At 36.5% G+C, this 515,181-nt stretch overlaps 1 protein-coding gene across 6 annotated transcripts, besides 6 other annotated features; it reads right to left on the reverse strand.

Moving 5' to 3' along the window:
* Positions 3,147 to 3,648: an enhancer, noted in NCBI's record as "H3K4me1 hESC enhancer chr12:44896165-44896666 (GRCh37/hg19 assembly coordinates)". NCBI's record gives its function as "activates a minimal SCP1, AML or CMV promoter by ChIP-STARR-seq in naive H9 embryonic stem cells {active_cell/tissue: H9 hESC(naive)}" and the evidence as "EXISTENCE:reporter gene assay evidence [ECO:0000049][PMID:30033119]".
* Positions 3,649 to 4,148: an enhancer, noted in NCBI's record as "H3K4me1 hESC enhancer chr12:44896667-44897166 (GRCh37/hg19 assembly coordinates)". NCBI's record gives its function as "activates a minimal SCP1, AML or CMV promoter by ChIP-STARR-seq in naive H9 embryonic stem cells {active_cell/tissue: H9 hESC(naive)}" and the evidence as "EXISTENCE:reporter gene assay evidence [ECO:0000049][PMID:30033119]".
* NELL2 (neural EGFL like 2) lies at positions 9,040 to 422,613 on the reverse strand. Of its 6 annotated transcripts, XM_011538396.2 has the most exons (22): positions 422,555 to 422,613; positions 382,544 to 382,604; positions 376,580 to 376,665; positions 375,990 to 376,118; positions 316,751 to 316,901; positions 280,614 to 280,787; positions 280,428 to 280,524; positions 278,007 to 278,079; positions 277,807 to 277,889; positions 276,787 to 276,915; positions 275,512 to 275,614; positions 215,415 to 215,506; positions 212,057 to 212,159; positions 204,491 to 204,619; positions 166,249 to 166,374; positions 111,613 to 111,735; positions 107,934 to 108,029; positions 33,346 to 33,486; positions 24,056 to 24,249; positions 22,765 to 22,941; positions 20,770 to 20,994; positions 9,040 to 9,749 (listed from the first exon to the last, which is right to left on the reverse strand). In XM_011538396.2, the coding sequence occupies exons 3-22, from the start codon at positions 376,632 to 376,634 to the stop codon at positions 9,699 to 9,701; spliced, it is 2,451 nt and encodes an 816-aa protein (XP_011536698.1). In that variant the 5' UTR covers positions 376,635 to 376,665; positions 382,544 to 382,604; positions 422,555 to 422,613; the 3' UTR covers positions 9,040 to 9,698. The 6 variants fall into 6 exon arrangements, with proteins under 6 accessions (XP_011536698.1, NP_006150.1, NP_001138582.1 ...); NM_006159.2 differs by lacking the exons at positions 382,544 to 382,604; positions 422,555 to 422,613 and adding an exon at positions 377,059 to 377,229; NM_001145110.2 differs by lacking the exons at positions 382,544 to 382,604; positions 422,555 to 422,613 and adding an exon at positions 414,564 to 414,754 and having other exon boundaries at positions 9,043 to 9,749.
* Positions 377,203 to 377,704: an enhancer, noted in NCBI's record as "H3K4me1 hESC enhancer chr12:45270221-45270722 (GRCh37/hg19 assembly coordinates)". NCBI's record gives its function as "activates a minimal SCP1, AML or CMV promoter by ChIP-STARR-seq in naive H9 embryonic stem cells {active_cell/tissue: H9 hESC(naive)}" and the evidence as "EXISTENCE:reporter gene assay evidence [ECO:0000049][PMID:30033119]".
* Positions 377,705 to 378,204: an enhancer, noted in NCBI's record as "H3K4me1 hESC enhancer chr12:45270723-45271222 (GRCh37/hg19 assembly coordinates)". NCBI's record gives its function as "activates a minimal SCP1, AML or CMV promoter by ChIP-STARR-seq in primed H9 embryonic stem cells {active_cell/tissue: H9 hESC(primed)}" and the evidence as "EXISTENCE:reporter gene assay evidence [ECO:0000049][PMID:30033119]".
* Positions 427,712 to 427,881: an enhancer, noted in NCBI's record as "experimental_28669 CRE fragment used in MPRA reporter constructs". NCBI's record gives its function as "activates a minimal promoter by MPRAs in K562 erythroleukemia cells, with activity observed for both the introgressed and non-introgressed 12:45320815 variant alleles {active_cell/tissue: K562}" and the evidence as "EXISTENCE:reporter gene assay evidence [ECO:0000049][PMID:34662402]".
* Positions 449,414 to 449,613: an enhancer, noted in NCBI's record as "active region_6224". NCBI's record gives its function as "activates an Ori minimal core promoter by ATAC-STARR-seq in GM12878 lymphoblastoid cells {active_cell/tissue: GM12878}" and the evidence as "EXISTENCE:reporter gene assay evidence [ECO:0000049][PMID:35858748]".

Raw genomic sequence — 515,181 nt, forward strand, 5'->3', positions numbered from 1 at the left:
AAAAAGTTAGAAGGAAATAAACTATACTTACAACAAATCGGTGAAATATGTACCAGCCATTAAACTTTTACTAACATCTAATAATTTCATTGGAACAATTGTTTCTCCAAAATTTCATGCAAAGGTGGAGATAAAATGATACACACCATGACTGCAACAATGCAAAATGTGTAGGCATGTGAGCCAAGAGAAGATAAATAAAAACAGTAGCAAAGGTGGTGAAATTACAGTGGTGATTTTCTTCCCTTCACAATTTGTCTTTAAAGGAGTAGTACTGTATTTATTTAAATAAAGAATTAGGAATGAAAATTTTTTAGACAGTTCTGTGTATACTTTTTAAAGTCTTGTTTTGATAAAGCTTGTGGTATTTTTACTTGCCTGTGAAAAACTAACTGGCTTAGTTAGGAAAATACAGGTATATATATTTAGGGTAAATTTGTATATATATATTTTATTAAATATATGTATTTATAAAGTAGAAATATAAAAACATAAAATATAAACATGTTTAATCAATTTGTAAACTCATTTTTTGAATGTTAGAAATAGCATTATTTTGAAATAACTGGAATATATGGCATAATATGATACATATCGGCAACACAGTTATGCATCCGTGTACCTGGCACCCCTCGTCCACTTCTTAGGATAACTACTATCCTAATTTGATGTCTGTTATTCCCACACAATTTAATATACTTACACTTGCATAATATATGTCTACACCACATACAGGTTGTTTTTCCCATTTTAAAATTTTATAAATTATCAAAATTATAACGTTTAAAAAATTTATTCCTTGTTATACATGTATATTCTGCATCGTAATTTTGTGTCTGGAATTGGTGGGTTCTTGGTCTTGTTGACTTCAAGAATGAAGCCACGGACCCTCGTGGTGTTACAGTTCTTAAAGATGGTGTGTCCAGAGTTTGTTCTGTCAGATGTTCAGATGTGTCCAGAGTTTCTTCCTTCTGGTGGTGAGAGGTGACAGCATGCTGGCAGCCCTTGCAAGCCCTAGGTCTCTCTTGGTGCCTCCTCGGCCTTGGCACCCACTCTGGCCATGCTTGAGGAGCCCTTCAGCCTGCCACTGCACTGTGGGAGCCCCTTTCTGGGCTGGCCGAGGTCAGAGCTGGTTCCCTCTGCTTGCGGGGAGGCATGGAGGGAGAGGTGGGGGCGGGAACTGGGGCTGCGTGTGGTGCTTGCGGGCCACTGCGAGTTCTGGGTTGAGATGGGCTCCATGGGCCCTGCACTCGGAGCAGCCGGCTGGCGCCACGCCAGGCAGTGAGAGGCTTAGCACCTGGGCCGGTAGCTGTGGAGGGTGCTCCGGGTTCCCCAGCAGTGCCGGGCCGGCGCTTCGCTCAAATTCTCACTGGGCCTTAGCTGCCTCCCTGTGGGGCAGGGCTCGGGACCTGCAGCCTGCCATGGCCGAGCCTCCCACCACCGTGGGCTCCCGCATGGCCCAAGCCTCCCCGATGAGTGCCGCCCCCTGCTCCGTGGCACCGAGGCCCTTCGACCACCCAAGGGCTGAGGAGTGTGGGCATGTGGCGTGGGACTGGCCTGCAGCTCCACCTGTGGCCCTGGTGCGGGATCTACTAGGTGAAGCCAGCTGGGCTCCTGAGTCTAGTGGGGACTTGGAGAACCTTTATGTCTAGCTAAGGGATTGTAAATACACCAATCAGCACTCTAGCTCAAGGTTTGTAAACACACCAATCAGCACCCCCTGTCTAGCTCAAGGTTTGTAAATGCACCAATCAGTGCTCTGTGTCTAGCTGTTCTAGTGGGGACTTGGAGAACTTTTATGTCTAGCTAGAAGATTGTAAATGCACCAATCAGCACTCTGTGTCTAGCTAAAGTTTTGTAAACACACCAATCAGTGCTCTGTGTCTAGCTATTCTAGTGGGGACTTGGAGAACTTTTATGCCTAGCTAAAGGTTTGTAAATGCACCAATCAGCACCCTGTGTCTATCTCAAGGTTTGTAAATGCACCAATCAGTGCTCTGTGTCTAGCTAATCTAGTGGGGACTTGGAGAACTTTCGTGTCTAGCTAAAGGATTGTAAATGTACCAATCGGCACTCTGTGTCTAGCTCAAGATTTGTAAACGCACCAATCAGTGCTCTGTCAAAATGGACCAATCAGCCTTCTATAAAATGGACCAATCAGCTCTCTGTAAAATGGGCCAATCAGCTCTCTATAAAATGGATCAATCAGCAGGATGTGGGTGGGACCAGATAAGGGAATAAAAGAAGGCTGCCCCAGCCAGTAGTGGCAACCTGCTTGGGTCCCCTTCCACACTGTGGAAGCTTTGTTCTTTCGCTCTTTGCAATAAATCTTGCTGCTGCTCACTCTTTGGGTCCGCACTGCCTTTATGAGCTGTAACACTCACCACAAAGGTGTGCAGCCTCACTCCTGAGGCCAGTGAAACCACAAACCCACCAGGAGGAATGAACAACTCCAGATGGAAGGAACGAACAACTCCAGACGCGCCACCTTAAGAGCTGTAATGCTCACAGCGAAGGTCTGCAGCTTCACTCTGGAAGCCAGTGAGACCACGAACCCACCAGAAGGAAGAAACTCTGAACACATCTAAACATCAGAAGGAACAAACTCCGGACACGCTGCCTTTAAGAACTGTAACACTCACCGCAAGGGTCCGGGGCTTCATTCTTGAAGTCAGTGAGACCAAGAACCCACCAATTCTGGACACAGTGGGTTCGTGGTATCAGTGACTTCAGGAGTGAAGCTGCAGACCTTCACGGCGAGTGTTACAGCTCTTAAAGGTGGCGCGTCAGGAGTTGTTCATTCCTTCCTGTGTGTTTGTGGTCTTGCCAGCCTCAGGAGTGAAGCTGCAGACCTTCACGGTGACTGTTACAGTTCATAAAGGTGGTGCGTCCAGAGTTGTTCCTTCCTTCTGGTGGGTTCGTCGTCTCACTGGCTTAAGGAGTGAAGCTGCAGACCTTCGTGGTGAGTGCTACAGGTCTTAAAACACAGCAGGGACCCAAAGAGTGAGCAGCAGCAACATGTATCGCGAAGAGAGAAAGAACAAAGCTTCCATGGCGTGGAAGGGGACCTGAGCAGGTTGCTGCTACTCGCTCAGGTGGCCTGCTTTTATTCCCTTATCTGGCCTCACCTACATCCTGCTGATTGGTCCATTTTACAGAGAGCTGATTGGTCCGTTTTACAGAGAGCTGATTGGTCCATTTTGACAGAGTGCTGATTGGTGCGTTTACAAACCTTTAGCTAGACAGAGTGGTGATTGGTGCATTTACAATCCTTTAGCTAGAGGGAAAAGTTCCCCAAGTCCCCACCTGTCCAAGAAGCCCAGCCAACTTCACCTCTCACTGGCACTCTCTGCCAGACTTTGTGGCTCCTAGCTCTGGCATTCTGGCAGCCCAGAGAGAGGTTGCCCCAGACAACCAAGAGGAAAAGAGGGGAAGCGAGAAAGAGACAGAGACCCACCATCCTGGCCAACAACCCTGCGAAGAGGGAAATTGGCAGTCCATGCACAGGACCCAGCCTCTGATCAAGCCCAGCAGGCACAGGCTGGCCACGTGGAGTGTGGGGCCCTCCAAGCCGCGCCCACCCAGAACCTAGGCCAGCCTGCCAGCGCGGCTTGCAGTCCCGGCTCCCACCTGTGCCTCTCCCTCCACACCTCCCTGCGAGCAGAGGGAGTCGGCTCCAGCCTTGGCCAGCCCCAGAGAGGGGCCCCCACAGCACAGCGGCCGGCTTAAGGGCTCCTCGAGCATGGCCAGAGTGGACGCTGAGGCTGAAGAGGCACAGAGAGCAAGCAAGGGCTGCTAGCACGTTGTTACCTCTCAATTTTTCTAAACATTGTTTGTGAGACTCATTCTTGTTGGTATATGTAGTTTTATTTATTTTCATTCGAGTATTCCAAATAAACATACCACATTTTGTTTATCAATGACTGTATTAACATTTGAATGGTTTCCAGTATTCTGTTATTACAAATAAAGCTGTTATAAACATCTTCTTGTCCATGTGTATGAGAATTCTTCTATATCACTTCTGTTGAATAGAACATTTTACAATTATAGAAATGTTCATTGTGCTGCCCAATAGAGTAGTCACTAGTCACAGAGTAGCTACTGAGCTCTTGAAATGTGGCTCATGCAAATGGAGAACTGAATGTAATTTAATTTTAATACATTTTAATTTAATAGCCACAAATGGCCAGTGGCTACTGCATTGAACAGTGCAGTTCTAGATCATGTACTTGGGAGTATATACTGAGTCATGCACATCTTCAACTTTCTGCACTGCAAAGTTACCCTCCAAACTGGTTTGGAGATGTGTGTATAGTGTACAAGCACAGTATTCCTGTTGTTTCATATGCTCACCAATATCTGGTGTTATATTACTTTTTAATTTTGTCATTTTTGCCTATTGCATCATTGTGGTTTTAATATACATTTACTTGATTACTAGTGACCCTAAGCAAATTTTACATGCTTGTTAGTCATTCTGGGATTTCCTTTCTTGTAGCATACCTAGGCATTGCTTCTGATCATTTTTCTGTTGGATGCATTGTACTTTTCTTCTTTTTAGGACATATATATATATATATATATATATGCATATATATATGCTTTTTGAGTTTATTTAAAAGTATTCTAAAGCCAAAAACAATTCTAATTTTTTTTCATAAATTTATTTTATTTTTCACATTTTGGTCTTTCTCTTATGTGGAATTTATTTTTATGAAATAAGGATCAATGTCTATGTTTTTGCTTTCCCATAATCAATTTCACAGCCTCGCTCAGTGTAACTTCTATCCTCTATCAAGTATCTATATGTGTATAGGATGGTTTCTGAGTTTTTGATGAAAATGTTCATGTTATCTAGCTTGTCTATTCCTAAAACAATGACTCTTAATTCCTATAGCTTTATACCTTCTTGATACATGGTAGAATAAGTATCCCCTGTCTCCAAATAGAATCTTTTCTCAAAGTATTCCTGGCTATTCTTGGACATTTGTTTTTCTATAATAGTTTACAATCACCTTAAAATAACATTTTTAAAATTATAACTACTGGGGAGAATTGATATTTTTGTGACATTGTCTTTCTGCCCATTATTTCATTAAATTGAATATTCTTTCATGTTAAATCCTTTTGATTCTCATTATTACCATCCTAGTCCAAACCATTATTCTCTTGTCTGAAATTCTGTGGTATGAATGTGCCTCCTGAGTACATGTTCACCAACACCGCTCGTTTCTCCCCCAACCCCACCTGTTTGTTCTCCACATAGTAACAAGACAGATCATTTTACCTGTCATATTATAGCACAGCTATGCTCAAAACTCGCTAATGCCTCCTATGTCACTAAGAATAAAAACACAAATCGCTAACCATGGCCTAGGAGAACCTGATTTGGTCACTCCTCTGACAGCATCTTCTACATGTTTCCACGTTCTCATTCCACTCAAGACATGTAGGTGTGCTTCCACCTCAGACCTGTGCACACTGTTCCCTCTGCTTGTAACTCCTTCCCTCCAGGTATGAAAATGGCTCCAGGTATGAAAATGGCTCATGCTGTCACCTCATCCAAGTATTTGCCCCAATACTATTTTGTTGTGGAGAGGACTTCCTGTCCAACCAACCTAAATGATCACCCCTCTCCACAACAGTATCCCAAGCCAGCTTAACTTTTCTTCTAGCTCTTATCACCACCTGAAATGGTATCTATTTATTTGTTGATTTTCTTTCTCCTCCATTAGGACATGTACTTTATGAGTCAGCAATAAATGAATGCTTATGCTTTGCACATACTTTGTTCATTATTTTTCTTTTCTTTCTCTATGGCTGTGGTTTTGTGAAAGAAAGAGAAAAAGCCTCAAAAATAAACTCACTATCATTTCTGCTTTTACATAGAATTATACTCTTATTTCAGGCTGCTTTTCTAAAACACCTAACATTGGAGATAAATAAGAGGTCATGTTTTAAATGCAATATATTGGTGGTGGCAGTAACATAGCGTGCCATCCATCATTTGGAATAAATAAAAATTTCAGACTCTGTCATGCAAACAATCTCTGTGAACAATTATTTAATACAAATACAAAGACAAAAGATATGGGGGAGTTGTCCCAGCCTGGCAAGTAGAGAGAATATAAGAAACTGCAACTCAGATTATCCTGTTCCAAACTTCTCCAATAGTTCTATTCCTTGCCTACTTATGTCACCACCAATCCGGAGCTACTGTAGCCCAAGGAATTCCTGACTTTCTACCTGCAGGTCTATTAAGTAAGGGCAATTATTCTGCAAAGAGGTGACAACTCCTTTATGGAAAATGTTGAATTCTAGGGTAGAAAACTGTGCAGTAATGAAATGTCAGTAAGACCACAAGGAGCCAACTCCACTGCAATGGTGACTGCAGACAGGGAGTGTCCAGGTACCACAGTGAACAAAGTGGGTACAGAGCACAGCATCCACTTACTGTCTTCAGGGATGCTTTTGGCATGACTCTCTCAAGAGATCAATTTACTGTTGAGCTACAACACTCTACATTTGAAAAAATGGAAAATAAAAAGTCTTTCTTTAAGAACAGTTGGTATTGTCAATCCTTAAGCTACCTACATCAACAGGACTGGGACCATGCAGGTATCTGTGGGATGTGCCGACCTTCAGAGGAAGTCCTAACTAGTCAGCAATGTGGAGCTTTGATAGATGAGGTCATGCTTAGTGAACTGAAGCTCATATTTTATTCAGTAGATGTAACCTCAGTTTTATTCAACTGAATAACTTCCGCTACTCCAACACTCAAGAGTATTGACTGCTGTTTTAGAGCTTTGATATGCCATTCATTTTGTAAAGGCAATTTACAGGGTGTTTCAACTTTGGCTATAGATAACCAAGTTATGGGAAGGATGAAAGGGTTCCATGATATTGCAGTATAATTGAACAAATGCATGACTCTTTTTACCATTATATAAGGCAAACCAAAAAAAGCAATATGGCAGTCTTTTAAAAAGGGAGATAAACTATACAGGTTACTAAACCAAAGAATCATAGCGAAATATTCTTTTTTTTTTTTTTTTTTTTTTTTTTGCAGAAAAGGGGAAATAAAGAAAATGGAGTAAAGACTATTTTCACCAAGGCCTGCCCTTAAAGGAGCTAAGCACCCTCAAAATAAATTCATGCTTCTTAGCTCTCACTTTCCCTTAATATTGGCACAACTCAGCCATGGCATTCTGCCAATTATCATCAGAGTGAGAAATGGGGTATTAACCTTCCCTTTTTCAAGGAACAAAGTTCTTAAGAAACAATTGATTACTGCTTGCCCAGGGCCTGCACATGAAACAGTAATTCTCCTGGGGAATCTACTATTTGTGGAGTAAACCTTGAAGAAAAAAAAATTCAATCTGAATTCATGTGTTGCTTTAATAGTCGTTGAATTATCATAGTCTTGTATTTTCCTTCTTTTCTTCTTAACTATGAGTTTTCTTTCACTCAGCGGCCTATAGAAACCAAGGATCTGCAAGCCACCAATATGCCCAGAGCCCTACAAAGATTTCCAAAGGATTTGTAATATAAAATTCCAGCCTTGCTTCTCCTTCCAGAAGGACATATCTAAATGACAAATATGTATCTATATGGGTGTATACACACACACACACACACACACACACACTTTCCTACACACATTTCTTACTCTCTTATAAAAATGAGTAAAGTATACTTTTTCAGGAGGATTCAATATGAAATCACAAAGCTATATAAGGAAAAAATAACTTGAAAAAACTTCAAATTAACAGATATCTTCTTGGAAGCTAAATTGCTATTTACCATTGTAATACAGCTGACAAAAAATAAACCTTATGCTCTGTTGAATTAAATTAAATTAAACATAAAAAGGCTACAGAAAAATCATTTATGATAAATTCAGGGAATATAGCTACTTGATTTTACACATTCAATAAATATTACCATGCCAAACTATGAAGACATTTTTGAATTATCTTTCAACTCAGCTCGTGCTAGGTTGTTTCCATAGCAATAGTGAGTGAACAGTTAAAAGCCACTTTATCATTTCTGTAGCTTGCGGTGGTCACCTTGTGTTCATTTTAATTTTTTTTTAAAAAATGCCTCTATGCATCGAAAATTAATTTGACAATACTTATATTTCCTTTTCACCCTAGTGTAAAACATAACAGGGCAATATTGGATTGGCTTCCTTTATTGAGTTTCAGGATGTTTACTTTTATCCCCTCTGACATTCTGGTGCATCAAAATATTTAACATGTAATTAATATCATAATATCTTTTAACATTGATATTTTTAAAAATTTTATATCAAAACGTGAAGGACCAATTCTTGAAGACATTCTCAACCTCACATACTGCTCTCCTTATGTGTATCAGTTAGAATCCTGGCAGGAAACAGATGGCACACTCAAGCTGGCTAATTAAAGAGTATAACAAAGGGACCATTTATAAAGATATGCCTAGAAATAGAGAAAACAAGATTGAACAGTTACCTCCCAAGGACAGAATAGCCAGAGCTGTTAATATCCCTAAGCCAGAAGATGCAAACAGTAGAAGTTATCAGAACCTGGTGAGGCAGTGAGACAGAGAGGAGTACCTTTCAAGAGATATAACCTTCAGTAAGGTGACACACCAAATCATGGCGGTGGCCAGGCAGGAAGGGAGCCAGCGGAATAAATATCCAAACTTGACCTCTTCCTAATATGCCAGCTGTGTTTCCTGCTGCAGTATAATTGAAACCAGACAAGAATCAAGAGGAAAAGGAACCCACTATTAGGGTCTGTATAGGTCAGCCACCCCAGGATGCACAGCAGGGTAGAAAGGGTGAAATTGAGGATCTAGAGAGGAAGAACTAAGTTATCCATCACATCCCTTACTTAGGCATATCATTTTCAATTTGGAAATTTGGAAATAGCAACTTTCAATTTAGAAATAACATAGCAGGAGTTTATCATCAGCAGAACTAGAATGCAATTTTTATAGAATCATCTGTGGAAAAGAGGAACATATTAAACAAGATACTCAGACTCACATGTGTTATAAGGTAAGAGAAATATTTATTTAATTTTGCACAAGAACGAGCTTATACTGAACAAATTCAACCAAATAATATTAAGTGCAGTAAAACAAGGAAATAGGGATGACTTTTCCTGTTAGAAAATATTAAGTAACCATGCCTGTGCATTATTTTTATCATTACAATAACTTGTTTCAGATTTCTTTTCAGAGTGTACTGTACATAACATGTTATAGCTTCTTTGCTTTACTTCTGAAAATATAATTCATTCACTGCCTGACATTTTATTTCTTGCAGTGAGGAACCTAACTGATTCTTGAAGATTCTGATCTAGAGGAAAATTTTCTGCACCAGTGAAGCTAGAGGCTTTCACAGATCCAATGGGCTCAGGCTTTCTATCCAGGGTTCAGGATGTCACGGTATATACTGTACGCCCATTCTTCTACATGGTGATGTGAGACACAGTAGAGGCAGACTTGAGGTCTAATTTTGCCCCAGTAATTTTCCTTTTGTGATTTTGTCAAGCTCCACAAATTTCATAATTGAAAGTTCACTCAGCTATTAACAAAGCTGCATTTAGCTGCCCACAAATCACCCAATTTAAGTTTTAACTTCTTTTTGGTCTTTTAATGAAAGAACATTCTTTTAACAGAAATCTCCCATGAGACAGTTAACTTCACAGTTCCTGAAGGCACTGTGGATCCACTGAGCAACAGATGTGGCCATTCTAGATTTAAAAAAAGTAGAAAGAAAAACAGTATGAATTTTTAAGCCATTAGTAAATGATCACATTTATTGATTGGTACTTACAAACAAAACTGTATAATTTATTTCTGCATTCCTAAAAATTCAATGGCCCAATCACTTTTCATGACTCTACTATTGCAGACTCAATTATTATGCCCATTGTATTTGTGGGAAGTCATAAACTGGCTTTATTTACTCATTGGCATCCTCTGTATCACATTTGTTCTTTCATTTATTTGCAAAATATGTACTAAGTCTATGTAAGCACTAAGTATATTAATAAATAAAGCAGACATGGTCACTAACCTCACAGAGCAGGGTTTGCAGTTTATCTAGGGAGAAAACTAGTAAGTACCATGCAAACATATAATCAAAAATTGTGAAAAGTGCTAGAAAGGTGCTATGAACTAAATGTTTGCATCCTCTTAAAACCCACATGTTGAAATCCTAATCCCCAGTGTGATGGTATTAGGAGGTAAAGCCTTTGAGAGGTAATTAGTGAATGAGGGTAGAGCACTCATGAATGGGATCAGTGCCCTTACAAAAAGATGAGAACACATGCGTCCTCTCTCTCTATCTACCATGTGATACAATGAGAAATGGCCATCTGCAAACAGGAAGTGTGTCCTTGGAGATACCAGATCTGCCAGGGTCTGGATCTTGGAATGTGAGAAATGAATTTCTCAGCCTCCAAAATTGTGGGGAATGAATTGTCGTTGTTTAAGCCACCCAGTCTATGGTATTCTGTTACAGCAGCCTGAACTGACTAAGACAAAAGGAAATACACTAGGTGGTTGTGTGAGATTAATAAAAGACTAGCTACTTAGTCAATGTCCAGGGTAGACTGTTCTGTGAGGTGATATTTAAACCGAGACCTGGAGACTGCATGAAAAGGTGGCCAAACGCACAGAGGAGAGTTTTGTGTAGTTAAGAAACTGAAAAAAAGCTTTGGGTAAGAATTTTCAGTTAGGGAAGAAAACTGTGGTGATGAAATAGGATAAATAGGCAGGGAAGGGCCAGATATGCATAATTAGTTTTTGATATAAGGTATCAAAACAATATAGTGTTGTACAAAGAAGAAAAACCTTCTATCCTATTCTTTTGATTCCCTGCACTCTTACTTTTCTCAACCAGCTAACTCATAGATAATGTTAATATCGTTTTTAAAACCGTGATGATGATAATATCCCTCCATTCCTTAAGTGTGTACTCTGTGTCAGACACTTTGCCAGGCATTTAAAATACATTATCTAATTTCAACCGCACAGCATTCCCAGTTGGATTCCTATTAATAGTCACACGTTTTAGATTCAGAAACTGAAGATCAGAAAGCTTAAATATCATGTCCAAAATCACACAGCTAGTAAATGGTAGAGCTAGGATTAAAACTCAGGCTAGCCTGACTCTAAAATACATCCTCCATTATATAGTTTCTCTCAGAAAATTGGCTTTTGATGATTGAAATGCATTATACTTTAATATGATAAAAACTGAAAGTGTCTTTGTTTCTATAAAAGGAAACCTGAAAAGATTTTGATAGTCTAGCCTTTGCTAAAGCACACTGATGAGGAAAAAGCCAGTATATATCCAAGAAGAATATTATCAGTTTAACTTATTTGCATCTTTTCTAACTTATTATTAAGCTGAGTTCATATTCTGGCAGTGACAGACTCAACCATTTCTTAGACCCCTAGTGGCATTTTAAAGTTTTGTCATCATATCTCCAGCCCCTAACATATTCCTAGAGACAGAACTGTTCGATTGAGACTTGTAGAACTCAGCTGTGCCCTAGAATCTCCAAGATGCCCCAGGCTGGAACCATCTTTGCCTCTCCTGTCTGACAAAGGCCACTCTGAGGTGCCGGCTCAGAGGCACAGGTTTTCTGACCATAACCAGGTCACACAATCTTTCTTAATTCATTGGCCCAACAAAGTGATGGGTGTACCAGTTCCTGGGAATATCAGCTCCTCAAATTATATGGCTTTGGAGCAGAAATATAATTAGGGAATTTCTGGAGCTTTCCATCACTGAGTATGTGCAATTAGCATTAGAACCCTATGGGGAAGAAACCATTAATATTGCACCCATAAGTATGTCTTAGGAAGGGTTTCTTTGTTTTCTAAAATCTTCCAGGAGTGTGTTGCTTATTCCATATTGGATATGTTCTGCTATAACAGGATTCTACAAACCATATCAATGGCAGCTCCTTAATTAGGGAAGCATGGACAACTAATAAAGCATCCTACTTGGGTTCCAGTTTTACTGATAGCATAGTTTCTTATATAAGACTAACCCTCCTATAGATAACAACTATAAAGTCTGAACAAAATACAAAAATAACAATTGAAAGCAATAGAGAGTGTCAGGCAGACACTACAGCAGTTTCAATCTTTGAAAGAAGGAAAATGTACTGTGTGAGTGTTGTTTTCACTTGGTATTCCCCCTTAGGGCACTCCCCAGTCTGTGCAGCTTGAGATAACTATAAGGAAAGCAGAAAGCCACAATCTCACTGAGGTGTCAGAGGACAGCTTGGGAGTTGTCAGAGTGGCTGGAAATTGAGGGGGAAATATCTATAAAAGAAGAAGTGAATCAGTAAACAAACTCCTTTTAAATCCTTGGCTGATCTTTGAGTTGCAGAAGAGATTCTAAAGAGCAAATCAAGAGAGCCACAGTTTGAAGGTTGAAAGATATGAGAAGAGCTTTCAGATGCTGCTCACTGAAGCAGTGCGTCAGATCTGTGTCCTTCTAAGATATAAAGGATTGATAAACAGTTTAAGTTTTCCTTAGACTTCTATCTCTCACCACCTATAAAAAATCAACTAAAAATGGATTAAAGATTTACATGTAGTATTAATACCTGCAACTATAAAACTACTAGAAGAAAACATAAGACAAATGCTTCAGGACACAGGTCTAGGCAAATATTTTATGAGTGAGACCACAAAAGCACAGGCAACAAAAACAAAAATAGATAAATGAGACTATATCAAACTAAAAAGCTTCTGCACAGCAAAGAAAAAAATCAACAGAATGAAGAGACAACTTGCAGAATGGAAGAAAATATTTGCAAACTATTCATCTGACAAGAGATTCATACCCAGAATGTACAGGGAACTCAAATAACAGCAAAACACTGCAAGTAATCCAATTAAAAATGGGCAAAGGATTTGAACAGATATTGCTGAAAAGAAGTCATACAAATGACCAACACATATATTAAAAATGCTCAACATCACTAATCATCAGGGAAACGCAGGTCAAAACCACAATGAGCTATCATCTCACTCCAGTTAGAACAGCTTTTATTAAAAAGGAACAAATTACAAATGCTGGTGAGGATGCAGAGAAACAGGAACCCTTGTGCACTGTTGGTGGGACTGTAAATTAGTAGAGCCATTATAAAAAACAGTATGAAAGTTTCTCAAAAAACTAAAATAGATCTAACATATGATCCAGCAATCTCACTACTGGGTTTTTACTGAAAGGAAAAAAAAAATCAGTATATTGAAGATATATCTGAACCCCCATGCAGTATTTTTCACAATCACCAAGATATGTAATCAACCTAAATGTCTATCAACAGATGAATGAACAAAGAAAATGTGGCATATATCCACAATGGAATACCATCCAGACATAAGAAGAATGAAATCTTGTCATTTTCAACAACATGGATGAGACTTGGAGGACATTATGTGAAATAAGCCAGGTGCAGAAAGATACATACTACATGTTCTCTCTTATATGTTGGAGCTAAAAAATTCATCTTATAGAAGAAGAATTATGGTGATCAGAAGCTAGGAGGAGTATAGGGGAGAGGAGGATAGGAAGATGTTGGTTAAAGTATACAAAATTACACAGCTAGATAGGAGGAATAAGTTCTAGTGTTCTATAACACTGTAGGATAAATATAATTAATAATAATTTATTGTATATGTTCAGAAATCTAGAAGAAAGGATTTTGAATGTTCCCACCACAAAGTAATAAATGCTTGAGGTAAAAAATACCCTAATTACCCTGATCATTGCATACTGTACATATGTATCAACACTCTGTACCCCCATAAATATGTGCAACCACTATGTGTCAACCAAACATAAAAGGAAAAACCAAATAATCCAAGCTTTCCATTGAAGGCCTAAAAGGGCCATGATTAGGTGTAAAACAATACCTACAGATTAAGAGATTCATGCTAAAACTAAAGGTAAATTTGAAACAGACCCCCCCTAACTGGTGTAAAGCCAACCTCTAATAAGTGCTAGGTTATTGGCTAATAATTTACAACCTGCTAGAACAAAAACAGTCTTCACAAGAAGCCAATGGAACCTATGATCTATAAAACATATCATCCATCATATCCAATATATTATAAAAATTAATAGACGTGAAGAAAAACAGGAAAATGTGGCTCCTAATGAAGAGAAAAAGCAGTGAATGGAAAATGACTCGAAGATGATCCAGATGTTGTAATTAGCAAAGACTGGAAAGTATCTATCATAAATATGCTCAAAAATGTTAAAAGATACAGTCATAATGAATGAATAAATGGTAAAACTTGGCAGAGAAATTAAACTACTAAAAATTAAGTGGAAATTCTGGAACTGAAAAATGCAATATCTGAAATGAAAAGATTCACTGGATGAACCTAATAGCAGATTAGAGATGGCAGAAGAAAAAGCCAGTAAATTTGAAGACAAAGCAATAGAAATTATCCAATCCATAAAACAAAGACAAAAATATTGAAATAAAAATAGAACTTTAGTGACCTTTAGGATAATTAAACCATCTAAGCGAATGTTTAATTGGAGTCTCAGAAAACTATGAGAGAAAAAAATGTGGCAGACAAAATATGTGAAAAAACGATGGCTCAACTTTTCTCAAGTTTGGTGAAATGACATCAACTTAGATATCCAAAAAGCCCAGCAAACACCAAAGAAAATAAAGACCAAAAAAAAAAAAAATTAGACCTAAGTGCATCATAGTCAAACTACTAAAAACAAAGATAGAGAATCATGAAAGGAAAAAGTAGGGGAAAAAAGAAATACTGCATACAAGGGAATAAAAAAACAAATGATCACTGTATCAGAAACAATGGAAACTAGAAAATAATAGAATATCACCTTTAAAGTTCTGGAAACAAATCTGTCAATCCTGAATTCTATGTCCAGTGAAAATATTCTTCAAATATAAAGACACTTTCAGATAAATAAGAGTTGAAAGAACTTGTTACTAGCACACCTGCAATAAGGAAAATGCTAAGGAGTGTTATTCAAGCTGAAGGGAATGTAACCAGATGGAGACTCCAATATGTAAGAAGAAATGAAGAGTACCAGAAATGGTAAATACGGTAGTCTTTCCTTATCTGCAGTTTATCTTTCCACAGTTTCAGTTACCTGTGGTCAACCATGGCCCAAACAAGTGAGTAAAATGTATGATAAAACATTTTGACAGAGAGAGATAGAGAGAGAGACAGAGATCACATTCACATAATTTTTATTACAGTATATTATTATAATTATATTTTATTATTAGTTATTGTTGTCAATCTCTTACTGTGCCAACTTATAAATTAAATTTTATTGTAGGTATGTATAGAAAAAACATAGTATATATAGTGTTTAATAAGGTTCAGTATATTGTGGTTTCAGGCATCCACTTGGAGTCTTGGAACGTATATCCCTTGTGGAAAAAGGAGCTATTACTATATGTGAATAAATATAAAATATACCATTTTTCTTTTCTTAATTTCTTCAAAAGACATAAAACTTATTAAAGCAAAAATAATAACATGGAACTGTAGGATTTATAGTGAACAGAGTTGTAAAATATATTACTGTTTTAGCACAAAAGCTATGGGGATAAAATCATAATGTTGCAAAGTTCTTATATTTTATATGAGTAGTATAATACTATACCTAATTATAATATAATAAGTTAATGATATATATTATAATCCGTAGGACAACAAATACAATAATAATATGAAAAGTTATAGTTTAAAATCCAATAGAACAATTTAGATAAAATAAAAATGTTATTAAAGAAAAAGAAGGCAGGAATGGATAAACAGGTGTATAAAATATAGATAGGACAAATAGAAAACAAATGACAAAATGGTAGTCCTAAATCCATCAGTGTCACAAATTACATTAAATGTAAATAAACAAAACACTTTAATAAAAGACAGATTTTCACACTAGGTGAAAAATAAGAACAATACATTTTCTATTAAAAATGCACTTTAAATATAAAACCGTTGACAGATTGGAAGTAGATGAACAAAACAATATACTATGTGGCTAAATAAATATTAGACAAAATTAATTTCAAGTCAAGAAGCCTTGCTAGAGATAAGGAGGGACATTACATAACAACAAAATGGTCAATTCAACAGAAGATATAAATGAGTACAAGCTGTGTAATTCAATTCATATGAAATTTTATAACAGGCAAAATGAATTTATTACAAAGAAATAAAATTAAGGTTGTCTACTGAAAGTAGGTGTTACCTGAAAGGGGATCCAAAGGTACTCTCTGGAGTGTTGGATATATTCTGTATTTTGATTTATCAAACTCATCAAACTATATACTTAACTGTGAATTTCACTATAATAAATATTAACTTGATAAAAATGAAAATAAAAGTGACTCACTGAAACTCAGTCTGACTACTAGGAATAATAAGCACCTACTATCAAAACTCATTATAAAAAGTAATTATTTTTATATAGTGACACAGTAAAATAAGTTTCCTTAAGACCCTGCTATTTTTGGCTATATTTATTGTTAAAGAAGTCCTTGCCACTCTTCATGCTAACCTTTGAAAATCAAGATTAGAAGACAGTCAACTTTTAATTTTCAGCTACACTTATATTTTTTAATCCTATTACTATTGATATTTCAATATGTTTTAATAGAGTCCATTTCCTTTATTTTCAAGATTTTTGTAGTTAAATAAAGTGAATATGTAATTATACATAATATTTTTTGTTTGTTTTCATTATTATCATGACCAGTACTTTTTTTTATTATACTTTAAGTTTTAGGGTACATGTGCACAACGTGCATAATATTTTTATCTTAATTTTTATTATAAGCATTGTGATTACTTCAACAGCTGAATAATAATATATGATCTTCTAATATGTAATTAGAATATATTATATAAGTATAACACATCATATAATTGCATTGTATACAAAGTTACTATAACTTATTTAACTGTTCTATTGTTGGATATTTTCGTTTCTTCCTTAATTCTGTATGACAATGTTGAGATGGATATTGGCATGTATATAGCTTGTTTTATACTTTGATTATTTCTTTAGGTTAGATTCTCAGACCTGGGATTAAAGAGAACAATATATTTGTGTGTGTATATGGGGGTGCGGATAGTATGTGTTGCATTGTGTATTTTTTAATGATATTAACAGTGCACAAAAATAATAATTCCAGTATATCTCTGTCAGCATTAGAAATTATTAGGAGAAACTTTTTTACTATAGTATGTGAAAATAATTATTTATAATTTTAGTTTACAATTAAGGTTCAATTATTTAAAGGCTCAATGATTTCCTCTTTTATTTTAGTAGGTGTACTTTTTTAGTGAGTTGTTTATTTATCCTTTGCAGATTTATTTATGGGGGAAATAATTGCTTTCCAAAAAAGTTTTAGAGGCAAGGTCTTACTTTGTCACCCAAGGTGGAGTGCAGTGGCATGATCATGGCTGACTGCAGCCTTGAACGCCTAGGCTCAAGTGGGCCTTCTGAGCAGTTGGGATTATAGGTATGAGCCTCTGCACCCAGCAGTAAGTGCTTTTCTTATTAATGTTTATGTTTTTAATCTAACAAAGAAACCAAATCTGCTGAAGCTGTTTTTCTAGTATGTAGTTGTGACTTTTTTTTTTTTTTTGCTAATTTTATGTATCTATAGAAGCACTAATCTTTTCTTTCAGGTATATTTTATCACTGATAAATTTTAAAAAGTATCTCCCTTCTAGAGTTTTGATAAATATTTAATTATATTTTCTTTATTTTAATTTATTTTAATATTTAACACTTTTTCCATGTGGAATTTGTTTTGATATGTAACATAATTTTTATAACTGTGTGTTATTTCCCTCAAATTGTTATTTAGTCATTCCATTATTTGTGAAATAATGTTTTCTTCCTCCATTGATCTGCAAAGTCCTGATCATATATTAAAAGCTTTATTATAATATTGCTTATTTATAGGTATTTTTTCCTTAGATCGAGTTATCTATTCTAATGTTAGAACAGAGGTCCACTGGCACAACTTCAAGTTTGTAGTTTTTGATAGATAAAGGCAACATTTACAAATGTCTGGTACCTACCCACCAACTACTTTCTCTCTCTCTCTCTCTCTCTCTCTCTCTCTCTCTCTCTCTCTCTCTCTCGTTCCCACTCTTGCCATGTGAAATGCCTTCCCCGAAGCAGACCATGGTACTGTTTCCTATAGACCCTGCAGAACTGTAAGCCAATTAAACCCCTTTTCTTTGTAAATTACCCAAGCTCAAGTATTTCTTTATAGCAATGCAAGAATGGCCTTACACAGTGTGCTATCTAATATGACAGCCAGTAGCCACATGTGGCTATTGTGCAGTTGAAATGTGGCTAGTGTAACTAATAAATTAAAATTTTCATATTATTTAATTTTAATTAATTAAAATTTAAATAGCCACATGTGGCTACTGACTAGCATATTGAACAACAGAGTGCCAGATAATAAGCTGATAGAGAATAATTTCCAAGGGTGACTGTGTCTGGTTTTGCTTATCATTATACACCTGGTACCAGCACAATGCCCCACACGGTGTGTATTTATCAATTAGAAACAAATAACTCAGAGGGGAGTAGAATGGAGACATAATAAATAAAATAGTGCTTTCAAAGCACTAAATTGTGAAGAATGCTTACCTCTAATGCAATACTTGAAGCTTGTTTTGCATAAACTTTATTTTCAAAATAACACAAAATAAATGTAATAAAAATGAGTACTTGAGATAAATTTGACAAAACTGAGCATATTTTTATGACTCATATTTAATAACAAGAGATAAAGAAAATAGTATTTAATAGTAACTTCTATGAATCAGTACTTATCTGACAGAAAGAAATGACTTTAATATCAAAATACACTTTCTGGAATATATTCCTATCAAAAGCTGAGAGATTATAGTAGTTGTTTATAAGGTAGTGAATGACAAACTCATTCAAATACTTTTTTTTTTTTTTTCTGAGATGGAGTCTCGCTCTGTTGCCCAGGCTGGAGGGCAGTGGCACAATCTCAGCTCACTGCAAGCTCCACCTCCCGGGTTCACGCCATTCTCCTACCTCAGCCTCCTGAGTAGCTGGGACTACAGGCACCCACCACCATGCCTGGCTAATTTTTTGTATTTTTTAGTAGAGACGGGGTTTCACCGTGTTAGCCAGGATGGTCTCGATCTCCTGACCTTGTGATCCGCCCACCTCAGCCTCCCAAAATGCTGGGATTACAGGCGTGAGCCACCGTGCCCGGCCTCATTCAAATTCTTTACCCCAGAAAACAGTCTGAGTTGTTTTCCTGCCTATTACTGTATGCATTTTTCTTACTGGAAATATCCATCTGTGCTATATTTCATTTTTGTCCATCACTCAATATATATTTTTGTCACTATTGCTCAGAAGAATAATCTCACAGAAAGATTAAGGGTGTAAGAGGACTCAACTCTATTTGGTAATTAAATGACAGAAAGTATTTCCCTGTTAGTCATTAGTGCTAAGTTTCAAGATATGCACTATTAAGTATACACATATTAAATGTATATTAAAGGAACATCGCATATACATTATTAGTAACTTTTAGTAATAGTAACTTTTAAATTTGCTAATGCATTTCATAAAACAGCAGTAAATGTTCACTCAAAAAGCTTTGCTTGATTGACAAATTGCATTGATTGAAAGAACTAGAAATTTGAGCTTGAAATAGATAAAAATGGCATCTCAAAGCTTAAAGCATTTTATATTTCTTTGTCCTGTTACTTCAATCTACTCTGGTAAGAATTTGTAGTAAGTGAATCTGAATTAAATTGCTCTGTAGGAAAAAAATTACAAAATGGAAATGCTCACTTAAAAAAATCAGAGCAGTTACAGATATCTGGCTATGTTATGCTGAGAAAAATCTGACACGTCTGCTATTTAGTTGTTACTGTTAAGCCTTCAGGTTATTTATTTAGTTTTAGTGTTGATTACAAAATTATGACTATAAAGCATAATGGCCACAAAATTAAATTTTTGTAGAAATAATAATCAAATTAGAATGCTTCCAACATTGTCACTAATCTACAAACTCTATATGCTCTGCCTATATTCATTGTATTTGTGCTCTCATTGAAGCAAAAGGCACAGAGCTCTATTTTCCAATGAGAATAAGGAGAAAGAGCTTTGTAATGGTTTTTCTCCAACTGTATGAATAAAATATGGTAAAAAACAGATCTTAAATGTTTCAACTCAATGTAACTGACCACAACAAACCAAGAAATATGCCCATCTTTGCCATATTGATTTCCACTTTGGAAAATGTAATAAATCTACTTCACTTATGTATCTTACGGACCTTGTAAAAGAACCAGCTAAAAATCAATAAAACAATATTGTCTCCTATCATGAAAGAAGAAACATGAGGTTTGTTGTTTCAGCTTTTTTAAAAGATGTGTACGGTTAGATATCTAGGACAATTTAAGTAGCTTGTTTCTATGTTGGTGATATAAATAACGGATCATTCTGGTTTTAGTCCATGCACTATCCTTGAATATACATCAGATGGATGTCCATGACAGCCCTGGAACTAACAGCTGAGTGGCATTCCGCCCACCTATGTTTGAAAAATAAACAGGAAAAAAAAAAAAAACCTTCCTATTGTCCAGGTAGAGCACATTATTATCTATGAGCCCTGGGTGCAGCTGGCAAAGTGCTCACTATTTAAATTTAATGGAGTTTACCTTGCACTGGCAGAGAGTACACTCAGTGCCATGTTTGATCCAAGAGGACCCGGTGAAGCGAACCACATTCATTTCGTCCAGGCAAGTCTTGGTGATGTCATTGCGGATGGTGTCAGCCTGGCAAGGGTCTGTGACACAGCGCGGGCAGCACTCATTCTCTGGGAGAATGCTGAATTCACACTCCACATCTGGGCAAGGCAGGGGCCAACAATCAACTTCCCCTTGCTACAAGGAAAGCAGATGTGCAAGGGCAGAGGGAGAGGGAGGAGGAAATGGAGGGAGGCCAGGAAAAAGCAGATGAGCACAGTGTTTACTGAATACTCAATTATTTGATTGATATTTAAACTTAGATCTACAAAGCCCATGAATCTTTCAGGGAATCTATTAACACAAAAGCCCTATCAGAATGATGAATTCTGTATTGCAGCTTGATTTTCAAACAATCTTCAGGATTTAAATAACACCAATAAAACAAAAGCAAAAATCACTCATCTTAAAACAATAAAATGTGCATGCCCCTATCTTTCCCATGACAAAGGAGAGAGGTTTCAATTTAACGTTTTTGCCCATGTGATATCTTTTTCATTCTTTTGCTATTTTTTCTAACCTATTATTAATTCCTTTATGCATAAAGAATGTTTTGTCCATTTACAAGAAAATAAACTAAAATATGAAGGCAATATGATGGTTTTTCTTTGTTCATTTATATATTTTTCAGTGTAGAGACTTTGAAAAAAAAAGAAACAAATCCTAGGAATTGATTTCATTCCTTTTTAATTCCACACAGGAAAATTGTGTGAATTGGATCTTTTTAAAAATGTAGTTCCCACCTGTTTCCTATTTTCTTCATAATTCTGAATCTCATGGTTTGGGAGATGAAAGCAGCCTTCGGGCACAGAAACTGACCTTGCTCTTTCCATTGATTTTTGGGTTGAAAGTATAAAAAGGAAGGAACAAAAAAGCTTTGCCTTAAAAATAACCTCACACAAATAGAAAGAAACTGGCCATAACTTTAAAAGTAGCATCTTCTGTGAAAGTTTTCGCTATAAAGACACATAGACCAATTTTCCTTTTCATTTACACCACTAGAAACAAGAAATTCGTTCAACTGAAAAAAGACTTTATCAAGTCATTACTTTCTTCTTACTTATTGTTTCTAGTAAAAGTTTTATAAATATATAGAGAAATTCAATTCTAATATGTATTTATTGCATATCCATATTATGTGCAAAACAAGGTGCCCATCAGAAGCATTGAAAATAACAATCTTTAGAAGGTTGCTTTGGGAGGCCGAGGCGGGCGGATCACGAGGTCAGGAGATCGAGACCATCCCGGCTAAAACGGTGAAACCCCGTCTCTACTAAAAATACAAAAAATTAGCCGGGCGTAGTGGCGGGCGCCTGTAGTCCCAGCTACTTGGGAGGCTGAGGCAGGAGAATGGCGTGAACCCGGGAGGCGGAGCTTGCAGTGAGCCGAGATGGTGCCACTGCACTCCAGCCTGGGCGACAGAGCGAGACTCCGTCTCAAAAAAAAAAAAAGAAGGTTGCGGTGGTGGGGGAGGCGGAGTTGCTTTGTTTTTTAAGTCTAAACATAACTGACAGAAATGGGTTAACAAAAGTTCTACTTGGAAAAAAGAGTATTTTTTTTATGAATGCCATTGTTCTATCAATATTTGTCTTTAAGTTAGCCTAAACAGGATAGGAATGGGGAAGCTAGGAGAGTCTTTTCTTTTGAGCTATGGAGATACTCCTGAAAGAGACATACATTACTGTCAGTGAAAGACTATTCAACACCTTGTACCACATCTACCTCAGAATATTCCTTCTTGGGTTGTGATCGTGTAACTATCACCTCATCATCCTAACCAGGCTCACTGTTTATAACTGTCAACACTGTGGCCTGGTGCTAGGTATTGGCAGATGGGGAGGACGAGGTTGCTTCTCTATTTAGATTCTGGGCCTAAATTTTCTTTCCACTTCATGTAGCTAAATTTACCAAGCAGCGGCACTGTTGACAATTCTGGACCCAGGTGTCACCACTGTTATACAAAGTTTCCCCATTTTGATGGAGGCACTGACTACTAAGCCTTGGGTCACATTCAGGGCAGCAAAAAAGATCAACTGTGGGATTCTCACAGTCACAGACCATCCGTCGACACATAACGAATCCATTCTGTATGAAAAAGAAAAAAAGCAGTTACCAAAAACCTCCATTTCTCAGTAACACGCACACACACACACGCACACACATTTCAGATGGTGACTTGGAAGTTGAAATAATTCACACTGCTTATCTGATATAATAAATTTTCTTTAGCATTTCTTTTTTTAGCTAACACAAAGAAATTACCTAAGCTGGAGGATTTTCAATTTCCTTTCCACATACTACTCCTCAAATGACCAGAAAATATTTTTTTTCAGAAATGACCAGCATAAAATAACCACTGTGTATATAAATGTCTTCATTTATACGTAAGTATATATTTGTATATTAGTATGGTAAGTTGCATACTAACTAAATTTTGTTTTGTTTGAGGACATGTGTTTTAATATTTCATAGTTAATAACATATATATATTACTAAATTTCTGGAGTATTTAAAACCTATGTTTTTGTATAAACTGTTATCAATTTCTTTTATGACAGTTGGGTTCTTGGTACATAATATTATTCATCTGAAAATAATTTGAGCATTTATTATAACTAGGTACATATAACAGAATACCTATCTAAAACTGAAATATACACCAAATAAATATTTTTCACTCTTGGATCACAGCATGTTCATTCTGACTTTATTTATGCAGTCATTCAAACATGATACTGTGACTAGGAAAAAATTAGCATGGTTAGTAATAAAATTTTATCAACATGTGGATAGATAAATACATTGGTATATCCATACAATGAAATATTATTCGGTATTAAAAAGAAATGGATTAGAGATATAGGTACAATAGGATTGAATCTCAAAAACATAATGTTGAGAGAATGAAGTCAGACACAATATAGTATATACTATAAAACTCCATTTATATGAGGCTCTAGAAAATACAAATTTAATCAATAGGGACTGGATGCAGTTTTTGCCTGGATCTAAGGTTGTGGGACTAACTAGGAAAGAACATAGGCAACATTTGGGATAATGGAAGTGTTCTGTTATATTAATTGTGATGGTAGGTAAGTGGATGTACACATTGTCAAAACTCATCAAGCCATATACACACTTAAAACATATGCAAATTACAACTGAATAAAATTAATTAAAGTTTTTCATTTATACCAACCTGACATGAGCACACAGAGCACCTGTCATTTTCCAACACCCAAATCTGACCATTGTGCTTAACTTTTCCATCATGGATGCAGTCCCCTGTGCAATTCTTTCCATGAGGACATCGACAATCATATCCGCCATCCAAATTGAAGCAAATGGTATCATTGGCACAGCTGTGCCTCCCGGTCCCACACTCATCAATATCTATAGACAAGAAAAAGCAGCACTCAATGTGCTTAGAATATGTGCAGTTTCAAACAACTGCAATCAGGCCAGTTGTCTCCTGACATAAGGTATTCAACTGTAAATTAATTTTCATCTTACTGGCTTGCATTTGTGATTAAATGTTGACTAAAGCAATGTTAATGATCTGGGGATTTCACAGGAAAATATTATCATGTTTGATTTAAAAAATCAGGTAACCTTGGCTAGAATTTCAACTTTTATATCTCTGTAAATAACATTAGGCTTTATGAAACATTTTTATTTTTGAGAGTAAGAATATGACTCAATTTACCAAACAAAAACAGTTTAGCAGTGGAAATTCTAAAAGTGCCTATGATACTTTAATGGGGATATCATCCCCAGTGTTAAACTGGTGATTATAGAAAAATCCCTTCTTAGTGGGAGATGAAATGTCATGAGATCCCTGCAGCATTTTATGCAATATCAAGCCTTATTCTCGCGGCTGCACCTGCCCCCCTCCATGAAGCTCTTTCCATTGTTCTGCCTAGGTGATCTTCCCTTGCATTCCAGGCATTTTCATACAGTCCTTAGACCTTGACTCTCAACCACAGAAGGGCAAATAATAATCAGCAATTACCATCTCTCTTACAAAGAAACCACTATTTTTTAACTTTTCCATTTCAGATTATCATTTTGTCCCCTGTCTAACTCAACTGGCAACTGCCCATACTTCACCTGGCCTCACCTATTTCATGGCCATCACAGCCTAAAGCGTTTTCATACAGATGAAAAGCAAACATATCGTGACCCACAGATCAGGTCCATAAGAGGAGATGGGATTCATTTTTATTTACCCCCGTAATTTAAAGGTCACAAGCCAAAATACATTTCAGAGACATGGTATGAGTGGCAATAAGTAGTTATTTCCCATTTCATCAGTTGCCTCTGAGTAAAGGTCAAGAAAGAAAGAATTAAATCATGGCAGAAGTGGGTTAGAGACAAGATGGAGTGTATAGCTTTTAACTAGGGCGCTGTATACTGATTCTCCTTGAAGATTTTAAAAATAAAGTTTAGGAAATATCTTTTTCAAATGGTTGGACTTCAACATTAACTGAAGACTTGGACTAGTAAAAACTTGGCAATTTTAAATTTCTTATATACTTAAATTCTGCCATATATGTATTCCTGAAAGTAAGCCACAGGACATTTTTTTTCTATTTGCCTTGATTTTTATTAGTTCCCACTTCAACAAAACTAATGGATTGGATCAATAGCCGAAAAAGTGATTACAGAGCTTTATTAAGCTTGATTTGTTAAGGATAATATTACTTATTATCGTAGACTATGATCAGAAAGAAAACTGCTAGCCAGGATGAGAATATATATTTTTTAAATTAAGTACTATGGTTAATGTGTATTTTTTCAGATTAGAGAAAATTTTTCTCTTTGTAATAAAAATTAAATTTTATTAGCTAGTTTTATATTTGGTCTATTTGGAATGATATGGTACATCTGATGAGTTGATATTTGTCTCCCATTACATATTTCTAGAATTAAGAATTATAATAAGCCAGAAAAACATAAACAAACCATAGTTATTTGGTCTCTTTGACAACAAGCTCTACAGACATCCTTACTACATAGCCTTTTTATGGTCTACTATAAGGACATTATTCCATGAATGGCAATGGCCGAATTTTTGCAATCATTTTATTTTGCTTGACACTTTAAAATAAAAGCTGTGTTATCAGATAATACTTTTTTCCCCCTTATAGGCAGAAAGATTCCACAGGATTGCTGCAAGGGACAAAGAAGAGATATCCAGGCACAAGACGAATATGTATACTTAAATAAAGCACATCTATAATAAAGAAATAGAGTAAAAAGTTGCTCATAACGATGGTTGGCATGTACTTGTTATACCTGGAAAAATGTGTGGGCAGATGCATCATAATGGACTAACTACAACCTCTTGCTATCCAAGGAGTTTGAGTTAGTTTGAACTCAGCTTGCCTTTTCTGCTTATTATCTACACTGGCTCTGACAATGCAGAAACTTTTCCCAACTAACTGGTGGTATAGAATTTTGGAACCCATTTTTACACATAGTTTGGTTATAACAAGATTCCCAAATTAAATATCTATACAAGGTGTGTATTCTGCTTTGAAAAACCTATCATGGCATACACAAATTCCAACTTTAAAAATATTGATAACTCCTTTAGTGAGCGATTATTGAAGAACTAATGTTGCTAAATCCATTTGTCAGTGTCAGCTGTCATGTAACTTGGTCTAGCAGAGCATTTGACACAACTTACTCCCTCTCCTTGATACATTTTCCCTACTTGCTTCCTATCACACTGGTAGCTCTTCCTGGTTCTTTTTTTGTCTATACATTCTCTAGGTTTGGCAATTATACTATGATTAATATTTTGCCATGCAAAGAGTAGGTAAAGAGTGGTCTAGAGTGTTTTTGAGGCAAGAGCGTGCTTGAAGGCCCAACGTCTAGAGCTATCAAGATGTGCTGGAGAAACAGAAGTGCTGGTATGACTGGAATGTTCAGTGAGAGAGCAGAGTAAACAGCATGTAGCTGAAGAGCTACTCAGGGCCCAGGTAAAGGTCATGTTAAGAAATTTGAACTTTTTCATAAAGCCAATAAAATGTCATTTTAGAGAAATGCAAAAAAAAAATCACAATCTGATTTTCATTTTAGACAGGTCCCTTTGGGTTCATTTTGGAAAAGAGATTTGAATGGATTAGAATTTGGAGCCAGGAGACCAGTTAATAACTGTTTCCTTGGTTCAGGCAAAAGATGATCATACAATAAAAGCAGAGTCTCATAGTGGTTGGAATGTACCAGACTCTGAGTACTTTCCTTATAATGATTTATTTAATCTTCACAACAACCCTCGAAGATATAATTAAATTTTGATTCTCACTTTATAAATCAGGAAATTGAGACATAATACTGTTACATAACTTGCCCAAAATGACACAGCCACACAGCCAGTAGGCCCAGATGGGAACTGAAGCAATCATGCTCTAAGCCTGTGTTCTTAAGTACCATGCTACACTGAGTTGGGGACTCAGTGGGGACATTGCTATACACTGCAGCAATGGGGACGCATAGAAAGAGACAACAGAGAGAATTAACACAACATAGTGATTTGTTGGCTTTGAAGATTAGAAAGAGAGATCAAGAACGATGTATAGATTTCTGGCGTGGAAAATATGGTTGACGTTATTTATGGAAAGAAGAGCAAGATTTTGCTGCGGAGCAGAAGAATGGGGAGGGATGAAGGCAGAAGTGTTCAGTCTAGGACTGGCTGAATTGCACTTCCTCTGGGCTTCCACCAGGGCTGTTCAGTAAGTAGTTGGATATGTGTGTGGGGGGCTCAGAAAATAGGATTGGGCCAAAATGTGGGTTTGATGCAGATTACTTTCATCACCTCCTTTCTCAAAAAGAGCCCTTCATACGCATGTTCAAACTTCGTAGTACGGTATTTAGAGCTACCTCTTGTTTGCAATCATTTTCCCTATCTCGACTTGGCAATAATCTCATCATACTTAGCAAAGTCCTAAAGCAAATACTAGGTACTCTGAGAAGCCTTCCTTGATGTTAAAGAGCAAATAATTTCTCTTTGTTCCTTCACAGCATGACATTTATATTTTTTCTCAAAATCAAATGCTTTTCTCAATCACAGCGTTGGGCTTGAACAGAATATTTAAAATACTATCATGTAAACTTCATTTTTTTGGTATCAAAAGTTCAAAAAACTTCACCAAACTTAAAGATTGTCCAGAAACTAAAGCAATAATGGGACATGTGGGCATAAATATATTTATGTGGAAAAAGATACTGGACTGTGTCTCAGACAGAGACAAAATTTTAGGCACAGTGGAAATGGGGGATGGATAAGGAAAATAGGACTCTGGCCTGTTACTTCAGGATGAAATGTCTAAATCTCTGAGATAAATGGATGAGCAAAACAGCAAACAATTTGTATGAATGCAGCTTATAAACATGTATGTTGTAGATCACACAACTGTAACCTAAAAAGTAATGACACAGTGAAGTTATTTATTCATGCCTCCAAGTATGAGTCTTACACTTCAGAGTAATTGTAAAGCTACCATTGTGGCTTTGTCTACTTTCTTTCCCCCAGCAACAGAAAAATAGCACCTTCTCTGAGATAATCATACTCTTAAAATGAATCCTTCTAAATACTAATATTACAATTCTACACATCACGGAAATCGCAGTAAATGGAGAGTTGTTTAGAAGTATTATTTTTATCTTTTTTAAAAAATATAACTTAGATGTGTTCTTTTAAAAAACTCCTTCATGCCGGGCACGCTGGCTCATGCCTGTAATCCCAGCACTTTGGGAGGCCGAGGCGGACGGATCACGAGGTCAGGAGACTGAGACCATCTCTGGCTAACACGGTGAAACCCCGTCTCTACTAAAAATACAAAAAATTAGCCCGGCGTGGTGGCGGGCGCCTGTAGTCCCAGCTACTCGGGAGGCTGAGGCAGGAGAATGGCGTGAACCGGGGAGGTGGAGCTTGCTTGCAGTGAGCCGAGATCGCCTCACTGCACTCCAGCCTGGGCGACAGAGCGAGACTCCGTCTCAAAAAAAAAAAAAAAAAAAAAAAAAAAAAAGAATCCTTCAGAGCATGTTGTACTCTGACAGAGTAGTAGGTTTTTCTGATAATCTTTATAAATTTTATTGGTAGAATCATCTTTCCAGAAGAGTTTTTTTTTGTTGTTTTTTGTTTTTTTAAATAAGGTTTTTCACTGCTCCTATGTTTGCGGGTTTCCTTGAAAGGCCTTTCCTATGAAGATGAATCCTCTACTTTGCTGTCTTCCTATTTGTAATGTGTTATTTTGATGTTTAGTTTAATTATCCTTGTTACTTTCTGGGCTGAACACTCGTGAATGCATTAATTATGTTTTATCCTGATCATTATTATGTATCTACTTTTAACTACATATACATATCCAGTATATGTCATACTAATATCTACATTCCAACATAGGTTATGTGCCTGATGCATTTCTAATGAAGAGATTAGCTATCTATTATTTACCTCAATCTTTTCATTGGACAAATAAATGTATCATCTACTATGTGCCAGACACTGCTCTAGGCATTGGAGATATGATAGCTGACAAGCAAACACAAACTATGACCTTTGAAACTTACATTCTAAAGCAGATAATAAGCAAGCAAACACATAAATACATACTATAATTTCAGGTGACTTTATAATTTCTATCAAAAAAAGTGAAGCAGGGTAAGTGAATAGAGTGTCAGAGGTGGGAGACTATTTTAAATTAGCAGTCCAGGAGAAACCATTTGAGAAGAAATTTGAATTAAATGAAAGAAGAACCATGCAAAGATCTAGGGGAAGGGCATTCCACATAAAGTGACAGTACATGCAAAGAAATCTGTTTCATATATTTTAGAAATGGTAAGAAGGCAAAGGATGCATATCATGTGAGCCCTTGTCAACCATGGTCAGGGTTTGCATATTGCTTTGAGAGAGGTGGAGAGGCTCCACGAGTGTGAACAGAGGAGTAACATGATCTAACTTCAGTTCTAGAAGAATCACTCTGAATGTTATTAAAAAAAGACTCTAGGGGAATTGGGTGTGGAAGTAGGAAGACCAGTTTGGAAGCTGCTATAGTGGTTCAGGCAAAAGGTAGTAATGGCTTAGATTAAGATGTTAACAGAGGTGGTGAGGGGTGGTCAGACTGGGAATATATTTTGAAAGTTGAAACTGTGAGATTTGTTAATGTATGGAATGTGAGATATGAGGAAAAGAAGGAAGGAAACAATGACTCTAAGATGTAGTTCTGGGCAACTATGTTAAGGGACCTGTAGGACTTAGAAAGTAAATGAAAAGTTCTGTTTTAGTCGTATTAAGTCTGAGTTGTCTATTAGAAGTCCAAGTTGAGCTACCTAGTAGGCCACTAGATGTAGAATCTGCAGCCAGGGCAGAGGTCTGAATTAGGGATACATAGACGGCATTTTAAGCCATGAAACTGGTTGACTTAGGGATTGAGAATGGATAGAAAAGACTGACAAGGCCTGAGTCCTGGGGCATTTGCGAGAGTGAAAGAAAAGGCCTGTAGGAGAAAGGAGAAAAACCAGGAGAGAGTGGGGTACCTGAAGCCAAGTGAGGAAAATTATGTTTCGAGAGAAAGGAATGATCAACTGAGTCAAATCCCTGAGTGGCTGATCAAGGAGATAGTAACTGATCAGTTAATTTGGCGAAGTGGAAATTGTTAGTAATCTTGAAAGAAAAGCATTGGCTGGAGCAGTGAGACTAAAGTGTCACTGGAAGGAAGAAGGCAGAGATAACAAGTATTGAAAATATTTTCAAGGAATTTTGTTCTAAAGGGGACAGAAAATTGGGAGATATGTCTGTAGAATCAGATGATGTCAAGGGAAGTTACTTTTTGTTTGCTTTTGTTTTGTTTTCAAAGATGGCCGCCACTCCTGACTCTTTGAACACTGATAGGAATGATGCAGTTGAAAAAGACTTAACTATATGGAAGAGAAAATTAATATTATATGGGCAGAATCCTTAAATAGGTGAGAGAGGATGAGATGCAAGATACAATGATGAGTTTGATTTTTGATAGGAGCAGGGCCACTTCCTCCAATAAAAGAGGAGAGAGAAAAAGCAGCAGGTATATAGAAATAAATGAGCAGATATATAGAAATAAATAAATAGGCGAGTACGGGTCGTGGTGGAAAGTGAGGCAGATCTCTTTTGACTACTTCTGTGTCTCAGTTAAGTAGGCAGGCCACTGACAGAGAATAAAAAGAAAGGAAGCAGTATTGACAGAGAATAAAGAGAAAGGAAGCAGTATCCAAAGTCTGAGGAGACTTAAGAAGTTGTGAAATGGCTGTTAATTGGAAAGTTGGAAGGGAACGTAACTAAAGAAATGAAGTAGGAATGCTGGACAGTGCTGATGGCCCTTGCAGTAGGTAGCTTCTGAGATGGCCCCAGTGATCCTCACCACTTAGTATTCAAGCCCTTGTGCAATCCCCTTCCCTTGAATGTGGGATGTACTTATTGACTTGATGCTAACAAATATAAAGTGTGAGAAGTGATGGAATGTCACATCTGACATGAGGTTATAAAAAGACTATGGCTCCGATATTCGGCATCTGCTCTTGGATTGCTTGCTTTAGGGGAAGCAAGCTCCCACGCCTTGAGGAGTGGCCCATGTATTAAGGAAATGAGATCTGCCAATAGCCACATGAATGATCTTGGAAACAGATTCCCACTCCCCCCATTACCACTACCACCATAGGCAAGCCTTCAATATAAGAAGAGCACAGTCCTGGCCAAGAACTTGACTGCAGTGTCATGAAGACCCTGAACCGGAGCCACCCAGCTAAGCTGTGCACAAATCCCTGACCCATAGCAAGTGTGAGACAATGTTTGCTGTTTTTAGCTGCTAAGTTTTGAGAGTAATTTGTTAGGCATCAATAGATAACTAATACAACCCACTAGAGATTTGTGATCATAAATTTGAAAGACAGTGAGTTTAGTTACAAACTTAATGTAACACAGTCAACAGAGGTATGTGTATTTTTCTACTCACATCCAGATGCACAGAAAAAAGTGTGCAAGGATACTAACCCAAATTAAACATAGGTAACCCCTAGAGGATGAGTGGAAAAGATGGGGAAAGGGGGGAAGAGAAATGAAGATGCATACTCAGCTTTAATCCATATACATGCTTCTGTATGATTTGCATTATTTATAATCAGCTTATATTCATTCTTTATGTGCATAAATTTTTTAAAAGATGATCTCCATTAAATTCTATAAAATACAAACAAAGTAGCTTATCAGGGAAGAACAAAGTTCCAATGTCTGATCTGTCTTGAAACTATAATCTGTGGTTCCTGGCATTCTCTCCAGGGCTGGAAATGTTCACTCTGGAACATTCACCAGTGCAAGATAAAGCCCTTAGACCATATTTAAGTGGTAACATGCAAATGCCAGGTTTTAGCCCCCAGTAAGGCAACAGCATTCCCATTCCTAGGTGGAAATCCTGATGAAAACTCTGCTCAAGCTCCAGAGCTTGTCTGCTGCCGGCAAAACAGGCTAGAAGCCTTGGCATCCATCACCCAAGTCTGTTTCACTTGTCTCTTTGTGAAAATCCTTTGAGGCACAAGGATAAAAAACATCTTATCATTTAGGTGTCAAGTATCTTTAGGTTAGATTGTCAAAAGCTTTCATTGACTGTGTCATCTTAACCCCATTATCCTCTCAGGCTCTATGAAGTTGTAAATGCAAATGGAGAAAACAATGAGTTCTCAAGTTGTGTTTTGTTTTTCATTCCTATGCCAAGACTTCTGATGGCAAATTCTTTCAGTGCGGGTAGTTTCCCTGACAATTATTCATGGGGCTCTGCTTGCTCTGTCTGCCTGGTTTCTAAAAATCATGCCCCTTAAATAGAGGCTACAGAGGAGCAGATTTGTCAGTCTGTTGAAAATAATTCAAAATTAATGGTAACTAATTGAATATAATCTGATTGAATTTTCTACTCCTCTTAGATTGAAAACTTAATGGAATCAGGGACCATATCTTATGTATCCAACATTCAACAATCACTAAACATCTCTTACTTTGCCAGGCAAGTGTTATGTTAGGAATAGCCCTGAGTAGCATGCATTGTGTATGTCATCCTTGGCCACATCATCATTGCATTTCCTCTATCCCCATTTTCCCTCTATCTTGCTTTTCTCATGTATTTTTGCTACCTGTTTTTGGATCAGATGCTTGCATGCTTTCGTTTTAAAAAATTTATGTGATACTACATGTTTTTTCATTCTAAAAACACCATTTAACAGTTGCAAGAATCCACAGAAAACTGGGTTAGTGTCACAAACTTTAATTATCTAAAAATAACATTAGATACCATAATTAGCAAGAAAAAGTTAGATTTTAACACATTTCCAATCACTGTTGTATACACATATAGTAAAAACACTAACATTGGCTCAATGTCTTCTATTTATAGCTTATGATATATTCCTCAAGTTCAAGAGAAGTTCTTAAATTCTAGGTCTTCTCCTTGTACTGACCTTCACACGATTCTCCACTTGGTGAAAACATCCCATTGTCATGGTAGCCATCTCTGCACTCACAGTGGTACCATCCAGGCAGGTTAATGCAATTAGCACGACTGTCACATTGAACAAAACCATCAGAGCATTCATCAATGTCTGGCAAAAAAAGAGGGATTTTATAAAATTATTTATCTTCTTTGAAAGAAACTAGAATATTCTGCTACAAGGCTACTAAAATTTTTAATGCCAGCAAATCCTTGAAACTGGGAAAATATAAAATTAAGAAAGTCTACTTGTTTGTTAACAGCTACACAGAAAGAATGTAGTGTTATTAGTAACAGGAGAAACATCTAGAAGGCTTCTTTGATGCAAAAGGTATTCCACTGTAGAAAATGGAAAGAATCCATATGTGATGGTCATTAGTGCTGCTCACCAATATTTTAGCTCTTCTAGACACAAGCTAGGATTATGATTCTCCAGGCCCTTCAAGTTAGGTATGGCCACGTGATAGGTGAAGTGTCACTTAAGCCAGTTAAGGAGTGATAAGTGTCACCTCTATGCAGATCCTTTAAGATGCAGTGTGTGATTCACATATGCCCTTTCCCTATCACAATGACTAGCCATTTCCAGAGGCTCTAAAGACCTACCTGAGTTCCTGTAGGAGACAACCTGGGACACATTCCTTACTTACCTGGGATGGACTTATGGCATGAGAAAGAAATCAACCTTAGTTGACACTCTAATATAGATGACAATAGCATTCATGCATCAACATGCTTCACATGTTCAAGTATACATATTATTTATGTCACTTTCTACTGTGTTTCATACATACTACTTCGTTCAACCCTCAAAAAAATCCTGCCATGTAGATAGTACATTGAACATGTGAAAAAAAAAATGGAGGCAGAAGGAAATTATGGGATTTAACCAAAGTCACCTAAAAGTTCACAGTGCCTGACATTCAGGTGTGTGCTCCTTTATAGAAGTAAATCACGCTGGATCTACTATACAAAGACAGCTATGGATCTTAAGTCTCAGATATTTCCTCCAGAGGCTTATTACTATTCCTAAATATTGAAAGCCCTTGATTCTTCTTGTTTCGTCTACTGAATCGTGAGAACATCCAACACCATCCGAGTACCTTCCTTTGCTCACAGGAGGAAAAGCAATCCCTGAAGTTGCTTTACAAAGTGTCTCCTTCTCATTAGCTCCTGGTTTTCAGGATCTTTTGGCTTAACTTAGACTCTGCTATATGATCCAATGGTGCTGAACCATTGTAGCTGCCAAAAATATCCACATGTCTCCCACTCCCATCTTGATAGCCGTATGCCATAGCCGAAGGTTCCAACCTGCCAAGGCAGGATGGTTCTTTCTGATATGCCTCTGACACCTGAATCATATTCCCTGCTTCTGTGACCAGGCACAATGACATCCTTCAAGTTGAAGGTAAGGCAAGATGCTTTTTAGAGACCTTTCCCCTTCAGACAGACTACTTCAGTTGACAGAATCTACTTCCTCCTATTTCAGTCTCATCCCCCTCCAAATTCCTGGAAGCATATATTCCTTTCATTTTCTTATAAAATGTCCTCTTTTCAGAAGTTCAATGTTGAAAGAGATAAATTAATGAATAAATGTATACATAAGTAAAAAAAAATCAGAGAAATGAGCTATCACTCATTTATTTCTTGATAGGTCAAGTGTCCCTTCAGCAAAATAGTATGCAAAGCATCCTCTTAGATTATTAGGTAATAGGCAAAAAATATTTTATATTGCTGTAATATTTCAGCATTATTTCTGAACTATGAATGATTCTGCCTCTGTGGTGCCTCTTCTTTAGAATCAGTTACTATCGGCAGTCATTCTGTCAAAATAATTGTGACTGACCAAATCGGCTAACCACTGACTTCTGACACATAACTGATGTGGATTGTATCCATTTACTGAGGCCTCATAAGTTTTGTGAAATAGTCTATTTGTACTTCAGGGGCTTCCCTAACTGATGAACCTCTGATTATAAATAGATTCAGAATGCTTTGCTCATTTCAGCTTTATATGGTCTTTTCTTCTAACCGCAATGATGTAGAGAATTGATTATGTCATTTCTTAAGTGCATGGACAAAAGAAAACAGGTTGGAATTTAAGCTTTAGAAGTGAGTTTTATTGGAAGAAAGCCATATGGGGGATGGTTAGAGTCATTCGTTTTAGAAGAATTTGGTCACTAGGGCTGGTAATTTGGAAGTAACTCTTGATGGAACTGAACTTTCTCCACTGAAGCAACTTTCCCATTATATTTAGCCTTCAAATTAGTCCTTTCTTCCTACCTTGACATAGTAATAAGGTTATCTCAGTTTCTATGGTATAGATATATATTTCAATTGTTACTTCTCACTTCATTTCTCTCTTGTCACTCCTTTACCGGGCCCACTCCTATACTGCCTCATACTCATTTCTTCTTAATTACATTATGGTAAACTTCCTTGATTTATAAATATACTCCATAAAGTTTAATAGAAATGCTATGTGTTATATTAATTAGTGTTTTGAAGACTGGGAATACAAGCATGTGCCTGCCCATAATGTATTTTCATATAAACTTTGGGCATTATCTTATTTAATTATTACTTTGTAATAGGATTATAGAAGATGAATAGGTAAATATGGCTGTTCCTACACTTTTGATGGGGTTACCTTCCAATAAACCTATTGTAAGTCAAAAAATCATAAGTTGAAATTGTATTTAATACTCTGAGCAACCTATCATAAATTAAAAAAACTCTTAAGTTAAACTATTTTAGGTCAGGGACCATCTGTGTAAGTTTCATGCATTAATTTACATATTCAGTATTTATTGAATGCATTTTATGCACCAAGAACTAAGTGCTGGGGAAACAAGGATAAACAACACAGATGCAATTTCTGCCCTCAGTTAGTTTATCATCTATTTAAATTGTGCTTTATTTTAATAAAATTAAATTTATGAAAATCTGAATTTACAATCATATAGAACAGTATTTCCAAACATGCAATTTATCTGCCACCAGTGATATGGTATGTAGGTGATAATGGGCAGATATTTTATTTTAATGGCTACATATTTATTTTTCTGAATTAGTTCAATTTGTAGCAACTGAGACTTATAGTAGAGTAATAAAACTTTAAAATTTTAAAATGAGAAAAATTACAGAAACAATATTAAGTAAATATGGGTATAAATGGTCTATGAATATGACAAAAACAGTGAAGTTTTGAAAACAGCAATATACAATATAGGGTAATTATTCATCTTTCAAAGGGAGTTGCTGAGTAATTCCTTGTGAAATGCAATGCCTTAATTTATCTAAAATACGTCTGAATTTATAAAAGATACCTATGTCACAGATCAAGATTATATACTTGCTATCATTTAGAATAAGGAAAAAACTAGTCAGATAATATATATAACTTCATATTACACTTTAATGTTCCTACTAATTTTGATTTGTTTATGCAAATTTTTCTACTTTGGTTAGTCAGTAGACAATGAAAATGTGCTTGAATTGACAGAGTATAAACTTCCCACTAGAAGGCATGTTTTTTTCGCTCATGACTCTAATTAAAGCCAAAGATCTAATAAAACAGTCTCATCTGTAAGTGATTTGATGGTATGCATATCCTTATTCACTCAGTAAATACTTAGTAAATAAAGAATTGAAAGCTGATCCACAATTTATGAATTAAGTATATTTTGTCTATATACAAATGAGGACATTAACATGAATTACAACATAAATGCACACATATTTTGAAGTATGCTCATATTGTGTTTCACATATTTTGTAATAACACAAAGCAGTAAAAAAGAGTTCAAATAATTTATTTCTTGGGTACTTTCTTTAGGTTAGTTAAAACCTAACTTCACAGTCTGTAACTGAGTCAGATACACAGAAAATAGCAGACCTGGGGAAAAAAATGTTATTATTTTATTCAGTATAAGAACTTCAAAGTTTGAACGCATTATTTTCCAAACTAAATAAAAGTATTCAAAAAATTAATATAGGCTGTATAAGCTTATATGACTTAGTCTTAATCATAAGGACCTTAACTTTTTACTCTGTAGGTACATTATATAAAAAACTAAGAGTAAATTTCATGAGTTTTATAATTTTATTACATATTCTGTCTTAGAAAGGAACTAGTTCCTTAGAACATTTTCAGTAACCACATTTAGAACAGTCAGCTAGCAATAGTATTAAAATGCTGTCCAAAAGCACAGAGAATCTAAAATCCAAAAGATGTTTAGCCATCCAACAACAGTCATGAATAGCAGTCATACTCTGGGGATCAGTATTGACTTAGATAATAAAAATGAAAGGCACTGCTGAGGGTAGATTTCCTAGAAAGCACACATGTTTTGAGGCAATCATTAAAAACAAACCAACAGGCAAACAAAACAAAACAAAACAAAAACCAAAAAAAAAAAAAAAGGAAAATGTATGAATAGAAAAAAAAAAACAAGCTCATATACATCAGTGTCTTGTTTTCTTTGTCTCTTTCAGGTATGGTAGCACAAGACTGGTTGTTCTGTACAACACCACACAGATCACTGGCTTCAGAGGCAATCAACTGACAATGGCTTTTGCCAGCAGCATTTAAAGGGTCATTTTAGAAAATGACAAATTATTTCTTGTAAAATTAACTGCAGTTGTAGAATGAGACACTTGAGTGATAAACACCCTCTTTCTCATGCATAGTAATAGTTATTTCTACTATAAAATAACTAAGAACAATAAAAAATGTGCAAATGTCTAGAATAATCCATACCTAAAATAGACCCTATACTTTAACACTCTCAAGAAAACTGATTAGTTTCTGCTCTTATATTGGATAAAAAAGGAAAGGAAATCCATCTCTTTTTTTTGGATGAGTCTACTGTTTTTAATGACAGTCACATAGAGTACTCTTTTTCATACTATTTATCATTAATAAAAATATGACATCATTTCTCATTTAAAAATAGGCACTTGTTCTATCTATATCATCATTACATGCACTGTAGTTAAATTATATTGATAAACAGTAGGCAATTAAAGATCCCCAAAACAATGAACTCTTGATTACCCACATGTGGGTTATTTGCTTTCTAGATTATCTGAAACATTTTTTTTAATCAAAAGGTCACTTCCCTCTGTCTCTTGTTGAGCTTCTGGGAAGTCTGCTTTCAACATTTAGGCATGAATGCTGAGAATGCAAACGCATTACATTACTTTAAATGACTATGTAAGATTTGGGTATAAAATATTGTCTAAAATTTCATATAAGAAGACTGATTTTCTCATGAATTTTTTGAAAATACAACATGGTAACATATGTAAGTAAAAATGGAAAACCATAAAATCCTCTGCACAAGTTGCACCCAACATTGCATATTTAGAGAAAATTATTTTCATTAGTTTATAGTTCATAATTAGGAAGTTAATGACTGGTATTCAAAATGCACAGATATAATCTCTTCATCATATTGATTAATCCTTACAAGAGTCATATGAAATATTCTTATCCTTATGTCATAGACAAGAAGGTGGTGACAGCAAAAACAACAGAACCCTTTCAACTCCAAGTCTAGTTCTTTTTTCCCTTATGGTAGGCTGCCTTTCAAGATCAACACTTGGCCAAACAGAATCAGCCTATGCTTTGGAATATCACAGTGTATATCTTAAAGTCAGTGAATTGCAGCTCATTGGCTCTTTGAACTAGGAATAATACTTTCCCTCTTCATAGTTTGCTGTTAACATACGAGGCCTCACAGGAGAAGCAGTAACTGGCTCGTAAGAGGTATCTAATATGTGCACATTCCATGCCCATCTCCAAAATAATCCTTCAGAGTTTACAACACACGTTCACATTCATCATTTGATTACACAGAGGAAAATACAATTTTGTAAGACGGATTTAGGTGAAAGAATGTCTTTTTTTTCTGTGAACAATCAAGAGCCACTGAAAGGTTATTAATAGGAGAGTGATGTGGAAGCTGCACTTTGGGAAGAACAGGTGAGCAGCTATGTGTCAAGCCGGTAGGACTGGGTAAGACTAGAGGCCATCTCACCAGCTTATGAGACTACGTTTTATAAAGAAAAAGGTTATAAACATTTCAACTCGGGAAAAAGTGGAGACAAGGATAAAGAAGCATGTTTTCTTAAATGCTTATCTTTGGTCAATGTACAACTCCCTCTCATGTCCCCTGTGTTGATGTCAGGTTGACCAAGTTCACATTCCATGTCTGGGAGATATACCAGAAAAGGAAAGAAAACTGAGACAATCTGATTTTTCTTTTGGTTACTAGAGTCTTAGTATTTTATTATTTCTTTCTTCTTCACAGAGTCTCTGCATATGTTTTTCCTATTGACTAAAATGTTCTTTTTCTCATCCTCTCACCTGAGTTAGTTAACTATTTCTCATCTATCTGTCCCATACTAAAATTAATGTTCCTTGGGGAAGCTTTCCTGGACTCCAGAGACTATATTTGATCTCCTATTACTTAATGATTTGTCTGTTTCCCCCCATATTCTCCTCGTATTTTGTATCCTTGTAATAGCATCTATAACTATGCTTTTTCTTTTTGCCTAAACTTGCACAAATATTACACTGACTTAATTAATATAATTTTAATTCAGGAGAAATTCCTACCTGTTTTTCTCCCCTGTTCAAAAGCATTTTTAATTTGGGCTTTTTGTCCTTCCAAATAAATTTCAGATTTATTAGTTGGTGGACTTCTCAGCAACACAACACAACAAAACAGAACAAAACAAAACAAAACAAACACAAGAAATTGGCGGGGGGGATGCCTTCATTGATTCTATATATCGACTTTGGGAGAATTGAAATCTTTATATTATTGTACCTTTTAATCAATACATATGATATATTTCCTATTTCTCTAATATTTTACAGATTTCTGAATGTATGTATTGTGCATATTTTGCCTGAACTTATTCCTAAATGTTTTATTACTTTATCTTTTTTTAAATAAACTTTATTGAGGTAAAATTTATATAGGAAGAAAATCACTAATAATTTCATGGCTTTTGACCTTAGCCACTACCATAACCAAGATATAATGCATTTCCTTCACCTCCAAAATTTCCTTCATATCACAGTAGTTTGAAAATAGTTTTTATAAATATTAATTTAATGTTTATCTCTAAGAGTAAATTTCAAATGGCCATAAATTGTTATATTTTACACCATATCTCTAACACTTAGAAAAGAACTAGACACATGGTTAGAGATTCATAAACACATGCTGAATGAATAGACGAATGAATAGTCTGTTTATAACAGCAAGTAAGTAAGTGGAACACTCACTATGCCACACTTGAGTTCTGCTAGGGTTGGAGGGGAATGAAGGCAGGAGTGCCAGTCTGAAAGCATACACTAAGACAAAAATAACATGATAGTAAAATGATACTTCCTCATTCTACTTTAAATGTTTTTGCCAAAAGACTATCATATTAGATGGAGTACAATAGGTGAAGAGAATGTGTTAATTTTACACACTTTTATATACCTGTTTAATTATATGTATTTTTAAACAAAAAGAATACATCAACACCTCTGATTAAAATGAAAGACTGAAAACATTTTAAAATCTCTTCTTTTTTACTTCCAACCCTATAAACATTATGTTAGAGGAACAAAGAAAAGTATAAAAAGCCAACAAAGACAAAAAGAAAAATGACAGCAGCATAGGGGAAAGTATAATACATTTTTGTATTTTCTTGGAAAATAGAATACAGGTGAAGTGGTAGAGATAGAACAAAAGGAGCCAAAGATTAGAGTCTTTATGTGATAATTTGGTATGGCTGATTACTAATAATTATTAGTGATTAATAATATGGCTAATGGGGGTAGTTTGAAGAGTCTTGAAATACCATGTAGAGCTGAGATGAGACATGGAGCTGGAAGTAGCTGAGTTAATTAAAAGTCTACTGATGAATAATCAACCTACTCATCTCCTCCCACCATGAGCAGATTGCTGAAAGCAAGCAGTTACCCTCAAAGGGCAGAGTGAATGTTTGTTTTTTTCCTGCAAGGGAAATAAATATCTGTGGGAAACTAAAGCAGCAGTGTAGAATTTGCTATTGTTTGAATCAAAGTCCCCTGCATTTCAGTCTTTAGATATCTTGAAGTATAAAAACTGGCTCTTTTTTTAGCTTACTAATGTAAGTCTGCAAGCCAAAAAAAAAAAAAAAAAGCCCATCCTCATATCAAAGCTCAAAATCAATTTTCTGTGTATTCACTTCTAAACATTAATGTGAAATCAAGGAGCAATGGATAATCAAGAAAAGTCTATAACATTTAAGAGAATAGCCAAGATACAGTATCAGAAAAACTGAACCTGAAAGAAATAGAGATAATTGGCCGGGCGCGGTGGCTCACACCTGTAATCCCAACGCTTTGGGAGGCTGAGGTGGGTGGATCACGAGGTCAGGAGATCGAGACCATCCTGGCTAACACAGTGAAAACCCATCTCTACTGAAAAAAAGTAGAAAAAAAATTAGCCAGGTGTGGTGGTGGCTGCCTGTAGTCCCAGCTACTCGGGAGGCTGAGGCAGGAGAATGGTGTGAACCCAGGAGGCAGAGCTTGCAGTGAGCCGAGATCACGCCACTGCACTCCAGCCTGGGAGACAAAGTGAGACTCCATCTCAAAAAAAAAAAAAAAAGAAAAAAAAAAGAAATAGAGATAATTGACAGAACAGAACCAAAAATATTTCTAATTAACATTCTCAAATAGATTTGAGAGAATATTTCATCTATAAAATAGGGCCACAGTGATTACAAAAGGATATCCAGAGAGGAATAAAAAGTTCTTGAAAATTAAATATATACTAACTGGAGCTTTAAAAAATGCAATGTTAAGACTTGGAGGATCAAGTAGAAGTTGTCTCTCCAAAAGTAAAACATATAGAAAATAGAGGAAAAATATGAAAAAAGCAAAAGCAAACAAAGCAAAGAGCACCAACCCAAAATCTTCAGCTTCTGATTAAAGAGAAATTTCATACCAAGAACACATACACAAAAATCAATGGGAGAAAAATATCTTTAATAATAATAATAAGTCCAGAACTTTTCTCAAAGCTATTGTCTTCAGATTGAAAGGTCAACCGGGGTCCCCAAACATACTGAATAAAGATATGTTAGCCAATTCCTGTTGTTGGCTATGTGGCAGCTATTGTTCTATGTAATTTACCTATATTTACTCACTTAATGCTGACTGCAGTACTATGAGGTAGGAAATATTACTGCTATCCCCATTTTAAATGGAAGTGAACTTAAGCAATGAAAGTTTAAGTATTTTTTTACAAAATTATTTAGGGGCAAAGCCAAGATCTAAGCCCAGATATTTTAGATAACAGAGGTCTAACCCTTGCCCATACACAATGTTGCCTCACAAATAAATGAAACAAAGACCTACATCTAAATACACAATTGTCAAATTTCACAACAACAAGGATAACATAATGTCCCATTAGGCCATGTAGTTCCTTAGAAGTTTTATGTTCCATGCATTATTTAAAAATATTTTACTGATGATATAGCGCAGTAAAATAAAGGACTAAATTGAGACAGAGAAAAACCTATCAGTAGTTCATCACTCCTTCCTTTTTACAATACTTTCTTCACTTTGCAAGGATACACCCCTCTCTCTTAGTTCTCCTTGTACCTCAATGTCCTCTATATATTAGTCTTTTTTTTTTTTTTGCAGACCTTATCTTCTCAATCTCTGAAAGTTTGAATTCCCTGGGGATCTACCCTCAGACCTTTTCTTTTGTAGCTACCAAATTCTTAGTGATTTCATTTAGTACCAGGGCTTTAAAGGCTTTAAATATCCAAATGCCACTAGTACATTGAAAACTATCTGTAGTGGGCAGAAGAATAGTGTCCCTTAAAAAACCATGTCCAGTTGGAACCTCAGAATATGACCTTATTTAGAGAAAGGGTCTTTGAAGATATGATTAGGTGATAAACTCAAGATAAAATCACCCTGGACTTAAGATGGGCCCCAAATCCAGTGACTGGTGTTTTCGTAAGAAAAGAACACAAAAGAAACACAGAGAAAGCCTGGTGAAGAATGTAAATCAACTCTCCACCACATCCTCAGGTCTCCAGACTTTCCTGTTTCAGTCTGCATTCAGTCAGGAAAATTGGGCCACTACAAGTATTATGGGAATAAGGAGTTTTATATAGAAATCAAGTCTGCACAGATGGGGGAGGAGTTGGGGAAGTAAAGAATGCTTCATTCTTCATCTGGAGTTATGTAGGTGTACACTGGAGTTATGTAGCCATAGCCAAAGAATGCCTGGGGCCACCAGAAGCTGGAAGATGCAAGGAAGAATAATTTTCCTAGTGTCTGCAGCAGGAGCACGCCTCTGCTGACACCTCCAGAACTGTGAGATAATAAATTCCTGTTGTTTTAAGCTACCCAGTTTGTGGTTTTGTGGTACTTTACTATAGCAGTCCTAGGAAAATAGTACAGTATCTTATTTACATTTTTATTCTAGACTTCTCTCCCTCTAGTTCCTACCTGTATATTCAATTTATCACCATCATTTCCACTTGGATACAAAATTTCTCCTTCTGAAGTCTCCCTGTTCTCAGAAAATGGCAATACCATCAGTTACTTGGGCAAAAGTCCTTATATTCATTCCTCTTTTTCTTGCTTTTGTCTCATGCCTTTTATCCAATCATCAGCAAATCCTATTAGTAATGTCTTTCAAATATATCTAGAATCTACTAATCACTTCTAACTAGCTTGATACTTACCACTCCAGTCCATTCACTATCACTATCTCCCTGATTCCATCTTTCCCTCCTACAGTGCATTCTGAATCATAGCAGTCAGAAGATCCCTTAAAAATATATGTCAGATTGTGTCATACTTATGCTCAGATCCTATTTCCCATTCATGGAGAATTTTAGGAGGGAAGTGTCTTGGGATAAAGCTGTAGGGAATATATGCTGTTATCAACAACTTTCTATTGCTAAGGCTGAAGACTACATTTCCCAAAAGCCCTTTCCCTGTGTATGGCTTTGTGTTAGAGTTCAACAATGAGTGGAATGTCTAAATTTGCCAAAGAGAACTAAGGCAGAAGCCATTATTCCTGGGAAGTCATAGCAATCAGTGTCAGTGATTCTAAGAGCTCTGGTTTCTCTACCAATTCTAGTGCATCAGTCTGAAGTGATGAGTGAATGTTTTGCAAATCCTCTGGCTGCAACCTCGAGGATCTTCACTTTCCCAACTCCTCCCTCATTTGTGCATCTTAATTTCTGTATAAAACTCCTTATTCCTATAATAAGGAATATACTACTTGTCTGTCTAGTAAACAATATTTAGCTGGTCACAATGATATAAACACTATGGATTTTCAAATTTTATATACAGTCCATAGGTAAAGCATGAGATATTTAAATATTAACCTTCATAATACAAAAAGAAGATATTGGGAGATGAAGGTAAGGGGCAGAACCAACATCTTTACATTTCATAGGGAGGAATAAAAAAAAACCATTGTAGTTGATACGATGCGAAATGAAGGTGGAAAAATATATTGCTGAAGTCTGAAAAGGTAACCAATAGAGGAACTGAAACTAGTGATATAACTATATTAGAATTAAATGAGTATGAACAGGTGATGGTATAACAGAGATAAATCTTCATCTATCATACCCAGCATTCTACTGATAATGTCTGAAATTGATCAATTAAACCAAGAATGGTATAAACATATTGAAATAATTAAGTTATTTATCCTAGCAGCTTATCTCAACTAAGGTTTCAGAAGAGAATTAAACCCTAACACACCCTCGTAAGCATGGATAAACTTATGTCCTGTATATCTGGTATGGTGCTAGTCATATGCCATCTTTGGGAGTTATGAGAAAATAGTCCCTCAGGTAATTTTCTGGTTTTGAGTTTAGATGAGGAACTCCTTGTAAGAAAGGGTGCTGGAAAGTGAGCAGGAAGTGAGTCAGGTGACTATTTCTTTTCATTCCAAATTCTTCTCTGTTGTTTGGTATCTTTTAACTATGTGTCTTTTTTCTTTGACACACATAAAATATATATTTAAAAACATTTAGGAATCTCATTTTAGAAATGTTGAGTATAATAATATGATAGGATGGTGATTCACATAGTAATGATATGAAGTATGATATGAATGATATGAAGATATAAAGAAAATGAGACAGAAGCTTTGGACAAGATATCAGGGCTGGAAACATGAGGGTAACCTAATCAGAATTGATACTGCAAGATGCTACTACAATTAGACCCAATTTGATGAAAGTACTAAAGTTGAGATTACAGAGAGACAAGAAAGAGGTAAGGGCAGTCCTTGGAGAAAACTGAGGGGACTGGAAAGGGAACTATAGGAGGGATTGTGAGTAGGGAGGTAGGAAGAAGATCACAAGTCAAACCACAGAACTAAAGAAAAAAAGAGTGTCAAAAACAGAGGGTTGCCAACAATGGTAAGGAGTATTTGCAATGGCCTTTTGATATATATTTTAAAATAAATATTTCTGGTTTAACATAGAATTGAAATTCTCTCTGATACATGAATGAGTTGAACAAAGCATTTAATAAAAGAATTCTGGAAACTCCTTAAGACTTTTCAAAAATCTTTGCAGTTTCTATTCCTTTCACAACATAACCAATGTGTAAGATACAAGACTTACAAGAGTTTTATTCATGTTAAGTATTTGAAATAGTCCCTCAGGTCATTTTTTGGTTTCGAGTTCAGAGGAGGAAATCCTTTTAAGAAAGGGTGCTACAAAGTGAGAAAAAGTATTTATTCATTCATTTAAGTATTTATTAAATGTCTATCGTGTAAAAATGTGCTAGACACTGTGGAAATATATTCAAGAGTTCATAGTCTTATAAAGAAGATACAGAATGATCATAAATAACTCAGATAACAAGGTAAATATTATGAGGTCTACAGATGAAGAAAGAGATGAATTCAGGAAAGAGACATCACCTCACTTTAAAGCTCAGTTCAGTAAAAGTTCAAAGAAAATTAGTCCACTGTAGTAAAACATGGCTGAACAGAAACTTCCAGCTTTACTCCTACACATGCTAGAAAATTACTTAAAACATTCATTTATTTACTACATTGTGATCAAATATCTACTTCAAAAGCAGAGTTTTAAAAAAATCAGGTGATATGATAGAGAATATGGATGTGAAGCATCTATTGGCTCTGCATTATTAAGTAGACTGCTCTTAATCAAGGTAAAGCCAGGAAAGTCTTACTTTCTATGCCTTCCAGAGCCATTTTCTAATAGCAAAGATTAGATTGAATACTTGATCTACTTAAAGATTATTTCCAGAAGAAAAAATCTGATTTTCTTGAACTATCCAGTAAGAATAAGAGAGTTATGGTGTCTTTGTATAATAGTTTACTGTGAGCTTTCTAATTATTAATATAGTGAAGCAAAAGACTTTATGCATTTTGATGAGCTCACTTACTGGTTATTCAGAAAAATGAGCTTTGAATGGTATGCCAGGAATGGTAAGATGACAGCAAAAATAGCTATTCTGTATTTATTTGCAAGCTAACTGACAAACCTACATCACAAGAAATACTGCTTTGAGTGAAACTGGCTCACTGATGCCAATAAACAAAGAAATGCAATACTACAGTTTTCATATATCTGAATGAGAAGTTGTCAGATATAGCTTTGAGTGGGTCTTAACCAGAAAATTCACTGATGGATGGCTTCTACTGGCTTTGAGCGAGTGTCATATGCCTGACAGACTGTCTACTTTAAGTCCATTTTATTATAACAACCACTTCCATCTCTGCTGAAACACCCTTTAGCTTGATACAAGTTTTTTAGCCAGTAAGGAAACATCATATCTCTCCCACATAGATAATTGAAGGGAAAAATATACCAACTGAGCAAGCCAGTAACTCCTTCCAATTAAAATTACATGAAACAGGCTATGTGTTTCTTAAACACAGGTTTGCTATTTGATGGTGCTTTAAAACCTCTTAACCACACAACCTGATGGCACTGTCTGGCTCTGTCAATATGAGGTCACTTAATCAAACTTTTTCCAGACTAATTAAATTTTGTGTTCACTTTAACAACCTATTTTTTCATGATCAATCAGATCAGTTGTACAATCCAATTTTATTGCCAAGGCAACCCCAAATGATAGATCAAAGGAAAAGGTTTTCACTCCTGAGTATTTGATCTTACAGACTCAGCTTAATTGTGTACTTGAGTAATGTATCTTTAAAAAAAACCTTTGGCTTGCATTTTTCTGATTATTTAATGTAATAAAGGGAATAGGAAAAGGAAGGTAACTGACAGTTGTTTGGCTGCTAACTGCCAGGTATTTTGTCTATCTTTTGCATCTAATTTCCATTACAATCATTGTTTCTACACATTCACACACAAACCTTTTTTTTAAAAGATTTATATGGTGATAGGAGACATGATATGGGGTACCTAAAAGGAAAACAATCTCTATACGAACAGAGCTGCCACAGCTACTTATAGTTTTCTGTGGCAGAACATATCATCCTGCTACTTCTTAGAGGCAGGTTCCAACACTATAAAAAGGCTTGGTACGAAGTCTGTCCTTCTAGTAGCTTCAGTGCTTTAGTCAACAACATGAAGTATTTTAAAGTCTAGTTTTATCTATACTGTCTCAGCATTAAGCTGCTAGAGCACAGGAAATGATCTAAATGTACAGTGATGAGACAGTGATTAAATAAATTATAGCACGTGCATAAAATGGAATGCTATACAGCTTCTTAAAATGCTTCGGAAAATTCTGAATGTCATGGAAAAATGCTTGCGATAAATATCATGTAAACGAGGTAGGATCAAAATTATGAATAAAATATTACTCCAGCATGTAAATATGCATCTTACTCATGAATAAGATAGCAGTTATCTTTAATTGGTAATATTACAGATAGTTTTTATTGTATTTTGAATATGCTTTTCCATTTTATACATTTTCCATATATGCATTGCTTTTTTAATTTAAAAAGATTTACCAAAAAATATATCAGAGTTGATGAATAAAACCAGAATGAATTACAAGAGTGGTTTGTATGTGCTCCTTACATAAATTAATGTCTCAAGAAGATGGTCAAGGCAATCTCATCTCATCTCCCATTGTACCCCTTCCATAGATTCTGTGCTCTGCCTGCCCCTTCCCTGCACATGAACTGGACTCTTCTGCCTCCATGCTTTTGCCAACATGACTTTCTCTTTCTGGAATACACATTCCCTTCCTTTTGAGGCACCGAAAGTATATTTTCAAGGCTCTTCACAAGTCTTACTTATCCAGGCTGCTGTTCTTAACTTTCTGGGTTTCAGTTCTCTTGCTGAACGTATAATTGAACCAATCACAATCTGCGAAATGCCTGCTAGTCTTACCAAAACAAAATGTGAGCCCTTAGAGGACCTGAATCTCACATTATTCATCTTCATAATTATTGATTATTCATTCCCTCCACTTCTAGAACACAGCCTGGTACACATTAGTCCTCAATAAATATTTGCTGAACTCTGGTAAAGTCATCCTCAGCAAATAGGACTGGGATGCACGAGTGGGATGCATTTGGATTAACATATGGAGTTTTCAGTGCAATCAAAAGGGCATTAATTTAAGCTATTGTATTTCTTCAAAGGAAATTATTATGTAGTAGATTTAAGAACATAACATAAGTGTTAGTCTTTAAAATTTTGGCCCACAGTGACTAGTATAAAACAAGAAGGATCGCCTGGCCAACATAGTGAAAACCAGTCTCTACAAAAGAAAAAAAAACATTAGCTGGGCATGGTAGCAGGCACTTGTAATCTTAGCTACTTGGGAGGCTTAGTCAGGAGAATCGCTTGAACCTGGGAGGCGGAGGTTGCAGTGAGCTGACATCGCACCACTGCACACCAGCCCGGGTGACAGTGTGAGACTCCGTCTAAAAAAAAAAAAAACAAAAGAAAAAACCAAGAAGGAAAATAAAACACCAAGGAGAGAGGCCTGAAAGCTAAGCTACCGTTTTTTTTGGTTGTTCAAAGAATATGATATATACCAACATATGTCACTTTCATTTTCACATAAGCAATATTTTCTTTCAGAATAAATAACAATTACTGGTTTGAAATTTAAATTGGGACTTAAAGATAAGTTGTAAATATTAAATTAAATTTGTCTCACCTTTTAATTGGCACTATTTTAAATATAATACATAAATATAGTTGTAATTCACAATGATAAATTTAAGCACTCTATGCTTCTAATTTCCTATGGAAGTTGATTATAAAACAAATGCTTTCTGTTAAATTGCCTTTATTTATTCCCCAGTGGAATGTTCTTTCTAAACTATGAAGATAACCTCTGTAATTCTTTCCACTGTAATATCTCCCATGACCAGAGATCAAAAGAAATTCACTTAACTAGGAAAGTGAAACTTATTAGACAGGCAAGGATAATTAATGATAAATTCTACTATGTTGGCTGTAAATTTTTCTACCCACATATTTAATTTCATGTTATATTGAAGAAAATAGAGTCATAGTACCTGTTAATAAGACAAATTCCTGGAAGTAATTAAAATAGTTATAGTACACTAACTGTGGAGGAGATTGCTAATGGTTCACAGAAATCTATTTCCTCTTCCTTGTTGGCACATAGCTAGACTACATGAGTTTCAGAAAGTGGAATATGAGTGGTCAGGGTTTTTAGAAAGCAGATGTGGCACTGCCAGTCTCTTATTATTCTGCTGGTTGGATAGAATTAACAAGATCATAGGGAAGAGGGGAAGGGTGGGAGAGAGATTAGAAGGAGTTTGAGACTCTAAAATGTCTGCCAACCAGAAACACTTAACTTTGGGCAGTTACATGAAAAATAAACTTCTATTGTATTTGTCATAATACATTTTGGCTCTATTTACTATTGCTGCTAATACTTCCCTATCTAGGAACTAGTAAAGGAATTGAGTAAAGTTGCAGGATACAAAATCAGCATACAAAAATCAGTTGCATTTCTATACACTAATGGCGAACTATTTGAAAAAGAAGTTCAGAAAACAATACCATTTACAATAGCATCAAAAAGAATAAAATACTTTTATTCTTTTTGTACACTAAAAACTATAAAACATAATGAAATTAATTAAAGTAGATATAAATAAATGGAAAGATATCCTAAGTTCATGGATTGGAAGGCTTCACATTGTTATAATGTCCATGCTACCCAAAGCAATCTACAAAGCCAATGTATTCCTATCAAAACTCCAATAGCATTTTTCACAGAAATAAAATTTAAAATTCTGAAATTCATATAGAACCACAAAAGACCCGGGATAGCCAAAGAAGTTTTAAATAAGAGGAACAAAGCTGGAAGTATCACACTTTCTGATTTGAAATTCTATTACAAAAATAGCAATCAAAACAGCATGGTACTGGCACAGAAACAGACACACAGACCAAGGAAACAGAATAGAGAGTCCAGAAATAAACCCACACATACATGGTCAACTAATTTTCAACAAGAGTGCCAAGAATACACAATGGGGAAAGGAAAGTCTCTTCAAAAATGATGTGGAGAAAACTGGATATTCACACACAAAAGAATGAAACTGGGCCCTTATCTTAAAGCATACAGAACTCAAATCAACTTAAAATTAAAAAATCAACTCAAAATAAAAAATTAAAAATACAATGACTACATATATATCCAAATAACTTGAAATCAGGATCTTGAAGAGATATCTGAACTCTCACCTTCACTGCAGCATTATTAAAATAGCCAAACTGGGATTACAGGAACATGCCACCATGCCAGGCTAATTTTTTTTTTTTTGTATTTTTCAGGAGACTGAGGCAGGAAAATCGCTTAAACCCGAGAGGTAGAGGTTGCAGAGAGCTGAGACTATGCCATTGCACTCCAGCCTGGGCAACAGAGTGAGACTCCATCTCAACATAAATAAATAAATAAATAAATAAATAAATAAATAAATAAATAAATAGCCGAGTTATGGGGACAACTTAAATGTCCACCAATGAATGAACAGATAAGGAAATTGTGGTATATACATACAATGAAATACTATACAGCATTAAAAAGGAAGAAAATTCTGTTATTTGTGACAACACGGACGGACCAGGAGGGCATAACATATGGTGAAATAAGTCAGACACAGAAAGATAAGTGCTGTATAATCTTACTTATATGTGGAGTCTAAAACAGCCAAACTCATAGCAGCAAGGTAGAATGGTGTTTTCCAGCAGCTGAGGTTAAGGGGAAAGGGGAAGGTGATGGTTAAACTGTGCAAAGTTTCAGTTATGCAAGATAAGTAAGTTCTGGGTATCTACTATACAGCATAGTATCTACAGCTAACAATACTCTCTTTTATATCTAAGAGAGTAGATCTTATGTTAAAGGGTTCTTACCAATAAACAAGTACAAAAAGCAATAAAATTGTAATGAGGCAAAAGAAAACGTTGGGAGGTGATGAATATGTTGATGGTACTGACAGTTTCACAAGTATATATGTATCCCTAAACTCATCAAGATGTAGACATTAATTATATACAGCCTTTTGTCTATCAAGCATACCTCAATGAAGTGGTTTAAAAATATTCCCCTAATTCAATACTATATCCTAAGTAAACTATTTAAAATCTACATCTTTCATGCATCCATGCACAGAAAATCCAGGTATCATTCGTTGTGTACCCTGTTTTCTGATTTATTCACCCTTAAATATGCATGTTAATTTTTCCAGATGCATATATAATATATATGTCATGTGCATTCACATTTACATTAATTTATTCACTCATGAGAATCTGCTAATTAGTAGGTCTTGAGGATACATGAGTAAAGAAAGTTCATTAGCAGTCAGAGAGACAGATCTGTATAGCAGGAGTAAACTTGATGTATTTAATATGTGTGCTTCCTTTTATTTCTCATTCTCTCTCCTCTCTCAATGGCCTTCTCCTCTCCCAAGTGCCTTCTCCCCCTTCTTCAGTGCCTACCCTCAGTTCACACAGGCAATAGCAACAAAAACTGGAAAACTCATAGAATTCTAAGTGGGTATAATGGTTAATGGTGTTTGGAAAAATCAGGAAGTGGTTTGATGAGGAGATGATGTGAGGCTTGTGTAAATATCTGGAAGACAATTCTAAGGTAGTATAGGTAGGGCTTAGTGCCCAACTTGGACTGAAGGAGCCCACAGTGGCTTTTTAAAAAAACCACCAAGTAATAACTAAAGCAAATGAAACCAAAAGCTTTTATTACTCATAAGATAAAGCACTCTCTTGTAGCATTGCCTACTAGAATCCCCTCAGAGAACATGAAATTCTCCTGGACACACAAACTGAAGGAGCCCAGGGAAACACAGGTCGTGCATGTAGGCATTCCTAGGTATGCTTTCGGGAGACTGGTCCCAGAAAAATGACTGGTCTGGCTGCTAAGCTTGGGGAGTTTCCATTGCAGCTACTAGGCATATTACTGCTAATGTGGTGTCTGTGATGTCTGGGATGCAAAGTAAGGCAAATTTTAAAAAGATCACTTAATTAGAATATTTAGGTAGTTGGCTCATTGCATGTAATTTAATAACATTTTCAAGTACAGCAAACATAAATTTTTCTGAAAGATTAGTGTAACCAAAGGTTTAATTGGTAACTTTGGATTGCTTTCCCTCTTCATTCTTCAATATTACGGAGGAGATGAATAACATCCTTGTAACCTGTCATTTTTAAAGATGATACTAAAATTAAAGTCCTATAATCATCTTTTAGAAGGGTTTCTAAGCCTTAAAAGTGCTAAAAACCTTCACATATTTTCTTTAAAATAATCATTTCTTTTTGTCTGGCTGATAAGTTCAAACTTCCCACTCAGATAGACTGTATTTATTGAATTTCACAGAAAACTTCAATTACAGGTCTCTTGCAATGAAGATAATTATACTAAAATTTTATATTAGATTGTTTCTTTTTCCAGGTTTTAGGGGGAAAAGAAAGACATACTAATATTTATTTTATTATTACTACCAGCTCTTACCATGTTACATAGAATTCTCCACAAAGAAAGCACATACCAAACGATTTTTAGTATGTGATGTTAAGACTGTAAGAACAAAAAGAAGCCAGTTACTTGTGTTTACATTTTGAGGAAACTATCCCAAAGCCCCACATTAATAATAGCACTCTCTCTTTCAATGTCTTAAAGTTGTTGCTGTGACTTTCAAATTTTATTTTTCCATAGGCCAAGGATCCCAACTGTGCCATAAAATATGACCTATAATTTGGAACTCTCATCTCTGAGATTTTATTTGGTCAGCTTCTATTATCTACTCTATTTATCTCTCTATTTCAATTGGACTCTGCAGAGTTGGTTAAAGGTGAACATTTCCTAGAAACCATCATTCTCAGTAAACTATCGCAAGAACAAAAAACCAAACACCGCATATTCTCACTCATAGGTGGGAATTGAACAATGAGATCACATGGACACAGGAAGGGGAATATCACACTCTGGGGACTGTGGTGGGGTCGGGGGAGGGGGGAGGGATAGCATTGGGAGATATACCTAATGCTAGATGACACGTTAGTGGGTGCAGCGCACCAGCATGGCACATGTATACATATGTAACTAACCTGCACAATGTGCACATGTACCCTAAAACTTAAAGTATAATAATAATAATAAAAAAAGAAAAAAAAAAAAATAAGTCTCTTCACCTCTATCTCCCAGGTTGATTCATGACCTAATATAACCTTTGACCCTAAGAAAGTAGATTTCTAAAAGAATAACTGCTAGTTTTAGACTGCTATTTGGCTTCATATCTACAGCCAAGCAACATTCTTAAATATACCCAAGAATTTCCACCTTCACAAATATATAAAGTGCTCTTCTCCTATTTTTTTAAAAGAAGAATCAAAACAATCACTTCTATAACCTAGTGTAAGGCAGTAAATTTTAAAAAGGTCAAATATATAGTGAACTATGAACCATGAATGCTTAAAATAAGTAGAATAGTATATGTTTGAAGGGATGGATATTCCAATTACCCTGATTTGATCAGTATGCATTGTATATGGGTATCGAAAATCACATGTACCCCCAAATATGCACAACTATTATATATCAACGAAACAAAGAGACAAAAAGTAGGGTGTTTTTGAAAGTAAATCATAAAGTAATACCACGGAGGACAATGAATTGGACATTGTGAGAATATAGGATTTAAATGTTCCAAACTAAAGAGACTGCTCATTTCTATCAACACATTATTCCACACACACACATGCACACACACGCACACATCTGTGCATTTAAGCTACTTGCACATGCTAGTTTCACCCAAATATGATGTAGTAAAGCGCAAATATTTTAGGGCTTAATTAGCCTCCAATATGGTAGGAGTACTAGCAAAACAGGACAGACTTCAGATTGCAGATATCATGTACTGTGTGTGGGAAACTACCTTATGCTGGCAGTTGCTACCGGCATATTACTATATTATCATGAGGAATCTGCAGAATGGACTCCAAACTTGAGCTATAAAATAATGTAGCCTTCTGATTACAGACGTTTTAGAAAAATTGCACATTTGAAAACTTTGAATGGATGCCATCTTGTTCACAGGTGGCAGACCCACAAATGGAGCCATAGTGTGTTAAGATATCTATTTACACATGGATCTCTAACCAGCCTGGATAACTGTCAACTAATATTAGAGATCATGGTGAGAATAAATCAAATATAAAACAGAAAAACAATACAGTACATACTATATGATTATGCTTACATAAATGCTAGGAAATGCAAAGTAACATACAATGACAGAAAGCAAATCAGGGGTTGTCTAGGCTTAGGGGAGAGGGAGTTGGAATGAGGTCTTGCAGAGGGATACCATGAAAATTTTGGCGATAATGGATATGTTCGCTAGTTTGATTGTGATGATGATTCCGTGGATGTATAACATATATTAAAACTTATCAAACTTTACACTTTAAATATGTGGGGTTTACTGTATGTCAATTTCAATTTTTAAAAAGCTATTAAAACATATGGAATAAAAATGTGTTCCCAATTTTATGCACATATTCAATACAATGGTCAGAAATTGGTCTCTAATGATTTACTGGTGTATGACTGTCAACAACTAAAGAACTTCCAGATACTTAAGGTAACAAACTGTCCTTCCCAAAGGAGCCAGAATTAGCCTTCAGTTACAGGAAGTGGGAGAATTGAGGAGGGAGAGTTGGTGTGAAGCAAGACTGTGTGTGTTTGGAAACTCAGGTATTAAAATGGGGAGTTACTTAACAGGAACACAATAGTTTAGTACACATTAATAAAAAGAAATTTCACAGACACAGGTTTAGAAACACAGAGTAGGTAGCCTCCTTTTAGAATGGGGAAGCCATGTGCTGGAGGAAGACATACTCCAACTCTGAATAATAACTGAACTCAGCATGTCAGTCATGGAGTCATTCTTCGTAGATGATGCTGACAGCAAAGATAACTGAGTGGAAGGTCTGGAGTACCCAAGTCAGAACTGGTTGGGGTTCAGGTGGAGGGGTCTGTGAGCAGCAGCCTACTCAACCTGTTTGGAAATCAATTAACCTAGTTGTGGAAAGTAGAGTCTTGTGAGGGCTGGAAGGTCAGATTCAGTTTGAGTAGGAATCTGTTTTCCCTCTGAATACAGTGCTTACAGGTTCATTATGCATCTCCTAAAATAAGTAACTGGTTTTATAGCTATTTTGGTGTGTGGCTTACCATCTCCAGCTCTCTTTTTGAGGTCATGCTCCTAGAGTAGGGAGTATTTCTTATGAGTCTTCGAACCTTCATATTGCTGACAATAAACATTGAGTGGAAGAATAACATTAGTTTTAGTAGGCTTTCCTAAAGCTCATTAGCCATGTACCCCAACTGACACCATCATCTACTTCAAAGACCCACTGCTAGCAATGGGATCAGCTGCCAAGTCTGCTAAGTGAGGAGTGGACACTGGAGTCTCAGAATTGAATCACAATAACCTTTCAACCCATGATAAATTTCAGGCCCACTGTATTAAAAGTTGCAGAGACCAGCATGACAGGAGGCCAAGAAAAGCAAACTCAATACCCCAATTCAGAAAGCTCCTTGGGATTTCCTGCTGTGTGATTTGACATGACTGAGTTTCTGAAAAGGCCATCTAAGCAGGAGACAAATCTAGCAGCAAATCTGCCTGGGGATGGATAACATAATATTTATCTTTCATTCCCTGCTTCCCTTATTTTATCAGTGGGGGATTGATTAAAGAGAGGATGTCTAGGCACCAGGCACCAGAGATCTGGGAAATAAAGCTATGAAGGCTCACAGGCTTTAGGTACACATATACCCAAGGTGCATGCTGCCTTCAGGTCCACTCTGTCGAGCACAGCAGTTAGAAAGCAAGTACCAATCTGGACTATTGATAACTTACCAAAGTAAGCTCTTGAGCTTCTTTTGCCTGCATAATACATAAGAGAAGGGAGGGGTACAGTCTCTTTAATTTGATGATGCTAATCCAGCATAGCTGGCATGATACAAGGGAAAATAAGGTCTGTGCAGTTTACTTCAGGGTTTTTAAAATCCAATCCATTCAGACAAATATTATTAGAGTCTAATAAGTTCCAAATACCATGTTGGGCACTGTGGATGCAGCAACAAATGAGCTAGTCTCTGTTCCAGGAAAGCAGGTGCTTACCCAGAGGGGCTGATTTGAAATCTTAAGTGGGAAAAAAGGATAGGCAGAGCTTGTCCTTGGGGTTGGGGGAGTGTGTGAGATCAAGATCTATGAGCAGCATGCGGGGATGAAACAAACAATAAACCCAGCACCCAAATGGCAATCTTAGTAGGTCATCAGTCCAATGGTACTAGAAATAGGGTGAGAAGCCAGATATAGGATCACCTAAGCTGAGAAATCAGAGAAAGTGGGAATCAACCTGGAGCAATTCCTCTACCTAAAGAAACAGACACTGGCACTTTAATAGCAAACTGGGCCTCCTCCATGGATGTGAGGGGCTTTGTTAAAGGTACTAACCCAGCTAAGATCCAGCTCTCCAGCAGCTAGTTCAGGGGTATAAACATGTTAACAAATCACTAGAAATGAATTTTCAGAATTCATAACAGAGGTCCTGTACTCTGCCAGAAACGCTATGCAAAGCAAGTGACTTCTAAAATGATTAGATAGACAAGCTGGTAAAGGAATTCCAAACAAAGGGAAGAGCCTGTGCATGGACATGGGATGACGACAATGATGGAAGAAGAGTGAGTGATTCAATGTGGCAGGTGCATATTTTTGTGAAGGGAGGTGGCAAGAGACAAGGTGAATATATAGGTTGGGGCCAGATGGTGAAGGGATTTGTTTGTTGGACCTGAAATTTTAGATATTATCCTGAAAGCAATGTGGAGATGAACAAGCTTTTGAGTAGAGTGTTCAATAATGAATTGTCCCCTGAAGCTCTCTCAGCATGCTAATGGCTGAAAGAAGCAGATGATGCACTCCCACACATCCTTTCTCGTTCTCCCATGAAATGTCCTGGTCCCAGCCTTGAACCAGGGCCCCCCACCTCTGCTTTGGAAAGTTTATCTTTGGATCCTACCATTTTGCCCAGCCCCTTTTGAGTTACAGATTACTTGCCAAATTCTGATGTTCTTCACCAAGGGACCACTGCTCCCACTATCTATGATAACATTACTGCAAAATAGAAACAAAAAGCATCAAAATTCTTTTTCTGGTCTTAGCCTCTGAAATGCTGTTATCAGTTAAGGGTAGAGACGGGGCAGTAACAGGATTTGGAGGTAAAGTTGAAGGGGAGATGGTAGAAAGAGAGCTATATTAGAGAAAGGAAGAACACTGAAGAGGACAAATAAAGATAATGATGATCATTGCCAAGAGGATCAATGCAGAGGTACTGAAGAGGTGGAATCTACAAGACTTGGTGACTAACTGACATGTTGTCACTTCAACTGAAGGTAATGGAGAAAAAAATCATGGAAGATCACTTTAGACTACGTTGAGATTTTAGTGTTTGTGAGAAATCTGGGTAAATATGTTGAATTGGCTATTGAAAACACAGGTATGGGGTTCAAGAGAGATTGAGAACCAAGTGCAAATTTGGTATTGTTTGATATATACTGCAAAAATGAAATGAAGCCATGGAAATAAATGAGAGGATGGAATTGTAAAGGGGAGTATTCACGAGAGAAAACAAGACTGAAAAAGAGGAACCAAAGGAAGAAGAGATCCAAGAAAGGGCACCCCGAGCAGTAAAAGTAGAAAAAGGATTTCAACAAAGAGAACTGTCCACAGTTCAAAATGGTTCAGTCAAATGAAAATGGAAGAGAGGACACTGGATGTAGCAATTCACATGGAACATGGGGGAGTACAAATTGAAATAAGCTAAAAAGTGAATGGAACATCAAGAAAATAGAGACGGGAAATACAGATTTCATTTCAAAAAGTTTGCCTATGAAGGAAAGGAGAGGGCTACGTTGGTATTTTGAGAAGAAAACAAAAGCAAGGATTTAAGGAATTACTTAAGGTAATGAAACTTGAATATGTTTACAGGTTGAGGAAATGGGACCAGTAAAAGGGGAAAGACTGGATGGTACAAAGTACAAAATGGATAATCGATTGAGCTCTAATCCAATTTCACTATTTCTAGCTGCATAAAAAATAGTCCATAAAACAAATTAATTAGTTCTTCTCTGATGTTCAAGACAAAACAAGATAGAAGGTAAAGAATGGAACATCAGGGGCTGGCAAGATGGCCAAATAGGAACAGCTCTGGTCTGCAGCTCTCAGAGAGATAAACGTGGAAGGTGGGTGATTTCTGCATTTCCAACTGAGGTACCTGGCTCATGTTATTGGGACTGGTTAGACAGTGGGTGCAGCCCAGGGAGGGCGAGCCAAAGCCAGGGCTGGTCGGCGGGAGGGGGTGCGTCACCTCATCTGGGAAGTGCAAGGGGTCAGGGAACTCCCTCCCCTCCCTAAGGGAAGCTGTGAGGGACTGTGCCATGAGGAAGGGTGCACTCTAGCCCAGATACTATGCTTTTCCCATGGTCTTAGCAAACCACGGACCAGGAGATTCCTCAGGTGCCTATGACACAAGGGCCCTGGGTTTCAAGCGCAAAACCGAGCGGTTGTTTGGGCAGACACTGAGCTAGCTGCAGGAGGTTTTTTTCATACTCCAGTGGCGACTGGAACACCAGTGAGACAGAACCGTTCACTACCCTGGAAAAGGGGCTGAAGCCAGGGAGCCAAGTGGTCTAGCTCAGCGGATCCCACTCCCATGGAGCCCAGCAAGCTAAGATCCACTATCTTGAAATTCTTGCTGCCAGCACAGCAGTCTGAAGTCTACCTGGGAAGCTCGAGCTTGGTGGGGATAGGGGTGTCCACCATTACTGAAGCTTGAGTAGATGGTTTTCCCGTCATGGTGTAAACAAAGCCAGAATTTCATTATCTAGCCAAACTAAGCTTCATGAGTGAAGGAGAAATAAAATCCTTTACAGACAAGCAAATGCCGAGAGATTTTGTCACTGCCAGGCATGCCTTACAAGAGCTCCTGCAGGAAGCAGTAAACATGGAAAGGAAAAACTGGTACCAGCCACTGCAAAAACATACTAAATTGTAAAGACCATTGACACTATGAAGAAACTGCATCAACTAATGGGCAAAATAACCAGCTAGCATCACAATGACAGCATCAAATTCACACATAACAATATTAACCTTAAATGTAAATAGGTTAAATGCCCCAATTAAAAGACACAGACTAGCAAATTGGATAAAGAGTAAAGATCCATCGGTGTGCTGTATTCAGGAGACCCATCTCACGTGCAAAGACACCCATAGCCTCAACATAAAGGGATGGAGGAATATTTACCAAACAAATGGAAAGCTAAAAACATCAGGGGTTGCAATCCTAGTCTCTGATAAAACCGACTTTAAACCAACAAAGGACAAAAAAGACACAGAAGAGCATTACATAATGGTAAAGGGATGAATGCAACAAGAAGAGCTACCTATCCTAAATATATATGCACCCAATACAGGAGCACCCAGATTCATACAGCAAGTCCTTAGAGACTTACAAAGAGACTTAGACTCCCACACAATAATGGTGGGAGACTTTAACACCTCACCATCAATATTAGACAGATCAATGAGACAGAAAATTCACAAGGATATTCAGGACTTGAACTCAGCTCTGGACCAAGTGGACTTAATAGACATCTACAGAACTGTCCACCCAAATCAACAGAATATACATTCTTCTCATCACCACATCACACTTATTCTAAAATTGACCACATAACTGGAAGTAAAAACTCCTCAGCAAATGCAAAAAATTGGAAATAATAACAAAGAGTCTCTCAGACCACAGTGCAATTACATTAGAACTCAGGATTAAAAAACTCACTCGAAACCACACAACTATATGGAAACTGAACAACATGCTCCAGAGTGACTACTGGGTAAATAATGAAATTAAGGCAGAAATAAAGAAGTTATTTGAAACCAATGAGAACAAAGACATATCATACCAGAATCTCTGGGACACAGCTAAAGCATTGTTGAGACGGAAATTTATAGCACTAAATGCCCACAGGAGAAAGCAGTAAAGATCTAAAATTAACACCCTAACATTACAATTAAAAGAACTAAAGAAGCAAGAGCAAACAAATTCAAAAGCTAGCAGAAGACAAGAAATAATTAAGATCAGAGCAGAACAGAGGAAGATAGAGACATTAAAAACCTTTCAAAAAATGAATGAATCCAGGAGCTGGTTTTTTGAAAAGATAAACAAAATAGATAGACTGCTAGCTAGACTAATAAAGAAGAAAAGAGAGAAGAGTCAAATAGACATAATTAAAAAAATGATAAAGGTGATATCACCACTGATCCCACAGAAATACAAACTACCATCAGAGAATACTATAAACAACTCTATGCAAATAAACTAGAAAATCTAGAAGAAATGGATAAATTCCTGCAAACATACACCCTCCCAAGGCTAAACCAGGAAGAAGTCGAATCCCTGAAAAGACCAATAACAAGGTCTGAAATTGACGTAGTAATTAATAGCCTACCAACCAAAGAAAAGCCCAGGACCAGATGAATTTACAGCCGAATTCTACCAGAGGTATAAAGAGGAGCTGCTATCATTCCTTCTGAAACTAACCAAACAATAGAAAAAGAAGGACTCCTCCCTAAGTCATTTAATGAGGCCAGCATCATCCTGATACCAAAACCTGGCAGAGACACAACAAAAAAAGAAAATTTCAGGCCAATATCCCCAGTGAACCCGGATGCAAAAATCCTCAATAAAACACTGGCAAACCAAATCCAGCAGCACATCAAAAAGCTTATCCACCATGATCAAGTCGGCTTCATCCCTGGGATGCAAGGCTGGTTCAACACATGCAAATCAATAAACATAATCCATCACAAAAACAGAAGCAATGACCAAAACCACATGATTATCTCAATAGATGCAGAAAGGCCTTCAATAAAATTCAGCACCGCTTCATGCTAAATACACTCAATAAACTAGGAATTGATGGAATGTATCTCAAAATAATAAGAGCTATTTATGACAAACCCACAGCCAATATCATACTGAATGGGAAATGTTGGAAGTATTCCCTTCGAAAATGAGCACAAGACAAGAATGCCCTCTCTCACCATTCCTATTCAACATAGTATTGGAAGTTCTGGACAGGGTAATCAGGCAAAAGAAAGCAATAAAGGGTATTCAAATAGGAAGAGAGGAAGTTAAATTGTCTCTGTTTGCAGATGACATGATTTTATATTTTTAAAAACCCCATTGTCTCAGCCTCAACTCTCCTTAAGCTGATAAGCAACTTCAGCAAAGGCTCAGGATACAAAATCAATGTGCCAAAATCACAAGCATTCCTATACACTAATAGACAGCCAAATCATGAGTGAATTCCCATTAACAATTGCTACAAAGAGAATAAAATACATAAGAATACAACTTACATGGGATGTGAAAGACCTCCTCAAGGAGAACTACAAACCACTGCTCAAGGAAATAAGAGAGGACACAAACAAAGGTAAAAACATTCCATGCTCATGGATAGGAAGAATCAATATAGTGAAAATGGCCACACTGCCAAAAGTAATTTATAGATTCAATGCTGTCCCCATGAAGCTGCCATTGACTTTTTTCACAGAATTAGAAAAAATCACTTTAAATTTCATATGGAACCAAAAAAGAGTCTGTATAGCCAAGACAATCCTAAACAAAAAGAACAAAGCTGGAGGCATCAAGCTACCTGAATTCAAACTACAGTACAAGACTACAGTAACCAAAACAGCATGAGACTTGTACCAAAACAGATATATAGACCAATGGAACAGAACAGAGGCCTCAGAAATAACGTCACATATCTGTCAACATTCATTGACAAACTTGACAAAAACAAGCAATGTGGAAAGGACTCCCTATTTAATAAATGGTGCTGGGAAAACTGGCTAGCCATATGCAGAAAACTGAAACTGGACTCCTTCCTTACACCTTATACAAAAATTAACTCAAGATGGATTAAAGACTTAAATGTAAGACCTAAAACTATAAAAACCCTAGAAGAAAACCAAGGCAATACCATTCAGGACATAGGCATGGGCAAAGATTTCATGACTAAAACACCAAAAGTAATGGCAACAAAAGCCAAAATTGACAAATGGGATCTAATTAAACTAAAGAGCTTCTGCACAGCAAAAGAAACTATCATCAGAGTGAACAGGCAGCCTACAGAATGGGAGAAAATCTTTGCAATCTATCCATCTGACAAAGGGCTAATATCCAGAATCTACAAAGAACTTAAACAAATTTACAAGAAAAAAACAAACAACCCCATGAAAAAGTGGGCAAAAGATATGAACAGACACTTCTCAAAAGAAGACATTCGTGTGACCAACAAACATACGAAAAAAAGCTCATCATCACTGGTCATTAGAGAAATGCAAATCAAAACCACAATGAGATACAATTTCACACCAGTTAGAATGGCAATCACTAAAAAGTTAGGAAACAACAGATGCTGGAGAGGATGTGGAGAAATAGAAATGCTTTTACACTGTTGGTGGGAGTGTAAATTAGTTCAACCATTGTGGAAGGCCATGTGGCAATTCCTGAAGGATCTAGAACCAGAAATACCATTTGACCCAGCAATCCCATTACTGGGCATATACCCAAAGGATTATAAATTATTCTACTATAAAGACACATGCACACGTATGTTTATTGCAGCACTGTTCACAATAGCAAAGCTTGGAAGCAACCCAAATGCCCATCAATGATAGACTGGATAAAGAAAATGTGGCACATATATACCACTGAATACTACGCAGCCATAAAAAAGGATGAGTTCCTGTCCTTTGCAGGGACATGGATAAAGCTGGAAACCATCATTCTCAGCAAACTAACACAGGAACAGAAAACAAAACACCACATGTTCTCACTCAGTGGGAGTTGAACAATGAGCACACATGGACACAGGGAGGGGAACATCACACACTGGGGCCTGTCATGGGGATTGGGAGACAGGGGAGGGATAGCATTAGGAGAAATACCTAATGTAGATGACAGGTTGATTGGTGCAGCAAACCACCATGGCACATGTATACCTATGTAACAAACCTGCACATTCTGCCCATGTATCCCAGAACTTAAAGTATAATAAAAAAAAATTAAAAAAAAAGAATGGAACATCAGAAGGGAGAAAGAAATTATAGGTGATTTTTTTTCTTTTTCTCTTGCCTTTGCCACCAGCAAAATTCTAAATCCTGAATTTGAAGCTCTGCTTTAAAAGTGATATATTATTTAAAAATGCACACAAGTATACTAATACTAATCCTAGTAAGTCATCATTCATCCATAGTTTTTTGGGGAAAGGGTGGCACCGCTTAGCTAAAGAGTGAGTCTAATTAAGTAGATCATCATATATGCCAGGACACATTTGTGAGTAATTACAAGATAAGAAACCCATTAGCTCTTAAAACTATGTTGAACATAACTCAATCTTTCTTTACTGATTTGAAAGAATCTTCTAGTGCCCTGGGGCCATCATTATAAATATTAATTCTCATTGAAAATACGGAACTGTCAGTTCGTTGATACTTTCTAGTAGAAATAGCCTTTTCTAATTTTAGACTTGTTAAATAAATTGACAGATAGGTTTGAAGAAAGAAAAGGTTAATGCCGCAGATATTACAAATGCAGAGAATTACCAGTTTGCTTCTGGTCCCTAAAATTCTATGACTATTTCCAGCTGAAAACGTCCACCATGGTTATCAGAAATCTTATTTTAGTAAGTTTACTGCAGGTCAATAATATAGCATATATTGATATAATCCTAAGGCAACTATTTTGGAAAAGTACATAAATAGGATGATAACACATTTCCATGGTTAAATGAATGACTTTGTGATAATATATGATGGAACATTTCCCTTTTCATATTTATCCAGCTGTATAATTTCAGTGATGAAAGGATATGACAGTTGACTTACCAATTCAAACTAAACATTTTACCTATAGTTTTTAGTGAGTTAAACGACAAATTCAGGTCAGTAGGGGAATGCTATTAATATATTTGGGTGAATTGCACCTACAGAAGAAAGTACTAGAAAGCAAAATGCATGGTTTATTTTGTAATGGGGCAGCATTTGAGGAGATTCTTTATTGAGGATAAATACACAGAATAGAAATATTGAATATGAGTTATAATTTCCATTATCAAAGGGAAAGCGAAACGGTATAAATACTGTAATAGTCTTCAGGGCTGACTATTTCTGTTTTCAGTATTTATATAGTATCCTCAAGAAAGTGTAGCATTTGACTATGAAATCATGCGTGTGAAAGCACATTGTGGGATATTTGCAGCATGCTAGGCACTAGGCTAGGCCCTGAGGGCATAAAGATACAGTTGTGCCCTATTAGACTCACATCTAATAAAACAAGCACACACACACACATACAAACATGTAATGCATATGTGTGTGTATAAAATTGCCTGTGAGGACTGCCTGAAGGAAATACAGCTTATTAGGAATCTATTCATTTATTATTTTAGATACAAGGAGTACATCTAGGTTGTGTTATTTTGGTTTTCCTAAAACCATGTTAAGATATATTTTCAGATTATGGTCTCACTTTTTCTTTCATTACACACTACACGAAGACAGCCTGCAAATATAATTCCTGTGCATTTGCTATGAAATGAGGGCCTTATTGGTATATCCCCTCTATCAACCCATGCACATTTGGAAGCTCCGCTTGAGAGTTAAACATTGAAAACAGCACTGTATATCCCTTACAGCAGTGGTTCTCACAGTGTGGACCCCCTGAATCAGAATCCTCTGAGGATGCCTTACAAAAATGGATATTTTTAATCTTTTTCCTAGACCTATGAAATCAGAATCCCAGGTAATGGAGTCTGATAATCTGTCTTTTCACATACTCCCCAGGTGATCTGTGTGTGCCTTAAAGTTTGAAAGCTGATGCACTAAGAAGCCAAGAATGTTCTACCTTAGAACATTCTTCCTCAGATCTGTGAAGCATATTCTCCTCCTTTTAGTTTTGGCCTTCAAGAGACTTAGTATCAAATTTGATGCTCAACTCTAACAACGATCATATTTTATCTAATCTTACTAATTCACTCATTGTAAGTTGCACATAATAACGATTATATGTATCACTAAAAATGCTGCCAATTAAACAATGACATCATCATTAGACACTTTCTGATTTTTGGAATGTTAAAATGTGAAATACGTGCATCTTAGAATTGATGGAGGATGGTCTACAGACTGCTATCCTTGTATTGTAACTCTTGTGTGACAGGATTATCAAAATAAAAATAAAGTTTCGAGAGACGAACACAAGTTTGCTAGAAAATCTGTGAGAGGGAGAGCACTTTTAGATTGAGGGAAGAGCAAGTGCAAAGTCCCAGGAGACATGAAACTCACATGCTTAGTCTAGAGAGTGTACTAAAGTCAGAATGCTTGAGTTCCAATGTCTGCCTTGACGCTTACCAACTGAATGATATTGGAATAACCTAATTTTAAATGTCTCTGGGCATAGGGTTGTAAGACTTAAATATCATAATACAAATAGAATGCTGAATACATTACCCAACAATTCTCAGTTACAGATTATAATGATGATTATTGTGAAAGGGAACAGTCTAGTGGGGAAGGAATGGGAAACGAGAGAAGATGAAGCTGGAGTGGCAAGTGGGAGTAGGATTTTGAGGATTGCACATTCCTAAGAAGCTTAGACTTTATCTCCTAATAGGGAATCACTGGAAGCAGGATAGTGATTGGTCTCCTCTGAATTTGAAACCAATTACTCTAGTGTCAGTTTGGACAATGAATTCGAAGTCAGGGACCATAAAGACAGGGAAAGGAAACTTAGGAGCCTCTGGCAATAGTTCAGATGAGGGATGATAAGAATGGTTGCAGTCAAGATGAAGAGTGGGAAAGACTTCCTGGAGAGATTCAAAAGCTAGTTTGAATTACAAAGTAATTCAAAATTACATAACTCAATGGCAAATGTGATGTAGTGAGTGAGTGATCAGGAGATGTAAAAGATATTTCCAAGATTTTTTAGTGTACTGAATTATTTTTAGAGAGTAGATGCCTATTGTAGAGATTACAGCAGCCTTTGCCCTTAAGAAAATTAAAAATGAAAACGGAAAACCTCAGAAGTCGCCATATAATTAGCATTCACCTATACCTCTAAATAAAGGGAAGACAAACTCAGGGAGAAGAAATGGCATAGACAGTAGGTTAATATTATCAGGAATGGATGAAGTTAATCAGGAAAATAAAACAAGATATTAATCACAAAGTTCATATGTGCTTTTTTGCATCTACACTAGTAGATATTACACATACTCACACACACACACACACACACACACACACACACAGAGTTTTATGAATAGCAATAGGAGCTACAATAATTTGACCTATATTTACAGCTGGGGGCTGACCTGTAGCTGTAATCAGAAAATCTGAGTTCAAATCTCGGCAATGGCCATTTAATGACTGTGGTCTAAGACAAATTTGCTAACTTTGCTGACAGAGTTTCATCATCTATACAAACAAGAACAATTATATCTACTTTACAATACTTCTGTAAAAGCATTTTGAAAATTATGAAGTACTCTATTTACTATATGCATTTTTTTTTTTTTAGATGGAGTCTCTGTCGCCCAGGCTGCAGTGCAATGGCATGATCTTGGCTCACTGAAACATCCACCTCTCGGGTTCAAGCGATTCTCCTGCCTCAGGCTCCTTAGTAGCTGGGATTACAAACGTGCACCACCAGGCCCGGCTAATTTTTGTATTTTCAGTAGAGATGGGGTTTCACCATGTTGGTCAGGCTGGTCTCGAACTCCTGACCTTGTGATCCACCTGCCTTGGCATCCCAAAATGCTGGGATTACAGGCGTGAGCCACTGCGTCTGGCCTACTATATGCATTTTTATCTGATAGGAGTTTTACACCTTTAGTGAAACACAAAAACTCTATACGTTTTCATGAATCAGGATAAAAAGTACTTAAATCATTTTTAGTTTTAAAATGTAACTCCATCCTCATTTCTCAATACTATTTCCTTTTAAAAATACATTTTAATATCTTTCTATTGGTTTTTAGATACCTCAGCCAATGAGATGCAATGCTAATGGAATTCTCCTGTAAAAACTATGATCAAATAGAAAGGAGATACATATACTTAACCTAGTTTAGGATCAGACTCTGATTTGAAAAATCAAGACCTAAAAAAATTGTTCTTGAAATAGAAATCAGAGTTGAATGACCTCAGTGCTACAGTAAATTTGGAATTACTCTAAGTAATCCTATGGTAATGAGAAAATGAAAAACAGAGGACACACTACTAAAAGAAAGGCTAAAACAAGGGAACAAGGGAATGATGACTTAAGCATGTACTGAAATATAGCCTAGAAATATGGAGGAAAAAAATAAAGAGGACACAGGCATTCTATTATATGACACTATTCATATTACTTTTGTCCTTAAGTTTTCTTTTGCTTAATTTGCTACCCTAAACCAGAATGGAGATCCTGGCATTCACCTCATATCATTACCTTAGGTATAGAAATGTATTTCCTGGCATAACTAAGCTACATACGATTGCCCTGATCAGACAATCATCTTACAATAATCTTGTACATATTCCTTCCCTTTATAGATGAGGACTTTTCCCCAATCTGTAGGCATTTGATAAGGAAAGTGGGGAATGTTGGTAAAATATATTTATATTTGGGAATTTTTAAAGTTGAAAGGGGTATACAGGTAAACAGAAATACTATACATAGACACAACCTATAAAATCACACTAATCAAAAAATAACTAATTGAAGACTTGAATATTAAATATTTATAAAAGTAAAACAGAAAAATATGTTGGGTGTAGTTGGTCTGATTAGCAAGCCTAAAATCATTAAAAGACTTGCAGATGAGACAAAGGTTGAAAAAAAGGGACTTGATTTAAGATTGTAAAAGAAATGACACTCTATGGTTTGGTGGCAGGAAACGTAGCTAAGTTTGTGTAAAGGAAAAGTTCAAACCCAGCAGAGTATCACAATTTCATGAAAGAGTGCAGAATCACATAATCACATAGTGAGAACCAACCTTAAGTAATGTGTTTCCAAATTATACTACTTAATGACAAAAACTCTGTATTCGTTTTTATATAATTAGGCTATTCCCATATTGAGATACATTCAGACAATTTTGATTTTAGATCTGATATCATGAAGATGAAGCACAACAGTGAGAGTGTGGAAGCATAAAATCCTTTGAATTTGACTCATCTAGAGATGGTATTACATTCTATATTTTTACAGTTTATCATATCATCACTATAATGTTTAAAAGATAATAACTTAGAAAGGCAAACTGATTCTTAAAGGCCAGAATTTGAGGGATATGTATATAATAATAATAACATAACCAGAAATTAATGAAATTGTTTCTGACATATGAATCCTGATAGAATTCACTTTTATGAGATTAGACTGCCACAGGCTCATTTGTGATTCTGAAATATAGTATGTATATGTGTACATACATATTTTATATATATATACATTACACATATACATTATATATGCTTTATATATACACATACATATATAGCATGCTGTAATATAGTTAGGCTTTTAAATTAGAAAGCAATATGTACAAAATGCCTAGCATGATGAACTACTTTCTTTTTTTTAAACTTTCATTTTAAGTTCAGGGGTGTATGTGCAGGTTTGTTACACAGGTAAACTTGTGTCATGGGATTTTCTTGTACAGATTATTTCATCACCCAGGTATTAAGCCTAGTACTCATTAGTTATTTTTCCTGACCTTCTCCCTACTCCCACCTTCCACCTTCCAATAGGCCCCAGTGTCTGTTGTTTTCCTCTACGTGTCAATGTCTTCTCATCATTTAGCTTCCACTTATAAGTGAGAACAAGTGGTATTTGGTTTTCTGTTACTGCATTAGTTTGCTAACAATAATGGCCTCCAGCTCCATTAATATTCCTGCAGAGGACATGATCTCATTCTTTTTTATGGCGGCATAGTGTTCTATAATATATATGTACCACATTTTCCTTATGCAGTCTACCATTAATGAGTATTTAGGTTGATTCCATGTTTTCACTATTGTAAATAGTGCTGCGATTAACATATGCATGCAGGTGTCTTTACAATAGTACAATTTACACTCCTTTGGATATATGCCCAATAATGAGATTGCTGGGTCAAATGCTATTTCTGTTTTTGGGTCTTTGAGGAATTGCCACACTGCTTGCCACAATGGTTGAACTAATTTACACTTCCACCAACAATGTATAAACGATGAACTATTTCCTTTAACTAAACTAATCATTACCAAATAAGTGAAAATAGTTTTAGTTTATAAATGGCTCTGTTTTAGACCTCTTTAAAGATTTTAAAAGTTAAGCGTAGACTTCAGTTTTATAAAGCATGAACACTATGTCCAAATGCTGTTAGGCCTTGGCACCCAGAAATAATATGAAGCAACTGAAATACTTATTAAGATATTAAAAGCATTTTGAATATTAACTACATTTTGATCTATGAATTTTTTTTATGAGAAGATATCTATTATATTCAGAGAGGTCTTTGATTATCACTATACTATATAGTACTATCTAACTCAAAAACATTTTTCTCTTTAAAAAGAATAAGGACTGGGAAATTAGCTACAATTTCCAGCCAGGGATTTAAAGGCTAATTTCAAGGCACTTCAACAGGTTGAGTTAACACAGCAGATAAGTTCTTCTCTATAAATTTCCTACTGACATGTTTCGTGATACAACAAGCCTCATCTGAAAAGCAGGTAACTTTTTCTTCTTTTATCTGAGCAGAAGCATGATTGCATTTTTTAAAAGTACCCTGTCTATGGAAAACCAATTTAGTTTCATTAATGAAAAGGAAGCACAATGTGATTGAGAATGTAATACGGAATTATAGTTCATTAATTCTTCAAGTATGTAATTTTCCAGGCTCCTGATCCCCCATTGATTTCTGCACACCCCCACAGGTCCCACTAAATGTGAGCAAAAGGAAATTTAATCGTGTTGCTATGTCATGTGTGGCGATGCTGGTGCTCCACAATTAGGCAGAAACATTGTGAGAGGGATTTTTCCAGTGACTGCTCCACCATGTAGCCCTGTTAACATTTCTTTGTTGTCAAAAATTGATCAATCACAGACCCACAGACAAATGGGACTGTGACAGTCTCCTATTACGTGGCCAGTTTCATTAAAGGAGATGACACTTGCAACAATCGAAGCCGATAATTCAGTACACTTAATTAAGCATGATAAATTGGATGTATGCATCAATCCTTTTTTAAAAAAACTTGTTTGGATTTTCCTATTAGTATCATTGCCATGGAATATGTCAATGCCCATTAAAATATAAAACTCAAAATTTTACACTAATTAATAGAACACAATTACAATTTGGGGTGTTGGCTCAAAGACTTATATCCTGATTTTCTGGTTTTTATAAGGGTTATCTTTTTAAAAAATATAATATAATACTCTGTTCATCTCTCTGCTAACTTGTCCTTGAAACTTAAATCGCTTTATTTGCCACATCTCAGACTTGGGCAAAATTATCGCCATGAATATGGTGTCAATTAGTGAATGCCAGTAAATGTGGTCTGAAGAATTGAACAGAAATGCATTATGTCTAAACCAAATTTAGCAAAATGTTGTATGGTACTGCTTTCTTGCCTTGTAAAGACAGCTAATATTTCAAGACGGCTATGGAAGCTGCACTGACAAACCTATTGGGGTTCTTCTATAAGGAATCAAGGTCAGAACAACCCTATTGTGCTTTGTTAATAGGCTCGAAGCACAGCACATACTTTATATACTAAGAGAAAAAAGGCAGGTAGAATCTTATAAAGAAGTTCTTAAAACAGCTGTGTGAACAAAAGCCATCTTAGCAGTGAGAGGAAAATCTACCATGGAGGTCAGTCTTTAAACAGCCCTTATAACCATTTCCTCTCTATAGATGGTAGAGTAGTAAATGGGGCAATCGTTAAAGAGTTTCAGCTTTTATTCTCCCCTCTTTATATATTTTTATGCATAGTAGTGCCTTCTTGGCTTAGCAGAGTGTGAATGGTTCTGTCACCCAGAGCACACAATTCAGGCATGAGTCAGCAATTAGCCTGCACTAATATACTGTCTCAGCTCTCAGGTCTGCAATGACTGGGTTGAAATGGTATATGGTGAAAGTTGAGAATGCTTATTAAGAATCCAGTAAAGCAATTACTTATTTTTTCACAGGTTTATTGTCCATCTACCTCATTCTAAAGTAAAGCTCTGTCTGGGAAGTGATGTTATCTTGTTCATTAGGGAGTCTCCAGTCTTCAGAAGAGTTCTTGCCACATCGTAGGCATCCAATATAAATTGATCAAATGAATGAATTAATTTTATGCCCAATGCTGATATTTCATATTTGGTAAATACCTTTATTGAAACACCAAAATGAGTTTTGAAGCATTTCAGCATCATATGTGCAATATGAGAAGTTGTTACCCTTAGACATAGATATTTTTTCTTGGGGTCCCATGACGATAAGATAAATAAACTGCACAATAATTTGACTATAGAACTTCATTTCTCTTGATTCAGTTCTAAAACAGCTTCTAAGTTTTCAACTTTATTTAGTAGGAACTCTGGATCAATATTAACCATAAGAATTTTATACTCAGGGTATGTAGATTACAGCCACCCATGTATACAATAAGCACAATAAGCAAACAAACAAAAAAGAAAATGAGGAGAGCAGAGAAATCATAGCAAAACGTGCATAGCTCAAAAAAGAAAAAAAGGACTCTTTCTTTCTTTCTCTCTCTCTCTCCTTTGAAAGAAATTCTATTATTCCATGGCCCATCATTACATTTTATTTATAAACAATATTTTTAAGACTAAATTATTCAAATGTTATTTATTTGTTTATTTTTAGACAAGGCCTCACTCTGTTGCCCAGGCTGGATTGCAGTAGTATGATCACAGCTCATTATAGCCTTGACCTCCTGTGTCCAAGCGATTCTTCTGCCTCAGTCTTTTGGGTAGCTGGGACTACATGTGTGCACTACCATGCCCAGTTAATTAAAAAAAAATTTTTTTTTCTGTAGTGATGGGATCTCCCTATGTTGCAGAGACTGGTCTCAAACTCCTGGGCTCAAGCTTTCCTCCCACCTTGGTCTCCCAAAGCACTGGGATTACAATGTGAGCTACTGTGCCTGGTCTGCTCTTTTTGATAATAATAATTTTGATTTTCTTAAAAAAATGTGATGAGCAGAAACTCAGCTAATTAGGCAAATTAGGAAACATACTAGGAATTTATTTTAGCTTTCATATTCACTCATTTTAACATATTTTCTGGACAACAGTGTTTCAATGTTACTTGATTTTGAATCTGTTTGTATACAGGTAAATGGAAAAAGCTAGAGAATATAAATATATAAGGAAAATGGGAGATTTAGTTTAGACGGTAGAATGAACAACAGCACATATTCTAGCAAAAACATCAAAATCACCACCATCAATTAAATGAGTATGATGCAATGGCTTAAAGAAAGAAACCTAAGTTTCCTCAGCAACTTGCAGATATGTGACATGGCTAAGAAGCCACACTGGAGACTAGAGAGATTCTGAAATTTATCAGCAATACTGCCAGATTTGTCAAGAGATCTAACTGGGAATTCTCTTTTAATTAAGGAGTGGTAGAAGCAGCACTGGGAAAAAGCTGAAGAAACAGAGGCATGCACAGCAGGGCTGATACTGGAAGAGAAGAGAACGTGCAGTCAGAGGGCTGACCCAAAGGCTGAGGTGAACTTCTACAGGAATGGAAATGTTCTCCAATAATATGGATTGAGCTCTCACACCAAACATTTGATGAAATCTTAGAAATGAGAGCATAGCCCAGATATTACAAGACGGTCCATCAGCTGAGTTCTGCTCTCAGCCCATTAGGCTCTCAAGCCATAGGAAATTATGGATAGAACACAAAATGCCTCATCTTCAAACCACAACTGTGGAGGGTACAACAAACAGTTTTGAGATAGGGCAGAAAGAAGCCAAGGAGAAAATCTGGACCAAACTGCCCAAGTGTGAGTAAAATAGAAGGAAAATGAATGGAATTGATGACTGAAAACAATAGAAGACAATCAAAATCGTAGCACAGAAAGAAAATATCCAGCCTAGGAGAAAGTGTAACTCCAAAACAAAGAAATGTACCACAAGCACTTAATAGGAAGATATCAATTAAATAATGAATACCCAGGGATGAGATAATTTTTGAAAAGCAACAAAAAACCCACTAATAAATAGAAAATCACAGGCCTAAAGGCAATAAATTTGAAGACCAAAACATCTTCACTGAAGGAAAGTAGAAACAGCAAAGAACAGAATATATTCTTAAAATAAAGTTTCCAACTTAAAAGGAAGACTTGTGATAGTCACAGAATATATGGTTGGAAAGGAAAAGATTTAAGTGATTAGAATGAAACTAATAGATATGGAGAACAGGCAAAAATAATTCAGTTAAGGGTAACTGAGGTCCCTGAAATAGAGACCTTAATAAATGCAAGAGGAAACATTTAAGAAGTATTTAATATGAGAATTCCTCACAACGCAGAAAGATTTTAACTGTACACAGGGAGACTATACCAGTTTCTAGGAGATTGCTCAACATGGAGACGTTCTGCACTCAGTTTGGCATGGCTGGCATCTTGGGAGCATTCCTGTCTTGGATTAGGTGTTACCCACTAAGAGAGTTCTTGGACCATGCAATCCAATAACCTCCCTAGTTGTTTTCTTTCATATCATTAAGGGTTTTTGCTTGTTTGTTATTTTTTATTTTATTTTTATTTTTTTTTTGAGATGGAGTCTCGTTCTGTTGCCCAGGCTGGATTGTAGTGGTGTGATCTCAGATCACTGCAACCTCTGTCTCTTGGGTTCAAGTGATCTCGGCTCACTGCAACCTCCAGCCCCCTGGGTTTAAGTGAACCTGCCTCAGTCTCCCGAGTAGCTGGGATTACAGGCGTGCGCCACAACGCCTGGCTATGTTCTGTTTTATTTTTATTATATGTTCACCATCTGAAAAATCTGTACAAATTATAATTACAAAAAGAGTTGAAATTTTATAAAATTTGAAAATGTATAAAATAAAAATGAACAAAAATCTGGTGGGGTAATATGTTCATCTTTGACATCAAGGACTTTATTAATATTGTCTTAAATTTAAAAATGCAGTGAAAATATCTATAACCCACTTAATATTTTCAATAATCTTTGTCTTTTCTAACTTAAAGGAATGTTTAAAAATAATACAATTTGTGATTTTAAAAAACCCACTAAACACCTTGTATGCCACATTAAATGGAGTTTGGAGTGATAAAGCAAAAAAAAAGAAACCCACTTAGTCTTATTTTGTGCCAATATAAGATGATATTTATAGCAATATTACAAATTTGTAAATCAACATGAAGCAAAAATACCATTTGAATTAAGAGTTGCTAGTGCTTCAGAGATTTGGCACATATGTTATTTCTGCCAAGAATATTCTGGCCTCAAATATTTGCATGGCTTGCTCTCTTATCTTTGTTAGGTATTTATGATGTTACTGACTCATTGAGGCCTTCTTGAGATGTCTAAAATCACAACCTCAAATGCATCTATACTTGACATTCCCTGTTTCTCTGCTTTACTTTCCTCCTTAAGACAAAACTATTTTTTATAGGATTCATACTATTCTCTAGTATTAATTTAGTATAAATTATAGAATGCATCCTGTTTGCTGTATGTGTCTCATCTAACATACATGTATTTTACTTACACATCTTGTGTATGGTTTGCCTTTCTTCCCTTACAGCATAAGCTCCACATGGGCAGGAATTCTCATCTGTTTTCTTCACTATTGTCCTCAGTGTCTAGAACAGGGCCTTTCACATAGTAGTCAGTAAAGCAAATACTTGTTTAATAAATGAATGACTCAAAAATAAATAGAAATTCGTGAGCACAATGGAACACCATTCTATTAGCTGCTATACTTAATCCCTTTTTAACTTACTTAAAACTTGAGAGATACAAGTAAATAGATATAACATAATAATTGAAGTTTGAGGATTTATTTTTCAATCAGGTATGTGCAGGCAGATATTTCTACAAACTCCTGGCAGCTTTGGTTCTCAGAGGCTTGGAAGCATTTACACTTCTTGATTTGCTGTATCTTTGCTGCAAAGCACTCACATCTGCCTCTACCTAGCATCAGAGAGATATGGAGCCAAAATAATTTATAATAAAATATTATAAGATGAAGTCTCAGTCTTTGGTCTTGCCTTTTGGGTGTCCAGTTGACTCTAAAGCAACTGCATTTTGCTGGATTAATGCAGTGAAACTGTAGGGGATGTGGAAATGTGAACTTATTTTGACAGAGCACCACTATTTTCTAGGCATGCTTTCGATAATACATATAAAGCACTGAGCATAGGGTTTGCTATACAGCTACAGTTCAATACATTTTCATGTATCTTCATTATTATCACAGTTCCAGTCATCTCTCACATTGAATAGACCTTCTGATTTTTCTTCTCACTCCCACTTTGATGCTCTTCCAATATCTTCTCCACATTCATGCCAAAGTGATCTTTGAGTAACTCAAATCTGACCATACTTAAAATATTGACTAGCTTCTCTTTGGCTGGAGGGTGAAGACCAAAATGTTAATGACCTACAAGCCATCATAGTTTGACCCCTACCTGCCTCTAAAACCTCATAATATACCAGGCTTTCCTGGCCTCTGTGCTCCAGGCACATTGGTCCTCTTTCCGTTCCTCAAATGTGCCATGCTGTCCCCATCACAGGCTCTTTGCACATGCTGTTTTCTCTGAGAACACTCTTCCCCTCTACTTCACCAACAAATCTTCCGCTTCCTTTAGATCTCAATTCAAACCAATGACCTCAGTAAAGCATTCAGGCATCCCTGAGTAGATCAAATCCCCCATCCCACTCCCCACGCACAACGTGGATGGCCACTTTCGTAGTTGTGCAATGCAGCAGCTCTGACTTCTCTGTAAGATTTCGCAGTCATATCTGCAAATTATCAGTGGGATCCTTTGATTAGGTCTCTTTCCTCACTAAACCATGAGCTCCTTGAGGGCAAGTGGTGAGTCTTTTCCACGATTAAATCACAGGGTCTTCCCAGTGCCTGTCCTAATAAGCAGGCTTGTGTTGAATAATTATCATCATGATCACTATCCCCATCAACATCATCATTATTACCATCTCATTCCTGGGGAGACATCTATCTTATGATGTACCCCTAGAGCCTACCTTCTCTTTTTTTTTTTTCTTTTATTATTATACTTTAAGTTTTAGGGTACATGTGCATATTGTGCAGGTTAGTTACATATGTATACATGTGCCATGCTGGTGCGCTGCACCCACTAACTTGTCATCTAGCATTAGGTATATCTCCCAATGCTATTCCTCCCCCCACCACCCCACAACAGTCCCCAGAGTGTGATGTTCCCCTTCCTGTGTCCATGTGACCTCATTGTTCAATTCCCACCTGTGAGTGAGAATATGCGGTGTTTGGTTTTTTGTTCTTGCGATAGTTTACTGAGAATGATGATTTCCAATTTCATCCACGTCCCTACAAAGGACATGAACTCATCATTTTTTATGGCTGCATAGTATTCCATGGTGTATATGTGCCACATTTTCTTAATCCAGTCTATCATTGTTGGACATTTGGGTTGGTTCCAAGTCTTTGCTATTGTGAATAGTGCCGCAATAAACATACGTGTGCATGTGTCTTTATAGCAGCATGATTTATAGTCCTTTGGGTATATACCCAGTAATGGGATGGCTGGGTCAAATGCTATTTCTAGTTCTAGATCCCTGAGGAATCGCCACACTGACTTCCACAATGGTTGAACTAGTTTACAGTCCCACCAACAGTGTAAAAGTGTTCCTATTTCTCCACATCCTCTCCAGCACCTGTTGTTTCCTGACTTTTTAATGATTGCCATTCTAACTGGTGTGAGATGGTATCTCATTGTGGTTTTGATTTGCATTTCTCTGATGGCCAGTGATGATGAGCATTTTTTCATGTGTTTTTTGGCTGCATAAATGTCTTCTTTTGAGAAGTGTCTGTTCATGTCCTTTGCCCACTTTTTGATGGGGTTGTTTGTTTTTTTCTTGTAAATTTGTTTGAGTTCATTGTAGATTCTGGATATTAGCCCTTTGTCAGATGAGTAGTTTTTTTTTTTTTTTTTTTTTTTTTTTGAGATGGAGTCTTGCTCTGTCTCCCAGGCTGGAGTGCAGTGGCACGATGATCTCGGCTCACTGCAAGCCCCGCCTCCCGGGTTCACACCATTCTCCTGCCTCAGCCTCCCGAGTAGCTGGGAATACAGGCGCCACCACCATGCCCGGCTAATTTTTTGTATTTTTTTAGTAGAGATGGGGTTTCACCATGTTAGCCAGGATGGTCTCGATCTCCTGACCTCGTGATCCGCCCACCTCGGCCTCCCAGAGTGCTAGGATTACAGGCATGAGTCACTGCACCTGGCCGAGCCTGCCTTCTCTTAAAACTAGCTCCAACGGAACTAGCAGACCTTGATCGTTGCATTTATATAATAGTAATTGCCCTGACTCTTAACATGTGGCCCGATCAATTCTAACTTGCATTTTTGAATTCTGCCTAGATTACACCAAGTGGAGGTAATTTCTATCCTTTGAACCTTTTGAAGTCCTCACATGCTATAGTAATTTGTGTATTTTCAATTCCTTCTACTGAAATTTAAATTCCTTAGAGGTAAGAGCTGGCCCGTACTTATCTTTGAATACTCTGTAGTACCAAACGTTATCCCTTAAATGTAGTTCAGTAAGTATCTATTGAAGTAAATGGTTGTTTTAACTCAATTTCTCTCTGATTCTGTTTGAGTCTGTTCTTAATCCCTCTACTTCTGTGTTTTAACAATTATTTTTTTTTTTACTAACTTTCTTCAAGGAGCTACACCTTTCCATTTTGTAAACATCTTAAACATAATAAGATCTTTAAAATACAGGATACCAAAATGTTAAATATATACAAACAAAACATATACTTAAATATATAGAAACAAAAAACCCCTCATCCTATCACAGAGTACTTCAAGTTTAAGTAAAACGATAGAAATCTTCAATTCTGAAAAGAAATTGAAAGTAAAGTAATTGATCAAGATAGGAAAAAAAAAGGCCTAAGGCTATGAAAATAGAGTTAAGAGAAATAGGAAAATGCCTTGAAAGCAATGAGAGTACCACAATAAAATTGTATGAAGGCTGTTCCACAGTCTTCCTTCTAGGCCTTGCTTAGAGATGTGTATCTTTAATTAAAATCTATACTTTGCATACTCCTCAAATCTATACCTTGCAAATATAGCCTTTTTTTTTTTTTGTGGCAACAAAAAACTCCAGGAGAGAGTAATGTGTGCCAGGGACTGGGCAAGAGATCCACCCAGCAACAAAGTCAAAAAGAAAAATTTGGAGAGTTTTTAACATCCAACAAAATGGTGCATATAGGTTTTCTTGAAGAAACAGACTTATTCCATGGTTTGAATTGTAAGAGTAGTTTATAAGGGAAATGTCTTAAGGTGATGGTCAATAATTTATTACTGTTTTGCAAAGAAACAGAAAAAGCCTTCAAAAGCCTACTTTCTCTGTCTCTCTTAGGTTCAATCACAACTTAGTTTTTTTCTCAAAGGCATTTCTCAGGGGCATTCTTTTGTTTGTTTGTTTGTTTTGCATTACTTTATTCAATTCAGGTTTGGAGCTCAGAGAACCCAGAGGAATGGATTTTGATATGTCCTTTTCATTTTTACTCTCTAAAAACATCAGAGATTTTAAGCCACCTTTTGATAGGTGCTGGATCAAAGTTACTTCCAATTTTAATTTTCTGATTTGTCCCTGAATTGTTGTCATTTTGATTTGTTTATTAGGAGAGCATGCATCACTTTAGATTCAAACACATGGGCAACCAAGTCTACATGTTTTTGTAAAAAATCAGAGTTTGGATTAGCTCACAGAAGTAACATACTCTTGCAGGTATACCAGGGGGCTAATTATAGGTGAGATCAGATTATGTTCCCCCAAATCAGTTTTGAATCTGTTCAAAGGCATGGACAAATACTTAGACCCCAGTTTGCTGTGCCAACAGGCATATAGATAACGATTTTGTTCTGAAACAAGTGTAACACTTGTTAGCACCTTGGCCTTACATCTGTCCATTAAGAACCTTCGAGACAGTGGAAGTAGACTGATTTTGAGTGGAACCATATTCTGACAGGTCCTATAAGATGTTGACTCTAAAATTTATATTCCCAGCTTTTCATATGGCTTACCACATAAAACAAATTTACTACTGCCGCCTTAAAACAGAAGAATGCCTACTAAATATGACTTTAGTTTTAATACCAAGAAACACAGTTTAACTGTGTCAAATACAGTTAAACTGTTTTCTCACTGTATTAAATCAATAGGGTCAGTTATTTTTAAAGACACATTTGGCATTAGAATATGAGACTTTAATTCCTTGTTCTGACACCTTCTGGTTGTGTGAGACTAGAAAAAAAATCTGTTAATGCCTTTATTACCTCAATTACCTCATCTCTAAGATGTGGAATATCTGTCATACATATTTCAATGGCTTTCTGAGAGAGTGCATCAAATGACATAATGTATTCTGTAGCTCTATGAAACTGTTAAACCATATTCAAATATTCATAACAAATTATTTTATGGGTTTTTATATACATTATTTAACTATCCAGAAAGCTTTCTGAAAGCAAAAAATACGTGTTTCAGAATTTTTCTTGGGATGGCTAAACTGTTTTTTAAAATGTGCTGCAATGATATGTGTTTAGAGAGAAAATCTCTCCAAAGGTCTACTTGATTGGACTTTGTACCCACTTCATTTTAAGATTAACTTGTAGTAGAGACTCCTACTCTGGTATAACCTTCTTAACTGTGTAATGTCATTTTTCTGTTATGGGTTCATCAGAATAGGGGATAGTTATGTGGAAGATTCACATTGATTCAAGGGAAAAAATGGTGTCTGTTGAGATTAAGTTGAGAGTAAGGAGCAGCCCGCTACCCTCACTGCCTTGTCTCACAGATCTGTGAGCTCTCACAGAAAAGCATCACAGAAGTGACACAAAGTAAGTGCTCAGAAGTAGGACAGATGTCATTCCAGCTGGGTGCGGTGGCTTACGCCTGTAATCCCAGCACTTTGGGAGGCCGAGGTGGGCAGATTGCCTGAGCTCGGGAGTTCGAAACCAGCCTGGGCAACATGGAGAAAGCCCATCTCTAATAAAAATACAAAAAATTAGTGTGGTGGTGGGCACCTGTAATCCCAGCTACTCGGGAGGCTGAGGCAGAAGAATCGCTAGAACCCAGGAGGCAGAGGTTGCAGTGAGCCAAAATCGCGCTACTGCACTCTAGCCTGGGTGACAGAGAAAGACTCTGTCTCAAAGAAACAAACAAACAAAAAACTCATAATGCATGAATTTGCTGAATTTCTGGAAAATGGCTTTAAGTTCGAAAAATCACTAAAAGGAAGCCTCAGGGTATTTTATTATTTGTGAGCTGTACATTTCAGCTCATTTTATATAACAAATGCCTATTTCTCAAATGCAGTTGGAAGGATATAGAGCTTCAGTTTGAATTTAAATTACTGCAATATTTTAAAATCAGTATAGAAAATAATATGATTGCAAAATAGTCAATAAAGTAAAACATGTTACCTTCATTTTGAGACGAACTTTTTTAAAAATGTAATATTTGCATGGGACAATTTACATTTCCACTTCCTAAATGATTCAGTCACTTATGAAAGTGATTCCATATCTATTTTAGGTGATTTCCACATGCATATAATTTCAGGCCTTTCAGTGAATAAATAAAACTTTCTAGTAGTTTTAAAGTCTATACTTAAAGCCATCAGTTTTTACTTACCAATGTGCCACTAATTGGACGGCTACTTTTGTGTATGTAAGTTTTAATTATAGGAAAAGTAGTCAGAGCTCTACATCTTAAAGATACTTAATTTAAAAGAAAAAAGATTTTTTTAAAATCTTTTACAATCTACACTGCCCACTTGGCAAATAGAAGGCAGAATAAACTAATGAAGGGTTATAACTCAATTCATCACTGAGAAGTTATCTGTTAAAGATCTTATTACAAAACACTCTTCTAAATATCTGGAGTACTTTCCTTATAGTTGCTTAAACACCAACAATCAACCTACAGATTGAAGTAGAAATTCCTTCACAGGAATTCCTGAAAGGAATGAGTTTTAGCTATAAAGTAACTTTTAACACTTAAAAATATTATGTACAAAACCATTAAGTGGCTCATTTTAACTACTTCTCTTTATATAGGTTGGTTAAAAGAAAAAAAAATACATTCTTGAAAAAATTCAGTTTGTTTTGAAAAGTGAAAAGTAGGGTTCCTAAATGCCTTAATGCCATTTTCCCCTTGAGGGATTACAGTAAGTTAATAAAAATCAATTGAAAGCTATTACTGAACTATGATCTTAACTTGAATATAGAGATCTTAAAAATATATTGCAAGTTTTGATTGTGGGCAAAGGAAAAAGAAAGATGAAATTAGGGCCTAAAACATGGTAAATATTGAAAAGAAAAAAGTATCTGATGATTGCTTTAATTTTAAAAATTCAAGTCAACAAAACATTTTAAGCTCACACTAAATAGACACAATAGAATGCCAGGCATTCTTGAGCAGGGATGTGGAAAAGGAATTACAATTGTATTCTTTAACTTTTTCCACATTTTTCAAGGCTAATTACTTCCTTTCATTTAAATCTCAAAGAAGGTAGAGACAAGGCCATCGATAGTAGGAGGAGGGTGGGTAAAGACTGGGAAGGGTGCTTTGACAGAGAAAGCAGTTAAAACTTGATGAGACAGAAATGGGCATGAAGTAGTTATTCTGAAGAGTGGAGTAAGAAAAACATTCTAAGGAATGGTAGCTCTGCTTGCCCTTTTGAGATTTGTGCTCATGAATTTAAAGAGTGACCAGTCAGTGCAGTTGTATGTTTTTCCTCCAGCCACAATCAGCTGCTCAGGAGCAGAATGGAAGCCAAAGATTACATCTGACCCAGGCCTGGGCTTTTGCTGGGCAATATGATATTTGGAGAAAGAGCAAGAAAGTTAGGGTATTCATAAAGGTGTGTTTAGAATGATTAACCAATCAAAGTGGTATTATTGATGAACCTTGAAATCAAGCTGGGTATTAGAAAAGTGCTTAGATAAAATAATATGTTCAACAAAGTTAAACAATTAATGAAGTGAAGATACTATGGCATATGAGATGAAACGTCAGGAAGTGGTGGCCGAAAGGTAGAATGCTTTAAAGTGAAATTTAGGGAGTGATGTAGTTATAGGTGAGGATAAGGTCAAGGTTATGACCACAGGTGTGAGTCACTAAGGTAGAATGAAGGAGGTGAGAAGGTCAAAGAACTGGAAGAACAGAGTATTGTTTGGTGCTATGGTTTGAATGTGTCACTCAAAGTTCATATGTTGGAAACTGAATTTCTAATGCAACAGTGTTGGGAGATAAGGCCCAACAGGAGGTGATTAGGTCATGAGGATCCTGCCCTCATGAATGAATTGATGTCATTTTCTCGGAGTAGGTGTGTTATCCTGAGGGTGTGCTTGTATAAAAGAAAGTTTGGCCCCTTCTTGCTCTTGTGCTCACTTGCCCTTCTAACTTCTGCCATGGGATGAAGCACATAGCACGAAGGCCCTTACCACATGTGGACCCCTTGACCTTGGACTTCCCAGCTTCCGGAACGGTAAGAAATAAATTTCTTTTCACTAAAATTACCCAGTATGTGGTATTCTGTTATAGCCACACAAAACAGACTAAAACATTCGGGTTATCCACTTGCATACTGAATGAGCCAAGGAAGGTACGGTGGAAGAATGTCATTAACCACATGTCAGAATCTTCAATGAATGAAAGTTGACAAGGAGGGTTGGAGGGTATAAGATTCAAAGCTCAAACTCCATTTATTTTAAAAAGGCTTCCCTAACCACTAATGTTCACACTCTGTCACATTAGTCTATTTTATTTTCCGTATAGTACTTGATGCTACAAATTATTTGTTTCCATGGATGTTGCCTGGACACCACACCCCGCCAACACCAGAAAGTAAAACTTATGAGAGCAGAGACCTTTTCAACTAGGTCACTACTATTTCTTGGGGTTTAGATAGTAGTGGGCACATCTTACACACTGATAAATGAATAAACCAATGAATAAATAAAAGAAACTACAAATTAGACATTTACCATATGTCATGAACTGTGTGAATTATTAATAAAAAACAAAGATTTATGACATTATATTTCTTTATGAAATTTTCACTCTATAGAGGAGCTTAATTCTAGAAAAACCAACACTAGGAAACATACGAAATGAACACTAAGTGTTTTAGAAAATGCTTAAAGTGTTTAAAGGTACAAGTGATACAGTTCCCCCATCATGGCTCAAATACACTTCTATATATTTATTTATTTATTTATTTGAGACTGGGTCTGGCTCTATTGCCCAGGCTGGAGTGCAGTGGCACAATCTCAGCTCATTGCAATCTCTGCCTCCCAGGCTCAAGCCATCCTCCCACCTCAGCCTCCCGAACAGCTGGGACTACAGGTGTGCACCACCACACCTGGCTAATTTTTGTATTTTTCATAGAGGTGGGTTTTCTGCCATGTTGCCCAGTCTGGCCTCGAACTCCTGAGCTCAAGCGATCCGCCCACCTTGGCCTCCAGAAGTGCTGGGATTACAGGCGTGAGCAACAGCGCCCAGCCTTAAATATCACTTCTTTAAGAATGCCTTTGTCATCTACACCATAGACTAGGTCAGGCACTCTGCTATATCTTTTCATAGCACCTTCAACTCTTATCATTAAGGTAGTTAAATAATTACATAATTGGTTTTAAACGTCCGCTTACCCTCCTAAGATGCAGAAAGAAGAGGAAGTATCTACCTTTTTTAACACTGTAAACCCAGCAGCTATTCACAGATGACTGGTCAGCCTGGCCTTTCTGTGGGACAAATAGCTAAGTGACAGAGCAGTGTGCAAGAAATGTCACATAACTGATGGAGATTTTTTAAAGATTTGTTGACAAAACAGTCATGCAATTGGAGACCTCTTGTTACGACACTCTTTGTGCCAACAAATCTATCATGGTTTACAACCAGCTCTTTCTGTTTCATAAGAAAAGTAGTGGGTTAAGTGGCATTCCTATATTATATACCTGAGCCTTATTTATGCAGTTGTTCTGTTTGGCAAGGTTAGGGAAAAGAGATTATTTAATTCATGTTTTACTGATTCCATTTCTAGTCCCCAAATATCTCATTCTTAGAATTCATTTATTCATGGTTTCTTTTCTAATTATCTCAGTAGGCAACTTGTTTCCAGGTTTATTTTTCCTCTGCCTTACTGAAAATCCATGTTGCTATAAATTCTGTGGACAACTGCTGTTACTTCAGTTACGAAGCAGTTAGGTGAAGGCAGATGACAGACTGGATCACGTTAACAAGGCAGCCAGAATCCATTAGCTCTCTGGTAAATTTCCCTAACAATATAGACAATGGATATACCTGCCATGGGAGTTAGTCATCACAGTGCTATTGCTTGTGGAGCAAAATGAGTTCCATGATCATCACATTGTACTTTCTAATGACCATTATTATGTCCTCTGATCCAGCTTGATAGGCCTTTGTGACTTTGTCCAAACAGTCTTGAAATCCAGCACAATTTTATTTGCTTTCATTAAATTAATTTTTATTAAAACATACTTGAAAAATTGAAAATATTCCTATCATTCTCATAGACAGTTTGTGGGAATATAACTTGCATACATCCTTTATGAAGGGCTTGGCAGTATCCAATGTTCATACAATTTAACTTTGCAATTTTACTTCTAGGAAATAGTTTTACAGAAACGCTTACACATTTGCACAAAAAATATACATATGAGGATTTGCATTGAAACCATTTGAAATAGTAAAAGATTGAAAACAACTGAAATGTCCACTAATAAAATAAGAGGCTGGGCGCAGTGGCTCACACCTGTAATCCCAGAACTTTGGGAGGCTGAGGGAGGCGGATCATCTGAGGTCAGGAGTTCGAGACCACCCTGGCCAACATGGCGAAACTCCTTCTTTACTAAAAATACAAAAATTATCTGGGTGTGGTGGTGGGGGCCTGTAATCCCAGCTACTCAGGAGGCTGAGGCAGGAAAAAAAATAAAACAAGAGTTAAATATATTATGATATATTTGCATACACAAATAGAACGCTATGTTCTCAAGAACGAGACAGAACTAAATGTATTGATTGAAAGACCTCCATCTTGTAGTAAGTAGTAATAGCAAGTCATAGAACAAATAGGTACAATTTTATTATTTCATTTGCACAGCATATGGGTGTGAATTTTGCATGGGTATATAAAATATACTGAAAGAATCTATAAGCACACATGACAATGTCTGGAGACATTTTTGGTGGTCATAATGGGGGAGGGAGAATGTTACTGGTGTCTGGCGGCTGGGGGCAAGAGATGCTGCTAATCACTCTACAATGCACAGACCCATAACAAAGAATTATTGGGCTCCAGGTAAAAGAAAAAAAAACTGCATTAGAAGTAACCACTATGAACTGTTTGGTGTATAAACTTATAGATTCTTTCAGTATATTTATGTACCCATGCAAAATTCACACCCATATGCTGTTCAAATGAAATAATAAAATTGTACCTATTTGTTCTATGACTTGCTATTTACTACTTACTACAAGATGGAGGTCTTTCAGTCAATACATTTAGTTCTATCTCATTCTTGAGAAGATAGCATTCTGTATGTATATGCAAATATATCACAATTTATTTAATTCTTGTTTTAATGTATATGTATATATAGATATATACATATATTTATATATATAATCATATATATCTAATTGAAAACCACTATTGTAGTGAGTGGGGATAGAAGCAATGAACTTTGCAGTGTGATTATATATATATAGATATATACACACACACATATATATAAAATCATATATATCGTATGTATGTCATACATATGTCATAAATACGTGATTTCTTAAAAATTAAATACATGAGTCTTAAAATTTTCTTTAAAATTCTTAAAAAATTAAAATTTCTTTTATTACTATAACTTTTTTAACAATGAACTATCATTTTCAAGGCCTCTGCTCAGAATAATAGTGTCTATCTACCTATATAATTTTCGAGTTTCTCCCACATTTCTGCTAAGGTATCTAAAATAATTATACGGAATTTACCAAACAACAACTACAATGAGGCACTCTACATTATTAACCTGACCTGATAGTGTCTTAAGCAATTTCCTCTCTTATAAAACAGAGATACTTTTTCTCACAGAGTTGCTATGCCAAGTACAATAATAGATGTATTGCAGTAGTTAGCTTTTTTCCCATTTAGTTCTATAGCATATTAGCGTTTAAATTATTAAGATATAAGGGTTATTTTTTGAAGGAGATTGGAATAGACTCTACAAGGGCAACGATGTTGCCCAATTTTCTTCATCACGTTTCCAATGCCCTGCACAAAGTCAGCACTCAATACACATGTGTGAAATAACTACAAACATAACGACCTCACATGCAATACAAATTAATATCTCTCATCTAACATCAGTAGTTGAGTAAGGTATTGACTTAAATATTTTAAGTATGGGCCGGGAGCAGTGGCTCACGCCTGTAATCCCGGCACTTTGGGAGGCCGAGGCGGGTGGATCATGAGGTCAGGAGATTGAGACCATCCTGGCTAACATGGTGAAACCCCATCTCTACTAAAAATACAAAAAATTAGATGGGCATGGTGGCACACGCCTGTAGTCCCACCTACTCGGGAGGCTGAGGCAGGAGAATGGTGTGAACCCAGGAGACAGAGGTTGCAGTGAGCTGAGATCGCACCACTGAACTCCAGCCTGGGCGACAAAGCAAGACTCCGTCTCAAAAAAAAAAAAAATATATATATATATATATATATATTTTTTTTTAAATATGAAGTTATATACACATTTGTCCCTATTCAGAATGAAATGAGACTAAAAATAACTAACGTGATTATTACTAATTAACAATAACTATCAAGCTTAATCATTTAGATCCATTAGAAATATATTACATTACGAAATTGTTAACACATATTATTTCATATGTATTTTCATAGCTTGGCCAAGGGAATGATTTGTGATGGTGCATCTTTTCTATTAATGTCTAATAATGCTGGGTAGGATTAATACATAGAATCACAGAATCGAAAAGAACTTCTGGAGTCAAATAGTCCAACTATATGTTTCAAGTATGGATAGATAGCCGACTGTATTTTTAAATAATTCCAATTTAGTAAACAGCTACGTTTATTTTAAAACTCCAGGTTTTCTGAAAGCCACCAAGTAGTTAGAAGAAATCTCAGGGAAAAAAGTCTCACTTGGGCCTAGCTTTCCTTAGCTTTTGTGCACCTCATGATAAACCCCCTTGATGGTCACCAATCTATTGCTAAATTAGCAAAATTTTTGGATTGAAAATTACGTTATAAAAGTTGGTTTCGGTTGGGCGCAGTGGCTCACACCTGTAATCCCAGCACTTTGGGAGGCCAAGGCGGGCGGATCACGAGGTCAGGAGATAGAGACCATCCTGGCTAACATGGTGAAACCCCGTCTCTACTAAAAATACAAAAAATTAGCCAGGCGTGGTGGCGGGCACCTGTAGTCCCAGCCACTCGGGAGGCTGAGGCGGGAGAATGGTGTGAACCCGGGAGGTGGAGGTTGCAGGGAGGCGGAGGTTGCAGTGAGCCGAGATCATCGTGCCACTGCACTCCAGCCTGGGTGACAGAGCAAGACTCCGTCTCAAAAAAAAAAAAAAAAGTTGGTTTCAATTTTGAATCATTGTGCTTGATTGCTTGACCTAAATGAAATGGAACATAGCACATCTGGACACATCTTGCAGTGACTGATAAGCACCATGGCTGAGTTTGTCTCATAAAGCCACAGCCTTGTGCCTCCTCTCTGAGGCAGCCTGAGCCATCAGGAACACCCTCCCAAGCCAAGCTTCACGGCCAAGGCTGTGGGGGTCTGTTGAAGGAAACCTCTCTCTCATGATCATGCACTCTAGAGGCCCCTCAGACTGCCAAAATGACGTCCACTGGCTTAGGGGACATTGTGGAGGATAATTTGTCTCAGGGATCTTCCCTTGCATGCCACAGTACGCTGCAGATGGCACTGAAAGTAATCAGTGTGTTAGATCTGAAAGTATGCTTATGTATGTTTCCTGGCATTAGGCAAAATCAAAGGAAAGAGAGTGTGGAACAGGTCTAAACCTGAGTGAGAACCATCATTTATATGCTTTCTTTCTTTTTATTATGGTAAAATGTTCCATATTTTAACCATATTCAAAATTTTCAATTTTAACCATATTTAAGTGTACAATTCAGTGGCATTAACTATATTCACAATGTTTTGTAACCATTATCATTATCTATTTCCAAAATATTTCATCACCCTAAACAGGAACTCTGTATCCATTATGCAATAATTCCCCATTCCCTTCCATCCCTTGCCTTTGGTAACATCTAATCGACTTTCTGTCTATAATTTCATTCAGCTATTTTTAATAATTTTATTTCACATGTATTTAGCACTTAGTATGTGCCAGGCACTGGCTACTAAGTGTTTTGCATGAATTAACTCATTTAATACTCATTACCACCATAAGGGGTACCATTAACTCCTTTTCACAGAGGTAGAAATAGAGATTAAGAAAGATGGAGTTACTTCTCAGTATGGCATAGACTGTAAGTAGCAGAACTTCAACAATGAACTCCAGCAACCTGACTCCAAAGCTCACACTTTTGACTATGATGTTGGCCTGCCTACTGTTGAAAATTCTTTCTGAGTTCTAACTTTGTATTTAAGCTTACACTCATTCCTCTCAGTCAGTCCAGTGGAAAAAAAAAAAACAGAACTGCTAGGCAACAAAATACTCCTTTTATGGCATTAATTTTAAAAGACAGTGATGAAAAAAATTTGCTCCAGGCAATCTTTTCAAGCACAAAGAGACACTACTTTTATTTATTTATTTATTTATTTATTTGAGATGGAGTCTGGCTCTGTCATCCAGGCTGGAGTGATCTCAGTTCACTGCAACCTCCACCTCCCAGGTTCAAATGATTCTCCTGCCTCAGCCTCCCGAGTAGCTGGGACTACAGGCACGTACCACCTCCAGCTAATTTTTGTATTTTTAGTAAAGATGCGGTTTCACCATTTTGGCCAGGATGGTTTCAATCTCTTAACCTCGTGATCCGCCCACCTTGGCCTCCCAAAGTGCTGGGATTACAGGCATGAGAAGAGACACTACTTTTAAGCGATGCTTGCTAAAAGTGCATCCTTTAAGGTTGCTCTTAATTAGTAATCTTGGCTTTGTTTGTAACAAAGGAAAACCAAAATTTATTCACCAACATGCCTGTTCAAGTTCTCCTAACAGAAACTTTGCACAGATCCATTCTCACACTGAATATCACCTACTTTTTCCAACCCACTAAATACCATACAGTTAAGTATCAAATGCATATCACTATTACTTGAATGACTGGTGTCCAATTTCATTTTCACTTTGTTCATATGCCCATTCCATCTGATCCCTGCCTTCCTCTTGTCACATTCCTTTCCCTGAGTCACACTGATACCTACCCAACTCCTAACTTACAGTTTATTTTACTGTATAATCACCCTAATCCAATTTATAGGTACTGATTTATTATTTTTTGCATATATGCCAGCAGGCAAATTTCTCAGAATCAGGTGAGAGTGCAGTCATTAATTATAATGCTTATAGTTGCTTACTTATAGTTTAATTTTATATCATATTATTTTTGCATATATATTTTTATACTTAGTATATATATATTTATCATAGTTGCATTAATAATTATAATGCTTATAATTACTTTCCCTGTCAACTAAGAACACCTGTTTTCTTCTAACAGCTGCTTCCCAGTTGTTAAAGCCAATATCACCCATTAGGAGAGATGACACATTGCATTTTGAAGTCCCTGTGAATGTCACAGGTATATAGTTTTCAAAATGCAGCCCAGGTTCATCCTTAAGAGATCTAGTCCATACAGGTTATATCCTGCTGAAGGTAATAAATGCTTACGTTTTCAACAGATTTTTTAAAGCAGTATACTTATGAATTTTATAATAGTTATTTCGTTTATCTAGATGTAACTGAAATTGTGTTTTTGCCACAAAAACCATTTCATAAAATACTGGATTGGTTCCCACGAAGCAATGTATGAAGTTCCATGAGTTTAAGATAGTGTTATTGTACTTTTGAGATTAATAACAACACAGAAGAAAACATAGGTGAAATGCTTCAGGACATTGGTGTAAGCAAAGATTTTATGGGTAAGACCTCAAAAGCAAAGGCAACAAAAGCAAAAGTAGACAAATGGGATTAGATCAAACCGAAAAGCTTCTGCATAGCAAAGGAAACAATCAAGGGAGTGAAGAGACCACCTGCAGAATGGAAGAAAAATCTTGCAAACTATTTATCCAAGGAATTAATATGCAGAATATACAAAAAAAAAAACCAACCTTGACTCAACAGAAAAAAACCAAATACTCCAAGAAAAATAAAGGGCAAAGGATCTGGATTGACATTTCTCAACAGAGAACATGCAAATGGCCAATAAATACATGAAGAAATGTTCAACATCAATAATCATCAGGGAAATGCAAACCAAAACCATGAGAAGATATCATCTTACCACAGTTAGAATGGCTATTATCAAAAAGAGAAAAAATAACAAATGCTGGCAAGGATGTGAACAAAAAGGAACTCTAATACACTGCCGTTGGGAATATAAATTAGTACAGCCATTATGGAGAACATTATGGAAGTTCCTCAAAGAACTAAAAATAGAATTACCATATGATCCAACAATCCCATGACTGGGTATTTATCTGAAGGAAAGGAAATCAGAATATTGAAGAGATATCTGCACCCCCATGTTTACTGCAGCACTATTCACAATAGCCAAGATACAGAATCAACCTAGGTGCCCAACAACAGATGAACAGATGAAGAAAATGTGGTATATATACATGATGGAATACTACTCAGCCATAAAAAGGAAGAAATTGTGTCACTTACAGCAACATGGATGAGAACATTATATTAAGTGAAATAAGCCAGGTGCAGAAAGAGAAATACCACATGCTGTCACCCATACATGGAACCTAAAAAAGTTTATTTCACAGAAGTGGAGAGTAGAACAGTGGTTACTAGAAGACAGAAAGGAGCGGGGATAGAAAGAGGTTGTTTAAAGGATACAAAATTACAGCTAGATAGGAGGAATAAGTTCTAGCTTTTTATAGCACTGTAGAGTGATTATATTTAATAATAATTTACTGTATATTTTCAAATAGCTAGAAGAAAGAATTTTGAATGTTCCCAACACAAAGAAATGATAACTGTTTGAGGTGATGGATATGCTAATTACCTGATTTCATCATTAGACATTGTATACATGTATCGAAATATGACTTTGTATTTCATAAATATGTACTACTATTATGTGCCACTTAAAATTTTAAAAATTAAAGATTAATAACAATACAAGGTAATTTGAAGAAAGAGGATAAAATTGATACAAACATGGGAGTTGAGAGCAAGGCAAGGATACTTCTTGTTAGACAAACCAAGGAGAGTTTTTCGGAAGAGTGGTATCTGGATGGCAAAATGGGGAAGGGGTAAAAGCACACATCTGTGGCTAAGTTTAACTATTCAAATCAAGAGTCTACCAAATGCTAGCTGTGTGACCTTGGATACATGATTTAACCTCCCTAAGCATTGGTTTTAAAATGATCAGAAAAAATTATACCTGCCTCATAAAGTTGCTATTATGATTTAAATGATTTAATAAATGTAAAGCAATTAGCACAATGTTTGGCATGTGGTAAGTTTTCAGTAATGACCAGCTGATATCTCAGAAAATTTAGAAAGGCAGGTCAAAATAATAAATGCATAAATAGGACAGTGGTATATGTCATAATAAAGGAAAAGGTCTTGATTTAGGAAAATATCTTGATTACTTCTTTGGGTAGAGAAAGTGATGCTTTGTTTCCCTCTTCCCAGAGCATGGTGGAGAGGAAAAAGATTAGATAGTTAGGTAGATAGACAGACACAGAACAAGAGGGAGATAGAGAGAGAGAGGAAATGTAAAGATGTGAAATTGAGAGCCACAAGGGAGGATAAAAAGAGAAACAGTCCAGGGAAAATGGAGGGCTGTAAGGTGAGAAATACCTACCTGGTAAGAAAGAACTTTGTGCAGGGGTCAGTCTCTGGGGACAGAAGCCTATTTATTTTGAGGGCCCCTCAGGAAAAAAATATTACCAAGATATGTGCTATTGCAGATTTTACAAAAATATATGGCCAAGTGAGCACATTGCTAGGGCTCTTTCCAAGGGCTGGAAAGAAGCCTGGTTGCATTAAGAGAGCAGAAACTTAAACTTCATTAGCTTAATGGAAAATCTGCCTCTCATTTTGTGAGAAGAAATAGCCAAAGCATTTTTAGAAAAATGGGATCTCTATTTCATTTTGTCTTTTTGACATTTGTTTTGTTCCTCTTTGGTCCTCCTCCATTTGCCTCAAAATTTGGAACACTCTGCTACAAACTGTTTGTATGGGTGTTGCTTTGAGGGGAATGAAGGAAATGAAGGGAGATGAGTCTGTCAGGCATAGGTGATTCCAGTATAAAAAAGAAAAGCATTCATGATCTATATAACCCAAGGAAAGCAAGTCACTGCATAGTGCTAAATGTCCAAGTGAAAATACAATATAGCCCCTTGGGAGTGGGAGTTAAGCTTAGGAGAGGTGTCGAGATAGAATAACTCTTTTTGAAGAATTGAAAGTGACTGAGATCCAGAAAGGAGATGGTAATAAGAAAGAAAAGAGATGATTACATGTATAATCTTGTAAAACTTCCACATTTAGGAGATAAGCAGCAACAGAAGAAAATAATGCAAAAAAAGGCAGTCAGGCAGGAGGGAGAGGAGTAACAGTAAAAGCTCATGGGTGTGAGAACTGCCATTTTGGAGCTATATTGCAGTGTTTTATTAGGGACTTTACATTTACATGGTACTGTGTGTAACTTCAGGCTTGTCAATTTAATAGCTATGTCACCTTTGGCAATTTACTTACTCTATCTTTTCTTTAAAAAAGTGGGTGAAATAAACATACGTGTACATGTGTCTTTATAGTAGAATGATTTATAATCCTTTGGGTATATACCCAGTAACGGGATTGCTGGGTCAAATGGTATTTCTGGTTCTAGATCCTTGAGGAATGGCCACACTGTCTTCCACAATGGTTGAACTAATTTACACTCCCATCAACAGTGTAAAAGCGTTCCTATTTCTCCACACACTCTCCTGCATCTGTTGTTTCCCATAGCCTTGTAGTACAGTTTGAAGTCAGGTAGCATGGTGTCTCCAGCTTTGTTCTTTTTGCTTAGGATTGTCTTGGCTATACGGGCTCAATAGCAAAGTCTTGGAACCAACCCAAATGCCCATCAATGATAGACTGGATAAAGAAAATGTGGCACATATACACCATGGAATACTGTGAATCCATTAAAAAGGATGAGTTCATGTCCTTTGCAGGGACATGGATGAAGCTGGAAACCATCATTCTCAGCAAACTAACACAGGAACAGAAAACCAAACACTACATGTTCTCACTCATTTATGTGGCGGGGGGGAGTCGAACAATAAGAATGCATGGACACAGGGAGGGGAACATCACACACCGGGGCCTGTTGGGGGTGGCGGGATAGGAGAGGGGTAGCATTAGGAGAAATACCTAATGCAGATGACGGGTTGATGGGTGCAGCAAACCACCATGGCATGTGCATACCTATGTAACAAACCTGCACCTTCTGTACATGTATCCAAGAACTTTAAGTATAATTTTAAAAATATATTATATATATATATGTACACAAGAAATACTGATTACAAATGTAGAATAAAAAAGTGAGTGAAAACACCTATGTGAGCAAAATACCTACCACATAAAATTGTTGCAATACTTTAGTCTGGAGAAAATATCATGTCAAGAAAACCAGAGAAAAAGGGGGTTGCCATAAAACTTTTGATTCCTAATATTGAATGCTGCAGAAAGGTCAAGAAATGTGAACATTATGGAGATAGTGATTAAGAAGTTATATCGGATTTCCAAGAGAGTCATTCCAGTGGAAGGGTGAAGTCTAAATTAAATGACTATAACAAGTATAGAATACTGCTTATAGACAAATTTCTCCCTCCTATTTGCCTGTCAAGAATATAAAGTCCTTGAAGATAAAGATCTGGTCTCAGAAAATATAGTGTAAATATTTATTAATAAATCTAACAAATCTCCCCATTCTGCTTCTACATTATCTAAAATTAGTTTATTTATTCTAATCTAATGTATTTTAGACACTTACTAAATATTGCACTTATACTTACATACCTTACAGTTAGTGTAAGGTACAAAGTTACCAGTGTAAAAGAGATTCAGTACCTTCTGGTTTGTAATTAAGTTTTATGATTTATACACAGAGTCCCCCTTCTCATCATTCACTGAGTAAAAGTTTTGGCATCCTGTAATGTGTAACTTACTCTTGATTCTTGCCCACTCAGTAATGTTTAGAGGTATCTGTGTTTTAATTAATTTATTTTTGTTGTAAATGGCCGAAACCAAAAAGATCATAATGAATAATAAATTGTCATGCTTACACAATCTGTTAGATTGATGGATTTTCAAGCAAAAAGAAACACAAGCAACTGTAGTCAACTAATTTTCTTTTCCTCGAATTAAACATTTTTAAAGAAAATGATAACAACTAGTAAATATGCTTGGCTTCATATTAAAAGGACAAAGTCAAGGTTTATTTTAAGGCTGGAGTTGTCCCTTTTAAAATATGAAGAAAAAACATCCGTGAGTGAAAAAGTAATTTATATTTTAAAAGCTGCTAAGGCAAATGAAAACACACCTCATTTAAGAAGGAGAAGAAGAAGTTATATATCTTAAAAAGCTAAGAATATAAGAGTTACTTTAACTTGTTTTTTGTTTGTTTGTTTTGAGATGGAGTCTCGCTCTGTCGCCCAGGCTGGAGTGCAGTGGTGCGAACTCGGCTCACTGCAAGCTCCGCCTCCCGGCTTCATGCCATTCTCCTGCCTCAGCCTCCTGAGTAGCTGGGACTACAGGCGCCTGCCACCACACCCAGCTAATTTTTTTTTTTTTTTTTTTTTGTATTTTTAGTAGAGATGAGGTTTCACCATGTTAGCCAGGATGGTCTCGATCTCCTGACCTCATGATCTGCCCGCCTCGGCCTCCCAAAGTGCTGGGATTACAGGCATGAGCCACCACGCCTGGCCCCTTTAACTTGTTTTTTAAGGCTTTTGATTAACCTAAAGGTTCAAGTTCACTCTTATTCAGCCTTCTAATTATCTTATGACATGAATATTGAGAAAATCGGCAATGGAAACTTTGTCTAACACTTGAAAGTATATTTTCACACATTTAATCAGCTGTTTGCTTGCCTCCTAAGGTTCCCACCAGTAGAAGTTTATCATAAAGCCTTCCCCTGTAAATTACAACTATTGGGATTATAGCTCTAGAATTCATTCTTCTTAAGAGCAATTTCTTCTGGGGTTACCATACCTGACAAGATTTGTAGTTAGCAGTCACTTAAAAGGTATTAGTATTATTTTTGTACCCATCTGTTTCTCTGTCATTGAGATAAAATGCTCTCTGTGCATTTTGACAGTCAGAGGTATTAAGCCCCAAGAGAAAAGAACTGCATTTTACTTTCTGCATCTTCATACACATCATGTTGTGCTGTTCACACACAAGAACTTAAGAAATCTTTAATGTGGATAATTTGGCACCCATATTCCACAAAGTTTACTGCTATTTCAGTCATTTTAGCATCCTATGGTGCAGTGGGAGGCCAAATATCAGAACAGAAAGAGCGTGGAAAATTTTAATATGACAGTCCTAGAAATTATTCTTTTCTATTCCATTTTACTGGCTGTACAGACCAGAGCAAATTACTTAATCTTTTTCAACCTCACTTTCCTCATCTAGTAATAATAACCACTTCAGAGGGTTATTGTAGGGATTGCAGTAAGGTCATGATAATAGCTAACATTTACTGAGCCATTGCTTGGTTTACCATATTAACTAATATAATTCTCTCAACAATGTCATGAAACAGGTTTTTTTTTCTTCTTTAAACTACTATTATTTTTTGGAGAAAGGGACTTGCTATGTTGCCCAGGCTGGTCTTGAACTCCTGGCCTCAAGTGATCCTCCACCATCTGCCTCAAAGTGATTACAGGCATAAGCCACATCACATCCTGCCTAAAATAGGTATTATTATCACTCCATTTTAAAACAAGGAAATTGAGGCACATAAATATTAAGTAATTTGCCCTATTCCACATAGAGAAGTCATTTGCAGAGCCTAGATTTATAGCCAGAGAGCCATCCTCCAAGCCTACTTGTAACTCTTAACCATCATGCTGCACTGCTTGTTTATTATTACACTAAATGCCCTTAGACATGGAGTTTGAAGCAGCTACTGTTCCAAACAACTATAGCAAGAAGAATTTTAGATAATCCCAATAAGTCAATGCCATCTTGTCCCAGAGTGTGGAAATCTTAAGTGTCCTTAGCATTTCGTTATCTAGACTCTGATTGAACATGCAGGGTGATCTATCCCTTTTTCCTATGGTTCTTGTGATTAGTAAATTTCTTATTTGGAGTCCAAACCTGCCTCCTGGTAAATTTACTAGTTTTCCTCTCTGGAGCAACAAAGATTAATCTAATCCCAAATCCACACACTAGTTTAGCTCTTCATGTATTTAAGGATAGCTTTTTACAGCACCTTTCATTTTTCTTATTTTTTAAAAAAATATTCCTGATGAAGATTTATTCAACTACCCTCTTATATCTGCCAGGACTTTCATCTCCTGGAAAACTTTTCCTCAATTATGCTTCCATTTGCTGATAGCCTCTTAAAACTATTGGCCCAAAGTAAATACAGTATGCCATTATAAAATAAGTAACGTAGAATTTAAGGAGAGTTTTGTTTCATAGACCCTGTTTCTTTTAATTATAGGTTAAGTTTGCATTTTCTTTTAAAGCTAGCACATTATACTTTTGGCTCATACTTAACTTCGAATCAGTAGCCAAATAAAGCATAAAAACTGTTAAACTTAGTTCCCTCTATGTTGCACAGTTGGTTTTTCTAACCTAAATGCAAGAGTGTATTTATACTTTATTAATATTCATGGACTGCCTACTATATGCAAAGCATGATGACAAGCCCTATGAAAAACACAAAATCATAGGTTCCATCTCTACTTTCCATGGAACTCATACTCCAGTGGGAGGGAATGAGGAAAAAGGTAAGGGAGGAAAGACAGACACCTAAAGAAAAGAAAACTAAAGGAAAGGGGCAAAGAACACAATGAGTGTGGGCCAAAGATGGAAGAGATCAGAATTAAGGATCTAGAAATGTTGAGGGCTGAAAGCAGGACAAATGCAGGAGATGCTTTTGTTTGTCAAGTGTCATAATGTTATTTGATCCCATTGTTCCTACAATTTGAATAGCTCTGAATCTTGATCCTGTCTTTTGTCATATAAGCTACCCTCTCAAAACTGTCATTCACAAATTTGATTGTTCTTCTTTAACTTGGCCCAAAATCCATTATTTGCTATTTAACTTGATCCTTGTGCACCACATTTTACTGTAAGTCTAAAAAAATTAACCTGGAATATAATTTATTCTCTCAAAAAAAAAAAAAAAAAAAACAGTAAGTTTTTAAGGGAGAGTTATCTATTAGATGGATAGGGCTGACTGCTGTAAGGTTTTTTTTTTGTACCTAAGTCCTAGTGGCTTCTTCCAGAAAGTTTCCATGACAGAAAGCAATAGACACTGACCATAGATGAGAACCCTTTGGGAAGAAGTACAGACTCTGGGAGCATTAGAAATTTAGGAACGGAAAAAAACAGCCTCATCCCCCAGCTCCATTCCTAGTAAACCTCATAAACTTCATATCATTATTGTTTTTTCCTATGTTCCTCCTCATTTACATTCTCTCATCATAAGTTTCACCTCACAGTCTGCAGATTTCTGAATGGCCAAAGTTCATCACTCTTAGGAGTCATTCACTGAGCATCAGTGAAATCATACTTATGTTTAAAACAGGTGATTTTCTTTCTTATTCCAGCAATACTGAGACCTGCATAACCTGAAAATCTTTCTACATACACATGGCTTAAAAATATAATATTAAACTTATAACTGACCTCATTGAAAAAATGAAAATTCCTATGTGGCATAAGAAGCCAAACACCAGATATGGATTTATGGGCCAAGTGATTGACAACAGAGTGAACCTGGTCTTATAGGAGGCTCAAGACTCCAGCATAGGCAGAATCCTTGGAAGGCCTGCCCCTCAGTTTAAGAGTAAGAAAGAAATACACACACACACACACACACACACACACACTCTCTCTCTCTCTCTCTCTCTCTCTCACGCACTCACAGATAAAAAAAATCCACCAGCACAGGCGATTAGGAGGAGACATTATTTCTACCTATGCTTGAGTGGGGAGAAAAAGAAATGTTAGCTCTTACAGAATTTTGAAGTTAAAAATTTATATAATTTGTGTGGCATACCACTTGGCAAAAACATTAATGCAAATTATGCATTGTAATACCCCTGCTACACCTGCGGAAACAAATGTAAATTTTCCCTGGAGGGAAAAGATCTCAGACTTCACAGGTAAAGCTTCAATGAAGATAATAAGGTCAGACACCAAAAGTCCAAAACATATGAGGAAACAATCATGAGGCAAAAGTCAGCAAACACAATAAAAGATAATTTAGATCCCCTCGAACTTCAGGCAATAGAGCAATGCTGTAAATTTTATAATATAATATGAGTACGTTTAAAATTGTGAAAGACATAAAAGAAGGAATCAAAACCACAAGACAAAAATAAGAACTAAGGAAAAAAGAACCAAAAGATATGAGAAAGAGAACTCCTAGAAATTAAAAAGTTATTAAAATTTAAAAACTAACATAAACTAAATAATGGATCAGACAAAGCTGATGAATTCATCTGTACACTGGTGGATAGGTTTGAAAAATTATCAAAGGCACAACACTGAGAGATAAAGAGATGAAAAGTATAAAAGAAAGTGAAGAATTATAGAAAAGACAAGGGCCAACATATTTCCAGAAGGAGAGAATAAAGAGAAGGGGAAAGAAGCAATATCCGAAGGGATAAATATTGAGTGGATTCCAAAACGATGAAAGCGGTTAACTCTTCAGATTCAGTCGTCTAAAGGAGTCCCTAGCAAGGTAAATAAAAATATTAATAAATTCATACGCAGGCACAATGCTTTGAAACCACATACTCCAAAGAAAAGGGAACCTTGAAAGTAATTAGAGAGAAAGAGACTATGTTTTAAAATGAATTACAATTGAATTGAAAGCAGACTTCTGAACAGAAACCTCAGAGGCCCCCCAAAAACAATGGAATACTGCCTTCATAGTGCGTAGGGAAAACCTAGAATTCCGTTTTTTTTTTTTTTTTTTTGAGATGGAGTCTCGCTCTGCCGCCCAGGCTGGAGTGCAGTGGCGCGATATCTGCTCACTGCAAGCCCCGCCTCCCCAGTTCACGCCATTCTCCTGCCTCAGCCTCCCGAGTAGCTGGGACTGCAGGCGCCCGCCAGCACGCCCGGCTAATTTATTTATTTATTTATTTATTTATTTATTTATTTATTTATTTATTTATTTATTGTATTTTTAGTAGAAATGGGGCTTCACCGTGTTAGTCAGGATGGTCTGGATCTCCGGACCTCGTGATCCGCCCGCCTCGTCCTCCGAAAGTGCTGGGATCACAGGTGTGAACCACCGCGCCCGGCCGGAAAACCTAGAATTCTATACCCAAGAGTTGGCCACTAATAGAACTGCTCTAAGAGAGTACTAAAATATATCCTTCAAGAAGAAAGAAATGAAACAAATAAGGGAGGAATAGAATGCAAAAAACAAAAACAATTTCAGTATAAATAAAATGTTGCATTCAACAACGTTTCTCCAGCATATTAAGTTTATGCCTCCCCCGATTATACTTCTGATCAATAGACGTTCATCAGCTTATCTATATAAAAAAATCAGAATTTATGAATGAGAAAATTGCAGAACATTCTCAGCCAACACATGGGGGCACCCCCCAAAAAGAGAAAGATCTTGGCCCTAAGACATGTATTCCTATTGACACCCAGACTTTTACAAATTAAAAGTCTACTATTTGAATGGCAGAAAGCCTCAGCTTTCCTATTTGAACTACTCTGTCTAACAAGGACTTATCTATGGTATGATTTCCAGGATATTTTGTTAAGGGAAAAAGCAATGGTTGGGAAATGGCTATAAAGGAAATTTACTTTTCATTATATGCTCTTTGTACTTTTAAATTTTATACAATATGTACATAATGTTTATTCAAAATATTAATATTCAATTAATTTTAAAACAAATTTAAACAATTATCTTAAAAGTGACTCCATTTGGCTAGTTTCAAATAAAAAAATAAGAGGGAATAGGGATCCTGCGAATTCAAAGGCACAATACAAGTTAATATACAAAAATGATCTATTGAAAAAAATAATATTTTTAAAATAAAACTGAAGATCTTATCCAAATTCCCAACTAATTCCACTTGGCTTTTTTCTTTTTCTTGGAGACCTGCTCTCTAACAGCTTGAAAGCTATTTTTTTCCTCTTACATTTTCTCCATGATGTGTCCTCATTTCCAGTGTTAATTAGGTAGGCCTTACAACAAAAGAGTCTGAAAAATTTCCCCATCATAGTTGTTATCTATTATACACGACTGATATATAGAGTGAGTTAGATTTTTTCCAATTAACCTGAAGGACTTGGAAGAATGACTTTGAGATTTAACACTAAGAACTTTTGACTACTTTTTGAATAATATAAAGATTTATATTTTCATAAAAGATTAATTTTTAAAGTTTGCATTAGGACAAAAATAAAGCAATTTTAAGCAAATGTACAGAATGCAAATCACTAAATTAAACATTTTAAACCACTATAGTACAGTAAAATTATACTTAAAACTGGTTTATGAATGGATCAAGAAAACTAGAATCCTTTATTGCTCTTAACCTTTCTCTTATAACATCTCAGGGCATCTCCAGCTAACTCAAGGATGTCAAAGAGTCTCAAACAGTTCTGTCTATAAAAGTTTATTTACAGTTCAACTTAAAATTTACAAAATCATCATATCAGGTGTCATTTACTGAGTGCTTACCAAGTCTTCAACATGGTGCTATGTGCCTTACTTCATTTAATCTCTAGAACAAACCCATGAGATAGATATTACTATCATCTTTATTTTCTACATGCACAAATTAAGGCATAGTGAAAAAAAGGAAATAACATGAAAAGGGTCACATAGCTGGCTGGTAATAGAACTAGTTCTCAGGCCAATGTTTCTCTGACTTCAACTTTTGTGTTCTTGACCACTATGTTAAATTCTTCAAGGAGAACTGGGGTTTGGCATAACATTAAGCAATTAAAATCTTATTTAAAACAGATTAAGGATCACCAACATAAAGAGAAGTTACGTCTTAATTATCTAAGCCAATTCAAGCAGGGTACGGTCAAAAAGCCTTTGGTGAGAGTGCTTTTTGTTTGTTGTTTTATTTGTTCATTTTATAACAGAAAAAGAATCATTGGTATCTACACCCCTAATTCACACAAAGTTCATTAAAACACATTCATTTATCAAACATAATTGAATCACTTTTATCACTGGAGACAGTTTCAAGATCAGATGTGTCTAGTGAGTGAGCATGAGTGTAGATCCCTTAGGCAGATCAACAGAACCCTCCATGAGTATGTGCCCACTCTGCAAAATCTACCCAAGAGCTACTTTGCAGATCTTCCCTTGTAAAATTAAGATTCAGAAAACTGAATTTAATAGGATAGTAAAGAACTAGAAGCAAAGCTTCCTTAATTCCAAATTGTCTTTATTACAGTAAAGTATATTTAATGATTTGTGTACATGAAATTTGCATTTGTTCAGATAAAGCAGAATAAATTCAAAATAAAACTAAAAAATTCTTATTGGAAAAGCAGATGTATCTACAGTTTTTCTTTTTAATTTCTTTTTATCAAATTGTCTCAGATTTTCTTCTCAATTTCTCCTCTTTTCTCACATAAAGATATATATTTTGGTAATGTATTTCCACTGTGAGTCATATTGGTAAGAAAAGGTATGCCATGTCCCAACTGTTCTGAGAATTTTCCCTTGCTTCTGAATTTTTTTAGACTTCGTATGTAAAAATGATATACACTTATACATATTTCTGGAAAAAATATGCCTTAAAAAAACAAATATTAATGAAATCAACATATACCTTTTATGATGAAAAATGTGCTAATTTGGCCATGCCAGGAAATGTAATAGTTTGACATTAATAATAAATGCTAACTTTGGATATAACTAGCAAGATAACTTTTTTCTAACAAAAATAATTTCTATTATCCATACTATAACAGTAATAAAATAAACTTAAAAAAAATCAACCAACCTCAATCCATTTGAAGTTACTTTTGAAGTAAAGCAACACTCATGTAGGCCTCATGCTTCATTTTTGTCATTTTGAAACAACACATATTAAAAAGCTACAAAAACACTTAGGGGTGCAACTTAAATTTATATTCATTTAACAACTCACAAAAATAATTAAAATCTCATCTTATGCTTTGATATGTGGCTAAGAAATCCATTATTTGCACAGAAAAAAAAAGCATTTATCATCAAAATGTCTGATCTCTTCTTTGATACTGCAGCAATTTTTTTTCAGCTTTGCCATTTGTTACCAACTTTTTCCCAGTTATAAATATTTTAATTTGATTTAAGTCAGCAAGTGCTTGTAGGGGACTGTCAAATCTTTTAGAGTTATGCTTTAAATCATTACTGAAAGATTTGCTTTTAGTATAATAAGATAGCTTTGTATATTAATTAGATCATCAGACACATATTTGCTGAGGTTTAGCAATTGTGTAATAAATACAATATGGCAGTGATAAAGCTGTAAACCTTGGCACATAGCTTCAGCTTTCTAATACATTTTATTGAATTACCCAAGAAATAATCACCCTGCTAAATCCAAGTTAAACACCTGATGGAATCTTAGGATATTTAATTAAAAATGAAGTTATGCTGTACATGCGGGTGATTTTATACAGTGGCTAAAAAAGAAGTCCATAAAAAATTAATTTCGCTCAGTAAAAATCATACACATCGCCCTTTTGTGAAGTGGTAAATGAATGCAACCATTCCTACTAAGATACACATGATGCAGAAACAGAAATGAGGGGAGGGTGTTTCAGAAGAGACTTCAACTAAAGGAACAAGGGGTGGTAAGTGCAAGACACATTAAGATTTCAAAAAGCAAGTAAATCCTATTATTTCATCCTCAGTGATTCCACTGTGATGGCTCAGCAGATGGCCACTGGGGCTGCACAATAATTTCCTTTCTAAGCTATCAGGCAGCATCCAACTCCAGCAGGCCAAATTTAGGCCATTCCTATACTTGGAAATTTTGTCAATCTGGAAGCATCCTTTAACTTTGCAGAGAAAAACTGCCACAGTCTTCACTGTTAAAGACAACAGGTTGAAGGGGGCATAACAAAAGGCAGAGACCTGATGAAGGATGATGGTGTGATGAATTCCTGGGACGAAGCATGGCATAAGAAATAAAGGAAAGCAGGAAGAAAAGAAGAAAGAGAAGGAGGGAGGAAGGCAGGACAGGAAAGAGAGAGAGAGGAAGAAAGGGAGGGAAGCAAGGAAAGAGGAAGGAGTGAGAGAAAGGGGAAGGAAGGAAAAGAGAAACACTGGGCTAGAAATCAGAAGACCCAAGTTCTAGAATGTAGATCTGGATCAACAATGAAACACCTATATAAGCTACTTCACGTTTCTGTGCCATATCTGCCATATGATAGTACAGAACTAGATAACTCTGAAAGCTTCAACTAATATTCAGAAAAGTCCAACAAATATGGACACAGCCACACCATCTTTTTCTTCATCATTTAATTGATCACTCATGTGTGCATTTATTTATTCACCAAATATTTATGGAACAACTACTAAGAGGCAGGCCTTGTACTGTTTCGTGATGATACAAAAGCAAATAAGATACATCCTGTACCCTCATGAGATTCACTGCCTGGGGGTGGGAATGAAGTGAGATGGCAGAAGGACAAGAGGGTAAAGCTGGGTAGATATGCAGGGCCAAATCCTGAAGGGCCTTATTTATCATGTTAAAAATGTGGCCTTTATCCTGAGGGCAATGGGGAACATGAAAGTTTTTCTTCAGTCTGGAGTGATATGATCAGATTTGTGCTCTGTTATTCTGTGGATACTGGACTAGCCAGAGACAAACCTGAAAGTCCCCAACAACTGTAGCACTGACCAGAATAGAAAAAATGGACCCTGGTAAAGACAAGGAATCAAAAGGATTTGACTGGATGTGAAAGAGGACAAGAGGGAAATTGCTCCCTGATGACTGGCTTAGAAGACTTGGTGGATAAGGTGGCTATTCGCTGAAATAAACTAGTAAGGAAGGAAGAAAAGAATATTCAGGTTTTGGTAGAGGATGGTAACTGGTGAGGCATGAATCATGGAGGAGATAATGAATTCAGATTGAGGTCTTTGGATTTAAGGCCCCCCAAAGAAACATACTGGGATGCACTGGATAAAAGCCTGGATTTGGGAGCAGAATGACCTTTGTATCAGCTTCTAACTCTGATGCTAGGAAAAAGGAAAACATTAAACACCCTGAACCCAGTATTTCTGTATGCAAATACAGATAATAACTGCCTTAGAAGAGAATGGCGAAGAGTAAGGTGATGTATAAAGGGTACAACACAGAGGGAAGTTAAGTAACTTGCCCAAGGCAACATAACATATAAACAGTACAACTAAATTTTGAGTCCACATCTGTTCTCAAAGCCCTTGGCTGCCACAGACAGCTATTTAGAATCAGTCTGGGATTGTCTTCTTACAGACTGAAGGTTCAAGTATAATGAAATAGAGATAGCTACATGTTCTCTTGGGTTATTTTTAACTCCAGTCTTAAATATTACATTGCCAGTATTAATTTTATGCCATTCCAGATTTCTACAATCTTGTGATATTTTCTCCTAGTGGAAGAATCCTGTGCAGGATTGTGCACGGCCACTGTTCATCCCAGATTTTCTGGGACAGCTTTTATTTCAAAATTCCACACCATTATCTTCACACCATTGAAATGTCCTGAAAAAGCCAGTATTTCTGTATCCAGCCTCTGTACCAGAAGCGGCACACAAATATTGTATTCAGGAAGCCTTGTGATCAGAGGTGTTGATGTGCAGGAGGTCCACAGTGCACCTTGATGTGTAGGGGCAAACTGGTGGAGAGCATGCCATAGAAACATGAGAGGACTACTGCAGTAGAGGTGCCTGATTTGATTTAGTATATCATATGATAGTTACTAAAAACCTGTATTTCTAACAAGTTATCAATCTCTATAGGTGACTCTCATGCACAATAAATTTAGGGAGCTTCTGATTTAGGAAATGATCCCCTTAAGAAAGAATCCTACATACCAAAGATAGACACTATGCATTGTCCGTCACAGACTTTTGAAATCAGTCACTGAAGTTTGAAAAACACCACTTAGCAGTACTTATAGAAAGAGATGATCTAGTGATGTAAGCCCTTTTGTGAGCATCCTTCTGTGCACAGTAGCAGATTCTATTCAGTAAAATGTTCACTTCCCAAATGGAGCAGAACATTTTCTGTCTCACATTCTGGTAAATCAGTGTTTTTATTAAACTAGATGACTCTGCAAGTGGAATAGAGGCAGAGCATGTACTGTATCTATTGCATTGAGATTTATGAAAAGCAGTATGAGATGACAACTGTCAATTGCCAGTGGCAGAAGCTTTCTTTTAGGAAGAATAACCTGATTTTCTGAGGTCATCACTATTGGAACCTACTGAACCCAATGCAACCAAAACCACTACTAGTATGATTTTAATTAGGACTTAATACTCAAAACATTTTTTTAAATTCCCAAGATGTGTTTTTCATTGGACAACGTATTTTACTTTAGGGTTATAAGTTATATGTAGACTATATATTGTTTTTAAAATAATTTTTAAAGTTTTTAATATTCACGTCCATCAGAAAGAGTAAGTTCAGAATGGATCTGAATGAGAAATAATTGAGGAGTAGAAAACTTTAATTATTTTCCAGATAAATAATTATTAATGAATAATTAAAGGGCCAGATAAAAATTTATTAAAAATTCCTAATTGTGGATGCAGGTGATAGTGTGTTCTCGGCACTGAGTTGGCCATAAGCTTGAAATCTAGGCTTTAATATAGTCATATAGATTCCAGTAAAAATGGATTCCAAATGAGTAAAATGAATTATGAAGTCATAAAATCCTGGGTAATTCCACACATGTTTCTGAAAAGTTCAATATGCGTCTAGTTATAATAGCTGCAAAACCTTTTTAGAGTGACTTTGGGGAATCGCCCAGCGAAATGCATCACTGAAACTTCCCACCTCCTCCCTCCTATCACTTCCTTATTAATAGCTCCATGCTTTGAGAGCCCACTTGAAACTTGAAACATTATTTTCCTCATGGATTACTTTATGCATTGGCATAAAAATTCATTTTCTAGAAGATGAAATGATATTCTTACCCGTTTCACAGCTGGGTCCAGTGAAGCCTTGTGGGCAGGCACACACATTAGCGGCAATACAGGCTCCTCCATTCCTACAGCCATCTTTGCAAAATGCTAAAATAATTCAGATACATGATTTTAGCACTTTAGAAGTAAGTAGTTTAATAAACTCCAAACCTAGCTTTTCATTATCCCCTTGGAGATGTAAACATCAAATTATAAAAGCTATTTTAATTTTGTTTTCATGTAATATTTCCCATACATTTAAGAAACTTCAACACAACTTGTAAAACAGTACTCTTTCCAATGTTAAAGAAGTATTTCACCCTTAAAACAAAATACTGAAATTTATTTGAACAACAAACAGCAAATTTACACAATAGGAAGTACATTAAAATTCAGATTTCTTCTCATTGTAACAATCCACCTTGAAAATAAACCTGAAAATGGCAGCTATCCTAGATGGAGCAAACCACCATCTAAAGAACGAGACCATGAAACAGGAAATGGTTGAATCCCATGAGGCTCTGACCATTTTGCACACTAGCCAAAGTGCCAAAATAGTAGGAAATGTTCCATCCTTCAAAAATTTGTAAGCGGGTCCTGGTAATGAATTAACCAATAGTAAGAAAAATTCATTAGAGTGGTCTTCAGGGAGACTCTTAAATTCCTCTGCTAAGGATAGGTCAGAATCCAGGATCAAGGGCCAAGACACTATATAACCTGTTTTATCAGAGTGGTTTTGGGAATGAGGCAAGTTGTTCTGTGAGTAGGAAGCTGAACCATTGCAAGGGAGCCAAGGTCTGTACCATTGCAAGGGCGATCTCTTGAAATGTGCTGTCTTCGAAGAAGTGCATAAAAGAAGGAGAGAAGAGCAAGACAAGTGAGTACAACAAGAGAAGAAGAGAAAAACAAGATGGATGAGACTGAGCCCCCTTTAGAAGCTTTTATTTCCACTTTGGCTTATTCTTTGGCTCTGTAAGGCTCAGCAGCTGCTTCCTCAGCCTGACAAAGTCTATAATGAGTGAATTAGACCAGCTTGTTCCCGGCATTAAGACAAAAGTTTTCTCTATAGTTTTCTGGCATGTGCTTCCTCTAGTTAGGTAGAATACACTTTTTCAGAGTAATAAAATGTAGAAATCTGAAATTCTAGTGATGAGTTAAAGAAATGGACTCAAAGAGTCCATTTGGCTTCTTTGGTTTAAACCTCATAAGTGATAAAGAATGTGCGTGTCAGACCATGTACATATTTTCACTGGAGTAATTTGCAAGGTTGCAGCCTGTTGATACCGCACAGAACTCAATGATTCAGCTCCTACATTTAATCTACTTATCTCTCAGATTTTTCCCATTCCAAACAAAGATATACAGGAACCGAACAGTCTTTATTCGGGCAACCTGTAGTCCTAACTTCCAGAAGGAATTTATAGATCCTTGAAAGTTCTCCTTCTTTCAAATACAAGAATTATCTGTCTGCATCTGTTCATAATTTTCAGAGCTCTTTATTCTATGAACTTTATTCTTCATACTACATAGGAATTTGTATCAAGCAGAAATAAGAGAAAAGCTTTTGGGCTCCTAGATGAAACCTTAAGCCTAAGCAAACTCTCAGAACCTTCAGGTGATTTGGGGGAAGTCCTAAGGACTTAGTTATATTGTAGTCTCCGCTCATGCATTGGAAATGCATTTCAAGATCCCCAGTGGATCCCTGAAACCTCAGACAGCACAGAAATCTATTTTTGCATATATATATACATATATATATGTATATATATATTTTTCCTATACAGACATACTATGATAAAGTTTAAAGTATAAGTTATGCATAGTAAGAGATTAACAACAGTAATTTATAATAAAATAGGTCAATTATGTTGCATTTTGGGGCCATTAACAGTAAAATAAAAATTACTTGTTTTTGTTTTACCCATTTTGAGTTAGGTTTTGTACATGGTGTTTGTTTTTTGTTTTGTTTTGTTTTTGTTTGTTTTTTGGTGGAGATGTTGCCCAATCTGGTCTCAAACTCTACACTCAAGCAATCCATCTGCCTTGGCCCCCCAAAGTGCTAGGATTACAGGTGTGAGCCACCAAGCCCAGTGAAAATAAGGTTTACGTGAATACAAGCATTGTGATACCTCAACAGTGTATTTGATAATCGGGAAGGCTACTAAGTGACTAATGGTGGCTAGTTGTAGACAGTGTGGACACACTGGACAAAGGGATGATTCACATCCCAGGCAGCATGAGGTTGGACAGTGAGAGATCTCATCATGCTACTCAGAATGGTGCACAGTTTTAAACTTAAGAATTGTTTATTTCTAGAATTTTCCATTTAACATTTTCAGACTGCATTTGACTGTGGGTAACTAAAACCATCAAAAGCAAAACTGTGGGTAAGAGGGAACTGCTGTACTATACTTTACATTCTAAAAGTCTAGCTTTTCTCAGGATTTGTTTAGTTTTTCCAAGCAAATTTTTGTGGGATTTGAATCCCCAAATAATTAGGCCTTTTTCAAAATGACCTACACTGATGATTTCCATGGAGTTTTGAAAATCAGGGTAATCTTCTGGCCTACCCATCTCTGGCTACAGTGTATTTTTGTAGACCAGGCCTTAAGAACCATCCTTATAAGACACTGCGTTAACAACTATTCCTTGTTCTTTCCTACCTCACACAGACACGGTATCATAGCAAACTGATTTTAGTGAACTCTGAGATAAAGGACACGGTATATTTGAGAAATCAGCAGTTTTGAAGCTTAAAATGCCTAAATTGGATAAATCATATGACATTATAAGGGATGTAAATGTTATACTATGGGAGTTCACAGTTTCCAAAAAGGTCTTCTATTTCCCTTAGGAGGTAGGAGGGAAAGAGTACAGTGGGGGAAAAGGCGAGTTAATGGATTGTGGTGAACTACAGTTGTATTGTCTACTGATGGAAAAAGAAATCTGATTTCAATGGGACATTTAAAAGAATGATCAATCGGCATTAACAAAGAAGCTAAAATAGGAAACTATAACATGTAGAGAATCAATATTCATGGTTAATTAATCTTCCACAGTAGCCTCCGACAGCTCACAAGAGAGCAAAAAAAAAAAAACAAAAAAAAAAACTGTCCTACTGACTCAAAATGGAGTTGATTCACATGGTAGCATAACAAATAGGTTGACAACGCTGCCAGAAAACAGCTATGATGATGTACGCATGTTTGGGCTCGAAAAGAAACATCTGAAGCTGGGAGAGTGCTAAACTGGATGAAAAGGAAGGTTCAACGAAATTAAAGATCAAAAGGTGTAGAAAGAACAGACTGAGCAAACTGGAAGAAGAGGAACTTGGGATTAGACAATAGAATGTTGAAGTTTAAGACTTCCAAGATGGAGCAGTTCTCCACAAAAATGCCCAGGATGTGGTGATGGGTGTGGGTTTGATAGAAAGGAACAGAGATGAAAACCACTGTGGCTAAGGTCAAGGAACATTAGGTCAAAGGAGCTGAATGGTTTGGTCACTTAAACACTGAAGTAACCCAGGAGGATGTCAAGACCTGAGGGAAAGACTATGAGCCACACACCAAAGCTTTTGATGTCTGTAGGAAGTACCTGGAATGTACATAACAGTAATGATAAGGTGTAGAGGAAGGTAGAGATGGATGGCATTATACATAATGGAAGAGGCACTGGCATTTAAACCTTTTACCTTTGCATGTCGTTCCATTCCCTGTATAGCCCGGCTTGCAAACACAGTTGTGTCCTCCAACAGTGTTGAAGCATAAAGCATTTTCATCACAGTTGTGCTGATTTGTGATACACTCATCATGTTCTGAAATGAGGAATACAATTTTGTTACTCAAAGTTATATTTCCAAAGCTATATTTTAAACTACACCTTCAGTCTTGGTTATTGCATGGTAAATTCTTTCAACCACAGACATAACAAATTATAAATTATAGAAGAGCTCAGATTTTGAAGTATTATATACTCTTCTTGATGTACATACAAGTTCACACATTCACAAACATTGAATGCAAAATAATTTGGACAAAAGGCCTACCAACGGTTGCAAGAAATAGAGAGGGGAGGCAAAGATGAGGATTAATTCTAGAAGTAGACTACAAAGTCAGCTGTATACAGTTAATATTTGGGGAGTTACTCTCATGAAATAAATCTGTCACCTAACTCATCTCTGTAGCATGTGAACGATGTGAAATTGTATTGCTTTGTAAGTCATGACCTGTAGGATAATAAAGCTGAAGTTCTAGGAGTTAGGTGCCTGCCGTTAACACCTGCAGCCACACTTCCAAGCCTAAAGATACTTATGCTAACTGTCTGGGGAATCTTTGATCTCTTTAGTAAGTTCCCTCACTCTGCAAAGAAAGCAGCACAAATCTATTAAAAGACAAACTTGCTTTTGTAATATGTGCAAATACAAACTTTAGAATATGTAATCAATATAGTATCTGCTCTAACTGCTTATAACTTGAAACTCTGGAAAGCATTGAATTACTTGATCCTTACAGCACCCCTGTGGGAGAGGCAGAACCAATATCATTGTAACCATTTTCAAGGTGACTCAACGGTGGCTCAGAGTGTTTAAGTAGCCTGCCCAAGTTCACAGGAATATCAAGTAACTTCAGAATTCTAGCTCAGCATTCAGCAAAGATGTAAATGTAAGGAATAAATACAGTGAACATGAGAAAGCAAACAAATCTAACATCAAAATACAGATGAGGAGGAAATGCAATATGTGAGAAAATGCACACAAATTAGTTCAGCCATCTAAAATCCCTACAGTGGCACTACTTAGTACTCAGTCTCTTACATGAATATTATTCAGGCCTAAAACAAAATATACATTTTAATAAATTACATTGATTGAGCCATTAATTTCACGTAATATAAATCATGAAAGCAATGAAATATTTGATTTAACTTTAGAACTCTGTATTCCAGACATTATAATGGTAATATATCTGTAACTTGTCTTTGGCATAATAGATCTGTAACTTGTAATATATCCGTAAATTGTCTTTGGCATATACAGTTAAGGTTAGACTAAAATCACTTACTTCAACTACTAAAATAAAATGCCCTTCATTTAAAAAAATAAAAATTGTCATTTTGCTATGGCATTTTATGTCTCATTCTATATGAGCACAAAGTTATGATAGCTTTAATTATAACCCTGAAACTACATTCTTAGAGATTATTCCCAATAATCCTTTAGAGGAAAGAAAGATTTCAATCACCAAGGTTCTAGAACTGCACAAATGGATATATTATTTTCCAAATTCCTGGCTGAATAACCCAAAATTGTACAAAATTCCACCCATATTATCTAGTATCACAGAACATTTCATAGTTTTTATAAATTCATGATTACTACTGGTAGCTTAGAAAAGAGCTGGATTACACATGGGTCTCCTAATTGAGGCTACCCTTGGACCACCATAAAATTTCAGAAGGGCTAGAATGGGCAGCCCACCTACCTTTGGGTTCTGCTGCCTGAAGCAAAATAAATCTACACTTTGAATGAGGTTTGCACCTGCTGCCAATTTCATCCCCAGTGCAATTCGAAGTGCCGCAGTTAATCTATAAATCTCTATATGGACAGCCGTAGGCCCTTAAAACAGAGCTGCTGATTGATTTGATGCTGTTTTAATCCCTGCCTTGGTTGTCTTTTTAATTGGACCATACTCACCGGGTAGAGAAAGGACCTAACAAGATTCAGTTTAGCATCTAGCATGATAATGTTCAATAAACGCTAAATAATTACACAGTCTGGGACCTGGTTTCCTCTGTTGTCATTTACTCTCATGGGTACTGAAATGAGAAAGTGGGCTCCTAGGCAATTCAAAGGCAAATACAGTTCTGAAGGCTTTAAATGCATCCATGCCTTTACATATATATATATGTTCCCTGTGACTGAAGTGTCCTTCCCCACAGATTCTCCTGGAAAACACTTACCATTTTTAAACATTACAATAAAATGTCACGTATTGTGCGAAGATACCTTAGTCTCCCCCTCCTACAGAGTTAGGGGCTGCTATCTATTTTCCCTAACACCACATACAAGGTTCTATTATTCTCTTTTATTGTAATTTTATGTCCATTTCTCTTTAGTTCTCCATTCTTAAGCTCCACTCTGGGACTGTGAATTTTTAGACCAGATTTTTGTATTTTTCTTTGTATCTCATTTAAACATTCAAAGAAGGTTTCTTAAATAAATGATTAAATGAATAGATGGGGCAAGATAGGAACTACTTCCTTTGCCATCATTCAAGACAATCCCAGTTTGCTCAATTGTAGACTACATGCCAAACACAGAGCTCTTAAAAATCCGAGCTGTTTTTCACATTGATTTTACTATGGTGCAGTTTTATTTGATTTTGGATATTTCAAATATTAATTAAGATATTAGGACATCTTTTGAAAACAGAAAATATTAATTCCTTTACACTATCACTTTAAATCTTTTCACACTACTTAAAATAAAGTTGGTTATAGCTACAATTTATGAACTAATGTAAACTGTGAGCTTAAGAAAACCCTTTTTAAACGACTGTAGTCTCAAAGAAGATTTGATAATCCTTCACAAAAACAGAATATAAATGAAGCAACAAGCAAATATTCTGTAAAGTCATCTCAATAAATAGATAATTATTAGTGCTCCATTTCCAGTTTTGGTCAAATGTCAATTTCTCATCCTTTCTCTGACTCACACTTCCTTGAGGACTCCACCATCAAATCACTAGTTCGCCTCTCCATTTCTAGTACTTCCTCCAATACTTCCAATATATAGTAAGTAAAATTAAATAGAATAAGGAAGGAAATTCTAAGGTAAAATTTAAATCAATATTATGTTCCAATGTTTAAGAAGAGCATGTCAGGATGTAATAGTGAATAAATTTCAAGGTTTATGTCTCATATATTGAAAGGCAGACATTCAGGTCTGATGTTTGGAATATCCAATCTATAAGACTCAATGCTATCTTCATATCCTCAGTAAAAATTTCATTGTTTATATGATATGACAATCCAATTAACAGCTGGAAGTGAAATCAAATGCATCATTTTCTAGCTCCTCTTCATCAAAAATATCAGCACATGGTTATTTTAATCAGAATTTAATTATTCGTTGTGTCTATGAATTTGAAATTTAAATGAAATGAAAAAAGAAAAATATATCGAAGGAAGACACCATCACTCAACAATACTAAAAAGTAATTTGGATGTCAATCACTATGGAACATTATATATAGAATCTATAATTGTATAGTGATAGTTAGAAAATATTTTTCCCTGTGTGTCATAATTTCTTTGTTCTGCATCTGTACATACAATGTAAACCTGATTTCATACTAGTGATGAGGCACAATATAGTAAAGTTCGTCCATGGGAAAAAAAAGTAATAATATACACAGTTGGATGCATCTAAACGCAGATGTTATGTATAACAATAATACTTGGCTTTCACTGATTAACCCCTAAGTCAACCTGGGTATGCTAATGTATCTAAAATCATTTTAAGATTCCATATCCAACAGTGTCATCAGTCATAATAACATGGACTTAAGATGAGGTTTAAATTTGGTATTCATATTGAGCTGTTTGCAGAATGAATGTGCTACCTAGAAACAAACCAGCTGCTCTAAAATTCACATAGCTTTCCTCACTGTGATTTCAAAATAGATGTACAATAGAACATAATCCATGCTCTGTTCAAAAATTTCAGTATAATATAAAATGCAAATACTTCAGAAAATAGGAGTGAAAAGTCACCATTTAAGTGCATCTACATTTAAATTCAATTTAGTACATTTTTCTTCAATATGTATTTAGTTTTGGAATATTTGGGGGTTAAAAATGATTATAAAGTTAAAAGCCTTCAAAAAGCTTACAGTTTAGTTGAAGACATAAGTAAAAAAACACAAAGCTTTAGTAAATGGATTCATTATGAGAAATTGCTAAAGTAGAGAAGTAACACTGCTTACAGGGGGTTGCAAGAGATCAAGGGAGGATCTGGTTGGATCAGGTAGGAATCCAAGAATGACTTCTTGGAGAACAAAGAATTTGACATGGATTTTTTTTACATGTGTTGGTGAGGGCAGGTGCAGATTCCCAATTAAAAACACCATTCACATACTTTGTCTCTTTTGTTTTTGGAATCTCGAGGCCCTTATAATTTGAATCATACTGAATAATTTATAATAATCATAGCTAAAATTCAGTGCTTACTACATATCACATACTTTGTTACATATATTATCTCATTTAATCCTTATATTAACTAAAAACATTTTCATAACAGAAAATTAAACTTGACTTGGAAAGGCTAAGTGGCTTGCCCAAGAACACACAGCTAGTAAATAGGGGAGTTGTGAATTACATCTGACTCCAAAATTCAGGCTATTGATTGCTATGTAATTGATTGCCCAACATATTTAATGCTTGTGTTTTTCCCAATCTATTCATTTTTTATTCTAGTGTTCTTCTTTATAATTATCCAGAAGTTTTTTATGTTTACACAGTTTAATGTCTTTTTGTTGTATGTGAAGTCTTCTGCTGCTTTACAATTAGGACGTTATCATCTCTTTACTGTATTTTATACCTCTTTAAAAACACCATCTAAAAGGAGTCTTATTAGAATTATAGCACTTCTTAAGGCAAAGGACAGACATCACTTTCTGTTCATACTAAAACCCACATTTTCACAAGGTAGATATAAGTTTTTAAAAGAAAAGGATGATAACAACATGTTCAAGTTCAAATCCCTGCCAAACAAAGTAACCAGCTAACAGAACTTAGACTCTAGCACCAATTGCCCGCACTTAAAAGTCTCTTGAAGCGCAACATTAAATCAGTTTGGCAAATAGACACCTCCAATGTCTGAGAGTCTTCTCCTCTACCACCAGTGGTCAGGCCCTAGAAACACTGTGCATTGTGCTGGATAATTATGCTTCATTCTACCAGCAATATCCTAGATCCTCTAGCTGACACCTTTATACACTAGATTCTGCTCTTCTGGTAACAGAACATAATATACCTTCATAGTCAGCCCACTACCCTCAGAGAAACTTTCTTCTCTAATGTATTTCTCCTGCCACAGGAAATATATTGCCTATCTTGCATCTTCTACTCTTCTGTTCAAATTTTAAAATGTTGGAAAAACAGCAGCTACAGTAACATACAGGTGTAAGTTTCACAAAGAAAGCTGCTTCACTTTCCCTAACCCAAGTGTTTTCTGGAATATAAATTTCACGTAAGTAAATTATCTCTTAGATTGTAGCAGATATGGCCCTAAACATAGTGACAACCAACCTCTAGTCGTAACTATCATTTGATTCCTAGAAACCTGAGAAAAAGCTCCCTTAGACTTAATGCTAAATAAGTCTTGGAGCAGAGAAGCCCATAAAAGAGGTATGAATTGCTCTTGAGTAGCTTATAACAACAGTATCAAATTACATGTTTAGAGGGATGGTTTATCTAAAAAATGTATGGCTGCTTAGTCATATTCCTCTAATATTTCTGTAGACTAGATTGCTTAAGATATCAATGGGTTTTACCGATGTCCATCCATAAGCATCACTTGTTAAGTGTCCCCACCAAAGCAAATATGTAGTGACCTGCACTGGTTTGTGAAGAGCATCCAAATCACACAGCCCACAGATCTGCAATACTGAGACTTCTTGCTTTATTCCAAAAAGAATGGCAACAACTGTGAATCCTCAGATAAAATATACTCTCTCTCTGTCCTAGTGTACTGAACAACTCTCTGAACTTGTCCACAGCACCTCAGTACTTTAGCAATATAATTATTATACTGCAGATCTTTCCAAAATGAGTACAAGCTGAGTTTAAAGAATGTTCTATGTTACAACTCCAGAATTTCTGGTTTTAGGTCTATAAGAAAAAAGTGGTACTCCTTCCTTCCTTCTCCCTTCTTCCTTCCTTCCCTTTCAAGTCTGGTATATGAAAACATTGTGTTATAATTCATTAGATGATTTTAAATGTCCTTGATCAACTATGCTGTAGTAGGACCACAACTAAATTTGAAAGATAAAGTAGAAAAAATGAGAGAATTATGTACTATTGTAATGAACAATAACAGGGAGGCAGTGTATATAGTACATATTCTAATTTCCAGACAGGCTTGGTTTAGATGCCATTTTATCCTAGTTCTCTGGACCTGAGAAGGTTAGCTAAGCTTTCTAAGTTTAAAATGAGGAAATTAGGATCTCTATGAAAAAGCAGTTGTGGCCGGGCGCGGTGGCTCACGCCTGTAATCCCAGCACTTTGGGAGGCCGAGGCGGGCGGATCACGAGGTCAGGAGATCGAGACCATCCTGGCTAAAACGGTGAAACCCCGTCTCTACTAAAAACACACACAAAAAAATTAGCCGGGCGTAGTGGCGGGCGCCTGTAGTCCCAGCTACTTGGGAGGCTGAGGCAGGAGAATGGCGTGAACCTGGGAGGCGGAGCTTGCAGTGAGCCGAGATCCCGCCACTGCACTCCAGCCTGGGCGACAGAGCGAGACTCCGTCTCAAAAAAAAAAAAAAAAAAAAAAGAAAAAGCAGTTGTGAAGAATAAATTTAAAGGATGAAAGTAAAATTGCTTGCAACAATAAGGACACTTAAGAAAAATTAGTTGCCTATTATCTACTTCAGTGGGACAATTTCTTTTGCTTTTGCTAGATAGATGTCTTCTCTTTTCCATTTCATTTTAATTCTGTGGAGAAAGCCTAAATGTCCCACAGTGTTTGTTCTCCTCACAATCTTTTCTGAAATCAAATCTATTTTGGACATTTTTCTTGTTTCCAAAACCCCACTACTTTCAATGATTACATCAGGGGAAAATTGCCTGCTGACATATTGAGCAACAGCTATTCATTTTGTTTCTTGTGATTACCTTATTTACTCACTTTATATTATAGAAAAATTTTACTTACTACCATGTCATTTTAACAGAAATCTATTTTTAATGCTACTAAAGTGACTGCCAGAAGTCATACTGTAAACTTATTTGATGCCCATATCAGTAGCAAATTCTCTAAAAGTCATTTTTAACACCCAGGCATTTTTAATTCACTATTTAAGTTTCTTGTTCACTGACCACACCGATTCTATTCAATACTGACTTCTTGTTATTCTTCAGTTTGCTTGGCAACTAGGAATTTGTTCTGATTTTCTTCTCCTGACATGCTTGGCTGATTTTCTTCTAGTCTTTTCACTGGTGTGCTCAGCCTCCTTTCCTAATCCTTATTTGACCAAGAATCTTAACAACCAAAGCACATTCAAATTTCCTCCTTCTCCTTATAGTAATTTCATAAGCTAATCCAACTATTGATTTTATTGCTAAGACATGTTTTATAATATTTTGTGTTTCATCAAATAAGCTTTGTCCGAACTCATTATAGGGCAATAAAAATCTTGTAACCAGATAGATTTGTTTTCTCAACATATGATTTTAAGGTTTCAGCTATATCATTCTAGTGCTCTGGAGAGTGCAAAGATGGATAATCTGAGATCTGTGACCCCAAGGAACTTCTTAATTATTCAAGGACTGGTGATACGAATAGATAACTAACTATGATATATTGTAGAAGTTGTTTAGTGCCATAACAAAGAAAACAATAACAGTAACAATAATGATAGTAGCTAAATTCTTAAGTGCTTACTACAGACTGCAAAGCACTGTGCTAAGTGTTTTATATGCATTATCCTCTTTAGTCTTCATAAAAGGCCTGTTCGGGTAGGTATTAGTTTTATTTTTATTTTATAAATGAGAATACAGAGCTTGCTTGGAGCAATAAGGTGCTTTGTCCAAAGTCACATAGCTAGAAAGTAACAAGGCCAGACCTTCAGTGCTTTAAAATATACAACCTGTAAACGAAAATCTCATGAAGCTTAAGGAGCTCAAAGAGATGAGGACTGACTGAAGGTTCTGGGAAAGCATTACATGGGAAACAGGCCGAACAGGTGGCTCTTGACAGACAGGGAGGGTTTTTAACAGAAAAGGGTAAAGACGGGGAAGAACACTGCAGCTGGAGAAAACACAGGTGCACAAGATAAAAGCATGGGGTATAAAAAGGCCCTCAAGTATTTGAGCTGGCAGATGGTGATGACTAAAAGAGAACAGTAAGAAATAATTACTGGACGCTAAACAGTAGCGTCCAGACTACAACAGAATTTTATTTTGTAGGCAATAAATAGCTGCTTCCAGCTGTAGAAGAAAAGGTGGCGTGAAAAATTGAGTTGATTTTTAGGAAAACTAATCTAACAGTAATGTGTAGATGAGGAGAGATTAACATTCCTTGACAAAATGGGCTTCTCATGTTAGAAAGTTAGCATTCCTCTCTCTTTTTAATCCCTCTTTCCTCCTTTATTTCTTTTCCATTCGAGTTAGATTATTACTGACAGTTGAGACAGGAGTCTGTGCAACACTGAGAGAAGGAAGAGGAGAAAGAGGAGAAGAATGAGAAGGCGGCGGAAGAGGAGGAGAAGGAGGAGGAGGAGGAGGAGGGATGTTGACAACAAAGAAAAACAGAAAGAAACTTGAGTGCTTATTACCTGTCAAGCACTGTGCTAAGTAACGTATACATGCAGCATAAGGAAGTACTAAGGACAGAAGAGGAATCATCGGGAAGTTTACAACAAAATCACAAGATTTGAATCCCTTTAAGGCAGGAACCATGTCTCATTCACTTTACACATCCAAGCCCCTGTGATTTTGTGAATTAAACTGTCTTGAATAGAAGGTCTAAAGTATAACGGAGAAAATGATGGAGAAAGAAGGGTAGATTTGTACTCCAATTTTGGGCTCCATAGTGAATCAATATTTGAGCCAAGAGGAAGAAACACTTTAGATAACTTAGGTTCTTAACCTAGGCAACTGGGAAGGTGGTGATGAGATTAATAGATATAAGAGAGCCTCTTACCTTTAGGTATTTTGTTATTCTTGTTCGCCTGGGTTTTGTTTTTTTTTTTTTTTTATGGCAAAGAAGAAGATAGAAGTAAAAAGTCAAAATATAAAGGCAAGGACCATCTTAGGAAACAAAATGTACTCTATTGATGGTGATCATAAACCAAATAAACACTCTTCACCTCAAATCTGTTTAACGACCGCCACTTACATGGTAAACCCGTGGGTCTAATTCATCAATCACCCTCAACATCCAAAACAAAATGACTGGCACAAAATTGGTCTCCAATGAATATCTGTTAAGGAATGCATCATTGATCTATAGTGTGTCTCAATCTAACATGCAAAACATTCAGAGACCTGACAATGCTGAATATTCAAGGTATTCCAGAATGGCAATCTTGCAGTATCTCTTATTGTCTCTTCAAGTGCTTGCCCCATTTCCATCCTCAGCACATTACTTCACCAGCAACCTCACAGATAAACATTCAGGTCATCAGGAGAGAATGTCCTCAGATTTCCCATCCACAGACAAATATACAGCTAAATCTATCCTTAAGTCTTTCTTCCTCCAAAACCAGGAATCCAGGAGTCACCATAGACTCCTCCCTCCCTTCTTCTCACTCCCCACATTTATCCGGGGCCAGGTCACCTGGATTCTTCTTTCTTAAAAGTTCTCATTTCTGTCCTCCCATCTCTATCCCCATTGCTCTGCAGGTGCCCCAAACTGGGCACTAAATAGCTCTTGTTTGGATTAGTGCAATAGCCTCATAATGACAACACTGTCTCCAGTTTGGTGCACTTTCAGACCATTATCAGAATAACTTTTTATAAAATCTAATCTCCATTCCTTCTGCCCCCACCAATCCTCCCCATTCTCTCTTCCTCTCTCTTAATTTTGCTATTGGTGGCACACCATTGTTTTCACTGGCCATCAAGGCACCACATCCTCATTAAAGCTTTCATCATGGCCCTCTGCTTTTACCAAACTGCACATTGATGTACCCACTGCAACTTCTAGTAGTAATATCACTTGTTGAGACTCTACTAAAGGCCATGTCTTTCACGTGTGCCTCCTTGCTGCCACATGTGCTATTCTCGGCCCAGAAAGCCCCTTCCCACTTTCTTTGCTTAACTCTTCTACTCACCTCCCACTCAGATCACACAAAACTCCTTCAGAAAATTTTCTTTGAGACTCTCTCAGTCTCATTTAGATGAGCCCTGTAGAACCTGTGTTTCATTTTGTTATAACATTTGAAAGCCAGAATGTGAAGTGGTTAGGTGAAAGGACTTTGGAGTCAGGCTGCCTCAGCTCAAATCCTGGCTCTTCCTTTTACTAGCTATGAGGTCTTGGGCAAGTTACTTAATCTCTTCAAATCACAGATTCCTCCTCTACAAAATGAGTCTAAAAACAGTACAGAAGCAAAATCCTCTGCAGGATCTGGGGCCATACTCAATAATTAAGTATTTCGGCAGCAAAAATATGACCATTCAAACCAAATAGGATCAATAAAGATGCAAAATAGCCTCATATCTGATCAAATTTTGCTGCCAAATGAATTCTAAAAAATAAACATTTGAAGTACCTACATCCTTCACGTGGATTTACTCATTGTTATTGTGCTCGAACTTTTTTTTTTAACTGCATCCACATAGAACCTCTTTGAAATAAAAATTAATAAGAAAAAACAAAGAAAATAAAGTAAATAAACATTTGATCATCACAGCTGTCTAGATTTTTTGGAGTTTAGATCTATAGATAAGGGACTGTGGATATGCATGCCTTTCATAGAGTTGTGAGGCTCAAATGTGGTAACGTCTGGAAAGCACTGAGAATAATCCTGGTTCACGTAGCGCTTCATGAGTTAGTATTACACCAGCTGTCCTCACGCTGTCAGGGATTGTTAATTCTCTTACCTGTCACTCCATAATCAGTATACTTCTTGAGAAAGAAAATGTTAGTATAGATCTTTGAACCCTCACATCTTGCCGTTAACGCCTGCCACGTTTTAGGCACTTGATACATATGGATGAATCAATGATGGTTAGGCTCCAACAGATACAAAATCAACATTTTTCAATTTCTCAGAGCATTGTACATCTAGAGTTCATTGCACTCACTCAGAATCCCTGTAACACCCGTGAGATTTAATATTTAGAAAAGTATCTACACGCTGCTTAAGAAATCATGATGCTTAACTTCACCAATGCAAAAGTTCAACCTTGTTGCTCCTGTGTTTTCATGTCAGTGCTGCCCCTAAATTTGGCAAGAGGCATGATTTTCCATCCATTGACATTTATTTCAAAGAAAGAAAAGGCTTTCACTAAGCTAGTGAAAATCTCTGCTGGAGAGAAATATCACTTCCACCTAACCCCATATGATCTATTCATTTTTTAAAAACTTTAAGGCCTGCTCTCCTTTAATATCTACAAATAAATAAGATTAAAGAGTACACTCAACAAACTACACCAGAAAAAAGTACCTCAAAACAAAATGAAATATAAAAGGTAACTTCTGAAATATACAATTTCCTAAGAAAAACAACCATAGCATTCCAACATAGACAGTCTTTCCAATGAATTTTAAGATATTAGATTTCCACAGTTGGATCAGATACTACTTTCTGACCTTTAATCTTCCAACTTATAGAAAATAGAATGATTCCTCCGATTTTAAAGTGATGAGACTATGGGGCAAAAGAAACCTATCAGTGTTTTCATTCAGGGGCTTAATTTTAAAACGAGCTTCATTACAAAATTTATCTTTCTTAGAGTATGTTATTTCAATATCTCCTGCAGCAAAATACAAGATAAAAGATAATTTCCTATTCCAAAGGATTACATACATTGTTCTTGATAAAACAGGAAGAAGCATATAAAAGTATCTTTTGTGCAGTTTTATTTCATGCTTCTGTGTTTATTGTGTTTCAGACTATTTATTTCTAACATTTTAGAGCTAATATCTTTAAAGGTCTTTTAATATTTTGATTTGCAGTGGTGTGTTTATTGATGTTATAAATACGTGTTAAGGTCTCCTGTGCTTAAATTAGAGTTGTGGTCGTTACAAGATGAGTAAGGCAGAATTCTCATTCTCAAGATATCTATGGATATTATTCCCTCATAAAATAATAGATACAACTGTATTTCTTTATGTGTGCATATATGTGGGTACGTGTGTGAATATATAGTATATATGTGTGTGTATGTATATAATTTATATGCACTAGACATAGATAGATATTAAGTAGCAAGTAATGGCTAACTTACACCTGTGTTTTGTTCTGCTCGAGTGGCAGGAATCAATTTAGAAATAGAGTGAAATCTTTTTTTTTGTTATTCCAAAAGTCATCTTTTCTAAAATACAAAAGGATATTCTCTTTTGATAATGTGGTTAGAGTGCCTCTTCTTTTATATCATATTTTTTTAAAGAATTTAAAATGGATTTTATTCTAAATCTCACTCAGAATCATTCACTTTTACTTGATAAGGTTCCTTAAACTTCAGTAATTCTTCTCTCACTGTGCCTCACAGAGGGGAGCTCTTGCCCCCAGGAATCACTAAAAGTTTTCAGGGGAGTTTAAGAGATACTTTAATGTCAATTCATCATTCTCTTTCCCTGGTGGTTTCTCACACCAACAAGCTAACTCTTCCCTTCTTCTGATGTTTGCCATTTTTACTTATGCCCTTGGCCTCTGGGATTCCAATCAGACTGTTGCTCAGACATGAATAGAAACGTGACCCGAAGACCAGAAGATGTGTAGCTTAATAAGCAACTGGATGAAGCTGGAAACCATCATTCTCTGCAAACTAACTCAAGAACAGAAAACCAAACACTGCATGTTCTCACTCATGAGTGAGAGTTGAACAATGAGAACACATGGACACAGGGAGGGGAACATCACACACCAGGGCTTGTCAGGGGGTGGGGGCTAGGGGAGGGATAGCATTAGGAGAAATATCTAACGTAGGTGATGGGTTGATGAGTGCAGCAAACCACCATGGCACGTGTATACCCATGTAACAAAACTGCACATCCTGCACATGTACCCTAGAACTTAAAGTATAATAATAAAACAAGAAGCAACTGAATGACAACAAATGGGGATTGATTCTGATGCCAACTTTCTTTACTTTCCCTTCTCTTTCCACTACTTGCCTTCTTATATCTCTATTTCTTGCCCTTGCTTCCTTCCCAGTTGCAAGCTTTACTCACACCTCTCTCCAATTTATTCATTTCAATTTCTTATATTCTTCCACAAAATTAAAAACTTTAAAATAATGTACCCTTCTCCCCAACTGCAAGTGTATATTTTAATTACAATCAGCAATGTCCTGCTCTAGGGAAAACGCTCACTCTTTGTATTCATGGCTCTTATTCTACCCTCCTCTAATTACACCCAGCACCTCCCTCCTCACTATCGTCTTTCCCCCAACCTCTTTTCTCTGGGATCCCAGATCTAGTACAACTGGCAAATAGGTGTTATTTAAAGGTTCCCTCTTGTAATGTTATCTACACATGTTCCATATATCTTCCCATGAATGATAAAATCCATTCACTCACTCACAATATCCCTTTAAGGTAAAGTGGGACAAGAGGAAGGCAGAAAGGCAAAATGAAAAGGATTTGCAGTTATCAAAATATAGCTGGCTCAAGTAGCCTCCAGGGCCTCTAGGACAGATTGATCAAGTTGACGGTGACTCACTAATGCTCCTGCTTCTCTGTCTTCTAACTTGGTCTCTGCATTCTCCATCCTCCACGCGCAATCCAAAATAATAAACTAAATGAAAATGATTACTTTGAAAGTGAGACGTGACCATTATGGAAAGTTCCAGATCAGTGAAAAACAGAATAATGGAATCATAATGTGAAACTCTTGAGAAACATAATTTTCTAAAAGAGAAGATGACAAATATATATATATGTGTGTGTATATATATATATATATATATATATATATATATATATTTCTGAACAAGTGAATGTTGGGGAAAGTACACTACTGATGTTAATTATAGATTTATTTTGGGGATAGGAAAGTCCTCTTTTTTAAAATATTTACTCTCTGTCACTACTTCAGGACTTTCATGACTCAGCATATTTGCCTAAACTGTTTCCTTAGACTGCTGTGCATTCCTTTATCATGGTATTGAACACCCTGCATGGCAGTTGTATATTTGCCTACCAACCTTTGCTTCTAGGTGATGACTGCCTTCATTATAAAGATGTGTTTCATTTTTATACCCTTATTAACATAACAAAGAGTGGTTAAAAGGGAATTGGCCCCACCATAATGGCATCAACCAACTCTCCAGCCACCCCTACACATCCAAGTAAAAACAATATATATGTTTGATGTGCAAATGCAACTTCAAAAGGAGGCCCCTAGCTCCCTACATCAAACATATTATTTATCATTGCCAAACCTTCGGCAGGTACCCCTGCTATATCCTGTGTTTGGCAGAGTGTCTGACCAGAATTTAGTACTTCATCTGTGTTTATTGATTGAATGTTTTCATGCATTAAAAAAAATGGAGCAGGTTGGCATGATACATCAAGAGGAGAAAAAAAATCCATCTAGAATGTTCTAAGAAGCTCCTGACCTGATTGCTGAATACTTGCAACAGAAGGCTTTTATTTGTATGTCATTAGATTTAAACTCCTGGACTCTCCTCTCTCTGTCTCCAGTCAACTATTTCAGAGAAAAACATCTAGAAAAGTATTTATTACACTGTGGTTAATAAAATCTAACAACACATGACCCTATCTCACAATCTTTCCTGAATTGGGTTGAAACACTGAAGCTCGCCAGCACACAAGCAGTTAGTATTTTTACTTCTTCTGTGAATATTATGGACAATTCTATATTACCTAAGGTAAAATGAAACTCCAAAGGTAATTGGAAAAAAAAATCAAAGTATATCAGAAGAAGCTCAATTTTAATCATTAGCCTTCTCTAACATCTCTAAAAAATGTTTTCCCTATAAGTTTAAAAGCGCATGATTTAAAAAAATGACAATATATATATCAACATATTTGAATGTAGTCAGTTAATACGCAAACATATTCACCTGTAGCCTTCTTATTTCATACAACAAGCAGAACAATCATTTCAAAACATAAAACAGATCATGACATTTGACTTATTTTCCCATTTTGAATAAAATATAAAGTCTTTGCCATGGCCACAGTGTGCCCTGCAATGTAGTCATCTTCTGCTTCTCTCTTCCCAATCACACTGGCCTCTCTGTGTTCCTTGAATAGCTAAAGCATTTTGCTGTCCCATCTTCTTGAGATGCTATTAATTCACAGGTTTTTGTAGCTTACTCACTTGTTCACTTATTTCAGAACTCTGCTCAGAGGACACCTCCTTAGACACGCTCTGTCTCAGATCACTTCTTTTACCTGGATTTATTTCTTCACAACACTTGTTCCTCTCTAACATTATACTATACAAAATTATTTGCTTATATATTTATGGTCTGTCTTCCTCATTCAAATAAAAGTTGGATGAGGACAGAGACCCTAATTTATTCACTGACACATCTCCAGCATGTAAGAGAGAATTTGTTTACAGTAGAAACAGAGAATTTTAAGAGAAATTGGACCCTGTCGGCTGCATCTCTCACCAATTTTTTTTTATTGATGATATGAAGAAATTGAGGTTCATTCAGAGTAAATGACATATCCAAGGCCACAGTTAATAAGTCGCAGAATTAATAGGTGACAGAATCTTAGTTATCTTTACTTCCAGTCCAGCAGCTTTTGACTATAAAGAAACAAACAAAACAAATGGATACCCACAATGAATTTCGATTTTACAGAAATTTACATTTTGTTTTTTAGAAAAGCCTCTCTCTAAAAATTGTAATAGTTTTTAATCTTGGTTTATTTTTTGTTTTCCTTCCCTTCACTAACAGTGAGCCCTAGTGTGATTTTGCAAATCCCAGAACGTGAAAGCTTAACAGGGTTTGACAGCTGGTATGTCCCATGCTCGTCAAATTCAGTGGTCTGTAACAGGGTAAATGACACAATTACCTGCTGTAATTACTGCTGCTGACAATACAGTCTCCCTAGTGAATGCTTTATGAAATTCAGAACTGCATTTCTTGTCAATCCAACCCAAATCCTGCATACATATTTGAGGCAGTATTTTGCTAAATAAATGTTTAAAAATTAGAGCCCAAATCTAAGTGGGCATTTATTACTTAGTGTAATTCAAGCATTATGGATGCATTTTGCTTTAATCTAATTTTTTGCATTGACATGGAAATCTTTCTAACAAAGTTTTGCTTTGAATCAAGAATCTATTCTCATTGGTTATAAAGAGGCACAGAATACTTCACAGAAAAAGCAGATGTACCAAAAAAAAAAAAAATCAGAACTGAATAAATAAAGCATCTGCCAAAATCCCTGGTCTAGAGTGGTCCGCTGTACAACGAACTTATTACTTATTTCATTTCAACTATAAAGACACTTGAGAATACACACAGACACAAACAATTGTATAGTTGACTGCTCTGAGTCTGGCTGCCAGCCAAAATCCTTCACAAGTTATAGGTAGGCTGTCAAAATAAAAAATAAAAATGCACAGGGACATACTTGCCTGCAGATATAACTTGTTCCCCTTTCTTAAAAAAAAACAAGTAGAATCACCAAATTCCCATTCTAAGACTGGATTAGATTAAATAGCTTAGACATAGTAATAACAAAGCAATTCCAACTTATGGAAAAGTAGTACAAGCTCTTCTGCAAGTACATTCAAGAACACCAATATGTTAGCAGAATTGTATTAGCAACCAGATGATTTTGATTTTGCAAATAAGTGGTTCCTGGTTATTGATAAAATGTATTCCTGGAAACCACACCAGAAGGCTGATTATCATTAAATGGAACTAATCATATCCTTATTGGATTCACATGTTCTAACATAGTTTGGCACCGTCAGCAAAAACCAATGAATAAATGGGTGAAGAGTTCAAAAGTAAAGGACACGTACTTTATAATCAATGCTGAATGTGCACAGCAGTAAAACAAAAATGAGAAAAGAGGGCTAATATGTAATTTAAGTACATCGTATCTTCACACACAGATCCTCATTCCATAATGACAAAAAAGGAGAAAAATTACATTTTAAAATATAACAACATGCAATGTTAATGAATAATACAATGGGTTTTGTAGTCTCATTTTTAGAAGTGAAAGTAATGATAAATCAGTAAATCATTTCTGAATTTCTTAGACTTTGCAGTTATCCAGTGGTTGCTGAAGAATTGCAGCATGCCCACCCACATGGTCGAGGGTGGTAAGCCACTTAGCTACTGCACTGAAACACAATCCAAGCCAAAATGTGGTCTCATGCAAGCTGAGATCAAGGTGTTGAAATACATTTGTTCATCTAGTCTCCAATCCCACTGGGTTCTATAAAGCTTTCCCTGCTTTGAGACTTGCCCTTTGCTATTGGCCAGCATTTTTGTTTTGGAGTCTTTGGGTCTGCTCATTTCTCCACCCTGTAATGTTCTTCCCCAGGTTCTTCATCCCTCAGGACCCCAGTGAGGCCCTATCTGAACACATACCCTAAGTAGGTCCCAATGCTGGCCTCTATAGCTTTCCTTCATAGCACCTATTTAGCATTTGATAATACTCACCCACTTGCTTAGTTACTAATCTGCCTGCTCGCCCCACCCGCCAGATGGTAGACAATGAGGGGATGACCCGGGTGACTAGCCCAGTACCCAGGCCGTATCAGGTGTGCCCACCTAAATATGAATTAGGTGAATGTACCTTTCAGACTAAAGGACTATTTTCCCTATGTATGCCTTTGTCTATATGTCATAATTCTAAATTTGAAATTTTAGAGGTCTTGAGACTAGTGAATATGCAGGTGAGGAATAAGACTAATAGCTTCTCTGTTCAGTGTAGAATAACTGTATAATATCAGGCTTTTATTTGAATGCAATTACATTTCAAGAGACATGATATTATGTAAAGTGTATCTAAATTTGGGTACAAAGGAGTCAAATAATATAAATCCATTCCACTGTATTAATTTGAACTATGGGTGAGAATCATTTCAATTCAAATGGCCTAAATAGTCACTTTCACACTGAAGCATGAAAGGGTATAATTTCAGTTCCAGCATTCTAATAGAGTCCACTATAAAGGCAAAATATCAGGTTAGGAGAGTTTAATGTTAGCTTCAGAAAATCATTTTGAAATAATCTCAGAATTTAAAAAAATTAAATTTTATTGAAAACATTTTTCCTATTGATAGGATTATCTAGTCAATAGAATTATCTAAAATCAGATTGATTTTTAAAGGAATTAAAATATGAAGACTCAGGTAAAGAAACATTGTGTTTAGGAGTAGGATGCAGAATTGCGGTACCCCTGCAGTAATAAACCAGCAGCAAAGCATTACAGAGATGTCACAGGTAAGCTTGCTTGGAAATGTACCAGATGCTATCCTTACAGTCATATCTATTAAGCCAAAGTCTTCATGGATAGACTCCATATTTCAGAGACAGATCGGGCACATACAATGAAATAGTGCATTGAGAACTCTCTCTGGTAATTCTGGGTTAAAAGGTTATTTTCCTCATTCATTTTTACAAATATCATGGTAATTGAAACAAAATGCAGAATGGAAATATTTATTAACAAATCATTTTCCCCAGACATCATCACCAACCACAGAAGCTGGCTTGCATTGTGATACATATTTGCCAACACTGTCATAAATTTTCAACAACACTGTAATTATTTCCTGACCTAGAACCGTAAGTTCATAAAGGATTTCAGAATATCATCTTGCCCTAGAAATTTCTTTTCTAATCTGTCTTTGTCCTTCTGAAGACATTTCCAAGTAGAATCACATGTTGGTTGGTTACATATTATAATGAATAGTGAAGCACTATTACTTTGTCCTCTATTACTAATAGCCCTATTAATCATGTTGAGGTGTTTCATTATCCATGCAGAAGCAATACCTATATGCATATTTTGCATATTTAACATTCTACCGCTTTGAAGATATATAATTTGTACTTGTATAATTAAGAAGACTTGATATGAACAGAAAAATGCCTCATCATTTGGCTGGCATTTGCATTCAAGCTTATGTTTAGCTATTTGTTGAGCACTTACAATGTGCCAAGTACTATAAAATATAAGTTACTTTGTCCTTTGATTTAATTTTCACAACAACCCTATGAAATAGTATTGTTAACCCCATTGTATACTATAAGGCAAATGAAGCATGAAAAGGGGTGAAAAAATTTCTTCAAAGAATTTTAAGTAGAGGAACTAGAATTCAAATAGATCTGTCAAACTTAGAGACTAAATTCTTAAATGTTAAAATAAGTTAAGAAGCTCTGAATTGAACTAATCGATCTTCTTCATTTGAAAGTGTATATCTTTTGAAAAGTAAACATGTTACCCCTTAACTGCTCTACAGATCAACCCCAGCCACATGGCCACACTGTGGATCGAATTAACAGAAGGCACTTTCCATATTCAAGGTTTCACAGTTGGTGCTTCTTACAGGTTTCACCCTGGGAATTATCCTTTAAGAAGTCCAGGGTCATGTCCCATCACAAGGACCCCACTTTACGAAGAATGAGGATTCACTAAAACACATCAAGAGAACAGTCATAATAATGAAGAAATTAATTAGGAACAATAACTGGTGGAAGTGTGAGCTAATTTTAAAAAAGGATACCCCGAGAAAGTGAGTTTTTAAAAACATTATTTTGAGTGCTGTTAGATGGAATAAAGATTAGTCTCATTTTCCTGTGCTCCAGGGTGTAAAATAAGGATAGCTTAATCACTGACTCAAGAATATGGTACTCATTCCATGTCAACTTCATTTGTGTTGGCCCCCTTGCCTAAAATCTTTTTTCTTCTTCTAGTTTACCCAAATTCTATCTCTCCTGAAATGTACTCTACATTCCATCACTTTCAAGAAAATGTTTCTGATTGGAACCATCCTCATTGAATTTCCTACCTTCAGAACTCCTAGGTATTATTATACTGGCTTCTTTTGATTGCTCTTATTTGTTATAGAAATTCTCCAACAGACTAAGTTCTTTCAAAATAGGTCTATGTCTTTTACTTCTTCTCTAACATATAAAGGTGAGGTGTGGAAATAATGAAATGTATATATATATAAATAATATATATAAATATATATAAACATTATTTTAGATAATAAAATTAATAAAGTAGCAAAAGCAGAGTTCCACATGTTATGGGGAAAACACATCCAAAGAACCCATGAGTTAAAAAGGAATCACAATGAAGGACTCAAAGGATATTTTAAAATATTTAGAACTAAATGCTATAAAGAATACTGATATTATATTTGTGGGATATAGCTTAAGGAAATATTAGATAGAAATTTATACATTTATATGCATTCATTAGTCATGGACATAAAGACGGCAACAGCGGACACTGGGGTCTACTAGGGTGGGGACAGAAGGAGGGGAGTAGGGTTGAACTAACTGTTGGGTGCAATGCTCAATACATGGGTAACAGTATCAATCACACCCCAAACCTCAGCATCACACAATATGCTCAGGTAACAAGCCTATTTTGTACCCCATGAATCTAAAATAAAACTTGAAATTATTAAAAAAGTAGATTCTATGAAGTATATAATGATGAATAGGTTAGTAAATTCTATCAAGCATATAATGAATATCAATGGTACACAGTCTTCTAAACAGTTGAAGATGAGAGACCATTTCTCAACTTATTCTGTCAGGGAGCTTACCCTGATCCTAAGCCCGATAAAGGCATTACAAAAAACAAAACTACAGACTGGTATATCTTATGAGTATATGCAAAACTTCTAAACAAATTATTAGTCAATCAAATTTAACGGTATATAAAAAGGATCATACATCCTATCTAAGTGGAGTTTATCCCAGGAATGTAAGATTGGTTTAACACTGGCCAATCAATCCATGAAATTGACCATATTAATAATCTGAAATAGAAAAATTAGATGACCATCTCAAAAGACTCAGAAAAAGTCTACACTAAAATTCATTATCCATTCTGATAAAAGTTCTCAGAAAACTAGAAAGAGAAAGGAATTTCAGAAACCTGATAAATGGCGTCAACGAAAAACTAAAGTTAACATGATACTTAATAGTGAAAGGCTTGTTGTTTTCCGTTGACATCAGATACAAGTCAGGTGTCTAATCTCACTTCTATTCAACACTGCACTGGTGGATCTAGCCAGCACAGTAAGGCAAGAAAGGAAATAAAAAGCAATCAGATTAGAAAAAATAAAAATAAATAAATGCATACATTGGAAACACATGGCTTTCAAAACAAGCAGACCTGGGCACCAGTATTTATTAGTAGTGTGACTTTAAACAACCTATTGAAAATTCCAATGCTTTATGCTCCTCACTTAAGTGATGAAGATAATAATATCAAACTTAGGATGGTGTTTTGAAGATTGAATTAAATAACATAAATAAAGCATCTGGAACCATGTCTGACATACTTGAGGCACTCTTTTTTAAAATATTATCACCACCTCCCTTCGGAAGCCAAAAAAAATCAGATTAATTAAATGTTGACTAACATTTAATTAATGGCATTGACATATTTAAAGAAAAAAGAAAAGACAGTCTACATGAAGCCTGGAAAAGAAAAACCTTTGTACATTCTTCTTTTATTATCTGTGGAAGAGATACCCTGACCAAATACACCAGTATCTCAGTCTCCTTAGAATCTTCTCATTAATTTCTTTTGCTCCAATTATAATTCAATTATCTCTATCATTTTTTTTCTGTTTGTTTTCCCAAAGGAGAATGCTATAACTAGGCCATAGAGAGTATTAGAGTCTTCTTGACTACACTAGTGGATAGGACTACCACTGAAAATCATGTATGGAAAAAAAACCAAAATAGGGAGAATAGAAAATAGGAAAAGAAAGTAGGAAGAAATATGAGCCCATACAGGAGTCAAAGAAAACACACACACATGCATACACACACAAATACAAACAACATGTAGTTAGGCAAAAGAAAAGTCTGAATAGTCAGGTTAATAGATGCTAAGAGGAAAAGAAGTTTGATTATGAGGTAAAGGCAACAGTATAAAATGCCAGAGAGACATGATAAAAGGGATTTCCTGTAGGTATTTAGGTCACTGGTGATTTCTATGTGAGTAAATCCAGAAGAGGAGAGAAAAAAGCCAGTTTACAAGAGGCAAATAAGTGGTAAAGAAGTGCTAGAGAAGCACAGCGTATCAAACCATGCTGTTTTACTTTGTGATAAGTTAGGATGGTAGCTAGAGTGGGGTCCTCTTCATACTACAAAATGTGAAATCCATAGAACCCCCTTTACCCAGTATGATTTGCAGCAGTGTGACAGAGAAAGAAATAATAAAGAAGTAATACACACATCTTAAATGCTTAAAATATACAAACAAACATTTACTTGTCAGTTACTAATGGAGAGCCAAGTCTTTTGCTTTGAGTTCAAAGTCATGCCTTTACAAATCACACGAAATATGTATTCTGTAGGAGTTCCAGCTTTAATTTAAAGTGCAGTGAGAAATTAAAGATTCTTCCAGAGAAATCTGAATAATGAATAGTAGATTCATATGACGTTCTCCAATATTTTACAATTTTCTTACCCACCCCTAATATGATAACACATTGTTAAGTACTTGACCAAATCAAGTTTTCCTAAATATCCAACCTTTTTTTGGTGAAACAACATATTTTGGAAAATGTGTTCAGTTGGCTGTCATTGTTGGTTTAAAAGAGCTTCTACTGAAGAGGGAAATTTGCTACTTCTCTTCCTACACTCATAACCATTCCTGTAAAATTCTTTACCCTAAGAGAGAATATATTCAGACATAATAAAAGGTTGCCAGCTGAAAAGCTCTATCGTAAAATAAAATTTTAATTGACCACATTTTTTATATGTAACTGACACTGATCCAATTCCTTCTTCTACTATATAACTTGCAGAACTACTTTAAGAAAATGTACATGAAATAACCTGAAAATTGTAAAGGATTTTACAAAACCAAAGACATTATTTGATGGAAGATATATTTATAACATCTATCATTCATTTCTTTTTTATAAATACATACTTTAAGTTCTGGGACACATGTGCAGAAGGTGCAGGTTTGTTACATAGGTATACATGTGTCACGGTGGTTTGCTGCACCCATCAACCCGTCATCTACATTAGGTATTTCTGCTAATGCTATCCCTTCCCCAGCCCCCCACCCCATGACAGGTCCCAGTGTGTGACATTCCTCTCCCTGTGTCCATGTGTGCTCATTGTTCAACACCCACTTATTAGTGAGAACATGTGGTGTTTGGTTTTCTGTTCCTGTGTTAGTTTGCTGAGAATGATGGTTTCCAACTTCATCCATGTCCCTGCAAAGGCAGGAACTCATCCCTTTTTATGGCTGCATAGTATTCCATGGTGTATAAGTGCCCACATTTTCTTTATCCAGTCTATCATTGATGGGCATTTGTGTTGGTTCCAAATCTTTGCTATCATGAATAGTGCTGCAATAAACATGCGTGTGTATGTGTCTTTATATTAGAATGATTAATAATCCTTTGGGTATATACCCAGTAATGGGATTTCTCAGTCAAATAGTATTTCTGGTTCTAGATCCTTGAGGAATCACCACACTGTCTTCCACAATGGTTAAACTAATTTACACTCCCACGAACAGTGTAAAAGCATTCCTATTTCTCCACATCCCCTCTAGAATATGTTGTTTCCTGGAGTACTTATGGGTGAGAACATGCAGTATTTGGTTTTCTGTTCTTGTGTTAATTTGCTGAGAATGATGGTTTCCAGCTTCATCTATGTCCCTGCAAAGAACATGAACTCATCCTTTTTAATGATCACCATTGTATCTGGCGTGAGATAGTATCTCATTGCGGTTTTGATTTACATTTTTCTAATGACCAGTGATGATGAGTTTTTTTTCATGTTTGTTGGCTGCATAAATGTCTTCTTTTGAGAAGTGTCTATTCGTATCCTTTGCCCACTTTTTGATGGGGTTGTTTGTTTTTTTCTTGAAAATTTGTTTAAGTTCCTAGTAGATTCTGGATACTAGCCCTTTGTCAGTTGGATAGATTGCAAAAATCTTCTCCCATTTGGTAGGTTGCCTGTTCACTCTGATGATAGTTTCTTTTGCTGTGCAGAAGCTCTTTAGTTTAATTAGATCCCATTTGTCAATTGTGGCTTTTGTTGCCATTGCTTTTGGTGTTTTAGTCATGAAGTCTTTGCCCATGCCTATGTCCTGAATGGTATTGCCTAGGTTTTCTTCTAGGGTTTTTATGGCTTTAGGGCTTACATTTAAGTCTTTAATGCATCTTGAGTAACTCTTTTTTATAAGCTGTAAGGAAGGGGTCCAGTTTCAGTTTTCTGCACATGGCTAGCCAGTTTTCCCAACACCATTTATTAAATAGGAAATCCTTTCCCCATTGCTTGTTTTTCTCAGGTTTGTCAAAGATCAGATGGTTGCAGATGTGTGGTGTTATTTCTGAGGCCTCTGTTCTGTTCCATTGATCTATACATCTGTTTTGGTACCAGTACCATGCTGTTTTGGTTACAGTAGACTTGTAGCATAGTTTGAAGTCAGGTAGCATGATGCCTCTAGCTTTGTTCTCTTTGCTTAGGATTGTCTTGGCTATGTGGGCTCTTTTTTGGTTCCATATGAAATTTAAACTAGTTTTTTCTAATTCTGTGAAGAAAGTCAATTGTAGCTTGATGGGGATAGCATTGAATCTATAAATTACTTTGGGCAGTATGGCCATTTTCACAATATTGATTCTTCCTATCCATGAGCATGGAATGTTTTTCCATTTGTTTGTGTCCTCTCTTGTTTCCTTGAGCAGTGGTTTGTAGTTCTCCTTGAAGAGGTCTTTCATGTCCCTTGTAAGTTGTATTCCTAGGTATTTTATTCTCTTTGTAGCAATTGTGAATGGGAGTTCACTCATGATTTGACTCTCTGTTTGTCTATTATTGGTGTGTAGGAATGTTTGTGATTTTTGCACATTGATTTTGTATCCTGAGACTTTGCTGAGGTTGCTTATCAGCTTAAGGAGATTTTTGCTGAGATGATGGGGTGTTCTACATATACCATCATGTCATTTGCAAACAGAGACAATGTGACTTCCTCTCCTCCTATTTGAATACCTTTTACTTATCTCTCTTGCCTGACTGCCCTGGCCAGAACTTCCAATATTATGTTGAATAGGAGTGATGAGAGAGGGCATCCTTGTCTTGTACCAGTTTTCAAAGGACTGCTTCCAACTTTTGCCCATTCAGTATGATATTGGCTATGAGTCTGTCATAAATAGCTCTTATTATTTTGAGATATGTTTCATCAATACGTGGTTTATTGAGAGTTTTTAGCATAAAGGGGTGTTAAATTTTATCAAAGGCCTTTTCTGCATCTATTAAGATAATCATGTGGTTTTTGTCATTGGTTCTGTTTATGTGATGGATGACATTTATTGATTTGCATATGTCGAACCAGCCTTGCATCCCAGGGATGAAGCCGACTTGATCATGGTGGATAAGCTTTTTGATGTGCTGCTGGATTTGTTTTGCCAGCATTTTATTGAGGATTTTCATATCAATGTTCATCAGGGATATTGGTCTGAAATTTTCTTTTTTTGTTGTGTCTCTGCCAGGTTTTGGTATCAGGATGATGCTGGCCTCATAAAATGAGTTAGGGAGGAGTCCCTCTTTTTCTATTGTTTGGAATAGTTTCAGAAGTAGAATCCTGCTTTGATTCCGTCTGGTCTGGTGCTTTTTTTGCTTGGTAGGCTATTATTTACTGCCTCAATTTCAGACCTTGTTATTGTTATATTCAGGGTTTTTACTTCTTCCTGGTTTAGTGTTGGGAGGGTGTATGTGTCCAGGAATTTATCCACTTCTTCTAGATTTTTTAGTTTATTTGCATAGAGGTGTTTATAGTATTCTCTGATGGCAGTTTGTATTTCTGTGGGATCAGTGGTGATATCCCCTTTATCATTTTTTATTGTGTCTATTTGATTCTTCTCTCTTTTCTTCTTTATTAGTCTGGCTAGTGGTCTATTTTGTTGATCTTTTCAAGAAAACGCTCCTAGATTCATTGATTTTTGAAGGGTTTTTTGTGTCTGTATCTCCTTCAGTTCAGGTCCGATCTTAGTTATTTCTTGTCTTCTGCTAGCTTTTGAATTTGTTTGCTCTTGAACCCTTTTACATATCCAAAAACTATTTATTGACCACCTACCCTATATGAGGCACTATGCTACACGTTGGTTACAGAGTGGTGAAAACATACTCACCTTTTCCTACACTGTGGAGCTTAAAGTAATGAGGAAAACAGGAAATAAGCTGATACACAAATCACAGTAGGTGTTATGAAAGAAAAAGTGTGGGGTATTTTGTGAGCGAATAACAGGGAGACCAACATTAAATTGGGTGGTCCCAGATAACCTTATGATCTAAAGTATGAGTTGCAATTAATCCAGCAAGAACAAGAGAAAAAATTGTTACAAACAGAGGGAATACGCGTGTAAAGACCTAACTGCGGGAAAAAGCCTCACGTCTCTGAGAAATGAAGAAAACATGTGTTTCTCAAATGACATGAAGCAGAGACCAAATGCAACAACCTCAGTTTGGGCAAACATGATGACAAACAAGCCTGAAAATTTCAGAAAGAAGTTGCTATAAAGTTGATATGCATCTTAATGAGAAAAAAAGTATGTAGAGCAATGCAATGCAGCCTCATAAGACTAGCCTCCTGTGTCTATAATACTAGTCTTGTCCAGCTGATTTTCAAAATTACTACAACAGCAGTTTTCTGTACACATTGGTCCAACCTGTTTCACTGTGACCTTTTGGTAACAGTATGGACCAGGAATTCTTTCTTACTGCAAAAGCCCTTTGTCAGATTCCCTCATCCTCTGTACTCACTTCATTCTTCCAGTAACTCTTTCACTCTCACTCCCGAGAATTTTCTTCCTCAATGAATTTACAAAGCATTCATTTCCATGCACGCCCTTAATTTGCAAACTCTATTCATTTAAGAACTCCTGAAACATCCCTTCCTTCCTCTAGTCTTTCTTAACTGAAAAAACAAAGGTGATTTTTAGACTTATTCTGTTCCGACCAGACGCACAATTCCTTTGACTTCTTGTGTACTTAATAGTTACTCACTTGAATCTCATCTAAAGTCATTACAGAATCCGCTAACAAATGTCTCATATCATAGATAGCACTGTGAGGTAAATGACCTTTTGAGGATTCTAAGATGTATGCAGGTTATGTAAAAGTCCTAAATATACTAACATTTTCTGTGGTGATTAGCTTCAGAACATTACCTAGCTAAGGGTAATAAAATGCACAACACATAATTTCAAGTGGGAAGAATTGATTAGGGAAAATACACATGCAATTTCTATCATACAAACCTTAAGAAAGAGCTGAGTCTTGTAAGCAGAGCCAGGAACAAAATGAGAAGAGAAATCAGTATAGCTATGGGATGCTTTGCAGATATCCCATATTTTGAGTTGTAGAGGATTAACAACTCTTTTGTGGGTAAACTGACCTCTAGCTTCACCCTAGGACCCTGGTTAAATGTTTATTGATAACACATCTTGTAACAACTCATCCACTCTATCTCACTTGCTTTGTTCAACAGCATCTTTGTCTTGCAGACACTATGTACAGGCCAAATGGATGCTCATTCTCCAGCTAGCGCTGATAAATTGGCATGAGTTAGAAGTAGTCTATATCAGCACTGTTCAACAGAAATATAATGTGAGTCATATATATAATTTAATTTTTCTAATAGTCTCATTAAAAATTGTACTGAGATTAATTTTAATAGTATATTTTATTCGACCCAATACATCTAAAATATTATTTCAACATATAATCAATATAAAAATTATTGAGATATTTTAAATCTTTTTTCATGCCAAGTCTTCAAATTCTGGTTTACATTTTACATTTAAACCACCTATTAATTCAGTTGAGCAAAATTTCAAATGCTGAATAGCCATGTTTCCAGTGACTAGCCTATTGAGCGGCACAGGTCTAGACAGCTTATTCTTGGTATTCTTCTCCCAGTCTTTTTCATCCCACAAAAGTATTAGGTATGCCTAGAGGAAAAGGTAGAAGAGAGATTCTACAGATAGCAGATATGATTGTAAATAATGACATAAATGGATAAGCCACAGACACCCACAAATATTTTCTTTATGAATCAAATTCATGAACCCATGTAAACTAACCTCTTTCCAGCGTTATCATAACGACGACCATGACACTTCACTCCACCCGCAGCGCACTCATAAATCATCTTCAGCTAAGCTGGGCTACTTGTTATTTCCTAACAAGACCTTAAGTTCCTTCATTGTCAATTCCTTTTCCTTACTACTCTTGCCATTTTACTCCTTTTTCACTAACTACTCAGCAGTTCAATCTAGAAATATGAGACTCACTTGACTTTTCCTTTTCCCTCATTCTGTGTAACAGATAAATCACAAGTCCACTTTATTTTTCCATTTCCAGGGCTATCCTCCTAATCTGAATTACCACCATCTATTGTCCGTAAGAGCCTCTTAAAATGGTCCTCTTAATTCCCTTCTATTTCTAACCAAACCATACTCCACACAGTTCTTACAGCAATGTCTTTAAAACATCAACAGTATCATGTCTCTCCTTTACTTAAAACACTTCAATGGCTTACCATGACATCTAGCCTGAAATGGAAACTCCTTCCATGGTTTCAGACTCTGCATGATCGGACCCCACCCTACATCTTCATTCTCATCCCATGCCACCTTCCCCAATTCACTATGCATCAAACCTAAGGCCTCTTTTCAGTCCCTTAAACATACCAACCTTTTATCCCAACTCAAAGCCTTAGTATATACCTGGCTGTCACTATTTTTTTTCTCTAATGTATATCTAATTTTCAAATAAAACTGTAAATTCTTCAAGGACAAGGACTCATTTGTATAGTTTTCATAGTTTACCACTAAAGGCTAATGCTCAGTAAATAGCTGTTGATTGCTTCACAAATATAAATGGGTTAAAAATGTGTTTTAAGACCTTTCAAACGATGATGATCATCATTACAATTTAAATTTATTGCACACTTGCTATGCACCAGGAACTATGGGAACACTTTTCACTGAGTCTCTTAGTCTTCACAACAACCCCACAAGGTAGATGCTATTATCCCAACTGTAATAACAATGATAAAACTAAGGCTGAAGGGGTAAATACTTTGCCCCTGTGTCTGTGAAATTAAATAATAGGAACTGAGATTTGAACCCTGATCTGTCCATCTCTACAAATAATTGTTTTGCCTCCTTGAATTTCTATAAGCTTTAAGTAATTTATTTTTCTCTAGTTTTAATAAACAACCATACTAACAACTCAAAAATTTTAAAATCAATATGCATGTGATCAGTTTTTACATTCTACATTGTGTAGATATCTTATGCTGACATTGCACTGCTTCAGTTGCTATTTTTGGAACATGGTTGCATAGCAACAAGGATTATTAGGTGGAACTATCTTCCAGATTGTATTTTGTTTTTTTTTTTAAATAGAGTTACCATATTATTCATATAGAAATAGCTGAGGAACAAGGGGACAAATTTGATACAATCTATAATATCACATAAACAATAAGAAGAATGCTTTTCTGTTCAGTAATGTTTTGGTTTTCATTTCCACATATTTCCTTCCGTCATCAAATATATTTGGAATCCAACATGGTTGGGGAGTGACAACATGTAACTGAAGATGTTAAAACTTTAGAAGTGAACCAGTTAAGAGCAACAGGGTTGGAAAGAACTATGTTTACTTTATAAAGGGGAAAAAACTGCTCCACAGATCTCAGATCCTATCCAGAATTCTTACAGCTATGTTCTCTTGGAACCAGATGTAACTGAGATGGAGCATATGGCTAGCTCCATGCAAAGCCCTCACCGCTAGTTAAAAAGAGAGAAAAGAACAGAAAGAAGAAAGAAAGAAAACACATCTGAAAAATAGTGGCTTAATGCTATCATTTTACATTAAAAATAAATTAGTGGCATACTGCTAAGGGAAAAATCTGTACGTACATAATACATATCCAAAGCACGAACCAGGAACAATGCAAAGGGGATCTAATTTCCTTGTCAGCTAAATCATATTTTTCCCTCAGCTTATTATTAAAAGATTGTATTTTTAGGAGTAAGTAATAAAATTAACTGTAAAATTTAATCAAATGTAATTCATGATACAAATGGATATGGACAAAGTGAAGGATAATCAAATGATTCACTTTTTGCAGGGCATCCAGTAATGCCCAGTATCTGACATAAAGCCAATCTTACCTGACAACGTAAGAAAACCATGTGATCAAAATGCCTCTGCTAGTGCTGACATGTTGTTAAAAAAATAATGAGGAAAATAAACTGTAATGAAGAATAAAAGAAAAAAACCCCATAAATATGAGTAAGGCTATATGGGAGAAAGAGTGCAGGATTTTGGCATCCGAAAACCTAGTCAGTCATAGTCCTGAGTTTTGGTATTTAAACTCGTGAGGACTTGTACTAGTTTCTCCTTTTTTTTTTTTTTTTTTTTTTTTTGAGATGGAGTCTTGCTCTGTCATCCAGGCTGGAGTTCAGTGGTGGGATCTCGGCTCACTGCAACCTCTGCCTCTCGGGTTCAGGCAATTTTCCTGCCTCAGTCTCCCAAGTAGCTGGGACTACAGGCACATGCTGCCATGCCCGGCTAACGTTTTGCATGTTAGTAGAGAAAGGGTTTCACAGTATTGCCCAGGCTGGTCTTGAACTCCTGAGCTCAGGCAATCCACCCACCTCGGCCTCCTAAAGTGCTGGGATTATAGGCATAAGCCAGCGCGCCCGGCCCAGTTTCTTCATTTTTGGAGTCACAATTTTCTCCTCTATGAAATGGGGACAATATTTCCTTCCTTGCCCAATTCAGAGGCTTTTGTGAAGTGAGAAAGGATTGATCCATGCAGTCACTATTGCACTTTTCTGCCACTTGATTTATGAGTCACCAGGGATACATGTGAGCAGGTGCAATGTGCTGCTAGCCTACCATCTAGGCAAGGGTTCACAGATGATTCTTAACCTGATAAGCATTCTATCCAAACTGAAAAAGATGTTGAAAACACTCATTAGGAATCAATAAGAAAAATATCAACAGCCAAAATAGATTAAAGAGTCAAAGGACGTGAATAAGCAATTCACAAAAGGAAAAAAAAGTCAATACACACATAATAAAACAATGTTCATAGATTCCACTCATAAAAATATATAAGATGGTCAAACTCAAATAAATAGCAGGTAGAATGGTGGATGCTAGGAGTAAGGGGGAAGGAGGAAATGGGAAGTTTCTGTTCAATGGGTATAAAGTTTTAGTTACCCAAAAACATAAGTTTTGGAGGTCTACTATACAACAGTGTATCTACAGTTAACAATATTGTCCCTTAAAATTTGTGAAGAAGTGGCCGGGCGTGGTGGATCATGCCTGTAATCCCAGCACTCTGGGATGCTGAGGCGGGCGGATCACCTAAGGTCAGGAGTTCAAGACCAGCCTGGCCAACATGATGAAACCCTATCTCTACTAAAAATACAAAAATTAGCTGGGCATGGTGGTGTGCACCTGTAATCCCAGCTACTTGGGAGGCTGAGGCAGGAGAACCACTGGAACCCAGGAGGCGGAGGTTGCAGTGATCCGAGATCACGCCACTGCACTTCAGTCTGGGAGACAGAGCAAGATCCCTCTCAAAAACAAAACAAAACAAAATTTGTGAAGAGGTTAGATCTCGTGTTATGTGTTCTTACCACAATAAAGAGACATTAAAAGCACGAAGATACATACCCTTCCACACATACACACATTTAAACCAATAAAAGGAAAACAGTTTCAATACAAACACGGATTCAGAGAACCAGCCTTCTCATATACTTCTGATAAAAATGTAAACTCCTACAAACTTTCAGATGAAAATTTTATATTATGTATTAAAGTATTAAAATGTGCACAATTGAGGCCTAATAACACTATAGAAGTGTATCCTAAGAATATTATCAGGGAGGATTACAAAAGTCCTATACCACATACTATCTGAAGAGTGAAATTCTAGAAAGAGCTAAACATTTCAACCATATCTGACTGGCAGAAAAAATTATAGTTTATTTTATAGAGCTACAATACCATTCTAAATTATGTTGTGAAATATTGATATGATAAAATATTCATACAAGTTGATCATTTTTAGATTAAAAAACATTATGATAGTATAATTCCAATGTAATTTACAAAGGTACGTAGGCATTGCATGTGTAGAAAAAAGAATAAAAAGTTATGTCTAAAATATTAACGAGGTTCAGACCTTCCAAAGGGAAAAAAAAGATAAAATATTAACAGCAGTATCACTAAAAAATGAGATACTGGGGGATTTTAATTTTCTTCTTTGGCCTCCTCTGTTTTCACCATATCCTGTGTACATATTACATCTATATCTGAAAGAAAAATCATACATATACAAAAGAAATCATGTAGCAACAAGAAAGCAGCAAATTTAGGGTTCCACGTAGATGCAGTATATTTATATTAACCAATGCCAAGCTTTTCAAAATATGTGTATTTGGTTTCCCCTGAATTTCAGTAGAGTTTCTATGGATAAATATTATCCAAATTCGTTTTTCTGGAATGGTTCTATTATGTGCATAATGATGCAGATTTTGGAAAATGAACAACAACAAAAAAGTGTGTCTGTACTTTCAACAAATACTTAAAAGACCTTAAACAGGAGTTAGAAACATGGGCAAGAGTTTCTACTTGGAACAATAACAATGATTTCACCAGGAAAACCTATCTAATCAGATAGATGTTTGATAGGACAAGACAAACTGTAAAGGAATAATACTCAAAGAACATTTGGGCTGTAAGTGTCTCAAACTTACAGTTACTACTGTTACAAAAGAAGATTCAGCTATTGATAGACTATGAACACAGAGGCCAGTGCAAGATTAACAACCTCATTCTATTCCTCTGTGGAGACAATCTTGGAATAAGAAATTCAGGCCATTATGTAGCAGCAGAAGAAAAAAATACAGACAAAATAGGCTTGCTTTTGTAAAAAGCAATAAATATGAGTAAGGTGCTAGCAGGACTGACAGACAGTGAGTTCACAGTGTGGCATGTAATTGAGTTGAATTTTGTATAATAAATCTGAGATAAATTCTAGGCAAGGTAACGAAGAAATGGAAGAGAACCATGGCAACCACCTATTGCTATTTAAAAGGTATGCCCTAAACTTCTCCTCTAGAAGAATAAGGTGAGTATTGCAACTGGATATGATAAAGGAGGGAAAGTCTTCATTTGATGCAGGCTCAGCTTTTGGATGAAGAGCTATTTGACTGTCAATCTTCTGAAGGACCTAATAAACCCTGAAGACATCCTATACCAGACAAAGTAAAGTATATATATATATATATATATATGTATGTATATATATATATATATACATACATATATATATATATATATACACACACACAACACTGCATACTCACTATACCTTTTTTTTATTCCTTAGAACTCTGACATAATGTGCTTTGATGCTCTTGGTAGCTAATATTTATTGGCTAAATTAATGGTCCCAAATGTCTGCTGCTACTCATTCATCTATACCTCCTAGGAACCATTCTGGGTGTCCACTGATGAACAAAGCAGAAACAACAGACATTATCCTTGTTTTGTGGGTGTACAGAAGCAGGAGGCAGACAGTTAGGAAGAAAAAAAAGTTTGTGACTGTTAGCTTCTGAAGGAAACATAATAGAACCCCAGTGGATGGGGAAGAGACTATTTAGATAGAGGAGACAGAAAAGGTAATTTTTAGGTTAAAATACAGAGGATGGGTAAGAGCCAACTATGGAAAAGGAGAGGGAAGAATTATGTTTCAAGTAATAGGACAGAATATAGAAAATTCACGAAGAAAAAAGAAGACTGAAATTTCTTCTAGGAAATAAGAGGTCAATGCGACTAAATATGAGAAGCAAGACATCAAGTGGAATGAGACAAGTTAGGAGAGGGAGGGAGGGGACACATGATAGCTTTGTAATAGGGAGCCACTAAATGGCAATAAGCAAGGGAAGAACATGGGCCAATTTTTTACTTTTAAATTATTACTCTGTCTGCTGTGTGCAGAACATACTGGAGATAGCAAAAGCAAATGTAACAAACCAATATAGTAGTGACAACAATTTGCTGACTTAGACTTCTATAATGGAAGGGAGACAAAGACAAGGGTGTGGATTTGAGCTTTTTATTTTGAAAACTAAAACAAAGGACATGAATATAAGTTGGGTGTCCAGAATGAGAGAGGAATCAAGGGTGGCCTCAGTGTCCATGGTGTTAGCAAATGGGTGGTGAACGAGGCAAAAGTGGGTAAAATTGGGAGAGAAACATTTTCTTATTTTAAATCCCAATTTGCTCCTTGGGTACAATAATCCCTTTCATAGTTGAGTAATAGAATTTCATATTATCTAATCAACCACATGTTATTTCACAGCCAATCCTGTAGGCACTTTAAATACCTTTTAATATTTTTAATCCTTAAAATGCCTTTAAAAGGTAGGTATAATTTTCCCATTTTACCAAAAGAGAGTGTCAGGGAGGGTTAGTAACTGGTTGAGTTTCCCAGTTAGCATGTGATAGGTCTGTCTATACACTCCTTAATTCCTAACTCCAGCCAATGTTTATCCAGTATATTATAGTATATTATACTCTTTTTTACCCTCATCTTGCATCCATCATTAGAATTTTATATAAGCAAATGACCATAGCACATAGCTTATAACTGTTTAGCAATCAATTCACTTTGTCTTTTATTAATTTTAGTTGAATGACTAAATAAAAACATTTCTACCTCCCTTCATAGATTATAAAGTCTGCAAGGGTATGTCTTTTTTTTTTATCCTCCATAGCATCAAGCATATGCCTTCCAAATAGCAGCAAATAAATAGTACTTTTTTTTAAACCACTTGTTCTAGGCACTACTGAAAATATCTCACATATATATTAACTCATCTAATCCTTACAGCAAGTGTGAGATATTACTTTCCTTCCCATTTTATATAAGGGAAATGGAAGCACTGAGAGTTAAGCAACTTCCAAAAGGTCACACAGTTAATAAGCTGCATAACCAGATTTCAAACACAAGTGGTTGGGCTCTAGAGTGATCTTGTAGACAGTACAATAGAATAGTCTCTGCTTATTGATGGAGAATATGTTCTAAGACCTGCAGTGAATGCCTGAAACCACAAATAGTACCAAACCCTATATCTGCTATGTTTTTCTTATAAATACATACTCATGATAAAGTTTAATGTCCAAATCCAGCATGGTAAGAAATTAGTGACAATAATGAAATAGAACACTTATAACAATATACTGTAATCAAAGTTATGTGAGTGTGCTCTCTCAAAATACTTTATTGTACTGTACTCAACCATTTTTGGATTGCTGCAGATTTTGGTTGACTACAGATGACTGAAGCCATGGAAAGCGAAACTGTAGATAAGAGGGGACTACTGTACTGCCTAGTGAATGTGCAGTGAAAAGTTCAACTTAAGGAAAGAAGTCAGAGAAAAACTTGAGTGAATGGAGTTTACAAATCACTCTTAGGCAATGTAATTATTTTGAATGCTAAGTCAAAATACTACTGAGATACTTTAATTTTGCTTCCCTAAGTAGTCCTACTACTTAAAAGCTTACAAATTTGGGATGCTACTTGAACTTCTCTAGCTTCGGTTTCCTCATACATAAAATGGGGATAGCAATAGTACTGACCTAAAAGATGGTTAATAAGATTAAATAAAAAATGCATATAAAGCGTTGTAAGCATTATGTCCAGCACATAGTAAGCACAGACCCTGGGGCGTTCTGCTCAAGACAAACTTCCACAGTGCAATAGCACATATGCATTCTAAACACCTAGAATTTGAGGACACCAAAAACCAAGAGCATAGAGGGAAATGCCAAGGAGTGGGTAGCAGGGCCCCTATACAAATCCATCCGGGACTGGCACTGATATATAACCTAAAGAACACGAATTTGAGGATGAGACTGAGTTAGCCAAAGTTTACAACCACATGTCTAGTTCACATAAATTCTAGGAATGGTTTTGCCTTCCCTAAAGTGATGGAAGAAGAGTAGCCAAATGTTTTTTCCTCTCCCTATTTGAATAAGGGTTCCTCCACTTAGAAAATCTGACAACTTAATCAAGTTATTCAACCTCTCTGAGATTTAGCTTTCTCATCTATGCAACAGGGATATCTGCTGCATAGAGATGAAAAAGACATAAAGTCTGAAATAACATATAATTTAATAGGGGAAGATGGATGTGTAAATAACTAATACAAAATCAAACAGATTTAATTAAGAGCTATAGAAATGCAGATGAAAAAATCTATTGAAAATGTCATTCTGTGACTAGGAAGGTGAATACTAAGTCCACTTGAGTTTCGATCCACTGGCTGCTAAATTATCCCACTTTCTAATGAGAAGACACAAAGAAACTTATACAAGTGGGAGCTGTTTGTTAAGCAACAGAAGGTGAATAGAATTTCAATAAGTGAAGAAAAAATAAAAAATAAAGATGGCTGTTCTGGCCAATGAAAACCACATCAGCTAAGACATTCTTAGAAAATGTAAAATAAAACTTGCCATAATGGGATAAGTGGGGTGTCAAAATCCAACCTAGTAAAATAAAGGTAGAAATGTTATGAGATTAATGACAAAAAAATATTTTTCAATTGGTTGTCCAGTTACTAGGTGATGCATCATGTGGTTGGAAGGTGAGGGTCAAGGTGTCCTTGCCACTCTTGGTTTTAGGCAGTGTAGCTATTCAGTCTTCTGACTCAAAGTAGAAGAGAGCAGTGGAGATTGCCACACAGGTCACTATGCTTGGAGGGGGCTCCACTGTGTGGAAGAGGCAGGCAGAAACAGATGGGGAGAGATATAGGGCTGGACTCTGGGAATGACACGTGTTGGAAGCACTGAAGCTTCCTCCCACTAGAAAGAAGGTTCAGCATATGCCTTCTGTCAAATCTTTGCAATGTTAAATATGTTTCGAATTTAACTGCTAAATCCTCAAATGATCATGAGTCAGTCACTTCCTACTTCCCTTCTTCCTCCCTCAGCCCAAAAAAGCTAAGACCTTTAGTTCGCCCCAGGTTAAGGGGGCTGGATCCAGCTACATCAGCATTTGAATTACAGTGTGGTACCTTAACAACTTCTACTATAATAGTTTTGCAAAGCAGAAGCCTGTGGTTTGAGGACACAGAAGCTGTAAAAAGACATGAAACTAGAAAGGAAGACTGCTCTACTAAGGTGTGTGAGTGTTACTCTGTGGGCGATAAGTCAACGAAGTTTCTAGAGAGGGAAACAACTACACTGCATGTGAAGACAAAGCTGGTGACAAAATTGAGGTCATAATGAAGAGGTAAAAACTTACAGAGAATGAGATAGTATCATACCTAATATTTTCAGGTAAAAAAAATGAAGGCTTGAACTGAGATTGTGGCAGTGGGAATAACAATGCCATCATATATATATATATATATATATTTTTTTTTTTTTTTTTTTTTTGAGACAGAGTCTTGCTCTGTTGCCCAGGCTGGAGTGCAGTGGCGTGATCTCGGCTCACTGCAACCTCCGCCTCCCAGGTCCAAGCGATTCTCCTGCCTCAGCTTCCCAAGTAGCTGGGATTACAGGCGCATGCCACCACGCCCAGCTTGTGTGTGTGTGTGTGTGTGTGTGTGTGTGTGTGTGTGTGTGTTTAGTAGAGACAGGGTTTCACCATGTTGGCCAGACTGGTTTCGAACTCCTGAACTCAGGCAATCCGCCCACCTTGGCCTCCCAAAGTGCTGGGATTACAGGCTTGAGCCACTGTGCCCGGCCACAATGCCATCTTACATTTTCATAATGCTTTGAACATTCTTTGATGTATAATCTTGTCATAGAACCACACACCAACCAAGCAGATTAAGGAGAAAGGACAATGTAGATCCTTCCTTATTTTTCTCCTTCTCTCTTCCTCCTTCCCTCCCTCCCTCCCTCCTTCCCTCCTTCTTGTCTGCCTGCCTGCCTGCCTTGGTAATCCAGCGTCTGAACCACCTCTCTGTTTTGGAAACATCACCCACTGCGTGATTCCAGGTAGGAGGCAGGGTGCCCCTACCACTACAGAAGCCAAAAGAGGCAAGATGCTTTCTGTCCCATCAACCTGCTGCCACTTGGCAAATCCACGGTCTTGCAACATAAATTAATACAACTATAAGCTTCTGCCCAGGAATTCTGAACGTAGAGTGAGTAAGTGGAAGGCAAAGAGATAGTCGGAATTCACTTTTGGTGCTGTGTGTCCCCACATCCTGCAGTGGTCCCCAGTGGCAGGGGTGATACATACTACAATTGCCCCATCCTGAGAAGACTGTCACAGCATTGAAGGCTTCAGAGATGACTTGGTCTCTGCACATTTTCCAGACTGCTCCTCAAGCTTTATGTGTATTCTTTGAGCCCCCATACCCTGCCAGGAAATCTCTTTAAGCTTAAGACAGCCCGTTTTTCTTATTATTTGCAACTGAAAACCTTGACTACAAACAAAGAAATCATATTTTCCCCATTTGCTAACAGGACACTGAGATTCAAAAAGACTGAGAGTTGCCTGTGATCACAGGAGCATTTAGTTGGCAGCTGCACAGGGCTCTTCCCACTAAGTGCTGTCAGTTGTTTATCACTGGACTCATCAAATTCTGCATAGGAATGTGGAAAGAATTACTGCTAAAGGAAGGGTAATACCACTAATTACAATGTGTGTAAAGGGAAGCTGAATAAAATAAAAAATGTCATTAATATCAGGCAAGCTAAAACCTACAGCCTCAGGCTGCACTCCTCTCGCAAAGGAGTTGCAAATTGTAACATATTCTCTTTCATTGATTAACTTACAATGAAATCCTGCAAAATGAATCTAGGTGATGTATTCCCTTGGATAATTACATTTTATTCTTATAATATCTTGTTACCTCCTTACAAGTCATTGACTGCTATTCCCTTTTAAAAGATATTACATCTATTGAAGATATTGAAGAACAGACTGCCTGTTGTGGACTGAATGTCTTTACCTGCCTCCACCCCCCAATTTTTTTTTTTTTTTTGATACAGCTTCTCAAAAAAAAAGACTAGAGTGCAGTGGTGTGATCTTAGCTCACTGCAACCTCCGCCTCCCAGATTTAAGCAATTCTCTCCTGCCTCAGCTTCCGGAGTAGCTGGGATTACAGGCGCCTGCCACCACGCCTGGCTAATTTTTGTATTTTTGGTAGAGATGGGTTTCACTATGTTGGCCAGGCTGGTCTTGAACCCCTGACCTCAAGTGATCTGCCTGCCTCGGCTTCCCAAAGTGCTGGGATTACAGGTGTAAACTACCGTGCCTGGCCCCACCCCCTCTCTATATGTTGAAGCCCTAACCCCAATGTGGCTGTATTTAGAGATGGGGCCTTTCAGGAAGTAATTAAGGTTAAATAAAGATATAAGGGTGGGGCGCTGATGCAATAGGTTAATTGTCCTTATAAGAAGAGATACCAGAGAGGTCTCTGTCTTTCTTTCTTTCTTTCTTTCTTTCTTTCTTTGCCTGCTCCTAAAGGCCACATGAGGACACAGTGAAAAGGCAACTGTTTGCAAGTCAGGAAGGGAGCCCTCACGAGAAATTAAATTGCCCTGAACCTTGATCTTGGACTAATAGCCTCCAGAAAAGTGAAAAAGTAAAATAAATTTCTGTTATTTAAGCCGGGGGTCCCCAAGGCCTGGGCCGTGGACTGGTACCAGTCTGTGGCCTGTTAGGAACTGGGCCACACAGCAGGAGGTGATCAGCAGGTGAACAAGCATTACTGCAGCAGCATCAGTAGATTCTCATAGAAGCATGAACCCTATTATGAACTGCACATGCAAGGGATCTAGGTTGCATGCTCCTATGGAATCTAATGTGGAACAGTTTCATCCAGAAACCATCCCTACCCCACCCCACTTGTCCATGGAAAAAACTGTCTTCCATGAAACCAGTCCCTGGTGCCAAAAAGATTGGGGATCACTGGTTTAAGACACGCAGTCAATGGAATTTTTTTATGGTAACATAAGTAGACTAAAAATCCAAAGCTATTGAAAGCCAAAACAAAATCCAGTATTCAATAGTTTCACTTCCATGGATATTTTCCACTTTACTGACAAATCTTGTGCGTCTGTTGATCTAAACAATTTTTTCTGTTATACACTTTGCAATAAATTAAACTTCTAGATTTTAAAATTGGGCAGCTGATACTACACTATAATGATATATATATTCTCTCTGTGACTATACTATTTAAGGTTATTATAATTTAATTTTGAAAGGAAAACTAATGCAGATGATTCGACATTTATTGAAGTGTCTACTGGTTCTTCTGGGGTTTATTTCAGTGTGACTTGTGAATCTATTAGGAATATGACTCATAAAGAAGACAAACCTTTGACATTAATTCTTATAGTAAAATCTCCATGGTTTAAGATGATCATATTTATGATCACTTGAACACCATAAATCATGGGTCACAAGCCAAAAATGCTCCAATTTGTGGGTCAGACAGATAAAGCAAATGGGTGAAACAGGCTGGCTATAAGAATTCCTAGTATTTATCCGAACATGTTTTTCTACTGGAACTGCTGAATCTCAGTGACTAGGAGAGGGGAGACCTTCTTCTAAGAAGGCTGTTACTATTTCAGCTGTAATTGATAGTTGAGGTACGGCAATGCAGATCCAAAATTAATAGGGATTAATCTGAAAATCTGGCTGGAAATCCAGATTTTAATGACAAAATATTTTGAATTTTTAAGTGTTGAATCATTAAGACACCCAAAAGCCAAATAAATCCCCATTGAGAGCTAATTGTGGCCCATAGGTCACTAATGGATGGCTCAGAAATAGCCTTGCTGGCATAGAGTACTCCTGAATTAAAAGGTCATTCTCAACAATCCTGCATTCTGGAGATTGTGACAACAACGATACCCCCAATAACCATGTAAATCTACATTTTTTATAGTTTCCAAAATTACTGTCTGTGAACTTCCTCCACATTATTAAGTTCAGAATCTCCTAAAAAAAGAGCAGATGAGACATGTGCTATACATTTATTTTATATATTATATGTTGGGTAAATGTATAGTCTATTTCTGTGTGATTTTGTGTTTGTGTGTTTGTGTTCACTGGAAACAGACAATGAAAATGTTCTAAAAATGTTGAGCACCCCTCATTTTTACAGCAAAAACCAAATATGGAAAAAGCAACTCAATCATTAAAGTGAGGAATTTAGGCATAAATGTGAACTGAATCCTCTTCTCCTCAACAGACTATCCCTCTAACTCTCTCTACAAACACCAAACTTGCTCCAGAATTATGTATTTTCTTCAATCATTAGGGAAAAATGGGAACTAAAAATCATTTTTAAATACAGTTATGGACAAGTCAACAGTGTTAGCTAATAGTAATAGTGCATTAGTTTTCTATTGTTGCCATAACAAATTAAACCTGGTAACTTGAACTATATTTATTTAAAGTTCCATAGGTCAGAAGTCCAACATACATCTACCAGGCTAAAATCACAATGTCCACAGGCCTGCGTTTCTCCCTGGAGGCTCTAGTGGTGAATCTGTTTCCTTGCCTTTTCCAGCTGCTAGAGGATGTCTATGTTCCTGCTCATGACTCCTTATCTATTTTCAAATCCAGTAAGGTTGCATGTCTCTGACCAGTCTTCCATAGTCACATTTCCCTCTTAAGTTTCTTCTAAGGACTCATGTGATTAGATTGGGACCACCTGGATAACCCAGGATAAGCTCCTCATTTCAAGGTCCTTAACCTTAATCATATCTGAAAAATCCCTTGTGCCACGTAAGGTAGCATATTATTCACAGATCTGGGGATTAGGATGTGAACATTTTTGGAGGGCTTTTATTCTACCTACCACAAATACCAACAATAATAACAAGTATTATGTACTGAGTGCTTATTATGTTCCAGGTATCATACTAACTACTTTACATGTGTTTTTCTTATTCTGTTATAAAAACAACATATAAGGTATGTAACATCATTCCATTTTAAAGATGAAGAAACTGAGACTAAAGACTTAGGCAAATTGTTCATCATCACAACTAGTGGATAGTAGAAGAAGAATTCAAATCTAAGAAACCTGAGTGAGTTATTATCCACAAGCTAAATGCCACAAAATGATCCTGGAGAAAAGGGGGCCAGGGAAAGATCACGATTTGATTTGGACAAACTAAAGAGATTCTACGCCATTTCCTGTCTTCTGGTTGTTGTTGTTAGTTGTGGTAGTTCACTATATTTTTGCAAATCATTTTTTAAATTCCTCAGATAACAACTTAATGGTAATGAATTTTTGAGAAAAATTCTAAAATCAGCTCTCACTAAGCCACACTGAAAATTTGCTTTCATGGAGTTCCAAGAACACCAACAAAACCTTCTGCCTTCTTTGGAATGTAATACTATATCACCTTAATACTAGGCCTGCATTGATTATTGGAAGTCTCATCAATTTAACAAACAATTTTTTGGCAAAAAAGAAAAATAACATACAACAAAGACAAAATAAAGCGTTAACACTTAAAGTTGCACATCTTAATTAGAATGTCTATAGACTGTCAGAAATGTTTCAGAAACCATAAATGTGTCTTAGAATTTTCTGTAAGACTTTCTGGCTTTATCTCTTACAATTCCATTCACACTAAACTTGCTATTATACAACAACCTACTCTTCCTGCTTCTTGAAATGTCTTCTCTCACTTCTTTCTCTCTTGAAACGTCTGTTCATCCTTAAAAACCTCAATTTCAATGTCACTTAGTTGGTGATGTGTGGCCATACCCAGGTTTCAGCCAGATGACTCACTGCCTTCTCTGAGCTCCCCACAGCTCTCTGCACATTTTTTGGCTACAAATTGTACCATACTGTGCTGTAATGATTGATTTACACTATTCCCATCTATTAAATTGGACAATAACCTTACCATGTACCTATATGAAAGCTCTGGTGTAAAGAAAAGTAAAAGAAATGTGTGACAGCTTATGGGTTTTTCACAATCACTCACACACAGTTCCTACACCATACATTTTTACTACTCTAACTCTCTCTACTCTTGTCCTTCAACCTGATACAGTTTATCTGTACTTGGCTGAAGTGGGTTAATTAACTACATATAATACTCATCGTTTGTGGTAGTCAGTCTCTAAAATGGTCCCCTCTGATATCTATCTCCTGCTAGCCATACCTTTGTGTAATCCCCTTCGGTTTAGTGTGGGCTGGACCTAGTGATTTGTTTCTAACCAATAGTTTACAGCAAAAGTAACAGGATGTCAGTTCCTATTGGAATGCAGCTATTCCACAACCAGATTCCTGACCCACAGACACAGTAAGGAAACACTCTTCAAGCAGTCAGTGTGGCTGTGTCTCACCCCAACAGAAGCACACAGGAGAGATGAGGCTTCTGATTTGGGGGAAGAAACTCTATCTCAGGGCCCAAAACCATGACTTGTCATGAATGTGACACTGCAGAGGCACCGCGGGCTGGGGAGGAAAGAAGAGCAGCGAGGCGAGGCAATGTCACCAGGAGGTTATACACCCACTGCAAGATTAGATCAGCAGCAGAATGGGAAGACGAACTCTGCTCCACGGAGCACTCAGAAGGTGATAAGGCACAAGGAAGGTCAAATTTCATCCTGGCTAACATGTCAAAGCCAACAATCAAGAAAGGAAATGAAAGGCATCTGTTGAGCTTCAAATTCAGCAATCCTCTCCTCTGCAGGTGTCTGTTGCTAAGACACCGTTATTATTACACTCCGGGCATGTATAATCCTTTTATTCCCCTAGGGGAGTTTTCAGCTATCTGCTTTTCATATAAAAATCTTGAAGTGAAACAACTAATACATCCACCTGGGACAAAGGTAAACTAGGGTTTGACTAATAAGTCAAAGTAGGTGAGGCTTGCTAATGAGGCGGCTCCCACCGTCCCAGTCCTCAGGTGAGCTTGCAGAGAGGCAGGTTCACAGGGAAACATGCCACTGGTGCTCTAAAGACCAAACTATGGCCAGCTGGGCTGGAGGTTGTATATGGATATGACAGATGCATATGATGCTACATAAAGGCTCTGACAAGCCTAAAAGCCACTACGTTGAAGCTGGTGTGCTTCCCCCACTCACTGACAGATTCAGAGAGCACAGACTCCTTTCCAAGCTTTTCATCTTTAAAAAAGGCAATTCAGCTCCCAGAGGCTTTGAGCCTGTTCCATTTTGAGCTGACTGCTAATTGTATGCATGCACATATGTGTTTCAGAAAAGAGATAAGCACATTGCCTTGGCCTCCTCAGTAACTGTGGAGACACGTCTCACTTCTGTTCTCTGTGAGTTTTCTAAATGTGGCCTGAAGTTTTCCAAACATTAACCCTTCCTGGTAACCAGAGTACATGCTTTTCTAGAGATGCTTCCTGGATTATGTTTGCTTAGAAATAGTTTTTCATCATTAATTCTTTGAGTCCTAGGGCCTGGTATTTTAATTTGCTTTTGTGATCATGTTTATATTTTCAAATTACTTAATAAGTAACATTGTCATAATAGATAATGAACCACAGGAGATGAATGAGGCATCATTTAGCTTTAGGGGGCATACTTTACATTTTAAAACCTAAAGTTGTCTGATTTTCAAGTTTTATAAAAAGGCTGATATATGCCACAATTTCCTGATAGTTTGCAATGCTGATTTCAGGAAAAGAAAATTTGAAATGGTTGTTCACAAAAATGCAAAAGTCATTTCCAATAATGATGGCAACTAGTGGCCAGATGGTAGGATTGTCTGATTGTTGACTGTGGCTCTTTCTAAAATAAATTCACACAGAAGCAGCCAGGCTCACAAAATCTGTCCTGCTTGAGAATGGCCCAGACCTGCTGATTGTTTAGAGGTGCTATTCTTTACCCCAGGAAGATTAGTATTGTGAAACCCTGAATGTTTCCATTTAGTCCCTGGGTATCACAATCTAACATTCATTCTGGAAATTCTTCCTAGGAAGTACAACAAATCCTCCAAAGGCAGGAATTTTCCAACTTCCAGAGTAACCGTACATCAAGGTTTTTAAGCCCCTATTCACAGGTACAGAAGAAGTACAGTCGAATAAACAATAACACATTGAGTCCATTGCTCCAACACAGCTATCTCATGTAAGTTTACAACTCAGTTTAAAATTAACCAGAGAAAAGTGCCCAGTTGAAAGGGTCCCAGTGAGAAATAAGACATTTCCTCAACATAAGAACTTGTCTAACCATAAGAGTCACAATAAAAACAGCTAGTGTTCATTAAACATTTCTTTTGCAGTAAGCATTTTACTAAAGGAAAAGTGTACAAGGCACTTTACAACTAAAATAACTTTGTTTAATGTTTTTGTGAAAGCTGATATGCATATTTCCACTTCTGGCTCTTTGTCATCGTCCTTCTCAATCTGTGCTTCTTGTGGCCCTATCTACTCTGTCATTGTCCCCAGTATTCTTACTTCTTTTACCATTTATATACCAGTAATTATTATGGTACATGCACACACGATAAATTATCTGTTTTGTTCTGTACTTGTGATTTTGATAAATCCATTGAAAGCTATTTTTAAATAGCTGATATGAAGGTATTGTTTGTCCATACAATAAATTTTTGCTGCAATACAAATTTTTGGGGAAGAAGAATAAAAACAATAACATTGCTGCCTTTTCAACATATCGTTTCTTTAAATCCATCAAAGAAATTACCTTTCTGGTATTATTTTAAATAAATTAAACACACAGAGCAATGTTTGAGAAAGGGGCATGCATGGGTTACAACTGACTTAAAATCTTTGCTTTAGTTGCTCAGCAGCAAATTCTTTTCTGTAACCTTTTGCACCCAAAAATAGTATCCAAGACTCTTTTAAGGCTAGAAAATCAATAGTGATGAGGAAAAGTGAAGAAAATATCATCATAAAATTCACCACTCTTTCTTCATAATTAGCAAATTAAACAAGACTGACAAACAGGACACTAGTGATAACTTCTTTAAATAAAAATATTTAACTCATTTAATATTTCACTGGAGAGAGAAAGAAAAGAGAGAGAGAGTGTGTGTGCGGATGTGCATGCATCTGTGTGGTATATGAGGTATGACTCAAAACTGAATTTTTCCTCAAATTACCAGCCGTTTATTCCACTACCATTAATTGAGATTCTTCACACATTGTCTTATGAGACCACATTTAAAAGATTTGAAATTCTTTTTTTTAAATTATACTTTAAGTTCTGGGATACATGTGCAGAACGTGCAGGTTGTCACATAGGTATACACGTGCCATGGTGGTTTGCTGCACCCATCAACCCGTCATCTACATTAGGTATTTCTCCTAATGCTATCCCTCCCCTAGTCCCCTACCCCCTAACAGGCCCTGGTGTGTGATGTTCCCCTCCCTGTGTCTATGTTTTCTCATTGTTCAACACTCACTTATGAATGAGAACATGCAGTGTTTGGTTTTCTGTTCCTGTGTTAGTTTGCTGAGAATGACGGTTTCCAGCTTCACCCATGTCCCTGCAAAGGACAGGAACTCATCCTTCTTTATGGCTGCATAGTATTCCATGATGTATATGTGCCACATTTTCTTTATCCAGTCTATCATTGATGGACATTTGGGTTGGTTCCAAGTCTTTGCTATTGTGCATAGTGCTGCAATAAACATGCGTGTGCATGTGTCTTTATAGTAGAATGATTTATAAGACTTTGGGTATATACCCAAAAATGGGATTGCTGTGCCAAATGGTATTTCTGGTTCTAGATCCTTGAGGAATCACCACACTGTCTTCCACAATGGTTGAACTAATTTACACTCCCATCAACAGTGTAAAAGTGTTCTTATTTCTCCACATCCTCTCCACCATCTGTTGTTTCCTGACTTTTTAATGATCACCATTCTAACTGGTGTGAGATGGTATCTCATCATTGTCTCAGCCCAAAATCTCTTTTAAGCTGATAAGGAACTTCAGCAAAGTCTCAGGATACAAAATCAATGTGCAAAAATCAAAAGCATTCCTATATACCAAAAATAGACAAACAGCCAAATCATGAGTGAACTCCCATTCACAATTGCTACAAAGAGAATAAAATACCTAGGAATACAACTTACAAGGGATGTGAAGGACCTCTTCAAGGAAAACTATAAACCACTGCTTAAGGAAATAAGAGGACACAACAAATGGAAAAACATTCCATGCTCATGGATAGGAAGAATCAATATCATGAAAATGGCCATACTGCCCAAAGTAATTTATAGATTCAATGCTATCTCCATCAAGCTACCATTGACTTTCTTCACAGAATTAGAAAAAACTAGTTTAAATTTCATATGGAACCAAAAAAGAGCCCACATAACCAAGACAATCCTAAGCAAAAAGGGATCACCAGGTCAGGAGATCGAGACCATCCTGCCTAACATGGTGAAACCCTGTCTCTACTAAAAATACAAAAAATTAGCTGGGTGAGGTGGCAGGCGCCTGTAGTTCCAGCTACTCAGGAGTCTGAGGCAGGAGAATGTTGTGAACCCTGGGGGCTGGAGCCTGCAGTGAGCCAAGATCGCACCACTGCACTCCAGCCTGGGCGACAGAGCAAGACTCTGTCTCCAAAAAAAAAAAAAAAAAAAAAAGAAAAGAAAAAGAACAAAGTTGGAGGCATCACACTACCTGATTTCAAACTATACTACAAGGCTACAGTAACCAAAACAGCATGATACTGGTACCAAAACAGATATATAGACCAATGGAACAGAACACAGGCCTCAGAAATAACACCACACATCTATAAACAGCTGATCTTTGACAGACCTGACAAAAACAAGCAATGGGGAAAGAATTCCCTATTTAATAAATGGTTTTGGGAAAACTGGCTAGCCATATGCAGAAAACTGAAACTGGACCCCTTCCTTACACCTGATACAAAAAGTAAGATGGATTAAAGACTTAAACATAAGACCTAAAACCATAAAATCTCTAGAAGAAAACCTAGGCAATACCATTCAGGACATAGGCATGGGCAAAGACTTCATGACTAAAACACCAAAAGCAATGGTAACAAAAGCCAAAATTGACAAATGGGGTCTAATTAAACTAAAGAGCTTCTGCACAGTGAAAGAAACTATCATCAAAGTGAACAGGCAACCTACAGAATGGGAGAAAATTTATACAATCCATCCATCTGATAAAAAGGTAATATCTAGAATCTTCAAGGAACTTAAACAAATTTAGAGTGAATAAAAGCAAACAACTCCATCAAAAAGTGGGCAAAGGATATGAACAGACACTTCTCAACAGAAGACATTCATGTGGCCAAGAAACATATGAAAAAAAGCTCATCATCTCTGGTCATTAGTGATAACTTTTTAAAAAAATTCAACATCAACCATGTTAGAGAAAAAGAATTGACCACAAAAAGATAATAAAATATAAGCACTAGGCATATTCAATGCTATAAAAAGTTAAGTACTTTCAGAAGTGAAACTCCTTGAGGAACACCAGAGGAGCCCCTTTTTTTTCAACAACAAAAACTCAAGTATCTAGTAGAACTCCTTGTGCTTAGACACTTTATAAACCTCCTATGATATGTGACATGGACCAAAGCCAGCATCAGAAGGCCCTGGGATAACAGAAGCAGTAAAAATCAGTAGAAAGTATATGGAGCATGCACCAGGATAGTGTAATTTGAGGGGCCCTAAGAAATTTTCTCTGCTGCCTCTGCTGAGGCCTGTAATTTTATCTTCGGAGAATCATTCACCTAGGTTAAGCTAAAATCCGGGTTTTGATAGAAGAAAGGAGACAGAAGAACTTAGTGGTGAGTGGGACTTAAAACAGGGTCCTTTTTGTGGCCAAAGGACAATAAAAGGACACTGGGGACCACAAGAAGTAAGAGAAGGTATCCCTATACAGGGCCTAAAGGAAATTCAAAGGGGAACAGGGAAAGTTAAAAGGAAAATATGCATCTTACAATTTTAATTGGGTGACTCTAAAGCAGGATTTCCCAACCTTGGGACTATTGACATTTTGGGCCATGTAAATCTTTTTGGAGGATGAGGACCTAGCGTCCTGTGCCAGATATCTTGTAAAGGATGAAGATTAATCACTCATCTGAAAGGTAACCAGAGAAAAATTCCCATTGATGGGGTCCCAAGGAAATAAAACATTTCCTTAAGCAGATAGCTAGCCTAATAATATTACAGGATGTTTAGTTGCATCCCTGGCCTCTACCTACCAGATCCCAGTAGTAACCGCTTCCCACATAGTTGTATAACCAAAAATATCTCCAGATATTTTCAAGTATCCTTTGTCAGGTGGGAATGCACAATTGACAACCACTACCCTAAAGGATCAATTTAATCCCTAGGCTGGGGCAAGAGAATTTTCCATCCCTTCTACCCATCCATTCTTCCCATTCTCCTATTCCCACGCTAAAGAACTACACAACATAGAGCTCATCAACACAAAAGAAGAATCAGAATTCCTTTTTTGTTGTAGTAGAGAGCAGAGAGAAATGTGAGGAAGATCTGAAATGAGTGTCTCTTCACTCAGATCTTTACTCAAAATTCTTGATTCTGTTATAGGTAGTTAGACAGGCATGAGTGGGGCAGGAGAGGGTTCTCCTCCACTCACCAGGAATGTTAGGTGATGGTTTGGCAATTATCACATTGCTTCTTTAAAAGTGATGAATTGGCAGCCAGCACTAGGGAAAGGCCATTTCCTGAGGGTCCACACGTGTCCACTAAAGCGTTAACTGAATGCAGATGCCAGGGAGAAGCAACTTCCCTGGCATGTGCATTAAGAGACAAAATGACATAGTATGACTTTCCAGGGGCATTCCAGTGGAAAAGGGAAGAAAGCCTCAGATGAGCATGCATACAACTTCCTAAATACACTGTGCATGCTCACTTCCCAAGCGTAAGGAGGGCACTGCACATGCAGGCAGCCCATCCTAAGGGAAGAATCATGGGAAAGGGGGGCAAGATGTTGGAGGTGGGCCAGCTTATACAGTCCTAGGATCAAGGTTAAACACAGCACTTGTCCTTTGGGTCACCCATCTGGGACTCTTCTTGCAAGTGTACTTTCTTTCTTGCACTAAAACTTTTTAATAAACTTCCACTCCTGCTCTGAAACTTGCCTCAGTCTCTTTTTCTGCCTTATGCCCCTCAGTCCTCAGTTGAATTCTTTCTTCTGAGGAGGTAATCAGTGAGGTTGTTGCAGACCTGTATGGATTCACCACCGGTAACTCGAATGTCTTCCACCAGTAACACAGTGACATGTGACTCAGATATTTGCCACTGGTAACAATTCCATCTTTGTTTCTAGAGATGTTTCATGCTTTTTCCATTACTCAAGGCCAGTTCCAAGAAGAGATTCCCAGTAAAACTCAAGAAGATCTACCCAATTTAATTAATGCTTACGTGAGTGAACCAAAAAAAGCCATTCGTCCATATAAGTAATCAAGAAACTTTGTTATGCATAAACAAAATAGGTTACTTTTGCAGAGATCCTGAAGAATGGGCCTCAAGCATCTTGGCTCATGTTTTCTCTTCCACTCTCTTCCCTTTTCTCTTCCCTTTTCCATTTCTTTCCTTCTCTTCCCTTCCATATTTTTCTCTTCTCTATTTCCCTCTCTCTGTTCTCCCTTCCCCCTTCCTTTCCTTTATCTTTTCTCCCTCCCTCCTGCTCCTCTCTCTCTCTGTCTTTCTTCCCTTGTGATACCCAGTATTTTTTCTATAGGAACACGAAACGATGTAAAGAGAGAAATTATGAAGCATTAATTAGAAAAAATAATAACACCTTCAATGAAAGGAAAATTATATTGAGTTTAGAAGAGCAAAAACAAATGCATCATTTGTGCAAATAGTGCAACTGAGTCATTTCCACAACTTTGGAATAGAGTCAGAGGCCCAGAAAATGGTGATTCATATTTATTCCACTAACTTCTGATTTAGGGTCATTATTATAAGATCTGTAGGGTAAAAATTTCTCTTGGAATTGAAGCTAATTAACTGAAATAACCTATAAAGACAGTAGTTTAAATAATGAACATAATGTATTGAATAGTGTGTTTCTACATAAAATATGAATCATTTCCCTTTACTTTTGTATGACTGCAAATTAGACAAACAGTGAATAGTATAAGAGTTATAATAAAGAGGTTCATATTCCAGCCCCCTTTGCTTCTCACTAGATGTTTAACTATGGATAAAGCAATCTCTCTGAGCCTCAGTTTCTTCATTTGTGAAACTTAAGGGATTTAACCAGATTATCTTTAATAATTCTTCCATCTACAAAATTTTATGAACATGAGGAAAATCTAACTCAAATCATCTGAAACTGAAAGAAAAAATATGCAATTTGACCAACTTGCATATGTAATTTGTATGCCAGAGTTACTAGGTTAAACAAATAAAGCAGAAAAAGGCTTCTTTATTGATCAAAGCTCTTGATTATTAAGTAATGTGTATTGCTCTTGGAATCTTCTTTAAATTAGAATGTCTATGATTAATTTCCACATGGGATAAGCAACTTTGAGAGTCTGCTGGGAGTATCTGTTGTTCTGTTAGCAGGGGGCTCATTAACAGGAAAGAAGGGCAGGGATACAGAAGCAAAACAAACATGGAATTCCATGAGCTCGGACACAAACATCAGGGACAGGCTCAGCAGTGATGGTTTGACATTCATTCTGGAACGTCTCCTACTACAAGTATGTGGGTGTCTGTTACTAAAATTTAGAAAAAAATAAATCTCAATATTTTATAAGATAAATAAAGTCCTACTCTGGTCTTAAGGGAGCTCTCAAAAAGGAACAGGATAGAAGACTTTGGTCACAAGGCAAAGTCCCATTAGGGGAGTAATTTCTTTAAGACTTGTGTACAGACCCTAATATCAAAGTGTGGGGGAGCCAATCCCAGGACATAAAATGAAAACATGTATTTTCTTTACAGAAACCTGGAATATGTGTTGACCTTCTAAGGCCTAACATTAAAAAAAAATAAGCTTTGGCAATATTCACCTGACTCTGGACTAAAAATAAAATCGACATATTCTCTAAAAAAAATCCAAGTTTTGTGTTCATAGACCTAGTCATAATAGAGAGAAAATTTAAGGGCAAGAAAGTTTCTCCTCTTTAAGTGGTAGCATAGAAATAGTGGTGTTAGTTGAAAATGCTAGTGCCTCATTAAAGAAATACATTTTATCATCTGCCAGATCCTGAGATTCTTGGCTCTGGTTTCTTAGGCATAAAAAAATCATAGTCTGAATAGCGTTTCTTAAAATGATTTTCTACTCCCTTCCCATTCTTACAAAGGAATAGTTCTCAATTATGTCATTAGATACTTTGAAATGGTAAGGGAAAATTCCTCCCAAGTAGTCAAAAACAAACATTAATTTGTAGGATTTTATTTGGAAGGAAAGTGCACTGGGAGAGGCGAAGCCAAAGCAGAAGACTCTCTGTAAATGTATGAAAGCTAAACTATTCCTTGGATTTATATCCAACAGACTCAGAATGGAAATGAATCTCTTAAAAATATCCTGCCCTGCAGAAATACTCCTTACTCAACAGTAGGCCAAATTATGTCCCATGTCCTTTCACTTAAAATTTCTAACACTACTTTAAGAATATAACAAAAACAAAGAGAATCATTAGGAAATATAAAAATGCACAAAGCTTTTCAAGTCTATAATACCAAAGAATCAGTGGGCTCCCCTGGAACTGCTAGCACTCATTTTTAATAAGCACACCTTGAAATATATGCATTCTAAGATGCAGCAGTTTTATCTTAGTTTTCTTGTTAAAGATGAAATGGAAATTCAGATTTATTGGTATTATCAATAGTATAGTAAATGATATATTCCTTTTATTTATTATAATTTGTTCTTTTATATTCTTTTTATGCTGAAAAGCATCTCTGTAGTCCTACGTCAAGAAACTCTTCCACTCAATGTACTTAAATTTTGTCTAAAAAAATGAAGAATTGTTTCCATAATTAGGAAATGTTTAGGATGAACTGACAAAAAAGATAGGAATTTGTAAATCCATCAGCATTTTTATATTAAATATCTTCTACCTCCAGGATATCTTCAGTTATTTTCCATAAATCGGGAAGTCACTTCTCATTCTTTTTGAATGCCATCATTTTGTTTTTATAAATACTATATTTGAATTTAGAAGAAGATCCTTCCCTGTGATAAGGCTATCAATTAGCAGACAGTATGGACACTATAATGAAGACTTAGAAGCAGACAACTAAAACAAAGACAAAGTGATACTTCTATTATAGATTCATATTTTTACTAGGGAGGATTATGGAGTCTCTTTCCCTGAAAACATCTAGGTTTTGTTTATACATGCACCTGATAAAGATCATAAAGTTGGAGCTAGAGAAATAGGTGACAAGAATAACATTTTTGGGTGCTCTCCAGTTTTATGATTCTACCTGTTTTTCTAAAATATGTTATTTTTGTTTCTTCTATTTAAAAATATAGAGATGAAAAGAAATGTTCTGTTTCACACCCACATTTCCTCAAATCCTACAGTATTCAAGCTACTCTTCTAGCATCATGTTTTGTTTTGTTTTGTTTTGTTTTGTTTTCATATTCTACAGGTAGAAAGCTATAGAATAAAAGGAATATGCTGTATTACCCCAAGCCAGGACCAACTTCAGACACTACTAACACAATATCCCTAACAAGACTTTAGATGATACTAAAAGAGTGGTATTTCATACAACAAAAATATAGAAAACTTCTTTGATGTAGTTCTCAATTGTACTTCTCAGACATGTGAAGAAGCTCATTTATATTTAATAGTCCCATGTCCTAGAACTCTAAATCTATCTCTGAAAAAAATCACATTATTTATGTTATTATTTTTCTATTCAAAAATCTATCATCATATATCATTTAGGGACTGTTTCTCAGATTGACCATAGTATTTCACACAAATTTTGAGCATAAATACTAAGTATAAATGTAGCATATACTCATTTTTTAGGATTTTTATCTTCCAAATTGGAGTATATATTTATCCAGAGCAAGCAGGTGTTTTTTTTCTTTAGAACAGATTAAGAAATAACTACCAAATCAAGAAGATATGATTTTGCTAATGTTTTGTTGTATTTATGGTATACTTATCAAAAAAATGAGAGTCAAAGAAATTTTTAAAAGTAAACTTAAGACATAAAAATATTTTATTTCACAAATAGCCACCGTTTACCTGTACATGAATAATCATCAATTCTGATGTATCCAGTTTTGCAGATGCACATAAAAGAACCCGGGGTGTTGACACACATTGTATTTTCACGACAGTAATGGCGCCCTTCAGCACACTCATCGATGTCTGTGAAGAAAAACAGGACAAAGAGGTCAACAGTGGGCAATATTCTGGAGCTCCTATATAATTTTCTTTGGTAGGGAGAGGGAAGTATTTACTAAATGAATAGCATTTCAGAAAAGCATTCATGATATCTCCTTTGCTAGGAGTGTTTAATGTTCAAATGACAAAAATCATGAGTTTTTTTCCAACAGCTCTTCTTGGAGTTTTGAAGAAGTCTGTCTATTTTAACTTCCATCATCTAAATATCTTTTGAAATTTTCAGCGCATTCATCTGCCTATGCTTGATAAAATGAATCAGAATGCAAAGACTGGGCTGCCTTAGTATCCTGCAATCTTCAATCACAGAGCCTGCCACATATTATTGTTTGATTCACCAGCTATTCTGTACAGTTGAGCAGACCCTGAAAGAGGAAAATAAAGTGTTCGATATAAACCAGAATTGTAACAACTTCACTTAAAGATATGAAGCCAATTGCACAAGCTTATTAGAGATAAAAGTAGACATATAGCTATCCCAGTAAGTATCTAAATACAGATAAAGTTACAATAGAGACCTGATATAGATGAGAAGTTACAAAATAGTAAAATAAGATATTATATTAAAGATCTTACATGGTAATTCACACACTGAGTTTTGAGTATGTATAATGACTTCTGGATGCTAACCCATAAGAAGCACTGCTACTCATTGTGAAGAATGTGAATTTTCACATTCACATTTCACAATGAAACTGTCCTCATTTAATAGCATCTCTCTGCATAGAACATAAATCATTTTACAAGTATTTAAGGACCTTAATGCATTGGTCAGACAAGGAATTTCCCATCCAGAAGTCTGCATTCTCATATCCTTCTAATGATTCCACAAAGTAGCACTGAATTCATTTATACTGTTAAGAGAAATGGATCAACTATAAGAGATAGCTAGGTGATACACCACTACAGGGGCCATGTCATTTGTGTAAGCCCAACTATGTTCCCCGCCCTGAGAATGTCAAAAGAAATAATTGACATAATCTCAGGAATCTATATTTTAGAACTGTAGGGTTCTTATCATTCATCTGAGCTAACTATTTATTTTATAGAGGGACAAAACTGAGTCCTAGAGAAACTCAATTTTCTATTCAATTCCATGGACAGCATAATAAATTCCAAACCTCTTATCTGAGCCTACAAAATGTTTCCTGGTTTGGTCTTTACTTTTCCAATTTCACATCTGATGACCTCACTCCCTTCTCCCCTCTCAGTGTTCTGGCCACATAGTTTCTAACCTACCTGCTCTTTCTTACCTATCATCCTTTATACATACTGTTCTCTCTACTTATAACTGCTATACCTTCTCTCCCTGACACCATCCCAGTGGATCTTGTTTACCGGTAGATTAATCCCTCAAGAATCTATTTAAATGTCCCTCCTACAAAAACTTCCCTAATGAACTAAAATACTCCCAACGCAGTGCTACCTCAGGATTTTGTAAATGTTTCCATTATAGATGCATCAATTGTATTTTTATTAATTTTTATAAATTTCTTTCTCCCAAACAAATCACATATTCCTCAATGGTATAAATTATCTATTAGTGTTTCTTAACTTTGTCCATCATATTCATCTGGGATGTTAAAAAACAAAAACAAAAAAACACTAGTTCTTGGGCCAATTGCCAAAAACCCATTCCAAATTCTAATTTACTTGTTTGTGGTGGAACACATGCAATGATTTTTTTAAAAAAATCTTCTCCATGATGAGTGTAATACAGGGGTCAGGAAAATAAAAACTCTGTAAAGGGACAGATAGTAAATTTTCTAGACTTTGGAAGTCATGGGCAACACGTAAATTAATGAACTTGGCAGTGTTGGAATAAAAGTTCATTTACAAAAATGGATGGTGAGCCAGCCAGATTCGGCTCAGCTCACAGGTCATAAGTTGATGACTTCTGACGTAAGGCATAACCAAGTTTAACAATCACCACTAAGTAGGGTGAGGATTCAAGATGTTTACTAGAGGAGCCTGGTACTCATCTCCTCGACAGACAAGGATCATAACAGCGAGTAGATAGCCACATGTCAAATTGAGTTTCTAACAGATAACTCTGAAATTCAGCAGGAAAGTGTCAGAGAACCTCTGAGGCATGGGAGAGAGAAGTGAAGCAGTTGGCCCAGGCAAGATCAGCTCAAAGCCAGGAGGAACTATCTATTGTGAGGAAAGGTAAGTGAAAGATCTGCAGAGGTCCACATTCCTACCACAGACTCATATAATCCTAGCCACAAAAGAGACCCTGGGCCCTCACAGGCCCTGAGCCTAGCATAGGAAACTGCCTAGAATCCATAGGATGGCATTGTTCCGGAAAGGGAGTTCACATAGGGTCCTACAAACCCTCCTGAGACCAAAGCAACTACAGCATGGTGCAGTTTTGAGAGGCCATCCCTCAAAAGACAACATCCTGTCCTGAGGCCCAAAAGCCCCTGCTTTTCTACATCCCTAGAGCACCATGGCATCCCTTCACATCCATCCAGAGGGCTATGCTGCCATAATACCAGCTGGACCCATCAGTGCAAGCGGGTCCCCAGCACTCTAGTCCACACAATGTCCTACACACTGGGGAATAGATGATGCAACACACTGAGGAAGCAACCCCTGGGACAAAGGAAGCCAAAGCGTACCCTCCCTAGAAACTGAGAGCCGCCTGCCCAGGGTCACTGCCAATGACAACGATCCTGCCCTCTCCAGCAGCAGGGCTACCATGTACCCATACTTGCCTTTAGGAGACCTCAGGACTGGCCATGTGCCCTCCTGGGGGCTGAGGATAGGCTTGTCCCACCCAATGCCCCTGCCATCAGCACCCAAATGCTTTATCCAGGGACCTGAGGATTGATCCATCCTACCTACCACAGCCAGGGCCCAGGTGCACCATCATGGTTCTTGAGAGACCTGTCTCTCCTGCTGCCACCACTGCTGGTGCCCACGTGCACTATCACAATCTGGACATCATCCCACACTGCCCACTTATGCTGGCCAGGAGCCTGGGTATAGGCCCGCCATGCCTGCTGCCACTGGAATACACGCACACTATCCAGGGACATTAAGGACAGGCCTACCCCACCCACCATCACTACTCACATGTACCTCTTAGGGAACCCAGAAACCAGCATGCCCAACCCACTGCCACCACCGTTAGTACCTGGGCATGTGGCTCAGAGACCTGAGGGTTGGAAAACTGCCACTAGTGCCACCATCAGTGTCACAAATGCTGTCTAAGTGATCAAGGACCCACTCAGTTGGCCCACCACTGCAACTACCAGAACCTGAGCACACCACCCAGAGGCCCAAGAACAGGCCCACCCATATCTGCCACTGCTGGTGCCCATGAAGGCCACTGAGGGCCCAAGGACTAGCCACACCCAGCCCACCAATGCACCACTGGTGCCCAGGGACCAGCCCACCTAGGATTCCCATTCCCAGCAAAGCATCACCAAAGCCTCCACTAACAATCACAGCTTAAGTCACTGAGGAACTCATAGATACCAATGATACTAATTATAGCCCGATAAATCATACAGACTACAATATTGTGCCTACCCAGAATCAAAGCAAAAGCATCTTACTAAACCAACAATACGTACACATCTATAGAAAAAAGTCTTTCCCTACTAAAGCCAAACCATAAAATTGGAAGGAGAGGCTGTTACACCACATGCACAGATATCAACATAAAGACATAAGAAACATGAAAAAACAAAGAAACATGACATCTCCAAAGGAACATCATAATTATCAAGTAACAGATCCCAACATAAAGGAAATCTATAAAATGTCTAAAAAGGAATTCAAAAGAAAGACATTAGAGAAACTCAGTGAAATACAAGCAAACACAGATAAACAATACAAAGAAATCAGGGAAACAAGTCATTATTTGAATAAGAAATTCAACAGAGATAGATGCCATAAAAAGAAAAAACCAGAAATCCTAAAAGGCAATGACTGAAAGAATAAAATAAAAAATGTAATAGCTTCAACAATAGACTAGATCAAGGAGAAGAAGAAAGAATTTCTGAACTTAAAGACAGGGCTTTTGAAATAACTCAGTCAGACCAAAAATCAAAAGAAATAAAACAGAATAAGAAGAATAAAATGAAATGAAGAAAGCCTAGGTGTCCTATAGGAAACTATATAGTAACTAAAATTTGAATTTTGGGAGTTCCAGAAGGAGAAGAGATGAACAAATGCATCAAAAACTTATTTAACAAACAACAGCTGAAAGATTCCCAACTCTAAACATCCAGATACATGAAGCTCAAAGATTCCCAGATAGCTGTAATTCAACAAGGTCTTATTCAAGGCACGTTATAGTAAAACTGTCAAAAGTCAAAGACAAACAGCAAGAACAAAGCATCAAGTCACATATAAAAGAATCCCTATCAGACTACCTTGATTTCTCAGCAGAAAATTAGAGGCCTGGAGAGAAGGGAGTGATGTATTCAAAGTGCTGAAAGAGAAAAACAACAACAACTGGTAGCCAAGAATACTATACCCAGAAAAGCTATCCCTCAAAAATGAAGGGTAAAGAAATTCTTTCTCAGATGAGAAAATAATGAAATAATTCATCATCGTTATACCAGCCCTACAAAAAATGTTTAAGGTAATCCTATATCTGAAAGTGAAAGAAAGATATCTACCATCATGAAAACACAAGAAAGTATAAAACTCACTGGTAGAGCAGATATACAAATAAGAAAGAGAAAGGAGTCAAATATTATCACTATAAAAAAACCCCATCAAATTGTAAAGTAAACAACAGAAGAGGAAGAAAGAATATGTAGAACAATCAGAAAATAATTAACAATATGACAGAAATCCCCACCTATTAATAAAAACCTTGAAAGTAAATGGCTTAAATTCATCAATTAAAAGATATAAAACAGCTGAATGTATTAAAAAACAAGATGCAAGTACAAGAAACCTATTTCATCTATAAAGATACACATAGACTAAAAGAGAAGGGACGAAAAAAAATCCATGCAAATGAAAACCAAAAGTGTGAAGGAGTAGCTATGTTTATATCAGAAATTGACTTCAAGTTAAAAAACATAAAAAGGGCCAAAGTAGGTCAATATAGATGACAAAGGAATCAATTCAGTAGGAAGATACAACAATTGTAATTGTATACGCACCTAACACAAGAGCACCCAGTTATATAAAGAAAATACTATTATAGCTAAAGAGAGAGACCCCAATATAACAATAGCTGTGAACTTCAACACCCTCGTTTTAGCACTGGGCAGATCATATAGACAGAAAATCAACAAAGAAAGATCAGACTTAATCTGCACTACATACTACATGGAGTTAACATTTACAGAAAATTTTACCCAATAGTTGCAGAATAAATATTCCTCTACCGATACATGGAAAGTTCTCCAGGATAGAACACGTTAGGCCACAAAACAGGTCTCCAAAAGTTTTAAAAATTGAAACCATATCAAGTGTCTGCTCAGAACACAATGGAATTAAACTAGAAATCAATAACAACAGAAATTCTAGAAATTGTACAAATACATGGAAATTAAGCAACATGTTCCTGAGCAACCACTGGGCCAATATAGAAATTACGAAGACAATAAAAAGTTCTCTCTAAGCAAATGAAAATGAAAGCACAACACAGCAAAACCTAAAGGATACTGTAAAAACAGCGCTAAGAGGGAAACTTATAGTAATAAATGCCTACATCAAAAAGTAGAAATATTTCAAATAAACAATATAGCAATGCACCTCAAGGAACTGCAAAAGTGAGAACAAACCAAACCCAAATTAGTAGAAGAAAAGAAATGACAAAGATCAGACCAGAAATAAAACAGAGACTATCAGACAATACAAAGAATTAACAAAATGAAATGTTGGCTTTTTAAAAAGATAAAATAAATTATTACATAGAATAACAAAGAATAAAAGAGAGAAGACCAGATAAACAAAAATGGGGACCATGTAACTGATACCACAGAAATAGAAAGGATCATAAAAGACTATTATGAATTGCTGCATGTTAATAAATTTAAAAACTTAGAGGAAATGGATAAATTCCTGGACACATACAACCTACCAAGACTGAACCAGAAAGAAATAAAAAACCTGAACAGATCAATAGCAAGTAACAAGACTGGATCGGGAATAAAAAGTCTCCCAACAGAGAAAATCCAAAGACAAAATGGCTTTACTGCTTAATTAGACCCAGACCCTCTGAAAGCCATAGTAGGAGTCCCCTGGGCTTAAGCTTGTGAGCTAGAGAGGGTCCCATCAACAAGTCCATGTGCACAAAGATATGAACAATTTACCCATGGGGATGAAAGAGCCAATTATAAGAAACAATTCAGTGAAAACACCCTGGTTATCAGAGAGAGGAATTATTTTGATCACACTGTGGCATTTCCTCAAACAAAAGTGGTTCCTGGTGAGAGATGATAGTTCCTGGTACAGATAGGAAAGCAGCTTCAGTGTCTAGAACAGGACAGTGAGTCCCAGCTGGAGCAAACGTTAATTACATTAGGCAACATAACTCTCTCCAAAGACAAAATAATATCCCATAGAACAGGGGTCCCCAACCCCGGGATGGCGAACCAGTACCAGTCCCTGATTTGCTAGGAAGTGGGCCGCACAGCAGGAAGTGAGTGGCAGGTGAGTACTACTGTCTGAGCTCCTTCTCCTGTCAGAGCAGAGGTGGCATTAGATTCTTATAGGAGTGCAACCCCTATTGTGAACTGTTCATGTGAGGGATCTAGGTTGTGTGCTCCTTATAAGAATCTGACTAATGCCTGATGATCTGAGGTATAACAGTTTCATCCCGAAACCATCCCCAGAGCCCTCACCCCTGGTTCCGTGGAAAAATTGTGTTCCACAAAACCAGTCCCTGGAGGCAAAAAGACTGGGGACTACTACCATAGATGTAGCCTACCCCAGCAGAAGTAGCTATCAAACTTTGTTAATTGAACTCATAAGTATGTGTGAAATACCTCAGATATCTCCCAAGAATACTTAAGAGATGGGAACTTTGATGGCACTAAAGTTCTGTGAGAGAGGTGGGGAAAAGAGCCAGTGAATTAGAATTATTTCTGTTAATGTGACCCTATTTACAGCCACAATGGTGGATAATTTTATTTATAAACATAAATGGAGATGATTGTGCAAGAGTAAATTGGCCTTCTAAAAACTGTCTCTCAATGTTCAGTGTTGGGTCTACATCCCAGAGGCTTAGGAGACAGTGACTTGTCCAATCTTCTTTTATAGATGTTTCCCTTTTAAGCTATCATAGGGTCAGAGAAAACTCCACGTAGGATCATAAAGCAAAAACAAAAAGGCTATTGAATATGAAACCTTTTACGAACTCAATGATTTGGATCTCATAGACATATAAGATTCATGACCAAGAGATCTAAAGTGTCAGCCTATTACTTGGAGTAGTGTTGTGAGACAGAGCGAAGTAAAAATAGCAAAAAATACCACCATAACTCTGTAGATCTAATTGCCGCTTGCCTTTTTTGATTTCTCACGCCCTGTCTGCAGAGGAAGAACTCCCCAAAGAGTTGCGTTTATGTACTGAAATTGCAAAGTTACATAAAAGTCATTTCCATTTACATGTACAGATATTTACAGGCATAAAAATGGCATGACTAAAAAGTAATCTGGTGGAAAATCATGTCAAATTTAGTCCAGGGTGTATTTTAGTTCCAAATCCCAATTCAAAAACCTAATATAAGTCAAATTCTCACAATTCATTTTCAATTCTCTACACATTCACTGAGTATATTCTATGTACAAAGGCATTTTATTGGATTTTCTGATGGCCCTATGGGGTAGAACCACAGCGACAAGTGGATAGTATCAGGGGTAGGTTTTGACTTATTATGACTTTCTACTAAGCAGAAAGAACTGCACAGGTTTTGATTAGGCTGCCAAGTAGAAATATTCTGACATAAGCTGGTTATGTTGTAGAGAATTAAACAAAGAGTGCCCCACTGGGCCACATGGACCTTCGCATCCCATCCAAAATTTATTACAGAGTTAAGGGATAGACCCTGCCTTAAAAGGGCTTACAATCCAGGAAATGGATGATGATCATTATCACTGTCAACCAGTTAGCTGCCTTCTATATTTGAAGCCAGCATTTCACAAGCAGCATTGCTTAAAGAGCAATATCTCTAATAGAGGTTCATGGTTCCTTGAAAACAAAATATTACATGGTCAAATAAGTTTCAAGACCACTATATTACTATAGTTCTTCCTAGTTGCCTTCTAAACACTCATAATGTACATAAGCTAATTATGAGCTCTGAGACACTTTAAAAAAAAAAACTTCATTCATTTACTCAACGAGTATATAATGGACATGCACTATGTTCCAAGTACTGCATTAGGTGACAAAGATAAATTCTAGCTGGAGAAAATAACATATACATGATAACATTATAAAGTGATGCATACTATATAACAGAAACATATACATTGTGCATTGAATAGGGAGCAACAGACTTTTTTTAAAACACAGTGCTTATTTGTTCTGAGAACCCATTAATGCAGAACACATTTGGGAATTTATATCTGGTGATATAAATAATTTTCTGACTCTGCCCCCTCCTACCAACTTGAGAAGCTGATAGCGAAATTAAAAATCCAAGATATATTTACATGAATAACAACATGAGTTCCTACATTGTAAGTGCCAAAAAACCCACACACATACACACACAAATCCTACAGGGACTGATATTCAGAGAAAGGTTAATGACTAAGAGTAGAGATATCCAGGGAAAATATAACGGTGTGGCAGGGCTTCAGGTGGATTTTGAAGAAATCCCCTTCACTTATAATGTAAGACCTCATGTTATTTTGCTGCAGAAGGAGCAAAAACATGAAATGTTCAGGAACAATAAATAATCCATTTAATTAGCATTTGTGCAGGAAAATAATGGAAATACAATTATGGGAAAGGGGACATAATGTGAATGTATTTAAATGACCAACAAATACGAGGACAGCACTGTCTTTGTAGTGATATAAAGACATTAAAGCATTTGGAAGAAGCGGGTAGGGAGGAGGTATAGGTATATCTTATGAGAGTTGGTAAAATGGCATAACTGAGGAATTGGTAAGAAGTGCATTCAAGGTAAGAAGACCTTTTATGAATTAATAAAAGTCCGAGTCTTAAGTGGTTACTAATCTTAAGTAATCTACCCAGTCCAAATTTCTTCATATGGTATCTTCATTGGTATCTGAAAGTATTTTATTAAGTTTTTTTTAATATATCTGCTAGCTATGTCCTTTGGAATATAAGATTCAAGAGGGTAGAGAGCTTGTCCACAACAAAGGCTGGCCCTGAATAAATATCTGTTGAATGAATCAGTGAATCTTTTTATGGCTTTTCCTTTAAAAGGACAAAGGGGAAAGTGTCCTCATTTACAATGGTCTGATGTGAAGCTCAACGTGGCAGAGTGAATTCATTGTCTTCTGAGCACACTGCCTGGGCATTTACTTAGACATGGGCTTTTGTATGAATAGCAAATACAAGCCATCCTGGTGAAACAGTCTTGCATAGTAAAGGAAAAGTGGGGTGAGAATAAAGAAGCCTGAACTCTGGACCTGCATTTATTACAAACCTGACAAGCATTTAGTCCCTTCAGACCTTAATTTCATCATTAAAAGATAATTTTCAAGTCACTACTAGCCACAAAACTTTGCAATTCCAACAAAGGGAACGTCATCTATGTGGCTGCAGTGGTTTCTGATTCTCCAGGATTTTGTAAGCTATACAGTCATATTCTACCACATTTAAAAAGCAAAAGTAAACAGTGTTTCTTATACTTGAACAGCTTCTCTTGCCCCAGGATAATTCAAGCTGGTCTATTTTAGAAACTAGAATTTATACATTTATAAATTCCCTTTTATCCTATTTGAAAGATGAGGCCAACTTTGTAATTATTCGGAATCATAGATTTTTAGATCTGAGAGGAACTTTAGAAATCATCTAACCCCAGTAATTTAGAATTGAAGAAACAGAGGCACAGAGAAGCCAGAAACAAATTAAAGAGGAGGCAGGTATGGGATCACAAAGCTTTTGTGAGCCATATTAAAGAATTTGGACTTCATCCTATGTAAAATGGGAAAGGTTTTAAGAGGTGATTAACTGAATCAGATCTGTGTTTTTGGAAGATCCCTCTAGGACAGGCTTATATAGTTAATGAGTGGCAGCCATAACAAGAGCAACATTTCTAGACCCCAGGTTTAAAATTAGTCTATGGACTCAACGTCCAGACGAGTCTCAGAGGCAGTGAGCACTCAGGCATGACACTCCCTTTCCTGCCACATTATACCTAGGATGTCACTGGTGCTGTTTTGTTTTTTAAAGTATAGTGTATTTCCAAAGCTACATTTATCTTGATTATATCCTGTAAAAAGATTATATTAGTATGTTAATGAACACTAATGCCTTCTTGATCACCCAATAAAATCTTGAAGTCATGCAGCTCAATTGCAAAGACTCCACATATTGAAAAATAATACAGATCAATATGGGTTATTGCTAAGTCTTGACTCACCAGCTGTGAAATACTGGCTGGCAAAGTTGGCAAAGATATCAATAAAATAATTCACAAACTAGGATAAAGACTAAGTTCTAAGAAATGTAATTCTGGAAAGAGATTTGAGAGTAACATTTGGGAAGATAAGAATTTTTTTAAATATAAAATTTCTAAGTTTAAGTAGGCTGCTCAGTGAAATACCAGTAAAGAATAAATTAAAATATCATTTACAAATAAGCTAACACTGAAAGGAACTGCCAGCTATCATATGCTTTAAAGTCAGTGGCATTAATGAGTTTGTTTACCATATATTAATTTCTATGTATTAAAAACTGTATTCATCTGAATGTATGATTGAAGGATAAGACTGAAACATATGATTTTCTTGACATCTCAAAATAATGGCCACAAATTTGCTTCATTCATTTTGTAATTTCATTCATTGTAAATTGTATGGTACATTCCTCAAAAAGAGTGAAAGCTCTGGCATTATATCAGCTTTCTTGCTAGTCTTGATAGAATATATTATTCTTAGCTTTGGGATTCCTGAATTAAAAAAAATAGAGACATGCACTAGGAAAATCTCAGACAGGGTTGAGAGTGTATCATAAATAACACACATGGAGAAAAATGAGAGAATGTGGAATGTGGGGAACAAAGGCATGTGTAGATTTGTCCATATAATAGTTTCTGACTTCCTACTATGTCCAAGGTACTATAATAACTTAGATACCAACAGCATAGCCTGAATGAAACAGATGCAGTATCTGTCTTTGCAGAGCTTAGGATCTGACAAAAGAGACAACTAGTAATTTTAAAAAATGGAATGGGAGTTTGAGAAGGACAGCGCCATCTGGAAAGCAAAGTGAGGGCTCCAAACCCAGTCTTACAAACAGGGAGAAATTAACATCTAAGCATAGGACTAAAGGAAAAGTAGCCAGGTGAGATGCAATAAAAGAGCATTTCAAACAAGGAGACTATATGCGAAGAATGTTGGAAATTAAGAGAATTTGGTATGCTTGAAGGATAGCAAAGTACTCAATGCACCTAATGAAGTACGCAGGAGCTGCATTTGTGTGGAGGTCTTACACACTATATGAGAGTTTGACATTATCATATAATCAATGGTAATCACTGAAGTTTTTTAAATTATTCTAAAACATGTCATATATACACATGCTGTAAAATGTAAAAGATGCAGTAGAGTGTACCATGAAAGTAAATCTGAGTCATAGTCACTCAGTTCTCCCACTCCTAATCCCTGAGACAACCACTGGTATCAATTTCTTCTGCAATTTCCAGACATATTCTATGCCTATTTAAGCATACACATAGGGGCATATGTGTTTGTGCTTTTCCTCTGAAGGGTGTTCAGCAGGGACATGAGATGTTATTATTGCTAAACAATATCTTTATAAATGCATGGTAGAGGATAAATTAGAGAAGAGTAAAACTGGAAGCTAGGAGGAAGCTCACTTGATACTAGTTTCAGTTCTTGTAACTATGACTGCAGAACATGAAAGGAGTGAGGCAGATTAAAAAAAATACATGGGATCTAATATTGCTTGCACTCTGGCACTGACTGGATGTCTGAAGATTAGGGAGGGATGCTCTCAAAGATAATATCCTTCTTTTTTAACTAAACAACTGGGTGGGTCCATAGTGTAGGGAACTGGAGGACTGCAATTGAGCTACAGAGAAGCATAGTTTTAAACAGGTTGAATTTGAGATGCTTATGACACATCCAGATAAAAATGTCCCAGAGGCAGTGAGATATGTGGGTCTAGAGCTTACTCAGGAAACAGCACTGGGCTAGAGATCAAGATTTGAGAGTCATAGGCACAAAGAATGTAATTAAAGCCATGGTGTTAGACAGTATCACACAGGTAGAGGATGTAGAATGAGCAGAAAACAATTAAAATGGATACCTGGGGGACTTGGACATTTAAGTGACAAGTAAAGAAAGCAGGTGGAGAAAAATTGCTCAGAGAGGTAGCAGCAAAACTAGAGGAGTGTTGGAGAGACAAATGTCAAAACGGTAGGCAGTCATCACCTTTTGAACACACCTATATTTGGAAAAATCTTTGTTTCTTCAAGAAAGGAAACTCAAATTTTCAGTGTCCTTAGAAACTAGTGACCTGGTACTACCAAATGGGAGCACTCATGCAAAAATTCAATCCAGAAGATAACTTTATAACCTTGCAGGTTGCAAAATTTAGCAAGCATAATAGAGAAGGCATATCAGCATTTAGCATGGTCGCCATGGCATTCACTTCTGGAGTCCAGTCTTGGATGGCATCAGTGAACGTTCACAACATTTATGTGAGTTGTGGTGTTGATACCAAAAGGTAGAGGTAGTGGGATTTGTACCAAGATGTAATAGGTATTTTCTTGGCTGAATATCATCTTAACCTGTCTTCCAGTCCTCCCACATGCATTGTGAGCTACCTAACGTCCTTCAACATATTCCTTTTCTGCTTAAAACGTCAGAGTGGATTCTGTTGTTTGCAATTCAAAACCCTGATCAATACAGTGTAGTATCATGAAGACAAGGTAAATAAGTGTTGGAAGAAGGGAGAGGTCGATAGAATTAATTGCTGCCTAGAAGCCAAGCAAAATACAGATGGAAAGTTGTCTGATTTAACAATAGAGAAGTTATCAGTGACCTTGGTGAGAGTAGTACGGAGGGGATATGTGATGACAAGTCTAGATTGAAGTGGGTTAAGGAGAAAGTCTGAGATGAAGAAGTGAAGACTGTGAGAAAAAATCATTACATTAAGAGATTCAGCTATAAAGGGGAAACGGCAATAATACAAAAACTAGAAGGGATGTAGAGTTAAGGGAGAGATTAAGCATAATTAAATGCTGATGGGAAGGAGCAAACAGAGAGAACGAAATTGAAAACTGAGTTTGAAGATATAATAGATGAAGCAAATTTCCTCTGAAGACAGGAAGAGATGAGATTTAGTATTCACACGTACCTATTACTCCCGGGAGGAGAGGTTTCTATTCCACTGAAACTAGGGAGAAGGAAGAAAGGGTGGAAGTAAGGCATGCTGGCTTATGAAATTGGAGCAGGAGGATGAAGAAGTTACTGTCTGTTTCTGTTTCATTGGTAAGGAAGTCATCTGTCAGGAATAAGAGAACTGGTAGAGTCAAAGGCTTCAGAGAATGGTGAAGGTTTACAATCATCATTGTAGGAAATGAGCGAAAACTCTGCTGGGATGCACAGTAGAATTACCAAGCGGAGTACAGGACTCAAAGCATGAACACACAGCTGTGTGAATCCACCACCTGACATTTTTATAACACTTTGCTTTGTACAGTGCATGTTCATATGCATTGTATGTTAATTCTCACAATCATCCTGTGACCTGGGGAGAACAGGCAGTAACCCCTTTTCACAGCCACAGAACCTTTGTGAAGTTGAGACGTTTCCCAAATGCCTGCTTTAAGTTAGTGTCTGGTAAATCCAGCATAGAATCACTAATTATTAGCCACTGTCCTTCCACAAGCTGGTCCCTATCTTTGCAGTTTAGTCTACTAACACTCCTGGATATAAGCCTCCTGTTGTAGAAAATTTCCAGAACATGTCTTGCCCTTTCCCTTTGCTTACTCTTCTCCGCCAATCTAAATTGGAGTCACATCTCAAAGCCCAGATGAAGTCTCAATTCCTACATAGTATCTTCCCTAACCTCTGGCCACAGGGATTCCATCTGTCTCTACTTCTGCACTTTTTGTCTGTGCTTATTCATGGGTAGTTAGTAGGTATCTTGGCTGAATCCAACTTGCTTGAAATTAAAGAACAGACAGTCTCATTTAAATGATTGTCTTGTCATGCTGGATTTGAAAATTCATCAAGTTGAATAGCAGCATTCTTTCCAAGAAGGTGGATTATTATTTTTAAAAATTAGAAACTAATTTAGTAAATATATATATATTTTGTCAGAAAGCATGGATTGCAGTCATAAAATTACCCAAATTGTTACCCATCCAGAGTTGCTCGATTAACCTGAACATTACATCAGTGTTTTCATGAAAGATACAGAGCCACTCCAATTTCCAATTGCTTGCTTGTACATAAATCACTGACTGGATTGCATTGTTAGTTTTGACAATCTTAATCAATGTTTAATGTTGATTAGGAAGTAGGACCTTATAACAACTCAGTATACACAAACATATATGTTCCACAATTTAAGTCCCATTTCTCCACCACTACATTTCCTCTTGAAGATATGAACAATTTTTTAAAAATCTATTTGGGAATACATTCTTCATATTAAAGAAAAATTACTTGGAGGAAATTTAAAAATGTAATTAAAGCTGTTTTTTGAATTTAAAGTAAAAATGAAAGTCAAATGTATTATTAAAATCCCAGGGATCTATTTTTATATCATACCAATGAACAAGACACACAATTCAGAACCATAATGCCCGCCTCTTCACCAATGCTTCACACTCATTAAAGCCAGCACCAATTTCCTAACTGTCTCTTGTGTCAAAACACATGGGGCTCTGTTTTCTGTGGAATAATAATTGACTCAAAGAAGCCAGGTCTTTCTCCATCACAAAACTCAAATATCTCCCTGTTCTCTCTCACATTCATTTAACTTGTACTTACCTGCTTCCCCCAAATCGCAGTTATTGTTGTTGTCCCCTAAAAACTTATTCTTATTTCTATTCATTATATTAATAATGAAGCTAACATTTACTACAATGTATGTTGCTTTGACAATGTCATTTCATTGTTTTTCCCACAGCATCAAGTTTTCACAACAGATCTCAAATATGATGTCAGCACTATTTAATCAAAGCTAAACTTATTTTCTTTGTGCAATTCTTTTTTTTTAAGAACCAAATCCATTTTATTTATTTTTATTTTATTTATTTTTTTATTGTCGTAAACTTTTCTTTTAGATGAGATAAGAAATTTCTTTTATTGTCTTAAATATTTATTCATTGGATAGTCATACATATCCATGTCAATATACATATATACACCATTTCTCTTACTATGTTATATGGATCCTTTATGTCTTTTCTTATATTTTGTCTACTTTATTTGCATATCTAGTCATCCTATTTCCAGCAGTTTTTGACTAGTTTTGTTTTTTTTTTAACGTTGAAACACTGTATACGTTTTAATCATGAGCAGTAATACTTTTAAGAGCTTCTTAAAAGCTTTTTTGTTGTTGTTGTTGGCATAACCCTTTTTTATTTATTTTTATTTATTTTATTTTATTTTATTTATTATTATTATTATACTTTAAGTTTTAGGGTACATGTGCACAATGTGCAGGTTAGTTACATATGTATACATGCTCCATGCTGGTGCGCTGCACCCATTAACTCGTCATCTAGCATTAGGTATATTGCCCAATGCTATCCCTCCCCTCTCCGCCCACCCCACAACAGTCCCCAGACTGTGATGTTCCCCTCCCTGTGTCCATGTGTTCTCACTGTTCAACTCCCACCTATGGGTGAGAATATGCGGTGTTTGGTTTTTTGTTCTTGCGATAGTTTACTGAGAATGATGATTTCCAATTTCATCCATGTCCCTACAAAGGACATGAACTCATCATTTTTTATGGCTGCATGGTATTCCATGGTGTATATGTGCCACATTTTCTTAATCCAGTCTATCATTGTTGGACATTTGGGTTGGTTCCAAGTCTCTGCTATTGTGAATAATGCCGCAATAAACATACGTGTGCATGTGTCTTTATAGCAGCATGATTTATAGTCCTTTGGGTATATACCCAGTAATGGGATGGCTGGGTCAAATGCTATTTCTAGTTCTAGATCCCTGAGGAATCGCCACACTGACTTCCACAATGATTGAACTAGTTTACAGTCCCACCAACAGTGTAAAAGTGTTCCTATTTCTCCACATCCTCTCCAGCACCTGTTGTTTCTTGACTTTTTAAAGATTGCCATTCTAACTGGTGTGAGATGATATCTCATTGTGGTTTTGATTTGCATTTCTCTGATGGCCAGAGATGGTGAGCATTTTTTCATGTGTTTTTTGGCTGCATAAATGTCTTCTTTTGAGAAGTGTCTGTTCATGTCCTTTGCCCACTTTTTGATGGGGTTTTTTGTTTTTTTCTTGTAAATTTGTTTGAGTTCATTGTAGATTCTGGGTATTAGCCCTTTGTCAGATGAGTAGGTTGTGAAAATTTTCTCCCATTTTGTGGGTTGCCTGTTCACTCTGATGGTGGTTACTTTTGCTGTGCAGAAGCTCTTTAGTTGAATTAGATCCCATTTGTCAATTTTGGCTTTTGTTGCCATTGCTTTTGGTGTTTTAGACATGAAGTCCTTGCCCATGCCTATGTCCTGAATGGTATTGCCTAGGTTTTCTTCTAGGGTTTTTATTGTTTTAGGTCTAACATTTAAGTCTTTAATCCATCTTGAATTGATTTTTGTATAAGGTGTAAGGAAGGGATCCAGTTTCAGCTTTTTACATATGGCTACCCAGTTTCCCCAGCACCATTTATTAAATAGGGAATCCTTTCCCCATTTCTTGTTTTTGTCAGGTTTGTCAAAGATCAGATAGTTGCAGATATGCGGTGTTATTTCTGAGGGCTCTGTTCCGTTCCATTGATCTATATCTCTGTTTTGGTACCAGTACCATGCTGTTTTGGTTACTGCAGCCTTGTAGTATAGTTGGAAGTCAGGTAGTGTGATGCCTCCAGCTTTGTTCTTTTGGCTTAGGATTGACATGGCAATGCAGGCTCTTTTTTGGTTCCATATGAACTTTAAAGTAGTTTTTTCCAATTCTTTGAAGAAAGTCATAGGTAGTTTGATGGGGATGACATTGAATCTATAAATTACCTTGGGCAGTATGGCCATTTTCATGATATTGATTCTTCCTACCCGTGAGGATGGAATGTTCCTCCATTTGTTTGTATCCTCTTTTATTTCATTGAGTAGTGGTTTGTAGTTCTCCTTGAAGAGGTCCTTCACGTCCCTTGTAAGCTGGATTCCTAGGTATTTTATTCTCTTTGAAGCAATTGTGAACGGGAGTTCACTCATGATTTGGCTCTCTGTTTGCCTGTTATTGGTGTATAAGAATGCTTGTGATTTTTGCACATTGATTTTGTATCCTGAGACTTTGCTGAAGTTGCTTATCAGCTTAAGGAGATTTTGGGCTGAGACAATGGGGTTTTCTAGATATACTATCATGTCGTCTGCAAACAGGGACAATTTGACTTCCTCTTTTCCTGATTGAATACCCTTTATTTCCTTCTCCTGCCTAACTGCCCTGGCCAGAAACTCCAACACTATGTTGAATAGGAGTGGTGAGAGAGGGCATCCCTGTCTTGTGCCAGTTTTCAAAGGGAATGCTTCCAGTTTTTGCCCATTCAGTATGATATTGGCTGTGGGTTTGTCATAGATAGCTCTTATTATTTTGAGATACGTCCCATCAATACCTAATTTATTGAGAGTTTTTAGCATGAAGGGTTGCTGAATTTTGTCAAAGGCCTTTTCTGCATCTATTGAGATAATCATGTGGTTTTTGTCTTTGGTTCTGTTTATATGCTGGATTACATTTATTGATTTGCGTATGTTGAAACAGCCTTGCATCCCAGGGATGAAGCCCACTTGATCATGGTGGATAAGCTTTTTGATGTGCTGCTGGATTGGGTTTGCCAGTATTTTATTGAGAATTTTTGCATCAATGTTCATTAAGGATATTGGTGTAAAATTCTCTTTTTTGGTTGTGTCTCTGCCAGGCTTTGGTATCAGGATGATGCTGGCCTCATAAAATGAGTTAGGGAGGATTCCCTCTTTTTCTATTGATTGGAATAGTTTCAGAAGGAATGGTACCAGTTCCTCCTTGTATCTCTGGTAGAATTCAGCTGTGAATCCATCTGGTCCTGGACTCTTTGGTTGGTAAGCTATTGATTATTGCCACAATTTCAGAGCCTGTTATTGGTCTATTCAGAGATTCAACTTCTTCCTGGTTTAGTCTTGGGAGACTGCATGTGTCGAGGAATTTATCCATTTCTTCTAGATTTTCTAGTTTATTTGCATAGACGTGTTTGTAGTATTCTCTGATGGTAGTTTGTATTTCTGTGGGATTGGTGGTGATATTCCCTTTAACATTTTTTATTGCGTCTATTTGATTCTTCTCTCTTTTTTCTTTATTAGTCTTGCTAGTGGTCTATCAATTTTGTTGATCCTTTCAAAAAACCAGCTCCTGGATTCGTTAATTTTTTGAAGGGTTTTTTGTGTCTCTATTTCCTTCAGTTCTGCTCTGATTTTAGTTATTTCTTGCCTTCTGCTAGCTTTTGAATGTGTTTGCTCTTGCTTTTCTAGTTCTTTTAATTGTGATGTTAGGGTGCCAATTTTGGATCTTTCCTGCTTTCTCTTGTGGGCAATTAGTGTTATAAATTTCCCTCTACACACTGCTTTGAATGTGTCCCAGAGATTCTGGTATGTTGTGTCTTTGTTCTCGTTGGTTTCAAAGAACATCTTTATTTCTGCCTTCATTTCGTTATGTACCCACTAGTCATTCCGGAGCAGGTTGTTCAGTTTCCATGTAGTTGAGTGGTTTTGAGTGAGATTCTTAATCCTGAGTTCTAGTTTGATTGCACTGTGGTCTGAGAGATAGTTTGTTATAATTTCTGTTCTTTTACATTTGCTGAGGAGTGCTTTACTTCCAACTATGTGGTCAGTTTTGGGATAGGTGTGGTGTGGTGCTGAAAAAAATGTATATTCTGTTGATTTGGGGTGGAGAGTTCTGTAGATGTCTACCAGGTCTGCTTGGTGCAGAGCTGAGTTCAATTCCTGGGTATCCTTGTTGACTTTCTGTCTCGTTGATCTGTCTAATGTTGACAGTGAGGTGTTAAAGTCTCCCATTATTATTGTGTGGGAGTCTAAGTCTCTTTGTAGGTCACTCAGGACTTGCTTTATGAATCTGGGTGCTCCTGTATTGGATGCATATATATTTAGGATAGTTAGTTCTTCTTGTTGAATTGATCCCTTTACCATTAAGTAATGGCCTTGTCTCTTTTGATCTTTGTTGGTTTAAAGTCTGTTTTATCAGAGACTAGGATTGCAACCCCTGCCTTTTTTTGTTTTCCATTTGCTTGGTAGATCTTCCTCCATCCTTTTATTTTGAGCCTATGTGTGTCTCTGCACGTGAGATGGGTTTCCTGAATACAGCACACTGATGGGTCTTGACTCTTTATCCAATTTGCCAGTCTGTGTCTTTTAATTGCAGCATTTAGTCCATTGACATTTAAAGTTAATATTGTTATGTGTGAATTTGATCCAGTCATTATGATATTAGCTGGTTATTTTGCTCGCTAGTTGATGCAGTTTCTTCCTAGTCTCGATGGTCTTTACATTTTGGCATGATTTTGCAGCAGGTGGTACTGGTTGTTCCTTTCCAATGTTTAGCGCTTCCTTCAGGAGCTCTTTTATGGCAGCCCTGGTGGTGATAAAATCTCTCAGCAACTGCTTGTCTGTAAAGGATTTTATTTCTCCTTCACTTATGAAGCTTAGTTTTGCTGGATATGAAATTCTAGGTTGAAAATTCTTTTCTTTAAGAATGTTGAATATTGGCCCCCACTCTCTTCTGGCTTGTAGAGTTTCTGCGGAGAGATCTGCTGTTAGTCTGATGGGCTTCCCTTTGAGGGTAACCCGACCTTTCTCTCTGGCTGCCCTTAACATTTTTTCCTTCATTTCAACTTTGGTGAATCCGACAATTATGTGTCTTGGTGTTGCTCTTCTCGAGAAGTATCTTTGTGGCGTTCTCTATATTTCCTGAATCTGAATGTTGGCCTGCCTTGATAGATTGGGGAAGTTCTCCTGGATAATATCCTGCAGAGTGTTTTCCAACTTGGTTCCATTCTCTCCATTACTTTCAGGTACACCAATCAGACATAGATTTGGTCTTTTCACATAGTCCCATATTTCTTGGAGGCTTTGCTCGTTTCTTTTTATTCTTTTTCTCTAAACTTCCCTTCTCGCTTCATTTCATTCATTTCATCTTCCATCGCTGATACCCTTTCTTCCAGTTGATCACATCGGCTCCTGAGGCGTCTGCATTCTTCACGTAGTTCTCGAGCCTTGGTTTTCAGCTCCATCAGCTCCTCTAAGCACTTCTCTGTATTGGTTATTCCAGTTATACATTCTTCTAAATTTTTTTCAAAGTTTTCAACTTCTTTGCCTTTGGTTTGAATGTCCTCCCGTAGCTCGGAGTAATTTGATCGTCTGAAGCCTTCTTCTCTCAGCTCGTCAAAGTCATTCTCCCTCCAGCTTTATTCCGTTGCTGTTGAGGAACTGCGTTCCTTTGGAGGAGGAGAGGCGCTCTGCTTTTTAGAGTTTCCAGTTTTTCTGTTCTGTTTTTTCCCCATCTTTGTGGTTTTATCTACTTTTGGTCTTTGATGATGGTGATGTACAGATAGGTTTTTGGTGTGGATGTCCTTTCTGTTTGTTAGTTTTCCTTCTAACAGACAGGACCCTCAGCTGCAGGTCTGTTGGAGTACCCGGCCGTGTGAGGTGTCAGTCTGCCCCTGCTGGGGGGTGCCTCCCAGTTAGTCTGCTCGGGGGTCAGGGGTCAGGGACCCACTTGAGGAGGCAGTCTGTCCGTTCTCAGATCTCCAGCTGCGTGCTGGGAGCGCCACTGCTCTCTTCAAAGCTGTCAGAAGGGGACATTTAAGTCTGCAGAGGTTACTGCTGTCTTTTTGTTTGTCTGTGCCCTGCCCCCAGAGGTGGAGCCTACAGAGGCAGGCAGGCCTCCTTGAGCTGTGGTGGGCTCCACCCAGTTCTAGCTTCCCTGCTGCTTTGTTTACCTAAGCAAGCCTGGGCAATGGTGGGCGCCCCTCCCCGAGCCCTTGCAGTTTGATCTCAGACTGCTATGCTAGCAATCAGCGAGACTCCACGGGCATAGGACCCTCCGAGCCAAGTGGGGGATATAATCTCCTGGTGCACCATTTTTTAAGCCCGTCGGAAATGCGCAGTATTCGGGTGGGAGTGACCCGATTTTCCAGGTGCTGTCTGTCACCACTTTCTTTGACTAGGAAAGGGAACTCCCTGACCCCTTGCGCTTCCCGAGTGAGGCAATGCCGCGCCCTGCTTTGGCTCGCCCATGGTGCGCGCACCCACTGACCTGCGCCCACTGTCTGGCACTCCCTAGTGAGATGAACCCGGTACCTCAGGTGGAAATGCAGAAATCACCCGTCTTCTGTGTCCCTCACGCTGGGAGCTGTAGACTGGAGCTGTTCCTATTCGGCCATCTTGGCTCCTCCCCCTCTTTGTGCAATTCTTATATATTTCTAGCTAAAAGGTTTTCCTGTCATTAACCAGGCCCAAGCTTCCACTTCCTATCTCCAAGCCTTTTTTTCAGATGTCTTTGGTGTTCGTGATAATCTTATTTTATACTAGAGTTAGTTCTTCTTTTTGAAAGCTAATGGATAGAGGAAGAGAAAGCAAAAGGAATGCTAAGAGTTATGTTTCACTCCAAGCAAGCAGTTGTTAATTGACTTCAGGACTTTCAACAAATATAACCAGAACATGTGAGTTGTATTTCTTAGAAGAAAAGATAAAGTTGGTATTTATAATTTAATCTCTATGCATACCTGACCTTAAACTTAATGAAGTTGCAAAAAGACTTTTTAAATCAATTAGATTTTTTAAAGCTGTTAATCATGTGGTGTCTTATATGTTACTTCAAATGGATTCCTTTCCAGGGAGGCAATTTATTATTTTTAATAATTTGCATTTCTGTAATGAAAAATGATAATAAATGGCTGCATCACATAAGATACCTGCAACTAATTTGTTTAAAATGAATTGCTTAATTCTAAGCAATTTCTCTCTAATATTAATAAACAACTTCATGCAATGTAATTATCAAGTATTTTAACCTGCTATTTATTTACAGAAAAATAACATGAATCCCCATAGTAAAATTTAAAGACTTGTCATATAATTTTCAAAATGAGAACAAATTACACATATTCTATATTGAAGCACTGGTTAGAATATTATTCAGACCAGAAAAGAACTTGGCATAAAGCAGTTTGGTTCTGGAAATAACCCATGGTAACTTAGTTACTGAAGTAGCTACAGATTTCATTATAATTGGCTTCAAATATATGACAATATCATTATACAGACTCTAAGAGTCCTGTTGTCTCTAGTTTCCAGTAAATTAATATTTTAGTTCCAAAAATAAAATAATATTGAATGAATTAACTGATACACTGACAATAATAAATACATGTGAAGTATACAAGCTTAATGACAAACTTTTACTGACTTATTTTTCTGGAAGACATTTTCACATTTTTAATCGTACTTAATCTTTGCTTCCCTAACAACCTCATAAGAAAAATGTCCCCCATTTTAATAGACGAGGAGGCTGAGGCTCTGAGATGTTAAACAATTTTCGCAAGTTCCCACAGTTAGTAAACAGCAGAGGTAAGAATTCAAGTCTTCTTGGGCAATGTTCTTTCCATACATCAGCAATGCGCTTGTTTGTCACAGATAGACAGATTTTGATTTGATCCATACAAATCCTTTACATTCATCTGCGTGTTAAATCTCCAAATTTGGCATTTTTAAAAAATAATTATAGTTGGCTGCACACATAAATCTGCAAAGTGTGTATTCACATACTAGAATGACTATGTACAAGGAATGTGTCCAAAATAAGTTATTTGCTCTTATTTACTTTTCAGTATCCACACAACTGACTAGTAAAAGAGTAACAATTATAAATACTTGTTTAACATTGGTGGCTAGTAAATGTTTCCATCACACTACGAAGAAATGCAAAGGTAAGCAATCTGTTAAGAATAGTGGGCCAAACAAAACTCAAAGTCATACCAGAAATTCAATAATATTACAGGCTGTGGATACAAATTTTCCTGGCTGCTAATAAATCTGAGGTTGCCCTTCAAAGTCTCCCCAATTACTTCTGAGTGCACTCGGTGTTCCTATGAGTTCAGGAATAAATCAACACTTACATACTGCCACTCCCCTCTACCCTGCCCCTGGCCATCCTCTGGGCCTTTTCCATGTACTCTGAGTCTCTGCCAAAGCTAGTACATATTTCTATGTCCCTATTGTCCCTTTGAAAGGAGATCTCGTCCACAAAGCTATTATATAAAATGCTTTAGCTACATTTTATATAATACAAAGCATCTTCAGTCTTCAGAAGCATATTCAGAAAGACTCAAAAATGAAAAAATAAAAGTTTTTATACCTAATTTTGTTTTGTTCTTTAGCCCATAGGTTCTTCAGTAGCCTTGTTTCTGTACTAAATGTAAGAGTTTTTCCTCTTCCCCATCATCATATTATATCTCTCTCACCATAGAGTGTTGAAACCAACCCACAGGGCCAGGCAGCCCTTATGTCCCCATACATACATTTCTCTTCACCCTTGGCATAAGCCCTCAAGAGAATCAAATAGTAACAATAGATACTTGGGGTGGCAGTCATACTCACATACAACCATGCTCCTTTTCTTTATTTAGTTTAAACCAATTATTCTCAACTGAGAGCAATTTTGCTCTTCAGAGTAAATTTGGCAATGTCTACAAACATTTTTGGTTGTCACAGCTAGGAATGTGGGCTGGCACAGGTGTACTACTGGCATCTAGTGGGTAGAGATCAGGGATGCTGCTAAACATCCTACAATGCACAGGACAGCCCCACAGAACAAAGAATTATCTAGTACAAAACGTCAACAGTGTGAGGTTGAGAAACCCTGGTTAAAACAAAAAACACTCTGATACACAGGAATATATGATCGGAGATCGAATAATTCATCTTTCTAGGCAGGAACACATAAACTAAAGACTCAAAAATAATTTTTAAAAATCCATCCTTAGAAAGACATCAATGTAAAACTAGCCTAAAAATAGTCCTTCTCCCACTTTAATGTGCATAAGAATTGCCTGGGAAGCTTGTAAAAATTTGAGACCCAACCCTGACCTACTCAAGCAATATTAAGGTTGTGTCCAGGAATGTGCATTTTTCATAAGATCCTCAGGTGGTTTTGATGCAGCCTGAAACACATTCTAAGATACAGTGTTAGAAAACCAAATTTTATACTGATGAAAATAAGCTGAGAACGTAAACACTAAAATTCCTCTCCAGTTGAGCATATAGCTGAAAAGAATTAGATAGCCACTAAATTATTAAGATGATAAATTAATAAACTCTACACCAAAAACCTGCTCTCTTCAAATTTTGTATGCACAGAAATCACCTGGAGATCTTGTTAACATGCAGGTTCTGATTCAGAAGGACTGAGATAAAGTATAAGATTCTGCATTTTTAACAAGCTCCTAGATGGTGGCCCATGTTGCTGGTCTTTGGATCACATGTTGGACCTCAAACACTGAGGTCTTGAAAAAAAAAAAACTGCCAAAGGAGTATAAAAACAGGATTACTTATTTTTAACAAAGCACAAAAACATCAATCACAATTCTCATTTCCTCCTGCATCTGGAAAATGGGCAGAGATTTTAGAATGTCACCTCTGCTAGTAAGTCAACTCCATGAAGGCAGCGGTTTAGTAGGAGGGTTTTGCTCATGACTATATGACCAACACCTATTATATGCATGGTACATAGTGTGTGCTTAACAAATACTGTGAATAAATGAATGCTGAATAAAGAGTCTCTATATTATTTCTGATGATAGAAGCCAATCAAAAATCAAATTCCCAAGAAGAACCTATAGATCCACCTCAGAAAAAAGTGCTTGTTCCTAGTGCTATTTAACATACAGCTATATCACTAATTGATGACTTAATTTATTATTTCTTCCCTATATAGCATCCAAAGCAATCATGATCTCTAATAGACTTGATTATGAATATTTTATAGGTAAGTCATTAAGTTGAGGGGGGAAAAATCAGCTGACCATGAAAGTCATACAACTGTGGGGAGCTGTTTAAAAAGAAGAATACAGGCATACCTTGTTTTATTGCAGTTCACTTCAACTGCCTTTTACAGATAATGTGCTTTTTATGAACTGAAGGTTTGTGACAACCCTACATTGACCAAGTCTGCCAGCACCATTTTTCCAACAGCAGGTGCTTGTTTCATGTCTCCATGTCACGTTTTGGAAATTCCCATAATATTTCAAAAATTTTCATTACTATTACATCTGTTGGGGTTATCTGTGAATAATGGTCTTGATTTTACTATTCGAATTCTCCTAAGGCACTAAGAACACTGCCCATACAAGATGGCAAACTTAATCGATAACTGTGTGTGTTCTGATGGCTCTACTGACTGGCCATTCCCATCTCGCCCCCTTTCCTCAGTCCACGCTATTCCCTGGGATACAACGATATTGAAATTAGGCCAATTAATAAGTGTTCAAGTGAGAAGAGTTGCACGTCTCTTGTTGTAAATCAAAACAGAGAAATGATGAAGCTTAGTGAGGAAGGCATGTTGAAAGTCAATACAGGCCGAAAGTTAGGCCTCTGGAGCCAGTTAGCCAAGTTGTAAATGCAAAGGAAGGAATATAAAAGTGTTACTCCACAGAACACATGAATTATAGAAAGTGAAATGGTCTTATTGATGACATGGAGAAAGTATGAGTGGTATGGATGGAAGATAAAATCAACCACAACATTCCCTTGAGCCAAAGCCTAATCAAGAGCAAGGCCTGAACCCTCTTCAATTCTAGAAGGCTGAGAGAGGTGATGAAGCTGCAGAAGAAAAGTTTAAAGCTAGCAGAAGTTGGCTCATTATGTTTAAGGAAAGAAGCCATCTCTATAGCAGAAAAGTGGAAGGTGAACCAGCAAGCGCTGATGTACAAACTGCAGTAAGTTGTTCAGAAGATCCAGCTAAGACCATTGGCCAAGTTAGCTACACTAAACAACAGGTTTTCAATCAAGACAAAATGACCTTCTATTAGAAGAAAATGCCATATAGAACTTTTACAGCTAGAGAGACAGAAGTCAATGCTGGCTTCATAGTTTCCAAGGAGAGGTTGACTCTCTTGTTAGGGGCTAACGCAGTTGTGGTGACGTTAAGTTGAAGCCATTGCTCATTGACCATTTCAAAAACCCTAGGGCCCTTAAGAATTATGCTAAAACTATTCTGCCTATGCTCTATAAATGGAACAATGAAGCCTAGATGACAGCCGCACATCTGTTTATACCACGTTTTACTAAAGATTTAAAGTCCACTGTTCAGAATAAAGAAGTATTCCTTTCAAATTATTGTGGCCCATTGACAATGTACTTAGTCACCCAAGAGCTCTGATGGCAACGCACTAGGAGATTAATGTTTTCATGGCTGCTAACACTACATCCATTCTACAGCTCATGAATCAAGGAGTCATTTAGACTTTCTAGTCTTATTACTTAAGAAATATATTTCTTAAGACTATAGCTGCCATAGATAGTGATTTCTCTCAAGAATCTGGGCAAAGTAAGTTGAAAACCTTCTGGGGAAGATTCACCATTCTAGATGACAGTAAGAAAATTTGTGATTCATTGGAAGAGGTCAAGATAACTACACTAACAAGAGTTTGGAATAAGTTGATTCCAGCCCTCATAGATGACTTTGAGTGGTTCAAGACTTCAGTAGAGGGAGTAGCTGCAGATGTAGTGGAAATAGTAAGAGTACTAGAATTAGAAATGAAGCCTGAAGATGTGACTGAATTGCTGCAATCTCATGTTAAAATTTGAGCAGATGAGAAATTGTTTCTTATGAATAAGCAAAGAAAGTAGTTTCTTGAGATGAAATCTACTCCTGGTAAAGATGCTATGAGCATTGTTGAAATGACAACCAAGAATTTAGAATATCACAAAAATTTAGTTGATAAAGCAGCAGCAGGGTTTAAGAGAACTGATTACAATTTTGAAAAAAGTTCTACTGTAGATAAGATGCTATCAAATAGCATTGCATGCTACAGAGAAATCTCTCATGAAAGGAAGAGTCAGTTGACAAATTTCATCGTTATCTTATTTTAAGAAATTTCCACAGCCATCCTAACCTTCAGCAACTATCTCCTTGATCAGTCAGCAGCCATCAACATTGAGGCAAGACCCTCCATCAGCAAAAATATTATTATGACTCTCTGAAGGCTCGGACGATTGTTAGCATTTTTTGCAGTAAAATATGTTTAAATTAAGATACATACATTTTTAAAGACATAATGACATTGCACACTTAGACTACAGTAGAGTGTAAATATAACTTTTATATGCACTGGGAGACAAAACAGTCTATATGACTTGCTTTATTGCAATATTAGCTTTATTGCAGTGGTCTGGAAACAAACCAGCAATATCTCCAAGGTATGCCTGTATATGGATAGCATTGATTGTGTCTTCAATTAGCTTTGTATGAGAAACCACGCCTAAGAAGAAATTTAGAACGGTTTCATCTTTATCAGGTTTCATTTATAAATTTCAAAATCCTCTCCTATCAAAGGAGACCTTTGCTTCAAATTTTAAAATGTCCTTTTCTCTTATTTGAATGTCTTAATGGTGTTCAAGTTTAGAAATGAATGGAAATTGTTTTGAGTCTGAGAAAGTTGAAGCACAATAGAAAGTAAATGATGAATGAGCCCAGATGAATAGCTAATGCAAGTTCAAATTTAGCTATGTCACTTAGTAGGGATTTTCAGAACTTCCATAACAAAATTCTTTAATTGAAGAAGGAATGATTCTCATGAAAAAATAAATCCATTATTTCCTCAGTATTGTAAATATGTTACACAGATGTTCCTCAAAGCCTAAAAATAATGTTTCCATATATCATATTAATCCTGAAAGCTGTTTTATGTAGCAACTTTTCCACTTGGTTGAATGGATAGATGAAGCCATTAAAAGGTCAAGTCATGACATTTGGAAACATCAGAAATACTTTTGCTCTTCTCTCTCTTTCTCTTTTAAATTTTACCTGTGATGGTTAATTTTATGTGACAACTTGACTAGGCCAGGTGGTAACCAGACATTTGGTAAAGCATTATTCTGGGTGTGTTTGTGAGGGTGTTTCTGGATGAAATTAACATTTGAATCTGTAGACTGAGTAAAGCAGATTATCCCTCCCTAACGTGGGCAGGCCTCATACAATCAATTGAAGACTTGAATAGAACAAAAAGACTGAGTAAGAGGGAAATTTCATCTGCCTGAGTCCTTGAATTAGAACGTTGGTCTTCTCCTAACCTCGGACTGGAACTTATATCATTGAGTCTCCAAATCTCGGGCCTTTGGACTCAGACTGAAACTATACCACTGGCTCTCCTGAGTCTCCAGCTTACCCACTCCAGATTTTGAGACCTGACAACCTCCATAATCATGTGAGCCAATTCCTTATAATAATAAATCTCACATATGTATATAATATACAACACACATACAAACACACACACACACACACACACACACACACATCCTGTTTGTTCTGTTTTTCTGGAGAACCCTGACTAATACAGTATCCTTAGACTTTTTTTTTTTTATTTAAGAAATTCTACCATAATATATACCACAGAGAGTGCATCATTAATGACAGTTTTGAAAGTGACAGTGTCTGCTCGAGTTCCCTAATTAATCCCATAGAGCTCAGTTCTCTAGGTTATTTCTCCTAGCTGTTAGCAAGCCTCCCATTAGATCCAGCAGGGACTTGTGTGCTGGGTTTGCAATCAGAGAATTGAGTGCATTCTGTAGCTTTCCCTTCATATCTCTTGGAGCAACTTTGTGAGGCTATCGCTCATCTTACTCTTAAAGGAATCCTTTCAGATTTCCTCTATATCTCACAGTTAATCATATGCAAATATGGTTATGTCAGGAATTCATCACTAAACAAGTTAGTTGTGAGATGGTAAGCAGCTGAAAAAAAGAGAAGAAAGGAGGCCAAAGGGGTAAAAGGAAAAAATGAAGGAAGGAAGAAAGGAAGGAAGGAAGAGAGGGAGGAAGGGAGGGAGGGGCAGAGGAAGAGAGGGGGAGGGAGGAAAGAGGAGGGAGAGAGGAAGGAAGAAAAGAAGGAAGGAAAGAGGGGAGGGAGGGAGGAAAGGAGAGAGGGAGGGAAAGAAGGAGAAAATGCTGGAGCAAAGGAGGTTGGTTACATGATTTCTCTAATGGCAATGAGCTGCTTTCTGGATGAAATACAGAATCAGAGCGAGACTCCGTCTCAAAAAAAAAAAAAAAAGAAGAAGCAGCATTCAATTTTTAAAGTAGTTAACTACGATTAAAAATGCCTTTCTAAAGAAAAATCTTATGCTACTCTTTCTTATAAAAATAACTAGATTCAATAATTAGTCTGGGCATACTGGCTCATGCCTGTGATCCTAGCACTTAAGAAGGCTGAGTGGGATGGTCACTTGAGCCCAGGAGTTTGAGACCATCCTAGGCAACAAAGCAAGACCCCATCTCTACCAAAAGTAAAATCATTAGCCGGGCATGATGGCACAGTGAGACCCTGCCTCTAAAAAATTAATTAAAAGTGGTAAAGAGAAAAAGTCCACAGAATTTGAAGACAGATGACATGAATTTGAACCCCAAATTTACTGTTTGCTGCCTGGGTAAATGATTTTGAAGGAGTCAAAATAGATTACAATAAAGCTTTCATCATCATAGGACTGTTGGAGGAAATAAGATCATATATATGACCAGCCTAGGCAACACAGTGAAACCATGTCTCTCCAAAAAAATTTAAAAATAAAAAAATAAAAATAAATTAGCCAGGCATGGTGGTGCATGCCTGTAGGCCCAGCTACTTGGGAGGCTGAGGTGGGGGGATTGCTTGAGGGCAAGAGGCTGAGGCTGCAATGAGGCATGATTGCACCACTGCACTCCAGCCTAGGCAACAGAGTGAGACCCTGCCTCAAAAACAAACAGAAACCCATGATAAGTGAAAAGCATTTTAAATGCCTCCAAAGAACCATAGTTTTGCTCACATTATTTTGTACATAGGCTAGAATTCCCTGAAATGCAGAACAAGAAAGAGGGTAGAAGAGGCATCATTGGCCAAAAGATAGCATTACAAAGACAGGAATGAGGTGGGAGAAATCAGTGTTTTTATTGATATAAACGATGAAGTTTAAAAAACAGTTACTTGAACTAGATGTCTAAGATGTCTAAATACAAAAACTTATTAGTTAATGTTTGAGGATTCCAACTCTGGCACATCACATGTGCTTAGTAAACAAATGTTTACTAAGATTCCCATCTTCAGAGTCAACTGGTATTTATTACGCACCTTATACATACCAGATATTTCATGTTGAAGTGAGTTGCTTTGCAAATTTTAGGTAGAATTCAAATCTTAGGGGAAAAAATGAGTGTTCTGTAAAAGCAATTGTGAAGATGGGGAAACTTCTAATAGTTGAGGTCCTTTTAATGTGTATGTTATTTAATCAGTGCACATACAATTTAATAAATAATGAATGTTATGAATGAACAAATTCCTTTTCTTGCACTATTCAGAATAATTTTTAAAGCCCAATAGAAATCAATTTAAAACTCAATCCCTTTTTAGCTACAAAAGTCAGTATCATGATTAGATTTTCTTATATATAATATAAACACAACTCAATAAACTCAGTGCTTGCCCTGAGTCATTCTTTAGTGATGAGTCAGCCTAATGGTGCCCATCAGTTCAGCATATCTAAGCATTTCAAACTATCAGTAAACAAATCTTTCTTAGGCTCTACATTGCCTCTATTTTAGAAGTTTGTGAGAATTCAAGGAAAATAAACAGGCTGTGATTACTAGGCACTTATAGTTGAGGGAAGTATACACAGATACATATATTGAATTCTGAATGAATAAATAACACATCTGAATTAATAAATAACACAGTATATAATAAAGTACAGTAAGGCCTCCTCGCTTAACATAGGTAGGCTCTTGGAAATGGCAACTTTAAATGAAATGGCATATAACGAATGTAACCAACTTTAACATAGGCTAATAATAGTTGTAAATAAGGGTTAAGTTCTTTCAGCATATTTCTGGTCACAGAAACATCACCAAACTTCTAACTAAAGACCAAAACACTTCTAATATTAAACATGGAAATAAACGTGAGCTATACATACATTTAAGAACCACTAAAAAAACAAGTAAGATAATTATTTACCCACTTATTTCAGTTCAGGGTTGGTGATGGCTGGAGCCTGACCGGGCAGCCCAGGGGACAAGGCAGGAACCAGCCCTGACCAGGATGTCATTCCATCATAACACCACTCACACACACCCACAGTCACTCACACTGGGGCCATTTGGATACGCCAATGAGTCTACCATATACAGCTTTGGGGTATGGAGGAAACTGGAGTATCCAGGGAAAATCCACACAGACATGGGGAAAATGTGCAAACTCCACACAGACTGTGGCCCCAGTCAGGAATATATATATTTTTTCTCATCAACATTATAATGAAACAACATTAAATGAAATGACGTTATTTGAGGATGTGTTGTATACTCCAGCTGAACAACTGGATATAAGCCAATATAAAGTGCTAATCGTTCAGTCAGATAAGATAAAAAGAGAACATGAGAAAGTAATTATATGCACACAATAAATTCATCAGGAAATCTTCACAGAGAAGATAAAAATCAAGCAGAGTCTGTAAGAATGATTAAATCATGGACTGTTAAGCCAAAAAGCTAAAGGCATGTCTGCCAGATTGTATTAGTTTTCTAGGACTGCCATAATAAAGTACCACAAACTGGGTGTCTTGCACAACAGAAACTTATTGTCTCACAGTTTTGGAGGCTAGAAGTCCAAAATCAAGGTGTTGACAGGATTGGTTCCTTCTGAGGGCTGTGAAGTACAACTTGTTCCATGCTCCTCACCTAGCTGCTGGTGCTTTGCTAGTGATTTTGGTTTTCCTTGGCTTAAAGTCACATCATCCTGATCTCTGTCTTCATGTTCACCTGATAACTTCATGTTCACATAGTGTAATTTCCCTATGTGTCTGTATCCAAATTTCTCCTTTTTATAATGAAAGTGATCATACTGGAATAGGGTGTCACCCTCCTCCAGCATGATTTTATCTCATCTTAACACATTAAATCTGCAACGTCCCTATTTCCAAATAAGGTAACATTCTCAGATGCTCATGGTTAAAATGAGAATGTAAATGTGAGGTGGGGTGTGAGGGTAACATAATTCAATTCATAACTCAGATGAATCATTATCAGCAAAAGAAATGATTATGGTAGGTGACCTGCTCAGGGCTAATGGATAAATAGCTACATGTGACCAGGTGACATACAGCCCTGGAAGCTGGGCAAAGAAGTTCAGACTTGATGTGGTGAGCAAGAAGAAGGCACTGTGAACACTCAAGTAGAATAAATGATGTTTTATGAATGTTAATCTGGAGAGTGGGTCCTGGCTGGTTAGGAGTAGGAAGAGACAAAGGAGGCAGAATGTCTAAACAGGTGACATGAAGTGAAAAATGACACCTGGAGGCAGGAATCAGAATGAAAGAGATTGAATGAATCCAAGAGAAACTAGGCTATCAGTAAGAAATTAGGTACTTGGAGGTGGGCTCAGACTATACTAAACTATTTCCCATATTCTTGTTAATTTGAAGAAATGTCTCACAAACTTACTTTAAAATTCATTAATAAGGCATCAATTACCAATTTTTATAATTATGTGTGACATGCAATCATATAAATGACTCACTTATGCAGGACTCTTCCTGTTCTTGGTATAATGTCAAAGGCTTAGATAGGAAAATCACAGTTTGGAAATCACAAAAAACTTCTTCATTGTAATGCGCTATTGGACTGACACAGCTGTCATCCCCAGCAACTATTATGCACTGAAGAAAGAAACTTACAAAATGACTCCAGAAGCCACCATCTAAAATAGAATGCCAAGATAACTCTAAAATAATACTGAATAGTGGAATGTGAGGATAGAAGATATAGTCAAAACATCAAAAGATCCCATAATTTTCAGTGTCAAGTGAAGACATGTAGCAAAAAACCAGTCTGAAAAACAGGATGTCCAACATAATTTTTGACAACTTTTATATCTTATATGTAGTGACAAAATACCAGATGAGAGGTAAAATATTTAAAAATGTAGTAAGAAATCTATAGGAGGTGAGATGGATGGATGGCGATGAATATATAATTTTTTAAAGAGAAATGTGATAAGCATGCAGTTAACAAAACACTAAAGTAGGCCAATATACTTCCAGACATTCTAGATCCCTTATAGGAAAAGCTAGACAAGCCATGCTGTTATAAAATCCTAATATTATACTATGTTTATAAATATCTGAGGTGTTGCAAAACTCACTGAAGAACAAGAAGTTATCATCTGCCTGGCTGAGATACTGGGGCAAGGAGAAAGGGTACAGAAGTTAAATGAGAAAAAGTGGGTCGGGCAGAAGAATCCCTTCTTTAGCTTCAGGTCCCTTAAGCTACTTCCTTTTTCCATCCCTTTGTAGGCAAACACCTAGAAGAACTCTCTCTCCTTTCTCCAGGTTCATTTTTTTCCCTTAGACAATATTCAATGTACTCCAAACTGGCTTGTATCACCAACTTTGTACCAAAATCACTATTGCTGTCCTCAATGTCATCTGTGAGGTTCAACGCAAAGGACATCTTTCAGTCTTCATTTTTCTTGATCTCTCAGACACATCCTACTTTCTTCTTAAAATTCTCTCTTCTCTTGGCTTCTGTGACACCACCTGCTCTTCTCTCTCCTCCTACGTTTCAGCCATGAGTTTGCTATCGCCATCACCAAATAATCTTTTCTATAAAATGCTCAAATGTTGCTCAAAACTCTCTAGACAATCCCTTCCGTCTCCTCAACTAACATTTAGATGCCAAAGAATTCCAAATTTTCTGTCTAACTTAAACTTCCCTTAATGCCAAATTGAAGTATATTCAACTAGTTACTCACCTTAGATGTCCCATAGGCACTCCAAACCCATCATGATTTTCTCACTCAATCTGTTCCCTAAGTGAGCAGCACCAACATCTGCCTATTTATTAGTCCAGAAACCTGGGAATCAACCTCTAAACCTCTCTCCTCATCATCTACTACCACCAATTAATCAAGACTGGCTGGTTTTACCTCACAAATGCTCTTAGATGCATCCACATCTCCACTTACATTTTTAAGACAAGCCCTCACTGGCTTTCGTCCATTGGTTTCCCTGCATCCAGCCTTTCTCCTGTTCATCCTACAGCTGGAGTGATATGTTTAAAACACAAGTGTGATCACGAAACTTCTCATCTTAAAATCTTTAATTAGCTGTCCCTTGTTCTTAACATGAAACTCTTAATCTTTAGTGTGACCTTCAAGATCCTGCTTCTCATTATCAGTCTCACTGGGCACCTCTCCTGTGCTCTCTGCTACTGGCCTTCCTTTGGTTCTTAAAAAGTCCTTCTTTCTACCTGAAGGCCCTTAGATATGCTGATTTACCCATGTAAGAAATTCTCTTCTTTTCTACTCTTCCTTCTATGATTCCCTGACTTTTACTTACCCTTCAGATTCCAGAATAAAACTCTTCTTGTTCAAGCAAAATTTTCCCTAACCCCACCACCCAGATCATATGCCCTATTAATCTATTTCTCTTTTAGAATAGTTGCCACATTTGCAATGAAATGTTCTTTGGTGTAATGAAATGGCATGTTAATTATCTTCTTCGCCTGACAGAATATTAGTCATGTATATCTAATTTACTGCTTTATCCTTATCTCTAACCTTGCACAAAGTAAGTACTCAATAAATATTTATCAAATGAGTGAATGAACTCCAGTAGTTACCAGTGTTATGATAACCATGATCAGGAAAACTATTAGTAAAAATCAATAGTCTCAATTACAGTCATATCATTAAGCAACCCCACAGATTTAGTAAATAAAATTGTATGTTATTTGCAAACAATGGCTTGCTTATTTTTATGTATAATCACAAGTGTAATTTATTTAAGGACCAAATATATACCATGCAAAATTGCATTAAAAATGTTTAAAAAGGTGTTCCTTCTAAGAAGTCAAAACATCCTCAAAGTTAGCAACCATGCCATAATCAAAAGGAAAGCCATATTTGATAAGAATTATTCAAATCCTGAATAATATTGTTATTTGGAATAAATAACAAAAGATATATTAGAAGTCCTTATATATAAAAAAATTCAAGATATCTTGAATTTGATGATATATGTTCAACAAATTTTTCCATCACTTTCTTATGTTTTGAAGATTATATATTTAAATGACAATTAGTATAAAGTTGTAAAACATCTGTCATTGTATAGTGCATTCAAGATGAAAACAGCTGCCAACCTGTGCCACAGATTTTATCCAGAACACTTCCAGATAAAAACTGAGTGACTTGGTCTTTATGATTAGGCCAATTTTCAGTAAGCTGCATTAAACAAGTAAGGTAATCTAAATCTCTGGCCCCTTTCCTTAACTTCTTTCCTGTCTCAATGCCATCCATGTGTTGCTCAGATTCCAAATCTTGGCTCCTTTTGATCAATTCTACACCACAATAAACTAACTGCAAGTATTTTTGGCTCTACTTTCAAAACGTACTATGAATATACCTTACTCCTCTTCACTTCCTATAACTTTCCTTATCCAGGCCATCAACATCTTTACCTGGACTACTGCAATAGCCTTCCAACTCATCTCCAATTTCCACAGCTCCCCATCACTCCCAACACAATAGTTCATCTATCACACTGGAGCCAGAACTATCCTTTTCAATACAGGGCTGAGCATATCACTCTCCTCCTTGATGCAACTCTGAAATCCTTGCAAACTTTCCTACATTACCTGGCCCCTGCCTAATTCTCCAACAGGATTTCCTTCTTTTGTCCGCTCCACTACGTTTTCCTTCATTTTGTTCCTAGAGCATTCTAAGCTCATTCCCACTTAGAGCCTTTCCACTTTTTATTCTTCTGGTTGAAGTGTTCTATCCAAGATTATTACATGGCTGTTTCCTCTCTTATCATCAAGTCTCAGGTTACCACCACTCTCCCCTCACTCCCTGTCCCAGAGGTTGACCACTCTGAATAAATCCCCAGCCAATCTCTAACACATCATCCTGTTTCATTTTCTTCCTATTAATTTTTACTACCCGAAATTGTCTTCTCTAGTTCTATAGTCACCCACTAATTCTGTCTTAGCTCCCAGAATGTAAAGCTCCTGAGCACGGGAAATTCTTAAGTCTTGTCCATCATTTACTCCACTTTACATCAAGCCTAGAAAAGTGTTCAGGATGCAGTAGGTGCTTACTAAATATTTATTACATGATCGAATATACTTAGTAGCATCAAAAGCAGCTCAAAATTTAAAAAAAAGCAATAATCATATAAGTAAAATTCAAAACAAAGTATCACATGAATTTGTATCATGTAGTTTCATGTTATACATATAAACTACCAGAGGGGCTTGTTACATGTTAGAAATCTCAAATATTATAATCAAAATACATTAGTTTCCTAAGAAAGTTTACCTCTATGTTATGTAAGGGTAAAAATCCATTTTTATGAAAAATCTTTTAAGATGAGGAATTTTAAATAAATCTGCATTATGAATGGGGAAGGGAAGCCATATTTCTTTTCTTCTGCAAAACTGGAATGATCCCTTTAGGACTGAATCAGTAGCATTTAAAGAAATATTTTAATCCAAAGGTCAATTTAAAAAATGAATAAGGATTTTTAAGAAAAAGAAAAAACTATTTAAGCTAAGGGAAACAACAGAAGTTGGTTTCCCGAGAGCCAACAAATCATCCTGCAGCTAAACAGAAGCTGTGTGTTTATACCTGAGGTTTTCCATCTCCACAGATCTATGACATATGCTTTTCATGTGGAGTGGGTAAGTTTAGAACTCTCCAAAACTTTCTCTGAATGCCCAAACACCTCTAAATCAATGTTCTTATTTGTAGAACTCATTAGCTAGTTACACAATTAACAGGAATGATTCAAATCCATACCTCAGGGAAATCATAAATTACCACATCTCATGGACTTCGTCAGGAAGAGTCAAAGCCAGAGCATTTGCAAATGCCAAGAGTCCACTCACTGTATGTGGACAGTTTCCATGAGAGAATAAACTATCTTGGATATTAGTTAAGATTTTTAAAAATTAACTAGAAAATGATTTACTCCACTGGAGCTATTTACTAAATACTACAGAGCATGAATACAACCACTTAGATTACTTATAGTAGCAAACAGAAATAGCAGTAGGCACTTTATCTTCCTGTTAAGTGATTGCCTTTGTTACACAACACTGTCTGGAAAAATCTGACTACGATTCTAACTGCAAGCCACAGTAATCATGTCAATATGTGAGCTATCTGAATATCTAATTATGAAAAAAAAGAAGGCAATTTCACAGTGGAAGAATTGTTCTAATTCAAGAAACCAGCCATATCAACTTATTAGTGTGACATATAGCAGATAGCTGAAAAACTTTAATTTGAAAGATAATTATTTTTAGCTGATTAATATGCTTCAAATTAAATTCACTGCTTTTAATGGGCCCATCAACTTGACAACCTGGGAACTTAATAAATTTTGCATGCAGTAATCCTAGAAAATTTATACAGCTGAGCTACACATCATTACAAGGATTACCTTCACAGTAGGCATTATCCTCTCGAAGAGCCCTAAAACCATCTCGACAGCTACAAACAGCCCTGTCATTCAGATTTCTGCAGATGGAATTCTCCATGCAGTTATGCCTTTCAGAACAAAAGTCATAACCTACAGAAAAAAAAAGAAATTTATTAAGGTAAATGAAACTATGACAATGCAAATTTTTCCTACTTAATATTTTCTTTAATTTTGAAGCTATGACTCCCTAAATAATTTTTTAATTAGTATCTTCATCAACATTTACAGAAGAATCACATGCTATGAGTACCAAAAACTTCTTCTTTATGTTTAACTCAATTAATTTCGATTTCAAGTTAACTCCATTTCTTTTGTGGTTTTTGACTTTATAAATGCTATCTAGTCCCTAATATTCTAATTATAACCCTCCATATATCTGAAAAAAAGAAATATTATTAGGGTACAAAATGAAGATTTATAATATAGAAGATAACACAATGAGAAGGTAATCTGGTAACTGGAGGTTCAACATTTTCAATACCTGTGGGTAAAACAAACCAAGCCAGATGAAATGTACCTATTGTGTATTTAAGAAATTAGACAGCTTAGCATCCAAAAAAAACAAAACCTTTCTAAATGTGTTAAAGATGAATATTAAATCACTTTAATCTAATTTTCTCTAGAAATCTGCAAGGCAAAGTATGCTCACTCTAAAGAGGAAGAAAATTTTTAGGAATTATAGAGATTTCACAGATCTCAGAGTCTTTATAAGAGAAAAGAAAAATGGAACATTTTATAAATAGTGACAGCAATCATGTGCAATTTCTCAAGATCTCTTTTTGTGGCCTGAACCCCTTGTTCAAAGATCATCTAAGATGCTGAAATGAAATCTTCAAAACTGGAATCTATATTTAATGGAAATTACATAATTATATATAATTCAACCAGTTTTAAATTACTTGATGTATGCTATCTATCTAGGTTTGCACTTTCTAATGGATTACTATTTTAGCCCATGTAAAGAAAGAAGGTGGCTGGGCATGGTGGCTCACACCTGTAATCCCAGCACTTTGGGAGGCTGAAGCAGATGGATCATTTAAGATCAGGAGTTGGAGGCCAGCCTGGCCAACATGGTGAAACCCCGTCTGTACTAAAAATATAAAAATTATCTGGGCATGGTGGCAGGTGCCTGTAATCCCAGTTACTCTGGAGGCTGAGGCAGGAAAATTGCTTCAACCCGGGAGGCAGAGGTTGCAGTGAGCCAAGATCGCGCCGCTGCACTCCAGCCTGGGCAAAAGAGTAGGACTCCATCAAAAAAAAAAAAAAAAAAGGACTAAAAAAGTATATTTCATGTATCTTAGAATAATCTGATCAACCTATAAGCAAGAAAAGACTTTTACTTGCGAAAATCATATAGATGGAAGTACTATATTGGTTCATCTTATCTGTAATCAAATTGGTGTTCATTCGATTAGAATTCCAGAGTTAAAACATACTCCCTATTAATGCAACTATGATGTATAGTAAAATATTATTGGTACAACTTAATAACCCTTAAGAAGAGTAATGTTCCAAAAATGTAATAATACCATTAAAAAAGAATAGAAAAATAATCAAATGACTCAGTGATTTCTACAAAAATAAAATAAAATCGAACATAGGTTTATTAAGTCCAGAAAAATATAGTCAATAACAGCATTTAAAATACTTGGCAACGTAGCTTCTTTTGACAAGAGTCTTCACAATCTAAACTGTCATGATTAAGGCTGTACATTTAAAAGTAAAATTCTTAAGAAGAGCAAAAGTTAAAAATGCTTTCTCCTAGGATCTTTTTATTTCCTTCTTCTTTAAATAGCTAAATTCAGATGATATTTCTTCAAATGTATTCCGCTGTCTTTTTATAATGCCTGAGGGAGAACAATTTCGGCTAAAAAGTCATCTTCACTATCTATCCCAATAGCTCAGCACAACATCAAACTAACTAAAAAGGCTTCAAAAACCACTTTATATTTATTCTATATTAAAACAAAGTTACTAAAAAATAGCCTACTCCTTAAGATACACAGAGAATTAAGAAACAAAGCTCTAACACAGTGCTAAATTTCTGCATAATTTTGCCTGTACTGTTTCAAACAACTTTCAGAGGACTGTGACTAAGAACGGATACCATTTCTGATACACCTTTTTTTCAAAACCTTCCTTCAACTTTTCACTTGGTTGAATTTTCTCCTCTCCCATCTTGGACTCTGCCCAATATTATCTATGCCATATGTGATATGCCACCTCTATTATCATCCATTTTCAGTTCTGTTTCAGTAATGGTGAGACCTCTCATCTCAGCATTAAACATCTTGCACACATACACTATGTAGAGTTTAATTGCTGCAAGAATTTTCTCACTGTAAGATAACAGTGTGATCCAACTTTCACTGTTTTAGGTAAAAATTAGGAAGTGCCTTGCTTTTTATCAGATGGGTTTTTTTAAACACAAATACTTGAAAAATTAAAATTTCAGTCATTCGAATTCCAATTCTCTATAAACAATGTCAGCTATTTTGATTCATTCTTCCAACAGATAAGTTGATTGAACCTACTGGTTATTTTGCAAAATGCTAGGGTCAAAAAGCTAACAATTAATGGATGGAAAATTCAGACTTGATTTCGAGTGGGTTGCTTCTGATCTATAGGGAATAGCTTTAAACAAATCAGAGTATGGGTTGGCAACATAATCCTATTATCTTCATAGTTGCATTTCCATTCATATGTGCTTGGCTATTGGAGTTGGCAGGCCTGAGTTTACATCTGATCTCTGCCACTAACTTGCTGTGTAAATTACTAACTGTACATTAATTAACCTTTCTAAGCCTTCAGTTTTTCTCACCAATAAAAATTAGTATAATAACTACCTTGTAAAAATGTGAGGTTCCAATGAAATTATCTATGTAAAAGCATAATAATATATTATTCGTTAATAACTAAAGTTATTAGAGCACTACTAAGCTGAAATTAAATATGTTGAGATCCATAAAAGAAAATTCAAATATTTGTTATAGACAGATGGATGAACCAATTATCTAATACAACCTAGCCTTTCTTTGATTTCCTTCTTTAGGTTTTAACTTCAAGGATATTATGTTCTCTAATCCCTTTGCAAGCTTTACAAAATTACATAAAGTTCTATGTTTTTCTATCAAGTGTAGAACTTTTGGTAAAATATAAACATGCATTCTTATATAACTGGAAAAGAGGGGAGGATGGATACAAAAGATTATGTGTAAGTAGGAACAGTATATATATAATACATAATTATCAAGAGAAAGAGAATACAATAATTTTGTGGTGAATATTTATAGGTTTTGCCTAAAGGCATCTATTTCTTGTTTTTGTGGAAAAAAAGAATAACCTCGTTATCACTCACCCCTACTTTCAGCCCAGATGCTTATAAGAAAATGGACTCTACTCCTCCACAGGATAGAGTCACACCAGCCAATGCAGTCCACTGGCCTGGACACAACAATTTCTTCAGGTCAGGGCATATTATCTACTTCAAGCTAATGAAGACCACTGAAACTCAATTCTGGGGGTTTTATTCAGTGTATGAGAATGCTGAGCTTTTTCTTCCACCTACTTGAATGGCATAATGATATGAGCGTAAGAATGTAGGGGTATAGCTGAGAACACATCGAGCCTCAAAATAAAGCTATCTCACAGGAGATAAACTGAGAGATGCATCAAGACAAAGGGACGAGATTTGAGAGCAGAATCAAGCTACACCTGAAGCCAATTTATCCTCTGCTTATTGGGCCTACATATTCCATTTTTTTGCCATGAAACTTGAATTGGGTGTTCTATCACTTGTACATGAAAGAATATTAATTTAGGTGTTGTTTGCAAGATAATGGATTATCCTAGTGTTTCCTAAAGTGTAACTCATGTACGTGGATGAACATAAAAAAATACTAATACCAACGGATTTCTTTTAATGTGTATAAGAAATACACAAATCCAGCAAATAATCCTATTATTTCATGGCTACCACCGCTTAGGAATAAAACTAAATCTTTTAAAAGTGAGTCGACTATAGTAGGTATTTAAAAATTAACTATATAATGGTATTAGTAACATATACATAGCACATAGCCAGAATCATGAAGGTGATAATTGAATAATATGGGAAACTATGGGTTATCCAGAAGTTTCCCAGGGAAAGGAGAACTGACACTAACTCAGCCTTCTGTATGTGGATGCCCCTATTGCTTATAATTATGAGTTGAGATGAAGTAAATAATAAATTAAGGAGGGCCATCTAGTCAATAAGCCTTAATGATCTTGCAGGCAGACAAAGTGGTTGCCAAGGAGGAGGAGAAGAACCAGAAGGACTGTGGATATAAAGGTTATCCACATTATTTCTTTATCTTTCTAAATCAGAATCCTCACTGAATCACTCAGTCTCTGTCATGTGGTAATCTGTTATAAGCTTCCTTGAAAGGGCTCTCTAATTTGAAAAAAGCGGAAAACTTTTCTGCTACATTTCTTCTGATCTGCTACTACAGAAGATGGCTAGCTACAGGGTACCTAGAACACAGTCTTGGGTGAATTTGATTTAGCGCCTACCAATTTGGAGCCTGACTTCGGTGTGTAGCTTAGTTTCCAACCACTGGCTGAGCCTCTAGTGAAAAAGTCAACACTTCATCTCATGCTCTGCTCTCAGGGAATATTTACTAACTGTTGTCCAACAACTACTCTTTCAGATGTGAACACACCATCTTTAGCACTATACAAATAGGCCTGGAAACAGGAGGCCAATTTTATCACAAATGAATTTGTCACAACATATCTTTAGGAGTTGACTAAAAATTTAAGCCTTGAAAACTTGACTTCTTTTAGTTTGAAAGTTAGAAAATGCCAGGAGAACACGTTTATTTCACATATTTGAATCGGAAATTAATGCAATCTTTATTAAAAATAGCGCTAAATATTTCAAGAAGGGCCAATCTGTCCAATTTCAGTTTGAGGATTATCTAAGCCAGTGGTTCACAATCCTAGCTGTGAAAAATAATTTATCAGGGATTTTTTAAAAATAGTAATGCCAAGGCCCCACTCCTATCAGTTATATCAGAATCTCAGATGGAGGAAGTATTAGTCATGGTATAGTCTATCATTGTATTTTTAAGTATGCTATGTAAACACATTTTTTAACTGTAAATAATTTAAATATAACACAATTTTACTAGCATTTTCCATTTATTAACTTGCTTTTCATAATATATTAGGACTCTTTTAAAAAGAAATAGATGTAGTTAAGGTTTCTCTTGATATCTTAAAGGCCCTATTTCAGCTTTTTACCCAAATCTTATCCTACCCAACCTTGACTAACTTCTACGCTATTCATCTCTGTAATTTCTGTATAGCCCTTGGACACCTGCAGTGTCCATTAAAGATAGCCATTAAAAGTGGTCACAATTTTGCAGCACTCTTATCTATGGTGAGGTCTATTTCCCCTTCTCTTGAATGTGGGCTGCCTGTGAGTGCTTTGACCAATTGCATATGATAGAAGTGATGTGGTGCCAGTTCCAGACCTAGTATTTGAAGGCCTGAGTCACCACTTAAGAAGTCTGATGATTACCCTGCTGGAGAGACCATAGGAAGAAGTCCTTAGATTACGTAGAGAGGGAGGGAGTGCCAGCTGGCTCAGCCTTCTAACCATCCCTACCCAAGGTAACCAACATGTAGTGAGGCCATCTTGAACCTCTCAGCCAAGCCCGGCTTCCAGCCCTACAGCATTGAATGACCCCAGTTAACACCATGTGGAGCACAAGAATCACCTAGCCAAGCCCTGTCTGAATTCCTGACCCACAATACTATTGCTTTAATCCACTGAGATTTGGAGCAGCAATAGATAGTTTTTTTGCAGAAATAGAGAACTACTAAAAGTGTGGTCCTGCTTGCCATCAGCATTAGCATCACCTAGGAGCTTTTTTGTAGAAATTCAGATTCTTAGGCCTGACCCCAGACCTACTGAATCAGAATCTGCATTTTAATAAGATGCCTAAGTTAGTCATATGTATATTTAAGTTTAAGAAACACTGATATGGCCTGCCTATGTTTGGATGCCAAAGACACTCTAGTCAAGCTGCAAACTGGAGGACTGAATCCAAAGAGCATTCTTGATTCATATCAAATTGCACACATGCTTTGTGTAAGGCACTGACTTAGGCACTGTGAGAGTGAAAACTCTTATGGTCCTTATTATATGTCTATGTGATCATAGTTCTTTTTAGAAGTGTTCTTTATTACTGCAGGTTACCCTGAAAGCTCCTCGAAAGGCAGACCATGTCTTAAACCATTTTGTAATTCCTAAAGAGCCTCACATAAAATGAGATTTAAAAACTATTGAGTGGATGGAAAAGTAACTTAAAAACTAAAAACAAAACCAAACTGCACCACCCTGCTAAAAATGGGAGTGGGTGATCTAGGATCTATCAGATCCTATGTCCACTTTTAATAGAGTAAGTTAAAAGAAAACAAAACAGTGTATGTTTCATAATGTTTCTTTGTCTTACTTTTTCTATTTAAGCTTTGTTTTGCATCAATATAAAGGTCATTATTCAAACAAGTACTAGTAGCTTATTTGGGGCAGTTTGTTATACAGCACCAATTACATCAGTTATAAGTACCAGCTACATTCCAGGTATCATACTAAGTATTAAGGATATAGAGATGAACATAAAGACTCAGCCCTGCCCACAAGGTGCACTGTCTAATGTAGAAGATGGATTCATAAGCATATAATTCCCGTATAATACAGGAAGGCACATATAATTTCATGATTGGCAAGGATCTTAAAGAGTTCCATATAATCAATGCTTTAATTTAATACATGAATCTATAATAAGATACCTAGTTTAAAAATCTTTAGTGATGGAAATTCACTGCCTTCTGGGGTGGCCTGTTGCATTTTTGAATAGCACAAATTTTAGTGTTTTCTTATCTTCAACTAATAATTGAAGTCCCTTCTAATTACTAGTTCTAGTTGTATCATATCAGAGGCAACACAGAACAAACAATGTATGTCTGATGGCCTCTCCATTCTCAGTAGTCCAGAAACCTATGGGTGAGAATTGAGAGTAGAATCAAGAAGAAAGGGATTTGAAGTAGTCATAATGAAAAATATTCTAGGTAAGTTATAAAAAGAAGCTGAGGAGAAATGAAAAACAAACAAAACTCACTTGCCAAGAAACAGTAACTGCCAATAAAATAACTAACTCAATATTGTTGTGTAACTTTCTTTAGCAAAGCTGTACTGACTCCAAACCAGCACACAGAGAGAAATTTAGAGATCCAGAGCTTGAGACAGGTTCAAGACAACTTGCAGAAATGCACAGGAGCAGTTCAGTTTTAATTCAGTTCAGTAAATATTTCATGACTACCTACTGTGCTACTCTGTGCCAAATTAGGAGAGCATATAGGGAAATACTATTAGTCTATGGAAATAATTTGCTTATGAGAATTTCTACTTCATGTCAGTTGTACTAGCCTACTATAATAACTCTTGCACGTAAACCTTACTTTTCAAAAAAGTCTTACCTTTACAAACTTTGCAACAGCTGTGAGACAAGGTTATCTGATGAGACTCTGGACAATCCAAAGCTGGACAGCCTGAACTCTCAACAAGTTTCATGGTCTGGTCCTGTTAGACAACAGAAAAGAAGTGCTTCAAATTTTATCATTAGGACTTGTTAAGAAGTTTCCAGATCCAGCATCTGAGAAGACTCTTTTAAGATCAAGAAATTTTTGTCCTGAGGACCTCTGCACAGGTCATGGGCTCACTCCCAAAATGACATTAAATCCCAATTGGAAAGTCTTTAGAATAAGCAAGTCTTTAGAATAAGAATCAGCCACACTGATTCCACCACACTGCAGCCATGTCTATAATTTGCCAAACATCTGGGTAATCCTGGAAAATTTTGCTAGTTTTACAACACATTTTGCAAGCCCAGATGACAATTGTGGCAAAGATACAGTTTGAATTATATCAACAGCTTTTGAAAAAAAACAGTAAATTAAAATTGAGCTTTCGAAACATTTCAGTTTTCTTATAAAGTTTTATTATAAGGAGATTCTCACAGATGATTCTGGTAAGAAATATTGGATGTCTTCCACAAAACTACAGGGAAAATGAGGGCAGGATTCTTGTCTCTTGTAAATTAATGTCTAGCACATTTTCAGGCACATAATTGGCACTTAAAAAATTTCTTGAATAAATGAATAAATCAATGTAAAATCACTGTAGTTCTTGCAGCCAAAAAGATTAAACACTTCCCAAGGAGAAACCAAAATACAAAATACACTTCTGATAATTGAAGTATTCTTGCCTTAGGAGCAAACATTTGTTTTCTATACTGTCAGTCTCCAATGTCCTAAAAACAAGGATCATTAACTATGTTATATTATGCTAACCAATACATAAGTAATTAAATAACTCTTGGAACTTGCAAGCTTCCATGTTAACTACTGCTCAATAGCTTAGATTTGTAGATTGAATTTCTGCAAGGAATGCTTTCATAGAAGAAGTGCACATTTCAATATCTGCCTTTTCCTGGCTCATTTATGTAAAGGACCTTCTCCAAATCATAAGCTCTTGTCAAGAAGCTTGGCAGGAGGCATGTATACAGTGGAGTCAAACGCTAGTCTTCTTTTGGTTTAGTAGTAATATCAGTTCTGGTAATCTGATTTTCTAAACCACAGTGTTTTTCTGTGTTACTATGAAAGTCACAGACCCCTAGGACTGCTAATATTTTCAAAAGGACAAAACTGACAATAAAAGAACAAACAGGGACTCGAATTGACAGCCCAGAAAATGGATGTGTGAGAGAGCTGTCAATTCTGCAACACAGTAAATACAGGAGCTAAGGGCCTTGAAGGGAAAAGAAACTGTGGAACACCTTAAAGTGAAGAATTTAGTACAAAAGCTTATGATGATCTGATAGAGCTGTGCTGTCCAATCAGTAGTCACTAGGTACATGTGGCTCTTTTACACTGTAATTGCAAAGTATGCAAGAGAGTTTGAAGACTTGGTGTAACAAAAGAATGTACAATATTTTATTAATAAATTTAATATTGATTACATGTTGAAATGATGATATTTTGGATATATCGGGGAAAACAGAAAAAAACTAGTCCAATAAAAATTACGTTTGTGGCTTGCATCATATTTCTATTGGATGGTGCAGCATTAGAAGGTAGAAAATGGTGCCTTTTGTTTGAGCAAATAAAAGGTAACATTCACTCATTTATCTAAAATTTATGAGCACCTGCTGTGTTGCCTCTATAAAGACTTCTAACTGAACCTATTTAAAATCAAATAATCTTATATAATAGCAAATTTAAAATCCAATAGGCAATTATACCAGTACATTTCTAAACCACAATTATCAGTATTATGAGACACATTCTGGTAAAATGAATAGGATACACACACACACACACACACACACACACACACACACACAGAGAGAGACAGAGAGAGAGAGAGAGAGACAGAGAGAGAGAGAAAGAGAAGTAGAGAAACTTTAAATGCTCTCAAGATTTTTAAATTTAGAACCAAAATTTTAATGTTAGAGATTACTATTAGAAGCCAGCTGGCAGAAGTTTTCTTCCCTCCTTGAAGTAACTTCTCTGAGTCTCTTTTCTCATTTTGGAGTTACTAGATCTCACTCTGTCTTCCAATTCTTTTATCTATTGTGAGACTTACTCCACTTAAAACGGCATTGGTGTAGGGAGGCTGATAAAGGAAAATCCATCATCTTGAAATACAGGTTGAGGAATTCATTTTAATGTTCCTGTGCCTCTATTCTCTAAGATGAGAACCTACATCATTGGAAAGCTGATTTAAAACTAAAAGAAGAAGAGAGGATACTTTATAATGGGCATGAAGAAATCAGAGCTTTCATGTTCTAGAAATCAAATCTGTCACAGTCTTGCCTCTTTGCATCTCCTCCTTGCTTATCTCAAAGGATTTCCAAATTAAGATGCATAAACTGGATAGCTTCTTTCAGATTCAATTTGTCTTAGCAAAATTCTTAGGATTTTCCTTTCCCTCACTCTTAGCAATCATAGTTTATTGGTGGTGCCAGCAGCATAAATCACTATCTTAATTTTCTACATAATTTATACATACTAAATCATTTCCCAAACCATGTATAGGAGGTATTTAAAGAGGAAAATTAACTATCAAATAAAAATGAAACCCTAAAGCAGAAATTTTATATATAGACAGTTTCCTTCATATAGAATAAGGATTTTAATGTAACATTAGGGTCAAGAAATATAACATTATAATTTACAAAAGACAAACATGAAAAGTGTTGTGAAACATATTTAGTTTTTCAATTAGTAGGTCGAGGGGCAAAAATTCAAATGAATCACATTTGCTTCAGAAACCTTGGCAAGTAAATTTGTAAGGAATTTCCCTTTAACTAATTTAAAACACTCCTTCCAAAGGGAATTAGATAAATATCAGTCTCAACTCCATCCAACAATTAATTTTAGTTAGGTAATTTTTCGTTTTGTTTTTAATTGAACTGAGCAATACTTCTCACATGGTACAAAATCATGAGTGACAAAAAGCTAAGTCTAACTTCACCTACATTTTCCTCCCAAGAGCAAATAAGGAGCTTATTTGAATTTGGAAAACATACGACAACTTCATAAAGCTTTAATTTGACAAAATAGCATTTTCATTTCTTGGAAAAATTATTTTTCAACCACTAATTTACATGCTTAAAAATGAGAATTTCTTTACATTCAAATGATAATTAATATTGTGAATTTTCTCTTTGCATTAGAATTTCAAAAATGTATTTCAAGGTTGAGCTAGTAAAGAAACTTTTATCTTGTTTATAAATAGAAACAATTTTGAAAGACCCACGAATAGTCTTCTTACCTTGCACTCATAGAGAACACATACTCCAGAAGAGGAATAGACTGTATTTCTTTCTCCTTCAAAGTAGGTTCGTCCTTGAAATTGGCATATCGCTTTGGAGTAAAAAATACATATATATTTATTTTATTGGGAAAAATAGCTTAGAAGGGATCAGATCATCTTGTAACAGCATTCCACATGTTATACACCTTTTTTCAACATGTATGACTAACCAGAAACCTCAATTCAATCTACTGCAAGGCACATGTAAACTTAAATTAGTGTCATGCAAATTAAGTTGAGAGAGTAAAATAAGATATAAAAAAGATAAAGGGCAATGACATGTCTGAATTAGACTCTGAAAAAGTAGTGCCAAAAAGCAGACTTACAGCCAATTACTTGCCTAATAGATGATGTCCCACTTAGGGCATATTAAGTAGTCACTTAGGGCGGCAATAAATCAGGGGTAATATGAGACTCAGGGAACAATATGAGAAAAGTTTTTGTTTTATATACCATTACAGAATTTTAAAATAGAACATTATAATAGAAAGAAGGTATATTCATTTCAGCACATCCATGTAAGTTTTAAGTTTTATGGTTTAGTGTCATTTTATTTATAAGTATGTATGGGTTAGGGCACCCCATCTAGGATGCTGAGAGGTCTGAATCTGAACCTGCCTTGCTTCCATCACAATTAAGTGAAATTTTAAAATGTAACCTTAGATTCCATGGGAAAAATATGTTTTTAATCCATAAAAATGCATAGAGTATCAAATAATCTTTTTCTAAAACCTGCAACATATTTACAGTTCACACAAACATTTAGCCAACAGAAATCATTTCCTTGTTTTGAAGTATTTCACACGACCTACACTGACTCATCACCTAAGGTGAAACAGATTTACCCTAAAGCTAATGATGCCTAATTTTCAGCGTCCTTCTCTGGCTTAGGCTCCTTGTAAGATGCTGAACTAAGTTCTCCTTTCATAATTTTGTATTGTTTATCTTTGAAAGGCCACCCAATATTGTAGATGCTTCAGGTCCCCATAACATCTAGATCTACCCCAAGATAATTATTTCAAAGACCAGTGGAAGTGATCAACTGATACAGACTCTGGCAATTTGTTCCCCAAATTTACTAAATCCAATTTTTTATTTTAACTATACAAATTATATAAAGTGAATGGGTATATTTTCTTTTGATTCCACTGTGTGAATTATGAGAAATTGTCTCACTCTTTGGAATTTATATATCCCTATTACCTTTAAAACTATCAACTTGCCAATAATAAAGAAGGAAGAAAGTAGACATATTTTTACTTTTAAATTTTATTATTTATTTTTTTCTTTTAGAGACAGGGTCTTGCTGTGTTGCCCACGATGGTCTCAAACTCCTGTCCTTAAGTGGTCCTTCTGCCTAAGCCTCCCAAAGTGCTGGGGTTATAGGCATGAGCCACCATGCCTGGTCTATTCTCTTAATAATATCAATATATTGTTGTACAAATATTCATTCCCAAAGTATAACCTGACTCTCGCTTTCCTTGAAAAACTATTTTAAAGTTGCACATTTAAATAATGTCAAATAAATAAATTAATTAAATAATGGAAACCATGCACGTTTTTTAAAATGTCATCCTCCAACTGATCTCCTTACACAGCATTTATTAACAAATTTGACTACATAATGCATATCTCCTAGCCAACTGATTTTGAACTTTTTAGAGCTTGCTAGCAAAGAATAAAATTTACTTGCACTAATCATATGACTTAAAGTCTGGCTAAAATATGCTCACTCGTGAATATTCAAAATGAAACTATGTATTTGTCAGTTGCATACTATCTATCATATTATGAATTAAAATGGTATGTGCATTTACTTAATAAACATGATTGATTGCAAAATTTACCTCTCTGACATCTAATTTTTAGGATTTTTTTGTTTTTATGAAACTCAGTAACCTCAACATACCAAGACCTAGCATATTGCATGTTTAATTATACTTAATAAGTACTATATTTTATAAGATAATGAGAATAAACAAAACCTTTCTTACATCTATTCAGTACCTGCCATTCAAAAGTTTCTAAGCCTATTATATTATACGACTTGATAACTGCAGCCTATTCAAGTCCAAGCGTATGTGGAAGAAAAACAATGGTGCTCTAAATCTTACACAGAGGGGAAAGGAAACATTGTAAAAAAAACACAAGGGTAAATTCTCCTTATTAAAAGTCTTTTGATAATTTAATATTCATGTAGAGCAGATGGGCCTTCTGTTTGAGACTCTTAATTCAGAAGACTCAAATAGGCAACTTGTGGGACAATAGGGCACCAAATGGAGCTTGGCAGGGAGGGAAAAAGCACAAAAATGAATGAGGTCACAATTGCTTAATTCTCTTTCAAGCAATGAGCACAAGCAGGATGAAGTTGGCTTAGAGAGAAACCAAAGTGAGTGATTTTTATCTCATTTCTTTTTTGATCAGTTGCTGTAATTCTCCATAAGTCTAATGTTGACATGGAATATTCAGTAATACTAGTAGGATATTTCTTCCCTAGACTCTTTAGAGGAGAAATGTGAAGAAATTCAAAAAAGATATAATGATTCCTAAAAACACTGCAAGGAATCATAAAAATGCCATTAGAATGGCTCTAGGAGTTTTCTAAGAGAAGACTGAGAGAGTAACAGTCATGTTAACCTATTCATACATTTAACAAATATGTACTGAGCTCCTATTACATGTTAGATATTCTCCTAGGTACTGGAATTCAAAGACGAATTTAATGTGCTTCATGCCTCAATATTTAGTAGGGCAGACAGACTCATACACAACTAACTCTAAGAGAAGTCAAACTGAAATTCTATGATTAAATAATCCATAAGTTATATGGAAACTCAGGAGACCGAACGAACTTCTAAGAAGGGACAGCTGGATTAAGATTAAGAAAATAAACAAGGGCTGGTTAAGGATCCAGACTGTGGTAAAAGCAAGGGATCATCATTACCCTAAGGCTAAGGAACAAGGGAAGAAAATGGTTTTACTAGAGTCCAGTGTAAGCCAGAATTATGGAGGAGAGGCTGCCTTGTAAAAGCTGTAATCATGAGAGCACAGCTACTGCCAGAGACATAGCTTGGTGCAGGAAAGAAACATAGCCAACCTTCTCTCCTCCTCCTGCCTTCCAGTTTCCTGCCAGTGTCTCCCATTGGTGAACGCTACTTGAAACTAGCTGGCAAGGAGACCAGAGTGATGCAGGCTGCAGAAGTCAGGCTCCTGGGGGACAGAGGACAAAGAATGGAAATGGGAGTGTTGGGTGCCCAGGAACAATAACAAGAACAAATGTCTATTACGTTAATTCACTATAAGCCATTAAGAGGTCTAGTTTACCAGGATAGCTTGCTCAGAAGGGCATGAGAGAGCGGAACACAGAAACAAAAGATTTGAAAGAGAAAACTGATATTTTTAAAATGTTGTCCCTCCTTGAGATTATCAAAATGAGGTTTATAGGCAGCCAGAGGGTAAAATGAGGGAACTGAGCTCTGGGAAAATCAAGTGTGTAAACAGAGGAGGGAAAGCAGATCGGGCCTATGCCCTAATTTTAACCAAGGCGAACCCATGCAGGTATCAGGTGCAAATTCTGAGAGATAACAATAATCGCTGGCTACCACAATGGCTACAGGACCGTCCCTGGAATTCTCTAACTGAAAAGTATCTGCCTTCTAACCTCTCCCCAGTAGAGTATAAAGTAAGAAAATTCACTTCCTCAATAAAACAATAAAGGAATAATCATTTTTACTATATTTGTTGCTCCTTTTAACCATGTTAATTGCATGCACATGTTTACAGCCAGAGGCTTCATTTCTTCCCTAGTTTTGTTGTGTGGCTTGTGTATATGTGAGTGAGTGTGTATACCACATTAAGTTCTTTATGATGTAACTTTGGATTTCTACACCTCCAATCACTTACTAGCTTAAAGCAGAACTGTTTCAATTAGGCCATATTTTCAAAAGTCTATGCTGAGTGATTGATTGAATATATTATGTGTATATACTTTAAGATATAAAACTTCTAGGGAGATGTACTTAATTTATTCATACAGGCTTATCAGTTTGTAGACTAAGAATGCTATACCATTTTGAAATCATATTAACCCACAGAACCACAGCTACTTGTTAGTTATTAATATTAAACAATGTGAAATGCATATTTACTCGACTCTAGTAGGTGCTGCTGTTGGCATAACTCCAGGCAGTGCATTCACATCATGGTCTGTGTGATTTAGGTCACCCAGAGCTTTCCTATGCACAGTCTATTCAGTTATAAGTGGAGACATTAACAACAACTTGGAGAAATTCAATAGGACAATATAACACTTGATGTATACGTTCTACCAAGGCTATCTTAAACATTACAAACTGGATAGTCACTAGCATCATAATTATGATGGAATCCAAAAAAATCAATTAATAAAAATTATTTTCACTTCATTTTCCCCCATTTTAAGAACATAAAAACGATTAACAGCAAATAGGAGCCAAGAGATGCTACAGACAAATTTAGAAGTCATCAGTTGTTAAAAAGTGAAAGGTAATTTATAACACAGATTGAGAAATGGATAAGTGAAAGAAGCCAGTAAAACTCTGAAAATTCTAAGTTGCACATTAACATCTTGATTTACTGGTCATTAATGCAGAGATGGCAACTGCAGTTTCCTCTAATGAGATTTTAATGAACTTTAGCAAACCCTTGTAGAAAGAATCATCTAAACCTATCTAAAAACATTTCAGAATATACAAGCAAAAGGGCATCATATTTCACTTTTAAACATTTCCTCACTACATATCTAGCTTTTTCCTCTTATTACCTGATTTAAAATTCATGCATCTACTTTAAACTTCCCAGTTGGTACCAATACCTTTAAAAATGATTCCTTACAAAATTAAAAGTTATAAACACCAAAAAGAAAGCCAGTGTAATTCACTTAAGTGAGTCATGGGACTTACAGTTTCTTTAAAATTCTTTTTCAAAACACCAAATATCAGTGATCTTTGGATTGACAGTCTGTTAAGGACAGAGTTTTATATAGTAGTAGCTTTCCAATGGTATTGTTTGAAATTTTGATTCCCTTTGGGAGACTTCTTAAAAATGTATAATAGCAGTTACTTCATTCTGAGCCAATATTTTGTTAGTGATATACAAATCAAAGCTGTTGGATGAGAAAAAAACTCATTAACTATAATTATGTATATTTGTATTCTTATTATACATTTTTGAAAAGAATGTACAATAAATGCATTCATGAGGCAGGCTAAGATTCTGCAAAGTCAAACAAAAAATTTTAAAAGTGTTTTAATATTCTTAAAAAGCTCCAATCAGCTATGCTGCATTTATCCTGCCTACAACCTTTTTTTGTTAACTGGACTCACTTGGAGTCAATTCTTAACAATATGGTCATAATAAAAGTATTGAGCACTAACTGATACAAATTAATCTCTCTCTCTTCTCTACAATGCTTAAATCTCTATTATAGCACTGAACACATTTTCCTTTTCTCTAGTGAGTTGTACACTTTTTCATCTTTCTTATCTCAGGACAGAGTGTCTTACTTGTCTTTGGATTTTATTCAGCACCCAGCATGGGCCCTGCATAATATACTCTCAAGGTTTGTTAAATTTTTTGGTAAATTCTCTTTCAGCTTCCTGTTTGATAAAGAAATCTAAAAATAAGTGAACTGAAACCTCATTTTTCCCTTTACATTTGGTCTCACCTGTGGAGTTTGCATCTTATAAAAAAGATTCTATAGCCTGTGTCTTACAGAAGGAGTCTGCCCTTTCTGTAAAATGACAGCTTACTTTCAACTCGAGCACATTTGAAACATCTGAAATGGGAGCAGTAAGAAAGTAGCTGGTTACTCTCATAGCAGTAACTTACTAACATGAATAATGCAAATTAGCATGCTCAAAGAAAGTCTGCTCGGACAATGTAATGACAAAACTTTCTTCTTTCCCTATATAAAACCAGTTTTTGTGAGTCAATGCTATTTAAAATGATCAGAAGTTCAGAGTGCTTAAATAATTCACAAATTCATGAATTAGACATGATCCTGCCCCTTAGCTAAATCTCATTAATTGTTTGGGAATTTAGTTGTTTGCCAAACTAATATTAGAGTTTAAGAAGTGAGATCTTGATAGTAGTTATGCAACCTCCCTTTTCTGTTTTATATACACCATGTCCTTGGGCTTCTAAAGGACCAAAGTGTGCTTCCCATAGGTGGCCTTAATTTAGGTCAGTAGCTTATTCTTCCAAAAAGAGAACAGGCCCTGAAATACTGTAAATTTAGCAGTAGTGAGGGGTTAGGAGGCAAAGGAGGATAAAAGTACCTCCCAGAATAGAACAAGAGCAAAAATTCAAGCACCCTGTCCAGATCAGCCTCTAGGTTAGAGAATGTATATGCTGAGGAAACAAAAATTGAATGTTTAGAAGTTAATAGCAAAAAAGCACACGCTATTGCTGTAAGCAGAGATTCAGCATTTTTGACTCTAACTTTACCAATTTAAATGGCAATCTAAAAATATTCTGAAATTCTTTTAATTTAGCTGCTTTTCTGTCACTAGTCTTGTTCTTGATCCTGGCTCATATACCATATAACAGTCTATTAAAACAACAATATAATCAATTCATTTAGTCCTCTGACAATATGAAAAATAAATTGAATGACTGGAGGTAAAGATTTAGAGGAAAATACAGTATTTGTGTCAATACTTAAATACTATTAAAGCGACAAACATGGACACACATGAAGAAAGGTTTCATTACCACTACACAAAGAAATATAATGTATAATATAGTAAGGAAAAGTTTACATATTGTCACTTTCAAAGTTAGAACTAGAATCCATATGACAGTCCTTATGTGCATCTTTTCTTACCACCAACCCAGTGAATTTGGTCAATACAGGAACATCGTCTTTGGTTTAACTTTGTGTAACTTTTTTTTTTCAAAATGCCCAGCACCATTTAGACACATGTTGTTTTGATGTTATAGTGACGAAGATATTGAACACAAAATGCTGTGTGAACTGCAAAGCATGATTCTTTTCATTATAAACCAAATATTAGTGCTCAACTAAGAGATTACAAGTAAAAAAACATTGAAAAAGTGATTTTGCTCTTTTATAACAGTTTCTGGTGTGCAGGTAAAACAAAAGAGGTAACTATTGAGGTGCAGCTCTATTAGGAGGAAATTTTTCAATGCAGTTTCATGACAGCTATATTAATAACTCCATTATGCAAAGAATGTGGGCCAAGATAAGAGAAAAAGCACACAGTTAAAGGGAGCAAGCTCTGTGTAGAGTAAGACAAGCGGAAGGAATGGCACAAAGAGGAGGGAAGAGAGAGCAGAGGAAGCAACTGAGGACAGAAAAATTTGATAGCATACTGGAGATGGAACAGGAGAAGGAAAAGGAGTAAGCAATAAAATGATAAACAGGAGAACCAAAACAATTTCATAAAGACATGGGGCAAGAATGGTAACACCTGGTGAAAATAAGAAACTTTTTTTTTTTTGCAACAGGGTCTCACTTTGTTGCCCAGGTTGGAGTGCTGTGGCACGATGAACTGCAACCTCAACCTCCCGGGCTCAAGTGATCCACCTCAGCCTCCTGAGTAGTTGGGACTACAGGCATGCGCCAAAATGCCCCACTAATTTTTTAATTTTTTGTAGAGACAGGGTCTCACTCTGTTGCCCAGGCTTGTTTTGAAGTCCTGACCTCAAGTCATCCTTCAACCTTGACCTCCCAAAGTGCTGGGATTATAGGTGTGAGCCACCACACCCCACCTAAGAAACATTTATTGACACTGAAACACTGTAGTAGAAAGTCATCTTCCCTGCCTTCAAGGAGCATTCAGCCTAATGTGGGAAATGATGGGCACATGCACAGGTAACTAAATATAACTCAGAGAAGAACACAGTCTTACAAGGGTGGAAATGGAAATGCTTCACACAGAGGAGTGTTTGAAAATAAGCACTGAGGGTGAAATGATTTAGCATGATTTAAATCAGGAAAAGAGTACTCATAATACATTCAAAAATAGAGTAATAATCACAATAATATACTTTGTCCCAGGATTCCAATGAACATCCAGTCTAGAAACCTATATTACCTGGAAGTGATTTATTATAACTTGGTTTTACCTATACTCCCAAACCAGTAGGCTGATGGATCTCAACAATAGATGCATATTAAAATCACCTGAAGAACATTTAAAATTCAATGCCTGGCCAGGCACAGTGGCTCACACTTGTAATCCCAGCACTTTGGGAGGCCGAGGTGGGCAGATCACAAGTTCAGGAGATTGAGACCATCCTGGCTAACACGGTGAAACCCCGTCTCTACTAAAAATACAAAAAAATTAGCCGGTCATGGTGGTGGGCGCCTGTAGTCCCAGCTACTTGGGAGACTGAGGCAGGAGAATGACATGAACCCGGGAGGCGGAGCTTGCAGTGAGCCGAGATCGCACCACACTGCACTCCAGCCTGGGCGACAGAGCAAGACTCCGTCTCAAAAAAAAAAAAACTCAATGCCCTATTTGCATGCTAGACGAGTTAAAAAATTCTGAGGGTAGGACTTGGGTCTTTTAATATTTTAGAGCTGCCCAGGTAGAGCTAAGTTGACAACTATTTTACTATGCAGAGAAAGGGGAAATCGAAGAGAAAAATAAAATTAACATTTGAATAGAGGCAGTCCAGAGATATTCAGTAGAAGCCTTTTTATCCTATGTTATCTGATGGAATTTGGCCTATTGTTTGAAAATAATCAGTTAAACTGAGAAATCATATACGACAATAAATATGTACTTTAAACATTTTAAACACACAAATTCACACTCAATCATGTTTTGATGTTGAACATTTTAGTATGGATTCCTTGATTGTGCTTTATTGTAGTCTTGATTATATAAGTAAGCCTTTCAATGTGTTACCTAGAATTTCCAGTATAAGTTTCATTTTGTTTGGGGTTTTTTTAATGTAATAAGATAGATACTTGCTCAGCAGTCTGAAGAGAAATAATTTTAATACCCTGTTTTCATCCACATTTACAGTTGTTTTACTGACACATAATTTCAGGGTACCTTTTTTAAGGGAACTCTTATACACTGTTGGTGAGAATGCAAACTAGTTTAGCCACTATGGAAAGCCGTTTGTAGAGTTTTCAAAGAACTTAAAGTACAACTACCATTCAACCCAGCAATCCCACTACTGGATATATACCCAAGGAAAATAATTCATTCTGTCAGAAAGACATATGCACCTGAATGTTCACTGCAGCACTATTCACGATAGCAAGGACATGGAATCAACCTAACTGCCAATCAACAAGGAACTGGATAAAGAAAATGTAGTATATATATACACCATGGAATACTATGCAGCCATAAAAAAGAATGAGATCATGCCCTTTGCAAAACTTGGACACAGCTAGAGGCCATCATCCTAGACAACCTAACACGAGATCAGAAAAGCAAAAACCACATGTTCTTACTGATAAGTGGGAGCTAAACACTGAATACATATGGATGTTAAATTAAGAACAATAGTCACTGGGCATCACTAGATGGGGGAGAAAGGGAGCAGGGTGTGGGCTAAAGAACCACCTGTTGGGTACTATGTTTTCTGCCTGGGTGATGGAATCATTGGGACCTCAAGCCTCAGCATCATGCAGTTTATCCATATAACACACCTGCATATGTATGCTTTAATCTATAATAAAAGTTGAAATTTGCAGGATACAAAATCAGTGTACAAAAATCATAAGCATTCTTATACACCAACAAGAACCAAAGTGAGAGCCAAATCAGAATGGCAATCCCATTCACAATTGCCACAAAAAGAATAAAACATCTAAGAATACAGCTACCCAGGAAAGTGAAAGACCTCTACCAAGAGAATTACAAAACACTCCTCAAATAAATCAGAGAAGACACAAAAAAATGGAAAAACATCCCATGCTCACAGACAGGAAGAATCAATATCATTAAAATGGCTACACAGCCCAAAGCAGTTTACATATTCAGTGGTATTCCTATAAAACTACCAATGACATTCTTCACAGAACTAGAAAAAAAAAACCTACTTTAAAATTCATATGGAACCAAAAAAGAGCCTAAATAGACAAGGCAATCCTAAGGGGAAAAAAAAAAAAAAAAGGCTAGAGGCATCACAATACCCAACTTCAAACTATACTACAAGTCTACCAAAACCAAAACAGCATGGTACTGGTATAAAAACAGGACATAGACCAATGGAACAGAATACAGAGCCCAGAAATAAGGCTGCACATCTGCAACTATCTGATCTTCAACAAAGCTGACAAAAAAAACAAGCAATAAGGAAGACTCCCTATTCAATAAATGGTGCTAGGATAACTGGCTAGCCATATGCAGAAAATTGAAGCTGGACCCCTTCCTTACACCATGTACAAAAATCAACTCAGGATGAATTAAAGACTTAAATGCAAAACCCAAAACTATAAAAACTCTGGAAGACAACCTGGGCAATACCATTCTGGACATAGGAATGGGTGAAGATTTCATGAAAAAGACACCAACAAATTTTTGCAACAAAAGCAAAAATTGACAAGTGGGATCTAACTAAACTTAAGAGTTTCTGCACAGCCAAAGAAACTACAAACAGAGTAAACAGACAACCTACAAAATGAAAGAAAATATTTGCTGGCAAGGTTGCAGAGAAAAGGGAATGATTATACGCTGTTGGTGGGAGTGTAAATTAGTTCAGCCATTGTGGAAAGCAGTATGGTGATTCCTCAAAAAAACTAAAAGCAGAACTCCCATTCAGCCCAGCAATCCCATTACTGGGTACATACTCAGACAAATATAAATCTTTCTACCATAAAGACACATGCACGTGATTGTTCACTGCAGCACTATTCACAATAGCAAAGACATGGAATCAACATAAATGCCCATTAATGACAGACTGGATTAAAAAAATGTGGTACCTAAGCACCATGAAACACTATGCAGCCATAAAAACAATATCATGTCTGTTGTGGGAACATGGATGGAGCTGGAGGCTCTTATCCTTAGCAAACTAACGCAGGAACAGAAAACCAAATACCACATGTTTTCACTTATAAGTGGGAACTAAACGATAAGAACTTATGAACACAAAGAAGGAAACAGCAGACACTGTGGTCTATTTGATGAGGGAGGGTGGGAGTAGGAAGAGGAGCAGAAAAGATAACTATTGGGTACTGGGTTTAATACCTGGGTGATGAAATACTATGTACAACAAACCCCAGTGACATATGTTTACCTATGTAACAAATCTTCACATGTACCCCCAAACGTAAGAAAAAGTTTTTTAACATCCCATTATGCATAACAATAAATACACTGAGAAATATTATTAAAACTTTTACTTACTGAAAATTATTACTGTAAAAAGTAATTGACAAGAGAGTCCTTCAATAAATAATTTAAAAAAATAACAGTAGATATACACACATAAAACACAGTTATAAACTAAGAAAGTTAAAATAAAATTTCCAAAGGAGAAAAATACATTTACTGAAGAAAGAGTTGGAAACATATTTTACTGAATGAAACAAATCATCAGGAACTCCGCTAGATGTATTTCTTTAAGTTTTGTTATTCCTTCAAACGACTTCATGAGGTGAGAAATATTATCTGTCTATCTTTGTGTTTCATATTTTAACTGAAACCCAAAAAAGTTTGTGTTGCCTAAAGTGGGTGATGCAATGGGCTTCGCTTTCTAGTCCAGTCAAATCGCAATGGGCTTCGCTTTCTAGTCCAGTCAAATCTCCATATCTCTAGTTAATTAACCCTCAGAACCATGGGTTAGAATTTGGACTCATTCAACTTTATTTCATTCTAAACCTTAAAATACAATGATTTGCCAATGCTTTTCTAACTAAACATAAAGGTAGAGTTTAGATGTGTTATACTTAAACTTGAATATAATCAAGAAAATTTTGATTGCAATTGCTTTCAAATGCTTGCATTTTATGTTAAAGACTTACCGTGTTTAAAATAAATTTAACTTTAAAATGAGAAAAACAGTACTTTTTTAGTAATTTTAGTTTATCAACTTTTTCAAAATCATTCAACTTAATTTGTATAAAACAAATTTTATTTCATTTCATATTTGTATTTAGTTGATTTATATATTAGTATGTATTTATAGCAGTTAAGTAATATTACAATTATTATATAAATACAACTTACATGAACAGGGTTGAAAACATTAAGTGTACAGGCTTAGCCTCAAACTCAGTTGATTTCTTTTAATTTTTAACAGAGCCAATGTAAACTGTCAATGAATGTTTGTCAAATCACCTGGAGATCTTATTTAAATGTGTATGCTGAGCAGTAGATCTAGAGTGAGACATGAAATTCTGCATATGTAACCAGGCCTCAAGGGATACTAATGCTGCTGGTTCAATGATCACACTTAGAGTAGCAAGATTATAGATCAGTAATTATCAACTGGACTTGCACATAAAAATTGCACATAGGGAAATTGTTGAAAATATCTGTGTGGAATCCAAACAAACTAAATCAAAATCTCTAGGAGAGGGACCTAGGAAATCAGTATCTTTCAAGAGAATCCAGATGATTCTAATGTCTGAGCAGTGTTAAGGATTACTGGTGTAGACTCATCCAACTAGTCAATTTAGGGAGTTTTTACTATAAATCTCAATCCTAGATAATCCCACTCAGTAATGCACAGGTTGCTATAAGAATCAGACCAAAATTATTCCAGATGCTTCTTAAATTTTAAATAATTTGCTTATGAATATGACTGCAAAAAGAGTAATAAAAGTAACAGAAGTGGAAAAATGGAGAAGAAGAGGGAGATGGAGAGGCAGAATGAGAGAGAAAAGCAGAAAGAGAGAGGAAGAGAGAAAAAGAGAAAAATGAAATTCACATTTACTGTAAGACTAGAGATTGAGCCTTATTAAATATACCTGTACTTGTACCTTGGGACAAAATATTTGTTGAGGTATATCGTATTTTATTCTTTTCAGATAACTTTTCTCTTTAGGGGTCAATTAAGTAAAAGTTTTTGACAGCTATGCTAAATGAAACATCGAGGTTAAAATGTTAAACACATTATATTAACTCTGTAAATTAAGAATTAAATTATTGCCAAAATTAACCTTCTCACAATAACAAATAATCAAAAGAAAATTTGGTTACATTACCCCCAAATGCCTCTGGAATTAACTAAGAAGCAAAAGGGCTTCCCATAATCCTTCATGTCTTCAGTGATGCTATTATATATATGGATGAATTTCCCCTCAGCCACATTTATTGAGAAGAATACTGTGGAAATGTTCTTGTTCATACTCTCACTCACACACACACACACAAAATTATTACTTTAATGGCTATTATATGCCAGTCAGTGTGCTCAGCCTAATAAAAAAAATAAAAAATAAACCCACAGACACTGACCTAAAGAAACAGAGGCATGTGATTACCTGAAAATAAGTCAAAGTGACCATCACAATGCTGCTCAATGAGCTCAGGAAACTGATACATGAACAAAGTTGGAATATCAATAGACAGTAATTTTTTTAAATGACCAAACAGATATTTAGAATATCAATAGACAGTAATTTTTTAAAATGACCAAACAGATATTTAGAATGTAAGAATACAATAACTGAATTGAAAAATCCACTAGAGGAGTTCAACAGTAGATTTGATTAAGCAGAAGAATCAGCAAACTCAAAGACAGTGCATCTGAAATGCAGTCAGAGGAGCAAAAAGGAAAACAAATAAAAAAGAATAAAGAAAGCCTAAAGGACTTATGGGATAACATCAAGTGAACCAACTTATGCATTTGGGGGTCCAGAAAGAAGAAGATAGAAAAAGGCAGAATGCTTGTTTGAAGAAATAACAGCTGAAAACTTCCCAAATCTGGAAAGGAAATGTACATCTAAATTCAAGAAGCCAAAATAACTTCAGCAAGATTAAATGCAAACAAAGCTACACAAAGACACATTATAATCAAATTTTCAAAAGTCAAAGACAAAGAGCATTTCAAAAGAAGCAAAAGAAAAGTGACTAATCATGTACAAGGGAACTGCCATCAGACTATCAGCAGAATTATCAATGGAACCATTGCAGGCAGAATAGAGTACAATGACGTATTTAAAGTGTTGGAAGAAAAATCCACCAACCAAGAATACTATACATAGCCAAACTGTCCTTCAAAAATTAGGAAAAAATAAAGACTTTTCCAGATAACAAAAGCTGATGAAGTTTATCATCACTCAACCTGCCTTACAGAAAATGATAACAGAAGACCTTAAAGTTGAAATGAAAAAAATACCAGACAGCAACACGAAAGTATATAAAAGTACTTTTTAACTGGTAAAGGTAAATATACAGACAAATACAGAATACTATAATACTCCAACAGTGGTGTATATATCACCTTTAATTCTGGTATATAACTTAAAGATAAAAACATAAAGATAACAACTATAAAAATATGTTAATGGACATGCCACCTAAAAATGGTAATTTGTGACATCAATGATAAATAGTGTAGGGGGAGGGGAGTAAATAGGTATATGGAAATAAAGTTAAGTTGTTATCAACTTAAAATAGATTGCTATATTTTATGTCAGCCCCATGGTAACAACAACAAAAATTCCTATTGATGATACACAAAAGAAAATAAGAAAAGAATCAAAAGCGTGTCACACACACACAAAAATCAAGGAAACACAAAGGAAGACAACAAAGGAGAAAAAGCAGGATAAGAAGCTACAAGACAAACAGAAAACAATAAAATGACAATAGTAAGTCCTACTCGATCAATAATAACTTTAAAAGTAAATGGATTAAACTGTCAAAAGACAGAGAACAGCTGAATGAATTAAAAAAAAAAAAAACCAAGAGCCAATTATATGCTGTCTACAAAAGACTTACCTAAGATTTAATGACATAAATGGGCTGAATGTGAAATGTTTGAAACATATATTTCATGCAAATGATAACCAAAAGCAAGAAGCTTCCAGGATTTTTTTTTTTTTGAGATGGATTACAGGCATGCGCCTGTACTAGGATTACAGGCGTGAACCACCACACCAGGCCTTTTTGTTTGGTTGTTTATTTATTCTGTTTTGAGATGGAGTCTTGCTCTGTCTCCTGGGCTGGAGTGCAGTGGCGTGATCTCGCCTCACTGCAACCTCTGCCCCTTGGGTTCAATCTATTCTGCCTCAGCCTCCTGAGTAGCTAGGATTACAGGTGCCTGCCCCCACACTAATTTTTGTATTTTTAGTAGAGGCAGGGTTTCACCATGTTGGCCAGGCTATGACACAAAATGTACTTTAAATTCATAACTGTCAAATAAGAGATAAATAAGGAAATTATATAAAGACAAGAGGGTTTATATACCATGAATATATGACAATTATAAATATACCCAACATCAGAGCACCTATGCATACAAAGCAAACACTGATAGACTTGAAGGGAGAAACAGACAGTAACAAAAGAGTAGTGGAATATTTCAATTCCCTACTTTTAATCATGAATAGAAGATCCAAACAAAAAGTCAATAAGGAAACAGAAGACTTGAAAAACACTATAGACTAAATGAATCTAACAGACATATATAGAACATTCCATACAACAGGAGCAGAATGTAAATTCTTCTCAAGGACATACAGAACATTCTCCAGGATAGACCACGTTATACTATAAAACAAGTCTTAACAAATTTAAGAAGATGAAATCATACCAGTATCTTTTCCAAACACAATGAAATGAAACTAGGAGTCAGTAGCACTAGGAAAACTAGAAAATTCACAGATATATGGAAATTAAATAACACACTTGAATAGTTAATTGATCAACTAAAAAATCAAAAAAGAAATTTTAAAATACCTTGAGACAAAGAAAATAAAAACATCACATAATACAATTGATGAAACACAGCAAAAGCAGTAAAAAAGGGAAGTTTATAGGGGTAAATGCCCACATTTAAAAATAGAAAGATCTCAAAGAACCTAACTAAACACCTCAAGGAACTAGAAAAAGAACAAACTAATTTCAAAGTTAACAGAAGGAAGAAAATAATAAAGATTAGAGCAGAAAGAAAATGAAATAGAGGATAAAAACAATAGAAATAAAACCTACTAACATAAGGGTTGTTTTTTAAAAAGATCAACAACATTGACAAACCTTTGGGTAGACTAAGAAGGAAAGCAAAAAAGGGAAGACTCAAGTAAAATCAGAAATACACAGGAAATGTTACAACCAATACACAGAATAAAAAGATCATAAGAGACTACTCCTAATAATTATAACACCAGTAAATTGGATAATGTAGAAGAAATGGATAAATTTTAGAAACACTACAACCTACTATGACAGCAGAATCATTAGATAACTGGTAAGGAGATTGCTTCATCAATCAAAAATCTCTCAGCAAAGAAAAGCCCAGGACAAGATGACTTCAGCAGAGAATTCTACCAAACATTTAAAGAATTAATGGTAATCTTTTTCAAACTCCTCCCAAAACATTGAAGAAAATTGAACACTTCCAAACTTATTTATGAGGCCAATATTACCCTGATATGAAAGCCAGACAAAGCACTGCAGGAAAAGAGTACTACAAGCCAGTATCCCAGAGAAATACACATGCAAAAATCCTCAACAATACTAGCAAACTCAATTCAACAGCGCAGTAGAAGGATTATACACCATGATAAAGTGGTATTTATCCCTGGGGTGTGAGGATAGCTCAGCATATGAAAACCAACCAATATGATACACCATGTTAAAAGAACAAAGTATAACATCACATAATCATTTTAATATAAGAAGAAAAAGCATTTGACAGAATTCAACACCCTTTTATGATTAATAAAACACTCAACAAACAATAAATAGAAGAAATATACTTCAACATAATAAAAGTCATACATGAAAAGCCCATAGCTAACATTATACTCAACAGTGATAAACTAAGTTTCTCTTTTACAATTAACTACAAAGCAAGTTTGTTCACTTTTAGCACTTTTCTTCAACAAAGTACTAGAACTTCTAGCAAGAGAAATTGGGTAAGAAAAATAAATAAAAGGCATCCAAATTAGAAAGGAAAAAGTAAAATTATCTTTGTTGGCAGATGAAAAAACCCTGATTCCACAAAAGATCTGTTAAAGCTCTTGAACAAATATAGCAAATTTGTAGGACATGAAATCAACATACGAAAATTGGTTGTGCGCCTAAACTCTAACAAGGAAAAATAGGAAAAGGAAATAAAGTAAATAATCTCATTTACAATAGCATCAATAATAATAAAATACTTAGAAATAAACATAACCAATGAGGCAAAAGACTTGTACACTAAAAACTATGAAACTGCTGAAAGAAATTTAAAAAGACATTAAAAAATGAAAATACAGCTTGTGCTTACAGGTTGGAAGACATTGTTAAAATATTTGTACTATCCAAAACAATCTACAGATTTAATGCAATCCCTATCAAAATCCCAATGTTACATTTTAGAGAAACAGTCAAAACAATGCTAAAATTCATATGGAGCCATAAAGGACCCTAAATAGCTGAAAAAATCTTGAGAAATAACAAAGCTGGAGGCCTCACACTTCCTGACTTTCAAACACATTACAAAGCTACAGTACATAAAACCGTATGGTTTTTGGCATTAAACACAGATAATGAAACAGAATAGAGAGCCCAGAAATAAACTCACTTACATACAGGCAAATCTCCAACAAGAATACTAAGAATACACAATGGGGAAAAGATAGTCTCTTCAACAAGCTGTGTTGGGAAAACAATATCAAATGCAGAAGAATGAAATTAGACCTCTATCTTACACCATGCACAAAAATCAACTCAAAATGCATTAAAGACTTAAACATAAGTCCTGAAGCTAAGAAACTCCTACATGAACTAATAGAAAAAAATTTCATAATATTGGTCTTGGCAATAATTTTCTGGATATGATGCCAAAGCTCAGGCAACAAAAGCAAAAATAGAGAAACGGGACTACAACAAACTAACAAACTTCTGTACAGTAGAGGAAACACTCAACAGAATGAAAGGCAGCCTATGGAATGCGAGAAAATATGCAAATTGTATCAGATAAGGAGTCACTATTCAAGATACATAATGAATTTCCACAGCTCAATGGCAGAAAAACAAATAACCCAATTAAAAACTGGGCAAAGGATTTGAATAGGCATTTCTCCAAAAAAGATATATAAATGGCCAATAGGTATATGAATAGATCCTTAACATCACTAATTATCAGAAAAATGCAAATCAAAACTGCAATGCAACATCACCTCACATCTGCTAGGATTGTCATTACCAAAAACAAACAAATATAAACAAAAACAGAAAATAACAAGTGTTGGCAAGGATGTAGAGAAACTGGAAACTGTTGCTGGGAATGTAAATGTGCAGACTCCACAGAAAACAGCATAGAGGTTCCTCAAAAAATTGAAAATAAAACTACCATATGCTCCAGTTATCCCACTTGTGTGTATTTTTCCATCACAATTGAAATAAGAATCTCAAAGAGATTTTTGTGCTCCCATGTTCACTGCAGCATCATTTGCAATAGCCAAGAGGTGGAAACAACCTAAGTGTCCACTGATGGATGAATAAATAAAGAAAATGTAGTATATACATACAATGGAATATTATTTAGCCTTTAAAATGAAGGAAATCATGTCATATGCTACAACATGGATGAATCTTGAGAACATTAAGCTAAGTGAAATAAGTCAGTAACAACAGGAGAAATACTGCATGAACCCAATTAACATGAGGTATGCAAAGGGGTCAAAATCATCCAAGCAGAAAACAGAGTGATGGTTTCCAGGCGCTAGGAGGAGAAGAAAATAAGGAGTTTCTATTCAATGGTTATAGAGTTTCAGTCATGAAAGATGAGAAAGTCCTAGATGTCTGCTGTACATCAATGTGCATATAGTTAACAATACTGTATTGTACACTTATATTAAGAGGGCAGATTTCATATTATGTGTTTTTTATCCAAAAATAAAAAAGAAAGAAAGGCAAGCAAGGAAGTAGGGAAGGAAGGGAGGAAGGAAGGAAAGAAGGAATGAAATGAATGAATTATAGTATGGAATGTTCTAGCATCTACTGCCACTGATTTCTAGTTTAATTGTATTGTGGTCATACAGCATACTCTGTATAATTTCAGTTCTTTGAAATTTGTTGAAATGAGCTTTATGGCACAGCATAAAATCAGTATTTATAAATATTCCATGGGTGCTTAAAGGCTTATGTAAGCTGCACAGTAGGGTATAATGGTCTAAATATGTTTATTAGGTTTGGACATTTAATCACATTCAAGTGCTCCGTTTGCCTAATAATTATTTTGTGTGCTCATAGTCTATCAATTACTACAACTTTACTCTATGTATTTGTCTATTGTTCCTTGTAATTCTGTCAATTTTCTTAAATCTATTTTGAGGCTATATTATTAGGTAAATGCAAGTTCAAATTGCTAGGTCCTCCTAGTAATTTTAAATTTTATAATTATTAAGTAATTCTAGTAATGCCTTTTTTGTCTTAAAATCTACTTTGATTTTTCAGGGAAAAATACCTTTCTTTTGCATGGTCTATATTTTACTGCTCTTTCACTTTCAACCTTTCTGTATTATTATATTTTAAATGGGTATCTTTTAAACAGTTTAGAGCTGAGTTTCATTAATTCAGTTTCAAAATAAATATTTTGAATGTTTAGTCTATGTATATTTAGTCTATGTATATTTAACAACAAATATATTCAATTTTTAAATAAACTGTCTTATTTTGTGCTTTCTCTTTTTCTGCCTATGCTGTTGATTTTTGTCCCCCCTGCTTTTACTTATTTTGAATTAATCATTTTTTGCTCATTCAATTTTCCCCTACACTCAGTAGTTTAGAAATTTAACACTCTTTTCTTAAATAATAAAAAATTAAGTTTAGTCAATAACTTTAGGGTCCTTTGGGATAATAGAAGCGTCTTAAAATATTTTAACATATTTATTCTCCCTACTATAATGTTATTGTTGTATTTTTAAATTTCTATACATTTTCTAAATTCTGTAAGATTATGAGGATAATGGTAATTATATCTTATTCTATCAATACTCATTTAGGTTTACTCACTATTTATAACTAATTTTTTCAGCTTTTTACTTTTTAGAAATTATTTTTCTTTATTTCATTCTTGAAGGATATTCTTATTAAGCATAGATTTCAAGCTCAGAAGCCATTTTCCTTCCATATATTGAGGAAGGGATGGAACTACTCCCTTCTGGTTTCAACTGTTGAAAAGTTAGTATGATTAGTCTATTCATTATTCCTTTGAAGTTAATATTGCCTTTGGCTCCTATTTAGACTTTTTTGTCTTCAATTTTTCTGAATGTTCACTTTACCGTGTCTAGATCTCATGTCTTCCTGTTCCTTGAAGATATACTGATTTATCTTACTTAATGAGCACACTTGTATTATATTAACTGTTGGTTAATTCTAATTTGACATTTTTGTAGTCTGTTTCTGTTGTCTGTTGTTTCTGCCAGTTTTCATCCTACAGTTTTGTTTCCTTGGATGCCTAGTAGTAGTAAAAAGAAACCATATTTCTAAAAGTAACTTGAGGTCTAGGATAAAGATAGATTTCTCCAGGAAGAATGTTTATTATCCTTCACCAAAGGCATAATACATAAATGTAAATGAAATCCAAGGCTTGAGTCTCCCTGAAAAACCAAGATAACTGCTGCCTAGGCTTTATATCCATGCAACATCTTGTTTACTCCTAACTTGCCCTTATCATGAAGGTATCTGGTTTTGGAATTCCAGCTTATTGTGATGAGGGTCTGTTGAATGCTTCCTCCTACTATAGGTTCTTCGCTTTTGTTTCTGTCCCCTTTGCCCCAGAAATTTATCAAAAGAAAAGCTGAAATTTTCAAGGAAGAAGAAAAGACCCTCATAGCAAAAGCAGTTCCACTGATTTTTTTCACTGTATTCTATTTTCTAGGTTTCTCTTTGGTTTTGGTCTGAGAATCCCTTGCTATTATTTTTATCATTTAAACTATTTTAAGAATTTTAAAAAATATTTTTATCCTCCTTTGTTAGTTGCTTTCAGAAGAATGTGGTTCAAATAACTTAGCTTTTATGCAAAATAAGAAATTCCATTCTTAATTTTCATCTTTTTAATTAATTGAAAATAGAAGACTATAACACTTTATTGGTGAAAACTAAGAGACTCAAAGTTCAGGTTAATAAGTAATAAAAATGTAAGTCAATTAAAATTAAAAACAAGCAGTTAATTCTTTTTTTTTTTTTTTTTTTTTTTTCTGACGGAGTTTCGCTCTGTTGCCCAGGCTGGAGCGCAGTGGCGCGATCTTGACTCACTGCAAGCTCCGCCTCCCGGGTTCACGCCATTCTCCTGCCTCAGCCTCCCGAGTAGCTGGGACTACAGGCGCGCGCCACCATGCCCGGCTAATTTTTGTATTTTTAGTAGAGACGGGGTTTCACCGTGTCAGCCAGGATGGTCTCAATCTCCTGACCTCGTGATCCGCCCGTCTCGGCCTCCCAAAGTGCTGGGATTACAGGCGTGAGCCACCGCGCCCGGCCTTCTTTATTTTTTTAAAAAAAGCATTGGGTAACTCTGTTAAAGAGTTGCTAAAACAAAAATATTCTAGAGCCCTGCCAAGGCCCTGCTACACAGAAACTGCAAGGCAAAGACTAAGATTCTAGCATTCTAAAGGGCAAAGTAGACACTAACAGTAGACTAAATAGTCGTCAATATAAAATATATGTATAATTGACCTTGCTTAATCAAAAAAAAAAAGACAGAAGTCATGAGTAAACATCAGAATTGTACATATGTGCTTTCTTAATGAAGCCAGGCTTTGCTAACATGTGGCTCTGAAAAATTCAACAATATACTGAACGAAACCAGAAAAGAAGTTATCCCCAAATGTTTACTATTGGAAATCAATTCAACTAGTTGTAACTATGTAAATTAAACTTTAAATTCAATAATTATACTGTTAATATTTTACAAAGAATATTTGAAAATAATTTTATATAAGAATTATAGAATCAGTAAAGGTCTGACCTACATTTAGTCTCCCTCATGAAGTTAAAAGACAAATTATACATCGTGTAATACTGCCTTCAAACCTATATATGCAAGCATAAATTTAATTTTTATTAAAAATAATAGAAAATTTCCTAATTTATTTTATAAATGTATGCATTTATGTGACTATCACAATGTAAATATTCTCGTATTTGTTTACTCATTGATCTGATTTACTGTCCTGATTTATTTTCAGTGCTGTAGTTACATAAAAATATTATTTTTAGATATTGAAATTTTATCAAAATATTGATAGGTAATATTTTTCTATTTTGTAAAAATTATGTAAAAATTCAAAATAAATACCACATACTATATTAAAATTGGTACTTTTCTAATATTCAGAGTGAAGTTGCTCAGATTAAGATAAAGTATGTTTAATTTTTGAGTATTTTATTTTGCTATAAGTCCCTCATGTCTAGCTGCTAAATAACCATTTTCTTGGTCATGCATAATTGATCAGAATAAAGCAGTATTGCCATTGTATTCATTGGGACAAACAGTCTCAACATGCACACATTTAGTTCACAATCAATAACTTTTTTATAATAAACAAAAAACTTGTTTGTTCTTAGTTGATAAAATTATGCCTCTTTAATAGGCAGATTTCTCATTTGTTTGCCTGCTCCTCCCAAATTCCTTTCTCATTTTTCATGCAACAAATCTCTAAGAATATTATTAGTGTTATTTTAATTCGAAATCATTTCTTTTTCTGTAATTGGTTTTTGCCACATACTTCTTATTGCTCTGTAATAATCCCCCCATGGTAAATACATAAGTCCAGCTCTCAGAGTATTGTTACATGGCCACACAACAATTGTGATCAACCTGCATCATTAAATGAGTATTGGCCCACAGAGAATCATTCTTCCACTTTCTATTGGTCATTATACGTGGGTTTTGCTCTTCATTAATTCCATATTGTCATTTAATTATTAAACTAAGTCTTCCTCTCCATTCTGCATACCTTCCCCTGGTATCCAACCAAGAGAGAATTCTTGTTCTTAAGGCCCTCATGATCTAATTAAAACCCAGATAAAATGAGAACTAAAGGGCAAACGGTTGGCTGCAAAAAAAAAAAATGTATGACAGACTACAGATTAACAAGGTAAAAATACAGACCAGCTGCTGAGAGACTAAATAAGGAAGTCACAGAAACTAGTTGGTACTTGTCAAGGAAGACTTCATAAAGAACAAATGAAGTTCTAATTTACTCTGATTCCTTTGAGAAGCCCTCCCTGATTTCCCAAAATAAAGGAAGTTTTCTCTGCTCTATGAACCCACAGCACTTGAACATATCTCTAACACGGCACTCAGCCATTATATTGTAGTCTATTGCCCCTCAGTAACTAAAAACTTACTGAGAAGAACTATATTATTGTGTTCATATCTCAAACAAGTAACCAAGTGCCTCAATCACAAGTGTTTTCTCAGTGAATAAAAGTGTCATCAGAACATAGATCTAGCAATACCACTTCTAGATATATATACAAAAGATATGAAATCAATCTCTCAAAGAATATGCACTCCTATGTTCACTGCAGCAGTATTCATAATAGCCAAGATACAGAAACATGGAAACAACCTAAGTGTCTGTTGACAGATAATTGGATTTTAAAAATGTGATTACATACACACAATGGAATATTATTTATCTTAAAAAAAAAAAAAGAAAATCCTGTTTGAGACAAGATGGATGAACCTGGAGGACATTATGCTAAGTGAAATATGCCAGACACTGAAAGACAAATCCTGCATAGTCTCACTTATATGTGGAAACTAAAAAAGTCAAACTCATAGAAGCAAAGACTAGAACCATAGATGCCATGGGCCGTGGTCAGGGGGAAGGAGAGGAATGAAAGGATGTTGGTCAAAGGATACAAACTTTCAGTTATATGATGAATAAGTTCTGGAGATCTAATGTACAGCATGGTGACTATAGTTAATAATAACGTATTGTATACTTGAAACGTGCTAAGAAAGTAGATCCTAAGTTTTCTGATCATAAAAAGGTAAATATGTGAGGTGACAAGTTAATAAGCTGAATTAGTGAATCATTTTGCAATGTATACATGTATCTATATTTTTAATTTTAAAAAAGTGCTACCTCCCACTCATGGACTATAAAGATTCAGACATATTGGAATTTAAAGTCCAAACTCTTTATGGCTTTGAGGCTTTATCCCTCTTTCTAGAATGATTTCCTCCACCACCATTCACACACATCCATACACACACATACATATTTTCCATATTCATCCTTCTGATCTTAAATGTTACTTTTTTAGACAAAGTCTTCTTGAATTCCAGTGTAAATTAAGTCCCAAGGGTTGCCTCTCATAGCATCTTAGACTTTTCCTATATTGCCCTTACCATAATTTGCAATAATTCGTGTGTGTGTATGTATGTATCCTTTACCACCAAACCAAGGTAGAAAATGAAAAATACAAACAAGGGCCTGTGGGATTTTTCCAAAAGTAGTTTCAGAGAAAAAAAATTACTATCTATACATCTAAATGGTATGAAATGTGAAGTTTCTAGCACATGTACAAATAGCTAGATTAGAATTTCTTTAGTCAAAATAGCTTGTAGTGGCCCCGGGAATTGACTCAGTGGTTGACAAACTATGACCCAGAAGCCAAATCTATCCACCACCAGTTTTGTACAGGCTTGTGGCTAAGAATAGCTCCATATCTTAAAATGGTTGGAAAAAATTAAAAGAAGAGTATTTTATGATGTAAAATTATATTATAGAAAATTCAAATTTCAGTAACAATAAACATAGTTTTAGCCAGGCACAGAGGCTCATGCCTGTAATCTCAGCAAGTTGGGAGGCCAAGGTGAGTGGATCACTTGAGGTCAGCAGTTCGGGACCAGCCTGGCCAACATGGTGAAACCTCATCTCTAATAAAAATACAAAAATTAGCTGGGTGTGGTGGCAGGCACCTGTAATCACAGCTACTCAGGAGACTGAGGCAGGAGAATCCCTTGAACTGGGAAGTGGAGGCTGCAGTGAGCCAAGATTGCGCGACTGCACTCCAGCATGGGTGACACAGCAAGACTCCATCTTAAAACACAACAACAACAAAAAAAACATGGTTTTATTAGAAGACCGCATGATCATTCATTTTCATTTTCATATCATTTGTGGCTGCTTTCATGCTATAAAGACAGAGTTTAGTGGCTACAATACAAACCATGTGGCATGCAAGACCAAAAATACTTATTGTCTCGCCCTTTACAGAACAAACGTACATACCACTATTCCACCCAAATTATTATTACAGGCAAAACATAGTAATCCAGTTCCCTTTGGTAATGACTGTCTGAGTTATGGGCGTGTGACCCAATTCTGGCCAATGAGAAATGAAGAGAAACCTGTGAGGCAACTTCTCAGAGATGCTTTCTTGCTTTTAAGAACGACGTACAGATACGTACAGTATATCAGATGATATACTGATGTTTCCTTTATTACTCTGGGTGTACTTGTATCTGGATATAATTCCTATAATTGTTATACCAGCACACAGAGGAGGGCAGAAAAAAGGGAAGCAAAGAGAAGCAGAGGTAGAACCCTGGCATACCTTTCTCTGTGTTGTCCTATCTGTGAACTACTTCTAGCATGAAATGACAAATTTTCTCTTTATTTTTCAGTCAGTTTGCATCAAAGTTTGCTGTAACTTGGAGCCAAAGGTATCCTAACCACACATACCTAAATCCAAAACTGTACGGCATGCTTTTGGGTCCAGGAGCTTGTGAAAAAAGAAAACTTACTATAGCATTTATTATAGAAAAAGGTATCTATAAGGTTAAAAAGTATAAATTCAAGAGGGAAAAAAAAAGAGTCTAGAATGGGGATGTTAGTTTGGGACTTTGTTTCTTCTCTACCAGTTAGCATGCAGGTCTCCTCTGCTATACCAAAGGAAAGTCTAAAATTCATACAAGTCCCATTTTTCTGTATGTGCCTCTGAATTTTAGAAAGAGGCAGGGTAGGCTACAAAATGGAACACCAGAAGCACAGCATATGTCATGGAAACAGCACATGGGTAATAGATAAAACTGATCCATTACTGATAGGGATAATCTGTTTATTCACAGGGGATCACATCATAATAAAAAATATAGCAATTATAACAGCTAACACTTATATGGAGCTTACTATGTACCAGGCACTGTTTCAAAGTACAGTTGATCCTTGAACAACATGAGATTGAACTATACAGGTCCCCTTATTCATGGATTTTCGTTCCATTCTGCAACCCCTGGGACAGCTGGACGAACTCTTCCTCCTATTCCTCCTCCTCAACGTACTCAATGTGATGACAATGAGAAAGGAGACCTTTATGATAATCTACTTCCACTTAATAAATAGTAAATACATTTTCTAATTTTTATGATTTTCTTAATAACATTTTCTTTTCTTTAGATTATTTTAAGCTAAAACTTAAAACTTTTCTTTAGCTAACTTTAAGCTGTATCATAACAATACAGTATATAAGGGGGAGGAGCCAAGATGGCCAAATAGGAACAGCTCTGGTCTACAGCTCCCAGTGTGAGCCACGCAGAAGACAGGTGATTTCTGCATTTCCAACTGAAGTACCGGGTTCATCCCACTGGGGAGTGCCAGACAGTGGGTGCAGGACAGTGGGTGCAGTGCACCGGGCGTGAGCCAAAGCAGGGCGAGGCATCGCCTCACCCGGGAAGTGCAAGGGGTCAGGGAATTCCCTTTCCTAGTCAAAGAAAGGGGTGACAGACGGCACCTGGAAAATTGGGTCACTCCCACCCTAATACTGCGCTTTTCCAACAGGCTTAAAAAATGGCACACCAGGAGATTATATCCCGCATCTGGCTCGGAGGGTCCTACGCCCACAGAGTCTCGCTCATTACTAGCACAGCAGTCTGAGATCAAACTGCAAGGTGGCAGCGAGGCTGGGGGAGGGGCGCCCACCATTGCCGAGTTAGTTGTTTGATTAGGTAAACAAAGCAGCCTGGAAGCTGGAACTGGGTGGAGCCCACCACAGCTCAAGGAGGCCAGTCTGCCTCTGTAGGCTCCACCTCTGTGGGCAGGGCACAGACAAACAAAAAGACAGCAGTAACCTCTGCAGACTTAAATGTCCCTGTCGGACAGCTTTGAAGAGAGTAGTGGTTCTCCCAGCACACAGTTTGAGATCTTAGAACTGGCAGACTGCCTCCTCAAGTGGGTCCCTGACCTCCAAGTAGCCTAACTGGGAGGCACCCCCCAGTAGGGGTGGACTGACACCTCACACAGCCGGGTACTCCTCCGAGACAAAACTTCCAGAGGAACGATCAGGCAGCAGCATTTGCGGTTCACCAATATCCGCTGTTCTGCAGCCACTGCTGCTGATACCCAGGCAAACAGGGTCTGGAGTAGACCTCTAGCAAACTCCAACAGACCTGCAGCTGAGGGTCCTCTCTGTTGGAAGGAAAACTAACAAACAGAAAGGACATCCACACCAAAAACCCATCTGTACATCACCATCATCAAAGACCAAAGGTAGATAAAACCACAAAGATGGGAAAAAAACAAAGCAGAAAAACTGGAAACTAAAAATCAGAGCACCTCTCCTCCTCCAAAGGAACGCAGCTCCTCACCAGCAATGAAACAAAGCTGGACGGAGAATGACTTTGACGAGTTGAGAGAAGAAGGCTTCAGACGATCAAACTACTCTGAGCTACAGGAGGAAATTCGAACCAATGGTAAAGAAGTTAAAAGCTTTGAACAAAAATTAGACGAATGGATAACTAGAACAACCAATGCAGAGAAGTCCTTAAAGGACCTGATGGAGCTGAAAACCAAGACACTACGTGACAAATGCAGAAGCCTCAGTAGCCGATGCGATCAACTGGAAGAAAGGGTATCAGTGATGGAAGACAAAATGAATGAAATGAAGCGAGAAGAGAAGTTTAGAGAAAAAAGAATAAAAAGAAATGAACAAAGCCTCCAAGAAAATGGGACTACGTGAAAAGACCAAATCTACGTCTGATTGGCGTACCTGAAAGTGACGGGGAGAATGGAACCAAGTTGGAAAACACGATGCAGGATATTATCCAGGAGAACTTCCCCAATCTAGCAAGGCAGACCAACATTCAGATTCAGGAAATATAGAGAACGCCACAAAGATACTTCTTGAGAAGAGCAACACCAAGACACGTAATTGTCAGATTCACCAAAGTTGAAATGAAGGAAAAAATGTTAAGGGCAGCCAGAGAGAAAGGTTGGGTTACCCTCAAAGGGAAGCACATCAGACTAACAGCAGATCTCTCGGCAGAAACTCTACAAGCCAGAAGAGCATGGGGACCAATATTCAACATTCTTAAAGAAAAGAATTTTCAACCCAGAATTTCATATCCACCCAAACTAAGCTTCATAAATGAAGGAGAAATAAAATACTTCAAAGACAAGCAAATGCTGAGAGATTTTGTCACCACCAGGCCTGCCCTAAAAGACCTCCTGAAGGAAGCACTAAACATGGAAAGGAACAACCGGTACCAGCCACTGCAAAAACATGCCAAATTGTAAAGACCATCGAGGCTAGGAAGAAACTGCATCAACTAACGAGCAAAATAACCAGCTAACATCATAATGACAGGATCAAATTCACACATAACAATATTAACTTTAAATGTTAATGGGCTAAATGCCCCAATTAAAAGACACAGACTAGCAAATTGGATAGAGTCAAGACCCATCAGTGTGCTGTATTCAGGAAACCCATCTCACGTGCAGAGACACACAAAGGCTCAAAATAAAGGGATGGAGGAAGATCTACCAAGCAAATGGAAAATAAAAAAAGGCAGAGGTTGCAATCCTAGTCTCTGATAAAACAGACTTTAAACCAACAAAGATCAAAAGAGACAAAGAAGGCCATCACATAATGGTAAAGGGATCAATTCAACAAGAAGAGCTAACCAGCCTAAATATATATGCACCCAATACAGGAGCACCCAGATTCATAAAGCAAATCCTTAATGACCTACAAAGAGACTTAGACTCCCACACAATAATAATGGGAGACTTTAACACCTCACTGTCAACATTAGACAGATCAATGAGACAGAAAGTTAACAAGGATACCCAGGAATTGAACTCAGCTCTGCACCAAGCGGACCTAATAGACATCTACAGAACTCTCCACCCCAAATCAACAGAATATACATTTTTTTCAGCACCACACCACACCTACTCCAAAATTGACCACATAGTTGGAAGTAAAGCACTCCTCAGCAAATGTAAAGGAATAGAAATTATAACAAACTGTCTCTCAGACCACAGTGCAATCAAACTAGAACTCAGGATTAAGAAACTCACTCAAAACCGCTCAACTACATGGAAACTGAACAACCTGCTCTGGAATGACTACAGGTTAAATAATGAAATGAAGGCAGAAATAAAGATGTTCTTTGAAACCAACGAGAACAAAGACACAACATACCAGAATCTCTGGGACACATTCAAAGCAGTGTGTAGAGGGAAATTTATAACACTAAATGCCCACAAGAGAAAGCAGGAAAGATCTAAAATTGACACCCTAACATCACAATTAAAAGAACTAGAAAAGCAAGAGCAAACACATTCAAAAGCTAGCAGAAGGCAAGAAATAACTAATATCAGAGCAGAACTGAAGGAAATAGAGACACAAAAAACCCTTCAAAAAATTAATGAATCCAGGAGCTGGTTTTTTGAAAAGATCAACAAAATTGATAGACTGCTAGCAAGACTAATAAAGAAGAAAAGAGAGAAGAATCAAAGAGACGCAATAAAAAATGATAAAGGGGATATCACCACTGATCCCACAGAAATACAAACTACCATCAGAGAATACTATAAAGACAACTCTACGCAAATAAACTAGAAAATCTAGAAGAAATGGATAAATTCCTCGACACATACATCCTCCTAAGACTAAACCAGGAAGAAGTTGAATCTCTGAATAGACCAATAACAGGCTCTGAAATTAAGGCAATAATCAATAGCTTACCAACCAAAACAAGTCCAGGACCAGATGGATTCACAGCTGAATTCTACCAGAGATACAAAGAGGAGCTGGTACCATTCCTTCTGAAACTATTCCAACCAATAGAAAAAGAGGGAATCCTCCCTAACTCATTTTATGAGGCCAGCATCATCCTGATACCAAAGCCTGGCAGAGACACAACCAAAAAAGAGAATTTTACACCAATATCCTTGATGAACATCAATGCGAAAATCCTACATAAAATACTGGCAAACCGAATCCAGCAGCACATCGAAAAGCTTATCCACCATAATCGAGTGGGCTTCATCCCTGGGATGCAAGGCTGGTTCAACATATGCAAATCAATAAATGTAATCCAGCATATAAACGGAACCAAAGACAAAAACCATGATTATCTCAACAGATGCAGAAAAGGCCTTTGACAAAATTCAACAACCTTCATGCTAAAAACTCCCAATAAATTAGATATTGATGGGACGTATCTCAAAATAATAAGCGCAATCTATGACAAACCCACAGCCAATATCATACTGAATGGGCAAAAACTGGAAGCATTCCCTTTGAAAACTGGCACAAGACAGGGATGCCCTCTCTCACCACTCCTATTCAACATAGTGTTGGAGGTTCTGGCCAGGGCAGTCAGGCAGGAGAAGGAAATAAAGGGTATTCAATTAGGAAAAGAGGAAGTCAAATTGTCCCTGTTTGCAGATTACATGATTGTATATCTAGAAAACCCAATCGTCTCAGCCCAAAATCTCCTCAAGCTGATAAGCAACTTCAGCAAAGTCTCAGGATACAAAATCAATGTACAAAAATCACAAGCATTCTTATACACCAATAACAGACAGAGAGCCAAATCTCCAGTGAACTCCCATTCACAATTGCTTCAAAGAGAATAAAATACCTGGGAATCCAACTTAGAAGGGATGTGAAGGACCTCTTCAAGGACAACTACAAACCACTGCTCAATGAAATAAAAGAGGATACAAACAAATGGAAGAACATTCCATCCTCACGGGTAGGAAGAATCAATATCATGAAAATGGCCACACTGCCAAAGGTAATTTATAGATTCAATGCCATCCCCATCAAGCTACCAATGACTTTCTTCACAGAATTGGAAAAAACTGCTTTAAAGTTCATATGGAACCAAAAAAGAGCCCGCATTGCCAAGTCAATCCTAAGCCAAAAGAACAAAGCTGGAGGCATCACGCTACCTGACTTCAAACTATACTACAAGGCTACAGTAACCAAAACAGCATGGTACTGGTACCAAAACAGAGATATAGACCAATGGAACAGAACAGAGCCCTCAGAAATAATGCCGCGTATCTACAACTATCTGATCTTTGACAAACCTGACAAAAACAAGAAATGGGAAAAGGATTCCCTATTTAATAAATGGTGCTGGGAAAATTGGCTAGCCATATGTAGAAAGCTGAAACTGAATCCCTTCCTTATACCTTATACAAAAATTAACTCAAGATGGATTAAAGACTTACATGTTAGACCTAAAACCATAAAAACCCTAGAAGAAAACCTAGGCAATACCATTCAGGACATAGGCATGGGCAAGTACTTCATGTCTAAAACACCAAAAGCAATGGCAACAAAAGACAAAATTGACAAATGGGATCTAATTCAACTCAAGAGCTTCTGCACAGCAAAAGAAACTACCATCAGAGTGAACAGGCAACCTACAGAATGGGAGAAAATTTTTGCAACCTACTCATCTGACAAAGGGCTAATACCCAGAATCTACAATGAAGTCAAACAAATTTACAAGAAAAAAACAAACAACCCCATCAAAAAGTGGGCGAAGGATATGAACAGACACTTCTCAAAAGAAGACATTTATGCAGCCAAAAAACACATGAAAAAATGCTCATCATCACTGGCCATCAGAGAAATGCAAATCAAAACCACAATGAGATACCATCTCATACCAGTTAGAATGGCGATCATTAAAAAGTCAAGAAACAACAGGTGCTGGAGAGGATGTGGAGAAATAGGAACACTTTTACACTGTTGGTGGGACTGTAAACTAGTTCAACCATTGTGGAAGTCAGTGTGGCGATTCTTCAGGGATCTAGAACTAAAAATACCATTTGACCCAACCATCCCATTACTGGGTATATACCCAAAGGATTATAAATCATGCTGCTATAAAGACTCATGCACACGTATGTTTATAGCAGCACTATTCACAATAGCAAAGACTTGGAACCAACCCAAATGTCCAACAACGATAGACTGGATTAAGAAAATGTGGCACATATACACCATGGAATACTATGCAGCCATAAAACGTGATGAGTTCATGTCCTTTGTGGGGACATGGATGAAACTGGAAACCATCATTCTCAGCGAACTATCGCAAGGACAAAAAACCAAACACCACATGTTCTCACTCATATGTGGGAATTGAACAATGAGAACACATGGACACAGGAAGGGGAACATCACACACCGGGGACTGTTGTAAGGTGGGGGAAGGGGGGAGGGATAGCATTAGGAGATATACCTAATGTTAAATGACGAGTTAATGGGTGCAGCACACCAACATGGCACATGTATACATATGTAACAAACCTGCACGTTGTGCACATGTACCCTAAAACTTCAAGTATAATAATAATAATAATAATATTAAAAAGAATACAGTATATAATACATATAGCATACAAAATATGTGTTACTCAACTATTTACATTATCTTAAGACTTCTGGTTAACATTAGACTTTCAAAAAAAATCTGGCAGGAATCCAAATTTATACGTGGATTTTTGACTGCACAGGGTTCAGCATCCCTGACCTCCACACTGTTTAACGGTCAACTGTAGAAGTAGATTATCATAAAGGTCTCCCCTGTGAATAAACAGATTATCCCTATCAGTAATGGATCAGTTTTATCTATTACCCATGTGCTGTTGCCATGACATATGCTGCGCTTCTGGTGTTCCATTTTGTAGCCTACCCTGCCTCTCCCTAAAATTCAGAGGCACATACAGAAAAATGGGACTTGTATGAATTTTAGACTTTCCTTTGGTATAGCAGAGGAAACCTGCATGCTAACTGGTAGAGAAGAAACAAAATCCTTCTCCCGATAAATTCATTTGACTAACCAAACTCGTAATGGAAAGATTCGAAGGCAAGTGGTCTTGCATCAGAGTCCAGGCTTTTAATCAATACATCATACTGTCCCTTATCTGACTCTCACTTGTATCATCTGTAAATTGAGGATTGTTCATCAGAGGAGAAACATCCCCTACAAAGTGTGGACAGAGTAAATTAGCTGCACTTAGTGCCTGCAAAAGATCAGAAGTGACATTAGCCTGTTTCAGAAACTTCAAATTGATGTGCTCATTTGTCAACACTCTAATTTAAGAATATAAATAACATTAGTATTCATACAGGCTAACATACAAAGAAAAGTGTCCCTTTATATTTCTTTGTGTCTGAAATGTACTCAACAACAACAACAAAATTTCAGACCTTTGATAGTAGGTTTGCTTTTCTAAGTCATTGGTAAGAGTATTATTTTTCTCTACCCTTTAATCTTTATAGACAAGGAATCGCTACTTCTTTTGCATTTCGTCATGATCCTATGTTTTACAGAAATAATAAAAATAAAGATCCTATCTAATGTATTCAACAGACTTTGTTATATGTTAACACTTACAACACTAATTATTATTCATGCAAATGAATCAAAACTAAATAAATCAGAGTTGGCACTATCATGATCACTATACCTATAATGTGGCATAAAAGGGAATCATATAAATGACTGAGTGTTGAGAAATGCTTAGTTTCCATGGCACCATAATTAAATTAAATACTTTGCTTATTAAATAGGATTAGAAACAGTCAGGCAGCTTTGGCTTACACAAACCAAATTCTTCAAACCTGAACAGTGTGGAAGCAATGAAAAGATGTATCCATTTACCAAATTAAAAGAGTCAGAACTTAAGATCAACTTTCCAAACTAAGTATTCAAACAATAAAATCAAATACCAAAGAGGGACTGTTAATGACTAGCAAAGAGAGAGGAAGAGACCAAGAAAAAGCAAAGTTATTATTTCTCCACTTTGTGGGAATTGCATTATAGTGAATTTGCACATACTCATAAATAATTTACAGACTATAAAAGGCAAAATGACTCTGATACAGAGATCTCAGTATTAAATTAATATCACTCATGCCACATTAGCCTTGCACGATGAAATCAGTTTTCTCAACAAAAAGATGACTCCAAAAGGACTAAGTCTGACACTTCATTAACATTGACAAGGGTTTGAATCAAAGATTGGCACGTAATGACCCACTTGAAGCTGTCTATCCCTTCAGTTCAGTCTATCCCTAAAGGTTTAGCTAAAGGCAAACTGCCAAAGAAATTTCCCTCGGGAAGTCAGTACAGCAGGAACTACTGTAAAGGTGAGAAGATAAATAATGCATTATCAGCTTTTTAAAAAATTACTTATTATACATATTCAATATTCTTACCCTTTTTCTGAAGTATACTTCTATGTGTAAGAAAGAATGCAAATTTTTGTCACTACCTTATTATTTTTCCTAATTCTATTTTAATATACTTTTGGCCATTTTCCTTTCCTTCTGGCATTTCCCAACCTGGACATATGTAGCACACATCAAAAATTACTGCAGCACTGAAGCAGGTGTCAGATGACACCTCTTCTTGCTCACACATGTTATTTCTTTTAACATTTCCATCTTTTATAGAAGAAACTATTTTGTCACCTCCTTAGAAGAGAGACTGAGAAAAAACTGATGTCATTTGAGGATTATTACATGTATTTCCAAGATGCCATTATGTGTAGCTAACACGAATAATGAAGTGAAGTCCCCCTCGGAGGAGGAAAGGAGAGGGGTCTACTGAGGGCGTTCTTACAGCAATGGCAAACTGTGACATGAGAAGAGAAGAGGTGATGCCATCATTCAAAATGTAATTATGTAGAAGGGCAAATAACACCATAAAAAGAAACAGACACAATGTAAGAAGCACTATCTTGTGCACTACGTAAAACCTGTCACTTAGTGAGTATACAAGGAACAGAAATGTTGGAAAATATTCTCAAACAACAAGGTAATTATTACGAGCAGGAGAAGAAATACGTAAACCAGGAAACTAGCAGGGAGAAAAAAAAAGGAGAAATTAGAAAAGGTATATATATCAAGATATATAGAGAAAGAGAGGGAACATATAAAAAGAGAGAGTATATACACCAAGCTCATTGCAATAAGAAAAGTCCCCTCCTCTGCAAAGGTTGGAACTAGAAAAGTGTCATTCTTCAAAGAGAAAGAAAACCACCCAGCAGAGATTATGTTTTCCTTTTACATTCTTCAAAAATAAAGTTAACAAATGTGTACTGTTAAAGATCAAATGAAAAGGGGAAGTATGTTTCTTTATGGACTCTGCAGCAGATGCTGTTCAGAGAAGCCCATAATTACCTAGCAGGTAGACAGATAGGAAGGTACATTCTTTTAAAATTACATGTTAGGACAAATTATTTGGAGACTTTCAAAAGATGGTAGATGTTTCCTAATACATTAATGCTAGAGGATTCACTGACAGGAAACAAGAAGTTTTATGGGCTTTATAAGGCTTTCATGCAGCCATATTATGTAAAGCAAGCAAAATGAAGCAACTCTAAAAATCAGTTTATTCTATGAACAGGTAAGGATTACCAAGGCTAAAATTTCACTATTAGAACATGAAGTAATTGGGAACTTGAACTACCAAGAAATTCACTAGATTCAGGTGACCATTGCTCATGGAAAAGGAATCTTTTTCATTCTTTTCTCAGCTGCCACTCTCCCAGGGTAATAGCAGCCAAGAACAACAGTGCGGGTCAAAGCGTTCAGGAAAACCTTCTATTATGTTTCTATATAATAGATATACCGCACATATCCAGAAATATAAGTCTTGATAGCAAGCAGAAACATATTTTAAATGGAAAAATGAAGATAACAGGTTGTGAATGCAATTAAGTTAAATGACTTAACTGAAATTCTGCATTTCTAAAAGTGATCCAATATCAAAAGAAAATTATAGCAAGAGTCATTATAAAAGAGTAAGCAATATTCAAGAAGGTGTTTGGGTTCTCCCTAAAGCACTACTGTCAGAAGAAAAAATAAAAATCAGGATTTAGCAACAGCCTTTCAGTCCAAAAGAGCAGAATAAAGCTTCTAAAAGGACCTCACACAGAAGATTAAATTACCACAGAATTTCATAAAGAATTCATTGAATGCTTAAGCAGGCTTCTGTGGAGGTCAAAGAGAACCAATCAGAAAATTGGGGTCATTAAGGGATGAGAGACAGGGTAATAGGAGCTGAAATATAATTACAGACTAAGTGGAAGGGGGAAGGAAGAAATAGCAGAAATAATAAATGTTGTTTTGGTTTTGGATGAATCAGTTTTCCTTTAAAGACATTTATAGACTAATTAAGTTGGTTTTTCCGTTAAATGATATTTTGTTCTTTATATTCTATTTTAGAAATGATGGCCTTAAGGGAGTGGCTCAGGTGCTGGAAGTATCTGAGCCTTTGATACATATTTCACATATATTTAATTGGAAATTTGAATCATAGTTTATCTTCCTTCTTAAAATATTCATCAAAATCTAGTATTTAGCTATACAAATTTGTGTATGTATTACATTTCAACTTCATTTCATTTTCAAAAAGCATGTCTGTAAAACATAAAAGCAAGAACTGATAATAAGCTTAAAAATCCACATGTATGGATGACCAAGATAACATTTCATATTTTCCTGTCTTCCCTTTTTTCTGTCCCTCCCTCCTGTGTTTACTTTGGAGTCTATAATTCTGAAACTTATATATGTTGTTAAAACATTTGTACTTTAACTTTTAAGGAAGTCTCCTTAATTCACTGAAATTTGAAATAAAAATAATGAGTTCATCAAAACTTAAAATATGTAAACTGATAATTTTGCTATAAAATTACAAAAATAAGCTATTCTAAGCTTTAGTTATTTGGGGCATTTATCTAAGCCAGGGGTGTCCAATATTCTGGATTCCCTGGGCCACATTGGAAGAAGAAGAATTATCTTGAGCCACACAAAATATACACTCACACTAACAATAGCTTATGAGCTAAAAAAAAAAAAGTCACAAAAAAGTGTCATAATGTTTTAACAAAGTTTACAAATTTGTGTTGGGCTACATTCAAAGCCATCCTGGGCTGCATGCAGCCCGTGGGCCACAGGTTGGACAAGCTTGAGCTGAGCCTTCAATTTGAACTTCTTGCAAAAATGTTATGCTGCCATTCTACTTTACACACATTTCTATAAAACACTGGCTACTCTTGAATTGATTCAAATTATAAAGTTAGCAGAGGAGTTACTATAATTAGAAAGCAATACAGAGAAGACAAGGAGTGTGGTTTTATGAACATAGCTAATACCTCACACCTAGTTATTTTCATATTCAAAAAGCTCTTTCACATACATTATCTAAAATAACTGTGCAGTATTTCATAATTATCATAACACCATTTAAAAAGGCTTATTTTTTTCCAGCAGTATGACTGACATACAGTATCTCATTTAAGCTCACAACAAATAAACAAATAGAGAAACAATGAAATCAAGGTGATCTTAAATGATTCACCCAGGTTCACAAAGCTGAAAAGTGACAGACTGAACTCCAATCCAGATCTGACTGCAGTTAATTACCACCTCACTACAGCTTTTGCTTCCAAATACCTGGAATGACATTCTTAGGAGATAAATAAAATTCAATTCAGAAAGTCCTGAAAAGTTCCCCAGCACTCTGCATTTAGTTTCCTTGCTACATTCCCTAAATACATAATATATTCCCTAAATATGTTCCCCAACTTCCTACCTTTAGACTGCATCCTTGTCTCCTGAAAATCATCTTTTCCTCTCTACCCAGCACCATCATTCTCACAGTTACAACTGAAATTGTTGGCATCATTACTCCTCCTCCAAACTATTTCAGTCGATTGCCAAGTCATGTACTGCCACGGTGATGCCCCGCTCACTGCCACTGCCTAGGCCTAAGTCCTCTTGCTATCTCCTAAACCATTGCAAACAGGCAGAAAATAAGATTTCAGGTCCCCAGAAGGTCTTGCACGGTCTTGTAAGCCACAGCTCCTTTTGCATGGCGTCTCCCACCACGACCCTTGGACGCTGCAACCCTGCTGGCCTGAACTTTATGCAGTTCATTGAACACAGAATCAAGCACATGCCTGCCCTAGAGTCTTGAACTTACTGTCCTCCAAATAGTTACATGGCCGGCTCCTTCACTTAATTCAGGTCTCAGTTCAAATGTCGCCTCCTCAAGAGACCACAGCACCCTGTCCCTATCATGCCCCTACCTTATCCTGATTGTTTTCCTTCATGGTACTTTCAATTTCACATCATTAGCATTTACTACTCTCCATCCACCCTCAGAGGGTAAGCTCTACGCAGGCCAGATATTTCTATCACTTTCATTCCCTACCTTGTCCCTTCCCCCTTGACTACTGCCTAGTACATGGGAACACTGAGGTATTTGTTCAATTAATGGATGAAAGAACATCTGGATAAATTCTAACTGGTTTTTCTTTTACTATTTTTCCCTCTCTGTCTTTATCATCCACAGTATTGTCAATGTGGCTCAAAACGCAGCAAAGCAAAATATGGAATGGGTAAGCTGCAAAGTATTTTTGGGGAACAGTGAGTAGGTCAGTGAAATGCCATATAAATAATGGCCTAGGACTTGGCTGTGTTGACCTCACATGCCCTATTTTTAATACTTTGTTTCAGGGAATAATAATCCTCACCTCATAGGACTATTCTAGGGATTTAATGAGGTAAGATATATATATATAATCTGTATATATAAAATGATTGCTACAGGGCTGGTACATAGAAAGCATTCTGTAAATATGAACTAGTATTACAATGGCTGGCTTGCAGCCAGTTTTCTATTGCTGGTTTAGAGCTTTAAATATCATGGTGAGGAATTTTCACCTAATGTATTTGTAAGGAATGTTTTGTTAAAATTTCCCCTAATGAATAAATATTTTGAATGACTAAATTTTTGTTTCACACCCTTCCTAGGCCACATTTCCCTCTTTCAAAATGTTAGCCATCTAGAGTTGCAAAAACTAGCTCACATTTTGAGGTGGAAAATTCGTTTCTGTATTCCATACTATAAGCAAAGATACATCCCAAATGTATTTAAACATTAAAATGGTATCAAGTGAAGAATTAAGAGAATATTGGGAGATATTTGGAAATATAGGGAAAGCTATTTTAAAGCTATTTGAAGAATTAATAAAGGAAGAACGAGACATCATTTTACTTCTATCAATCTAACAACACAATTTTAAAGTATGATATTCAGTGTTGTGAAGAAATATGCTAACAAATCTAATATAACTGGATATAATTTGGTAGTTTGTGGCAAAAGAATTACAATGATGTATAGTCTCTGGACCAGTTACTGCTTTTTCAAACATTTACTCTATGGAAATATTAATAATCCTATACTTAAAGGTAAAGCATGAGATATCACCCTTTTGTTTCTCTGTTACCTAAATGGAAATGTTAGAATCATCATCAGCTCCCTCCTCTAGAGTCTACATTCAGATAAATGCCAAGTATTTACATTACTAAAGTCATTCCTTTTCTTTTATTTCAACTGCCATCATCCTAGTTTAAGTTTCATTAGTTTTAACCTAGACCACAGTCCTTATGATATTTCAAACACTTTATATGCCAGGGATTCCTAGAAGCATCACTACTGTTAGAATTAATATGATTAGAGGTATATTGGAAAAAAGATAAAATGACTGCTATTTATGGAAGATGATTGACTACCTAGAAATAAGAGAAACCCTGAGTAACTATTTGAACCAATAATTGAGTTATAAAACAAGTTGACCAAAATCAATAGCTTTCCTTTGTGCAAATAATAACCTATTGAAAAGTATAAAGTAAACAAATCTATTCTCTCAGCAATGAAAAATATAAAATACTGTGAAAAGCACTGCAAACCCACATTTTTTTCCATTAAGATTTACTATCGACAACTCTGTGAGGCAGCTAATTCAACAAAAACTCAAATATCTCTTGCTTCTTTTCCCCCACTTTGTGAACCAACCCAATGAACTAGATCCATTCATTTGTTTTGAACACTAACATTTCCAATGCATTGTGATTCTCTTTTCACATAACTACACACATCCCACCAACCTCCTCCTCACTGCCAAACTCACTCAGTTCTCTGGAATTCTAATTCTACCCTTTGCATAGCTTCAACCTTATGGCCTTTTGGCTCTCCCTGAATCCTGTTATTCCAGCAAGAACACCACATGCCCCATGGACTTCCCAAAGGGTAGCTGCAAATTCTTTTACCACCATGGATACTTCATATATACCATGAAATACACATCTGTACTTCAGAGTCAGAAGGTACAGTTGTTGTCACTTTTCTACCCCCACAAAAAATATCTGCTCTTTCAGGTTCCCGTCATTAAATTCCCTACCTACATACACACACGCACATGCACATACACACATTCATAGACACTCCCCTTCATTCACTGCTGACTTTGAAATCTGGTCACAGTCTCTCTCTCTGTCACAATGTCTGCAACATTCTGAAGGATTCTGACATCCATGTGATTGACCTATCCTGCACCCTGGCCTTTTTACTCCTTGGCTCTCCCCTCACCTCCACTTTACCTGTATAGCCACAGTTTTGTCATCACTCAAAACTACTCCACCTCTAAAAGCTCTCAATCAGACCTTTTACTTTCCCATTCCAGCTTCTTATTCTTCCAGGTGGCCTCAACTATTCCCACTGCATTTATTCTTCAACCTTGTTAGTGCTTCCTGTTCCATATGAACTAACTTTCTCCCTACTGATGAGCCCTCAACTATCCTTACTTTCTTCTCTATCCAATATAAATATCTTTAAGTCTCAAAGTTTAGTTAGTTTTTGATACTATCATTAACTTCTTTGTCTGGAGATCAAAATCCTAACGATGGATGAATCAATCTACTTTTCTCATGCCTACATCTGGGTTGTAAAAGGTTAGGGACAAATTGTATAACCAGATGGATGAATAGCACAACTTCTGGTTATCAACTTTATCTGGGACCTCAAAACTTTCATGGGCTGTTTTCGGTACACTGTTAACTTCACCTGTGACTCTGCCTCTTCTCTCCAGTAATTCACCTTAGATCTCACTTCACAGAAAAAACAAAAGCTGTCAGACATGGACTCAACTCCTTTAACTTCCTTTCTATCAAATACACATTTAGCTGCATCAATATCCATCCATTTCTCCCTCCCTTCTGTTTGTACATAGAAGGTGTCTCCTTTCCTAGCAAAGTTCGAATTCTTCAATTATGCTCTGAATCCTATGCTTTCTGCCCTATTTGCACCATCAGTTAATTCCTCTCTTATACATGTTCAACCTTTCTCTCTCTCCTTATCTCTCATTTTCTCTCTCTTTTTCTCTCTCAAATGCTAGTGAATACGTGCCATCAGCATTTAAATATTGTCTCTTCCTATTTCTTCCCATCTTAAAAAATTAAAAAAATTCCTGAGCCCTACATGTGCATCCAGTAACTACCCCATGCATCCTCCCATTCACAGCCAAATGTATTGCAAAAAGCATCACCCCTTCTCCCACCCACTCCCCACAGCCACTCTAATCTGGCGTCCTTTTCCAGGCCACCAAAAATGCTTTAAAAAAGACAACCATCTCCACATTCTGAATCTCATAAAAAATGTTAAAAGCATCATTGATGTCCTCTTAGCACCTTCTGCTACCATGTATCACTTCCTACCTCCTAAAATACTCTTCCTTTAGCTTCCTTGGTACAATAATACTTCTGATTTTCTGTGTAATTTTCTGGCAACTCTTTCTCATGTTATTTTACAGGCTCTTCCACTTCTTATAGATTTTAAATGTAGGAGTACCTCAAGGACTGCTCCTTGCTCCCTTTTCCTCTCAATATATTCTCTCCTTAAGTGACTCTGATCATTCCTATGGCTCCAGTTAGCATCTACACCAATGACACCCATATTTATAGCTCCAGCTCAGACCTTTCTTCTAAACATCAGACTTATGCAACAAACTTCAATATTTCCTCTTAGATGTCTATGGGCATCTCAAACTCCTTATGGCCAAAAGTGAACTCAAAATCTAATTGCCCTCCAGTATTCTCTACTTCAATAAATAGTATAATCATCATAGCCATCCATCCACTTTGCACAAGTCTGAAATATGAAATTCATCCATGATATGCCTCTCTCCCTTGGTCCTTGAAATCCAATTACTATAGGCAACATATTCTACCTCTCATATATACGAATCCATTTGCTTCTTTCCAATTCCACAGTCATTTCCTACCTCAAACTGTAGCCTCTCTGAAATGGACTAGTATGAATGCCCCTAACTAATGTTCCCATATCCCATCCTGCTTTTTCAACCCAGTTCCCACAGTGGCTCGCCTACTGAATTATAATACTTAATCATGTCATACTCCCGTTTAAAACCCTTCAAATGCTTCCTAATGCTTTGGGGATAAATATCGAAGTCTTTTAACACCACAACAGCCCACATTATCTGGTCACTGCTTCTCTCCCCATCCTTATCCCAAAATACTCTACTTAGATTCTCACACCATTCACTGTGCTCAAGTCACACTAGAAAGATACAATATACCATACATCTAACTAGAAAAGATTTTCTTTTTAATGATGATAACACCTTGTGCTAGTGTGGGTGCTGAAAAAAACAGGCACTTCCAGATGTTGCTGAAGTGTAAATTGGTAAAACCATTGAGAATAATATGGTAATAGGTGCCAAAATTCTGCATATTTTGTACAATGTTCAACCTATAAATTCTCCTTTTTAATACTGACCTGAAAAATACTGTGGCAGTATTTTTATAATAGTGAAACCTGGAAACAAATGAACAGTAAATGTGAAAGACTTTGATGTGTATCCTCAAAGCATTAGGAAGTGTTTGAAGGGTTTTGAACTGGAGTATGATGTAATTAAGTATTATAATTTTGATAGATGATCCAGTAGCACTGTGGGAACTGGGTTGAAAAAGCAGAAGGGATATGGGGATATTAGTTAGGGACATTAATACTTTATCTGGTAGAACATATTTTGTTTCATCTGGTGAAAAATTGTCTTTTGATACAGGAGATTACACACACACACACACACTCCCCCGCCACACACATACACACACAAGGTATATGAAAACTCATCACTGTTTTCAGCGTAATCTAAAGAGACTGTCCCAGCTGAGAATTTTTGGTAGTTTCTCATATGTTTTGTGTGATAACTAGATCATTTGGGGAATTTTTTATCCTCAAACTATTCAAAATCTGGAAATTGTCTTAAGTCACCCTGAGTGAAAGTTTGCAACATTCTTGACAAAATAAAGAATTTAGAAAGGACAGTCCTTTCTATTCTGTTCAGGATGGTTGCGTTTTCTAAATGCTATTCGCTGTGTTGGTTGTGCCACACATAACTCCTAGTTACTCTGCTTTATTAAATCCCCACTTCAAAATATAAAAAGAATAAACTTGACACAATGAATAAAAGTACAATTATTATTTTTGCAGAAGATGCGCAAGCACAATAATCTCAACTTACTGTTAATATTTACAGATGCAATTGAGTACAATAAAAATCCATGAAAGAGGGGTCAAAATATGAAACACCTTACTCAATGAATGTTGCAACATGTATTGGGCATCTACTATGCATTAGATACTGTCAAGTGATGAAGATACAGAGATAAATGACAGATGAACCTTGCCCTGTATGAAACAGATTAACTCAATTCATTCAATATAAACTCAGTTCAGCTTTCAATATAAAGCTGGGTTAGAATTTCTTCAGAAGCCTCATTCCTTAACTGCCACTCACTCAGGACCACTGTTATTTCCACCTCATGACTGAAATTCAAAGGGTTAACCACTTCTGACCTTTGTGTTTCTGAACTAGTATTCTTTAAAGGTACTATATCATATTTCTATTCTGTTCTATTTGAAACACTGCCCCAAAAGTAAAACTTCATGCCTCTGACATACCATGTATTGCTTGAACATAGATGGCCTCAGACATGGTGACTGACCACTGGTTTCACCAAGTTCTTGATATTACCTGAAAATGCATCCTGCCCCAATGCTGAAACAAAGCCAGAGTAAGAATCATGTTGCTGAGGTCAATGAAGGCCACCATACTTCCTATCTTGTTACTCTTGGGTATGACTACCCCATTTGAAAGTAGCTTCCAAACACATTATTCCTGCTTTCATCTTCATACCTTGCTCACTTTCCTCCCTCCTGAATCATCCTCACAGGGTATTAAAAAACTGTAGAAAAGGCTACAAGTTTTTCTATCCCTGTTTCTTTGTCCCTTTCAATGTGACTTTACAGGTTCTCCATCACCTGTACTGGCCTTGTGACTTGAGGAGGCCAATAGAATGTGGTAGAAGTAACAATGTCTGAATTCCTGCCTAGGAGTAAAGAGGCTTTGCAAGTTTTGACTTTTTAGAAATTTGCAACTATCATATAAAGAAGGCTGAGCTAACATGCTAGTTGAAAGATGACATGGAAAGATGCTCTAGTCATCTCAGCATCGAAAAGTGAGAGTGTCATAAACCAACCATCTGAACTGACACACCAGCTAACTAACAGATATACAAGCAAGCCCAGCATGATTGAAGAAAAAAATCCCAGCTGAATTCAGTCTAAATTTCTAACCTGCCAAACTATTTCTTAAGCTATTAAATTCTGGGATGTTTTGCTACACAGTAAATGCCAACTGATAAAATGGGCTTCCAATCCTCCATCTCAACCATTGACCATGTAGATCCTCCATAACCTAACACCTCACTCTCATTGAAACCTGGATTTTCAGTGAAGACAATGCTGCTTACTCTGAAGTCCTCCCATTTAGAGTGTTTATTTCCCACACCATATGTATGCTTGCTGTAGGAAGGAGTGCCACTTCCAAATTACCACTCTCTCACCCTCAGGAAAGAACTCAACCTCCTTTAATGTGTATGGCATCCGTCTCTTTCACTACCTTTTAAAATTCGTATCATATACCTATGGCAGAGTTACTGGGGACTTTGGAACCTGAAAACAATCTTTCTCTCTACCTTAGGTTGGGATTTGTTTTGGGAAATTTTAGATGGCCTTTGGAAAATTTGTTCAGCACTTAGAATCTAAATTTGCTTGACTCCTTGCCTCCTCATATACAGTGGATTTCATTTCCTTATCACTTAAGCATTCCGTTTCCATAGCTATACCCTTGAACATGTTACTCCACCAAAATTAGTCCACCTCCGAAATATTTCAACTCTTAGCCCATGAGACTTCTTTCATTAATATATTAAAATAACAAACAAAATAATATAGATTTTTTAAAAACCCCAAATAACCACAGAAAAAATTTTATGGTGTCCATCAGAGAATTATCTTTAAAAGATACCAGAATAAGACATATTCCAAGCTATTAAATCAATTTAGAGACATATAATTATCATGATATACAAAAGCCATCTAGAAACAAGAGAAAATTATCCAAAGAAATTTTTAAAAAGACGAGTGATGGTAGATTTGCTCTCCTGGATAATAACTCATACTAGAAAGCTATGATAAAATACTGTAGAATTAGTATCCTAAGACACAAATAAATTAATAGAGAATGAGATAAATCCTAAAACCTACTCAAATACATGTAAATATGTAAACATCTAATGTAACAGAAAGGTGTAATGTTCATAAGTGAACAAAATAATCATTTAACAAATGGTACTAGAATTATTGGTTAATTTGTTTGACCAAAAAAAAGTTAACTAGATTATTATCTCATGTACACAAAAAATAAATCCCAGGTTGTTTAAATTTAAAATAAAAAAAGAAGGGGACATTCAGAGGCTGGATAGTAAATATTTGATGAATAAAAAGAGGACAGGGCCTTTTAAAGCATGACAACACTGAAGGCAGAACTATTAGGAAAAGACTAAAAGAATCAATTACGTGAAATTTTACATATTTTTCATTGAAAAACAAAAGAAACATTATGAAAACATATTTGCAACATATATATTAGATAAGTTTTATCATAAAAAGACCTCTTACAAATGAGTAAGAAAAATGCAAATAATTAATTTTTAAAGTGGACAACATACATGAAAAATTATTTCATAAAACAAATACACAGCCTGGTGCGGTGGCTCATGCCTGTAATCCCAGCACTTTGGAAGGCCAAGGTGGGCAGATCACCTGAGGTCGGGAGTTCAAGACTGGCCTGACTAACATGGAGAAACCCCATCTCTACTAAAAGTACAAAATGAGCCGGGTGTGGTGCTGCATGCCGGTAATCCCAGCTTGGGATTACTTGGGAGCCTGAGGCAGAAGAATTGCTTGAACCCGGGAGGCGGAGGTTGCGGTGAGCCAAGATTGCGCCACTGCACTCCAGCCTGGGCAACAAGAGCGAAACTCCGTCTCAAAAACAAACAAACAAACAAACAAAATTAAAAAACAAGAAATGTTTATACATTGTTAGTGGGAACGTAAATTATTAGAACCTCTTCAGAAAACAATATGGAGATTTCTCAAAGAACTAAAAATAGAACTACCATTCAACCCAGCAATCTCACTATATGGTATCTACCTAAATGAAAAGAAATTATTATAGTATATTAAAATATATAGCAGGACTATTCACAACAGCAAAGTCATGGAATTAACATAACTGTCCATCAATCCAGCCCATCAATGTAATGACTGGATAAAGAAAGTGTGGCATATATACATCATGGAATACTACACAACTGTAAAAAAGAATGAAATCACATCTTTTGAAGCAGCCATAGATGGAGCTGGAGGCCATTAACCTAACTAAAATAACTCAGAAACAGAAAATCAAATACTGCATGTTCTCACTTATAAGTAGGAGCTAAACAATGGGTACACATGGACGTACAAAAGGAAATAACAGATAGTGGGGAGTTCAAAAGGGAAGAGTAGAAGGGGCGTGAGGGTTGAAAAATTACCTACTGGGTATCATGTTCAGTATTCAGGTGATGGGCACACTAAAAGCTGAAACTTCAGCATTATACAATATATCCATGTAACAAACCTGTACATGTGCCCCCTGAATCTATAAAAATAAAATACATTAAATATGTTTTAAAACACAACAAAAAAATAGAAATTGTCAACAAACATAATGAAAAAAAAATTCAACCATCCAGATTTTTACCTCCACTTTAGTCCTTTATTCCAGACTCCAGGCTCAAATATCCAACTAGTTGCACTACATTGCCACTTAAATGGCTAACACACCTCTTAAACATAACATGTCTAAATTGAACTTGATCTTAGCCACTCTCCCAAATCCAGCTCAATTACCAGCCTTTCCAATCTCAGGTATTAGCAACTCTGTCCTCTTACTTCCTTGATACAAAAACCTTGTAATCATCCTCAACTCCTCTCTTTCACTCATACCCATTTCTCACCATTAAAATTCCTGTTGGCTCTACCTTCAAAATATAGTACATCCAAAACCTAATCATTTCCCATAACTTCCACCTAATGAAGCTACCATCATTTCTTCCCTGTATAACTTCAAAAACAGACCTGTCTTGCCTAAAATGTGTAACCAGCAATCCACTGCCCTTGGCGTAATAATAAAACTCCTTAATTTAACGCCATCCTACCTCTTCAGCTGAAACTCATAGTATGACTCTCTGCACAGCAGTCACCTCTGCCACCTTTCACAACATGACACCTCACTACACAGAGCCTCTGAATATTCAATCTCTCAGCTTACACATTCCTCTTTCTCCTCTTCACTAGTTAAATGCTATTTTTTATTAGAACTCAACTCCAACATCTTTTTCTCAGGAATACCTTGCCTGATCTCCCTGATGGTAGAATTTTACTTATTTCAGGTGCTTTATCAACACCTTAATACTGCACCATTGCATTGCATACTTGACCATTACATGATTACAGAAAAGATATTTGGTGGTAAAACACTTATTTCACCTTTATTTCACTTAATTTCTATATGCCTAGAACAATCATTCCATATTACTATTTCTAGATCATTTCAAGAAATATTCTCCAGCTCATAAATTCATTCCTAGGCACATGGAAAACTCAGCCAGGACAGTTAATCCAATTCTTACATCCCATTTCATATTCTACTGATTGTCTCCCCCAGCTCTAAGTCCTTCAGCATTTAGGAACTGTGGTCTGAAGAGACATTAATACATTAAATAAATCAGTGAACAAGTACAATGTGCATCTTGTTCTATACCAGCCCACTCCCTCCCTTCTTTCCAACTAAGAAATAAAAGTGACCTTTCTGAGATTCAGGGCCTGAGAAATGCTGGAGGTAGACTACAAGCATGAACATAGATGGGCGAATTATTAACATTGCTTTGCCGTAAAAGGTCCTAATTTGTGGTCAGGAAAGCTCATTTTTTTATTGGTTTAAAAGCATGATGCTTACCCACAAAATAGTATGAAAAGAATACGTTATCTACTGCATTTTTTCCTCTTTCTCAAAGCATAATAAAGGATTAGCCTCCTAAATCTAATAATAATGATTTAGGCAAACAAACAAACAAACAAACAAAAGGCTCTTGGTTTGTGTTTTCTTACAAATAATGCTACAGTAAATTACAATATCCTAAAACTGGTTAAAAAGGCTTGAATAGGTTAAACAAAGACCAAGAGAATATCCAGGGCCATCTGCAAACACTTGCTTTTAGCATCATGAGATATATTTGTGCGGGCTCACTAACTCCTTGTAAATCACCATCTTTAAAATAACTTCAAGAATCAAGTGGTACAGAGCACAATTCTACGAGGAAGGATTAATGGGAGAATTTTTACAAAGGAGGAAAGAGAAGTTAAGCTTATGGAAAATGCATTATCCTAAATTTTTCTAATGCTGTATTGCTTTTATTAATCTTCTTATCCTTACAAGATTTACAATAAAAAAAACAAAGACTTCATCGTATTTGGAGTACTAATAGTTAACAAGTTGGAAGAGAACAGTTTAATTTTGCATTGAGACAGCACAATCTTTCTCAGCAGAACCACCCAGCATAAACTAAAACTATTTTATGGGACTACCCCAAGCTACTAAAGGCCTGGGAAATTAGACAGATGTGATTTATTCCACAAGTATTCAGAAAAAGACCTCATCTAATACAAATGTAAAGAAAAGTTTTTCAAAAAGCTTTTGGGACCAAAGAAGAATTCGACATTATCACTGACTTCTAAGAATTCCAGTTAATAATCAAGGTAGGTCTAAACCTTTTACATAGATACTTTTAATTTTAACTCAGTGTGTTTTCTCTATTCTTTATTTATCAAAAACAAGTAAAATCCAACCAGAAGGCATTTGCTTTTGAAATTTCTCTTCCTGAACTATCAGAATTGATAGTTTCTGTTCCATGTATGAAGTCTTACAAAGTAATGAAAAGTTATGCTTTCAATAATAGGCATACACATTTCATTTTAATACGAAATACTAGAAGATTTACTTTTGATTTTTCCCTCTTCTCTTACTAATCATAGAGAAATAACTATTATAAAATCATATTTCCTAAGTACTTACATAATCACTAAACATATGGGTAATTAAAATCCTTGATGTCTCCAGAACATCACAAACTAAATTCTCCATTCAAACTAATTTTCTATTTCCATTGATGAAATATGTTACAAATCATATGAGACAATGTATAAGAAACACTGCATATGTTTAAATTGTGGTGCTGCCACTTTACTAGCTGGCTTATCTCAGGCAACAGCAGTAACCTCCCTAAGCTTCACTTTCATCTGTAAATTGGGAGCCATTATGAGAAACAAGAGCTTTCACACTTAGAAAATACTTTTAAAATGTCAGCTTAAAACATCCCTAAAACATATCCTGACATCTTACTGCATACTTAAGATCAAAAAGAGAGAGAGAGAGAAAAAAAAAAGCAATACTGAGCTCCTGGACAGTCAGGGATGCACACCTGTTAGCTAAGTCCTTGCTAATTGAAGCATGTTCCATGAACCAGCAGTGTTTGCCTCACCTGGGAACTGGTTAGAAATGCAAACTTACAGGTCCCACCCTGAAACACTGATTCAGGATTCTTATTTTAACACAATCTCCAGATGATTCCTATCCCCATTAAAATTTAAGCGGCACTGAGCTAAGTGACGTGCTCCTGTATACAGACCTTACAGCTTGTCTGAAAAAAATTCAGGTCTCAGCAAAATTACCAATGTTATGAATCATTGAGGTCATCTTCCAATGGTTAAAATCATAAATAATTATATCTGCATATTATCTATTGTGCTATATGGACTTCAAATTATCTTTCCTGGGTTACTGAGTTTGTTGCACAAGTATTTGTGAGACATCTCTTTATAATTTGCAATAATATTGATAAGTGAGGGTCATTATGAAAGCAGCCGAGAATTTTTTTTTTAAGTTCACAATGTAACTAAAGTATACAGTCAATAACTCCAGATCTGAGCCTTAAATCCTAAAACCCTGATATGGCCCTATGGCTTAACCCAAATTCCAGAGACCATGTAGCCAGTTCCCTAATATAGACAACATTCTAGCAACTGAGGTGAAACGGGTGTGAACAGGAGCTGCAGCTATTTAGAAACAAAATCTAAGTGAGGCTCTAGTACATAATATAGGTGAAATATATACTGTGGCTCAGAGTGGGATTGCAGCAGATATTCTGACAAATAGATATGTTACCAGCTTAACATTCCTAAATTGGAAGAAGCTCCGTTCTTACCACCACCAACTCCAAGAACAATTTTTAAGGCAATTTCATGTGGTATTTTTTTATAGTTAAATATTTTTAAATTGGGGGCCAGGTTTTGCATAAAAGAAAATGTGCTTAAACTGTACTCCATCTCAACCATCTTTAAACTGAAATGAGTCTGAATTGGCAGGATGCAGTGGCTCACGCCTGTAATCTGAGCACTTTGGGAGGCCGAGGTGGGCAGATCACTTTAGGTGTTTGAGACCAGACTGGCCAAAATGGCCAAACCCCATCTCTACTAAAAGTACATAAATTAGCTGAGCATGGTGGCTGGCACCTGTAATCCCAGCTACAGGAGGTGGAGGCTGCAGTGAGTCAAGATTGTGCCACCACACTCCAGCCTGGGTGACAGAGCAAGACTCCGTATCAGAAAAAAAAAAAAAAGAAAGAAATGCATCTGAATTCTGCTTTATCACAATCATCTCTAAATTGAAAAAGTGAATTCCTTTCTGTCCCTTCCTCATACTAAGCTCCTATATCATTGTTTTCTTTAATTCTTAATCTATAATAACTTTATACCATTTATAAATATGTACAGAAAACTGAAGGCCACATACCATTTTCAAGGTAGCCATTGGAGAGGCCAGTGCAGCTGGGTTGTTGTTTTGTACGTTTGGTTGAGGACATGGGTGCTGTGGCTTTATTCTCCAGTGGGCACTATGTTGTCCCTTTACCTTTATTGTGCAGTTGGGTTGTCGGAATTGCTACTTTCCACGTAATTGCCAAAATCAACTTCTAAGATGCTTTAAATTGCATATGTCTCATTCTTGCCTATTCTTACTTCAAAATGCAATTTTGTATTATCTCAATTGAGAACAAAATAAGCTCATTTTTAAACAATTACTTAACAGCACTGGAGATAAAAAGTTGCATTTTCTGCCTAGGTTGAGTGTTTTTCTTCTCTCTTAAATTGGGTCTCCTATGAATGATACCTAGATTATCACTCTTTTGCTTTGGTATAAATCTGAAATCCTCTTACTTATTTCAAAGCCTTATGATACTAAGAAGGAGGACTAGCCTTCTGATCACCTAAAGAATCCCATTTTGGTCCCCTAGAACTGTGCTAGACAGTTTGATTTAATTATTATTGCAGATAGATTTGCATAACGCTTTCTTCTGAAAAGTCTTTGGTCACTTAAGCAATGCCATTATATGTGCAGAGACATTCTTTTGAGAAAGTGTAATGGGACATGAAAAATAATAAAATCCACAAAACACATTTATTCAAGGATTTTAATAATGAAGAGAAATTGCAATTCAGAGTGAAGAACTAGAAGCTGAGTACTGTCTATTATTTTTTAATAAAACATAATTAAATAGGCACAGTATAATGCCTTAGAGCCAGAGGACAGTATCCGTGTTACGTCTACCGGAAAACCCACTTTCATATCAGACAAAAGGGGAGGTCAATACATTCTTATGCCATCTGTGGAATTTATTGAAGATGCAGAGCAGCAATTAATTTAACAACAATTTTATATGAGTGCACCAGACAACATTGTTTGTGGTAAAATAAGAATGTTTGGGCTTCCATTGACTATTTCTCATTAAAAGATCTCCCATAAATTGCCATTTTCTTGTCAAGGTTGCCTGGGAAAGAGAACAAAAGCCCCCCAATGCCTTTTCTAAACACCTACTGAAACCCGGAGAGACGTGCTGTTTTCAGGCTTCCCTCAGCACTTCCACCTGGTGCTCCCTTGCCAAAGGAAGAAAACATCTGGGACCATCTTCTTGTAGAATAATTTGGCAAAAGCTGGCAATATTAAAAGTGTCATAGTCTTTGACCCAGCAACTCCACCCTTAGCAACTTACTCTATAGAAAAAAGCCATAAGACTGCACCAAGATTATGCATTAATGGCTTCCTGCAATATTATTTCTCATAACAAATGTATAAATTAGTTAGAAACAATCAAAATATCTTTAGAGAGGGAAGAAATAAAATAATAAACTATATAGTGGGATAATATGCAACTATTTTTATTTAATATGAAAATATCTCCAATATATGTTATTAACAAAAAAACAAAGTTCAGGAAAATGCTTAATATCATTTACAATATATAAAAAGCCTAGACAGGCAATGTGAGTAGACACATTAAAAGTCATCTGGAGGGAAACACAAAAACCAGAAGTTTGGAGGAGAAAGAATAGGGAGGTGTTTATGTTTCATTTTATATCTGTTTGCATGGTTTGCAGATTTATTATATGCATGCATTATTTTTAATTAAAGCATTAAAAATACTGTACTAGGATTGGGAAGAAAGAATGGTAGAGTTAAACTACTTACACTACCCAGGACTAGCATACAGGACACAGCAGCTAAGTCACTGTGACATTGTAATCACTCTGTGATTCTGCCCTACATTTCCCTGGCATTGCAGCTCTGCTATGAGCTGACTAATTAACAGTAGATTTATATTTTTCTAAAGATCATTAAAATATATCACATGCTGTCTCACAGCCTTAATCTGAAGGCTGCATTGTTAATTATTCTAGTTTATTAATATATTGCCAATTCGGTATTTTTCCACTGATTGGACATCATTTTTTATAATGTTTAAAAGGTAGCAGCATGCCAAGTGCCTTTTTAAAGGGTTTTTTTTTTAATTAAGATAAAATTAATGACAGTACAGTATTTAGGAAGCCTACAGGATTATCTTGATGAAATCTCTCTTTAAAAATTTAGCTATTTGTCTTTAGAGAAAACATTCCCTATCAGAAGCTCATTATCTTAAAGTAATATACAAGTGAACTATTTTCTTGCCTATTTGTCACATATACCTATAGAATTATAAAAGTGTTCTAATTCTATGATTTATTCAATGTTATTTCAAATACTAAATTAAAGTAATTTTAGTGAGAAAAGACCGTCCAGACCAAGGCTGGATATGTGATTTCCAGTGACACCATTAGCTTTCAGCTCAATTTTTTGCTGTGTCATAAAATTCCTTATTCACTACAGACTTTCAAGAAATATTCTTAAAACAGCGCATCTGATACGTAAAACAACACACCTTTCTTTTGATTGCTACTTCTACCTTTTTCATTATTACATAATTCCTCTCATTTTATATTGGCATTCTATTCATGTGGCCCCTCGTGTCTCTATCACACCAACTAATTTATAATTGTGTTCATGCATGAGAACCTCCAGTACATCCTAAATATTTCCCATGCTTCCAGCATTATTGTAAAAATAGCTATGTTTACTGGTTACTTTGTTTCAAAATTATTTTCTTTTTCACCATAGCCTACATAAATTATGTTTTCCCCCTCTGTTAAAAACAAAAAAAAATTATTGGTGAATTATATTCTGCTGATTTTTGTTGAAAAGTCAAGAACACATGTTCAGAAATCTCTGATTCCATTTTATCAGATTATCATCCAATTTTTAAAATCACTAAGTACTTGAGCAGCAATCATTTAATCTCCACTACCCTTACTTTGCTACACATTTTAAGGTGACAGGACTAGAATCATCTATATTGATGTGCAAATAAAATAAGCCTCCCAAATTACCACTTCTACTAAAAGCAAGAAAATAGTTCTTTGGAAAAGTATAAATAGAAAATACTTACTCTTACTTTTTATTATTTAATATTAATGAAAGCAGCCCATAAATATACAAAAAGGCACTCATCTTCATTAGTCACCTGGGAAATAACAAAATTAGGCCGCGGTACAATATCATTTACCAACATCATTTATCAGAATGTTAAAATTAAAAAGACTAAAAATGCCAAGTGTGGGTGAGGGTGTGGGGCAACTGGAATTTTCCTACCTTGTTGGTGAGAAAATAAACTAGTATAAGCACTTTGGAAAACTGTTTGGAAAACTGGTTTTGCCATAGAGTCAAACAGTTTTACCCTCTGACCAAACAATTCCACTGTTTTAAATATATACCCATCAAATACATACATAACTAAGACCAAGAAACATGTAAAGAATTATTCTATGAGTACTATTCACATAGCCCAAATCGGCAAACTACCTAACTGCCATCCAACAATAGACTGAATTGTGGTACATAAACACAAATAAAATATATGCAGCAATAAGTATAACTGATCTGCAGTGGACGTCAAAATGATACAATAAGTATGAATGAGATGCAGCTACATTTTTGACCCGCATCAGAAATATGGATGAGCCTCACAAAGGTGATTCTGAGTACAAGAAGCCAGACACACAAAACAGTACATAATAATGAGATATTAGTTCTGGGTTTCAACCTTGATTAAGATACGCCCACAATATTGAGGAAGAGAGTGGTCTTGGGGAAATCAGGACACAATTTGAGAGAAAAAAATTACCGTGCATTACATACTATTTGATCTTAGTAATGTCACAATCTACCTGGCTTCATTATTCTTCTATAAAATGGGAATAATGAAACCATACCTCCCAAAAGCAAATGGCTATTTCAAAGAACTCTTGAGGTCCTACGTAGCTTTAAAATCTAAAGCTAATGAACTAATGAGATCATTTCACTACTTTGTATTTTTATCAATAAAAACATGAGTGACTCTTTTAATAAAAACAGTAATAACAGTTAACATTGTTCTAAGCACTTTACATTTATTACCTATTCAGTGCTTACACAGCCCCTATAAAGTAGATACAATTGTTATTTCCATTATACATATGAGGCAACTGAGTCCATGAGAGGTTAAGCAATTTGACCAAAGTCTCACAGCTAATAAGTTGTGGAGTCAGAATTCAGACCCAGAAAATCCGACTTGTAACTCACAGAATTAACTATTCAATATGCAAAGATATTACAGTAAGTCCACTTTAACTAAACCAAGATGGCTTTTAAAATTAAGTTTAAAATAATCTGATGTCTAATCAGCACATAGAATATTAAAGTGTAATCTATATTATATACTGAAACTCTGACCTTGCTCAACCAAAAGAATGATGATTTGTATTTATTCATATAATTCTGGACTCTGAGGAAATACCACTTAAACTAACTGTTGCTACTAGGCAAATACCAACCAGTTCTGATGGTCACATTCACATTCCCTGTATTTGAGAACTCTCTAACAATGGAGGAAAGACATTACAGCATCAGTTCAGATTTGCCTCAGATTCCCTATTCTCATGAACCGCCTTTCCTGTGAAGCAGAGCTCTGTACACAAGCCTGAATCTACAATCAATATAAATAAATAAATAAAGGCATGCATCCATGTAATAGCATTAATATTCAGAAAAATTAAATTGTTTCCTAAATTCAGTGACTTTCAGTAACATTTGATTTCCTAGAATTTCAGTCAATTATTTTCTGATAATTTTTTTTTTAAACCTGGGTTGAGATTTTATGTACTTTAATCATATCTTGACCTCATTCTATTTCAGAGTTAAGGTCACCTAAAATATTTATACTTTCCATTTTCTACAGCTATCTTGAATATGTGTCACTAAATGTCCCTGTTTGCTAGTTGAGAGCCTGAGACCGGGATAAAGGATGTGGAGGAGATGGTGACTGAAAGGAAAGAGGATGAGTGGTGAAGGCAAACTCTGCTGCCTAAGACTCAACCAGGATTCCAAAACACCTCTGGTGAGCTTAGCAACTGGTCGATAAAAGTAGATCACTTAGATTAATTATAACAGATGGTTTTTTTAAAAAAAAAAAAGGAAAGCAGGCTGTCAAACACAGCACTTTCAGATGGAACTTCTCTGAGACCTCTAACTAACTGCACGTTCCTGAATGACTTGGAATTCTCCTTATTAGGAAGATGGAGATAATACGTACTTATAGAGCTGTAAAGATCAAATGAGGCACAAAGTATGTGTCTTGTAACCTATAGGAGAAATATGGCTTCATTATGGCTGTAATTACTATGGCTTTAACGATTTGGCCTTGGCATTCCTGCCTTTGGATTTTATCCTCTCTGTTTAACTCCAGCACACTATTTTAATGGTCCAGGCAGGAAATTAAGCCCCTCCTCCCAATGCTTTGTTTATGTAGATTCAACTAAAGAAAAGGCTTGGTTTCTTCTGACTTCTTTCCCAGAACAACAACCATCTTGCTATTCATCAGTATTTATATTCAGATAACGAGCTGGAGTTGAAGTTACCGAGGGAAAGTATAAAGGAAGCTGCAAAATAGGACTGCCCAGAAATGCGCAAACAACTCCGATGAAGCAAGCCTGAAAGCATTAAAGGAAGAGCACCAAAAAGTGACTGGCCACATGCACGTGTTTCGTTCATTTCAATCTTGGCAGAGTCACATTCAGCAGTTAGGTTATACGCTTTACCTTCCAAGGGCTTTAGAAACAGTAAGCTATTAATCTCTTTAAGCTGTTTTCAATAATAATCTATTTTATCAGGTTTTGTCATTAAAAAGGCAGTTGAGCAGAAGCGTTTCAAAGATAGGATCAATGTAGGGTCTAAGAAGAGGGCTTATATTTATATTTAAAAGAGTAAAAAACATAGGAATTTACTTCTACTCCACTAAAATTAGATTTTCATAAATTATAACAGTGACACTACTGTGGAATTAACATAGGAAAATAAGACTGTTTCTCCTCACATGCAATGGTGATACACACACACACGCACAAACACACATACAAGACATCATAGACATGTGTAACTATTGGTTTCTCCCACTTTTTTTAAATACATATGAAAATCTGTACTATTTAAGTCAGTCAGTCAAAGGATTACTATTACATTTATTTTAAGTGTTATTTGTCTTCTACAAGACTTTTCAGAAGCACATTTTCTGGATATTGTCAGTGACTTATTTTTAAATTGTGCTTTGCAGAGACTCATTCCCAAAAAGAACCGCTAAGAATATTCACCATATGAACTAAATGCTTATTTCCCTAAGGGGAAATATCTATGGCTGTTTACTGAAATGTCTTGCTAGCTCTAGTAAAATGTTAAATTCATTAAAACTAAAATTTCAAATCTTTGAAATAACAAGCAAACATAAGCATGAACCCTCTCTATTCCTCTCTATTCCATGGTACTTATATATCATTAAATGTGAACAGAAAGATAAAGTCGCTTAATACTTATTATTTTTTAGCCATATCTAATGAGGGCCTATGGCTTTTTTTTTTCATTATGTTGTGGTCTGCTCACTGATCACTCACTTCCAGCTTTAACTATTTTCTATATGAAGCAAACAGTTGGTTTTCAATCATTAACACCAAAGACTGCCTGAAACACTCTTCATTAATGAATCTCAAAACATTTTATCATTTCATTATGTCTAACCGCATGTTTATTGGGAAGAATTCAAGCATTAGTCCGATTTAGTCTGCAGTTTACTCTTGGTAACACAGGCAAATGGTAAGATGAGAATTGAAATTCACTTCTGACGAATCTCTCACAATGGCCCGTTATTTCAATCAACCTGTATCTAATAACACTGACATCACTTAATGCAAATCTGTCATATCCATGAATAACAACATAAAATTATGGATGTAAAGAAAGATAAAAGAAGTTAAAGCAGGGCAGGGCACGGTGGCTCACGCCTGTAATCCCAGCACTTTGGGAGGCTGAGGCGGGCGGATCACGAGGTCAGGAGATCGAGACCATCCTGGCTAACAGGGTGAAATCCCGTCTCTACTAAAAATACAAAAAAATTAGCCCGGCGTAGTGGCAGGCACCTGTAGTCCCGACTACTCAGGAGGCTGCGGCAGGAGAATGGCGTGAACCTGGAAGGCGGAGCTTGCAGTGAGCGGAAATCACGCCACTGCACTCCAGCCTGGGCGACAGAGCGAGGCTCCGTCTCAAGAAAAAAAAAAAAGAAGTTAAGGCAAAAAGTATGATTCCTTGCTATTGTATTATGAATATGAAGCCATATATGTATATATGGTCCTTCTTCCTTCCTCTTTCTAACCACCTACAAACAAAACTATATATTGCCACAAGCCTCCTTTTATTAAGAGAAGTCCTAGAAAAATGCAGATTATTTCTCACCAAGGAAATTAGCTAGTGACATGTAAGAAAAATTGTATTCAATCCTTCCTAGTTCCACTGAATCGACTTGACTAGGCTAATACAGTCTTATGAGACGGACTGGCTTCAATGTAAAGCCTAATAGAATTAAATATAAATGCCTTCCTGAGGGAATTAAATCAACGGACTATGAAGCAACTTCTTGATTTTTCTCTGATAGCTTGTCACCCTCACCAGCAGTAGCACATTGCTACTGTCTTTCTCTCCACCCCGCCGCCACTTCTCCCTACTTTGTCTTTTTGAGAGTATACATATAAATACACTTGCATTTACAGAGCTCTATATATTCCACAAACTTTAAAACAACTCAGTTTTCATGTATGTTACTACTCCTTTGTGGAAAAAACAGCAAAATTTTTAAACACTCTTTTTAACAAAGGTTTAAGTGAAGTCTTTTAAAGTATAAGAAACATAAATAAATTATTTCCATTATTTATTGAACGATCTAGAACCCAGTTAAGGGTAGTTACAGATGAGTCAAAAAGTATTTTCTGACAACCGAAGTGAACTGCTATATAATGACTGCTAAAAGGCAGAAAAGCTTCCACACATGGTGGTGTGAGCCTTTTTTTCCCTGAATGAAGGCCATGGCCCTTATCTACACTGGACAATCCTATAATAATGTGGACTTCTGTTGTTTGGGCTAATGGAACAGCATATCTTCTGCTGCTGAAGGCCACTTGTATCATGGATTTCTTTGGTTATTGCAGCCGTGTGAACCATTCTTAACCTATTTGGGAGACACTTACAATAAATAGTACAATTAGTGAAATAACTTCCAGTAAGTTTCTTACACATGTTTCCTACTACTATCACTATATGGAATAGATTACTCCAAGAAAAAATTGTCCTACTGGAATAGGGGCATAGCATTTTAAAATGGAAAAGAACTAATCAACCAAAACAGAGAAAGTATTCTTCCTTTATTCCATCACTTCTGAAAGCTATTTAGCTTGCCCAGATTAAACCAATGATGGGTGAATACTTATTAATACAGTGCTTTATTTTTCCAAAGAAAGTATTCATCATAAAAGTTATGCTCACATTTGCATTCCTTACAGCATTTGCCATCCACATACGCAAGAGCCGACTTAAGTGGGCAGTCAGGATTTGGGCAGATTAGAGTTTCACACTGGATGGTTCCATTCTGAAAAGGAAACAATATTTAAAGAATTTCCATGTTAGAGTTTAGTAGTTTTCAAGAATTTTTGAATTCATTCCTTAAATTTTAAACTCTTCATGTGAAGAGAACAGAACAGGCCATTCATTGCCAGGAGGGGAGGCGGTGCTGACAATCACCACAAGGAGGCGCCAAACTGGAGACAGGACCACCGCAAGGAATTTGATTCCTAAAGGTGGCCAGAGCTCCCAGGTAGCTGGCTGCTCGGGCTTCCCATTTTATTGACTTCACTATACCACATTCCGTCTTCTACTCAATTTAACCTTTGCTCCCCATTTAAAAAATTTAGGAACATATCATGTTCCTGAATAAAAACTGTATCATGCACACGAACATGCACGCACGCACACACACATGCATGTGCGTGCGCACGCACACACACACACACAGTTCTGAACTACTTTTGATCTTTTTATATGCATGATATTCTGTTTTTGAATAAACTGGATGAACTTTGAGAAATTTTTTTAAAAGCCTAATTCACATAGATGTCTGACTTCTTTCCAGAAAACCAGCTTTAACAGATGAGTTCATGTGTAATTTAAAAGTTTAAAACCAAACTCTTTGAACTTTTCTTTGAAAATGAACATATATTTCTGAAATCATAATGCAATAAAATATTCTACTTCATTAGCGAGCAATTAGCAAAATCACATTTATTTAAACTTTATAATTTGTATTCCACTGTATTAATAAACTATTAGATTGTCCCAATCATTTAAACTCTATCTAATTTGCTTATATTGCTCAATCTGGACACAATATTTAATGCTGCATATGACTTAGTTTCATGAAAATGCATTCATGAAAACACAAGGGAGAAAAATCTCTGGAAATGTTAAGGATAAGAGGATAGTCTTCTTTAGGAATCACTTTACCTAATTTAAATTGCTAACTTCATGTGTGTACCAATAAACTTAAACTTTATAGCATTCCTAAACCATAATCATCTTTAGAAGCTAGAAAGTGTTTTTAATAATGCAACACAGTTCTTTAGATATGACCAGGTTTGTTGACACTTTAGTGTTGTGTCTTGAGGAAATGGGTCTTGAAATTTTCATGATTACATTGTTTTAATAAATTTTTAAAGAGTGGGAGCATCTGAGTTCCCTTAGTCTCAACTCAAATAGAAGCCATACCAGGCATGTGCAGTTCTTACAGCCGTCTATCCAGGACTCAAATTCTCGGTAGGTGGTTCCCTTCATGGTGCAAGTCCTTTCACAATAGCACTGATCCAATCTATTCATTCGCTGTTCAGCTCGAGACAGCTGTGGCACAAAAGAACGGGTTTTACATTGTTCATCCTTCCAGCAACACAGAAATGTGAAACACTCCGCAGGTATCTTTTTTTTAAAGTATGTAGCAATGATGATGGCTGTGCTTATCAACCACTTGCCATAAACATATTTAAGACTTTAATTTAATTTAAAAGAATGTTTTTTTCTCTCCTCTTCTTTTTGTGATAAATTTGCTCCCTGCCTTAGAAACAAACAACATAATTTATAAGACATAAATCAAAGGTTAATTCAAAACATCACTCAAATGCAGAGAAGCACTTTCCATTTAAAAGAAAAATGTTTAATTTCATTTATATGCTTCTTCAAGTAAAAAAATAAAATTCAGAATTTATGTTGTATAAGAAACAAATCATACACCATACAACACAACCATCAGGTATTCTGTAACTACTATACAAAATTACAAGTCTAGTGAAATTGTAGGTAAACCTGACATATGCTTAAGATATTAGTAAATAATCCTAGAACTGTAACATAGTGGTAGAAAGCATTTATGGGACCATTTCTTTGATACAATTCTGGTGTCTATATTCTTTACACTGTCCTACTGCCTCCTTGCTTGTAATGAAAAACTGAATAAAAATAAATAATAATAAAAGCTAAACAATAAATCCTCCTGTAGTAAGCAGTGTATAAATTAGGTAATCTGCCTCATTCCTGATTTACTGAATTATTTGTTATACAGATGGCTAGGGTTTTAATATTTATAAGCCTTTCCTTAAGCAGAGATTTAGATTCAGTCCTAGCAAACAGTATAGTATAAGAAGAGCCTCGAAGGTGAAAATCTATGGTTATAAATGGAAGTATTGGGAACATCAAGGATTTTTAAGCTTCCACACTGTATTCTTGAGTAGCTTTTACCTTGGCTGATGTTTTGGCTAAAATATCCTGTAGCTCCATGATTTTCTGCACAAGTCCATGGAAGTCATTGCAAGTTGGACAGGCTGGAATTACAAACACTACATTTGGTCAAGATGCATTTATAAGGGGTTCAATCTGGTTAAGTCTATGCTGACAAGTAATATATGGGGACTCCACAGTGCAAGAACTAATAGACTTACTGCGATTAAGATCTGGGCACTGAGCAATAAATCCCTGGGGCATGACAAGTAATTGGACATCTTGCATTATACCCTGTGTGTGAAAAATAGAAAAAAAAGACATATTACTTTCATTTACCCAAATTATGTTCAATGGTCAAGTTCATGAAGGAAAATATTACAGAACACACTCACTAAAATCCCTGAGTAAAAAGTCTTTGTTAATACATTATTTCCACTTCATACCAAAGGGAAAGAAATTCATCAGGCACAATAGATGATTACCCATGTATTCTCTTATTGATAATGTTTTTAAAGCCTTAAGATTAAATGTCAAGATATAACTAAGAGGCAATAGTTATGTTGTTTTGAGAAGTTATTTTTAGTTAGCCACTGACGGGCTTGAAAATGACCTTTAAAAAAATCAACCTGATAATAATTTCTAGCTTCAGCAACTCTGAAATTGATACCAATTTTAAATTAACTTTAATTATTAAAGAAAAGGATAGAAAAACTGAGTCATGAAAGCATGCTCATTTGAGCATCTCATGAAAGTGGGATCTTTTAAAACTAATTTCTCAATTTAAAAAGGACAATAGATTCATTAAACAGCTACAGCAAAATATAGTGATGAGTTCTTATGAGTACAGAAAGTTTAAAATGAAAATTTTTTAAATGTCAGCTGGAAATGACCTGTTTTACATAGAAAATTTTATCACATGTTTATAGGCAAAATTTACATGCATACTTAGTCATTAAGGTATAATTAGCTTCCAGCTTGCTGGGCTCCTAAAGCAAAGACCAATGGTGGCTCAGAAATGATCTATCAGACACATCCAGCTGTCTCTTTTATCTGCCACACTCCCCCCATTTCTTCATGGCCTTTATATATTTTATTAAATTAATATTTTACTTTATCCATTTGAAAAATGCAAACAAAATATCTAATGATAGGAATAACTGTACCAACATGACATCAATATAATTTTAAACGTACCTATAAAGATTTACCAGTCAAATACTGGTCTCTATGTCTTGTACATGTTTAATCTGATTAATAGCATGTATCAATGTGAACGATAAATATTTAAGTATTTTTACTGTGTGGGTATTACTGGATCCAGTGTGTGCTTGGGCCTAGATTGATGAAATAAATTGTGTACCAACTCCTATCACTTAGAAGCAGCAACATAAAAACAAGGCTATCGTGTACGGTTATATAGTTTATGCACTGTACAACTCTAATGGATACTATTTATGGACTACAATAAAGAGAATGACCCCCAGAGTTGTACACATAATTGACATGTGGAGATTTTGAGGCCACACTTAGGCTCCATGGGAAGGACTGTCACGATTAAATAGAGATGAGATTTGGGACTCACAGCACACATCTGCTATCCCTTACCTGGGAAAAGCGCATGGTTTTAGGATTTGCAAGCATGGAACCAATTTCCTATTTGTGTCACTTACTATTTGCCTATCTTTAAGCAAGTTACTTTACCCCTCTGTGCAGGTTTATGCATAATAAAACAGAAATAAAAAATGACCCTGCATCAAGACTAGCAAGGCTACTATTAGATGGAATCATATATTTCAAGTATCTGGTTTCCTGGTAACAGGCAATGCTTAAATAAGTTCCCAAAACACCTTTATAGAATTATAAACTTTGCTTAGAAAACAATTAAATTCACTGGTATGTGATCTACCTTGAAATCTATGAGTTGAACTATCACTTATCATTGTTTGATTTGGTAATCATTCATCGAGCCACTTCCATGTTGTAGGGACTGTCATAGCCACTGGGGGAAAATGATTGCACTATGGGCTTGTAGTCAAGCAATTCTCTGGACTTTATTTCTTCATCTTTAAAATATGGAAAGTTAAATGACATGTCCCTTAGAGCCTCTCCAATGAAGAAATTCTATGAAGTGTTGTCTCCAAGTACATATTAAAGGAAAAGATATAAATTATAACTGCTTTCTCTTTTGACAGATTTGTGCACATATGTGTATTCCTTTCTCACTTTCTGCAGTACAAGGAGACCATGAATAATATATACTAAAAAGCTTTCAATCCGCTATTAACATCTTTGTAAAAGTATCATCAAAGGTTATATTTCAGTGGTGGAGAGTTTATTTGTATGTTAACATTTTAGATTTTTATTGCTTTGAAAGGTTAATTCAAAGAATGACCTGTTAACTGCCCTGATTGCAGCCTTGTGATCATTTCTGTAATATCTAACAATTAAACTCATTGAAAAAAGAAGAGAAAATAATGTTTGCTGGCTAAAATATTACTGTTTAAAAAAATGAAACAGACACAAATTTTCTAATTTACAAATCAAATTATTTTGTTTCACACCATAAAAAGTAAAATCTACTTTTTGAAACTCATTAGAAAGCATTTACATTTCATTCTCAGACTTTTGCCAAAAGATACCTTAAAATATCCATGCGCATTATTTCTCTGTCCTAGCCAAAATGTTGTGCCTAGAGGCAAGTCTGTGGAGGGCTTTTCTACTACCCTTTCATAAATTCTGCAAAAAAGAAACATCAAAGAAGGAACGTGAGTAGACAGTCATTTCTTAGAATCTTCCATTTCCTAAAATGAGGACACTACACTTACTTATTGCAGTCAATGTGTAAAATCAAATGGGAAGCACTGATGGCTAAGGAGAGCTTGTGCCACTTGTCATCAGCCAAAATGTAAGGAAACACTTCTGTGTGAGGGCGGTGACTGCCTGAGCGGTAATGCAGTCTGACTTCATTCCGATGGCCACTACTTTCCAGTTCCAGGTACCTGCAGAGAGAAGAGCCACATGGGACACATTAAAAATAAAGTTCAAAAACGATTGAAGTGATCTCTGTCTACGGGATGGAATAGATGTACTTTTCCTAGTTCTCCCACTAAGTACAACTAGACATCATATACAAAACAAACACAGAAGAATCTAGAAGATAGAGAAAAAAAGATATTCAGGATCCAAGGAACAATATGGTAGTGAGTTCAATGGGTTTCCATTTTGTGTCATATATCCTGGACTTGGAGCTAAAGAAGGCTTCAATCTGGAAATATCAATGAATGTAGACCTAAAAAATCCTCAAGATGAGCCTGCTTTCTCTAGCTGAAGAACAAAGAAAGGATCAGTCTAGCAAGACAGAAACTGCTAGATAATAATCTCTCTGTTCCAGTCAAACATCACAGAAAAAACTGGCCCCATCCCAAACCATGCCAAACAAAAGCTAAGTAAGAAGCTTATATTTCTACCCTGTTCAAGCAGAAATGAGGCATGTAACACCAGAATAGTGTCAGAGAAGGCCAAGTTTAGAGCCAAGAATTTTAACCCTCCCAGGCAGTAATGAGGCCCCCCACAGCACTAGTGAAGACCATACAATGAGGAGCCTGGACTTCCATCTCATCTTGGAAGTAATGAAGCACACTTCCCTTTCCCCGCTGGGATAGTATCAAAGGAAGCCTACTAAGGAGTCAGGAGTTTTATAGTCATCCAGCAGTAATGAAACCACCCCGCCACAGTGCCAGCAGAAACCATATAGGAAGCTGAAACTTCCCCCAACTCAGAAATAAAAGAAGCTTCCCCCTCAACTGTCAACAAAGGCAAGTGGGGAATCTAGACTTCTACCTCCACCTGGCAGTAACAAGATGGCACCCTCCCTTCCCCTGACAAAGCAGTGTCAGAGAAAGCTGGCTAAAACAGGCGGGTTAAATAAGATTCAAGTCTCAGAACATGATACAAACATGTCCAGGTTTCAGTAAAAAATCATTCATTATACCAAGAAGCAAAGAAATCTCCAACAGATTGTAAAAAGAAAAAGAACAGATATCAAGACTAAAATGATAAGGATGTTAGAATTACCCAACAAATATTTTACAGCAGCACTGACAAAAACAATTATGAAAAGACTTAAATGAAAAAAATAGAAAGTTTCAATAAAGAAAAAGAAAAATGGGAAAAAAAATTTAAAACCAAATAGAAACTTCAGAACCAAAAAAATACAATAATGGAAATGAAAGCTCAGTGGATAAAGCTAAACAGCAGAATGGAAGTGACTGTGAAAAGAATCAGTTATCTGGAAGACAGAAAAAAAAGCATCCAATGTGACAAATAGAAGATAGACTGAAAAAAAAGTTGAACAGTCTTAAAGAGCTGTGAGATTATAACAAAAGATCTAACATTTGTATCACTAGCATCCGAGAAAGAGAGGAGAAAGGAGGCGAGCTTAAAAAACAATATTGAAGAAATAATGGCTGAACACCTCCCAAATTTGGCAAGAGATATAAACTCACAGATTCAAGAATCTAAGGAAACCCTAAACAAGATAAACTCAAAACAATTTTCAACTTCATATCAAGCCATATCATAATTAATCTTCTGAAAACTAAAAACAAAGAAAAAATTTGAAAGTAGACAGAGAAAATCTTGCACATTAAGTACAAGGAAAAATTAGAGTGACAGTGTGTTTCTCAGTAGAAACCATGGGAGCCATAAAGAAGTGGTAAAATATTTTTCATGTGACAAAAGCAAAAAGAGCTGTACACGTAGAATTGTATACCCAGCAAAAACATCCTTCAGGAATGAAGAGAAATCAAGACATTCTCAGATAAAGGAAAACTAAGAGAATTTATCATGAGAAGACCTATTTTAAAAGAACAGCAAAATAATGACCTCTAAACAGAAAGAAAAATATAAAATAAAAAGCTTTGGAACATCAGGAAGGTAGAAAGAACATAGTATGTAAAAAAGAAAAATGGGTAAATACAATAAGCTTTCCTTCTCCTCTTTTCTAAAGTATGTTTGACAACTGAAGCAACAGCTCAAAATTGAAGCAAAAGAGTCTGTGTCCTAAATGTATGTTAAACAATATTTAAAGAATTTATGTTATAAATGAGTGAGGGTAAAGAAACATAAAGACAGCTAAAATTTCTATACATCACTCAAACTGGTAAAATGACTATACGAACAATCAGTTATAAGTTATGTATATATAATGGAATACCTACAGCAACCACTTACAAAGCTATACAAAGAGACACACTCATAAACATACAGATAAAATGAAATTGTAAAACAAGTAACCCATGGTAAGAAAAAAAACAGAAAAATAAAACAGAGAGAACAAACATAAAATAAAAAATAAAGTGGCAGACTTAAACTCAAGCATATAATTTTATTAAAAGTAAATAGTTTACATGCATCAATTAAAAGAAAGAGATTAGCAGAAGGGATTAAAAACCATGACCATATTCTGTTGGTAAGAAACTCACTTCAAATATAACAGTCTAGGCAGTTTGAAAGTAAACAAATAGAAAATAATATATATTGAAACTATTAATCAAAGGAAAGCAGAAATGGCTATATTAATTTCAGAAAAATATATTTCAGAGCCAAAAAATACCAAAGACAAACAGAAATGCTATAAAAATGATGAAAAAAATCAATCCATTAAGAAGACATAGCAATTCTCAATGTGTATTACCGAAAACACAGAGCTGCAAAATATGTGAAGCAAAAACTGATAGAATTGAAAGAATACATGGTAAAATCCACAATTACAGTTGCAGACGTCAACACCCCTGTTTCAACAATTATTTGAACAACTAGCCAAAATGTCAAGAATATATAACTCAAAAATACCATCAACCAACAGGATCCACTCAACACTTATAGAACATACCACTCAACAACAACAGAATACACATTCCCTTCAAGTTCCCAAGGGATATATACCAAGGCAGACCATATCTTGAGCCATAAAATAAACCTCAACAAAACAACATTTTAAAAAATTTAAATCACTTAGAGTATGCTTTCCAACCACAACAGAATCACACTGAAAATCAATAACCAGACAATCTCCAAATGTTTTCAAGCTAAATATATTTCTAAATAATCCACAGGTCAAAGAGGAAGGCTCAGGGAAATTTTTAAAAATACATAAAATAAATTAAAATTAAAATTAAATATCAAAAATTGCCAAAAAAACAGGTAAAGCAATACTTGAGAGAGAAATTTATAGCACTAAATGCATATATTAGAAAAGAAGATAAGTCCCAAATCAATAAGCTCCCACCTCAAGAGCAAAGAAAAGGAAGGGCAAAATAAACACAAATCAAGTAGAAGTAAGGAATTAATAAAGAGCAGAAATCAATACAATTTAAAAAAATTGAAAAAAATCAATGAACCACAAGCTGGTTCTTTGAACAGTTCAATAAAATTAATGAACTAACGAAGAAAAAAGAGAAAAGATATCAATATTAAGAGATAAACAGGAGATTTCATTACAGACCCTGCAGATATTGAAAGGTTAATATGGGAATACTAAACTCTAGACAAAAAGTTTGACAAATGACACAAAATGAACTAATTCAAAAACACAACTTACAGAATATGAAACAGATTACTTGTATACTTCTATAATTTTTAAGAAAAGTGAATTCATAAATTTAAAACTCCAAAAAATTAAATCTCCAGGCCCAGAAGTTTCATTGCAGAATTTTCTCACGTAATAAAAGAAGTCATATGAATTCTACACAATCGCTTCCAGAAAGTAACAGAGAGAAAAACTACTAAATTCATTTTATGTATTTATATTGCCCTGACACCAAAAAACAGATAAAGATAGTACAAAAAAGTAAAACCAAAGACAATATGCTCCCTGAGTATATACATAAAAACTGTTAACAAAATGTTAACAAATATAATTCAGCAATATATAAAAACAATGATATACCATAATCAAGTGGGGTTTATTCCAGGGATGCCAGTCTGGTTCAATATTTGAAAATCAATCCATTATACTGACTAACAAAGGAATGAAAATTATTTTATCATATTGACTTATGCAGAAAAAGCATTTGACAAAATTCAGCACCAATTAAAGATGAAACTCTCAGAAAAGTAAGAACAGAGGAGAACTGTCTCAACCTAATAAAAAGCAACTATAAATAAACTACAGTTAACATCATACTCAATGGTGAAAGACCAGATGCTTTCTCTCTAACATCAGAACAAGGCAAACCTCTCGTTCCCACCATTCTTATTCAACATAGTGCTGAAAGCTCTGGTCAGTGCAATAAGAAGAGAAAAGAAAAGAAAAAGGAAAAGGAAAAGAAAGGAAAGAAAAGAAAAAGAATACAGAATAGAAAGGAAGAAGTTAGAAAGTCAATCTTGGCAGATTATATGATAGCCTACATAGAAAATCTCAATAAATCTAGAGGAGTTGGTACCATTCCTTCTGAAACTGTTCCAAACAAAAGGAAAAGAAGGACTCCTCCCTAACTCATTTTATGAGGCCAGCATCATCCTAATGCCAAAACCTGGCAGAGACACAATAAAAAAAGAAAATTTCAGGCCAATATCCCTGATCAACATCCATGTGAAAATCCTCAATAAAATACTGACAAACCAAATCCAGCAGCACATCCAAAAGCTTATCCACCACGATCAAGTCGGCTTCATCCCTGCGATGCAAGGCTGGTTCAACATATGCATATCAATAAATGGAATCCATCACATAAACAGAACCAGTGACAAAAAAACATATGATTATCTCAATAGATGCAGAAAAGGGCTTCGATAAAATTCAACACCCCTTCATGCTAAAAACACTCAATAAACTAGGTATGGATGGAACGTATCTCAAAATAATAAGAACTATTTATGACAAACCCATAGCCAACATCATATTGAATGGGCAAAAGCTGGAAGCATTCCCTTTGAAAACCGGCACAAGACAAGGATGCCCTCTCTCACAACTCTTATTCAACACCGTATTGGAAGTTCTGGCCAAGGCAATCAGGCAAGAGGAAGAAATAAAGTGTATTCAAATAGGAAGAAAGGAAGGCAAATTGTTTTGTTTGCAGATGACATGATTGTATATTTAGAAAACCCCATCATCTTGGCCCCAAAACTCCTTAAGCTGATAAGCATCTTCAGTAAAGTCTCAGAATACAAAATCAATGTGCAAAGATCACAAGCATTCCTATACACCAATAACAGAGAAACACAGAGCCAAATCATGAGTGAACTTCCATTCACAATTGCTACAAAGAGAATAAAATACCTAGGAATACAACTTACAAGGGATGCGAAGGACCTCTTCAAGAAGAACTACAAACCAATGCTGGAAATAAGAGAGGACACAAACAAACGGAAAAACATTCATGCTCATGGATAGGAAGAATCAATATCATGAAAATGGCCATACTGCCCAAAGTAATGTATAGATTCAGTGCTATCCCCATCAAGCTACCATTGACTTTCCTTCACAGAATTAGAAAAAAACTACTTTAAATTTCATATGGAAACAAAAAAGAGCCCATATGGACAAGACAATCTTAAGCAAAAAGAACAAAGCTGGAGGCATCATGCCACCTGACTTCAAACTATACTACAGGCTACAGTAACCAAAACAGCATGGTACTGGTACCAAAACAGATATATAGTCCAGTGAAACAGAACAGAGGCCTCAGAAATAACACCACACATCTACAACCATCTAATCTTTGACAAACCTGACAAAAACAAGCAATAGGGAAAGGATTCCCTATTTAATAAATGGTGCTGGAAAAACTGGCTAGCCATAGGCAGAAAACTGAAACTGGATCCCTTCCTTACACCTTATGCAAAAATTAACTCACAATGGATTAAAGACATAAATGTAAAACCCAAAACCATAAAAACCCTAGAAGAAAACCTAGGCAAAACCATTCAGGACATAGGCACGGGCAAAGACTTCATGACTAAAACACCAAAAGCAATGGCAACAAAAGCACAGTTGACAAATGGAATCTAATTAAACTAAAGACCTTCTGCACAGCCAAAGAAACTATCATCAGAGTGAATAGGCAACCTACAGAATGGGAGAAAATTTTGGCATTCTATCCATCTGACAAAGGGCTAATATCCAGAATCTGGAAGGACATTAAATAAATTTACAAGAAAAAAAACAAACAGCCCCATCAAAAAGTGGGCAAAGACTAACAGACACTTTTCAAAAGAAGACATTTATGCAGCCAACAAACACATGAAAAAAAGTTCATATTACTGGTCATTAGAAAAATGAAAATGAAAACCACAATGAGAAACCATCTCATGCCAGTTAGAATGGCGATCATTAAAAAGTCAGGAAACAACAGATTCTGGAGGGGATGTGGAGAAATAGGAATGATTTTACATTGTTGATGGGAATATAAATTAGTGCAACCTTTGTGGAAGACAGTGTGGCAATTCCTCAAGGATCTAGAACCAGAAATACCTTTTGACACAGCAATCCCATTACTGGTTATATACCCAAAGGATTATAAAGCATTCTACTATAAAGACACATGTACATGTATGTTTTCTGCAGCACTATTTACAATAGCAAAGACTTGGAACCAACCCAAATGCCCATCAATGATAGACTGGATAAAGAAAATGTGGCATATATACACCACGGATTACTATGCAGCCATAAAAAAGGATGAGTTCTTGTCCTTTGCAGGGACATGGATGAAGCTGGAAACCATCATTCCCAGCAAACTAACACAGGAAGAGAAAACCAAACACTGCATTGTCTCACTCATAAGTGGGAGTTGAACAATGAGAACACATGGACACAGAGAGGAGAACATCACGTACCGGGGCCTGTCATGGGGTGGGGGCAAGATGAGGGAGAGCATTAGGACAAATACCTAATGCATGCGGGGCTTAAAACCTAGATGATGGGTTGATGGGTGCAGTAAACAACCATGGCACATGTATACCTATGTAACAAACCTGCATGTTCTGCATATGTATCCCAGAATTTAAAGTATAAAAAAAAACTATCAGAACTAATAAGTTAATTTGGCAGGGTCATAGGATACAATATGACATATAAAAATAATTATATTTCTACAAGCTAGCAAAAATACATGGATACCAAAATTAAAAATACAATATAATTTACAATTACACAGAAAATTTAAAACTACTTAGGTGTAAATCTAACAAAACACAAACAGGTATTATATACTGAAAACAACATAACACTGATGAAAGAAATCAAAGATCTAAATTATGAATAAATATACCATATGCATAAATTGGAAGACTCAATACAGTAAAGAAGTCAATTCTCCCCAGTGTGATATAAATGTTTAATATAATTCCTATAAAAATAATGGCAAAAAATTTAGCTGTAGACAACATTATCCTAAAATTTATACGGAAAGGCAAAAAAATTTACATTAAAATTTATATGGAAGGACATTTAGGCTATTCAAATCAGAATAGCTGAAATAGTTTTGAAGAAGGAATAAAGTAGAAAGAATCAATCTACCCAATTCAAAGACTTTATACAGTACAGTAATCAATACTGTGTAGTATGGGCAGAGGGATAGTCACATATCTCATATGGACAGAGAATCAAGAATATACCCACACAAATATGACCAACTGATTTTTTTACAAAAGAGCAAAGGTAATCCAATGGAGAAAAATATAGCTTTTTCAACAAATGGTGCTGAAGCAACTGAACATCCAAATGTTAAGGGAAAAAAAAAAATTTTAACTTCAGTCTCACACTTCATGCAAAAATTATCTCAACATGGATCACAAACTTAAATATAAAATCTAAAATGTAAGACTGTTAGGATAAAAAAAGGATAAAATGTTAGGGATTTAAGTCTACACAATGAGTTCTTAGAGTTGACACCAAAAGCACTATCCATAAAAGGTAAAAATTGAAAACTGGACACCATCAGAAAGGGAAACTTTTGTGCATTTTAAGACCCTGTGAAAAGATGAAAAGACATGCTACAGTTTGGAAGAAAATATTTACAAATCAAATATCTGACAAAGGACTACTATCTAGAATATAAAAGAACTCTCAAAACTCAGCAATTAAAAAAAAGAACGTGGGGAGAATGGTATCATTATGGCGATGGGAGGCAGGACTAGATTGCAGCTCCAACTCGGATAGACAGAGCAGTGTGTGGAGGCTTGCATGATGAATTTTAGCTCCAGATCGACTGCAAGAATAAACCAGGAATTCTGAAAGGACCCACCCCACGGACCCTCTGAAGGAAGCAGATTGCTCCTGCAGGACACCGGAGACACTCCAAACACTGAGTGCTCCAACTGTGGAAATGGAAAAGGGAGATCCTCTTCTCCCAAACACACACCCACACTGGGGAAACTGAACGTCTGTTTGAGGGAGAAGTTTCCAAACTTACCTAGAGCTGAGTCAATCTAGAGAGCCTAGTCAAATACAAGCGTAGAGGAAGCAGAGGGAAAGGCCCTGGGAGCTCACTGAGTCTCCAAGCAGGCCATTCCTGCCTAGCACCACAGGGATCCTTTGGGAGGGTGCCCAGAGGCATGGGGGAAGATGTCAAAGGCAGAAGGAAATCTCCAGCTGAACTTTGTAACAATTTAAGCTGGGCGAGAAGCCTCCTGGCCAGAACTTGGGGGAAGGCACAAATCTGGTGTGCAGACTCCATAGGTGGGGAAAGAACCAAAGCTCTGTTCTTTTGCAGCTGGGAGGTGGGTAGCCTGGAGCAAGTTCTTAAGTCTAGCTCACCCACCACCTGGAAACAGACTCGGGGCTGTTGGGGCAGGGCACAGGGGGAGTAAGACCGCCCCTTTGAATTGCATGGCAGTTCGGTGAGGCCTGTGACTGCCAGCTTTCCCCCACTTCCCTAACAACCTTCATGACTCAGCAGAGGCAGCCATAATCCTCCTAGGTTCACAACTCCATTGACGTGGGAACCTCACCCCCAACCCCCACAGCAACCTGCCCAAGGAGAGTCTGAGCTCAGACATGCCTAGCCCTGCCCCCACCTGATGGTCCTTCCCTACTCACCCTGGTAGCTGAAGACAAAGGACATATACTCTTGGGAGTTCTAGGGTCCTGCCCACTGCTGGGTACTACCACAGCTGATGCTCTCTGGAAAGTGCCACCTCCCAGCAGGAGTCCAACCAGCACAAAAATAGAGCATTAAACCACCAAAGCTAAGAATCCTCACTGCCACCTCCACCAGAATAAGTGCTGGTATCCACAGCTGAGAGACCCATAGACGATTCACATCACAGGACTCTGTGCAGACAATCCCCAGTACCAGTACCAGCTCAGAGCTGGGTAGACTTGCTGGGTGGCTAGACCCAGAAGAGATAACAATCACTGCAGCTTCACAGGAAGACACATCTATAGGAAAAGGGGTAGAGTATTACATCAAAGGAATACCCTGTGGGAAAAAGAATCTGAACAGCAGGATTCAGCCCTAGACCTTCCCTCTGACAGAACCTACCCAAATGAGAAGGCACCAGAAAACCAGCTCTGGTAACATGAGAAAATAGGGCTCTTTAACACCCCCCAAAAATCATACTAGTTCACCAGCAATGGATCCAAACCAAGAAGAAATCCCTGATTTACCTGAAAAAGAATTCAGGTGGTTAGTTATTAAGCTAATCAGGGAGACACCAGAGAAAGACAAAGCCCAATGCAAGGAAATCCAAAAAAAGATATAAGAAGTGAAGGGAGAAATAGTCAAGGAAATAGATAGCATAAAGAAAAAACAATCAAAACTTCAGGAAACACTGGATGCATTTATAGAAATGCAAAGTGCTTTGGAAAGTCTCAGCAATAGAACTGAACAAGTAGAAGAAAGAAATTCAGAGCTCAAAGACAAGGTCTTCGAATTAACCCAATCCAACAAAGACAAAGAAAGAAGAATGAGAAAATATGAACAAAGCCTCCAAGAAGTCTGGGATTATGTTAAATGACCAAACCTAAGAATAGTTGGTGTTCTTGAGGAAGAAGATAATTCTAAAAGCTTGGAAAACATATTTGGGGGAATAATTGAGGAAAACTTCCCTGGCCTTGCTGGAGACCTAGACATCCAAATACAAAAAGCTCAAAGAACACCTGGGAAATTCATCATAAAAAGATCATCGCCTAGGCACATTATCATCAGGTTATCTAAAGTTAAGATGAAGGAAAGAATCTTAAGAGCTGTGAAACAAAAGCACCAGGTAACCTATAAAGGAAAACCTATCAGATTAACAGCAAATTTCTCAGCAGAAACTCTACAAGGTAGAAGGGATTGGGACCCTATCTTCAGCCTCCTCAAACAAAACAATTATCAGCCAAGAATTTTGTATCTGGTGAAACTAAGCATCATACATGAAGGAAAGATACAGTGTTTTTGAGACCAAGAAATGCTGAGAGAATTCATCACTACCAAGCCAACATTACAAGTACTGCTAAAAGGAGCTCTAAATTTTGAAACAAATACTGGAAACACATCAAAACAGAACCTCTTTAAAGCATAAATCACAGAGGACCTATAAAACAAAAATACAACGTAAAAAGCAAAAACAAAATAACAACAACAACAACAAAAAAAGCCAAAGTACACACGCAACAAAGAACATGATGAATGCAACGGCACCTCACATTTCAATACTAACATTGAATGTAAATGGCCTAAATGCTCCACATAAGAGATACAGAACCGTAGAATGGATAAGAACTCACCAACCAACTCTCTGCTGCCTTCAGGAGACTCATCTAAGACATAAGGACTCACATAAACTTCAAGTAAAGGCATGGAAAAAGGCATTTCATGCAAATGGACACAAAAAGCCAGCAAGGGTAGCTATTCTTCTATCAGAAAAAACAAACTTTAAAGCAACAGCAGTTAAGAGACAAAAAGGGACATTATATAATGGTAAAAGGCCTTGTCCAAAAGGAAAATATCACAATCCTGAACATATATGCACCTAACACTGGAGCTCCCAAATTTATAAAACAATTACTAATGACCTAAGAAAGGAGATAGACACCAAGAAGAAAGTTCAAGTATATATATATATATACATATATATATATATGTATATATATATGTATATATATATGTATATATATATATACACACGCACACACATACACACACACACACACATATATAGTATTCCATCATATATATATATATATATATATATATATATATATATATATATATGATGGAATACTACTCAGCCATAAAAAGGAATGAATTAATGGCATTTGCAGTGACCTGGATGAGATTGGAGACTATTATTCTAAGTGAAGTAACTCAGGAATGGAAAACCAGACATCCTATGTTCTCACTGATATGTGGGAGATAAGCCATAAGGACACAAAGGCATAAGAATAATACAATGGACTTTGGGAACTTGGGGGGAAGCCTAGGAGGGGGCTGAGGCATAAAAGACTATAAATAGAGTACAGTGTATACTGCTCGGTATAGAGCTCCTGCAATAATTCATAGGAGACGTGATGGTGTCTTGGACCACAGTAGTAGTGGTAGATTGGTGGGAAGTGGTTTAATTTGGCATATATTTGGAAAATAGAGCTGATAGAATTTGCTGATATGGAGTTTTGAAAAACAAAACTAAAAAAAAATAGTGGAGCTGGAGCTTTTGACTCTAATGTTTTGTACTTGAGCAAATAGAAGACAAGAGGTGCCACTGATTGAGATGGAGACTATAAGAAGAGTAAGTTTAGATAAGGTAAATCAAGTATTTAAATGTAGATATGTTATATTTAAGGTACCTAATGAACATTCAAGAGGACATATAGAAAGGACAGCTAGATTTATAAGTCTGAGGTGAACAGAGGTCCATATGGGCATGGGAATATGGGGGTAACAGGCATATAGACCACACTGAAAGCCAGGAAAGCATAGGGATTCCCTAGGGAATTATTACAGACAAAAAAAAAAAGGCACTTTGACATTTTGAGGCACAGCAAAGGAAACCAGTGTGGCCAGGGAGACTAGAGAAGAAAAAAGTGAGAGTGGTGTCTCAAAAGCCTCGTGACGAGGATGGTGCCTCAAAAAAGAGGGAGTGATCAACTGTATCAAACGCCATTGACAGGTTAAGTAAGATGAAGAATTAATCTCTGGATTTAGCAAAATTCAGAGATTATGCTATTTCAGAAAACTTTTTAGGGGACCCTAAAGCTATTTCAGAAAACTTTTTAGGGGAGAAAGCTGGCTTGAAGAAGGTTCAAGAGAGAATGGCAAAGAGAAGAAACAGACAATAAATGGAGACACTTTGAAAGAAATGGGAAGGTAAATGCTGAGAGACATGTCAAGAGATTTTTTCTTCATTTTTACTGGTGAGAAATACTATACGTGCTTGTATGCTGCTGCGGATAATCTTGTAAAAAAGGGAAATTAGCCAAAATTGAAAGAGAAAAGAAACTGGAATAAAAAAGAAGCCATAAAGCAAAACACAGATTAACTTTACATTTTAACTATATAAAAATTAAATCTTTTTCAATGGAAAAGACACCATAAATAAACAACCAATGACATTCTATAAGACAAAATAAAATGCATAATACATCAGAGGTTAATATCCACAATATATGAAGTGCACCTATAAGTCAATAAGAAAAATCAACTAGATGGATTTTTCTTATTGACGTATAGATCTGCCAATCAGATTAGCAAAAATTAAGCAGATTAATAATATGCAGTGTCAATCATAATGTGGGGAAATATGCACTCTGATACATGATTTGCAGCAACATAAATTGACAAGAGCTTTTTTAAAAGGCAGCTTGGTGAAACTACCAACACCTTAAATGTGCATACTCTTTAAATGAGCGATTCCGAATCTAAAAATCTGTCCTACTCAAATAATAGCACAAATTGGCAATGACATATGTAGAAGGTGCTCACAGATTTATTTAAAATAGTGAAAAACTGATAAAATTCCAATTATTCATTCATATAGAAAATGTAATACATCCATATTCTAGAACACTATGCCACTCTGCAAAAGAATGAGGCTCTGACATGAAACAATACCATAGTGTACTATTAAGTAAACAAAAAGGCTGTGTATAATCACATTTTGTTTAACAAAACTCTGTATGTGTATGTGTGTGTCCGTACATATATAACATATGTATGAAGTAAATTGATATTTTAAGATAAAAAAGAAAAAGGTAAACCACCTGTCGAGAATATAAATTATTTAGAAACTACAAAGAATGAATAAAATACCAACTTGTTTGCTTTTTTTATCCAAAAGACACCAGCCAGAGAGTCCCTTTTATCTTCTTGTTTAACAACAAGTATTCATTATTTAATCAATTCAACTAATGAGTTCTATAATAATAAAGTGTATTTGCATTTTTAAACAATAACATCAGCAAACGCATCATCCCATTGCTAAATACCTGTCAGTTCTCAACATAATGAGGCAAGAACCCAATTGTTGCTATCATGTCCCCACTTTTAGAAATTATTAGAAATAACACCTGTATTGAATTCCTAAACCTAAGCCACTAAAAGTAGCCTTTAGTAACAGTGATGGTGATACAACACCCTACAAACAATAACAGCCATTAAGGAGTTAAATTACTTCAGCAAAAGTTAAATTTTCATTAGCATAATTCACTCAGGTTTTTTAAAATAGATAAGTAATCCATCAAAAACTTGTGAAGAGAAAAATAAGTAATGATATAAAAGACGTGTACCTGACACATGGTTAGTACTCAATAACATTAGCTATCATTAATAGAAAGGAAGATATGTCAAAAGGAATCAATCCATAATTCAATTCTGATATTTTTGAAACAGAATGTCTTCAAAATCAGTCACCATTAAAATGCACAAAATCGTATGAATACAGGAAACTACCTGAAAATATGATAATTGTATAGTTGTAAGTTTTTATAATGAACACTGGGCATACTTTGATCAATCATTTTTCTAAAAACAGTCATATTCACTTCAGGAAATCCACTGTTCCCCACTGGATGGAGTCTCAGTAGGACACAGCCCTGGCTCCCCCCGTTGTCCCCTTCCTGCCTCCCTACCAAGGCTCGGCACAGCAGGATGGTTGAACATCTAACCCTAAAGCCAGATCACTGGGTTCACATTCAGGCACCCCTCCTAGTAATAGTAAGCTACTTCACCCCTATGTGTTTCATCTGGTTAATCCACTGTATGATAGTACTTGCCTCATTGGATTTTTGTGAGGATTTGAATGAGCTGACTTAAGAAAGCACTCAGAACAATACTCAGTACATACAAAATACTCAGGAAAAGTAGTAGATGTCAGCTATCATTTCCATTTCAAAAAGGAAAGGGCTCATGTCTTCCCTCTGTCTTCTCTTGGTACAATTGGAGGCAAGACCATGACACACTCTTCCAACAAACACGCTTTCCTGAGACAGAATCTGATGCAGCGCAGCAAGGAAGGGAGGAGCAGGTAGTACCTCCTTGTGCTGGCAGCAACAGCACCCCGGTCAGTTATGCTAAGGTCACTGTGCATTTTGCTTCCTGTTTGCTGACCCATCAGGGTACTTCTCGTTATTTCCTAGCTCTAATTCTGGCATCACAGCCTCCCATTAGTTCTGTAAACTGCCCTCCCATCTGCAACCTCCCCAGATCACCTTTCAACCAAGAGTTCTAACCAACACATTAAAATTATGACTACCGGGAAAATACATAATTGGAATAAAATGTACCAACATTTTAAACACAATTGTTTGAGTGATAGAACTATGAGTAATTTTTAACCTTATTTTTATTATCCTTTATTTTCCCTTCTGTCATTAATGAGCATTTACTACCCTAAATTGAAAATCACATTATAAATCCCAGGAACATAATTTGTCACACTTGAACATATCTTGTCTCCCTGATTTGTTAGAATTTTGAGAGTTAGCTGGAATCAGAAATAAAGTTAACCTTTTATAGTAATTTATGCCCTTGTTAGTCAAATATCCTTTGCATTGGCAGAAACATAAACTAACTTAAGATTAGGTTTCCGAGAAATAGGCAACGGTGGCAGGGCATCATTCATTTTAACAACCTCCTTCATCACTCAAGATCAAAGGATAAAAATAGGGTCATGTCTCATATGACAAAAAGGTTGCACACAACATGAAATGAGAATTTTTTCTGCTGCCTTAAATTAAGCCTAAATAGGAAAATGATCAGACCATCTCAGTACATTAAGCTACAGCCCAGATACAAATTAGTCACCTAAAGAAAAGCCATATGTACTTCTAGTGCCAAATATATATTATCAGTGTAGCTTATGGATGGTACAATTGCAAAGTAGTTACATGCACAGGCTTTGGAATTGAAAATACAGCTCAGCCTCTCACTACTACCTGTGACCTAGGTAGATCATCTAACCTCTCAATGCTTCAGTTTCCTCACCTGTTCAAGAAGGATTCAATGTGATAATCCACACTAAGCAAGATGCCTGAAACATAGCAAGCACTCAGTAAATGGTAACTATTTTTATTATTGGTCAATAATCCCAATTTGGCATCATTTATAAGGTCCAGATTCTTAAGGCTGATTCTGTGAATAACGAGCAATTTGAATATGTTTTTTAAGTGCAAGAATGCAGAAGCCAGGAAATAAACAAGGCAAAAACAGATTAATCCACTCTAGTGGATTAATCCAACTAGTGGATATCACTGGTATGCGGGGACTCTAGTATAATGAAATATAAAGAGTGAACTACAGTGGTAGAGCCAAAATTATTGTGAGTTAGGTGGCTTTCCTCATTTATTATAGAAAATTGGCTGTTTCATCTTGCCACTTCCAGTGATTCCCTCACATGTTAAGGGAGATGGGAGAGCAAGTAGAAAAGGGTGCATTTTCTAGCATCCCTTATTAGAAATATCTTTTCTGATATTTTTGTTAATTCATTTATTCTAATGGTATTTGTTCATTCGGAAGACAGTATAATGCAGCAATTTAAGAGGACTCAGAGTCTCTTAATCCTGTCCCCACAGTTTACTAACTGTGATAACAGGCAAGTTAAAAATTCTCTCTAAGCCTCAGTTTCCCCCCTCCCCATCCAAAGAGGATAATAAGAGTTGTAAATTTCTGATTATTTTAACAATTAAATGAACTAAAAGTTGTAAGTGCTTACTTTGCACAATTCTTAGTAAAGAGTAAGCACTCCATATGTCATTATTATGACTTGCATTTCCTATGATACAATTATACATTCTATTAAAATATCAGCAAAATTTCAGGATGGGTTTTAACTTAACTAAGTATGAATTTCATGGACAGAAAGTGTTTTAACAAGAATCTACTGAACTAATGGTGCTTAAATCTCATCTATGATATTCCTGTCAACATGATTATCTAGTTTGAATATATCCAGTGACCAACAATCAGAACTTCCTGACACAGACCATTTTGTTTTTAATTTTAAATAATTTTTCTTACATTAAGCCCTAAAGAAAAGAGGTTTCTTAATAATAACTTTTTAGTTTAATTATTCCAACAAATATTTACTATGGTACTGAGAATCTGTCAATAAACAAGGCCAAACAACTCTGTAGCTTAAAGACCCTCAGTAATAAACACATTATTAAGTGAAAATTAGGTTTAGCTGTTTCAAAACTAATAATAACACTACTACAAAAGTTTTGTTACAAGAAAAGGAATGCAGCCAAATCATTGAGGATAACAAAACTTTTTCATGAATAATATAGCTAGGAGCCAAAATTGTATCACCAAGAGATAAGATCAGTAGCAAATTGAATTAATTCATAATTGAAGCCCTAGCATCCAACATGATGGCTTGAATAACAACCTATCTTATTACCCTACATAACTGAGCTTAATATAAAATACAAGGAAAAAATGACCACTTGTAAATTACAGGTAATTTATTATTCTTAATGATGAGGCCAGCAAAACACAAACAAATCCTAAGAAAGAGCACTTGGAGCTATGATTCTGGAGATAAGAATTAAGTGGCATTGCATATATTTTTAAAACATCGATTTTCAAAAGGTCCTATGTGAATATTAAGAACAGGTATTAAAAAAAGAAGGAAAGGGTATAATAAAGCACTGATAATAAGTGCGGTAGGGGTAGCCAAAAGAGTTAGGGAGTTAAAACAAGCCATTGGATAAAGGGTAGTATCTGCTTAATGCTTAGCTTTCTCATTATCTCAACTCAGTTGTGACTGAAACCAAACAGGTAGAAATTAGAGAAAGACATGGAGAGAAAGGGTTCAGAGAAGTGGCAGGCTCAAGGAACATGAGCCTTCCCTATTGCATCAAGGATGGTCATATCATAAAAGCATACTGTTGTAAGGTTGGGGACCCACTGGGGAATATAGTCTGCTTTAATGATCTGAAAATGCACATAGCAGATGTGCAAAAAATTTGGCTGGCTCACAAATTTTACAAGGGTTTCATAGATTCTACAAAGTCCATTCATGGGCTTCGTTAAGTATTTCTGAATAATAGGAAATAAAAGCAGAAAGAGTGAAGGCTTATGGCTAGTTGCAAAAGACCTGACAACTTGGCCAGTTGTGTATATACATAAATATATAATTTTTCTGATATAAAATAATAGGTTGCAATTAGACAAAATTACAGAAAATACATAAAAGGATGAGGAAGAAAATTAAAATCATTAATGGTATCGCTCCTTGAAGGTATCATTAAGTATCGCTCCTTGAAGGTCTGAAAAACTCAACATTAAAAAAATAAAGTTAAGGTCTAATGACTTCAGGATGAAAGGATGAAAAAATCCAATTCTTTGACAAATTTTTATTCCATCATTCCATCTAGGAATTCCATCCTAGATGGAATGATGGAATAAAACCATTCCATCCTAGATGGAATGATGGAATAAAACCATTCCATCCTAGATGGAATGATGGAATAAAACCATTCCATCCTAGATGGAATGATGGAATAAAATCATTCCATCCTAGATGGAATAAAATCATTCCATCCTAGATGGAATGATGGAATAAAAGCATTCCATCCTAGATGGAATGATGGAATAAAAGCATTCCATCCTAGATGGAATGATGGAATAAAAGCATTCCATCCTAGATGGAATGATGGAATAAAATCATTCCATCCTAGATGGAATGATGGAATAAAAGCATTCCCTCAGATTTTCTGTACTGTTTTTGAGTTGGGATTCTAATATGTGATTTCATAGAAAATCATTCACTACATCTAAATTTTCAAATCTATAAGGTATAAGAATTTGAAATAAATATCACTATTTTTATTGGTGGACAACATGACTATGTGCATAGAAAAAGCAAAATATTCTACAAATAAACTATAGAATTAACAAATGAATTTAACAGGCTCACTGGATAAAATATCAATGTGCAAGATTCAACTGTATTACTAACAAATAGAAAATAAAATTTCAAATAATGGCAATTAAAATGACATCAAAATATCAAATATCCAGGAATTAATTTAACAGAAAATATGCAACAACTCTACAGAATGCTATGAAACAATACTGAAAGAAATTAATGTTCTCTATTGTAAATATGTAAGTCATCCTTCAAATTTATGTATAGATTTAATGAAATTCCAAACAAAATTTAAGCTGATTCTAGAATTATAAAGAAATGTGAAAAATACAAGTACATATATCTAACATAATCTTGAAAAAAGCAAAATTTGGAGAACTTATGCTACCACATCTAAAATTTTTAAAAAGGTATAGTAATTAAATTGTGTAACAATGGCACATGAATAAAAAAGTAGACTAATGGAGCTGTATAGATAGTTTAGAAACAGGTTCACACAAATAGGGTCGCCTGATTATAGCAAAGGCATTTTAATGCATAGAGAAAAAAACAGCTGTTTAAAAAACTGTGAGGGATCAGTTGGCTATTCATATAGGGGAAAAAAGAACTTTGCAAATGATTTCCACTTTTTTTTTTTTTTTTTTTTTTTTTTTTTTGAGACAGAGTCTTGCTCTGTCACCCAGGCTGGAGTTCAGTGGCAGGATCTTGGCTCACTGCAACCTCTGCCTCCCGGGTTCAAGTGATTCTCTTGCCTCAGCCTCCCGAGTAGCTAGGACTACAGATGCGTGCCACCATGCCTGGCTAATTTTTTATATTTTTAGTAGAGATGGGGTTTCGCCATGTTAGCCAGGACGGTCTTGATCTCCTGACCTCGTGTTCCACCCATCTTGGCCTCCCAAAGTGCTGGGACTACAGGTGTGAGACACCGTGCCCGGCCCGATTTCCACTTCTTATTTATCACCTATGCGTATGACCTTTGTGCAATACAGTAAGATCCCACTTCCTGAAAACTCAAGGCATCAGTTTGGAGATCAGATTCATTATACTCCAATCTTGATGGCAGCTGCAAACCGGTTCTGCCTCTAGTCCCTGCTGCAACTCAAAGGATGTTAATGATATTTGAAAAAAATAAAGAAGTATAACCCTTCACTAATTCTCCAAGTTGGTGTTCACTGAAGTATGGTAGGTTGAGAAGGGTCAACTGCACTCTTTCCTTCTTTCCAAAACTCTTCCATCTTACTACCACTTTATAATATATTATATTCTTCTAATGTCCGAAATGGTCATAATTTTTCCACAGAATACAGATCAGTATATTAGAGAGAAAAATTAAGAGTTTGTTCATTTAAATATAAGTACTAGTGGTCCTATTCTGAAGGGTTTTCAGGTGTGTAGGGGGGGTGATGTATTTAATATAGCTAAGTTATGAAACACATTTTATTCCAAGGCATTTATTAACTGGGGTGTCACCCTACTTTAATTGAAAGATGAAACTCCTACCCAAGAGTTATTTGTAGAGGCTCAAATAAAATATCAATTTCTTTCTACATTATGTTTAAACATTATTCTACTTATCTACAGAGAGGAAGTGGAATAAAGTGATCCCTGGACCTGTGAAACCATCTGTCTTAGATATTAGTGGTCAAGTAGAGTTCAAAAATATAGAAATTGAATTTAATCGTATTTAATCACCAAATCCTCAGAATGCATTCACTCTGATATGAAAAGATATAGAAATATACAGACACATTAATTCCACAAAGGAATAACACGCTTATTGAGGAATCATTAATTACTTAGTCATTTGGCATATAAGACACTACTATGTACTTAATTTTACTTTAAAATATGGTAAATAAGCACATTTTAGTTCTGAATTTGGATACTCAAGTCAATCTCTTAATTTTGTGAAAAAAATAAAATTCATCTTTTCTGGATATAGTTTTATCTGTTAGAGAGGTTTAAGTCAGCTCTGCCTGAAGTTAAAGGGAGGAATTTGGCGATATCTTAAAATCCAACCTATACATAAATTAAATACTATTGTGAATTGAGACGAGAGAGAGAGAGAGTCCCCAAGAGAATACACTAATCTTCTCTTCAATTTCCAGATGCCTAAGTGGTTTTACAAGCCTATGAAGGGATGACTGCAATTGCACGCTTTCAAAGAACAAAGAATTTTTAGGAAGAAAGTAATATTCCCAAAATGGTAGCTTTTCATCTTCATCTTCACCTAAAAATGATCCATGATACTTTTACGGATATGTCCATCTGGAGTGAGTAAGTGACTCTCAAAGCCCCTGAATGTCCTATGATTCTATGCAGTATTTCATTTGGCTTCCAACCTTTCTCTTACGTTAACAATTTGCTGTCCTAAGATGCTAAAAATCAATAGAAATTCTTTAGGCCAATAAAGCCTGGCCTGTGTAGGAATTTTCAACAGCTTTATAGGTAACATATTCTGAAACTATGGGCAGCAATAAAGGAAAAGCATTGATGCATGGAAGACAGCTAGAAGTTCTAGGCAGACTGTATTTGAAAGAGAGAACAAAGTCACACGGGACAGAGTAAGCTGTCAACACTGCATCATCTGTTTTCTGACATGCTTCATGGGTCATCATGCCTCCCCTGTTGTTCAGTATAAATAAGAGCCAAGGAAGAAGGCAACAGGATTCATAGGCCACCCACTGAGGCGACATTTTGATTGTAGTGAGCATATTACCTCAGGAGTTCCCAACTGAAATGGTTACAGAACATCCCTAACTAGAGGAAACAGAACCAACCTTGCCCTAAATTGTAGCTATTATAGAAACGCCAAAATGCTAGAAATCTTACTTTCAAGTTTTGCCATTAACTTTTTATGGAGAGGCAGTTTGAAAAATTAAAAGACAAAATAGTTACCCAATAATGTAGACCATGATTTATTTACATTGCCTCAACTTTTCAGTAGGTCATGTGATGCTGCTGAAATAAAGAAGTAAATTGTGTGAAAGATTTCTGGCTTTTTAGCCAGTTTTTACTGTTAGTATAAATAAAAATGCCCAACAGAGAAAAATACATGATTATTATTATTATCTTCAAACCACTATAGAACAATAGTGCTATCTGGTCATTAGAGTTTTTGAGCTCTGAAGGAAGTAGAAAGCTCATGGTGCTGCTCTAAAACAAGCAGTTGAGAATTTGTCAGGATAATAGTTAGGACGATGGGCTGTGACGCCAAGTAGCCTGGTTCAAATGTTGATTCTGTCACTTATTGTAACATCGGACATGAGCCTACATCTCTCAGGGTCCCATTTCCTTGTCTGTAAGATAGGAATAATAATGGTACCTACCTCCAAGATTGCAGTGAGCATTTAATGAGATTAATCCATATAAGGAATTTAGGGAACTGCCTGACACAGGGTAGGCGCTGAAAGTGTTAACCCTTGCAATGAAGGGAAAACACTTCCATGCACCTAAGAAGTCAGCCAGCTACCACAAGACCTGATATCAGCAGATGCTCTGTACTTCTCATTCAGTCATTTAGTTGGCAAATATTTATTAGCCATCTATACGAGATGTGCTGCACCAGGCACAGAGGATACAGAAAAAAAAAGAGACAAAGTCCAGGTACTCAAGGAACTTCTCATCACTTTGTCATTTTCTTGAATCAACATGCTCCACGATAGTATAAAGCCTTCCCTTTTCATATCTAGAACTCCTGTACTTCTGCCCAATCTTTATTTTACATCACAAGGCATGTTTGTACCGTTTTCATATTTATCAGTTCGTATTACTCTACATTATTGAATCCACTTAGAAATGGAGAGTTTAAAAGTAAGCACAATTTTTCTTAATGTGATTGAGCAAAACTCCTGCAACAGATCTTGAATCCTGATAAACTGGAGGTTGAAAAGATTCTGTCGTGTATTTATTTCAGTTACTGGCTAGTGGAAAACATGAGGTTTATTTTTAAATGAATAAAACATACATTTTAACCAACTATAAATATTGAAAAAACAAGGCTCCATTTCACTTATTGCTTATCAATAACTTAATGAAATAAAAAATTTGAAAAGCCATAAACAGAAGAGTCATATCAGGATGAATGTAAATGCCTTTTAGCAAAATATACCTCTAATATATCATATATATACGCTGATCGTGTTTTCATAAACGTATGTGATATATCAGTTCAATACGTGCAATACTGTATATAAAGCTATCAAGAGAAAGGTAGAAAAGCCAGGCAAATCATCTTTATGGGAATAAGATGTTATTTTCCCTGAATTTCATTCAGTATACCTAATTACATTTCAGTAAGAAAAAATATAGCATTTAATTTAAATAGGACTTACATGGTGAATGCTGATATGCATTGGAAATAATACGTAAAAAAAGTTTGTGTTACCATTTTTTAGGAATACACTTTTACATAAATATATATTCTCAAGTTGTTGATACTACCAGAATATGAATAAGAGTAAGAGTAAAAACAAGTGTCAATTTTCAATTTTATCATTTTATCCATGTCACTAAGAAGCAATAATATCTAATACAGGTGGGCATGGTCAAGGGATGTAAAGGCAGGTGGGTGAAGGTCTGATGAGGATCAGGATATTGGAATAAAATTCGAATTTCTCCCTGATAAAACACTAATCAAAATCCAAAGGAAAAAATAATGAGGAACTTTTCAGCTCACCAACTTGACCCGGTGAGCAAGGTTAATATCACCAGTGGTAGGACAGGTTGACATAGTGTGCCTCCAGATGTGGTATACTAAGAAGAATCATAATCATTTCTGTGGGTTCCTGACAAGATGAGTAACAAGTAAACACTGGACAGACCCAGGGTGAGGCCCTACAGAATGAGAGGCCTATACTTCTAAGACCATAGAGGATATCAGAGACAGGAAAAAACTGGAACTGCTCCAGATTGAAGATGCTGGTAAATGACAACCAAATGCAACATGTGTTCTTGGCTAGAATCCTGGGCCAAGAAGAAAGAGTTTAGATAGTTGGTGATGTTTGAATGGGGTCTGTAGATTAGATAATATTGTAATGTCAATGTTGATTCTTAACTGGAAGGTTATATGTTGGCTATATAAGATTGTCAATGTTTGATAAAATATACACTAGAGTATTTAAAGGTGATGAAGTGTCTTGTCAGTAAATGGCTCAGAGGAATAAGAGATGGAGGGTGATGAAGCAAATGAGCTATAAAAATATTTAGGGAGTTCGGGAATCTGTTATGGTGAAGTTCTTTGTAATATACTTGTAACTTTTCTGTAGGTTTGCAGCTATTTCAATTTTTTAAAATTAAAAGCAAACATTAAATTAGGAAAACTGATGCATACATGCTGCATATATGTGATGGAGCATAAGTTGATATCCTTATTATATAAAGCGTTCTTACAAATAAGCAAGAAAAATAGCAAGAGTCTCATTTAAATGAAAAATAATATTTAGAAACTATTCATCAATTCAGACACAAATAACTTACTAACAAATATATTTCCAAAATATTCAAATTCACTAATACTCAAAAATTAGTAAATTTTAAAAGTTATAGCTAGTTTTCAGATGTTATATCAGCAAAAAATTATTTTAAATATAATGCTCAATTCTTGAAAATGTGCATAGTTTAAGTGTGTAGTTAAAAGTTTAAGTGTGTAAGTATATAGTTTCATATTTAAGTCATTTGCAAAGCAAACATTTTTCTTGTAATTCACTCAAAACATGTAATATCTTACTTCACTTTTGGTGCTGCTCAGACTATTTCTACTGGCTGAATTAAATGGGTTTAAGCTGAAATATTCAATAATTGATATATTCTATGATGCATTCAGTATCCTCAAGAATGTGTCATCCCACAATCAAGTGTAATTTTTACAATACCTAGAGTTTTAAATAACCAAAGGTTAAAGTACAAAGGAAAGATGACAGCATGTCAATCACCTTCTTTCAAAATGCTCAGTGAATAAAAGTACTAAAAAAAGAGGCAAACATGAATGACTTTTATTCAGCTGTTATGAAACATATCAATACATCTTTCAACCACAAAAATATAAGACTTCTCTCCAGAATCAGTGGAAGTGGAGTGTACACAACAGCAAGAGAAATAAGATTTTTTAGGTAATGGAGATAACATAAACTCCACTGTCAATTAAGACACCAAAACAAGATTTCACATGGACTTTTTAAAAAGGTAGACACTTAATCGTAACTAAAGGAAATAGCAAAATAAGTTAAAAGTTGAATTCTATTTCCTGAATAGTAAACTGTAGAAAAAAATTATATTTTTAAATGAGCCCTTTGTAAAATTATTTTAAGCAACTGATCAAGGGCTTAAAGAGTATTTGTGAAGTTTCACATTGACATGAAAAGACAAAAAGAGATGTATTGTAATGCCAAAGAATTAAAATTTATTACAACAATCCTTCAACATTCATTGTGGAAAAGAACATTAAAATATCAGTGCATATGAATGTATGGTAGATTAAAAAAAGAGAATTAAATGAACTTTCATGGCACATCAAAAATTTTGTTATTATACTCTGAGTTGCATCCAAAGAATTCAACTCTGTCACTAGGGAAAAGAGAAAGCAATTTAAATCCTGTGGAAGATGCTACTTTTGATACAAAACAAAATCCATTTTTCTAGTAATACGTCAACTTAAACATCTTTTACAATTAGAAAATATAATAGAAAAGTAAATAACCCATCACAGTAGCAGTACAATACATAAGGTTCTTAGGAATTAAAATAACAAAATATGTATATACACTTTATGTAGTAATTTCAAAGAAGATAATAGAAGACATTAAAAAATGTAGAAAGAAACCATATTACTGGATTAGAAGACTGAGTAATATAAAAATGTTACTACATTAACCCATAAATGTGATGCAATTTCAATACATACCAATGAAATTTTTTTCATAAAACTTAAACTGATTCTAGTTATTCCCAAGAATGAAGTTTCAAATGCAGCAAAAATTTCTTAACAGGAAGAACAAAGAGACTTGAGCTTTAAGTATCAAATCTTATAAAACTATATTAATCAGGATATTGTAGTATCTCTGCAGAAATCAACAAATAGGTTAGTAGAACAGAAAACAGGGCCCAGAAACCGACCTCAGCATTGATGGAGATTTGAGGTGACATTACAAATCAGTGAGAAAACAGTGAGCTGTTGAAAAAATTGCACTGGGGCCACCAGCTTCATTGTGTTGGATATTGCACTGAATATCTACATCTAAGTAGATACCTTAGATACCTACATCTAAGTCCAACATGTCAATTTTTTTCTTAGGCAAGACTAAAGGGCATAAAAATAGAATATGTGTTTAATATAGTAAGGCAGATTAAGATGGAAATTTAAACACAGATGTATTATTATACCTTTCCAGACCCACAATTAAAAGATCAATAGGAAACTAATCAACAGTATTTGCATTTATGCCTATATGTAGTATTAATTGCAATACCAAATATTGTGCTGAGATAATCATTCCCTCACTAGAGTAACACAAACTCTCCAACACCCAAAGGAGAATGTTCAATAGCAAAAAGGATAGATATTTTTTCTTAAATGCAGTAATTGTCCAAAATTGTAGTAAATTTTGTTTCATTATATATAAGGGACCACAAATTTCTCATACAAGATTTTCTTTTTCTTGAATTTTTGAATTAGCCTTCTCTTTTTTTATATATAGGAAAAAAATTATTTCTTCACTATGTCATTAACATAATCCCACCCTTTAGAGACAGAAAGTATTGACTAGACTGCACATCATTTAAGAAAATTTAGTACATAAAAAAACCATAAAAACTTAAAGGCAAATTAAAAATATAGACGATAATGAATTAATATCCTTATTAAATGAAGCTCATTTATAAAAAATATGGAAAATTGACAATGCATATACATAGGCAATTTATAAAAGAAGATATATGCATGGCCAATAAGCATATGAAAAGGTATTCAACCTCATCAACAAAGTGTTACTTCTCACCTTCTGAATGGGCAAACTTTTTAATCATTGTTGAAGAAAGTAGTTAAGTAGGCACTCTGCTGATGAGAATGCAACATATTAAAATCTGTTATGAAATATGTATTTCATATACATAGTATGTAGAAAATTACACATACACATACATATTTCATAAATATTCACCTATATTTGGTGTGTGTAATTGTATACATATTAAAATCTATACTTGAATCTATATCTATATATCTAGCCAATATCATAAAATTTAGAAGTACATACACACAGTGCATATAGAAAATAGCCATACTGGTTGATTATAGTCAAGGTCCATTCTAATTTGTCACTTTCCTGCTTTGGTTGTTTAGTGCCCATGGCATACTGATTACTATACATTTTGAATATCACCCATGAATACAACAGTATACTACATTTCAGTAGTAATTTTTTGCATTTGCATTTTTAAATGCATACATTAAAAAACTACAATATGAAAATCATGTATGTAAGTTTATTACTGGTACAAAAATAGACTAATGAAACAGAAGAGACAGCTCAGAAATGATTTTAATATAAAATATAAGATTATATTTCAAATGAGGGAGGGGGAGAGATACAAAAATGGTGTTGGAATAATTAATTATCTGTTTGAAAAAATGTTTAGAGCCTCAATTCTTAAGTACACTAAAATAAGTTATAGATGGGTTCAAGACTAAGACAGGGAAACCATAAAAAAATTATATTTTTACAAAGCAAGACTACCTGATCTCAGGATAGGAAAAACCATTTCAAAAAAAGAAAAAAATCTACGAGGAAGATATTAAGTGAAATAACAACCAAATAATAAACACATATAAAGAAGCAACGTTTGAAATGCAAAAATCCTCTTAAAGAAAAAAATTAAGTGCTCAGCAAAGTCAGAGCCTCTAATGTCACTGCATTTAATTATAAGGCATCATTTACAAGAAAAAATACAAAATATTCCTGTCTAAAACATTATATTTAATAGGAATTTATACATTTGATGGATTTTGCTCTTTACACACACACACACACACACACACACGCATGCATGCAGAAAGAATTCTGGACCAATGACTCAAAAAAAAATATCCGTTCATTAACGACATCTCTATGAAACATGGTATTAGATAGTAAATCATCGAGATATGATAAGCTTCTGTCTTAAAGAAAATCAGGAAGAGCTATAGACTCCTAAAATTTAGACGTCAATGTTTTAAAAAATGGCAAAAGGGAAAATAATAAAGTCACAAATTTTTAGCAAAGCCAAAACAAGAAAGAACTAAAATTATAATCTCAAAAGTTTTTATTCCCAAGTGAAGAAAAGGTTAAAAAAGTTTTTAATCATTAGAAATATTTTTTAATGCTGAAAAGAAAAAAATAACTTTAAAAAAGTAGCAGACTGATCATTAAAAGTTACATGGGCCAATTATTTCCAATGAACAATTCACCTTTCCTGCCATTTATAAAGAAATGATATGGCAACACAGAAACGGGAAGTATGAGAAATTGCAAGCAGGAGCACCAAGTTGGTTTCCAAAACACAGTTTGCTTGCTCCTTAATGACAGTTGCTTACACAAAAACCAAAATTCCAGTACTCTGTCCATAGGGAGCGAAGAGAGTAGATGTGAAGGAGCTACAAGATGGATGACACAGAAGGGTCTTGCAATGGCCTAAGATATTTAGGGCCTGATAACTGGATATGGTCAGAATAGGATGGTTGCCTGGAAATATTCTTGGTCCTCTGCATCCCCATCTAGGAGGAAAATACCCAAAATGTGTAATGAAAGTGAATATGGGCTGGTTAGTCTATGGGCTGCGGCAGCAGCAGTCAACTGATTCATTCTTTGACCCTGCAGAAAGAGTGGACTGCTGACAGGAAGGGAAAAAAAATGCCTCGCTTCTTTAGTGTGAAACGGGGGATGTGTGCTCTATGGGATAACCTCTGTGTGTTAAAATGTGTATTTCTGTCCATCACATCACCTATATAAAAATTATGATGAGAAATTCCATTTGCTTGTTTTAATTTACTTTCTTTGATGAGCACCTGACCATGCCTACTTGGTAGTGATATATGTATGCTTGGCTACATTAGAATATATATTGTAACTTTCCTAATAATAAGGGAGGTATTAAAATACACAACAGAGATGTAATTTTGTGAGAGATAAATAATGATATAGAAACACTTCAAGAAAATAAAATCTAAGTAAAGTTTTTTAATTATGTAGAAATTGGAGTTTGAAATTTTAATTTATAAATCCTATTATCTTTAAAGTTATTTATTAAATAAAGTGCAAGCAGAAAGTAATGAGTTTAGTAGCTTTTATGTCAGTCTATTAATTTCTTCCATAATAAACAAAGTCATTTTTTAGTTCAGAACCATTAAGCCAAGCAAATATTGCCAGCAAGTTTAATTTTTACTTACTAATGTCAAGAAAGAAAAATGGCTTAATACATGACAAGCACTCACAAACATGAAGACACATTTTTTCAGCCTCATACATAAATACATTTTTACTCACCCAGAATGTATAATTAATATTAAGAGGATAGAAAAATCTCATTTATTTCACCTGAAGTTTATTAATACAGAAGATGATGACAAACTACAGGACAGTTTAATATTTATTTGCAAAGCTATTGCCACAAATTATCTCCATGTATGCTATCTGCAAAGCATTCAAAGTCAGAAGCATAAATAATGCCTGGATATCAGCAAAATTCCTAATAAACCCCTTGGAACAAATTTGTATATCTAAAGTCCAAGATTATTTTAAATAAAGAAGAAATATTATAAACCACAGAACAGAATCTAGGCAACTACACCAAATCACATGAAGGATAACATAAGGATTTTATTTATCCTGAAGAAACTGCAGTTTTGTAAAACATGGAAGAAGGAAACAGTTTCTTTGGAATTTTCAATAAATTTCTTTTATTTTTACTGATAAATATACTTTTGCTTTTCAACAATCCTTTATATTTTTCATATTTCTCTTCTGTTTCCTGTATAAATGGATAAATGAATCAATATGTTAAAAATATTTCTCTATTCTCTATTTACCTTTCGAAACACAATAGTCAGAAAACTATAATAATGAGAGAACTCCTTTAATCAGCCTGAGTGTCTTAACTCTTTCCAACAACTGCCATATATTACTGTCTGGTTTTTTTTAGGTTATGCTGCTGATGGTGAACATACTGAAATGACTGAAGAGCCAAAACTCTTTTTACACTGTGCTCACATGAAGTTTGTGGCTTAATTTTTAATATCAGCCTCTATTTAAGGAACACCATTTGAAACCAGCATCTCAGGTTGGGAGGCCAAATGAAGCTTTGTTCATGGCACACCAGGGCACTGCTGATGGAGTTCCCGGGAGTTTCATAATTATGCCACTTGGTTTGAAGCTATGTTTCAGTGCCAAGGTTTGACTGAAGCCCTCTTCTTAATTCTGCAACAGTGTGATCATCTGCCCTTCCTACTTTCTTCTTGCTTTTAGTTCACTTCAGATACCCTAGAATCCAGAGCATGCCCATTAATCCATATGTCCAAACCAAAAAAATTGTGTGATTAGATATCCAGCATTAACACCGTGGCTGAGATGTTGCCATATAGCTTATTACAGTTGTCATTATTCTCTAAGAACTTGACTTATAGCTGTTTCGAGGCAGTGGCTGCCAGTTAGTGAATTCCTCATGCTAGAGTTAAGGACATTTCAGGATGGATTAGGCACCCTGCATCAATATAGCAATTTGAACATTCTCCAAATCCTACCACTCTAGCTTGATGAAAACTTTGTGATGCCATTTATGATTCCTGATGTACTCATAATAACCTTTCTCTTCATCTTTTACTCATTTCTTCATCTACCAAATATTTATTTAGCATCTGTGTATGACATCATGACAGATGTAATAGAGTTTGCAAGTTTAATGCACAATCCTTGACAGCAGAAAACCTTAACATCTAATCAAAAATTATTGTCAACTATGTAAATATTTTACACAAACACACAAATTCACCTGAGAAAAGGATGAGAAAGCTGCATTCCACAGCATTAATGGGGTTATCGCTAAATGTCAGAATTATAGGCAGTGGTAAATGTTTAATAATTGGCTCTCTGTTCTCTAGAGACCCAATTCTAAGCTATTGGTTCATCTGCCCATTTGTATTGGAAAGAGAGTATTTAAAAAGTATGCAAAAATAAAGGTTCATTGAAAAAGCATATTTTTCAAAGCCCTGTTTTGTAGCATCTGCTGATTTCCATGGAATAATTACTCATACCATGGCCTATTTCAAGCTACTAATGTCAACCAGTTCACAAAATTTCAGCCCCTAAAGCCAGTAGGCAAGCCAGCTCCAGCAAACCACTGACTGGATGAGCTTCATTTTCTTCTTTATACATATTTTTTTGTTTTTGAATGCCTTAATGATAATAGTGGCTGCCGTCAGGGATAGAAACTGGGTCGCAGGGGACAGGAATGGAGTGCCTTTTACATTTTGAACCTTGGGATGTATTACCAATTTTTTAAGAAAGCTACAATTTAGATTTTTAAAAGTTAAATTATGTATTTGTTACAACTGTAATCAGAAGCAGTAAATGATATTTTAATGTCTCATGAAATTAACAAACATGTATACACATAAAATATTTAAATAACAATGAAATACATGCGGCCATAAAAAAGAATGAGTTCATGTCCTTTGCAGGGACATGGATGAAGCTGAAAGCCATTATTCTCAGCAAACTAACACAGCAAAAGAAAACCAAACACCGCATGTTCTCACTCATGAGTGAAAGCTGAACAATGAGAACACATGAACACAGGGAGGGAAACATCACACACTGGGCCTCGCAAGGGGTCAGGGGGAAGGGGAGGGAGAGCATTAGGACAAATACCTAGTGCTTGCAGGGCTTAAAACCTAGATGACAGGTTAACAGGTGCAGCAAACCACCATGGCACATGTATACCTATGTAACAAACCTACACGTTCTGCACATGTATCCCAGAACTAAAAGTAAAAAAAAAAAAAAAAAAAAAATTAAAGACATTATATGTTAGAATGCCAAAAAACTGGCACAAATTTTTTAAATACATTGGAAACTGATGTAGGAAGAAATTAATGTAAACTGGAAAGGTCAGTGAAAGCTTCCTGGAGATATAAGCGCAGTTCTGAAGTACGTGCCGGATTTGAACAAGCAGAGAAAAAGAAAAAGGGTGACACATAGATGCCGAGCAGATAGGTCACTGTGCCTGGCTAGTATTTATACTCCTATCGCTTTACTCCATTACCACGAGTGCTGAAGCTACCATTCCCACAGTCTCCATCAGTTCCTACCTTCTCCCTCTTTAATTAGGCTTCAGAGCAGGCTTCCCAATAAGCTAGGTGTTCACTGCAAATAGCCCATATGGAGATAACACTGGAGTCAGGAACAGACATAAGGAAGAGAGAGCCAGTCTCACATCACCTCTAATAATAATATTAATGTTCATTTCATGTTTATTCTATAGCAGAGACTTTGTAGTCTAACTCACAGAGTCTAAATTCACAGAGGGATAGCTCAAGCTCTTGCTCTTGCTCAAGATCTTGCTCTTGTGCTTTCTCCCAGGCAGGCAAGAACATGTGCTCAGAAGAAGCGTCACAATGCCACTGCCACCCCATCTTCCCCCCAAAAAAACCCAGAAAAATAAGCATCCTTCAGCAGGGCATGCAGAAGAGTTCTTACTATGGTGAACTAGAATGCACCCATTGAAGCGCTGGACCTACACCTAATCACTGTCAGTTGGAAGTGACTGAGTTACATTGAGAAAAGCAATTTACATGCAATGTGGTGTGAAGGACACAGTCTACTTACCAGGCCTTCATATAGAAGGCTCCACTGGCACATTGAGCAGGAAAACTTGGTTGTATATGACTGTCTTGCATATTACCAAGAAAGTGTCTCCAAAGGGGGCAGTGTTGCTTCAAAGACCTTCATACCTAGATGTATGTTATCAACATCACTGTGGATCTGCTTTTTCTGAAGTGACCAGCTACCATAAAGTCCCCTGAACTTGTTCTCTAAGGACACTTACTACCTTGACCACAAAAGGCCATATGAGAAATATGTGTATGGTTTCAGTGCCAAGAATGGTTGAATTATCCTAATTATTTAACAAGGTTTTTATCCTTTTGTTTGCTCTGATTTGTATATGTTTCATTTTATCTTGTCCTGTAGATATTTCTATAAGCCACCTTAAAATTTTTGTGAAAGAAAGCAGAAAATAATGAAATAAGTGTTTAGGCAATGATGAAACTAAATAGATGAGTGAGGAAAAGCAAGATAACTAAAGAAAGATAGCTTCAGCAAGAAGAACAGGAAAAAATCCAATACAAGCCATAACAGAAGGTCTGTTGAGATGATAGAAGGCAATATCACAGGGCATTAGTAAAAAGACTCAATAATAAAAAGTGGGTTTGGGTTCTGGCTCTGTCAGTAACTAGCTAAATGATGCTGAAAAAAAGGCAATAAAGAACCTAGTTTAATGATCTCCCATAGACACGGAGAGACCAGATAGCACAGAGGTTCAGCAGGTGGGCTCTATAATCACACTGATGGAAAAGCCTACTCCCATTTATTCCCATGGAACCTTTAAGAACTTATCTCTAAGGCTTGTTTTTCTTATCTTTGAAATGAAAATAAGAGTGCTGATCTTGTATGATTATGAGAGGTTTGTGAATTTTTATAGCTAGTATTTTCAAGCACTCTATATGGATTTACAGAGGGGGACAATTGAAGTACAGAACAATTAAGTAATTTGTACAAGGCCCCAAAAGCAATGAGTGGCAGAGCTATGACTGGAATATATGCTGTCCATCTCCAGGTCTACACTCTTAATCACTCTTGAATACTGATGATAAATGAACTAATCACATGTAATGCATGGAGCACAGTGCCTGGCACATGGTAAGCCTTTAATAACTGTTAGCTTACTCAGCAAATGAAAGTGCCTTACAAATCTAAATTATTTTCCACATCATAGAATGATATACTATATCTCAAATATGATATTTGTTCAATAATAACCTATCTAGATAATATCTACATAATTTATAATTTCCTAGATAAATTCATAGACATTGACAGAGATACAACCATAGACTGAATAAGTAAAACAAGAAATTTCAGAAATAATATAAATTTTAAAGGTATAACTAGAAAACCTAACAGCTGAGCACAAATACTTATGTATAAGAAATATTCATCATATTATTATTTATTAAAATTTACAAAGTAAATGAGTTGAATACCCAAAAGTAAGGGGTTGATTAAACAAAATATGGCGTATCAATACACATAGACAAAAGGACTGGATTAAAATACGACAGAACTTCAACATTAGTCTTTTAGTAACATGATTGTATCAATTTTCCTATTTCTTTCTGTCAGTTTTCCAAATTTTTTCTACAACGAAAACATACTTCTATAATCTAAAACAATAAATATTATTTTCAATTGAAATAAATACATTTAAAGCCCTGCCTATAACTTTAATAAATCTACCTCACAGGAAGAGTAAGAAAGGATTTGCCTGACAGCAAACCACCTGATGAAGGTCAGGTATTTCAGTTGCCCATATCTTTAAAATGTTTCAGTTGCTTAAAAAAACATTAAACTATTTTAAGAAGTATTAGGTGGAAAAAGTTTGCAGATTGCAAGAAGTCTGTGCTGGTCAGAGTGTGTACAGTTAAGGTGTTCGACCCTGGGAACCAATACAAACACTGACCATCTAGGACTCACAGTTGAGGGAAACAGACCCATTGAAATGCTGCCTGACAAGCCTCAGGAGGAGCAGATGGAGGGCCCTAGCACCAGTTAGCACAGAGACAGGAGCAGTAAGAAAGGAGGTAGCAGTGGCCATCATCTATGTAAGGGATGTCATCTGGAAGAAGGCTGGGTGAGTTCTATGTCTCTACAAACAGGGAAGTGGGAGAAAGTCACAGGGAAGCAAAATCTAATGTGCAAAATTAAGGCGAAATTTTCCTAGCATGTAGAGGTAATCAGAAATACAACAGGTTGTTCTGCAAATGAACAATCTTGCTTTATTACATGTGACTCTTGTTGCCTGAAAGCTCAATGGACATGGGCAGAGACACACTGCTATAAACAAGGAGCTCACTGGATCTCAACCACATGAAGACAAGGCCTCTCCCTGCAACCAAAAACAGACTGAAGGGAATAGCCCAGTGAACCCTTGAAGATGGGATTGCTCCCTTTCTTGCTCTTCCCAGTTACCAGGTGAGTGTTAGGATGGCACCCTCCCCTCAAAAACAGGCCAGAATCTGGGAGGAAAGAAACCCAAGTGAAGGGCCTGGGAAATTATCCTTTGGAGCTAAAGATGTAATTAAATGGGGCCTCAAGCCCCAAGAGCAAGCGAGATAGTATGTCCCTAGGAACCTTCCTCACTAAGTCAGCCTTGCTATATTTTGTTCTCCACATAGATTTTCTTACGTTTGCTCTTTAGTATTTAGTAAAGATGTGCAAAGTCCCAGACTGCCTCATCTGCGATAAGAGAAACCAAATAAAGAGATTTATACCCATGCTTGGACAGGATCATTAAAGTTTTTATATAGGTAAAGCATTTTATATGTATAAATTCTTTAATCCTCACAACAACTTATGAAGCAGTACTATTATCCTCAATTTACAGATGAGGAAATTGAGATACAGATCTTAGGTGACTTCCCCAATGTCCACAGATAGTAAGTGGTGGACCTTCCCAGAACTGTGGTTATTCTTTCCAGAAGGAATAATCTTAAACTATTTGGTATTACTTCATAGCAATTTATGTATATGTCAAGTATCATGAATGACTTTCTTCTTCTTCCTCCTTTCCCCCCATCCAGAGCTCCTAATCCTGTCTCACATATGACAAAGGCTGGAAGATAGTAGACACCATTTTTATACAATCCATGTCCAAGAAGACAGCTGTCACTGCTGCCAACTATGAGGTAAAAAAGGAAGTTGTCTGTCAATGATTACAATTATACGACTATTAAACTCTAAACCCAGACAATTTTACAAAGCATTAGAATATAATATTTTTGTGGATAACTATTCACAAATTAAGAAGTATGTTTGGCTTTAAAATTGAGAAATATACCTCTTGAGGAATTCAGTAATGAATAAATCTGTTTTAGGAATAGCAACTTCTTACTAACCTGAAAAGCAGCAGCTCCTTCTGCTTTTAGGCAATTACTTTCAATTACCTGTGTTTGTGATTTTTGTATAATGTAACAAAACCATTCTATCTTAAACCAATCTTTGTGTTGTTGTTGAGACGGAGTCTCGCTCTGTTACCCAGGCTGGAGTGTAATGGCATGATCTTGGCTCACTGCAACCTCCAACTCCTGGGTTCAATCAATTTTCTTGCCTCAGCCACTCGAGTAGCTGGGACTACAGGCGCGCGCCACCAAGCCCAGCTAATTTTTGTATTTTTAGAAGAGACAGGGTTTCACCATATTGGTCAGGCTGGTCTTGAACTCCTGACCTCGTGATTTGCCCACCTCGGCTTCCCAAATCATAAAGAGATATACAAGAGAAGAAAGCTTTTGTTTACTTCTCTTTAATATATTCATTTAACCACATATAATGAAAACACAGGAAACTCCAGCAACCACATTTACCTGTGATCCAAGTGGTGAATTGAGAGAATAACTCCTGAATTTAAGTGGGTCTGTTTTAGGGTCACCAAAATAGTAAATTCATGTTTATTTCTCAGCTTCTGAAAAAACTGTTCAGCTGTAGCAGTGGATGCTTTTATGCTTCTGGGAGTATCTAAAAAAGAAACAAACATATACTAAGAATAGTAGAATTTGATTTTATGAAGTATCTTTTACATGTAACATCTTTCAAAAAACTTTATCAAGTTTATCAGTAGCAGCTGATAAATACTGAGTTTCAGACTCTTGGTAAATTATTTTTCAAAAAGACTTTATGCTATATATAATAACACAGGACAATAAAATCACACATGAATTACTGAACTTAGGTTTCAGGAATCTTTTTTCAAAAATGTCACCTTTGAAGCAAAAAATCAAAAAACCTTACTTGGGGACGTATACTCCCAAGTTTTCTCTACACAATTCCTATATTCTAGATAACACAGCAACATCAGTGTCAACAATGAACAAAAAGATGTGCTTCCTAGAATAGGACCTAAACAACCACACTAGAACTATTTAGCTTTTCTGACACCTCATGACAGAAAACTGGATTTAAATCTATGTGCCACCCTCCACATTGGTTTCTTCAGCCAGAAGGTTTGCTATAAATAGATTTTTAAAAGATCATTTAAATTAGTCACTCTCAGCCTTCTGTGCAGTGGAAGAGGCATTAAGATCAAATTATCTCACCATAGATATTGAAAAAAAGAATACGTAGAACTTAATTCCCATTTCCTCCCCAGTCTTAGAGAAAGCCTAGCCAAGGGAAGTTTACTTAAGAGAGGCAAACTTTTATCCTGAACTTCCGCATGTTTTAGCCTTGTACTCCAACCTCAGGACCCAGATTATATGGGGAAACAGATAAGGATAGAAATGCACTTAGGTTTAAAAACCTATCATTCAAGCAATGTGCTAACTGAGCATAGGCTCTCCTATTCACAGTGTACGCAAAGAAGATTGACGAGAGATAGACATGTAGTTTGTATTGTGATCAAATTACTCTCCTCTTTCCTATGCTTGTCTAGATAAGTAGTTTTCAATGGAAGAACTGGCATTTAGAGAGGACAATCCTTCTTTGTGCAGGATTGTCTCATGCACTGTAAAACATTTAGCACTCCTGGGTCCCTGGCCAACAAATGTCAGTGGCACCCAATGCACAGGCTTTGCAACAACCCAAAGTACTCCCACACACTTCCAAACATTCCCAGGGAAGCAATGCAGCAGAAACTTAGTTGGGAATCACAACCTTGATGAAACAGAAATTATAAAATTAATCCAAATTCTCCACCTTTCTAGGCCCACGATTTTACATAATGCTAATGTAATCACCTGGTCTGAGTCCATTACTGAGAATACACAGACATGGAGAGCACACAGACCTTGAGACACTCGTATAATAGAAGAAGGGACACCTAATGTGATACAATGAAAGAAATGCTCTCAGAGAGGTAGGTACAAAGTGTTAATGGGTCAGGGGGGAAAGTAGCCAACAGAATCTGAAGGGAAGGCTCAATAAGTAGATGCAATTTGATCAGGAGTTTACCAGGTAGAGAAAAGAGGGAAAAGCATACCAGACATAGGAAAAGCTTGTGAAAAAGCAGAGATACGAAAGGGCATCACATAGTGCAGTGAGTGAACAGCAGACATTGCTGGATGGGGCTGGGGAACTGGATGAGGCAGGACCCTGCAGGCCAACTTAATGAGACACCTGCTGTTTCCATCACCATTATCAATTTACTCTCTTGGTTTAAAACAAAATAAAACAAACAAACAAACAAAAAACTCCCTATTTGCCACTGAGAAATGATCCCTCCCCACTCTCAACCCTTGACTTCCTCTCTGCTACAATTGGTCATGTGACACAGACCTGACCAATCCGGGCATCACCTATCCCTGTGCACAGTAATCAGATCAGGAACAGGCACCTAACCCAAGTTAACGAAGTCAGACTTGGGACAGTTGTTCAAAGTTTTACAAAAAAGAAACTCTCCTGTTGCCGAAAAGAAACTTCAACATTCCCATTCAACATTCATAACTCAAAAGCATAAGAGTAATCTGAAACTTTTGCCACAATCAATGCAATAGTTTCTCTCCAGGCTCTATTACAGATAAGACAGGCTGTGGAGGAGATTCCACAACATTCCTCTTAGCTCCAAAATTTTTTGTTTCCTCAAGGAAGCATGCAAAATCTAATTGAGAATGATTTCATCTAGTGTTAACTTTTAATTCATTCTAATTTATACAGAAGTGAATCATTCACAAACTACATTACTTCATTTTAATTTAATAGATAAAAGCAAACTGAAATTAAATTATAAATATTATGCTTCTCCTCTTTTCAGGCAGGTAGAACTTCAGCAGCATCCTTTGTCTTGCAGAGCAGGATGATAGATGGGGGTGCAAATGAGAGAAATGGAGAAAGGATTACAGTGAATACACAAATGATGCTCAGATCCGCAGAGAGGTTCAAGGATGTGGCCCAAAGAGATAGAGCTCTTACAGCAAGAGAAAAGGAATTTGGAAATGTGTGGCAGCTGCCTTACAAGATGAAACTTTAGAGATAAGATGCTCAAAGAAGATTCTTAGGCTGTTTTGTTGTTTGGTATACACAGAAGAACTTTATTAAATGTCTATATTATTCACTATTGCTTTTGGAGTTAGATTTGTGAACAGAGCTGAGAGGCTATATTTTGTTCACTTATTTTTTTTTTTTTATTTTTTTTTTTTTTGAGACGGAGTCTCGCTCTGTCGCCCAGGCCGGACTGCGGACTGCAGTGGCGCAATCTCGGCTCACTGCAAGCTCCGCTTCCCGGGTTCACGCCATTCTCCTGCCTCAGCCTCCCGAGTAGCTGGGACTACAGGCGCCCGCCACCGCGCCCAGCTAATTTTTTGTATTTTTAGTAGAGACGGGGTTTCACCTTGTTAGCCAGGATGGTCTCGATCTCCTGACCTCATGATCCACCCGCCTCGGCCTCCCAAAGTGCTGGGATTACAGGCGTGAGCCACCGCGCCCGGCCAGTTCACTTATTTTTTAATTTTGTTCTGTTTTCAGATGAAATGACAAGTAAAGATTGGCCTTAAGGTAAAAGAATGAAGAAACTAAAAGAACAGATCAGATTTGAATATTAGTAAAAATGTACATCACTATGGTTGAAAACATGGTGAAGGAAACTGTAGGTGAAGGGAAACTATCAAAAAAATTGATCAATCAGCGTTTTGAAAAAAATTTCTCTAGTGGCCATGTGGAATGGTTGCTTCAAGAAAGAAAAAAACTGGAAACAGACCGCTTGAGAAGTCTGGCAATTTGGTAATTATTAACTTATACAGGTTAGATTTCACATATTTTAAACATCCATCATATTTTGACATCCCTAAACTACCTTTCCCAAATCAAATTGACTTTCTTTGGCTTTGACTAGACTAGTAATAGTGATACTGCGCTATTAGTGTTTGCACTACTTGTCAGGCATGTTGATGAGGGAAGGTCCAAGGGAACTCTGAGTAGACGGATAATTTGTATTGGGGTGCTTAACGAAGTGCTTAAGGAGACCCACACAGCAGAACCATCCTCCACCCCACCAGGGTGGTAGATGGGGTGCTATGAGGACTCCATCCAGCTTAAACTTGAAGCTCATTCACTCATGCAGGGTCACAATTCAGGACAGGACCACTTACCCTATTCAACCTCTCCTCCCAGCCCATTGTCTTCCTGTTTTGCTACCTCTATGGGGATGGGATGGCTTGCAGGAAGGAGGGACCCTCCAGCATGAACAAAGCCAGCGGAAGCCCCATTCTGCTTATGCTACAGGGATAAGAACAATAATATTCTTTTTTTCTTTCATCCTGACTAAGTTCATTGCACAAATGTTTAAAAATGGGCTTGCATGAGCCTCCCACCTATAACGGAGAAAGAGACAGTGTGGAATGCCCATGGGAGAGAGAAAACCCAGCTTGATTTACCATAGCCTCAGGATGGTCTCCTCACCTGGTGCCCCAGCCCAGAAGCCCAGGACACAGATGAAGATTTTTAAGTTTCCTGAATGTGACACAGAGAGTACATAGAGGAAGTTTAAGTCATGATTGTATCACAGTTTTCGGTTCTCTGTCCACAGAACACCGTTTGCTTCCAACCCTTACCTCACCCTAAAATATTTAAACGTATTGTTCCCCCTTAAAAACATGTTTTCAAGAATTCATTATGTCCAAGTCCAGGAAGGACTTGATGAGGGCCTAAACTATGTAAGTGGCATCAGAATAAACAGGAGGGGTAGGATTCAGGATATACGTAAAAAGTAGAATCTAGGCCGGGCGCAGTGGCTCACGCCTGTAATCCCAGCACTTTGGGAGTCCGAAGCGGACAGATCACGAGGTCAGGAGATTGAGACCATCCTGGCTAACATGGTGAAACCCCGTCTCTACTAAAAGTACAAAAAAATTAGCCAGGCGTGGTGATGGGCGCCTGTAGCCCCAGCTACTCGGGAGGCTGAGGCAGGAGAATGGCGTGAACCCAGGAGGCGGAGCTTGCAGTGAGCCGAGATCGCGCCACTGCACTCCAGCCTGGGTGACAGAGCAAGACTCCGTCTCAAAAAAAAAAAAAAGAAAAAGAAAGTAGAACCTAAAGAACTTGGTCACTAATAAATCACAAGCAAAAGGTAAAAGAAAGGAGGCAAAAGGAATCCAGTTGACTCCAATGTTTCCAGCTGCAGAGACTTAATGAAAGGAAATGCAGTGGAAGCCTGATGGTACCCAAATGGGATTTCAGTTTTAGAAATAGTGATTTTAAAATGCCATATAACATACATGTGGACATGTCCAGTAGAATGCTAGCACTCCAGAATTTGATATGAGAGAGGTTAAAGTTGACAATATAGGTTTAGAAGTCACCAGACTGTGTTACCTAAAGTCATAGGCGTGCCTGAGTAAATCACAGGAGTCACAGGAATGAGAGGAGGATGGAGGGATGGACCACAGAAACACTAAGTCAGTAGCACAGCAGGGGCAGCATATATAAGCTTTATAAATACACACACACACACACACACACACGTATATATATTCTATAATGCTGCACATATGATACTATACAAATTTTATCCTGCAAAATTTTATAATAATATATTTTTCCCTTTTGAACTCATGTTCCATTTTGTTCTCACAAAGCCCTGGAGACTTGATAGCAGCAACAATTACTACTTCCTTTTTTAAAATAAGCAAAAACAGCCATGGAACATTTCCATGTTCACCCCAAAACACCAGCAGATAGAGGTATAATGGGGATGACAATTTCTGGGCCAGTATTCTTTCCACTAAATTGTACTGCTCCTGAACATGGCATCCTTTATCCATGCCTAATTGCCAGTCACAAACAAATGCAAATAAGAGAGCAACCAACACAGAAAATAATTCAGAAACAAGTAATTATATAAGATAACATTTTTAGTTCTTTAAGTAAGTAGGTGAGTAGTGATTTTAAGAAAGGTCATTTTACTCATTTGCATTTCTGTTTCCAAATTTGTAAAATTGGCATTCCTGCCTTATATTTTCATCTCAAGGATTACATAATGTTCAGAGACTCTGAGTTCCAATGATTATTATGATAAGACCTAATTCTGACATTGACCATTAAATCAAGTCAAAGAAACTACCACCCAATAATTAATTTTACTTTATTTCTATTATCATTAAAGTTTTCAGAATTAATTTTTTTTTTTTAGACAGAGTCTTGCTCTGTTGCCCAGGCTGGAGTGCAGTGATGCAATCTCGGCTCACTGCAACCTTCGCCTCCCAGGTTCAACTGATTCTCGTGCCTCAATCTCCCAAGTAGCTGGAACTACAAGTGTGCACCACCACGCCCGGCTGGTTTTATTTATTTATTTATTTATTTATTTATTTATTTATTTATTTATTTTGGTATTTTTTTAGTAGAGACAGTGGTTTCACCATGTTGGCCAGGCTGGTCTTGAACTTCTGGCTGCAAGTGATCTGCCCGCCTCGGCCTCCCAAATTTCTGGGATTACAGGCATGAGCCACCGCATCTGGCAAAAATTTTAATTTAGATATGCATTAAGCAATCTTTCAACAAGGAATCCTGCTAGGAATCCAATATAGAAAAATAAAGTGCAGTGGTTACAGGAACAAACTTTGAAGCCAGAAGCATGAGGTTCCAATTCCAACCATGCAGATTATTAGCTGTTCATAGCATGTAGTAAAGACCATGGGTTTATTATGAGGATTATAATGTTATTATTATTACTCTTACAAGCAATGAGGCTGTGGAATCCATGAAAACCAACAATGGCCATAACACCCTTGTGATTTTCTGAGCTTACTTTCATTCTAAGTATCCCAAACTCAGCCACAAAATATCAGTTTCCAAGTTTGAAAATTGATATACAAGTTTTGGCCATCAAATTCTTCTTAACATACAATCCTGCCTACCCTAGAAAACTACGAAAGATCATTCTTTTATGGACAAAAATCAATGTAAAGTGAGATTCTTTCTGAAGCAGGGACAAAGATCATTTGATTTGGTGCTCAGAGAAAGAGGCTGAGAAACAGGCCTTGAAATGCTACTAGTAAGCTCTATAGAGAAACTTATCGACATGCCTATGCTGCATGGGAGCTTTTTAATTGGAGAACTGCTTGAGTTTAAATGTAAAATGTATTTCAATGTTTTCCACTTTTATTGTGCATACAGCCTAAAAATCCCACTAAGAAAACAACCCACAGCAGTTTAAAGCAATTATTAATAAATAATGAAGTAGCTCAGAAGCAATTACATCAAAATATTCATTTTTAGTCATGGGACTACCAGAATGGAGTGATGAGTTCATATGTGGCTACAGTAAAAATTTCTAGGGATTTAGACAATGTGCTAGGTATTCCCTATATACATACATAGTTAACAAAGAAAGGCAGGGGGAGGAGGAGACAGAGAGAGAGAGAGAGAAAGAATCTGACTTACTTATTTCTAAAATAGACTGTACTTAATACAATTATGTATATGGTAGCAAACATGGGTGTTTACTGAAAAACAGAGTCAAGTTGGAATTCCTTTCTTCTTTTTTTGGTGGCCAAATTTCTCTTCTTAATGGGATATAATTGACAAATTAAAATTGTATATATTTAATGTGTACAATGTGATGTTTTGACATCTATATCTATGGTGAAATGATTACTACCATCAAGCTTTCTAACATATCCATCACCTCACATAGTTGGCATTTTTTTAATGTATGGTGAGAACATTTGAATTTCAAGTATACAATACAGTGTTAATAACTATAGTCACCACACACTGTACATTAGATTTCCAGAACTTATCATCTGCATAAATGAAACTTTGTACTCTTTCACTAATATCTCCCATTTTCCCCATCTCCTAGCCCTCAGCAATCACCATTTTACTCTCTGCTTCTATGAATTCAATGTTTTTAAATTCCACGTACAATGAGATCATGCGGTATTCATCTGTCTGTGCCTGCCTTATTTCACTGAGCAGTTTGTCCTCCAGTTTATCCATGTTGCTGCAAAAGATATGATTTATTTCTTTTTGTAAGGCTGAATGATATTCCTTTGTGTGTATATACCAATATTTCTTTATTCATTCATCCACTGGTGGACATTTAAATTATTTCCATAGCTTGGGTAGTGTCAATAATGCTGCTATGAACATGGGAGTACAAATATTCTTCAAGATACTGATCTCATTTCCTTTAGATATATACCCAGAAGTGAAATTCCTGGATCACATAGTAGTTCTATTTTTTATTTGATGAGAAACTTTATACTATTTTTCATAATGGCTGTACCAATTTACGTTCAAACCAACAGTGCACAAGGGTTCCCTTTTCTCCTCGTCCTTGCCAATACTTGTTATCATAGGTCTTTTTGATAATAGTCATTTTAACAGGTGTGAGGTGATATCTCAATTTTTTAAATTTGCATTTCCCTGATGATTAGTGATGTTGAGCATTTTTTCACATACATTTTGACTATCTGTATGACTTCTTTTGAGAAATGTTATTTAGGTTCTTTGCCCATTTTTTAATCAGGTTATTTGTTTTCTTGCTATTGAGTTGCACGAATTTCTTATATATTTTGGATATATTAGACAATGTGCTAGGTGGACATTGGACAATGGACCCCTTGGCAGATGTACTGTTTACAAATGTTTCTTCCATTCTGTACATTGTTTCTCCACTCTATTGATTGTTTCCATTTTAGTGCAGAAACTTTTTAGTTTGGTGCAATCTCATTTGCCTCTTTGCCTTTGTTGCCTGTGTTTTTGGGGTCATATACCAAAAATGTATGGCCTAGACCAATGTCAAGAAGTTTTCCCCTGTTTTCTTCTAGTAGTCTTACAGTTAAGTCTTTAATCCATTTGGAGTTGATGTCTGTATATGGTGTGAGATAAGGGTCTAATTTCATTCTTATGCATGTGGATATCCAGTTTTCCCAACACTATTTATTGAAGAGACTGTCCTTTCCCCCTCGTATGCTGTTGGCACTTTTGTTGAAAATCAATCGACTAGAAATGTATAGATTTATTTCTGGGCTATAACTATTCTGTTTCATTGGTCTACATGTCTGTTTTTATGCCAGTACCATGCTGTTTTCTACAGTTTTGTAGTGTTATTTATTTATTTATTTATTTATTTATTTATTTATTTATTTTTATTTTATTTACTTTTTTTTTTTTTTTGAGACAGAGTCTCACTCTGTCGCCCAGGCAGGAGTGCAACGGCATGATCTCGGCTAATCGCAAGCTCCGCCTCCCGGGTTCACGCCATTCTCCTGCCTCAGCCTCCCAAGTAGCTGGGACTACAGGCACCCGCCACAACGCCTGGCTGATTTTTTATACTTTTAGTAGAGGCGGGGTTTCACCATGTTAGCCAGGATGGTCTCAATCTCCTGACCTCGTGATCCACCCATCTCGGCCTCCCAAAATGCTGGGATTACAGGCGTGAGCCACCGTGCCCGGCCTGTAGTGTAATATACTAAAGTCAGGTAGTGTGATGCCTCCGGCTTTGTTATTTTTTGCTCAAGACTGCTTTGGCTATTTGGGGTCTTTTGTAATTTGATACAAATTTTAGGATTGTTTCTTCTATTTCTGTGGGAATATGTCATTGAAATTTTAATAGGAATTGCATTGAATCTGTACATAACTATGGGTAGTATGGATATTTAATAACATTAATTCTTCCAATCCATGAACACAGGATATCTTTCCATTTATTTGTGTCTTCTTCAATTTCTTTCATCAGTGTTTCATAGTTTTCATTGTAGAGGTCTTTCACCTCCTTGATTTAATTTACACCTACGTATTTTTATAGCTATTATAAATCATATTGTTTTATTCATTTCCTTTTTTTTTTTTTTTTTTTTTTTGAGACAGAGTCTTGCTCTGTCACCAGGCTGGAGTGCAGTGGTGCAATCTCATCTCACTGCAACCTCTGCTTCCCAGGTTCAAGAGATTCTCCTGCCTCAGCCTCCCCAATAGCTGGAGCTACAGGTGCGTGCCACCATGCCCAGCTAATTTTTGTATTTTTAGTAGAGACGAGTTTTCACCATGTTAGCAAAGATGGTCTCGATCTCTTGACCTCAGGTGATCCGACTGCCTCGGCCTCCCAAAGTGCTGGGATTACAGGCATGAGCCACCGCACCCAGCCTATTCATTTCTTTTTGAGATAGTTCATTGTTAGTGTAAGTAAACCCTTTAAATATTTTCTGTGTGTTAGGCCGGGCCCGGTGACTCATGCCTGTAATCCCAGCACTTTGGGAGGCCGAGGCGAGTGGATCACCTGAGGTCAGGATTTCGAGACCAGCCTCAACATGGAGAAACCCCGTCTTTACCAAAAATACAAAATTAGCCCAGCGTGGTGGTGCCTGCCTGTAATCCCAGCTACTCTGGAGGCTGAAGCAGGAGAATTGCTTGAACCTGGGAGGCGGAGGTTGCAGTGAGCCGAGATCGCGCCATTGCACTCCAGTCTGGGCAACAAGAGTGAAACTCCGTCAAAAAAAAATAAAAGAAAGAAAAAGAAAAGAAAATTTGTGTGTTAGTAGTAAAAGAGAAGGAATTTGTCCATCTTCCAATAACAAAAGAAATAGGTAAGCATCATTGTTTTCTTTTGAAATTAAAAAGTATCACTACAACTGCCATCATGAATTAAATGAGTTTCTGCCCACTGCAGTGTGTAGAAACCCCCATATAACCAGACTAATAAAAATACAATGTATAAATTCTATTATAAAAACTGTCTAATTTCAGACATAGAATGGTTGACTTAAAATATTTCAAAACTCATGAGATTATCATTTTTTTTCAGTACTTAACTATCAAATGTTATTGTCTTCTAAATTCAGGTTAGAAATATATTGAGTTAAAACTATTATGATAGTTACTCTCCATTGCTCTTACTCTTCCTTCAATATGCTCATGCTTTTATAATGCAAACTTATAAGACAAAATGGTAACAATTTTAAAAGCCATTAAAATTTGATTAACACTACTATATACAAAGTTTCCGAAGTCTTTAAAGGTGAACAATCTCATTTAAGCCTCATGACAATTTTGAATAAATAGGATTGTTAGCTCTATAATAATAGAAATTGCTGATGAGAAAAATGGAACCACAGAGAAGCCAAGACACTTGGGTCATCATCAAAAGTGGCTCAAAATCACAGGTCGTTTCTATGAACTTACAAAAGCAATTACAGCAGTATATAGGGATGAACCCACCAAATTCAAGTGGCAGAGCCAGGATCCTAACCCAGGCCAATGTGCTTCCTATTTTACACAACAGTGTCCTACCAACACTACAGTGATGCACACTCCAGGGGCGGATAAACCCTTATTTTAAATTAACCTTTATAAAAGTATATTCTGAAGATAAATAAATAAATTGCACTTGATCTTAGAATCATTAGGTGTTTCAAATATAGAAAATTATTTATATCATACAATCTCCTGTCATCTAGATACTGCAACATAAACTATAGAGAGTAAACTGCACTAAATTGCAAAACAGAAGGCTTTTTTAAAAGACAATTTTAAAATAATTCTGCTTTAAAAATTACTGAGTGAAACGTATGAGTTCCCCACAAACCCACAATTTTGTAACTTTTTTTAAAAAAATTATGTGGATCCAAGGTAGGTATATATATTTATGAGTTACATGAGATATTTTGATATAGGCATGCGATGATATTGAGGTAATCACATCAGGGTAAATGGGGTATCCATCACCTCAAGCACTTATCCTTTGTGTTATAAACAACCCCATTATACTCTTTTAGTTATTTTTAAATGTACAATTAAATTATTTTTTACTATAGTCACTCTGTTGTGCTAGCAAATTCTAGGTCTTCTGGTCTTCTTCTAACTGTTTTTTTTTTTTTTTTTGTACCCATTAAGCATCCCCAATTCCTTATCACTGGCCCCCACCCAACAATCCTTCCCAGCCTCTGGTAAGCATCCTTCTACTCTCTATCTCCATGAGTTCAATTATTTTAATTTTTAGCTCCCACAAATAAGTGAGAAGATGCAAAGTTTGTCTTTCTGTGCCTGACTTCTTTCACTTAACATAAACACCTCCAGTTCCACCCATGTTGCAAATAGCTGGATCTCATTCTTATGACTGAATGGTACTCATCGTGTGTAAGTACCATATTTTCATTATCTATCTGTTGGTGGACATTTTGGTTGCTTTCAAATCTTGGCTATTGTGACTAGTGCTGCAATAAATATGGGAGTGCAGCTATCTCTTTGATATACTGACTTCCTTTCTTTTGGGTATATACCTGGGAGTGGGATTGCTAGATGTTATAGTAGCTCTATTTTAGTTTTCTGAGGAACCTCCAAACCATTCTCCATAGTGGATGTACTAATTTGCATTCCCACTAACAGTATATGCGGGTTCCCTTTTCTCTACATTCTTTCTAGCATTTGTTATTGCCTGTCTTTTGGATAAAAGCCATTTTGACTGGGGTGAGATGGTATCTCATTGTAGTTTTGATTTGCAGTTCTCTGATGATCAATGATGTTGAGCACTTTTTCATATAGCTGTTTGCCATTTGTATGACTTCTTCTGAGAAATGTCTATTCAGATCTTTTGTCCATTTTTTTAAACCAAGTTATTAGATTGTTTTTCCTATAGAGTTGTTTGAGCTCCTTACGTATTCTGGTTATTATTCCCCTGTCAGATGGGTAGTTTGCAAATGTTTTCTCTCATTCTGCACCCAAACCCACATTTAATGATGCCACTTCCTCTCCCTTAACACATTTATATGCCCTTTACATTACTGGTTTAGGAGAGAACAAAAACATACTCTTAGAAAACCAACTTGGAAATTCCCCTTCTACCTTCTTACTCCAATTAAACCCCCAAACACCTTCAAAAATTTCTTTCGAATCTACAGCTAATTACAATTTGATTCAATGCATAATAAACATATACATTTCTTCATGTATCATTAACAAAATGTGTGTTGGCTTAATGTTGTGAATATTCAACCACATAAAAGTATACATACATTAATATAATCAGAAATCAGAAGTATAAGCATTAATCAACTAATCAAACAAAAAGAAATAGCAGGTTCTATTCCCAGAACCAACAACTGTAATGGTTGACCTTAAGCAAATCATTTGAAGTGCATGTTGGAATTTTCATTAATAAAAGTCAGGATATGGGGGTGGGGGCTACAAATAATATAATGTCTCTATGATTTGGAACTTAAAATTAAAGTATTAAGATTTATCTATAACAAATACAAGTTCTGAAGACTATTCTATTTCATTTGTTTTCATTCCATGCTAGCAAGCAAAATTCTGATAATAATTTGGCTTCTAGAGTGTATTTTCCTCCAGAGACAGTAGTAATGATCAACCACAATAAGTATTCTGATTTAGTTCACTGCTATAATTCTCATTTTAGATTAAAATTAAAATTGGCACTTGAGTTTATAATCAGATTAATACTTTTGGCTAGTGTGAAGCAGTCCCTCAGAACCTCATCAGCCAAGTTACCAGCTGTTTTGATGCCAGCAAAACTGAGTAGGTAAACCAGTCCAAATAGCCTTTCTCTTTATCATCTCTTCCTCTAACTGCAGTACTGCTCAAGAATAAGATCACATATTCAAAAAAGATCAAATAAGGCAGAAACATTAAGCAAATAAGAAGAATGATGATAAGTGATGTTGATGAAGATGAAGATGATGATGATGATGTCATTCACAACTTTAATAGCCTGACTGCCTTCCACTGTTGATCCCGACTCAATACCTATAAATAGCAGTCTCAACAAAATCCTTTTAACACATGTAGCAAATTTAAGAATCAGTAATTTGCTAGACTTTTATTTAAACCAATCCAAAATGTTATATCAAATTGAACCCAAACTGAATGCCTGCAATTTTTCAGCTAATATCATTAACCCATGTCTTAAATTCCCAAGAATCATTAAATTCATGAACATGAACCATCATAATTTATAGAATATGTATCTGCCTTGATGAAAGCTACTGAAACTTGAACAAATGAAATGTTTGAATTTCTTTAAAGAAAAGAAAAAACCTTGAGCTTTCACTGGTCTTATCTTTAAGAGTACATGAAAAGTTTCAACTGCACCTTCGTATACTGACACCAGTCATTACTGTATGAAGTAGTGCTTAAATTAACAAAGTATTCTCCTTAGCATTAAAGTTTATATATTTAATAATTAGGTAATTTTTCTCATTTTAAAATTACCCCATAGATAGTACCTGGTTATTTCTTAAACACACATATACTTAGCGTTTGCAAAGTGTTCATCTATTAAGATAGTAACCATTAAGTGCAAAAGAGAAATGTTTATAAGTTAAAGTTTCTAAAATGAAAGCTGAATCACAAGGCTTTCTTTTATTTTCTTTGAGATCTGATCAAATATTCATATAGTCCCTAATAGGAAAAAAATGTTCTTTCAAAAAACTGGTTATTATTCTAACCACGTATGTGTTACTGTTTTGACATGGCTCTAGTAAAATGATTAGCATAAAAAGAAGAAAACAAGATGAAGGTAAGATTTCTATTATATATCCTTAACATTTTATTCATACATATTAATTAGAAGGATTAAAAAATAATGACATATAAAATATTTTTACATCTATAAAATCTGAAAGTTATGAATAGTGCAACCTCAGACTCCACAAGCAGATTCTAACAGAATTGTTGCTGAATAGCCAAAGAGATAGTACATGGTGTCCCATCAATTATGCAGAGCTGAAGTACTGAAATGCACAATTTCATCTTCTACCTAATAGGCTAATTTGACCTGAAACATCAATTTGGGGAGTTTGTTCTGTTTTTATCCTTCTTTAATTATAATAATCAAATTATTTCAGAATAACAAGACACCAAAATATCAGTTATCATGATTAATCACCCTATCAAAATTGAGCTACATTTTTTTCTATGAGTATTTTCACTGCAAGAAAGAAAACAGCATTATAAAGTACCACAGGGCATGGGGCACATTGTAATCAACTTTTCAAACCAGAGTTTCAGACACCAGCCTTCATGTCAGTCCCTGTCCTTGTTTCCACAGGCCCCAAATCTGCCATCTCCCGGTTTCTGAGCCTGTTATGATCATGATGCCAGAAAATCACAAGTCTTGCTGCTCAGAGATTTTACAAAAAAAGAGCTCTGGGAATGTGTGCAGCCTCTAAAATAAATCATTTCCCAGCCCCATCATGTTGGCCCAGTCTACAAAGTTGAGCTTCTGCTTCAGTTTCCCAGCCTGGAACTCTACACTCTGCCCTGCACACCCATCTGCTTGGTTGAGGCTTTGATATTCTGTCAGGATCTTGCCAAATCTCATTCTCTCCCTCTCTCTCTGTTGTCCCTCAGGAATTCATGAATTTTGCTTTAAAAGTGTCAGAATTCTAGATCTATCACATGCTGCCTGCATGACTTTAATCTGTGGGGGGACTGGACTTGCCCCATTTACCACATTGGACACCACACCCAACTCCTGCTTATACTCACAACCCACCACCAGCCCCATCTTACCACCCTCTTGAAGTTTTTCCCACCATTGTGAGTTTTCTTTAAATTAAACTCACTATTTAAATACCAATATTACCCCTGTATAAAATACAGAAGATTCACTTACTGTCTAAACTAATCTCTGTACTTTACCTTACTGGGAGCTCTATAATCTCTAGCGCTAATTTAACCATTCCCAGGAGCCACACATCTGACCCCACCATGCTTGTGTCTTTCCCATTTCACGAACAGATTACTCCCTAAGTGACCATTCCTAGACTAAGTATTGCTTCCAGTTTTCTGCTCACTTTAATGAGTTCAACAAATATATACTGAGTATATAGTAAATATTCAGTATATATTACATAATGATCATGTTGAGAATTCTGCAATGAAGATCAGGAATAATCCAGTACCATGAACTGTTTACCTCTCTGTGGCAGATTGCTAACTGTCCTCCAATAGCAATAACTCTCTTCCTCTTCTAAGTCATAAAACTCTCTACTTTTATCAGGGCACACATGGTTTCCCAGATAGAAACTTCATTCCCCTATATCCTTTTCAGCTAAAGTGAACAGGTGATGTAAATCCTCGCCACTGGGATGTGAGCAGAAGTGACAGGCGTTATGATCCATATTTTATTATTAAAAAGGAACTGATTGTCCCCACTCTTCTTTTCTTTCAGACTGGAATGTCCTCCATGAGGAAAATGGCAGTGTGGAGTTAGAAGACAGACAAAAACTGTGTCCGTGAGTAATTTCAGGTGGCAGGACTGTGCATCAGCCCGGAACCACCTGCCTGCCTCTAGATTGTTATATAAAAAAGAAATAATCTTCTTTCTTATTTGAGCACTGCATTTTGGGTCTCTTTGTTACAGGAACTTAGCCTATTCCCTAAGTAATCCATCTCCCCAAGCTTCCTATGACTCGTTCAAATGTTCCCCGTGGGTCTCATTCTGTAAAATGAGGATAAGAATTTTTTTCTGTATAAAAACAGAGAGTAAAAATTTTAGTCTTTTCAGGCCACATACACCTCTATTCCATATTGCTTTTTTTCTTTTCTACAAGCATTTAAAAATGTAAAAACCAGTCTTAGCTCAAGGGGCCATATAAGAATGAGCCCCAAAATTGGCCTTTGGGGCCACAGTTTTAACCAACCCCTGGAATCAACAGATATGGATATAATTTCCCAAAGATAAAAAGAAATTCTTTATGTCTTTAGTTGATTATGTCTAGAATGGAAGACCAAAACAATGTGATAAGAGGCTTAGTTAAAGCAAGTACTAGATGTCATGAAAGTGGAAAAGACAGGAAGTGAAAATGCCTATTAACTAGTTTTCATCACTGGTGTTGATATGCATATTTTGGTGTGCATCCTTTCTTCTCTCATTGTGTGATATGCTTTCCAGGTGTAGGGATCAATTCTGTAATTCTCCTTTTTAGCACAGTGATCTGCATGCAGAAAACAATCAATAAGTATAGCTGACCGTCTTGTTCATTCATGACTTTGCCACCTACTTCCACGCCTTTTCATAACAAAGAGCATATTGTCTGCCCAAGTAACTAAGTAAAAGTTACAGATTCGTTTTGTCCTCAACATTTCTTGGCATTGCCACCTATTTTAATATTATGATTTAAAGGTAGAGTAGATAACAACCACAATGAACAAAACTAGAACACATACAAAAACATTTAAAATAGTGCTTTATATTGTTACATATTAAGACCAAAAGACTCTCCTTTCCCTTTGGAAATTATGAACTGGCAGGTCTGCATGAGGACTGTAGCTCTATGAAAAGAACTTAGTCCTTTCTAGCATTCTAAGATTAACATCTCCCTAGAAAAAGGAATAACGGAGGACCTAAATTTCTGACAGGTACAATGGTAATAGTGTGGTTTGAGTATTTTCTTAGCAATGTTATAAATTTCTAGATTATCAGAGAAAATAATTACTAACTGAATGCCCAGAAACACCTTCCAGAGCTAAATGTAAGCTTCACACTTACTTTTTCCCAATTCCACCACCAGTTTTGGGGGTAGTTGTGAGTTGGCCTACACAGAACGTTCAGAACACTTAACAAATAAATGTTTTGCTTTTTGTTTTCTTTTGTTGTATAACATTCCTTTTTTAAAATTCAAGCAAAACCTGGGTGTTCTACAAAGTGGTCTATAGAAAATTTCTTCACTATATTTTATGCTTTAAAACAGAGGAGAACTGGGCATCAAAATCATACAGGAATTATACTGCAATAAAAATTTGACATCTCATATCCCATCTTCTTGACAGTTCTCTCCCTTTCATGATAGTCCACAGCTCTGATAGCTTTACTACACATTTTCATTATTTTTCAGTGTACTACTTTGTGCTGCCTTATAGTTTTCTCTGTTTCTTGCCTAATTGCTTTATATGCCAGTCTTACATCCTCAGAAAGACTGATTTTAATCTCCTTAAGGACAAAACTGTGTACTATACCTCTCTTCTACCCCAATAACTACCAGCAATTATAGCCCAAGACAGAGAGAAGGGTTCAATAAAAATTTGTTGAATGAAATTCAATGAATTTTCTTTTCCAAGGCTTGGAAGACAAAACAATGTGCCTATCTTGCTGTGTAAGAATAAGTTACTCCCCTTCCCTCCTAATTCTCCACTGAAGCAAGGTTTACAACCTTGGACTCGCGGTACAGCTCTAGGTAATACCTGATAATCTCACACACAGACACAATTTATGCTGTACAAAGGTTTATGGGAGGTCCTGGGAGGCACAGTCCATACTAATTACCAGGTCGGTCCAACTATCTCATTAGTCCAGGCTAGGAAAGTTGTTAGGATTTAAAATCCTATTGAAACGAAAGTATCGGAGTGGAGTTTAAAACAAGCTGCTTTCTTCCATCCCAGCATTTCCAATCTGAATGCTAGTCTAAGTTACGTATTTCTTCCCCTTTGGTTTATATTTCACTTCCATAAAATTTTCTTTCTGGCATTTGGATGATAATATGGGCATTTCCACCTCAATACCACACTTAGATAGATGTATTTCTGAATTACATACAGATATGTAAAAGATACAATAATTTCCATTTCTAATTTAGGAAATTAGGCCCAAACATCAATAATATATTTCCTATTTAAACACTAACATCCAATGACTCATTCACATACTCCCTCATTTTCATTCCTTCTCTCTCATATCTGTACAATCTCATTCACTAAACACATACTCTAATTTTGTTTTTCTCACAATTTCTTATTTGTAGCATTTATGTCACTCTTTTCTCTTGTTTCATAAAATATAAATATAGTAAAGATATAAATACAATTATAAAAATGTGTATATATACATTTCTAGTTATATTTGCATGTATACCTACACAGACACACGCATTCTTTTTTTTTTTTTTTTTGTCTCTTTAAAAGGTTTATTGATCATGTACAAAATAAAGAAAACCTTATATATCACAAACATACGCTATGTACAGCAACAAATACCCAGGGGGCCAGGCCCAGTGCTGCCCCTCCTGGACAACAATTTAGCAATAAATACTGCGCAGGGCAGGGGTGGGGCACTAAGGCCACTGCCCTGCAAGAGGTCAGGCCCCTGCCTGCCCTACTCGAAGTGTGAGCGCTCGGGCCTCACCCCGCATCCAAACCCCAGCCCCTCCTCACTTAGACCTTTAATAACCTCCATCCCACCCCAGCAGATCCCGGGGTCTTCTCCCACACACACAACCTCCCCTGGCTAGACCCAGTCAGGGCAGGCAGGGACTGATCAACTCTGCTTGGACCCACCTCTCAGCGCCAGGAGAGCAACAGGGCTGGACACGCGGGCAGTCCTTGTCGTGTTGCCAGGAGAAGGCTTTCTGTGCCCACTCCCGTTTGGTTAAAGGCTTCAGGGACTAGCAGATTGAGGGGGTGGGAAGAAGGGCAGGGCTGGGACACAAGGTTGCTGGAGGGGCCAAAGCCCAATTGGGGTCACCAAGAACAGGGAGGTCTCACAGTTTATCGGGGACACACTCTAGCTCAGACTCAAGGGACACCCATGGTATCAAAGCTGCTGCTCCAGGGGCAGGGTGGAAATGGGTGGGACTGGCCCGGCAGGTACCGTACACACCCAGGACACAGGCCAGAGGCAGGACAGTCATTAGTCTCTCAGACACGCCCTGCCTCTGTGTGGTACTGATTATGTACTCCACTCGCCCGACGTGCTCCAAGGCCAGACAGCCAACAGGAAGGCAGAAATACACCAAAAAGAATTATTCAGTGGCTTCTGGGGGGAAAAATCATTAATGTGTTGGTTCCTTTCACCAAACCACAGCCTAAAAAAGTAACTCACAAGATCCCAGAGCAGAAACGGTGCAGCAGGCTGCGGCTCAGACTTTCCAGATGTGGATGGGAGCTTTGGCCAAGTGTCCACTCCAGAGAGAGGCAGCAGGGACATGGGACCTGACCATCGTCCCAAAGCAGGCTGCAGCCGCTCAGGGCCAACACACGCATTCTTACTCTGGTCAATCTACAACTCATAAATGTGGCTGTGTTCTAAAACATCACTGGTTGATCTATTTTTAGGATCTTGTCCTAATGTTTACACAGAGGCAGTATTGTATATAATGGTTAGGTCCTCTGAAGATTCAATTTACTGGATCATGCTGTGACTGATTTCAATTCAGTACATCCTGGTTTCACTAATCCAACAGGGTAAACTTGGCAACACCTGACACTTTGGTGGGCAGAGGAGAAATGCGGAAGCCAAGATGAGACAGAGGGATGCAAGCTGTAAGCTAGATACTGACAAAGGAAGCCAGACATTCAGTGTCTAACAGTGAAAGAAGTAAATGTGAACTCAGACCTGCTCAAGCTGAAAAATCCAGGCAGAGGAAGAATATGTACAAAGCATGCAGGAACAACGAAGTATGGCATATTCATCAACCTACCAGTATTTTATACACTGCTAGGGCATAAGGTATGTGGGAGAAAGGGAGAGGGGGGTGGAAGGAGTCTAGACAGGTGGTTAGGAACAGATCATAGTTCTGTGATCAGCCTTTTCAGAGAGACACTGTGTTACTCAGAGAATTGCAAGGCTGAGAGGAAACTAAAGCAGAAGAACTGGGCCAACAGATTGGAACACACAGAAAAGCTATGACTCAGTCAGCATGTAACAGCACGGGGCTTTTCTTAGGAACACCAGGAACCAGTCATTAGCACAGTGAATTCCAATTCTATTCCCACACTAGGCGGGTGAGATCCCAATCTATTCTCTGTCCTTGTCAGAACTGGCTCCGGAACTGGGAATTGTTGGCACACAGTTACCCAAGCCTAGAACTGCTGACATAGGCCACCATTTATAGCTTGGCCTCCAGGTGAAACCACACTCAAACTTCCCACGTAGAACCCCAAGAATGTTTCCTCAGTAAAAAGCACCTGCAAAAGAAATAGAGACTTTCCCTCCCTGGGCCATATTAGGCTATATAAGCAAGAACAGGAACCTGAAATTCTGAAGGAATAAAGGGAGGAGGCTACAGAAGAAACTCAGGGATCCCAGCCCTGATAGAGAAAAACTAGGATTTCCATAGTCAGAGGAAGGAAGAGAGAAAGTCCTAAGGCAAAGAAAAATCTCTAACTGGAGAGCCATTGGCATGAATGAAACTTCCTCAAATTCAAAGTATGCTTGGAGAGATTAGCAATATCTGCTCATAGAACAGAGTGAGGGGTCTACAATGCCGAAGTTTAGATGAGTGTTTTGGGAAATATGGGATTAATTATGTTCTTTTGAAATATAACTATAGATTCTTCTAGGTCTAGAAGAGAGATTTTTAAAAAGAGATGAAGAAGGAGCATTGTATTTTGAGAGGAGGCGGGCATAGAGAGCATGAGGTAGCCCTAACAGTGATAGATGCTGCTGTCCCTAGGAAGCAGACGTCACCTCACAGCGACCACTACCGTCATAAACAGCAAGATCCTCAAGGTTAGGGGCCAGGCCTATTTGGCATCCACTGGATGCTTAATATCTAGGAGAGTGCCTGGCACATAGTGAGCATTTTATCAATACTTGTTGAATGAATAACAAGAGCTACTATTTACTGACTGCTTACTATGTGAGGCACTTTCCTAAGTGCCTTTTTTGAATTCACTATGTTGGTACTATTAGTGTCCTTATTTTGCAGAAAGAGTAAGTTATTTGTTCTAGGTCAGAGTTTCTCAATCTCTGCAATATTCACATATTGGACCACATTATTCTTTGTTGTGGGGAGCTTCTGTGTATATCACGTGATGTTTAGCAGCACCTATGTCCTCCAGGGGAACCTCATCCCTAATCGTGGCAATCTAAAATGTCTCCAGACAATGCCAAACATTCCCTGGGGGACAAAACTGCCGGCAGGTTGAGAACCACTGATTAGGTTTTCCGCTGATAAGTGGTAGAACTAGGACTTGAGCCCAGGTAGTCTACTCCAGAGACTTTGCTCTTAACCTCTACACTACAATGGCCAGATGAGCGTATGACAGGTAGCACTTAGTTACTGCTTACTATGAGCCAGGCACAATGCTGCATGCTTTCTGTATAATCTCATCTGATTATCACCATAGCTGTAGATCTCAATAGCTACCTTTGAAACCAAACACTATAGAAGAATTCAAAGAAAGTTTTTTTTTTTTCTTAAGTTGATTCATATCTGCCAGATCCTTTTCCAAATACTTTTGCAGGACTCAGAACTACATTTGGTTTTCTGATTGCTAAGGCCTTGACTTTTCTATCCCATTTTTGGTAAAAGCAATGTACCTTACTGAATTAAAAAATAGCTTTAATTTCTACATTAAATCAATTCTGATTTTTATGTGGCATTAAAGACTTACACTGTGCCAGTTTTATTATAATACCCTAAAATCATCTTAAAGTAGAAGTACAAATCGCCGCAGAATAGTTTCTAAAGATGTGAACTATGGCCTTTGTGAAACCTGCACGGGGGAATCCTTGATTGTAATGTTGCCAAAGCACTTCATGGAAGAATGGACTCTAATAACAACATCAGCAAACCACAATCCATAGAGTTTACCTTTCTCACTTTTAAAATTTATCTAGAAACTGAAGTCTAGGGGGTTTAATTTCAAATCCTAGCTGTCTCTTAGTATTTAGAAGATGCATCATGAAAATATCCATTATTAAAGGTAATAAACCCCAATGAGAAATATGGTAACAAAATTTGGTACCATGGTGTTCCCCAGTGCACAAAAAGGTGTCTGAAATTATGTCAACAGAGGATGCTTTGAAAGGTAAGAATGTCAATATGAATTACTTAGGTAATGTACAAATTGTATCAGTCCCTTGCCACACAAATTACCTACATTTGAAATCATCATTTCTTAATAATTGTGTACATTCTAGAGTCAGTGTATACTACATTTTGATGCCAGTTCCATCATTTTCTAGTTTAAACAAGTTATTTAACCTCACTGGGCCCTGGTTACTTTGGTTCCCATCTGTAAAATGGGAACAATAATAATAGTACACAGGTTCATGGTCAGGACTAATATATATAAACCACCTAGAACAGTGCTTGAAACATAATAAATGCTGGATTAACATATCTCTCACACATGTATAGAAGCACACACACATTTTGATAATTTGTATTCAAATTGGTGTATTATTACAATGTGGATAAATAGCCCAGCCCTCAATGCCAGATAACCAGACATGTCTACAGCTCTTCTAGCAGAACTAGAATACTGACATTTTTATTATATTATGAGTACAGAAAAGTCATGGGAAGTGTAGAACACTTCTTTAAGATAAATGGATATAAACAGTCATTTCAATATGCAGACCATCAGCTTTTAATAGCCACAACTGTAAGTGAGTTCATCAGCTAAGTGAGAATACATTGAACTACAACATTTTCTTCTGCTGGTCTAGAAGCCTAGCTTCAGCATCTGAGAAGGAGGAGGACCTGATAACTGCAAGATGGCAATTTACATGGTGTAATGAGGGGGTTTAATTTTGTGCAACTCCCACACCTCCCCGCGCACGCTTCAATCTGTGCCACACGTGTGAATTTATATTACACCATTCCTGTTCTCATATGATCTTTAAAATTCTATCATTCCTGTATACTATCTGTGAAAGACTGTTATGTGCCATTGTACTAATTATGCTTCTACAGAATATTTATGTGACCCCTGGTAACCTTGGCAACCGCAAAGAAAAATTATAAAGAAAATTAAGGCATTATAGTCATTATCAGGAAAATCAGTCTATATTTATATCTTCATGCTGCTTAAAATAATGGCGATAAATAAAAACAAGACTATATTGGAAGAAACAAAAATGACCTGTATATACTAATGATATACAATAGAACACATTAAAAAAGAATTATTTGTAACAATGACCCAGATCAATGGTTTAAACATCCATAAGATTTATCTTCATTAATATTAATTAAGAATATGAGCATTTGTGTATAAAGCCAGGAAAATTTTGCACTATCCTAAGAATAACAAAAATGCTTTCCAAAAAGGGCTCTCAGTTTTATGCAGAAATACTAATATGAAATGTGATGTCATTATCTAATTCCAATATTTTTTGTCTTTTAGAATTTTTTTTCTAATTTCTGAAACAACTTAGTGAAGTGTTCGCTTGAGGGCTATCATTCCTTCAAGTTTGCCGTCAAGGCGATGATCATAAAGTTTTTGTAATGAGTCCACTGAAAAAGACCATAAGAATGCTGTTCTTCACACCCATGATAACACTATTTTCTGCCATCTGGGAACACAGCTTTGGATTGTTTTTCTATCAGTTGGGCTTAGTTACACTGCTTTGCCCAGGCTTTCTCAGTTCTTCCCATGACCAATGTCACAACTTGCCAGACACATGCCTCAGGTCAGGTTTTCATTCTGATTCTCAGAATTCATTGTTATCTAATTGTTACTACCCTTTCAACCTCATCCCGGGCCACTCTCCCACATGTGTGCTGCATTCTACCTACACCAAACCACTCGCAAGCCTCCAAATGCATCAAGTTCTTGAACTCCCCATATTTTTGCAGATGCTGTGCTTTTGCCTGCAATGTCCTCCCTTATCTCATTGGCCTGTCAAAACCTAAATGCTTTCCAAGTTCCAGCTCAGTCAAACACCTTGCTTGATTGAGGAGGCAGTCCTAAAGACCCCAACAAGTTGATAGAGTTGGTGATTTATTCCTCAGAGTGTCAGTATATTGAGAGCTGTCTCTACAAGTTTAATGTATTGCAAGTTATTTACTCGATTTCATGTCAATCTCTCTCACTATATTTTCTCACTTTCCCTTTCTAAAGGGCCACTATAACCAAAAAGTTAAATTCCACACTGGCTGAGAGGAGGTACAAAATGCATATGTGTTGCTTTGAAGTTTATTTGTACTTTCCCAAGCAAGGCTCTTTTTTCCTTTCAAAAAAAATTACAAAAAATTAGCCAGGCGTGGTGGTGGGCGCCTGTAGTGCCAGCTACTCGGGAGGCTGAGGCAGGAGAATGGTGAGAACCCGGGAGGCGGAGCTTGCAGTGAGCAGAGATGCGCCACTGCACTCCAGCCTGGGCGACAGAGCGAGACTCCGTCTCAAAAAAAAAAAAAAGCCATAATATATGCTGTATTGATTGGTTCTTAACAAACCCAGAGTAAGCAAAGAAACATAGGCATTTCCTAACCACAGAAATTTCAACCATTTTTGGCTATATATCTATAGCTTAAAACAAATTGTATTATGAGTAAATCAAAAGTGCTACAGGACATGTTGCAATTCATTTTCTTTCTTTTTTTCCTAAGGTAGAAATAGGTCAAATACATGGAGAAGTGATGTCTTTTAAAATGCTGAAAATGTTTTCCTATGGTAGTTGTTTATGTGTGTAAATTTGAGGCGATAACAAGTAGTTTTGTAGAACACTGTGGCAGATAGACCCTTATATTTGGTATTTTTAATATTCTGGAAATAGTGTTCTTTGTTGCCTGGCATAATGACCTACTGAGGAAAACTATAATAATTTTATAAAAATTCAACAGTTTAAAACTCAGTAGACTGATGCACACCTTGTACACTCGGCAATATCTCAGAAACCTTTTAGTTAAAAGTACAATAGATAGAAAAGAACAGAAATTGGCAGGCTATGTAGTATGGCATTTCAAAATTGCTTCGACCTCCCTGATTATCAGAAGCAATTGAGCTTCTTTAAGTGTACCCCATGGTCCTTTTCACATGCCTTACTTCTAAATCACATAATCAACTTTCTATAGATTAAATCCTTAAATATCACATGCTTTCAAGAATCTAACTAACTGGCAATCCTATTTACATATTTCCTCACAAAGGGACAGCATAGGCTCCCTGTCCCAGACATAATGAATTAATGGCTATCAGACTTACCTTCCACTATATGAAACTATAAAGCTATGCAAGATATGGAAAGTAACTATTTTTAGGCATTGGGAAACAATCACATAGCTATGATCCTTGAAAGAACTCTGGCTTTCTACCTAGGGACACTTTTCAAACTAGAAGCCACAGAGAAGCAGAAGAAAAATGTGTAGACGAAGAGCTCTAGGAATCTTGCATAGGGTTCCCCAAGAACTCTATAAATTTCTCAAATGTGGCCAATGGCTAAGGTGTATATGTGTAGTGCAAGACTCTACTTGACTGGCAGTAAACATCTCCTGGGCTATAAGCTGAACAGAGATTCCAGGGCTCACACAGTGCTGGGAGACACTGGATTACGACCATCCAGAGTGGAGCAATCTCTCTGAACACCCAGAGAATTCACTCCCAGAAAGATCATGCCTTAGGAGTGGAGTTGCTCTAGCTCCTCTAGCCACCTTAACACATCCTAAACCAAGCCTGAAGAGAATAAGGATAATCTTCCAGTAAAATGGCTGCCTGACAGAAAATAAAAAAGAAAAAGAAAACAGTATTCTTCAAAGGAAGATAACAAAATTAAATAGAATGCAAAGGGCTTACAATAGCCAAAACAACTTTGAAAGTGATTAATGAAAGGAAAGAAGAAAGCAAGTAAGGACGGAAGGGAGGGAGGGAGGGAGGGAGGGAGGAAGGAAGGAAGGAAGGAAGGAAGGAAAGGGAAAGAAGGAAGAGACGAAAGGGAAGGGAAGAAGGAAGTAAGGGAAGTTGAAGGCCTTACACTACCTGATTTCAAGATTTATTATAAGTTCATAATAACCAGGATAGTGTGGTATTGGAATAGCTTAGAGAGTCTAGGAACAGAGACATATTTACGTGTTCAATAGATTTTGACAAACTACCAAATAAATTCAATGGGGAAAGGACATTGTTTTCAATAAACCATACTGGAACAACTGGATATACATATAGAAAAAAATCATCCTTGGATTTCATCTCATACCACAAAAACAAAAATCAATTCAAAATGTATTATAAATCTCAATATAAAAGGTAGAATCGAAAAACTTCTAGAAGAAAGCACAGGAGAATATCTCTGAGAACTTGGTATAGCCAAAGATTTGTTAGAGCACAGAAAGAAGCAGCTACAAAATTAAAAATAGATAAACTGTATTTCATCAAAATGGAAAACTTCTCTTCATCAAAAGACTTCATTAAGAAAATAAATAAGTGTTCTGGGTTAAACTGTGTCCCCCCAAAAATTCATGCCCACTGGAACTTCAGAATGTGACCTTATTTGCAATTAACAAGATGAGATCATACTGGATTAGGGTGGGCCCTAAATTCAATGACTTTTTTTTTTTCAAGAAGGCCATATGAACAAACAGACACACAGAGACAGACACGCACACAGAGGGAAGAGGCCCACGTGCAGATGGAGGCAAGAATTGAGATGATGCAGTTATAAACCAAGGAGTGCCAAGAATTACCAGGAGCCAGCAGAAGCTAGGAAGAGGCAAGAAAGGACTCCTCAGAGGAAGCCTTGCAAACACCTTGATTTCATACTTCTGGCCTTGCGTGAGAGAATAAATTTCTGTTGTTTTACGCTACTAAGTGTGTGGTAATTTGTTACAGCAGCCCTAGGAAACCAAAACTTCTGTTCATCAGAAGACTTCACTCAGAAAACAAATAGCCAAGCTACATATGACAGAAAATATTTTATTTGGGGAAGGGGAGAGGTAACTTGTAACTAGAATATGAAAAAAAAACAACCCTCCTAAAGCTCAACAATTAAAAAAAAAACTAATTAGAAAGTAGAATAAATAATTAAACAGAAACTTCATAAAGGAATCTATTGGAATGGCAAATAAATACATGAAAAAGTACTTAACATTATTTATCATCAGAGAAATGCAAATTAAAGCCAGAGGAGATACCACTATACACTGGTTAGAATGACAAAATTAAAGAATCAATTGCAAGGGAAAATGTGGAACAACTGGAACTTTGAGAAATTGCTGGCAGGATTATAAAATGGTAAAACTTAGGAAAACAGTGAGTAATTTCTTATTAAACTAAATGTGCATCTACCATATAAGCCTGCTATTCTACTTCTAGGTATTTACCAAGAAAAATGAAAGCATACGTTCAGAAAAGACTTGTTCTGTGCTGCTGTAACAAAATATCTGAGACTGAATAATTTATAAAAGACTGAAATTTGTTTTCTCATAGTTCTGGAGTCTGGGAAGTTCAAGATTAAGGTACCAGCAGGTTTGGCTGTCTGGTGAGAGCTGCTTTCTGCTTCAAAGATGAAGCCTTGGCCTGGCGTGGTGGCTCATACCTTTACTCCCAGCACTTTGGGAGGCCAAGACAGGCAGATTGCTTATGCCCAGGAGTTTGAGACCAGCCTGGGCAACGTGGTGAAACCCTGGCTCTATGAAAAACACAAAAATTAGCTGGGTGTGGTGGCTCACGCTTGTGGTCCCAGCTACTTGGGAGGCTGAGGTGAGAGGACCACTTGAGCCTGGGAAGCAGAGGTTGCAATCAGCCATGATTGTGTCACTGCACTCCAGCCTGGGTGACAGAGTGAGACCCTGTCTCAAAAAAACAAAAAACAAAGACAGCACCTTGTTGCTGCAGCCTCTGGAGGGATGGAATGCTGTGACTTCATGTGGCAAAAGGTGAAAGGGCAAAAGAGTAGAATGCTGCATGAAGCCTATTTTATAAGAGTCTTAATCCCATTCACAAGGGAGAAACCTTTACAGCCTAAACATCTCTGAAAGATTCCATCTCTTAATATTACCACATTGGTGGGAACTGAATTTTGGAGAGGACACATTCAAACAATAGCAAATTGGAAACACTTATATGTCTATCAACAAAAGAAGAGAAAAAACAAGTTGGGATATATTTATACAATGACTTATTACTTAACAATAAAAAGGGACAAACTTCAGATGTATAACAACATGGATGAATCTCAAAAACATTACGGAGAACAAAGGAATCTAGATACAAAAAAACTACCTACTCTCTGATGCCATTTAGACAAAGCACTACAACATAGAAAACTAAGCAATTGTAAAAATCAGCCTCCTCAAAGGTGGGGGATGGGGAAGGAGGAGTGGCAGGGTCACCTGGAAAGATGCACAAACATGCTCGAATTTTTTTTATATGAGAAATGTTGGAGTACCAGTGAAGAGATATGGCATATACAGGTTTGAGCTATGTGCTTAGTGTGTGTGCATTTCACTGTATATAAATTAGAACTCAAAGAAATGTTAACAGATGAGCACAAATATAAGTACATAAAATTTTAAAATCCAGTTCAAAATCCTAAATAAATCACTAATTTAGTAGGAAGTAGTCATTTCTGGAGATCTGATCACAATAAACCTCCATCTTTCTTTTTTCCAGTTAGTGAAGGATAATACCCTGGAAGAGTTTTTCACTGTGCACAATTAATATAAAAGGAATCTAATTTTTTAAAATTATAATTAATAATCATTCTATTATCTCAATTCCAGAAAGTTGCCACATACTTCCAGCCTATCCCTTGCTGAAATTTTTTACATACCCTTTTAATCCTTAATACTTTCCATTCCAAAATGGAAATGAGAGTCCCAAAATTCCAATATAGTTTCCTCAATCTAGGGTAAGCTTTCCTTCTTTATAAACTAGAAAAATTCAAAGTATTTGAGCACTTGTAACTTTAGAAATTGTCATTAAGTAATACAGACTCCAAATTTTATTCTAGAAACTCTAGCCTTCCTATTATATTGTTATACATGTCAAACAAGACTTTCCCCATCACAAATGAGCATATGTATAAAAAGATAGTGCCCATTAACTGAGTATAGCCTTTGCTAATCAAGTATTATAATTCCTGACTTAAAGTTCACCAAGCACATGGAAGGGGACAGGAGTGGTGAACAGCATTTAGAACTGTGCTGTTCAACACAGTACAGTATAGTGCATAGCGTACAGTGGCTAGATCAATCCACTAGTCACATAAAGGCTAAAGTATCAAAATTAAATAAAATTCTAAAATTCAGTTCTTCATTCACATTAGCCACATTTCAAGTGCTCAACAGCCACACAGAGTTAGTGGCTACCATATTGGACTGGATGTTTCCATGACACTATTCTGTTGGACAGCTTTGATTACAGAGAAGCTGGGGTGAAAGGCAGTCCTAAGGTAAAAATCCTCATTTTAAATTCAATGGAAACTGAATTTCTGAAGTGAAGGAAATGACCCAAAGCTAACAATTAAGATTTGGAACTTTGTGAACCAGAGATTTTTCATAAACACATGCACATACACACACACAGTACTAAGGCAAAAACCAGAGGTCAGTCAGTTTTATTATTATATCTACTCTCAGGTTCCATGAGAGTTATCCTGAAGAGCCTGAAGCAGCAAAATTCAATTTACCTCCACTTCCAGGGAAAGTCTTTGAGCCAAGGTGTACATTTTATTGGACTGCCTCGTCTCTATTCATGTCAAAGGTTTAATCCTGAAGGCTTTCAGAATTCAAGACTTTAGATTAGAAAATGGCCTTTACTCCACACTATGGCAGTGCTCATTCTGGACTTATGAAAATGGTAATATAATAAAAATGGACTTGGAACATTTACACCAGGAGCACTAATAACCATATGGACTAATGATTGGAGTACATCCCTTGAAGTTACTGACTTGGCCATGCACATGGTTTAAGGCCATTTAAGAGACAACTTATAGGCCAGATGTCTGTGAAAATGTTCACATAGCATCTGTGGTTCATTACGCAAGTGTATATTTAGAGATTATTGACGCCCAAAGACCACAAAAGTTTCTTTGGAGCCATCGTAGTTAATGATGCACTTACAATAAGGAAAAATTCCAGCATTGCCAGACAGTCTATGGTGTCAGCATCAACACGGATGCTCTGTTTTTATGAAGATTCTTGACTCTGCAGAGGGGAATGACTTCTTTAGTGCCACTGTGGTCTAATCATGTCAAACCCTGCTAAGAGAGTCCTCCATTTATGGATCACTAGCAATATTTATCAGCATGGCTCCTCTGGAACCATTATCATTTGTCATGTCAATAATGTTGCTACTGCACCCTATTGCATTTTAAGTGGCTGCAGTAGTGAAGTAGCTCAGGTTCTAGGTGAAAAACTTCCAATTTTTCTTCCAAATTCTCCCCTTTCAGACAATATGCAAAAGTATTATGATATTCCATTGTAAGCAACTGAACCCATTAAGATGATCAATTCAAAATAAATCCTAAAACATATTTTTTCTAGTTTTTTCCCATGCCAATAGCATATGTGGTTTGTTATGCAAGTGTACATATTTGTACTTGCCAATTTATTAAGTTGTCCAAATGATCTTTCAATTTCCATTTGAGCTCTCTATGTATGACACATACAAATGTTATTTGGTTTATTTTAAGTTATACAACCTTCCAAAATTAAAAACAACCCATCCATATACTGTGGCATTCTGAGATTTCATAAACAATAATGTTCCGAAGCCAGTGTCAGCCACAGGACTTCTGAAAGTGGCTTTTTAAGCTCACTTGTGGGAGTGTTACAGAGAGCAGCTGATTAATGCCTGGCAAAGTTTTCTCCCATACTATGCAATGCCTGATACCAGAACTCAGAGTATTACATAACATTCTATGCTTCCAGTAGCTCCAAGGCTGACAGGCCAGGACAGAAAAAGGACCACAGTAATGGGCAAGGGACTCATTATTACCATGGGCAGAGCAGCAACTCACCCCATGCCAACCTCACCAGTGAAGTAAGGAAGCAAACAGGATTAAAAGTAGAATATTTGAACCCTCATTCTCGTGAAGTAAGGGTATTAGATTATTATCTGTCTTATGTGTGTGCTTTACTTCTATTAATCCTATCTTCGAAACCAATCTGTACATTCCTTAAGTATTATAATCATATATCCTATTAATATTTATTGTTCAACTCTGCTGAGACTAATTCAGTAGATTTAACACAGTGGACTTGTTTCTATTTTCTTATGTGTAACAGGGATAATATTTTATAAATTATTAATGTGCCTTTCTAAATGCATTTACCTTAGCTAGCCTAAGCAGTCTTCTGCCTGAAAGATTTTGGCTAAGTACAGAAGAAATGGGGGAAAAAAAAAAAAAGCCTTGTACTCCTTCCACAATGACACCAAGGGAGCAGAAAAGAGAAGCGAGAAGTTAAAAAAAAAATTTTTTTAACCCACTCCATGCAAGACTGGAAAGGGTTGTGAAGAAAATAAGCAAAGAGAAGAGATTTTTTTTTCCTCTCTTGGGGTTTTGGCCTGGAGAGAGGGAGCTGTATTAAATAAGTATCAAAGAGAGTAGAGAACTTTGGGAGACTGCAGCAGGTGGATCACTTGAGGCCGGGAGTTCAAGACCATCCTGGCCAACATGGCAAAACCCCATCTCTACTAAAAACACAAAAATTAGCTGGGTGTGGTGTTGCATGCCTGTCATCCCAAGTACTCGGGAGGCTGAGGTTCAAGAATCACTTGAACCTGGGAGTCGGAGGTTGTAGTGAGCCAAGATCGCACCACTGCATCCGGTCTGGGCGACAGAGTGAAACTCTGTCTCAAAAAAAAAAAAAAAAAAGGCAGAAAAAGACTCTTGCCCACTTCCTGTTGACTCAGGAAGATGATGGCTGTGGGGGCTGCAGTGTATAAACTTAGGGCATAGCCACATCAAAGTAAACACTGAAGTGCAGCAGTGTTAAGGCTAAGGAGAGGGGATGTCCTGAAATTTAACTGTCCCAATGTTTGGCTGGGGACCTTGCCAGAAAGGACACTGGAGAAGTGGTGAAGTGACTTTATAGAAAGCGATGCAGAGGACCAACCTCCCAGGCTAGGCTCAAATATGAGTTAGCACCAGACTCCCCAGGGTCTATAGCACCAATGGGAGCCAAGATAAGGCAGTCAGCCAGGAGATGCCACTGGGCTCTGATGGAGCTAACAAAAATCCAGTGAACAAGTGACAGCAACCATAGACTTGAGCTACAAGTGCCAGCAGAACACACAGCAACAGGTGGGCAAAGGATATCAACCCCCAGAGCAACACACAGACAAACACAGGACAAGACCCTCTTCTTCCCCACCCCCATCCCACCTGGACAGAAGCCAGAGAATACTCCTCCCAAAGATCTCAAGTCTTTGTTTTAGTTATGAGGTCACAAAAACCATACCTCTCTCCTCATGAACTGTCATCACTTTATAAAAGAGAGAGAGAGAGAGAGAAGGGGCAGGCTATTTGAGAAACTGGGCTTTTTAATCAATAGACTGATCACTACTTCACATCTAAAAAGAGCTCATGCTTTAAGCAGTGGTCACAGGACCAAAAAAATCACTTATTAAAAATGTGTTACAATTCTTTAAGGCAAGGGTCACAAGCCAGTAACCCCCAAGTGGCCCACGCATCTACAGAAATGTAAATTTGAATTTGAATAGCTCTAAGTGACACCTTTCCTTCCCACTCACCCACTGACCTCAGTACCCCTCATAATCTCATATCTGGTTCAGTGAACTCATTTACATTACTTGCCTGGCCCATGTAAGCAAAACGATGTTGTGACAGGCTGCTTTAAAATTTTAAGATTATTTAGGTCTGTTTCTTTCTGTTGAATTTACACATTGGGAAACAGGAACTCACAAATTTTAAAAGGTTTTTAAAATTAGATGCATGTAGGATTTCTTGAACAAGACACAAAATATTGAAACCACAAAACAAAAAATAATGATAACTTGAACTCCATTAAAAATAAATATTCCTGCTCATCAAAGAAATCCATGAAGAAAATAGACAAGCCACAAACTGGGAGAAAATATCCACAAAATAAACATCTAACAAAGGGCATATTTTCATAATAAATGAAAAAATCCTACAAACCAAAAATAAAAAGATGCAAATCTCATTTTTAGAACAACTAAATGGACAGTTCACAAATAGAAAATATATAATGATCAGTGAATACATCATGAGATATCAGGGAAATACAAATTAAGTCCAGAATGAAATATCTCTTCATACCCATGAAAATGGATCAAATCAAAAAGACTGCAAGAAACACTGAGAACTCTCATACATTTCTATATGAGTATTGAACAGTACAAAATGGTACAATCACTTAGGTGAACTGTTTGGAAGTTTCTTAAAAAGTTAAATATACATCAACCCCAAATTTCCTCTCACAGACATTTATCCAAAAGGAATAAAAGTAAATGTCCAAAAGAAACTTTTAGAGAATATTTATGGCAGCTTTATTCATAATAGCCAAAGACTAGAAAAAACCCAGGTGTTTATCAGCAGGAAAATTGATCATCAAATTGTGGTATATTCATACAGTGAAATAATACTCAGCAACAAAAGGGAATGCATTACTGATACATACAACATAAATAAATTTAAAGATGTTAACTTAAGTGAAAAAAGCCAGGCACAAAAGCATATTGCTTGATTCCATTTGTATAAAATCCAAATATAGCAAAACTAGTCTATTTTGTGAAAAAACAGAGAGTAATTGTGTGGGAGAGGTGGGAACTGACTACAAAGGGGCACATGGAACTTTCCCTGGGAATGGTAATATGCTAAATCTTGTTTTGGGTGGCGGTTATCTGATTGTATACAATTATCTAAACTCATCAAACTAAGCACTCAAGATTTGTGCATTTAATTGCATGTTAATTATACCTCAGTGAAAGTAGATATAAACACAGAGTAGACAGGTATAACTTCATAGGGATAGTGATAATTTTGAGGGACATAACTTCTAATTTAGTAGTCCTAAAAAATAGTTTTTTAATTATTATTTTTTCATAATTAATTATACAAGTAATGCAAATTTATAAAAAATTCCAGCAATACAAAAATGATTTAAGTAGAAAAGGAATTATCTGTGTAAATGAGATAGTGTTAGAGATAGAGTGACAAGGATGTCTATTCCATTCACTTATTAGTAATTTTTCTTTTAAAAGAATCAGGAGAGCCATTTAAAAAATATTTTTATTTGCTCTAAAACTATAATATATTAGTGGTTTGTTAACAAGTTGTTATTTTTAAATTGTTATAATTTAATTTTTGAAGATTACAGTCAATTAGAGTTTATCTTTCATTTATCAAACAAGACATCAATGCAAAACAGTAATTCTTTTTACGTAAAAAGTTAACGTCAGAAACATATACTAAAACAGTTATGTAGGGCTCATTGTATAAAGTAAGTTTATGAAACTAAAGCACCTCAGAGTCATTGCAAAATCTGCCAAACTGAAATACAGAAAAATAAAACCCAGCAACAAAACAAATAATTTGAATAAATAGGCAATACCATTAAAGCCCTTGCAATACCATTAAATGGAATCTGCTCCCAAAGGGACTGCATAAACCCTTGGCTACGGTGATAATATAGATGCCAATGTTAAAGAGAACAGCCAAAGATATCAGGAAGTATGAAGTGCAATTTAGGAGGAGAGTGGTGGTTCCAGGTGAAAGAATTAGAAGAAACAGACAAATTTTGCTCTTGGGACTAATTAGGAAGATGTGGGAGTCCAAGATTCTCTTACACACAGTATACTTAAAATATCTATATTATATGTACATACCTAAATAACTATGAATGAAACTAGGCTAGAGTGCTATACATTTTATATTAACCAAGTAATTCAACACTTACCTTTTTGTTCGAAGAATCAACAAGAGAACTCTAAATAGTTATTGCTTTATAATAGAAACACCTGAATCCATCTGGTCAACACACTACTATACTGGAAACCGTAATGACATCTGCTTGGGTTAGTCTTCCAAACTCACCCACCCACTGCCACCCCCTACCATAAATCAAGAGGAATAATGAATTCATATCTATAAATAAATATTAATGGTTAAACTTCAGGAAGAATTTGCTACAGAATTTAACAGTCATTTCTATGCATTTCCTTTCAGAATAATGAAATATTAAATGTTCTAAAACCTCAGACAAGCCAAAATTTGGACTCTTTGTTTATGATTGCATGCCAATAACAAAATATGCACAAATAAAAAATAGAATGATATAAATGAAGTCAAGTATGATCTTGTTTCAATCCTTTTTAGCATCTTGCTTATGACTTTGCTGTCATTTTTACTACCAGTAATTTTTTTAATTTACAGCTATAGCTAAAGATAGAATTAAACTACAGCTCTAAACATAAGAGTGCTTTCAAAACCAAAATGCAAAAAATGCTTCACCAGTCTATCTGGAGGAGGGAATAGTAGCCAACTAACATTTATAAACCCCATTCCTCCTACAGAGGGATGATGTGCCATGTGCGAAATGGCCTATTTCAGTTTCCAAGGTTGGCAACAATCTGTACCAGCGAGACCAAGTTCCAGAGCCAGCAGTGCCCAGGTCTTTTCACGCATCACATACTGACAGCTGAATCTGTTTTGTGGAGTCTTATGCCATATCTTGTTCTTGCTCAAAACCTACAATGCCATAAGAACAGATTTTGCCCTTCAAAAGCATTTGATCTTTTATTTTTAAGTACATTTGGTTCTAACTTCTCTAATTAAAAGCAAGTATCTCTGCAAAAAAAACACAAAAATAACATTTATTTCACCTTCTATTGTTCCCTCTTGTATTTTTACAGGTTTATTTTGAATGAGTTCTCTCCATTTAATCCACTAAAATATAAATGCATTCACCGTCAATATCAACAGTGGATTTGATTTACTCTTTTTCTTTGAATGAAGAGCCTATTGCCTGAAATTCCGTATCTCAATTTAATTATCTAAAGAATGTATTTCTACAGATTCATATCTTAACATACACTGCTGGAAAAAAACGTTAACAAATTAGATTTTCCTTACCTACTTCTTCTATCAAGACAGTGTGGAAGAGAAAATTAATCCTTTCCTACAATATTTTCCAGTAGCACATATTTGTCATGTTGTTATATAACTTTAGAAAGTCTAAAATGAGGTAGCTCAGCATTTGCACCTCTATTCTGTGTTTTTCCCCTGAGAGAAAAGCTTTGTTACACACAGATGGGAACAGTTTAAACATTCCCTCTCTTTTCTTCATGAGACAGCTAAGATAGTGTTCATTTAAAACCCATTTTTGCTTTTCAGATGCCTGTGTAATTAACATCAGTCCTGAAAAGTTTTAGAAATAAGCCTGCAAGTTTCCACAAGCTAACTGGCATTTTCCCAACTTCACCCTCTGACTTTACTAATTTGCTGACCAAAATAACAAAAAGTAATCATCCATTAAATAGGTGGGTTCTCCCCACTCGACAGTTTCCTGCCTGGTCAATGATTCAGAGTGAATGCTCATTTTTTTCCATTAGTCTTTGAAACGTGTTCTAATTTGAAAGTATGTTATCAAAGAACAATTTAAATTGCACAATTTTCCTGGAAATGCAACCCAATTATTAAAAATTGAACCCACAGCAGCAAAGGGATGAAAATGTACTATGAGATGCTTTATTGTAGAGGCACCTATGATAAGGATAATGAAATTTTTGTAGCAACTTTTAAAAAATTGACCTCTACATCAGAGGCTTAGTGTCTTCAAGGTGAGTGGCAATAAATATACATTTACTCTGCCTTCTTTTCTTTCCCTTTAGAGGCCTCATTTCTTGTGAATTCCCATGCTCCAAATCAAGTTCTTATCCAATCAAGTTCTTATATCCACTGCATTTCAACTTCAAATATGTCTTCATTTTAACCCATAACATAATAGTCTTATAAAAATGTATAACTTAAAAGTGTCTCATATCTTCAGGATTATGGTTTATCATAGAAATTAATAATAAGCTTCAGAAAGATTTCAGTGAAGACAATCCAGATTTGAGTTAGGAATTTTAAAAGTCCAATTTCTGACCTTTGGATTTTAAGTTTAAGGAAATTGGTAAAGTTGTTTCTACGCATTTTCCTTCAAAATAATAGTGAAACATTAAGTGTATTAAGATCCCAGGCAAACCCAAGTCTGAATTCTTTAGAGTCAAATTTGGACTGAACAATTCCTCCTTTGAGACATTTTAAACATTTCTCCCCTTTATTTGGGATATGATATTTCTTCTCCTAGAGTGAAAAAATCCCTCTTTTCATTTGAAAGGCAAAAACATAAAGCCTAGAGTCATAGTGCTTTCCTGAGTTGGTTGAATTAAACGATCTATTAGGTATCCTACATAAAAATTCAATCTGAACATCAGGGAATAGAAAGTATTAACAAAAGCAGTAACACTAATACTTACATTACAACAGAACTTATGAAAATCAGTCTCAGAAGGAAAAACAAACATATGAATGATAGTGTCATAAAATAAGCTGCCTCTCTGGAGTACTCATATACTTTAAATAAATCTATTTTTATAGTATAATTAGCAATCTGATGACATGTGAGAAGAATACATCAGTGAAGGACATGTCCTCCTCCAAACAAAGTCAACAGGCTCTCAGAAAACATCCAGGTTCAACGTTCAGTTACTAGGAGCATTGCATCTCATTGGTAGCCTAAAGGAAACATTTTTATATGCCTTTCTTAACAATCCATCAGTCTCCAGGAAGAACTCTGCTCAGTTACAAGTATGTGTCAACAAACGCAATTCATAGTAAAGATATCCAGCTACTAATTACCACTGGAAATTTAAATAAGTTCTAAAAATATAGGTTACGTTCTGCTCTGAAATACTTAACCTATTTGGCATTTTTTCTGGGACACTTAATGGTCCATCAGTACAATGTGTTAGACTGTACAGATATAGAATTAGACACAGTGCTTGCCTAGGGGATTCTCAATTTAAATAGACAAGCAAAATAGATTAAGCCCTAAAACACCAGTGTATGGAAGAAATAAAGTAGATCACTACTATTAAGAATACATATTTATAAAACAGATACACAATGCACAGCACAGGAGTAAAGGGCAGGATATCTCTCAGTAGCAAAGAAAGCATTAGAACAATCCAAGATGCTCTTTAGGAGGGAACTGTTTTGAACATAGTGTTAAAGATTGTCAGAGAGATGAAAAAGAGGATGTTACGGACATCAGGGGTTACAAGAAAAAGAAAAGTTAACTAAAAGGAAGGACGAAATTTACTTCTGGCTGAATGCAAGTGACTTCAGAAATCGTTTAATCTAACTCCCATCTACACATCATTGAAACATTTTTGCTAAAATACTGTTATCTAATCTCCACTTAAGTATTATTAGAGACATGTTTATTGGATGGATGGATGGATGGATGGATGGATGGATGGGTGGATGGATGGGTGGATGGATGGGTGGGTGGGTGGATGGATGGATGGATGGATGGATGGGTGGATGGGTGGATGGATGACTGGATAGATGGACAGATAGAAGGATAGCTATTCCAAAAAAAAAAGTTACTTAAATGTTGGAACTTTGTTGAAAGCATTTATCTTAAAATGACTATTCCCAACTTTTTTCAGAGACCTAGTTTTGCCGTTTACACCAGTGTTGTCCAATAGAAGTATAAGAGCCATAAAGATGAGTCACATAAGTAATTTTACATTCCTAGTAGCCACCTTAAAAAAGTAAAAACAAGTGATTTTAATTTGAATAATATATTTCTTTAACCCACTATCCAAAATATTATTCCAACATATAACCAACATAAAAATATTAATGAGATTTTATATTTTATACTAAGTCTTCAGCACCTAGTATGTATTTCTATACTTATATCACTCCTCAATTTGTATTAAGCACATTTCAACTATTCAACAGCAATTGGTAGTTAGTGGCTACTGTATTGGAGAGCTCAGTTTGAGACAATGGTTCACAAGCTTGGCTAAACATCAGAATCACAGGAAACTTCTTAAAAATATAGATTCCTGGGATTCATCCCCAGAAATTTAGATTCACTAAGTTTAGGAAAGCCAGGGAATCTTTTTAACAAGGCATTCAATAAACCACTGATCATCAAGCTGACATCTGGGAATTATTGCTCTAGAATAACACAAAATCAGTCTAAGTCTTTCTATACATGACTGTCCTTCCAAAATCTTAGAGAAATTGTCACACTGCCACTGTATTTTATTGTACGGGCTAAAAATTCTAAGGTCTTTCAATCATCCCTCATCTGGCATAGTTTCCAAACCTTTCAACTCCCTGGTTGCTGTACCCTGGATGCACTCCAGTTTGTCTGGCTTATTTGCAATAATGGAGAAGTACCATAGCATAAATAATCCAACTTAATCTTTATCTGCCTTGGAAATGTTTCTCAGGACTGTCATATGAATATGAGTGTCTCTGCTAAATGTTGAATTCGCAATACTTCAAACTAAAAATTTAAACTCTCATCATCAAGAAGCATTCAGGATGTCCAGGTTCTTCAAAATGCTGTTATTTCCTCTGTGGCACACTTCATCATAGGCTGGAGAAGGACCCTCTCAGGATAATTTGGAGTTATTCAAAGTTAAACAGAACTACCATTTTTTCCATGCCTCTCCACCCTCTTACCTTTCCTTATGACTAGAGAAGAAAGCAGGTATTTTGATTTTTAGAAAGAGCTCTTCAGCTTTCATTAAAGTTACATAAATACAAAACATAAAGTCACGAAAGTAATCATATTTGTCATGAACAAATGGGCTCAATTCAGTGCCACAAGTATTCACTTAGCAAGGGCTTACTAAGCACATTATGTGTGCAACCATGGTAGGCCAGGAGGCTACAAGAAGAAACAATGCAGAGACTCAAGCCCCAAGGAGATCACAATCTAGTCAAGAAGTCAAGCATATTAATCTAACAAATATATAGAGATGCTCCCCATCTTCTAAAACATTGGTACAACAAGGCAGATTAAATTCCTTCCTCTCCTATGCTAGACATTTGGGATTCATATCAGTAAATTAAGCATTCAAAAATCCCTGCCCGCATGCACTTTACTTTTTAGCAGCAGAGACAAACAATAAACAATTCAAATGATAAGTAAATGAATTATACAGTATGGTAAATAATAAGTGTTAGGGAAACTAACAGATCAGAGTAAGGAGTATCAAGAATATTTGGGAGGTAAAAGACAAGTTGAAATTTTACTCTGTGATCATTAGAGGCCTCATTAAAAACTTGTTATCTGAGAAAAACGTTTGAAAGAAGTAAGGCGGAAAACATGCAGCTGTCTGGGGGAAGAGCATTCCAGGGCACGGTGGACAGCCAGTGCAAAAGCCCTGCAGCAGGAGAGTACCTGCCTGGCATGTTTGAGAAACAAGGATGCCACTGGCGTTAAAGCAAAATAAGCAAGAAAGAGAGAAGCAGATGAGGTCAGAAAAGTAAAAGGGTGGGAGTGGGAGTGTGCAGGTAAGACTTTATAGGGCATAATAAGAACTCTGTCTTTTATTTTGAGTGAAACGAAGAACCCCTGAAAGCTTGGAGCAAAGCAGTGACATGATATGTATTACATTTTAAAAGGATCACTCTGGCAACTATGTGAAGGACAGACTGCAGAGAAGCAAGAGTGTAAGCAGGCAGATTACTTAGGAGGCTACTGCAGTAATCCAAGTGAAAGAGGGTGGTAGCTTGGACCAAAGAGGTACAGGGAGGAAAGGAGAAGTGATCAGATTACTTTACACAAAAAAATTATAATACAGTGTGGTGGGTATTGTATCAGAGGATACTAAGAGAGCACATAAAAAGTAACAAACAATAATTCCACCAAAGGAAGAATTTGTAGCCAAAGTGACAACCTACCTGAATCCTGAATGATATGTAAGAGTTCACCAGGAAAAGGAACCAGGAAGAATGGCAAAGAAGGAGGCCAGCACAGAGTTGCTGGGGGCCAAGAGAAATAGATGGAAATGGTGTTTTCCCTAGAGAACCTACATTCTCATTAAAAGACAGTAAATCATGTAACGACTACAGTTACAGGTGCTACTGGAATCGAAATCAGCACAAGGACTTTAGATTGTAGAAATAAGTAGTAATGCAAGAATGATAATCAAGAAACAATACCAAAGAAGTAACAGGAAATGTAGGGAAAAATAAACCCACTTCACAAAGATCCACTTCACAGGAGATCCGTCAACATTCCACCGGCCCCTGAAACACTATTCAAGGTTCCCTGAAATCTTATCCTCCATCACCAGCTCCCACCAACAGATCAAATCAATACCAAGGAACGCCAAGGTTATCCAGACAGAGCCAGGTAAAACAATTGTGTCATTTGTTTTTCAGAACTTCTAAAACTTATCCCCACAATATAGAACTCAAAACCTAAGCTTTAATTGTGCTTGTAAAGTAATTATGTTGGGGTTGCTGTAGAGAGGAGCTATGCCCTGAATCTTCCTTTACTGGTTTTCTCAATGCTCCCCAACTTCTAAAACATTGGCACAACAAGGCAGATTAAATTCCTTCCTTTCCTAATCTGCCATTTATCCTCATCCCTTTCTACCCAAATCCATATATCCTTTACTCCCCATTAAGAACTAAAAACAGCAAAAGTAGAACAGAAGATGCTTTAGGGGCAGTTTCCCCCCATGCCCAGATGACCTTCACCTGTCCTCCCTTTAGCACATGAAAGTCATCTGACTTTAGCTCCTACACAAAATCTAGCATTTCCACCTGAAAGCCCCTCAAAAGTCCAAGGGAGCATGATCCTCTGATAAGCTAATTCCAAAATAAAAATAATAATTAAGATTTAATGAATGTTTAGTAAATGTCAGGCATAGTTTTGTTCCTATGATGCACACATTGACCCTAAGAAGTAGTACTATTACTATGCCAATTGAGGCAGAAATAAGTAACAAGATCAAGTTCATACAACTAGTAAAGGAGCCAAGACTGGAGATGAAGATGTCTAGCTCCCAGGCCGTGCTCCTAAATGCTACTGCACATCAATATGAACTCAGAATTACCTCCATCATTCCTTCCCTTTGTCTGGAATACAATGTGACCTTTCAGAGCAGTGATTTTTCAGACTTCATTCCATATATTTCCTTTGTAGGGAGAGACACATGGTTGCCCTGGGTTACTCACCCTTTCCCAAGAATGAAGACTATTAGCAGAGGCGTCATCAAAAACAGTTCAGGGAATATGTGCCCAAGTGCCCAGTTCCTGACAGCTGGCCACATGAAAGAAGGAGAAGCTATGCTATACTTTTTTCTTCCCCAACAGCTCCTTCACTAATCCTTTTTAATTACAAGAATCAATATCCAAGTCTCTACAAATATGAGTTTATATGGTGAAGCGAAAGTCACCACAACAACAGTATTCACCAATAAGTTGTTTGCTTAGAAAATGTTTCCATCTAAGACTAATGTCTATCCCGGCAATGTCAATTAGAAACTGAAATCTAGCAAAAGATGAAAAATTTCATGAAGTCAATAAAAGCAATGTAAGCAAGTGCTCAAATGACACAAAAAGGCCCTAAGTTATGATTATCTGATGCAGGTGGATACATTTTTTAAATTAAAATTAAAATTTAACCAGAATGATAAGTACTTCAAAATAGAATGATTTCACATTCAAGGATTAAGAGAGAGTCCTCAGATATTTTTGCAAACACAAACAACAACAACAAAACACTCAATACTTGATTTTACTCTGTTTCTTCTTAGAATTCGCTTGTGGTTAAATGATTACCTACAATTTGTCATATATAGACTAGGATACAATTTTCCTAGTTTTCTAATCATTCTTCAAGATAAAGTCCCAAATTTTCTTTTTCATGATTTACGATAAAATTTTGGTTCCTATTTTACTGTAATAATTTATATAGACATTTTCCTTTCCCTATTATATTGTGATCCCCATCCTTAAAATAGAAGCAGTGCAATAAATATTTGTTAATTTGAATTGAATTAAAATCAACAGGAAGGCTGGGTGCAGTGGCTCACGCCTGTAATTCCAGCACTTTACAAGGCCGAGGCAGGCGGATCACCTGAGGTCAGGAGCTCAAGACCAGCCTACCCAACATGGTGAAACCCCGTCTCCACAAAAATACAAAAATTAGCTGGGCATAACGGCAGGTGCCTGGAATCCCAGCTACTCAGAAGGCTGAGGTGGGAGAATCGCTTGAACCCAGGAGGTGGAGGTTGCAGTGAGCTGAGATTGCACCATTGCACTCCAGTCTGGGTGACAGAGTGAGACTCCATCTCAAGAAAAAAATAAAAATAAACAGGAGACATATCACACCATAAAGCCTTGTTGTCTAATGCCTCAGTTATCAGTTAGTACCTTGGTAGGTATTGAATTATAGACAGATAATCTAGAATAAGAGAAAGAATAGATGCCTACAAGAATGGGATCCAGACCCAACATGAAGAGAATAAGCCAACGAGAGGTGGAATAAAGCCAAAGAAAGATAGAAACTCTTCATTTCAGCTGTTACCCAGAGTGTACTTCAGCCATGACACTGAAAGTCGTTCACCTGCCAGAGCCTGTCAAGATTGCTCCAGGTCCTCCAAAATCAAGGCAGTGTTCCTCTGATATCCCTTGTACTTTTCAGAGGGGTCTTCTAGTTATGTTTGACCCTGTCAATAATTACAGCTACCACACTTGCTGGGTGCCAAATAGCATGCTAAGTGTTGTCCCTTCTATCTTCAAAATATTAATGCTTTCTGACTTTTCCCCTCCACATCCAGATTAACATTTTGAGGAGAAAGGGTGTATTTTTGAAAAAAAAATACAATAAAAAACTAGACACTTGATTTTACTCTATTTGTTCTCAGAATTAGTTCATAAATGGTGGGGAGAATCCCTTAAATACTTAGCATTTACCATAAAGACTGAATTGACATGTAAAGAAACCTATTGTACGTCCCAAATGACTAATATGACATGGTAACTGTCAATACCAAGTTGCAAACCACTCCATAAACACATTCTGTTGCATAGTTAAATGAGAACTCAAAAGAAAGTTTAATTTGGTTATAAAATAAATAACTGCTAATGTTCAAGATATATATTAGTTTTCTATTTCTGCTGTAACAAATACTACAAACTCAGTGGCTAAATTAACAAATTTGTCTTGCAGTTCTAGAGATTAGAAGTTCAAAATGGGTCTCCCTAAGCAGACATCAAGGTGTCAGTAGGGCTATGTTCCTTCTGGAGGCTCTAAGAGAAAACTTGTTTTCTTGCTTTTTACAGCTTCTAGAGAATGTCCACATTTCTTGACTCATGGCCACCTTCCAACTTCAAAGCCAGAGATGGCCAGTCAAGTCTCACATTGCATCACACTGACACATACTCAATTACCTCCCTCTCCCACAATTAAAAGGCCCCTTGTGATTACATTGGGCCCAGCTAGATAATCCACAATAATCTTATTTTTAAGTCAGTCGATTAACAACCTTAATTTCATTTGCAAATCTAATCTCCCCTTGCCACATAACAATATATTCACTGATTCTGGGGATTAGTATGTGGACAGCTGACTCTCAATCAGCCTACCACAGTCTTTCTCCTGACCCCCAAAGATTCACATCCATTGTACATGCAAAAGTCCCCCAAATTTCCAGCCCACTGAAGTATCAACTCAAAGTTCAAAATCTCATCTAAATCTTAATTAATTCAGAAGTACCAAGAACCACACATTAGAAAGATGGTGGAATACAACTTTCCAGCCCTCATCCCCCTGATAGAAACATCAATTAGAACAACTATCAACACATAACAATATACCATCACAAAAGCTAAGAAAACCAGGTGAGAGATTGCAGCACCTGGGTGTGGCACAGAACTAAGAAAAGGCATACTGAAGAGAGCAGTAAGGACAATTTTACGTTACCCATCTCACCTTTCCCCAGTGCCAGGCAGCACAGCATGGAAAGCAATAATCTTGAGGAAACGAAATAAAAATGAGCACTTGACTTTGTTTCAGACCCCAAAAATAGGCCTGACTCAGTAAAGCTCAACACTAGGCACGACTCCACAGTCACAGACTCTAGGCTGGTACCCACAGATTGAGCCTCCAAACCCATTCTAGTGCCAAACCGGATCCCACAGCCTCAGGCTCCAGGCTGGCCAATCAGACTTGGTCTTTGGGCTGCCCCACTGTCAGCCCAACCCCAGTAGCCTCAGGCTCTGAAACAGTCTCAACATTAGATTGGCCCCCATAGACCCAGGCTCCAGACCCATCCCAGAAACAAGCAGCTGCAGCAGCCATGGGCTCTGGACTACCCCGAGAGCTGAGCTGGCCCTCACTGTCCCAGGCTTCAGGCCTACCCTAATACCAAGCTGGCAGCCTCTATCCACAGGGGCCAGCCCAAAGCTGGGTCTAAGGATGCCCATTCCATCACCAGGGCAGCGACCATGGACTATGGCTCCAGGCTAGCCCCACAGACCCAATCAGTGAGTCCAGGCAACAGGCCTGCCAAACTGCTAACCCAGTCACCAGGACAGCCTGTCTGAGAACTCCAGCAATAAGTCTTCCCACCAACCATGCCAGACAGTCTTCCTGGAATCTATGAACTGGCTGACTGGTGAAGAGCTTTCCCAGACAAAGCCAGTCTGCAAAGACTAGAATAAGTCCCTACTCCTTCAAATGCACTGACTTCAACACAAGCAACAAGAAACATAAAAAGCCAAGGAGATATAACACCACCAAAAGTGCACAATAATCTCCCAATAGCTGACCCCAAAGAAATGAAAACATATAAACTTCATGACAAAGCATCCAAAACAATTGTTTTAATGAAGCTCAGAAAACCTCAAGAAAGTACATATAAATAATTCAATAAAATCAGGAAAATAATAAGAGATCAAAATTAGAAGTTTAACTCTTTTCCCATTTGCCCCACGAATACTCACCAGCAGCGCTTGCAGCTGCAGTGTTTACTCTGAGCTAACTTTGCCATGAAATATCTTGCTTTTATTATTATTTTTACATTGCTCCAGTATATAGGCTTTAGAAACAAAAGACATCATTCTATTTATAGCATTCTGTTTTTAATAGTGGTATTTCCATTTAAAAATATAGTAATTCTCAATTGCTGAAAATGTCAAATCCTAGAAAATGTAGCATTGCCATGCAGATGTTAACATTGTTCTTGAACAGTTGTTGGCCAAAGATTAATCTGATGAATCTGATTTTTCCAGAATTGATTATTCTGGTGATTCAAATAATTCTGATGTTAGTTCTGTTAATAAATAACTCTAAAAACAGTTTTTATATTTTATTTTCACATTGAAAATCAGTCAGATTTGCTTCAGCCTCAAAAAGCATGTTTATGCAAAATTCAATGAGTGCTGACAGTGAGCTGCACTTTTTTTTCTAAACAGAAAAGGGATTAATGGAAAGTTTAAAATTATATTTAGAAAAAACACAAATTCTTCAGCTAAAAAACACAGTGCACAAAATGAAAAGTGCAATGGACAGTAATACCAACAGAATGATCAACTGGAAGAAAGGATCTGTGAACTCAAAGACAGGTTATTTGAAAATATATAGTCAGAAAAGAAAAAAGAAGGAAATGGAAAGAAGAAGAAAACTTACAGGATTTATGGGACGGCATCAGGAGTTTAAGAAGGAAGAAGAAAGAGACAAGTAAAAAAGCATATATACACACACATACATATACTTTAAGTTCTGGGATCCATGTGCAGAACATACAGGTTTGTTACATAGGTATACACGTGCCATGGTGGTTTGCTGCACCCATCAACCTGTCATCTACATTAAGTATTTCTCCTAATGCTATTCGTTCCCCTAGCCCCCCACCCCACGACAGGCCCCAGTGTGTGATGTTTCCCTCCCTGTGTCCATGTGTTCTTATTGTTCAGCTCCCAATTATGAGTGAGAACATGTGGTGTTTGGTTTTCTGTTCCTGTGTTAGTTTGCTGAGAATGATGGTTTCCAGCTTCTTTAAAGAAATAGTAGCAGAAAACATTTCAAATCTGGAGAAAGATATCCAGATACAGAAAGGTCAACAGTCTTCAATCAGATTCAATCCAAATAAGACTATATCATGACATATTATAATCAAACTGTCAAAAATCAAAGACAAAAACAATCCTAAAACTAGTAAAAGAACCAAATCACATATAAAGGAGTTCCAATAAAGCTAACAGAAGTTTTCTCAACAGAAGTCTTACAGACGAGGAGAGAGCTGGGTGATATTAAAATTGTAGAAGTAATAAAAAAAAACTGCTAACAAGGAATATTGAACCCAGCAAACATTCCCTTCAACAATGAAGGAGAGATAAAGACTTTACCAGACAAACAAAAGCTAAGGGAGTCCATCATCACCAGACCTGTCTTACAAGAAATGCTAAAGGGAGTTCTTCAAGCTCAAAGAAAAGGATGCTAATTAGTAACATGAAAACATCTGAAATATAAAACTCATTGGTAAAATGAAGTACAAAGTCAAATTCAGAATACTCAAATACTATAATGGTAGTGTGTAAATCACTTATATCTTCAGTATGAAGGTTAAAAGTCAAAACTATTTAAAAATAATAAAAGCTATAATAATTTATGAAGGAATACATGATATAAAAAGATGCAAACGGTGCATTAAAAAATAAAATAAAATGTAGGCAGGGAGTTGGCTGTAAATGTGTAGAGTTTTTCTTATGAGATCAAAGTTAAGTTGTTATCAGGTTAAAATAGCCTGTTTTAACTACAAAATGTTTTACGTAAGCCTTGTGGTAACTACAAAGAAAAAAATCTACAATAGATACATAAAAGATAAAAGGAAAGGAATCAAAGCATACCACCAGAGGAAATCACCTAAGCACAAAGGAAGACAACAAGAGAGGAAGAAAGGAATAAATATGTCCAAAACTTCCATAAAACAATTAACATAATACCTGTAGTAAGTTCTTACCTATCAATAGTTACCCTGAAAGCAAATGGATTAAATCCTGCTATCAAAAGACATAAAGTGGTTGAATGTATTTAAAAAATAAAAAGCAAGACCCAGATACATGCCACCTATAAGAGACTCACTTCACTTTTAACAACACATGAAGACAGAAAGTGAAGGAATAAAAAAAAATTCCATGGAAATGGAAAACAAAATAGAACAGGATAGCTATACTTACATCAAATAAAGTAGACTTTAAGTCAAAAACTGTAAAATCAGACAAAGTACATTATATAAAGAGATAAATTTATCAAGAAGATATAACAATTGTAAATATAAATGCACTTTACATCAGTGCACCTAAATATATAAAGCAAATATTAATATATCTAAAAGAAGAGATAGACTGCAATACAATACAATAGCACTAGGGAACTTTAATACCCTACTTTCAGCAATGAACAGATCATCCAGACGGAAAATCAATAAGGAAACATTTAATTTAAACTACACTTTACATCAAATGGACCTAACAGACATATAAAGAACATTTCATCCAACAGCAGCAGCATACTCATTCTTCTCAAGTGCACATGGAACACACTCCAGGATACATCACCTGTTAGACCATTAAAAAAGTTTTAACAATGTGTCTTTATAGCAGCATGATTTATAGTCATTTGGGTATATACCCAGTAATGGGATGGCTGGGTCAAATGGTATTTCTAGTTCTAGATCCCTGAGGAATCGCCACACTGACTTCCACAATGGTTGAACTAGTTTACAGTCCCACCAACAGTGTAAAAGTGTTCCTATTTCTCCACATCCTCTCCAGCACCTGTTGTTTCCTGACTTTTTAATGATTGCCATTCTAACTGGTGTGAGATGATATCTCATAGTGGTTTTGATTTGCATTTCTCTGATGGCCAGTGATGATGAGCATTTTTTCATGTGTTTTTTGGCTGCATAAATGTCTTCTTTTGAGAAGTGTCTGTTCATGTCCTTCGCCCACTTTTTGATGGGGTTGTTTGTTTTTTTCTTGTAAATTTGTTTGAGTTCATTGTAGATTCTGGATATTAGCCCTTTGTCCGATGAGTAGGTTGCAAAAATTTTCTCCCATGTTGTAGGTTGCCTGTTCACTCTGATCATGCTGCTCTAAAGACACATGCACACGTATGTTTATTGTGGCATTATTCACAATAGCAAAGACTTGGAACCAACCCAAATGTCCAACAATGATAGACTGGATTAAGAAAATGTGGCACATATACACCATGGAATACTATGCAGCCATAAAAAATGATGAGTTCATGTCCTTTGTAGGGACATGGATGAAATTGGAAACCATCATTCTCAGTAAACTATCGCAAGAACAAAAAACCAAACACCGCATATTCTCACTCATAGGTGGGAATTGAACAATGAGATCACATGTACACAAGAAGGGGAATATCACACTCTGGGGACTGTGGTGGGGTCGGGGGAGGGGGGAGGGATAGCATTGGGAGATATACCTAATGATAGATGACACGTTAGTGGGTGCAGCGCACCAGCATGGCACATGTATACATATGTAACTAACCTGCACAATGTGCACATGTACCCTAAAACTTTAAGTATAATAAAAAAAAAAATTAAAAAAAAAAAGTTTTAACAAATTTAAAAATAATGAAATCATATCAAGTACCTTTTCTAACCACAATGGTATTGCTATGGTTTAAGTGTATACGTCTTTCCGAGATTCAAATGTTGGAACCTAATGCATAATGTGATATTATCAAGAGGTGGGGCCTTTTGGAAAGTCATGAGTGATCCACTTTCATGAATAAGATTAATGGTCTCATGAAAGAGACTGAAGGAAGCACCCTAGAGTCTCTTGCCCTTCTGCCATGTGAGGATACAGCATTCATCACTTCCACTATGTGAAGACACAAAGAAGGTGTAATCTATGAGGAATGGCCCTCACCAGACACCAAATCTGCTGGCACCTTGATCTTGGACTTCTTAGCCTCCAGAATTGTGAGAAATAAAAAAATTACCCAATCTAAGATATTTTGTTGTAGTAGCCAGACAAGATTAAAGTAGATATGAAACTAGAAATCAGTAACAGGAGAATTCCACAAAATTTGCAAATACATAAAAATTAACATGCTCATGAACAACTAATTGGTCAAAAAAGAAATTAAAAGGGAAATTAGAAGGAAAGGGGAAATTAGGGAAATTAGAAGACATCTTGAAACACATGAGAATGGACACAACATACCAAAACATAAAGGATGCAGCAAAAGCAGTTTTCAGAGGTAAGTTTATAGCAACAAATGCCTACATTTAAAAAGAAGAAAATCTCAAACAAATAACCTAAAGTTACAAATAAATGAACTACAAAAAGAAAAACAAAATAAGACCAAAGTAAGACCAAAGGAATGAAATAATAAAGATCAGAGCAGAAATAAATGAGAGAGACTAAAATTAATAGAAAAAATAAATGAAACAGAGAGTTGTTTTCTAATGAAGATAAACAAAATTGACATGCCTTTAGCTAAGAAATTTAAGAAAAAAGAGAGAAGACTCAAATAAATAAAATCAGAAATGAAAGAAGAGACATTATTACTGATACCACAGAAATACAAAACATCATGAGACTACTATAAACAATTATATGCCAACAAATTAGATAAACTTAGAAGTTTAAGTGTATATGTCTAGGAATGTATTCATTCCTAGACACATACAACTTACCAAGACAAAATCATGAAAAAATGAAAAATCTGAACAGACAAATAACTTGTAAGCAAATTGAATCAATAATAAAAAGTCCTTCATCAAAGAAAAGTCCAAGGCCTGATGGCTTCACTGCTAAACTCTATTTAAATAACCAATACCAATCCTTCTCAAACTCTTCCAAAAAAATGAAGAAGAGGGAATAAATTCCAAATTTATCTTATAAGGCCAGCATTACTATGACACCAAAGCCAAATAAGGATACTACAAGAAAATTACAGGCCAATATTGCTGACGAACAGAGATGAAATAATCCTCAACGAAATACTAGCAAACCAAACTCAACAGCACATTAAAAGTATCATTCACCATGATCAAGTAGGATTTATCCCAAGGAGGCAAGAATGGCTCAACATACACAAATCTATAAATGTGATACATCAAATTAACAGAATAAAGGACAAAATCCACATGATCATTTCAACATATGCAGGAAAACATTTGACAAAATTCAACATCATTTCATGATAAAAACTCTCAATAAATGTATAGAAGAAATGTATCTCAACACAATAAAGTTCAGATATAACAAATCTACAGCTAACATTATACTCAACAGTAAAAAGTTGAAAGTTTTTCCTCTAAAATAAGGAAAAAGACAAGGATGCCCAATCTTGCCACTTCTATTCAACATAGTACTGTAAGTCCTAGACTTGCAATTAGGCAAGAGAAAGAAATAAAAGGCATCAAAATTGGGAAGGAAGAGGTTAACTTATCCCTGCTTGCATTTGACATCATCTTATATCTAGAAAATCCTGAAGATGCCACCAAAAAATTGTCAGAACTAATAAATGATTTCAGTAGAGTTTCAGGATATCAAATCAATATACAAACAAAAAGTAGTGTCTCTATGTTAACAATAAACTGGTGAGGTGCAGTGGCTCACACCTGTAATCCCAGCACTTTGTGAGCCCGAGGCGGTCCAATCACTTGAGGTGAGGAGTTCAAGACTGGCCTGGCCAACATGGTGAAACCCTGTCTCTACTAAAAATACAAAAATTAGCCGGGTGTAGTGACGGGTGCCTGTAATCTCAGCTACTTGGGAGGCTGATGCAGGAGAATAATTTGAACCTAGGAGGCAGAGGTTGCAGTGAGCCTAGATCTCACCACTGCTCTCCAGCCTAGGTGAAACAGTGAGGCTCCATCTCAAAAAAAAAAAAAAAAAAAAAAAATGAACTACCTGAAAAAGAAATCATGAAAACAATCTCATTTACAATGGCTATGAAAAAGATAAAATACTTACATATAAATTTAATCAAGAAGGTGAAAGAGCTGTATACTGAAACTATAAAACACTGATGAAAGAAATGAAGAAGACACAAATAAATGAAAAGATATGCTTTGGTCATGGATTCAAAGAATTAATATTGTTAAAATTTCCACACTATCCAAAATGATCTACAGATTTACTGCGACCCTTATTAAAATTCCAATGACATTTTTCTGTATTCATTCATCCATTGGTGACCATTAATTAGGTTGATCTCACATCTTGACAATTATGAATAATGCTGCAAAGAACATACGAATGCAAATGAACACATAAAGAAAATGTGGTATATGTACACAATGGAATACTATTCCACCTCAAAGAAGAAAATCCTGTTATTTGAGACAACGTGGATCAACCTGGAAGACATTATGTAAAGTGAAATAAGCCCTTCACAGAAAGACAAATACCACATGATCTCACTTATATGTGGGACCTTAAAAAGTTGAACTTATAGGAGCAGAAAGTAGAATGCTGGTTACTAGGGCCTGGGGATGGGGGATAGTTGTTGGGGAGATGTTGGTCAAAGGACCAAAATTCAATTAGATGGCACAATATGTTCAAGAGATCTATGGTACAACATAATGACTATAGTAATAATACATTGTACTCTTCAAAATTTCAAATAGATTTTAAGTGTTCTCACCAAAAAAAATTATAAGTACATGAGGTAATGAATATGTTAATTAGCTCAATTTAGCCATTCCACAATGTATATTTCAAAATATTGTGTTGTACACAATAAATGTATACAATTTTGTCAATTTAAAAATAATTAAATTTTAAGTAACAAAACATAAAACAAAAACAAAAGTCTCAAATCTCATCATCCAAATCATCTAAAACAGGTATGAGAAAGGCGCTGCATATAATCCATTCTGAGGCACACCTTGAAACATAGTATCTGCTCTCAAAAACACAATGGTAAGGCAGATAAAGATGATAGTTCTAAATATTCTCATTCAAAAAGGGAGAAAATGGAAGAAAGAAAAAAAAACAATTGCCATATCCAAGCAACTTTAAAATCCAGCCAGGCAAACACCACTTGGTTTCAAGGTCTAGAAATAAGCTTCTGTAATTATTGGTTCCACCCTCTGGAGTCAGCTCCATGCTCTGGGCTCTGAGTTCTGCCCTTTGAATTAACCTTCTTTTTTCATGAAAGGTAGCTTCATAGAAAGATGTTGACAGCCAAGTCAGCCTGTTTTTTGCTTGTAGAATTTTGGGGATCCAACACCTTCTTTCATTTTATTCTCTCACTGATTCTTTCAGGCCACACCAGCAGCAATTTTACTGCCATAATATTCTTAAGAACCTTGTAGATCTCCCATGTATGTCATGGGGATTCACTCCATTAAACAAAAAAGGCTCCTCCATAGATATTTCTTGGATAATTCCATCTCTATTTGTGACCTCTGCTGAAATGGTTGAGGGGATCTATGAGTCATATGTTCTTCAAAGAGCCCTCAATGTAACTGAATACTCTGACCTTTTGATATTTCTGAGGCACTAGCAAAATATTTTCTAGTCACATCCTTGGCTTTCTTTTCAGACTAGGTATTCCTAACAGTGAATATCCTATTTTAACATGTTTTGGAATCTGAATAGGTTGATAATTTCTCAAATATCAAGTTATGAATATGTTTTGCTCAACAATTATTCCCTAAATCTCTCTCTCTCCTCTCACGTTACTACAAACAGCAAGAAAAAGCCAGAGTGCACCTTCAACACTTTTGTTGCTTACAAATCACCTTAGCTAAAATCTAAGTTCATTGTTTACAAGTTTTGCTTTCCACATAACCACAGGGTACAATTCAGCTAAGTTTTCTGCCACTGTGTAAGAAGGGTCCCCTTTCCTTCAGTTTATAATAAAAATTCTTTATATCCATCTGAGCCCTCAATGGCAGTTCCTTCAATGTCTATACCTAACCAATGCTCGCTTATGATAATTTAGGAATATTCAGAGGTGATTTAGATTTTCTCTCTACCATGCTCTTCACTTTCTTCTAAGTCCTCAATAATAGAGTCACCAATAACCATATTTCTACTGAAAGTCTATTTAAGGCAATCTAGGCTTTTTCTATCATGCTCCTAAAAATTCATCCAGCATCTGCCCATTGCCCAGTTCCAAAGCCACTTCCATATTTTTTAGGTATTTCTTACACCAGCACCACACTTCCATGCAGGAAAATTTGTATTCGTTTCCTATTGCTGCTCAAACAAATCACCACAAACTTAGTGACTTAAATCAACACAAATCTATTATCTCACAGTTCTGGAGATCAGAAGTCCAAAATGAGTCTCATTGGTCTAAAATCAAGGTATCAGTAGCACTACATTCCTTCTGGAGGCTGTAAGAGAAAACTCATTTTCTTGCCTTTTTCAGCATCTAAAAACTGCCTGCAGTCCTTGGCTTGTGGCCCACTATCACCTTTAAAGCCACCAGTGGCCAGACTAGTTTTTCTCATATCACATCACTCTACACTGACTATTCTGCTTCCTTCTCCCCATTTCAAAAGATTCTTCTGATTACACAGGGCTCACCCAGATAACCTATGATAGCCTCCTAATCTTAAAGTCAGCTGATGAGCAAACTTAACTTCCCCTTGCTGTATAACGTAACCTATTGTTTGGTTCCAAGAATTAAGACATGAACATCTATGCAGGACCATTATTCTGCCCACCATAATATATATTTCCATAATGATAAATTTTCAATTCTGCTCTATTAGTATAGCCTACCATGTAACCTGGTTCCTGCTTTCCTCATATACTTTATTTCATATCACATGCCCTATGTTTCTACTTCTCTAGACTTCCTCCACGTTCTCAAATGCACATTCATCCCATGCTCAGAACCTTGCTCACACACTAGTCCCTTTGCCTATCCCCATAGCTTCTCTTCTTTGGACTACTCTTACATATCCTTCAACTATCAGCTTAAATGACTATTCTTCAAAGATGGTTTCCCTGAGCCTGAGACTCCCCTAACTAAAATATAGATTCCCATTATATCTTCAGTTTTTCTTCATATAATTTATCTTAATGGTGATTAGGTCTGTAACTATGTAATTGTTCAACGGCTATTTTTAAGACACTATGAAATCAAAGTTAAGTTCTAACGTCTTCATTTGTTATGTGCCTAACACCTAGCAGTATGCTAGTTTCCCAAAAATAACTTATTTGAAAGAATGAAAGTAACTCGCTTAATTGTCATAACAATGATCATTTTATAATTGAGGGTACTGGAGCTTAGAGAAATTAAGTAACTTCACCACAGTAAAACAACTAATGAAATTCCACCTCAGTCTATCTTGTTTCTAAGTGCATCTCTTAAACACTGTGTTATTCCACACTATTTGGGCACCAACAGCCATCACTTCAAAGTCCACAGATGCTCACCAACCATCATACTGAAGACAAATTAGTGCCACCTCGATTTCCTCAATGCAGTTACCTTTGCCTACTAAAGTCCATGGTCTATTACCAAATGCCTATTTCACTCTGCGTAACACTGGCATAAGAGGAGACGTACGACCTTTTTTTCCCTTTAAAACCTTAAAGTTTTTTACAAATAACTACTAAGCTTATTTTCAACTTAACAACTTGTAAAAAAAACATGCTTTGATTTTATCCACTTCTCTTCTATGGATTAATGAGATTATAAAATCTGTTAACACTTCAGAAGAAATTGTATTAAACCAACAGAGGAAATTATCTACTTTGGGAACCTGGCCAGATTAATTGTTAAAATCAAAGATCTAAAAATCATGCTAACATTGCTAGAAAGTCCTAGAATGGTGCTTCTGTATACTCTCATTCCTGATCCCTCATGTACAGAGAGGAAAAAAACATTATTATGATCATTATCTTGGGGAATACTTCCTAGATTTTAGAAAGTAGAACCCTTTATAACCTTTCATAGGTCTTTTTATTGTCTACATTCACTCCTCTAATTTTTAAAAGCATAATAAGTGTATTTTTGTGGCTGCAAGTCAGATTATAGCTAGAAATGACTAGAAAATTGCCTGGATTCCTTTTTTGAAAATTATGGTAATTGGCAAAGATCAAAAGCCATATTTATTAAGGTGTAATCTAATTTAGCATCTTATTACTTGAATTTCCAAAACAACTATAAATCAAATTTCAACAACAACAAAACCATTTTAGTGATACTATAGTTGCTATTATTATTTTTAAAACATATGACTTTAAAATATATTTCCATTTGTTTTTATTAGGTATAGATAATAATAAATTTACGAGTTTCAAAAGGTATTGAATTGCATGCATCTCAAAATCCACTAAGGAGAAAAACTGGCACAAGGAAAAGCAATATTAAATGAGCAAAAATCACTGGGAAAGTATATGTTGAGATTTCTTTATTTTAAAGCTAAAAGACAGAAGAAGATGGTTACATTACTGCAGGAAAAATTTGATGGTCCAAAAATCTCTTCCATCTATTTAGAACATATCTGATAGCACAAAGAAACTTATATGATAGGTTCATATGAAACCTGAGAGCATCTCACGGATTTTGTAATTTGTTACTATTCCTGCTATGACTATGTATAGTGTATATGTATATACCGTACAAAATATCTGCAGCACCCTCAACTCACTGTAAATAGAATCTATAAAATCTTCAGTCTGTATATTTTTTTCTCTCTAAAGCCAAAGGAAATCTCAATGAAGCAGCAAGACTCGGAACTGACTTCTTAACAAGTTTCCAAATGCTATTAGCAAAGACCTTGCCAAGGTAATGCGAAATTCCATGCATGGCCAAAGGGCCACCTTTTGTCAATTTCATAATCCGAATCTTAGAATAAAAGAAATCACAAGAGCATAATCAATACATCAGTAATATATGCCTACTGAGAACATGGCATGCAGGAAATACTTGCTGATTGATTGGTTATATTAAATAAAGTCCATAATTTGGCAGAAAATGAAATTTTACACCTTCAAATCTCATAAACCATATTTGTTAGGCATTTACTCTGTCTAAATATTGAGCTCGGCATCAACAAGGAAGGAAAAACAACCAATTCATCAATGTACATGGATATCTAGTTACTATGGACAATTCAAACAAAACATTTTATATGCCTTATGTATTTTGAACACCTACCTTGAAGAATTTGACAATTTAAATAAAAATGAATAACTAAACATTTTTAATTAACCAGGAAAAGTTATCGATTCCTGAGACTATTTCCTAAAAATGGTTTAATTTTCTAGCATCAGAATATAAAATGCACAGTCCTGAAGGTTTCTATTTGTGACAGATCAGACACTCTTCAGAGGAAACTAGGTAGAATACTAATAAAATTTAAAGGAGCTTTGTAAATTTTAAGAGCACTACAATACCATTTGTTTATTAGGAGCTTTAGATTCCATAAAGCTTTCCAGTTACTCGAATTGGCAGTCCTGAAATAACTTTGTTTCCAGTTCATAGGGATTAAAAATCAGAGATAAAAACAACACAATACAAAACAACAACAACAAAAAAAAAAAAACAGAAGGTTAACCCTACTGACACTTCTATTCAACTGTGTGAAATTCTGCTGACAATGTAGCCTTATCTTCTTTATTATATTTGGTCATTGTTTTTAAAGGATTCAATATCCAAGCCCCACCCTCTTATAAAAGACCCTTAAGTGAATAAAACATTACCATAAATATTTGTTACAATAAAAAATTAACTTAAACATAAAATTTAAACAATAATTTTTAAGCCAGAAAATTGCATTTTAATTTTTTATAAGAGCAAACTTGTTTTAAGTAAATGTAACACATGTGAATTTCCTCCTTTCCCAACTCTAAGCTTTGGTTTTAGTGTCCATGGTGACACATACTGGCTATATCAGGCAACAACACCACTACAGAAACACTCAAGTTTTATTTTATTTCTATTTCTTGGTAGCATATTTTCCGAAGTGGTTTCCTTTTGCATATCCAACTCTTTAGTAATTATGAATTGCACTTTCAAAGCCATGGCACCAAAATAACAACAACAACAACAAAAATCTGGGTGAGGTAGGGCAAGAAGCTTTAGTCCATTAGATATGTTAAACCAAACTCCATTCTCTTTTGCCTTCATGTATTCTTCACCATACATGAATCTAGTCTGTCTGTACACGTTTAGCTACCTTTTAGAAGCTCTTATTACGGCAACTTTCCACAAACAAGCAATCCTCAAAAGCTCTAATCAAAGTTGAAGGTTTGCTGCATTGGAATTTGCTTCTGACTGCACAACACATTTAAATATAATTTGAGATGTAGACATTTGTGCCCAGCCAATATCCATTGACTTCAAAAAAAAGTTGTAAAATCGTAAGTACACAATTAATGATAATATGAGATACACTTCTAGATTAACATTTACTTGAAATCTTTCCAAAATACTTTTGAGACCATTATTCCCTTTCTCTTGTTATTGGTGGATGAAGGAAGAATGAGGGTCTTTCAAAGATAAATTTTGCCTCAAATATACTGCGACTGTGATATGCAGTAAGTAAAAATATTCAGAGGCATTAATTTTTCCAGAAAGCTACCCCCATAAAACAATTCCTCCAAGCAGGGCACCATCGTACCTGAAACTTTCAGAGATCAGTGTCTTAACTAAGATTAAGCTATCCTTTTTCCTACCTAAATCAATTTCACCCAAACGAGGCGTTTGTGTTATAATTCATTGTTCCCCAGATTCTAAAATCAACCATCTGCCATAGGAGTTTCTGCTCAGTAATTAAGGGACTATCCATTAGAACTGGCAAGAGTACAAAGTACGAAGGAGAAGGGTGAGGCAGGGGAGAAAAAACCACTTAAAAGAGATAGGGATATGTGTCTCACACTGGCCCTTCTACACCTCAGCTAAAGTACTGTCATCCATGAGGCAATACAAAGTTAGGACAAGCGGCAAGAGCAACTCCTGCCGGGGTTATCGGAACTGAAATCACAGTGGGGATGCAGCACGCCGGGCATACCTTGAAAGAGAAAGGCTTTCGTCCCATTATGCAGCCCCGGGACCTGACGCACTCCGGTCGTGGACTCCCCAAGTTCTAACTCTGTTAAGACGTCAATCTGTAGGGAAGGGTCCACACCAAGCCCCCAAACTGGTGAGGGGTATGAGGTGGGAGAGAGAAAAAGGAAAAGCTCCATCAAAATGCAAGTCTCTTCCTCCAGGGCAGCAAAGAACCGCGTTTTCGCGACAATATTGGGAACTGAAGATGAGAGGCGACTGCCTCCTCCTCCGCCGAGAGCCTTACCTGAGATCAGCAGCCAAGCTTTAAATAGCGGAGCACCCAGTCCCGTTTCCATGACCTCCTTTAAACCCTTCTCTCTGCAAAGTTCCCCCTCAGCCCTCCGACCCTGGACTAGGGGCGTGATCCGCCTCGCGGTCTCCAAGGCAAGCACAGAAAAAAAAAAAATCCATATCCAAACCCGCCCCCTTACTCCAAGCTTCCCACTCCAGACCTACTTTGGGTCCGGGAAAAGCGAGGCTTCCCCAGCCAGCCCATGCTGCCCCGAGGCGGGAGCCATCCCTTTCCCCAGCCCCAGCTCTGCGGCCACTCACCTGCTCCGAGACCGAAGATCAAACAGAATGTTCTCAGTAAGACCCGAGACTCCATGGTGCGGATCAGCTCAGTCCATCGTCTCCCTCTTTAAAAATAAAAATAAAAATCGAAGAGGTTCTTGGAATCAAGCGGGAAAATAACGTTTGTCTCTCCTGCTGCTGCCTCGGATTTACTGATCAGTAGGATTAATACGCTTTGGTTGCCTAAGAAAGAAAAGGGAGGCCTCCCCAGGCGCGTGAAGAACTTAGACCCTCCAATGCGCACATCATTCCCACACGCAGGGCCGAGGCGGCAGCGCGGCCCGGAGGGGGCCCGGAGGGAGGGGTCGGACTCGCCCCGGCGCGGCTCCGTCGGGGAATTAGCTCCCGAGCCGAATAAAAGCAGCCAAAGACTCGCACACCCGGTAGAAGGGGGGCGGCCCCAAGAAAGCCCGGGCTGGGGCGGCCCCGCACCCCCCCGTCTTCCCCGCCGCCCGAACCTGTTGTAAAGGCAGAGACAATGGAGAAAGCTCCGGGAGACGCGCGGAGAGACTGCTCCTCCGGGGAGGGAGGGGCGGGCCGGGGGAGGCGGGGTAAGGAGGAGGGAGGGGCCGCCGAGGGCGAGGCCGGCGCTCAGCGTCGGTCTCCCGCACGGTCTCCTGGATGCCAAACCCGGTCTAGGGAGCCCAGGAGCCGTTGCAGCCTCAGCTCTTCTCCCTCCCTCTCTCGATGACCCGGGCAATGCCAACCTCCTTTCGGGATTGAAAGCTCTAAATCCAAGGTGCTAAGTTGATGGGCGGTCTTTGCTCTCACCCCTCGATTTCGGGCGCGTGTCTTGAAAGACAGGAGAGAAAAAAGACCACCCAGCTGCAGGAGGCAAGGCTGGAGCGAGTAGCGCTCGCCTGCCCTTTAAGCAAAGGAGGGAAGCCCATGTGCACTCGTGCACTGGGCTCCGGAGCAGCCCCGGGGTGCAGGGCACTCCCCCTCCAGGGCGTGCGGAGGAAGGCCACCAAAACACGCTGCACTGCCGAGGTGGAGCTGGGCAAAGTAGGTAGAGACTGGTGGGGACGGATGGCGAGCCTGGGAAGCCCCGGGTGTCCTGGTGGAGAGGTTCCCTGCCGGGGGCGGGGCGCTGGAGAGCTTCCCCGGCGCGGAGAGCTTCCCGGGCGCGGAGAGCGCAGAGAACTTGGCCAGGAGGTGCTGGACAGCTCCGGAACCCGCGCGCCCCCTGCCAAATAAAGCGTGGAGACCCGGACTCGGGCTCTCTGGGACCAGCATACAGCAGAAGGCAAGGGGAACTGAGCCAGGGCGTCTGTTCACGCCGAAATATCTACCTACATAGAGGAGATGGTTAGAGAGAGAGAGAGAGAGAGAAATAAATAAATACGTAAATAAGCAGAGGGAGGAGATGGAGCCCAGGCGAGAGAGAAGAGCCATCCCACTGTTGACCACACTCATGCAGGCTCTACCTGCCCTTCACCACATATGTCCGGGACCATAAAAGTGGTGTCCTTTGAGATCCATTTTTCAGCAGGCACATGTATGTTCAAGATCAATGGTACATAATATTTTTTGAACATAGCCCTAAAATTTTTAGGTAAATTTTGAGGAATGGCATTCCACTTTCATTTTGGAAAAGTTAAGAGTTTAAAAAACCATTATGGTATTAATCTGTACAAAGATCAATTGGGTTTCTTAACCTTCCATGCAAACATGTGGGTACTGAATTCTCCAACTGGATACTAACAGCTACAGTTACCAAAATGCCTACTGGGTAGTCTGAGCCCCCTGCAAGGCAGGAGTATAATATACATTTTATCTATAGATATATAGTTATAGATATTATCATATAGTGGAATACATATACTATATTATACTATAGGGAAAGAGGTATTTTTAGATCTGCCCTTAGAATTTTTAAGACAAAAGATTCAGAATTCGGGAGCTCTTTTAAATTAATTTTTAATTCTCTCTTATCGAATTTCCCATTTAATTCTATTTGTAACTTTGTAAAGTTTGAGAAATATTTCAGTACTTACAAGTGATAAAGGATTGTCATATGCAATTTCCCAAATTTGAAAAACTATGCCAAATAAATAATACAATTTAATTAATCAATGAAAAGAAATTAATCATCAGAGAATTAAAGACCTTTCTACAGCTGTGCATCTAAAATATTCAATTGTAATAAGTATCTACAGAAGCTACACGAAATAAATTTTAAATAACGTAGCATTTAAAATGCTATCATTAGAGAAAAGAATAAAACATAAATATACATATGCACATATATATTTCCACATAAAAGTCCTCCTAACCAACCTGTGTTCAACCAACTCATGAAAGTAGGGATACTCTCGAGTTTCTCTGACTCTCATCCATATGCTGAAAGCTGGTGGTTAATGGGCTTATCTCCAGTACCATACACACTGAGGCTCCCTCCAGAACAGTGGTATTTGGTACCCAAAATAATTCTAGTTGAACCTGCTACTGTAATTATTTGACCTAATTAAATAGTATGGAAATCATTAAAATATGAGTATGGGGAGGTGTGAAGAGTTGTTTCTCTAAAACTAAGGTATAAGGTTTGGAAACCCATAGTAAAGGTGAGCCATTGTATTAGCTAGGGCAGAGTTTCTCAACCTGGGCAGGAGTTTTCAACATTATAACTACTAACATTTTGGGGCTGGATAATTCTTTATTGGGGCTGTCCTGTGCCTTGTAGGATGTTAGTTGAATTCTTGGTCTCTATCCACTGAATGCCAGTATTTTCAGTATTCCATTTTATCTATGTGTTCTTTTGACTATATCTCTTTGTGAAGCTTTTAAAATTGGTATTCTAGGGAATACAATATACATACTTAACTTTTCACCTTCTACCTAGAGTCCATACATTACCACTTCAGTTCGAATACAGAAGCTTTACTACCACATCAAATCCCTTTATCCTCAACTCTTTAGGTTGTAGTTGTCTTATGTATTATATCTACATACACTCAAACTCCTTTTAGACAATGTTAAAATTTTGCTTGCAATCATTGTTGTAGGCATAATAATATTCCAATCCCCTTCCCCTTAAGAAACAGTCTTTTCCAGTTCCTAATCAGTGGAACCTGTGTATGTTACCTCACATGGCAAAGGGGATTTAAGGTTGCAGATGGAATTAAGATTGTTAATCAGGTAACCTTAAAATAGGAAGATTATTTCAGATTATCTGGGTATGCCCAATATAATCACGAGGGCCCTTAAATGTGGAAGAAGGAGGCATAAGAGGAGGTCAGATTAATGCAATATGAGAAGAACTCGACTTCCTGTTGCTGACTATGAAGATGGGAAAATATAGAAGGGCTATGAGACAAGGAATATGGGAGGCATCTAGAAATTGGAAATGGCAAGGAAAAAGATTATCCCTTAGAGCCTCCAGAAAAGAATACAACCCTGCTGATAACTTGACTCTTGCCCAAAAAAGTCAAGACTGTTTTAGACTTCTGAACAACCATCCGTAAGATAATAAATTTGTGTTGTTTTAATCCACTAAATTTGTGGTAGTTGGTTACAGCATCCACGGAAAACTAATATAAGTACTGACTACATGAGGAAAAGTTCAGTAAACATGGTTGACTCTAACGACCCTTAGATCCCTTCCTACCATATACACATATCAAAGCTAAGTAAAATGCCCAATTTTTAAATTCACAGATGAGCTTTAAATTAAGAAAAGAAAATCCCCAGGTGCTAGAAAAAAGACATAGCAGAAGATGGACAGAGAAAGCAATAGGTGGTGCAAGAATTTGGAGAGGGTGGAACACAGGGATTCAGACTCTATCGGGACCCTAAGAAAATAGAGTGGGATTTTAACATCCACACCAGAACTGAAAACAACAAATTTTGGAAGCCAGAAAAGATGATGATATTACTGATTCTTCTGATAAGAGTAGTAAGCTTTGAAGAATTATATCTCCTACAAAAAGAAACTTTTGAAACTTTAAAACTTTGCATGTTGGCCGAAGCTTGCCAGCTGCACGTGCCCTTGTGGAAAACCAATGCACCTATACTAAATGTCAAATCTCAAGCTTTGCCACTTGCAGGTACAAGGTCCGAGATCACACTCCTCACTGATATGGAAATTCTAAAATCAAAAAGTAGCATTAAACTCCCAGGGTCTTCTGAAGAAGCAAATATAAGACTTCTTTTAAGTGACTTTCTATGACTTCTGGTACACAAGAAGAAAATTCCTGCTGTGCAATAATAATAATAATAATTGTCATTGTTATTACTATTACACTGAGATAAAAGACTATGAAAAATAGTCAAGAAACATACACACACACACACACACACACACACAGAGAGAGAGAGAGAGAAAAACAGAGAATTAGTATCTCATGACCTCAGGATATCAAAAAATAAAGTGACAGAAAACATAAAATAAGAATGTTTAAGTGATTGGAGATATTTTTAAAGGGATATAAAAGAAATGAAATGACAGAATTGTATGAGAAAAGAGTAGACATATCTCAAAAGAAACCAAATAGAACTTCTAGCAATAAAAGTATGTTTAAAAACAATATTAAAAACCATTAGCTCTAATAAGCAGCAATAAAACAGTGCTAAAAATTAGTGACCAAAAACATTGAAAACAAAAAGTCAGATGTGAGAATATTACTGAGAATGTGCCAAGACCGATAAAAAGAATGGAAAACATAAACAAAACATGAATGTTACAGTTAAAATAACCAACACACAACTAGTTAGAGATGTGGAATAACAGACTAGAAAGAATAGAAGTATATAGTATTATACATAACATTTAAACAAATAACATTTAAAAGTTTTCAAAAATTAAAGAATATCATGAGGCTCTAACTCTGGGTAAAATGGATTAAGTACACTTTACCATTTCTCCCACTGAATGCCATCAAAATTCAACAGAATGTATAAAGTATTTGAGGACTCTGAAAATTACATGGTATCAAGCAAACTAGGAAAGAAAACCAGAGTTTGAAGTACTACCATACTGGCAGTGAGTTCTTTGTTTTGTTCTTGTTGTTGTTGTTGTTGTTGTTGTTGTTGTTTTTGGCTAGTCAACTGAAGCAGTAGGAGTGGAAAATGAACAAATAAATCTGTAATTGGTTGTGACCAATTAGTTGTAAGCACCACTGCACTCAGACCAGCCAGGCAATGATTACCAGCCAGGTAGTGGTCTAAGAAATAGACCATTACCCAGGTCACAGGCTGGCCTCTGTGTTGCACAGTTGCATACTACAAAGTCTTAAAACCACACAAAAGGAAGACAAGTCAAAATCTTCTGTCTAAATTCTAAAGAGTCAATCGCCTGCTTAAATTTCTAAAAATCCAACATTCACCACAGTACTTAACAAAATTCAGAGTTTTATAACTTAATATTAAAATATTTAGGTTATAATAAAAAATTATTTGGCATATGGAGAACTAGAAAAACTTCAACTTAAATAAGAAAAATATAATCAACAGATACCAATGCCAAGATGACACAGATGTTGGAATTATCTGGAAAAGATTAAAGAAACTATTATAAAAATGCTCTAACAAATAAACACAAATACTCTTGAAACCAATGAAAGACAGAAAATGGCAGCAAATACATAAAAGATATAGAGAAGAACCAAGTGGAAATTTTAGAGCTGGAAAACAGAATAATTGAAATTAAAAACAAATAAACAAACAAAAATCATTAGAATGGGCCCAGTAGCTGAATGAAAATGATAAAGGAAAGAATCAGTGAGCTCGAAGACAGATCAATTAAAATTACCCAATCTGAACAAAAGGGAGAAGACTTTTTTTAAAAAATGAATATAGTCACAGGAACCTGTGGGACAAAACGAAAAGAAAATGTCATCAGAATTCCAAAAGGGGAGAAGAAAGAGTGCAGACATTTTGTTGTTGTTGTTAATCAAGAAAGAATGTTCTAAGATGTCTCAAATTTGGCAAAAGACATAAACTTACAGATTCAAGGAGCTCAGCAAACTTCAACAGGATACACTTATAGGAATCCATAACCAGAGTGCTGAAAACAATAGAAAAATGGAACTATCAATAGAGAAGAAAAAATCCTAAAAGCAACAAGAAAAAATGGCATTACATATAGGGAAACAACAGTTTGAATGAATGCAAACCATGGAGGCCACAAAAAAGTGGAATTTTTTTTTCTAAGTGTCCAAAGAATTTTGTCATCCCAGAATTCTCTATCTGTTGAAAATACCCTTCAGGAATAAATATGAAAGAAAAACATTCTCAGATAAAGAAAATCTTTAAAAACTGATTGCCAATAGACCTACTCTAAAATTATTGCTAAAGAAATTTCTTCAGGCAGAAGAGAAATAATACCATAAAGATAACAGCATATCAGGAATGAAGAGTAGAAGTGGCAAATATCTGGGTTAAAAAATATACTATTCTTGAGTACTGTAAAATATGTTTGATGGTTATATTATTTTTCCATTGCTGCGGTAACAAATTACCACAACTTTGGTGGATTAAAACAACACAGATTCATATATATGTATGTATATATATATACACATATGTATATATGTTGAAAATATACATACATACGTGTATACATATACACATATGTATATATGTTGAAAGTATACATACATACGTGTATATATGTATTTTCAACATATATACATATGTGTATATATACATACACACACATATACACACACACGCACACACACGCACACATACATATATATCCTTATTTTTTTGAGATGGAGTCTCACTCTGTCACTCAGGCCGGAATGCAGTGGCACCGTCTCAGCTCACTGCAACATCCACCTCCCGAGTTCGAGCAATTCTCCTGCCTCAGCCTCCCGAGTAGCTGGAATTACAGGCAGGCACCACCAGGCCTGGCTAAGTTTTGTATTTTTAGTAGAGACAGGGTTTCACCATGTTGGCCAGGCTGGTCTCAAACTCCTGACCCCAGGTGATCCACCCACCTCAGCCTCCCAAACTGCTGGGATTACAGGCGTGAGCCACCATGCCTGGCTATATACCTTTTTTTTTTTTTTTTTTTTTTTTGAGACAGAGTCTCCTTCTGTCACCCAGACTGTAGCGTAGTGGTGCAGTCTCAACTCACTGCAATCTCTGCCTCCTGGGCTTAAGCAATTCTCCTGCCTTGGCCTCCCAAGTAACTGAGACTACAGGCATGTAACAACATGCCCAGACAATTTTTTTTTTTTTTTTGGATTTTTAGTAGAGCCAGGGTGTTATGTTGGCCAGGCTGATCTTGAACTCCTTATCTCAAGTGATCAACCTGCCTTGGTCTCCCAAAATGCTAGGATTATGGGTGTGAGCCACTGAACCTGGCCCACAAATTTATGATTTTATAAATCCAAAGGCCATAAGCCTGACACCAGACTCACCAAGCTAGAATCAAAGAATTGGCATGACTAAGCTTCACTCTGAAGACTCTAGGGAAGAATCTATTTCTATACCTTTTTTAACTTCTACAGGGTGTCTGCATTCCTTGGCTCATTGCCCCCTCCTTCAATCTTCAATCCAGCAACAGCAGGCAAAGTCTTTCTCACACTACACTCTCTCTGGTTCTCTGACTACAGTTTAGAAAGGGCCTTTGCTTTTAAGGATTTATATTTTTAGATTAGGACCCCCTGGATAATCCAGTATAGTCTCCCCATCTGAAGACCCTTTGCCTTAATCACATGTTCAAGTCTCTTTGCTATGTAAAGTAACACATTCACAGGTTCTAGGGATTAGGTTGTAGACATCTTTGGGACTCCATTCTCCTGGCTACCACAATGATTGAAAGAAAATGTTTTTAAATTATCTAATGGAGTTTTAACATATGTAGATTTAATACATAAGACAAACACAACATAAAGATATGAGAATAAAGGGACCGATATAATGGTAAGGTTTCCACATTCCAATTGAAGTAATAACATATGAACTCTAAGTAGATGATAAAAAGTGAAGTATGTATATCATAATTCTCTAGAGCACCAACCCAAAATCCTATAATATAATAAAGATATAGTTAAGAGATACAACAGGTAAAATGGAATTCTAAAAATATTTAAATAACTTGAAAGAAAGCAGGAAATAGTTAAGATAGAACAGAAAATAGAAAGAACAAAGGGAAACAATAAAATGGTAGGCCAAAATCCAAACGAGTCAATAATTGCCTTAAATACAAGTGGTCTAATCATAACAATTAAAAGACTGAACTCATCAGAAGGAATTTGAAAAATATAATCCCACTATATGTTATTAAAAAGAAATCTACTTCAAATATAATGAGGTAAGTTAAAGGTAAAGGATTAAAAATATATAAAAATATATATACTAGGTAAACATGAATCAAAAGAAAGTTGAATGTCATATGTGAATGTCAGAAAAAGCAAACTTTAGAGTACAAAAAATTATCAGGAAGAAAGAGGTACATTACAGAATAACAAAAGGGTTCACAATTAAGACACAACAATCCTAAGTATATATGCACCTAACAGCAAAGCATCAAAATGTATGAAACATTTACCTGGAGAAAGAGTAATAGAACTGAAAGAAGAAGTAGACAGATCCACAATTCCATTTGGAAACATCTACATTCCTCTTTCATAATCAATAAAAATCTCTAGTCTTATCTAGTTTCAACACTAAATTCCACCACATTTAAAGGATAATTAATAGCAATTTTACACAAATATTCCAGAAAATAAAGGAAAGGGAAACACTTCCCAACTTTTCGTATGACATTAGCCAAAACCAGACAAAGACAGTTACATAACAGAAAATAAAACTAGAACATAGACTCTAAATTTACCTTTGGAACATACGAAATCCTAAACAAAATATTATTAAGTTATATCTGGCAATATATAGAAAGGATAATAAACTACAACAAGGTGGGGTTCATTCCAGAAATGCAAGGTTGATAAAATATTTTAAAATCAATCAAGATAATTCAGCACATTTACAACCTAAAGAAGGAAAAACGTGATTATATCCACTGATGAAAACAATGATTTGACAAAATTCAACACCTAGTCACATTAAAATAAATAATTCACTGCAAAGCAAAATAAAAGGGAACTTCTTCAATCTAATAAAGAGAACTTAAAAATATACATCTAATGAGGCAACATTGTATTGGAGATTATATTCAGTCTATCCAATGAGGCAATAAAAAGAAGTAAAACAGCTGGGTGTGGTGGCTCCCCCCTGTAATCCCAGCACTTTGGGAGGCTGAGGCAGGCGGATCACCTGAGGTCAGGAGTTCAAGACTAGCCTGACCAACATGGTGAAACCCTGTCTCTAATAAAAATATAAATACAAGCCAGGCATGGTGGTGAGCACCTGTAATCTCAGCTACTTGGGAAGCTGAGGCAGAAGAATTGCTTGAACCCAAAAGACAGAGGTTGCAATAAGCCAAGATCATGCCACTGCACTCCAGCCTGGGAGATAAAGCAAGATTATGTTTCAGAAAAAAAAATTAAAAATTAAAATTAAAAAGAAATAAAAGTTCTTCACATTGAGAAGGAAGAAATAAATGTTTTCCCTAAATGATATGGTCATCTACCTTTAAAAAATCCCAAAGCATATGTGAGAAAGCTACTGCAACTAGTAAGTGGGTTGGCAAGGTTGCAGAATACAAAGTCAATATACAGAAATCAATTCTATTTGTATATCCTAGCAAGAAATAATTAAAAATACAATTTAAAAAATATATGATTTATAACAGCATTAAAAAACATGAAATACTTATGAAGAAAAATAAAATACAGGCAAGATTTTACACAAAAAACTATAGAACTTTGCTGAGTGAAATTAAAAAATACCTAAGTGGATAAAAAGATCTACGTGCTCACAGATACATATAGTTCTTATTGTTAAGATATCAATTATCTTCATATTGATATAAAGATTCAAGAAAATCTCAATAAAAATCCCAGCAGGCTATTTTGTAGCAATTAATAAGCTGATTTTTAAATTTATATGGAAAAATCAAAGAAAACAGAAAAGCCAAAAATTTTTTTGAAAAAGAGTAAAATCAGAGGATTCACAGTATCTGACTTCAATACTATACTATAAAGCTATAGAAATCAAGACAGTATAGTTTTAGCATAAGGCTAGACATAAAAATTAATGGAATAAAGTAAAGAGCATAGGAATAGACATATATATATATAATGGTTAATTGATTTTTTACAAAGATATCAAGATTTTTCAATGGATAAAAGATAATCTTTTGAACAATGATGCCAGAACAATGGAACATCCATATAGTAAGGAAGGAAGGAAGGAAGGAAGGAAGGAAGGAAGGAAGGAAGGAAGGAAGGAAGGAAGGAAGAAAGGGAGAGAATCCTCATCTTATCTTGCATCATACACAATAATTAACCTAAAGTGGATTATAAGCTTATGTGTAAAAGCTAAAACTATAAAACTTTTAGAATAAAATTGTTGTGACTTGGGTTAGGCAAAGATTTCTTAAGCAGGACACAAAATGCACATATATCAAAAGAAAAAATCGAGAAATTATACTTCATCAAAATTAAAAACTTCTAGCTTTTTGAAAGATACCATCAAGAAAATTAAAAGTCAAGCAATAAAATAGGACAAAATATTAAAGGACTTGTATTCAGATTATATAAATAACTCTTATAATTCAGTAGGACCAAAAAATTCAATTAAAAAAGATAGGCAAAATATTTATTTTTTGCACTTTTTTAAAATTAATACATAATAGATGTACATAGTTTTGAGGTATATGAGATAATTTAATACACTCATATAATTTGTAAAGATCAAATAAGTGTATTGGAATATCCATCATCTTAAATATTTGCATTTTCTTTATGTTAGAACCATCCAAATTATTCTCTTCTAGCTATTTTGAAATGTGCAATAGATTATTGTAAACTATAGTCACCCTACTGATCTATGTTAACACTAAGTCTTATTTCTTGTGTCCAATCATATATTTGTACCATTAATCAACTTCTCTTCATCCTCCCCTCCCCGCTAAACTTCCCAGCCTCTGATAAGCAACAATATAATCTCTGTCTTTATGAGATCTATTTTTTTTTAGCTCCCATATATGAGTGACAACATGCGATATTAATCTTTTTGTGTTTGGCTGATTCTACTTCACATAATTACCTCCTATTTACTGAATATTATTGCATGTGTACATATACTACCTTTTCTTCATCCATTCATCCAGTGATAGACACTTAGTTTGATTCGTAGTTTGGCTACTGTGAATAGTGCTGAATGAGCATGGGAGTGCGTATGCCTTTTTGATATATTGATTTCCTTTCTCTTGGATAAATAGCCAGTAGTGGAATTGCTGTATCATATGGCAGCTCTTTTTTAGTTTTTGTTTGTTTGTTTGCTTGTTTTAGCAATGAGATTTCACTATATTCCACCGGCTGGTCTCGAACTCCTGGGCTTAAGCGAACTTCCTGCCTCGGCCTTCCAAAGTGCTGGGATTACAGGTGTGAGCTACTGCATCTGGCCCTTATTTTTGGTTTTTTGAGAAGCCTCCATACTTTTCTCAAAAGTGGCCGTAGTAATTTACATTTCCACCAAGAGTATACAAGGGTTCCCCTTTCTCCATATCCTCACTAGCATCCATTATTGCCTGTCTTTTTTATAAAAGCCGTTTTAACTGGGGGGAGACACCAATCTCATCAGAATTTTGCATTTATCTGGTGATTAGTGATGTTGAGCATTTTTTTCATATACCTATTGGTCATGTGTGTGTCTTCTTTTGAGAAATGTCTGTTCAGATTTTTACCCATTTTTTAATCAAATTATTTGGGGTTTGGGGGGATTATTGTGTGTGTGTGTGTGTGTGTGTTGTTGTTGTTGTTGTTTTTGTTGTTGTTGTTTTGCTATTGAGTTGTTTGAGCTCCTTATATTCTGGTTATTAATCCCTTGTCAGGTGGGTACTTTGCAAATATTTTCTCCCACTTTGTGGGTTGTCTCTTTCGTTTTGTTGATTGTTTCCTTTGCTGTGCAGAAGATTTTTAGCTTGATGCAATCCCATTTGTCTAATTTTGCTTTGGTTCTCTGTGCTTTTGAGGTCTTACACAAAAACTCTTTGCTGAGACCAATATCCTGGAGCATTGGCCTAATGTTTTCTTCTAGTAGTTTCATAGTTTCAGTATTAGAGTTAAGCCTTTAATCCATTTTGATATGATTTGATTTTTGTGTATGGTGAGAGATAGCAGACTAGTTTCAATCTTCTGCATATGTTTACCCAATTTTCCCAGAACCACTCATTGAAGACTGTCTTTTCCCCATTGTATGTTCTTGGCACCTTTGTTGAAGATGAATTGGCTCAAAATGTGTGAATCTATATCTGGGTCCACTACTTTGTTCCATTGGTCTATGTATCTGTTTTTATGCCAGTATCATGCTGATTTGGTTACTATAGCTTTGTAGCAAATTTTAAAGTCAGGTATTGTGATGCCTTTGGTTTTGTTCTTTCGGCTAAGGATTACTTTAGCTATTTGAGGTCTTTCGTGGTTCTAAATAAATTTAGGATTTTATCTAATTCTGTGATGAATGAACAGTTGGTTTTTTTTTTTTTTTTGAAAGTTAAACTATTTGACAAACCTTCACCTGGACTAAGAAAAAAAGAGAGAAGACCCAAATAAATAAAATCGGAAATGAAAAAGGGGACATAACAAATTAGACAACAGAAATGCAAAGAATGATTAGAGACTATAATGAATAACTGTACATCAACAAACTGTAAAACCTAAAAATAAAGAAAAAAAATTAAAATTAAGAAGCAATATATCAAACTGGGAATGATTAGGTATGATATAAAAAGGAATAGTAAGCGGGATAAAATAATTTTATAGCAAAGGTGGCTTTCCATACAAATCATATTCTTATTCACGTGTCGACAATAGGAAGTATAAGAGATGACCTATTTGGAACATGGGAGGGGATTAGGTTTTAGTCAACATTCTTCGTATTCACCAAAGAATGTTGTGTGAATGTGGAATCATGATACAACTGCCATAAAATAAAAAAAAAATAAATAAATAAATAAGAGAAGTATTGCTTCAAACACAGTTCTAAAAGCAACATAGTAAAAAGAAAGGAGTTTGGAACTTAGGAGCTCTGGGGTCGAGTCCCTGTCCCTGCTTTCCTAAGCCAGACACAAATTCCCTGCACCTGTTATCAGAGTTGCATAATAACTAATGCCTATCTACCCAAGGACTGCTGGGGGTCAAGTCTACATTGCCATGCTGTACATGAATGCCAGTTCTTCCTGTTGTTGTGACCTTAAACTATGCCACATCAGGATTGGCCTATTTTTATCACTCCCTCTTTGTGAGGCCAAATAATGGTAATTTAAATCAGACCATAGGAATAGGCAAGGAAAAGAGAACTGGAAATGTAAATAAGGTTTACCAAACAGCACTGTAAGAGAACTGAAAATGTGAATAAGGTTTACCAAATAGCACTAGTGACCTTTACTGGTTAGAAAAATATATACAGCATTCCGGGCACAGGACTGACTTACTGGCTTATCATATGCATTAGTCTTCAAGAGCCATGAGTCATCAGTTCAAAAGCTTATCCCACCATGCAGCCCTTATTTTTAACTGCCAATAGACAAGCAGAGTGAGCATTGGCTGCTTTTTCAATACACTACGGTACTTAATGTTCATCTGAATAGAATGAAGCATCCACATGGACCCAGCCGGTGAGCTGGCTTCTGGTCCTGTTTAAGGTTTTCTATTAAAAGATAGGGCTTTGCCTATCATTAGGGGACAAGTGACTGTTAACGTGAAAGGCTAAATACCAGAATATTCTTAGTGATATCCAGAAATCGGCTTTACTTATATCAGATTTTTTTCTCTTCAGCCTGTAAACTTAAATCCATAAACAATAAATATAGCAGTCATTAAAAATTCCATTTTCAAAGGGAGATTTTTATTTTATTCTGCCTCTGCTACCGTCAAAAATAATTCTCTTTTTCTAAGGCTATACGTAGTCCACACCTTAAAGAAAATTTATTAAGTTCAGTCCTCAGGATGCAATAATTCAAAATCTTTCCTGACTCATCACATAATTATTGCTAGTGCTCAGCTACTGCCATTAGAATCTTCTTTTTGATGAACATGTAGTTGCTAGATGGAAATCTTAGGCCGGGTTTCCCAAATGCATGTCTTGAGAACAGGGATAAGCTTATGTTAGTATCTAAAAAGGCTGGCAGGGATCCAGATTCAGCATTAGTTCAGCCAAAGTGTCTGTTCACATGTATCATTTAGTCCTCTGACAGGAATAAATGCCCCTAGAGTTCCGTCACTCTGCTAGAGCCTCCCTCTATCTCCAGCTTGACAGTCTTGGCCAAAGGCTGGAGCTGAGAATGCAAACATAAAGAAAGAGCTGCTGAGTGAGCAAGAAAATAAATGTGGGAGTGGCACAGGTGCTGTTCAGGTCATCCTTATCCTTTCCCTATACAGGCTGACTCTTAGTATTCACAGCGCTAAGTACAGGACTTGCCGGGAAGACTGGCCATCATTTAGGATCATATAATAGAAAAGCATGTAAAGTTCTCATTTTGCAAACCACGACACAGACAAGTCAAGTAATTTGTTCAAAATCACGCAACTAATTAATTTCAGAGTAGCTCTTAAGCCTTGTTCTCCAACTTTATTCATTTATTCAAGAGGTATTTGTGGAGGTGACTCCAGAGTTCATTCTCTAAACCCCTTCTCTATAGCTGTCTCCTTTAAAAGTTGTTAGAAAACTTAATCTAGTGAATTCCAGGCTTAGTCAATCACGTCTATGTTTTTTTCAGGTCACCTCCAGTTTAAAACCAGTTCAAAATTTTCTCCCCCCATATCATTGCCCCCAAGGGTTCACACATTTATTTTTCTTTATTTTCTTTATTTTTTTATTTTATTTTATTTTATTTTTTTTGATACAGAGTCTCACTCTGTCACCCAGGCTGGAGTACAATGGTGGCATCTTGGCTCACCGCAATCTCCACCTCCTGGGTTCAAGCGATTCTCTCACCCCAGCCTCCTGAGTAGCTGGGATTACAGGCACCCGCCATCATGCCAGGCTAATTTCTGTATTTCTGTAGAGACAGGGTTTCATCATGTTAGCAAGGCTGGTCTTGAACTCCTGACCTCAGGTGATCCACCCGCCTCGGCATCCCCAAGTTCTAGGACTACAGGCGTAAGCCACCGCACCCAGCAGGGTTCATACATTTCATTATGACTACTAGTAGTGGAAAAGGCACCTTCTCTATCGCTGCCCCTCCAGGTTAAGATATGCTACTGGTGTCCAAATTAACCCCTACTATTTGGTCATCTGCCCCCTTCTGAGGTGTTCTTCACTCAGAGGACACCATACTTGTTCTCCATGCCCTGCCATTATGGCTACAGCTTTTTGAGTTTACTAGGCCTACCAGCTATCCAAATAACAATTTCAAATAGACTGGCACCCAGAAGAGAGGTCTGGACTATACCAGTGATGATACCTAAGGCCATGGGAGCAGATCTTGCTAAAATTATCCACACTCCAATCCCTAGCAGATTCACATGCAATATGCACCTTCTAATAATGTTCTTGTAGTTCTTCTGCAGGATGTCCCCATAAAGGGTCCTCTGCTCTCGGCTCAGAAACTACCACTGCTGGAGCTCGGACCCAATGGGGCCATGTTCCTTACAAGTTAAGATCTTCCATGTTATTGTCATTGTTGTATTATTGAATTTTTGTTCATTCTTAATTTTTAAAGTGATTAGATGTTATTCTCTTTAAATTTTTTCTCTTTATTTGTAACACTGATTTTTTTTCCTCCTGTGGGTCATGATTCTGTATAGAAAAGGGATTTTTCTACCTTTCCCACTAGACTGAAAGCTCTACTGTAAGAACAGAGCTTGAGTCTACCTTAGTCATATGATTAAGGGCCAAGCATGACATCAGGCAGAAAATTGGAGCTCAATGCATGCATATTTGTTTAATCAAGTTGAAATGGAATTTCCTCTCTCTCCTCTTATTTAATTGGGTAGAATATGGTTCCATCCCCTGCCTTGAGAGGATCTCAGAACAATATGTTTTGCTAATTATGCAAATATATTTATCAACTGTATGAGTAAAGTAGCCTATAATTTAAAGACTGAGGACTTGTTTTCAAACACATCACAGTAATGAAATGAGCCTATTCCAACAGTATATTCATGGTGCTATGGTTTCCTTTCTAAGCCTGGTGATTGTTTCACACTGGGCAAGACATCTGGTGAAGTTGAGAGGCTGTCACCCAGCTGAGAGAATATGTGCATGGTTGGGAGTAGAATTTCCTTACATCTTTTTAAAGATATGAGCATTTGAAAATGAAATCATTATGTGAAGATCAATATATGAAGGTGCAAGAGTGAACAGTTTACTGGGATGACTTGAGTAGAGGTAGAAATGCCATCAGAGTGACAGACAGCATCCCAGGCTTCTACTTCCAATTCTGTTACTGTCCAACTGGGCAGGTCAAAGAATCTTCTCCATCACCACCACCATGCTACTAGCATCATGATTATCATAATAATATCTAACCCATATAAAGTGCTTACCAGCTTTCAAGCTCTGTGCTTAAAAGTTTTCATGGATCATTTCCTTTAAACAATCATCAAAAATAGCCCTATAAGGTAAATCTTCTTCTTATCAAACTATTACTGATGAAGAAACCAGGGCTGGGCGCAGTGGCTCATGCCTGTAATCCCAGCACTTTGGGAGGCCGAGGCAGGCAGATCACGAGGTCAGGAGATCAAGACCATTCTGGCTAACATGATGAAACCCCATCTCTACTAAAAATACAAAAACATTAGCCAGGAGTGGTGGTGGGCGCCTGTACTCCCAGCTACTCGGGAGGCTGAGGCAGGAGAATGGCGTGAACCCGGGAGGCGGAGCTTGCAGTGAGCCGAGATCGCACCACTGCACTCCAGGCTGGGCGACAGAGCGAGACTCTGTCTCAAAAAAAAAAAAAAAAAAAAAAGAAACCAAATTCAACATTAGTAAGGAGCACAATTCAACATCAGTAAGGAGCACAATTGAGCTTTGCATTTATTTTAACAATCTGATCCCAAGATCCAAACTATTAAAAAAAATCATAATCCTACAGAGGATGTTATTTAAACTCATTTGGAAATTCACATACCAAAGAAACTGTGATTCACAATACTCTATCAGTCCACATAGTCATTTCCTAGGGCTGCCATAACAAATTTCCACAAACTGGGTGGCTTAACCCAACAGAAATTTATTATCTTACAATTCTGGAGGTTAGAAGTCTGAAATCAGGTAATGGTAGAATCATGCTCCCTGTGAAGCCCCTAGAGAAGGATCCTCACTTGCCTCTTCCTGCCTCTGGCAGACCCAGGAATTTCCTGGTTTGTGGCAGCAGAACTCCAATCTCTGACTCCAACACCCAAATTCTTAATCAGTTCTTTCTATAGAACCCTTTGAGCCTCAGTTTTCTCTCCAATTTTCTCTATCAGATATAAAGTTAATACATCAAGTCATTTTCAATTCTGAAATTTTATTATTCTAAATAAAACATAGCCAAATTAACCCTTAACATATTTAGAAATATATGTATAATCACATAATCATGATTTTGCCAATAATAATTTCACATATAGGATCAGTCCTCACTTAACTAACAAGTGTTAGCATTATTTTAAACACAGCTAAATTAAGTATTTCTGGGATCTGCTTGGTATCTCTTTACCACTCAGAGAGGGTAGAGGGAGAGTTAGTGGCTTCCTCATTGCATATCAGGAGTAACTGCCGAGCAGGCACCTGTTCTGTCTTAAACCAGACTGACTATAGGATTTGATGTTAGCTGTGTTCCTGTGCCCAGTACCGAAGCAAGCATGACGGATGGGGTGCCCCAAGCCTTCTAATTTTGAATGTCCATGTAGCATCCTAAATAATGAGAATAAGAGCTATCACTGAAGAATTTTCTTCCTGCCCTTAGGACAGTATCCAAAATCCTAAACTTGGCCTACAGAAGTGCTTTCCCAAACCATCTGTGGCAACAGACTAATTCTTTTTAAATCCCTAATCCATTGTGAATCAACAGATTAAAGATTTTTAAATTTATGTTTATAAAGTATAATAAAATTAAATTCTAGAAAAATAAACGAAAAAGACATACAAACTCAACAGACCTAAAACTGCATTTCAACACATCTACTTAGAACAAATCTAACAGGAAAAAAATAGAGAAATTCTACACATTGTTCAATGAAAGTTTGTATTTAGGAGATTAAAATGGAGAATTGTTAATTATGCTCATAAGTTTAGTCATCCATAATCATAAAAAACAAAAAGTTATAAAGCAAATAGCAAGTCCCTGTATTAAATTACTTTACACACACTTTGAATGAACATTATGTATATCAATAGTTGAGCTTGTTTTCCTGCTTGTTAACTTATCTAGGTTGGCTTGATGACAATGTTACTCTCAGGGGATAACATACATCTATGTTTTGTTCTATTAACAATAACAATAGAGAAACCTGTCTCACCTAAGCAAATTGACAGAAATGGAAGAAAAAAAATGACAGCAAGCTCAGGATATTTGTTTTAAATTTTTATCTAAAGCAAGGTAAGTGATGCTGTGTTTTCAAACTCCATCTTTAATCTTGCATCATTAACCAGCTACAACAATTTATTCTGTAAAGTCATGATTACGTTTATATTATCTTTCAAAAATTGAAAAGGATGCTGAATCCACTATTCTCATGCATGCATCTTCTTTTGATAAAAAGTAAAAACGTTCTATCAGATCTGTAAGGAACTCAATGATATGTCTCACAGATGTGCAATGTCAACATCATAAATTATCTCATCCATAATTTTTGTTCAATTATGGAACACGTAATAACAATTTATAAAAATTATTCTTCCCTGCTTCTAACTCTCAATTTTACCCTTCAGTTTTACCTATTATTGAAAAATATTTTGCATTCCTTCTTTGCATCCATATATTTAGATAATAGATAACATCAAAGATGTAAGATATATACATGCTGCTCAATTCACAACTTGAGAATGTTGGGATAAAACTGATTTCTTATCTTGTAGAAAGACCAAGAGTTTCTTTGGTGATTCAAACATTCTCAATAGAATATTCTCCCTTTATATGCATCATAACTTAATATGCGACAAGTTGCTTGTGACTAGCTTTTGTAACATTCATATTATCACATAAAAAAGAGATTGTGTAGGATTTAACACATTTGATTAGTTGGAGTTGGCCAGGACAAAAAGAGAGGAAGTAGAGATTCTAGAGAGAAGCCTGATGGAGAAAGGAAATCTTCTCCTTCAGACTTTCCTTTCAACACTTAGAGAACTCTGCAGGCTGGATTTTTGCTGTGGTGTCAGAAGAGCATCTATTTCCCAGTGTGAGTGAGCATCAGCTCTGGTCAAATGATTATATGATGAGATAACAACAATTTAGTAAGGAGCTGTTAGTTTAATTAAAAGGAACAAAACGCAAGAGTTGAAATGCAAAGAGAAAAATCTCAATTTGGATCTAAGATTTATATTTATCTTAGCTTTATTTAAATTCATTTTTCATTTTCTGCTTCTATTTATATAGTAGATTGTATTCATACTGATGATTAAATAAAAAAATACATTTTCACAGATAAATGTAAATCACAATTTGGTTTAAATGCCATTACAAACACATGGAGGAACCATTTGGTTAAGTGATTGTGACCATCTCATGTAGCTGAATTAGAAGCCCTGAAGTCATAGTTCTCAAAAGTTTCTAACCCATGTTTCCATTATAAAAAATTACCCCAGGGAGATTCTAATTTGTATCCACAGCAATAAGATTTTTGTTGAGGCTTTTTTTCCTGCATTTATATTACGAAATCATATATCACCCCCTAACTTTAATTAGATATTACCACTACCACCACCCCAGGGCACATTCTTCCACCTTGAGATTCACAGCCTAAAGAATTCATTTCTTTCTTTAGTGACATTATATCAACAACACAAATAAAGATGGAGTGCATAACTGGATTATATTATCATCTAACACATTTACACTGATAAACACTCAATTTAACAATAAGCCATAATTATATACATTTGCAAATAAAACATATTTTGCTATGCTCGGTTTTATAACATGCTATATTCTGATTATTTAGACTAAGGAAAATAAAGCATTTACTGTGTTATGAAGGAAGACAAAAAGCAAGAGTCCGAGATTTCCATGTAGGTCAAAGTAATTAAAATAGTGATCATTCAGTAAGACCGGAAGAGGGGCTATCAGAGAAGGTCTCAATGTGGCTAAATTAGAAAGCAAGGAGATGTCATTTTTTAAAGTCTAAAAGTTGTGCCACTTTACAAAAACTCATCCAACTAAGCAATTTTTGGTGGTTGCTAAATATATATGCTGGTGTAAGCTAATATGAAATACACAGCAAAGTTTAAAAAAAGAAGAAAATGTATATTTTAGTTCAAGATATCCAGCTGAGGTAAGGTCTATAGGCTTCCTTAAATAGCTAATGGGAAATTTCTAACATCTCCAACTATTAGTTAAGTGTCCTTTGTCAATAAATGAAAGATACTAACATAATTTTTAAGATTTAATTAAAATAAACTAACATTTCTTAAAGGAATTCCGTGACCGAGGTGTACACAGGAGTACTGAAAGCTAAAGTGGTGTATATTTCCAAGGGCATATGCCCTTAAGGAACATATAAACTAGCCTTGAAGCTATACATGTATACATATGAAAAGTATTGAGTAAAGCAATATGTAATTGATTTTATAAGAAAAATATCACTTAATGTACTAGATGAGCACAAGAAACAAAAGCAGTAGATTAACTAAGTGGAAGACCAGAGAAATTTTCAGAGGAGGGAGTGTTTGACCTCCTCTGTGAAATACATTTATTTTTAAAGGGCAGATGAGGAATATTTCAGATGGATGACACACCAGAAGCAAAAGTTTTCTCCCTGTCTAAAGAATGAAAGTCAACTTTAGATGCACGAGATGGACAAGTGGAAGATATGGATGGACAGGCAAGAGAAGCCCTCAGCTGTGAAAGCTACAGGGATTCTGGACTTTATTTTGAAGATAATAGGAAAGCAATGAAGGTTTTTAAGCACAGGAGTGACTTAATCGAAGGGGAACTTTAAAATGTGTGTTAGCCTTTTGTGCAAATAAATACTAAATCTGCTGGTACTATTGACATGTTTTCATTAAAAGGCCCTCTATACAGTTCTGGTAAGAGCAAATGTTAAAAAGAAGCTGTGATTCTCTCAAATTTAACAAGATGATGTCAGTAATAATCATCTACTGAGGTTAGTAGAATACCCATCAGGGTTGCCAAAAAACAGAACACAACGCAGAAACTGATCATAACATTCTCGGAAACCACAGAAAACTAATGAAGGTTCATACTTACAAAATAAGACATGAGAAAGAGGAGTGTGTTCTAATGTTAAAATTCAGTATCTTGGACTCCCCCGTAAGATGGCCAAATAGGAACAGCTCCGGTCTACAGCTCCCAGCAAGACCAACACAGAAGGCAGGTGATACCTGCATTTCCAACTGAGGTGCCCAATTCATCTCATTGGGACTAGTTAGACAGTGAGTGCAGCCCACGGAGGGCAAGCAGAAGCAAAGTGGGGCGTCACCTCACCAAGGAAGCGCAAGGGGTTGGGGAACTCCCTCTCCTAGTCAAGGGAAGCCGTGAGGGACTGTGCCATAACGGACAGTGCTGTCCAGCCCAGATACTCTGCTTTTCCCAAGGTCTTCAAAACTGGCAGACCAGGGGATTCCCTCGGGTGCCTACACCACCAGGGCCCTGGCTTTCAAGCACAAAACTGGGCAGCCATTTGGGCAGACACTGAGCTAGCTGCAGTTTTTTTTCATACCCCAGTGGTGCCTGGAATGCCCCCGAGACAGAACTGTTTACTCCCCTGGAAAAGAGGCTGAAGCCAGGGAGCCAAGTGGACTTGCTCAGTGGATCCCACCCCTACAAAGCCCAACAAGCTAAGATCCACTGGCTTGAAAGTCTTGCTGCCAGCCCAGCAGTCTGAAGCCAACCTGGGAATCTCCAGAGTGGTGTGGGGAGGGGCATCCGCCATTACTGAGGCTTCAGTAGGTGCTTTTCCCCTCACAGTATAAACAAGCTGTTGGGAACTTCAGACTGGGTAAAGCCCACCAAAGTGCTGCAAAGCCCCTGTAGCCAGACTACCACTTTAGATTCTGGGCAGGGCATCTCTGAAAGAAAGTCAGCAGCTCTAGTCAGGGGCTTATAGAAAAAACTCCCATCTCCCTGGGACAGAGCACCTGGGAGAAGGGGTGGCTGTGGGCGCAGCTTCAGCAGACTTAAACGTTCCTGCCTGCTGGCTCTGAAGAGAGCAGCAGATCTCCCAGCACAGCACTCGAGCTCTAGGGACAGACGACCTCCTCAAGTGGGTCCCTGACCCCAATGCCTCCTGATGGAGAGACACCTCCCAGCAGGGGTCGACAGACATGTCATACAAGAGAGCTCCGGCTGGCATCTGGTGAGTGACTGTCTGGAATGAAGCTTCCAGAGGAAGGAGCAGGCAGCAAACTCTGCTGTTCTGCAGACTCTGCTGATGATACCCAGGCAAACAGGATCTGGAGAGAACATCCAGCAAACTCCAGCAGACCTGCAGAAGAGGGTCCTGACTGTTAGAAGGAAAACCAACAAACAGAAAGCAATAACATCAACATTAACAAAAAGAACGCCCGTGCAAAAACCCCATCCAAAGGTCACCAACATCAAAGACCAAAGGTAGACGAATCCATGAAGATGAGGAAAACCAGGCACAAAAAGTTGAAAATTCCAAAAACCAGAAGGCCTCTTCTTCTCCAAAGGATCACAACTCCTCGCCAGCAAGGGAACAAAACTGAATGGAGAATGAATTTGACAAATTGACAGAAGTAGGCTTCAGAAGGTGGGTAATAACAAACTACTCCGAGCTAAAGGAATATGATCTAACCCAATGCAAGGAAGCTAAGAACCTTGATAAAGGGTTAGAGGAACTGCTAACTAGAATAAGCAGTTGAGAGAAGAACATAAATGACCTAATGGAGCTGAAAAACACAGCATGAGAACTTTGTGAAGCATACACAAGTATCAATAGCCAAATTGGTCAAGTGGAGGAAAGGATATCAGAGATTGAAGATCAACTTAATGAAATAAAGTATGAAAACAAGATTAGAGAAAAAAGAATGAAAAAAAAACAAAAAAAACAAAGCCTCCAGGAAATATGGGACTATGTGAAAAGACCAAACCTACATTTGACTGGTGTACTTGAAAGTGACAGGGAGAACAGAACCAAGTTGAAAAACATGCTTCAGGATATTATCCAGGAGAACTTCCCCAACCTAGCAAGACAGGCCAACATTCAAATTCAGGAAATACAGAGAACACCATAATGATACTCCTCGAGAAGAGCAACCCAAAGACACATAATTGTCAGATTCACCAAGGTTGAAATGAGGAAAAAATGTTAAGAGCAGCCAAACAGAAACATCAGGTTACCCACAAAGGGAAGCACATCAGACATACAGAGGATCCCTCTGCAGAAACCCTACAAGCCAGAAGAGAGTGGGGGCCAATATTCAACATTCTTAAGGGAAAGAATTTTCCACCCAGAATTTTATATCCAACCAAACTAAGCTTCAAAAGCGAAGGAGGAATAAAATCCTTTATAGACAAGCAAATGCTGAGAGATTTTGTCACCACCAGGCCTGCCTTACAAGAGCTTCTGAAGTAAACACTAAATATGGAAAGGAAAAACTGGTACCAACCACTGCAGAAACATAGCAAAATGTAAAGCATCGACACTATGAAGAAACTGCATCAACTAATGGGCAAAATAACCAGCTAGCATCAAAATGACAGGACCAAATTCACACATAACAATATTAACCTTAAATGTAAATGGGCTAAATTGCCCAATTAAAAGACACAGACTGGCAAATTGGATAAAGAGTCAGGACCCATCGGTGTGCTATATTCAGGAGACCCATCTTATGTGCAAAGACACACATAGGCTCAAAATAAAGGAATGGAGGAAGATTTACCAAGCAAGTGGAAAGCAAACAAAAGCAGAGGTTGCAATTTTAGTCTCTGATAAAACAGACTTTAAACCAACAGAGATTAAAAAACACAAAAAAGGGCATTACATAATGGTAAAGGAATCAATGCAACAAGAAGAGATAACTATCCTAAACATATATGCACTCAACACAGGAGCACCCAAATTTGTAAAGCAAGTTCTTAGAGACCTACAAAGAGACTTAGACTCCCACACAATAATAGTGGGAGACTGTAACACCCCACTCTCAATATTAGACAGATCAACGAGACAGAAAATTCACAAGCATATTCAGGACTTGAACTCAGCTCAGGACCAAGCAGACCTAATGGACATCTACTGAACTGTCCACTCCACATCAATAGAATATACATTCTTCTCAGCACCACATCACACTTATTCTAAAATTGACCACATAATTGGAAGTAAAACACTCCTCAGAAAATGCAAAAGAATGGAAATCATAACAAACAGTCTCTTAGACCACGGTGCAATGAAATTAGAACTCAGGAGTAAGAAACTTGCTCAAAATCGCACAACTACATGGAAACCGAACAACCTGCTCCTGAATGACTACTGGTTAAATAACAAAATTAAGGCAGAAATAAAGAAGTTCTTTGAAACCAACGAGAATGAAGACACAATGTACCAGAATATCTGGGACACAGCTAAAGCAGTGTTTAGAGGGAAATTTACAGCACTAAATGCCCACAAGAGAAAGTGGGAATGATCTAAAATTGACACCCTAACTTCACAATTAAAAAGAACAAAAGAAGCAAGAGAAAACAAATTAAAAAGCTAGCAAACACTTTGGGAGGCTGAGGGAGGTGGATCACAAGGTCAAGAGATCGAGACCTTCCTGGCCAACATGGTGAAACCCCATCTCTACTAAAAATACAAAAATTGGCTGGGTGTGATGGCATGCAGCTGTAGTCCCAGCTACTCAAGAGGCTGAGGCAGGACAATTGCTTAAACCCAGGAGACAAAGGTTGCAGTGAGGCCAGATCATGCCACTGCACTCCAGCCTGGTGACAGAGTAAGAAACTGTCAAAACAAAACAAAACAAAACAAAACAAAACAAAACTACCAGAAGACAAGAAATAACTAAGATCAGAGCAGAACTGAAGGAGGATAGAGATATGAAAAAGACTTCAAAAAATCAATGAATCCAGTAGCTGGTTTTTTGAAAAGATTAACAACATAGATAGACCACTAGCCAGATTAATAAAGAAGAAAAGAGAGAAGAATCAAATAGACACAATAAAAAATGATAAAGGGGATATCACCACTTATCCCGTAGAAATACAAACTACCATCAGAGAATACTATAAATACATCTACACAAATAAACTAAAAATCTAGAAGAAATGGATAAATTCCTGGACACATACACCCTCCCAAGACTAAACCAGGAAGAAGTCGAATCCCTGAATATATCAATAAAAAGTCCTGAAATTGAGGCAGTAATTAATAGCCTACAAACAAAAACCAGCCTAGAACCAGATGGATTCACTGCTGAATTCTACCAGAGGTACAAAAAGGAGCTGGTACCATTCCTTCTAAAACTATTCCAAACAACAGAAAAAGAGGGACTCCTCCCTAACTCATTTTATGAGGCCAGCCTCATCCTGGTACCAAAATCTGGTGGAGACACACACACAAAAAAGAAAATTTCAGGTCAACATCCCTCATGAACACTGATGTGAAAATCCTCAATAAAATACTGGCAAACTGAATCCAGCAGCACATCAAAAGGCTTATCCAGCATGATCAAGTCAGCTTCATCCCTGGGATGTGAGGCTGGTTCAATATACACAAATCAATAAATGGAATCCATCACATAAACAGAACCAATGACAAAAACCACATGATTATCTCAATAGATGCAGAAAAGGCCTTCAATAAAATTCAACACCCCTTCATGCTAAAAACACTCAATAAACTAGGTATTGATGGAACGTATCTCAAAATAATAAGAGCTATTTATGACAAACCCACAGCCAATATTATACTGAATGGGCAAAGGCTGGAAGCATTCCCTTTGAAAACTGGCACAAGACAAGGATACCCTCTCTCATCACTCCTATTCAACATAGTTTTGAAAGTTCTCACCAGGGCAATCCGGCAAGAGAAAGAAATAAAGGTATTCAAATAGGAAGACAGGAAGTCAAATTGTCTCTGTTTGCAGATGACATGATTGTATATTTAGAAAACCCCATCGTCTCAGCCCAAAAACTCCTTGAGCTGATAAGCAACTTCAGCAAATTCTCAAAATACAAAATCAATGTGCAAAAATCACAAGCATTCCTATACACCAATAGTAGACAAATAGAGACCTAAATCATGAGTGAACTCCCATCCACAATTGCTACAAAGAGAATACAATACCTAGGAATGCAACTTATGAGGGATGTGAAGGACCTCTTCAAGGAGAACTAAAAACCGCTGCTCAAGGAAATAATAGAAGACACAAACAAATGGAAAAATCATTCCATGCTCATGGATAGGAAGAATTAATATCGTGAAAATGGCCACGCTGCCCAAAGTAATGTATAGATTCAATGCTATTCCCATCAAGCTACCATTGACTTTCTTCACAGAATTAGAAAAAACTACTTTAAATTTCATATGGAACCAGAAAAGAGCCCGTATAGCCAAGACAATCCTAAGCAAAAAGAACAAAGCTGGAGGTATCAAGCTACCTGACTTCAAACTATACTACAAGGCTACAGTAACCAAAACAGCATGGTACTGGTACGAAAACAGAGAGATAGACCAATGGAACAGAACAGAGGCCTTAGAAATAACACCACACATCTACAACCATCTGATCTTTCACAAACCTGAGAAAAACAAGCAATGGGGAAAGGATTCCCTATAAAATAAATGGTGTTGGGAAAACTGGCTAGCCATAGGCAGAAAACTAAAACTGTACCCCTTCCTTATACCTTATACAAAAATTAACTCTGGATGGATTAAAGATTTAAACGTAAGACCTAAAACCATAAAAACCCTAGAAGAAAACCTAGGCAATACCATTCAGGACATAGGCATGGGCAAAGACTTCATGACTAAAATACCAAAAGCAATGGCAACAAAAGCCACAATTAACAAATGGGATCTAATTAAAGAGCTTCTGCACAGCAAAATAAACTATCATCAGAGTGAACAGGCAATCTACAGAATGGGAGAAAATTTTTGCAATCTATCCAGTGGGGCTAATATCCAGAAGCTACAAGGAACTTAAACAATTTACAAGAAAAAAAATACCCCCATCAAAAAGTGGGCAAAGGACATGAACAGACGCTTTTCAAAAGAAGACATTTATGTGGCCAACAAACATATTTTTAAAAGCTCATCATCACTGGTCATTAGAGAAATGCAAATCAAAATCACAATGAGATACCATCTCATGCCAGTTAGAATGGCGTCATTAAAAAGTCATGAAACAACAGATGCTGGAGAGGATGTGGGGAAATAAGAATGCTTTTACATGGTTGGTGGGAGTGTAAATTAGTTCAACCATTGTGGAAAACAGTGTAGCGATTCCTCAAGGACCTAGAACTAGAAATACCATTTGACCCAGAAATCCCATTACTGGTTATATACCCAAAGGATTATAAATCATTCTACTATAAAGATACATGCACACGTATGTTTATTGCAGCACTATTCACAATAGCAAAGACTTGGAACCAACCCAGATGCCCATCAATGATAGACTGGATAAGGAAAACGTGGCACATATGCACTGTAGAATACTATGCAGCCATAAAAAAGAACGAGTTCATGTCCTTTGCAGGGACATGGATGAAGCTGGAAACGATCATTCTCAGCAAACTAACACAGGAACAGATAACCAAACACTGCATGTTCTCACTCATAAGTGGGATTTGAACAATGAGAACATATGGGCACAGGGAGGGGAATATCACACACTGGGGCCTGTCGGGGGGTGGGGGCAAGGGGAGGGATAGCATTAGGAGAAATACCTAATGTAGATGATGGGTTGATGGGTGCAGCAAACCACCAGGGCACATGTATACCTATGTAACAAACCTGCACGTTCTGCACATGTATCCCAAACTTAAAATATAATAAAAATAAATTAATTAAATTAAATTTTAAAAAAACTTAGAATCTTTAAAATCTAGACAAATTAATATGTATGGCCAGGAACACTTAAATCTATTAAATGTCTATGACTCTTTTGGATCACAAATTTATAAAGATAGCAAATTAAAATAATAAATTAATTTTAGAAAAACTTATGTTACTTCATTGTATAAAACAACTGAAATAAAATAAATGGGAAAAGGCTAGATCAGACATTGTAATAGATATAATGCTATATGCTCAACACATCCCATTTTCTTTTATTCTAAGAATATGCTTTTCACTTCACTTGTTTGGGAAAACCCTTCAACTAACTTATAGCTAAAGGAATATGTGTAGAAGTGATACTCAACGCTTGCAGGTCTGGCTCATAAAACTTCCATATTCTGTCTCTCTTTTCTTGCCTGCTGAACAGATACAAAGATATCCAGTGGAATGCTAGAAAGCCCTTGAAGATCAAAAAACAAAACACAATGAAAGCCACATGATGGAAGGAGATTAGAGTCCCTGAATGACGGTGAAAAAGAAAGGCCTTCCTCTTACCTCCCAGTTACCCTCATTGAATTATGACATGAGCTAGAAATAAGAGCTACTGAGATTTGAGATTGTTTGTTATAGCAGTTAGCCCACCCTAACTAATATGGGCTCCTAAAATTCCATGCATATTTAAAATCAAATGTTACACAATTTATTTTCTAATCCTCCTCAAAGCATTTCATTAAAACTTCATGCTGTAAATATAATCAAATTAATTTTTAGTATACTAAAAAGTACAGTTGAAGATAAATAGCTTAAGGGAATGAGATAGGGTCATTAATCATTACATTTTGAAAAAAAAGTGGCCTGATGGTTCATTAGGGATTTGGTTATTCTATCATGATTTCCCCACTGGGCATTGTCCAGTGAGAGTTAAACAGTTTTAAGCAGAGACAAAAGTAACCTGAACACCAATGACTGGACCAAATTTTCTTCAACTTTATGAGATCATAAAAAAAACTTCTTTATCAGAGTGCTAGTGATGTAGATGTTCTTTTACACGGATTATCTTATTTGAAAATCCAAACTATAATGAACATTTCTTTGAGCATCATGTCAGTGCTTAAAAAGTTTTGGATTTTGGAGAATTTCAGATTTCAGATTTTCAGATTGGGTATCTCAGCCTGTACTTTCATAACAGTTTATTTTTATAATTTCCTGTATTTTCTTTATTTCTTCTTCTAAGGTATGTGTATTGTAAGCTGGCATTTTCTCATTATCTATATGTTTTATTTAATTATATTTTATAATTTCTATTTCATGTGGTATGTTTATGCTTATAGATTTCCCCTTTTGATGTTTTTTACTGTTCCAAGCATAAGTTCTTGTAGCTGTTTATTAATCTTACATGAGACGACTCTAATTTCTAAATATATTTCTTCTGTAAGATGTGTTCTTTCATTAGTAAAGATTTTTAAAGTGAGTTTTCAATAAGATCACAATGATCCAGCAAAAACATAAGCATGGGAAAATAGATAAAAACTGATGAATATAAATTCCTTAATTAATATCTGGTTATCCAAGCACTGAGGGATCCTTAATGTCTCTTCCCAAATTATTTTTTAAGATACACTGAATTATTTTATATCCTCTCTGGCCCGTATCAAGATCAGATGTTCATACAACCTGGAAATAAATCATCCACCATCTGACTAGCTCTCACAGGCCTATAGGGGGACCTTTGGTCTGAATCCTATACAAATATTTTTCTTCAGAATGACCATTATACATATATTCATTTAATTAATGTTTAATGAAGGCCTACTATGCAACAGACACTATTAATATATTAATGAAAAAAGCAGACAAAAATTGCTACATTCTGAGAGTCTAGGGGAAAAACAGGGAACAAATAATAAACTAAATTGCCTATAATTAATTAATTACATAATATTCTAAACAGTAATACGTGCTATGGAAATAATATAATAGGAAAGAAAATTGTGAAGATTATAGAGAGGTTAACTTTTAAAATAGGGTGTTTAGTAATGGTCTCACAAAGATTGGCATTAAAATCAAGACCTGAAGGAGGCAAGGAGGTGAGCTATGACGATATCTTAGGGAAGAGGGTTTCTAGGCAGAGGGAATAGCAAATGTCTTGAGGTGGGAATGTTCCAGGCAAACCTGAGAAACACAAGGAAGCAGTATGCCTGGAGAAGCAGTAAGTACGATTGGGGTTAGGAAGAGAGTAAGAGGAAATGCGGTTAAATTATGTGAATTTTATGAGTCACTCTAAGAAATTTAGGGTTTTCTTTAAGTGAAATGAAATGTCACAGAAGAACTTTAAACACATAAATGATATGACATATTTAAAACTCTTAATTCTGGCTGATATGTTAACAATTACTGAAGGAGTAAAGGGTAGAGCAGCTAGAAAGTTACTGCAATAATCCAGGTAAAAAATGATGATGGCTCAAACCAGGGTAAGAGTGGGTAGATATGGTGAGAAGTGGTGAGATTCTGGACTTACACTGAATTCAGAGTAGATAGGATTTACTGCCAGACTGGAATTGAGATATGAGAGAAAAAGAGGAATCAAGGAGAACTCAAAGGTTTTTTACCTGAATAACTTAACGAACAAAATTGGAATTCACTGAGATGAAAAAACTAGAGGAAGAGATGGAGAAAGGAAGCAGTAATCAGAAGGTAAGTCCGGGACATATTAACCTTGGGATGACTAAAAATATGTCCAAATAGAAATACTGATCTGGCAGCTGGAGTTTAATGATTGAGATTTAAAGGAAAGAAACACATAAGAAATATGTATCTGGGACTCATAAGTATGTAGATGTCTCTTAAAGCTATAATATAGTTTGCCTGTGTTCCCAGCCAAATCTCATCTTGAATTGTAGTTTCCATAATCCCCGTGTGTCCTGGGAGGGACCCGGTGGGAGGTAATTGAATCACGCAGGTGGTTACCACCATGCTGTCCTGATGATAGTGAGTGAGTTCTTATGAGAGCTAATGGTTTTATAAGGGGCTTTTCCCCCTCTTCATTCATTCTTCTCCTTCCTGCCACCATGTGAAGGTTTGCTACTCCTGCCATGATTGTAAGTTTCCTAAGGCCTCCCCAGCCCTGCAGAACTATGAGTCAATTAAACCTCTTTCCTTCATAAATTACCCAGTCTCGGGTATTTCTTCATAGCAGCATGAGAATGGATTAATACGAGCTATAAGACTAACTGAGATCACAAAGACTATGAGAATAGACAGGAAAATAAAAATAAGAGTTCTGGGCACTCCAACATTAAAAGCTCTGAAAGAGAAAAACATAACAAAGGACTGAGAACAATAAGCTAGTAGATTAGGTGCAAAACCAAAAAACAGTGGTGTCATGAAAGTGTCAAATATTGTTTATAGGCCAAGTAAAATGAAGATTGATATTTGGCCTTTGGATTTAGCAATATGGGAGTAATTGGTTACCTTGGCCAGAAATATTTCAGTTGAATGACAAAGGCAGAAACCTGTTTGAAATGGTTGAAGATAAAATGAAAACAGAAAAATGAAATTAGAGACAGTAAAGTAGGAAAATTCCTTGGAATAATTTTGCCATAAAGGGAAGGAGAGAAGTACAATGGTAGATTGAGTGAAGGCAAAGTAGGATCAAATGAAGTTGTCTTTGTTTTTTTGTTTTAAAATGAAAGATACAACAGTACGTTTGTAAGATGGTGGGAGATAACCATTAGAGAGGGAAACCAGTGATTGGAGAAAAACAAGGGAAAATCATTGTAATGATGTTCTTGAGTGCATTCAAGAAATAGGATATAGTAAACAAGTAAAATGTTGGCATTAATTGCAAATGTGAACAGTTTTTCAGGCATCCTACAAGGCAGAAGGCAGAGTTTAGGCACACAAAGGCAGAAGGTCATTAAATGTGGTAGTACAGGTTTAAGAATGATGTCTTCTGGTTGCTTTTATTTTCTCAGTGGAATAGGAAGCAAAGTCATCCATTGGAAGTCATGATGAGATAGACATGTTTGAGGTTTCAGAAGAGAGGAAAATGTATGAAATGGACATCTAGAAGTATGGAAATGTGTGTGGCATGGAGAAATATGATGGCTAGGAAGCATTAAAAGTCTACTTGAGTTTAGTGATCAATAATTTGAAGTGAGACCCATAAGCCTAGGAAGCTATGTGGTATAGATAAGAAATAGAAGAGTTGTATTTAACCAATCTTATGATTTCATTGAGGAATAGAGGGTATGTACAGGGGAATTCTTACAGTGATTAATCATGAACTTTAAGATGGGTAAGAAAGGCAGTAAAACAGATAGTAGGTAGGTAAAGGTCAAAAGATTGTTGAGTAAAGTGTATTCAAGAATAAACTGGAAAGATAAGAGTTTGTAATAACAGAAGGATTCATGGAATTGAGATTTTGACAAGGTTGCAATTATTTTTATATTATGGTATTGAATGAACATAGGGATGAGTGAGGAAGAATGGAAGACAATACCACCAAAGGAAAGAAGGTCAAGGAATCAAGTGGCTACAGTAGTAGCAAGATCACCCACATGGACATTAAAATATTTAAGAATTATGGCAGAAGTAGTGTTGGATGAAATTAAAGTGATCCAGGTGCTAAAATACTCCATAAATGAAGTTATATTCAACAGGTAGTCTAAAGTAAATGAGTTGATGAAACTTTGTGCTGTTACAGACACAGCACTCATCATAAGAAAAGAGAATTTATTTTTGCCTTTTACAGAGTGCTAATGACCACACTAGAAAAATAAATAATTAAAAGTTATTTCAATCATTAATATTAAAAGGGAATCTCTTGAGTGGTGGGTAATTTTTCCTGACATCCTTTCTCTGAAAGAAGAGTTAGCTGACATAATTTATTTAGATTTACTTTAAAAGTGTTTGACCTTAAAAAATACCTGTCACAGAACACATAAGAACAGAGTAATTGAGAAATCAATACAATGCTCTATTAAGTTGAAAAAGTGACAAATTACTTTTAAAAATAAAGTACTGGAAGTCCTAGATAGAGCAATCAGGCAAGAGAAAGAAATAAAAGCCATCTAAATAGGAAAAAAAGAAATTCAACTATGTCTCTTTACTGATGATATGATTCTATACCTAGAAAACTCCAAAGACTCCACCAAAAGGCTACTGAAACTGATAAATAACTTCAGTAAAGTTTCAGAATATAAAATCAACATAGAAAAATCAGTAACATTCCTATATACCAATAATGTTCAAGCTGAGAGCCAAATCAAGAACACAATCCCATTTACAATAGCCACACACACACAAGAAAATACCTAGGAATAGATCTACCCAAAGAGGAGAAAGATCTCTACAAGGAGAATGACAAAAAAAAAAATGTTGAGAGAAACCACAGATGACACAAACAAATGGAAATATATGACATGCTCATGGACTATTGGAAGAACCACAATCATTAAAATACCCATAGTACCAAAAGCAATCTACGGATTCAATGCTATTCATATCAAACTACCAACTTTATTTTTCACAGAACTGGAAAAAAATTCTAAAATTCATATGGAACCAAAAAGGAGACCAAATAGTCAAAGCAATCCTAAGAAAAAAGAACAATGTTAGAGGTATTATATTACCCAACTTCAAACCATACTATAAGGCTACAGTACTCAAAACAGCATGGTTTTGGTGACACACAGACACAGACACACACACACACACACACACACACATATATATACACACACACAGCAATGGAACAGACTGGAGAACCCAGAGATAAAGCTACACACAATACAGCCATCTGATACTCAACCAAGACAACAAAAATAAGCAATAGGGAAAGGAATCCCTATTCAATAAATGGTGCTGGAATAGCTGTCCAGCTATACGCAGAATAATGAAATTGGACCCTTATCTTTTACCACATACAAAAAAAATTAACTCAAAATGGGTTAAAGATTTAAATGAAAGATTACAAACTATAAGAATCCTAGAAGAAACATAGGAAACACCATTCTGGACATCGGCCTTAGGAAAGAAGTTATGACTAAGTCCTCAAAAGCAATAGCAACAAAAGCAAAAATTGACAAGTGGGACCTAATTAAAGATCTTCTACCCAGCAAAAGAAACTATCAACAGAGTAAACAACCTATAGAACGGGAGAAAATATTCACAAATTTTGCATCTGGCAGAGGTCTAATATCCAGAATCTATAAGGTTCTTAATTCAACAAGCAAAAACAAATAATCCCATTAAAGAATGGGCAAAAGACATAAGAGACACTTTTCAAAAGACATACATGTGGCCAACAAACATGAAAAATGTTTAACATCACTAATCATCAGAGAAAAGCAAATCAAAACCACAATGAGATACCATCTCACACTAGAAAGGCTATTATTAAAAACTCAAAAACACCAGGCACTGAGGAGGCTGTGGAGAGAAAGGAGAACTTATGCACTGTTGGTGGGAATGTAAATTAGTTCAACCACTGTGGAATACAGTTTGGAGATTTCCCAAAGAATCTAAAACAGAACTACCACTCAGCCCAGTAATTCCATTACCAGATATATACTCAAAGGAAAATAAATTATTCTACCAAAAAGATACATGTACATGTATGTTCATTTCAGCAGTATTCAAAATAATGAAGACATGGAATCAACCTAGGTGCCCATCAATGATGGATTGGATAAAGAAAATGTGGTACATATATATGTGGAATACTATGCAGCCATGAAAAGAACAAGACCATGTTCTTCGCAGCAATATGGATGCAGCTGGAGGCCATAATCCTTTTTTCTTTAAAAAAGTGGAACACAAGGACTTAGCCATAATCCTAATCACATTAATGCAGGAACAGAAAACCAAATACCACATGCTCTCTCTTATAAGTGGGAGCTAAACTTTAGGTACTTTTGGACATAAAGATGGCAATAATAGACACTGGAGACGACTAGATGGGGGAGGTAGGGAGGAGGGTAAGGTTGAAAAATTGTTGCATACTATGCTCACTACCTAAGTGACAGGATCATGCATATCTCAGCATCATGCAATATACCCATGTAACAAATCTGCACGTGTACTCCCTGAATCTAGAATAAAAACTGAAATTATTAAATAAATAGGTAAATAAAGTACTGTTTTACAAATGTGGGAGCAGGAGGAATTACAGGGAAGGAAATGATTACACTATTTCCCTGAGTATTTTAACTATTGTAAGTCAACAGGGGAATATGCAGGTTTTAGAAAATTGTTCCAATCATTCTGAACATTGATTAGTCTTATTCAATTTCAAGAAGACTATTAAAAAATAACAAGAACAATAAAAAAGAAATAACATATATTTCTCGGGGAAACCATTTGGCTATATGATGGCACTGTGGTTCAGTAGTAAACAGTAAGTATTCCAAGTAACATTTTAAATTATAATCTTTCAAAAGATAAATGGATAAAGCACTACAAAAATTAAGTAAATGCCTGTTTAATCCTTGTCTTCCTCAAAAAAATAAAACTACAAAATTCGTATGGGCATCTGGTTTTGGTGAATATATCAAAACTAAAAATAAATGAAAACTAGAGCAGCTTTTCAAGATAGAGGTTTTATCAGGACTGGACATTTACTATGTTAAGTTCTAGGGAAATAAAAATGAGTAAAAGACATAATCCTGCCTTCGAGTCACCGATAAACAAGAGAAAAAACATGTATGTAAGCAAAATATATATTTATAATATACATTTATTTACAAAATTCTAGGGGACCAAAAAGGAGGTGGTGACTAAATCTTTCTGTGAGAGTCAGAGTAAAGTCACAGGTGATACTTAAACTGCCCCCTGAGTTAATGGGTGCAGCACATCAACATGGCACATGTATACATATGTAACAAACCTGCACGTTGTGCACATGTACCCTAAAACTTAAAGTATAATAATAATAAAATTTAAAAAAATAAATAAATAAAAATAAAAATAAATAAAGTGCCCCTGAGGATTGAGTTGGAGCTCAGGTTGAAGGTCTCTGTCTATGTGTTGGGGGAGGGTAGTACTGAGAATGGAAAAGCCCACACAGAGAGAAAAAAATCAGCAGAATCTAAAAGAATGAAAATGCATGGAACATTTAGTTACTTGTGAAGAAAGAGATGTAGTTTATGAGGAGAGACAATGGATGATGAATTTGTAAATGAAATTGGAAAAGCACCCTTGTAAATAATTTATTTTTAAGGCTTTAGACCTCATCCTATAAAGTAGTTACTTGCCAAAGCATATTCCACAGACTACTAGTTCTATGGGATGTTGAAAGATTATCACAAGAAAAAGGAGGCATCTCTGATCAAACAGAGTTAAACAAAATTTAAAGGATGTATTTACTCTAGGACTTCTCTGCACCTCTTAATATACTAATACACACTGAAAATCTCAAAAAGCTAATAGAATATGCAGTTTTCCAAACTAATTTCACAATAGAATCTTTTTTTAAAGGAGAAAATCAGAGAACTAATGTTCTGTGGGAATGTATTCTGGAAAATGCTACTGGAGTAATGGGGAAATCACTGCAACTTAATTAAATTGGCTTCCCACCACATGACATCATTTATTTATTCTTCCACCTAATAAACTTTTATTTAGTACCTTCTACATGCTAAGCCTAATAGTGCATAAAAGTCCACGAGCCTTATAAATTCGAATTGTTTATGTGAATAAAAATAATAGTAGTTTCCTACTAAGTTAATGTGGCCAAAACAAAATGAACTTGGATTCTGACTATACAGGATTCAAGTTCATCACAGTGCAGCAGTAGTGGTTAGGCATGGACACTTGGTAGCCAACCTGCCTGGGTTTAAATCCTAGCTATTCCACTTACTAGCTATATGACCTTGGGCAAATTACTTAACCTCTCTGTGCCACTATTAAGTGGGAATTGTGACAGTCCCTAACTCAGTTGTTCTGATGATTAAGTTGAATGAGCAAATATTTATAAAGTCCTTAGAAAAGTGCTTGGCATACAGTAAGCATAATGTGTATTTCTGTTAAATAAATCAAATAAATATGCTGGGGTCATAGGGAGTGTTTTTCTTTCCTTTCTTAAACTAGTTTATTGCACACTTACTCTGGGAAATTTTTGTAATAAATCAGTAGCCTGTTTAGATATAGGTGAAAATGAGATAACACAAGGCCATTTGGGTTCTTCCCTTGAGTAGGAAGCTTTATTGAAACATCAATCTTTACCCTAGATAGTGAGCCACAGTCTCCTAGCTCTCATTATTTTCTCCATACAGCTGATTGAAAAAGTCAGGATATAAAAATGTAACAGCAGGATGCAGAAATAAAGTTGATTTCTAGTTTTTTCTTTATACTTCTTCCTAGTTTTCAGATTTTCCATGATGGCATATCTAAGTTCTTTATTAAGAAAAAAGTTATCTAAAAAATCAGCTCTCAAACTAGGGTTAAAAACAAAGATAAATATAATATAGGAATTTTCTCCTTCCCAGTCCTAAAATAGTTGCCAGAGATAATTGGGAGGTCAAGGTAGGATTCAGCATTATGTTTCAAGTTTGAATAGTTGTGAATTTAGCAAAGAAATTCCCAAACTCTTAACATACTATAAAATTCGTAAACGTTAATATATTTTAAAGAAAAACAATATGATTCACATCAAAACCACAGCTGTTTGAAAATTCAGGTCACTATACCCTCCTTAAAGAATTTTTAAAATGGTGTTCAGAGTTACCTTAAAATTAAAATGATAAGAAAGAACTCACATTTTGAGGATTAAAATGAGAAGTCTTCTTATAGACATTTTATAATAATAATGTCTAAAAGGTTCTTTTTTCACTTTTAGATTGAATAAAGCATCTTCCTTATTTCAGTAAATGTTAGATGGATCCTTCTGATTGCTCAGGCCAAAAACCTTGGAGTCATTTCTCTCACATCCCACATCCAATTGCTCAGTACATCCTGCCTGCTACTTCTCAATATATAGACAGAATCTGGCAGTTACCATCTCCACCCACAACTGCCATGGTCTAAGTCATCATCCTAACTGGTCTCCCTGCTATCATCATTCCCTTCAGTCTATCCTCAAAATAGCATCCAAAGAAGTGATCCTTTTAAAACATAAATCAGGTTGTGTCACTCCTCTGCCTAAAACCCTCAGTGGTTTTCCATCTCACTTGAAGTAAAAGCTGAAGTCCTTGCCAAGCCATCCATGATCTTGTCCACCTTACCCCTCTGATATCGCTCTCCTTCCCTTGTTCCATTTCAGTCTCCCCCGTATCCTTACTGTCAATATTTCTAAAACAAGCAGCCAGACCTTTACAGTTGCTGTTCTTTCTGCCTGGAATGCTCTTCCTGCAGGTGTCCTCTTAGCTCACTCCCTTACCTTCTTTGTACTTTGCCCAAATGTCACCTTATCATAAGGTTTTCCTTGACTACCTCTTTTAAAATTGCAAACCACCCCACTCACATTTTCTAGTGCCTCTTCCAGATTTTTTTCTACATAGCAATTAAAACCATCTAACATCCCATGTTTCATATTTATCTCATTGTGTCTCTTCAATAGAATGAAAATTCATGAGCACAAGATTTTTCTCTGTTTTATTCTCTGATATATTCCCACAACCTAGAAGAGTGCTTAACACAGAGTAGCTGCTCGGTAAATATTTAGTGGATGTTAAATAAAAGTGGAGGTGTTGGGAAAGCTATTGGATATATACTCCTGGAGTGTAGAGAAAGGTCTCGGCTAGAGATATAATTGTATTAGTCATCAGTAAAAATGGCATTAAAATTAAAGAGGCTGGATTCAGTAAAAAAGAAATTTTTTTTTTTTTTGAGACAGAGTCTCCATCTGTCGCCCAGGCTGGAGTGCAGTGGCGTGATCTCGGCTCACTGTAAGCTCGGTCTCCTGGGTTCACGCCATTCTCCTGCCTCAGCCTCCTGAGTAGCTGGGACTACAGGCACTCGCCACCACGCCCGGCTAATTTTTTGTATTTTTTTAGTAGAAACAGGGTTTCACCGTGTTAGCCAGGATTGTCTCAATCTCCTGACCTCGTGATCCGCCCACCTCGGCCTCCCAAAGTGCTGGGATTACTGGCGTGAGCCACCGCGCCTGGCCAAAAAGAAACTTTTAAGAGAACTCATTTTTAAAATATTCGTTGGAAAAGCATAAAGACAAAAAGAATGCACTTTGCTGGAAACACATAGTGATAAAAATAATGTACTTTTTGTAAATTTCAAATTAGCAAAATTTACAAAACTGAAGGCTATTTAAAAGATATACAATATGCAACTAATTGCAAAACACTGAATCAGTAATTTTTCATTGCTTTCTAATTGAATTTTGCTTTATTTCATGTTCAAGGTTATCTTCTCTTCTCAGTAAATGAAGCAAATTGTATGCCTTTTCATCCTTCTGTTTACCATCAGATCTTAGACAACCATGAAACACAAATAAGGAACTGAGATGCATGCAATATATTGTTTCTAAAGAATTCCCCTCTCGAGTCTTCATCTTCTGTGACCATTTAATTGTGCTGGTGACTGGCAAGACATGTGGGAATTGAAAGTAATATACTTGGAAGTAAATGGAGATTAAAATTCTCTTCCCAATAATTTGAAACTTATTTTGAAGCTTATTCAAAAAAATAAATGAAGAGCCCAAGGTCCGGCAACACTTTACTGACAATCAGCCATTAGAATGCAGAACAGTGCCCTCAAAGACTGCCATCTGCATTTTGTAGGAAGAGATGCAAAAAAAAATGGGGAAAATATTGTAAAATAACCACCACTATTGCTCAGTAATTTGTGTTAATTGTATGAATGAAGTTGTCGACCCACTGTACTTCTTAAATGACATCACTCATCAGTCCCTGCAATTTGTTTCAACATGATGAAAACACAGTTGGGCTGAAAGATGCCTAGGTTCAGAGTAGTCTAAAAGCTTTTCAAATACCTTTAATGCATATTCACAGCCACCACTTTTGAAAATAGTATTTCATCACCTGCTATATCTAAATTTCTAAAATCTGCATTATATATTTCAAGGATGTTTAAATCAAAGTTAAAGTATCAAAAAGCCTACATAATTTAACAAGTAACATGTATTAAAGGATGCTGACACAGCAGATAATAGGCAACCAACAGGCCAATGTTAGCCACATGAAAGCTGCAAATAACTGCAGATTTAAAGTTATGAACATGAAGAAGCTGAGAAATAATTTAAAAGGAAAGAGATAACTGAAGTCAAATGAGGCAAAGAAAATAGTTTAAAGGCAAGAAAGTTGAAAATATAAAAACAATCTGAAGAGGAAGTGAAATAGAAAATCAGGTAAATGAAATGGATTCAGAATCTAAGCTAAAAAAAATGGTATTAATCAACCATCACACCAGACCCACATTTTTAAAATGGAAATCATTATAACTGGGGTGACAATAAGGAAGCAAGAGAATTCCAGAAATATGGTGGAAATTAATATTAAATAGGGCACCACTGTGATTTTTTTAAGTTTCCTTTCTAATAAAATCTCTAGAGCCATCTTTACTCCATCACACCTTCCTTGCACTCCTCATTGCATCCATCATTATTAACCACAAATCTCACCTTCCCCACCACAACAACAATTTTCCTGGAAGAGATTTTTACAGAGTATGTAAGTCAAGAAAATGACAAATTTGAGCCCCTTCAAGGCAAACCATTATAAGTCATATTGAACACTTTTTGAACACCAGTACCATAGAATCATAGACTCACAAGGTCAGAAAACTCTAAAGGTCCTCTAGTCTAATAATTCATTCTCAAAGTCCTTCTATAATGTTCCTGACAAGCAGCTAGATTATTTTTACAAAAGCATGTTGATTGATAAGAGAACACTGCCTCCTACAAAATGGTCCATTTCACCTTCAAATATCCTTTCAACCTGTTATTTATTCAATTTTTATTCTACTCAAATTAAACATTTTGGCCAGGACATCTATTAATAAGAAAACCTGAAAACAGCAAAGCAACTGGCCCTATCCCACAGAGACTCTCGTTTTGTTAATCTGATTGGAGCATCCCTGAGAATGTGCTTTTAAAACTCCCCAAGTGATTCTAATGTGCAGCCAGGATTGAAGAACCTTGCACCCAACAAACTTCAGTCCATACCAAGGTAGATTTACTGCAAGAAAATGTCAAAAGGTCTTTCTCCCTAAAATTTCCATCCATGAGTCTCACTTTGACCTCTTGATGATTATACAGTAGAATAAAACAACATTATGACGTAGAAAGAGCACAGCATTTGAATTCAGAGAAACCCAGCCCAACCACTTCCTAAGTGACTGGCCTCAGCCCAGCTGTCCAACTGTCCTAAGTCTTAGTTTCCATATATGTAAGAAGAGGATAATAGTAACTAATGGAGAGTTGAAGGAGTTAATATATTGCACATGGCCAGCACAGTGCTATCATGTCTTCCTGAGCCTTCTCTAGGTATATGTGGTGAGCAGACCCTAGGGTGGGCCCATGATTCCCACCCCTTGGTGTTCATACCCTGTATAATCCCCTCCCATTGAACGTATGTGAGGCCTGTGACTTGCTTCTAATCGATAGAATATGGCAAAGATTAAAGGATTTTGCAGAGGTAATTAAGGTCCCAAATCAGTTGATTTCAAGTTAATCATAAGGAAGCTTGTCCTGGGTGGGCCCTTAAAAGAGTGACTAGGCACTCCCTGAAGTCAGAGACTCTAATCAAGAGAGACTGTCCTGTGGGCTAGAGAAGTAAGGGGTCATGTTACAGAAGCTCATGTGGCAAGTAACTAAATGGCCTCTAAGCACTGCAAGTGGCCTCTAGGACCTGAGGGCAGCCTCCAGACAACGGCTTCAAAAAGTCAGGGCTCTCCGCCATATAGCTTCAAAGAAATGGATTGTGCCATCAACTGGTAATTTGGTTTACAGCAGTAAAAAACTAATACTGTTAAGCACCAACCATTTTAGTTTGAATATTTTGAGTCCTTTCCTCTTGAAAATAATGTTCATTTTCCTGGTCACTACCTAAAACACCTCCACTTGACCTAAATTTTCTTTAACATGTGGCTTGCAAAAGCAGACGCAAACATCACAGCTAAAATGTATCCAGGTAGAAAGCATCAGTGGATATTAAATCTGGGGTGGTGGTAGTGGTGGAAATGATATTTACATTAAATTTGACTTTGTTTTTTACCCTAAAGTACAGATCCTATATGGTGTTAATCTCACATTTAGGGAAAAGAAAAAAAGACTCCCTTGTTATCAAATTGTTTTGCTAATGATCCTCTCTTTAACCATCTGGAATGCAACCCATTCAACCTGAAGCTCGTGTTAACTCCAAAGCTTGCAAAATATATTTTGAAGAGTTTCACAAAACATAGACTATTGTCATTTATCTTAATCTATTATAGTTTGTATTACTCACTTGACCCCACTAGCCTTATGCTAACTTGGCATATTTATATGTTCATGCATGCATGTATGTGTGTGTGTGTGTGTGTGTGTGTGTGTGTGTGTGTGTGTGTGTGTGTAGAATCTCCTGCCAATCAGAAAAACCTAAGAACCTTAATTTTCCTCTTTCCATATTCGCACAGGCAAGTATTTAAAAGTATTTCTAAGTAATTCATACCCAAACACATCATGAAGACTCATTCTTCCACCCTTGCTCACTGATGGTTTTATGTCAGATCACATGCATTATCTATCTTTAATTTCTGAAACGAGCCTTTCTATTAATGTCCTTTGTAAGGTGTCATGCAGAGGAGATTAATGGCAGTCCTTATTTGATAGACAGTACCTAATAGTCAGCCATTGCTTCCCTCTCCCCTCTATAGGTAGTCCCTGATTCCCAATGTAGAGGCTAACACTGCATAGGTAGTTTTCCCCTCTTATTGAGGATATGATCACATGACCCTGAAAGTACCTGACAAACACAATTAACATGCTAAGAATGACAGAATGAAAACATAAAAGAGCTCAAGTTCTTGATGACACTGCTCAAGCAATGACTTAACCTGACCTTCAACCATCCTACTGCCAGATTTCTTCGAACGTGAGAAAATAAATACTTTGTCTAAGCCCTTTTTGGGTATCCAGCTACTTGTAGCCACAAACATCCTAAATGATACAACTGCCTATCTGTAACAATTTTTAAAACTCCCTAAACCTCAGTTTTTCCAGCAAAGAGAGGAAAAAATAATAGTGCCTGTCTCTTAAGAATGTTGTGGAAATGCAGTGGTACAATGAAGATAAATGGTGCTCAGCATGTAGTAAAAATGATAAATTATTAATATTAATATAAAATAATATTAATATAATGCAAACCTACATAAATACCCAATAACCGTATGTTGAATGTAACTGTGTTATTATTGTGGGTTGCACTGTGTTCCCCTAAAAGATGTTAAAGTCCTAACCCCCAGTACCTGTGACCGTAACCCTGGAAATAAGGTTTCTGCAGACGCTCAAGTTAGGATGTGGTCATCAGGGTGAGCCCTAATCCAATGTGACAGTGTCCTTATAAAAAGGGGAAATTTAGACAGAGACAGAGATATGAGCACAGAGAGAATGCTGTGTGAACGTGAAGGTAGTAATCAGAGTGACGGGTCTACAAGACAAGGAATGCCAAAGATTGCCAACAAAACACTGGAAGCTAGGAAAGAGGCATGGAATCGATTCTCTCCCACAGCCCTTGGAAGGAACCAATTCTGCCAGCACCTTAATCTCAGACTTCCAGCCCCCAGAGCTGTGAGACAATGCATTTCTGTTGTTTAAGGCATTCAGTTTGTGCTGCTTTGCCATGGCTGCCCTAGCAAGCTAATACATGCATTTAATATTAAAAATAAACCTAAATTCCAAAGGAAAACATGCAAAAAAGATAGAAAATGAGTGTTCACTTTTTGCATAGCCATGCATTCATAAGCCGAAGTTGATTTTCATGGATAACTGATGGTAGCACACACACAAAAATGATTCTGGAAATAAAGTCTTTAAGCACGAATTTTAAGGTTAGAAACTGGAGAGCTTTTCAAAGGAAAGAGGAATAGTCACAGAGAAAAAAAGAATAATTTGGAAGTTATGTAATGTATGTTAATAGAATGAGAAAACAGAAAATAGGGAGAATTTTGAAATATAGAAATAAAGTAGAAGAATAAACGGGGTCAAGAAATGAGAGCACTTTCTTAATAAAATAATGAAATCACAAATGCTAAAGTAGATAAAGAAGATAATGAGATATAAGAAGAGAATCCATTTGGACATATCTTTCAAATTTTAATTCTTTAGAAAGAACTATAAATTGTTATATTTGCATATTTAATCATTACTTTTTAAGCCTTTCAGTTCCTTGAAATTTTTTACTAAAGAATTGTCACTAAAAAGATGTGGAAGAAGATGTTTTGTATTGAATTTGAATATATTATTCACTTAATTACAACCTTCATGTAACAAAGGTTTCCTAATGTAGTCTCATCTAAAATTAATAGATATATACTCAGTGAATCCAAATGTTTAATGAGCTACAAGGTTTATTAACATTCCCATTTTATTTATTTTTAGCTTTATTAAAGCTCATCTACTGCCCACAGGCTTGTGATGCACATATCACATAATAAAAAGGCAAATTAAATTTAAATTCTTAGTGGCAGAATTTCCTACAAGCAAATGAATACCAACATGTCTACAATATTTCAGTACTGCCAGATTTTAAATTGAAGATTAAAGTTTTTATTTGCTTTTAATTAGTCTTATATTTACACAGCAAGAGAGAGAGTACAAACCAGTGCAAATGTTACCAACAAATCCATAAAATGAAATACTTTACATAAAAATGGGTGTAATTTCCACAACTCTGGAGTCTGTCTGTTGCTCAAATGAATACCTCCCTCATTTATTGACTGATGGCTGAAATTATTAGAAATTAATTTCTGTGAAAACACAAATGTTCTTAAGAGAGTAACACTTTAAGCTACTCTCAGTGAAATCATTTGAGATCCTAATCTACGTACACACTTTTATAGTTAGCTGGTAGGGGGCTGAGGAGGGAAGAAAGGAAAAGAGCACCCATGAGAGAGGCTGGAAGCACCCAAACTGACATTTGTCTGCTTCCCTAGATTATTTATATCTATTTGGGATTCTATTTTTTTCAAATGAACGTCTTCTCATTGAAACCATGACATGGAAGTCAGAGACCTAAACACTAGATAGACTTGTGCAAATCGTGGTCTAATTTCAATTCATTTGCAAGCATTTACTGAGTACCTATTGTGCACAAAATACTAAGCTAGGCTTTACAGAAAATACAAATGTAAGAAAGACACAGTGGCCAGGCTCTCAGACGCTTACAGTCTGGCAGAGGTCTATAACAAGTTCAAAATTCAGTAACTACGTAGGCGGTATAGCAAGATGGGTCAGAGAGTGGGCCCCAAAGTTAGACAGGCAGGCTTGAATTGTGGCTCCAGCTCACATGTAATGTAACCTCTGTGTACCTTGACCCTCAGCTGCACAATGGAAATGAATTGTTATGATGATTAATTGAATTAATACATGTAAAGCACTTAGAACAGTACAAGCAATAAGTATTACGTAAGGGTCATTTGAGAAAACTAAAAACAAAAAAAGTGCTAATGGAGTTCAAAAGACACAAGGTGGTGTTTGATAGGAAAAAATGACTTTCCTAAGATAGCATACAGCAGACAATATTAGTGACCCTCCCACCCTCCACCCCACCTATCATACACAAAAGGACTTCTCTACCTTTTCAGAGAGTACTTCTGCCTTTGTGGAACCTGACAGCTTCAGTTCACATGTGGTTTGTACTGGAACTTATTCTTTCCCTTTTATTTGCTCTTCCTCCCTGGTCACAATGGGAACAACTTGCACTAAAACTGTCATTGTATAACAAAAATATGTCAACGTCCCACACACAGTCTTTGCAAAAATGTCGGGGTGGATTTTTAAGATGCGAGTATCATGAGTATGCTTCCATATTCATTTATTTTTAATACATGAAGAAATTAGTTCTCTTCTGCTAAGGGAATAGAGAACATGAGTTTAATTTGGTCAGATCATAGTCTTGGTTTTTTAGGATGGCATTGATATTGGTGTAGTTAGGATTCAACCAAATAGTCTAAAACAAATCAAAACAATTTATCGTACTTACACAAAGTAAAATGGTAATTTGACACAAAGTCAAATGTTTGTACATTATATAAAACTTACTTAGAAATAAGCCTTTTTAAATACTACAATATATGAATTTTAATATTAACTTCTTAGATTTCCTTTTTCTGAGAGAAATAGGGACAGTTGGTTGAATTTTTAGTTGTGTCCCCTAATATGATATGTTGAAATACTAACCACCTGCACCCCCCACCTCATCCCTGTGAATGTAACCTTATTTGGAAATAGGGTCTTTGCAGATGTAATTAAGTTAAGATGAATCATGCTGGACTAGTGTGGCTCCTGATCAAATGACTGGTATCCTTATAAGAGGAATATTCAACACAGAAATAGACCAGATTAGACACACAGGAAAAAAGGCCATGCAGCGATAGAGGCAGAGAGTGGAGTGATGCAGCTATCAGCCAAGGAATGCCAATGATTGCCAGCAAATACCAAAAGCTAGAAGAAAGAAAGAATTCTTCCCCCAGAGACCTCAGAGGGAGAATAGCCCTGCAGATACCTTGATCTGAGACTTCAAGTCTCCAGAACTGTGACAATAAATTTCTGTTGTTTTAAGCTACCTGATTTGATATACTTTGTTACGGCAGCTCTAGGGAGGTAATACAGTAGGCCAATTCATTCATTTGGCAATACTTATTGAGTCTGCTATGTCCTGGGCATTATACCTAGTGCTGCTGGGATATGGTGTGAGTAAGTGTAACAAAGTACCAGTTCTTGGAAGTTCATGTTTTTACAGAGAAGACACACATTCAACAAGCAAAATGTACTATCATTCATTTAATTGCAGTTGCAAACATAATAACCCAAGTACCTCTCTCAAGTCATTCTCTAGCACAGTAATTGGTTTTATTTTCTTTATAATCTTCATCACTATTTGAAATTATCTTGTTTTGTCCTATAATTGTTGTCAGTCTCCCCTCATTCCATTTCTAGCTTTTAGAAGAGTACATGGCACTATAGATACCCAACAACTGCTGGATGAATGAATGAAAAAAAGGTGCAGGGTGACAAGAGAGCATTTATTAAACAGATGTGAGCTTTTCTAAAAGGTGAAAATGGGAAATGATGTTTGGGCGAAGTAATAAATAGGAGTTAACTGCTTACTAGGGACTAATAAGGGTTAATTTGAAGACTAGACAGGGAAGAATGTTGTAAGCAAAGAAAATAACACTATAAAGACCATTGGCAGGAAAGAAAGGCACATTTAAGAAATCCATAGGTCAAGTTGACTAGGGTCCAAAGAGTAAAGGAGAGGGTACATCAAAGTAAGTCTGGTGAAGCAGGTAGGGGCCAGATCATACAGGAATTGAGGCAAGGTTAAACATTTTTTACTTTATCTTGGTAGACAATGGGAAACCTTCACCGAATTTTCCGAAGGAGAGTGAATGATCATATTTGCCTTGTAAAAATTTCTCTATAGCTCTTGGCTGTGAATTGGAAGAAGGCAAGAATAGACATGGAGAGATGAGCTAAGGGATATTCTAGTAGCCTGGATAAGAGATGAGGGTAGCTCAGACAAGGGAACGAGCTATGACAAAATGGACAGATTCAAAGGTTGTGCGAGTGGTTCAAAAAATGTCCAGAAGATTGTAATGGTGATGGATTAGATGTGGAAGAGTGAAGGATAGGGACAAGTCTTCTGGCTCATGCTGCTGGGTGATCTTTTTTTTTTTTAAATAAACAATTAGAAGAGAATGAGGTAGTAGGGGATGGGTAAAAGAATTTAGTTTTGACCATGTTGAGTTTAGGTTCCAATGAGACATCCACATGCTGATGTTGAGTAGTCAGGGTCACAGATGAGTCTGGATCTTGGCAGAGATGCCTGGAGCAGAGACATGGATGTTAGGAATCATATACCTAGAGATGGTAACTGAAGCCTTGGGCATTGATGAAAGCACTCAGGGAGAAGAGAAAAAGGTCTTGGACTATGTCTTGAGAAAGCAAAGTACTTGGATATAGCCTTAATTTCTTTGCATCTAGAGTTGTGGTTTTTTTTTAAATAAATTTTCTAACCTTAACCTCTGCATGACCTGTTTTCTTTTTAAAATTAAACACATACTGAAAAATACCAAATCTTCTGAGTTTTATGTTTAATTTTGAGATCCCGAATTCCACTTACTGTGGATTATAAAATTTATTCCTTTAGATATATATAAAAAATGGTAAACTTGTAGCAATTAAATCACTTGGCATTTATTCTTCACATTTGTCAATTTCATGTAAGTTTTAGATAAATATTACCCATACAGGAAATCAACTTGTCTTCCAACATTCAAGCTTCCTGTACAAATATCTACACACAAATCCAAGAAAAAAAATCACCAGATTGAACTCTTTTTTTTTTTTTTTTTTTTTTAGACATGGTCTCACTCTGCCACCCAGACTGGAGTGCAGTGAGGGGCGTGATCTCGGCTCACTGCAACCTCTGCCCCCACCGCTCAAGCGATTCTCCTGCCCCAGCCTCCCAAGTAGCCTGGATTACAGGCGCATGCCACTACCACCCAGCTAATTTTTGTATTTTTAGTAGAGATGGAGTTTTACCATGTCGGCCAGGCTGCTATTGAACTCCTGACCTCAAATGATCCACCCACCTCGGGCTCCCAAAGTGCTAGGATTACAGACATGAGCCACCTTGCCCGGCCTGAACTCTCATTTCTTTCTGAAGTTTAAACTACCCTCTCATTTTCTGATAGGACTTTGTATTATTGAGAACAAAGGCCTCAAGAAAATTGGTTTCATGGGATACCTTCCTGCAATATTTGAATACATATAAAAATCCCTATCAAAAGCTAAGATATAAAACTATGTACCTTTATTTTCAATCTAAAGTGATTTTATACCCTGGAAAGTAAGTATAAGCACAATATTTACTGTAAAAAATGCACTAAGCATTTTGTTGATGTAAAATTTAATGAGTCCATAACTATGCAAACATTGTCATTGGGAGTGAAAGGACATGTAGGTTCTATCTGTCCTTGCCTATCTTCTAGAAGAGAGGCAAGAAACAGCAATGACTTAATAAGATGACCAATTCACAGAACTACCCTCAGGTCATACGAGTGTGAAAACACGTGCAGAACGCAATAACTCATACACAGTTTTATTTCCAGAAGGTGTTTTTTGAAATGGCCAATACTAGAGAATATTTATGAAATCCAATTTCTACTTAATGCAGATAATTAAGTAGGTAATAAGGGATGGGTAAAAGAGTTACAACTTGCAACTTGCCTATAACTCTTTTCGGATTGCAAATTTTCAGATGTCTCCTTACTATTTACAAAACAAAAACTTATTTTAACCAACCGATCTTTGAAGAGTCTTACATCTTATTATAACATATACTTATCCTGTTCCCTTCCAACATTCCTGACTCAACAATTGGTCATAACATTAACACTTTCTCTCCTGTATTCTCCTTATGATTTTCTCTCCTATATTCGCCTATTTACAGAATTAACTTATCAGTGTTGATCACATAGAATTATACACACTTTGGCACTATAAGGCTTTTCAGAAGTCATTTGGTTCCATTTTATTTTCACAGGTGAAGACACAAGTTCAAGTGCATTACATGACTCCCTTAAAACACACACTAATATGGCAAAGTACATAATTTAATTTTACTTTTCTTTAGCTCAAACCAGCATGCTACTATTTATAAGTAATAATTTAGCTTCTCATATTTTGGAGGGAAAATTGTCTATCATTATACACAACTTTTACCCCCCATAAATAAGCTTCCCTTTATTAAACATGAATCAACTTTCCAATTATCTTTCAAAGGCTCTTGACATCCCATAATATAGTAAAGCTCTTGTAAAAGGTTATCAGTGCACTTCAGTTCAGACCTTTCCTTCTCTCTGTCTCCATATGAAGATATTTAGTAATATTTAGAATATTCCTTTACCCCATGGTAAAGTAAAATCTTTATTTCTCTGATAAGTTCATCTTTATTCATCCTTAATTCACAATATCAAGTATATTAAGGGCAAATCCCAAGTCTGTAACTCCTTATCACAAAATAGGGATTTGACTCCCACTGTTGTAGAAATCTCACGGAATAAAAGGATTTATAAATACTAAAATTTCTAAAAATAGATTACAAACATATTTTTCATCTCCTTTTGGAGTTTACCATATTTGCTTCTTGTTTCTCAAAGTTACCTCTGGAAATACTCCAATCTTCAATTAGTAAGCAAGGAAAAGGCCTTCCTGCTTTAACAAAGTAATTTTAGAAATAAGTTTCAAAGACAAACTGATAAAATGTCACTATGGACACAGGGAGGGAAGGGAATATCTTAGTTAAGTGTACCTCAACATCCAGAATCTCTGGTTATACATTTATATAGCAGGAGGATCGGAAATATATTTAAGACTTTCTCATACTCTCATTGCAAATTGAGTAAAATCCAAACTCCCTAAGTCCTAGAAGACACAATGACACCCTCTCAACACTGACCAACTCCAGCCACATCATAGACCACTTTCCCGCTCCTATCTGCCTCTGTGTCTCTTGAAAACTACATAAGTAGTTATAAGAAATAATACAGATAGAATCTATATGTCCTTCACTCCCAATGACAAATGTTTGCATAATTATGAACTCATTAAATTTTATATCAACAAAGTGGTTAGTGCGTATTTTACAGTAAATATTGCACTTGTACTTACTTTCCAGTGTATAAAATGACTTTAGATTAAAAATAGAGGTACACAGTTTTATATCTTAGTTTTTGATAGGGATTTTTATGTGTATTCAAATGTTGCAGAAAGGTATTCCATGAAACCAATTTTCTTTAACTCAATCGCAACTAAACTTTTCAATTGTGCACCACTATTAACAAAGAAAACATAAAATGCATATATGTGCTAGAGAGTTAATAGGTAAATTACAAACATAAAATAGAAAAATGAGGAGATTGAGTAAATTAACATAATTAGAAAATATTGTCTGTTTATTGTAAAAAATGATTTGAATTTCACTAAAAATATTATCTTATGCGCTTAATATGCTTACTTTTATTTGAAAGTCTTATTCCTTTGAAATAAACTAGTTCAAACATGAAAACAAGAAAAAGAAAGAAAATTACAAAGCAACTTCCAACCGCAACAGCTTTGCTTTAGCTTTTCCCAATGCCTAGAATATTCTTATCCTTGATTTTCACACAGCAGAGTGGCCTTCCTTGACCATCCTATCTAGACACACCACCTCAGGTCTCTCCAATTAGCCTGCAGGGCATTTGTAACTATCTGTAATTACTGCTTCTTTTCAAGTTTGTTTGTCAACTTTTCCCACTAAATTGTAAAATACATGAAGGAAAACACCTTAATCGAATTTACTGCTGAGTCACGAGGCACATACATCAATGCCCAACACATAGTTGATGCTCAATTAATAAGCATTACATGAAGTTGACATTGGTCAAATGCTTTATTTGCCTTTTATTCACTATATTTATTGTCTATTTGCTAAGCATTACCTAAGAATAACATTTTTAAATAGAATTCTTCAAATACTTAAGATCAGGAGGAAATCCAAAACCTAAAATTATAAAACTTTAGTGTTGATCTTGAGCTTAGAAATCATCTATAGCAGCTTCTTTGCCTTACCAGGGGAGGAAACTAAGGGACAGAGATAATAGTGACTTGCCCAAGATAATGCAAGGTTTTTATTGTTGTTTCTAGGAAAGATGTTGCCCAGTCAGATCCTGAATGGAATATTTAAAGCACTAACATAAGAAGTTTGGTTCTCAGCCAGGCGTGGTAGCTCACGCCTGTAATCCCAGCACTTTGGGAGGCTGAGGTGGGCAGATCATGAGGTCAAGAGATCAAGAGGTCAAGAGGTCAAGAGACCTGGCTAACACGGTGAAACCCCGTCTCTACTGAAAAATACAAAAAATTAGCCAGGCATGGTGGTGGGCACCTGTAGTCCCAGCTACCTGGGAGGCTGAAGCAGGAGAATGAAGTGAACCCGGGAGGCAAAGCTTGCAGTGAGCCAAGATCACGCCACTGCACTCCAGCCTGGGCGACAGAAGGAGACTCCGTCTCAAAAAAAAAAAAAAGAAGTTTGGTTCTCACCAATGAAGTTAGCCTTACTATTATAAATTTGAGAATGATTACTATGATTACTACTATTGCCACTCCTATTAGAACACTGCGTGGATGTGACTTAACAGTTTGCTTACTATCTATGTGAATAACTATGTAGAAAACCCACACCAAGACCTTTAAACACCAAACACTTTGATCAATACTGTCACCCAAATAATTTAAGTTCCATTGACTCTATTGATTGACAGATTATCACTTGCTCAAACAGGCTGACAATAAAACGCAAGGACTTCAGTCTAAAACGATTTAATCATCAGGACCGTAAAAGACATACACGCTGAGGCAAACGCATTGAATTGATTATTTAATTTTGTGTGTCAGTTAAGGCTTGCAGTACCTCACACAGTGCCTGTAACAGAGGGATCAATAAATACTGAATTAAATATGCTACTAAGTAACTGTTAAATGGCAACTGGACAGATGGTTAAATGACAGACTGAAGGAAAGAATCATTCAGTCAATCGATTTGAATCACGAAACCTTCTGCCATTAGATGTGTGTTGCCCTACTTTGCCTGTCTAATTGTGCTTTGTGCAATTCTATGTACAGCCCAGTTGATCTTTCTGGCATCATTCAGTCAATCAAAGAAAACTTAGAGTTTAGGTTAATTTAGGATTGCAATAAGCCTTAAGAATTTGATTTTTCTATGAAGACTTCACTTTACCCAAACTCATCTCCTTGGGATGACCACCTGCCCACTTTTTGAAGATATTCACAAGTGTGCTTCCTTTAATAACTTTTAGGGGCTTAGCAACAGAATATGTGGGAAATCTTCCCTAATAAATGACACAAAAAGCACTTCAGCAGCAATTTTAGCTCATCAAGTATTTTTTAAACTCATTCTTTTCTTTTAAGAAGATCACAGCATTTTGGAATAGAAACATTGCATCTTTTGACTAAGTCTGTTGAGAGGTAATAAATTTGGTGGGTTTTAAGTATTTTTAAAATTTACGCAGAGTTCACCCAGTAGAACCTAGGTGGGCTTGTACTTTATACATTGAAAAAGTGAGATGTGGGCAATTTAGGGGGTAAAGAGGAGGAAATAAGAGCTTCCCTTTTACCCCAGTAGCCCTTGTCTTAGCACTTTGCTAAGGAAACCTCTGGCTTGCAGCCAGTATCATGATAACTTGACAAGTCCCCTTTGCAAAAGTCCTTATTGTGCCTTACATAAACAGCACAATTAGAAAGCCTGACCTACTCCTTACACATTACAAACAGAATATTTCATACTAAAATTGGCAGACTTCACTAAAAGCTACCTGACATGGCAGTTGCAAATACAATGCACGTTAGTGGTTTAAAGTGCAGGCTCTGGAGTCATAAGAACTTGCCTTTAGATCCCAAGCCCCACTCACCAGCTGTCTGACCCCTCATGAATTATTAAATTTCTCTAAGCATCAGTATCCTCATCTGTGAACGCAGAATAATGCTACCTGTTCCATACAACTATTGTATGAATTAAATAAAGGCATGATGTGCTTGACACATAGTAGGCTTTCAAAAACATAATTAGTAGTAATGGAAATAAGTGTATACATGGCTAAACTACTTAAAGCACCAACTAAAAGAACAAACATATCTGCTAATGTACATTCAGAGCTTTTAAACTTAATCATGGCTTTTCCACCCACTCACCACTATAAGATCAAAATTGAGAGAAATAGATAAAAATGAACTACAACCTGTCTTCTCTTGCAAGAGTTTTCTAATTAGCACACTAACTAATTCACTCCTTACAAATGTGCTATTCATAAACACAAACTGTTGTCTCAGACACTGATAACTTACGTGATTTTGTGAATGTAAATGCATTACAAATTGATTTTAATTAGACATAATTAAGAATTACACACACTAATTTACTTGTTTTCCCTTGATGTTTGGGCTTTTTACTTAATAAATTTCTGATTCTAACAAGGAGACTGTGTTAGGGCATTAATTAAAATCTTTAGTATTTGGGGTCAATATGTAATTTTTATTAAACTTACCAAGTATGATCAAAGTGAAACTTAAAAATAATTCACTGCCAAAATATTTTAAATACAAGTCTTCCAAACTTATTTTAAGCAATGTTTGTTTTTTGAAAGGAATAATAAAATTTTGTTTTCCTAGCAGATCCAATTAAAACTGTCCTTTGCACATAAAAGGGCTCAAAATCATTACTATAAACTGATTCAAATGCAAATTTATCTGGGAACTTTGGCAAGTCTTAACTTCAAAAGGATACAACTAAAAAATATTTAGAACAAAACTGAGATGCAAATTAAACACTAAAATATTTACTAAAAAGAAATTAGTCCCATATCTAATATGTTTTTCTGCACAAGACTAAACAAATTGAATTTTTTAAAACAGAATTTAATAGAAGACCCTCCTGTCAGATCAGACAGACCCAGGTAATGCTGGTATTGCTGGGCTATCATAAAGAAATGGATTAAGCCCTATGCAATAGCTTTAAAAGTTATTACAAAAGACATAGAAATATCCAGTGAGTTAAGCAGCTCAGATTTTGAACACCCAAAGTAGTACTAAAAAACATTAAAATTCTATCCATAAGCTTTAAAAAATAATTTCTAATTCATAGCATATAAACAAAGGGTAGACTATGTTTATTTAAGAAACTGCACAAAAATAATCATATCTCATTTCTGGTTATAATTTGTTGTGTACTAATTCCTGTTATTGACTCTTCTATGGCTATTACCATGGACTTCTCTAAAATATATAGTAAATCAGGCCTATTATGAAGTAACAGCCTTACATTCTTTCTTATGTGTCACTTTTATACAAAGGAAGGAAGGGGAGGATACTTTTAAAAATAAAACCCTGAGCTGCTCTATTCCAAATAATTGGAAGAACTACAGCGCCATCTTGTGGAATAAAGTAACTAATTAGTGAAATGCTTTGATTCTGTTAGGAAAAAAATTGAATTTCTTGGCCATCAACTCTAGTTTCTTTTAATGATCTATTATTTTACAACATTTTAGTCTGGAACATCTGTCAAACAGCAAAAACTACTATTATGCTAGAACACTAACGTATATAATACAGTAACCAGGTGATTTATGGCCGACTATGTCACAGATAAAGAAAAATACAAAGTTAATATTATACGTTGCCCTGGAACCAAAGAAAGAATCTGGAAGTTTGGACTTTTGTGTCCTTTTTCAAAAATTGAAAGGCAACAAGAAAACCCTTAACATGGCTGAGGTGCAGTTTCTGAATATTTATTAAAGGAGCATATCCTTTAATACCCATAATCAGAAAGAAGGAAGTAAGTCAAGGAGGCTTGGGAGGAAATAAGGTTGGGTAGTTGGAATCAGAATGTTTTTATTTCTTTCTTCTTCTTTGTTCAATTAATAAAATTTCTTCTGGCAGCCAAGATGGCCGAATAGGAACAGCTCTGGTCTACAGCTCCTAGCATGAGCGACGCAGAAGATGGGTGATTTCTGAATTTCCATCTGAGGTACCAGGTTCACCTCACTAGGGAGTGCCAGACAGTGGGTGCAGGACAGTGGTTGCAGCACACCGTGCGCGAGCCGAAGCAGGGCAAGGCATTGCCTCACTCGGGAAGTGCAAGGGGTCAGGGAGTTCCCTTTCCTAGTCAAAGAAAGGGGTGACAGATGGCACCTGGAAAATCGGGTCACTCACACCCTAAAACTGCGCTTTTCCGACAGGCTTAAAAAACGGCGCACCAGGAGATTATATCCCGCACCTGGCTCGGAGGGTCCTACACCCACGGAGTCTCGCTGATTGCTAGCACAGCAGTCTGAGATCAAACTGCAAGGTGGCAGCGAGGCTGGGGGGGAGGGGTGCCCACCATTGCCCAGGCTTGCTTAGGTAAACAAAGCAGCCAGGAAGCTCGAACTGGGTGGAGCCCACCACAGCTCAAGGAGGCCTGCCTGCCTCTGTAGGCTCTACCTCTGGGGGCAGGGCACAGACAAACAAAAAGACAGCAGTAACCTCTGCAGACTTAAGTGTCCCTGTCTGACAGCTTTGAAGAGAGCAGTGGTTCTCCCAGGACGCAGCTGCAGATCTGAGAACAGGCAGACTGCCTCCTCAAGTGGGTCCCTGACCCCTGACCCCCAAGCAGCCTAACTGGGAGGCACCCCCCAGTAGGGGCAGACTGACACCTCACACGGCCGGGTACTCCTCTGAGACAAAAGTTCCAGAGGAACGATCAGACAGCAGCATTCGCGGTTCACGAAAATCCGCTGTTCTGCAGCCACTGCTGCTGATACCCAGGCAAACACGGTCTGGAGTGGACCTCTAGCAAATTCCAACTGACCTGCAGCTGAGGGTCCTGTCTGTTAGAAGGAAAACTAACAAACAGAAAGGACATCCACACCAAAAACCCATCTGTACATCACCATCATCAAAGACCAAAAGTAGATAAAACCACAAACATGGGGAAAAAACAGAGCAGAAAAACTGGAAACTCTAAAAAGCAGAGCGCCTCTCCTCCTCCAAAGGAACGCAGCTCCTCACCAGCAATGGAACAAAGCTGGACGGAGAATGACTTTGACGAGGTGAGAGAAGGCTTCAGACGATCAAACTACTCCGAGCTACAGGAGGAAACTCAAACCAAAGGCAAAGAAGTTAAAAACTTTGAAAAAAAAGTAGACGAATGTATAACTAGAATAACCAATACAGAGAAGTGCTTAAAGGAGCTGATGGAGCTGAAAGCCAAGGCTCGAGAACTATGTGAAGAATGCAGAAGCCTCAGGAGCCAATGTGATCAACTGGAAGAAAGGGTATCACTGATGGAAGACAAAATGAATGAAATGAAGTGAAAAGGGAAGTTTAGAGAAAAAAGAATAAAAAGAAACGAACAAAGCCTCCAAGAAATATGGGACTATGTGAAAAGACCAAATCTACGTCTGATTGGTGTACCTGAAAGTGACAGGGAGAATGGAACCAAGTTGGAAAACACTCCGCAGGATAATATCTAGGAGAACTTCCCCAATCTAGCAAGGCAGGCCAACATTCATATTCAGGAAATACAGAGAATGCCACAAAGAAACTCCTCGAGAAGAGCAACTCCAAGACACATAATTGTCAGATTCACCAAAGTTGAAACGAAGGAAAAAATGTTAAGGGCAGCCAGAGAGAAAGGTCAGGCTACCCACAAAGGGAAGCCCATCAGAATAAGAGCTGGTCTCTCGGCAGAAACTCTACAAGCCAGAAGAGAGTGGGGGCCAATATTCAACATTCTTAAAGAAAAGAATTTTCAACCCAGAATTTCATATCCAGCCAAACTAAGCTTCATAAGTGAAGGAGAAATAAAATACTTTACAGACGAGCAAATGGTGAGAGATTTTGTCACCACCAGGCCTGCCCTAAAAGAGCTCCTGAAAGAAGCACTGAACATGGAAAGGAACAACCGGTACCAGCCACTGCAAAATCATGCCAAACTGTAAAGACCATCGAGGCTAGGAAGAAACTGCATCAACTAAAGAGCAAAATAACCAGCTAACATCATAATGACAGGATCAAATTCACACATAACAATATTAACTTTAAATGTAAATGGACTAAATGCCCCAATTAAAAGACACAGACTGGCAAATTGGATAAAGAGTCAAGACCCATCAGTGTGCTGTATTCAGGAAACCCATCTCACGTGCAGAGACACACACAGGCTCAAAATAGAAGGATGGAGGAAGATCTACCAAGCAAATGGAAAACAAAAAAAGGCAGGGGTTGCAATCCTAGTCTCTGATAAAACAGACTTTAAACCAACAAAGATCAAAAGAGACAAAGAAGGCCATTACATAATGGTAAAGGGATCAATTCAACAAGAGGAGCTAACTATCCTAAATATATATGCACCCAATACAGGAGCACCCAGATTCATAAAGCAAGTCCTGAGTGACCTACAAAGAGACTTAGACTCCCACACAATAATAATGGGAGACTTTAACACCACACTGTAAACATTAGACAGATCAATGAGACAGAAAGTCAACAAGGATACCCAGGAATTGAACTCAGCTCTGCACCAAGCGGACCTAATAGACATCTACAGAACTCTCCACCCCAAATCAACAGAATATACATTTTTTTCAGCACCACACCACACCTATTCCAAAATTGACAACATACTTGGAAGTAAAGCTCTCCTCAGCAAATGTAAAAGAACAGAAATTATAACAAACTGTTTCTCAGACCACAGTGCAATCAAACTAGAACTCAGGATTAAGAATCTCACTCAAAACCGCTCAACTACATGGAAACTGAACAACCTGCTCCGGAATGACTACTGGGTACATAACGAAATGAAGGCAGAAATAAAGATGTTCTTTGAAACCAACGAGAACAAAGACACAACATACCAGAATCTCTGGGACACATTCAAAGCAGTGTGTAGAGGGAAATTTATAGCACCAAATGCCCACAAGAGAAAGCAGGAAAGATCTAAAATTGACACCCTAACGTCACAATTAAAAGAACTAGAAAAGCAAGAGCAAACACATTCAAAAGCTAGCAGAAGGCAAGAAATAACTAAAATCAGAGCAGAACTGAAGGAGATAGAGACACAAAAAACCCTTCAAAAAATTAACGAATCCAGGAGCTGATTTTTTGAAAGCATCAACAAAATTGATAGACCACTAGCAAGACTAATAAAGAAGAAAAGAGAGAAGAATCAAATAGATGCAATTAAAAATGATAAAGGGGATATCACCACCGATCCCACAGAAATACTAACTACCATCAGAGAATACTACAAACACCTCTACGCAAATAAACTAGAAAATCTAGAAGAAATGGATACATTCCTCGACACATACACTCTCCCAAGACTAAACCAGGAAGAAGTTGAGTCTCTGAATAGACCAATAACAGGCTCTGAAATTGAGGCAATAATCAATAGCTTAGCAACCAAAAAGAGTCCAGGACCAGATGGATTCACAGCCGAATTCTACCAGAGGTACAAGGAGGAACTGGTACCATTCCTTCTGAAACTATTCCAATCAATAGAAAAAGAGGGAATCCTCCCTATCTCATTTTATGAGGCCAGCATCATCCAGATACCAAAGCCAGGCAGAGACACAACCAAAAAAGAGAATTTTAGACCAATATCCTTGATGAACATTGATGCAAAAATCCTCAATAAAATACTGGCAAACCGAATCCAGCAGCACATCAAAAAGCTTATCCACCATGATCAAGTGGGCTTCATCCCTGGGATGCAAGGCTGGTTCAATATACACAAATCAATAAATGTAATCCAGCATATAAACAGAACCAAAGACAAAAGCCACATGATTATCTCAATAGATTCAGAAAAGGCCTTTGACAAAATTCAACAACTCTTCATGCTAAAAACTCTCAATAAATTAGGTATTGATGGGACGTATCTCAAAATAATAAGAGCTATCTATGACAAACCCACAGCCAATATCATACTGAAGGGGCAAAAACTCAAAGCATTCCCTTTGAAAACCGGCACAAGACAGGGATGCCCTCTCTCACCACTCCTATTCAACATAGTGTTGGAAGTTCTGGCCAGGGCAATTAGGCAGGAGAAGGAAATAAAGGGTATTCCATTAGGAAATGAGGAAGTCAAATTGTCCCTGTTTGCAGACAACATGATAGTATATCTAGAAAACCCCATTGTCTCAGCCCAAAATCTCCTTAAGCTGATAAGCAACTTCAGCAAAGTCTCAGGATATAAAATCAATGTACAAAAATCACAAGCATTCTTATACACCAATAACAGACAAACAGAGAGCCAAATCATGAGTGAACTCCCATTCACAATTGCTTCAAAGAGAATAAAATACCTAGGAATCCAACTTACAAGGGATGTGAAGGACCTCTTCAAGGAGAACTACAAACCACTGCTCAATGAAATTAAAGAGGATACAAACAAATAGAAGAACATTCCACGCTCATGGGTAGGAAGAATCAATATCGTGAAAATGGCCATACTGCCCAAGGTAATTTACAGATTCAATGCCATCCCCATCAAGCTACCAATGACTTTCTTCACAGAATTGGAAAAAACTACTTTAAAGTTCATATGGAACCAAAAAAGAGCCCACATCGCCAAGTCAATCCTAAGCCAAAAGAACAAAGCTGGAGGCATCACGCTACCTGACTTCAAACTATACTACAAGTCTACAGTAACCAAAGCAGCATGGTACTGGTACCAAAGCAGAGATATAGATCAATGGAACAGAACAGAGCCCTCAGAAATAATGCCACATACCTACAACTATCTGATCTTTGACAAACCTGAGAAAAACAAGCAATGGGGAAAGGACTCCCTATTTAATAAATGGTGCCGGGAAAACTGGCTAGCCATATGCAGAAAGCTGAAACTGGATCCCTTCCTTACGCCTTATACAAAAGTTAATTCGAGATGGATTAAAGACTTAAACGTTAGACCTAAAATCATAAAATCCTTAGAAGAAAACCTAGGCAATACCATTCAGGACATAGGCATGGGCAAGGACTTCATGTCTAAAACACCAAAACCAATGGCAACAAAAGACAAAATTGACAAATAGGATCTAATTAAACTAAAGAGCTTCTGCACAGCAAAAGAAACTACCATCAGAGTGAACAGGCAACGTACAACATGGGAGAAAATTTTCGCAACCTACTCATCTGACAAAGGGCTAATATCCAGATTCTACAATGAACTCAAACAAATTTACAAGAAAAAAACAACCCCATCAAAAAGTGGGCAAAGGACATGAACAGACACTTCTCAAAAGAAGACATTTATGCAGCCAAAAAACACATGAAAAAATGCTCATCATCACTGGCCATCAGAGAAATACAAATCAAAACCACAATGAGATACCATCTCACACCAGTTAGAATGGCAATCTTTAAAAAGTCAAGAAACAACAGGTGCTGGAGAGGATGTGGAGAAATAGGAACACTTTTACACTGTTGGTGGGAATGTAAACTAGTTCAACCATTGTGGAAGTCAGTGTGGTGATTCCTCAGGGATCTAGAACTAGAAATACCATTTGACCCAGCCATCCCATTACTGGGTATATACCCAAAAGACTATAAATTGTGCTGTTATAAAGACACATGCACACGTACGTTTATTGCGGCACTATTCACAATAGCAAAGACTTGGAACCAACCCAAATGTCCAACAATGATAGACTGGATTAAGAAAATGTGGCACGTATACGCCATGGAACACTATGCAGCCATAGAAAATGATGAGTTCATGTCCTTTGTAGGGACATGCATGAAATTGGAAATCATCATTCTCTGTAAACTATCGCAAGGACAAAAAACCAAACACCGCATGTTCTCACTCATAGGTGGGAATTGAACAATGAGAACACATGGACTCAGGAAGGGGAACATCACACTCTGGGGACTGTTGTGGGGTGGGGGGATGGGGGAGGGATAGCATTAGGAGATATACCTAATGCTAGATGACGAGTTAATGTGTGCAGCAAACCAGCATGGCACATGTATACATATGTGACTAACCTGCACTTTGTGCACATGTACCCTAAAACTTAAAGTATAATAATAATGAAATAAAAATAAAATAATAAAAAAAGAAATTTAAAAAAATAAATAAATAAAATTTATTGAGAGGCTACAATGTGCCAAGCACTTGGTAGGCCCTAGGAGTAAAGAAAATGAATATATAGCCCCTCCGTCAAGACACGTAGAAACTAGTAAAGTATACAGATCACTTCAACATACAGAAAATGCTCAGGAAGGCCATGGGGGCCTGATACAGTTTGGATATTTGTCCTCTCCAAACTTCATATTAAAATTTGATCCCAATGTTGAAGGTAGGGCCTAATGGGAGGTGTTTGGATCATGGGGGCAGATCCCTCAAGAATAGATTGATGTCCTCCCTCCAGAATGAGTGAATTCTTACTCTATTAGTTCCTCCAAGAGCTTGTTGTTTAAAAGAGCCTGGCACCACCCCCAACCCTTGCTTTCTCTCTCGCCATGCGATCTCTGAACACACAGGCCCCCCTTTATTTTTCACCGTGAATGGAAGCATCCTAAGGCCCTCGTCAGATGCCCAATCTTGAACCAGATATCACAATAGTGAGCCAAATAATCCTTTTTTGTTTATAAATTATTCAGCCTCATGTATTCCTTTATAGCAACCTAAAATGGATGAAGATAGGGTACCTACATCAGTCTGGGAATTCATGGCAGAAAGCAGAACAAAATCTTGAGGGGTAAGAGAAAGGGGAGAATATTTTTCACTAATTTTCCCAAATCAGTGGGTAGAAACCAAATGGTGAAACCCTGGATGACTCCCATACTCCAGTATACTTTTCTTTTCTTTCTTTCTTTTTCATTTTTTAACTTTTACTTTAGGTCAGGATTACATGAACAGATTTGTTATGTAGGTAAATTGCATGTCACAGGGGTTTGGTGTACAGATTATTTCATAACCTAGGTAATAAGCATAGTATATGATAGGTAGTATTTCGATCCTCTCTCTCCTCCCACTCTCCACCCTCAAATAGGCCCTAATGTCTGTCATTTCCTTCTTTGTGTCCATGTGTACTCAATGTTTAGTCCCCGCTTATCAGTGAGAATATATGATATTTGATTTTCTGCTCCTGCAATAGTTCAATTAGGATAATGGCCTCTAGCTCCATCCATGTTGCTGCAAAGGACATGATCTCATTCATTTTTATGGCTGAGTAGTATTCCATGGGGTATATGTACCACATTTTCATTATCCAGTCTACCATTGATGGGCATTTAGGTTCATTCCATGACTTTGCTATTGTAAATAGTGCCCAACATATTTCTCAAAGTACTCTCCAGACAACTATGCATCCCATATGAACTAAAAAAAGCACAGATTACAGAATGACCCTTTGGTAGAATTAAACATCCTCTCCTTCTGTGCTCCCACAACGTTTGGTTCATAACCTAATATAAAACTCCTTGTGAATAAATATTAATAATTATTTACCCATTTACTTCTCCTAAGAGAAATCAAAACTATCAGCGAAGGATATGAACAGACACTTCTCAAAAGAAGACATTTATGCAGCCAAAAGACACATGAAAAAATGCTCATCATCACTGGCCATCAGAGAAATACAAATCAAAACCACAATGAGATACCATCTCACACCAGTTAGAATGGCAATCATTAAAAAGACAGGAAGCAACAGGTGCTGGAGAGGAGGTGGAGAAATAGGAACACTTTTACACTGTTGGTAGGACTGTAAACTAGTTCAAGCATTGTGGAAGTCAGTGTGGCGATTCCTCAGGGATCTAGAACTAGAAATACCATTTGACCCAGCCATCCCATTACTGGGTATATACCCAAAGGATTATAAATCATGCTGCTATAAAGTCACGTGCACACGTATGTTTATTGTGGCACTATTCACAATAGCAAAGACTTGGAACCAACCCAAATGTCCAACAATGATAGACTGGATTAAGAAAATGTGGCACATATACACCATGGAATACTATGCAGCCATGAAAAATGATGAGTTCATGTCCTTTGTAGGGACATGGATGAAGCTGAAACCATCATTCTCAGCAAACTATCGCAAGGACAAAAAACGAAACACTGCATGTTCTCACTCATAGGTGGGAATTGAACAATGAGAACACCTGGACACAGGAAGGGGAACATCACACTCTGGGGACTGTTGTGGGGTGGGGGGATGGGGGAGGGATAGCATTGGGAGATATACCTAATGTAAATGACAAGTTGATGGGTGCAGCACACCAACATGGCACATGTATACATGCGTGACAAGCCTGCACGTTGTGCACATGTACCCTAAAACTTAAAGTATAACAAAAAAAATGCTAAAATAAATGATATCCACACGTAAAAAAAAACCAAAACTGTCTTATTCATCCCTATACTTAATCCCAACCACCTGAAATTCAGCAAGCAACACGTTTGTTGAATTGAATCAATTATATCTTACAGTAGTGTTTAGCCAAAATAATAAGTTCATGAATAAGAATCATAGATGTAGCAGACCAGCACTGAACAACAGGGTTACTGATTTATTTCTAAGGTTGTCACTTACAAAGCTCTCGTTTTGCAGTTTTTCAGTCCTGGATCTATTTTTATAAAATATCCTGATCAAACAAGGGCAACAGATAAAAGAAAAATTATCTCCATCTTATATCTATGTTTTTATTTGTAGGTGGAAACTTGGTGTGATTTTTTTTCTAAAAAAAAATCTTTCTTTAAATAAAAATCTAAAGAGGCAGCTTGCTAACATGGTAGAGAACAAAAAAGAATAAAGGGAGAAAAATTAAAATTTCCCACAAAGATGACTTAAATCTCCCAGTGTGGTGCATTTGTTTTCAATTCTCTCCTCTTTGCTTCTGACCTCTCAACTTGCTTGTTTGTTTGTTTGTTTGTCTTTTGAGACAGGGCCTTACTCTGTTGCCCAGGCTGGAGTGCAATGGTGCGATTTTGGCTCGCCGCAAACTCCGCCTCCCAGGTTCAAGTGATTCTCCTGCTTCAGCCTCCCGAGTAGCTGTGATTACAGGCACGCACCACCACGCCTGGCTATTTTTTGTATTTTTAGTAGAGACAGGCTTTCACCATGTTGGCCAGGCTGTTGTCGAACTCCTGACCTCAAGTGATCCCCCTGCCTCGACCTCCCAAAGTGCTGGGATTACAGGTATGAGTCACCATGCTCGGCCCTCTCTCAACCGTTAGCTCCCACTCACACCCCTCCCTTGACTTTATTTTTTACCTAAAACATTAACACTTGATTGTGGAATAGTTAGTAGCAAACACAGAGAGAGAATTTGTTATAAGTCATTTCTTAACAAAGAACCATTTGAAATCCAATTTCTGTTATGACTTTTACTTTTTTTGGACATCTTCAGGCATTTACCTCAAAATATTATCAAAGTGTTTGGCTGCAAAAAGAAACAAAAATACCAACTTTTAAACAACAAATGGATGTAAAGCTCTCTAAAGAAATCAATGTTAAATAAAAAGTTCAAAATGTCCTATACTTGCTGTGTGCTTAAATGCTGAAAAAGGAAATGTATGCCAGGAAAAAACTATTTCATATGATTGTGCCATATGTATACAGATCAAGAATCTAATTCACAGCAACTCTATTTTTAGGTGAGGACCAACAGTTTTATAAACTGGTTTGGAAAGAAGAAATGTTTCAGCAGTCACTAGATAAGAGGAAAAAGCTTGATGTGAAATAATTCTTTTAGTTCTCTGTAGGGTCAAGGATTCAAGTATCACATACAAAATGCGATGCTGAAATGGGGGAAGTCACTATAACATACTGCAAGTCTCTCTAATTTAAAATGCCATTCAGACTTGTACTCATGGAATACAAAGTGCTTCTTATAAAGCTTGTATTACAATCTATTTCTTAGCTCCTACTTTGGATTAAACAAGATAGTTACACAAAAGATCCAGGAGTAGTATCTGACACTTAACGGTTTCCTTTTCCTTTTCCTTTGGAGGTAAGAGGAATGTGAGCATGTTTCTAATTTCCAAGGAAAAATTATTAAATATCTTTGAATCTTGGTTTCTTCCTGTGAAGGATGATAAAACCACTTCATCAAGTCATTGTAAGGGATAAAAGTTATAGCCGATATAAATAGTTAATTGTATGTAGTTGCTCAAAATAAAGTAGCTATCATTATTAGCACTATATTTTTAGAGTGGTTTAGTATAAACTGCATATCCAAACTTCTAACCTTTACAATATTCACCAAAACTCAAATCTAAATAGACAAAGTATGCTCAAATCATGATGTTATATAGAAAAACCTCTAAGGTGGTTAAGCGACTTTATTATGGTATTTTAATATCATGAGTTTTCTCAAAGTGTAAGCTTTGAAATTTTAATAATAAAACATAATGATCCATCTATATTCCAGTTTGTTCTTCATCAAAAATGGGTTTCCAAGAAGAAAATCTAATTGTACCAATGCAAAAATCCTAGTAATGACTGGCTGAAAATCTGAGCAGCTCTGAGGTAATTAAGTTGAAAATGCCAAGGAAAATTGTATTTTTGTGGTTGTTATTTTATTACCCTTTCCAGCAATTTTCCACTTGAATACCTTTTAAATGTATAATTTAGCCGCACTTTATTCTTTACTGTATATCAATATGGGAGGCAAATAACTTAACAGAAGACCTGGAACCACCAAGAATTCTGGTTCTAGTTCTTGTATTGATTTAGCTCTTGATTTTCCATATTTAAATTAGGATAATAACCTGACCAGTTTCAGAACCATGTTGTCATGACCTCTTCTTCTTTTTCTTTGAGTCTCTCCATCTCCTTTCCACCACTGCCAGTCCCCAAAATACTGTGGAACTGAATTTATCATAAGTGAATTGCTTGCATTAAATTATCTGATATAAAGTAGTATTTGGCATAAAAATGATCATAAATGTTTTCCCCCTTCTTATAAATAATGCTTTTTCCCTTTTTCTCAACAGTTCTAATTGCCTCTTATTAAACCTATGAAATTAACTTCTCCTGATTTTAGTAATTCCAGTCATTTCAGCAAACCCAAGAGAGCCAAGGACTGAGCTCTGGAACATTCTGTTACTTAAAAGTCAATATTTAAAGATTCAAAGGTGAATCCCATCAAGGTGGAAGCCTGATTCGATTTGTCATGAGGATATGGGCTGAGACCGTGGAGACATTAAGGTTGGCTGTAAAGGGTGGTCAATAAATCGGTAGCTATAGGGGACATAAAAGCGAACGAGGGTTCTATTCTCCCTTGATCAATATTACAGCACATTACAGCAGGGAGAAGAGAGATATAGTGATTATGCAAGACAGAACAGAGATAATTATGTCAGCAAATTCTTGAGAAGGTGAAAAGAGATGGAATCCAGTGCACAAGTAAAGGGATTGTTTTTAACATGGGGACAGAGACCCTTCCTCTGTAATAGAAATATTCAGATGTGAGAGACTAGGTGGTGGGAAAATATCATTATCTTCTGATTGCTTCTGTTTGCTCAGCAAGATAAGAAGCAAAGTCATCAGCAGAGAGTGAAGAACAAGGAATACAAGTTGGAAATTTGATAAGAAAAAGTGTAACATAGTAACCTCAGACAGGGAAAAAATAATTCAGTGAGAAAATGGAAACTGTGGTTGACAACTGCAGAGAGGCACTAAGGGCCCACTTGAGACACAGTCATGAAAATTAAGAGAGATCCCTCAGCTAAGTTAGATGTTCCTCTCCAACCATGAACTGCAAGCTTGGTAAACATTTATTAAATGTTTATTAAGTGCCAAGCACTATTCTAAACACTTCATTTTTATATTACTTTATATTAATACGTTTGAGCCCGCAACAACTCCATTAGATAGGTATACATGAGGAAACTGAGGCACAGAGCAGTGAAGAAACTTACTCAAGCCACATGGCTAGTAAATGTTCGACTCAGGATTCAAGGAGCGTGGGTCCAGAACCCACAACCTTAATCACTAAACTATGTGACATTTCTGTGAGTGCTTGGGATTAACCAGTATTGATGTTCTGCCATTTGAGTAAGGCAGAGAGTGAGGCAAAAAAGCTGAGGGCATTTACAAGTAATTAAACAATGGAATCTAAGCTGGACAAGGAGGAAGTGAGGATAAAAGAGGGTAGTGGAAACTAAAAATTGTAATAGTCAATGGATTAGAAGCCCCAGAGTAGTCCACAATTGTCATAGAGGCAGTTAGCTGAAAACAGAAGAAGGGGTGTTTGGTGACTGGATGTTAGAAGATGAGATTTTGAGTATGGTACAGTTATTCACAACAACATAGTATAAAGTTTTACCATGATGATTGGCAGCTAAGGTCAGGGGGTGAGATGAGGCATGAAAAGATTGTAATGGAAAAGGTCACAAGGCCATGCGTGGTGGCTCACCCCTGTAATCCCAAAAATCTGGGAGGCCAAGGCGGGCCCATCACCTGAGGTCAGAAGTTCGAGACCAACCTGGCCAAATGGTAAAACCCCACCCCTACTAAAAATACAAAAAATTAGACAGGCATGGTGGCCCACACCTGTAATCCCAGCTACTTGGGAGGCTGAGGCAGGAGAATCACTTGAACCTGGGAGACGGGGGTGTCAGTGAGCCAAGGTCACACCACTGCACTCCAGCCTGGGCAACAGAGTGAGACCCCATCAAAAAAAAAAAAAAAAAAGAAATAAAGAAAAGAAAAGGTCAAGAGACTTAAAACAAAATCCATTGAATGTACTTTATATATATATGTATATATACCAAAGGTAGTCATGGAAAGAAAGAAAGAAGTCAGGTGTTAACATCTTCACCAAATGAGGAGCTTTGTAGATTACTACAGGATGGAAGGATAAGCATAGTCCAGCGGCTTTGCTCCAAATAGATATTCCAACTCTTCCCAATTTACAGATAACTTTCTTGGTTTTAACACTGAAAGTCCCACATTCTGGGCCTCCATGAGCTAGGGATTTTGAAAGATGAAGAAAAATGAGACATTTTCTGGATATGGCAATGAAAAGATTATACCTGCTCTATCTCCAGGCCTTGTGAGATATGGATGTTATGAATTTTAACTCTAAAAAACTGTCATGCGGTAGGTACTACTATTATATTTGTAATTCCTCTTCTCAGAATAGAATGCTTTGTTAACATTAGCTGATTAGTTTGAAGCAAATATTTCCAAAACATTTTCCTCACATTTTGTGCTACCTTGATTCCTAAAGGGTAATGATTATGTTTCTTGTCTCGCTAAATCTAATATGCTCTAAAAGCTATAGCTAATTCTGTTTTACCAATAAGTATTGTAAATACTTGAATGCACCCAATAGGAAAAAATCACTCAGGTAAGAAAGTCTTTTCTCACAGAAAAAGTGTTGGCACTCGGGAAAGGATAGGCGTGGTACTGCAGTATCATCCTATAATGAGAAATATTCTGCCATAGAAGGGTCCACATCTTCCACTCCGCTAATTCAAAGACTTCTGGGTCTAGAGTATGGAGGGAGAATCACAGTATTTCATAGGCAGCAGTAACCTTAAAGATACTTTAGAAGTTATTTAGGAGTTATGGAAACCATCTTATTTGATTTAAACCCTTGTGGAAACTCTTCACTCAGATTATGCATTAAAAGTAGTTTCTGTATATTTCTATATTCACATGGCATTAAATGCTGTATGACACTTTTCCATTTCTTAAGCTGGACATTTACAAAATGTGTATCATATTAAGTGATTTCAAAATAACACATGCAAAGAAAAAGGCTGAAAAAATACACAAAAGATTCACTAAAAAATTATCCAGATGGTGCAATGAGACCATCAGGCTAGTCTAAGCCATCTTCCAGGTCTTTCCTGCCTTGTAACCACACCCTTCTCTCTCCTTGCTCTTATCACTAAACTTCTCGAAAGCAAAGTCTATATTTTTTTAACTCCAAATCACATCTTGGATTGAACCTGACTTCAGCCCACACTCTCTTAGGAGGTTACCAAATGACTATTTGCATAGTCATTTATGAGAAAATCCCAATTTCCTATCCTTTTATTATTTTCACCATATTCAGAATGAACTACGTAACTAAATGTGTATGATTTTTACACATGTGTTAGTCTCGCACAAGTTTAAAATCCCTGTCATTTATGAGAAAATCCCAATTTCCTATCCTTTTATTATTTTCACCATATTCAGAATGAACTACGTAACTAAATGTGTATGATTTTTACACATGTGTTAGTCTCGCACAAGTTTATAATCCAGAAAAAAACTACTTAATATGCCATATATCCTAAGCTCAGGTTTAAATGCCCAGCTCTCTAAACTCAGTTTCCATCCCTCCTTGGAATTTCAGTAACGTTTCAAACCATTTGCTATCTCTTCTCCCTGAAATTATCTAACTCCTGTCCACTTTAAAATAATATCTCTTATCTTACTCTCCTATTAAGTTCTTTTACTTTCTACCTCCAAAATTAGTTCATTATTTTTCATATAATTCTTGAACTTTTAGCAACACAATGACACCTCTCTTTTTAATATATTCTTGCCCTGAATAGTTTTCCTGAATGTTCTTTCTTTGGTCACTTAGTGGCTTCTTTTCTTCCTCCAGGCTCCAAAGGCCAGTAATCCCCAAGAACCTACACTTGCACTTTCCCTCCCTTCTTTCTACAAGGCTGACTTTTATTAGCCAAGTGTCTATTCTCATGATTTCAAGAGCCATTCCTAAACAGAATGTACCTCAAAACCTAACATTTTGAGAATTCTTTCCTGCAGTTCCAACCCATTGCTAAAGGCATCTCCACCTGGATGCCTTACAGTCAGTCACCTCACACTCCAACAAAAATCACACTCATCTTCCTAACCAAAACCAGTTATTCTCCTGATTTCTCTAATTCTGGTTAAAGAAGCCACCAATCTCATGGTCACCCAAACTAAAAACCTCTGTTTTTAATCTACTCTAGTCAGTTAGAATGGTTAACTTTTTCTATCTCCACCCTAGGTCTGATAATCATCCCCTCTTCTTCACGCCTACAATTATATTATAATGGCTTCTTAATTGCCTCTTTGCCTCTGGTTTTTCCACCATCCAGTCTGTCCAGGATATTACTGCCAAATAAATATTCTAAAACCCAGTATTATGACATTTCTTATTCAGTAACCTTTAGCAGCCTCCTACCATATAGCAAACTAAAGTCAAACTACCTAACCTGGCAACCAAACCCCTCTAAGCTGCTTGTATTTCTCTGGTAATACTTATCTTACAATAGAGTCAAACCTCTTAGATTCTAAAATCAGAAACGAGAAAATCATACATAATCAAAATTACCCTGGAAAAGTCCTTCGACAGGCACTCCCCTGGAGACCGCAAGTTGGTTTGGCACAGCCAGTTTTTCCTCCAGCATTGGAACAGATTCCTGTTTCTTTGGTTGAGCACCAGGTGAAGTAGTTGGCTTGCTTTTAGGGTACACTTTACATGAAAAATGCATATATGTATATCTTTAAAAACTAGAATCACTCAGCTCAGTGGATATACTTGCACTTCAGAACAGAGACAAACTGAGGAAACCACAGGTTCGCATCTCCATTGTCATGCTCACTCCAGGCAATCATTAAAAGGAATGATGGGCAGTATTGTCAACATTATTTAAATTGGTAATTTTCTCATTTTTATTAGATTGTTAGTTTGCTTTTGTTTTGCTGAGATAATGGGATTTCAACTGTTAAGTCTTCATTAAAAGTTATTTAGGAACTTGCCTTTACTCATCCCCCAGAACTTTGGGGATAGAAATCATGTCATATTCCTATTTTCATTTTATACAGCACTTGACACTGTACTGAGTTACCCTGTAAGTATTTTCTCAACAAATCAAATTTGCTTTGATTTGTTTATAATTAAGTGGTGTTCAATAGAATATGTCTGATGAAAGGGTTATTTCCTATTTTATTAAAATCTGGATCTTTTCCCATAAAGACATATTGACAAAGTCTTTTCTATTGCAATTATTTTAAGGCAACAACTATTTTTAAAATATGTTGCTCTATTTTAAATATAATAATAAAACAATATTGATAAACTCCAGTAGAGGCTATGAAATAGATATATACTTGGTATCTATATTTAATAACCAAAATATACATGTTAAAATATTTGTATATTTCAATACAGATGCCACATATTTATATTTTAAAATAATTAATCTACAGTTGTTATTTAAATTAATAACAAGGGGCCGGGCACAGTGGCTCATGCCTATAATCCCAGCACTTTGGGATGCTGAAGTGGGTGGATCACCCGAGGTCAGGAGTTCGAGAGCAGACTAGCCAACATGGTGAAACCTCATCTCTACTAAAAATACAAAAATTAGCCAGGCATGGTGGCGGCTGCCTGTAATCTCGGCTACTCGGGAGGCTGAGGCAGGAGAATCACTTGAACCCTGGAGGCAGAGGCTGCAGTGAACTGATATCACGCCACTGCACTCCAGCCTGGGAGACAGAGTGAGACTCCGTTTCAAAAAAAATAATAATTAATAAAATAAAAAAATATGAATAACAAGGAAATAACTGCTGTAATATGTCATCATGATTATATTAAATCACGAAAAAAGCTGATAGCATTCCTGCATTAGACTGCATAGGGTTTGCCAATGTTATTTAAATATACCGTATAAATAGAACAAAAAAATAGATCCCAGAAAAATTACAAATACAGTATCCCACGTAACTTAAGATTGTTACAAGAGTTATTTAAATATTTACCTTGGGGAAATATAAGACATCCAGAGCTGCTTCTGGGAGATAATTTAAATAAGCCACCCTGTGCATTTTGAGGGACGTACAAAAATAAAGTTTGGACTTGCTGCCACATCCTCTAGATACCTGTTATATTCTTCCTGAAATTTAGTGACAGAATCTACCCTGTAGTATCCAACACTGTACAACTGGCAGGTTTGAGAAGTCATCTTGAGTTGGGGTGGTGCTAATGGACATTCCCCAGGAGCACCTAAAGGGAAGCTATGAAGGCGACTCTAGGTGGTGTCACACACCCTTGCTTCCCTGGGCAACATCCGCGGGGCTTTGAGAATGTTCCTGGGAACGTTGATCTCCGAGTGAAGGTTGGAGCTTCCTAGTGACCACTAGGGGGATCGGGAGCACCGTTGCGGCAGGCTGCCCTCTGGAGGCCGTGAAAGGAAAGGGCTCCAGGGATGTTCTGAGGTTTACAGGCTGCACACACCAAACAGCAGTGGATGCTGACGCTAAAAGACTATTAATGGGCCAGGAGTGGCGGCTCACGCCTGTAATCCCAGCACTTTGGAAGGCCGAGGCGGATGGATCACGAGGTCAACAGATCGAGACCATCCCGGCCCACATGGTGAAACCCCGTCTCTACTAAAAATACAAAAATTAGCTGAGCATGGTGGCATGTGCCTTTAGTCCCAGCTACTTGGGAGGCTGAGGCAGGACAATCACTTGAACTCGGGAGGCAGAGGTTGCAGTGAGCCGAGCCGAGATCCTGTCACTGCACTCCAGCCTGGCGACAGAACGAGACTCCGTTGTCAAAAAACAAACAACAACAACAAAAAAAACTATTAATGTAGGGAACAGACCTCAGATATTTGGAGCCAGATGAAGATGCCATCGGGGTTACTGATGCCTGGTATGCTGATAACCTTTCTACCTAGATTTCTAGTTTTTCACGCATGTCCAAAGAACTAGGTCTCCCTGAAGAAGGAAAGCTACATATCAGAATGAGGAAACAGAATATATACAGGCTTTGGGATCAGACCAACTTGTATTCAAATCCAATTTGCCATTTATTAGCATGAGAGGATGATTAAGGCCATATATTTAATCCCTGTAAGCTTATGTTTCCTCATCTGGAAAATGCAAAGTACTTGGTATCAGAAGGTACTTTAAAATTAGAATGGATTCAAAAGAGGAAGTTGTACTTTTAGTTTTTAACCTAATACAATTGGAATATCTGGGACTCTGGGTGGTATCATTCATTACTGTCCCCAGCTACCTTTAGTAAAATCTAACATCTCTGTCAATAGCTACACAGACTCCACAGATCAATAACAGCCTTATGTAGTGAAACATGATGCCCTAGAAGATTCTGCTGCTTCCAAACCTGCTATATTTTGTATTGGACATAAATATTAATTGTTCTCATGAACATCAGCCTATAGGGAGGCCTATAGCCTCCCGATCTAACCCCCTACCAGGTGTAGCCAGTATATCTAAATGGAGCTCTCACCTGCCTGTCTGGTACCTTTGGTTCCTCAAGGTGTTGAGAGCCTCATCCAGAATTACAGTTGCCAGAATCAGCAGACTGAGGAGCAGATAGAGTTGGAGGGGCCAGCCTACTTAACTAACCCCTGTATCCCTTTCCCTTGGTATTGGTCTTTGTTGGTAGTATTGGTCCTGCTCCTCAGGCTCCATCTGTTAAACATCTCAACAGCATATACATACAGCTCCCTATTTAATTATTCTAATCCCACCTGATGCTGCCCCCAAGAAGTTTCTTCTGTCCCACGTCATTGCATTAGTCCCTTGAACTGACTTCATCCTGTATTTAAACTATTACACCCTCAGCTTGGGTTTTAAACTTTAGGTCTCATTACAGTACATTTTCCCCAGGCCTCACTCACAAATATTACAACTTAGCCTCAGATTGTTCCTCAAAATCTCTCAAAAGAGCTGATAGTTATGACTGCACCTTTAATCAGAATATATAAGGGCTAGAGTTATTGTCTGGAGTCACTGAACTAGCACTCAGATTCCTAACAGAGGATGTGGCTATAGAAATAGGGTCAGTTAATTCCATTAGTTAGTTTCTGTTAATTAACACTGTCATCAAAGAAAAAAACCCATAAATACTCAGAAATGACTCTAAAAAGAGTTCTTCATCCTCTAATTTAAAAAGTAGTTAATGCACAATTTTTAACTAATGTGGTGGCTTTTGTCTAGTCTCTCCGTAGGAGAACACATACTTAGAGTTGTGCACTTGGGGTTTTTTTCCTGTAATAACGATGGATTTCAGCTGATCCATCTGTTTTCTCCTCTGGAATGCCTCATAACCAAGAGTATGTATCTCCAGATAGCAAGAAAGGGGGAATTATTTAGTGGCCCAAGAATTGCAAGGAATACTAAACGGTTCATAACAGAATTCAGACCTTATTAGAAATGTGTCGGAGGAGGAGCCAAGATGGCCGAATAGGAACAGCTCCGGTCTACAGCTCCCAGCGTGAGCGACGCAGAAGACGGGTGATTTCTGCATTTCCATCTGAGGTACCGGGTTCATCTCACTAGGGAGTGCCAGACAGTGGGCACAGGCCAGTGGGTGCACGCACCGTGCGCGAGCCCAAGCAGGGCGAGGCATTGCCTCACCTGGGAAGCGCAAGGGGTCAGGGAGTTCCCTTTCCGAGTCAAAGAAAGGGGTGACAGACAGCATCTGGAAAATCGGGTCACTCCCACCCGAATATTGCGCTTTTCAGACCGGCTTAAAAAACTGCGCACCACGAGACTATATCCCACACCTGGCTCGGAGGGTCCTACGCCCACGGAGTCTCGCTGATTGCTAGCACAGCAGTCTGAGATCAAACTGCAAGGCGGCAGCGAGGCTGGGGGAGGGGCGCCCGCCATTGCCCAGGCTTGCTTAGGTAAACGAAGCAGCCAGGAAGCTCGAACTGGGTGGAGCCCACCATAGCTCAAGGAGGCCTGCCTGCCTCTGTAGGCTCCACCTCTGGGGGCAGGGCACAGACAAACAAAAAGACAGCAGTAACCTCTGCAGACTGAAATGTCCCTGTCTGACAGCTTTGAAGAGAGCAGTGGTTCTCCCAGCACGCAGCTGGAGATCTGAGAACAGGCAGACTGCCTCAAGTGGGTCCCTGACCCCTGACCCCCGAGCAGCCTAACTGGGAGGCACCCCCCAGCAGGGGCACACTGACACCTCACATGGCAGGGTATTCCAACAGACCTGCAGCTGAGGGTCCTGTCTGTTAGAAGGAAAACTAACAAACAGAAAGGACATCCACACCGAAAACCCATCTGTACATCACCATCATCAAAGACCAAAAGTAGATAAAACCACAAAGATGGGGAAAAAACAGAACAGAAAAACTGGAAACTCTAAAACACAGAGCGCCTCTCCTCCTCCAAAGGAACGCAGTTCCTCACCAGCAACGGAACAAAGCTGGATGGAGAATGACTTTGACGAGCTGAGAGAAGAAGGCTTCAGACGATCAAATTACTCTGAGCTATGGGAGGACATTCAAACCAAATGCAAAGAAGTTGAAAACTTTGAAAAAAATTTAGAAGAATGTATAACTAGAATAACCAATACAGAGAAGTGCTTAAAGGAGCTGATGGAGCTGAAAACCAAGGCTCGAGAACTACGTGAAGAATGCGGAAGCCTCAGGAGCTGATGCGATCAACTGGAAGAAAGGGTATCAGCAATGGAAGATGAAATGAATGAAATGAAGCGAGAAGGGAAGTTTAGAGAAAAAAGAATAAAAAGAAATGAGCAAAGCCTCCAAGAAATATGGGACTATGTGAAAAGACCAAATCTACGTCTGATTGGTGTACCTGAAAGTGACAGGGAGAATGGAACCAAGTTGGAAAACACTCTGCAGGATATTATCCAGGAGAACTTCCCCAATCTAGCAAGGCAGGCCAACGTTCAGATTCAGGAAATACAGAGAACGCCACAAAGATACTCCTCGAGAAGAGCAACTCCAAGACACATAATTGTCAGATTCACCAAAGTTGAAATGAAGGAAAAAATGTTAAGGGCAGCCAGAGAGAAAGGTCGGGTTACCCACAAAGGGAAGCCCATCAGACTAACAGCGGATCTCTCGGCAGAAACCCTACAAGCCAGAAGAGAGTGGGGGCCAATATTCAACATTCTTAAAGAAAAGAATTTTCAACCCAGAATTTCATATCCAGCCAAACTAAGCTTCATAAGTGAAGGAGAAATAAAAACCTTTACAGACAAGCAAATGCTGAGAGATTTTGTCACCACCAGGCCTGCCCTAAAAGAGCTCCTGAAGGAAGCGCTAAACATGGAAAGGAACAACCGGTACCAGCCGCTGCAAAATCATGCCAAAATGTAAAGACCATCGAGACTAGGAAGAAACTGCATCAACTAACGAGCAAAATCACCAGCTAACACCATAATGACAGGATCAAATTCACACATAACAATATTAACTTTAAATGTAAATGGACTAAATGCTCCAGTTAAAAGACACAGACTGGCAAGTTGGATAAAGAGTCAAGACCCATCAGTGTGCTGTATTCAGGAAACCCATCTCACGGGCAGAGACACACATAGGCTCAAAATAAAAGGATGGAGGAAGATCTACCAAGCAAATGGAAAACAAAAAAAGGCAGGGGTTGCAATCCTAGTCTCTGATAAAACAGACTTTAAACCAACAAAGATCAAAAGAGACAAAGAAGGCCATTACATAATGGTAAAGGGATCAATTCAACAAGAGGAGCTAACTATCCTAAATATATATGCACCCAATACAGGAGCACCCAGATTCATAAAGCAAGTCCTGAGTGACCTACAAAGAGACTTAGACTCCCACACATTAATAATGGGAGACTTTAACACCCCACTGTCAACATTAGACAGATCAACGAGACAGAAAGTCAACAAGGATACCCAGGAATTGAACTCAGCTCTGCACCAAGCGGACCTAATAGACGTCTACAGAACTCTCCACCCCAAATCAACAGAATATACATTTTTTTCAGCACCACACCACACCTATTCCAAAATTGACAACATACTTGGAAGTAAAGCTCTCCTCAGCAAATGTAAAAGAACAGAAATTATAACAAACTATCTCTCAGACCACAGTGCAATCAAACTAGAACTCAGGATTAAGAATCTCACTCAAAACCGCTCAACTACATGGAAACTAAACAACCTGCTCCTGAATGACTACTGGGTACATAACGAAATGAAGGCAGAAATAAAGATGTTCTTTGAAACCAACGAGAACAAAGACACAACATACCAGAATCTCTGGGACACATTCAAAGCAGTGTGTAGAGGGAAATTTATAGCACTAAATGCCCACAAGAGAAAGCAGGAAAGATCCAAAATTGACACCCTAACATCACAATTAAAAGAACTAGAAAAGCAAGGGCAAACACATTCAAAAGCTAGCAGAAGGCAAGAAATAACTAAAATCAGAGCAGAACTGAAGGAAATAGAGACACAAAAAACCCTTCAAAAAATCAATGAATCCAGGAGCTGGTTTTTTGAAAGGATCAACAAAATTGATAGACTGCTAGCAAGAGTAATAAAGAAAAAAAGAGAGAAGAATCAAATAGACACAATAAAAAATGATAAAGGGGATATCACCACCGATCCCACAGAAATACAAACTACCATCAGAGAATACTACAAACACCTCTATGCAAATAAACTAGAAAATCTAGAAGAAATGGATAAATTCCTCGACACATACACTCTCCCAAGACTAAACCAGGAAGAAGTTGAATCTCTGAATAGACCAATAACAGGAGCTGAAATTGTGGCAATAATCAATAGTTTACCAACCAAAAACAGTCCAGGACCAGATGGATTCACAGCCGAATTCTACCAGAGGTACAAGGAGGAACTGGTACCATTCCTTCTGAAACTATTCCAATCAATAGAAAAAGAGGGAATCCTCCCTAACTCATTTTATGAGGCCAGCATCATTCTGATACCAAAGCCAGGCAGAGACACAACCAAAAAAGAGAATTTTAGACCAATATCCTTGATGAACATTGATGCAAAAATCCTCAATAAAATACTGGCAAACTGAATCCAGCAGCACATCAAAAAGCTTATCCACCATGATCAAGTGGGCTTCATCCCTGGGATGCAAGGCTGGTTCAATATACGCAAATCAATAAATGTAATCCAGCATATAAACAGAGCCAAAGACAAAAACCACATGATTATCTCAATAGATGCAGAAAAAGCCTTTGACAAAATTCAACAACCCTTCATGCTAAAAACTCTCAATAAATTAGGTATTGATGGGACGTATTTCAAAATAATAAGAGCTATCTATGACACACCCACAGCCAATATCATACTGAATGGGCAAAAACTGGAAGTATTCCCTTTGAAAACTGGCACAAGACAGGGATGCCCTCTCTCACCACTCCTATTCAACATAGTGTTGGAAGTTCTGGCCAGGGCAATTAGGCAGGAGAAGGAAATAAAGGGCATTCAATTAGGAAAAGAGGAAGTCAAATTGTCCCTGTTTGCAGACGACATGATTGTATATCTAGAAAACCCCATTGTCTCAGCCCAAAATCTCCTTAAGCTGATAAGCAACTTCAGCAAAGTCTCAGGATACAAAATCAATGTACAAAAATCACAAGCATTCTCATACACCAACAACATACAAACAGAGAGCCAAATCATGAGTGAACTCCCATTCACAATTGCTTCAAAGAGAATAAAATACCTAGGAATCCAACTTACAAGGGATGTGAAGGACCTCTTCAAGGAGAACTACAAACCACTGCTCAAGGAAATAAAAGAGGATACAAACAAATGGAAGAACATTCCATGCTCATGGGTAGGAAGAATCAATATCGTGAAAATGGCCATGCTGTCCAAGGTAATTTACAGATTCAATGCCATCCCCATCAAGCTACCAATGACTTTCTTCACAGAATTGGAAAAAACTACTTTAAAGTTCATATGGAACCAAAAAAGAGCCCGCATCGCCAAGTCAATCCTAAGCCAAAAGAACAAAGCTGGAGGCATCACACTACCTGACTTCAAACTATGCTACAAGGCTACAGTAACCAAAACAGCATGGTACTGGTACCAAAGCAGAGATATAGATCAATGGAACAGAACAGAGCCCTCAGAAATAACGCCACATATCTACAACTATCTGATCTTTGACAAACTTGAGAAAATCAAGCAATGGGGAAAGGATTCCCTATTTAATAAATGGTGCTGGGAAAACTGGCTAGCCATATGTAGAAAGCTGAAACTGGATCCCTTCCTTACACCTTACACAAAAATCAATTCAAGATGGATTAAAGATTTAAACGTTAGACCTAAAACCATAAAAACCCTAGAAGATAACCTAGGCATTACCATTCAGGACATAGGCATGGGCAAGGACTTTATGTCCAAAACACCAAAAGCAATGGCAACAAAAGCCAAAATTGACAAATGGGATCTAATTAAACTAAAGAGCTTCTGCACAGCAAAAGAAACTACCGTCAGAGTGAACAGGCAACCTACAACATGGAAGAAAATTTTCGCAACCTACTCATCTGACAAAGGGCTAATATCCAGAATCTACAATGAACTCAAACAAATTTACAAGAAAAAAACAAACAACCCCATCAAAAAGTGGGCGAAGGACATGAACAGACACTTCTCAAAAGAAGACATTTATGCAGCCAAAAAACACATGAAAAAATGCTCATCATCACTGGCCATCAGAGAAATACAAATCAAAACCACTATGAGATATCATCTCACACCAGTTAGAATGGCAATCGTTAAAAAGTCAGGAAACAACAGGTGCTGGAGAGGATGTGGAGAAATAGGAACACTTTTACACTGTTGGTGGGACTGTAAACTAGTTCAACCATTGTGGAAGTCAGTGTGGCGATTCCTCAGGGATCTAGAACTAGAAATACCATTTGACCCAGCCATCCCATTACTGGGTATATACCCAAATGACTATAAATCATGCTGCTATAAAGACACATGCACACGTATGTTTATTGTGGCATTATTCACAATAGCAAAGACTTGGAACCAACCCAAATGTCCAACAATGATAGACTGGATTAAGAAAATGTGGCACATATACACCATGGAATACTATGCAGCCATAAAAAATGATGAGTTCATGTCCTTTGTAGGGACATGGATGAAATTGGAAATCATCATTCTCAGTAAACTATCGCAAGAACAAAAAACCAAACACCGCATATTCTCACTCATAGGTGGGAATTGAACAATGAGATCACATGGACACAGGAAGGGGAATATCACACTCTGGGGACTGTGGTGGGTTGGGGGGAGCGGGGAGGGATAGCATTGGGAGGTATACCTAATGCTAGATGACGAGTTAGTGGGTGCAGCGCACCAGCATGGCACATGTATACATATGTAACTAACCTGCACAATGTGCACATGTACCCTAAAACTTTAAGTATAATAAAAAAAAAAAAAGAAATGTGTCATAATAGATGGATACTGATATTCATCTTAAAGTATTATAGAGTACCTCTCATTTCCTTTCCAGTCTCAGCATTCTCCCTTTTCTATTATTACTGATTTATAAATTAATGAATTGCTTAAGAAGTAAAAATAATTTATTTGTCTGGTTGTCTGTCAATTTTGCTATGATAAAAAATGTCCAAAAACTGTACTTGTACATCTGTCCCACAAAAATAAACACTGTATCTATCCATATCTGGAATAATAGAAGATTTGCCACACCAGTCAATGATGAAAATCTTCCTTTGAATTAAACATCAAAGTATTAGATGCTAGAAAAGGCAACAACAGATTTTTTTCATATCCACATTATAAAACTGCAACTCTGAAAAATATTTTTCTAAGAGTTCAATGCTTTCTAAAGTCGCTGTCATCAAGTTTTGACATAAAGTATTTCAGGCACCCAATTTAGAAAACAGGCAGCTATTAAATTTCTAAAATGTCTATTGCCATAGACGTTTTAATAACAGAATAACGTTAGTTTCTTTTTGCCTCCTTTTCAAAAAATTATGCAATTCAATGTGTGTTTATTCATTTTTACAAATATATTTCCCCACTCTGTCAAAAAGAAGAGCATAATTCAATTGAAGTGCATCAGAACTGTGCTTCTTTGTACCGTATTATATGACAAGCTGTAAATAAAATGAACTTTTTATGAATACATTATGTATGGGATATGTTCCCAGGGTTGCATATTAAGAGTATTTTAATGACATACATTTTTCTAGGTAACCAAAAGCATGTTGCTATTTCAATAACCCCTATGCTGAATATAAAGCAATTTTAAAGTGTCCTAGCACAGACTTAGTAGTCCCAGCACCTGAAATATTGACATGGTAAGGTTGGTTTAGAAAATTATTCCTTTGGGAAATTATGTCAGCCACCATGGACTTTAAAAAATATATACTTTAAGTATTTAATACCCTAGGAATATAATTTCTATTTTAATGTTAAATTTCTTTAAATGATGAGAATTACTGCATACCCTTTAGATATAAATAAGCATATATAGTTATTATTTTATTAAGTTATATAAATGATTTGGAAACATTAATAGAAACAAAAATTTTATAATTTAGCAAGGAAAATATCTAATCAAAAGTCACACGTAATGTGGAAATGCTCTAAATATAATATTATGTTGAAAATCTGGGTACAGGCTTCATATAAAGCATAATTCGGTTCCCATAAAAAGAAAAAATATATTCTTAGAAAAGCCTGGAAGCAATCCAATAAAGTGCTAACAGTAGCTCTTTGGGGATACATGTTCTTTGTATCTTCCTGTATTTTTTTCATTCTCTACAATAAATGTTAATTTTATCTTTATTAAACTAAGATAAACTAATTTTATCTTTATTAAACTCTATTAAACTCCTTCATTAAACTAAGGCCTATATACCACCTACTATATACCAGGCGCTGCTCTAGGCACTGGCGTACAGCAGGAAAAAACACTAAGTGCCTGCCCTCAGGGAGCTATGTTCTTCAAGTGTGTATGGGGAGAGGGGGACGACGGACAACAACAAGATAAACATGTAAATAAACAGAAAGTTAGATAATGACAAGTGCTATGAAGCAGGGAAAGCAATGCAATGAGATAGAGAAATATAGAGACTAGAGAAGTGTAATTTTATATAGGGTGGTCGGGAAGATATTACTGAGAAGGCAACGTCTAGAGAGGGAGAGCCATGCAGGAAGTAAAAATACAAATCTCACAGGTATCTGGGGGAAGATGGATCTAGGCAGAAGAAACAGCAAGTGAGAAGCTGGCATGCCGAAGTGGGCTTGGCGTGTTTGAGGGAGGAGGGGAGCTGGAGCTCAATGAGTGAGGAGAAAAGGGTTAGATGAGGAGTTCTGATAGGCAGCCCACAGTCAAGGCTTGAGACACTGACAAAGTCTCACCTTAGGGAGACCATTGCAAGCCTTTAAGAAGGAGAACACCATGACTTAACTGAGTTGTAAAGGGGTGCCCTGGATGGCTTCTGTGACCAGAATAGACTGTGGGGGACAGAGGCGGAAGGTTGGCAGACAAGTCAGTAGTCATTGCAGGGACTCAGAGAGAGCGAAAAGTGGTTTGGATTAGAATGGCACTGATGGCAGGGAGAGAATTGGTCAGATACCAAAATGTACTTTACAACAAGGTGAATGAGTGAGGGGTTTGAAAATTGTTAATATTAAGCTACGTATTTTCATAATTTCTTCCTTCCTTCATATTTCCTTCTAATGTCTAAGGTCTAATGTCTAATAACTAAAAATCTCAGTTTTTCTATCTTGTGGTCTTAGTTTTAATAAAATGTATTTGATGTTTAACACAGAAATAATTAATAAAATTTTACTTGAATCATGTATAGTCAAACCTCAGCCAGGTACAGCTTGTTTTCCACACTATATATTATTTCTAGTTTTTTGAAGAATTTGTGGCATGCACCAGTGAACACTCAATAGACTATTTTTTTTCTAAAATACAATAGAATAATCCTTCAAACATTCTAGGCTTCTAATGTACTTCATCTTAATTAAAGTACCACCTCTGTTTTTAGACAGCTAATTTGAGGGAATAGCCATGCTGACCTAGAACAGGTTCTATTAATAGAATGACTTAAATCATTAGTTCTTCAAAAACTGATTCCGAAGGATATTGAAGAAAATGTCATCTTGGTAAAAAGACTATGTTTTTAATGTCAGTAGCAAAACATGGAAGAAAAGTTTCCAAAAGCTAAGAGCTCAGGATTTAAAGCAGACAGCCTTGAGTCTTTGTGTTTTAGTCACTGGTCAGCTGCTACCAGCTATGTGATCTTAAGTCCATTGCTTAAGCTCTCTCAGTCTTAGTTTTCTCAATTGTAAAATTTGGCAACAGTACGTTTCTCAAAATCATTATGAATCTTAAGTCAAACAACTCACTTGGTACAGATGGAGCACATAGTAAGAATTCAATAATAGTCGGCTATTATTAAAATTAGCAATATTACCTTTCAGATGTGAAGGGTGGATGGTGATGCCATCATTTTCCTAAAGTTTCCTGCATAGTCAGTGCTTCCCTTCAGCTCAAGACTTTATACTCTAGCCAAATTTCCTCCTTACCATCTCCAAAATGTGACAGCCCCTGATTATCATGCCCAGGTGATTTCTTCCAAAGCAGAAAATTTATGTAGGAGGCATCCTTTGAAAGTAGATTTTATGGCCTGGCCAATTTGGAAGAAGCAAACTATCATGCAGAGATTCACACAGTGAACTTTTATCCAAGAAGGAAAATGAGAATTCAACAGAAAAGTTAAAGGAAACTTCAGATACTGAGAAAGAGAAGATAGGCAGGCAGCCCACATGGCAGAGTCCAGCTGAAAATTGTGAGTGAACCCCCAATACGGGAGACAGGGAGTGAGTATCCTTCTGCAATCCCCTTCTCACTGGGGAACCATAAAATCCATATCATGGGAGAGCAACTTGACCTTCCCAAGCCCTGGATCCTACTTGGGGAAGAGCCAAGAGGCTGTGAGAAGGAATGGCACTACATTTCCCAGATGTAGTCACTGATAGGAGGATGCCATTCTCAATTCTAGCTCCAGCAAGCTGTGTGGGATCCTTCAACCTAGCAGTAGCATCAGCCATTAGCATTAGAAAGTCTCAGGCCGAGGGTTGGAAATTTGAGTCTCAAGCAGGGGAGGGGCCCCCACAACCAGTACTAATAAACAAGTGTAGCGTGAGCTCCAGCCATGGGTGCCAGAATTGGGCTTCTCCCCTTCACAGGACCGAGCACAAGAAGATTTGCCTGAGAGGTATGGTTTTGGCCTATATAGCAAGTTCTATGGCCAGAAGCAGCTTTGTGGACTAAAAGCAGTCTATGTGTGACTTTACTAAGTGTCTAAACCTGCTCCCTAGGTTGGGACAGGACAGTGAGCTGTGCTAGGTCTGGAGCATGAGTCGGGGGCAAGTATCACTCCTGCTTACCTTACCTTGGCATGGGGGCCACCCCTCACTTCCTGTGCCGGGACATCATTGCAGCAGTGGTTGCTCTGCTCCTTGACCGGGCATTTCTCCAGGGGACTGAGGAATGCCCCTGGACTCTCATCCAGACCAGTGCTTGCACCTGCCATTAGGGGGCCCAAGTGCAGACTTGCTCAGTCCAGCTTCACCCAGCTTCACACCCCTCTCCAAGGCTTGAGTGTTCCACAGCCCAGCCTATTGCCTGAGACATCCAAGTACTTCTCTTGATTAACAAAGATCAATCATAAACCCTAGTACTACTGCAGTAGGACAAGAAATCAGAAGAATACAAAGAAATCAGAAAATCAATTTGGGACATAAATGAGATAATTATCAAAGAGATGGATATAGATATATTTTTTAAAAAAATTAAAAAAAATAGAACTTCTGGAAATAAAAAAAATTATTGAAAGAATTGCAAACTACATTTGAAAGCTTTGCCAATAGATTACTTGAAGCAGAATAAAGAATTTCAGAATGTGAAGACAAGATTTTGAATTAATCCAGACAAAAATAAAGAAAAAAGAATAAACAAATCCTTTGAGAAGTATGAGACTACATAAGGCAACTGAACTTACAAGTCATTGGTATTAACCTACAGAAAAGGAAAAACAAAAAAGTTTAAAAAACCTATTTTAAAAAATATTGATGAAAATTTCCCTAGTCTAGCAAGATACTTAGACATTCAGATACAGGAGACCCACTGATCACCAGGAAAATACATTGCAAAACAGATTTAAGCACACCATATAGTCATCAGAGTGTCCAAAATCAATGTGAAGAAAATAATTCTAAAATCAGCAAGAGAAAAGTGTCCAGTCACCATGAAGGAAACCCCATCACTAACAGTGGACTTCTCAGAAGAAACCTTACAATCCATAAGCGAATGGAATGCTATTTTCAAAGTGCTAAGTGAAGAAGAAAAAAAAAAACTTCTAACAATAAATTTTATTTCCAGCTAGAATAAGCTTCATAAATGAAGGAGAAATAAAGTCACTCCCAGACAAACAAATGCTAAGACAATTCAGCACTGCTAGACTGGCCCTGCAAGAAATGCTAAACGTGGAAACAAAAGGTATTTACTATCATGAAAACACACACAAGTATAAAACTCACAGGACTTGTAAAACAATTACACAAAGGAGGAAGAGAAAGGAATCAAAGGGCAACACAGCAGAACTTCATGAAACTACAAAGACAAACACAGGGGAAAAAACAGATATTATGATAAAGGGATCAATTCAAAAACGGGTTATAACAATCCTAAAAAAATATGCATTCAAGACCAGAGCACCCAAATCCATGAAACAAACATTACTAGACCTAAAGAAAGAGATGGACAGCAATACAATAACAGTAGGGAATTCTAACATCCCATTTACAGCACTAGACAGATCACTGAGACATGAAATTAACAAAGAAATACTGGGCTCAGGCTGGGTGCTGCGGCTCACACCTGTAATCCCAGTACTTTGGGAGGTCGAGGTGGGCGGATCACCTGAGGTCAGGAGTTCGAGACCAGCCTGGACAACATGGTGAAACCCCATCTCTACTAAAAAAAAAAAAAAAAAAAAAAAAAAATTAGCTGGGCATGTTGGTGGGCACCTGTGATCCCAGCTACTTGGTACTTGGGAGGCTGAGACAGGAGAATCACTTGAACCTGGGAGGCAGAGGTTGCAGTGAGCTGAGATCACACCACTGCATTCCAGCCTGGGCAACAGAGCAAGACTCCTTCTCAAAAAAAAGAAATAAATAAAAAGAAAAGAAAAGAAAAAAAAAGAACTGGGCTTATAGTTCAACTTTAGACCAAATGGACCTAACAGAAATTTATAAAATGTTCTACTCCAAACCCACAAAGTGTACTTTCTTTTCATCAGCATATTGAACATTCTTCAAGGTAGACCACATGTTAAGCCACAAAACAAGTCTTAATGAATTTTTTAAAATTTAAATCATATAAAGTATCTTTTCAGGACACAAAGGAATAAAATTAGAAATCAATACCAAGTGAAATGCTGGAAAATATGCAAATACATGGAAATTGAACAACATATGCTCCTGAACGACCTTTGGGTAAATAATAATATTAAGACCAAAATCAAAAATTTTTTTGAAATAAATGAAAATGGAAACACAACATATCAAAACCTCTGGGATACTGGCAAAAATTTCATGATGAATATGCCAAAAGTAATTGCAACAAAAACAAAAATTGACAAATAGGTCCTAATTAAACTAAAGAGCTTATGCACAGCAAAAGAAACTATCAACAGAGTAAACAGACAACCTACAGAATGGGAGAAAATATTTGCAAACTATGCATCTTACAAAGGTCAAATATCCAGAATCTATAAGGAACTTAAATTAACAAGCAATAAAGAAACAACTCCATTAAAAATTGGGTAAACAACATGAACAGATATTTTTCAAAAATGCAGTCAGCAAGCATATTAAAAATTCTCAACATCACTAATCATTGGAGAAATGCAAATAAAAACCACAACGAGATACCATCTCACACCAGTTAGAATGGCTATTATTAAAAAGTCAAAAAATAACAAATGCTGGTGAGGTTGTGGAGAAAAGGGAACGTGTATACACTGGTGTTGAGAATGTAAATTAGTTCAGCCATTGTGGAAAGAAATGTGGCTATTTCTCAAAGAACCTTAAACAGAAGTACCATTTGACCCAGCAATCCCATTAATAGGTATATACCCAAAGGAATGTAAATCATTCTACCATGAAGACACATGCACGTGTATGTTCATTGCAGCACTTTTCACAATAACAAAGATATGGAATCAACCTAAATGCCCATCAGTAGTACTGGATAAAGAATATGTAGTACATTTACAACATAGAATATTGTGCAACCATATAAAGGATAAGATTATGTCCTTTGCAACAATGTGAATGGAGCTGGAGGCCACAATCACAAACAAACTAATGCAAGAACAGAAAAACAAATAGTGCATGTTCTTACTTATAAGTGGGAGCCAAACATTGAGTATAAATGTACACAAAGAAGGATACAACAGATACCAGGGCCTACTTGAGGGTAGAAGGTGGAAGAACGGGGGAGGACTGATAAACTACCTACTGGGTGCTATGCTTATTACCTGGGTGACAAAATTATCTGTACACCAAACTCCTGTGACATGCAATTTACCAGTATAACAAACCTGCAGGTATGTGCCCCTGACCCTAAAATAAAAGTTAAAAGAAAAACCTCTGGGATATATCAAAAGTAGTTCTAAGAGGAACATGTACAGCGTTAAATACCTACATTAAAAAAAGAAAAGCTCACAGATTAACGAAATTATACCTCAAGGACAAAAAAAAAAAAAAAAAAAAAAAAGAACAGACCAAACCCAAAGCTAGCAGAAGAAAAGAAATAATAAAGATTGGAACAAAATTAAATAAATTTGAAACCAAAGAAATAATATGACAGGCTGATGAAAATTTGATTATTTGGAAAAAAAAAATAAAATTAATTAACATTTATACTACAGATACAAAAGATCATCAGAGACTATTGTGAATGACTATATGCTCACAAACTAGAAAACCTAGAGGAAATGGATAAAGGAAACATATAACCCCCAACATTGACCCAGAAAGAAATAGAAATCCTGAACCGACCAATGACAAGTAGTGAGATTGAATCAGTAAAATAATAATAATAAATCTCCCAACAACAGCAACAAAAAGCATATGACCAGATGGATTTACAGTTGAATTGTAATAACATACAAAGAAAACTGATACCAATCATAGTGAAGCTGTTTCAACAAACTGAGGAGGAGGGAATCCTCCTTAACTTAGTCTATGAAGCCGTTATCACCCTGATATGAAAACCAGATAAAAGCACAACAAAAAAGAATACAACAGACCAATATTCCCCATGAACATACATGCAAAAATCCTCAACAAAATACTAGCACCCTGAAACCAATGGCACATCCAAAAGATAATATAACATAATCAAGTGGGTTTCATTTCAGAAATGCAAGATGGGATCGAAATATGCAGATCAATATATGTGATTCTTCACATAGAAAGAATTAAGGACAAAAACCATACGATCATCCCAATAGATGTAGAAAAGCATTTGATAAAATTCAGCATTCCTTCATGATAAAAACTCTCAACAAACTATTCATAGAAGAAGCATACCTTAACATAATAAAGGCCATATATGACAAACGCATGGCGAACATCATCCTGAATGGGGAAAAAGTTGTCCCTAAGAACTGGAACAAGTCAAGGATGCCCACTCTCACAGCTCCTATTCAACATAGTACTGAAAGTCCTAGCCACAGCAAGCAGGCATGAAAAAGAAATAAAAGGCATTTAAATTGGAAAAGAGGAAGTCAAATTATCTCTGTTGGTTACTGACATGATCTTATATCTAGAAAACCCTAAAGACTCCACCAAGAAATTATGAGATTTGATAAATGAATTCAGTAGCATTTCAGGATACAAGATCAAAGTATAAAAATCTAGCATTTCTACACACCAATAATGCCCAAGCTGAGAAACAGATTAAGAAGGCAATCCAATTTACAACAGCTACCAAAAAAAAAAAAAAAAAAAAAAAAAACAATAAAACCCTAGGAATATATTTAACCCAGGAGGTGAAAGATCTCTACAAGAAAAACTACAAAACACTGATGAAAGAAATTGTATATGACACAAACAAATGGAAAAAATATTTTATACTCACATAAAAAATGGAAAGATATTCCATGTTCATGTATTGGAAGAATCAATATTGTTAAAATGTCCACACTACCCAAAGCAATCTACAGATTCAATGCAATCCCTATCAAAATACCAATGACATTCTTCACAGAAATAGAAAAAAAAATCCTAAGATGTATGTGAACTACAAAAGACCCAGAATAGCCAAAGCTATCCTAAGCAAAAAGAACAAAACTGGAGAAATCACATTACCTGACTTCAAATTATACCACAAAGCTACAGTAACCAAAACAGCATGGTACTGACATAAAACAGACACATCAACCAATGGAACAGAACACAGAAGCCAGAATCAAATCCACACACCTACAGTGAACTCATTTTCAACAGAGGTGTCAAGAACGTAAACTGGGAAAATGTCTCTTCAATTCATGGTGCTAAGAAAACTGGATATCCATGTGGAAAAGAATAAAACTAGACCCCTATCTCTAGCCATATACAAAATCAAATCAAAATGATTAAAGACTTAAATCTATGACCTCAAGCTATGAAATTACTACAAGAAAACATTGAGAAAATTTTTCAGGACTTTGTTCTGGGAAAAATTTCTCGAGCAATACTCCACAAGCACAGGCGTCCAAAGCAAAAATGGGCAAATGGGATCACATCAAGTTAAAAAGCTTCTGCACAGCAAAGGATACAGTCAACAAAGTGAAGAGAAAAGAATAGGAGAAAATATTTGCAAACTACACACCTGACAAAGGATTAATAACCAGAATATAAAAGGAGCTCAAACAACTCTATAGGAAAAAATATATAATAATCTGATAAAAATGGGCAAAATATTTGAATGGACATTTCTCAAAAGAAGACATACAAATGGAAAACAGGCATATGAAAAGGTGCTCAACATCTTTGATCATCAGAGAAATGCAAATCAAAACTACAATGAGATACCATCTCACCCCAGTTAAAATGGCTCGTAACCAAAAGATAGGCACTAACAAATGCTGGCAAGGATGTGGAGAAAAGGGAACTTTTGCACACTGTTGGTGGGAACGTCAATTAGTACAACTGCTATAGAGAACAGCTTGGAGTTTCCTCAGTAAACTAAAAAATTGAACTACCATAAGATCCAGCAATCCAACTGCTAGGTATATACCCCCAAAAAGGAAATAAGTATGTTGAAGAGATATCTGCACTCCTATGTTTGTTGCAGCACTGTTTACAACAGCTAAGATTTAGAAGCAACCTAAGTGTCCATCAGCGGTTGAATAGATAAAGAAACTGTGGTACATATACACAACAGAGTACTATTCAACCACAAAAAAGAATGAGATCCAGTCATTTGCAACAACATGGATAGAACTGGACATCATTATGTTAAGTGAAATAAGCCAGGCACAGAAAGACAAACATCCCATGTTCTCACTTATTTGTGGGGTCTAAAAATCAAAACAATTGAACTCACAGAGATAGAGAGTAGAAGGATGATTACCAGAGGCTGAAAAGGGTAGTGGGAGGGGGGAGGGGGGATGGAGATGGTTAATGCGTTCGGAAAAGAAGAAAGAATGAATAAGACCTACTATTTGGTGGCACAACAGGGTGACTACAGTCAATGATAAATTGTGTATTGTAAAACAAAAATAAAAAAAGAAAGAGGCAGGAAAGAGAATGAAAGAAAGAAGAAAAGAGTTTGGAAACATCAACTTTTGTGCAAGAGGTATATGGCTTTTTTGTATGTGAATTTGCAGTGGGGAGAATGCACTAACCCAAAATTTGAAGGACTTAAGTGTGAAAGCGCATTTCTTTGCACTTCTGTGCTGTACAACTGTACATCAGCCTGTCGAGGCCCTACAGGAAGGTGTGCACTGGCATGAAAGATCTCTTGGCCACTCCAAAGGTTTCTCCCCATCCAGAGATCGGCTGAGACAAGCACTCCCTATCACATGATGAAGGACTGGGTAACTGTCTTGGACTCCAGTAGCCAATCTTTTGGGAGCCAGCACACGCCCTTGGTTCATGGGATGTGCTAATAATTTAGACTTGAGATCACACGAGCCCTGCCTTTCTTGATCTACTCTTAGTTCATGTACAGTAAAGTAGTTCCGTTAAACTAAACTCTTCAGAGTTTAGTTCTGGCAACAGGTTTGGGAGGTGGAAACACTCAGGTTCAAAGGGTTTTGTGCCCCTCTGGATATATACTTTAAACATTTTCTGGAATAAAATAACACTTTGATTTAGGTTTGGTAGTCATTTCATTATTGACAGTATGATACAGTGTTCCTTATCATAAACAAGTGTGCAGAGACTATGAGCAAGTCAGAACTGTAAGAGTGTGTGTATGTGATTTTAGAGAGTGCCACTTTTAGCAACTATGAGAAAAGCTGTATTTTCAAAGTAATTTGAAATCTCTTAGTTTTAATTTTTCTTTTCTTACCTTTTTTTTTGGGGGGGGGTAGGATGTTACAAAAGGTTTTAAAATTAACAGAATGGTTTTTAGAAATGCCACAATGTACATTTGCTTGCTGTACCCATGCCGGATTGTAAGCTCCATAAGAGGAGGTGTTGTCCGTTTAAATACCATAACCCTGACCCAAGCACAGTGCCAGGTACTGCCAAGAGTATGCAGTCCAAGTATTTGTTTATTGACTATGGCATTATATGGCAAAAAAAAAAAAAAAAAAAAAAGAATTTGGGAACTAACAGTTAACTTTGCCTATCTTGATCTTCTTACTCAATTCAACTCTTTTCTCAAACCCAATCGACATTATTGTTACATGCTCAATGAAGTAGCAATAACTAATCTTCATTGCTAATATTCAGTGCTTATTTTTAAATTACTCTGTTGCTTGAAATATCAATGCCTGTAAAATTAATTTATTTTTAGATCAAGGGATGAAGTAACCTCTGTTGCCCAAAAAACTGGAACTATATTAATTATATCAACAACTTTAGCGATTTTATGATTACAAAGTTCCAAGTGTCAAGTTTTATAAGATCCAAAAGTAAGCTGTTCCAAATGCCTTTAATGCGGAGTTCAATGCTATTTATTGGCATGGAAAAAAAGACTTCAAAGAACACATACACAATGTTGGTGTTTATCTCAATGGTCTGATAACGAGTGATTATTTTCTATATTCTCTTTTACTTCTCAGTTTTGTCCAACTTTACTAAAATATGCATTTTATAGTTAAAAGAAAAATTACCAGACTTCTGGTTTTTAATAATCCTGCTAGTAGCAGCCTATGAAATCTTTTCTCACCAAAATAATAATGAAAATGTTGAAAAATAAATGAAAGAACAACACAAAATTTGGCTTGAGATTCTAGTGTGATACAAGGCAATTTCCCAGTAATAAGTTCCTAGGCCATCAGATTGTCATAGTGATCTATTCAGGTACCCTGAAGTCACACACACTCTGGACTTAGTTGTTTCCTGTGTGTACGCTAAACTTCTAAGTAAAATTATGATGGGAGGAAGTCAGTTAACCTCACAGCAAAACCTCCAGAGGAAGAACCAGTAAGAATCTGTCAGTATTGCAGCCAAAATAAAAACTATCATCCCTGTTTAAAAAAAAAGTCACTTACATTGGTCATTTTCCACCCTAGTAAAAGAATAAACAGAAGAATGTGATAATACCACCAAAATTAAATAACATTGAGTCTAGGACATCAGCAGGCATAATAATGACCTTGAATGCAAAAATCTGCATAAAGAAGAAGAAATAAGATAGCTAAATGCTAATGACATTTATACTCAGACATTTTCCATGGTTTCTCTTGCTACTGCATAGATAACCTGACATATTTGCTTTTCCCCATAAGTAATTTAAATGCTCATTATATTAATACAGTATAACAAAAAATAATGTTAGGATTGTTTTAGTCTAGTGAAACAAATCTCTAAATTTTTCATTTTTTTATGGGAAAATTAATTGGTGTTTAAGTTGTTTTGAATTATCTTTCACTTTTCAGAAATGTTGTTGTCAGGTGAATCAAGACACAGGTAGTCCCTTTACAAAATTTGAAATAAGAAAGGTGATATCTCCTCAAGCCCTTCTTAAGATTATCTTTCAACTAAGACTTTAAAATGTTTCTATGCTATTATATTTATGTATATACCACATGTTTATACATATATATATTTCATGTTGGAAAAATATAATTTAAAAAAAAGTTCTAGCCCAGAAATCCTTTCCACAAATGTAGTAAATAAATAAAATCCTTTTATTATTAAATAAGCATCAAACCAGAATATGAGGCACATCATAAGCAATCTACTAAGAGATTGCAAAGACCAGAAAGAACTCACCATTTTATATAACCAAGCAGGCACAACCTGTCACATGTATGTTCTCATGAAAAATAGTAGTCCTCAAGTAATAGGACTTGATAGCACCATTCGTCACACATGCATCCTGAATTCACCTGGTAATTGAAGTGACCATTTGTATTAGCTAATTGATTTTATCCAGAGAAGAAACACACTTCTCATATCTTTATGGCAGAAGATAGTTTTGCAACTTGGAACAGGCCACCTACCAAAGTTAAGCTCCATCTCTCCCACAGAGACTGAGAGATAGAGGTACTATCTCCCTTGATGTCTACATTCAAGAATATGGCTCAAGATCCTTGAGAAATACATTTTTGGGTCATAAAACTGCCAAAAGACCTATCTAGCTTTCAAAAGGATTTATACACATTTCAAAGAGAGGAGCAAGTACTTACAATTGCAGGTTTTCTTAAGTAAATGCTTAAAGTGAAAGGAACGAGAAATCTCTTCCCTTATTTACAATGCCTATAATTAAGTCTTTCATTTTTAATTTTTCTTTGTCCTTATAATAGCTATATAGGGCATATTTATGTGTGTGTGTAAAACTATATGAAAACTATCTTTTGTATGCATTTATAGATATACACATATATACAGTATATTAACTATGTATAAAAGAAATTGATGGCAAAAAAGACTATCTGGTAAATAATAGTACCAAAAAGGACTACAAAAATATATCAAAAAGTTAACATTGGTTATGTCTGAATTATCAGACTCTGTGTCATTTTTATCTTCTCCTTTCTACTTATATGTATGTAAAATGATTTTAGCACACGTTCTGTTTTTAACTGAGAAAAAAAAACACAGTTTGTTTTTTAAATATTGAAAAATATTTCCCAAAAATTATCGGCAAAAATTTTCCCATCTGTGAGAAAAGAAGATGCCAATTTTTTAAACAAAAATAATGTAAGGGCCGGGCGCGGTGGCTCACGCCTGTAATCCCAGCACTTTGGGAGGCCGAGGCGGGCGGATCACGAGGTCAGGAGATCGAGACCATCCTGGCTAAAACGGTGAAACCCCGTCTCTACTAAAAATACAAAAAATTAGCCGGGCGTAGTGGCGGGCACCTGTAGTCCCAGCTACTTGGGAGGCTGAGGCAGGAGAATGGCGTGAACCCGGGAGGCGGAGCTTGCAGTGAGCCGAGATCCCGCCACTGCACTCCAGCCTGGGCGACAGAGCGAGACTCCGTCTCAAAAAAAAAAAAAAAAAAAAAATAATGTAAGGCATTCAGCACACAGTTATTTATGATGCTTTGTTTTGTTGGTTTCACAACAGTTTATTATTCAGCAAGATGAAGACCAAGGGTGAGTTTGCTGAACTCAATTTCTACAGTTTGAAGTGATCACAATATTGGCAGAGGAGAAAAGCTGATTGATTGTTACCATGATGAGGATAAATAGCGAGATGGAGGGCCAGTGGCTGAGTCCATGGGTACTATCAATGAGTGATCAAAGCAACTAGTGGTTCATACCAACCACAATTCAAGTAACAGTCGCTAAGCTATTTTCAGAATCAGTTCCCTCTTCTGAGATATAGGACCCTACTGTTTTTCCCCCTTAAGAGCTATTTTCTCACAGGAGAAATGGAATTAATACTTCAGCCTTTGCAAGTAGACATACAGCTCCAGATATTTTCCAAAAACTTTCTCAGCCTGCTGATAAATAAACTGCTATCTGGATTGTCCCACCAGGTCAGCAAATAAATTGCAAAACATCCAAAACCAGAAATAAAAACATTCAGGGCTCAGGATGACTATTCCACCAAAGAAACAAGAAATCAGAATGTGCAAGATACATATTCTGCTAAGCTCTCTGCCATCAAGAGCAATTGGAACATCCCAGCTTGGAATCCCAGAAGCCTCAGGAGTGGAAAGCCCCAGAGAACAAAAAACCTCAAAAGCACAGTGCAATGTGCAGGAAAAAATACAGACCTGAAAGCCAGGCAGAACTGATATGAAATCCCTACTTAGATATTTACTGGTCATATGACCCTGGGTAAGTTATTCCTACCCACCTCTTTCTTAATCTGGAAAATGGGGATATCAATCTATGCATTAAAGGGTCACTGTAAAGAATGAAAATACATGTAAAATTCCTGGCTCAAGTTAGGCATTCAATAATTGACAGCTATATAATATTCCTACAGTACCATTGTGACACAATGGGACAATAAGAAGACTTGATTTGGTTGAGAATTGGCCTATATAATGTAATTTTTTAACCTTTTTTTAATATACTTTAAGTTCTAGGGTTAGCTTACAGCAATCTCTCTTTTTTGTATTCCTTCAACACTTTTGTCCATATTATGCCTTGAAGCTACTGTATCTACCTTGTATTTTCAAATTTATTATTTACCACACTAGAGTTGAGCTCTTTCAAAACAGCAACTATTGAATTTGTGATGGATTATGTTCCATACTTCAGGCATATTTGCCTACCTTATGATAAGAACAGATACCAGAGAGGAAAGTTGTTATTTCCTAAAACAGCTAAAAACATGTATAGTGCCTGTATATCTGTGTTCACAACTAACCATTCTATGAAAAATGCAAGCAGAAAGATAATTTAATTTATTGATTTGTGAGATTTTTGCTTATATTTTTCACACTAAGCAGAGAAACTGCTTTAAAGAGCTACAGATAAACGCAGTAAATGGATTAAAGAATGATGCAAATGTTATTACACAGATTTTGTTTGAAAGAAAGGGCAAAGGTATCATTTAGTCCAATTTAGAAAACAGTTAATCCTTCCTTCCTTTCTTCCTTTCTTCCTTCCTTCCTTTCTTCCTTCCTTCCTTCTTTTCTTCCTTCTTTCTTTTCTTCCTTTCTTCTTTCTTTCCTTTCTTCCTTCTTTCCTTCCTTTCTTCCTCCCTCCCTCCCTATCTCTCATTCACACCTTTCCTCCCTCACTCCCTTCCTTTCTGGACAGTTCAGTGCTAAAACCACTAGGTGGGGCCAAGCAAGATGGGCTCCAGCCTGCCTTACCATCTGCATACTTGACTGCTCCCCTTGAGCTCTTTGCTGCAGCTGAATTAAACCACTTGCTCTTTCCACCTCTGTATGTCTGTTCACCCCGAAGATTCTTCTCCCTAGCCTGTGGACAATTCACGCCCAGCTTCCTTCCCCACCACCCCTGCTGATGTCTAAACCAGTTCCAACCATACTTCAAGGCATAGTATCTCAAGGACTGCCACAGCTCACAAAATAATATTTTCCTCCTCTTAACTTTCTCAGAATTTTCTCTGTATCTCTCTTATGGCTTATCACTTTCTCTGTTGCATTCTTATTATTCAAGAATATATCCTATCATCTCTGGAAGATTGTAAATTCATTCAGAGTGGAAAGGGAAGAATTTATATCTGATGAATCTTGTCATTCCCTGAAGTACATAGCACAGTGCCTATAATACACTACCAGACATTTAATTAGGATTTATCAATGATGTATTAGGTGAGAAAAAGGTAAAAAACCATGTTAGGCAACAAGAAATAGGGATGGAGATTAATGCATTCACACATTCATTCAACACATGCTGAGTGTCAGACACAGTGGGAAAAAAAAAGACTATAAAAGATAAAAATAGTGGGAGACAAAGAAAGATATAGTGGGTGTAGTGGTCACAGGACTATATGGAGATTGCCAAAGGTCAGGCTGAAGGATAGAGACTTCAGACTAGAGATGCTAAAAAGTACCAGCATCATCATTTATAATTATATATAATTTACCATATTATTGACATCATTTATAATGATGTTAATTATTTACTATGTCCATATATATATATATATATATATAGAGAGAGAGAGAGAGAGAACGTTTCATTTAACCATCTCCAACACCCTCTGATGTTTGCAGATGAAGAAATAAGTTTAAAGAGATTAAGAAATTTGCTCAAGTTCAATACCGAGGTTAATAAGCTAATACTTGCTGCAGTTAATACAGGGCAGGCTGGGATTCAAACCTAGGGCAGTGTGGCTCCAGAGCACTTAACCACTATACTATAAATCCACAAGGTTCTTAGGTAGAAGAAAGACTGCATTAAAAACTGTGATTGTAGGAAAAGTCCTGTAACAGTGACCTGTTGGATTGACTGACTTTGAAAGGACCTAAGGAAGACATACTGTGAATACTCCTCAGTGATTCCCTACATTTATCCATCAAGCCAGGTTCTCAAAATTCTCCAGAAAATAACTCTAATCCAATTCTGTTGTAGATGACACGCAACATCAGCAATGCGCTGGTGGCCATAAGGTACTTTTTAAAATTTTTTGTTTCCTTAGGTTTTGGGGGAACAGGTGGTATTTAGTACGTAAGTAAGGTCTTTAGTGGTTATTTGTGAGAATTTGGTGCACCCATCACCCAAGCAGTATACGCTGAACCCAATTTGCGGTCTTTTAGCCCTCATCCCCCTCTCACCCTTTTCCCCGAGTACCCAAAGTCCATTGTATCATTCTTATGCCTTTGCATCCTCATAGCTTAGCTCCTACTTATGAGTGAGAATATATGATGTTTGCTTTTCCATTCCTGAGTTACTTCACTTAGAATAACAGTCTCCAGTTCCATCCAGGTTGCTGTGAATGCGATTAATTCATTCCTTTTTATGGCTGAGTAGTATTCCATTGTATGTATGTATATATAGTCACAATTTCTGTATCCACTCGTTGATTGACGGGTATTTTGGTTGGCTTCATATTTTTGCAATTGCAAATTGTGCTGCTATAAACATGCATGTGCAGGTATCTTTTTTGTTTAATGACTTCTTTTCCTCTGGGTAGATACCCAGTAGTAGGATTGCTGAATCAAACGGTAGTTCTACTTTTAGTTGTTTAAGGAATGTGGCCATAAGGTCTTAATACAAAGGCTTAAAAAGGTGTCTAACTAATTGACATTGTTTTGCGGGAAAAGATCATTAATTACCCCACCAGATTGAGGGACAGTCTCCAAGACAACTGACCTTGACTCTTCAAAACTGTCAGTACTACTAAAGATAGAACAAAGGCCTGGGAACTACTTTAGATTGAAAGAGATCGAGAGACAAATCAATGAAATATATGACCCTCCGATTGGATTCTGAATTTTTAAAAATAAAAGCTGTATGGAACATTATCTATGCAATTGAGGAAATTTTAAGACTGGCTATATATTACATAATATTATTGTATCAATGTTAAAATTGTGGATGTAATAATGGCATTATGGTATTTAGGAAAATTTCCCAGTTTTCAGGAGATGACGCTGAAATATTTACGAATGCAGTGGTAAATGCTTGTGACTTATTTTTAAATGACTCTGCAAAATAAAAGTAGCAAAGTTAATTGGTGCACCTAGGTGATGTTACACTGGTGTTCATTTTCTCAACCTTAAAATTTATTAAAATAAAAAGTTAAGTATATGCATCATCCTAGAATACCAAGGAGTCATTTACAAATCTATATGAGTAAATTTTAAAGTGTAAACACACCAATATGCTAACAGAAATATCTATTTGCTATATTATCAACTTGGAAAATACAAAACTTTTTTTGGTAATCTCCACAAGAATGAGGTGGGAGAAGGTAATTTGTATAAAAATCCTTAAACAGAAAATCTTCAAGAATTACACTCTAGAAATTCATGTCTGTTATTTGCTCTGTACAGCTCTCCTCCCAAGAAAGAACTGAGGTTGTGCCAGGAATTTTTTACTATAAAACATTATGATGCCAGTGTGGCTTACACATCCAGACAACATCTGGCACATCCGGCAAAGAAAACTTAAATTACTGGAGGTCTGCTAAAGATGTAAGATACATAAGCTTGGATCTTTGATATATAAATTATGTCTTTTAATGATGATGAACTCAGTTTGGAGATAGAAACATATAATTTCAGAACTTTTTTCATTAAATGCTCCAAACAGTAGGAAGAAGACAAAAAAAAACACACTATTTTTCTCCCAACAGTAGAATCCTCATAATCATTATTAAATATCCACTTTATTGTGTGACTTCAAAATATATCTGAAAGCTAGTTTTGCTCTATTATTATATATGAGCTTATAATTATGTCTATAGCTCTTTACATGATAAAAACATTCTTCAAAATGTTTAAATATGTGATACTTCCATGAGGTATCTGCCTAAATCTAAAGTGACCTAACAATTCTTTAAGATATATTTATAAGATGCTAAATGAATACTAGTTTTGTTAGGGAGGAAGAAAGTTTATTTAGTCATATCCTCTTTAAATTAGTGGGGTTTTTTTGACCATATCTTATAGTTGTAGTCACTGTGCTGAGGTTTTAAAACTTAAAGATCATCAAGTATTTACTTTAAATCTATCATACACTCATTGTACTAGGAAAATAGGCCATGACCACATGGTTGCAGTTTTTCTAATCTACCACTGCAAAGGTTCCTTGATCCCTTAGGAATGGTATGTTATCCAAGAAAGCTGAGTCATAAATTTCCTTGCAAATTTCATTATAATACAAATACTGTTTTAAGAAAAATAATGACCCTGTCTAACAAAAAGATCTCTAGGCCATAGTACAAATGGTCCATGTTTTTGAATGAATATTCAAGATGATAATATCCCATTGCTCCAAAAGCACACAGATCTTATTTCATTTATACTTTCCCTTCCTTCTTCAGTCACTATTTATGCTACCCACAAAATATTTCTGATTAAACTTCTAGGCACCTAGTAAGATGCCCTTCTGAGCCTGCTTGAAATTACATGTGACCATATGAAATGCTTTGGCCAATGAAATGTGAGCATAAGTGCCAAGCAGCAGTTTCAAGAGCCAGTGCATAATAATAAAAAGTGCCCAGCTCTCCTTTCTTCTGCCAGAGTGGTCGGCAACCTCCAGGTGGAGTTGCTTCATCAGACTGAGTACTAAATAGAAGATACAGCAGAGTAGAGCCCTCAAATCACAAGAAGTAAACCTGTTAGTTTTAAGCCACTGACGTTTGGTGTTGTATATTAATTACCACAGCATAATCAAGCCTATCATGACAAGCACACCCTCCATATTTCTCTCAAGATGACTGTGTTAGGCCCTTGAAGTTTGCAAAGAATAGGAATATAATCACTGGTTACTTGGCTAATGAGTGCTTATTGTAATGGTATATGACTGCAGAACCAAGCCTTATGGACACAGGATACGAGGCAGCACTTGTTTCCCTTATGGTCCTCTCAGCAGCAATCACCTGTTGATTGATAGTCATGTGTTCTCACATTATAAGAAATCATTTACCCTCCATATTGCTCCTTCTGCCATCCTACAACAATGCTGATTTATAAGGCCTCTGTAACAATGACAATGGTTCTATTATTGCCCAACTCTTAAGGAAATTCCCAGTTGCTTGGTTTAGTTCTCTCATAGAGTGCCCCTAATCACATGCAAGAAGTGTGAGCCCCCAAGTTCTGGAGGCCCAACAGTGTCCAAGATTGTTGAACCTTGATTTGACCTCAAACCAAGGTCAGTGAGGGACTTACAACTCAAGGGCAGCTTGGCTGCAGTCTCCTTCACTTTACTGTCTATTCCTTGTGATCTTTCATTCCCTTCTCAGTTGGAGAAATCTAATCCTTCCAAGTGTTCCTCTCTCCTCCCAGTCACCCTCTTGCACCCTCTTTCTCCTTCTCCTTTCTCCAGACTTAAACTTTCAAAGTAGGAAGAAAATTGTGAAACTTCAGTGCTTTATGAGAGCACTGAAGACTTTGGTCTCAAATTTGGTGACCAGTTTCTTAAATCTTTGCTTGTGATGTGGGGTATGTCACCTTCAAAACCCCAGGAAAGAAGGGCTAGAACTCAAACAATATATTGAGATATAATGCTTGCAAGTGAATTCCCTAAGAATAAGGATCTGATTGGGCATCCACTAAGCAGTCAGTAACTATAGGGGCACTCTATATGATGTGATTATAGCAAATAAATTATAAACCATGATTTTAAGCCAAGTTATTGTTTATGGATGTTTGATTTTAGGTCAGGCATCGATCCTTGGACTTACACTTAAATTCAGAGTGTCAGAGGCACATGGCACCAAGTAGAACATTCTACGTATAAAAGGCTAGCTGCAGCCACTGTCAAAAAAGGCAGCTTGTCTTAGAAGAGGTCTGTAGATAAGCCAGCCAGCCCACATTGGGTTCAGTTCACTGTTATCATATGAAACCTCATTTTAAAAGGCAGTTATTTAATCTCTATAATTCATATTTTCATTTTATTGGCTGGAAAATCCTTGCCCTTTGATTGGTAGAGAGTCCTCCAACTCGTCAGAGTGGGAAATTCCCCAATTTGTAATGAGCGTTGAATGGTAAAAGTGAACTCTTTATACCCTACCAAGAGCCAAAAAGGAAAGAGGCAAAATATCCAAGCAAATAGAAGCAGAAAGAAAATTTAAAGTGATACAATGCATAAGCTTGATATGTTTATATGCCTTATGCAGTTTGCAAAGTACTTCTACATAACTTACCAAGAAAAAAAAAAAACCAATGCTATGATTAGAGATTTTCCTTGTTTAGTTATTGCTAGTTTTATGAGTCTCTTTTCCTCTGTAAAGTGAAGCTAATCTCAGGATCTAGATTTCATAATTGTTGTGAAAGTCAAATGAAATAAAGAATGTGAAAAAATTTCATGAACTCCATTGTATTGCACAGTAATAGAATTTTGTAAAATCTTATCAAATTCAATTATTATTTAGATCAATAATAATATGTTAAGGACTTTTTATGTGCCAGAGAATATGCTATGTGCCAGAAATATAAATATAAATAACACATAGTCCCTACTCTCAAAGAGCTAAAAGTTTCATGTGCAAGACAAAAATGGGGAAAATGATTTCAATAAAATATAGTAAATACGTGATAAAGGCATACTTAAAATCTGAGGGTGCATAGATTAGTCCAATCATGAGGTATACAAAAATATCCTGGAGAAAATGATGTCTTAAAGAATGAGAAACAATCTTGAAGAATGTAGAGTTGAAAATCCCTAGTTTTTAATTTACCACTTTATAGAGAAATTAAGTATCAGTTTGTTCTATTAATGTATAAGCTATTTGTACCTTGCTAGCTCCCCTATTACAGTGAAAACATCTTTAGGAAGGGACCATGTCTTATTTACTTTGTATGCCCCCTGAGTCTACTTGAATGTTTTAAAGAATTGACTCAAGTACTCTGAACACAAATGAAGGTACAGATAACTACACATAACTACATATATAATTACAAAGATTTGATTGTCACGTAATGTCATAGAATTATAGAATTTCAGACCTGGAACTGGAATTGATCTTGGAGGGCATTTAATCCACATTGCAAATATGATGTAGAAGAAACTAAGTTGCAGAAAAAGCCATGCAAGTGATTAATGGCTGTATCTGAAAGCTGGGATTCTTATTATTTTAAACTATTATTAAGTATGGCCATAGTTTTGTGTGCTTATATAGATATGTTTATATAGAAATGTATATGCAAATATGTATGAGCAAGCATATGGAAGACATACATGCATAGATACATTGAATTCACAAGGATGTCGGCATCCCAGCTTGAAGATCCCTTGAATTATAAATATCTAAACATTTCATTACGAGGTAAAAAACAGATCCAGATCTTAAGCCCCCCAGTTGCCATTTGCAAAACTGCCTTTTGTTCTTAATTTTAAGGAATTTTAAAGTTGCTCTATCCTGGAACTCATTATTTTTTGTTACAAAGAAAGCTAATAAATTACGGGTTTCTAGGTCAATATCAAGGAAAACACTTTTGACAGAAGTAATATTCTAAATGGTTCTTAGGTATTTGGTGTTCTGTAACCCAGTTTCTTGCCACCGTAAGTTGTGTCGAAATGGGGTGCCAATAGATATTTCCACTGAGAGAGACTAATGATCATGGCAAAAGTTCCAGACACATAAACACTGGCTTCACCCAATCCGCCCCTCATCGTTGCTTGGGAAAATACTAAGCACTGGGAACCAAACTAGGCAATGGGACACGCTATTTTTTATGAAAACTTGATTTTCTTAGGGCAGCTTTGGGTTCATGGCAAAAGAAAGGCAGAAATGGAGATTTCCCATGTGTTCCCTGCCCCACACGTGCACAGCCTCCCCCAGTATCAACATCCCCCAACAGAGCGGTACATTGACATCATTATTACCAAAGTTCACTGTTTATATCAGAGTTTGCTCTTGGTCTTGTGTATTCTATGTGACATGTCTACCATTATAATACCATGCAGAGTATTTTCATTTTCCTAAAAATCCTCTATGCTCTACAGACACTCTTTTTATTGTTGTTGTTGTTTTGTTCCTTTGTCAATTTTTATTTCAGATTCAGGGGTTACATATGCAGGTTTGTTACAAAGGTATATTGCATGATGCTGAAGTTTGGGGTATGATTGAACCCACATCAACGTCGTACCCAATAGATAGTTTTTCAGCTCTTGCCTCCGCCCTCTAGTAGTCTCCAGTGTCTGTTGTTGCCATCTTCATGTCCATGTATACCCGATGTTTACCTCCCACTTACAAGTAAGATGCAGTATTTGGTTTTCTGTTTCTGTGTTAGTTTGCTTAGGATAATGGCCTCCAGGTGCATCCATGTTGCTGTGAAATAAATGATTTCATTCTTTTTTTAAAACTGCATAGGATTCCATGGTGTATATATATATGTGTGTGTGTGTGTTTATGTGTGTGTGTGTGTGTGTGTATATATATATAAAATCACATTTTTTTCATACAAATCACTGTTGATGGGTACCTGAGTTGATTCCATGTTTTTGTTACTGTGACTAGTGCTGCAATAAACATACAAGTGCATGTGTATTTTTGGTAGAACAATTTATTTTCCTTTGGGTATATTCCCAGTAATGGGATTGCAGGGTGGAATGGTAGTTCTGGTTTAAGTTCTTTGAGAAATCTCTAATCTGCTCTCCCCAGGGAAACACTATTTTTTAACAAGGGATTTAGACCCACACTCTAACCCGAAACTCCAGTGTGCTTGCCTGTACTGTGTAGAAGACTACCTGAGTGAGGAGGGTCTGAAAGGCCTCAAACTAAATAAAGCTGAAACCCCTATTTCACCTTCTTCTCTCTTGAGCAGAAACATTAATCTAAGCTCTTTCTACTTCAAAGCAAGGAAAGGCTGATCCAGAGAACTTTGGTGGCAAGAAGAGAGAACTGGCAAGCTAAAAAGAGAAGGCCTACCTAATGCCTAGAGAAGAGCAGGCTTAGTCTACCTACACAACTCAGATATTATGAGCTGCTCACATTTTCTTATGTTAGTGAAGTGAGACAGAGTCAAAGGTTTCAGAGGTGGGTCAAAGAAAGAAAGTGTATTAGGCCATTCTGGCATTGCTATAAAGGAATACCTGTGACTGGGTAATTTACAAAGAAAAGAGGTTTAATTGGCTCATGGTTCCACAGGCTTTACAGGAAGCATGGTGCTGACATTTGCTCAGCTTCTGCGGAAGCTTCAGGAAAGTGTCCAATTATGGCTGAAGGCAAAGGGAGAGCAGGCACATCACATGGCAAAAGCAGGAGCAACAGTGAGAGGGAGAAGTGCCACACACATTTATATAATACGATCAGATCTCACAAGAACTCACTATCACGAGAAGAGCCCCAAGAAGATGGTGCTAACTCATTCATGATAAATCCACCCCATGATCCAGTCACCTCTCATCGGGCCCCACCCCCAACACTGGGGATTACATTTCAACATGAGACTTGGGCGGGGCAAATATCCAAACTATATCAGAAAGCTACCCCGGAGAGGGATAGCTCCCCAACTATACACTAAATTTCCCGCCTCACGGGAGAAAGAGGAACAGCCCAAGGCTGTGGTCTGGGTTCTTTCACTCTAGATTCAAAGAAGCAAGAAAGTCAAAAGGGCCACATTCATTTATTCCTTTACCTCAACACAGTGAAGCTTCTATCCATCAGCAAAAACAGCAATAAAATTATCTCAAACGTGCCCATCAGCCTTCCCCAAAAGTGGTTGAGCAGTTGTAGATTGGGGTATCTGAGCTCTTCTTGACCTACAAGGGGGTCTTTAAGCGGTTCAGTGGAAAAATTCCAAACAACCAACTTTGAAATGACGGAACTTTTATGTACAAAAGTACACAGACAAGGGAATCATGTCATATACTCAAGACAGAGAAGCAAAGTGAATAAATCAAGCAATTGATCTTTTTCTATCTTGTATCATAAACAGAATATCTATTTATGCCTGTGCCCGTTCTCTGAGCATATTAAACTCAACTTCTCTACACTTGAAATACTAGCCTTTTCCTTTTTATGGCTCTTCATATATTTTTTATATACATTACCCACCTCACCTTCTTACTTTGCTATGCATACTGTTGAATCATTAAAATGTCCTCTGTGGTTGCATTTACATTACTTACTGTTATGGTGTTAGAGAGATGAATGAACTTTGTTTTGTTGCTTTTGCGCTGTTCAATGACGTTTTTATCTTTCTAAATTCACTCCAGAATACTACACATATTCATACAGAAAACTTACTTATAAAATGACAACTTTAGTTATGATAATAATAATAAAATAACGAAAATGTTCTTGAAACCATTGTTCTTTACTTAACCCAAGAAATTTATATTTTTAAAAGAGCTCTATTGAGGATTTGAGATTTTTTAATTGTGATAAGAGCACTTAACTTGAGATTCACCCTCTATTGACATACAATAAGCTACACAAATTTAAATTATACAACTCAATAAGTTCTAAGATATGTATCAACACACTGAAGATAGAAAAATTATCTCCAGCCCCCCAAATTTCCTTGCATTCACTTATAATCCATTCTGCCCATCTCCCTGATTCAATCTCCTAATAACCATTGTTCTGCTTTCATCATGAAACATGAGTTTCATTTTATAAATCAAATTATACAGTATCTATTTTGGAGGGCTGATTTCTTTTACCCAGCAAAGTTATTTTGAGAGTCATCTATGTTGTGGCAAATCAATAGCTCATTCTTTTTAATTATTGAGTATTATTCCATAGCATGGGTATAACAATTTCATCTGTTCACCTGTTGAACATTTCATTTCTCCTCAGTAAATACCTAGGAGTTTAATGGTTGAATCATAAGGTAAGTGTATGTATGCTGGCATCTTATTTTAGCTTTAACTTGCATTTCCTTAATAATGAATGATGTTAAGCATTTTTGTGTCTTATTTTCCAACCATATATCTTCTTTGGTGAAGTGTCTGTTGTTTAAATCTTTTGTCCATTAAAAAAATTGGGTTATTTATGTTCTTGAGGCTTCAGAGTTCTTCTAAACACAAGTACTTTATCAGAGATGTGCTTTGCAATTATTTTCTTCTAGTCTGTGGCTTGCCTTCTTATTCTCTTACAGTGCTTTTTGAGAAGCGGAAATCTAGGTTTTGATAGAACCCAATTTATCGTTTCTTTTTTAATAGATTGTGCTTTTGATATATCTAAGAAAGTTTTGCCTAGCCCAAGGTCACCAAAATTTCCTCGTATGCTTTCTTTTAATGTTTCACGTTTAAGGTTTAATATTTAGGTCTGTGATCCATTTGAGTTATGTTTGTATATTATACATAAAATGGATTGAAGCTAATTTTGGGGGATTTCTGATTGTTGAGGCATAATTTATTGAAAATACTATCTTTTCTCCTTTTAATTGCCTTTGCATCTTAGTTTAAAAAAAGTTGTTCATATATGTGTGAGTCTATTCCTGAACTTTATTATTTTCCATTGATCTACTTTTTTATCTTGACTCCAATTCCATATTTTCTTGATTGCTCTAGTTATACAAGTCTTGAAATTAGCTAGTGTTTGTCTTCCAGTTTTGTTCTGTTTCAGAACTATTTTTGTCATTCTAGGTCCTTTGCATTTTTATATAAACCATAGAAACAGTTTGTCCCTTTCTATATAAAAACCTGCTGGTATTTTGATTGAGATTGAATTGAATCTAAAAATCAATTTGATTTAATTTTTGACTATTTGATGCTAGCATATAGAAATACAATCAATTTTTGTATGTTGATTTGTATCCTGAACCCTTAGTAAAGTAACTTATTAGTTTGAATAGATATTTTTACTTTCATTGAATTTTCTACATAGGTGATCATACCTTCTGCAAACAAGACAGTTTCACTTCTTTCTTTTCAATCTGTCTCCCTTGATTTTTCTCGTTATATTGCATAAGCTAAAACCTTATGTATAATGTTGAATACAAGTGCTGTGGGTGGACATTGTTGTCTTGTTCCTAATCTTAGCGGGAAAGCCCTTAGTCTTTCTCCATTAAATGTGATGATAACTGTATTTTTTCATAGATGCTCTTTCTTAGATTGAGGAAGTCTTCTATTTCCATTTTGCTGAAAGTTTTCTTCTTTGAATCAGGATATTTGTTTTTGTCAAATACTTTTTATGCATCTATGAGGAGGATCTTTTTTTAAGTTTTTAATGTAGTGAATTACATTAATTGATTTTATTTTCAAATATTAAGCCATACTTACATTCTTGGGATAAACTCTACTTGGTCATGATATATCTTTGCATATTGTTGCATTCAATTTTCTACAAACTTTTAGAATTTGTGCATCTTTGTTCATGAGGAATATTAGTCTGTTGATTTCCTTTTTGTAATGTCTTTATTAGTCCTGGCATCAGTATAATGCTGGCCTCATGAAATGATATGGCAAAAATTCCCTCTTCTTCAATTTTCTAGAAGAGTTTGCATAGAGTGTTATTAGTTCTTTAAATATTTAGTAGAATTCACCAATGAAACTATCTGGAGCTCAAAAATTTTCTTTGTGGGAAAGTTTTTAGATACACATTAAATTGTTTTGATAGATATAGAACTGTTTAGGTTATTTGTTTCTTGTGTAAGATTGGGCACTTTTTTTCTTTTTTTTTTGTTTAACAGAGTCTCTCTCTGTCACCCAGCCTGGAATGCAGTGGTGCGGTCTTGGCTCAGGGCAACCTCTGCCTTTCGGGTTCAAGTGATTCTCCTGCCTCAGCCTCCCAAGTAGCTGAGACTACAGGCACGTGCCACCATGCCCGGCTAATTTTTGTATTTTTAGTAGAGGCGGGGTTTTGCCACGTTGGCCAGGCTGGTCTCAAACTCCTCACCTCAGGCGATCCACCCACCTCGGCCTCCCAAAATGCTGGGATTATAGGCGTGAGCCACCGTGCCCAGCTGGTTGGGTACTTTTTGTCATTAAAGAAATTTCTCCATTTTACCTAAGTTTTTTAATCATTAAAATAATGTTTATATTTCCTTATTTTTCTTTTAATATCTGTGGAATCTGCAGCAATGTCACCTCTCTCATACTTAATATTTGTCATTGTCACCCCTCTTTGGTCTTCATTAGTCTGACTAGAAATGCATGAATTTTATTTACCTTTTTAATGAACCACCTTTTTGCTTTTAATTTTTTCTGTTTTTCCCATTTTCTATTTAATTTTAAAATGTCTGTTCTAGTCTTATTTATTCTCTTCTTTTTAGTTTGGATTTACTTTGTTTATCTTTTTCTAATTTTTTTAGGTAGAAGCTGAGTTCATTGACTTGAGACCTTTCTTTTCTAATATAGACATTTAGTGCAATAAATTTCCCCTTAAGTACTGATTTTGCAGCATCTCACAAATCTAGATACGCTATGTTTTCATTTTATTCCATTTAAAATACTTCATGATTTTTCTTTAATTTCTCCTTTGACTAGTGGGTTAGGTAGGCATGTGCCATATATTTCCAAGTATTTGTAGATTTTCAGAGATCCTTTTGTATTGGCTTCTAATTTAATTCTATTGTGCTCAGAAAACATAATTTATAGGACTTGAATCTTTTAAACTTTTCGGAATTATTTTATAGTCAGAATATAATATAGTTTTGTTAATGTTCTATATGTACTTCAAAAGAATGTGTTGTTACTGGAAATAGTGTTCTATTAATGTTAAATAAGTTAAGCTGGTTGATATTATTGTTCAACAATCTACATGCTTAAAGTTTTGAAGAGTAACTATCCAACTCTTCAAGCTTTCTGGAATTGCTGTAATATGGCAGTAAGGAGGATGTGCTTATCTATTGCCCACATTTCAATTTGATGTGGTCTAGTCCTATTTCAGAAATTAGAATAAACTATTTCTAAATTATAACAACTTTAGGGTTGTAAGAAATAAACATAAAGTCAGGATATATCAGCTAATGGTCATCATTTTAAGGAAATATGGGAAATTTCTAAAAAACAGGTATCAGCAACAAGCCAGGGCTTATAGTAACAGGGTTCCTGGCTGTTCAGTGTGAAACAGTGTATCTTGTTTTCAAAAGGCAGCCTTTTTAAGTGGATAGCAACCCTAGCTTTCTGCCAAGGTAACAACTCTGTTCTTCTGCTCTCTCTGTTTTCTGTTCTTTAAATTATTTTTTAAGAGAGTTAGGGTCTTTCTCTGTTGCCCAGTCTGGAATGCAGTGGTGTCATCATGGCCCATTGCAGGTTGGAATCTTGGCTCAAATGACCCTCCCACTTCAGCGTCCTAAGTGGCTGGGACTACAGGTGTGAGCCACTGCGCTAGGTCTTTAAATTATTTAATAATGAGTAAACCGTTTTTAATTTTTCACAGAGATGGGGTTGGGGCAGAGGCGTGGTCTCACTATTTTGCCCTGGCTAGTCTTGAACTCCTGGCCTCAAGCAATCCTCCCACCTTGGCCTCGCAACGTGCTGGGATTACAGGCATGAGCCACTCACAGCACCTGGCCTTTGCATTTTTTTTTTTTTTTTTTTTTTTTTTTGAGACAGAGTCTTGCTCTGTCGCCCAGGCTGGAGTGGAGTGCAGTGGCGCGATTTCGGCTCACTGCAAGCTCCGCCTCCCGGGTTCACGCCATTCTCCTGCCTCAGCCTCCCGAGTAGCTGGGACTACAGGCGCCCGCCACCACACCCGGCTAATTTTTTGTATTTTTAGTAGAGACGGGGTTTCACCGTGTTAGCCAGGATGGTCTCAATCTCCTGACCTTGTGATCCACCTGCCTTGGCCTCCCAAAGTGCTGGGATTACAGGCGTGAGCTACCACGCCCGGCCTAAATTCTTTAACAATGAGTAAACCGTTCCTTATTTTCTTTCTTTGTGACTCATTGTTTGTGCTTATGCATGTCTTTATTATTATTATTATTATTATTATTATTATTATTATTATTATTATACTTTAAGTTCTGGAATATATGTGCAGAACGAGCAGGTTTGTTACATAGGTATACACGTGCCATGGTGGTTTGCTGCACCCATCAACCCCTCACCTACATTAGGTATTTCTCCTAATGCTATGTCCCCGCTAGCCCCCCACTCCCCGACAGGCCCCAGTGTGTGATGTTCCCCTCCCTGTGTCCATGTGTTCTCATTGGTCAATTCCCACTTATGAATGAGAATATATGGTGTTTGGTTTTCTGTTCCTGTGTTAGTTTGCTGAGAATGATGGTTTCCAGCTTCATCTATGTCCCTGCAAAGGACATTAACTCATCCTTTTTTATAGCTGCATAGTATTCCGTGCTGTGTATGTGCCACATTTTCTTTATCCAGTCTATCATTGATGGGCATTTGGGTTGGTTCCAAGTCTTTGCTATTTGTGAATAGTGCTGCAATAAACATATGTGTTCATGTGTCTTTACAGTAGAATGTTTTATAATCCTTTGGGCATATATCCAGCAATGGGATTGCTTGGTCAAATGGTATTTCTGGTTCTAGATCCTTGAGGAATCACCACACTGTATTCCACAATGGTTGAACTAATTTATACTCCCACCAACAGTGTAAAAGTGTTCCTATTTCTCCACATCCTCTCCAGCATCTGTTGTTTCCTAACTTTTTAATGATCACCACTCTATCTGGCATGAGATGGTATCTCGTTGTGGTTTTGATTTGCATTTCTCTAATGACCAGTGATGATGAGCTTTTTTTCATATGTTTTTTGACCACACCCATGTCGTCTTTTAAGACGTATCTGTTCATATCCTTTGCCCAATTTTTGATGGGGTTGTGGGAGAAAATTTTTGCAATCTACACATCTGACAAAGGGCCAATATCCAGAATCTACAAGGAACTTAAACAAATTTACAAGAAAAAAACAAATGTCTTCTATTTTTCTAGTTTCTTCTTTTTACTTTCTCATGGAGTATCACTTTACTTCTGGGCCACTTTATCATTTGTATTCCTCTCTGTCCCTCTCATTCAGACACTTGCAAAGAGGTTCTCTGACTGGCTTGTTTCTCACCAAACAAGCCAGATCATTCCTCTTGCATAGATGTCTCATCCTTGGTCATGATATATGTCACTAGCTTTAAAAAATAATTTTATTTATTAGCCATTAATTATCTCTTTTCATAGCTAAGTACTATTAAATACCTACAGTAAGTATGAAATTTCATCAACATGTTAGCAGAAAAGACTGACAAGCTTTCATAGTTTAATGTATTTTAAGTTTCTTTTAATCTATATAAAGATGACAGATAATTGTCTCAAAACAAGGATTAAGAGGTTATATACTGAAAACTTAAAATACAAATTGAGGATATTGCACATTACCAATAAAAACCTGTTGAAATAATTCTTTAGTACAAATACTGTTTAACCACACCATTTTTACTTGCTTTTCAGAATAAATTTCGAGATCGTTTAGAGGAATACAAAATCATCCAATACAGTAAAATTCACAATGTCAGGTAATTCAAACAAAGATTACCAGCGATACAGTAAAACCTGAAAACATGAACCATCATGAAAATAATCAGCCCCAACAGACTTTTTGTGTAGGAATTAACAAGCCAACTCTAAAATTCACATGGAAATGCCAAGGACCTACAATGGCCAAAATCAGTCTCAAATAGAAGAAAAACTTGAAGGTCTAACAGTACCTGATTTCAATAATTCTTATAAAGCTACAGTAATCAGCGTGCTACTGGTATAAACATAGACAATTAGTGGAACAGAATAGAATAGTCTAGAAATATATTCAAAAGCCTATGGACAACTAATTTTGATAAAGGTGCAAAAGCAATGCAACAGAGAAAAGATAGTGTTTTCAACAAATAGTACTGAAAGAACGGGATATCCGTATTTTTTAAATGAATTTGCATCCATGACTCTCACCATATTTAAGAATTCACTTAAAGTGAATCACCAACCTAAACTATAAAACTTTTAAAAAATAGGAGAAAATCTTTTTGACCTTGTATTAGGCTAAAGATTATTAGATATGATGCCAAAAGAATAATCTATAAAAGAACAAATGGATAAATTGGACTTCATACACATAAAAAACCTTCAGCTCCCCAAATGATACTGTTAAAAAAAATGAAAAGACAACTACAGGCTGGAAGAAAATACTTATAAAGTGCATGTCTGATAAAGGAATTGTATTCAGAATATATTAAAAATGCACAAAAATTAAACAATAAAAACTCCAATATTTTAAAATGGCAAAGATTTGAACAGATTTTTCACCAAAGAAGATATATGGATGAGAAATAAGCACAAGAAAAGATCCTCAACATCATTAATCATGACAGAAATGCAAATACACACCACAAAATACCATTATACACCTATTAAAATTCTAAAATTAAAAATACTGACCATACCAAGTGTTGTCAAGAATGTGGAGCAACTGGAAGTCTCAGACACTAACGGTAGGAATGTAATATGTATTGTACAACTGCTTTGGAAAACAGTTCTAACAGTTTCTTAAAAAGTTAAGAATACTCTTATGATCCAGCAATTCTGCTTCTAGGTATTTACCCAAGAAAAAAATAAAAGTGTATATATTAGCAAGGGTTCTTCAGAGAAACAGAAACAATGGAATATGTATAGATATATAACAGGGATTTCTTTTTGGAATTGGATCACATGATTATGAAGGTCGAGAAGACCCATAATTTGCTATCTGTAAGCAAGAAAACCAGGAAAGCTGGTGGAGTAATTCATTCCAAGCCTGAAGTCCTGAGAACCAGAGAAACCCATGGTGTAACTCTTAGTCCAAGGTCAAAAAGCTGAGAATATAGTAGCTTGGATTGGGGACCACTGGTGTAAGTTGTGGAGTCCAAAGGCCCAAGAACTTGTACCTCTAATATCTAATGGGAGAAAATGGATGTCCCAGCTCAAAGTGAGAGAAAATTCACCCTTTCTCTCTTTGTTCTACCCATATCCTCAACAGATTGGATGATGTCTGCCCACAACAGTGACATCATTTTCTTTATTCAGTGTACTGATTTAAATACTAATATCTCTTCCAGAAATACTGTCACAGACATACCCAGAATAATGTTTTGTCAGCTATTTGGGCATCCCTTAACCCAGTCAAGTTGACACATAAAATTAATTAACTATCACAGTATATTTCTATTAAACACTTGTACACAATTATTTATAGCATCTTTATTTGTCATATCCAAAATCCAATTGTCTGTAAATAAATGAATAAATAAACTTACCTGTAGAAATTCATTCAATGGAATACTATTCAGCAATATAAAGGAATATGCTATTGATTTGCCACAACAGGAATGAATCTCAAAATGGTTATGCTCAATAAAAGAATCCATACTGGAGAGTACATACTGTTTGATTCTATTTGTATACAATTATTGCAAATGAAAATTAATAGAAATATAAATTAAAGAAAAGCAATTCAGCAGTAAGAAAACAAATAGTACAATTAAGAAAAAGGCAAAGGACCTGCATAGACATGTCTCAAGAGAAAACATACAAATGGCCAAAAGGTAAATAAAGAAATGCTCAAAATAATTAATCATCTGGAAAATGCAAATTAAAACCACAATGAGATATCAACTCACACCTGTTAGAATGGCTATTACCAAAGGACAAAAGATAGCGAGTGTTGGCAAGGAAGTAGAGAAAGCAGAAGCCTTGTACTCTGTTGATGGAAATGTAAATTAGTACAGCCATTATGAAAAGCAGTATCGAGGATCCTCAAAAAGTTAAAAATAGAACTACCATATGATCCAGTAATTCCATTAAGAGTACTAAGTGAAAAGATAAGAAATCAGTATGCTGAAGAGATATCTGGATTCCCATGTTTACTGTAGCATTATTCAAAATAGCCAAGATATGAAATCAATCTAGGTGTCCAACAATGGATGAATGGATAAGGAGAATGTGGCATATATACACACTGGAATCCTATTCATCCTGTCATTTGCAACAACATGAATGATAAGCCAGACCCAGAAGGACTTGTACTGCATGATTTCATTTATATGTGGAATCTAAAAAAGTTGAATCATGGAAGTAGAGAATAGAATGGTGGTTACCGGCCAGGTGCGGTGGCTCACGCCTGTAATCCCTGCACTTTGGGAGGCCAAGGAGGGTGGATCATGAGTTCAAGAGATCGCGGCCAACATGGTGAAACCTTGTCTCTACTAAAAATACAAAAGTTAGCCAGGTGTGGTGGCAGACACCTGTAGTCCCAGCTACTCGGGAGGCTGAGGCAGGAGAATCACTTGAACCTGGGAGGCGGAGGTCGCAGCGAGATTGTGCCACTGCACTCCAGCCTGGCAACAGGGTGAGACTCCGTGTCAAAAAAAAAAAAAAAAAAAAAGAATGGTGGTTACCAGAGGCTGGGGTGTGTGGGGATTAGGGAGGTGTTAATCAAAGGATACAAAATTGTATTAGACAGAAAGAACAAATTCAAGAGATCTATTGTATATCATTTTTACTATTATTAATAATAATATATTATATACTTGAAAATTACTGAGATTTTAAGTATCCTCACCACTAAAAATTGTATCTGTGATCATGCATATGTTAATTAACTTGATTTAGCCATCCTACAGTGTGTGCATATATCAAAACATGTTGTACACCAAAAATATATGGAATATTTATATGTGAATTTAAAATTTTAAAACAAAGAAAATTAGTGGAAATACAAATTAAAGGAGAGCAGAACAGTGGTTGTTTAGGGCCCAAGGGGTGAAAAGGAATGATGGGAAGCAGGGGTTACAAAGGGATATTTGGGAACTTTTAAGAGTGATACCTATTTTCATTACATTAATTGTGGTTATGTTTCATAGGTATATAAATACATTAAAACTTATATATATTTTAAATATGTGTAGTTCAATATATGTCAATTATCTCCAATAAAGCTGTTAAGACAAAAAAAATGAATTGTAGGCAACAAATAGACTTGGTTCCTGGATTATCTGTCTGGAAGTAGGTATGAAATACCAGGCCTATTACACAACGTTGCTGCAGGGGACTCTAAATGTAGCTCAAACTCTGAGGCTTCTGAAGAATCATTATAAGACCTGATTACATTAGGTGATTAGCACTAATAATTGAAATGTGTAATAAATATCAGGGAAAGGCAGTTCTCAGAGAAAGATTCCTAATAGGTCTACTGGATTTAGACTGGGAGTGGAAAATAATTTTAAAGTATTTTAAGCATATGACAGGAATGTATAAGTTCTGCTTTCAAAACTGAACATAACAGTTGAGTGTTTCTGGTGGGGAAAATGATACCTAAAAGAAAACAGAATCAGATTATGAGTCTTGAGTACCTTGTCTAGGAATTTTGTTATATTATGCACAATTTTTGTTTATCTTGGAATCAGTGGAAAGCTATCAAAAGTTTTAAAGTACAGAGTGACAAAATGAAGCTATGAATTCTGGAGTCAAACAATCTTGGTTTGAATTCAAGCTCTGCAATTTTATAGCTTTGGGATTTAGAAGAATTTTCTTAGCATGTCTAAACCTTGGGTGTCTCATTTATAAAGCTGTTATAATAACATCAACTTTTCGGTGTTGATGTGTGGATTAGAAAATGTATGTGAGCCTCTAGCACAGTGCCTGGTGCCAACCAGGGCTCAACATGTAGTAGTATCATGAGTATTTTAAGCAGAATAATATGGCATTGGTGTATAGCATGGTTTGGGGATGGAATAAATGAGAGAAAAACAAATTGAGATGCACATAATTAGTACTAAGAAAATATTGTCAATTGCTTTGCCACTAATAATGAATAGAATAAACTGCTGATTTTTTCCAGGAAGATGAAAGGCCATTTCACTGGTTACCTACTATTCTCAGTTATAAAGCCATGGTCTCTGGCTTCATGGAAACATTCTTGAACCTCTCTGTGGAACCATTTAGTTCTACTAAGACCCTAGGATATGTGTTCAATTCCTCTGCTCTACAGCAACAGTTCTTTAAGTACTTTTTTTTTTAGCACACAAGTATAACAGACATGAAGCCAAATATGCAGATGAAAATTGACAAATAGGTTTTACTAATGCTCACCCTGCTGTGCATGTCAGAAGGCAATAATTTTAGGCAAACATGACTCAACTCCCAATGCTATCTCCATCTGTTGCTTCATCTCAGAGTCTCATCAATTTATCAATCCAGTGTCCCAGTCTTATCCCCTACCAGGCTTCGTGCCTGTTATTGTAATATTCATGACTTTAATTCCATGATTTCTGAAGTTTCCACAGGGTTTCTGATTCATTAGATATTATATGCTTCACTGCCTTGAATGAAAATGTGTCCTGTGATTCAGAACTTGAACACTCTAAACTGCTTCTCGTAAACCTAATATTTACGGTCTCCATCAGGTTTCTAACATACTTGAATTGCTGAATTTCCCTTGGAAAATTGTATTAAAGTGGCCTCAACAACCCAAATGCCAGCATTCTATTTAAAAGCAAAATTCTACTACCATGTTCTGCATCACTTGGGAATTTTGCAATGTGGCTGAAATATGAAATAGATAACTAATGTAGCTATCCAAGCTATACAAGTATTATGTATTTTGCATTTTTCTATGTATTTCTAATTGAATTCAAAAAGTTTGGGGCTTGATAGGATGTTGTGATCAAAGTATAGTGAATAATAGAAGAGAAATTAATGTCATGGCCATTCTATTAGAACTCTTTCAATTGCTAGTGATAAAACGCCATCTCAAACCAGCTTGAGCAAAATAGACTTTATTAGCTTAAATAAATAAAACATTCATAGGTTTCTAGCTCAGGGCATAGCAGCATCCAGGTGCTGATATAGAGCTCTCACTCTCCCTTTCTTGGACAACTGGTTTTTCCAGGCATAATGAATAGCTGCACCCTACAATATCCCTCCCCATCATGCTATCTTAGCAACTCCACAGAAAGAAAGCAATGAGAAAATGCTCCCTGAACTAAGCACTAAGACCAGGGGACTAGGGTGCTCTAATTAGTTAGACCTAAGGCATGCAGCCTCTTCTGCATCTGGGAAATGGAGTCATCCATGCTCAAATCGTATAGAATGGGTTCTTCTCAGAAATGGATGGGATTTGTCAATAGATATGATAAGGGATACTAGGCAGACAAAATCACTGATCTTTTCCACAGATTTTCAAGAAGATGACAATGTTCTCAAAGATAAATCTACAAGATAATATAAAACAAATTGTAAAATTAAATATACTCAAGTTAACATGTAGAAGACAATCTGTGTTTGTGCCATTGATGATCAGATAACCCTTGAAGAGAATTCCCAATAAAAATATATGGAGGAAATTAGACTGCAACAGCTTTTGCACCCCTTGTTGCTATTCATATTATACAAATATCACCAAATTAAGCTTCCTAAAGCTCTGCTCAAAAATTTTTGGCAGCTACTCAATACCAACATAATAAACGACGATCTTCTGAGTCTGAAAGTAGACATAATTTTATTCAAATTTAGTCAATAATACAGATAGCTTTTGGCCTTGAAAAACTATCTAGTCTCTTTAAACCTAAGGTTACTCATTAGTAAAATTATACTAACTACTTTAGTAGCTATTAGAGAACTTAATAAGCTTATCTCAGTATCTGGCACGTAGTAGATGCTCAACAAGTAGAGGGTATGTTCTTAGCACTGCTTGTATATTTCCTCTGCAGGAATAAACTTCTTCCCATTATTCCCTCAGTAAATTCTCCCAACATTTTCTTCACTTAGTGTGATCTTGGTAAAGGTATAGATTCCATCTTTTTTCCTCCACAGACAAATCCCTAGAGCCTATAACTGTGCCCATAGCATAATAAGAGCTCAATAACTAGTTGTAGAATAAATTAATGGTCTGCCTTGTCTCCTACCCCAAATTATTGACTTATTGAGGAGATGATACTTACTCAGTTCATGTTTATATTACCCCAAATTCCTGTTTCAGCAACTAAAATAAATAAATATTTGTTGAATGAATTACTGAATGGATAAAACCTGAACCATTGGCTCAGCGCTACATTTTCACTTCTCAAACACAAATATAGTCATTGATGAACATTTTAAACTGCAACCATAATCATGAGTTCTAGGATTTTAAGCTCATATTCAGAGGGGAAAAATGGTACAAACAATACACCTTCATGCTCAATCAAAAACATATGCAAACCAAAGTTAAAAGCATAAGGAGTTGCATTTATGTTGTTCAATGACATAAAAATATAAAGATTGCTCAATGACATGGAGTTCATTCTTCTTAAACCTGTTCACTTTTCAATCTCAGAACAATAAATAGTGAACAGTATGTATTTAATAAAACATTTCTGAAGTCAGAGCACATTACTGAGTAATCAATAAAATGTGCTTTGTAATGTATAGGCAGGGCTGATATCACCATCTTTTTAATGAATCACCAGACCGCAGCAGAAAGTTTAATGGATTCCAAATTAGTGAGATTTTTATGAAAGTTATTAGCACACTTGTTCAACTAAGAACTTTACACTCTTTCCTGGTATTTTCAACTGCTTTAATGAGGCAACAGTTACAACTTTGCCTAAATTTTATTGGCAATATAATAGAACAAAGTTCCACTTAGCCATCACTTAAGTCATTCTCCAAGTATTTGCATATGGGATAAGCATGATACAAAACAAGGAAGGGGTTGCTTGTTTTCACCAAATCCTGATGGGACTGCATACATGAACATGATTTGAACCCGCGTTAGTGAATTTCCGAATGGAAAAACATGACCTCTTACCTTTAAAAATTAAATGACCCTTTTGGGACTTTCTAAAAGGAAGGTTCACCCAACTTTGCTAACATCAAATGACCTACTCAAAATAACGTCTTAATGTATTAGTACATGAATCAAAAACATCTGTATCATGTTTGACTTAAAATATGCATTTATTTGAAAGTAAAAGGGAAAAATTTTATAAAAATGTGTGCTTTATTTCAAAGAATCTAAACCATTAAACACATTTTTGATACCCTTCTAACATTTAATTCAGTTGTTTGAAGTAAGGCTTGGAGACATCTGTCTTTCTTCCTGAAATGAGACTAGCTAGAGCCTTTCAGCAGGGGTGTTTTGACCTGGGATCAATGCATTCAGATTGGGTCTATGGATAGGCCTAGGGAAGTCCCTGAAATCCCTGAAATTATGTTCAGAATTTTGTGTGTCATGCTGACATGCTGTTATCTAGAATAGTGTTTGTTAACCTTGACATTACTGAAATTTGGAACCAGATGGTTCTTTGTTGTAGAGGCTGTCCTGTGCATTGTAGGATGTGTAGCAGCATCCCTGGGCTCTACCCACTAGATGCCAGTAGCATCTCCAAACATGACTATCAAAAATGTTTCCAGACATTACAAATGCTTTGGGAGAACCACTGATCTTGAGAGAGGGTCCATAGCTTTTAACAGATTCTCAAAGAGGTTAAGAGTGACTGTGTTAGTGTGTGGACAAACAGACTTAGTCACCTACCCATTGGAACTCATAGATAAGTGTGCTGCTCTGGCCTTTGAGGTTTCCCCAGATTTCTTTTTTTTTTTTAATGTTACATAGGTATATGTGTGTCACGGTGGTTTGCTGCACCTATTGACCCATCCTCTAAGTTCCCTCGTTTCATACCCCACCCTCCAATAGGCCCTGGTATGTGTTGTTCCCTTTGTTGTGTCCATGTGTTCTTATTGTTCAACTCCCACTTATGAGTGAGAACATGTGGTATTTAGTTTTCTTTTCCTATGTTAGTTTGCTGAGGATGATGGCTTCCAGATTCATCCATATCCCTGCAAAGGACATGATCTCATTCCTTTTTATGGCTGCATAGTATTCCGTGGTGTATATGTGTGCCACATTTTCTTTATCCAGTCTATCATTGATGGGCATTTGAGTTGGTTCCATGTCTTTGCTATTGTAAATAGTGCTGCAATAAACATACATGTGCATGTGTCTTTATAGCAGAATGATTTATTTTCTTTTGGGTGTATACCCAGTAATGGGATTGCTGGGTCAAAGGGTATTTCTGGTTCTAGATTCTTGAGGAATCACCATACTGTCTTCCACAATAGTTGAACTACTTTACATTCCCACCAACAGTGTAAAAGTGTTCCTCTTTCTCCATAGCCTTGCCAGCACCTATTGTTTCCTGACTTTTTAATAATCACCATTCTGACTGGTGTGATATCGTATCTCATTGTAGTTTTTATTTGCATTTCTCTGATGGTCAGTGATGTTGAGCTTTTTTTCATGTTTGCTGGCTGCATAAATGTCTTCTTTTGAGAAGTGTCTGTTCATATCCTTTGCCCACTTTTTAATGGGGTTGTTCATTTTTTTCTTGTAAATTTGTTTAAGTTCTTCGTAAATTGTGGATATTAAACATATGTCAGATAGTTAGGTTGCAAAAATTTTCTCCCATTCTGTAGGTTGCCTTTTCACTCTGATGCTTTGCAGAAGCTCTTTAGTTTAATTAGTTCCCATTTGTCAATTTTGGCTTTTGTTGCAATTGCTTCGGCATTTTTGTCATGAAGTCTTTGTCCATGCCTATATCTTGAATGGTATTGCCTAGGTTTTCTTCTAGGGTTTTTATGGTTCTGGGTTTTGCATTTAAGTCTTTAATCCATCCTGAGTTAATTTTTGTATAAGGTGTAAGGACCACCTTTTTTTTTGGTATAAGGTGTAAGGACCACCTTTTTGTGTAAGGTGTAAGATATAAGGGTCCAGTTTCAGTTTTCTGCATATGGCTAGCCAGTTTTCCCAGCACCATTTACTGAGTAGGAGATACTTTGCCTATTGCTTGTTTTTGTCAAGTTTGTCAAAGATCAGATGGTTGTAGATGTGTGGTGTTATCTCTCCTCCATTGGTCTATATGTCTGTTTTAGTACCAGTACCATGCTGTTTTGGTTACTTTAGCCTTGTAGTATAGTTTGAAGTCAGGTAGTGTGATGCTTCCAACTTTGTTCTTTTTGCTTAGGATTGTTTGGCTCTATGGGGTCTTCTTTGATTCCATATGAAATTTAAAATAGTTCTTTCTAATTCTGTGAAGAATGCCAATGGTAGTTTGATGGAAATAGCATTGAATCTATAGATTACTGTGGGCAGTATGGCCATTTTGATGACATTGATTCTTCCTATCCATGAGGATGAAATGTTTTTCTATTTGTTTGTGTCCTCTCTTATTTCTTTGAGCAGTGGTTTCTGATTCTTCTTGAAGAGGTCCTTCATGTCCCTTGCTAGCTGTATTCCTAGGTATTTTATTCTCTTTGTAGTGATTTTGAATGGGAGTTCATTCATGATTTGGCTCTCTGCTTGTCTATTGTTGTAAAAGAATGCTTGTGATTTTTGGACATTGATTTTGTATCCCGAGACTTTACTGAAGATGCTTATCAGTTTAAAGAGTTTTTGGCAGCCGGGCGCGGTGGCTCACGCCTGTAATCCCAGCACTTTGGGAGGCCGAGGCGGGCAGATCATGAGGTCAGGAGATTGAGACCATCCTGGCTAACACGGTGAAACCCCATCTCTACTAAAAATACAAAAAGTTAGCCGGGCGTGGTGGCGGGCGCCTGTAGTCCCAGCTACTCGGGAGGCTGAGGCAGGAGAATGGCGTGAACCCGGGAGATGGAGCTTGCAGTGAGCCAAGATTGCGCCACTGCACTCCAGCCTGGGCGACGAGCGAGACGCCGTCTCAAAAAAAAAAAAAAGAGTTTTTGGGCTGAGATGATGGGGTTTTCTAAATATAAAATCATGTTGTCTGCAAACAGAGACAATTTGACTACCTCTCTTCCTACTTGAATATGCTTTATTTCTTTATCTTGCCTGATTGCCCTGAACTTCCAATACTATGTTGAATAGGAGTAGTGAGAGAGGGCATCCTTGTCTTGTACCGGTTTTCAAAGAGAATGCTTACAGCTTTTGCCCATTCAATATGATATTGGTTGTGGGTTTGTCATAAATAGCTCATTATTTTGAGACATGTTCTATTTTATTGAGAGGGTTTTCCCAGATTTCATCCAAAAATGAAACCTGCTGCTATTATTCTCATGTCTGGCAGAGTGATGTATTCCCACCACCACCACGACTGTTCTCTCTAAGCAGTGCCATCACCTGAAGATTTCTTGCCTCAAAAACTTTTGTTTCAGATTTCCTGATATCTGAATGGCTTCAGAAAGTCTAAGGACTCTGTTTAAAGAAGGAGAGTCTTATAAACCTCCTAGGTTTGTTGTGATCAGGAACCCCACTTTGCTCATCTTGTTTGGATTCCCCACAACCCAACCCAATGCCTGACTCACATAATCAACATGTATTTGGTTAATAAATATGCACCCCATGGCAACTGTAGCAGTTTATTTTTAATTAAAACAACCCATAGGAATGAGGTAGTTCTGGAGTTACTACCTCCCAAAGTTCTGATTTTCTCTTTCTGCTTTCTGTAAACCTTTTGTCTGAGAAATCCAACTTAGAGAGAACAGAGTCCAGTGAGTGCATTCTACCATTAACTTCAAATCCTGGGCAGTGGATTTTCTCTTTGCTTCATACAGGTTTGGCCCCATATACAGATCACAGGTATCCGTGAAGGTCTGTAACATCCATAGTGTTCTTATCACCTCCATTGAAACCCTGGTGAAGTATGGGATAGTTCTCATGCTCCTCTTTCATTTTGCCAACAAGTCCATGAATTTCAACCTGCTTTCCTTTTTTTCTTTGAAACAGCTACCACATCTACTGGATTTGATGTTATTTTCCAAACCTAATTCTGAAGTGGCATACAATCTCTCCGGCACGCTTCCCCTATACTACCCCACCACCACCTACACATGACTTTCTTGCCTACCCCACAAAAACATAAAGATGTTTTTCAATCTAAGTGTTTCATGGCAAAACCAAAAAAGAATAATAAAAATGACGAATAAGAGGAGATATAAAGTTGTAATGTTGCAGATGTCTCACAATCTTTCTGCTAGTCTGTAATTCCCCACCAGTCTTTCAGATGTTAACTGGAAATTTTACTGACAATTCTCTGTAGTGCTATAGGTGGAGCTCACCAAGCTTAAGCCTTTCTTTCTTAACCCTGCTCTTGTCTGGATCTGTGGCTTCCCAATGCTGGGCCACACATGTGAAGCATCACAATCATCTGGGAGCTTGAAAAGTACAGATTCTGAGGCCTAGCTCAGAACAAATGACCAAATGAATCAATATGAACATCTTATACTGCTAAATGGGGAGAGGGAAGAGTGACTTTCTCCACACAGTCATTCAGGGACCCAGGCTGATAGAGTTCTGCAATCTTCAATACAGGGCTTCCAAGGTCACCATGGTCATCTCCATCCACTCTGTAAAACAGAGAAGAGCATGGAGAGACATGTGTGGGATGTGTATGTAGCTCAGGCTTGGAAGTGACTCATGTTCCATTGGCCAGAACTCAATCACATGGCACACCAAACTGCAAGGCTGACCAGGAAATGTTGCCTAGCTGTTGTCTCAGAAAGAGGAGGAGAACATGGATTTTGGTGAGCAGCTAGCATTCTTTGTGAAATGATTTGAGATAACTAATATTCTTTTGGCAGGGCTAGAAAACCAGCTTTCAGCCACTAGAATTGGTCTGATGTGAAGAAGTCACTACTTCTCTGCTCGATGTTGCAGCCATCATGTGAGGGAAGTAGCCATGTACCCACTGCCGTCATCAAAAGCCAGATTCTTGTATTTCCACTATCAACAGTAAAATGGATTCTGCCCATTCCTCTGGAGACTAGAGCAACAGAAGGCTTGTAGAGGTGAATCTGATGAGGAAAGTCCAGGACACATTGCTTTGCCATAGCTGCAAAAGGGAAGATTGGGAATCAAGTCTTCTGGTTTTATTTTTAGAGAGGCAGGACTCATAAGGCTAGACAGTGACCCAAACACATCCAGGGTATTAAAGAGCTGCTAAACATCTAGAAAAAAAAATGATAAAATCCACACCGTAGAGAGAGTTTAGAAAGGAGGGGCCATTGGCAAGCAACCCATAAGAAATAAACCAAAATATATCAAGAATTATGATAAATATAACACAGTGATTCCCAGATTGGACTAAGAAAAACAAAAATTCAGCTATATACTGTTTACCGTAAACATCCTAACACATAAGGACATAAAAAAGTTAAAAGACAATTATGGAATGTCATCCTTAAAAGAAGCTGTTGTAACAAAGGGGACTGTAAGCACAATAGCATCACCAAAGTGGCCACATAATTACAAAAGATTCAATTCACTCCAAATATATAATAAATCTAAACTTATACATACCTAATAAAATAGCTTCAAAATACGAAAAGCAAAATTTGACTGAACTACACAAGCAACTTGGAAAATCCTCTGTTACAGTGAGATGCTTATCATGACATTCTCAGTAACTAAGTCAAATTAGTCCAAATTAATGTCCAAATTAATTAGTCCAAATTAATATGTATATAAAGATTTGGCAAAGCCACTAACAAGCTTAATCCAATGTAAGTATATATTTAAAACTTTGTTAATACCCTCCACTCTACAAGAAAATATTTCACATCAATTTGTTTACATAAGCCTCTACTATCTTGTTCCTATCCTGTCTTTCAGCTGATGATTTCCTTGCTATTGCACTGAGACATTTTAAGTATTAAGAAATTACCCAGGCTCCTTCTGTCACATTTCCCCACTTGCCAACATGTGCACCCATACTCTGCCTCCCCACATGTACTGTAGATAACTACTTGTGCTCCTATGTAAAACCAGTCCCTGTCCTTGTGCACTAGGTCCCATCATCCCTTCTAGCTTCTTTTCTCTAAGAGGTCTCCTTTCTTTTCTATATTGTTTTGCTGGATCATTCCATCAGAATTCTTATCAGCTTTTCCCCATCTCCTCTGCAAATATTGCTCATTTCTCTGTTCCCCTTTGTAGTAAAAGTGCATGGCTATCCCCCAATACCTCTCCTCTGATGCTCTCAAATCTACCCTAGTTTGGCTTTCACAGCCATTATTCCACTGAAACTGTTTTAGTCAAAGTCTTCTGCACATTGCTAGATCCAATCGTCATTTCTGAGTCCCTATCTTACAATACTATTATAAGCATTGACTCAGTTGATTACTCCCTCCACTTTTATCCACTTTCTTTTTGGGTTCTAGGATACACATCCCCCTTGGCTTTCCTCCCATCTCAAAAGTTAGTTCTTCTCAATCTCTTACTGGTTCTTCATCTCTTCTTGGACCTCTTGAAATTGGAGACTCTTAGGGCTCAGCCATTAGTCCTTTTCTCTTCTCTTCGCATACTCATTCCCTTGGCAACCTCATATAGTCTTGGGGCTTAAATGCCTCCTATTTTTTCCAAATGTATATCTCCAGTCCAGGAATCTCTGGAAATCCAAGTTTGCATATACAACTGCCTACTCAACATCTCCTTTTGAACAGCTCATTGACATCACAAATTCAACTTGTCTAAAACTTAACTTCTAATCTCACCCCCCTGGAAACCTAACTCACCCACAAACTTCCCTGTCTTAATTATTGATGATTCTATACTTCCATGAACCCAGGCATTAACCTTGGAGTCATTCTTGACCCCTCTGTCTCATACCACCAATATTCTGTCAGGAAATGTTTAGGTCTATCTCTAAAATATATCAAGAATTTGCCCACTTCTCCCACCTTCACTACTGTTACCATTATCCACGCAGCCATTATCTCCTCAATGGATTGCCACACTATTGTCCTAACTGGACTTCCTGCTTCCATCCTTCTCCTTTTAGTCTATTCTAAACACAATAGCCACAGTGACGCTTTGAAAATCTGAACACATCATGTCACTTCCCTGCTCTCCCTCTCACTCACAGTAAAAGCCACAGACCCTATAATGATCTGCACCTCTTATTATCTCACTTTATCTCCTACTACACTCTGTTGTTTACACCCCTGCAGTCACACTGCCTCCTTGCTGTCCTGTAAACACAACACATAAACTCCCACCTATCAGTATCTGTATCTATATGCTCTTAGAAACTCTTCAATTCTTCACGCTGTTTATTACATCTGCCTGAAATGCTCTTCCGCTATATATCTACAGGACTAAGGAGGTGGGTGCAATGAGGTGCAATGAGGTTACAGTGTTCTTGGCAGAATGAAAAAACATGAGCAAAGTCCTTAAAGCAATAGAGAGAGTACAAAGAGCAAAATGTGCTTTAAAAAAAAGTTTAGAGGGAAGGGATGGTGGTGAATGATGAAGTTGGACTGAGAATTAGGTAGTGACCATTTAACAAATATCCGTGTAGCCTCTGTTAAAGAACTTAGCCTTCATCATAAAAGCAATAAGAAATCTTCTAGTTCCTTGATCTCCTTATCTCCAATGATCTTTCTCTTAACCCTATCAGCCACCCATTCCCATGGTCCCATCCTAGACTTTAACAACACTAGACATTGCATTAATTCTGAAATATTAATTTCAAATGTTATACATTCTAACTACCAGATCACTTGTTTCTGCATTCCCACAGCTAAAAACCTTCACATTCACCAAGGCCCTCACTACACTAATCCCATCACTTTCTCACTAACAACAAGCCCCTGCCTGCCTCATCTCTTCACTCGTCTACTATATACCCCATGATCTACCACCACCATCACATTCTTTCCAAAGACCCTCAGCTCCCTTACTCTTTTATCCCTCCACACTACTGTCCCAGAAAAACCCCAATTGTTAATCTTCCTGTCTCATGTAGTGACAGCTGAACATTGGTAGAGAAATATCATTCATGTAAACTTACTTGTTACACTTTAAATTAACATCACAGACCATAAACGGGTACTTAATAAGATCCAGAAATCCTACTCTGTTTCTCTAAGAGACTCACCCCCACACTGTCCCTTTCATTGTATCTCCTTCTTCTAACATCCCATACCTCTCCTCAGCCTTCATCTTTACATTCAGTTAATGACTTTGCTTCATACTTCATTGAGAAGCCATAAATTGGGAAGACTCATCTAACCATCCACTTGCCAACAAACCTGCATTTTCACTGCTCTTCTCTCTAAGTCCAGGGGAGAACATGCTCACTTCTTCTAAGGAAGGTCCCTCCTCCAAACATGGCTCTTGATCCAATCCCTCTTGCTGTAACCAAGATTGGGTCGTTCTCTCCCTTTCCTTCATTATCATCATTTCTTCTCAACTAAATCATTCCATTGTTATCCTAATATTCCCCACTAGCTCCCAACATAAAAGAAAAGGTCTCACTTCTTTGCATAAACCTCTCCAGGTTCCACTCTATCTCTCCACTTACTTTCACAGAAAAACTGCTTCCAACTTTTTCTATACTCAGTCCATCTTCTTTCTTACTTTTCATTCTCTCTTCATTCCACTCCAGTCTGGTTTTCCCTCCTGACAATTCCAATTAAGGCAGTTTTGGTAAATTATTATCATCCTCTCTCCCGTCAAGTTCAAATAAATTCTCCCTGTCCTTATCTTACCTCTCAGCAGCATTGCAGAAGAGACTAACTTCTTTCTTTTAAGAATCTTCTGTTTACTTCCCTGACATAATGCATTCTTACTTTTCCTCCCACCTCGCTTGCTACTCCTGACTCTCTTTTGATATCTCTTCTGCAAACTCTCTTTGTTGGTGCTCCTCAGAATCACTCAGGGGCTCTCTTCTTCTCCTTTCTATTTACACTAAAAAAAAAAAAATCCCATCCGATAGTTTAAATTACTACCTATATTTTAATGATTCTGAAGTTGATATCTCCAGTATGGATGTTTCTTCTCAACCCCAGATACCCATAACCAACCTTAACCAATGTCCAGTTGAAAGTCTTACCATCTTAATGAGTCCAAAATTGAATTTCCAATCCAAACCCCCCATACCTCCACCATATCAGTAGATGCCCTCATTGCTAATCTGATTTGCCTAGCTCAAAAGCCTCAGGATCTTCTTGATCCCTTTATTTCTCTCATCCGTCACATTTATTCCATCAGAAAGACCTACTGAATCTACCTTCAAAACCTACTTCAAATATATCTATTTCTTTCCATCTACTATGCTACCAGCTTTGTTCAGGCCACTGCCATTTCCCTTTTTGGTCTCCCTTTTCTTTCCTGCCCATCATTTCCCACTCTATTCTCTACATAGCAGGAAGTAATTTTTTAAATAAGATTATTCCTTCACCCATCTATGACTGCATAGTTCACTTAGAGTAAAATCCAAACCCCTTACTATACCTTCTGCAACTGGGCCTGATCTAGCCCTGCTCAAGTCTATAGACTTCCTTCCCCCTTGCTGACCAACGCTCATCCCCATAGGTCTTGCCTCAGTTCCTCAGACACAGCATGCTTTTCTGCTTCAAAGCATTTGCACGTGATTTTTCCTCTGCTTGGAACATCCCGCCCTTCACTCTTTGCATATCTAGCTTCTTCTCATCCTCCAGGATGGACCTGAAATGTTATCAACTGGAGTAAATTTTGCCCCAGCCCAACCTTGCTGTTTTGGAGAGCTTATTATAATTTATATTTTTTTTGTGGACTGAGATTATCTGTTTACTGAAATAGAATACAAGCTGCGTGGGCAATGACCACATCTCACTTGTTCACCTTCATATTCCTGTAGTCTAGCACAGAGCTGTGCACAGCACATATTTGGTGAATGAATTAAATGAGGAATTATTGAAATAGGAGGAGGGGAGTGACGTGATCAATCAATATTTCAAGGTAGTGGTTCCCAACTTGGGGCAATCCTTCTTACTCCCCCAGGGACATTTGACAATGTCTGAAAACATTTTTTCTTATCACGACTGTGGTAAGGGAGGATTTGCTCATGGGTAGAGGCCAAGGATGTTACTAAGCATCCAGTGAGGCACAGGAAAACCCTCCACGACAAAAAATTATCTGGCCCCAAATGCCACTAATGCCAAGGTTTAAAAATCCTGTTTTTAAAGTGAAACTCTGTCTCTTTAAACAAAAACAAAAACAACCAACTTGCCACACCTTTCTCAGACTCGCTTTTCTCATCTGCAAATGGAGATAATTACATCTACTTTATAGAGCTATTGTCAGGAATAAATGAGATAATGTGTGTAAGCAGTTAGGGGGGCAACCTGGTTGTTAACTATTTTTCTTATAATCACACTGGGATAGAGATCATTATGAAGAAAAATACTAAGAAAACATATATTTAATTTCAGTCTGAAGTTTATGACTACAGGTAAAGCTTAAACAACTTTTTTTTAAATTAAACTGTATCTTCGATTCAGCAGAACTCTCTCATCTGCATAAGAAGGTACTCATGGAGTTGAGAACAGCAGTTACACATCAGAGTGGTACTTGCATTGATAAATCATCCCTTGCTGTTGCACCCTTCAAATTAGCAAATGAAATAGCATCATCTGGCAATGGGGCAATATTTATAAATTAAATTTATTAACACACACAAAAAAAATCCCTGTTTTAGAGAAATCAGGAGAGAATTTTAATAATAGACTGTTGCCAGTTGGTCTCTTCTTTAACTGGCAATGGGGAGGCCAGTTAAAATGTTGTTCCCAGGTGAGAGATGATGGCCTGGAATGAAGTAGCGTATGCAGTATAGAAAGAAATGAATAAACATTTAGGATGTACAGTCAACTGTACTTTGTGATAAACTATATGGAGGAGACAGAGAGAGACAAATAGACAGACAAAGATATTCAAGATTATTCCTAGGCTTCTGATTTAGATGTCTGGATGAAGGTAGTGCATTTATTGAGTCTAAATGTATAAGAAGTGGAGCTCATTTGGAGGGGAAGATGCAATCAATTTTGAATGAAACATGAAGTTAATAAATGACTGTGGAAGTCACAATACAAGCTCAATAAATTCCATTGCTAAAGTCAAAAAACTCGATATAAATTTGTAGAGGTAAATCAAGACAAACATTATAAAAGTGAAAACAGTGTGGCATGGATAAATACCATACAGAGAGTTACTATAAATATTTCATAAAAGGGAAAAAAAGAATAACATGAAATAAGATAAAGAGGAGTAAAATTTCAGAAATGTAATGATTAAAAAACCTATAAAATAATTGAACGGATTATACAACAAAACATAAATTGAATGTAAAATAAGTAAAGATAGTAAAAAGGATAGAAAAAGCTTTTAATTAATGTATAATTCCTTTCAGCACAAGAAAGCCAATGAAATGACCAATTTCTACTATTTATATGAAAGGAACTTAAAGTTTTACAATATATAGAAAGAAGACAATAACATCTATTAAAACACTGGTATTAGGTCTTCTGGGTATATTTCTTTATGACTTGAAGTTCTTTATCATGAAGAAGATTTATATATGTTTATAGAATCACAATATGAAAATATACTCTTGACCAAGAAAAAGTTTTAAGAGGCAGTCTTAATTGTAACCGACTAGCATATTTTAAAATATTATACTAATTGTGGTAGGCTGAAAACATGGCTCCCTAAAGATACCAGGTTCTAATCCCTGGAACCTGTAAATCTTACCTCATTGGGAAAAAGAGTCTCTTTACCGATGAGATTAAGTTAAGGATCTTGAGACGGAAAGATTATTTTAGATTATCTAACAGGGCCCCAAAGGCAATCTTGTAAGAGGGAGGCAGAGGAGATTTGACACAGAAGGAAGAGAAGGAGGCCATGTCATTGCAGGGACCAATATTGGAGTGATACAGCCACAAACCAAGGAATGCTGGAGCCAGCAAAATCTGGAAGAGGCAAGGAATGGATTGTTCCCTACGGCCTCCAGAAGAAGCCAGCCCTGGCAACGGGATCCCCTGGTTCTCAGGCTTTGGACTCAGACTGAATTACAGCACTGGCTTTCCTGGTTCTCCATCTTGCAGATGGCATATGGTGGGACTTCTTGGTCTTCATAATCATGTGAGCCAATTCCCATAATAAATCTCCTCTCATGTATCTGTATATCTATACATCTATAGATAGATACAGATAGATAGATCTAACTAGCTAGCTAGATATAGACATATAGATCCTATTGGTTCTGTTTCTCTGGAGAACCTTAATTCAATGAGATTTGCATTTTAGAAGAATCATTCTGACTACAGACTGGGGAAGGAGTTGGAAGAGAGCTAGAAGGAATGCAAGGAGGTTTCCAGGAAACAAGAAGCAAGCAAGAGATAATGGTGATCTGGAATGCATTAGTGGCTGTGGTGATAGAAAGAAGGAAACAGATTGAAGAGATGTTAAGGGAAATGCATTGATAAAGCTAAGTAATTAATTGCATATGAGGGGAGAGAGGGAGGAAAGAGTCAAGCTGACTCCCAAGTTTCTGAATTCAGCAACTGGTTATTTTGCTATCTATTGAGAGAAGGAAATATTGGTGATGATTTAAGGTGAGAAAAGGGCTCATTTGAATTTGAGATGTCTGTGAGACATCCATGTCAAGACGTGTTCTCTGATTTTAAAAGCAATATGCATTTATAGTGCATTATTCAGAAAACAGAGAACATGGAAGAGAAAGAAAACATCACCTTTAACCCCACTACCCAGAAATGGCCACAGTTAATATATGGGCATACAGTCGTTCCTTTAAAGCTGTGTGCATGTGCCTACACACACACACAGACACACACACACTCATAAACACACACACATACACATAGGCACACACAAATATTAGGCTACTAATATTTTGTAGTGTATTTTCCCCTTAACAATGAATCATGGACATTTTTAAAGATATCATTCTTCTACATTATTATATTCAATGGCCACATAGGATTTCATTATATAACTTGCTAAATTTGATTTAACCAAAGCCCTATTGTTATCAAAATATATTATGAGAAGATTTTTGGATAATGAAACTATTCTGTATGTCATTATACATTTGTTGAAACCAATAGACTGAACAACACCAACAGTGAACACTAATTGTAAACTATGGACTTTGAGTGATAATGATGTGTCATATGGGTTTGTTGACTGTGACAAATATACCAATCTGGTTTGAGATGTTGACAGTGAGGGAGGCTGTAAGTATGCAGGAGTAAGGGATACACGAGAACTCTCTGTATCTTCCACTCAGTTTTTCCAGGAACCTAAAATTGCTCTAAAAAGAAAGTCTAATGTGTGTGTGTGTGTGTGTGTGTGTGTGTGTCTGTGTCTGTGTGTGTCTGTGTCTGTGTGTCTGTGTGCATAGACAGCGAACATCCTTGTATTTCTTTAAGATAAATTCCAGTAAATGGGGTTGTCTGTTCAAAGAGTATGCTCATTTAATATGTGCTTATTGGCCAAGCACATGTTCAATGAGGCATGGTGTCTCCTGCCTGTAATCCCAGCACTTTGGGAAGCCTAGGCAAGAGGGTGGAGGATCACTTGAGCCCAGGAATTTGAGACCAGCCTGGACAACATAGTGGGATTTTGTCTCTAAAAAATAAAAAAAAATTATCCAGGCGTGGTAGTGCATGCCTGTGGTCCCAGCTACTCCAGAGGCTGAGGCAGGAGGATCGCTTGAGCCTGGGAGGTCAAAGCTTTAGTGAGCCATAATCACACCACTACACTCAAGCCTGGGTGACAGAGTGAGACCCCGTCTCAAAAAAAACCACATAGGCAAACTCAAGTTGCTTGTGTTACCAAATTGCCCTCCAGAAAGTATTTAATAACTTACATTTTTACTAAGAGAGTACACTTGAGTTGATTTTTGATCCCTGACTCAACACAGCCCATTATTGCATTTCACTCTATACTTCCATTTATGCCATCCTTAAAATGCTAAACATTATTGGATGCTTCTGTCAACAAAAACCCATTTTCTTAATCACAATGTAGTACCAAGTTCACCTTGTCTTTTGATTACCAGCTAGTTCCATCTCTGAGAAAATGTATGCCATGCTAATTTGTCTTTATTTAAAATTTCAAAGAAGTTCTCACGTGGATCCCAGATGTCGACCACTTAATGCAAGAAAGTGTTTCCTCATTATACAAATATGGTATGTGTCCAAAATACTGGCGTTGTTTAATGAATCACTTAAAATAACTACATCACAAAAAAACAATGGCTCACGTGTGAGTCATAATTTAAACAATGCCAATTTTTTGATGTGTACCACATTTGTATAATAGGGAAACACCTTCTTGGATTAAATGATCAACATCTGGAATCCATGTGAGGGCTTTGAAAAATTAGCATTGTATTTTCTTAAATTTTCCCAGTATAGAAAGAAATCCAAACGGGAGGAAACTTTTACAACAATTTGTGTATCCCAGATATTCTTGCAAGTAGTGCGTTGCGTGGTTGGTACAAAAGCTGAAGTCAAAGCAATATTAGTCAAGTTCCATGACAAGGACTGCCAAGGAAGTCTAAGTCTTTTGCTTTTGTTCATTCTAAGCCTTTTCCTCTGATATTGTAGAATATGATTGTAGGAGGTTGACTAGTGGTCACCCCCACAAAAAATGTGTCATGTCCTGAGCCCTGGAAGATGTGAATGTAAGCTCATTTGAGAAAAGGGTCTTTGCAGGTGCTATTAAGTAAGGACTCTTGACACATGATCATCTGGATTTAGGGTTGGCTCTAAATCCAATGCCAGGTGTCCTTTTAAGAGAAAGGCATAGGGACATTTGGGACACAGACACATAGGGAGAACACATAGGAGAGAAAACCATATGGAGTCAGAGGTAGACAATGCAGTCGTGCAACCTCAGGTCAAAGAATGCCTGGAGCTGGAGCTAGAGCTACCAACAGCTGGAAAAAGCAGCCTCCTGGATGCATCAGAGGGAGCATGGCCCTTCTGACACCTTGATTTTTGGTGTCTTTCCTCTACCACTGTGAGAGAATAAATTACTGTTGTTTGTGGTAATTGTTGCAACAGACCTAGGAAACTACAATGCCTATTCAGTATTTGATTGACATGGCATTCATAGTGAAATAATGAGATATACATTATGTATTAATTATATCACTATTTATTCAAATTTGGCATGCCTGGTTTTTGGCTTTTGACTAATATCAAGGACTTGATGTTTCTGCTTTAGGTGTAAATAACATTAAATATTTCCCAGCTCCCTTTTAACCTTGGAACGTTCTGATCCTGAAAGACTCTCCCCTTCTGCTATTTAAGCAACTTGGAGAGAAAATCCATAAATTTGTAACAAGTGAGAGATTCGAAACTAAATAGGCAAACCAGACTTATCACCTCAGGCTTTGGAGTGGTGACAGATGCCAGATCCCCATTAGTTTGCTTGACTCCTGTCCACTTTGTAGACAATAATACATATTCAGACAGCTGAATAATGTATCAGTTTGACTACAAAGCACAATAAAACAGAGGAATATTTTCCCACATTATCATGTTTGCTGCTGGCTATGGACTCAAATCCAAGTGTGTACACTCTCTTGAATTTTGAATGGATGGGATATGTTTTGATAAGCTTTATGGTGGCTTTTTGGAAGAGACTTTCCCTTTGGTGTGTTTGATACACTATATTTAACACCACTAAAAGTATAATCCCAAATTTCTTCAGTTTTCATTCTAAGTCTTATGTTTGCTGGGGCTTCATTTAGTTCAAATAAACGATAAACATCAGATTACTTAAGTGTATTCTACGGTACAAAAGCCCATGATTATTCTTTCTGTGACCCATCATCTCCTAGCCCCACACCCTGGTCCACCTCAAGAAGTGAAGGAGCTACAAGGGGATATTACACAGCTGTCATAAACAGTTTCAAGTAATTTTTAATGACATGGGGCAATGTTCTGTGTACAAAATTGAGTAAAAAATAGTACAATGAACTGGATATACACTATGGTCCAAATTTGTGTAGACACACATAATTACATATATATACATTCAAAAAATGACTGAAAATGTTTCACAAAAGAGCTAAGTTGGCTATCTCCAGATGGTGGAATTACATATGAACTTTACTTTGTTAGCTATATTTTCAAGTGTGCTTCTTTATAACCAGAAATAATAACGTAATAGAACTGAAGTAGTAGCTGGAAACTAAGGGCCATCTTTGTTAGACTATTGCTATGTCTTTAGGGTAGTTGCTTATTTCAGAAATTGTTTGTAAAGGACATAAATTAATTCTGCAAAATTTTCCATATGTATTCAAGAACATTCATCCTGATATCCCCCCGCTTGCATTATTTGCTTTTTCTTCTCTCGTCCCACTTACCATAGGTATAGGCTGATCTGAGGCTGAGAAGGTGGAAAGAAAAATAGAAATAGGGTACACCTTGAACAAAGGGAAGCTACTGAATTCTTCCCTGGACTCTCTGGCTACTTTTGGGTCCACTGTGGCCTGAATGGAGGAGGGACAGCACAGGAAAGCAGCAGGGTCAAGCGAGCTTGCATTTTTCTGCATGGTGGATCATGGAAGAACCTTGCATTGCAAATGGAAGATGAGGTATTGGAGGAGTCAGGAGCTTATTTTTTGCCCCAAATTCACTGGATCCCATCACCAGCGGCATGGAAAATGTCACAGAATTTCTTCTTGGCAAGAAGACTAGATTATAAGCTCCTTGAGGTCAAGAACCAGGCGCTTCATCATACTTGTTTACATAGAGCTAGGATAAGGCTTCACACATAGTACCCAGTAAGTGCTGAAATTTAGAAAGAAAAAATATTTTGAGGAATTTCAGATAGCCGAAACGCAGTGTCTAACAAGCTTATGTATGCAATAGAATAGGCTTCATGGAACCATTAGTCATCAAGGGAGGGGTCATGCAGCACACTGGGGAGTATGTAGTTTTTAAAGGAATGCATCAGAAAGTGGAGTGAAGGGGGCCAGAAAGAACACTTGTGGCTTGGACAAACATGTTTAATTGTGACTTGTATTTGAAAAGTGAACAAAAGTGTATATTAATGATTCTTGAGAGGTGTGGTGTGGCAGGATTTTGAAGCAGTATGTATGAAGTTTATGTCCAAATCTGAGTACATATCCAAAACTGGTTGGAAGGTATGACATGTTCATGGACATGCACTTTTATAGTTTGAGAACCACTGGACTGAATAATTGTGTTCCCCATTCAAACCACCATATTACTAAGAAAATAGAACTGCCCTTTAAACATTAATGATCATGGTCTTCGTTGTCTCCAGAGCCAGTGATGATCCCCAACCTGTTTATATATTTCCAACACTAAGTATTTATCTTTCTGAAAGCTTAGGGGATAATGCTCACCATTTTTTTCTCATCTGATTAAGATCCTTTCGACAATTTTTTTTTTAGTTAAAATGCTTCAGCTCCAGGCTTGTATGGCCCTGGCTCTCACTACAGCACTATTTGTCTGGAAAGCAGACAACAAATCTACCAATATGTGACCAACTGAAGAAAAGGAGTCTGCATCTAGATGGCAGAGAAAAATACATAATTACATGAGGGGAGGAAGGATGGTTAGCAGAGCACAAGAGAGAAGGGAGACCCTTCAACAGGATAGGGGGCTCAGCCACTCTCTCCAGCCATTCAGGGAAGTGAAGGCAAAGTGAAAGCACACCAGGCATACATATGTGTACTGTGTGTGTATCTTTGTGTGTGTTTCCTAAGTACCAGTAATATATCCATCTAAAGCATACTTTTCCTAAGTGTTAATACATTCCAAAGTGGAAAACAATTAAAAGCTTGATTTGTCTATTTGAATATCAAGCTAATTTTACAGTGAGATGCCTCTGCTGGGTCTTAGATGCCTCTGCTGGGTTAGACCCCAAGGGAAGATCATTTAAGAACCAATGAGCCCAACCTGTGTTATCAGATGGCCATGACAGAGGTGTCTCTTATTTGATTTTCAAGTTATTCTCAAGAAACACTGACCACAGATAAGCATTTTATGATTTTAGCAGTGAGTGATATATATATACACACACACGTATATATATACACACATATATATATATATGATAACAGTGATCATGCTTAAACACTCCTATGGGACTATTTTCTATAGAGGCTTCATAGTTGAAGGATTTTGTAATTCCTTAATTTCCTTAAAATTCAAAATCTAATAGAAAAGACAATCCTGAAGATAAAATCATTCCCCAAGTAAGATGGTAAATCTTCTGAATTTCTTTAATAAGTCTCACTGCAATCCGCAAAATGTATCTCTTACAATGCATCCCATAGCTGTGTGAATACATCACACTGGTATGCAATCCCCACATGGTTGGTAAGATTCCAAGATTCAAAA

The sequence above is a fragment of the Homo sapiens genome, chromosome 12 (assembly GCF_000001405.40).
Source record: "Homo sapiens chromosome 12, GRCh38.p14 Primary Assembly".
Taxonomy (NCBI): domain Eukaryota; kingdom Metazoa; phylum Chordata; class Mammalia; order Primates; family Hominidae; genus Homo; species Homo sapiens.

Excerpts from the sequence above, each read along its gene's own strand:
- NELL2 (NM_001145107.2), bottom strand. The coding sequence starts at position 377,490 with ATGGGCTTCCCTCCTTTGCTTAAAGGGCAGGCGAGCGCTACTCGCTCC. Across the intron at positions 376,666-377,371 it reads CACGCGCCCGAAATCGAGGG|AGGGAGACGATGGACTGAGC; the intron begins GTGAGAGCAAAG and ends TTATTTTTAAAG. Across the intron at positions 204,620-212,056 it reads CTGTTGCAAAGTTTGTAAAG|GTTATGACTTTTGTTCTGAA; the intron begins GTAAGACTTTTT and ends TTTTTTCTGTAG.